This window comes from Panthera pardus, unplaced genomic scaffold (assembly GCF_024362965.1).
Source record: "Panthera pardus isolate Hobbes unplaced genomic scaffold, ASM2436296v1 HiC_scaffold_24, whole genome shotgun sequence".
Classification (NCBI taxonomy): Eukaryota; Metazoa; Chordata; class Mammalia; order Carnivora; family Felidae; genus Panthera; species Panthera pardus.
In genome coordinates this window covers 92,089,749-92,666,464 of record NW_026526810.1, presented here as the reverse complement: position 1 = coordinate 92,666,464, position 576,716 = coordinate 92,089,749, and the positions used below count along the sequence as shown (strand labels likewise).

Here is a 576,716-nt window from a genome sequence, read left to right as displayed (position 1 = left end):
AGAAAGTCAATGACACTCTCTTAAGTCTGACTTGAAGGACTTAGTATTGTGTTATATAGCAGTAAACAATATATATTTGGCATGGTAGATACATTCTTTACGTACTATTTGGAGCTTTGTGGACTTGATGAAAACCACGGTCAAAAAACAATTTCTGTATGATTACATGTATAATGTTACTCCCTGCCTTCAACTTCAGGGAAAAGAATGCCTGAGTTTTTAATGAGGGTAGCATCAGAAAATCCCAGTGGTGGTGCCCTGCATTTGCTTGGGACTTGAAGAAAAATTTAATCTATGGGAAGGTCTTAAATCAATGGATGTCTAGTTGCTGTTAACATCTAGATTACCGTGACAGCTTTGTTTCTAAGCTGATATTAGCTACAGCTTCCTCTTTATAAGTCCCTTTGGAACTGTACTATTTTCAACTGTAACTTCTAAATTGTTCTGAGTGTGTTCTTCACCTTCATCATGTTTAACCCCCCAATAAAACTGTAAACTCACCAAGTGAAACTGTATCTTCTGATAATCTTGGCTCCACACTCCCCTGACCCCCTGGTTTGCTATAATGTAATAGTTTGTGTGGACTAAGTGAAAGTACCTTGCTAGTGACTGTGAAGAGACAATTCCTCTGGCAAAGGTGAATGTACAAGGTAAAACAGAGTTCAGGCAAATAAAAGTTAAATTACTGTGACAAAGTTCAGGAACAATGTTGCCTCAGATCTGCATTTACCCTTGATTGAGGTAACTTAGATTTAAAAGAAAAACAACAACATGGGAATGCAAGCTGGTGCAGCCACTCTGGAAAACAGTACGGAGGTTCCTCATAGAACTACCCTACAACCCAGAAATTGCACTACTAGGCAGTTATCCATGGGATGCAGGTATGCTGTTTCGAAGGGACACATGCACCCCCATGTTTATAGCAGCACTATCAACAATAGCCAAAGTATGGAAAGAGCCCAAATGTCCATCAATGGATGAATGGATAAAGAAGATGTGGTATATATATACAACGGAGTATTACTCGGCAATCAAAAAGAATGAAATCTTGCCATTTGCAACTACGTGGATGGAACTAGAGGGTATTATACTAAGTGAAATTAGTCAGAGAAAGACAAAAATCATATGACTTCACTCATATGAGGACTTCAAGATACAGAACAGATGAACATAAGGGAAGGGAAGCAAAAATAATATAAAAACGGGGGGGGGGGCGCCTGGGTGGCTCAGCTGGTTAAGCGTCCGACTTTGGCTCAGGCCATGATCTCACAGTTTGTGAGTTCAAGCCCCGCATTGGGCTCTGTGCTCACAGCTCAGAGCCTGGAGCCTGCTTCAGATTCTGTGTCTCCCTCTCTCTCTGCCCCTCCCCTGCTCGTGCTCTCTCTGTCTTAAAAATAAATAAAACATTAAAAAATATTTATAAAAAAAAAAACACAAAACAGGGAGGGGGACAAAACAGAAGAGACTCATAAATATGGAGAACAAACTGAGAGTTACTGGAGGGGTTGTGGGAGGGGGATGGGCTAAATGGGTAAGGGGCACTAAGGAATCTACTCCTGAAATCATCATTGCACTATATGCTAACTAATTTGGATGTAAATTTTAAAAAATAAAAAATAAAATTTAAAAAAAAGAAAAAATAAATAAAAGAAAAACAACAAAATCCTTCCTGAAACAGTCTTAAATTTGTATGGTCTCTAATTTCTAACTAATATTTTGGGGGATAGATTCCCTTTGGGGGAATTGCTTAATTGTAAATTATTCTTAACAGGGGAGAAAAAGGAACTAAACGTTTTTCCCAACTTTCATGCTGGAAGTTTTCAAACTTCCAGAAAAGCTGAAAGAACAGTATGATGGACATCCATAACCCACCACCAACATGAAACCATTGTTAACGTTCTTCTTTATATGACTATACTTATTTCTGAAACACTGAAACTAAGCTGCAGATATCATGATGCTTCACCCCAAATACTTCCTCAAGCATCATTTATGGTCAAGGATGTTCTCTTTCATAATCCCATTGTTGTTGCCACACTGAAGAAAATGAACAATGCTTTCATAAACATATCCATTTGGACTCTAAATGTTCATAATCGACCCAAGAATGTCATCCTTTTGAGCTGTTTGTTTGCTATTTGAGAGCTAATCAAGATTCATACATTTCATATAGTTCATGTTGTCTTTCAAGCACTCATGTTTTGGGCACTTACTATGTCTCAGGTTACACAGACCTTCCTATTTAATTTTTATAAGAAAATATGAGAGAAGTGTTTGTTGTTATGTAAAATGGTGATAAAGTGCTTACTTCTGAACACTCTGATGTATTTGTTATTCACCATCATATTTTCAGAATCTAACACAGAGCCTTGAACATACTAGATACTAATATATAGATAGCTGTGGAATAAATGAAACATGGTGTGCTTGTCCATTCCAATGGAAAAACTACAATAGAAACATGATGGTAAATTACATAATCTGCTGTGATAAAACACTGAGGCAGAGGTAACTCTCATTCACACTCACTGGCCTTTCTGGGCACTTTGGTGGAAACAACTGAACAGTCCACTATCAGCTGTCTGAAGCAACCAGGATAACAATTATAATTCATGCCAATTTGAATCTACTCAATATATACATTTTTTTGTTCTATTAAAAATGGTTTTTTTAATCCCCACCTTCCGATGATGTTTACTTATTTATTATTTATTCTTAAATGTTTATTTATGTTTGGAGAAGGAGAGGCAGAGAATCCAAAGCAGGCTCTGTGCTGCAAGCAGAGAGCCTGATGCAGGGCTCGAACTCACCAACCGTGAGTGACACCATGACCTGAGCTGAAATCATCACCTGAGCCGAGATCATGACCTGAGCTGAAGTCAGACGTTTAACCAAGTGAGCCACCCAGGAAAAGTTTCTCCTTTGTTTTATCAGGCTACAAGTTTTAGCAAATTTGACCACAAGTGATTTAAAGGAAGCCAAAAGCAAATGCCATGTTTAGAATCCAGGACATTTCTTTCTTTTTTTTTTTTTTTCTTTTCCCTTCTCTTCTTTCTTTTTTCTTTTCTTTTCAAGATTTTATTTTTAAGTAATCTCTATACCCAACATGGGCTCAAACTTACAACCCTGAGATCAAGACTCGCATGCTCTACTGACTGAGCCAGCCAGGTCCCCCTAATCTAGGCCATTTCTTTTTTTCTTTTTTAGGTCACAGAATTTTGAGACCCAGATCTACATAAAGATATAGAAATAAAGAGGAATAATATTTTAATCTTTGTGAGTTACGACAAGCCAATCTTTACAGGATATACACAGAACCGTGCAAAGGAGCTAACAGAGGGCACTGAACGCAGCCTCATTTTGGTAAACATTCTGATAAGTATCATCTGGCAAGAACGTACATCATTTATGTCTTGACTGGGTTACAATGTGCTCTGATTTTTTTTTTCCTGTGTCTTTTAGAATCTCAGAGACACATTTGTCAAAGAACTGTTTTAGAAAAGATGACTAATCGTGATTTTTACTATGAATACTGTAATATCCATGACATGTAATGAAGAATCTGAAATAACTCATAGTTTCCATGATAAATATTAATTCACCAATCTTGTGCAGAAATGTATAGTTCTGCCTTCCAGTTGTTAAAATAAGCCAGCTTTCTAAGTCACCCACCAGCATTTAAGGTGAACAATGGAGTCATTCAGCTTGGTGTGGTATCTTTTTGGTTTTCTATGAAGGGAAATAATTTAAACCTGAATTCAAAGAAATTTCCACCAGTCCCCTCCCTGAGTCAGCATGTATCCAAAAGAGCAATTTTCAGTTACTTCTCTGTGTGACTAGTTTTCATAAAAGGCTATTAGTATTAGTAAGACTATTTGCAAAATTTCCTTTTTTTTTCAGCCATCCCTCTTTACAGACTGAGAAAGTAAAGACATGCATTCTCGGTGGGTAGGGTATTTTCAGGAAGGATGCAGGGGGGCAGGTACCTTCAGAGTATGTTCAGGTTTTGGTGGCAGCCTTTTCCACTCCTGCAGGTGTTGTAGCCTGCCATAAATTTGGCCTCATTACACAGATAGCTGCCATAAATTTGGCCTCAATTCACAGAAATCCATACTTTTTTATCCAGTGAATGATGTACACACTAAAACATGGACCTCTGTTGAAGACTGCATCACCAGCAATCAAGCATTTTTCAAATTACCATGTCTTCAGAAGTATTTAAAATGCAGAGAACAAAGACCAATAAAGGACCAAACTTCATTAATAATCATGAAGAAGGCCCTTAGTATTTTTTAAGTAAAGCATTGTACTCAACAAACAATAACTAATTTCCTTTTAATAAACTAGAATATAAATGTCATGAGAACAGAGACTGTTTGGATTGTTACAACATTCACAATGCCAGCATATAGTAGGCATTCAATAAATATACTAAGTGGGTATGTCAAATGTTTCAACTCTTGAGACAGCTATTAGACTCTGTGGAGGTCAATGGACCACAGTTGATGATTCAGCCTAGGCAGTGCCACTAAGTGGATGCTTTCTGATCCATATAGCTATAGCCTGTGGCATCTTCAGCAATCAAGAAGAAACAACACATGTGAACTGAACCCAACAGGACCTGAATTAAGAATTATTTTCAAGCCATAGGGGTGCTTCTACGTGGCTCAGTTGGTTAAGCATCCGAGTCTTGATTTCGGTGCAGGTCATGATCCCAGGGTTGTGGGATTGAGCCCTGGGTTCGGGCTCCATGCTGAGCATGGAGCCTGCTTGAGATTCTGTCTCTCTCTCCCTTTGCCCCTTCCCCCAACTTACACTTTCTCTAAATAGAAAAATAAAAATTTAATTTAAAAAGAATTTCTTTTAAGCCATAATAACTAATACTGTTTCCGGTATAAGAATAGAAAAATTGGGGGTGCCTGGGTGGCTCAGTTGGTTGGGCATCTGACTTCAACTCAGGTCATGATCTCGTGGTCTGTGAGTTTGAGCCCCACATCGAGCCCTGTGCTGACAGCTCAGAGCCTGGAGCCTACATAAGATTCTGTGTCTTCCCCTCTCTCTCTCTCTGACCCTCCCCCACTAATTCTCTGTCTCTCTCCCTCTCTCTCAAAAATAAACATTAAAAAAAAAAAGGAATAGAAAAATGGGGCACTTGGGTGGCTCAATCAGAGCCTGCTTAGGATTCTGCCTCTCCTTCTGTCTCTGCCCCTTCCCTGCTCATGGGTGTATGCTCACACACTCTCTCTCCCAAAATAAATAAATAAACTTAAAAAAAAAAGACTAAAAACATACCATAACTCCTAAGTAAAGGGGAAAATATAGAATGATTATTCAAAAAACCTTAATGAATCCAAAAGAATTCAATAAAATAGAGAAAAAGAAATTAGACAAATATAAATCACAAAGTAGAATAACAGATTTAAACCTAAATATATGAGATATGATATTAAATGATAATGGGGATTAAATGCTTCATAAAAGGTAAGATTGCCAGACTAGATAAAATTAAAACCCAATTATACTCTCTTTGAAAGACATCAAAAAAAATAAATAAATAAATAAGGCAGAGAGAAGTTTAAAATAAAAGAATGGTAAAACACATATATCATGCAGATTTTAACCAAAAGATGGCTAGTATGGCATATTAATATGAGACATAATAAACTTTGAGGCAAAAAGCACTGCTAGAGAGATACAGAGGTTAAAAATTTTCATGAACTCCAGTCTTAGATGGCTTATTAGCAGCTAGAAAAAGAACAAACAAAACCCAAACTCAGCAACCCAGCAAAAGGAGGAAACAATAAAGATTAGAGCAGAAATAAAAGATGTAGAAACTAAAAAACAGATCAATGAAACCCAGGAGCTGGTTCTTTGAAAAGAACACCAAATTGATAAAAACGAGAAATAACAACCAACACCACAGAAATACAAACAATTGAGAAGAGAATATTATGAAAAACTACATGCCAACAAATGGGCAACACAGAAGAAATGGATAAATTCCTAGAAACATATAACCTCCCAAAACAGAATCAGGAAGAAATAGAAAATTTGAACAGACCAATTACCACCAATGAAAACTGAATCGGGAATCAAAAAACTCCCAGAAAACGGTGCCTGGGTGGCTCAATCAGTTAAGCATCCAACTTCGGCTCAGGTCATGATCTCGTGGTTCGTGAAGTGGAGCCCTACATCAGGTGAGCTCGAGCCCTGCTTCTGGCTCCACATTCTCTCTCTCTCTTCTGCCCCTTGTAGGATTCTCTCTCTTCCCCCCTCTCTCTGTCCCTCACTCACTTGCGCTTGCTCTTTCTCAAAAATTAATGATAATAATAAAAAACTCCCAAAAAACAAAAAATTCAGGACCAGACGGCTATACAGGTGAATTCTACCAAACATTTAAAAAAGGGTTAATAGCTATTCTTCTCAAACTTTTCCAAAAACAGAAGAGGAAGGAAACCTTCCAAATTAATTCCATGAGGCCAGCATTACCCTGATTCCAAAATCAGATAAAGACACCACGCACAAAAAACAGAAGTGTAGGCCAATATCTCTGATGAACATAAATGCAAAAATATTCAATAAAATATTGGCAAATGGAAACCAACAGTACATTTAAAAAAAATCACTCACCATGACCAAGTGAGATTAATTCCTGGAATGCAAGGGTGGTTCATTACTCACAAATCAATATGATACATCATATCAGTAAGAGAAAGAATAAGAAACATATGATCATTTCAATAGATGCAGAAAAATCATTTGACAAGTACCACACCCATTCATGATAAAACCCTCAACAAAGTAGGTTTAGAAGGAACATATCTCAACATAATAAAGGCCATATATGAAAAACCCATAGCTAACATCACACTCAAGGGTGAAAAACTGAGAGCTTTTCCTCCAAGGTCAGGAACAAGATAAGGATGTCCACTCCCAGTACTTCTATTCAACATAGTACTAGAAGTCCTAGACACAGCAATCAGACAACAGAAAGGAGCAAAAGGCATCCACATTGGTAAGGAAGAAGTAAAACTTCCACTATTCCAGATGACATAATGCTATAGATAGAAAACCCTAAAGACTCCACTTAAAAACTGCTAGAAGTGATAAATGAATTCAGTAAAGTGACAGGATACAAAATCAATGTTCAGAAATCTGTTGCATTTCTATATACTAACAATGATGCAGCAGAAATAGAAATTAAGAAAACAATGCCATTTATAATTACAGCAAAAATAACAAAATCCCTAAGGATAAACCTAACCTAACAGGTAAAAGACCTGTACTCTAAAAATTATAAAACACTAATGAAAGAAATTGAAAATGACACAAAGAAATGGAAAGACACGCCATGCTTATGAATTAGAAGAACAAATATCGTTAAAATGTCCATACTATCCAGAGGTAGCTGGATGGCTCTGTCAGTGGAGTACGTGACTCTTGATCTCAGGGTTGTGAGTTCAAGTGCCATGTTAGGTGTGGAGATTACTTAAAAAAAAATTCTTTAAAAAAATGTCCATACTGCCCAAAGCAATCTACACACTTAATGCAATCCCGATCAAAATATCAACAGCATTTTTCACAGAACTAGAACAAACAATCCTAAAATTTGTGTGGAACTGCAAAAGACCCCAAATAGCCAAGCAATCTTGAAAAACAAAAACAAAACTGGAGGTATCACATTCCAGACTTCAAGTTATATTACAAAGCTGTAATAATCAAAACAGGATGGCACTGGCACTAAATTAGACATGTAGAGCAAGAGAACAGTATAGAAAGCCCAGAAATAAACCCACAGTTATATGGTCAATTAATCTTCAACAATGGAGGCAAGAATATGCAATGGGAAAAAGTATCTTCAATATGGGAAAACTGTATAGCTACATTCAAAAGAAAGACACTAGATCACTTTCTTATGCCAAACACAAAAATAAAATCAAAATGGATTAAGACCTATAGGTGAGACCTGAAACCATAAACATCCTAGCAGAGAATGCAGCAGTAATTCTCTGATGTTAGTCGTTAGCAACATCTTTCTAGATAGGTCTCCTGAGACAAGTGAAACAAAAGCAAAAATAAACTATTGGGATTACATCAAAATAAAAAGCTTTGTACAGTGAAAGAAACAAAACTAAAAGGCAACCTTCTGAATGGGAGAAAATATCTGCAAATGACATCCAATAAAGGGTGAATAATCAAAATATATAAAGAATTGATAGAATTCAACACCAAAACAAAAAACAAAAAAATCCAATTTAAAAATGGGTGGAAGGGGCACCCAGGTGGCTCCGTTGGTTAAACGTCCAGTTTAGGCTCAGAACATGATCTCACAGTTTGTGAGTTTGAGCTCCGTGTTGGGCTCTGTGCTGACAGCTCAGAGCCTGGAGCCTGCTTCAGATTCTGTATCTCCCTCTCTGCCCCTCCCCTGTTTGCACTCTATCTCTCTCTCAAAAATAAACATTAAAAAAAATTTTTTTAGTAAAAAATAAAAATGGGGAGAAGACATGAACAGACATTTCTCCAAAGAAGATACACAAATGGCCAACAGACACATGAAAAGATACTCAATAGCACTCATCATTAGGGAAAATGCAAATCAAAACTATAATACGATATGGCCTCACACCTTGGTCTGACTGGCTAAACTCAAAAACATAGGAAACAACAAATGTTGGTGAGGATGTGGAGAAAAAGGAACCCTTCTGCACTGTTGATGGGAATACAAAGTGGTGCAGCCACTGTGGAAAACAGTATGGAGATTCCTTAAAGAATTACAGATAGGGGCACCTGGGTGGTTCAGTCGGTTAAGCGTCCGACTTCGGCTCACATCGTGATCTCACGGTTTGTGAGTTCGAGCCCTGCATTGGGCTCTGTGCTGACAGCTCGGGGCCTGGATCCTGCTTCAGATTCTGTGTCTCCTTCTCTCTCTGCCCCTCCCCAACTTGTGCTCTGTCTCTCTGTGTCTCTCAAAAAATAAATAAATGTAAAAAGAAAATTAAAAAAAAAAAAAAAAGAATTACAGATAGAACTACCCCATGGCCTAGTAATCACACTACTTAGGTATTTACCCCAAGCACACAAAAACACTAATTCAAAGGTTTACAAGCACCTCTGTGTTTTACTGCAGCATTATTTACATTAGCCAAATTATGGTAGCAACCTAAGTGTCCACTGGTAGATAAACAGGTAAAAAAGATGTTATATATATACATATATATGTGTATACACACACACACACACACACACACACACACACACACACACACACACCCCACACACAAATGGAATATTAGTCATGAAAAAAGAATGAAATCTTGTCATTTACAACAACATGGATGGATCTAAAGAGTATAATGCTAAGTGAAATAAGCCAATCAGAGAAAGACAAATACCATATGATTTCACTCATATGTGTAATTTAAGAAACAAAACAATGGAATAAAGGAAAAAAAAGAGACAAACCAAAAAACAGACTCTTAACTATAGGAGACAGAGTATACTTATTTTTTTATTAAGTTTTAAATTTTAATTCCAGTATAGTTAATATACAGTGTCCTATTAGTTTCAGATGTATAATATATAGTGATTGAACAATTCTATACATTACTCAGTGCTCATCATGGAAAGTGTACTTTTTAATCCCCATCACTTATTCCACCCATCGCCGTCTCCCCCGCCCCATTCCCCTCTGGTAACCATCAGTTTGTTCTCTATAGTTAAGAGTCTGTTTCCATAGCTAGATAGCTAGATAGCTACCTATAGGTAGATAAATATAGATATATATATATATCTATGTAGATAGATATCCATCTCACATCTTCTTTATCCATTCATCTATCAATGGATACTTGGGCTGGTCCCATAATTTGGCTATTGTAAATCATGCTGCAAAAAACATAGGGGTGCATGCATCCCTTCCAATTAGTGTTTTTGTATTCTTTGGGTAAACACCCAGTAGTTTGATTACTGGATGGTAGGGTAGTCCTATTTTTAACCTTTTGAGGAAGCTCCCTACTGTTTTCCACAGTGGCTGCACCACTGTGTATTCCCATCAAGAGTGCAGGATGGTTCCCCTTTCTCCACATCCTCAGCAACACTTATTGTTCCTTGTGTTTTTGAAAAGGACACTTATCTTGATGAGCACTAATATATGGAATTGTTGAATCACTATATTGTACACCTGAAATGAATATAACACTGTATGTTAACTACACTGGAATTAAAATTAAAAAAAAATTTTAAGTTTATTCATTTCAAGAGAGAGAGAGTGAGAAGAGGAGGGGCAGAGAGAGAGGGAGAGAGAGAATCCCAAGCAGGCTCTGCACTGTCAGCGTGGAGCCTGATGTGGGGCTCCAACCCACAAAACACCAAGATCATGAACTACACCCATACCAAGAGTTGGAAGCTTACCCACCTGAGCCACCCATGCGCCCCTGGAATTAAAAGTTTTTAAAAATCTCAGCTAACTACAAATAGAAAGGAACATTTATTCAGTAGTTAATTAGACCTCTTAAAAAGTGAAGTAGGGCAAGGATACACACACACACACACACACACACACACACACACACACGCACATATGGATTGAAATTAAACTATGGGCACCTCGCTGGCTCAGTCAGAAGAGCATGAGGCTCTTGATTTTGGGGTCGTGTATTTGAGCCCCACTTTAAGTGTAGAGACTACTTAAATAAGAAATAAATAAACTTAAAAAATAATGAAACAAAACTATCATTATTCCATATTTGAAAATGATTCTAAATAATTCAAAATAATTAATACTTTAATTACTGGATAGAAAAATCAACATACAAAGTTGCTGCTTAGTAAAATCAATCTACAATATTTTTTTTCCTTCATACTAGCAACTAGCAGGTAGAAAATAAAAATCTTAAACGGATACCCTTTGCAATGGAATAAAAGTATGAAGACTTGGGAACAATGCTAACTCTAAATGTTAGATGGTATGCAGAGAATTTATGGAGAGAATTTTAATAGTTTATTTAAAATTGCAAAGAAGACCTAAATATACAGGGAGTGGAAGATTCAACACTGTCAAGATGTCGAGCTCCATTACTGATCCTGAAGAAGGAGCTGGTATGGAACTTGCTCTCCAACGGTAAACAATTAGAAACCTGGACAAAATATATGAGACAACTGTTTTTGGACAACTACTAGAGGCTGTAAGCTGCACATTCTCAGAGCACAGAGAGGACTCTGAGATGTTCAAATTGTACCCAGCCAGAACAGAGACCTCACTGAGTGACAGGGCAATCAGAGGGGTAAAGGTGGAATATTAAAACTAAACTAGCCCGTAAGCAAAGGCTATTCTAGACACACTCTAACAAAGCTGAAAATAATCCTTGAAAATATCAAGTTGATCCACAACTACCCTAATAACCTGTGTGCAAAAATAAATTTCAAAACTGAAAAAAAGACAACAAAATGCAAATACTTAACAACATAACATTTGGAACATCTGATATCAAATAAAAAATCACTAGACATAGAAAAAAGAAAAAAGTTTAAACCAGAAAAGGACGTGAAAATGATATGTGCTATAAAACACGTGTATTCAGAATATATTAAATATTATATATAATATTCACATATACATAATATACACACATATAACATACATGTCTTATATGCACATACACATATTTTTTGTTCCAGCCCTTTTCACTTTACACTTAACTTCAATGCCAATGTCACTAGATTTCCTGATAATACAAAAGTGATCTGTCTACATAAAATTTTTTCTCCATGTTTTACAATTAAAAACAACAAAAATGCCAGTGAGTATGAGGAAGGTACATTCTACAAATTTTGTTTATTCATGTGTATCAAAACCTTTAAGAGTGAAAGAAAGAAAGAAAGAAAGAAAGAAAGAAAGAAAGAAAGAAAGAAAGGAAGGAAGGAAGGAAGGAAGGAAGGAAGGAAAAAGGGCAAAGGGGGCACCTGGGTGGCTCAGGTGAGGATCCAACTTTGGCTCAGGTCATGATCTCACCTTCATGAGTTTGAGCCCTGCATCAGGTTCTCTGCTATCAGCGCAATGCCCACTTCAGATCCTCTGTCTCCCTCTCTCTATTCACCTCCCCCACTCAAGTGCTCTCCCTCTCTCAAAAATAAACAAACATAAAAAAAATTTTTTTAAAAAGCAAAACTTTTTTCTCCCTATATTTTCTTTGGCTTTAGCTACTCCTAGTACATTATCCTGTATCCCAAGGTTTTGCATGCAGTGGTAGGCTGTAACAGTCTCTCATCAGATCATGAGAACCATTGTTAAATATTTAGGAATTCTGCAATCTGATTGCTAAACTTTTGGGACCTTGAAGTCAGCCATTTTATTGGGAGGGTTGACCCTACAGAAATTGACCAACAGTACAAATCAGGGATTTATTTCATCATGCTGCTGTACCTGTACAATGCTGGTGTGCTGGTACACAATGCTGTTTTTTCTAGTTTTAAAAAAAAGCACCCCTAAGAGAGTCAGCAAACTATGACCTACAGGTCAAATCTGGCCTGCCACATGTTTTTGTAAGTAAAGTTTTATTGGAATCCAGCATGTTTATATATTGTCAATGGCTGTTTTTGTGCTCTAACAGCAGAGTTGAGTAGTCATGACAGAGATCACAAAGCCTAAAATATTTACTATCTGGCTCTTTCATGACAAAGAAATAGTAAACAAAAGCTATATTGAGCAGAGGTAATAGACATGCCAAACAATAATAAATTATAGCTTGAATAGAATTCATCAGAAACATGCATCTTAGAAAAGTGCTTTTTACATACTCTTATACACACAAAGCCTAAAATGTTACAACCATTTATTTTTTTTATACTCTAAGATGTGTAACAACAGTATACATTTCATAGAATAACTCCATTTCTGTTAAAAGGGTAAAACACAGGAGCACCTGGGTGGTTCAGTCGGTTAAGCATCTGACTATGGCTCAGGTCATGACCTCATAGTTCATGAATGAGTTCGAGCCCTGCACTGGGCACTCTGCTGTCAGTGCTGAACCCACTTCGGATCCTCTGCCTTCTTTTCTCTCTGCCCTTCACCCACTCATGTTCTCTCTCACTCTCTCTCTCAAAAATAAACATTTAAATAAAAGGGTAAAAAATAGTATTTATATTTATGCATAAATATTTTAGAGAAAATACACAAGAAACTGGTAAAATTAGTTGCCCCTGAAAAGAGGAACTGGACAGAGTTTAAAGGAGAGTTTTCATTGAATATGCTTTTGTATTTCTTGCATTTTAAACCATGTGTTTGTATGACCTATTTAAAAAATAAATAACATTTTTTAAAAGTATTGGCTAAGATGAGATTTAGGAATTTCAATCCTTTCTTCTATGAGGCATCCTGATATAATAGAAAGAACATTGTTTATGGGAGTTAAAAAAAAAAAAAAAAGACATGTTTCCAAAACCTGGTCTGCTACTTGCTAGTTTTGTGATGTTGGCCACGCTCCTTAAGTTAGCTGAATCTCAGCTTGGACATTAATAAAATCAGTATAACAAAAGCTACTTTGTGAGGATTAGATATTATATAAAACTGCCTTGTACTTACTAAATGGTAGCTATTATTCTGTGGATTGCAATTATCCCTGCTATCCATTACCACCAATTATGTGTTGGATATTGATTAAAGGGAACCTAAGGTATGAATGAGGTCTAAGAGAGTCTTAATTTACAGATATCAACTAACCCTGTGAGGGAAAACCAGTATTTTAAAAATTGTATTCAGGTGCTTCTTAGGTTTTCAAGTGCAAAAGTTCAAGGGTTTTTTTTAAGGCTTCTTAAGGACTTGCCCAAGAGATCAAGCAATCAATAGCATTTAATAATGGCCTAAGTCCACAATGCAATTTCATATTGGTTCTCCCTCCTCTGCTTCATTTCTCTTTTCCTATCCCTGTTTCTTGGAACTGCTTGCCTTAATAATAGCACATAAGTCTTTTGCCTCAGGTTATGTATACTTTTTGAGGAAACTCAAGCTAAGACGAGGGCCTGCCTAATTCTACTGAAGAGAGCCTGGGACTGTGTAGCAGATACTGTTGGTGCCCTATCCATATGTCTTCAGGCCTTAATATTAACAGGGCTTGCTTTCTTGACCGCCAGCATTTGCATCTGTGCTCTGTTAGAGGGCTTTCTTTACCACCCTCAGTATTTTCTCCCACTATATGAGATGTCTTTTAATTTCTTTTTGCCTATTTATTTTGAGAGAGAGAGAAAGTGCACATGCTCCCTCAAAAGCAAAGGAGGGAGAGAGAGAGAGAGAGAATGAACCTCAAGCAGGCTCTGTGCTGTCTGTACAGAGCCCAAGGCAGGGATTAGTCTCACAAACCGTGAGATCACGACCCAAGCCAAAAATCAAGAGTCACAGCTTAACTGACTAAGCCACCCAGGCACTCTCCCCCTCCCCTGCTTTTTTTTTAAGATTTAATTATTTCAAAGTTATTTCTATACCCAATATGAGGCTCAGACTCACAACCTGAGATCAAGGGTCACAAACTCCCCCAACTGAGCCAACCAGGCACTCCTGTCCTTTACTTTCTTGATGGTATAGTTTCTTCCACAAAAGTTTTTCATTTTGATGAAATCCAATTTTTCAAATTTTCTTTTCTGTCACTTGTCTTTTGGGGTTGTATCTCAGAGATCACTGCCTAACCCAAGTTCACTAAGATTTACCCCTATGTTTTCTTCTAGTAGTTTTAAATGTGTGTGTGTTGCGGGGGGGGGGGGGGGAAGGGGTGTTCCTTGCTTTTGTTTTGTTTTTAGAGCAAGTGCAATCAGGGGAGGGAGAGAGAATCTAAACCAGGCTCCATGCCCAGCGCAATCCCAATGTGGGGTTCGATATCACCATAAGATCATGACCTGAGCCAAAATAAAGAGTCGGATGTTTAACCAACTAAGCCACTCAGTTATCCCTCTTGCAGTTCTATAGTGGGTTTTTTTTGGGGGGGGGGGTTGTTTTGTTTTTTAACATTTAGGTCTATGATCCATTTTTAGTTAATTTTTGTGTAAGTTTCCGGTAGGAATCCAATTTCATTCTTTCATGTGTGGATATTCAGTTGTCCCAGGACCAGTTTTTGAAAAGATGATTTTTTTCTCCATTGAATTATTTTGGCACCCTTGTGAAAAATCAATTGACCATAAATGGAAGAGTTTATATCTGGATTCTCCATTTTATTCCAGTGATCTATGTGTCTTTCCTCATGCCATCACCATAGTATCTTCATCACTGTAGTTTTGTACTAGGTTTGAAATTGGGAAGTGTGAATCCTCCAAATTTGGACTTCTTTTTCAAGACTGTTTTGGCTATCATCTTTGTTTTTTGATTTATACTTTGTGAATCTCCTTTAAGAAATCTTTTTGGACTGGGGCGCCTAGATTGCTCAGTCAGTTAAATGTCTGCTTCAGCTCAGGTTATGATCTCACAGCTGGTGACTTCAAGCCTGGCGTCGGGCTCTGTGCTGACAGTTCAGAGCCTGGATCTTGCTTCAGGTTCTGAGTCTCCCTCTCTCTCTGCCCCTCCCCACCCCCAAACTCACTCTCTCACTCTCTCTCTCAAAAATAAACATTAAAAAAAAAAGAAATAAATCCATTTGGACTCCAAAGCCATAAAATATTTTTCTATGTGGTTTTCAAGAAATTTTATCAAAAGGCGGTCATAAGAGGGAAGTATATAGCAATCCAGGCCTTCCTAAAGAAGGAAGAAAGGTCTCAGATACACAACCTAACTTTATACCTTAAAGAGCTGGAAAAAGAACAGCAAATAAACCCCAAACCAGCAGAAGACAGGAAATAATAAGGATCAGAGCAGAAATCAATGCTATCAAAACCAAAAAACAACAACAACAATAACAACAACAAACAGTAGAACAGATCAACGAAACCAGATGCTGGTTCTTTGAAAGAATTAACAAAACTGATAACACCTAGCCAGTTTGATCAAAAAGAAAAAGGAAAGGACCCAAATAAATAAAATCAACAATGAAAGAGGAGAGATCACAACCAACACAACAGAAATACAAACAATAATAAGAGAATATTATGAGCAGTTATATGCCAATAAAATGGGCAATCTGGAAGAAATGGACAAATTCCTAGAAACATATAAACTACCAAAATTGAAACGGGAAGTAACAGAAAATTTGAACAGACCCATAACCAGTAGAGAAATCGAATTAGTAACCAAAAATCTCCCAAAAAACAAGAATCCAGGACCAGATGGCTTTCTAGAGGAATCCTATCAAACATTTTTTAAAATATTTTTTTAACTTGTTTTATTTTTTATTTTTTAAAATTTACATCCAAATTAGTTAGCATAGAGTGTAACAATGATTTCAGGAGTAGATTCCTCAGTGCCTCTTACCCATTTAGCCCATCCCCCCTCCCACAACCCCTCCAGTAACTCTCAGTTTGTTCTCCATATTTATGAGTCTCTTCTGTTTTGTCCCCCTCCCTGTTTTTATATTATTTTTGTTTCCCTTCCCTTATGTTCATCTGTTTTCTCTCTTAAAGTCCTCATATGAGTGAAGTCATATGATTTTTGTCTTTCTCTGACTAATTTCACTTAGCATAATACCCTCCAGTTCCATCCACGTAGTTGCAAATGGCAAGATTTCATTCTTTTTGACTGCCGAGTAATACTCCATTGTATATGTATACCACATCTTCTTTATCCATTCATCCATCGATGGACATTTGGGCTCTTTCCATACTTTGGCTATTATTGACAGTGCTGCTATAAACATGGGAGTGCATGTGTCCCTTCGAAACAGCACACCTGTATCCCGTGGATAACTGCCTAGTAGTGCAATTGCTGGGTTGTAGGGCAGTTCTATTTTTAGTTTTTTGAGGAACCTCCATACTGTTTTCCAGAGTGGCTGCACCAGCTCACATTCCCACCTATCAAACATTTAAAGAAGAGTTAGCACCTACTCTCCTGAAGCTGTTCCAAAAAATAGAAATGGAAGGAAAACTTCCAAACTCTTTCTATGAAGCCAGCGATTCTAAAACCAGACAAAGACCACTGAAAAGGAGAACTATAGACCAATTTCCCTGATGAACATGGATGCAAAAATCCGCAGCAAGATACTAGCCAACCAGGTCTAACAATACATTAAAAAAATTATTCACCCTGATCCAGTGAGATTTATACCTGGGATGCAGGGCTGGTTCAATATCCACAAAATAATCAATGTGATACATCACACCAATAAAAGAAAGGAAAAGAACCGCATGATCCTCTCAATAGATGCAGAGAAAGCTTTGACAAAATATAGCACCCTTTCTTGATAAAAACCCTCAAGAAAGTAGGGATAAAGGGATCATACCACAAGATCATAAGAGCCGTATATGAAAGATCCACCACTAATATCATCCTCAATGGAGAAAAACTGAGAGCTTTCCCCCTAAGGTCAGGAACAAGACAGGCATGTCCACCCTTGCCACTGTTATTCAACATAGTATTGGAAGCCTTAGCCTCAGCAATCAGAAAACACAAAGAAATAAAAGGCATCCAAATCAGCCAGGAGGAGGTCAAAGTTTCACTCTTCACAGATGACATGATATTCTATATGCAAAACCCAAAAGACTCCACCAAAAAACTGCTAGAACTGATTCATGAATTCAGCAAAGTCACAGGATATAAATAAAATCAATGCACAGAAATCAATTGCATTCCTATACACCAACAATAAAGAAAGAGAAAGAGAAATCAAGGAATGAATCCCATTTACAATTGCACCAAAAACCATAAAATATCTAGGAATAAATCTAACCAACAAGGCGAAAAATCTATACACTGGAAACTATAGAAAGCTTATGAAGGAAACTGAAGAAGATACAAAAAATGGGAAAACATTCCATGCTCCTAGATAGGAAGAACAAATATTGTTAAAGTGTCAATACTACCCAAAGTAATCTACATGTTCAGTGAAATATCTATCAAAATAGCACCAGCATTCTTCACAGAACTCAAACAAACAATCCTAAAATTTGTATGGAACCAGAAAAGACCCTGAATAGCCAAAGCAATCTTGAAAAAGAAAACCAAAGCTGGAGGTACCACAATCCCGAACTTCAAGCTGTACTGCAAAGCTGTAATCATCATGGCAGTATGGTACTGGCACAAAAACAGACACTCAGATCAATGGAACAGAATAGAGAACCCAGAAATGGACCCACAAACGTATGGCCAACTAATCTTTGACAAAACAGGAAAGAATATCCAGTGGAATAAAGACAGTCTCTTCAGCAAATGGCACTGGGAAAACTGGAGAGTGACATGCAGAAAAATGACCTTGGCCCACTTTCTTATGCCATACACAAAAATGAACTCAAAATGGATGAAAGACCCAATGTAAGACAGGAAGCCATCAAAATCCTCGAGGAGAAAGCAGGCAAAAACTTCTTTGAACTTGTCCACAGCAACTTCTTACTCAACAAGTCTCCAGAGGCAAGGAAACAAAAGCAAAAATGAACTACTGGGACCTCATCAAAATAAAAAGCTTCTGCACAGCGAAGGAAACAATCAGCAAAACTAAAAGGCAACCGACAGAATGGGAGAAGATATTTGCAAATGACATATCAGATAAAGGGTTAGTATCCAGAATCTATAAAGAACTTATCAAACTCAACACCCAAAAAACAAATAATCCAGTGAAGAAATGGGCAAACGACATGAACAGACACTTCTCCCAGGAAGACATCCAGATGGCCAACCGACACATAAAAAATGCTCAACATCACTCATCATCAGGGAAATACAAATCAAGACCACAATGAGATACCACCTCACCCCTGTCAGAATGGCTGACATTAACAACTCAGGCAACAACAGATGTTGGCAAGGATGCTGAGAAAGAGGATCTCTTTTGCACTGCTGGTGGGAATGCAAGCTGGTACAGCCACTCTGGAAAACAGTATGGATGTTCCTCAAAAAATTAAAAATAGAACTACCCTGCGACCCAGCAACTGCACTACTAGGCATTTATCCACAGGATCCTGCGGCATATGTACCCTAATGTTTATAGCAACACTATCAACAACAGCCAAAGTATGGAAAGAGCCCAAATGTCCACCGATGGATGAATGGATAAAGAAGATGTGGTATATATACACAATGGAGTATTACTCGGCAATCAAAAAGAATGAAATCTTGCCATTTGCAACTACATGGATGGAACTGAAGGGTATTATGCTAAGCGAAATTAGAGAAAGACATACCATATGACTTCTCTCATATGAGGACTTCAAGATACCAAACAGATGAACATTAAGGGAGGGAAGCAAAAATAATATAAAAACAGGGACGGGGACAAAACATAAGAGATTCTTAAATATAGAGAACAAACAGAGGGTTACTGGAGGGGTTGTGGGAGGGGAATGGGCTAAATGGGTAAGGGGAATTAAGGAATCTACTCCTGAAATGCACCATATGCTAACTAACTTGGATGTAAATTAAAAAATACATTATTAATAAAAAAAGAAGTTTTATCATTTGCCCCTCTCGTTCCAATCATCGATCTATTTGGAATTTATTCTAGTGCATGATAAGAGGTAGGGGTTTAATGTCATGCTTTTAAACTGTATTAACACTTTTTTTAAGTCCATTTTTTCTTTCACTGATCCACAAAAAAAAATCTGTCACAAATCAAGTTTCCATATAGGTGTGGTTCTGTTTGGGTACCCTGTTCTATTCTATTGGTCACTTTTTCTATCCTTAAACCAGTAACACTATCTTAAAATTACTATATGTTTTTGTCTAGTTTTTTTTTTTTTTGGTGTTTATTCATCTTAGAGAAGAGAGACAGAGCACAGGTCAGGGAGCGGCAGAGAGAGAGGGAAACACAGAATATTAAGCAGGTTCCAGGCTCTGAGCTGTCAGCACAGAGCCAGATGTGGGGCTCAAACCCACGAGCCTTGAGATCATGACCTGAGCCGAACAAAGTTGGATGCTTAGCCAACTGACCCACCCAGGCGTCCCTTTTTTTTTAAAACCTTTTTTTATTTGTCACCATTAAATATCTAAATTTTAAACAGGTTTTATTGAACTTTAGTACTAGTCTCATCCCCAGTAACTTTCCCAGAACCACTACCCTCACCATGAAGCTCCATGTGCTTTCCCAAATCAAACACAGGCTTCTTCAGCATTTTTACATTTTTAACAAAGACAGCATAGAGTGGATAAAGAGATTGACAAGACTTTTCTATGTCTTTTCCAAAGCTGTCTGGAATCAATTTATTGACCACTTCTTTCAAGTCATTTATCTGCACCTCCCACGTCATGATCTCCATCATCTTCTTCTGAATTTTGGTGGACCTGTTGGTGCTGAGCATAAGAGGTCTTTTAAATCTGATTGTTACATTTTTTAGTAAAACCAATACAGAATAGATGAAACAAATAAACATCAGTAGTTTTGACATCAACATGGGCTTCAATCAGGGTCTGCCATTTTTGACCAAGGAGCACATTTTGTCACAGATAAGATCCATGCCATGGAACTTAGTCAGGCAGTTTTTGCCCTGAACATCCTCAAAAATTATCTTGAATTTTCTGAATACAACTTTCTGCAGATCAACAAGGCTCACTTCAAAAACACGACCCTTGAGGCCATCAGATGTGATTTTGGTTCCTTGAGTTCTGGTGGACTAGTGTTTTTCCAATATTTCTTATACTGAACATAGCTGGTGCTTTCACATCATACCAATCCTTCTTAGAAAATGGATCAACCACTTTCTTCTTGGCTTCCTTTCTGCCACCTTTTGTAAGGTGCTTGTTCTTGCCAACGGCCATGACAAGGTTCAAGGAGCCAAAAGGCTCAGTTATTATAGCTTTTTAATAAGGTAACCTCTATGGCAAATCTCCCCATCTTATTCTTCTTCATAAGTATATTTATGGCTCTTACATATAAATTATAGATATAGTTTAACAAGTTACACACACACACACACAAGTTTCATTTGGATTTTGATTGATATTGCATTGAATTTATAGATCATTTTGGGAAGACATTATTTTAAGAAAACAATATTGAGTTTTATAATCAATAAACATAATTCATTTACTTATATTGAGCCGGTGTTGCAGAGTTCCAGGGGTATCTTTCTCACCACAAGATCCACTTAGATCTTTTCTCCTTTATGCTACTTGTTCCTAAGCTTAATGAGAATGCTTTCAATATATCAAATTAAGGGGGCGCCAGGGTGGCTCAGTCGGTTTAGCATCTGACCGGCTCAGGTCATGGTCTCGCGGTCTGTGAGTTCAAGCCCCATGTGGGACTCTGTGCTGACAGCTCAGAGCCTGGAGCCTGCTTCAGATTCTGTGTCTCCCTCTCTCTGACCCTCCCCCGTTCATGCTCTGTCTCTCTCTGTCTCAAAAATAAATAAACGTTAAAAAAAAAAAAAAGAATAACGTTAGCTGTTGTATTTGGAAGGTAACCTTTATCTGGTTAGAATGGTCTCTTTTATTCCTTTATTAAGAAGTTTTTTCAAAAAATCATAACTGTGTTGAATTTTATCAAGCATGTTTTGTTTTTAATAGTAAACTAATCCTGGATTCGTGAGATATAACCATCCTGGTAATGATGTATTATTTCCTTTACATACTGTCATATTCCATTTTCTTTTTTTTTCTTTGTTTTTAAAGTTTGTATTTATTTATTTGAGAGAGACCTACACCACACATCAGAAAGTGCCCTCATTCAGAAAGGGAAGGCAAACATTAAGGACACCTTACATGTTTCCCTTATTTTAAGGATCATTTCCCTGTGCTATCATCTACTGTCTGAAAACAGTTGCTTCACAGATTTTGCTACTTTTAAAGTTATTGGTGACACAAGGTGAAGTCCAATACCAGTTACTCCATCATGTCTAGAAGCAGCAATCTCCATCATTTTTTAATATGCAATATTTTTATCCTTCAGTTTAAAGATCTTCAAATTTCCATTATTTTATCATTGATTCATTAATACATTTCTTAGTATCTAAACATAAGAACTTTAATATTTAAAAAAATTTTTTTAATGTTTATTTATTTTTGACAGAGAGAGAGACAGAGCATGAGCAGGGGAGGGGCAGAGAGAGAGGGAAACACAGAATCTGAAGCAGGCTCCAGGCTCTGAGCTGTCAGCACAGAGTCCCACATTGGGGCTTGAACTCATAGACCACGAGACCATGACCTAAGCCAAAGTCGGATGCTCAACTGACTGAGCCACCCTGGCGCCCCAGAACTTTAATATTTTTTTAATGTTTATTTTTGAGAGAGAGAAAGAGAGAGAGTGCGGGGGATGGGTAGAGAGAGGGGAGAATAGAGGATCCAAAGTGGGCTCCACGCTGACAGCAGAGAGCCAGATGCAGGGCTTGAATTCACCAACTGCGAGATCATGACCTGAGCCAAAGTTGGACACTTAACTGAGCTACCCAGGCGCCCCAAAACATACGAACTTTTATAATTATTTTTTCAGTACAGATTTTTCATTTTATCCCACTGTGATCAAAGAATGCAATATGTATGATACCAGTCCTTTGAAATTTGTTCAGACCTCCTTTATAGCCCAATATATGGCTACAAATATTATCAAAAGTATTCCACTTTGAAATATTATCAAAAGTATTCTGCAGTTTTTCTGTGGAGCGTTCTGTATATGTCCATTGAATCAAGCATATTAATTTGTTTCGTTCAAGTTTTCAACAATCTTGTTAACTTTGCTTTTTTGTGTGCTTGATATAACACTGAGAAATAGCTGTTGAAATTTCTCATTATAATTGTGGAATTTGTCTCTAGCTCCCTGTTGTTCCTGGTGATTTGATCCTTTTATCATCTCTAGTGATCCTCTTTAATTGCTTTTTGCTTTAAAATCTCACATTTTCTGATATTAATAGATTTATACTAGCTTTATTTCACTCAGTATTTACCTAATATATATTTTCTACTACTTTATTTTCAATTTTTCTATATTCTTATTTTTTAGCTGTATCTTTTGTGAAGACTGAAACACATCTGTAGACATTCATTCAAAACATCTGTTTCATTACTGTGAAACAGGTGTTCCTCAGCAATATTTGGCAATAATGGCTTGTGATTAAAAATGCTTCTTCCTTCATGACAGTTTTGTTGTTGTTGTTGTTAAGTTTTGGAAATGGTACAACACAGGGAAGATTAGTAGCTGGAGGGAAGGAAGTTATTGAGTTATTATAACCCAATGGAGAAAAAAAATATGTAAGAAATAAAGAAAATTCAAGCTACGGGAATGATCTTCAGACGACATCAGATCCTATGTGAGAGATGTTAGGATAAAAGAAAAGAAGAAGTTATGGTTTTATAATCTATAAGAAAGAGGAGAAAAAGAAAAAGAAAAAAAAGAAACAAAGAGGAGGCTTTAAATCATGTAATTTAAAGCTGGAACCAGTATAACACCCAAGACCTGGCCTAAAAGGATCTGAAATGCCCAAGAATAGGACTGAAAAGGACCACTCAAAGTATATAAATATCATCCATAATTTAAAAAGACTTAAGGATCAAGTTATGAGTATGATTTTGATGAGAACCTGTATTTGCATATCTATGTATAATCTCTATCCTGAGATTTTTGTATTCTAAATGGCTTATTGTGTATGCTATGTACTGGTCAACTATGATTCATGATTCTCCTTCCCAAACCTTCTCTTCCTCCAGTATTCCTTATTTAAATAAATGACATCCACCCATTTCCTTAAGCCAGAAATCTGGAAGTCATCCTTGATTCATCTTTCCCTCACAATCAAATCCTATTGATTTTGTCTTTTAAATATCTTTTGAATCAGTCCACTTTTTCCTCTTCCTCTTTGCCAACTCCCTAATTCATTTCCTCCAATTGTCTTCTGTTTACCCACATGTATTATTTGTGGGCCATCCTCTCCTCCATTCTTCACATAGTGCCTAGAATGATCTTTTAAAAATGCAAGTGATTATGTTACTTCCCTGTTTAAACATATAAAACAGAAAACAAAAATCCTCAGTGACTTCCCATTACTCTCAGAATAAAGACCAAACAATAAAGACTCCAAGATCTGGATTTTGTCTCTCTACATTGTAGCCATGTTGGCTTTCCTTTCAGTACCTCAAAATCTATCAGTGCTATTCCTTCTGCCTAAATCACTTTCCCCTATACTCTTTACTTAGCCAACTCCTCCTCAGTTTTCTTATTTTAGCTTTGATGTCTCTAAAACCCAATCTGATCTAAAATAGGTTACCTAATCCCCTGCTGAAAACTCCCATAGCACCCCGTACTACTTTTGCATAAACTCAGTGCATTTGTAACTACTTATAGTGATGGTCTCCCTTCCTCTATTATCAGTTCCACGAGAATTGGAACTGTTTTATCCTTCTTTGTATCTCCAGTCCCTAGCTGACACACAGTAAGATCTTAATATTTGGTAAATGACCAACTCACTAAAAGAATGAATGAATAAATGATGAATGAGCACAGAATGCGTGCTAGGTAGGACAGAGCAGTGTAAAGTACCTCTAGTAATTAGGTAGAAATATAAGGAAATTCTCCCTTCAGAGGAGGATTAGCAATTAACATGGGAACATTGTTTCAAGGGCACCATGAATGGTTGTATTATTATTCTTTATTTTTCCCTTTGCTCAAGTTTCTGCTGAGAAGAACGAGGCTCATGAAATTGGTATACTCAAAACATACCAATAAAATGGTGAAGGAGGGTAATCTGTGTCTCTATTTTTTCAGATGAGAGAATTGAGGTTCAGACATCAAAATTATTGGTTTATGGTCTAAAAGTAGTTTGGTGACCTGTGAATTATGATGATGCCATGGTTTCTGTGTTTGACAATGAGAAATGGCCACTTTTCGGAAACTGTTTTAATGATTAGATAAGGCCTATGATTAGACAGTCTGATACCGAAAAAATAATCATTCTGAATCTTAAAAATATTTCTAATTTAATGTCAGCATAATGTAGTAATCCTTCCTTCCTAAGGTAATGATATTCTCAAAACGGAGATTCTGCCTCATATAAAATGGATAACTAGAGTGAACTAAATTATGAAAACAAAACTTTTTATGCATATTTCCAAGTTATCTCTGTCATGGAAGTACAATTTGTAATCTCTTTTCTCTGGCCACAGCTTTTCCAACATAGCTTCCCAACAGTGTCATGCATTTTCTTCTAAACATTATGTTCTAACTGTGTGACTAACACTGACAAATTTGTCTGTAACAAACGTCTTCCTTGACCAGCCTGTCACCACTTCCCCTAAATACAGGGTGGTTCTAAATGAGTGATCCTTCAGATACACTCCTCATTGGTGTCTGGGCGTTACCTCACAATCTGGCCAAATAACTTTTATAAAGTTCAGTAAACTCTCTGGGCTGAACAACGCTGATTTCATTTTTTGCTTCAACCATAATCATCTAATTGTTCAGACTCTTGGTCATCTTAAGGAAAAATTGACAGAAGTTACTCAAAATGTTTGTGCAGTGTAGCCTAGTTGTATGGCAACAGAAAGTAAATCACTGAAAAAACAAATTTTTTAGTGAAAGAATCATGATAAGTATGTGACTAAGAAATGTTTCTATTCAAACTGTATTTCACATCCAGCCAATTACTTGAAAAAATAAAGTATTTTATTTTTTAATGTCTACTTATTTTTGAGAGAGAAAGACACAGCATGAGCGGGGAAGGGGCAGAGAGAGAGACACACACACACACACAGAATCTGAAGCAGGCTCCAGGCTCTGAGCTGTCAGCATAGAGCCTGATACGGGCTCAAACCCATGAACTTCGAGATCATGACCTGAGCTAAAGTTGGAAGCTTAACTGGCTGAGCCACCCAGGTGCCCCAATACTCAAAGTATTTTTAAACCGGTTCTCTAATACTCCAAACTTTTAAATTGCTTGTGGATATATTTTGTGTGGCTTATTTATTAATTTTTTCCATTCTCAACACAGCAAAATGCTTTGAGAGTTATTAACAATTGAGATTATATTTTTATTTATTTTTATTTTATTTTTTTTTTTTTTTTACGTTTATTTATTTTTGAGACAGAGAGAGACAGAGCATGAACGGGGGAGGGTCAGAGAGAGGGAGACACAGAATCTGAAACAGGCTCAAGGCTCTGAGCTGTCAGCACAGAGCCTGACGTGGGGCTTGAACTCACGAGCTGCAAGATCATGACCTGAGCCCAAGTCGATCGCTCAACTGACTGAGCCACCCAGGCGCCCCCCCGCTCTAGTTTTATGATTGACTTATTTCAGGTAGCAGGTCTTCATGGCTCATCTGTGTTGTATGTGTCAGGAGTTTCTTTATAAGGATAAGATTTTATGTTTTTAGCTTTTAAGATGTTCATTGATTTTTTTAAAAGATACTTATTAAATAAACTTACATTTTTTCTTATTATTTTTTAAAATTTTTTTAATGTTTATTTATTTTTGAAACAGACAGAGACAAAGCATGAACGGGGGAGGGTCAGAGAGAGGGAGACACAGAATCTGAAACAGGCTCCAGGCTCTGAGCTGTCAGCACAGAGCCTGATGCGGGGCTCGAACTCACGGACCGCGAGATCATGACCCGAGCCAAAGTCGGCCGCTTAACCAACTGAGCCACCCAGGTGCCCCGAGATTTTATTTTTAAAAAGTCATCACTAAGTTTTACTTCTCAATCTGTAACTTTTATAGGGAATTTACTATATGTCTAATCACTTTAAAGGGAATGATAGGAGGGATAAAAAGTAAGACACAATTAAAAGTTTAACAAATAATTGGAAACATTATGCAGTGAGAAACAGCAATAATCAAGTGCTGGATTGTATAGCAGTTAGTGAGGCTACAAAGAAACAAGTTAAAGCTTTGTTTCTAAGGAGGTAAACTGGTAAAACCTTTCTTTTGTTTTTTAAGAAATTGACAATATTTATTATATTTTTTATCTGATTTTCTTTTCCAAAATGTGGCTATAAAATCTGATTATCAGCTTTATAACCAGCTTTACTTTTCATTTTTAATTATTTTCATAATTTTAAACATATACAAAATTTTAAACATATACAAAAATAGGAAAATGCATCTTCATGTTCACATCACCAAGCCACATAAATAGTTTTATTTTCTTAGGATGTTCTCTCCATAAAGATATTCACAAGATATTTCTCACACCTTTCAGAATTTAACTCAAATCACCTCAAAAGACCTTCAGTGACCACTCTAATTAAAATTGTACCACCCAAATTCCCTCTGCCTCTTCCCTTTCTTTTTTCTTGCCATAACATTTATCACCTTCTAACATATTATACTTAAAAAATATCTTATTTCTTATCTGTTTGCAATCCAATAAATTTCATGAAGACAGGGTTTATTAAATGTCTTCTTCATTCCCAGTACCCAGAACAAGGCCTTCTACAAAGAAGGGCTCAATAAATAGTCAACGAATTAATACATATTGACATGGGGAGATGTTCATGATATATATTAAAAAAAAAAAAAAAAAAAAAAAAAAAGAACTGGGGAATCTACTACACCTTCCCGGCCAGTGGTAGCAACTGCAGAACTGCAGTAGACCATCTTTCTAGACAAGACAGTTGAGGAGAAGGGAGCAATTAGAAGGGGGGCGGGGGGGGCTAGCTTGGCGTGCACTCCAGACCTCAGGAACGTTATTGTGCGTGGAACGGCTGATTTTGGAAGACTACTGCCCAGAAGAAGAGATGTTTGGTTTTCACAAGCCAAAGATGTACCAAAGTATAGACGGCTGCTGTATTTGCAGAGCAAAGTCCTCCAGTTCTCGATTCACTGACAGTAAACGCTATGAAAAGGACTTCCAGAGCTGTTTTGGGTTGCATGAGACTTGTTCAGGAGACATCTGTAATGCCTGTGTCCTGCTTGTGAAAAGATGGAAGAAATTGCCAGCAGGATAAAAAAAAAAAAACAAAACTGGAATCATGTGGTAGATACAAGGGCAGGATTCAGTCTGAAGACAACATTGAAACCAAAGAAAGTGAAAACTCTATCTGGAAACAGGATAAAAAGCAACCAGATCAGTAAACTACAGAAGGAATTTAAATGTCACAATTCTGATGCTCACAGTACCACCTCAAGTGCCTTTCCAGCTCAGTCTCCTTGTTACAGTAACCAGTCAGATGGTGGCTCAGATACAGAGATGGCTTCTGGCTCTAACAGAACACCAGTTTTTTTCCTTTTTAGATCTCACATACTGTAAAAGACAGAAAATACGTTGTGGGATTATCTATAAAGGCCGTTTTGGAGAAGTTCTCATTGACACACATCTATTCAAGCCTTGCTGCAGCAATAAGAAAGCAGCTGCTAAGAAGCCGGAGGAGCAGGGGCCAGAGCCTCTGCCCATCTCCACTCAGGAGTGGTGACTGAGGTGTAGGTAGAAGGGGAACAAAAAAAACAATTTAAATTTTGGAAAGAAAACAAAGCAACAAAACCCTCCTATTTTTAACTTGGATACCTGCTATTCTCCAAAAGACACTTTCTAGAATAGTTTTGAATGGGTTGTTATTTCTCCTCCAGTTCCACAAACTCTGAAGCCAGTGTCTAGCTTACTAAAAGAAAAAAAGTATACATAATATTTAAGATGTTGAGTATTTCATAGGAAAGCTGAATGATGCTGTAAAGTGCTCTTTAAGTCTTTTTTTTTTTTAATCCCCTTTTAATGAATGAAACTAGGGGAATTTCAGAGGACAGAGACGGGATTTGTTGTATGATAAACATGTAGTTTTAGTCTTTCTATATTGAGAAGCAGTGGTTGGGGCATTTTTAGGATGACTGGCTGTGCTTGTTTTCCTTCATGATAATAAATTTGTCATAACTCAGTAACACGGACTTGCCCCAAGAGGTAGTTGTTAATAATTTAAGGTCTTGCCAAGGTTCTGATGATTCAAACCTGTACTACTGAATATTAAGCAGGACAAAGCTCTCTGGTGCAAATACCTTGAAGGAGTAATTTCTAAACATACAAAGAGGTAACTTGAGCATATATGTTGCATCCTCTGTCACCTCCCTCTGTATTGATTTTTGATAAAGATTTTAATCTATATTGAAACTTCTAAAGCAGAATCAAAGCTCCTCTGGGGAAATGTCAAGTTTTAGGATGAGGAATCCTAAATAAAGAGTACCACAGCATTACCGCACGGTAGAGATCACATTCTATTAAAAATGTTAAATTATCTAAAAAAAAATGTGCAAATCTTCAGGATGGCACACACAAAAAACAAAGGTTAATGCTTCTTGGGGCACATTTCTTAGAGGGCTTGCCTAGTGTGTAAATAATTGCCTTTGTGTTACACAACTGGTGACTTCATTGAAAATCTGCACAATTCAGTTTTAGCTCTGGATTACTTCAGTTGACCTCTGTGAAGGTTTTGTCAGTGTAGAGTGGTTATTTGATTTTAACCTGTTAGGGTTTGGGTTTTTTGTTTGTTTGTTTGTTTTTCCACTCTATATTAAAGTAAAATTCTAAAAGAAAAGAGGTGTGTGTTAATGCTGAGTGGGCTGGTTTAGGTATGGCTTCTTTCAGTCAGGCTTTGTGAACATTGAGATGTCAGATGATGCATCCTGAAGATGGAGCTCTTCAATTCCAAAATCTTCATTTGAAGGCTTTTTACTTGAACCCAAACCAAAGTACTCTCAGTGCCTCTTTTCTAAACGTTCAGGAATAACCTATCACTGGTTCAGACTTTTCATAATCAGGGAGGATCATTTGCCTACCCTATAACAACATGACTCAGTGCTTATTTTTTTTTTACACTTAATATATTTTTTTTATTTTCTAGTTTTTTAATTTTTTAATTTTTTAAAATTTATATCCAAAGTAGTTACCATATAGTGCAACAATGATTTCAGGAGTAGATTCCTTAGTGCCCTTTACCCATTTAGCCCACCCCCCCCCCCCTCCCACAACCCCTCCAGCAACCCTCAGTTTGTTCTCTATATTTATGAGTCTCTTCTGTTTTGTCCCCCTCCTTGTTTTTATATTTGTTTCCCTTCCCATATGTTCATTTGTTTTGTCTCTTAAAGTCCTCAGATGAGTGAAGTCATATGATTTTTGTCTTTCTCTGACTAATTTCACTTAGCATAATACCCTCCAGTTCCATCCACGTAGTTGCAAATGGCAAGATTTCATTCTTTTTGATTGCCAAGTAATACTCCGTTATATATATATACCACATCTTCTTTATCCATTCATCCATTGATGGAAATTTGGGCTCTTGCCATACTTTGGCTATTGTTGATAGTGTTACTATAAACATGGGGGTGCATGTGTCCCTTCGAAACAGCACACCTGTATCCCGTGGATAAATGCCTAGTAGAGCAATTGCTGGGTCATAGGGTAGTTCTATTTTTAATTTTTTGAGGAACATCCATACTGTTTTCCAGAGTGGCTGCACCAGCTTGCATTCCCACCAGCAGTGCAAAAGAGATCCTCTTTCTCAGCATCCTTGCCAACATCTGTTGTTGCCTGAGTTGTTAATGTTAGCCGTTCTGACAGGGGTGAGGTGGTATCTCATTGTGGTCTTGATTTGTATTTCCCTGATGATGAGTGATGTTGAGCATTTTTTCATGTGTTGGTTGGCCATCTGGATGCACTTCCTTGAAGAAGTGTCTGTTCATGTCTTTTGCCCATTTCTTCACTGGATTATTTGTTTTTTGGGTGTTGAGTTTGATAAGTTCTTTATAGATTTTGTATACTAACCCTTTATCTGATATGTCATTTGCAAATATCTTCTCCCATTCTGTCGGTTGCCTTCTAGTTTTGCTGATTATTTCCTTCGCTTTTAATAAAAAGCAGAAGCTTTTTATTTTGATGAGGTCCCAGTAGTTCATTTTTGCTTTTGTTTCCCTTGTCTCCAGAGACGTATTGAGTAAGAAGTTGCTGCGGCCAAGATCAAAGAAGTTTTTGCCTGCTTTCTCCTCGAGTATTTTGATGGCTTCCTGTCTTACATCTAGGTCTTTCATCCATTTTGAGTTTACTTCTGTGTATGGTGTAAGAAAGTGGCCCAGGTTCATTCTTCTGCATGTCGCTGTCCAGTTTTCCCAGCACCACTTGAAGAGACGGTCTTTATTCCATTGGATATTCTTTGCTGCTTTGTCAAAGATTAGTTGGCCATACGTTTGTGGGTCCATTTCTGGGTTCTTTATTCTGTTCCATTGATCTGAGTGTCCGTTCTTGTGCCAGCAGTGCTTATTTTTAAAACTGGATTTTAAAAATTAGTATAAATAACAGTAAGGAGTGAGCCACTTTTTATGGGCACCCTATAGTTTTATAGTTCTTAATCCAAACCTAAAATTTTATATTTCTTCCTTATGGCAAAAACTACAAGCCACCATATGCACAGATTACACTGTGAGTTGGGTTGGCTCTCCCACAGCCTCTGAGGTAAATTACAAGAGTCCCAGCCATTATCATCTTCCTCCTGTTGTTTCAAAATGTTTTTTTTTTTTTTGTACATTTTGGCTGCAGTATTGGTGTTAGAATATACCATAATATGGATCATCTCTACCTCTGTATTTATTTATCTATTACTAGACCTCAACCAAGGCCTTCTTTTTCCCCTTCCACCTCTTTGCCTGTAGGATGTACTGTATGTAGTCATGCACTTTGTATTAATATATTAGAAATCTACCAATCTGTTTTGTAATTTTTATACTGTTGGATAACTATAATCAAAACTTTTACTAGGGTATTGAATAAATTTAGTCTTACTATGAAATAAAAAAAAAAACCTGCAACACAGTTTGGATAATATTATGCCACACTGGGGAGTAGGGGGAGGAATGGCCTTGCCACAGGTTGTAGCACTCACCAAAATATTCTGCACTCCCCTTTCACATGTCACACCTGACTTGCAGCAGAGCAGAGCCATGGTTACTAGTTATGACTAATAAATTGTAAATGGAAGTAGAGTATGTCAATTATGGGCTGAGGCAGTAAAAAATCCATGTGTGATTTTATAGTCTCTTTATGGTGACTAAAAGCACAACGTATTATAGAGTGTGGCCACAACATGGTCGAACCTCCATTAGCCGGGGCCCCTGACTGACTACATGGAGAAAACACCCTGCTAATCTGTGTAAGAAATGCAGCATTAGCAAGAAATTTTTGTTGTGTTAAGCCACTGAGATTTGGATAGATTGTTTGTTATTGCAATATAATCTAGCTTATCTTGACCAATACACACAAACTAGCATTTATCAAGCACTTACTACACGCTAGTAATTATGCTGAACACTTTTCATCTTATCTATTAAACCCTCACAAAACCTTGTAAGCCAGTACTATTATGCTGAAATGAGGAAACTAAGGCAGTGTGAGGACAAATAACTTGTCCAAGGTGGCCAGCTAAATGGAAAAGCTGGAAATGGAACCCAGGTAGTCTGGATGAAGATCTACCAAACTATTAACATAATATTATTAACAGGAATATTAACATAATCCTTGAGAGCAGGATTATGGGGAATGGTCACTCTTTGTTCTGTGTTTCTGTAATGTTACAGATTTTAAAACAACCATTCATTACCTTTGCAGTAAGCAATAAACAAATAAATGGGTACACAAACTATATGTTAGATACTTAAAGACTGAATTCAGAGATGGAAGTCAAGTGACACTGGAGAATGGTATAATCAAGGAATGCCTAAAAATGACTCTCTGCCACCCATAGCCATACCTAGTTTTATAGGTGAATTCCAGCAAGTAAGGTGAATCATAATATATTTCACAATAAAATTGGCTTAGTTTCTGCGCAGGGGCAGGAGGAAATACCTATATATTTTAACTTTCAGCAAGGAAGGAGTTAATAAAATAGGCTGTGCCAACAGCAGGATGAATGTTGTGGTTCTAGGAATGTCTTCCAGTATTTAAGAGCACTCTTCAAAAGAAAAGTAATTATAATAAAGCAATTCTTTATACCTAAAAGTGGCCTCATTAAATGCACATTTTAAATGTTCCATTCAATCATATTTAAACAAAATATATATGGCATAATATATTATAATAAAGTGTACACGTGCTTATTCTGGCTGCCCTGGGTCTGATTTTGAAAATTCAACAATGTCTGACTCTGGACAGGAGGAAACTGAAAGACCAAAATACAGTTTCCCCAGACTCTGGGCAGCTGGCTGTTCTTGGCTGCCTAGCCTCACTTGGCCTCTATTGTTTTTTGAGCCTGGTTGGTTCTCCAGCCTTCCCATTGACTCTATAAACTAACAATCCTTCCACAGTTGGTTTCTATTGCTTGGAAGCAAGAAGCTGACTACCAAGCAGTAGATATAGGCAACTGTATAATGTGAAGACACAGCACCTACGAAAAAATGAGCCACTTTTGAAGGTCTGAACAACAAGACATATGTTGTTATCTATAACATGTTAATAAATACACTTCACAGTTCGATTAGATTTGAGATGTTTTACATACAACCACATTTCTCCTAGGTTTGATCCTTTGCTTCCCTTCCAGGAATTGCTGTCATATCCGAGTGTCCCTAACTCCACACATAAATAGCCCTGTGCTTTATCACCAGTCATGTTTCTTTTATAACATCACACTTTCAAAAAAGTGTCATTATGTAACATGATCTACTCAACAGTAAAAATGCTATAAAGTTTTGGTTTAACATTATAAAAAATAAATTACTGAACTATCTTATTAGGTTAAGTTTAAAAGTCTATAAAATATAACACAGCCTCACCTATAACAAAATGAAAACCACCTGAGTTTCATTTGTCTTATGGAAATAATAATGCCTGTCTTATCTCCCAGTATTAACATAAGGATCAAATCATTTATGAACATTAATATGCTTAAGGTATGTACTATTTCATCAAATCTTAAGATACATCTACTGTAAGACCTATCATTAGTTTATATACCACAAAAAAAGAAACAATACGGCCAATTAAAAACTATAACACATACTTTCTTAACACTTAGAAATTCTATTTCAAAACCTAGCAAAAGAGACATTTATGTAAGTAGACATAGATTGTTATATATAATTCTTGTGCAAATATTACAAGAAAAATATGAATGAAATAAATGGGTTAAGGTATTCTTAACAGTTTTCATTGAACCCAACACTCCCAAATCATTTCTCAACTCAATCACTGATAGCATGTTTTCCCACATAGTATCATGATCTTTGCCAGCAGAAACATTGATGATATAGCATTTCTTATAAGAATCCACAAACTGTTTTTCTGGTTCAAGACAGTGACAAAAGAGAACCTTAAAGTCACCTCCTTTCACAGACACACTGAATCTTCAGCTACATACAGAACAATCCCCTCTGAAAGAAATCTAGAAACTAGCTGAGTGACTCTTACACATCAGGCAAGTGAGAAAAAACTCCCACTGAAATGAGTGGGAAAGCCTCAGACACAATCTCATCCCTGGAGCAGCAACACACAACTAGGAGGGAGCTCACAACTCCCAGCTTCTCTCTGAGGAGAGAAGGGGTTGGACACCAGAGCTGGCACCACAACTTTTAAGACTTCTACCTGAGAAATGGACTCACAAAACATCTAGCTCTGAAAGCCAACAGGGACTTACATCCACGAGATCCACAGTCTATAGTGAACTAATAGTTCTTACAGGATTTGTGTGGACTCACCATGGCTTGGCCCTCAGAGCCCAGCGCAGAGGGAGCAGACTGAATCATGCCCAGTTTCCCCACGAAAGAAGCTATTGCTTACCTTTAAAGCTTTGGTTTGAGGAGCAGGTTTCTAATTTAAAACACTTCTGGAGGCCAACTGCAATATTCTCCAGAAACCACAGAGACTGATAGGGACATCTTCCTGTTCTCCCTCTGCCTCACTCCAGGTAGGTCATCAGTATATCCCAAAAAGGAGCTCGTCCACATGTCTGGTGCCCCAGTTTTTGCAGCTGCTCCCAGAGGAAGCCCTCTAATGGGGCTTATGTTTGCAGGTACCACAAGACTGTAAGAGAGAAACCATTCTTAAGGAGGTATCCATCCCTCACTGCACACTGCAGAGGCAGCAGATTGACACGCAACCTTTCTGTGAAAGAGGCCTATTAGTTTATCTCTCAATAGCTGTGACCTGTGGGGCAGGCTTCTATCATAACGCACATCTAGAGGCCCATTGCCATCCTCTCCAGAAACCAGGAAGGCCAGCAGGCACCATCTTTGTGCTCTCCCTTTGTCCCACTCCACGTTACCAACGTCTTTGAGAAAGGAGCTTATGCATAACGGGTGCCACCCTGGCTTTTGTGGCTGCCCCCCAGAGGACACATCTCTTGATAACCTGGCACTGGTAGCCAGTGGGACTCGTGTTCATGGATTCAGTGGGTTGGTAGCAAACAAAGAAACAATTCTTAACTGTCTATCCCCCTCAGGGCTTGATGTGCAGAGGGAGCAGACAGAAACACACATCTCCCAGTCTGCCCCTGAAGGAGGTATATTTACATACTTAATTTAATTAATTTTTTTTGTTGAGAGTGAGAGAGCATGAGCAGGGGAGGGGCAAAGAGAGAGGGAGAGAGAGAGAATCTTTTTTTTTTTTTTAATGTTTATTTCTTTATTTTCAGAGATGGGGGGAAGAGCAGAGAGAGGGAGAACAAGAATCTTGAGCAGGCCCTGCACTGTCAGTGTGGAGCCCAATGCAGGGTCGACCCACAAACCATGAGATCATGACCTGACCCGAAATCAACAGTCTGACGCTTAAATGAATGAGCCACCCAGGTGCTCCAAGAGGTATATTTACATACTTTAAAAAGAAGTGGCTCAATGATGAAAATACCCAAATCTGAGTATCAGAGGTCTTCCAATCTACCTGATGCATGATCTTTGTAGTTCTGAGAAGCAAAAGTAATTTAAAACAATAAGGGCTTATGTCTAGAGTTAGGAATGCATGCGTGTGTGGATGTGTGTTCATAAAAGTGACAGTAAAATAGTGAGAACTTGTTGATGGATGAGTAAGATATCTGTGGGGGTAATTATGTATGCGTATGAAAGACTAATCAGCTCTAACCAATGATGAAAAGGTTTTAATACAGACATTTATAACTACAAGGGTTTCTATACTTTCTCTGAGCTCAAAATGAAAATTTTTTTTTAAAAAAGTTAAAAAGATGCTCCCTGAGCGTCTGCTTCTAATCTGTCTGCATTTAGTGCTAACTGAGATCTTCCCCTTTGGGATGAGAAATATTGGCACACCCTCAACTACTGGAAGCCACTAAGAACATAGAAGGCCATTTGGACAACCACAAAATTTTGAGAGAAAACCACAAGGAAGTCAGGATTGAATAATAAGGTTCATTGCCTAAATGAGACCACCTCTTCAAGACCGAGAAATGTGGTTGTTTTATCTAATGCACAGAAAATCAACAGAAAGAGTCAAGAAAAATGAATAGAGGAATATGTTCCAAACAAAACAACAAACTAAAACCTCAGAAAAATTCCTTAATGAAAGAGAGATAAGTGATTTACCTGACAAGAAGTTCAAAACAATGGTCATAAAGACCACTTGCTGAGGTCAGGAAAACAATGCATGAACAAAGTGAGAATTTCAACAGGAGATGAAAAATATAAGAAAGTACCAAACAGAAATCACATAGCTGAAGAATTTAATAATTGAACTGAAAAATTCAATAGAAGATGTTTTTTTACATTTATTTATTTTTGAGAGACACAGAGAGAGCACAAGTGGGGGAGGGACAGAGATAGAAGGAGACACAGAATCTGAGATGTCAGGCTCTGAAATGTCAGTACAGAGCCCGATGCAGTTCTCGAACTCACAAACTGTGAGATCGTGACCTGAGCCAAAGTCCAATGCTTGACCGACTAAGCCACCCAGGTGCCCCTCAATAGAAAGTTTTAATAGCAGATGAAGTGGAAGAAAAAATCAGCACACTCTAAGATAGGGCAGTAGAATTCATCCAAAAAGAGGAGCAAAAAGAAAAATAAAATAGGTTAAGGGACTAATAGAACAACATCAAGAGGCCCAACATTATAGGGGTCCCAGAAGGAGAAGAGAAAGGGGCAGAAAAAAGTCTTTAAAGAAGTAATGGCTGAAAACTTCCCTAACCTGAGAAAGGAAACAGACATCCAGATCCAGGAAATTCGAAAGAAGATGAATTCAAAGAGACCCACACCAAGACACAGTATAATTAAATTATCAAAAGTTAAAGACAAGGACAAAATATTAAAAACAGCAAGAGAAAGACAACTTGTTATGTATAAGGAAACACCCATAAGACTATCAACAAATTTTTTCAACAAATTCTTGCAAGTCAGAAAGGAGTGGCATGACATATTCGCTGAGCTGAAAGAAAAAATCTGCCAACCAAAAATACTCTACCTGGCAAAAAAAAAAAAAAAAAAATCCTTCAAAATTGAAGGAAAGAAAAAGAGTTTTCCAGACAAGCAAAAGCTGGAGGAGTTCAGCACCATTACACCGAATCCACAAGAAATGTTAAAGGAATTTCTTTAAGCTGAAATGAAAGGGGGCTAATTAGTAACAGGAAAACATATGAGAGTATAAATTTCATTGGTAAAGGTAAATATATGGTTAAGTTCACAATAATTTAATGTAATGGTGGTAGGTTAATCATTTATAAAACTAGTATGAAGGTTAAAAGACAAAAGTAGTGAAAAATAACTATAACTACAATGATTTGTTAATGGATACACAAAGAATACAAATTGTTAAATCAAAAACATAAAAGGGGGGCAGTAAAAATGTAGAGCTTTATAATTAAGTTGGACTTAAGAGTTGTTCTCAACTTGAGGCTCTTGGGTAGCTCACTCAATTAGGCATCCAACTTCAGGTCAGGTCATGATTTCACTGTGGTTTGTGGGTTCAAGCCCTGCATTGGGCTCTGTGCTGACAGCTCAGAGCCTGGAGCCTGCTTTGAATTCTGGGCCTCTCTCTCTCTCTCTCTACTCTTCCCTGGCTTGTGTTCTCTTTCTGTCTCTCAAAAATAAATAAATATTTTTTTTAAAAATTTTAAGTTATTATCAACTTAAAATAGACAGTTATAAATATGTTTTATGTAAGCCATGCTGTAACCACAAAGCAAAACCTATACTAGATTCATAAAAGATAAAGGAAAAGGAATGTAAGCATACCAATACAGAAAATCATCCAATCACAAACGAAGAGAACAAAAGAAAAAGGAACAAAGGAATTAGAAAACGATGAACACAATGGCAGTAAGTCCATACCTATCAATAATTACTTTAAACGTAAATGGACTAAATTCTCCTATTAAAAGACACAGAGTGGCTGAAGAGATTTTAAATATATAAATATCCCAACTATATGCTGCCTATAAGAGACTCATTTCAACTTTAAGAACACACACAGGGAAGGGAAGGTATGGGAAAAGACAGTGTATGCAAATGGAAATCAAATGACAGCTAAAGTAGCTATACTTGTATGAGGAAAAAATAGACTTTAAGACAAACCTGTAATAAGACACAAAGAAGTTAATTATATAGGGGCACCTGGGTGGCTCAATTGGTTAAACATCTGACTTCAGCTCAGGTCATGATCTCGTGATTCATGAGTTTGAGCCCTGGTTTGGGCTCTGTGCTGACAGCTCAGAGCCTGGAGCCTGCTTTGGATTCTGTGTCTCCCTCTCTCTCTCTGGCCCTCCCCTGCTATCTCTCTCACAAAAATAAATAGACATTAAAAAATTTTTTTATGGTTTTTATGATTAAAAAATTTTCTAATGATAAAAGGGTCAATCCAGTAAGATGACAGAACATTTGTAAATTTACATACACCCAACATAGAAGCACCTAAATATACAAAGCAAATATTAACAGACCTAAAAGGAGAAATAAACAGCAATCCAATAATAGTAGGAGACTTCAATACCTCACTGTCATCATTGGATAGATCATCCAGACAGAAAATCAATAAAGAAACATAGGACTTAAACAACATGTTAGACCAGGTGGTCTTAACAGACATTTATAGAACATTCCATCCAAAAGCAGCAGAATAAACATTTTTCCCAAGCACACATGGGACATTCTCCAGGGTAGATCACAAAATAAATCTTAATAAATTTAAAAGACTGAAATAATATCAAGCATTTTTTCCTAAACACAATGGTATGAAACTAGAAAACAATTACAAGAAGAAAACTGGAAAACTGACAAGTTATGTGGAGATTAAACAACATGCTACCAAACAACCAATAGGTCAAAAAAGAAATAAAAATAGAAATCAAATTTTGAGACAAATGAAAATGAGAATATAACATACCAAAATTTATAGGATGCAGCAAAAGTAGTTTTAAGAGGGAAGTTCACAGTGATAAATACCTATATTAAGAAATAAGAAATATCTCAAATAAACCACCCAACTTTATACCTTATGAAACTAAAAAAAGAATTAAGCTCAAAGTTAGTAGAGGGAAGGAACTAACAAATATCAGAGCAGAAATAAATGAAGCAGAGACTAAAAAAATCAGTAGAAAAGATCAATGAAACCAAGAGCTGGTTTTTGAAAAGATAAACATTTAGCTAGACTCACCAAGGAAAAAACAGAGAGAAAACTCAAAATAAAATCAGATATTAAAGAGATGTCACAATTGACACAATGGAAATACAAATAAGAGAGTATTATGAACAACTTCATACCAACAAACTAGACAATGTAGAAGAAATGAATACATTCCTACAAACATACAACCTACAAAGACTGAATCATGAAAAAAGAGAAAATCTGAACAGACTAATTACTAGTAAGGAGATTGAATCAGTAATCAGAAACCGCCAACAAACAAAAGTCCAGATGGCTTCCCTAGTGAATTCTATCAAATGTTTAAAGAATTAATACAAATCCTTCTCAAACTCTTCCAAAAAACTGAAGAGGAGGGAACACTTCCGAACTTATTTTATGAGGCCAGCATTAAATATCAAAACCAGATAAAGGCACTAAAACAAAAGGAAAATACAGACTAATATCCCTGATGAACACAGATGTAAAAATCCTCAACAAAATATTAGCAAACTGAATTCAACAATACATTAAAAGGATGCAGCAAAAGCATTTGACAAAACACAACATCCATTCATGATAAAAACTCTCAACAGAGTACAGAGAGAAAATACCTAAACATACTAAAGACAATATACAATGAGCCCACAGCTAACATCATACTCAATTGTGAAAAACTGAAAGCTTTTCTTATAAGATCAGGAACAAGACAAGGATGTCTACCCTCACCACTTTTATTTAAAATAGTACTGGGAGTCCTAGCTAGAGCAATGATGCAAGATAAAGTAATAAAAAGCATCCAAATCAGAAAGTAAACTGTCTCTACATGCAGATGACATGATACTATATATAGAAAACCCTAAAAACTTCACCAAAAAAAAAAACCTCATTAGAATAATAAGTTGTAGCATACAAAATCAATATACAAAAATGAGTTGAGTCTCTATACACTAATAACAAACTATCTGAAAGAGAGAAATTAAGAATACAGTTCCATTTACAATTGTTTCAAAAGAATAAAATGCCTACTCTAAGACATTGATGAAATAAATTGAAGTCACAAATGGAAAGATATTCCATGCTCATGGACTAGAAGAATTAATATTGTTAAAATGTCCATTCTACCCAAAGTAATCTACAGATTCAATGCAATCCTTATCAAAATTCCAATGGCATTTTTTCACAGAAATGGAAAAAACAATTCTAAAATTTGTAACAGAACCACAAAAGATCCCAAATAGCCAAAGCAACTCTGAGAAAGAGGAATAATTCTGCGGGCATCACACTTCCTGATTTCAAACTATATTACAAAGCTATAATAACGAAAACGGTATGGTATTGGCATAAACACAGCTACATAAATCAGTGCAATAGAACAGAGCCCAGAAATAAACCCATGCATATATGGTCAATTTATGAAAAAGGAGCCAAGAATATACAATAAGTAAGGAATAACATAGCAGAGGAAAGGGCTCAATAAATGACATGTGAAACATGCTTGACAGGATTAACAGCAGGATGAAAGAGGCAGAAGAACAAAATAGTGACCTAGAAAACAGAGTAATGGAAGCTAATCAAGCTGAACAAAAGAAAGAGAAAAGAATAATGCAAAATGAGAATAGACTTAGGGAACTCAGTGATTCCATCAAATTTAATAACATTCACATTAGAGGAGTACCAGAAGAAGAAGAGAGAGAAAAGGGGGGCAGAAAATTTATTTGAAGAAATAATAGCTGAAAACTGTCCTAACCTGGGAAAGGAAATACATATATAGATCCAGGAGGCACAAAGATATACCAGGAGGCACAGAGAACCCTCAACGAAATTAACAAAAGCAGATCCACACCAAATCATATTATAATTAAAGTGGCAAAATATACTGATAAAGAAAAAATTATTAAAGCAGAAAGACAAAAGGAGATAGTTACATACAAGGGAAACCCCATAGGCTATCAGAGGACTTTTCAGCAGACACCTTCCAAGCCACAAGAGAGTGGCATGTTATATTCAACATGCTGGGGAAAAAATAATCTGCAAGGCTATCATTCAGAAGAGAGAGAGAGAGAGAGTGTGTGTGTGTTTCCCAGACAAACAAAAATTAAAGGAGTTCGTAACCAGTAAAGCAGCCTGGCAAGAACTATTAAAGACACCCTTCAAGTAGAGACCAAAAGTGACAGTACAAAGGAAAGAAACACAAACACAGTAAAAATGAATATTTTTATAAAATATCAGTCAAGGTACTCACAAAATAAAAAGATGTAATATATGACACCATATACCTAAAACGTAGGGAGAAGAGGAGTAAGAATGGGTTCAAACTTAAATGACCATCAACTTAATGTAGACTGCTATATACAAAAGAGGTTATATACAAACCTAATGGTAATCATATGTCAAAAGCCACTAAAATATGCAAAGAATAAAGAGAAAGAAATCCAAATGTATCACAAACAAACAGTAAACCAGGAAAAAGAGAAAGACCAGAAAGGATCAGAGAAAATCTTCAGAAACAGCCATAAAACAAGAAACAAAATGGCAATAAATACATATCTATCAATAATTACTTCAAATGTAAATGGACTAAATGCTCCACTCAAAAGACATACGGTGACAGATGGATAAAAAAACAAGACCCATCCATATACTGCTTACAAGAGACTCATTTTAGTCCTAAAGACACCTGCAAATTCAAAGTGAGGGGATGGAGAAACATCTAACATGCAAACAGTTGTCAAAAGAAAGCCAGTGTAGCAATACTTATATCAGACAAACTAGACTTTAAAACAAACACAATAACAAGAGACAAAGAAGGACACTATATAATAATAAAGGGGACAATCCTACAGGAAGATATGACAATTGTAAATATTTATGCACCCAACACAGAGGCACCCATATACATAAAACTGTTAATAACAAACATAAAGGAACTAATCTGATAATAACACAATAATGGTAGGGGACGTTAACACCCTACTTACATCAATGGACAGATCATCTAAACAGAAAATCAATAAGGAAACAATGGCTTTGAATGACACACTGGAACAGAACATTCCATCCTAAAACTCCAGAATACACATTCTTTTCAAGTGCACATAGAACATTGTCCAGAACAGATCACACAATAGCCCACAAAACAAGCTTCAACGATTTCAAAAAGATTAAAATCATACCATGCATCTTTTCTGACCATAATGAATAGAAGTCAACCACAAGAAAATATCTGGAAGACCACAAATACATGGAGGTTAAATAACATGCTACTAAACAATGAATGCATCAACCAGAAATAAAAGCAGAAATTAAAAAGTACATGGATACTGGGGCCCCTGGGTGCCTCAGTTGGTTGAGCATCCAACTTCGGCTCAGGTCATGATTTCACGGCTCATGAGTTCAAGCCTCACATCAGGCTCTGTGCTGATAGCTCAGAGCCTGGAGTCTGCTTTGGATTCTGTGTCCCTCTTTCACTGTGCCCCTCCCTTGCCCATGCTCCTTCTCTCTCTCTCTCTCTCTCTCTGTCTCTCTCTCAAGAATAAATAAAACATTAAAAAAAATTTAAAACAAGGTACATGGATACAAAAATGAATACACAATGGGTCATAACCCTTGGGATGCAGCAAAAGCAATTCTAAGAGGGAAGTTTACATGTCAACAAACTAGACATCTAGAAGAAATAAATAAATTCCCCAAAACCTCCCAATATGTAATGAGGAAGAAATAGGAAATTTGAACAGACCAGTTTCCATCAATGAAGTTAAATCAGTAATCAAAAAATTCCCAACAAAAAAAAAGTTCAGGACCAGATGGCTTCAAATCCTACCAAATACTTATTTATTTATTTATTATCATATTTATTTTTTCCAACTGTCCCTGAAAGAGGTTTTATGTATTCTATTTTACAGAAGAGGAACCCGAGACTCAGAGAGGCAAGATAACTTTTCCAGGGTTGCTCAGGTTACAGTTAGAATTACAAGTCAGATCTAGATACCTAGGCAAAGCATCAGCTTATTTTCTTTTATTATTATTTTTTTAAATATGAAATTTATTGTCAAATTCGTTTCCATACAAGACCCAGTGCTCATCCCAACAGGTGCCCTCCTCAATACCCATCACCCACCCTCCCCTCCCTCCACCATCAACCCTGTTTGTTCTGTTTTGTTTTGTTTTTTAATTTTTTTTAACGTTTATTTATTTTTGAGACAGAGAGAGACAGAGCATGAATGGAGGAGGGTCAGAGAGAGGGAGACACAGAATCTGAAACAGGCTCCAGGCTCTGAGCTGTCAGCACACAGCCCGACGGGGGGCTCGAACTCACGGACCGCGAGATCATGACCTGAGCCGAAGTCGGCCGCTTAACCGACTGAGCCACCCAGGCGCCCCTGTTCTCAGTTTTTAAGGGTCTCTTATGTTTTGGCTCCCTCCCTCTCTAACCTTTTTTTTTTTTTTCCTTCCCCTCCCTCATGGTCTTCTGTTAAGTTTCTCAGGATCCACATAAGAGTAAAAACATACGGTATCTGTCTTTCTCTGTATGGCTTATTTCACTTAGTCTAACACTCTCCAGCTCCATCCGCATTGCTACAAAAGGCCACATTTCATTCTTTCTCATTGCCATGTAGTATTCCATTGTGTGTATAAACCACAATTTCTTTATCCATTCATCAGTTGATGGACATTTAGGCTCTTTCCATAATTTGGCTATTGTTGAGAGTGCTGCTATAAACATTGGGGTACAAGTGCCCCTATGCATCAGTACTCCTGTATCCCTTGGGTAAATTCCTAGCAGTGCTACTGCTGGTCATAGGGTAGGTCTATTTTTAATTTTCTGAGGAACCTCCACACTGCTTTCCAGAGAGCGGCTGCACCGTTTGCATTCCCACCAACAGTGCAAGAGGGTTCCCGTTTCTCCACAACCTCACCAGTATCTGATTTGTTCATTTTAGCCACTCTGACTGGCGTGAGGTAGTATCTCAGTGTGGTTTTGATTTGTATTTCCCTGATGAGGAGCGACGTTGAGCACTTTTCATGTGCCTGTTGGCCATCTGGATGTCTTCTTTAGAGAAGTGTCTATTCATTTTTCTATTCATATTCAGTTTACTGCCCATTTCTTCACTGGATTATTTGTTTTTCAAGTGTGGAGTTTGGTGAGCTCTTTATAGATTTTGGATACTAGCCCTTTGTCCGATATGTCATTTGCAAATATCTTTTCTCATTCTGTTGGTTGCCTTTTAGTTTTGTTAATTGTTTCCTTTGCAGTGCAGAAGCTTTTTTCTTCATTAGTTCCCAACAGTTCATTTTTGCTTGTAACTCCCTTGCCTTTGGGGATGTGTCAAGTAAGAAATTGCTGTGGCTGAGGTCAGAGAGGTTTTTTTCCTGCTTTCTCCTCTAGTGTTTTGATGGTTTCCTGTCTCACATTCAGGTCCTTTATCCATTTTGAGTTTATTTTTGTGAATGGTGTAAGAAAGTGGTCTAGTTTCATGCTTCTGCATGTTGCTGTCCAGTTCTCCCAGCACCATTTATTAAAGAGACTGTCTTTTTTCCATTGGATATTCTTCCTGCTTTGTCACAGATTAGTTGGCCATACTTTTGTGGGTCTAATTCTGAGTTTCTATTCTATTCCATTAGTCTATGTGTCTGTTTTCATGCCAATGCCATGCTGTCTTGATGATTACAGCTTTGTAGTAGAGCCTAAAGTCTGGGATTATGAAGCTTCCCGCTTTGGTCTTCTTCTTCAATATTTCTTTGGCTATTCAGGGCCTTTTGTGGTTCCATACAAATTTTAGGATTGCTTGTTCTAGCTTCAAGAAGACTGCTGGTGCCATTTTGATTGGGATTGCATTGAATGTGTAGATAGCTTTGGGTAGTATTGACATTTTGACAATATTTATTCTTCCAATCCATGAGCACGGAATGTTTTCCCATTTCTTTCTATCTTTTCCAATTTCCTTCATAAGCTTTCTATAGTTTTCAGCATACAGATCTTTTACATCTTTGGTTAGGCTTATTCCTAGGTATTTTATGCTTCTTGGTGCAGTTGTGAATGGGATCAGTTTCTTTGTCTTTCTGTTGCTTCATTATTAGTGTATAAGAATGCAACTGATTTCTGTACATTGATTTTGTATCCTGAGACTTTGCTGAATTCATGTATCAGTTCCAGCATACTTTTGGTGGAGTCTATAGGGTTTTCCATGTATAATATCATGTCATCTGCAAAAAGTGAAAGCTTAACTTCATCTTTGCCAATTTTGATGCCTTTGATTTCCTTTTGTCGTCTGATTGCTGATGCTAGAACCTCCAACACTATGTTAAACAATAGCGGTGAGAGTGGACATCCCTGTCGTGTTCCTGATCTCAGGGGGAAAGCTCTCAGTTTCTCCCCATTGAGGATGATGTTAGCTGTGGGCTTTTCATAAATGGATTTTATGATGTTTAAGTATGTTCCTTCTATCCCAACTTTCTCGACAGTTTTTATTAAGAAAGGATGCTGAATTTTGTCAAATGCTTTTTCTGCATCAATTGACAGGATCATATGGTTCTTTTCTTTTATTAATGTGTTGTATCACATTGATTGATTTGCAAATGTTGAACCAGCCCTGCATCCCAGGAATGAATCCCCCTTGATCATGGTGAATAATTCTTTTTATATGCTGTTGAATTCGATTTGCTAGTATCTTATTGAGAATTTTTGCATCCATATTCATCAGGGATACTGGCCTGTAGTTCTCCTTTTTTTACTGGGTCTCTGTCTGGTTTAGGAATCAAAGTAATACTGGCTTCAAAGAATGAGTCTGGAAGTTTTCCTTTCCTTTCTATTTTTTGGAATAGCTTGAGAAGGATAGGTATTATCTCTGCTTTAAACATCTGGTAGAACTCCCCTGGGAAGCCATCTGGTCTGGACTCTTATTTGTTGGGAGATTTTTGATAACTGATTCAATTTCCTCACTGGTTATGGGTCTGTTCAAGCTTTCTATTTCCTCCTGATTGAGTTTTGGAAGTGTGTGGGTATTTAGGAATTTGTCCATTTCTTCCAGGTTGTCCAGTTTGTTGGCATATAATTTTTCATAGGATTCCCTGATAATTGCTGTATTTCTGAGGGATTGGTTGTAATAATTCCATTTTAATTCATGATTTTATCTATTTGGGTCATCTCCCTTTTCTTTTTGAGAAGCCTGGCTAGAGGTTTATCAATTTTGTTTATTTTTTCACAAAACCAACTCTTGGTTTCATTGATCTGCTCTACAGTTTTTTTAGATTCTATATTGTTTATTTCTGCTCTGATCTTTATTATTTCTCTTCTTCTGCTGGGTTTGGGGTGTCTTTGCTTTTCTGCTTTTATTTCCTTTAGGTGTGCTGTTAAATTTTGTATTTGGGATTTTTCTTGTTTCTTGAGATAGGCCTGGATTGCAATGTATTTTCCTCTCAGGACTGCCTTTGCTGCATCCCAAAGCGTTTGGATTGTTGTATTTTCATTTGTTTCCATATATTGTTTAATTTCTTCTCTAATTGCCTGGTGGACCCATTCATTCTTTAGTAGGGTGTTCTTTAACCTCCATGGTTTTGGAGGTTTTCCAGACTTTTTCCTGTGGTTGATTTCAAGTTCATGGCATTGTGGTCTGAAAGTATGCATGGTATGATCTCAATTCTTGTATACTTATGAAGGGCTGTTTTGTGACCCAGTATGTGATCTATCTTGGAGAATGTTCCATGTGCACTCGAGAAGAAAGTGGGATGCAGAGTTCTAAATACATCTGTCAAGTCCATCTCATACAATGTATTATTCAGGGCCCTTGTTTCTTTATTGATCCTGTGTCTAGATGATCTAGCCATTATTGTAAGTGGGGTATTAAAGTTCCCTGAAGTTACCACATTCTTATCAATAAGATTGCTTATGTTTGTGATTATTTTCTATATTTGGGTGCCTTCAAATTTGGTGGCTAGACATTTATAATTGTTAGCTTTTCCTGATGGATAGACTCTGTAATTATTATATAATGCCCTTCTTCATCTCTTGTTACAATCTTTAATTTAAAGTCTAGTTTGTCTGATATAGTATGGCTACTCCAGCTTTCTTTTGACTTCCAGTAGCATGATAGATAGTTCTCCATCCCCTCACTTTCAATCTGAAGGTGTCCTCAGGTCTAAAGTGAGTGTCTTGTAGACCGCAAATAGATGGGTCTTGTTTTTTTTATCCATTCTGATACCCTATGTCTTTTGGTTGGAGCATTTAGCTCATTTACATTTAGTGTTATTATTGAAAGATATGGGTTTAAAGTCATTGTGATGTCTGTAAGTTTCATGCTTGTAGTGATGTCTCTGGTACTTTGTGGTCCTTGCAACATTTCACTCACAGAATCTCCCTTAGGATCTCTTGTAGGGCTGGTTTAGTGGTGATGAATTCCTTCAGTTTTTGTTTGTTTGGGAACACCTTTATATGTCCTTCTCTTCTGAATGACAGACTTGCTGGATAAAGGATTCTCAGCTGCATAGTTTTTCTGTTCATCACATTGAAGATTTCCTGCCATTCCTTTCTGGCCTGCCAAGTTTCAGTAGATAGATCTGTCACTAGTCTTATTGGTCTCCCTTTATATAGAGTATGTTTATCCCTAGCTGCTTTCAGAATTTTCTCTTTATGCTTGTATTTTGTCAGTTTCACTATGATATGTCATGCAGAAGATCAATTCAAGTTACGTGTGAAGGGAGTTCTCTGTGCCTCTTGGATTTCAATGCCGTTTTCCTTCCCCAGATCAGGGAAGTTCTCAGCTATGATTTGTACAAGTACATCTTCAGCCCCTTTCTCTCTCTCTTCCTCTTCTGGAATTCCTATTACACGGATATTGTTGTGTTTGGTAACCACACGCGAAGTAACCGCTTGAGCTAAAGCCGACCCTGGATATTGTTGTGTTTGATTGCATCACTTAGTTCTCTAATTCTCCCCTCATATTCCTGGATTTTTTTATCTCTCTTTTTCTCAGCTTCCTCTTTTCCCATAATTTTATCTTCTAATTCACCTATTCTCTCCTCTGCTTTTTCAATGTGAGCTGTGGTCACCTCCATTTTATTTTGCACCTCATTTATAGCATTTTTTAGCTCCTCCTGTTTCTTTTCTTTTCTTTTCTTTTTAGCTTACACAAAGGCAGTTTATTACCAGAAAACAATAATTTGAGGAATCCTGTTCACAGACGGCGACCACGGCGACCCCCCTTCCTGCAGTTGTTATCGGAGGGGATGGGGGTGACATCCTCAATCCACCCAATCTTCATTCCTGAGCAGGCAAGGGCTCTGAGGGCTGACTGGGCCCCAGGTCTGGGGGTCTTGGTTCTATTTCCTCCTGTGGCCCGGAGTTTGATGTGGACAGTGGTGATGCCCAGCTCCTTGCACCTCTGGGCTACATCCTGGGCAGCCAACATGGCAGCGTAGGGAGAGGCCTCATCTCAGTCAGCCTTCATCTTCATCCCACCAGTCACATGGCAGATGGTTTCCTTGCCAGAAAGATCAGTGACATGGACAAAAGTGTCACTGAAGGATGCAAAGATGTGACACACGCCAAACACATTTTCTCCTTCAGCTACCTGAGGTCCAAGGCTCATGACCTGTTCTTCTTTCTTTTCTTTCCTCTTTCGAGGTGCCATTTCTGCGCATCTTCCCTAGACTCCACAACCAGAAAGCCTCCTGTTTCTTAGTCCCTTGATCTCTGTAGCAATAGATTCTTTGCTGTCCTCTATACTTTTTTCAAGTCCAGTGATTAATTTTATGACTATTATTTTAAATTCATGTTTTGTTATATTGCTTAAATCGTTTTTGATCAATTCGTTAGCTGTCGCTACTTCCTGGAGTTTCTTTTGAGGAGAATTCTTCCGTTTTATCATTTCGGATAGTCCCTGGAGTGGCGCAGAACTGCAGGGCACTTCCCCTGTGCTGTCCGGAGTAACTTGAGTTGGTGGGCGGGGCCACAGTCAGACCGATGTCTGTTCCCAGCCCATGGCTGGGGCCACAGTCAGACTGGTGTGAACCTTATCTTCCCCTCTCCCAGGGGCAGGACTCACTGTGGAGTGGTGTGGCCCCTGTCTGGGCTACTTGCACACTGCCAGGCTTGTGGTGCTGCTTTTGATGGGATCTGGTGTATTAGCTGGAGTGGATCCGCAAGGTGCATGGGGGTGGGAGGGGCAGGCTTGGCTCGCTTTGCCATTGGTGGTCCCCTGTGGGAGGGGCCCTGTGGCACCAGGAGGGAGGCAGACCCATTGGAGGGATGGATCCACAGAAGCACAGCATTAGGTGTTTGCATGGTGCAAGCAAGTTCGGTGAGGTGAACTGGTTCCCTTTGGGGTTTTGGCTGGGGGATGGGAGAGGGAGATGGCGCTGGCCAGCGCCTTTGTTCCCCTGCTGAGCTGAGCTCTGTCGTCCGGAGCTCAACACCTCTCTCTCCCGGTGTCCTCTCGCCCTCCCACTCTCTGACTAGAGCTGTTGACTTATAACATTCCAGATGTTAAGTCCCGCTGGCTGTCAGAACTCACTCCTTCCAGCCCCTCTGCTTTTGCAAGCCAGACTCGGGGGCTCTGCCTTGCCGGGCGGGCTGCTCCTCCACTGCCCCAGCTCCCTCCCACCAGTCCAGGTAGCACACACCACCTCTCTGCCCTTCCTACTCTCTTCCGTGGGCCTCTCGTCTACACTTGGCTCCAGAGAGTCCGTTTTGTTAGTCTTCTGGTGGTTTTCTGGGTTGTTTAGGCAGATGTGGGTGGAATCTAAGTGATCAGCAGGACAAAGTGAGCAAGCGTCCTCTTATGCCACCATCTCAAGCTTCCTCTCCTATTTTTTAATTAATTAATTAATTTTGAGAGGAAGGGAGGGGCAGAGAGAGAGGGAGAAAGAGAATCCTAAGCAGGCTCCATGCCCAGTGTGAAGCCCAACACGAGGCTCAATCTCACAACCATGAGATCATGACCTGAGCTGGACACTTAACTGACTGAGCCACCCAGGCACCCCTCTATCAAACACTTAAAGAGGAGTTAATATCTCTTCTTCTTAGACTATTGCAAAAAATAGAAAAGGAAGGAAAATTTCCAAATTCATTCTATGAGGCCAGTGTTACCCTGATACCAAAACCAGATAAAGACACCCCCCCCCCAAAAAAAAAGAACTATAGGCCAATATCTCTGATGAACATAGATGCAAAAATGCTCAACAAAATAACAGCAAACTGAATCCAAGAATACATTTAAAAAAATCTTTCACCACAATCAAGTGAGATTTATTCTTGGGAAAGAGTGGCTCAATATTTGCACATCAATCAATGTGATACATCACGTAAGAGAAAGGACAAGAACCATATAATCATTTGAATAGATGCAGAAAAAGCATTTGACAAGTGCCACATCCATTCATGATAAAAACCCTCAACAAAGTAGATTTAGAGGGAACATATATAACATATGTTATATGTTTATTATTATACATAATAAAGGCAATATATGAAAAACCCATAGATAACATTATACCCAAGGGTGAAAAACTAAGAGCTTTTCCCATAAGGTCAGGAACAAGACAAGGATGTCCACTTTCACCACTTCTATTTAACACATTACTGGAAGTCCTAGCCATAGCAATCAGACAAGACAAAGGAATAAAAAGCATCCAAACTGGAAAGGAAGAAGTGAAACTTCCACTACTTGCAAATGACATGATACTACTATATATAGAAAACCCAAAAGACTCCACCAAAAACCTCCTAGAACTGATAAATAAATTCAGTAAAGTCACACGATGCAAAAATCAATGTAGAGAAACTGGTTGCATTTCTATATACCAATAATGAGCCAGCAGAAAGTGATATTAAGAAAACAATCCATTTAGGGGTGCCTGGCTGGCTCTGGCAGTAAAGCGTGTGACTCTTAACCTCAGAGTCATGAATTCAAGCCCCACATTGGGCATGGAGCCTAATTAATTAAAAAAAATTTTTTTTTAAGAGAAAACAGTCCCATTTACAATTGTACCAAAACTAATGAGATATCTAGGAATAAAACTAACCAAAGAGGTGAAAGACCTGTACTCTGAAAACTACAAAACACTGATGAAAGAAATGGAAGACAACACAAAGAAATGGAAAGACATTTCAAGCTTATGGATTAGAAGAACAAATGTGGTTAAAATGTCCATACTACCCAAAGCAATCTACATATTTAATGCAATCCCTAGCAAAATACTAACAGCATTTTTCACAGAACTAGAATAATCCTAAAATTTGTGTGGAACCACAAAAGACCCAGCCAGCCAAAGCAATCTTGAAAAGGAAAAGTAAAGCTGGAGACATCACAATTCTGGACTTCAAGTTATATTACAAAGATGGAGTAGTCAAAACAGTATGGTACTGATGCAAAAAGAGACACAAAGATCAGTGGAACAGAATAGAAAATCCAGAAGTAAACCCACAATCATATGGTCAATTAATCTTTGACAAAGCAGGGAAGAATATCCAATAGGAAAAAAGACAGTCTCTTCAACAAGTGGTGTTGGGAAAACTGGACAGCAACATGCCAAAGAAAGAATCTGCACCACTTTCTAATACTATATACAAAAATCAATTCAAAATGGATTGATGGCCTAAATGTGAGATCTGAAACCATAAAAATCCTAGAATACAGGCAGTAGCCTCTTTGACATCATCTGTAGCAACTTTTTCCTAAACAGATCCCCTGAGGCAAGGGAAACAAAAGCAAAAACAAACTATTGGGACTACATCAAAATAAAAAGCTTCTGCACAGTGAAAGAAACAATCAATAAAACTAAAAGGCAACTTACTGAGTGGGAGAAGATATTTACAAATGACATATCCAATAAAGGGCTAGTATCCAAATATATAAAGAACTTATACAACTCAACACCAAAAAACAAATAATCCATGTAAAACATGGGCAGAAGACATGAACAGACAGTTCTCCAAAGAAGACATCCAGATGGCTAATAGACACATGAAAAGATGCTCAGCACCACTTACCATCAGGAAAATGCAAATCAAAACCACGAGATATCGCCTCACATGTCAGAATGGTTAAAATCAACAACAGAAGAAACAACAGGTACAGGTAAGGATGTGGAGAAAAAGGAACCCTCTTGCACCATTGGTGGGAATGTAAACTGGTGCAGCCACTATGTAAAACAGTATGAAAGTTCCTCAAAAAGTTAAAAATAGAACTACCCCATAATACAGCCATTGCAGTCCTGGATATTTACCCAAAGAATACAAAAATACTAATTCAAAAAGATATAGCACCTCATGTTCATTGCAGCATTATTTACAAGAGCCAAGATACGGTAGCAGCCCAAGTGTCCATCGATTAATAAATGGATAAAGAAGATGTGATGTATGTATACAACGGAATATTATTCAGCCATAAAAAGAATGAAATTTTGCCATTTACAACAATATGGATGGATCTAGAGAGTATAACGTTAAGCAAAATAAGTCAGTCAAAGAAAGAAATACCATTTGATTTCCCTCATGTGTGGATTTTAGGAAACAAAACAAAGGAGCATGGGGGTGGAGGAAGAGAGAGAAAGAAACAAACCAAGAAACAGACTCTTAACTATAAAGCACTGATGGTTATCAGTTCCACTGCAACTATGTAACCAATGGGTTAAACAGATTGTGGGGATTAAGGATCGCACTTGCTGTGATGAGGACCAGGTGGTGAATGGAATTGTGGCATCACTATATTGTACACCTGAAACCAATATAACAATGTATGTTAACTAGAATGAAAATAAAAACTTAAAAAAAAAACTGTTCTAAACAACACAAAACAAAAACGAAAACATGTTCCTCAAAAATATTTAAATAGAAATTACCATATGGCCCAGCAATTTCACTTCTGGATATTTATCCAAAGAAAATTAAACCATCAGCTAGAAAAGATATACATACCCACATGTTCATAGCAGCATTACTAACAATAGCCAAGACATGGGAACAATTTAAGTGTCCATTGTTAGATGAATGTATAAAGAAGTTTGTTTATATACACACATATATAAATACAAATACAAATAGTGGAATATTATTCCACAATAAAAAAGGGAATCCTGTCATTTACAACAACTCAGATGGAGCTTTAATACATTACGATAAGTGAAACAAGTCAGAAAGATAAAGACAAATACTCTATGATCTTACTTATATGTTCTATCTAACAAAACAAACAAATAAATTCATGGATATAGAGAAAAAATTAGTAGTTGCCAGAGGTAGGGGGTGGGGAGCAAAATGACTGAAAGGGTCAAAAGGCACAAACTTCCAGTTATAAGTTAAATTACTCCTGGGGATACAACGTAGGCATTATGACTATAGCTAACAATATTGTATATTTGAAAGTTGCTAAGAGGGTAAATGTTAAAAGTTCTCATCACACACAAAAAAAACCCAAATTTGTAACTATGTATGGTGAGGAATGTTAATTGAACTTACTGAAGTAATCATTTTGCAATACATACATATATAAAATCCTTGTTATGTTATACATGAGTTATATCTCAATTGAAAAAACAAAATAGGGGCACCTGTGTGGCTTAGTCAGTTGAGCGTCCAATTCTTGATTTTTGTTCAGGTCATGATCCCAGGATCCTGGGATCAAGCCCCGCGTTGGACTCCATGCTGAGCAAGAAACCTGCTTGAGTCTGTCTCTCTCTCTCTCTCTCTCTCTCTCTCTCTCTCTCCCTCTCTCTCTCCCGCTGCCCCTGTCCCTCACTTGCTTGCTCACTCGCTCTCTCTCAAATATAATTTAAAAATAAAAAATAAATAAAAATCACTAGAGAACACACCAATGATTCCATTAAACTAGAAGTTGAGATTGTCACCTGGCTACCTCATTGCAAGTAAACCAACAGGCAAAGGAGGAGGCTAGAGTGTGCTGGCTAGAGTGACTATTAAGGAGAAATCGTATTTCTGTGGCACAAAAGGGATAAGGAGGAATACGTCTGAAATGCGGGAGATCTTTTGGGGTACCTCTCAGAACTGTGTTCTGTGATAAATTGTGTAACTGATTGCTATACTTTTTGCTAAACTGTAAATTTTACAGCATTTTGTTGCTCAGAAGAAATTCATCGAAAACATAGGGCCAGAAGTGTGATAAGTAAACAAGGATCTATGTTTGAGATTTGTGGTGTTTCTTTTTACGTCTTATACATTTTTGCTATGCAAAACGGTAAAAAGAAGGATGGATACAGAAATGTGGATGCCATCAGCCACACAGACGTTTGAAGGTGTGAGAATACATGAACCAGTAAAAGTGTTCACTGAAACTTAAATCTCACAAATAAGCAGAAAATATCATTTCTGGCAGACTACATACAGTGTTCTTCAAACAGTATTAAGGATAAAATACTTTGCAATTCCAAGAAGTTGAAATTTATGGTATAAGGCAAGGAAGGGGTGCTAGTAGCTATATGACTTTGGTAAATTACTTCTCTGAACCTCAGTTCCCTAACCCGTAAAATGAGGACATCTGTTTTGGAAATGGGAACTCAAAAGTCATTTTTTTTTTTTCTTTTCTAATCCAGGGTTTCTCCACCTCAGCATCTCCACTAGCTCTCCAATGTTGTTGTGGGTCCCTGCTGTGTATTTTACGTTTAACAGCCTAGGTGGTCTCTACCCTCTGGCAGATAACAGTGACATCTCTCCCACAGACAGGCTGAAAAACTCCAGACATCGCCAACTGTCTCCTGGCAGGCGAAACCGCCACAGCTGAGAACCGGTGTCTTAACCCTGTGGTTCATCCAAAAAGGATCTGAAAGGACTGCAGTGGCCTCACTTCACGGAGGTGACTCAGAAAACGGGATGAGGAGCTCCCAGCTGCCAGCCAGTCGCCCAAGTCCTAATTAAATGCACTATTAAGAGAAGGGGCAACAAGGGGCAACGGCAGAGGGCAAGAGGCCGAGCCTCCGGGTTCCGAGAAAGCAAAAGGCCCACACTATCACCACTTACGGTGCTTCGCTGACTCCTAAGCAGAGTTATTTCCCGAGAAGCCGAGAGCTGGAGGCCGCGGGAATGACCGCAGGGAGCGAGCCAGGGTGGGGCCCCCGCGCCGCCGGGAGGCGGAGTCCCCGCGGGGGCGGTCCTCGCCGCGCCCCACGTGCGAAAGCCCGCCGCACGCCCCGCCCCGGCCCGCCCCTCGCCCTCGGAGCACCTCCGCCCGCCTGCGCGAGGCCCTGCGTAAGCGGCCCGGGGTGGGGCGGAGGCGTTGGCGGCGTTGCCACGTCCCGGTGGCGGCTCGCGCAGGGGCGGCCGCGACGGCAACCGTGGCGCGGGAGGTGGAGGAGGAGGTGGGGCTGGCGCTGAAGCCGGATCCGGATCCGGTACTGTGTGCCCGGGTGGGTGAGAGTCCGACGGGCCTGGAGAGGAGCGCCGACCGCGAGGCCTCCACGGGTGAGGGAGGCTGGGGGCCGGGGAGCGAGAGCCGGGCCGCGCCTGGTGTCCAGGGGGCCGTCGTGGGCCTGCCTTCACATTTATCAAACAGGTGTGACCGCTGTCCCCGGGCGAGGAGAGCTAGGCCCGGGTGGGAGGTGTTTGTTCCGGGAGCCGCGCATTTAGCCTCGCCAGGTGGGTGCACATGTGGTGGTGGAGTGCGGTTCGGAGCAAGTTGAGCGCGCCTGGGTCAGAGAGAGGTTAGGGATGAGGGCTAGTGGTCCAGCCATACCGTGGTGGGCACAGGGTCTGGGGTCGAAACTAACTCTTCGCTCACCAGGTTTTAACGTGGGGGATCGAGACTGCTCACAAACCTTGCTGCCATCAATTTTGAAGGGGCACGAATGCCCCGATTCCCCTTTTCCCTGTTCCTTTCCGAGGTGCACCCCGCGGCGGTCGGGAGCCACTTGAGGACCTGATTCTGCCCGGAAGATCACCTCCTGCACTGACTAAACTGGGGCTTCAGCTGCGGAAGGGAAGGACATCCTTTGTGTCTTTTCCCGGGGCTCGTACCCCTAGACACACTGAACACTATGATTTTCCTTATAGGAGGAACTGATGTTTATGTAAACCGAACTCTTAAAATTTCGTGCAAAATTGAAACGGGAGATTATGGAATTAGTTTTGTTAGGTTATGCACTCATGAATAAATCTTAGAATGGGTCTCAAGAAATCATTTAGATCAGCCTTTTAGGTAGAATTCGCTGATATTTTTTAGAATTAAAGCTACCTGTCTGGTACGATGATGTGAAGATTGTAGTCTATGGAATATGGTGTTTTAGAGCTCAAGATGGGAAAACAAGATAGGATTCTAAGTCCCACTTCACACATTTGCAGTGTTACCTTGAGGCTCCACGTGCTCCAGTTTCCTAATGGGTAGCCTGGGAATAGTACCAGATTATAGGGATCAAATAAACGATCAGAAAATACTTTTTAAAATTCTCTGCTGAAGTATAATTTCATAGCTTAATAAATATGGCAAGGTCTGTTAAAAATCATCAGCGAATAAAGTGTTCTTTAGATTAAAAAATTAGTCAAATTAGTATCGAAATTGTTACGAAGTGCATGTAGACAAACCCTAAAGTCTCAAAGAGCAAAACTTCCCCCTTCCCCCATTCACCATGTCATGAAGTAATGTAGCGATGACCCAGGAACTCTTGAGATATGTAAAGCAGTTTAGGTTTAGCCTTGGATTATGCTTTTTAAATTTTTGTATCAACTTTAAAAATCCTCATTCCCAGTGTCTACTACTTGTTGCTCTCAATTGCTTGCTTCTAGCAGCATCTCCTCCCTGTTTGTATTTTAGTCTGCTGTACAAGTTGGGAAACTAAATTGTTGAAATTGCCCAAAGAATAGTCAGTTGAACGAGAACTTGATGATCCTAGTAAAAACGAATTTGGTGTATCGTTTTTGTGATATCATTTGTGGCAATTTGGGAAACTTTCTTCTTTTGGATTTTTTGAGTTGTGACCGAGTAAGTCTTATACCATTTGTTATTCATTCACTAGGCATTTATTGGGCTGTTAGGCTTATATGGGCCTTGTAAATGCATGCTAACTTCACAGTTAAATTGGAAAGGTTCTGGAGAAATATTTAGGGAGGGTTAAGGTTTAGTTTTTAAAATCAGTCACCCTAGTGTTGATGATGAGATTCAGCTTCAGACATCTGCAATTCTATTTACTGAAATTTCCTAGTTTTGCAATACTTCAGCGCACCTTAAGATCCTAAAATAATTTTTTGTAAACCAAATCTATTTCATTCCTTTCTAAAAATCTTTTGAAATTTGATAATCAAATCACATACTATTTTAACTTCCCCAGCATATTAATTGGGCACCAGCAGAATTTTACTAAATGGGGATGGAGTGAGATAAAGGAAAGTAACTTTAAGTATGGCTTTATTTTGTAAAATAACTCATCAAGACATTTTGATGTTAATTTCTGATTGCCCAGTTAATGGATTCTTATTTCTATCCAGAATGCTTTGTTCAATGTATTTTGTTGACATGTCGAATACTCTTGTTTTCCAAATATAGTTTACAGGTGTTGCTTTTGACTAAATTTTTAACTTGTACAATGAAGTAGGGAATTCATCTTCACTAGTGCATCTTCATTACTAAAGGTACAGAATCTGGAGTCATGCAGCAATGGCTGCATAGTCTGTGGTAACCTGTGCAAAATGCAAATAGAGGGTTCTTTGTTTAAAAATTGTTAAGAATTTCAATTCTGTGGCAGCAGAGAGTAGAACCAAGTGTGAGGCCCAGGGCAACTGCAATGGGGCCCAGTGCCTATGAAGCCGGCTCTGTTGCCTGGTTTTGAATCCTTACTCTGTTCCTTACTGGCCCTGTTATCTTGAGCAAGTTACTGTGCCTATTTCTTGGTCTGTAAAATGGGGATAATAATGAAAGATCTCTCATTGTATTTTTATGAGTTAACAGGTACAAAGCACTTCATAAATTTTAGCCAATACTATTTTTTTATGATCATTCAGGGAATAGGACCATCTGGTTAAATAAAAGCACAGGAAAATATTAGTATTTACTGTTTAAAATTCATTAGTTAAAGGCTTTGTAATCCTAATTCTCCTGTGTACCTCCTCTCCCCCTTCTCTCTTGGAAATTATTAACTGTATTTTGTGTGTTTTCTAGACTACATTTTATTGTAAACTCAGGCAACTTCATAGGAAAAAGTAATCTACTTACTTTAAATTGTTCTAATGTTCATCGAAATTCCCTTTTGAGCTTTCTTTAAAGTTCATGATTACAACTGTATGTTAAATAAAATGAACATCAAACTGTTTAAATAGTGTGTTGCCCTGAGGAACTAAATTTTTAACACTTTTGGGCTTCTGTATTTAATGTGTACATTTTACTCTATTGATAAATATTTAGCCTGTTTATCTGCCTACCTGAAAAAATGTTGTTACTCATGTTTGCGATGAGAGAATACCCAAAAGCCTCAGGGATCCAATTACCAGGGACAAACACTAAAATGCATGCATTAAAGTTAACCGATACAAAATCTGTTTCAAGTGGACTGTAAGCTTGTTAAATTTGATATGAATGTGTGGTTTTTTAAAATGTTTGTTTATTTCTGAGAGAGACAGAGCATGAGTGGGGGAGGGGCAGAGAGAGAGAGGGAGAAAGGGAGGGAGGGAGGCTGGCTCAGAATCTGAAGCAGGCTCCAGGCTCTGAATCTGAGCTGTCAGCACAGAGCCCCACGTGGGGCTTGAACCCACAACCGTGAGATCATTACTTGAGCTGAAGTCCGACGCTCCAGGCGCCCCTAGATTGTGTGTGCGTGTGTGTGTGTTTAATGTTTATTATTTTGAGAGAGAGAGAACATGTGGGGGAAGAGCAGAGAGCGAGAGGAGGGGAGAGAATCCCTCTGTGCTGACAGCACAGAGCCTGATGTGAGGCTTATCCCACAAACTATGAGATCATGGCCTGAGCTGAGGTCAAGAGTCAGACACTTAACTGAGCCACCCAGGTGCCCCAATATGAATGACTGTTTTAATATTTTAATCATCACAATTTATTTCCTTTTCTTACTAGTCTTAGAACCAGATATAGTTGTTTTGTTTTTTACAGCTTAACATATTTAAGTCCTTTTTGAGGGGGAAAAAACCCCTTGGTGTTCTACATAATAAACTATGATTTTTTTTTTCTATCCAAGAATGTTTCAGTTTAATATAAACATATAACCTGTCATCTTTTTTGTAGCCCCTGTCTGTACCCAGCACGGTGCCTGACTCATGAATTAATTTAAAGATGAAAAAAATTAAAGATTTATACACATGAATTCTAATTAGCTGCTAACTGAAGTATATCTTGTTGAGCAATTACAGTATGCCAGGCACTGTTAAGTGCTGTATATAGTAATTCACGTCCTTCTAATAATTTCATCTCCATTTTACAAATGAGTAAACGGATTGTTAGAGTTGAATACATTAGCTATAATCACATTTGACATTTGGACACCAGCTTGACTCCAAAGCTCATGCTCTTTTCCATCTTAAGTTTAAATCCTGACTCCACTAACTTTGTGATCTTGAGCAGGTTACTTCGTTTCCTAGTCTGTTTAAATGGAGATAATAATCATCCCTATCCTGTAGGATTGTTGAAGTAAATGAGTTAGTAATATGTGAGGTTCTTTGAATAATGTCTGACCTATTGTAAATGCTGAACAAATGTTAACTTCTGTTATTATACCACACTACCTTCCCAAAGCCTCTACTGTAAGTGCAGCATTGCCTGTATGGTTGTCAGTTACACATGCAGAGGTTTAATCCACCTTTAAGGAAAAGTTCAGACTAATTTCCCTTAAGCATATCATGATTTAGGAAATAGGGAACATAATTGGAGTGAGGTTATTGGGAAAATTGTCATCAAATAGACTTTAATTTTTCCTGTTTGTTTCCTTTTGTTATGTTAATATCATGGATATATATCTTTAAAATCTTTGTTTCAAAGGAAAGCTAGAAGCAAGTATCAAATAGAATAGTTTTTTTAACTGGGTAAAGGAATAGAAATGAAAGTTAGGGGTTGCTTTACAGTCTACTAATAATTGTTACGAAGATTCTGTTCTTGCAACTCTGGGTTCCACAGACGTGCCACTGCCTCCATTTTTACGTTTTATATAATTTTTTCATTCTGTCCTTGTATCTGTTGTTTACGCTGTTTTATTAGACCACACCTAGTAAGAATCTACCAGTTTCTGAATGTTCAAACAAGAGGATAATACTATAACTAATTATTTTTTAATAGTATGAATAACACTGGCTCTTCTCACGCTTCCTAATTGCAGCTGAGAAAATTACGTTATAGGTTCTTAGAAAATCTGGTCTGAAAACAAAATCCAACAGATACCCTTAATATGAATCTTTACTAGCTGAGACCAAATACTACAGTGAATGTGGAGTAAATAATTTAAGCCAGTTTATCAATTATCTTCTGTTTATGATTCATATAAAAAACCAAGTAGTATGGCCAATAAGTCTTTCTTAGTGGTAAGACCAACCATCTCTTAGCCCAATAATAAAAAAAAGTAAAAGCCCATGAAAAGTCAGCTAATCACAGTGCTATGCTAGCACCAGCCGATAGGAAAAATATTTTAGAAGACTTGCTAGAAAACATGGTTTTAAAGTTTAAAACTTACAAATTTAGTCATTTGTTTACTATCTGATGTTAACCATAAGTCTTCTGTTCATCTGTGATTGTGGCATTTATGCTAGATTCGGGATAGAACATATATTGCATATATGTTAAAAGAATTTTCTAATTGCATTAACTTTTATTAAGAAATAGACTTTCTTACCAGCCATAATTCCCTATTAAATAAATGCCTTACCATTTAAAATTTTATTTTAGACCTTACTACAAAGATGAAACCTGATGAAACTCCTATGTTTGACCCAAGTCTACTCAAAGAAGTGGACTGGAGCCAGAATACAGCAACATTTTCTCCAGCCATTTCCCCAACACATCCTGGAGAAGGTTTGGTTTTGAGGCCCCTTTGTACTGCTGACTTAAATAGAGGTAGGGACTTGGTTTACAAATCTTGGTTAGAATTATACAGTTAGCCCCTGAACAACATGGGGGGTTAGAGGCACTGACCCCTGTGCATTTGAAAATCTGTGTCTAAATTTTGGTTCACCAAACGTTTAACTTACTAATAGCCTACTGTTGACCAGAAGCCTTGCCAATAACAGAGATAGTTGATTAATACATATTTCATGTTATGTGTTACATACTATATTCTCACAATAAAGTAAGATAGAGAAAAATGTTATTAAGAAAAATGTATTTATGGTACTGTAATGTACTTATTGAAAAAAATCTATGTACAAGTGGACCCGCACAGTTCAAACCTGTGTTGTTCAAGAGTCAACTGTAATTAGCATTCTGTTTTCTCCACAAAATATGATGATGCTGAGAATATTAAAAAATAATATTTGATTTTTGGATTTTTTTGGTACTTAATTTCTAAAGTGACTGAGACACTCAATTCCAATATGTATATATAATGGCTAAGACCAGGTATCACTGTGAAATATTTCAAATGTCTTAAGTACAACACTACTCCTTCCTAATTAATCCTTTAAAAAGACTTTTCATAAAGGTAAAATTATCATCTATAATGACAATAAGGAAGAGTCTTCTCTAAGAAGCTGGATGGGAAATGAGGGTGGAGATAATTTACTTGGAAAGGTTGCAGAGGTTTTGTTTACATATATTTCTTTTTTTTAAATATAAATTCTCCAAAATGAGTTCCTTAAATTTTGGTAATAAGAAGTCAACTTTTTAGTTTTCTTTTTAGTAGGAAATCTGAAGAAACTAATTTTGGTCAGACTAATTATTGAGTGTGTAGAAGTTAAGATTCTCAAAGTTCTCAAATGTTCACATTGATTTAACATTAATGAAATTAATTAGTATTCCTTAAAACTTAGTCTCAACAATATTTATATTTTAATTCAAAAATAATATCATATTTGACCATGACGATCTTGCACGTTTAAGTAAATAAAGCCAAAGCATGTATTTGGGAAAATTTGGCATTCCTTGCAGCAAATTTAATGCAAATTACATCGAAAAATATACCTGCTTGTTTTATAAATATTGAATTATTAAGGTCTGCATGATTCTAAAATCTTAAAAAATCCTTTTCCAGGCAAAATCCTTGGTAAAACCTATTATTCTTTGTTTCATGTAGTGATTATAGAAAGAGTAATGGGTTTCAGTTTAATATTTTTAAATAATAAAATGATTAATTTCAAAATGATTACAGAAAGTTCTGAAAACACAAGTGCCCATAATCCCACCACCTTCACACATTGCTTTTGATAGATTTTTCATTTGGTCTTCTCATGACTTGAAATCTGTTTTTCAAAACTAGGTTTTTTTAAAGTACTAGGTCAGCTGACTGAAACCGGAGTTGTCAACCCTGAACAATTTATGAGTAAGTACTACAGCATCTTTTTCCTGAATGAAAATAAAGGGAAACAAGATTTTTCATTTAGAGCTATGTTCAGTGTCTACGTGTGTTTGTGTTCAAATAGCTGGAAATTATTCATAGGATAATTAGCTATTTTCTTATTTTTTAAAGTTTATTTATTTTGAGAGAGAGAGAGAGGCGGGGGGAGGGGACAAAGAGAGAATCCCAAGCAGGCTCTGTGCTATCATGCTATCACCTGGGGCTTGAACTCATGTACTGTGAGATCATGACCTGAGCCGAAATCAAGAGTCAGATGCTTAACCAACTGAGCCACTCAGATGCCCATTTTCTTATTTAAATGTTTAATGTGATTACCTGTTCTAGAATCCAAATGTAGCAATTCTCGTGTTTTACAAAATACCTGACTTTTAGACAATTATCGTAGCATTAAATCTAGGTGACATCTTTAGAGATTGTTTTATATTGTATTTTTTTGTTTGTTTGTTTGTTTATTTTTGAGAGAGAGACCAAGCATGAGCAGGAGAGAGGCAGAGAAAGAGGGAGACATAGAATCCTAAGCAGGCTTTAGGCTCTGAGCTGTCAGCACAGAATGCGACATGGAGCCCAAACTCACAGACCAGAAGATCATGACCTGAACCAAAGTTGGCTGCCTAACTGACTAAGCCACCCAGGCGCCCCTTATAGTATTTTTCATGTGGTTAGGTTAATCATGGAAATCTCATCACCAAATAAAAAAGAGTGATTGAGACATTATGTTCTCAATTTATTTAGTTTGTTTATATTGAATTTTAAGGTCAACCAGTGTCATAAGCATTTATAATACATATGAGAGATGGGGTGCCTGGGTGACTCAGTCAGTTGAGCGTCTGACTTCTGCTCAGGTCATGATCTCTTTCTAGCCCTGCGTCAGGCTCTGTGCTGATGGCTCAGAGCCTGGAGCCTGCTTCGGATTCTGTGTCTCCCTCTCTCTTTGCCCCTCCCCTGCTCACAGTCTGTCTCTCTCTTAAAATAAATACACATTAAAAAAAAATTTATAATGCATATGAAAGAATGGAAATCCAGAGAGGTCAAATGACATAAGATCACAGATAGTTACTGATAAAGAAAGGATTAGAACCTTCCTGATCCCATCCAGTGCTCTAACACTGTCGTTTCCTGTTTTCTACAATTTCTTCATTTCTGTCACCAGGTAATTTTTTTTTGTACTGTAGCTGATCCTCCCAAGATGAAGATCACTCTTTTCTGATTCTCACTGTTTTCCTTGAATTTATTTCTTCTTCCCACTCCAGAACCCTATCTAGAACGAGACTGGAAATAAATAGTATGTGAGAATATTAGGATCAGTTTTTATTTCTGAATTCCTCTTTGCCTGTATGTCTGATTAGATGAGAAACCCAAGATAAGTGCTAAAAATCAATTTGAGAGAAAAGTATTCCATCTTTGCTCCTATTTGCCATGTGACTTTGGGATGATTAGGTATGGAAACATTTTTTAGCTACTTCACAAGGTGCTTTCAAAGCAAACAAAGATTCTTTTTTTTTAATTTTTTAAATATTTATTTATTTTTGAGAGACACACACACACACACACAGAGTGAGCGGGGAAGGGGCAGAGAGAGAGAGAGAGAGAGAGAGAGAGAGAGAGAAAGAGAATGTCAGGCAGGCTCCACACTGTAAGCATGGAGACGGATGTGGGACTCTACCTTGAGAAACCAGGAGATGGGACCTGAGCCAAAACCAAGAGTTGTATGCTTAACCAACTGAGCCACCCAGGTGTGCCAGATTCTGTTTCTAAAGCAAGTCAGAGTCCTGAAACACCAGATCACTGTCAAAATATTTTGAAGCCAGAAGACTAAAAATTACAGAATGGAGCCATGTAAACATTTTAATTAAAATTTGAGCATGTAAATTGAGCACCTGTGTGGCTCAGTTGGTGGAGTGTCCGGCTTTGGCTTAGGTCATGATATCACAGTTTAGGGTTCAAACCCCATGTTGGGCTTTGGGATTCCCTGTCTTCCTCTCTGTACCTCCTCTGCTCATGCTCTCTCTCTCAAAAATAAATAAAACGTTAAAAATTTTTAAAAACAAGAGGTTTGCAGTTTTTTTTTTTAATATTGAGTGTAAAGGTTAAAGAAACTTATTTAAAGTAATAAACATATTAGAGTTTTTATTCATTAGTCACAGAAGTGGAAGCCTCTGTAATTTACTTGCATTGTGTTACTCACCTAAAATAGCTGTTAATAGTTGTACTTTGCTAGCAGATTTTTTTTAATGTATGGACTGTATTCTAATTGATAGTAATTGCTGATGTTTCAACCACTTGGTCATTTTTAATATTTTCTTTGAAAACTTTTTTTTAAGTTTATTTGAGAGAGAGAGAGAGCAAGCATGGGAGGATCAGAGAGAGGGAGAGAGACAATCCCAAGCAGGCTCTGCACTGCCAGCACAGAGCCCAACGCAGGGCACGAACCCTGAGATCATGACCTGAGCCGAAATCAAGTCAGATGCTTAACTGACTGAGCCACCCAGGCAACCCATAATAATTAATATTTTCTTTAGAAAACAAAGTAAATTGCCATGGTGAAATCACTTTAAATATTCAATAATGAGTCAGCTAATCCTAATAATTTTATGGCACCTAATAAAGTTTAAAGTCTACCACATAACACTTGTCCGATTTCCACAGAATCTTTTGAGCACATGAAGAAATCTGGGGACTATTATGTTACAGTTGTGGAAGATGTGACTTTAGGACAAATTGTGGCTACAGCAACTCTGATAATAGAACATAAATTCATCCATTCCTGTGCTAAGGTATGTGTTCACATTAATGCTTATGAATAAAATGAACAAATGTTTTCTAGCAAAATCAACTTTGAGTTTCCATTAGACAAATCTATTTTCTCACTGCTTTTCAATGTAAAATGAGAGCTGTATTGCCCTGGAAAAAGTTTTGCTTCTTAGACATCACTTAGTAACATTTTCGTCTTGTGTTCTCAGAGTTAGGAGGAAGATGTATTAACTATCTGAATTGTTTGCTAAACATTGTTTTGTAAGGTGTCAGATTTGGTATAGTCATAGGGAAACCAAGTCAGCATCATGAAATTTGGCAGTGATGTTTAGAATCCCTAATGCTATTTAAAAAAACAAACAAACAAAATAATACTTTGTATATACAGTAACACAAATTCCCACATCCATTTCCAAGCACTAAAAGATTCAGAATATTATATAGTTGACCCTTGAACAAGATTGGAGTTAGGGATGCTGACACTCTGCAGTCAAAAATCTGCGTGTAACTTTTGACTCCCAAAACTAATGTTGACTGGTTACCTACAACATAAGCAGTTGATTATGTTATGCATATTATATATAGTATTTTTATTTATAAAGCAAGCTAGAGAAAAAAATGTTACTTTTTTTTTTTTTAAGTTTATTTGAAGGCGAGAGAGAATGAATGTGAGCAGAGGAGGGGCAGAGAGAGAGGGAGGGAGAAAATTCCAAGCAGGTTCCTCACTGTCAGCCCAGAGCCTGACAGAGTTTGATTATGACCTGAGCTGAGATCGAGTCTGATGATTACTGACTGAGCCACCCAGGCACCCCAGAGAAAATAAAATGTTATTAAATCATAATGACAATACATTTACAGTATTGCATTTATTAGAAAAAATCTGCATAAGTGCACCTGTACAGTTCAAACAAACCACATTATTCAACTGTATTCTGCTCTGTGACATTTCTAACTCCTGATCACTCCTCATGACTCATGAGAACCTAGCTAATCCAGTGAAAATTAGAAACACTTCAAATGTATTCTGAGGTACAAATTTTGGTGGGCTTTCTTTACTAGAAATTAGTAAATTATATTTGGATGTTTGAAAGAAATTGCTATTAAGCAAGGAGTAAGATGATGGAACATGACAAGATTACATTTTGGTTCTGTGGATTCTGAAATCTGCTTTAAAACAATGGAGTGGTAAGATTTTCGATATAGACAAAACAAGATTAGGCTACAGATTGGTTCATTATATTATTTCCTCTATAATAAGTAAAAAAGGGTTGCATTTTGGTTTCTCTGAACTTCCAAGTTTACAAAATATTGTTATCATTGAATTCTGTCACTTGTTGATGTAGCTAAAAACAAAACTACATGCTTAGCCCCTTAAATGCTGTAAATATTTTCAGAGAGGAAGAGTAGAAGATGTTGTTGTTAGTGATGAATGCCGAGGAAAGCAGCTTGGCAAACTGTAAGTAGGCAGAAACAAGGTAACCCTCATTAAATTAGATACTTTTTCTGTTTTAGTTAGTAGTATCTTACCCAGATATTTGTTAAAAAAATGTTTTCCTGTTTGAAGTTCTTTTTAGGTGTCCTTAATTAAGCTCACCCTGTAGTTTAAATTAAATTTAATGGAAGAAACAAAGTATTTTTATGTTTTATCATGAAGTTAGGAAATTGGGAGTATACTGTCTTATAGACTAACATTTTTATTGACTTTTAATATTTTCATACTAATAGGAAACAAACTTTTGGCCGAGTCAAGTGATTCACCTATTTCCCAGTCTTATTTAAAAACAAAGGAAATGTCCTCAGCCTCTTAAGTTTTAGAAACATATACTAAAATAGCCTTTCCTGTATAATTCTCTATGCATTTATCTAAATTTTTTGTTTATTTATTTAGAGAGACAAGAGACAGCGTGAGTGGGGGGGAGGGGCAGAGAAGAGAGAATCCCAAGCAGTCTCCACACTTCAGCGCAGAGCCTGATGTGGGGCTTGAACTCAGAGTGAGATCATGATGTGAGCTGAAATCAAGAGTCAGGCGCTTAACCGACTGAGAGCCACCCAGGCGTCCCTATCCAAATCTTTTAACTTGCTTAATACCATCTCTTCTGAATTTTAAGGAAGTTGCTCAATAAGTTAGGACCTGCTATGTGCCAGATATTATTTGAGATATTTGGGATACATCAGTGAACAAAACAGACCAATTTCTAATATTCTAGTCCACTTAAATGTCATACCTTTTATAGTTTCCTAACTTCAGTCAAGATGTTCTGTCTTCAAAATGATACAACTTTTCAGTCTGTGCGAACATGAGAAAACCCTTTGGGTAAATTTTTGTAGATCTAGTTTTTTCTCCCTAAGGCCATTAGAATCACATTCTTATACTGGGGTTTGGATTCTTTAAGGATTTGAAAAATGTATACTTTTTTTGTTTTGTTTCTATTTCATATTATTTAGAGCAATCCAGAAGTAATCTGATACATACTTTCACAAATATTAGCTTTAAAAATGATACAGAACAAAGCTTTTACTCATTTTATGTGGAAATGTTGACTGTTCCTAAGTAGTTTGAATAGATTTAGGAAAAAGATTCAAAATTTTGGCCATATTTTTTTAAAAAGTTGACAGTCTTTAGTGTTAACATGAATCCTTTTTTTAATTTTAATGTTTGTTTATTTTTGAGAGAGAGAGCAAGCAGGGGAGGGGCAGAAAAAGAGAGAGAGACACACAGAATCTGAAGCAGGTTCCAGGTGCAAGAGCTGTCAGCACAGAGCCCAATGCCGGTCTTGAACTCACGAGCCACGAGATCATGACCTGAGCTGAAGTTGGAGGCCTAACTGACTGAGCCACCCAGGTGCCCCAGTGTTAACATTAATTTTAGGTTGAATTTAGTATTGTTCTATTAATGTGCTAGAGACAACTTAGATAAGTTATATTTGAAACAGTAAAATGCTTTGGGTGATTTAAAGCTTGTCCAGTTACAATTTGAATATTTAAATGAATATAGTGAGAAAGGTCATGACCTAAACCCATTTCTAATATAAATTTGAAATTTTATTTATATAATATTTATTCATTTATATTAAGTTACTCAAATGCATTTTCATTAACCAATGCTCTATGCTTTCCCCCTGCTTTTTGAATTGCAGGTTGTTATCAACCCTTACTTTGCTAAGCAAGAAACTGAACTGTTATAAGATTACCCTTGAATGTCTACCACAAAATGTTGGTTTCTATAAAAAGTTTGGATATACAGTATCTGAAGAAAACTACATGTGTCGGAGGTTTCTAAAGTAAAAATCTTTTAAGAAAGACATTTATCAAAGGAGCTAATGCAACAAGGCAATACTCTTCTTAGAGTTAAAATATTTTGTTGCTGCAACCCAGTGACCTCCATAAATACTGGATTGAAAATAACATGGTAATTCAACAGGTATAATGACACTTAGAAGATTACTTTGGCCTGTGGGACATGCTGTGAGTTTAGATTACAAATGAGTCTTATAAAGGGGATGATTTTTAACCAAAGGAATATATTTTTAACTTGAATCTTTTCTTGCATTGTATTTTTCTAAAGTTTGGCTTCATTTCTTTGTAGTTAAGAGTATAGGTAGTATAGAGTTATGTGTCTGCAATCTGTACTGCTCATTAAAAAAAAAAATATATATACCATAAATAAGGCTATATCACATTCACAAAATTAATATTTTTGTTTCAATCAAAGAAACACCAAAAATCACTTAGGAGTGTTATCATTTTTCCATATATTACGTGAAATTGGGTAAGATAACTAAATGTAGTGCAGACCAACATTTGTTGGTCCTAATACTGAACTGGCAAACAACCTGGTTAGCCTTTTCAGTAAGTAGAAATGAAAATTATAAAATGTGACAGGATTCAAAATAAAACAATTTAAGTGTACATCTGAAAGTTTATATAATTCTTATGCAGTTAAGGTACCACCTGTCTTATATGTGAAATATAATTATTCATTTGTTTAAAATACCTAAGAGCAAATATGAGGTACTTTTTAACAGTGAATGAGCGAATCTTGGCATATTGTGTATTTCTAACCTGATTTCTCATCTTTTCATTGATGTCTTCTAAGTAACATTTTTATGAAAGATTACAAAATTGAGTGGAATATTTTAAGTAAGTATCATACTGCATTTGTTAAATCCTTGAAATGTTGATGGAAGCTTTTCTATTTACTGTGATTGTCATGGTACTATTATTCTGGTCACTATCTTGTTTTGATTTTATTTATTTTAATTATTTTTTTTAAGTTGGAAAATTGGATATTTTATTAATGGTTCTAATCTTTTGCATTCCATGTTACATTAAACCTGTTCATATGATGAAAAGTCTTTCATTAGAATCCTAATGTCTGTGTTTTTCTTGCATCTTTTGTTGAACTATTAGGTTATGTCCTGGTTCAGAAGATTTCAGTTTTGTGTACTCTTTGTAAAATTAATTGGGAAAGTAAAGACCCACCACTTGTCATCCCTCTCACTCACACGAACCTCAACTGGATTTAGGATTTCTGTCCTTGTAGTAAGCTCAAGTTGGCTTTCTAAAGCCATAGAAACCCTTCACCAATAGAGGGTGCACTACTTACCTGCTAATGACCCATGCTTATGAATTGATGTTTCTAGTAAAAGCAACAAACCTGCTTTTGCCTTTTCAGCTAGTTTTGCCTTTTCAGGAGTCCTACAACCTTGGCACGATGGTAGCTTTATTAAGTACATTATGGTACTTAAAACCCATGTTAAAAAAATAAACCTAAAAGAAGGCAAAATTATATGCTTTACCGTTCTTGTAAATAATTTGAAATAAAATTGTCTACAAGGTTGGTATTTCAGTAAATCCCTTTAAATAGTGTTCTTAAGGTCTTTTAAACCCTCCCTATAAGAGTTATAAAGTATATAAAAATTGTCGTTGATGAAAGTGGTGATCTGTATTTAGCTTTATTTTTATTTAAAGTTTTAACCTCAGTGTGCAAGCGGGGATGAGGGGCAGAGGAAGAGAATCTTAAACAGCCTCCACACTCAGCCAGTGTGGAGCCCTACATGGGGTTCAAACCCATGACCCTGGGATCATGACCTGAGCCAAAAGAGTTAGCTGACTCTTTATTGACTGAGCCACCTCAGGCACCCCTGTATTTTTAGCTTTATTTTAAAAGCTGGTCAATTTGTAGCAATGTGGATGCAACTGGAGAGTGTTATGCTAAGTGAAATAAGTCAGGCAGAGAAAGACAGATACCATACGTTTTCACTCATATGTGGATCCTGAGAAACTTAACAGAAGACCAGGGGGGATGGGGGGGGGGGGGGAGTTACAGAGAGGGAAGGAGGCAAACCATAAGAGACTCTTAAATATTGAGAACAAACTGAAGTGGGGGGGGGGGTAAGGAAAATGGGTGATGGGCACTGAAGAGGGCACCTGTTGGGATAAGCACTGGGTGTTGTTGTATGGAAACAAATTTGACAATAAGTTATATAAGAAGAAAATTTAAAAAAAAAAAAAGAAAGAAAGAAAATAAATAAATAAAAGCTGGCCATTGGGGTGCCTCAGTGGCTCAGTTGGTTAAGCCTATGACTTTGGCTCAGGTCATGATCTCACGGTTCATGGGTTCAAGCCCCAGGTTGGGCTCTGTGCTGATAGCTCAGAGCCTGGAGCCTGCTTCAGATCTGTGTGTGTCTCTCTCTGCCCCTCCCCCGCTTGTACTCGGTCTCTCAAAAATAAAAAAATAATTTTTTTTTTTAAAGTTAGCCAGAGTATGTTTAAAATTTTCTAACTCATATTGTGAGTAAATTTGAGAAAATTGCATAAAACATTTCATAATATATAAACTATATATTCACATTTTAAAGCATTATTTGCTTTGAAAAGATAGGGTGAAGTGACAGTTGTGATTTTTATCATGCCTCATATATTTTGTATTTTTATATTTCCTTGACTCTAAGATGCACATTTTTTATGCTAACATTTTGGAAATCAGGATGCGTTTTCTGATCAATGGCTTGCCACAGTTTATTCAACAATATTTTGCCGTTTAGTGGTATCTAAAAGAACAGTGTAGTGATAGCATCTTAGATTTGATGAAGAGTAGTATGTAGGCTGATGGGGAATATGGTACTGTGAACACAAGTAGTGTTGTTTTTAACAGGCTAGAAGCTGCTCTGTGGATGATTTATACTCTTTCCTTCAGACATGAATTTACTCACTTCCAACTCCAAGTCTGTTCAACTAATACTTAAGAAATATTCTTGAGCTAAAATTCAGGCCTTGCCTGGATTTGTGTGTGTGTGACCATACAGTGTTTTTGGAAGATACTCTTAAATGCTTAACATCCAATGTTTGTTCATCCTTATTAATCTGAGGTAGTAAAAGCAGCTTACTTTTACCTAGAAGACAACAATCTAAAGAAGTTCTGAGGCATAAGCAGTATAAATGAACGTTTCAATCTTTTTGAGGTATAATGGCACAACAGTTTTAATACAACCACCAATCTTCACAAAATAATTTTAATACTTTGTGCCTGGGCTAGCAGCATCTTGCACTGTGACATTCCTATACATACATAAGCATTTTATCCAAGTACAAATGTTAAAAGCAGAGTAACTTAAGCAATTCCCTATACAAAGGTAAATAGACACTGTAGGTTATTTTTCTTCTTGAATCATTTTTGCTGCATAGTAAATTGCAATTACATGTCAGTATAATGTTACTGATCTATAGAATACACTTTGAACTGTGAGGTATGGCAACTCCCTATGAGAGAGCTAACATGTAAACCTGAATATTTTGATTTTTTTTTTTTTTTAGCTGCCATGGATGGGTAAGACAAAAAAATCCAGCATTCAAAGATCCTAGAAACTTATCTTTCTAAAAATAAAATAAAATCTTTGAGTAATCTTAGTTATTTCCTATCATTTCCACATTGGAGCATGTTTGGATGGACAAAGATAAAGTAAATACTGAAGTGAAGCTAAGTTTGTTATGGAATTATGGATTAAACCAGTCATAAAAAAAAAAAAAAAATCCGCCAGGTAACTGCTCATTTACTTTACATCAAGTTGAGATCCTGATGTGTGTGTGTGTGTGTGTGTGTGTGTGTGTGTGTGTGTGTGTATGCATCCCAACTTTATAATTCAAGATTGCAGTTAAATACTTCTAATTCACTTGAATTACCATGGTAATTAGACAATTAGAAACCTTATATTTTCTTAAAAAGGACATGCTTAACATTTTCTGACATTACTTCTAAACTCATATGAAGCACAAAATCCCCCTCCCCCCAAAACAAATATTCTGCTGTAAAAGTTAAGTGGTTGAGAGTTGGTATCAGAAGCCAGAAGCTATCATGGTTTAACATTTCCACCATAGAGTAGATACAAATAAAGGTAACTGCTCTTTAAACACATAATAGATAAGAAATTAACATGAACTAATTAAAATTAGAAGGTAAGAATACTGCCATTCAAGTTTGCATATTTTCAATACTTGTTTCATACTTTTAACGTGGACAGTAAAGCAGTTTTCCTGCAATTTCAGTTTAAATCCTTGCCCAGATAACATATTTAATGTCTAAAATTAGGTGCTACATCACTCATACATTATTCAAATAGTCTAGAAAAAAAGTCATGATTGGTTAAATGTATTATAGGTAACTATCACAAAACATCTGTAGAAATAAAAGAATTAACAGAAGTGGAACCAAACAGAAGAAAGACTAGAAGAGCTACCAGAACTAGTTGAATTTAGGTAAAACAAACTTGGGGTGTTCTTACATGAAAGAAAAATAAACTTCATGTTTTGTCCCCATTAGTACTGTACTCAAGAAGATGATAGTCCCTTTTCCTAGCGTTCAAGAGACAGTCTTTAATATACAGTGCTGGGCAGGCACTTCAGTGACAACATAAAAATTACAGTGGTTAGAAAAAGTGGAAAATTACCAGCTTTAAATTAATAAATGACCAAATCTGTATTTTTGGCTAGACTAGAGAGGATATGTGTATTTAAGAAACTAATTTTAAAAATCTTAACTCCCTCATTTTAAAACCTAAATGTAGTATTACGAAGATTCTTTTAAGCAGAGTTTCTGCTGAATGAAGAAGCATCACAGATTATTAGATTGCAAGAGAGGTTTTTGCTGACCTATATAGTGATCTATATACAGGAAAGCTGTGTTATCTGGCATTTTGCCAAGTGGAATTTCTGAACACAATGCAAATCTTGACTCTACTGGACTACCACACCATGACCTAATCACACAACAGAATACAAGACCACAGTGGGATTAATCATAGGCTCTTCTCAGGGTGGTAAAATAGGGGAAGAGAAAGGAATCAGAAGAATACCACCTCGGTCAATAGGAATTAACTCTTAGTTAATAAAACAATTTTAATTCATTTCCACTCTCCTGCTATGCTGGATAAAAAAAAGCTTTTTTACTGTATTATATTACATTGTAGGGAGGAAAGCAAAACAAGTAACTTGGTGTAATGGGTTACCTTGCATAGTACCTGATGGTACCAAGGGAATGTATGGAAATCATTCCCATCAGTAAAGCACCTCAAGAGAGGACTGAAAAATGAGATATAAAGGAGTTTTGTTTGTGCTACCCTAAATCAACTATAAAAAGTTAAAAACACTCCTCTCCTCCCTCATGGCATACTTAAAATAGCAAAAATGTTTTTCTTAGAACAATCTTTATATGTATAAATAAAAATATGGAGAATTAAGGATCCATAAAGTGACTTTGTTAATGCAAATTATGGGGGAAATTTGGATTAACTCAATGTAAAGAATTAAAACACTAATTTTAAATACAATGAGGTTTCCCACAAACCACTTTCCCCAATAAATGCATCTTCAAGAAAAGCTGCTATCTGAGCCAGAACAACCTCACAGACTCATTAAGACAACATAAAATGAAGGAGTAAATATTTCACATTAATAACTTACTGAGGTTTCTTTAAGCCGCAGACTCTGTTTTAACTAATTTGTGGTTAAAAAGAAAAAGAAATTACAAAAGAACGTTAAAAACTTTTCACCGTTATACATACTAATTTAGAGGTCGTGAAGATTTATTTTTTTATTTTTAATTTTTTAATAATGCAAGGCACTTTTCTCTTTTGGGCTTCATTTAGAAAAAAAATAGTGCTACATTGGTTATTAGATTCTATTTCGAACTATTTTGGACAGAGAAAAAATGGGGTCGGCAACTCTAAAAAGAACAAACACAACATTTGGCTGTTAAGGAAAAAAGGAAAGTCACTCAAAAGTCTAAAACTCCTTGTTTTTAGCATCTGGTATCACCAAGCAAAACATCTTCCTTTGTTCATTATACTTTTTTTCTTTAGAATAAACAAATTACGAAGATAATAGGAATAGAAGCAATACTTGGATCATGTTAAAGTAAGAAGAGTTGGCTAATGTCATGATTCAAAGATTATTAATAAGGGATAAAGAAGTTTAAAAAAATAAAAGGGTAATGAAGCTACTGAATTATACTAAAACAGGTATGTGGCAGATTTCTGCATTTGCTAATGTTTCCATAAGAGGTTCCATCATAAAAGTGAACTGTAAAATTATTTTTAAAATGTAATATATAGAACACAAAATGAATTTTTAGCAAACTTTAGGAAATTCTTGTTATAAATTACCCAGATTTTATAAACAAATCCCCCCTAACTTGCATTTTGTTTAAAGTAATAACTTTATATCATACAAATAAATTTCAAGTATGAAAAGTGCATTATTGCAATAATACCTCTTTGCAAGTCCAAAATTCTTGGTTTATAATAAAACTGTAAAGTGTAAAAAAAAAAAAAAAAAAAAAAAAGAAGAAAGGAAAAAGAAAAAAGGAGTAAAACCATCAGTGCCATCTATTGCAGAAGTCCAACATCTTCTTAAAATGTTGCTCAACAAGTTGCAGAGAAACACGTCTGGAAGCAACATATAATTGGAAAAAAAAAAAAACTACTTGTATTTTTACCATTTTACATTATTATTGTCTAGTATTTTCTCCTTCCCAAATAGAAATTCACATCCTCTGTAATCTTGCTCTCGAGTCAGCCATTTTGTGCAGTTGCCACTTGCATGTTTCCAAAATCATCTTCTTCTTCATGTGTTCTCTTCAAACTGCCTAAAAATTATTGCATGAATATAACATATAATGGGAACTTAAATAAGTCCAATTGCTACAATGTTAGATCTAGTAAAAATTTCATTTTCATAAATGTATGGATATTCACTAGAATTCCATGACTGAATTTTTAGTGAATGTTAGTAAATTCTTCTGTTACCCAAACAATTTTATATCTTCATGACAGGATATATTTCCCCTCTTGAGAATTAACTATGTCTTAGATATTACAAATAACAATCATTAATACTTATTTATTTACTTATTTATCTTTTTGGTGGGGGTGGCAGACAGAAGATCCGCACTGAGAGCAGAGAGCCCGATGTGGGGCTCGAACTCACAATCTCTTGTGTGAGATCATGACCTGAATGGAAGGCAAATGTTTAACCGACTGAGGCACCTAGGTGCCCCACAATCATTAATTTTTAAAATATCTTGAAAACAGAATTTTTAAAGAGAGAATGGTACCTAAATGTTTGGTTGCCAAGTTTGTTTTTTAGGCACCATAAACCTGTGACTTTGAACATAAAATTTAAGAGATTAATTTTGTATTTTTGCAATCTTATTTTTGAGATATGATTATCTTTTTGCTTTCATAGACACTGCTGAAAATATTTTTCCAGTGAAGCTGTGGTTTGATTACCAAGAAGTCTAAAACTAAGAGAAAGGATGGCATGTCACAGAGCAGATTTTATTTTACCTACTCTTTACATCAAAGTCTGCTAGTACAGAAATTTTCCACATAGAATCAAAGTTACCCCTATATGGCCAATAGTTATAGTCAAGAAATTTGAGTCTCCATGGAGGAAAACTTAGGGGAACAATTAAAATGGTAAAGGGTCTACTGTGTTATTTGCCTAACAATGGCACAAGCTTAAAGTTATGCCCAAAACGTTGGGCTAAATCATGGTAATAATGTTGTATCAGAGGTTGGATTCTAACATGAAACTAATGTCTCACTATAAGATCAATAAAATAAAGATAGAATATCAAGGCAATGGGATGAAGAAAATATGCTAGCCATAAAGCTAAATACAGCTGGTCTAGCTGAGTTTCAGATGAAGTGCTGAACTTGGATCTAAAAGAGGTAAGAGACATCAACAACTAATGCAAGCAGAAAGTGAGGAGGTACAAATAAAGCTCTAGAGTATAGGAATTCCAAATAACTAGGGATTGGAGGAAGTTTAAGTTAATCATCCTTTCTCTTGAGTAACGTGTGAACTAAGTTTTTAAGGGTAGAGAGACAATGTGATGCACTCTAGGTGGAGAAAAGAAGACACAAATGAAACCATGAGTTCAGTTTTCTGGAATGCATACATAAAGAGGAACTCTGAGAGACACCAAGATCAGAAGTGCCTTTACTTACTATGACACTCTATGTTTTCTTCTGTAGGAATAAAACCAATGAAGGCTTTTGTACAGGAAAAATACATTAGAACTATCTTTTATGAACTATCTTCTATGAAAATAAATCTGGCAAGAATGTACAGAATAAACCAAGTTAGAGTTTGGATAGGAGGCCAATATGAACCTGAAATAGACTGAGATTGAGTAAAAAGGAAAGGATACAAACAAGGGTAACAAAGGTCTTGGAGAAGAAAGATAAAGTTAAAAGATTTTGAGAGCATGCTTGGATCATTAACTTTGAAAATAATGGAGAGAATACTCTGAAAAAGGGAAGAAAGGGAGAAGGGACTGAAATATTGATGACAAGAGAAAAACTGGGGTGGCTCACGTTAGTCACCCTATTTAACTTGAAACATGCTTTCACTTATTTAACCATCTTTTATTTTTAGTAAGATCATGGAGTGTACTTAAAGCCCCTTCTCCAGATCCCTCTTATTTTAATCTTTACAGCAGTTACACCACTTAAAGACTTAAACTTAAACTAACTAGCCTATTCTATTAACCAAGTACAGTGGTGTTTACACAGTAGAAGCTCAATATAATACACATGTATTCAGTATAAAATTAAAATTTACAATTACCTTGTTTTAATTCAATAGTCTGCCCCAAGTTTTCTAAACAATTTGAATTGTTCAGTATAACCAATAAAGAGCAAAAGATGCTTTCTACCTTTCATACCATCATCTCTCTCCCCAACCTTCTCCAAAATGAAAAAACATCCTTACCTGTGGGTCCAGAATGAACGGATAATGACCTTTCTATCTGGAGTGGTGACATCATCTGTATTGTTAATTTTGCTAGGTAGATGGCTTCATATTCCTAAAAAAGATTTAATTAACTTGAATATAAATTCTTGGGTACCCAAAACAGTGGTTACCATGTTCATTACTGGTATTCTTATTGATACTGAAAAATCTGGTGCCATAATTGTTGTAAGAGAAATACAAGTTTAAAATTCTGACCTCATAATTTTGCATTTACTGATGAAACTATAAATCAAGTCAAGCTAAGTGCTTGCACTAGGGTATCATACGTTGAACTGCTGGTATATGTTCTCTGCCACTGGGGCATTAGCTATATGATCTCTGACTTCCTCTGTTAAAACACAAGCCTTTGCGGTGTTAATTACATGTTATCTAAGCTCCTCTGTTAAAACACACACACACACACACACACACACACACACACACACACCACAAACCCAAACAAGCAATCTCATAAAATGACTAAGAATAAAATGAAATAAAGTTCAATAAAGATAAAATGTTTTCGTAGAATATTTTATTATTTTTTTAATGTAACTTATTACTCCTTTCTCCTCATTTCACCTTAATACTGTATTGCTCCCTATTTTGGAGAAGAGTTATTTGTTTAATATTTATTTTTGAGAGACAGAGTGTGTGCACATGCAGGAGGGGAAGAGGCAGAGAGAGAGAGGCAGAGGATCCCAAGTAGGCTCCACACTGATAGCAGAGAGCCCAACATGGGCTCTAACTCATGAACTGCGAGATTATGACTTCAGCTGAAGTCAGATGCTCAACTGACTTAGTCACCCAGGCACCCCTTTAAAAATGAGACTAATAAGGCATTTAATGGATTCAAATATGTATTTGATTTTCTGATCCCTTAAAATTAATAGTCCTCTACCTCCAAACATGGAAGAATAAAGGCATTTCTATCCCTCTCCTCTGATAATAGAGAACACCTCATTTGATGAAACTAGGAAACAACCATAACCGTAAATATGAGAAGAATGAAAACTAAAGAAATAATTACCAAATAGGTCAGAATAGTGGTTACCTTTATAAAAGGAGAAAGAGTGTCTGTGATTGGGAAGGGGCATCACAGGGCTTTTGAGATCCTAGCATAGGTTCAGTTTCTTGACCTAATGGTGGTTACATGAATGTGTATTTACATCTTATGCATTTTCTATATGTGTATTATATTCCACAGTAAATTAAGAAAAAAAAAATGGAACCAGACAAGCTAGAACACAAGATGCCTGACTGCAAAAATCAGGCAGAATGGGTACACTTCAGAGTTCTCCAAAGAAAGATGGTGTGCCTAAGATAAAACTAACAAGCCTTTAAATAGTATGATGATCAGGAAATGTGAGTGGGCTGTGGGGTGAGGTAGGGCTTATCAGGGAAAATGTAAATGCCCACACATGATATTTTTGCAAGAAACAGGCTATATGATAGTAAGGTGAAGTATGAAGCCAAGTATCTGATCTTAGTTAAAAATAAAACCTTAACCAGTAATTCTCCAAGTCTGGCTATACCTAAAGATCACCGGAGAGGCTTCAAATACATATACAGGGGCATCTGGGTGCCTCAGTTGGTTAAGCATTCAACTTCAGCTCAGGTCATTATCTCAGGATTCATGAGTTCAAGTCCCGCATCAGGCTCTGTGTTGACACCTCGGAGCCAGGAGCCTGTTTCAGATTCAGTGTCTCCTTCTCTCTCTGCTCCTCCCCTACTTGTGCTCTCTCTGTCTGTCTCTCTCTCTCAAAAATAAAAAAAAAACTTAAATATTAAGTCTCACCCCCAGTGATTCTCACTTAATTGGTTTAGCTTAGCTTCCTCTGGGTGATTCTAACATGCATGAGGTGTTCATCAATCTAAATGAGAAAAACCTGTGACATGGGGTGGGGGGCTCTGCTTCCTACTCCATCGAGTAGTCATACCACCAGAGAAAAGTGTTGGTAAGAAAGTCTTCTAAGACAACTGGGAAAATTTAAGCTATCTGTCTTTCCCAACCACTACCCAGGTTCCTCTCCCACAATTTCACTGTTGGGCAAATAGCTGATCTAAGAAGAATACTTCTAATTCAAAGATGACCTATAATCAAAAAGGAACCATTGTAGGTTTTTTAGCATAAAGATGTCACAAGGGGAAAAAAAGCAACATTATAAACCAAAAGTCATATGAAGAACACAGCATGAAAATCACTCCATGGGGGCGCCTAGGTGGCTCAATCAGTTAAGTGTCTGGCTTTGGCTCAGGTCATGATCTCACTGTTTGTGGGTTTGAGTCCCATGTCAGGGGACTCTGTGCTGACAGCTCAGGGCCTGGAGATGGCTTCAGATTCTGTGTCTTCCTCTCTCTCTGCCCCTTCCCCACTCACGCTCTGTCTCTGTCTCTCTCAAAAATAAATAAAACATTAAAAAAAAACCAAAACGAAAATCACTCCATGAAGCAAATGAACATGATTAATTCTCTATGAAGTCAATGAGAATATGACATTTCTGAAATGAATACAAAGAAGAGATAAAAGGACTCAAGGAAGAAATGTAGTAATGAAAGAGATGACATATCAACTCTCAAGGTCAATGGGTTAATAAACAATAAATATAATAAACTCAACAAAGAGAATAGACCATACTATCCATTTCTGGCATAATATCAATTTCCTCTGTTCTCCTGGAATTGCCCAGACAGCAAATATGCTAGACTTTAGAAAACAAACAAAATCCCCCCTAATAACCCTAATTTCCCCTCCAGCTGTCATTTCTGTTTTCCTCTTCAAAGCATAATTCCTGCAATTATCTATTCTTGCTGTTCACATTCCTCTCTTCCCATTTTTCCCTGAATGCTGACCAATTAGGCTTATCCTTTGCCTTCTACTGTTTGTCAAGGACACCAATAACCTCATGTTCCTAACCTAATGTTAATTCTCAGCCCTTATCTTATTTGACCTATTATCAGCCTTTGTAGGATCATTCCCTACTTCTTCAAACACTTCCTTCACTTGACTTCTCAAACAAGCCACCCTGATTTTTTTCCTATCCCATTGGCCATTCTTTTCGATCTTTTCTGCTAATTCCTCATCTCCCCACCCTCTACATGTTGGAGTGCATCAGGGTTGTTTTGGAACTTCTTCTCTATCTACATTCCCGTAGTGATCTCACCCAGTCTCAGGGCTTTCATTGGCATTTATATAATACTAATTAGATATAACAGCCCTCTCTACCTTAATGTAACCAAAACCGAACTTGATTTTATTCCCCTTAAATCTTCTCATGCAGTTTCTTTCATATCTTCCATAAAGGCTTAGATTCATCTTAATCTCTCTTCACATCCAATCCATCAGCAAATCCTGTCAGCTATACTGTCAAATCCAAAATGTGATCTCTTCTCACCTCTTCCCTTGCTACCATTTTTGTCCAAACTAATATTTCTTTTGAATGTAGGGATTTAGGAGGTAAGGGCAGAAGCAAGTATTCCTAATACCCATTAGAATGCTATTGCAATAATGCAGTCAAAGGAAAATTAAGGGAACAAGCCATGCAGATGTTTGGGGGAAAGCATTCTCGGTGGGGGGAATAAGGGCAAGTGCCTTGAGATGAGAACATGCATAGTATTTTCAAGGAATTGTGAGAAGGTCAATGTGACTGGAACATACATAGTAAGCAAATGAGATAGTAGGAGATTAGAACTGAAAGGTAAAGGACTGCAAGTGTAAGGCTATAAAAGTCATTGTAAATAAGGCCTGTGGCTTTTATTTTAAGTGGAGGGATAACCTGTAATAAGATTCTGGCTATTCTGCTGAGTAAACTGTGTTGAATATAGGATACTGTAAATTTCATAAGAAATACATATATTCTACAAAAAGAAAGATTAAAAAAAATTTTTTTTTAATGTTTATTTTTGAGAGACAGAGACTGAGTGCAAGCAGAGGAGGGGCAGAGAGAGAGGGAAACACAGAATCCAAAGCAGGCTCCAGGCTCGAAGCTGTCAGCACAGAGGCCGATGCAGGGCTCAAACTCACAAACAGCGAGATCATGACATGAGCTGAAGTCAGATGCTTAACCGACTGAACCACCCAGGTGCCCCCAAAAAGAAAACTTTAAAACACTAGAGGACATAAAAATTGATTTGAATAAATGGAATATATAGTTAGAAACAAAGACTAAAAATGTAAGGTATCAATTCTTTCTGAACTGTAAACATAGTTATAAAATAAAAAATATAGAGCCCTTTTCAGTAAAGCTCACACACACAATGTTAAAACCTTGCCAGGAAAATTCTAGAAAGAACATTAATGAGGGAATCTTGAGCTATACCATAACTTACTTATATAATATAGTATTTAAAATTGTTTGACACAATTGCAGCAGTAAGCAGAGCAATGGAATAGAACACAAAGTCCAGAAATAGGCCCAAATATAGATAAGAGTTCAGTATATAATAAAAATAGCATTTCAACTCAGTTGGCTAAAAATAGGTTCCTTAATATATAAAGAGCTCTTATAAACCAATGAGAAAAATATCAATAATCTGATAGAAAGATGGGCAAACCACTGGAGTTGCCACTTTTACCACCATGATGACAATGATCAGAAAAATCTGATAAAATATTTTTGGCTATTGGTGCTGAATGTGATATTGGGAAAAAGGTACTTCCAGTTTCCTGGTGGCTTACATTATTTAAGCCTTTTAAAAGACTACGTGATAACATCAAATTTCAAATGCCTCTGACCCAACAATAGCTCTCTCTATATATGTATATATCTTACGGGCATATTCACACATGTAAACAAAGATGTACCTACCAGGATACTTTTCCCAATATTGTTCATAATCATGAAAGACTAGAAACAATCTAAAGGTTTATGTATAAGGAATTAATAATATAAAGTTATGATGCATATGTACATATATGTATATATACATATAAAAATGCTGGTACAGTTGTATATATATTGTTGAATTTTAACCATAAGTATATATAATACCATAAGCATATATAAGTATATATTACTTTAAATAAAAAAATCAATTTAAAAAGACAACGTTTTTACACAACAGGGTTAAAAGGCAAAGAAACTTATTTACTCCTGCATAACTGGATGGAATGAGTAAGAAGACATCCTTTAATCCATAATTTTCCTTTTTGGAAAAAATTAAACTAGTTTAATCAGATACCTCACAGGTTTATCTTACTGTCTTTTTAGTTCATCTTCTAGGCACCAACAAAATTTGAAACATGGAAAAAATAAGGCCTATAATATAGAAAATAAAATATAAAAGCTTCTATACATAGTATACTTAGAATCAAAACTCTTGTCTCTGTGTGTACAATCAAAATAGAGGGAAAAAAATGAAATTTCTAACAATTATTTTATCTTACATTTAACAATGTGCCTTTAACCCTTTTTTCACAGTAATAGCAGCTTTTAAGAAAATACTTTTGAGTGGCGCCTGGGTGGCTCAGTTGGTTAAGCATCCAGCTTTGGCTCAGGTCATGGTCTCATGGTTTGTGAGTTTGAGCCCAGTATTGGGCTCTGCACTGACACTGTGGACTCTGCTTGGGATTTTCTCTTTCCCTCGCTCTCTCTTAAAATAAATAAACTTAAAAAAAAAAAAAAAGAAAAAGAAAAAACTTTTAACTGGAAATGTAAACTTGAATAAAAAAATCAAATTAGGGGGTGCCTGGTTGGCTCAGTTAGAGGAGCATGCAACTCTTGATCTCGGGGTCCTGAATTCAAGCCCCATGTTAGGTGTATAGATTATATTTAAAATAAATTTGAAAAGTTAAAAAAAAAATAATAAAATTAAATAAATAATTAGATTATGGCAATTTTTAGGTATTTAAAGTAAATTCTACATTTAATCTACATGGACGTAAGAAAATGAATTATCCTATTTTCTGATACCTTAAAGAGGAAGAAGAGAAAAGTTACCTGAAGTTGATGGACAAATCCAGCATTAGGATTAATACAAAATCTTCTTTCTTGAACATAAGCAAATGCATCTCTGAAAACAAAAAAAGAAAACTAAGGTGATGTTATTATTTCATGAGTAATCTCACTTTTTTCATAATTTACCTAAAATAAGAACTTATCCCAAAAATTTACCTAAAATAGGAAATCATATACAGCTTTTACTACAGAGAGGTGGAGATGTAGAGGAAAAATCGACAGCATGGTCAGATGAAATATCACAATCCCCGCTTATTTACCAGCTTGTGTTCTAAGGGAAGCTGCTCAACTTTCTAAACTTTATTTTTCTCATCTGTAAATTAGGGATTATAATAATTCCTATCTAGATAGGCTACTGTGAAGATGGAAGATATAAGTGTAAAGCACCTTTGTAGAGCATCTATCACACAGTACATGCTCAAAATATTACCATTGTTTAAACAAGGAGAACTATATCTACTCCCTTGTGTTGTTGTAAGGCTTAAATGAGATAAAAGAGCCTGGAATAGTACCTGCCACAGACCCAATGTATGGAAGCTATTTTCACCTTTATTACTGACAAGACACCAAATAATAAAGAGAATATATAAAACATAACGTCTAGCCAGCATTTATCTTTTTCAATTAAATAAATGAAGGATTTGTATTCAAATAATATTAAGAATTGACACTTTTTATTTAGAGAGACAGAGTGAGAGTGTGCGAGCAGGTGGGGGGAGAGGCAGAGGAAGAGGAAAAGAGAGAATCTTAAGTAGGCTCCATGCCCAGTACAGAGCCCAATGTGGGCTTCGATCTCACAACCCTGAGATCATGACTGAGCCAAAATCAAGAGTGGAACACTCGACCAACTGAGCCACCCAGGTATCCCTAGGAACTGACACTTTTAATAAATTTAAACACAAAGGATACCAAACAAATTAAACAAGTATTTGAATGTCTAGTATGTATTAGTCATGTGGATCCAATGCTGAATACAGCTCAAATGAAGAGACTAACAGAGAACATGATACAATGATAGATAAGTTGATACAGGCATATCACACAAAGTTTCACTGGCCATGTTAAAAATTATTAAGGATCAGAAACCTTTGAGAGCTTTTTGGGGGTATGGTGATTATATGACCAGATTTATCTTTTGAAAAGTTCACTCCTACTGTAGTGCAGAAAAAAACCGACTGGAGAAACAAAAGGATACATAAAACCACTAAGAAGGCTACCATTGGAAGAGTCCAGGAAAGACATGATTGGAGCTTGGATTGAAGATTAAATGATGATGAAGAGAAAGATAAAGTGACAGATTCAAGGTATATTTTAGGACATAAAACAGGTTGGTAAAGGGTCAGTTTAGGAGGTAAGGAATGAATGACAAGGAGGTGTCAATGATTACAAGATTTCTAACTTGTACAAGACACACTAAGAACAGGAAACACTGTACATTGACCAGTTTTTTCTTTTGTTCTGGGGCTCTCTCTCTTTTATCTAGGTAGTATGCTTGGAAAAGTTGATTCTGGATAAGAAAGACTACACTGAATTATGAACAGAAGATGAAACAGTGCCTAGGTAATTTTTCACCCAACTATTGTTAAAGGAAAACGTAATAAATTAGCCTTTTATAATTTTTTTAACGTTTATTTATTTTTGAGAGAGAGAGAGAGAGAGAGAGAGAAACAGAGTATGAGTGGGGGAGAGGCAGAGAGAGAGGGACACACAGAATCTGAAGCAGGCTACAGGCTCTGAGCTGTCAGCACAGAGCCCAACGCAGGGCTCGAACTCATGGACTGTGAGATCATGACCTGAGACAAAGTCGGACGCTTAACCAACTGAGCCACCCAGATGCCCCTAGATTAGCCTTCTAAACAAGGGAAGCAATAAACATCTGTGTGTACGAGTTTGTGTGTGTGTGTGTCTAAGTTTTTAAACTCAGACTGAACAATTCTCTAGTAGTAAATAATTACTTTTCCAAGGGTTATTTCCAACTGTAACTATCATAGCTTCTTAAAATAACATTTAGCACTAGTTCCCTAAAACCACAAAATATTAGCCTAAAGTATATCTACACAAGGTAGACAAGCTACAAAGGTTAAACGACTAAGCATGGAATATAAGAACCTGCCTAATCAAACATGACTAGATGACAAAATGATGAAGAGAATATCAACTTCAAACTCCCAAACTGTTTCCATTAAGCTTCATTTTAATGAGAATTTAAATTGGCTAGGTTTCAGAGTACTTTCTTACCTGTACTTCATTCCAAATGTTTCCATAATGTATGCAATAACAAAGGCAGCACTGAAGAGGGGGAAAATATTTTAGAAAAAAATAGAAAACACAACTCATTAATTAAATGCTAGAAAAAAAAGATAATCTCTAACTTCATACCTCCTGGAGATCCCTGCATTTCCATGGACAAGAACTTTTCCTGAAAAACAAGAAAGAATTACTCTGACAATATATATATATATATAGATATCTATAGATATATATATATATATCTATAGATATCTATATATATCTAATTCAGCAACTAAAATATATTGAAACCATGTACTATACCATAGTAAGATAAATCCTTTCTTAAACGTTTTATGTTTTATACATACCATTTAGATACTTACTAACTTTCAAGTTTTACAATTTATATTACCTGTAGACTTTGAAATTAAAGACATTTAAAGCTGACCCAGAATTCAAAAATGGTTGTATAGGGTTACTTAAGAAAGCCTATCCAAATGAAACAAGGAGTTGGGAAAAAACAAATTTGGGAATAGTCTATTACATACAATTCCAACTTCCATACCCTTCATTTAAGACAAATGGTAACTAAAAAATTAACTATAACACATAATCTCCTGAAAATAAACACTGGCTACATAAAGAAATTACTATTTACCTCCAGTCTGTAAGCTTCCATCAATAAATTCTTTAGTCTGAAGGCAAAAGACATGTGTTTTAATAAAACATCTGGAGTAATATTAGCATAAAATACACAGAATAAAAAATTATTGAAAAAAATTCCAGCTAATTTATATGAATGCAAATCACCTTAATTCAAGAATTTCCAAAATACTACAAATGTGACTTTACAATTTTTTTTAATTATACAGGAGCTAAAATTTTATTTGAATTTAATAAACTCAAGGTGTGATTTCTCAGATATTTAGCGATCATAAAATGGTTTTAATAATAAATTTTCTTTAAATATAATCCCACAATTTTCAGTCATAACAAAGTAAAAGTAGCATGGGAAAGAATTAGTTTCATTATTAAGTTTTAGAACCATAATTAAGAGGTCAAATCACAAATTCTAAATATTAAAATATTTTTATACCTACCATGGGAAAATAACGTATTATATTTTCAACTGGATTATCTGCAATATCCAAGACTAAATATCTGAAAATAGAATATTTTGTGATAAGCACACATTCAGATAAAATTCTATCTATGTATAAAAAAATTTACAAAATTTCTTGGCAACCAAGAAAATAATGCAAAACAACTTTCAAAGGGTCATATTCCCAAGAACTGGGTCATAGATTTTATATTGCTTAAATATATACATAGCATTTTTAAATGCTTCAGCCTTAAATAACAAGTTAATATTTCTCTGATATTTTATAGTATAAAAAATCTATCTAGTTAAAACTGTAAAATCCCAAGAAGGAAGAAACTTTCCTCTATATTAGAGTGGACCTAGAATATAAAGACAAAAAGTGTCTGTATTCCTTATTGTTATTCTTCTATTTCTACTAACTTCCCCATGGATTAGAAGATTCTTCTCTGAGTGGCCCTGTGACCACTCCTCACAACCCTATATAGGACGATTCAGAGTAAGCCCAAAGTCTCAAAGAGAGGAAGGTAATCAAAATAGGAAGTCTGATGGAGCCAGAATGATGGGAGTCAAATATTCATTGCTTGAACTAACCTTCAGTAGAGGAAAAAAAAAAAAAAAAAAATTGAACCAAGAGACCACCTGTCCTACAATTTTACACTTTGGAAAACACTGAAAATAAGATATTACTCATATGCTAGGCTTATTTTATTTTGTGAAAAACTTCCATTTCTAACCTATCCAAGACTACTTGCTTATTAATACATCTATAGTAATTAAGTTACAAAATTAATTTTTAAAGTCAATATTGCCTTAAAAATTACAGTTCTTATTTAGGTGGTTAACAACTTCAGTAAATTCCGGGTTTATCACAGAGAACCCAAAACTCAGTATCCAAGGATAATCCAATGTAAAAACCAAAAGGATTCTGACAATGGCTGTCTCCTCAAGTGATTTTGTAGACTGAACTGTTACATAAAACACAGCTTCATAGGAAAAAAAGTTAATTCAGAATCAATCTAGCATATTTTATTTTTTGAGTGTCAAAAACTATTAGCACAACTATCAATCTATAAGCCAATATTCTAAATCTAAGGAGAAAGAATTCTTCCATTAGGATAAAATAGCTGCACACAGGACATTTTGGTACTAAAAACAAAAACACAAATTAGAAATGTATAGGATGGCATTTTAAAATATCACACTTTAATTTTCTTTAATATATGTAAGTCTATATGTGTGTATGCATAATACACATATGTATGATAGAGTAAGATTTAGAAGGAACATGCCAAAATGTTAACTAAAGTGTTTTCTCTGGGTTGTGGAATTGTGGATGATTTTATATTTTTCTTAGTGTCATTCTGTATTTTCCATAGTATCTATAAAGAAGAAGGATTTCTTTCACAATTAGAAAAAAAATTCAATCTATTTTATTTTAGAATAGAACATCTCTTTGTTAAAATAAGTTTTTAGGGGCACCTGAGTGGCTCAGTCAGCTAAGCATCTGCCTTCGGCTTAGGTCATGATCTTGCTGCTCATGAGTTCAAGCCCAGCTTCGGGCTCTGTGCTGACAGCTTGGAGCCTGGAGCCTGCTTCAGAATCTGTGTCTCCCTCTCTTGCCCCTCCCCAACTCATGCTGTCTCTCTCTCTCTCTCTCTCTCACACACACACACACACACACACACACACACACACAAATAAACATTAAAATTTTTATAAATTTAAAAAATTTATAAAATTTTAAAAAAGTTTTTATTAACTGAAAAATATGTACACATGGTAAAAAATTCTAACAGTATAAAAATATTTGCAATAAAAAAGTAGGCCCTTCTACCAGACTCTAAATTTCTCTTCTCAGAAGCAACCACTGTCAAATTTCTGGTGTGTTAGTCTAGAAATTTTCCATGCATATACAAGAACCTATGTCTAATGTATGTATTTTTAAACACATTGAGAGTATATATACACTTGGTTATACACCTTGCTTTTTTAATAAATATTAATGATTATTCCATATCAACACAGAAATATTTCATTCTTTTTCATGGTTATAGGATTCTATTGTACATTCACACTATATATATATTTTTTTTTTTTTAATTTTTTAATGTTTATTTTTGAGAGAGCGTACACACAAGTGGGGGAGGGGCAGAGAGCAAGAAGGACCTAGAATATGAAGAAGGTTTCAGGCTCTGAGCTGTCAGCACAGAGCTGGATGTGGGGCTCAGACTCACAGAGTGCAAGATCATGACCTGAGCCAAAGCTGGATGCTCAACTGACTGAGCCACCCAGGCACCCCTACACAATATATTTCAGAATGTCCTGTTCTGATGGAAAATCAGGTTGCTTTCATTTTTACAATCAATAAATCAATCAGAGAATTACAACAATATGTTTTATATAGATACACAGTATCTCTAGAATATTTGAGTTAATAGTAGCTGCCTCCCAAGAGAGAAGCTGGAGCTTGGGTTTAGAGGAGAAAAGAGACATACTTTATTTACACACCTTTTTTGCACCCTTTTTTATATCACTGTAATATATAGATTTATTTTTAAAATAAAGTTAAAATAAAACTAAAAACCATTAGATGCTCAACCACACTCATTAGAAGATAAACGAGAAAGGCAAATTAGAACTACATGAGACATCATTTTTACTCTAGAAAATTGGGGAAAATTACAACTGTTTTACAATTTGTCTTAGAGATACCAAGGAAATAGTCTCTTCTCATTCACTTCATAGTAGGAATGTAAACTGATACAACTCATTGGGGGGCAATTTGCAACATCCATTAAAATTTTAAATGCTCATATTCTTTGATGCAATAATTCCACTTCTACACTTTATCCAACTGATATATTCACACATGAATTAAATGAAATGTATGGGAATACCTGCTATGTTAGCAAAGACTGGAAACAATCTAAATACCCAACAACAGGAGACAGACTGAATAAATTTTAGTATAGCTATTCAATGGATTACTATGAAAATTTAAAAAATCAGTGCAGCTCTCTAAGTAATGATATGAAGCAATCTCTAAAAGTAAATTAAAAAAAAAAAATCTTTAAGCCAGTGTAAAAAATAAAAGTTTATCTGTAGGACTGTTTGTATATACAACATAATCCTGGAAGGATACTCAAAGAGTAACAGTGAATGCTTCTAGAGGGGAACTGGCTATCTAAGGGATAAGGATAGGGAAACTTTTCAGTATACTATACATGCTTTTGAATCTTTAAAATTCTGCATTATATGATTTAGTTACTTATTTAAGAATTTAAAGAAGTTTATTTTTTAAATGATATACCTAGATGAGCATCCTTATAAAACAGATATGTACAGAAGTCTGCTATAATAAAATTAACTTGAAATAAAAATACATGTTTGCTACCCATAACATTTTAATACATCACAACCATAATTCTTACCTAAATAATTGTTGAAAGTTTGGTTTAACAAAGTTTGCTTCAATATTTTGTCTTATGCATATTATATGGGTTATTCCATATTTCTGTAGAATAGGTAGCTATAAAAAGAGAGGGACAAGGGAGAGAAATAGTTTAAAATACAAAACATCGCCTTGCTGTAACACAGGTGTCTGAAATACACAGGACTGAACATTAAAATTACATAGCCACATCTGAACTTTAGGCACAGGGTATTAAAGCTAATTTTACAATAATTTACCTGAAGTGATCGGTAAAATATTTCAATGATTTAAGATTAATATATACTACATAAGCTCAAAAGGCTAATAAGATTATTTTACATCCATAATTTTAGGGCTTGTTGAGACCTTAAAGATCATTTATTTGGTAAACAATACTATATAGTGGTTAAAGGCTTTGTAGTCATGAGAATCCCAACCTCTATCTTCCAGCTCTGCTAATGACCTGAGCTCTGTGGTACTAACCTTTCCACTGAGTGGTTAGATGAATTACATAAGATAATATATGTAAGGAATTTGGCACAGTGCCTGGGGCACATGGCAGGCGTTCAGTAAATGGTAATTACATATACTGACTACAAACTTTATTCTTTAGAAGGGACTGCTAAGACATAAACAATTATTGAACATCACTGACATAGTTAATTGGAATACCAGGGCCCAAATCTCCCTGCCTCTTTCAGTACACTTTTTCTGATACAAGCCAGAATTAACATATACAGTTCACAGACTAAAGTTTCAGTTTAAAAATTTTTCTCAAGTTAACTGGCAACTCCAAATGATATATTCTGTGGTGTCTTTTGGCTATACATTTAAAGCAATTTAATGTGACATTTAAAGCAATTTAATATATTAAATACATTAACATTTAATATAACATGTTATATACATATACTATATGTGGCATAATACATATACGTGTTATTTTAATAGAATGTAAATTCCAAGAGAACTATGATTTTGTTCACAGATTCATATTAAGTATGTATAACAGTGCCTTGAAAATATTAACTGTTCAACAACTATATGTTTGTTAAAATATATTTAACAAATCATGCTGGCATGAGGAATCAGAATTCATAATTTTGAGTTTTCTATGAAACTTTTCAGCTTACGCTCATATATTTAATTCCCACTTTCTGCATTAAATAGTCCAGAACAATAATACTAATAATCCATCAGAGAAGTCAAAGAATAATTTATATTTGTTATGGACTGAATGTTTGTATCTCCCTAAAATCTGTATGTTGAAGTCCTAACTTCCAAGGTGGTATTAGGAGATAGGGCCTTTGGAAGGTAATCAGAGATTTAGATGAGGTCATGTGGGTAAAGCCCACATGATGGAATTAGTGCCCTGAAAAAAGGAACAGCCATCAGGACTTTGTCTCTCTGCCATGTAAAGATACAGCAAGAATGCAGCCATCTGCAAGCTAGGAAGAGGGCCCTTACCAAAACCTAACCATGTTGGCACCGTGATTTCAGATTTCCCAGCCACTTCAACCACAAGAAATAAATGTCTGATGTTTAAGCCATTGGTCTATAGTATTTTATTACAGCAGCCTGAGCTAAGAAAATATGGCTTTCAAAAGTTTAAAATGTTAATTTTTGCAGCAAATGTTCTGATGTCTGGCATATATTAGATAGAGTTTAATTATCTTTGTATTTCCTGAGTGTACCCTGAGTTAAAAGAAGGGAGGTAAACACTTGGTAGGATTAATATTTAATCAATGTTTCATATTCACATTTACTAAACTGTCAAAATGTATTCAATATCCATTCTTTATACTTGATCTGTGATATATAAAGATACTTTATTAATGTGAGAAATCACAGGAAGATATATATAACTATGGATAAAAATCTGCTTTAACACAAATATTGAAGGCACATTAAACTATTACTAAGTAAAAAAAAAAAACAAAAAAAAAAAACCTTAACAAAATAGGACCCAAATGTAATAGCATACAGAATACTTTTACTTTCCAATGGATTTTCATTTATATAAAGCAAATTATGACTTACTCATACCTACAAACTACAGAAAAAATTGTATAAAAAGAAACAATTCACTACTGACAAAGAGCCTAAATTTGTCCCTTTTCAAAAAAATTTTTTTAACATTTATTTATTTTTGAAAGACAGAAACAGAGTATGAGCAGGAGAGGGGCAGAGAGAGAGGGAGACACAATTTGAAGCAAGCGCTAGGCTCCGAGCTGTCAGCACAGAACCTGATGCTCAGGGGCTCAAACTCACAAACCACGAGATCATGACCTGAGCCGAAGTCAGACTTAACTGACTGAGCCACCCAGGAGCCCCAATTTGTCCCTTTTATTAAAACTGTATTTGAATGTAATAAAAGATAAGCTTAACTAAACAAGTATTAGAAAGGGAGTTTATTCCCTAAGATTTATCTCTGTTATTATTTGTTGTTGTTACATATTTTTAGGATGATGGTATGAAAAGGAAGACAAGCTGTTCTATGGTGATTCAAAATGAGAAATAATCAAATTTCGCCATAGAAACTTTTCCTCAGTCTAATAATTAGACCATGGTGAAGGCGATGGTAAAGAGGTTTTGAGGAAATCTATAAACAAATAATTTCATGTGACAAATACTATAATAGATATATTTATAAAATGCTGTGGGAATACAAAAAGTAATCTAACAATTTTTGTGAATACTATTTTGTGAATACTACATTATTTGGCTTTTGTTTGTCTTAAGTAAATCAGTTAAGTCTATAGTTAACTACTCTATCCTTTCCTTAGTACTTTTTTTTTTTTAAGCAACACTGTGCCTTTCCAACCCAGCTGTAGACCATCAAAACTAGGTTTACTCTTATATATGCCTCAATAGTCAAAAAGCCTTCCAGTTTCAAAGAAATGACTCTAACTCTAAAAAAACTCCCAATCAAAGGGCAACTGGGTGGCTCAGTTGGTTAAGCGCCCAACTTCAGCTCAGGTCATGATCTCATGGTTTGTGGGTTCGACATCCTGCATTGCACTCTGTGCTGACAGCTGGAGCCTGGAGCCTGCTTCTGATTCTGTGTCTCCCTTTCTCTCTGCCCCTACCCTGCTCATCCTTTATCTCTATCAAAAATAAACTAACATTAAAAAACAAAACAAAACAAAAAAAACTCCCACCCACCCAAAATTCATAAATACATTAAATTAAATCATTAGATTTAAAAATTCTACAGTTTTGCAGGCACCTGGGTGGCTAAGTCGGTTGAGCATCCTACTTTTGATTTCAGCTCAGGTCATGATCCCAAGGTCATGGGATTGAGCCCTGCGTCGGGCTGTGCACTGAGCGTGGAGCCGGATTGAGATTCTCTCTCTCTCCCCAACTCTCACACTCTGTCTCCAAAACGAAACAAAAAGAAAAAAGAAAAAAAAATTCTACAAATTTTTTTTTACAAAACTTACCATAGGTAGAGTAGGTATCATACACAAGAATAGTGACTTCAAAATAAGGTATTAGGGAAAACATTTGTGATACACTGTTTCACATTATAACTCAAAGCAAATTAGTAGCACTGTCATAATTCCTAAGACTGAATCCCCTAGTAAGTGGCAAATTGCTACATATATTAAAATGAATCTAAAAAAATCAATAAATAAAAATTAAAAAAAAAAAAAAGAATCTACCATGTTAAATGTGTAACTAAAGAAATCCATTTCAGTTTGACTATATAGGAGACAAGAGACATATATGTGGTATAATACTTTACAACCTGGAGCATCTAGGTCTCTAAAGTTTGGAAAAACAGAAATAAGATTTTACCAATTAAAACACGTGCATACACATGCACATATACACACATTTACCCTTGATAAGGAAAGATAAACTAAAATGTTAAATACACTTATTTTGGGCTTTAATTCTATCTCACTGTTCAGAGATATGATTAGCAATGACAGATACCTAATCTTTTAGAGGGTAAAGGTCAATTATCAATTGGTAAATCTTTCAAACACATGGATTCATGAAAAAACTAATACAGAAAAGCTCATTTGTGATTTATGATGAAATATTTGAGAATCACTGGTACAGTAAAATTTGGAAAGAGGCAGGTACTCCAGAGTGACATGCAATATTTGTGGACCTTCTCTCTTACAACTAAAAAAATTTATTCCAAAAAAGCTGGTTAATAAAGTCTCTTGATGAACTTAATCTAAAATTCATACCTTGCTTTTCATGGCAGAAGAATATGGGCCTAAAAACAATCCAGGTAAAATTTCCTAGAAAAAAAAATTGAGATATTTACCATCAACAATTTAAATATACACAAACTATGTACCACATAAATGGACTTGTGGAGTTTTCATAGTTGTTATAATAATTTATTAAAAAGCTTGCTATCTAGGGAATATTCCCTAGTCACACTGAGCGAAGACCGGGAAGAGAAATGCAGATTTGCTTTATATATCAAACGAAACATTTAAAGTTTAAATACAGTTCTGAAAAGTCAGATATTTGAACTTCCACAGTGCTTTTTATAAGCAGTTTGGATAAAATTAGCATATTGTATGACTGGCTTTTAGATTAATAACACATCTCTTATTTTACTTATATTCTCTACTCTAGAAATAAAGTAGACATAAAGAAAAATTACCCCTTTGGAATTACACAAAACCTTATTCAGCCAAATCAAAAGTAGCACAAGATACAAGAAGATTAGAACTGTTTCCTTCAGTTAATAAAAGTATTCTTGCAAAGTTTAAAAAAGACCAATATCAACTGCTTGCCTATTGACAGTTTCAGCAATTTAAATACTTTCCAAATACTAGATTAAAATTTTTCTATGTGAATTCAATATAGAAAGATTTTAGTTGACCTATACCATAGCCTAGATAATAATACAGTATAATTCTGTAGTTCTCTTCTATGAAACATCATAATTATTTTCGTAAAGGTCTGATTTCTCCTATCAGCTTCTTGTGGGCACAAATTACATTTTACTCACCTTTGCATTTCCCATAGCACCAAGTAAATGCTTCATAGGTACTAAGATATTTTTTAAAAGAGAATTTTCACTAATAGAGAAAGGAAACATATTTTTAAAAGTCAAGGTATTTCTAGGAACAGGAGACACTGCTTGATTCTAGGGCTAGCAGAGTGACTGTAAGTAACAAATGCAAAAGAAAAACAAACTGCTATGAAGGTTAGCTATCACTTTATTATTCCACATTTGGAGTATTCAAATCAGTCTTCTGGAGGACTTCATTATGGAAGTTGTGTCTGGAAATCAGACACAAAGAGGAACAATTACTCAAGAGTGATTTGCTTTATAGTCAAATCTTATAGACTTGTCTAAACTAGCCAAACACAGAAAGCAAACTGTTTTCAACAGAAATATAAATATTGTATCCAATTTTTCAGATAAGGAAAAACAGTGACTCAGCACATATATATACATACATGTATGTATGTATATAGTAGAATCATGGTAATATATATATGTATATTTACATTTATATGTATATACATACATATATGTATGTATATGTGTGTGTGTGTATATATATATATATAACCATGATTCTACTATAAGGAAGAAAGGCAACAATTCATTTCCCATTTTTTAATGTTAACCTTTAAATATGTTGATTTTTTAAATACTCAATGAGGAACCTACAGATCATGAGCCAACAGGTCTTAAATCCTTTGTGAAATCAGTTATTTGATGATAATAATAATATGGACTGGCCTGAATAAACAAAAAGGTTATCTTACCTGCATCTCTCGTCTCATAGGGTAGGTCCATTCCTTAAAATAGAAAGAAAACCCAAGAATAAAAATAAATAACATTATGAAAAATGTTACCCAATTAAAAGTTTAAGATGTGACATACAAGTGTATGGATTAAAAAAAAAAATACATTATACTTAATATTCTATGAATAGATTCAACTGGCTTCACAAACACCTAAAAATTTAAGTGCAAGAAACAACGATTAAGGTATTCTTTAGGTAACTGGGCTTCCAAAATTATGATTATGTTACTTCATACAACGGATAGAATAGCTCATTAACTAAAAGAACGGATATTCCAGAAATTTCTCCCAAAAACTGATCCACCGAGCCAGAAATGTCAAATAGCTTTTTGTCATTCAGTTAACTCTAATCAACTGACAGTAGATAGCTAAAACACTGTGAGCAAAGACTCTGGAAGATGAGTACTCTGATCAATGAGCAGTATCTGCAATGGACTCAAAGAGCGTTAAGTAATAGGTATTTGCCATCCCTGATCTAAACCTCTAGATGCTTATCAAACAGGCTTTCGCATACCTTACTTCATCTTAAGATTCTTTCAGTTCAATTCCTTTTAAATATACATTTCATGGAAGTAAAGAATTCATCCTGTTTTTTGGAATGCAGATCAATATAAACAAGTTGGAAAATAATGCAAAATGCCAATGGCAAAAGACAGAAAACATTTTAAAATTTGGGACAAGAAAAAAGCAATTCCAGTGAACTGATATGATAAAGAATCAAATCCTCATTTGTAAATGGACTGCATTCCAAGTTTCTAACCTGACTGCTTAAAACTCAAAATTATAAATAGAAATGAGCTTCCTAAAGTTAAAACTGGAAAAGCTTTAAAAAAAAAAACAACAACACAACTTTTATTTTCAGATGAAAGGGATCAAAGGGTATAAGCTTCCAGTTATAAAATAAGTTATGGAGTTGAAAAGTACAGCATAGGGGAGATAGTCAATAATTTGGAATAACTTTGTATGGTGACAGAAGTTAACTACATTTATCAATGTGAGCACTGCGTAATGTACAGAACTGTCTAGGGGTCCCTTGCTGGCTCAGTTGGTAGCGTATGAGACTCTTGATCAAGGGGCTGTAAATTTAAGCCCCACACTGAGTGTAGAGATTACTTAAAAATACAGAAATGTCCAATCACAATGTAATACACCTGAAACTAATATAACGCTATGTCAAATACACTTCATTTAAACATTCATTTAAACAGATAAAAAACCTTTTTCATTTTTAAATAATTTTAGGACTACAGAAAAGTTAAAAATAGTGCAAGGAATTCCCCTTACCCTTCACCTAGATCTTCTAAATTAGAAAAGTATTTTTAACACATAAGGTAGAAATATTATATACCTGTAATGGAATTCCATCTTAGCTAGGATGCAATGGGGAATTACCCCTATCAGAGGGCTGGCAAGCTATCAGCAGATGGGAGGAGGGAGAAGAGGGAAAAGCAAGGAAAGCAGGAAAGAATGTGGTGTTTTGCAGAACAAGCAGCTATGGCTAGGTGTTCCACCAGAGTTACCTCCTTGCATGAGCCAGTTTGAGCCAGTTTGAGCCAGTTTGGAACTTTTGACCTATGTAGAAGTGCCCTGAGTTGCCCTTAAAGTTACCTTTAGCTCATTATAAGACTAAGATCTCCTATGGGCAAGGTTCTCCAACCATTTTTTGAACATACAATGTATGCACTAGTATGTTGACATACTTAAGCAGGCAAAGTTGAACCCAAGAGCCTAGGTAACAAAATATATGTAAGTTCCTTAATGTATCAAGCATCCTGGCTCTGTTTCCTAGCACACTGAACAAAAGCTTCATGCATGAACCCCAAGGGGAGACAGTGCTTTGAGAGCCATTTCCCTGTCTCCTCACCTGCGACAAGTAATAAAAACTCTTTGCTTTCAACACTTCCTTGGGTTGTGTTCAATTTAATGTACCCCAAGCAGCAAACTTCTTGAGTCTGGCTACAGAAAAGACAGAATAGTACTCCTGCAATGACAGCCAGCAATTTTTTTTTTTTTAATAAAGAGGAGAAACTAAGTATTTTTTGTTTTACATGTTGAAAATGGATCTTGGCAATGTAGCAGAAATAGACTATAAACCTGAGAAGCCATATCCTGAGAGGATCTACTGATCTTTCATGGCCTTATTACCTTCGTTCTTTTAAAATGGGAGTATAAAAGAACACAGAATGAAGTGTTAAAATGCCCAAATATGAACGTAGAGCTCAATGAATTTTTACAAGCAATATATCCTTGTAATCACCATCCAGATCAAGATTTCTGTTATCCCAGAAGTTCCCTCCTTTCTCTTCTCAGTCAAAACCCTCTCTTTCAGAGGTGACCACTGACTTCTACCAATATAGATTAGTTTTAGCTATTCTTGAACCAAATATAAATGGAATCACAACAGTACTATTTTATGTCTGGCTTCTTTCACTCAACCTAATGCCTGTGAGATTTATCCATGTTGCATATGTTAGTAGTTTGGTCCTTTTTATTGCTGTGCAGTATACTATTGTATGAATATTCCACAATTTACTCATTATCCTGTTGGTGGAGATTTAAGTAGCTTCAGGGTTTGGGCAAATAAGAATAAAGGTGCTATGAAAATTATTTTATGTTCCCCTTGATACACACATGCATGTCTTTCTCTTGGATATAAAAGTAACAATGGAGGAGCACCTGGCTGGCTCAGTCAGAAGAGCATGTGACTCTTGATCTTGGGGTTGTGAGTTCAAGCTCCACATTGGGTGTATAGATTACTTTAAAAAATAAAATCTTTAAAAAAAAAAAAGTAGCAATGGAATTACTAGGTCACAGAGTAGGCCTATTTTTGGCTTTACTAGACACTATCAAAAGTTTTCCAAAACCAATTTACACTCTCACCAGCAACATATGGGAGTTCTAGCTGTTCCACATCCTCACCATGGCCTTAATTTAAATGACACTGTATATGTGAGACATAAGACAGAGCCTAGGACCTGATCAAGAGGGAAGTCAGATCAACACCAAAAAGCAACACTCTCAGTGGATAAACACTCTCAGTAAATGAGAGTGTTTCTCAGTAAATGAGAAACACCCAAAAGGCAACACTCTCAGTGAATGATAAACTGGGGAGGTTGGCAGGGAGGGTGGGGGATGACTCACCTCATCCCCAGAAAATGAGTACCTTTGCCTTTCTGAGCTTTGGCTCTGAGTAGAATGTGGTAGTAGTGGTGGCCACAACCTGGCCTTTGCTCAACTTTGGCATTAGAATTCAATTATTTTTGTGAGGTCAAGTGAAAATTGAATGTCAAGTGGTCCTGGGTAGATCATGTCCATGGGTTCTTGGAAAAAACAAATGCATTTTCTCTCTGGAGAAGCATACCCTAAACCTAGATCAGAAATAATTCACAGAGATGGATTCCAATGAGCTCACAATTAAGAATCAAATTTTAAGAGGAGGAAAATACTGGTTTAAGCAGCAGACTTCGGCTCAGTTCATAGCTCAGGGCTTATGGGTTTGAGCCCCACGTGGGGCTCTGTGCTAACAGCTCAGAGCCTGGAGCCTACTTTGGATTCTGTCTCCTCTCTGACACTCCCCCACTCGTGTTCTGTCTCTCTCTCCCTCAAAAATAAAAATAAAACATTAAATAAATAAATAAATAAATAAATAAATAAAATCAGTGGATAGACTAAACAGTAGACAAAGAGAGAACTTGTGAACTGGAAAATAGAATTGAAAAAATGATCTAAATTCAGTGTTGGAAAATATGATCAGTTAATAGACTTATTAAGATTGAATTAAGAAGTCTAACTTCCATAAAATCTAAGTTCCAGAAGGGAGAGAAAATAAAGGAGAGATAATATTACACAAGATACTGGGGCGCCTGGGTGGCTCAGTTGGTTGGGCAGCCGACTTCGGCTCAGGTCATGATCTCGCGGTCCGTGAGTTCGAGCCCCACGTCGGGCTCTGTGCTGACAGCTCAGAGCCTGGAGCCTGTTTCAGATTCTGTGTCTCTCTCTCGCTGACCCTCCCCTGTTCATGCTCTGTCTCTCTCGGTCTCAAAAATAAATAAAACGTTAAAAAAAAAATTAAAAAAAAAAATTACACAAGATATTAATAAGAATTGTCCAAAACTGGTTAAAGACACCACACCTCAGAAATAAGTAGCTCCACAATTCCCAAGCAAGATAAAGGAAAGAAATACAAAGTTAAATAGAGCACACCACACATAAAGAGAAGAAATTCTTTTTCCACACTAAAAGCAAAGAGAGAAATGGAAAAGAACAGAGTCCAAAAGACCTTCATATATGCACTCAATTAATTTTCCTGAAAGATAACAAGGCATTTCAATGTAGAAAAAAAAAAAATCTTTCAACAAATGGTGTTGGAACAATTAGACAAATATCTAGAAAATAAAATAAATCTTGATCCTGACCCCTCATCACCTCCCACTCTAAACCCTCCTCACATACAAACATCTTGTCTTCACTGTTGTATGTATTCCCAACATTTGATGACAGTGCCTGGCACACAGTATGCACTCAATACATATTTGTTGAATAAATGGGGGAAAAAAAGGTGTATGTGTATAAATATAAATGCAAAAATGATAAAACTTCTAGAAGAAAACAGAATATCTTTGCAACTTTGGGAAAAGCAACGATGTCTTAAAGAGGGCACAAAAGATACTAAGCATAAAGGAAAAAAATTTTGATAAATTCGATTTCATGAAAATTAAAAACTTCTGCTCAATGAAATACACTGCTAACAAAACAAAAAAGCAAGCCACAAACTGAAAGAAAATATTTGTAATTTATATACCCAACAAAAGACGTATATCCAAAATACATAAATATTGCATCAACAATAAAGTGACAACCCAATTTTTTAAATGGGAAAAGAACTGAACAGACATCCCACCATGGAAGGTATATAAATGGCCAACAGTGCACACAAAGGTGCTCAACATCACTGGTCATTAGGGAAATTCAAATTAAAAGCACAAGATACCACTACATAACCACTAATGGCTAAAGTTAAAAACACAACACCAAATGTTAGTGATGACGTGGAGCAACTAGGAGTCTCAAACGTTGCTAACTGGAGTGTAAAATGAAATGATAAACATACAGCTACCCTATAATCTAGCAATTCCACTCCGAGGATTTAACAAAGAGAAATAAAAACATATCTCCACAAAAAGACTTACACAAGACTATTTAAAGCACCTTTATCCATCATTAACTCCAAAAAACCCAAATGTCTACTGTATATTCATACAATGAAATATTATTCAGCAATAAAAAATCTACTACTACCCATAAGTACAACATAGGTGAATTTCACACATATTATGTTAAATTAAAAAAGCCATAAACAAAAGAGTCCACTTTACACGATTCTATTTAAAGTTCAAGAACAGATAAAACTAAACTATGGTTACAGAAATCATATTATTCAATGCCTATTGTGGAGCAGGGTAGGGATTGCCTGGAAATGAACATGAAATAACTTTCTACACTAATAGAACTGGTATATATCCTGATAAGAGTAGGATTATACTGGTGTATATATTTAATAAAAATTACTGAATTGTGGACTTAATATTTGTGCATTACACTCTGTATAAATTTTACTCCTACTTAAGAAAAGAGAGCATGCAACAAAACCAAGATATTAAATACAAAAGAGACAATTAGACTGTCCTTGACTTCTCAACTGCAAGAATAAAAGACTGAAGAATAATGCATTCAAAGTAGTGAAATAAATAATGGTGAACCTAGAATATATGCTCAGCAAATCATCTTTCAAGAACAAGAGGGAGAAAGAAGATTGATTCCATTCAAACAAAAACAGAGTTTACTACCAGTAGACTCCTATTAAAGGAACTTCCAAAACATATTTTTGAAATGGTATTGTTTTCTCTATCTTTCATTTCTACTTTAGGTACAGAGCCTAAGTAACTGAGTTAAAGCAGTCTGACTCCAGAAAAACTGACACCCAACAGCCTCTCAATGTAAGAAGGAACTATATAGCAAACAGTAATCAAACAAATATTGACTACATAAAATGATTATATTATTAAAATAGGGATTAACAGAAATAAAGTATATAATTTCCAAGCCAAGAGAGGGGGAAATGTAATCAATTTGTACATTGAACACATGAATGTTCATGTGCTTCTTTAACTTACCAATATGTTATAACCTTTTATATTGAAAAGTTTTTAAAGAACTTAGGCCAAAGACTGTCATTTTCATCATGGTACCCCTAACACTGAGCATAGTGCCTGCCACAGCATAAGTACATGACAGGCATTTTGGAGATATATGGCACTAGATTCTATGGATCTTTCTTTTTTCCCCTTTCTTAAAAAAAAGAAAAAAGATTCTTGATTAGTCTGACAGCCTTATCTTCCTGAGGAAACCTGTCAGAGCTGCCAGAAAGAAGAAAAGTGATTAAAGAAATGTGTACTTTTGAGTTTATCTCAAATGAAATCTCTAAAAATTATGCATGAAAAAAGAAAAACAGGAGGACATATTCCAGGGAATATCTCACAATAAACATGTCAGAAGGCACTCAAAGACACAGGATAAATGTGCTTCCTTCTAGAATATATCAATTTTACCAAGAAAATTTTTCTTTTTGGAGAAAAAGTATCTTCACTATACTTTAAAATATTTTTATACTAAAACAAACATGACCATATGGGACAGAGTGCAAAATTTACCTTAAGTTTTAAGTGAATCAAGAGGCTTCAAAGAAATTTTGAACTTCCAAAAGGTTGTATACAATGGAACGTGTATGCTATATTTATATAAGGAAGACATTACAGGAGTAAAAAACAAGTTGTATAGCAGGAGAGAATGAAAAATTATTCCTATACACCTAACAAATAAGCACATAGCCTACTTTTGTGACCATCAGACTTGCTGTAATAGGTATGGATCCTTTGAAATCGAAAAGGCTTTCTCTCACAGAAAATGTCATTAACTATTCCTAGTGCTAGCATTAGATTTTGATCTCAAGCGCCTATCGTCTTTGTTTACCTAGTCCTGATTATTACTCTGCAAAACAAATCTTAATCCTGCCTTGTCTACCAATTCTGCCTATGCCTCTAGAATACTAGACCAAGATTTTAAGTCATTCATGCTCACTGTCTTGTTCTACCAGACATCCATCTGTCTGAACATGTTTCTAACCATATCTTATATTACAACAAACCTATATTACACTCAATCTTAATCTCAGCCTGCCCACACTGCTGCTAAAATCCATCTTTTAGATATGGCAGTAGTAATAGGGCAAATTCCCAATGATCTATTATGAATTACTACTATAGTTAATTAGTAGAATTGGTTTCCCAAACACAGATGATTAGTTAAGCAGTCCAACTACATTTTTCAAACCAAAGCAACCCAGCTAAACCAAAATACCCCTAATTGTGATATATATCATGCTTCTGGTGAAAATTAATTCACAAGTGAAAATCCTTCAATCATCAATATGACCTAGAAGGTACGGCATATTAAAACTTCTTTCAGGTTCTCTCCTTCCTTCTCATACAAATGCAGTTACATGAGCTATACAATTGCATTGATGGGATAGAAATTGAACGTTGGGAGTAGGAAATGTTATAAAAATGTTCAAAGATCAATAAGTAAGTAAATAAACTCAGCAAAGGATACAGGCTGTAACCATTAGATAAAATAAAAACTTAATTCTTATCAGCACATGTATCAGGCTGGCTAAAACCTAGAACATTTAGAAATACCAAATAAGGGCACCTGGGTGGCTCAGTCAGTTAAGCGTCCAACTTTGGCTCAGGCCACGATCTCACGGTTTGTGGGTTCGAGCCCTGCGTGGGGCTCTGTACTAACAACTCAGAGCCTGGAATCTGCTTTGGATTCTGTGTCTCCCTCTCTCTCTGCCCCTCCCCCACTCACCTCTGTCTTTCTCTCTAAAATAAACATTTAAAAAAATCTTTAAAAATACCAAAATAGATTGGGGCACCTGGGTGGCTCAGTCAGTTAAGCGTCCAAATTCAGCTCAGGTCATGATCTCACAGTCTGTGAGTTTGAGCCCCACGTCAGGCTCTGTGCTGACAGCTCAGAGCCTGGAGCCTGCTTCAGATTCTGTGTCTTCTTCTCTCTCTGCCCCTCCCCTGCTCATGCTCTGTCTCTCTCTGTCTCAAAAATAAATAAAAACATTTAAAAAAATACCAAAATAGATTATAAATGCAGGTGCACTCATAAATAAATAAATATTGAAGGGATATAGAGAGGCAGAAGGGCATTCAAGTAAGATGATTTTAAGTCAGTTACTCATAAACCTAGCTGCCATTAGAATTATCTGGTTCCATCTCAGATCAGTTAAATCAGAGAAGGTGATGACAGGGCCCAGGAATGGTTATTTTTTAAAAGCCCCTTGAGTAATTCTACTCTATAGTCAGGTTTAAACAGCAACATTCTAAATTTAAAGGATCTTCAGTCAGAAATATGAAGCAATTCCTATTTTTTATTCTGTACTATGGGAGTCAAAAGAGAAAACAGAAAGAGTAACATTTAAGTTGCCAAATTGCAACTGAAATAAATAACACTTTCTATCTGAAAAGAAAACAATTATTGAATTATAAAACCAACAGCCCTAACTATGCAACTAATTTATTTAAAAATTGGTAGTGTGGGGTGCCTGGGTGGCTCAGTCGGTTGAGCGTCCGACTTCAGCTCAGGTCATGATCTCACGGTTTGTGGGTTCGAGACCCACGTCGGGCTCTGTGCTGACAGCTCAGAGCCTGGAGCCTGCTTCCAATTCTGTGTCTCCTTCTCTCTCTGCCCCTCCTCCACTTGTGCTCTGTCTCTCAAAAATAAATAAATGTAAAAAAAAATTTTTTTTAATTTAAAAATTGGTCGTGTAAGCTGCTCTCTTCTTCACATCTAAAAAAAAAAAAAAAACCTACTGTAATCTTGTCACAAGACTCTACTATCAAAACCAACCAAGATTCTTATATTAATTCAACATTTGTTAAGCTTATGGTATATACCAGACACTGTGGTAAGTGCAAGAAACAGTGGGGAGTATGGGGCGCCTGGGTGGCGCAGTCGGTTAAGCGTCCGACTTCAGCCAGGTCACGATCTCGCGGTCCGTGAGTTCGAGCCCCACGTCGGGCTCTGGGCTGATGGCTTGGAGCCTGGAGCCTGTTTCCGATTCTGTGTCTCCCTCTCTCTCTGCCCTTCCCCCGTTCATGCTCTGTCTCTCTCTGTCCCAAAAATAAATAAAAAACGTTGAAAAAAAAAAATTTAAAAAAAAAAAAAAAAAAAAAAGAAACAGTGGGGAGTAAGTGCAAGAAACAGTGGGGAATAAGGCAAGAACATTTTGGTGAATAAACTCCCTTAGGAAACTTTCAGTCTATATGGAGAATAGACATTAAGGAAAACCATCAGTATGATATCTGTTACAAGGAAGGTATAAAAATACCAAGTGCTACAGAGAATTGTGTACCTGCAGGCTTAAACTATTGGGGGGGGGGGGGGCTGTGAACAGGAGGAGTTGGCAAAATCAGGGAACGTCTTTCTGAAAAAATGTTACCTAAATTGAGATCTAATCGAAAAGCAAATAGTTAATTAGGTGAGGGCAAGTGTAGTGTTGGCAGCCAGAGCAGGGGTAATAGCAAATGTAAAGGTCCTGGGGTGGGGGTGGGGCCTAAAACATCCCAAGAACTGAGAGAAGATGAACATGGCTAGGGCAAACAGAGAAGGGAACAAGAGGAAGAGTAGCTCATTATAAGGTTAGAAAGGTAGGCAGGGGGCACTTGGATGGCTCAGCAGGTTAAGCTCCCAGCTCAGGTTGTGTTCTCACAGTTCTTGAGATTGAGCCCCACATAGGGCTCTGCACTGACAGCACAGAGCCTGCTTGAATTCTTTTTCTCCCTCTCTCTCTGGAGCCTGCTTGAATTCTTTTTCTCCCTCTCTCTCTGGAGCCTGCTAGGGATTCTTTCTCTCTCCCTCGCTGCTCTCTGCCCTTCCCTCACTGGTGCTCTCTCCAAAATAAATAAACAAACTCAAAAAAAAAAAAAAAAAAAAAAAAGGGCAGATGCCAGATCACACACAACATTGCAGATGTTAATTAAGGGTTGGGCACCTGGGTGGCTCAGTCAGTTAAGCCTCCGACTTCAGCTCAGGTAATGATCTCACAGCTCCTGAGTTCAAGCCCCAAATTGGGCTCTCTACTGTCAGCGTGGAGCCCACTTTGGATCTTCTGCCCTCCCCCCCCCCTTTCTCTGCCCCTTCCCTTCTGGTGCTCTCTCTAAAATAAATAAACATTAAAAAAAATTTTTTTTAAAGTTAAGGGTTTGAACTTCATCCTCAAAACAATGGGAAATCACAGCCAAGTTGTAAACAAAGGAGTGACAATCTGTTTCCAAACCAATCTGAACACAGCTAAATTTTTGCTAGAATTGTCCTAAAAGAATGCCCTGACCAGTGTTTCAAGAAACAAGGAAGTAATATTCTTACAGAGATGATAGGATCATCAAGCTGTCATGGCTTGATCACATCAATCATTAAGTGCATGCATAAAAATCTCTCTACTTGAATTCCATGTTTACTAAAGCAACATTTGGTCTGTAATTTAGGTTTCAATGAAATGCTTCCTAGGTCGAAGAACACTCTTATTGGCTGGTCATCATAACTACATAAGACCATTTGATACTTTACATATTTCATGGCAAATTAGAAAATTAACACTGCTTTATTAGTTTATCATGAGTAACTATATGCCCTATTTAATGGTTATTTCTAGTTCTGTCTGCCCAGAAAGCACCTTCCATCTCCTGTGGAAATGCCCCTATGATTTTGGTGGGAGGGCTACCAATGACAAACTTCACTCCCCTGGCCACAAGTGGGTATATTCTAGGTCATATACTGGGCTCTTCATTGTATTTTCTCCATTCTGGCTATAGGGACTAATCCAACGGATGGGCACATGACCTAGGTTAGGCCAATCCTCTAGACTTCAAATACTGAAGCTTACACATATTGTTGTTCTTCAATGTGTAAGCTTTGTAAGGGTATGACCTTGAACAGCTGACAGTCAAAGTCCGTATCTGCAGAGAAGGCAGAGTAAAGGCAGAAATGCCGAAAGTAGAGACAAGCACTGATAAGGGGCCGAGGCAGTTCTGATGCATCATAATACTGTCTAGGAAGTCCCTGAGACCAGCTGCATCCCCACCTTTCTGGATTTAACTACGTTTCTTTTCGCTTCAGCTAGTCTGAGCTGGTTTTTGTCACTTGCAACCAAAAGAAAACAAACATCCAATGCTATGTAAAAAGACATGAACTGGCTTTCAGTAAGTAACATTTGCATCATTATCTACTGGGCTTTAAGCATTACTTCTGTCCTTACACAGGAAAGAAAGCTATATTCCCAGTAAGACTATCATTTTTACAGGGATAAGGCATATTATATACACAATAAAAGATTAAATTCAAGTCTGCAAACATTTTAAATTAGAATTTTTCAGATTAGAGCAGGGAAAAATTGAGGTGTATTAAAAACAACGAATTAGGAACCAAGAGACCAAGGTTCTCAACTGTGTCTTATGCTACTGTTAACTTGGCATATCACTTATTCTCAGTAAACTACACTCTCTTCACCTGAAAAGAGAGAATGTTCTACATTATTTCTAAGGTTGCTTTCACGATGAAATCACTGAATCATTTTTAAGGACAAAAAGCATATTCCTCATTCACATTATTCCATATTAAACAAATAAAAAAGTGTAAATTCATTTTTGACTAACCTAAACTCAACTTTTTTTTTTCCTATTTAAGAGTCTACTCTTAAAATATGAATTTCTGAAAGACTACTACCACAAGCAAAGGATCCCTCCACATGTGAACCCCAAATGAAGATACTCAAAAAAATGAATATTTGGTATAAACTGAATGGTTTCTTAAAAAGTTTTACTTTCCAATTATTTTTAAGATATTTAGACCTAGAAATTTTAATTTCTATCTTGATCCTACTAGGGCATAACTGAGTATCCTTGTCTTTTTTACTAATTTAGTCTTCAGAAAATTCTAATTTAGTAGTCTGCAACATCACAAAGTATTTTAAACTAGCAATAGATGGGGAAAAAACTCAATACAAACGTTGGTCAAAGAAGATATAAGGTGGAGTAAAAAGAAGCCCAAATCAGAAATCAGGAGGACAGTTTAAAACCAATTTCATTCTCAGTAACAACTGCCCTCCAAAGGGCAAGTTTCATGATTGAAGTTTTTAGATTGAAATGAGCTAGCTTTGTGACATTTTATTCTGCGGGTCACGGCTTTCCCTCAAAAATACCAAAAAACTAAACAAAACAACTACTTTGGAAAACTTTTTGAAGGCGCACTCGGAAAGCTCAGGCCCCAGATCTATCTCACATGTGGGACCATGTGTCCCCCATGCGAATGACACCAAATATATCCCTCAAATTGAAATTTAAAACATTACCCTCGTACTGCCTTGCCAATAAAAAGGGGAACCTTACTCAAAGCCAGTCCTCAACGCCGAGCCTGGGGGAGAAAGGACTAATTTTGCCCTTCCCATTTAATTAAGCAGAACAGACCCAGCAGCCCCTCCGCCGGGGTCTCAGGAGGGTCAAAGGAATTCGGTGAGTGACGCTTCTCCCCAAGGTCCCAGGACGTTCTCAGGAGGCAACAGGGCTCCGGTGGAGCTTGGGGACTTCGACGGTTGGGGCCTGGGGTCGCCCCGCGGCCGAAGAGCCGCACGGGAAGGCCTGTGCGTGGCAGTCACTGGACAAACTCACCTCGGCGTCTTCTTTGCACTGCGGGAGCGAGGGGAACTCCAGCTTCACGTCCTCCATGGTCCGGGCCCCGAGGCTTGTGGGCGGGGTGGGAGAGGGAGTTTTATCCGGCCCGCCCGACCCTCGGGCTGCCAGTGACAGAGATAGGGAGGAGGGCGGGTGGGCCAGAGGGCTGACGGGCGGGCAGCGGGCTTACAACTAACACACGCAGACTAAAGGGTCCCAGCGACTCCGGCGGCGACGGCGGCGACAGCGGGGAAGAGGAGGGTTGGGCGGCTCATACCCCGCCGCCATGCTGCTGCCGTCTCCCTCCCCCTGAGTCTCCGCGCCCCTCAGGCCGCACAGGCTCGGGCACTAGCAAGAGCCCTACAACCGTCTCCCCTCCTTTCCCCCCTCCCCACCCCTCTCTATCCCAGCCAATCCCAGCCCACGCTTGCCTTCGGCCCGCCCCCCGCGGCCGCCAGGTGTCAGCGCGCCGCTGCCCCGCCCCTCCGCCAGAGCGCAGACGCGGGGGGCGGGGCCTCGGAGGAGCAAGGGCCGAAGCTCACCGGGTGTGGAGGAGGTGGGGCTGCGGCAGGAGGGGGCAACGACTGAAGGTCCTGGGAAAGGCAGTGGGACCAACCGCACCAGCTCTAACCTTTCCCAGAGAGGACGCAAATCTGTAGTGTAAGAACCGGCAAACATCCTAGCCACCAGAGACTGGCATCCGAAAGGAAAACTGTATTTTCTCCCCTCAGAATCCTGCGCAATCTGTGGCGAGGTTATAACCGAAAGAGTAATAAATGAAGAGTTCATCTTAAAACTGTGTTATGCTACACAGAAAATGAAACACCCTTGGTTTCTAAGCAAATTGAAATGGTGGGCTTTCAAGAATACTTGGGACTATGACAAAATCTCAAGAAACAAAGGCATATAGAAAATCCTAAGGAATAGAAACAACCGATAGCTCACTCAGTATTACACATCATACTGAAGGTCTCTCCCTTTAATGCTAAGTTTATGTTGAAATATTAATTATATATAATATAAATATATTAATAAAATACATGGCTTTCATCTTAAAAAGGAGTTTGAGTCTGTTAATACTATATTGTTAATAGAAGTGAGGTATATACTTTCTCTGGGCCTAGGAAGATCCTGTTCTCCATTTAATTTAAACACGAGGAATATCAAACTTAGAAGCGGAAGAATCCATACTTAAACTTTCAAGATTTGTAAACCAAACTGATTCTTATAACCAAAAAATAAACCAAAGTAAAAAGGTGAGAAAGTCATTAAATTGCAAATTGCAATGAATAAGGTTAAAAGAATCACATATTTGACCTACACGCCCTTGACAAACATACTATTATTTTTATATTGTCATATTTATCAAACACACTACCAACATATATAGAAATAGAACCATTCAATAACTTGAGTATTAGACGGCTAGTTTGAGTGCTCCATTTTCTCTATCACTGTAAACTATTCTCTACCTTTTAAAGTTATAAAAAGACATACAATACTCTGCAAGTAACTTTTTAATTTGAAAAATGATTGTATAATTATCCAAGTCATATATCGCACATTCTTTAGTGTTTATGAAAAGTGAAGTCAAGTTGTTTTTGTTTAAACAGCACCTTTAATAAGATAATCTCAGGTGACGCCAACAATTTCCTATTTTAATCTGTTAAAGCTTTAAGTCCACATGATATAAGAATTGTGTGTAGGTAACAGAACTTCTGCTTTGAACATTTCTGACATCAACATCCCCTACATCAAACACTCTTAGCTTAGTATCCATAGATACCTACAGAGCCAATGGGTGAGTTTGGGAAATAATAAATCTCCCTAAATTTTAGTGTATGCAAAATTGTGTGTATGTACATCTGACTTTTTCTGGGAAGAGGGTCCACACCTTAATATTCTGAAAAGGGAACTATCATCTCACATAAATCAAGAAAACCAAGTCACATTTGTTAGCAAATACTACTTTTAATCAATCTAAAAAATGGTTATGGACATGCATGTACTATTTCAATTAGCTATCATACAGTCTAATCATAGGTGAAGAGTGAATAAAGACCTTCCATTATCAATATAGATATACACATCTATGCTTTATATAACAAGACGCTGTTAGGAACACTGAGTGTGTGTACGGTTTTAAAATTCAAAAGCCTGTAATCTAAATAGAATTCATTTTTATTATTAAATAATTTACTAAAAGGACCATCATAAATGTAATCTTTAAAAAGACAAAAATATATGTAGGAGAACTAAAACAGATTTTATTCAACTTTTTAAAATGAGGAAAACAAATGATATAAGTCATAAGAAATGCTCTCATACTACGATTTCAAACTACTTTCAATGTTTTACAAAAATGGTCACACAGCAAATACGAAAAGCTTCAACATACTCATAACTTTTGCTGCAATAAATGCAATATTAACAAACATACAAATTTCTTCTGTACCAATCTTAAAAGTAGAATTACTCAATTACTAATTTTTACAGTGTTATCCATACATATTTTTATTCATATGCTTTTAATGAGATCATTGCCAATACATACATTATTTTCCTTAACTTTATTTTTACATTAAGCCAGGATCTGTCATGCAGTCATCAAAAACCTTCCAGTAAATTACACAGGTTTGTAGTCCAATTTAGACTCTAGCTTCTTAGAATCAGCCACTTTTCTGACTGCTTTCATGAAGTCTTCCTGTACTACAAAATCATGATCAGCACGAATTGCAAACATACCTGTGGAGAACAGAACAACATGACTGCTATATATAACATGTAAATAATTTATTGTAAGAAAACTAAGAGGGAGTGGGCGAAATCGGTGAAGGTAGTCAAAAGGCACAAACTTCTAAGGATAAAATAAATCCTGAGGATGCAATATACAGCATGGTGACTATACTTAATAATACTGTAGTCTATATTTGAAACTGCTGAGAGTAGATCTTAAAAGTTCTCATCAAAGAAAAAAATACCTTGTTTACTATATGTGGTGACAGATATTAACTAGATTTATTGTAGTGATCATTTACAATATATATATCAAATAATTATGTTGTATATCTGAAATATTTGACAATTGTTATCTCAATAAAAAACAATAAAAAAATTTTTTTTCAGGAAAATTAAGTAATTTAATTCTGTGGAGTAAATGTGAAGGAGCCTAGATTTATTTTGGAAGTAAACACTACCCCATTATGGGGCTTGAACTCATGACCCCAAGATCGAGTCACACACTCCACTGACTGAGCCAGCCAGTTGCCCGTAGATTTACTACTTCTGAGACAATAGTTCTAATTTATTAAAAACAACCATCATTGTTCAATTAATTTGCTTAGCGATATTGAGTATTATTTTCCAAACCAAAAGCAAGACAACAATGAGAAAACTATCTGGATATTTAAAATCTAACTCACACAGTCCCTGTATCTAATGACATTCCGAAAAAGCAAAATAAAGCCCTACTATCAATAAAACATACACATCTTAAGCTGTGGTTTCTTAACTCTACAGACAACAATTGCCTGGAAGGAGGGAACACGTGTATAATGTGGGAAAACACAAAACACCTTCAGTAATTTTGATAGCCTTTCCTTCTTAATAATCAAAAGCTTAAAGAATAGGAATTAAACAAAGTCAACATTGGGCTTTATCAAAAATCAGTGACAATAACCACATAATTAAAATTTACCTTTTTTATGTACAAATTGATATTTTATATGAATTTCACACTCAAGTATCACAATTCAACTTTTTCAAGTTAATGATAAGTTACTTGTCAAATACTACTTGACATGGATATGGGTCCAAGATTTTGAGACAATCCCAATTTCATGATAAGCTAAAGCTGGTAAGTTATCACTATGTACTAATATTTTCATTGAAGATCTGCTTATATTTTCATTTATGTAAAATGAGTGCAATAGAAGATTTCAAGGGTTATTTTCTATCTTCCAAGATTTCTACCTAGTCTTGGAAATAGCCATTCTATGTTGTACTCAGAAATCAGGTGAATGGAAATTTCTAGTTTTTAATACTGAAGTTTTTTAAAACCTGTTTCGGAGGTGCCTGGGTGGCTCAGTTGGCTAAGTGTCCGACTCTTGATTTTGGCTCAGGTTATGATCTCACGGTTCATGGGATTGACCCCTGAATTGGGCTTGGGCTCTGTGCTGACAGTGCAAAGGCTGTTTGGGATTCTCTCTCTCCCTCCCTTCCCCTCTCTCTGCCCTCCCCAGCTCTCTCTGTGTCTCTCAAAATAAATAAATAAACTTTAAAATGAAATAAAATAAAAATAAAATAAGATATAAATAAAAATAAACAAAACAAAATAAAATAAAATAATAAAATAAAACCTGTTTTGAAGGCTACTTATTTTTCCAAACTTTGTGCATATGACTGTTTCCAAACCATTATTTAGTGAATGGCTGAGCCTGAGTTACATTCCAATCCAAAAAGGCTAATCTCAGGATGTGAATGGAAAAGACAACTATAACTGAATCAAGTTTATTCTACATTGCAGAAAGATGTTAACAAAAAAGGCTTAAAGTCTGATAATAAGAAAACCAAAGAATTTTAGTGTCTCCAAATATGAACACCCCAGGCCATTTAAAAAGCTAAGATTGTAATCTATACCAAAGTTATAGCTCTTTACTGGAAATAGCTAAAATCATTTTTTTGTTTTGTTTTGTTTTAAGTAAGCTCTATGCCCAACATGAGGCTTGAACTTACCACCCTGAAGTCAACAATCACATGTTCTACCAACTCAGTCAGCCAGGCACCCCAGCCTAAAATGTTTTTACAATATGTGAAGTATACAAATTTCTAGTTGTAAGATAAGTAAGTACTAAGGATGTAATGTACAACATAAGGACTATAGCTAACATTGCTATATGATATATAAGAAAGTTAAGAGAGTAAATCCTAAGAGTTCTTATCACAGGAGAAAATATTTTTCCTTTTTTCTAACTAAATCTATATGAGAAGATAAATGTTAGCTGAACTTATTGTGGAAATCATTGCATAATATATGTAAACCAAACTATCATGCTGTCCAACCTAAACTTATGCAGTGATATATGTCAATTATTTGTTGATAAAACTGAAAAAAAAAAGCAAAAAACAAATATAATTTGATGGTGCGAACCTTTAGGATTATGACATTGCTTTTGTTTAGATTCCAATTTCATCAAAGCAATATTCTAATAATTTGGTCCAGTGTAGATTTTGGAAAGACACTGTCATAAATTATTCTAAGTAGTTCAAGCTACATCCAAGTTTACCACTTAATGTGTTTCGTTTATTAGGAGGTCTTTGTGAGCATGATTTACTCTGATCTGTACTGAGTTTCTAAACCTGCAGATTTCTGATCCAGGTACTGAGTCACCATATACCCATGAAGATACTGCTATGGAGAAGCCATATCTGAGCAGCCTCTTTAAACTGTTAAATTTATAAGAAATGCTAAAGGTGATATGAAAACAAGAGGAAATGACATATTGTAATACTTAAAAAAAAAAAAACAAAAAACTGTTCACCCGCAACCTAGGAAAGTCAGTAACTATAAAAACTAGGGTAAAAATTAATTTTTTTTAATTTTAAGATTCTGTGTGGAGGACAAAAACTAAATGGCTCTATGTATGGTTTTAATGCCACCTGATACCAGAAATAAAATTTTTAAAAACAGGATCACACAATCCATAGAGAAATCTGTATTAAAAAACTATTACATTTTATACAGTTGCATATTCACAAAATTCATAAATCAATCTTACAAAGCTTATTGCTAAGACTAGTATCAGAAAACAAGTTATCCACTTTGCAGCAGATACTTCTGGTGCTAGCACAGTCTAATTTCAGCCACAGTTGTGGCAGACACTTCTGTACAGTCTCAGACTTACTTCAGGGGGCCAGTATGCTATCACATGCAAGTCTTACCACATTCTGGTCTAAGGCATCTAGAAGTATAAAGGAGTTAACACCCCAAGGGTAAATTATCATCTAGTGGGGGATGACAGCTGGTAAATAAATGCTCCAGTCTCCCATAGATCAGCCATTCTGTATGTTTGTCTGAGATGTCATCAAATCAAATCCCACCTGTCTATAGCAGCTACGTCAATGATGCACCCTTACAATAGCTTTCCCTCTTTCCATTGCACTTTCCTGTTCTCTCCTGCTTCCTGGAATCAGTTCCCCCTCCCTCACCCCCCGCAAAAAAACAAGTACCTAAATCCTCGCAAAGCCCAGGCTCTTCTTTTGGACAAATCCAAACACATTTTTAGCAAATTAAATAAATCAACATCAATAATAAAAACTGTACTTTAAACACATACCTGCTTCAGTACAAACATTTCTCAGGTCTGCTCCATTAAAGCCATCTGAAAGCTTCACAATTGCTTCATAATCTGTTTAGGAAAAAATACTGGAAATTAGTTTTAAAAAAATTTAGGCTTTTTCTTGATTTATGCCTATATAGAAAATTTAACTGCAGACCTTGCTTTGAATTTGACCAGCTAGGCATCATCTCTGTTGACATTCCTCCAAAATATTTAGCAAGTCCTCCACAATATTAACTACCAAAAATTATACTTCTATTAAGTAAACCAGCACCAAGCAGAAATAAACATGCTTTTGACATTTTAAAACCAAGAAATAGCATCAAGATCTGAAAGCATCTTAACCTGTTTCTATGCAATGAAACAATTATGCACATGTGAACTTAAGATATCTGTCAAGCCAGGAATCTTAGAAAAACTGCAACCAGGGCACCTGGGTGGCTCAGTCAGTTAAGTGTCTGACTCTGACCCAGATCATGATCTCATGGTTCGTGAGTCAGAGCCCCACACTGGGCTCTGTGCTGACAGCTCAGAACTTGGAGCTTGCTTTGGATTCTGTGTCTCCCTCTCTCTCTGCCCCTCCCCTGCTTGCTCTCTATCTCTCTCTCTTTCTCAAAAAAATAAATAATAAAAATTAACATAAAATTAAAAAAAAAAACTATAACCAAATCTTTAATTTGAATAAACCTAAGATATTCAAAATCAACTGTAACCACAATGGAATTTAGTCACATTAATATAAAATATACCAAAAACAAATATCAGAAATAATTTTCACATTTTTATCGTATTTAAAAAACATTTTTTAATGTTTTTTTTGAGAGAGAGAGAGAGAGACAGAGCACAAGTAGGGGAGGGGCAGAGAGAGAAGGAGACACAGAATCTGAAGCAGGCTCCAGGCTCTGAGCTGTCAGCACAGAGCCTGACGTGGGGCTTGAACCCATAAACCACGAGATCATGACCTGAGCTGAAATCAGATGCCTAACCAAGTGAGCCACCCAGGCGCTCCTCATATATTTTTATATAACCATTTTAAATGGCTAGCTTTTCTGGTGTCTGTGCAAGCTCCAAGTGGTGAGGTATCAGATCTATGGTAATAGTAATGGTTAAGTGATCTTCTTAACCACATGACAGACTTGAAATGAAGAGCTGTTGGTTTGGAACAGCAGTTGTGGACTTGATATAGAATAAGGACAGAAATAAGAGACAGCATGAGCTACTACAATGTAATTCTGATGAGACACCCTTTGCCAGGCAATCTAGAGTAGGTCAGTCTCTTTTTGAGATTAGATAGATACTCATTAATTAATTTTCCCTCAGGTTCAAGTTCATATAACCTTCCTGAGAGCAGGGATTCCCAAGGTTAGCATAGTATCTGGTACCTAGCAAGAGCTCAGTATTGAAGAAACCTATACATTGGCATCCCTAGTTAAGCTCAGTCTTTCTAGCTCAAAACTGTATTTACTTAAGCAATGAGAAAGTTGGTGAGAGGCAATAATCAACTATTTGTAACTATTTCTGGACCATTAACTTCTAAGGGTCTATAAAGCTGCCTGGTTTATATAGATTATACTAGAATCCCCTAGTCCAGGGGTCAGCAAATTTTCTGTAATGGGCCAGAAAGTAAATATTTTAGGCTTTGCAGGCCATATGGTCTCTGTCAAAACTATGCATTTCTGCTAACGCAGTGGAAAACCAGTCATAGACAATATATAAACAATTGGGAGTGGTTGTGTTACAATAAAACTTTATTTACAAAAAGAGGCATCAGATAGAATTTGGCCCATATCAATGGTTTGCTGACCTCCATCCTAGAGTCCACTCTCTCACTATCGTAGCTAACTACTTTTTAACTTTTTCTCTGTCCTCAAATGTCTAGCAATACTTCCCCATCTTCACTCTGAACTTGCTTCCTATTTCACTGAGAAAATAAATGCATTCAGAAGAAAAATTTTGTAAGTTTCTGCCATATTTCAGATACTGCCATCATCAGTATCTATTTATTCTGCCTTCCCTCCTATCCTCACAAATGACAAGTCTATGCTCACAGACAGGGCCAACCTCTCTTCAAGGAAAGTGCATTATCAATTTCTCTCTCTCCTAGATTATTTGCATTAAGCACTAAAAAAGTGTTGTAAATTCTTCCATCTTAAATAAACTCTCCCAAATTTTCATTCACCTCCATTTCCACTACAGCTACATTTCTTCTCTCTTTGCTGCAGAATTCCTTGAAACAAATGTCTAAAAACGATGCCTCTCTGTACAATCTCCTTGAAACTCATTTGAGGTAGGCTCTCTCTCTCTCACCACTCCAAACAAATTGCTTTGATAAGGTCACCAATTACCTCCACATAGTAAATCCAAAGATCCATTCTCAGAACTCTTTTTATCTGACTCACTGTCAGCATTTAACAGGGAATTACTCCCTCCTTGTATCAATTTCTTCATTTATCTTCCAAGACATCACCAGCTCCTGGTTTAACTTCCCTCTATGACTGTACCTTCTCAGTCTCCTTTGATGGTCTTCATCTCAGTTTCTTAAAATTGGAATTAGCTCAGTTTTTTTTTTTTTTTTAATGTTTCTTTATTTTTGAGAGAGAGAGAGCATGAGCAGGGGAGGGGCAGAGAGAAGGGGATAGAGGATCTGAAGCAGGCTCTGTGCAGACAGCAGCCAACCTGATGTGGTGCTTGAACTCACAAACCGTGAGATCATGACCTGAGCAAAAGCCAAACACTCAACCAACTGAGCCACCCAGGCACCCCTCAGCTCAGTTTTTGAACATCTTCTCTATCTACATTTACTTCCTTAGAAATCTCATCTCAAGACTTCAAAAAAAATTTTATGCTGTTATTATCCACAATTATATCTCCAGAATACACCATCCCAATAAACTATTCATGCATATAGAATTACCAAGCAACGTCTTTATTTCGATCTCTAATTGGTATCTCAGATTTAATATATTCAGAATCAAATTCTTTATTCTCCCTTTAAAACCTAATCTTTCCAGTCTCCCCCATTTTAAATGATGACAACTCCATCTTTCCAGTTGCATGAGTCAAAAACCTAAGTCTTCCTGGTTCTTCTCGTTACCTTACACCCCATAACTGATTCATTAGCAAGCCCTGTCACTTCTATTTTCAAAATATGTCCAGAATCTCATTATTGTAAGACTTTGCTACCACCTGAGACCACACCACCATCTTGTGCCTGGATTATCCAAATATCCTCCTAACTTATCCTCTTGTTTCTGTCTTTGCCCTTCTGTGTGCAACCAGAATGATCTTATTTAACATAAGTCAATTATAAAATATTTACAGATGATATGATATAATGCCTGAGACTTGCTTTTTAAAAATCCAGAAGGAAGGTAAGAAGAGGTGGAAGAGATCACAGATGAAACAAGATTTGCCAAGAGTTATTAATTATTAAAGCTGGGTAGGTGATGAGTACCTAGGGTTACAAGTTCATTATACTCTTATCTCCACTTCTATGTATTTCTAATTTTTACATTACAAAGTTAAAATAACAAACGTAAGATCATAGCATTCCTCTGCTCACAATCTTCCAATGACAAAAATAAAATAAAAGCCAAAGTTCTTACACAATGGCCTCAATAAGGCTCTATGCAATTTGATTCCCATTATTTCTATGATTTCACTTGCTACTACTATCCCGATTACACTGCCACAGACACCCTGGCCTCTTTGCTACTCCTGGAATGTTCCAGTCATATACCTGCCTCAAGTTCTTCCTCTTGCTGTTCCCTCTGCTTGATTTTCCCTTAAATATCTATACCTAGTTCCTTCACCTTTTTAGGTCATTGGTTGAAAATCACTTTCTTGGTTAGGCTTTCCTCTGCTTCCTCCTCTCCACCTCCATTTAAAAAGGTATATAGGGGCCCCTGGGTGGCTCAGTCGGTTAAGCATCTGATTTCAGCTCAGGTCATGATCTCATAGTTTGTGGGTTCAACACCCGCATGGGGCTCTGTGCTGATAGCTCAGAGCCTGGAGCCTGCTTCAAATTCTGTGTCTCCCCCTCTCTCTGCCCTCCCCTGCTCACATTCTGTGTCTCTCTCTCAATAATAAATTTTTTAAAAAGTTAAAAATAAATACATAAATGTATATAATCATGGGCGCATGGGTAGCTCAGTTGGTTAAGTGTCCGACTTTGGCTCAGGTCATGATCTCATAGTTCGTGGGTTCAAGCCCCATATCGAGCTGTCTGCTGTCAGCGCAGAGCCCGCTTCGGACCCTGTACCCGCCCCCTACCCCCACACTGCCCCTTCCCCACTTGCACTCTCTCAAAAATAAATATACATTATGGGGTACCTGGGTGGCTCAGTCAGTTGAGTGCTCGACTTCAGTTCAGGTCACCATTTCACAGCTTGTGACTTTGAGCCCTACATCAGGCTCTGTGCTGACAGCTCAGAGCCTGAAGCCTGCTTCAGATTCTTTCTCCCTCTCTCACTGCCCCTCCCCTGCTCACGCTGCTCTCGGTCTCTCTCTCTCTCAAATAAATAAACATTAAAAATAAATAAACATACATTTTAAAAAATGTAAATATTCATTCTGGCTCCTCACATTACCTATTTCCCTTTTCTTGCTTTATATTTATCCATAGCACATATCACCGTCTAATATACCAAATATTTTACTGACTTTGTCTTTCCTGACAAGAATGTCTACATGGTAGGAATTTGTCATGTTTTGTTCACTGTTACATCCCCAGCACTTAGAATAATTCCTAGCATAAAGTTGATGCTCAACAAATATTAGCTGTTTTTAAGACATTTGCTGAATTTAAGACCAGATTTGGTAGATTATCAGCAATATCCAATAGCAGTTTGCTTCACTTACCAAATGTAAATATACATAAAATAGGTTATTTCCTTACCTATTTCACCATGCTTTGTAATGGGACCTGCATGGATTTTCAATATATCTAATCTTGCTTGTTCATTTGGTAAATCAATATCTGAAAATAAAAAATTAAAATAAATTCTTTTGCAGTCAGGTTTTTTAAAGTAGGGAATGAGAAAGAGATATGGAAAGAGAAATGGGCATAGACAAAGAGAACAGACAGCAGGTAAAGAATTTTAACTCACGTATTTTTCTATCTAATCTTCCTGGACGAAGCAAAGCAGGATCCAGTGTATCCGGTCTGTTTGTAGCCATGATCATTTTAACTCTATGTAGAGTATCAAATCCATCCATTTGATTCAGTAACTAATACATTTATAAACAAAAATCATTGACAGACTTTTATAAAACATCCCAACCATTAAAAACTAAACCATACACAACTTTTACGTGTCTAATACCATAAAATATATTGTCTACAGATAGTATGCAATCTTCAGAATGACCATTTGATGGAGTATCTTTTCTTTCTCTTATAAAAGCATGTTTTCTAGCCTCATAGTTCCAAGACAGACTATTTAATTATGTACCTTGTTATAGCTATCAAAAAGGTTTAATAAATCTGAAGGCTTCCATCTAGTCAAGAGTTAAAAAACTAAACTATGTGGATCTAATTTCCAATATTCAAATTGTTTTCATAGTTCCTTTTAAAAATAAACACTATTAATAAAATCTAATGTATGTCTTAAGTTAGCCAAACATAAATTTACATTCAGATAAGCAGATACAATGACATTTCTATAAGTCTGATAATAAATCTATTAAATAACTTTTAAATAATTCTACTATATATAGAAATACTGAGACACTAAACATACTTCAATTCCTAAAAGGTTTTTTGAATAAATATTGAAACACCTAACTGCATTCAACAAACTCTTTAAAATACAGCTAGCATGGGGGCACCTGGGTGGCTCAGTGGGTTAAACATCCGGCTTTGGCTCAGGTCATGATCTCATAGCTCACAAGTTCGAGCCCCATGTTGGGCTCTGTGGTGAAAACTAAGAGCCTGGAGCCTGCTTCGGATTCTGTCTCCCTCTCTCTATCCCTCCTCCACTCACATTCTGTCCCTCTCTCTCTCTCTCAAAAATAAACATACATTTAAAAAAAATTTTTTTTAAATAATAAAATACAGCTAGCATGAGGCGTCTGGGTGGCTCAATTGGTTAAGCATCCGACTTCGGCTCAGGTCATGATCTTGTGGTTTGTGGGTTTGAGCCCCACATTGGGCTCTGTGCTGATAGCTCAGAGGCTGGAGCTTGCTTTGAATTCTGTGTCTCCCTCTCTCTGCCCTTCTGCTCATGTTCTGTCTCAAAAATAAATAAACATTAAGAAAAATTTTTTTAAATATAGCTAGCTTAACAATATGTCTATTTCTTTTCCAAAATATCTGTTAGCTAACAACACATCAGTTACCTGAATAAGACTAGCATCTGTGTTGTCTTAAAATACCTCAATTTAAGGTTTCTAAGAGAATCTATTACTAACTTGAAAATACTGTATATATTCTAAGCAGATCATTATAATTTACAAAAAGCAATTTTCAAATACTCCTACTGAGGTAGAATTTGGCACTGTATTACCTATGCTACCTAGCTTGTCTTTGTAGACGTTGAAAAATGTGTTTGGGATCTTGCCATCGCTTTCACAGAATTTGGAGTGGGGAAAGGCTATATGTACGTTCTAATATTCCATCATCCATCTTCTTCAGTTATCAAAACTATTTTAGTTTCTTCTTATTCTCAGCAATAAAGCAAGAGAAAAAAGTATTAGTGATTTTTAGAGCAGCCTCATTCATAACTCATTTATTGCCACCAGTTTTATATGTCCATTTCTCATAACACATCTTAACAAAACTAGCACAAGATCGTGTTCACAGAATGTGAATTATCAGAAGAACAATATACAATTTAAGTATCTGAATGGTTGGGGCACCTGGGTGGCTTAGCCGGTTAAGCGCCCGACTTCATGATCTCAGTTCATGAGTTCAAGCCCCACATTGGGCTCTGTGCTGACAGCTTAGAGCCTGGAGCCTGCTTCAAATTCTGTGTCTCCCTCTCTCTCTGCCCCTCTCCGGCTCGCACTCTGTCCTCTCTCTCAAAAGTAAATAAACATTTAAAAAAAATTTAAACATCTAAATGGTTGGTCTGTTCAAAATACATGGAATTATATACCTGTACATCAAATGGAATTTTGTAGATACCCCTATTATTTTCTGGTGGATATTTTCTTACTAGAGATTGTGGTAGAGAAATGTGTTTATTCCAGATCAAATTTTCAAATTTCATACTTAAGTGTGTTCTTCATTTAAACAATTGTACATATTTTGCCCTTCCAATACCCATGTTTTCATATATACATACAGGCTTCTTTTTAAACCTTTACCAAGTATTACCTCCATTAAAGTTCTCTGAATCTCTCTATCAGCTGAAGTACCCTCAGAAAACCGACGACCACCTAAAATAATGATATGGAAAATCATGGATTACTCTCTTCCTCTACAATCATCATTTAACAAAAGAATGATAATGTCTGGAGTTAAAAACATGAAGATTAAGAATTAAATAGTAAAAATCATACTGACAAAGTTAGAATTGATTTTGGTATGACATGTCTCATTTTGTCAATGTCAAAATTAAACTTCTTTAAGAATTCTTTTTAGGAGTGCCTGGGTGGCTCAGTCGGTTAAGCATCCGACTTCGGCTCAGGTCATCATCTCATAGTTCGTGAGTTCGAGCCCTGCATGGGGCTCTGTGCTGACAGCTTAGAGCCTGGAGCCTGCTTCAAATTCTATGTCTCCCTCTCTCTGCTCCTCCCCTGCTCATGCTCTCCTCTCTCTCTCTCCTTCAAAAATAAATAAAAACATTAAAAAAAAAAATTAAAAAAAAAAAAAAGAATTTAAAGTAAGAGTCAATTCATTTTGCTACTTCATACAAATTACAATTAGAGGTAAAGCTGGTGGGGGCAGGAAGAGGAATTCCTTTCATTTTTTAAAAATTTTCCAACACTTTCAAGAAAAGTTTAAAATAAATTTTAAAAAGTGTTATTCTTACCAATAGCATCTATTTCATCCATAAAAATGATGCATGGTTGATGATCCCTGGCATAATTAAACATTTCTCTGATCAAACGAGCACTTTCACCAATGTACTTGTCTACAATAGAACTAGATACAACCTGATTAAGGAAAAAACATTAAGGTAAACATAAAACAATTCAAATAAAATTTAATCTCAACAGCTACAAAAAGAATCTTTCCTTTACCTTTAAGAAATTGCAGTCCAGCTGGCTAGCAACAGCTCTTGCCAAAAGTGTTTTTCCTGTACCTAAAATGACAAAAGAAGTCCTAAATAGATGGAAAGCAAAACAAATTCTCAAAAGCCTTTTAAGAATGTTATCCTTCAGATAGTAAATTTTGCAAAATGAATGCTAAATCCTAAAGAGAATTTCCATTTAAAATTCTAAAGCACTTCTACTCTCAATATTAAAATTTTAAATTTTATTCAAAACATCTCTTGTAATTCTAAGCATACTGAATACCTATATTCAAAAACATCTCAACCCCTATTTACAGGCACTACAATAGAAGCCTTTTATGTTACCTGATAATCCATTGGTCTATCCTGCATAATGAATGGATCTTTTACCTATGCATATTGTAACATCAAATATTGCTTATTTGGAAACTATTGGTTCAGTGAGTTATGAAAATCTTCCACATGTTGGCATTTTTTAATATACAAGTATTTAAAACTCACATTTGTGAATATCACCCATCTCATCTCCTAAGTATTAGCATTAGAAAGTTGTCAGATATAAGTTTTCAAAAACTAATTTTGGTTGAAAGCTCAACTTTTTCTCACTGGTTACAGACAGTGTTAGTTGTTTTAACATAACAGGCTAACTTAATTCATTTTTGAAAAAATGTTTGCCAGATAAGCAATGACCAGTCTGAATAACCAATAACCAGCCTGACAATGACAGAAATGTCTGTAAATCATGTTTGAAAGACAAAATGATATTCCATGAGGGGTGCCTGGGTGGCTCAGTCAGTTAAGCGGCCAACTTCGGCTCGAGTCATGATCTCGGTACGTGAGTTCAAATTCTGCATCAAGCTCTTTGTTGTCTGTGTAAAGTCTGCTTCATATCCTCTGTCCCCCTCTATCTCTGCCCTTCCCCCGCTCTCCCTCTCTCCCTCTCTCACACAAAAATAAACATTAAAAAAAAAATTATATTCCAGGGGCTCCTGGGTGGCTCAGTCAGTTAAGCGTCTGACTTTGGCTCAGGTCATGATCTCATGGTTCATGAGTTTGAGCCCCACATCGGGCTCTGTGCTGACAGCTCAGAGCCTAGAGACTGCTTCAGATTCTGTGTCTCCCTCCCTCTCTCCCCCACTTCTGCTTGTTCTGTCTCTCAAAAAAAAATGAACAGTAAAAAAAAAAATATTTTAATTATATTCCATGAAAAGCAGCTAATTCAGCTGGCAACTCACATAACTGCACAAGTGCTTTTCCTAGACATAACTACTCTATCCATTACGCAACAAAAGTGCTTTGCACAGATTTTCCACTTCATCACATAGGATACAAAACATTATTCAAAGATCAGGATTTAATAAAAATAATTTTTACTGCTTCGATAAGGACATGTTAAAGTAAAACTCCTATTTTTGTTTTGTTTCATACTACAAGTGTGAGCAGTCAATAACACAATGACTAATAGTACCACTTCATGCCACTGACTTAACTGATTCATGCTATGGCATGAGCAATTTTACCCACATCGTTTTTGCATCACCAGCGCAGAAGTAAACACTGTGAAAATGGCAACTAATGTCTTAGTATTATCAAAGTAAGGTCTGACCTTGCAGACTCCTTGAAAGTGTCTCGGGAACAGCCAGAGGTCTGTGAACCACACAGGACCAATGCACTAGAATCATACAGCATGTTAAGATGCATATCCTATGAGGCACAAGAAGACTAAGCACACCTGAGAGAACAGCAGACACACATCTCCTATACCTTCCCCACTATGAATAGAATGGAGGTTGTAATAGCTCACTTTAAATTTTCACCTTACTTTTTTATTCCTTCATTCATTCATTTATTACTAGGTCAGACATAATTCAACACTAACCTGGTGGTCCATATAACAAACAGCCTTTTGGAGGTATTATTCCCACACGCTGGAATAATTCTGGGTTTGTAAGAGGTAATTCTATCACCTAGAAAAGAAGTTGCATGTTTCTTAAAAAGTCATTAAAGATTTTGATGAACTTTAAAATACTTCAAGTAAAATATCAGCACAATTAGGTGTACATATTGTAATTCATAATAGATCTAGAATTCTATGCTATGTAAAGCTATTTTTTTAAGTTTATTTATTTATTTTGAGAGAGAGGGAACATGTACATGTGTGGGAGGGGCAGAGAGAGAGAGGTAGAGAGAATTCCAAGCAGGCTCACACTGTCAGTGCAGAGCCTGATTTGAGACTTGATCTCACAAACTGAGATCATGATCTGAGCCAAAATCAAAAGTGAGATGCTTAATTAACTGAACCACCCAGGAACCCCTATAAAGATATTTGTATTAGAGATTCTTCTTCAGGTAGATTTAAGAAAAAATTTTTATGTAAAAATCAATTTAAAAGCCTGTAGTAGTTAACAAACTACACACTTAACGAAAGAGATGGTTACACAGACATAATTTGTCAAAACACATTTGAATTATATACTTAAAAAGTATGTGCATTTTAGGGGCACATGGGTGGCTCGGTCAGTAAGCGTCCAACTCTTGATTTTGGGTCAGGTCATGTTCTCACAGTTCGTGAGTTCGATCCAGCTGTCTGCGCACAGCCTGCTTAGGCTTCTCTCTCTGCCCCTCCCCAACTCATGTGCGTGCGTATACATGCTCTGTCTCAAAATAAATAAATAAACTTTTCAAAACATCTGCAGGGGCACATGGGTGGCTCAGTCAGTTAAACGTCCAACTTTGGTTTCAGCTCAGGTCGTGATTTCACTGTTCGTGAGTTAGAGCCCTGCATCAAGCTCTGCAGCTGACAGTGCAGGGCCTGCCTGGGATTCTCTCCCTCCTTCCCTGTCCCTCTCTTGCTCACACATGCACGCTGCTGCTCTCTCTCAAAATAAATAAACTTCACAAAAAAATACTGTGCATTTTACTGAATGTAAATCACGCCTCAATGAAAAATCATACTACAAAAAAAATGAGGTAAGCAAAAAAGATCTATATTATTTTGCATTTGGGAATGCAACACAAAATAATTATGAAATGAAGAAATTTAGTAAGTCAGAACGGCAATTAGGGGAAAAGGCATAAAAAATTTTCACATGTTGTCATTTTGTCATAGCAGCCTTAAAGGAACCATATATTAAGGCCGCCTAGCTGGCTCAGTTGGGACAGCACGTGACTCTTGATCTCAGGGTCATGAGTTCAATCTCCATGACAGGTATAGAGATTAGAAAAGTAAATAAATTAATTTTTAAAAAAAAGAACCATATAGTCTGCTCTCAATATCCTACTAAGACTAATTTAAGGAAAGAAAGCTGGAGAATAATTGAGGGTTTGATGCCCAGCTTAAACTCTTTATAGTACCAGTAACTTGAGACATAAGCTTCTACTGAATAGTTGTGTTCATGAGGTGTGACTAAGCAAAAAGTGTAAGAATCCATATTCTTAGTGTCTGCAGATGGAAAAGTACTACATGTGCATGTTTCGTGGATTATGTATGTGTATGTTTTTGTATGAGAGAGACAGAGAGACATTCTTTCTACTCCTATGGCTGATGTAGCAAATCACTGTCAAAGACAAGATTTCATAGTTCCATGAAGCACTTGCTCTTCCTGTTGCCCTTTCATTAACCACAAAGTGAGAAGAATAGACTTTTATTTAGAATTAGGCTAGTGCTTCCTCAAGTATGGTCAAAAATAATTTGGATTCAGGGAGCCTGGGTGGCTCAGTTGGTTGTGTCCGACTTCGGCTCAGGTCATGATCCCATGGTTCATGGGTTCAACTCCTGCATCGGGCTCTGTGGTAACAGCGCAGAGCCTGGAGCCTGCTTCAGATTCTCTCTCTCCCTCTCTCTGCCCCTCCCTTGCTCATGATCTGTCTCTCCCTCTGTCTCAAAAATAAATAAACATTTTTTTAAAAATAAGGAAGAAGGAGAAGGAGGAGGAAGAGGAGGAGAATAATTTGCTTTCATAGTCACCTGGAATGCTTAAATGCTAATTCTTGAGTTCCACCCCCAATCTACTGCATCAATATCATGCAGAGGGCCTAGGAATCTGTATCTTTAATAAGAGTTCCAGAAAACTTAATATGCTGATATCTGAAAACTACTGGCTTAAGGCTTAAATCAGATGATGTAAGCTATACCAACTATCCTCATTCATTCCTACATATTGCCATCATAAATTAGGATGAAACCAATGGGACAATGTAATTTGCCTTGAAAGAGAATTGTTAAGGGGAGCTTGGGTGGCTCAGTCAGTTAAGCATCTGACTTCAGCTCAGGTCATGATCTCACAGTTCGTGGGTTCAAGCCCCCATCAGGCTCTGTGCTAACAGCTCAGAGCCTGGAGCCTGCTTCAGATTCTGTGTCTCCCTCTCTCTGCCCCTCTCCTATTCTCTGTCTCTCTCTCTCAAAAATAAATAAACATTAAAAAAAATTTTAAAGAGAATTGTTAAGAAGTTATCTGTGGGGCACCTCAGTGACTCAGTCAGTTAAGTGTCCGAATCTTGACGCCTCAGGTCATGATCTCAAGGTCCATGAGATCGAGCTCTGCGTCAGGCTCTGTGCTGACAGAGCAGAGCCTGCTTGGGATTCTTCTCTTTCTCTGTCCCTCCCCTCTCAAAACAAACAAACAAACAAACAAACAAACAAACAAACAAAAAAGCCATCTGTGCCATGAAGCAAGGCAATCCTGATTTGATACGAAGAGCTTAAAAGGGTTATGTCACCCTAAGGCCAATATTTTTCTTAAATGGCAGCAAACAGCTTTATCAAAATAACATGTTTAAGGTACAGGAAGCCTGGCTGGCTCAGTTTGTGGAGCATGAGACTCTTTGTCTCGGGGTTTTGAATTCAAGCCCCACATTGGGTATGGAGATTACTTTAAAAAAATTGTTTTGACATCTTAAAAAAATGTATTTAAGGTACAGGTAACTGACTTTAAGGATGGGAAGCTAATATTAGTAAGGTTACGGGAAAAACTGTATTACACACGTTATCTATATATGCTCTGATCCCAGCAACCTAGGATAATCAAAACCACAGATAGCATGGGCATTGGATTTATATCAATTGTTAGCTTTTTTTTTTTTTTTGGTCACAAAAAGAGCAGAGTTTTTCCAACACCAAATTATCTCCAAATCAACAATACCTATAATTTTTTTTAATACCTATAATTTTCAGAGCTAGAAATTCAGTGCTATTTTTCTCTCAGCAAGAATATTAAATGTATAATATTCAGTAACCACTATTTGGACAAAGTAATCTTTCATTTTCTTTCTCCCTTTGGGTATCATAAAACCAGTACTATTTGTTAATAAGTTCAGAGACCAAAACGTCCACTACCAACCTCTCTCAATTCCCGAATCTGTTCTGATAGTCCTCCAATCTCAGAATAAGAAACATTCCCAGGGTCCTCATGAGACATGTTGTAGACCAGTGGATCCACCTCTCTTGGCAAATATCTAAAATGATAAGGTGTGTATTTTTCTTTTACAAGATGTATTTTCTCTCAGCCTACAGAGTATAAATTACTTGCTTATGTAAGCATCTATAGATGATCATATAAAAATGTGTTTACATTAATTAGAAACTAGTAAAAGGGAAAAAGTGGCAAAATATTCAGTGATCTCAAGAAGCATATACTATGCATAAAAACTTCTCTCTTGTGAAAGGAAAAGGTAGAATAAGAAACCTACCTCATGATAGTTAGTGTAGTCATATCCAAAGCAACTCTTGTTCCTGGCTTCAGCTTACTTTTGTCAAGCTAATTTTATAAAACAAAAAGTGTTACATAAACACTTAAAAGGGGAAATACTACTTTAAAAAGAAAAAGCACAATATTTAGAAGCCACATAATCACTTTCAGTCTTCAGAGAGAACACTAATATTAGATTATAAACACCATGCCAACAGAAGGGCTTGTAAAAGTAATAATTCAAAGTTACTTCCTTTAAAAAAATAATGCCCTTTATGCAACCTCAGCGTGAAATGTGAAATCACTAATATACAAAGTTTGTGGTGGAAAATGCCTTGCTTTTAAAGAAAAAAATGGATATTTTTATTTTACTTCCAAAGGCTATTTTCATAGTTTATTTTGATTCAGGCACTATAATATAGTGACTTTGGCAATTTGTACCAAAGCACTTATACAGAAATCTATAGGTACATTTGTACCAAAGCACTTATATAGAAATCTGTAGGTGAATATTTTGGGGTAAGGAAAGGGAAGCACTTTAAAGGTGTGCCCTTTATTTTTTTCTTTTAAAATCTATTTTATTTTTTATTAAATAAATTTGTCATATAACACTATATAAGTTTAAGGTATACGGTGTTACTCTGATATATTTATATATGGTAATATGCCCTTTAGATTTATCTTAAAAACTACAGCTTTGGGGAAGAACATGTTACTTGACTATAGGAGAAATATACTCATTTTGTACCCCTTTAGAGGTTTTTATTAAAATGCTAAAAACAAAAACAAAAAACCCCAGAACCATCATTCATGCTTTTGCCACATGCCAGATACCATGCTACATAAATTATATATTAGGCTGAATCATACTAAACAACTTACTGGCATACTTAGGCAGGGTAACTTATTTGGCTAGAATTAGATAGAGACTATCCAACAGATTCACCTCACACTCAGGGTGTTACCTTTCCAAAATTAAGTTACTTTTTGATAGTTCAAAAAACAACTTGCCAATACAATTTCAGAATACAGATTACTACTTTTCACAGGATTTTGCAAAGAACTCTAAGTTCAGGATTTAGTGCCAAGTAAAATGAAGTGGAGATAGGCAAAAATACTAGTTTTAATATAATGGATTGAACTTTAAAAAGTTGCTAGTGGGGCGCCTGGCTGGCTCAGTGGGTGGAGCATGCAACTCTTGCTCTCAGGGTTGAAAGTTGGAGCCCCACCTTGGGGGTGGAGATTACTTAAAAATAAAATCTTAAAAAAAAAAAAAAAAGTTGCTAATAAGTGAGGTACTTAAAAAAAAGAGCCGAACAAAAATCAATGTAAATCTATTTCAACATTTATATCTACAGAGAATACAGACTCAGGCTTTTCTAAGATTTTCCAGTTTTCAAATACTCTTGCCCTCATACAACCATGAAATATCTTAGAAATACCAACTCTTGGAATCCAGAAGGCCCTGTAAGGGACATAAAATCTTTTGTCAGACTAGACATTTAATATTTTGATTTAGAAAATGTCTTCCCATTTATATGCCAGGCACAATGCTAGAATAAGATTTAGTCCCTGTGTTATATGCTACTCTACAGTCATGTTGGATCAATGTTTTCAAACATGAACCTGATATGACAAATACTCACAAAAAGTTCTTTCAATGAATTTATAAGAATGTTTTAAGGATCCTTCCTGAAGAATAGGATAGCACACAAATTGGCCTCAGAGGCTACTAAATTATTTAAAGCCATTTGTTGGCATTTTTGAATGCCAACATGTATTCTGAAAATGAAATTGGCAGTTATTTCAATTTGCCTATTCTAATCTAAATGAAGGCATACCAAATCACCAAATCAACTCAGGCTACAGCAAAGTCTTTGAGTAACATTTCCGAATGTTTAAATATAAGACATAAGTAATTAATAAGGTCTAAGTCTCTTCAAAAAAGACATTAAAATAAAATGGACCTGAGATATTTTCCAGTTCCAAAATTCTTAGATTTCTAAATATGTAGAGTTGACTGACACAATGTGATAAGTGTAGAAAGTAGAGAATACCAGGAGTCAATGCCCATAGTTTGAGATCAAGTTTTGTTAGTTATATCTGGACAAATCACCTTTAGGAGTTACGGGCGTAATGCCTGACCTGCTTACCTCAAGAATTAAATAACATATACAAAAGCACTTTTATCAATTATAAAGCACTATACAAATGTAAAATGTTACCTGTCGACGACAACCCACAACATATCGTGGTCCATTTGTGGCTTTAACAATGACTAGAGGAAGAGAATGAAAGGACAAATTGAAAAATAGAAAGTAAAAAATAAATACATCCACATTGATGGCAGATTGAGTTTTATTCCTGTCCTCCAAGAAGGTAATAGTTGAAAGAAAATTTAAGTCTATGCAAGAATATCATCTCCCTTCATTACTGTCATTAAAATAATAAGCATTTCAAAAGTTCATGGTGGGAGAAAGGAGAATCCACTTTTTTCTTTACTATTTAACAGTCCAATCCACTTACATTTTTCTTCAGTTAGTTGCTTAAGTACTTCACCTACAATCTGAGAAAGAAAAAAAAGCATTACTTTTTGCCAATAACAAAAAAACAAATTACCATCACTCCCTACACCCCAAACTCCATTACCTACCTGCCCAACACTTTGTAGGGCCTTCAGATCATTTTCAGACTTTTCATACTGCTTGGTAAGTTCTTTTAATTGTTCCCTTACTGAAATAATATAATTTGAACATTTTTAATTAAACAATAATCTTAGTGAGTTTAAGTCACTAAGTATTACTTTATTTATTTAAGTTTGTTTCAGTCTATTTCACCTTACATATAATTTATATCCACTAACTGAAACCACAAAAGAAATAATTCCATTTGCAGAGGACATTTTTAAAAATGAAATCTTACAGTTTTTTTTTTTAATTTTTATTCATTTTTGAGAGACAGAGAGTGTGAGCGGGGGGAGGGGCAGAGACAGAGGGAGAAACAGAATCCAAAGCAGGCTCCAGGCTCTGAGCTGTCAGCACAGAGGCCAACGCGGGGCTCGAACTCGCGAGCTAGGAGATCATGACCTGACACAAAGTTGGAGGCTTAACCTACTGAGCCAACCAGGCTCCCCGAAATGTTACAGTTTAAAAGCACCATATTTTTATTTTCTTGATTGGCAATACTTATTCAAGCACATTCGTAACATTGTTACATTGTTAACAGATATTGACACTGACACTTTTGGATTTGCGACTACAAATCCAAATGATAAAAGAGACCCTTCCTCATCTTTTCAGCCACCTACACGGATTAATACTCTATGGCTTTCCACCCTAAATAAGGTCAACAGGTGCAGTGACCCACAGAATTATATGGTTATGGTCTTTCTTCATTTAATCAAACCATCTGGCTTTTCAGTGAAAGTGCACTACGAAAATACGCAAGCGCCCTTTTAGTTCAGGAGGCAAGGGAAACTTGTGTGCCTGATGGAGTACAACTCAAAATACGAGGAAAGACGAGGAGGGTTATTATGTCCCACCGATGGGCTCCGCTCCGGCTTTCCACCCCAATAACAAGCCATCACCTCGAGTCTCACTTCTTGCTTGAGCTTCCATGACTCAAGCCTCCGTTCTGGGTCCCAGGACTCATCTACACCCCCCTTCTTGCACCCCAACCTGGCAAACATCCCTGGCCCACTTCTTTCCCATTCCTTCTCTAGTCTTCTTCCACTTCCATCTCAGAAATAGGGATGTTCTCTCTGTCACCTGGACCAGAGTGGGCCATTTCTACTGCTCAAGAGGCTGTACTTCCCAACCTCAGGGCCGGATGACAAAGCGCCTTGTCCCTGGACCGAGGCCTTCCTACCCCCGGAGCTCGGTTGCCGGGCTCGGCCAAGGGCCTCTGCTTTGTGAGAGACACATGCAGGTCCAGGCATAGGATTGTATGTTAAGAAAGATGCACTCACACTCCTTGAGACGGCCGTCGATCTCCTTGTGCTCCAGCAGCTTCTTGCGGTAGTCCTGAAGCGCCTTATCTCTAGGGTCCGCCATGATGAGAAGCCGTCGCTCATAGGGGATGCCGGGAATGGCCATGGCCGCCCGGGCGGGGGAAGGGGCGGGGCGAGGGCGGAAAGCCTCCGGGAGGGGGCGTATTCGTGGGCGACCACGCCCCTTCCGGTTGGCCCCGCCTCTCTACTCCACATCTCCCACTTCTGCGTCTCGGTTCACCTAGGGCGCCGGCGTGCGCTGAAGGAGGCCTCCAGCGACACCGTCCCCTGCAGGTCGAGCTGGGTAAAGCAGGAAGGTGTTGTCTGTTCGTCCCCTGAGAGGCCTCGATATTGTGAGACCACTGCTCTCCTGGAACCACCAAAGACTTTGTGATACACTGAGATGGCAGTGAAGTAGGCAATGTGCAATCTCTGTATCAGGATAGACTATCAGGATAACACAGATAGCCTATTGGTGGTAACACGGTTCCTGCAGGAACAGAAGGAGTAGGCTATTTTATTCATTCATTCAGTGAATGAGGTACTAAGGATAAGATCTGAAAAAATAATTTCAGAGTGTAATAAATACTATGATGGAAATAAAACATGGCGATGTTATACAGTAAGGTGAGGAGAACTAATTTAGAAGAACATCTGAGATAAGGAGCCAGCCATGCAACCAACTGGAGAAGAAACTTTCGGAGAGAGGAAACAGCAAGTGCAAAGATCTTCAGGTAAAAAAAGAGCTTGGCTCATTTCTAGGAACAGAAAGGAGGCCAATGAGACCGGAAGAGGGTGGGCTATAGAGAAACGGAGCACAAAATGAAGACGCTGAAGTAGGCTGAGTCAGGAGCTCTTAAAGTCTGACAGAACTCAGATTTCTGTGCTTTCGGGCAAATTACTTAATCTTTAAAAATCTCTGTAAAATGAGCGTAATAACTGTACCTGTCTCGTAGGGATATCATGAGTATTAAATAAGATATGTGTCTATTAACACAATGTCTGGCACACAGTACACTCAATAGTGTTTTAAATAGTGATTTTAAATTATTTACTTTAAGGGTAGTAATGACCTCAATTTTTGCAGAACAGGTCCCCATTGCTGCACCTCTTCTAGCATTCTTCCTGGAGAGAATTTATTGTTATATTCAATAGACTCAGTCAGAGTCCCCAAATATATGCCATTTGATCTCATCTAATAACAGCGGTCCTGGATATTTGAGTTTAAATAGGTATGTTCTACATATACATATAAAGTGCAAATTTATGCAAATTAAATTACCAAAGTCACATAAAAGATGTCTTCAAATTTCTTAGGAAAAAATCTTATGGGTATTGTATGAATATTATATTCTGTTTTTCTAAATATAATTGTAAATTGCAGTAGATAATAAACAAGGAAGACGGATTGAGCACGGGTAGTCCCTTCTCCTGCTCAGCTGCAACTGTTCTGGTCAAACTAGCCTGTGGATACCAAAAGATATCACCTCTGACAAGAAATAAAGAAGAGAGGATAAGACAGAGAAAAAAAAGACAGCTCTGTTTGGTTCAATCCAATAAATATTTATGAGCACAAAATATGTGCCCAATATTTTAAACTCCCTGACCCTTGTTCTTTTTCTGTCACCCATCTGGCGAAAGTCCAACTTCAGATGAACCTCCTATCTATTTTCCACATGGCTGCTCAGAACAGCCCTGTTTCTTTTTTATATGCACCCATAAGACCATATCCCTCTTCATCAGAAAATGTACCTCAACTTGTAATTTTACATTCATAAGCGTGCTTAAATGTTTAGTGTCTTTTCCACCCAGTAGATTATAAGCTCTAGGAAAACAAGGACTGTGACTATTTCTTGCTTATTATTGTATACCCAGAAGATGATTATATATATAAATTATTGAATGAATGGGTATGTGAATATATCAGATATTATAATAGGAGCAGATACAAAAAGACTAAGAAGAGTCATCAATACTCTAGGACCTTAAAATATCATACAGTAGAGGGATGTCTGGGTGGTTCAGTCGGTTAAGCTTCTGACTTCAGCTCAAGTCATGATCTCATGATTTGAGAGTTTGAGCCCCTCATCAGGCTCTGTGCTGATAGCTTGGAGCCTGGAGCCTACCTCAGATTCTGTATCTCCCTCTCTCTCTGCCCTCCCCTGCTTGCACTCTGTCTCTCTCTCTCAAAAATAAATATTAAAAAAAATTTTAATATAAAAAATAAAAATACCATACGGTAGAGAAAAAGTTTTTAGAAAACCAGGCATATCCTAGTTTTTTTTTTTTGGGGGGGGGGGTCACTTAAAATGATGTCATAACAAACAGTGATGAGATAGATTTAGATCTTCAAAAAAATATTACGGATAATGTCCTAATCTACTTACCTATGATGTGTCATTGATGGGTGCTGCGGTTTTAAAATACATACACAAATTCTTTAATATTGCCCACTTCAAGAAGTAGAGCCTAATTCCCCTTCCCTGGATCTAGCAACTTGCTCTAGAAGAGTCGAATAAAGTGGAAGTGACGTTATACAACTACTGAGGCTAGGTGATAAAAGGTATTGGGGCTTCCTCCTTACTCTCCCTTGGATTACTCCCTCTGGGCGAAGCCAGCTGCATTGCCATGAGGACCTATCAACAGATCTATGGAAAGGCCCACATGCCAAGGAAGAGCCAGCAAGAAACTAAGGCTGCCTGCCAGCAGCAATATGAGTGAAGCTTCTTGGAAGCAGAGCCTCCAGCCCTAGGGAAGCCTTCAGATAACTGAAGCCCTAGTCTTGATTGCAGCATAGTGAGAGACTGAGTCACACAACCCAGTTCAACTACTCCTGAATTGCACAAAAGTCCACAAAAACTGTGAGGCGATAAATATTCATTTGTTTTAAGCTATTAAGTTTTGTGGTAATCTGTTACACAGTGACAGATAACTAATAGGACAGGAACTGATTATTCTAGAGAGAAATTGGGAAACAGTACCAGATAGGCAAGTAGCAACTACTTTTGCTTGCAAATCAGCCACAACACTTGAGTTTTTGGAAAATTGTCATCCCAAATATCTCTCCCTAAATGCCCACGAGAATTCATGTAATTAAATGTATCTATGGCTAAGCAGTAAGATGTTGAGGTAGGAATAGAAGTTGGAATTCCTAGACTTCTGGGAAATACTCTTCTTTAATAAAGTAATACATAAAGACCTTTTTAAAAAAGTACTACAACACTTTGGGGCGCCTGGGTGGCACCCTGGTTGAGGGTCTGACTCTTGCTTTCTGCTCAGGTCATGATCCCATGGTCGTGGGATCCAGCCCCACCTCAGACTCTTTGCTGAGTGTGAAACCTGCTTAAGATTCTCTTTCTCTCTCCCTCTCTCTCTCTCCCTCTGCCCCTCCCCTGCTTGCTCAAGCACGCATACTCTCTCTCTCTCTCTCTCTTAAAAAAAAAAAAAAAAAGCAAAAAACTAAAAACGTAAAAAGTACTACAACACTTAGATTGGGAAAGAGGAGTCCATTGTCCCACCCTATTCTACCCCTAGGTCCCATTCCCCAACCCTTCAACACATTTCTTCCATGTTTTCTTTGTAAATAATATGCTTATACTCTATTTCTTGATAGATCAATTTTAGGATTTATCTTTTCACTTGCTAATAAGCAAGATAAAGATTTAGCATCCTTATATCACTTCAGATCCCTACTTTCCCTACCTCTGTCCTCCAATACATATAATATACACAAGTTTGGTTAAATCACATCCCATGTTTGTCTCATCGTGGGGCTGTATAAATCAAGCAATATACAATAGTTACATTTGTTTTATTGTAAAGGTATTTGAACTTCCTGGAATTAAAAGCTGCCTCATCTTTTTAAAGTTTATTTTGAGAGAGGCAAACACAGTGAGTGGGGGAGGGGCAGAGAGAGAGAGAGAGAGAGAGAGAGAGACAGAATCCCAAGCAAGCTCCATGCTACCAGCACAGACCCTGACATGGTGCTCGAACTCATGAACCTAGTAATCATGACCTGAGCCAGTCAAGAGCTGGACACTTAACCCACTGAGCCACCCAGGTGCCCTAAAAAGCTGCCTCATTTTTTAGATGCTCTTCTTCTTTTTTTTTTTTTTAAATCACTTTTCCCCAACTTTACAATACAATTATTAACTTCCTCTGAGTAGTGTTTTCCATAAAGTCAGTCACATCATGTGTCTGTCCAGTTTACATGGCGACACTCCTCCTGAGGCCTCCCTCCTTGCTCTAATCTGGGTTCTAGGGCTGTCTTCTCAGAACTTCTCTTAAGTCCTGTCTTGGGTGCTATCTCCTCTTTCTGGATACCCATGTCTCCTCATTTCTGGTTTACTCCTTTGGTTGGATCATATCCTCCCATAATTTTCTGAGAAAGGATTTAAAGATGTACATTATTCTTCATACATAACAATATCTTAATTCTATTCTCAGGCTTGATTAATAGCTTGGCTGGCTAAATGGCCTTGCTCCATTGTCCTGGAACTTCCAGTGCTTCTGATTCTGATCAGTGCCTTTCTGATTCTTAATTCTTTGTAGGATATTGGGTGTTTTGTTTTTCTGTCTGAAAATTTTATCTGTCAGGGGAATTTTTCATCCAGTGAACTGGGCACTCAGTGTCCCTATCAATCTAAATAGCCATCCTTCATTTTTGGCTATTTTCTTGAATAACCTCTAAGATGATTTCCTCTCCATTTTCATGTTCTCCCTTACTGGTACCCTTATTAATCAGACTCTGTTCTCCTTTAATTAACCTTCTATTTTTTCCATCTCTTTGCATTTATTTCTACCTCTTTGTCTTTTTATATCACTATTTAGGAGATTTCCTCAACGTTTCTGTCGAAACCTTATTTTGGCTATCATATAGTTTCCAAGATCTGTTTCTTGCTCTGTAATTTTTCCTTTTTATAGACTCCTGCTCTTGCATGTTTGATGATATTGATTATAGCTTTTTTTTTCTTCTTCCTTCCCTTTTTTCATTCAAAGTTCCTATTTTCTTATTTGTTTTGAGCTATGTCATGTTGGAGGCTTTCCTTAACAACATTGTGAGCCTTGGTTTTCTGATCATAGACTGAGGCATTAAATAAAAAGGAAGTTGAATTCTGAGTGTGTGAGTAGGGGGACTAACTGTTCTGTTGTTTCAGATGCTGTTGTTTATTCCTAGAAGAATTCTCTACTCTCCTTTTAGAATAGGAGAGGGAGGGGTCAGGCATGAGGCAATGAGTGGAAAGCAGGTATGCATAAGGTCTGCAAGTTTTGGAGCTGAGAGTTACATGTGATCTGCTGGAGGTAGGGGAGAAGTTTTAACATTCAGCAGGGAGGGCCTTCACTTACTCCACCCTTTTTTCACTTTGGAACTCTGTCTGGTGTACTTGGAATCACGCTGAGTCTAGAGTCCCTGAGTTTGGAGCCACACTTGTTTCTTGACTGGATAATCTTGATATTGAAATGTTTTCTATATGAATTTTAGATAAGTTTCTTTTGTTTTTTTCTAACCTATCAGGTGGTAGTTGAGCTCCTACTTTGTCACCAATTCTCCCACATCCACACCTTTTGTGAATTTTCTCTTGTCAATTCCAATTCAATTGTGTCCTCTGTCCCATCCAGATTTACTTCTGCCCCAAATGATTGCTTTGCCTGTAAGCTAATAGTGTTTGTTTAAAACATATCACACATTGCCCTGTGACATCTCATGCTGTTATCTTTTCAAGTTCATTAGTTAATTTATGTGTACATTCATTAATTCACTCAGAAGTCATCTTGTGAAACACACACAAAATGCTAAGTGCTGGGCAACCCGAGACTACCGAGGCAAGTTCACTACCCCTCTGTTGAAAGGGGAAGAAATTCTACATAAATACCTATTTGATTCCATGTGCTAAGCACAATTATATGAACTTATGGAACCAAAGAGGAGAAACCTAATCCAGGCACAGAGGAGTTACAGAGAAGTATTGGAGATCTAGCTGGAGAAAGAGGTGAGGCCAGATCATGAGGACCTTGAATGTCATGCTGAGAATTTTGAATTTGAGTCCTCAGATAGTTGGGAGCATTGAAGATTTTAAACAGAGGTGTGACATGGTCAGATTTCTATTTTTTAAATATTTAGTTAGTTATTTACTTATTTATTTATTGAGAGAGAGACAGAGAGCAACCTGGGGAGGGGAAGAGAGAGAGGGAGACACACAATCTGAAGCAGGATCCAGGCTCTGAGCTGTCAGCACAGAGCCTGACGCAGGGCTCGAACTCACGAACTGCGAGATCATGACCTGAGCCTAAGTCAGATGCTTAACTGACTGAGCCACCCAGGTGCTCCAGATTGCTATTTTTGAGAAACTAGGCTAGCATGGAGGCTGTTTGGAATAGGTGCAAGCCTAGAGGCTGAATGATCATTTAGGAAACTGTGACAATAAATCAGGTGAGTGACAATAAGGGCTGAAACTAAGTCCTTGGTCATAAAGATGAAGAGGAGGGACTAAATTGAAGAAAGAACTGGCAAACTTGGTTGATCAATAGATCAACCAATCTATTCATTGGTGAAAAACTGGGAGAAACTGAGGGTGGCTTCCTACTTTCTAGGTGTCTAGATATGGATGGTGGTGTGACCAAACAGTTCTAAGAAAAGCAGATGGTTGTGTCCAATAGGCAGTTGGATTTTGAAGCTCAAGGGAGAGATCTGAAGTGGAAAAATAGATCTGAGAGTCATTGGCAGGGAGGAGGTATTTAAAATCATGAGACTGGTCAAGTTTCTCCAGGGGCGAGTATAGAAGAAGAGGACTGGACAGAGAATAGAATCCTGGGGAACACTCACATCTTAGAGGTGGGCTGGGGGAAAGCCCACGAAGGAGACAGTTAAATAATATTAGAAAAGTATAAGGAGGGAGGGGTGCCTGGGTGGCTCAGTCGGTTAAGCATCTGACTTTTGATTTCAGCTCACGTCATGATCTCATGGTTCATGGGATCAAGCCCGTATTGGGCTCTGTGCTGACAGCATGGAGCCTGCTTGGGATTCTCTCTTTGTGCGCTCCCTCTCTCTCTCTCTCTCTCTCTCAAAATAAATAAACATGCTTTTATTTTTATTTTTATTTTTATTTTTTTTTTAATTTTTTTCAATGTTTATTTATTATTTTTGGGACAGAGAGAGACAGAGCATGAACGGGGGAGGGACAGAGAGAGGGAGACACAGAATCGGAAACAGGCTCCAGGCTCTGAGCCATCAGCCCAGAGCCTGACGCGGGGCTCGAACTCACGGACCGTGAGATCGTGACCTGGCTGAAGTCGGACGCTTAACCGACTGCGCCACCCAGGCGCCCCTAAACATGCTTTTAAAAAAGAAATGTGTAAGGAGAATCTGGAGTGTTTGGTACATAGAAAGTAGAATCGAAGGAAGGAGAAATCAGCATTGGCAAAATGCAGCAGAGATTTCATGATCTCATGAAAATGGGAATTAATTTGGCCGTAACAAGGTCAGCTATAGAGGAGTAGAAAGGTAGAGTTGGAAATCAGGCCGCACAGTGGGGTAAGGTATAAATGGGAACTTATCAGTTTCTACTATATGTAGCTTGTTCTTCCAGGAATATGAGGGAGAGGAGGTGAAGATAGAGCTTAGGTGGTATTTCTCCCCCAGCTCAAATAATCTCAAGCATCTTGAGAGAAAATTCTAGCAATGTACCATGTGCACATTTATAGTCAACGAATATTAGGTAAATAGATCTAATAAAACCTTTAGGTTTTTACTTAGCCTTTTTTCCTCTTGAGTGTCATAATACTCCTTTTCCTTGACCAAATTTTTCTCTTTAAATTAGTTCCTTCTAGCCTACTCAGTGCCAGAAAATGTTTAGGTACCGAGAAGCTCCCTACGTAAATCTCCATGCCCCATTTTGAGAAATTGGGCTCAAGCCATTTCCTGCTTTGGTCATTAAAAATAATAATAACAGCTGTTGTTTACATAGTAATCAGAATTCCATCAAGAAATGCTGTGTACACTAAATCTAAGTTATGTTGTTGTTATAATCACTAGTATTAGAATAACTAGATGGCCTTGTTCATCTGTAAAAAATTTAATGTTGTTTAGCTAAGGTATAATAAATTGGAGGCTGGACTTTTGGAAAGCAAAGGTTGAACTATGTACCCTGTGGGTGCTCCTTAATAGTTCCTGAATGACTAATGAGTTATTGCCTAGGCCCTAACACAGGTGAGATGACTGCCAGAGAAGGCAGAGTGGAAAAACTGAACTCACACAAAGGACCAAATTGAAGGATTCTTAGGGAAGTGTCAGTGTAGTTACATCAGGTGCACAAAACTGTATTTTGCACATTCTAAAGTCCCTTACAAATCTGAAAGGAAAAATGATAATTATCAAGATAATAAAGCAAAATCCAGCAATCCCACTTCTGGGTGTATATGAAACCATTATCTTGAAAAGGTGTCTGCACTCCCATGTTTGATGTCGCCTATTCCCAATTGCCAAAGTTTGGAAACAACCTAAGTGCCCAACAATGGCTACATGGATAAAGGGGGTGTGGTATACATATACAATGGGTTATTATTCAGCTATGAGAAAGAAGGAAACCCTGCTGTTTACTACAACATGGATAGGCCTTGAGGGCATCATGCTAAGTGAAATAAACCAGACAGAGAAAGACAAATGCATGGTTTCACTTATATGTGAAATTAAAAAAAGAAAAATAGGGAGACTTTGGTAAAAGGGTATAAAGATTCTAATATAAGATGAATAAACTCTGAGGATCTAATGTATAATATGGTGCCTATCATTGGAAACATTGTATTGTAAAATTGAAATTTACTAAGGGAGTTGAACTTAAATGTTCTCACCAAGAAGGAAGAAAGGGTAAATATGTGAGATGATGGATGTGTTAATGGACTTGATGGGGGGATCCTTTCACAATGTTATCTGTATACCAAATCATTATGACATACATTTAAAATTTTATTAGTCAATTATACCTCAATAAAGCTGAAAAAACAATAAAATAAAAAAGTCTTCTATGGTGATTGTTTCTGATTACAAGTTTTCTAAATTTGTTGTGGGCAAGAGTTCAAATCTTAGGAATGGAAGCTTTCATCCTGAGAACATTGACAGTTTTAAGCTCTCCCAAATTACAGGCTTATTGCATCAGGGTGAAATCCGGAGCTGATTCATGTTCAGATTGCTTCCTTCTGCAGTTTTAGGCTTTATTGTTTAGTTTTTCCATTTCCATATTATGTCTCTTATTTTTGATAGATATTTTGATATCTTCAGATATTAATACTGTAGCCAGTATTAATATATATTATATACATTAATATATATAATATATATATAATATAAAACATTCATTCATTTTACAAACACTTGCAAAGAGAAGCTTTGTTAAGGTATTGAGAGTCACAGGTATGTTTGTGACATAATCCCCGCTTAAGGAGTTTAAAGAGATTACGATTCAGTTGTAGAAACATGAAGTAGAAATGTCATCAAAGATCACCTGCTAAGTTCCATGGGGTGTCTCTCCATGTGCAGGGATTGGGCCTTCTGTATCTTCATATCTGTAATGTCAAGCTCAGTCTGGCATAGAGTAAGTTTATTGAATCAAAACTCATTTAGAGACTGGAAATGGGTGAAGAGGAAACCAAGAAGACCACATAGAAGGGGAATGAGTGAGCTGGGTTGGGCCCTGGAGAGATAAATAGATCCGTACATAGGTCTGATGAAAACAAACTTCCTAGGTAAAGAGGGAGATTGGATTAATAAGTGATGGACAGACCACAGGTTATGGGCATTGAAGTAAGAAATAATCTGAGTTTGAGTCTCATCTCTATCATACCATGTGACTTTGAGTAACATATATAAACTTTCTACGCTTATTTTTCTCAGCTAGAAAACAGAAGTAAAACCTATTTGGGGCCTACCATATCCTAAGCTACTTCATTAAATGGTGGCTTTTAAAAAATGACATACCAAAAAATTTTTAATTTGAAATTTTAATGTGTAAGGTGTTGGGAAGCTTTCCAGTTTCACCATGAAAATTTCTCCTGGGGGGGGGGGGGTGCTTTTAGACTAGACCCATGGCTGGGATTTATAGGACATGGCTCTCTCACTATCCAGCTCTCCCCTTGCTCTCACATCATCGCCTCACTCTGGGCCTGTTTCCTTCTATGAAATGAGAGGGTAGTTTCCACCTGTGCTGACTGATACAGTAGCCACTCGCTACATTTGACTACGAAATGTGGCTAGTTTGCATAAAATGTACACCAGCTTTCAAAAACAACACATAAAATATGGATAATTTAATATTGAGTGTATTTTGAAATGTTTTGCACATATTGGGTTGAATAAAATAGATTATTAAAATGAACTTCACCTGTTTCTTTTTGCTCTTTCGATGTGACGACTAGAAACTCTATTATGCAGCCCTGGTCTAGGTTATCACTCATAATCCCTTTCAGCTTTAAGACTGTCAGGGACACTGTGGATGCGTAATTGGTACGGTTTGACTTCCTCGTCTGGAAAGACCGAAGGATTGGCCGGGACTGCGCGGGGTGGGGCGGGCCCTGCGGGGAGACCCAGACCCCTTGGGTTTCTCGCTCGCTCGCTCGCGCGGTGGCGGCGGGAAGGACCCCCAACGCCCGCGCTGGGGTTGCGGCGGGCGCGCCGGGGCCAGGCTCCAGGCACCGGGCGTTGGGGGCCGGGGACGGGCGCGGTGCTCCGGGCGGGGCCGAGCCGGGAAGCGGGCTCGTGCGTCAGCCTCACGCGCGGGGAAGGAAGCCGACCCGAGGCCCCGGGCGGCCGGAGCGGGCGCCTTGGCACGTCCGCAGGCTCAGTCGGGAGGTGGCGGCCGCTGAGAGGCGGGAGAGCCGAGGGCGGGCCTGGGAGGCGGCCGGGAGGTGGGGCGTCGCCGGGGGCCGGCCCGCGCGGGCTTCATCAGCGGACGCGCGGCCTGCGCCCGAGTGCTGGGGCCGGGAGGGGCCGGGCGACGAGCGGCCAAAGCGGCTATGGGCCGCCGCTGGGGCTTCCTGATCGGCCTCGTGGGGGCCGTGTGGCTGCTCGGCTCGGGTCGCGGTGGGCAGCAGCCCCCGGAGACGGCGGCGCAAAGGTGCTTCTGCCAGGTGAGGGTTGTGCGCGGCCGCGCGGCCGCTCCCGGTGCTTCCCGCCTCCGCCCTGCGCTCTGTCCCGCGCACCCCGGCAGGTGAGGGGCTAGGAGTGCCTCTGCGTCTCCACCCGCCGGGATGAGCCCCCTGAGCTTCTGCTCCCTGGCCGGGCTCAGCCCTCTGCGGCTTGCCTGGCGTGGTCTGTACAGGTCTCCCACCGCAGCCTGGACGTCAGCGTGCCCTCCGGCGCTTCGGATCCGTTGTGGGGGGAGAGGTGTGGGTGTATGCTGTATGATTTTACCGAGTTGGTTTATACATCTTTGTTGGTCTTCCCTGCCCGGGGAGGGCGTGCACACTGTGCACGCTCACTCAGTATTTGTTATTTTCGCGGAACCTGGGTCTTCCTAACTTCTAACTTGACCTGGAACTGCGTACGATGTGTTGTTCATGCTAGGTGCCTTCGCCATCCTTCCTGGGCAGGGTACGCCTTTGTAGGGTGGGGGAGGCTACTTTCAGATGTCGTTGTCAGGCAGGAGAATCGTTTCGTGAGGCTTTACTGTTTCTAAGCCCATCTGCCTTGTGTTTTTGAGGCCGCGGCTTGCAGTGCCTCCTCGCCCTGTGTGTCCTTTCTATTTACTAAATGTAATGAGATTCTCTTACCGTGACACCCATTTGGCTGGTCTGAATTGGGAGGATGAGCCTTACCCCTCAGCGCACAAGTTTGATTACAAGCTTATTATGATCATGAGATGTGGGTTCCTTGAGGAAAAAAAAAAAAAAATTAAAGAAATCTAGAGGTTTTCTGGTCTACGTGATCCTATATTTTAATACAATTACTCTTAAAGTCACGTTTTGGTTGGCTTCTGTTGATAAAAATTACATTTTATACAAAATTGAGGTAGGCAATCCAAATTTTTCCTTTTAAGTGGATTTTACTATTTTTTTTTTTTTTATCAGAAATAACATTTGTGTAGGGACAATGCTACTCTTTCACAGAGGAAAGAAACAGCTTTACATATTATGGGAGGAAGAACTGTCTCTTTCACTTTTATATTCTTGCATCCTGTCGTTTTGCTGAATGATTTGGGAGTTGAGGTGTTATCTGGCTATGAGTAAGAGGTTAAAAGGAAATTGCTGCTTTCCAACTAAGACGGAAAAGCTCCTTTATGTTGCAAACTGCATACAGTCAAGTACTTAAAAGGAAGAAGGTTCATTTTTCTTCAGGTTACAAATATAACATAACACAAAGTGTAAACATTTAAAAATAAAGTAGAAATAAGAGACTTCAAAATAAGGTATTTAGTGTTGAAAGAAGATGTCCAATATAACATTTTCAACTATAGTCTAGAGTTTTAGATAATGGAATAAAAGTACATGTTGAGCTTTCAACTTTCACTTTCCTCTCCAATAACCTTTTTAGATATCTGTTTAAAATTGGGGAGTTTTACATTTTTTACACTTTTTTCCTTCTGATTAGTATTTAAGCTCCCCCCCCCCCCCGTTTTGTAACATTTTCAAGATTTGAATACTCCCCAACACAAAAATCTGTTAGATCCCTTTCTTTTCCATTTAGAACAAAAGTGACAGGTTTTTGTTTTTTTTTTTAGAATCAACTTTAAAAAATAATAAATTGAGGGTCCCATAGTAAAAAACAAATTTAAGAAAAATTAAAAATGATCTATTTAAATCAACTTAAGAACAGAGACCATCAATTTCAGTTCAATAGACTGAAAAAGAATGCATTTTAGTTCTACTATGGTCAGTAATGGAAGAGATAGGGGTAAGGTGGGAAATGGGGAGAGGGAACAAGCAATAACAGATATGAAGAGAAATTTGGAGACAAGCATATAGATGTGAATGGAAATGAGACACACACACACACACAGAAATAAAGGAAATAAATGGTGGAAGAAAAGATAAGGGGAGATGAATGGTGGAAATTATTCATTCAACAAACATTTATACACAGTGTGTATGTTGACCTGAGTGTTTGGAATATAGAGATAACTATGGTGTGATACAAGTTAGTGAATAAAGTTCTTTGGAGATTGGGGAGAGGCAGAGATCCTAAGCATTTTAAAAAAACAAGTGAGAAGGGGTGCCTGGGGGGCTTAGTTAAGCATTCAACTTCAGCTCAGGTCATGACATCACAGTTCCTGAGTTCGAGCCCACATAGGGCTCTGTGCTGACAGTGCAGATCCTGCTTCAGATCCTATGTCTCCCTCTCTCTGCCCCTGCCCTGTTCTGTGGTCTCACTCTCAAAAATAAATAAACATTAAAAAAACAACAAGTTAGCAGGGGTGCATGGCTGACTCCGTCAGTAGAACATGTGACTCTTGATCTTAGAGTTGTAAGTTGGAGCCCCATGTTGGTTGTAGAGATTACTTACAAAGTAAAATCTTAAAACAAACAAGTCAGTAAATATTGCTAGACACTAAATCAAAAACTAAATGTTGACCTAACGTTTAGAAATACAAGTTAAAGGGGCATCTGGGTGTCTCAGTTGCTTAAGCAGGGGACTCCTGCTTTGGGCCCAGGTCATGATCTCATGGTTTGTGGCTTCCAGCCCCGAGTCAGGCTTCAGGTTGACAGCTTAGCGTGGAGCCTGCTTAAGATTCTCTCTTTTCTGGGGCACCTGGGTGGCTCAGAAGTTTAAGCATCCCACTTCGGCTCAGGTCATGATCTTGAGGTTTACCAGTTCAAGCCCTGCATCGGACACTCTGCTGTCAGCACGGAGCCTGCTTTGGATCCTGGGTCCCTCTCTCTGCCTCCCTCTCTCTCTCTCAAAAATAAATGAACATTAAAAAAAAAAAAAAAGATTTTCTCTGCCCATCCCCTGTTTGTTCTCACTCTCTCTCTCTCTGTCGAAATAGGTAAATAAAACAAAAACAACAACAACAAAAAACACAAAACCCTGTTCAAAAAAATATTTCAAGTTAAAATCTCTCATTCTCTTTGCCATACCCAATTAGCTGCAAAGTTCTGTTGAATCTGTTTTGTTAATAGACTTTTTCTCCCTGTCTGTTGCCACTCTCTCGCACCACTTCTACTTTGAATTACGCATCATCATCCCTCATTACCCTCTCGCATGGGGGCCCGGTATAGGGGTTCAGTTAACAGAATATCAGCTCTAATTTGAGCCAAAGCAACATGTGGTTCCTTAGCCTTAGAAAGTCATTGAAGTAAAATGTGCAGAGCTCTACAAATAATCAGATTAAATTTAATAAACATTCATGGAAGCCTACTGTGAACGAGTTTTAAGAGATCAAAAAATAAACTAAAAATTTAAAAATTTAGTCCCATTTCTTGATACTCCAGAGTACTGAGCCTGGTACATAATGGGTGCTTAGCAAGTATTAGGCAAGTTATAATACAGGATGTTAGCACTATGCTAGCAGGAATATATTCTTTCCATTTTCTGCTGAGTGGGCCATTTGCATGTTTTTCTGGAATTCATCTTTCAGATGGGTGGATAGCTCCAAATGAATCTTTAAAGTTAGTCAGTTACTACATATGCCTGTTGACATCAAATCCTACTAAAACCATTTTCGCTGTATGTTGTAAGTTCTTTTGATAGCAGTGCTTCTGTGTTAGTTGCTGCAAATAAGTGATAGATTGCCTTAGACTTGTAAATCTTCCTTATATACAGCTTCCCACTTTTTATTTTATCATTCTATTTAATTTTTTTTTTCATTTTTGCACAGAAAATTGGCCTTTTCCTCCCCTTTTGGTATACAAGCCTGTAACAGTTCGTGTAAAGAACCCCATGATCATGACCTACCCTTTCTTTAAACCAAAATAATATTTGTATTTGTTGTAATAGGTATGAGCTTCAAGTAAGTGAAGATTCTTAAAAAAATTTTTTTTAATGTTTATTTATTTTTGAGAGAGGGAGAGACAGAATCTGAAGCAGGCTCCAGGCTCTGAGCTGTCAGCACAGAGTCTGATGTGGGCCTCGAACCCACAAGCTATGGTATCATGACCTGAACTGAAGTCAGATGCTCAACTGACTGAGCCACCCAGGCACCCCATGAATGAAGATTCTTCAGACAAGATTTCTTGTTTTCCTTTTGACAAAATTTCTTATTTCCTTTTCCCCATTATGCACCAGTAGAGAGAATGAATGTAACAGAACTTTAGTCTCAATGCGTGCGTGGAATCCCAGGATTAAGAAGTAAACTCAGAAGAAATATTGAAGCCCAGATATGGAGGCAGTATGGACATGTTTTTCATTTAAATTAATTGGAAATGAGTTTGTAAAACTCCCATGTAGTCCAAATGTTTTATTAATCGTATTATGGCTAGTGCTAATAACGCTCAGATCCACTTACTTATGAGTGTAGTAAATCTCTATCAGGCTAATGAAAGGGGAATAGTGCAGATCATCCAAAATGACTATTTCAAGATGGATTATTTTCTTTTTTTAAAAAAAAATTTTTTTTTTTTAACATTTATTTATTTTTGAGACACAGAGAGACAGAGCATGAACGGGGGAGGGTCAGAGAGAGGGAGACACAGAATCTGAAACAGGCTCCAGGCTCTGAGCTGTCAGCACAGAGCCCGACGTGGGGCTTGAACTCACAGCCCTCACGAACCGCGAGATCATGACCTGAGCTGAAGTCGGCCGCTTAACCGACTGAGCCACCCAGGCGCCCCAGGATGGATTATTTTCATTTGGAGTGCATTGTAGATACACTTGCCTACATCTATTTCAGCAGATTTACCTGTCTAGTGTCTTATTTAGCTCAATTTCAAAAATAGTTTTTATTTGTTAGAGTGGCTAGGCCACAGAAGAGACACTTGGTAATATGTTGCATGGTAGGTGGAAATAAGCCTGGATTGAAACTTAGAGGGATCTTTGAAACAGGTTATACTGGAGAGATGTCCATTGTCTCTGAGTACTTATTGCCTTCCAGGCCTTTGTGAACAAAGCATGTGGAACAAAGCATGTATCTCATTGGTTGCTATACGTTGGGTTATTTAACAACAATTTAAAGTTGTAAAGACTAAGGCTTTAAAGCAGAAATAGCTCGTAGCATTCTGTGTCCTTGGAACCACCCAGTATAGAATCTTTGGTGTTTCCTTGTTTCCATTAACAGAGGTGTCTCTGTCAACATTCTTTTTTTGTTTTTTTAACTTTTGAAAAGTTTATTTAGAGAGAGCAAGAGAGAGTGTGTGCTGGAGAGCTGGGGAGGGCAGAGAGAGAGGGAGAGAGAGAATCCTAAGCATGCTCCATGCTGTCAGCGAGTTTTATTAATTTAAGTAATCTCTACACCCAACATAGGGCTTGAACTCAGGACCCTGAGATCAAGAGTTCCAAGCTCTTCTGACTGAGCCAGCCGGACACCCCCATCAATTTTTTTCAATGAATAGTTTTCAAGTTCTTTTTAATGGTCACAGAACATTCTAAAATTACATACAACTAAAGGTCTTTGCCAAAAAAACCCACTTTGAGCACTTTTAAAAGGCATTTCATATTTCATACAAGTATGAGGAATATATTCTCAAAGTGCTTTGGAAAAAAATGATAGTCTGGTAGGACTAGAAGTTGTTGGCACAGAAGGAAACTATTTAGAATTTTTTTTTTTTTGTCTTTCATTGTAAATTAAAGAGTACCTGTAAGCAGAAAATAGGGAACAAGCAGGCCCATGTTATTTTCTTTTCTCTTGCCTTTTATATTTTGGTATTTGGTCCAAACCAGTCAGAGTCCATGGAGAAAGTAATTGAGGCTACCTCTGCAGCTAACTTTTGGCTGTCTAGATCTATGTTCCAGTGGGGTGACAGATGTAAAAGTTTTGGGAAATTTTAGCTGCAGACTTGGCCTTTTTTTTCTTATCCATTAAAAAAAAAAAATGTGTGTTGCTTTGGGGTAATCGTACGTCCACTTTCACCAGAAGCATTTAAGCAGTGGTAGGGTAATACTAACATTGGTATTTATGTCATTTCATCTTGATATCAACTCTTTGAGATTGGAACTATTAGTATTGCTATATTGTGTTCACATGGGAAACTAAGGCTTAAGAGAGGTTAAAAAATTGGGTATGTTTAAAATTGGTAAGTAGCAGAGATGGGATTCAACCCCAAGAAGGCTTGAGTCCAGGGCCTACGTGCTAACCATTGTTATATATTGCCTCCTTCTTCAGAGTATATAGGAGGGGATTGTTGTGTGCTTGGGAATTTGCAGTAGAAGGGCCTTCAAAAGCTTTTCAACTGGTAAGAGACTAGGACTTTAAGCTGGGTGACATTATGTCAGACCTACCCTGGTCCTTATATCTACATTCCTCCGCAAGGGCCTTCTATTTGCCACCTATTAGTTTGGCTCCATACCCAAGGCTGATTATCACCTAAAGCATGGATCAATGAGCTTCAATTTTTAGCATGCATCAGTCACTTTGTGCATGTGTGTGGTAGGGAGTGCGGGGTGCATTTAAAAAAAAAATTCAGATTCTTGGGGTGCCTGGGTGGCTTAGTCAGTTAAGTGTCCGACTTCGGCTCAGGTCGTAATCTCACGGTTTGTGAGTTAGAGCCCTGCATCTGGCTCTGTGCTGACAGCTCAGAGCCTGCAGCCTGCTTCAGATTCTGTGTCTCCCTCTCTCTGTCTCTGCCCTTCCCCTGCTCTCTCTCAAAAATAAATAAAAATTTAAAAAAGAATTAAAAAAAATTCACATTCTTATGGTAGGGTCAGAATCTGTTTCAGTTTAGGAGATAGTGTGACAATTATTTAAGCAGCCTTAGCACTTCCTGAAGCTGCTACACAGTTCACAGTATCAGGTCATCCTTGTTCCAGATCAATGTCCATCTTTTGGTTTAGGTACTAAGACTGCTTTGTTTTCCAAGATTCTGCCCTGGGTCTGTTAATTGCATTTCTTCCTTAATCTTTTCTTGAGACTCTATTCCTGTAACATGCCTGGTTCTCTAGTTTCTAGAACTGGACCTGGCATCATGCCTGCCAACCTTTCTTCCAGTGATCAGGTTCTGCCTGTTGGCAGGCTTATCTGAACTGTCACATGGCTTTGGTTTCCAAGTATCTTCCTGCCTCTCCTTTGCTGGGCCTTCTCCATCTGTTGAAATTCCTCCATCCCTGCCCTACCTCCTTAGCTGCCCTGCTACCTTTTGTTGTAGTTGGAAATACCTCCTGCTCAATTTCGTAGGTAAAGGTCAGAGGGTTTCCAATCTACCATTGTCCTGTCTTCCCTCTTCGGGATCTCTGGGCCAAAGCCATCTCTGCTGTGAATGCACCTTGCATTCCTTTATGGTTTGTGGCTTCTTCTAGCTTCCTTTGTAGTTAAGGTATAGATTGGTAAAATGTTGGATGTGATGGGTAATTTGCCTTCGCTGCTTGCTTCCCTTGCTCTGAGTGCATTCCTACCACTTGGGCCTGTGTAGTCTGGAGCACAGAGCACTACCATAGATGATGTGAGGAACCTAGTCATCATCAGACTGTGATGCTGGTCTCCAGGGAATGACAGTGACAGTAGACAGCATCCATCCATTCATTCATTCATTCATTCACACATCCACTTCACAAATAAATATTGAGCATCTAGTGTGTGCTTTCTAGAAGTACAGTGCTGAAGACTGGGAATACAAAATGAACAAACATGATTTGCTCTCAAGGATTGTAAACTCTAGAGGGAGGTAGTGAACTATATAAATTCAAAGGAGTGAGGTAATCCTTATGTAGGAGTATGTGGAATGCCATGGGAGCACATAGGAGACAGTTAACCCAGCAGGGGATGAGTGGTACCCCAGGGGTAGCTTTCCAAAAGAGGTGATGCCTGAACTTGAGTTTCAAAGATAGATTTTTACCTTAAAAATGAATTATTTCAGGGGAAAAAGTAATTGCTTCAAAACCATTCTCTTGTTTTTGTTTTTTTTTGTTTTTTTTTTTTATGTGCTTGTTTCTTTTTTGTGACCTACTGTCCCTATCAGGCATGTGTCCCTTTGGCGTTTGTAGTCTCTGTGCCTGTTATTTCTTTGTGTAATAATTTGTATCCAAGAGGAAAAAGTAGCTATTTTATGTCCTTAGAAGTTCTACTTTTAAGGCTCAAAAGAAAGAGGTGAAAAATCAAATCATCTAGATTAGAAGCACTTCTGTTTTTGGGTGACTGAATGGTTCAGTCGGTTAAGCGTCCGACTTCAACTCAGGGCATGATCTCACAGCTTGAGAGTTCGAGCCCCCATGTCGGGCTTTGTGCTGACAGCTGGAGCCTGGAGACTGCTTCAGAGTCTGTGTATCCCCTTCTCTCTGCCCCTCTCATGCTTATGCTCTGTCTCTCTGTGTCTCTCAATAATAAACATTAAAAAAAATTTTTTAAATTAAAAATAAAGCACTTTTGTGGTACCCCAAATTAGGACCTGAAGATTTTTGTATACTCAAGAGAATTTTTAGCAGGAAACAAGGACAAATTTGCATATGAAATGAAAATAAGTAGTTATTGCAGTAAAAAATATGTAGATCAGATTTCTAGAACCTGCATTAGTCCAAAACAAATAAGACTACACAAATTGGGACAAAATCTTAGTTCTTAAATATTGCTGTCATTATCCAAAGTATTGTCTCTCATCATCCAAAAGTATTTACTTTTAGGTAAAAATTTTGCATTCCTGTTTTGTGACATTCTAAAATTAAAAATAGGGTAGGATTTTACATATTCCAATGGGAAAACACCTACATTCAGTATTTTAGTAAAGTATTTGCTTCCTTACCAGTAGATTAAAAAATTTTTTTTGACAGTAAGTCTCTCTGAAATATAATCGAAAGTAGTTTGTAAAGCAAGTATGCAGACCAAAGTATGATAAGGATCTCTTTTCTACAGCATGCCCTATATTAAAAAAAAAACAAAACAAAACAATCTAGTTACTGTTCTTAAATCATGATATATTTGTTACTTACAATGTTACAATGTTAGCAATGTTAAATTAATTCTGTTAGATGTTTGTGCAGCGCCAAACAAATGTCTAAGACTTTTAGCTTCACTTTTTTTTTAATTTTTACTTTCTATAACTTATTTATTTTTTATAATTTACATCCAAGTTAGCACATGGTGCAACAATGACTTCAGGAGTAGATTCCTTAAGCCCCTTACCCATTTAGCCCATCCCCCCTCCCACAACCCCTCCAGCAACACCCTGTTTGTTCTCTATATTTAAGAGTCTCTTATTTTTGTCTCCCTCCCTGTTTTTATATTATTTTTGCTTCCCTTCCCTTCTGTTCATCTGTTTTGTATCTTAAAGTCCTCATATGAGTAAAGTCATATGATATTTGTCTTTCTCTGACTGACTAATTTCACTTAGCATAATGCCCTTAGTGTCACTTCTGATAACATTGTCTGATCGTAATTACCATTAAGATATTAGTTTTAAGCATTTGAAGATCAGAATTGGCTTAGTGGTCAATTTGCTATCTCTGTGCTGCTAATGATAAGTGATTTCTAAGCACCATTTCAAACCTGGACAAATAAACTGTCATGGACTAGTATTTGAGAGTTGGTAAATCCTTATAATGAATTATTGTTTATCTTATAAATTCAGTATCACTTCTTTTTATACGTTCACCAAGCATGTCCCCTACCTATACATCCTGTAGGAAACTTAATAGGGAATACAGAGACAGTTGAATCCTGGGAATATGGAGTCTCAGGAAGGCCAAGGATAGGAATGCAACTGAGCTTCAAGGAAGTTGGGTGGAAGTAGGAGCTGGAAAACCCCAGGGAATCCATGTATCAGATATTTTCTGTTTCCTGTCTCTGCTTCACTGTGTATCTTTAAAAATCTTTCCTCTCTTTTGCTGACTGGCTCATGTGCTGCTCAGTTCACATGATGGAATATGGTCTGAGTTTATTTGCTTTAGTGGTCAAGCTGCAGGGAGAGAGATCTCTTCTTATTCTCAAGTCCAGATTCCTGGAGCAGGGACCAAGACATGGTTTGGGTTAGATACTGACCCCTGGTCAGGTCTGGGGCAGGGTTACAAAGTGGCTGCAGGGGACCAACTCTGCCTATGTGTGTGTGTGCATGGGTGTGTGATGAGCTCAGTGTACCCTCCAAAAGGTATGCACCGCATTCTTCTAGGTGTATAGCAAGAGCAATAGCATTGTTAGATTACTGTCATGTCTCATCTCAGAAAATCATGAGGAGGGAAGATAAGAGTTGCTTGAGTCCTAACCTTGTCAGGAAAAAGAACCCTGTTGCAACTAAGGTATTTTGATGTATTGTTTTATTTTCTTTGTAACAGGTTAGTGGTTACTTGGATGATTGTACCTGTGATGTTGAAACCATTGATAGATTTAATAACTACAGGCTTTTCCCAAGACTACAAAAACTTCTTGAAAGCGACTACTTTAGATATTACAAGGTATTTTTATTTTTAATTTTTTTGTATAAGAATACTTAAAGTTTAAATGGGTAATTGTATTTTATTAGGAATTCCTGAACTTCAAAATTGTGGCCATTATTTAAAATTCAGTTCACAAGAGTGAACAGTGTGGTTCTGAAAACATCCATTGGATACTTTCAATTTCAACAACTGAGTTTTGCACTCTGGAGTTACAAACTTGTTGGTTAACTTGAACTCAGAACAGAAACTATTATATTGTTACCAAAATTGCCAATGCATACTTTCCCAAAATACTGGCTTGACTCCAGTTAATTAAAATAACTACATTTTTTTTGAGAAGCGTGACTTTGTTCTGACCTGTATTATTTTAACTAGTCACTGTTGATATTTTATCTTGAGATATCTACTTAAAGGGTTTAGAATATCTGATCATTGGAATATGTAGTTATCGTCTGAGTTCAACAGTTGCCTGTTACTGGCTTAAAAAAAGTATCAGCTGAGCAGTGATGATATGAGCTACTTTGGCTCCTAGTTCCCATCTTCAGGATCTGTTTCGTACCAGTCTGTGTGTTTCTAACCAAGTCTACCAGTTTACTTAACACAAGTTACACATTGGTACGATCGCTGGAACTTGGCAAGCTGTAAGCGAAGAAAAAGAATAATTGCAGCTGATAGCATGACCAGGTTATCACATCATAATTCAACACCTGTTGAATAATAATCTCAAGATTCTTACTCTTGTAACTTTTTCTGTTATTATCCTATAGGTAAACCTGAAGAGGCCGTGTCCTTTCTGGAACGATATCAACCAGTGTGGTCGGAGAGACTGTGCTGTCAAGCCGTGTCAGTCGGTAAGAACCAAGTATACATGTGACAACTGTTACACCTTTTTGCAAATAACTGCAATGTTTTAAAAAGGGGGCAATACAACTAAAATAACTTTTTAATCCTTAGGTTAAATATAATGTTTAATATTTACATATTAAAAAACCTCAACTTACCAATATAAAACCTATTTTGAATTATTCTTTTGTAATAATCCTGTGACTTACTGGTGAGATTAATAGGATGTTTGTTTCTTCTTACATCTTACCCAAAGGTGTGTTTATAGTATAACAGAATGAAATTAATTGGCAGGTAAACAAACTCCCTCCTTTCTTCATGGTGTATTGTTTTCCTTGGGTGGGGAATGGATGAACAAAACACCTGGTGTTGCTTAAGAATTCTCAGTGTATTAGGGGTGCTTGGGTGGCTTAGTCGGTTAAGCCTCTGACTCTTGATTTCGACCCAAGTCGTGATCTCATGGTTTGTGGGATCAAGCCCCACATTGTGCCCCACGCTGATGGGCATGGAGCCTGTTTGGGGATTCTTTCTCCCTCTTCCCTGTTCATGTGGGCTCTCTCTCTCTCAAAATAAATAAACTTAAAAAAAAAAAAAAAGGAATTCTCAGAGCATTAAAATTTGAAGTGTTCTACTCTGGAAGCAGAGAATTTTACACTTTCCATGAAGCCTTTTTTTTTTTTTTTTTTTCATTTTAAAAGCATATATTTCTATTTTTTTATTGTGATAAAATATACATAACATAAAATTTACCATTTTAACCATTTTAAGTGCACGGTTCAGTGGCATTAAGTACATTCCCACTGTTGTGCAACCGTCACCACCATCCACGTGCACATCCTTTTCATCCTCACAAACTGAAACTGCGTGTTCACTGAACAATGACTCCCTATTCCCCCGTCCCTCTAGCCCCTGGCAGACACTATTCTACTTTCTTTCTTTATGAATTTGACTATTCTAGGTACCTCAGATAAGGAGAATTATTACACAGTGTGTCCTTTTGTGTCTGGCTTGTTTCACTTAACCTAATGTTTTCAAGTTTTATCCATAGTACCATGTTATACATGGTATTTGAATTTTATTCCTTTTTAAGGCTGAATAATATTGCATTGTTATGCATTTGCATTTCATTTATCCGTTCTCTTGATTCACTTTTGGGTTATTCCTGTCTTTTGGCTATTGTGCATAATGCTGTTTGGGATATGGGTGCACAAGTATCTGTTTGCATTCCTTTTTTTTTTTTTTTCTTGGATAACTTTATTTATTTATTTATTTATTTATTTATTTATTTATTTGAAATACTCTGCAGCTCATTTTATTTATTTTATTTTAATTTTTTAATTTACATCCAAATTAGTTGGCATATAGTGCAACAATGATTTCAGGAGTAGATTCCTTAATGCCTCTTACCCATTTAGCCCATCCCCCCTCCCACAATCCCTCCAGTAACCCTCTGTTTGTTCTCCATGTTTAAGAGTCTCTTATGTTTTGCCCCCCTCCCTGGCTTTGTATTATTTTTGCTTCCCTTCTCTTGTGTTCAACTGTTCTGTGTCTTAAAGTCCTCATATGAGTGAAGTCATATGATATTTGTCTTTGACTGACTATGTTTGCATTCCTAATTTCAGTTCTTTTGGGGATGCACCCAAGATTAGAATTGCTGGATCATTTAGTAAATCTGTGTTTAATTTTTTGAGGAACACCATGCCTTCTGCCACAGTGGCTGTACCATTTTACATCCCACCAGCAATGTACAGGGCTTCCAATTTCTCCATATCCTCACTAATACTTGCCATTTTCTATTTTCTGGATAATAGCCATCCTAATGGGTGTGAAGTGATGCTATATTTTTGAGTGGTTTATTTTTATATGTGCAAATAAAATATTGCTATATAACCTATCTGGCATATGGAATTAAAGCAAATGTAAAATATTATTTATGGGTCTTTTATCGTTAAATAATTAAGAATCATGTTTTTAGTATATTCTCAGACAAAAGTTTTTGAAAATGGATGGATTAACTTGTGAAACCATTTCTGTTACGATAATATCATTAAAGTGATATTGTCAATTTAAATGTTTTGTTTTATTTCCCAAAGTTCTAGTATTTATATTTAGTAATAGGAAACATTAGTTGGGGAAATTCAAGTTTACCAATAACTTATTTATATGGCTTATTAAGCATGCTCAAAATATGGTAGACACTTAATAAAGGCATTTAATTGCACTTACACATTAAATGGGCTATATTAACATTGGTCAGAAAAAGCAACTGGTTTTACAGTTACTGAAAATTTGAATCTTTTTTAAAGCAATTTTTAAAAAAACTTTATTATTTTATTTTATTTTATTTTTCATCTTTATTTTTTGAGAGCGCAAGAGAGTGCACAAGTGGAGGGGGCAAAGGGAGAAAATCTCAAGCAGGGTCTGCACTCAGAGCAGAGCCCAACACAGGGCTCAACCGGTTAAGCGTCTGACCCTTGATTTCAGCTCAGGTCACCTGAGCTGAAATCAAGGGTCAGACGCTTAACCAGCTGTGCCGCTCAGACGCCTCCTAAACAATTCTGTTTAAAAATAATCTCAAACATTGGGGTACAAGTGCCCCTATGCATGGAAAAAGCCTAAATGTCCATCAACTGATGAATGGATAAAGAAATTGTGGTTTATATACACAATGGAGTACTACATGGCAATGAGAAAGAATGAAACATGGCCCTTTGTAGCAACGTGGATGGAACTGGAGAGTGTTATGCTAAGTGAAATAAGCCATACAGAGAAAGACAGATGCCATGTGTTTTCACTCTTATGTGGATCCTGAGAAACTTAACAGAAACCCATGGGGGAGGGGAAGGAAAAAAAAAAAAAAGAGGTTAGAGTGGGAGAGAGCCAAAGCATAAGAGACTGTTAAAAACTGAGAACCAACTGAGGGTTGATGGGGGGGTGGGAAGGAGGGAAGGTGATGGGCATTGAAGAGGGCATCTTTTGGGATGAGCACTGGGTGTTGTATGGAAACCAATTTGACAATAAATTTCATATATTAAAAATAAATAAATAAATAAAAATAAAAATAATCTCAAAGCAGCACCTGGTTGGCTCAGTTGGAAGGGCATGCAACTCTTGATCCTGGCGTCATGAGTTCAAGCCCCACATTAGGTGTAGAGATTACTTTAAATAAATAAATAAGGTAAACTTAAATAAATAAATAAAAATAATCTCATAAATCATAGAAACTTAAATTTTTTTTCAGAAGATAGACTAAATGTCATACAAAAGCATTTTTTTTTTCTTTTTCAGGATGAAGTTCCTGATGGAATTAAATCGGCAAGCTACAAGGTATGTACATACACTTACTAACGTGTCTAGTATCTTAACAAAAAACTCATAAAACTCATTTCTCCTGCCAGGCATGACCCTACTTCTCTGTTGTCCTTCACAGTAAAACCCATTAGGAGTCATTTATACTCAATGGCTCTAATTCCTTATTTTTTCTTTTGTTCAGCTTTTTATTATAGAAAACATGAGAGATAAATAAAGAGCTTCAGCAGTTAGTGTATGGCCAATCTTGTTTCATCTGTACCTTGCACTCCATTTTCCCAATTATTTTTAAAGCCATTCACAGAAAAATCGCTCTGTTTACAAAAGTTTCATAGATATTTTTAAGATAAAAAAATACTTAAAAAAATATAACCACTGTCAGGGTTCAGATTTCTCCATTTCATAATAATTTGTTTGTTTGAAACAGGATTCAAACGTATTTCACACATTGTGTTTGGTTCCTGTGTCTCTTAGGTCTCTTTCTCTCTCTTTTGTTTTTTTATAAATTAAAAAAAAAAAAAAATTTATTTATTTTGAGAGAGAGAGAGTGAGTGCGAGCTGGGAGGAGCAGAGAGAGAGGGAGAGAGAGAATCCCAAGCAGGCTCCGTGCTCAGTGTGGAGCCCAATGTGAGGCTTGATCCTACGACCCTGTGATCATGACCTGAGCCGAAATCAAGAGTCAGACACTTAACTGACTGAGCCACCCAGGCACCTCCAAGTCTCTTTTTTAAATAGTATTGATTTTAAAAGTATTTTTACCTTTATAAATAAAAGTATTGATTTTATAATACTTTTAGATTTACAGAAAAATTGTGATGATAATATAGTTCCCATATACCCCATTCTAGTTTCATCTATAATTAACATCTCACATTATTATGATCCATTTGTTATAATTAATGAATCAATATTGATATCACTCAAGTCCATACTTTGTTCAGATTTCTACCTAATGTCCTTTTTCTGTCCAGGATCCCATCTAGGATACCACATTATATTTAATAGTCATGTTTCCTTAGGCTTCTCTTAGCTGTGACAGGTTCTCAAACTTCCCTTGTTTTTGATAAGGTGTTTAGAGAAATACTTACCAGGTATTTTGTAGAATGTCCATAAATTGGGATTTGTCTGATGTTTTTGTCATGATTACACTGGGGTTATGTGTTTTGGGGAGGAAGACTACAGAGTTAAAGTGCCATTTTCATCACATCGCATCAAAGGTACATAGTATCAACATGACTTATTACTGTTAATGTTAACCTTGATCACCTGACTGACATAATTTTTGTCAGGTTTTCTCCACTGTAGATTTACTACTTTCCACCCTTTCCACACTGCATTCTTTGGAGGGAGCTCACTGTGTACAGCCCATACTTCAGGAGGGCTCTATCTTCTTAAGGATATAAATTGGAATTTTTCAGTATGGGAGATTTATATCTCCCTCCATTTACTTATTTTTTCAATCATTTATTTATATCAAGAGATGTTTATTTTATACTTTGGATTATAATCAGGTATGACTTTATTTTACTGTTCAAATCATTCTATTCCGGCTATTGGGAGTTGTTTCAGTTGTTCCTGTGTCCCTTTAACATACTCCCATCATTGTGGTTTTTCTCTTTTTTTAGCACTTCCTTATTTTCTGGTACTACTTGTATGTTTCTGTGTCTTAAATGTCTTTCAATCCATGTCCATTCCCTCTCCCTCTTTCTTGGTATTAAGGCTTTTCAGATTCATTTTCTGATATATATTGATTGGAGTTGCTGTGTACTTACTATTACATCATATCAGAAGACACATAATGTCTGGTTTTCTTTTCTTATGATGTTAAGATCTATCATTGGGCTCATTATGTATCTGTTATAAAGTTACCCACTAGCTTTTTACCTGAAAGTTTTATTAGCCGCTTTGATGATTATTACTTGTTGCATTCTTTCATTAGGGGTTTGAAAATGCTGATATTCTAATTATGTCAAGACAGCTAACATATAGTGTATAGAGTGTAGTCTTGGCTTCGGGAGTAGATTCTTGTGATTCATTACTTACATACCACACCCACTGTTCATCCCAGCAAGTGCCCTCCTCGATGCCCATCACTCATTTTCCCTGCCCCCCCAAACCCCCACCCCCATTAACTCTCAGTTTGTTTTCTGTATTTAAGAGTCTCTTATGGTTTGCCTCCCTCCCTATCTATTTGTAACTTATTTTTCCTTCCCTTCCCCTTTGGTCTTCTGTTATGTTTCTCAAATTCCACATATGACGGAAAACATATTTTTATCATTCTTTCCATACTTCTTATCTGTTTTTATTCTATAAAACCATTTCTTGTCAACTATTTGGATGCCCTGAAATACAGTTTATGCAGGGCACACAGTATAAATGCTTTATTCTTTTCCTTTGCTTACCAGTTTTCAGAATAATTATGAGTTTGGTGCTCTAGCATCTCCAGAGATGACCAATAAGATTTTTATTTTTAAGTGTTATTATGAACTTCGGAGTTTTGACATATTTAATGTACTGGACTCTTTTGTAGTCATTTTTTATTATTCCTTTTGATGCTTGAGTTTTTCCATCTTTGGTCACTAGATGCTCCTTCAAGTAAGTGACCATGGCCTTTGAGATGATCTCAGTAGTCTTAGTAGACTTTTTTTCCCCTTTTTTAAATGTTTATTTATTTATTTAGAGAGAGAGAAAGAGGGAAAGAGGGCAGGTGTGGGGGCAGAGAGAGAGAGAGAGAGAGAGAGAGAGAGATAATCCCAAGCAGACTCCAAACTAGAGCCCAAATTTCACGAACAGTGAGATATGACCTGAGCCAAAATCAAGAATCGGTTGCTTAACCAATTGAGCCACCCCAGGCGCCCCTAGAATTTTTGCTTTCTATTATGAAAAGATCTTCTAGGCTTATTTTGCATTTTTCTTACTCTGAGCTTGGAGTTAACCTTTTTTCTATTAACGTTTTTTCTAAATAGTCCTGGTTCTTTTAGTGGGAAATGGTGTTTAGAGATTATAATCTGGTTCCTAGGGGTGCTAAATGTTACTGGGTTATTATTGTCTCAAGGCCTATTTTGGTAGGAAAAATTCAATTTGTGATTACAAAGCTTTAAAATATATCCAGAATCTTAACAATCTTTATTGCTACTGCTGTATTTAAAGATGCCATCATTTTTTGCCTGGATTATTGTAGTAACCTCTTAAATGGTCTGCCTACTTTACCCTCCTTGCATCTGTATAGCCTCTTCTAAAGACAGCAGCCAGAGTGATTTTTTTTTTTTTTTTTTTTTAAGAATTCAGATAGTATCTCTCCTCTGTTTAAAATTCTCTCATGTGTTCCATCTCTCTTGGAGTAAAATCCAAAGCACTTAGAGAGTAACAAGAGTACATCAAGGGACCATATACCAAGGTTTGCCTGAGGCAGGACTGGTTTATGCCTGTTGTTCTGGCATCCTGTATGATGTTTTTCAAATGTTTATTTTTGAGAGAGGGAGGGAGAGAGAGAAAGACAACGTGAGTGGGGGCAGGGCAGAGAGAGAGAGAGAAGAAGACAGAGGATCTGAAGCAGGCTCTAGGCTCTGTGCTGACAGCAGAGAGCCCCATGCGAAGCTTGAACTCAAACTGTGAGTTCATGACCTGAGCCGAAGTCAGATGCTTAACTGACTGAGCTACCCAGGTGCCCCAGCATCCTGAATGATTTATCATTTGTCCTGAGTTTTAAACTTTTTAAACAAAATATTAATAGTTGCATTAAAACAAGTTAAGGTGAGGGCGCCTGGGTGGCTCAGTTGGTTAAGCGTCCAACTTCGGCTCAGGTCATGATCTCATGGCTCGTGGGTTCGAGCCCTGTGTCAGGCTCTGTGCTGACAGCTCGGAGCCTGGAGCCTGCTTCATGTTCTGTGTCTCCCTCTCTGCCCCTCCCCGGCTTATGCTGTCTCTCTCTGTCTTTCAGAAATAAACATTAAAAAAAATTAAAATAAGTTAAGATCAATTTAATTGACCAAATACTTTGTATTTCTAGTTTCCTTTGTTGTCTCCTCTGAGATGTATGTACACTAAAGAGTTCTTACTTTAATATCAAGTTGACCAATAATAATTTGTACCTCTTTTCCTGACCTTCCCTAAATGTAAATAAATGATTTTTCAAGGACAGTATACAGGGTGATAAAATACCTGCTGATAAAACAATTCCAGGCAGACACAATTCTGGGGGCAACTAACTCCTTACAGTCTTGGGAAGTGGAGGGAACAGCATCGACATTCTGTCCTGCTGGTCTCTCGGAGTTATCAGCCAATTGTTCTGTGTCCTGATATATCCTAAGCTGCCAGGCTGCCATTTGACTTGTCAGTGGGAAACCTGGCAAATTATAGGTCAGGTTTATTTAAAATATATACGGGAAATAGTGGGTGAGCAATCCTGCATAGAGAGAGTAGTCTTCCACTTCCTATAGTGGTTTTATATTTTTTTGTAAAGTGCATATCGACAGCTTATAATTATTTTACTATTTAGTAATCAAAAATTTTACAATGAATCCTTTTAGCTGAAATAACTAGAAAGAAATAAAGAAGTACATGCTTAAGGAAGAAGTATTAAATTTCGATTTCTCACCACAGTTGATGAGGATATATAACTTACACAAAAGGTCATCATTTACCATCCGCAAGGGGCATAGAAATATCTGTGACCACATAAACACCAGAACACACAAATCTACTGACAAAGCCAAAGCACCTACTTTGTAAATTACTAGTTGTAAATTACTTGTTATGTCTAAAAATAATAACTTGTGCAGCTATAGTGGTGCATTTACATATCATTCTGGTATATGTGGTTTTTCATGTAGACTAAGTTATTGTTCTGAATTAAAATTTTTAATAGGTATGTTACTGTGAAAATTTTTATATATCCAGCAAAGCCGAAGGAATTTTCGTGTGAACACTCATACCCATCACCTGGATTTGTATCATTAACATTATTGTAAACTTACGTTTCTCACATATGTATCTGTCTATCCTTCTAGTTATCCATTAAAAAAATCTTATTTTTTAGATGCATTTCAAAGTAAATTGCAAGCATCAGTACACATTATCCTAAATATGTCATCGTCTCTCTCTCTCTCTCTCTCTCAACCTCTCTCTCTCTCTCTCTCTCTCTCTATATATATATATACATATATAACACACATGTATATACACACCACACAACTAGAAGTATATCATTAGAGTCTAATGTTTGCTTTAATTTTTATAAAATTAACATGGCGAGATGCACAAATTTTAAGTGTACATTTTCTAAATGCATATACCTGTGTAATTTAGGCTTCTATTATAATATAGAACATTACCATTACCTAGAAAGTTCCTTGGTACTCTGTGCTAGTCAATTTCTATTTTTTCCCTTAGGGGCAATCACTATTCTGCACTTTTTCACCATAGATTCTAAAGTAATTTCACTCATTTTTTTCTTTAAAGATTTTATTTTTAAGTAATTTCTACACCCAATATGGGGCTTGAACCCACAACCCCAAGATCAAGAGTCACATGTTCTACCAACTGAGCCAGCCAGGCACCCCAATTTTGCTCATTTTTCATTCTATGTTTTCTTGTTCACATAAAAAAATAAAGTCCTAGCTATTAATGTGTTGGCTCCAATGGCAGAACTTTGCACATAGTTAAATGATGCTATAATCAGCTGTTTCAAACAGAAAATCATTTAATTCAAAAGACTAATTTTTTGATGGACTCAGAACTTTTGGAAGTTCATTAAAAAAATTTTTTTTTAATGTTAATTCATTTTTGGAGAGAGAGACAGAGCATTAACAAGAGAGGGGCAGAGAGGGAGACACAGAATCTGAAGCAGGCTCCAGTCTCTGAGCTGTCAGCACAGAGCCTGACACAGGGCTTGAACTCACATACCGTGAGATCATGACCTGAGCCTAAAGTTCGATGCTCAACTGAGCCACCTAGGTGCTCCAGGGAAGAGTCTCTTATTGATGGAATTCTTGTTTTTGGGGTGCCTGGGTGGCTTAGTTTGTTAAGTGTCTGACTCTTGGTTTCAGCTCAGGTTGTGATCTTGGGGTCCGTGAAATTGAGCCCCAGATTGGGTTCCACACTGACAGGACAGAGCTCGCCTGGGATTCTCTCTCTCTCTCCCCCTCCCTGCTGCTTCAAATCCTCTGTCCCCCTCTCTCTCTGCCACTCGCCCACTTGTGTGTGCTCGCTCTCAAACAAAAAAACATGAAAAATTTAAAAAAAGAAAGTCTTGTTTTGTTTTTAATTGGATAAATTCATATTCCTACTTGAAATAGGTGCCTCTGTTCATTTTTTATGTGTTTTTAACTTTTTATCTTAAGCTAATTAATGGCTTATAGAAAATTTGCAGTATTAATAAAAGACATTTTGTGTACTTTACAGATTCACTAATTTTTAATATTTTGCCTCATTTGTGTTATCTTGTTTTTTCTGTATGCATATTCTTATTTTCTGAACCATCCGAGAGTACATTGAACACATATCCCTTCACCCCTTAATACTTAATTGCATAAAAAGAATTTTATTTTTGAAAAGTCTTCAAATTGAGCTGTCTTACAAATCAATGAATGTAAAGAAACAAAGTCGTTATTCAGTAAATAAATATTTCAAAAACGTATCATTTCAGTTATTTTAGGGTTCCCTTTTATCCTTGGAAGTATCATAGACTGGGCAGTCGTTTGCATGGTCATCCTAAGCAATAAGGGTGTAGTAGGTACCCAATAAATATTTGCTGATTGAATTTGTGACTTCTTCCAGTATGCCTTTCATCTCTGTGGTGGTGATGACTAGTGTGTTGTGAAATCTTATGATCCACATTCACTTTTCCCTGTGCCACATACACTCCCAGCAGAATAGTGTGTGTGCGTGTGTGTGTGTGTGAGTGAGTGTGAGTGTGCGTGTGTGACTTAAATATTGAGAAGAAATGCGGTTGTTACAGAATGTATTTTAAACACCTGAAGATACAAGAATACTTTTTATAAGACGTAGGCTCCAGGGCATATGTAGAATCATATTTAGAGTTGAGACAGACCTACACCCACATCATCTGGTCTAACCACTTATTTATGGATGAGAAAACTGGTGCTTGCAATTAAGCCATTAGAACAGTGGGAGGTTGCCTCCTGATGCCTTGCCCATTGTTCCGTCTACCTCAGAGATTTTCTTCATGAACAGCTTGTAATGAGTTATCAGAACTATATTCTTTATTTTGTGACCATTATAGTAAATGTTTTCATCAACAAAAGCAAGAGGCAGAGCCTTTTACTTATTTTTTTTAGCTTCAGGGGAAATGAGGGCTTAATTTTTTTCAGGGTTTTTTTTGTTTTTTTTTTTTAAGAGAGATCACAGATTGTTGCGGGGGGGGGGGGGGGGGCGGCGAGAATCTCAAGCAGGCTCCACGTTCACCACAGAGCCCGACATGGGGCTCAATCCCACAACCCTGGGATCATGACCTGAGCTGAAATCAAGAGCCAGTCGCTCAACTGACGGAGGCACCCAGGCACCCCTGTTTTTTTTAAGTTTTGAAGCCACGGAAATGGTGCTAGGTATAAATGAAACTTAAATAACTTTGAACTTGAGAAAGTTTTAAAAACGCAGTAAGTTGTAATCCATCTATTCCCCTTTTCCTTTTAGTATTCTGAGGTAGCCAATAATCTCATTGAAGAATGTGAGCAAGCTGAACGGCTTGGAGCTGTGGATGAATCGCTGAGGTTTGATTTTTTTTTTTTTTTTTTTTGCTTTAGTATTTTATATTTTTTTCTTGTGAAATATTAATTTTAAAAAAATGATAACACTACTTGTTTTCTTCATTTGAAGCGAGGAAACACAGAAGGCTGTGCTTCAGTGGACCAAGCATGATGACTCCTCAGACAGCTTCTGTGAAGCTGATGGTATAACGCTTTTTATCGTGTGCATTTCGTTTCAAATTGTGCCTAAGGAAAGAAAAATCTTTTTAAATGGTTTTTAGAACTCAGTTTCTAAAGTTTGGCAGTTCCTCAAAAAATGAAAGGCAAAATTACCATATGACCTAATAATTCACCTCCTAAGTATATATCGAAAAAGATTAAAGACAGGGGAACAGATACTCGTATGCCCATATTCATGGCAACATTATCCACAGCAGCCAAAAGGTAGAAACGACCCATGTATCCATCAACTAATGAATGGACAAACAGGATATAATAAATATATACAGTGGAATATCATTTGGCCATTAAAGAAAAAAAGTTTGATATGCGTTGCAACATGGATAAACCTTGCAAATACTATGCTAAATGCAATAAGCCAGACACAAAAGGACAACTATCATGATTCCATTTGCATAAAATATTTAGGCAAGTTGATAGAGTAACCAGAGGTTAGAAGCAGGGGAGAACGGAGTGTTATTGTGTAATGGTTATAGAATTTCTGTTGGGGGTCATAGAAAAGTTTGGAAACCGTTGGTGGTGATGGTTGCACAACTGTTAAACACGGCTGAAATGTAAGTTTTACGTTATACATGTTTTACCGAAGTTAAAAAAAAAAAAAAAGCAAAAAACACCTCCGTTTCTGGAAAAAAATTACCTCCTGAGTCTTACAGTTGTGCATATCTAAGTAATATGTATATGTAATTTTTGTAATATACACAGGCATTTGGCATAAATAGCTCAAATGTAGAGATTGCCAAAACCTGCTTTTGTTGCACTGGCCTTGGATTGTTACATATTTACCTTAATGATGGTGTGCGTTACTTTTGGGAAAGAGAAGAATGAACCATGAGTTGCTCTGAGGCATCTGGAGCTGGGCCAGAGTGCTGGTCGTGTTCATATCCAGGAGCCCTAGCACCTGTTGGCACCCTTTCATCAGATTTATGGATTCTCCTATTCTCCTATTCCTAGTATCTTCCTTTTTCTAAGTTGAATGGTTAGCCTGTTAATTGGCTAAACAAAATCAAATCAGACTGAATTTTGATATCCTTCAGTGGCGCTCTTTTGAAGCAGATTAATGATCTTTTGAAAATCTTAGCAAAAAGAGTGGTACAGATCATTTTAATTGTAAGTGAGAGCCGAATCCTGCAATTCCCCCCCAAAAGAGGAAGGCAAAGGGAAAGTACTTATTTTTAACCTGGTGGTTTCACTTTGGAAGAAAAAAAAAAAAAAAAAAAAAGAAACGTATGCTTCCCCTACTGTAAAACATGACCATGTTCTGTCAGATAATATTTATAATCCTGTGTTCACAATTCAAAATCAGAAAGCTCTGAAAAATGAGTATTTCCCCCCTAAGTTTAGCACAGACTCATTTAGTGTGAATATTCACCTGTTGCACTACAGAAATATTTTTGGTGTTTGATTAAAAGTTGCTCCCTGGTCCCTGCTGGAGTAATACTACTCAGTATATGTTGCATATACTGTAATACTTTTCTAAAATCTGAAAAGTTCTGAATTCCAAAACACATTTGACCCCAGGGATGTTGGATAAGGAGTTGTGGACTTACACCAAGGTTTAGACTAGTAAACTTAGGGAGATAAAATACTCTCTCAACCCCCTAATTTTACTGTCTTTTTCACAAAGATTCTTTGGCCTGAGTGTTACCGTGTGAGATAAAATTAAGCTTATAACATGCAGCACATTTTTTTAGACCTGCAGTGCTAGAGAACGAACAGTAATACTTTAACTTTGTTTACCATTGTTTTGAGGCTACATGCTTATATTTGTGTAGCAAGGACTGAGAATCAATAATTCATTTGTTATCCGTGGACTTCTGTTATCTTGGATGAATCACTTGTCCATTTATATTTGTTTCTTCTGTTCAAGGAGGATCAATATTAAAACAAAAAAGGATAGCTTTATAATGAAGAAATTATGTAAATAGTAGGTAGAAGACAAAAGGTGTTTTACACATTTTAATTAGAAATTTGAGCTTTTGTCATCTGGCAAAACATGGTTATTGCAACAATTATTTTTTATTAAAAAGATGAGGCAAGATGAAGTATTTACTGTAAGTAAAATTACCAATCACCTAATGTTTACGTCTAATTAGGCAGAATATGAAAAATTTAATAAATTTCTTGGTGATTAGTTTTCTGTCTTAAAGTACTAGATGCTGAGCCGTTATTTGTATATTTTAAAAATGAGAGTTTTTATGAATTTATTATAATTTGCTATATATACTGTGGCAATACTTTTAGTATTAGTTGAGATGAATAGAAAATCTGTTCCTCAACTAGAGGAGTTCATGCAAATTTTTTTTAATGTTTACTTGGTTAGAGAGAGAGAGAGCGTGAGTGAGTGTGAGTGGGAGAAGGGCAGAGAGAGAGGGAGAGAGAGAATCTCAAGCAGGCTCCACACCATCATCAGTGCAGAGCCTGATATGGGACTTGAACCCATGAATCATGAGATCATGACCTGAGCTGAAATCAAGAGTCGAATGCTTAACTTGACTGAGCCACCCAGACGCCCCTATGCAAATTTGTTTTTAAGTTTTTATTTCTACTTTTCCTAGTTATGTTAATTGCTACTTCTGCATGAAGTGTCAGTTATTTCTAGATGTTGTCACTGTGCTACTTCTAGAAGCAAAATTTCCTCTAATTTATGTCTCGAGTGTACTGTTAATTAGGATAAAACTAACCAAACTTAGTTTTATTTTTGTTTTTGTCATTGTGTTTTGTTTAAAAATTTTTTTATTTGAGAGAGAGAGAGAGAGAACAGGAGGGAGGGGCAGAGGGAGAATCTTAAGCTCCATTCTCTAAGTGGAGCCCAATGTGGGGCTTGATCCCATGACCCTGGGATCGTGACCTAAGCCGAAATCAAGAGTTGGGCTCTCAACCTTCTGAGCCACCCAGGCGCATCTGTCATTGCGTTTTTAAAAAGAAGTAGGTCTGTTGAGAGCTTGATGAACTTTCATGCATACGCCTGTGTGCTCCGATTTTGTCATCTACTTTGGCTGCTTTGAGGCATTTTTGCCCACTTCTTCATTATTCGTTCACATTGTTACACCTTATAAATGAATAAGGGGGGATGCCTGGGTGGCTCAGCCTGCTTAGGATTCTCTCTGCCTGTGCCGCTTGCTCTCTCTCTCTCAAAAAAAATAAAACAATATAAATGAATAAGGTGTTGATGTATATTAAATAATTTCCCAAAGCCCCTGGAGAACCAGGGCCATTTTTTGCTTTCAAAGTTATAATACATTATACAAATTTATATGAGAACATATGAGAAACCAATATCCCACCAATTTTTTTTAAGAGAGAGAGAGACAGCCTGTGCGTGCACGTGAGTGGGGGAGGGGCAGAGGGAGAGAGAATCTTTTTTTTTTTTTTTAATTTTTTTTTTTTTAACGTTTATTTATTTTTGATACAGAGAGAGACAGAGCATGAACGGGGGAGGGTCAGAGAGAGAGGGAGACACAGAATCTGAAACAGGCTCCAGGCTCTGAGTGGTCAGCACAGAGCCTGACGCGGGGCTTGAACTCATGGACCACGAGATCATGACCTGAGCCGAAGTCGGACGCTTAACCGACTGAGCCACCCAGGCGCCCCGAGAGAATCTTAAGCAGGATCCACACTCAGCCCAGAGCCCAACACAGGGCTTGATGTCACAACCATGAGGTCATGATCTGAGCCGAAATCAAGAGTAGGACACTTAACCAACTGAGCCACCCAGGCGTCCCTGCCACCAATTTTTATATGTTTTTCTTTAGTGTCTAATTGCTTATCTTTTCATTTTATTAGATAGTCTTTGTACTTAACAATTTTGTTGATTGTATAATGGTCTGTTAAGATATGTCATAATACCACTAGCTAATATGTTTTATATTCTTACTGTTGTTCTAAGCTCTACACAGAGAAACTTAAATCACAGTAGTGTATATCATCCCCATTTTATAAATGATGACATCAATGCCTAGAATATATGTAATTTGCCCTGAGTTCCACACTGAATAAGGAGTAGGGACTGGATTCTAACCCACACACTCTGGCTCCAGAGCCCAGGCTCTGCTCTGTTGGATGTTTCAGTTTGCTTCTGATTTTCCCTTTAATAAATAGTGCTGATGCTAATACCCTGCTTATAATTTTTTGCATGTTTAGGATGATACCTTTGGGACAGCTTTGTAGTGGATCTCAATGGTGCTCGTGTTAAGAAGGAAGTTTTTGGCAACAAGCAGTGTATGGTAGTCATAATCTTCATTTACCTTAGTTACTGATGAATTGCTTGTGGTTAATGTGGGGGGGGGGTGGAAATACACAGTATATTCTTTGCCTGGGTAGCTTATGAGAATTGAACTACCATATTTCTTCAATTCTAAAATTCACGTATTCCTATTTTTCATCATTTTTAAAAGCAGGATGCTTTTGCAACTAGTGAGTACATTTAATGTGGCCGTTTGTTCCTTCTCTCATCTCTCTTGTAAAAGGTTGTTTTTAAAGTCTGGATGCACTGTTACATTTGTAGTGCCTTAGAATCAGTGGAGTACAGTCTATTATACCAGTTTTTTAAGGTAACTGAAGGAAAAGACTTAATGAAACATTTTATTTTACAGATATACAGTCTCCTGATGCCGAATATGTAGATTTGCTCCTTAACCCTGAGCGCTACACGGGTTACAAAGGACCAGATGCTTGGAAGATATGGAATGTCATCTATGAAGAAAACTGTTTTAAGTATGGGTCATTTCATTTAGAAAATCCTGAAAGATACAGTGATTTCTCTAAACAAACAAAATCATAATGACTCTAAATTGCAAATCACATTCACTTTGTTAAAGGATATATTTGGACATAGAAAATACTTATTAATTAATCTAGTTCCCCTCTGGAGAAACATGTGGACATGACTTTCAACAAATATTTTTTTTCTTCTTTAAAAAACAGAATAGTGTTAGACTTTTATGGGAGTACTGTGGACATTTCATACATGTTCCTTCGGTGGATTATAGAATCTCATTTTATAGATGAAATAACCTAGAGCCAGCCAGGTTTATTTCATTTCCCAAGATCAGGTAGTTAGCAATAGAGAATAGATTACTGATTCTCTTTTTGGTACTCTGTATTCGTCTTTTTGTGGCTATAGCTATTTTACCTGCTTTCAAGTTGAAGTTAAATTAATTTCAGAGAATAATTATAATGGGTAACACTTGAACACTCACTGTGTATCAGTTTATTTCTTTTTTTGACTTGAATTTCTCCAGTTTTGAAGTGGAGAGTTTTCATAATTTACTCATCTCTGCCATGTGTTTAATTTAAATTCCCTTGTTTATTATTAGGGATGTTTGACATATTGACTCACTCTAAAGGTGTTTTTTTTTTTTTCATAGATTTATTTTTAAGTAATCTCTTACCCATCTAGAAGCTCGAACTTACAACCCCAAGATCAAGAATCACATTCTCAGGGCGCCTGGGTGGCTCAGTCAGTTAAGTGTCTGACTCTTGATCTCAGCTCAGGTCATGATCTCAAGGTTGGTGAGTTCAAGCCCCACATGAGGCTCTGTGATTACATCGTGGAGCCTGCTTGGGATTCTGTCTCTCCTTCTCTCTGCCCCTCCCCTGCTGTGCTCTCTGTCTCTTTCAAAGTAAATAAACTAAAAGAAAGTATTTTTTTTTTTTTAACGTTTATTTATTTTTGAGACAGAGAGAGAGCATGAACAGGGGAGAGGCAGAGAGAGAGGGAGACACAGAATCTGAAACAGGTTCCAGGCTCTGAGCTGTCAGCACAGAGCCTGACGCGGGGCTCAAACTCACGGACCGCAAGACCATGACCTGAGCCGAAGTCGGATGCTCAACCGACTGAGCCACCCAGGCGCCCCAAAGAAAGTATTTTTTAAAAAGAGTCACATGCTCTACCAACTGAGCCAGCCAGGTGCCCCTGAAGGTTTATTTTTTATTTAATTTACTTACTTTGTTTATTTTTTAAAGGTTATTTATTTTTGAGAGAGAGTGTGAACAAGGGAGGGGCAGAGAGAGGGGGAGACAGAATCTCAGGCAGGCTCCACACTGTCAGTGCAGAGCCCAACACTGGGCTTGAACCCATGAACTGTGAGATTATGACCTGAGCTGAAACCAAGAGTTCAATGCTTATCCATCTGAGCCACCCAGGTGCCCCTGAAGGGTATTTTTTTAAATGTGAACTAAAATAGGGGTGCCTGGGTGGCTCAGTCGGTTGAGCGTCTGACCGGCTCAGGTCATGATTTCTAGCCCCATATCGGGCACACTGCTGTCAGCAGAGAGCCTCCTTCGGATTCTGTGTCCCCCTCTTTGTCTGCCACTTCCCAGCTTGCGCTGTCTCTCAAAAACAAATATATCTGAAAAAAAAACCTTTTACTAAAATCATAACAAACTTGGTGGCCACAGGGCAAATTGATGTACCTAAGATTAACTAAGTGGAAAATAATCTACCCACACTACTTTTTTCCCCTTTTTATTTGAATGCTTGGGTTGAGTATTTACATTTTTGTTTGTTTGTCTTTCACTTAGGAGTGTGCTTTGTGCCACACTCAAACACACACACACACACATGTGTATATGTATATGAAATGTATATAGAAACATTTATGACTCTAGGAGGAGAGCTTGACTGGTATTTTCTTCCTTTGTTTGAAGAAGTGATTAAGAAATGACTTTCTTCTCTGCTACAATGGGAAAAGATCAGAAGCTATTACTGCTAAAACAGATAACAACCACCCTCCCTTAAAGCAATTAGAGAAAACTAAATATTTTATAAGCTCAGTAAAACAGTTTGCTTTTGGATATAGTCATTAAGAAACTCTCTGAGATAATTTCACTTTTATTTAAATAATTGTAACATGATAGGTAACATAATTATATTCTATAATTGAATTCTTTTGTTTCTAGGCCACAGACAATTAAAAGACCTTTAAATCCTTTGGCTTCTAGTCAAGGTGAGTTATTTATTTGCACTGTTATATTATTTATCAGGCAGTGAACTTTGGTTAGAAGGAAGAGGAAGGCCAGGTAAGGGTTGGCAAGAGCGTTTGAGATCATATATTCCTATTTCCATGGAAGTTATGCCTCCCCCTTATAGAGAAATTGGTGTTTAAAATATTTATACTCCAGTAAGAAGTATTTGTGTAATGAAGTTCATGGTATTAGATTATCATAGGATGGAGATTGGGTTAAATATTTATTCTTCTATGCATTTTTATATAACATCTGTATTTAGTTTTTCACTGTTTTTGCTCATTTTCCAGTTAAATGAATATCCAAAAACATTCTGCCTCAGATCTTTCCCAGAACTTGAAATCATTGTATATATTGGGAGTCTGATTTAAAATTCACGTCTTTATGTTTCATTAACATTTTTCATTTTCTCCATATGCCCAAGGTCTTGCCCAAATGCTGCCTTTTCCGCTCTCCCTGACCCTCCTAACTGGAAGAAACCTCTCTGTCCTCATAAAGTGGTCTTATGCTTTGTTTTTCTTACCACCTTTCCACTGTGCAGCATTATTCTACTATTATGTATCTATTGATCCTACCTAGTACTTTGGACATATGGGGAGTATTTATTGGTTTCATCTCTTAGCAGAGAGCCTGACACATAGCAGATGGAGTAGTTTGTTAAATAAATGATTGATGAAAATTGCTGTCCTCATTTAATGGTCTTGTCTACAATCGTGAAGATCATTTGTTCCTTCAGCAAATGATTACCCTCCGTGTACTATGCGCTAGACACTGTGAAGGTGCAGAGGGGGTATAAAATTGAAACTCAGAAACCTTGCCCAGTCTATAATAGGCAGAATGGTTTGTTGAGTAAACCATTTCAGTGTATGATTTCAGATTTTTTGCTTAGGAAATATATATCCCTGTTCTCTTAACATGTGCTTACTGATGAAATCTTTGATGTGCTTTTAGCAAATGTGTAAGGTTTTCATTTTTAAAATTCATTTGAAAAGCTGCTGATCTCATAGAGTCAATAAACATAAATTTCCTCCTGGAAAGCAATAAGATTGCATCATTCCCTAAATGTTGGCAGACTAGTCTTTCTTAGATTCGAAATGAAAGAACATCTTTAAACAAGGGTTTGGGTTTATATGGAGTCACATATGGTAACTCACTGGAAGCTATTGACTTAATATAAGATGAAATGCAAATTTCTAGGTAAGAGGGGATTCTCACTAGGAATTCACATTATGATCTGATAAATTAATTAACCACCCTCACTTATCTGAAAGATAAGTGGGAATAAGTTAAATGTTCTTCATTAAGGAACTGTTTAGATGATTTATGGTGTATTCATGTAGTAGACTGCAGCTGTTAGAAATGTTGCTGAAAATTTGTATTCATTTGTGTAAGTAGTGACCAATAGCACACTGAGGTATCAAACAGTATGTATATGTATATAGTATATATAATATGTTTTTGTAAAAACATACTTAATATAAAATCTAAATATCTATTTGCAAAGAAAAAGGACATTTACCAAAATGTAAACAGTATTTATATAGGGCGGAGGGAGTTATGAGTGACATTTTTTATTCCATCTGTGTCCTCCTTTTTTAAAAAAATATATGTATTTGCAATGAGCATATGTTATTTTAATAATCCAACAATGATGGCATTGAATCAGCGTGGGCAAACGAAGACAGGTTTTTAATAGTAACTGAACAGTTGCTTACAAACCGCTGAACTGTGCCTCATTTGAATCATAACACATAGTCTTTAAAAATATTCCTGAATAAGGTAAAGATTCACAATGTCAGTCTGGAGGTTTCAAAGCAAGAACACAAATCTTTAGCAGAAACTGTGTTACAGATTTAGGATAAATAAACGTGGAAAAAGGCTCTGCCAACCAAATAACCGTTAAGTCCTTAAGATACTTGAGAGTGCTCTCAGATGATAGATTAGATTTTTCTCTCCTGTCAGCCCATATTAAATCTTGTACAAGCTAAAACCACTCCTTATCCAGGCTCTTGGAGATGATGCCCTTGAGGCAAATCAGGCATAATTCCTATTATGCCTAGATACTAGATAGAGTTGCTCTCACAAGTGTCTTACTATCAGATTTTGCTTAGGCGGGTGAACTGATGGACTAAAACTAACCATTATTCAGAGTCTTATTTTTATGGAAGTATAGCATTTTAAAGTGACATCTGGAAAGAGTTTACAATAATAAACATTTTGCTTTGTTTTTCAGGAAAAAGTGAAGGTAAATATAATTTCTTTATCATATGTTATATATATGTTTGCAGATACATTCAGATGTTTATTTGGCAAACTTTTCTTCCTACTCTGAGACTCATGTCTAAGATTCCGGAGGTGAAAGCACAGATTAAGAGAAAATTGACTGTGCCTGGGATCAGGCAGTAGAGACAACCTGCCTCAGCCTCTCATAATTCACTTGTGCATTTTACCTATTGCACATGGAAGCTAGGCATTCCTCCCGACCCCTATCAGGGAAAACTCCCTCTCCTTTACTCCTCGAGCAGAACTCTAGGATCCGCTGGGCCCGTATCAGAAGCTTCTAATGCCATCATGGGGACCCTGCCCTCATGACCTCAGTTAATCTAATCACCTCCCAAATCCTCCCCCTCCAAATACCATCACATTGGGAGTTAGGGCTTCAACATACGAATTTTAGGGGGGACATATTCATCCATAACAGCCTAAATTTCTGGATCAAAAGTTATAGACATTTTAGGCTTCTCATACGTATCACCAGGTTGCATTTTGTCATTGAAAGGATGTGCTAATTTACATCCCTTCCAATCAATGTGCAGCTAGTTTCACCTGATCCTTTTCAAGTGACAATTGAGTATTGTCATATTTTTATCTTTGCTATTAAAAGTGGTATATCTATAGTTTTAATTTGCATTTTTATTACTAGTGAAATTGAGTAATTTTTATCTGTTATTACCATTTGTAGTTTATCCTTTGTGAATTTTCTACTATTATTTGCCTGCTTTAAATAGGCACTCTAGCATTTTTATTTAGTTTATGAGCTTTTTATGTATTTAAGATATTATCCCTTTGTTATATTTGTAACATACATTCTACCTACTTAGTTGTTTGCCTTTTACTTTTGCTTGTAAGGCTTTCTGACAAATAGATGTTTTAAGTTTTTAGATAGTCTAATTTATTGCATACTTGTCATTCCTTCTATTACTTTTATGCTTGTTTAGTTCATTTTTAATATAAATACAAGGAACTTTAGTCAAAAGAACTGTATAGTACAACGTTTGCCATCTGTAGTAAATGCATGCTTAGAATCTTTACCTAGTTATAAAAATTATACCCGTGCCTCTTTATGTTATTTCAAATAAACATTTTCATGTATTGTCATGCTCCATATTCTTACCATTTTAAATAGTTTTATATTATTCTACCATGTTACCTAGTTATATAGTATTCTGTCGTGTTAATTTAGCCATTATTGTACATTTTGATTATTTCAGGTTTTAAAAGTTACATGTAATCATTGTACAAATTATTGACTCCTTCATCATTTGAGTTATTTCTTTAGAACATAATTCTAAAAGCAGAATTACCACGTCTAAGTATAGGAACAGTGATCTGATTGGGTCATAGAATATAAGCGATATTTGGTATTATAACATTTCCATGTATTGCTTCTTTGATATACTGAATGGCATAAAATGGCATAAGCTGAATGCAAATAATACACTACCAATTCTATTTCATAAATTCTATTTACTTTCAAATTTAGAAAAGCATATGAGTTAGTAATTTTCATAGCATCACCTGTGTTCTGACCTCACGTAAAACATTTTACCTGGAAAGTTATGAGACCTGGGCTACCTAAGGCAATGCTGACTCCTTTTAAAGACTGGGCAAGAGTGGGTGCCTGGGTGGCTTAACCCTTAGCATCCAACTCTTTTTTTCTTTTCTTTACTTTTTTTTTTTTAAGGTTTATTTATTTTTGAGAGAGAAAGAGAGAGGGAGGCAGAGGAAGGGAGACACAGAATCCAAAGCAGGCTCTAGGCTCCAAGCTTTCTGCACAGAGCCCAACGTGGGGCTTGAATAACCAACTGAGCCACGCAGGCACCCCTAAGCATCCAACTCTTAATCTCACCTCAGGTCTTGAGACCACAGTTGTGAGTTCAAGCCCCATGTTGGGCTCTGCACTCGGCAGGAAGCCTATTTAAAAAAAAAAAAGAAAAGAAAAGAAATAAAGACTGAGCAAGAGAATGGTATTTAATTGAATCCACACCAAGAACTTCTCTCCTTTCTTTGGAGAAATTGCAAATAAAAATTTGACCTTTTGTTAATTCTTAAATCACTGTTTGGCACAAATTTGCTATTATATATTGAAAAACTTACATTTTGGCATTTTTACAGCTTTGTGACTTATTTTCTTTCAATTTCAGAGAACACTTTTTACAGCTGGCTAGAAGGTAATTGGAAACTTTTAAGCAAATTTAAATGTTAAAAATGTTTTTCATTTTTAAAGACATATGAAATTAATTTTATAATGGTACAAGTTTCACATATGAAGTTTCTCTTACTAAATTACTATTTTTAGGCCTCTGTGTAGAAAAAAGAGCATTCTACAGACTTATATCTGGCCTACATGCAAGCATTAATGTGCATTTGAGTGCACGATATCTTCTACAAGGTATGTGACATTCAATGCTATTTATTTTACCACATTTATTTTCAGATATTCTTAAAATGTTTTGGTATTTACCTTAATGGGAAAAAGTTGACCCTATTGAATATTAGGCAGTAAAAATTCATTCTTAACTGGTAGTAATCAGGAATGTAGGAACTGTATTATAAGGACATGTTCAGCATGATCAGAGCTCTCTTTACCTTCTTTTAAGAAACTGCTCAAAATTGTACACATCACTTTGGAAATATTCTTTTGTTACGGGAGTTAAAATAGCTCCTAAAAGTACAGTTTGTTATTCATTAGATATTACTGTATTAAAACCCTTTTATTTGTGTGCCAGCTTTAGGCCTGGAGTTTAATGGGTAAAAGCATTTCCCATTTCTCTTTATGTTTTAAAAGTGCTGTTGCAAAACAAGACCACGGTTGATTTTCATCAGCAACCTATTTCTTCTGGAATTTAAAGTAGCTCTGTGTCTCAGGAGCAAAATATAGTAACTATAATTTTAAATAGGGCTTCAAACTTATTAGTAATTTTGGATAGTCATGTTTAAATTGTGTATTTTGGTTTTATAAATATGTTTATATTCAAAAATTTGATTTTTGTGAAACCATATCTCTCAGTACAACAGTGAATTTATTTTTCTTCTAAGGATGGATCCTAGAAGATAAAATATTAATGTAGAACTATTAAAATTTAAATTACAAAAGCACGTTTCATTGTTATATATTTTAAAATACAAAACGAAACTAACTTCTGTAGGCATAAATAACCCAATGTAAGTAAACTGAAAGTTAATTTTAAAATTCAGATTTTAATATTTATTTAATTTTTCTTTGTTCTTAGAAACGTGGTTGGAAAAGAAATGGGGACACAACATTACAGAATTTCAGCAGCGGTTTGATGGAATTTTGACTGAAGGAGAAGGTCCAAGAAGGCTTAAGAATTTGTATTTTCTCTACTTAATAGAATTAAGGGCTTTATCTAAAGTGGTACCATTCTTTGAGCGCCCAGATTTTCAACTCTTCACTGGAAATAAAGTTCAGGATGCAGAAAACAAAATGTTACTTCTGGAAATACTTCATGAAATCAAGTAAATTGCATATTACAACTTGTACAACTTAAAATATTAATAGAAGAGTGACAGGCGGTATCCAAAGTTCAATTCTTGAACATTGAATTTAAAGAAGGGAAAATTATTAAAAAAAAATAATTAGAAGTTAATTTTGCACATAGGTCTTTTAGAATTGCATTTTGTTTTTGTTTTGACTTAGGTACTATAAGCCACAAGTTTTTAAAGAATTATTCTGGTAGTACTTGATACCTACATTATGTTCATATTGGGTTGAACACACTGGGTTTGGGGCCAAACTTCTATTTTATGTAGTTGTTTTAGATTTGTGGATAAGAATTTGTTTTGGGGCAAGAGTGTTGATTTTACTGTATTTTCTTTTCTTTAAAAAAAAAAAAACATTTTTTTTTAACGTTTATTTATTTTTTGAGGGAGAGAAATAGAGTGCAGCTGGGGAGGGGCAGAGAGAGCAGCAGACACAGAATCCAAAGCAGGCTCCAGGCTCTGAGCTGTCGGCACAGAGTCCAATGCAGGGCTTGAACTCACTAACCGTGAGATCATGACCCGAGCTGAAGTCGGAGCTCAACCTACTGAGCCACCCAGGCGCCCTTATATTTTCTACTCTATTTAATTATATTATTCATCACCGACCTGTGAAATGTTATATTAGCGGGACTTTTAATATTTTATAATACCTGAAAATTAATCTTCTCTGTTTTGAAATGCAGGTCATTTCCTTTGCATTTTGATGAGAATTCCTTTTTTGCTGGGGATAAAAAAGAAGCAAACAAACTAAAGGTAATGATTTTATACTTTAACTTAATTTTTAGTTTCAAACTCTTATGCAGGTATGAATATAAGCCCATGTTTTTATAATTAACAATAAAGCTTATTATATAAATATGAAATTATATGAAAAGCCAGAGTCATAAACTTTCTTTTCCTCGAAAAAAGGAAGTCCAAATGCAGGTCAGCTTAATATCTAGTTTGTGTTGTGTTCAAAGTTAACGACTGAAATCTGTGTGTCACTGCACACTTTACAGATGGCTTTCACATTGATGGTCTCGTAGCAAATAGAACTTGTAAATTAAGGGAGAGGAATCTAGAGCATGAATGACAATATTAGTCTGTCTTTCTGAAAGTGGTTTTGGTTAAATTACAAAGATCCTCTTTAGGGAGAGAGGGCACAGTGTTTGTCATTTATCTCATTCAGCAGGAATTAAAGGTATTTAGGAAAGCCAGCATGTAGCCATGGGAAGAAAAGACATGATACCCTACAAAATGAGGATTGTCTCTTAATAGGGGTATAAGCTCAGGCAAAGACCATCTTTGTGTATTTTTGCATCAAAATCCTACAAATATAAAATATTACTAGGAAGATTTATTAAACACTCACTATATGCAAAATAGGATTCTTTCATTAAAGGAAGGGACAGCTTCTACCGTCAGCAGACTCCAGTTTATTTGGGGACTCAAGTAAAATTATGTTACTGTTCTTTGTTACAAAACTATAAGTAAGGAAAGGCAGGTGGCCCTCGGGAGCTCTGGGCTTGATCTGATTTTTTTCAGAATATTTATGGCAATATTCCTCTGTTTTGTTATTCTTTGTTTCTTTCTATAGGGAAAGAACCTGATTTTATGCAGTTTGCAAACACAATACTTTTTGCACTCTTTTTTTTTTTTTTTTTGCTATGAAATAATAGTTATTTTTGACCTCCCATCTACCTCCTACTGAAAGCATTCTTGCTAGAAATACATACTTCAGTGCTTATATAACTTCCCAGGCAGCTTCCAGGAACTTAAAAGTGAGGGGGAAGATACTGTAAAAAGACTTTTTTCTACTATTTTCACTGTCATCCTTATTTTTAGTATACTTGCTGTTTTATAGGAGCTTGTTTTGCATCAACTCTTTTTATATTGTGCAGATTAGAAATATTTCTCATAATGTTTTAATTTTATCAAAACTCTGAAACACTCAGTTTTTTGTTTTGTTTTTTTCAAGTTTAATGACATCTTTGACTATCCATCAAGGTTCGTCTCAGGATCCATATAAATGCAGTCTCCCAGAGTTCTGTCTCCGGCTTGGAGATGTCCAATGTGGATCAGCCCTTGTGACTGTGGGACAGGTTGAGCCAAAGGAGCCCTGGCCTTTTGGTTTCAGGACGATATGGACATGCTAAGCCCTAGGGCCTTGGCAGTGGGGTCCGCCCAAGACCTGTTTGGAGGATGGGCCAGATGTAGGGGTGGGGAGCTGGCCTCCTTGCTGGGCCTGGGGAAATGAAGAAACACATCTCCATGCCACATTGGTCTCACTCCCATTGTGGAAATATTGAACGTACTTTGGTCATGGCTGTAGCCATTCCCTCTCCCTATGTGTCTGACTCTGCCTTCATTGACACTTAGGAGTCATGGAGCTGGCATCCACTCAGTGGGCTCCTAAGGATGGGGGAACACTCATCTTTGATGTCCTATGGAGTTTAATAGGATTTTTTCAGAATTCAGATTTCTGAATTCTTTTATAATAAAGAAGTAAAAAAACAAGAAAATTTGTTAATATCAGAGAGTTTACTTTCTTAAAGTAGTTTATGGTGAACACAATGGATTTGAACAGTCACATTAAGTTTTATTTTTTATAATTAATATAGGGTGTTATATTAGTTTCGGGTATGTATAAATTCATTTTAAAATCTCATCTTGGGCGCCTGGGTGATTCAATCGGTTAAACATCTGAGTTCGGCTCAGGTCATGATCTCATGGTTTGTGAGTTCAAGTCCCACATCAGGTGAGCTCAAGCCCCGCTTGGGGTGAGCCATGCTTCTCTGTCTCTCTCTCTCTCTGCCCTTCATGGGATTCTGTCTCTCACTCTCTCTTTCTCTCCCTCCCTCCCTCTCTCTGCCCCTTGCTCACTTGTGCCCCTTCTCTCTCAAAAAAAATCTCATCTGCTTTATACTCTGTCAATGTATGGTTAGACATAGAAGACTGCATGAAAGAATTGTTTAGTGTTCAACTCAAAATAGAGTAGGATCTCACTTGAAGGCTTTTAAAACATTTAAGGATTGGGTGAGAATTGTGTTTTGGTCAGTTGGTTTCACTGAATATAAATTACGGTATGTAACCACAGCATGTTTGTTCATTCTACCCACTGACTATAATTTTAAGTACTGACCTAAAAGCTGTATACATAAACAAGGAGAATCTATAAGTGATTTAGGTTCTGGTTGTTTTAAGGATCATAAATTCTCCTAATCCGAGATAACTTTGGAATATATTTAGGTATTGGACATTGATATTTGTGAAGTCACAGATATTTTTTCCTGGTCTGATGTAGTAAATTTCTAGCTTATTAATTTGGTTCTGGCATATTAAATTCACATAAGCAATTGTGCTTTGCTTTAATTTTGCAATGTTATTTTGGCTATTGTAAGCAATCATGCTTACTCTCTGTGTATGCCATACAAAGATTTACTCAAGAGCTGCCATATTCAAGTATTTGAATTAACAAACATAGATCCAGATCCAGATAAATCCAGAATTTAGGTGTCTACAAAAGCAAGCACAGTCTTTTAGAACAGAGGCTTCCAACCTTTCCAACTATGTGAGTCCCTAAAGTCAAAAACTTTAAGCTCTCCCTATAAGACTAGTATTTTTTGTGTCTATAGATTATGACAATATAATTACCAAAAGGCTAAAATACATTTGGTAACACTTTTTAGGTAAAAGTTGTGTTTTATTGATCATAGTATTTATATTCATTTGGAAATTTATAGTGCATACATGAGAGCTATTCTGTATGTAGGCAATGCTTGTCTACATATGGATTTTGTAGGCCCTTGTAATTATTGAACCCTTCAGAGGTCAGCACTTCATAGGATGGGGACATCTGCTTTAGAGCAATTTTACTATGCTGTTATTGTTAAAAGTGTGATTAAAAAAATTTTTTTTTAATGTTTTTATTTATTTTTGAGAGAGAGAAAGAGACAGAGTGCAAGCTAGGGAGGGGCAGAGAGAGAGGGAGACACAAAATCCGAAGCAGGCTCCAGGCTCTGAGCTGTGAGCACAGAGCCTGACGTGGGGCTCAAACCCACAAACCGTGTGATCATGACCTCAGCTGAAGTCGGACGCTTAACCGACTGAGCCACCCAGGCGCCCGAAGTGTGATTTTTCTTTAATTCAAGGTTAAAACACAAGTTTAAAGGAAATCTTAAATCACCAAAATTTACTTAGAGTAATATTACTGGGTAAATATTTTTAAAAAGTAGGTTTAAAATTCAGATTACCTCTTACTGAACTCAGTGCAAAAGGTACAGAAACAGATGTAGAATATTGTTAACAAATGGTAATATTATTGACTTGGGCTTTATACTAAATTAATACAAAATTTATATTAATAAAGATACAAGATCTGGGATCCTAGAAAAAAATCTTTTGTACATTACACCTACTTCAAAGTCTCAAGCTGAATAAAGCATCTAGGGAAGAAGTATCCTCAGGATGAATTGTGAATACACTTTGAAAGTGGGTTCCAGTCTTTGCTGATTTATTCCCATTTTAAAGTCATTGGTCCTGTTCTCTTCTGGTTTTGCCCAGTATGTGGTTTGTCACATTTAAAAATAGAGAAGTGCTACACACTCCTCAAATTGTGGGCTGATTGGTACAATGGATATTCAGTCAGAAATGTATGTCAAATTTCCTGCTTAAAGCTTGGGATTCCAGTACAAGTCCAGGACAGAGGAGTCACTTGGCAAACTAATAATTTCCATTGGAGTAAAAGTAGGATGTGTTCTTGGTTTCCTGTCTTTTTTTACTTATTCCTTAAGGACATATACTACTTTTGGATGATCTGGATTAATTTTGTCCTATTATAAACAATGTAATACCTTAGTGTTATAGAATATATACCTACATATTAAAAGTATAAAACCAAAAAGGGAACAATAAACATCAAATTCAGAATAATTATAGAGAGTAGGATACAGGACTTTGGAGGCATACATAGAGGTTTCTGTGGTAATTGTGATAGTTTCTTTTAAAGATTGGTGACATATACCTCGTTGTTCACTATATTCTGTATATTTCTGTATGATAATATTAATTATAAATATATTTAAAAATAAAAATATGGTAAAATATTATTAACAATAAAATATCTGATTGTTTTACCTAATTAATACTGGAAAGCAAAGCTTTAACTTTTATGAAGCCAAATTTTGAAATTTCTCCCTCCCTCTCTCTCTCTTTCTTTTTTTTTTTTTTTTTAAGTTTATTTATTTATTTATTTTTGAGAGAGAGCAAGAGATAGAAAGGGAGAGAGCTTGAGCGAGGGAAGGGCAGAGAGAGAGGGAAAGAGAGAGAATCCCAGGCAGGGGCTAGAACTCACAAACTGCCAGATCATGATCTGAGCCAAAACCAACAAGAGTCGGATATTAACCAAGTGAACCACCCAGGTGCCCCTTTTTTTTCTTTCTTGGTAAATGATGCCATTCTACCCCTGTCCCCCTTCTTCTGATATTTACATATAGTTAATAATCACATAAAGCAAAACATCTCAACTCAGTTACCTTTTTGTATATTTGCAGATAGTTTAGTTTCTGAGTCAGGCAGGCCAGGGGTCTTTGTTTGCTGTTTCCTACACATGGGAGTTTAGGCAACCTAACCTCTCTGAACCTTGTTTTTTTAATTCACGTAGATTATAATAACGTTTACTTTTGGATTTGCGGGGAAGTTAAAATGAAATTGTGTATGTAGATTCTGGTACGCAGGGGTACTCAGTGAATGTGGATTTTAATTCTCTTCCCCTTTTTCAATCCCCTTTAGTCCCCTGCACAGTGCTGGACACATAGAAGGCACTCAGAAAACACTTAGTGTTTGATTATATGCTAAATATAAATAAAATCTCGTTAAATTGTTTTCAGGAGGACTTTCGACTGCATTTTAGAAATATTTCAAGAATCATGGATTGTGTTGGTTGTTTTAAGTGTCGACTGTGGGGAAAGCTTCAGGTAAGTAAATCTAGCTCAATCTTATTTTTCATTTATTCTCTACCCAAAGAATTTTCTGACTTTTTTTTTCTTATTTCTATTATAGATACAGGGTTTGGGGACTGCTCTGAAGATTTTGTTTTCTGAGAAACTGATAGCAAATATGCCAGAAAGTGGGCCCAGCTATGAATTCCATCTAACCCGACAAGAAATAGTATCATTATTTAATGCATTTGGAAGGTTAGTTTGAATGTACTTAAATTGTTTCTGTTAGCCAAGTAAATCTAGTGCAACACATACACTCTCAGATAAAACGGGTAAGGAATATCCTTTTTAGTGAAATTTTTTCACTACAGAATTCTGTGATTTTAGAAATGTAGGCACACACAATCATTAGATGATATTCTTTACTTTCGTCTATTGATTTTTATAATTATGATTAATTTATTGATTAGAATTCAGTATTCACATAAAATTTTACTGAATTTGTGTATATTTTTCTAATTATTTAAAAGTAGTTTTTGTGCTGCCCACATATTTTTTGAAGGTCCTGGAAAAAATCATGTTCAAAATAGGTATATGTATACAATTTCTTTGTGGATTCACCATTATGTGAAAAGGTTAATAATTCTTTAAAAATAATTTTTATAAAATGATTGGAAGATAAACTTGAAATAAGGAACTTACATTATACTTTATACATTATAATGTATACATTATACATCTATACTTTATGTATAGATGCATTTCCTGCTGACTACTGTTTGTAGAGAATGCAGAGATTTATACAAACAACATTTTCTAAGGATGACATTTCTTCACTTTAAAAAAAATATGATTTAATATTTTGGGTTTGAAATAATTGACCTTCATAATATTCTCTAGTACACAGAAACTTAATGTTTTAGTTCATTGAGAATTATGGTACTTTTTTCATGGTGGAGAGCAGAATAAAATACACTTCAAAATAATAATCAAACTTTTATAAAAAGTAGTGAAAACAATTTGGTCACATATTTACTATTGTCACTCTTTGTAGTCCAAAAGCTTTGATTCTTTGTGTATTTACTAAATATGGAATATTGATGAGTTTCACTATTCATATACTTATGCATATTTAAACCACATATTTTAATGCTTATGTAATTTATACTTATGTACTTTAAATGCTAAGCATGTGACTATACTTATGAATACTTTAAATATCTAAGTATTTTAGTGTTTATGTACTTTATAATTCTGTATTTTAAACCTTTAATACTAAGTTTTCAATACTTAAAAATAACTAATTTCAGGGCAATATTTTCTTAGTTCTACCACATCAAATTAAGAACTCAAGTACGTCAAAATTGACTACGTGGTTTATACATCTTTAAATTTACTGAAATAAATTACTTGAAAATTTTTCTGTGCTCTAAAAAATGCAGAGTTGAATAACAGAAAAGATACCTATGATCGTTTCTGAGTGAAATTTTTTTGTTTGTTTACAGAATTTCCACAAGTGTGAAAGAATTAGAAAACTTCAGGAATTTGTTACAAAATATTCATTAAAGAAAACAGAAAACAAGTTGAAATGTGCCTGTTTCTGGACTATGAAGGCCAAAGAGTGGAATTTCATTCAGAGGCATATGAGCAATGACATTCTTAAGCCAAACATTTTATATAAAGCTGCTTTTGTAAAAGGAGAATTATATTGTTTTAAGTAGACAATTTTTTTTAATTGTGTTAAGTCTGTGTACAATATTATTGTGAGTAAAAGTAATACTTTGTTGATGTGGTAAAAATTTTAAAGTTTAACATTGAATAAAATGAGGATTATCAAATTCATATATGTTAAAACTAAGTAAATGTTGTAAGTCTCTCAAGAATTTTGTGTTAAGAAGATGTAATATAAATAAAGCTATGGTCGGTGTGTTGACCGCTTTATAGGAAAATGCTGAGGAGGCTCATGAATAATCCATAATTAACAGCCTAAAATTTTTCAGTACATTGAGGGTTACCAGCTTTAGTGAAAAAAAAAAAATACAGAATGCCCAGTTAAATTTGACTTTCAGGTAAAAAATGAATAATGTTTTAAGGTAAGCTTGCTTTAGGCAATATTTGGGACATACTTACACCAAAAATTATTTCCTGTTTAAAATTCAGATTTAACTGGGAATCCTGTGTTTTATCTGGCAACCCAAAAAGTACATTGGTATGAAGTAAATCTGTTTTAGAATTATATTGCTATTTTGATTGGCTCGTTTCGGTGTCTAGAAAGATATAATACCAACTCAAAGACTTAAGGGATTTCTAAACATTGTGAAAAGTTGAATAGATTTATATATTTATTCTCCTAATACTTTACCTAGTGCTGAATAAAATTTGGGGGAAACTCTTTATTTTTATATGATTTCAAATTTACAGAAAAGTTTCCAGGATAGTACAAAGAACTCTGTTACCCAGATTCACGAATCGTTCACACTTGCTTCATCTTTCATGCTCTCTCTGTATATATACAGACATATACTGTTTTTTCCTAAATCATTTGCAAGTCCATTTCAGGCATCATGCCCTTTGAGCCTTATAAATACTTCAGTGTGTAATACTGAATAATTTTTTTAAATGATTTTTTCAGGAAAAAATAAAAGTGGAACTATCATACGGTAAGCCTTAGAATAAGGAATCATTTTGAGTTCCACTGTAAAGTTCTTTTTGAGTTTGTTGCCCTTTTAATGCCTGATATGTATAGTCATAGGGCGTATAATTTTTTTTGTACGTGAGGTTCATTTCCTTTTTCTCCCTAAAACTTAACCAATTTCGGGAGCTTTTCATTAGTGGCAGTCCTTCAATGATAAAAATATTTGAAGAAGTATAAGAATTTTGATCACATGGTAATTGTGAATGAAAAAAACTATACCTCAAAAGGATGTGCCCTCTATGCGTTTTAGCAGGTGTATCATGTTGAGATGTCACATTATTAATAAAGCAGGATTTATTTATATAATGGTTTAGAAATATCATTTTATACTGCTGTATACTTTTTCTTTTCTGTGCCCTTTCTAAAGCCTGGCGTAGTGCCAAGCACGTAGTAAGCACATAGTGGGTGCCCAATACATATTTGTTGAATGAATGTATGAATTTGTATTCAGTATATTTTAAATGAATAATCACAGAGCTAAGTTTAACAATATGTCATATTTTCTTCCCACCCCTCATTTGAATAAGGCAGGAAAAGAAAGACATTTACTAATTAAGTCAATATTCTTGGAGACCCAAAGGAGTATGGAGTAAGTGCCATGTGTAAAAGTTTAAAGGACATTTGTAGTATCTGAACATGTGGAAGATGGGTTTAAATGGTAATTTTGTCTGTATGCTGCTCAAACTTTCATGTCCTGCCCCTGCCCTCTTTTAAAGTCAGTTGTTTTGAAAGAGTATTCCCATCATCACTTTGTCACCTCCCACTTGCTCCATAACCAAAATCTTGCTTTTGGCTCTGTTGTTCCTAACAATTGCTTCTTTTGAAGTCAAAAATTCAAATTATAAATTCACAGTTCAGTTCACAAGCCATTTGACTTTTGTTTTCCTGCATTTGACACTGTTGGCAGTCCCAGGGTTCCTTTTCTCCCCAGGGTTTCTTATATTTCACTCCTGGATACTTCCCTTTGTAGCTTCTTTTCATTAATGCCTTAAATGTTATTCCTCTGACTTTCATTCTTGCCCTTAATCACCACCACTTTTCACTCTTGAGTAATTCTGATTCAATGATTTCTAAATCCTGATTATTAGTCCACACCTGTCAATCCATCTGTTTACTACATGTCTTTACTGTTGTTCCACAGATGCTTGTATATCTTAATCACTCTCCTCCCAAATCGATTCTTATGCCCGTGTTCCTTACTCTGGCTAATTTCAGAACCATCATCATCTTAATTCTCTAGGCTCACTCCTCTCCATCTTCCCCTGTCCAGTCGGTGTCTAAGCGCTGTGGAGTTTATCTCCATTTCTCTGTCTTTCCCTTTTGTTTGCTCTAACCTAGAGCACTACACTAACCTGTCTCCTTATTCTCAGCCTGTCTCCCCTCATGTGCCCCACCATGCTGCCACAGCAGGCTTTCTAGAAGCACTCTAACAAGGTCCTCTGATGTGTCTCCAGTGCCACCCCAGCCCCCATGCTCTGATAAAACACTTAATTCTTCAAATGTGCCAGGATCAGGTCTCCACACCTTGATGCGTGCTGTTCTTTTTGCATCAGGTGCTCTAGCCATCCTTCCCCACCTGGGAAATTCCCGTGTCTCCCTGGAGGCCAGCAGAGAGCCCGTCTCTGTGAAATCTTCCTTATTTCACCCAAGGAGGATCGTCTAATTTCCTCTTAAATGTCACCACTGTAATTACAACCTACCTCTACTGTGTCACTTATTGTACTGTATTTTTTTTAAGCCTCCTTTACTAGAATGTGAGCTCCTTAAGGGCAGGAAAAGGAACTTTATCCATTTTTGCATCTCCATAGCATAGTTTTTGGCATATGAACCCTTAATAAATGTTTGTTGAATAAATTGCTTTTAAAATGACTTTACTGCATTAGAGGTCATACCTTCACTCCAAATATTCTTTACAACAAGAGTTAATAGATTCCCAAGGATTTGTGGACTTCAGGGGGGGTGGCCAGTAAATCTTCTGAAATTGCATTCAAAATTCGGTGTGGTTTTGGCAAATTATAAAGGGATTCTATTATGGAAAAAATAGTAAGAACTCTTCTTTTAGGGGGAAAAGGCAACATCACTGAAGAATTTCTCAAGTAATCAATGACTAGCTGCCCAAGATTACAGGCTAGATAAATTTATTCCTGTTTAAAATTCAAAGAGAAAGAGGTGTTGGAAGTCATGTCATACAAAAAAATTTTTTTAAGCATTGTACTTTTTTAAAAATTAGTTTTGTTGATGTTTATTTTTGAGAAAGACAACGTGAGTGGGGTAGGGGCAGAAAGAGAGGGAGACAGAATCTGAAGCAGGCTCCAGGCTCGGAGCTGTCAGCACAGAACCCCACACAGGGCTCCAACTAACAAACTGTGAGATCATGACCTGAGCCGAAGTTGGATGCTTAACCGACCGAGCCACCTAGGCGCCCCTTACAAAGATTTTTCTTAAATATTTGAATAAACATACTATCACAATCATATTGCTATTTTTAAATAAAGTGTGTGCCAGTTCATGTCAAATTAGTGTACAATATTAAGAGACACGATGTCCAGATATAAATATAAGCTCACGAAAAGCAAACTTCATCTGTAATTCCTGATATTTTTCTCTTTTCTTTGGTAGCACCAGGGTTCTTATGCTTGTATGACAGAAGTCAGTGTCGTCAGTTGAGACATTTAAGAAAACCAGACCTCCAAATAAAAGCACAAACACTTTTATTTTTAACAGTAGTGTTTTGTTACAATTTAGTGAAACAAATAAATACATTCATTGGCCACAGCTATACTTTCACAACCAGTTTGAGACTGATTGTATAGCTGAGAAACACTGTTAAACAATAAAAAAGGCAGCTATGCATAAAAAAGCCACTTTAGCTATAAATTACATCTTTCATAAAACTACAACCAGCTACACTGAGTGGTAAGAGTTTCAAAATTAATGACCACCCAAATGAAACAATAAAAACAAGTACTGCTAATCACTGTAGAATTACACACTTAAGCAATGAAATTCACTGTTCTAATTAATGAACCAAAAAGGAAGGTTTGAAATTGTCATCATGTGCTTCAGTGCAGGATGAGCAGGGAATCGGTAGCCCTTTGATTTCATAAACAGCTCCTTCTTTCGAGACCAAACTTAAAGTGCTCCTAGTGCTTTGGAATTTTTAAGCAAAAATTGGGCCAGAAGCTTATCTTTCTTTGTCTTTGGTGATGTATTGTGGGAGATGTGTACAAGGGGACAAATGCAAGAATTCAGGTACCCTAAGTCAGTGATAAGAATAAGTCTACAAATCTGAAATTTGGAAGAATCAACTAATGCCACTGAAAGAACCAAGATATTTTATCTGGATTTTTTTTTTTAAAGTAATCTTTGCTTATCTGGTCAAATAGGAACACTATGTAGGGAGGCCTTAGAAAAAAATTTATCTTATTTACTTGGAACCTCAAGGATTAAAAGAGATAACACATCTTTTCAGATAGTTCTAGGTAATTAGATACTCAACATTATTAGGAAAATAAATAGTTGGCATTCTGAATAGAAATCTAAGAACTGAAGTTGTCATCAAAATATACCCGGTTAAGTGTATGTTATGTTGTCATGTAAATACCAAGGTTAACTTCTGTACTATAAATTTTTAAGTAATTTGGTTACAATCAGAGAATTTAAAACAGACCCAAGGTAACATTTGTCACTATAGGCTTATGCTTCTGATTGAGTTCAAAGTCATTTTGTATGATAAAAAGAAGAAATTTCTTTGGCTGTATACCAGCCTCCCAAAAGATCAAAAGCATTAAAAATTTCATTTATTCCTGTTATACTCTTATGAAATCACCGAATAAGCAATTATTAAAACCCTGAAAGGTATTTTAAATGATAGTAGAAATAAAACATAACTTTCTAGTCAAAAGACAGAACAGGACAGTTGTATTAGTTGCAGTTCTGAAGAAATAGATCAGCAGACAACTGTATGTAGCCAGTTGTCTTTAAGCACAATTGTGACAACTTCCCAATGTTGCCCGTTCCCTTGGCATCTTGAGGTATTCAGCATCTACTTCTTTCCATATAGATACTGGTAGAAAGTGCATTTTAAAATCCTTTATTACCTTAGCCTACCATATATATATATTTTTAGATTTGGGATAGGACATTCAAGACAGTTTTAATATAATTCTAGAAGTATTCCAATATTGTTAAACACTGGTTTTGTACTTACCTAGTTAGTACATCAGTTTTCTTATTTAGTCTAGTGCTGGAATTAATTTGAATTAAATTTAATCTGGCTTTGCCCACATACAAGATATAAAAATGGGAAAACTAAAGGAGGAATTATATGTCTTACAAAGTATTGCACTTGAGTTTACTGCAATAATGTATCATGACTTAATTTACCTGAGGACAATCCTGATTCAATAGGTACAATCAGCTGTATCTTGTTCAGCCAAATCAGATGCTTTTGAAAATGTATTCATGTTTTAACTTAGAATTGTACATTTTATGAATAATTCTTAAATGCATCTGTAAATGTGTTTAGTCCCAAGAAGTTTCTACCCAAATCTCCCTATGCAAAAATCACTATTGCTTTCTTGAAGAGCCATGCTTAAACTACTATAATATATCTTAATCATACAAAATGATCACTTGACCAATTCTACTCAAAGTAGCCACATCATTTTCACCGGTATACTTTCTTCTTGAAGAAATGACTGTGGCTTTCCAAAGAACACTGCTGGTCATCATTGTAAAGGATTACTCTGTCATTTAAAAAAAATGATGGAATAATTTTGGTTGGTATTTTACAATCATGCTTAAAAGAACTATCTTCAGTGATCACATATTTTTAAGTAGATTTTTAAAAAGAATGGTACGTTGTTATACCTTAATCCTGCACACTGTTCACACTGTAAAATTTTTATTGGGTAAGAATTCCACATAGAATATACCACTGAATATACAGGCTTTGATTTTCATAGGGAAATTGCCTCCTAATTATGTGTACAATATAATATCCTAGTGTGAACCCTAGAGTGTGACTTTGGGGACTGCAGTGTACTCTTTCAGAACAAAGATAAAAGTGCAAATATGCAAATATGCATTTGATGTTCCAAAGTCAGGATGTTTGCAGCCATCAAGTGCCTTAAGATCTAATCCTTCTTTTCTCCCACTCCAAACTTCCCATTTTACTTCATTTTGCTATGAAGAAGTCAAAAGTAACAGGTGTGTTCTCTGCTGAACCACATTTCCAGGCTGTGTTTTCAGGTGCAACAGATAATGGAATGTTTATGTAGATGGCATTTAAACACATCGAATATACACGTTCATGAGAAACAATGGAAGAATCACGGCTCGGTAATGCTGTCAGTTTTGTGGTGTTACATACAAGCTATGGTGATTGCTCATATCTAAATTGCTACAAGTAAAGAGCAAAGGAGCAGTGTCTGTCATAGGTCCATTCAGGTGGGGAGAGACTGTATAGCTGTTGCTGCCACACCCAGTCATGGTGCCATACCAGCCCAAACCTTGCGAATTTGATAAACTGCAACAAGAAAAGGCAAAAAAGTGATAGGAGTGTGATCAGGATGTAAGTCACATTGGCATTTTTAGTGTTCAATGAATTTCATAATACAGTATTCAAATATTGAGTATATTCTTTGCCAAGTAATATGATGGCTTTCTACAAAATGTAATGACTTTTATCTAATATCCTTGATTTTATATCACATATTACAAAAGAATAAATACGTCAGAATTAGAACTTGATTATCAGATGATAATATAGTGCTGTTTATTATGGACTAGGCTCTTGTAAGACATGTTTCTGTGTATATACATGAAGTAATGTATACACACACATACCTTATTTAATTTTTACAACAATCCTATTAGATAAATTCTGTTATCCCCATTTTATAGGTGAAAAACAGGCTGAAAAAAAACAGGTTAAGTAAATTGTCCAGATGAAATGAGAATTACAGAAAATGTTATATCAAGCTCAAAGTATTATGGAGGTATGCTTTTAGCTTTTCACTTTGCCCTGATACACAGCTAATAGTATGGAGTTGCAGTGATTTTAGAGTAAGAAGGACACAAGAAGATTTCCTATAGCATCTAAGATTCCCAAAAGGTTAATCTAGGGTTTTCCTGTGGGCTTTGAATAGCACTATAGATAAGGAAACATATACATCACTCTAATTGTATTCCTTCCCTACTTACTAACTTCTGCCAGCTTTGAAGCAACATGGGATCCTGAAATAAGATGGTACCATTTTACTCCCAAAGGCATTTCTCAAATAAAGGTAACATTAGAGTCAGATGATAGTTTTTTATAGTATAGGTTCCACTATAAGTGTAGCATCTACTGCTCTAAGGTCTGGTTTAAATTATCTTATTTATTGACGTATATCACCAAATCACTTTTTACATATTTGGGTCAAAGCTTAGGTTTGTTCTTGGGGCGCCTCGATGGCTCACTTGGTTAAGCCTCCGACTTCGGCTCAGGTTATGATCTCACAGTTCAGGCTCAGGTCATGATCTCACAGTTCCTGAGTTTGAGCCCCACATCGGGTTCTGTGCTGACAGCTCAGAGCCTGGAGCCTGCTTTGGATTCTGGGTCTCCGTCTCTCACTCTCTGCCCCTCCCCTACTCATGCTCTCTCTCTCTCTCTCAAAAATCAATAAACATTAAAAAATGTTTAAAAAGCTTAGGTTTGTTCCTTTTCAATGTATTCAGTACTAGCCCCGAAGCTTCAGTTTGTTCCTTTTCGATGTATTCAGTGCTTGTCCTGAACACCTACCTTCCTTCTCTAGAACCTCCCAGTCTTGGCAGGTCATCATCACTATCATATCGTCTTGGGTTGTCGAAAAAGTAAGCTCTGGAACTGTAATTGTGACTATTTATCATGCCAGCAGGTGCCTGTGAACAAAATATTAACATATGAAGATTTACTTTCCAACTAAGAAAGAAGGATGAGATCTAGAATGCTTTTTAGTCTTAAACTTTGACAAAAATAGAAAATCAATATAAATGTTCCAGTGTTTTTAAAGATAAGGGCAACAGGCATTGGGGAATCTTATGATGTCATACCAAATTCTGGTTTAGTCTCTGCGCCCGGAAAAAGAGTACCACAGACCATGCTGGGACATGTTCCCACAGAAAGAGGACCATTCCAAATACTACATACTCTTCTCCACTCACATCTTCTAGATGAGCCTGTAAACAGAGTGTGACAGAGCAATGTTTAAGTCTGTCTGATGTGTAAGCAGTCACCCTCCACAATTAACTTGCGTCAGGTAGGGTAATTGAAAACACATCAACCACAGGCACATAAATCTCCAATTTTCCATATTTTGTGGTTTCATATCCTTTAAAGGATGTAAAAATGTGCTTTGATGTTAAGTAGAATAAAAAGCTATTTTTCAATTCATCAATTTATGAAAATATTTTTAACATATGGATAAAATGGAGTGATCTCGTTTTTTGGCCCCAAAGTCTGAAGAGAGTTATAAAAGAGACTACTCATTCTAACTACTCCATGGGCAACATAATAGCACTTACTGAGTTACACCTGTAGAGAAATGTCACATATCAAATTGTTCAGCTCCACTGCTATTTAAAAATATGTCTTTGGGCCTAAACTTCGTATTGTGTTTGCTTATCCTACTAGATGTTGGGAGAGAGAAATGGCAAAAGGAGTGAAGAGATTCTGCCATCTGGAACCACATATGAAAATTCCTTTTCTTTAGAATGGTAACTGAAATTCTTATAAAATGGTATTCCAGAATGTCTTCAATTCACTACAAAGTTAAGTTAATGTAAACATATGACAGGTAGCTATGTCAAACTACACTTTTAGGTGGGGGATGGAGAGTGCTGGGAGGTTAAATATAGAGTACTGGGAATTATTGGAGCAAATACCTGGACACCCAAGGAACTATGAATGCTCTCCCATTAAAATGACTGATGATACTAGATTTTCAAAAAAGTCATTATTTAAACAAACTGAACCACATATTTAGATTATATGTAGGTCTTGGGTTTGAGAGAATAACTTTTATCCTAACAAGTTAAAGATATATTCACTAGCTAATGACAGACAATCCATTTATCTAGAGGTATTTAAACTCTGTCCTTGAAAAAAATTAGCAAGATAGGTTTATGAACAGTAGGTTTATGTCACTAGTAGTATTATTTGCAAAAAGAAAAGAAAATATTCTCACTAATGATTTTCAGTGACACGTGTAAATGAGGATTTTTATACATAAAGCTTTAAGTCTGATTACTGTTAGTAGCTAGAGATTCCATAAAAGTGTTTGTTTGTAAGTCAAACACTTAAAATGTTCTCTTAGTTAAGGCTAACTTCCTTATTAAATTATTAGATTAGCAATACATGGTAGCTACTTACCTTATCTGAAAGATTATCCCAGCCATAGTTAAATGGACTTTCTAATGTATCCTGAGATATGGTGATCACCACCAAATTGTAACATGCTCTTGAAGAGTAGAGGAGAATGACTACAGAGCCTACAACAACAGTCTGGCACAGAGACATACCCTAAAAGAAATAAAACTCATCATCATGACATTGCACATTTGTCATGACAGGCTGTTCATACACATACAACATGGTCACCTCTTGCAATGCACTCTTAGAAAACACTGAGTGAGCACCTGTTGAAACAAACTCTTGATTATCCTGCTTTATGATTCCTATTCTCAGAACCACTTGGGTTTAAATTACCCTATTAATACAGATAAATTATTTGCCAACTTGCCCAATGGTAGCTGGAGGAAGATTTTGTCCTGCCAAGGTTACCCTACTCCCCTAAGTAATATGAAGAAATAAGTTGGCAAAATTGATATTAATCAGAGAGGTAGTTTAGTCCTAATGAGAAAAGTATGGGAAATAGAAGCATTATTCCATTTCATACACTTGGTTTCCAATGAGATACAAAATTAGAATAGAAATACAGCTCTTATGTTATTTGGTTCATTCTATTAGAGAGCTGATGTTAGTTAATCCCTATTGATGTCATTATGTTGACGACAAAATGATGTAGGCACTCAAATGCACTTTTGAATCAATAACATTTTAATATCGAGGCTTCCATTGTTTCCCCAAATAGAAAACTCTTATAATTTAGTACTCACTCACAATTTAGTACTCACACCCAATGGAGTTGCAGGGATTCTTAACATGGGGTCTGTATTTCAATACAATTGGTTTCCTTTGTAATCCTATTTATCTTATGCATTAAAAACATTATTCTGATGTTTTGTCCCCCTCATGAGAGACTCTTAAATATGGAGAACAAACAGAGGGTTATTGCAGGGGTTGTGGGAGGGGAGATGGGTTAATTGGGTAAGGGACAGTAAGGAATCTACTCCTGAAATCATTGTTGCACTATATGCTAACTAATTTGGATGTAAATTTAAAAAAATAAAATTAAAAAAAAATATATTCATGCCGAAAAAAACCCCCAAAAAACCAAAACATTATTCTGAGAAGTGACACAACTGCCAAAAAGATCCACTGCATTGTAGCTGTCCCATTAGGTTTCTGTGTAGAGATAACAAGCATCTGACTAGTATATCATGCCCCTAAATTTACATATTGAAATAGTTGTTAATTACTTTCCTTTTATTTCCTCTTTATATTAAGGGCACTTACATTGAGTTTTTGGTTATGTGTGTAGGTAGATTAAAATAATCTATTAATTTCAGGATAGAAAAAAATTATTAAAAGTACTTATTAGAGGAGCACCTGGGTGGCTCACTCGGTTGAGCGTCCGACTTCGGCTCAGGTCATGATCTCACGGTCTGTGAGTTCGAGCCCCGCGTGGGGCTCTGTGCTGACAGCTCAGAGCCTGGAGCCTGTTTCAGATTCTGTGTCTCCCTCTCTCTCTGCCCCTCCCCCGTTCATGCTCTGTCTCTCTGTCTCAAAAATAAATAAACGTTAAAGAAAAAAAAAGTACTTATTAGAGGGGTGCCTGGGTGGCTTAGTCCGTTGAGCATCCAACTCTTGATTTTGGCTGAGGTCACAATCTCAGTTCATGGGTTTGAGCCCTGCATCAGGCTCCGCACTGACAGCAAGGAGCCTGCTTGGGATTCTCTCTCTCCCCTCTCTCTCTGCCCCTCTCCCATGTGCATGTGTGCCCTCTCTCTCTCTCTCTCTCTCAAAAATAAATAAATAAACTAAAAAAAAAAACCTTATTAGAAGCGTGCACTGGGTTTGGTAGGATTAAGAACCATTATTATAACTGACTTCTTTATAAGAACAACACATTTTAGAGGTATATAAGAAGAAGGAGAACTAAAAGATAAAAGATACCTTGAAAGATGTTGAGAGTACCCTCTTATTTTTTAAATTTTTTATTTATTTTTGAGAGATAGAGCACACACAAACAAGCAGGTGAGCGGCAGAGAGAGAGGGAGACACAGAATCCAAAGCAGGCTCCAGGCTCTGAGCTATCAGCCCAGAGCCCAACATGGGGCTCAAACTCACAAAATGGGAGATCATGACCTGAGCCCATGTCGGACACTTAACCGACTGAGCCACCCAGGTGCTGAGAGTACTCTTTTGACCTACCTCATTACCATAACAAAAAGTATGCGTGAAAACAAGTAAAACCCTAACAAGATTAAAATTTTCTAAAATCAAGGCTAAAATTTTCTACAGTGTACATTTTTATTTTTGCGAATACCCAAAAAAGTTGTTAATAAAAAAGCTAATCTAGGGGTGCTTGGGAGGCTCAGTTGGTTAAGCATCCGACTTCTGGTCAGGTTGTGATTTCAGGGTTTGTGGGTTCCAGCCCCGTGTCAGTCTCTGTGCTGACAGCTCAGAGCCTGGATCCTGCTTCGGATTCTGTGTCTCCCTCTCTCTCTGCCCCTCCCCTGCCTATGCCTTGTCTCTCTCTCTCTTCAAAATATAAAAAAAAAAAACAAACATTAAACAGAAGCTAATCTAAAGCCAATCCAGAACCAATTTTAAAAGTACTATAGTATTAAAGAAACATTAGATAACAAGAAGTTAGAATGTTGTAAGCACTGCCATCCTTTAAAATAATCCTAAGTAACTTTCTGGAGAAATAAAATGACTACTAAAAGACATAATATGGAGATATTTTGCTTATACTTGTAAATACTATAAAAGCCAAAAAAAAAAAAAAAAGGTTGTGAGAAAAGTTAGCAAAGAGTCAATAACACTGAGGCAATTAATAAAACAAAATTACAGCTAGATTACATATATATAACAATGAAAGAAGCTCACTGATTTAGAAAGCAAAGTAAGATTCTTCCTGCAAAACACAGGATTACAAAACAAAACAGAAAAATGGATTCAGCAACATGGAAGCTGTTGTCAAAAAGTTAAAGAAAATCTTTCTAAAATGAATGGAGTCAGTAACAGACAATTCCACTCAGAAGCAATCCTCAAGGTATTATTCTCCCTTCTTCCATCTCTAACATCTACACCACTTTTTTTAGAAATTCCATACCACACAAGGAAAGAAGAGTCACACCTCACTTCAGTATGCATATTATTAACACATTGGTATGCATGTCATTAGCTAGAGTTCAATATTTGTTTACAGGTATTTTTAAAATGTAGATATGCAGAAACTTCAAATTACCATTCACTAAGTTTTGACAAATGTATACACCAGTGTAACCCACATTTCTACCAAAATAGAGAGCATTACCATCACTCCAGAAAGTTCCCTCGCACCCCTTCCCCATCAGCCAAACCCTCAGATGTATACTCTCCTGCTTCTGTTTTTGCCACACCTTAGTTCTGAACTTCCTATAAAGAGGACCATAGAATATGAACTCTTTTGTAGACTTCATTCACTCAGCATAATGTTTTGTGCTTCACCCATGTTGTTGGATGTTTTAGTAATTCTATGGTCTTTGTATTGCTGAGGTGGATAATTAGAATGACTAACTCGCCCTGATTTGCTTAAGAGTTTCCTAGTTTTAGCTCTGAAAGTCCCAGAAAACTTCTCAGTCCCAGAGAAACCAGGATAGTTAATCACACTAATTCCACTTAATAATTATATGAGATTGTTTATATGACAATTTTTTCTGTTGATGGATAGTTTCTATAAATATTCTTATATACATCTTTCTGTGGACATATGTTTTCACTTCTTTGGGGGTAAATACCTAAGAATGGAATTACTGGGTGGTATGGTTGGTATAAATTCAGCTGTATAAGAAATTGCCTGATCTCTTTCCAAAATGGATGTATAATTTTATACTTCCAACAAAGTATGAGAGTTCCAGTTGCTCTACATCCTAGACAACATTAGGGGTTTTCAATCTTTTTAATTTTAGCATGCTGATGGTTGTGTGGTAGTATCTCATTTTTGTTTTAATTTGCATTTCATGAAGACTAATGACATTTTGTTTATTGGCCATTTGTATATCTTCTTTGTGAAAAATCTATTCATATCATTGTCCACTTCTAAATTCGGTTGTCTTTTTTTTTATTATTGAGTTGTAAGAGATCTCTATATATGCTGGAAATGAGTCCTTTGTCAGAAATATGCAAATATTTTCTTGAAGTCTGTGGCTTGCTTTTGCATTTTATTAGTCTTTTCTTTGGATGAGAAATTTAAAATTTAATTAAGTCTAATTCATCAATCTATTCCTTCTGATTACTCTATGACCTAAGAAATCTTTGCCTACGCCCAAGTTGTAAAGATACTTTTTGGTGTTTATTTTCAGAAGTTTTAGAATTTTTTCATTTACATTTAGGTCTATCATCCATTTTGAAATATTTTTATGTGCGTTATAGTATGAGATGGAGTTGGGCTTCATTTTATTTCATATGGATATCCAGTTTTTCCAACCTCATTAGTTAAAAAGGTTTCCTTTTCCGTTTGGATTGCTTTAGCACCTTGGTCAAAAATCAGAAGACCTTATATACGTGGATTGATTTCTAGGCTTTCTATTCTGTTCCATTGATCTGTTTGCCTCTTTTATGCCAGTAGCATAGTGTTTTAATTATTGTAGCTGTATCCTAAATTTCAAAGCCATGTAGTGTAAGTCCCCTGCTTTTTCAGTGTTTCTTTCTGCATTGTTCAATACAATAGCCATTAGCCACATTTGGTTATTTACACTTAAATTAAATTAAATGATCAGATCCTCTGTCACAATAGCTACTTTTCAAGTGCTCAATAGTCACATATGGCTAGCTACCATACTGAACAATGCAGGTATAGAATACTTTCATCATAGTACAAAGTTTTATTAGAATGCACCATTTTAAATGTATTTTTAGGTCCTTTGAGTTTCCATATAAGTTTTAGAATAAAATTGCCAAATTCTATTTTTAAAAACCACATCGTAGAATTATGATTAGGATCGCTTTGAATCTGTAAATCATTTTGGGAAGAATTGCCATCTTAACAATACTGCATCTTCTAATCCATGAACAATAGTCTTCATTGATTTATAGTCTTCTTTAATTTCTCTCAGTAATATTTTGTAGTTTTAAGTACAGAGATATTGCTTGGTTTTTTTTGGAAAATTTGTTTCTTTTTTTTTTTTTAAGTTTATTTATTTATTTTGAGAGAGAACATGAGTGTGAGCGGGGGAGGGGCAGAGAGAAAAGGAGAGAGAGAAACTCAAGCAGGCTCCATGCTGTCGGCATAGAGCCTGATGCAGGACTCAATCTCATGAACCATGAGATCATGACCTGAGCAGAAATCAAAAGTTAGATGCTTAACCAACTAAGCCACCCAGGTGCCTTGGAAATTTTGTTCCTAAGTATTTTGTTTTTTGATGCTAACATAAATGTGATTTGAATTTTATCTTCTAATTGACTGCTCTTGGTATATATAAAAACACAATAATTTTGCATTTTGACCTTGTATCCTGAGAACTTGCTAAGTTCACTCATGAATTCTAGTAGTTATTTAGCAGACTCTTTAAGATGGTCTACAAAAGCAATTCTGTTAAGTACAGACAGTTTTCTATTCCAATTTTATACTTTTTGTTTCTTGTTTTCTTGGAATATTGAATAGAAATGGTGAGAATGGGCACTCTTTCTTTGTTTCCAATCCTAGGGGCAAAACAATACTTTAAGTATGATATTGATGGAAGGTTTTTTATAGATGCTTTTTATCAGATAGAGGATTGTTTCTTGTATACCCTATTAGCTGAGAGTTCCGTGTTTTTTTAAGTCATGGAGGGTGCTGAATTTTATCAAATGTTTTTTCTACATCTATTCAAATTATTACACATTTATTTTTTCCCTTTGTTCTCCTAATGAGTGAATTAAACTGATTTGATTTTCAATGTGAAACCAATGTTGCATTCCTGGGATAAACTCTTCCTGGTTATAATATCTTTTCCTTTTTACATATTGCTTAGATTCTGAGTCTTTAAGTATTGTAGCTTTTATGTGCTTTGTAATATTTTTGTCAAGTTTGGTATCACAGTAATGCTGTCCTTATAAAATATGTTGGAAAGAGTTCTTTCCTTTTATATTTTCAAAAGAGTTTAATATTGGTATTATCTTTAAAGATTTGATAAAATTAACCAGTGAAACCATCTTGGCCTAGAGTTTTCTTTGACAGAAATTTCTGATAACAAATCAAAATTTTTTTAATAAATATAGGGCAATTCAGAACTAATATTTTATCTTCTACCAATTTGTTACATTGTATTTTTAAAGCAATCTGTCCATTTCCTCTAAGTTGTCAAATTTACTCACAAAAAGCTGTTCATAATATTCCTTCATTTTTCTTTTAATGCCTGTTAAGATCTACAGTGATATTCCCTCTTTCATTCATGATATTGGGAATTTGTATCTTCACTCTGCTTGTTTCCGTACATAAAATTTGTTCATCTATTCACAGAATTAACTTTTGGCTTTAATTTTTCTATTGTTTATTTTCTGTTTCACTGATTTCTATTCTTATCTTTATTACTCAGTCCCTCAGTCCTTCTACTTGCTTTGGACTTACTTCTTTTTTTTTTTTTTTTTTTTTTTTTTAACTTTGTCCTAGTTTCCCCCATAGTTTCTAAGGTGAAATCTTAGGCCATAGTTTTATATCTTTCTTCCATTCTAATATAGCATTTAAAGATATATTTTTCTCTTCAAGCACTATTTTAGCAGTATCCCACAAATTTTGATGTATTGTATTTTGTTATCCTTCCATATGAAATGTTTTCTAATTTCCCTTGTGATTTCTTCCTTTTCTTATGGGTTATTTAGAATTATAATTTTTAAATATTTGGATTTTTTTTTAGATATCATATTACTGATATTTAATTGCATTATGCTAGAAAACATTCTTTGATTCCAATTCTTTTGAATGTATTGATACTTTTATTATGGTGCCTTGTATGGTTTATTTTGATGACCATTTCCATGCTCAATTGAAAGGAATGTGTACCCTCCAGTTACTGAGAGTCAGTTAGCTCAAGGGTGTTGGTATTGCTGTTCAGATTTTTTGTACTGACTGTTTTATCAATTGTTGGGGGGGGCAATAAAATCTCCAACTATAATTGTACAAATTCCCCCCTTTTATTTCTCACTATTTTGGTAAATCTTTTTTTCTGCTTTATTTCCTACTATTTTTGGCTTCATGTACCCATTTATAATTTTTATGTCTTTCTGATGAAATATACCTCTTATATTTGCTAATATTCTTTGCTTCCTGATGAAAGGTATCTTTTTATATCTGGTAATACTTGGTTTTTAGATCTATCTTATCTGATATTAAAGGGCCTTCTTATGCTTACTGAATGCATAGTATATTATAGTTTCCACTTATTTATTTTTGACATATCTTTTTTTTATATTTAAAGTGCCATTTTGAACATCTCTATTTTTTAATGGGAATGTTTAGTCCATTAACATTTAATATAATTGGTGATATGTTTGGATTTAAATCTTACATTTTACTATTTGTTTTCTGTTTGCTTCTGCTTGTGTTTTGCTGTTGGTGTTTGTTTTTCCTCTATCTATTACTTCCTGTGTTTTTTTGGGTTAATTGAATATTTTTTAGGATTACATTTTAACTTATCTATTGGATTTTTAACTATACTTTTCCAGTTTTTGTTTTGTTTTGTTTTGTTTTCACTTTAAGTGGTTGCTCTAGGGTAGCAGTTCTTAAAGTGTGGTCCAGGGACCTTAAAGATCAAAATCAAACTGATAAAAAAAATACTAAGATGTTATTTACTTATTGTACTCTAATTCTCTTTTGGATGTACAGCAGAGTTTTCCAGAGGCTACATGATAAGGGATGATGTCAACACTTTATATGCATGTATATTCTTGTGTTTTATAGAATTCCTGATATAATAGAATTAGGGTATAAATATGTGCATTTTCAGAGATGAACTCAGACTGTTTTCCTACTTTTACTGGCCTCTTACTAGGTTTCTTTGGTTATACCTGCTGAAACTCCATTATCATCCGGTAAGTAGTTATTTTGAAATCCTTGTACCTCCATGGAAAGACAATAAGAATTGGTATACCTGACAGATTTGTTTTACAATATTTAAGAACTTTCTTCCAAAACTTTAAAAAATTTGAAATTTGATATTAAACTCATATTAAAAATTAATCATATTTTACTCTAAAATGAAAACATATTTTTTTAATATTTAAGAATGGATTATTGTCTCAGGAATAGGACATTATTTTTTTTAATGGATACAGAGTTTCACTATGGGATAATGAAATGTTCTTGAGATAGATAGCAATGGTTGTACAACAATATGAATGTACTTAATGCCACTGAACTATACACTTAAAAATGATTAAATGGTAAAATTTATGTTATATATATTTTACCACAATAAAAAATATCTTTAACATACAACTTCCCTGTTTATCTCTAAGATGCTGAGAAATAGGAAAGTGATTAGAACTCTCTGACTCAATAAAGTAAGGAAACTACCTCAAAGGAACTGTATGAAACTGATTTCTTGTTTTGTTTTATCAAATAAAATGTAATGAAAAGTATCTTTCAATAGGCTTTACAAACGTTAATAATTTATCTTGTTGTGTCTTCTATGACAGAACATTTCTGAATAATATTAAGGCCCAAGTTAGGCTGCAGCGTCATTTTGAGACCAGAGTTTAAAAGCAAGAGGAATTGAAATTTAAATGCAGATGTGGTGAGCACTTTAAACACTAAAAATTGTTTTTATAACTTTCCAAATTAGAAATGAAAACACCATTCAAATATTTACAGGCTATATTACTATATTGCACTGGCTGAGAAAGCACACACAGTAGCTGAGAAACCAGTAAAGCCTTACACAGTGGACAGTACTGAATGCCTGCCGGAGGGGAAGTCCATTCAGTAAATTATGGCATCGCCATTTTCCAATAGTACAGAAATTAACTGATTTGAAGATTTAACTGAAAACAAAGATTTAATTTTTTATATTTTTGTCTTGTAAATGATTGAACTTGATGAAGCAGGACTAATTTTGTTTGTAATAATCCAGTGTGAGCATCAACTAATCATCCAGAAAGGTATTCTTTTATGTCAATGTCTGAGAAGAAACATAAGTGGCACTGAAATATCCAAAGTGTTGAAAACTCTTCTGATTTTTTATCCTGGGTCAACTGTGTTGATATGTTCACTAATGGTACAAAAGCAATGGTAGGGAAAACTTCTGGGCCTTAGTACAAAGCAAGGCAGTGGCCCCAAACTGTATTGTATTCTTTACTACTATGAATTCCTGATTAAAAAAGAAAGTCAGTGTCACTTAAGAATATCCTTGATGAAGCAATGAAAATATTTATTAATTATCAACCTAAAGTATGTGTCTATTTAAAATTCTGTGTGATGAGGGGTGCCTATGGCTTAGTTGGTTAGGCATCTGACGCTTGATCTCAGCTCAGGTCATGATCTCATGGTTTGTGAGATCAAGCCCCACGTTGGGCTCTGCCTTGATGGTGTGGAGCCTGCTTGGAATTCTCTCTCCCTTCCTCCCTCACCTCCCCTCCCCAACTCATGCTTGCTCTCACTCTCTCAAAAATAAATAAATAAACTTAAAAAAAATTCTGCGTGATGACATGAGACATGCACTTAAAGCAATTCTGCTGCATACTGAAGTATAGTGGTAGTCTTGAGGAAAAGCACTTATGTGGTTGTTTGACTTGTGAGCTAAACTAGACTTTTTCATGGAACGCCATTTTTTACTTAACAGACAACTATGGAAGACAAACAATGCTTATTCATGCTTGGTTACCGGGAATATGTATTTTTAAAAATAAGTGAAATTATCCTGTCACTTCATAGAAAATATCTGACACTATTGTCAATGGTGAAATATAAATTTTCTAATGAAAATTAGAATTTTTGAGAACTTGTAAACTCTTATGTCCATGATAAGACTGGCATGGCAGCTTCTAAAAACTTAAACACTTTTCTGATGACATTGGAGGCAATATTAATAAATGTGATTTTGAATACTGTCCAATGAAATGTATCATCATTTTGAAGATCTTGACCACTCTCTTCCAATGATCAATGCATGATGTTACACAATCATTCAAAGTGTAAGATAGACCAATAGTAGTACAGAAAGTTCACTAATATGGTTTTAGATTCTGCATGGCAACTAACCTTCAAGAAACCTCCACTTCAGATTTTTGGTGTAGTATTAAAGAAGAATATCCACAATTATCTGAAAAGGTTTTAAAATTCTCCTCCATTTTCCAACTACATATATGTGTGAGGATGGATTTTCTTCATATACTTCAACCTAAATGACATATCACAACAGATTGAATGCAGAAGCAAACATGAAAATCCAGCTGTCTTCCATTAAGTCAGAAATTAAAGAGATCTGCAAAATGTAAAACAATGTCGATCTTCTAATTTATTTTTGTTTTGGAAAATACAATTAGTTTTCATAAAAACATGTTATTCATGTTAACATAATGGATAATATATTATTGTTATTTTAAATGAATTAAGAAATGAATATTTTTAGAATTTCTCAATTTTTATTTCTAATAATGTATATATAGATGGGTATAACACTAGATATTGGAGTCCTCAATAATTCTCAGAGGTCTAATCGGGTCTTGAGACCAAAAAGTTTGAGAACCACTACTCTAAAGATTATGATATATATCCTTAACTTCCATGGTCTAATAGTTAACATCATACCACTTTGACATAAAATGTAAGAACTTTGCAACATTATGGGTACATTTATCCCCTGTCCTTTATACTATAGTTGCTATCACTGTTATATATACTATAGAGAGAATTATTTATCTACATATGTAAGCCTCACATTGTAAGTTTTGCTTTGCACAGTCATATTTCTTTTTTAGAAATTAAGAAATTATATTTACCCAAATATTTACTATTTCTTGTGTTCTTCATTCCTTCCTGAAGAGATGAAATTCAAGTTTACTTTATTTCCCTTTAGGCTGTAGAATTTTCTTAACATTTCTTGTAGTGCAGGTCTGTTGGTAACTAACCCTCTTAGTTCTATTGGAAGATTTTTTATTTCTTCATCATTCTTTAAGAATATTTTAATAGGATAGAGATTTCGGAGTTGATAACATTTTTCCTTCAGCATGTTGAAGATGTCGTTTCCATGTCTTCTGGACTCCTTTATTTCTGATGAGAAGTGAGTGATCATTTGAATCAATGTTCCCTTATGTATGCGTCATTTTCCTCTGCTCTCAAGATTTCGTTTTTATTTTTGGTCTTAAGTACTTCGACTATAATGAACCTGTGTGACACTTTCTTTATATTTATGCTGATTGGGGTTGCTGAGCTGTAAATTTATGTCTTTCATCAAAAATTGGAAAATTTCAGTCATTACTTCTTCAAATATTTTTTCCAAAATAATTTTCTCCCTCTTTTCCTTTTCCACTTATGCATACTTAGGTCCCGAGATTCTGTTCATTTTATTATCATCTTTCCCCTACTCTCCTCTGTGCTTCAAATTGGATACTTTCTGCTGATTTATTGATTTTTTTTCTTCTTTCATCTTCAATCTTCTGTTAAGCCCAACTGGTGACTTTTTAATTTAAATATTGTATTTTTTAATTCTAGAAATTCTTTTTATAGTTTTTAGTTCTCCTGAGTTTTCCTATTTATTTATCAAAGTGTATTTTCTTTTACATACTTAAGCATAATATAAAATCTTTGTCTGATATAGCCAACACCTACATCATCTGGAAGGGGGGATTGCCTCCAAAGATTGTTTTTTGAGTTTTACTTTTTGCCTTTTAAGTATGACTTATATTTTTCCTGTTTCTTCATATATCTAGTAATCTTGGATTGTGCTCTGCCCCTTGTGAGTGACATGTTTTAGAGAGTCTGGATTCTGTTATATTCTTCTAAAAAGTATTGATTTTTCTCTTTCCCTTTTTTTTTTTTTTCAAGCAAAAACTAATGTGGTTAGACTCAAATCCCAAACTGTCTTCCATGTATAGAGAGCAACTGAAATATCAGTTCAATTCCTTTCTTCTTAATTGTGCTGCTTGAATTCTGCCTTGCTCACGTGCAGTTCAGGTATCAGATAAAAATTTGGCAGAATTTATCATTAGAATTTGGGGCTTCCTCTATCTGGCTGTCTTCTTCCTGAAATTTCCCACTCATTTTCCATCTGTGGTAGTTACTTGAATTTTGTCTTCTGATTCTTCAAGCAAGTTAAACAGAGGTCTTCTCTTCTAGCTTTGGCTGCCCCGTGGATGAGAACTTCCCTCAGGTTAGAAGCTGTAAAAAACAGGAAACTCACTCAGTGTTATTTCCTTCTTCTAAGTGGTTGCTCTCCAGTGCCTTCAGTGCTTTTTATATTTTGTCCAGAATTTATCATTGCTATCTGTGGAAGGTTTGTCCAATAGAAGCTACTTAGCCATTACCAGAAGCAGAATCCAACACATATTTTTGGAAAACATCTCACAAATGCTACTTCCATTTTGAGAATAAAATGCCAAACTAAGGATCAAAAGTAAGAAAACAAAGTAGTCTCAATTAGTAAATTAAAAAATAAACAGTTGACCCTTGAACAACAGGTTTGAACTGCTGAACTGTTTAAACAGGTTGAAGTCTACTATCCACAGATTTTTTGACAAATACTGTACAGTACTGTAAATATGTTTTCTCTTCCTTATGATTTACTTAATAACATTTTCTTTCCTCTAGCTTACTTTACTGTAAGAATACAGTATATAATACACACAGTATACACGGTGTGTGTTAATTGACTGTTTCTATTATTGGTAAGGCTTTCAGTCAACTGTAGGCTATTAGCAGTTAAACTTTGGAGGAGTCAGTGTGTCAACTGTACTTCAATTAAAAAAAAACCCCAAAGACATTGAAAGAAGTTTTAGGGGAGTCAAAGCTATACGTGGATTTTAAATTGTGTAATGGGTCAGTGCCTCTAGTCCCTCTGTTGTTCAAGGGTCAACTGTATTTCGATAATTATAAAATTTAAACAGGTTCAAAAAGGTTCATGCTTCCAAGACAATGAAATTAGATCTCTGACTCCTATGGATTTTTAAAAATGTGACAAGTGTGTGGTGGGTCTGCTCAGCAACAGAAGAGGAAATAAGACTTGGGGTATAAGAACTGGAGTAACAAAGGCAGCCAAGTGCCACAGCTTAAGATGGATGGAGTAAATCCTCATAATTCAAGAGAGAAATTATAGCAAAGTATTGGGAAGATGGCAATCATACCTATTACAGAGGAAGGTGCAGTCTCTATTTCTCTACCCATCATCCTCCCAAAGTCTGGTTACATAATATTTTAGGGTGATGGAAAAAGACACTGATAGTATTTTAGTCTATTTCTTTAATTATGGCTTAAATTACCATAAATCAGTGCTTTGGTCTTATAGGATCAGCTAGTCTGCATGGAAGATCAGAAATATCAGTCTGGGTGGCTCAGTTGGTTGAGTGTCTGACTCTTGACTTCAGCTCAGGTCATGAGCTCATGGTTCATGAGTTCCAGCCCCACATTGGGCTCTGTGTTGATAGTGCGGAGCCTGTTTGGGATTCTCTCTCTCTCTCTCTCTCTCTCTCTCTCTGCCCCTCCCCCACTTGCTCTCTATCTCTTTCTCTCAAAAAAAAAAAATCAGTCTAATTGAATGTTACTGTGTCTCTGTAAGATGCTGATGCTGTTTTCCATTTTAATACGTTAAATTAATATGGATAAAAGGTTAAGTGAACATTGGACAGAAAGGTTTACATAATAATTAAAACTGTTAGGAATTCAGGAGAGAGAGAGAGGCAGAGAGAGAGAGAGAGAGAGAGAGAGAGAGAATGCATTATTTGCACATGGCCCACTGGGCTAGGAGACAATAAGTATCAGACAATTATTCCCTTTACACTTTTATCAGATATAAAATTTTGCATTTCCCTGACCAGAGATATAAACCTAACAGCTTAACTTCTATTCCCATCCTGCCTTTGAGTGTTCTCTTATACAGATAATCCCAACCTGTCATTACAGGGACTAAGCATCTACATTGGCTTAAATCTTTTTGTGTAGATAAGTTATTTTGTCCATTATGTTCTATATTGTTATAAATATTATTTTTTTCTGAAGTTGGAAGGAATATTAGAATAAAAATAATTTTATCAGTATGCATTTTAATGTTAATAGTTATGTGTAATTTTGAGAAAAAATAAATAAATTCAAATATACCACAGAAATCATACAAATGAAGTCAAGGCAAACAGCAATAAAAAAAACTTAATGGGAGAAATAGACCAATAGTAACATGCAATCATGTCAATAAATACAAACTGTTTGTTTATCATAGAAAAGGTTTCTAAAAAACAATCAAAATAATTCTATATTTTGTCCAAGTTAATGAGACACACTTGAAATGTTAGCAATAGATAAAAAGTTAAAAGCATTGTCTATCATGAGCATGCAAATAAAAGAAAATTGAAATTGTAATAAAAGTTACAGTAGATCACAGAACAAAAATGCCTATGATTAAAAATGCCATTACATAATTTCAATATTTGTTCTAAAGATTTTAAAGAAAAGTTAGTTAAATATTAGATGAAATGTCACCTATTAAGAGACTTCAACCCTTACCGAAATCCACGCGAAATGGTAAAGAAAGTGGAGTCGAGTAAAATTAAAATATTTAAAAGAGAAACTCAGTTTTTCAGTGATTCTTATTCTTTTTTTTTCGATCAATGTTCCTTTTGAGAATCTGATTACATGTATAGCACCCCTCTCCAGATAAATTTTGCCAACTATTTCAGGTATTCAAGAACTTTTTGAAGTTACGTTACCAGCCTTTAGTACATGTTAGGATCATAATAGCTAACATTCATAAGCACTTCCCAAGTGCTAGGCCTTATATTAAGTACTTTATATGAAATTTCATTTAATCCTTATAACCACCTTAGAAGGTACTACTCTTATCTTCATAACAACCTATAAGATCAACACTATCATAATTTTCATTTTACAGATCAGCTGAATGAAACTTAGAGATACTGTTACTTGTCCAATGCCACATGGCCAGTAACAGAAGAGATGGGATTTATTGCCTTATCTCTTTGATCTCAGGTTTCCAGCTCTCTCTCTCTCTCTCTCTCTCTCTCTCTCTTTTAAGAGACAGAAAGACAGTGAGCAGGGGAGGGGTAAAGGGAGAGGGAGAGAATCTTAAGCAGGCTCCACCCTCAGTGTGGAGACCTACCCAAATGAGGCTCCGAATGGGGCTGGATCCCAGGGCCCTGGGATCGTTACCTGAGGTACAATCAAAAGTCAGATGTACCACCAACGGAGCCACCCAGGTGCCCAATCAGGTTTCTAGCTCTTAATCACTATGATATGTTGTCTCTCAGTAAGGCCTTTCCAAATTAATTAAAAATTGATATATCTGAAAAAAGAGATACAAACATATCCAACAGTATATCCAATGCCATTTTTTATGTTAATTTATTTATTTATACCACCCTCATTACAAAAGAGAATTTGAAGTAGTTACAGAGATACAAACAAAATAAAAAATATATAAGAATGTGTGTCTGGTGGTGGTGGGGGAATAAGAAAGTAAAATAAAACTAGAGGTAGAGCCAGAACCAAAGTGGATATCATAAGGTCATCTATGATTGATGTAGAGGTAAACCACATATTTGCCTCTGAATGGCATAGTGGCCAGAGAAAAGAAGGACTTAATCAATACTGTTTTACCTGGGACTGAACTGGAGAAAAATATCTTTTCTGGGGAACGCTGTATAGATAATATCCTCAACATTATACAATAGTGACTTTTAAGATAAATGTTTCTTACATATTTCTTGATACAGGTCAAAGTATAGGTCAGAACAGACAATTCTATCCATGATACAATGAAGTCTGAGTACAAAACATCTGGACTGGGTTGAGGATAAAATGTAGAATAGCTATGGAGATGAACAAACAAGAAATCCTTCAGGTCATTTTTTTTTTGGCAATTAAGCTTTTAAATTTAACAGTTGAGACTTTATTTCAAGAAACTGGAGTACAGAAATTATATACTGTTTAGGCTGAAATGCATACACAGTCAAGCAGAGGGTAAAACTGATAACTTCTTAAGGAAGTTAGGGGACCTGAATAAGATAGATGTATGAATTTTAGACTTCCCATCAAAGTAAGTTGAAGGAAGACCTATATGTAAAGACAGTATCTAATTCACATTGATATATAAATATGTAATGTTGAAGACATGGCTTAAACTCAAATAGAAAATTTTCTTTTTTTTTGTTAAATAAGAATGTTCGTACAATATAACAAGATTATGGAAAGCTGCCAAAGCAGTACTTGAGAAAACATGTTGCTCTAAATATCTTATTAGTTTACAAAATAATAAATCACGTATCTATATAAGAACACAGACAAAGAACAAAGTAAAATCCTTAAATATGTAAGAAAGTCAAAAATTGGAAGAGCAGAAACAAACTATTCAAATCGACAATAACCTAATATTTAAAAACCCAGTTAGAGTTGCTACTTTGAAAAAGAGAACCAATACACAGCATTGTTCTAGCTGCTAAAAGAATTTAAAATTTTTTTTAAAAAGAGAATCCAGGGGCACCTGGGTGGCTCAGTCGGTTAAGCATCCGACTTCAGCTCAGGTCACGATCTCGCGGTCCGTGAGTTCGAGCCCCGCGTCGGGCTCTGTGCTGACGGCTCAGAGCCTGGAGCCTGCTTCCGGTTCTGTGTCTCCCTCTCTCTCTGCCCCTCCCCCATTCATGCTCTGTCTCTCTCTGCCTCAAAAATAAATAAATGTTAAATAAAATAAAATAAAATAAAAATAAAAAGAGAATCCAGGTAGTTATTTCTAAATTTTATTTTGGAGGGGTGCCTGGGTGGCTCAGTCGGTTAAGCATCTGACTTCAGCTCAGGTCATGATCTCACGGCTCATGGGTTCGAGCCCCGCGTCAGGCTCTGTGCCAACAGCTCAGAGCCTGGAGCCTGCTTCAGATTCTGTGTGTCCCTCTCTCTCTGCTCCTCCCCAGTTCATGCTCTGTCTCTCTCTGTCTCTCAAAAATAAATAAACATTAAAAAAATTAAATTTTGTTTTGGAGATGAAGGGGAAAGAATCAAATCAAGTTCATAAAAAGGAGAAACATTAGAGTTATGCCTTCAAAGTTTGGTAAGATGAGGACAAACAGTAATAGAGCAGTGGGTGGGGGAGAGACATTCCTGGAAAATGAAACAGCCTAAAGATATAGAGACAGGAAAGAATATTGTGTGCCATTTAGAAATAAGGTAGGTAAGATTTTGTTGAAACAAATTATGTAAGATATCATTATCAATGAATATTTAGAAGAAGGAAGGAAGGAAGAATAAAAAGAAAAACAAAGGATCCAAGTCTGAGCTTTTAAGGAAATGTTCTTAGGGATAGTAGGAAACAGGGTCAGTTTAAAAGGGGAAGAGGCAGATGCTTAGCTGATATTTGTGGACTAAATAAAAGAAATGGCTATTACTGTCCAGAAGTCAAAAAATAAAAATGAGCCTAGTGATTTACAAGGAGAATGTGAAAGCAAGAGGCTGTACTCTTTGAATAAATAAGTTTATAATCAACTTAGGAAGACCAAGAACTATGTAACAGTACAATGTAATACAAAAGATCTATTATGTTTACCTTTAAAGTTATGTATTTAAGCATTTCCCTCTGTAATGTTCTTAGAGAATTCTGAATCCATGCGCCTGTTAAATGTAAAACTTCTAAAATAATAATAAAAAAATGAATACCTTTCATATCATAGTTAGGGGATGTTTGAAATAATTCTGGAGAAGTTATCAGATGAGCTTTTCTTCTTAGATTGGCAACTTTACTTATATTCAGAGAAACATTTATTTCAAAGCAAGTAAAACCAAACTTTAAAAGTTGTTAAATATCCAGAAAAGAAGCCATGTAAGTTCAACCAAATCTATTTATGCTTTATCACTAGACAAGCACAGGTCTGAATGTTACGGTGATGTTATTACATTAAGTGAAGATGCTGTTGCTACACCAAAAGATTATGTACTGTAACAGTGACAGTATTATTTTTAACACTTAAACTGAAGCTAGAATGAGCTAAAACATTTAAATTTCTGAGCTAACCTTTTATACAATTAAACCTTTAATTGATACAATAATTTCCTAGGTAAGATTAATACTTTTGAAAGTCTCTCTCTCTTTGCATATATATTTTTATTTTTATCCTGCATTCTACTGATACATGTTTAAAAAGTAAAATTAAAGTCTGTACCTAAATTTAAAGGACAAGTTGATACATTGAATTAAAGCACCTTAACTTACTAGGATTATATAATGGATAACAACAATATAGAAATCTAAGTATATTTCAGAGAACTCTTCTGTTAAAGACACTATCTTGCTTATCTTCAGTGAACAGGTAATGATGCCTAATTAAAACAGGCTTGTGTGTATGTGTAAACCATACCCCTAAATCCACACATCTATACCCTCACATCCAGTATCAAATATACACTGTGATGACGGATTCACTGCTCAACCACGCTGTCGATTAGTGGTAGAAACTTCTATAGTTCTTTGTTAACAGGTTAGCATTTGGCTTCTGTTTGTTGATCCAAACAAAAAGTATAAGGAAAGGCAGAAGCAAAGCATTTATAAATTTAATTACATGATTAGCTGTTTCAAAATCATAGGGTCTTCACATTATGGGGTGAAGTAACATTTTCTAAATCTTTATACGCAAATAAACACCAGTTTAGAAGTATAGCATCTTAACATTGCTAACTCAAATGTATGCAGACATAATCTGGTAAACTGTTTAATGGCAATACTGCCACCCTTACTGATGAAATCTTAAATTGTTAATGTGGCTTTATATATTAGACCATTTGTCATACATTCATGTAAATTCTGGTCTATTTGATTTATCCTACAATGTAGAGGGTATAAGTCACAGAACATATAGTATGCTCAATGTAAACTTTTTAAAAAATTGTTATTTAGTAAGGGCCAAGTTATGAATGCACTTTAATATCTTGTGACCATTCTTTCAAGCTCAAAAATGTACCTTACATTCAGAATACTCTTTAAAAAAAACATAGGCTTTCCACTAAAACATGCTTCATAGGATGAGGATTTGAAGTTATATTTTCAAGCATAAATTTAAGAAACATACTTACCTTTGATTCGAGGTAGACATTTGCTGATGACATTTTTGTAATTTTGCATATGTAACTAACTAAAGAGATGGCACAAAGAATAAACAGGCTATCATTAATTAATGCTCGAACAAACACCGTCCACTTCAATTGATTTTCTGGGACATCTCCATGGACTAGCACTGCACAAGTCAAGTTCACCACTAAAAAAAGAAGGCTTGCCAATATGAAGCCCAAATGCAACAGAATTCTGAAAGAAAAAAATAAATTTATTAGATATCTATATACTAATGAGAGATTAGATTTAATTCTGAATTAGTTGTGTTATTTTAGGTACAATAACTCCTTCAGTATAAAATCTTTATGATTTAATTAAATACAAATTAAATAACCACTCAGAGTTACTTGAGATATCTTTGCTGTTATAAAATTAGTATCTAAACCTTTTAAAAATGGCATTAGATTTTAAAACATTAACTTAAAAATAATCTCACGTGGACTTGAATTCAGTTGCCTCTACCAGGAAGAATAATATAAGATTATTTTAACACTAATTCAAGGAATCCTGCCTTTTTCATTTTTATAACTACTAACCATATTTTCATTGACCTTTTCATTCTAGGAATTACCAGGTTTTTATAATTTTCCTGGAAAGTTAATACACTCTATCTAAATGTAAACTGATCACTAATATTAATTTTAAGAGGTTGAGGGAAACGTGCTTTAAATAATGTTCAATTCTTATGAGCTTCTGATTATCCATAGCAAATATCATTTTCAAACATGGCTAAAGAAGAACATAGGGACAGTATATGTGGCGTTTCAATACCTTGGCTTCTTATAAAGTTGCATATTTACTATGCATACAGAGAAACTCTGAAAATGAAATGCTCAACTGTATCCTTGGGGTGCCTGGGCTCAGTGGGTTAGGCATCTGACTTCAGCTCAGGTCATAATCTTGCCATTCATGAGTTTGAGCCTTGTGTGGGGCTCTGGGCTGACAGCTCAGAGCCTGGAGCCTGCTTCAGATTCTGTCTCCCTCTCTCTCTGCCCCTCCCCTGCTTGTGCTCTCTCTCTCAAAAATAAACATTAAAAAAAGAAAAAGAAACGCTCACCTATATCTCGTAAAGAAAAATTAGACCACCACATAAAAACTCTTCATGTAAGGTATGGCTACCTGTATTAAGTAGCTGTGACAGCTCTCTATATGAAAGTAATCCCAGTTCAAATACATTTATAACCCAAATTAAGATGAGCCAGAAATTTATTCAGCATCCTAATATCTTTTATTTTGGATCATTTTCAACAGTGGGAATCATAAAATGTTGTCTGCCTTTGGAAATAGTTTAAAAGAGGTTAATTGAAGGTAATGTGTAATCTGTCACAAGCAATCTTTGTTTGTTAAGTGTACAAAGTACAAAAATTTTCGCTTGAGAAGTTTAGATCTTAATATTCTCTCAGATTAAATAATAAAAATAATAATATTAACTTGAAACCCAAAATGGACCTTGAAATTGTCCCTATGTCCAGAGGATTGTAAGAGTTTAGAAAGCCAAAATATAGAGGTTAAATGAGTTGAATAGCCAATGAATTAGCGGGAGAATTGGTCTGAAACCCAAGTCTCCTAACTCCCCAGTTTAGCACTCTCATTTTTGACATTAATCAGTACCAAAACATTCCTTATTTCATGCAACTATTCTACACACGCTTGCCCCAAAAAGTATAATCTAACTTTAATATGTGTAGGCCCTATGAAACTATATCTGACATCTAAAGCATGACAGCAGCAGAACAGCAAAAACAGGTGTTAGGCAGCAATATGGCTGAGGGGAGAACTGTAGAATCCGCAATTCACTTCTGATGTGCTAATCTAACCACTGGACTTCCTATAAAACTGCTACAGCACCCTCAACTACCATGACCTTCTACTTTGAGAAGTCTATTGGGAAAAAAATTAGATCTTGCTACTCACGAAACTTACTTGTGTTTGTCAAGTTCAGTGGCACATCTGACTTTACATATAACCTATAAAAAGAGTATAGAAAGGTTTTTGAAAATGTGTAATATAGTATTCTTGAATTTGTTTTGACTTTGTGTTTCAAAGTGATAAACTACAAATAATAATGTTACAAAAAATAATAGTTAAATAAACTCAAATGTTAACATTTGAACTACCATGAAGCAAAAACAAGCAGGTTTCCAAAGGCTTAAAACAATAATAATTTTCTTTGTCCCAAATTTAAATTTCTATCTTTAAAATTTTAAACAGAATGAACTCAATTTAAACATTTATTGAACTTTTATTGTGAGGCAGACATTGTGCTGGATAGCTTGCCACCTTTTCTAAACTTCATTATATTACTCACATTTTGTGTTAAAATGGAACTACTTACTTAAATATGAATATGACTGAATATTTTCCAAAGATTTTTTTTCCCCTAAGATGAAATGAAGTAGCAAAAGGAAACAGGGGACCAAAAAATGAACACAAAGAGAATGAGCATATATCATACTTAGTAAACTTCCTTCTTTCACAAAGCCTTGCAAAGGGCAGGTTCTCAAATACTTGTTGAATAAAATTAAGTAGGTAGGTAAGTAGAATTTGAAATGAACATGGTAAATTCTGAGAGCATAGTGCAGAAGGTCTTAATTTCTCACTGATGAATTTGAACTTTATTTATAACGGGAAGATACTGAAGTTTTTTTATGTAGATGCTGCAAAATATGAAATTTCATTAATATGGCATCAATGCACAGACTACTTTAGAGAAATTATGTACTTGAAGTAGAAAGACTAGTTATAAGACTATTGAAATAGGGTATGAACTTTGGGGGCATGGAAGGAAAGAGGCAAGCATAATAGCATTATAAACAAAAACAGTATATGTACTCAATAACATATTACATTCATTCAAGCATTTATTGAGCACATATTTTGAAAGGTGCTATCGATTCATAAATATAGTAACTGTTTCTGCTCTCAAGGAGCTCAGTGTATTGAAGAAATAGATAAACCATTTATTTTAACATATTGTGATGTCCATGCAAAAGATGCTATCACAACATCTAGGAAGGGAGAAAGACTAATTCAGTCCAAGAAGTGGTAAGAGGTGAGGAGAAAGGGGAAAGACTGCATAGAGTCAGGGAGGACTTCTCAAAGGAAGTCACACTTGAGCCAGAGCCAAGTTATGAAGGGCAAATGAGTGTTAGGCAAATGCTCAAAGATAGCAGCCTATGCATCTACTCATATCCATTGTATTTTTGTTAAGCAGAAGGTAGATGTGATACAGGAGTCCAAATCATACCACTTAAATCATTCTCAGATGTACCCATTTCCTCTGTCTCCACTACTAAGGTACATATTACAACAGCTTTTTAATTGGTCTCTCTGCTTCTATTCTTTATTCTTATCTTTAGAAGATAAGTGTTCATTTTACTACATTTCCTTTTCTTCTCAGCTGTCTACATATAATTTTAATTATTTTTATAAATATATATTACACAAAACTCATCATTTGATTTTTTATTTTTTATTTTTTTTAAACTTACATCCAATTTAGTTAGCATATAGTGCAACAATGATTTCAGGAGTAGATTCCTTAGTGCCCTTTACCCATTTAGCCCATCCCCCCTCCCACAACCCCTCCAGTGATCCTCAGTTTGTTCTCCATATTTATGAGTCTCTTCTGTTTTGTCCCCCTCCCTGTTTTTATATTATTTTTGTTTCCCTTCCCTTATGTCCATCTGTTTTGTCTCTTAAAGTACTCATATGAGTGAAGTCATATGATATTCGTCTTTCTCTGACTGACTAATTTCACGTAGCATAATACCCTCCAGGTCCATCCACGTAGTTGCAAATGGCAAGATTTCATTCTTTTTGATTGCCGAGTAATACTCCATTGTCTATATATACCACATCTTCTTTATCCATTCATCCATTTAGGCTCTTTCCATACTTTGGCTATTGTTGATAGTGCTGCTATAAACATGGGGGTGCATGTGTCCCTTCGAAATAGCACACCTGTATCCCATGGATAAATGCCTAGTAGTGCAATTGCCGGGTCGTAGGGTAGTTCTATTTTTAGTTTTTTGAGGAACCTCCATACTGTTTTCCAGAGTGGCTGCACCAGCTTGCATTCCCATCACCATTTGATTTTTAAGTGTACAGTTCAACTGCATTAAGTACACTCACATTGCTGTGCAAACCATTGCCATCATCCATCTCCAGAACTTTTTCATCCTCCCAAACTAAAATTTTGTATTCATTAAAAAATGACTCCTCATTTTCCCTCCTCCAGTACCTGGCAACCACCATGCTATTTTCTGTCTCTGCGAATTTGACTGCTCTAGGAACCTCATATAAGGGGAATACAACATTTGTTGTTTTGTGATTGGCTTATATCACTTTAGCATAATGTCTTCAAGGTTTACTCATGTTGTAAAGTGTGTCACAATTTTCTTTTCCTTTAAGGTTGAATAAGATTCTCTTGTATGTATATACCACATTTTGTTCATTCATCCATCAATGGACACTTGAGTAGCTTCTACCTTTTGCATATTGTGAATAATGCTGCTATAAATAGCATATTCTATATATGAACATGTTTTTAAAATTTTTTTAACGTTTATTTTTGAGAGAGAGAGTCTGAGCCTGAGCAGGGGAGGGACACAGAGAGAGAGAGAGAGAGAGAGAGAGAGAGAGATGGAATCTGAAGCAGGCACCAGGGTCTGAGCTGTCAGCCTAGAGCCTGATGCAGAGCTCGAACTCATGAACCATGAGACCATGACCTGAGCCGAAGTCGGATGCTTAAATGACTGAGCCACCCAGGTGCCCCTATATGAACGTGTTTTAATATGATTAAAAAAAATCATTTGACAGTAAATTGTATATGTGATGCCCCTTTAACCCTAAATGTGCACTTCAATGTATACTTCCCTAAAAAATAAAATTCTCTTACATAACCACAATATAATTACAAAAATCATACAATTGAATATTTATATAATACTATTATCTAATCTTCAGGCCTTATTCAGATTTTGCCATTTGTTTCAATAATGCCACTTATGGAAAAAAATTCCAGGATTATACATTAATCTGTGCATTTAAACTCCTTTAATTTCCTATTTTTCCTATTGTCTTTTCAGTGATTTTACAGTATGCTTCTCAGTTTGGGTTTATCTGTTTCTTCATAATTAGATTCAGGAAATGCATTTTGGTAAGAATACCACAGAAGTGATGGTGCTGTTTTCTTCTCAGTGAATTATAAGAGGAGGCTCAAGATGTTGATTTGTCCCATTACAATGATGCTCACTTTGAGCAATTGGTTAAGGTGGTATCTACCAGTGTTCTCCACCTGGTAGACACCACCAGGTTTCTCCACTAAGTTACCATTTTTCTCATTGTAATGAGTACAATGTAGAGAGGTATTTACAGACTATGTAAATATCTTTTGTTCTTCAAACTTTCATCCAGTAGTTTTGGCACCTATTGCCTGAATAAATTATTACTATAATGGGACAATTCCCTCTTAAAAAGTAAATCTGATCATACTATTCCAGGACAAAGCCCACACTCCTCTGACATAACAGGTCTTTCATCATCTCACCCCACCTTCTCAACACTGCATCCTTTTATCCCATCTTCAATCTTATGGTCTGGTCATTATGGATTATTTACAGCTTTTAAAATAAGGGATTCAGTTTCACATCTCTGTGCATTCATATGTCTTTTTACTTTACCTGAAGTAAGTTTTCTTGGTATATAACAAATTCCATCTCATCCCCCAAGATTTTACTTGAGAGTCATCTTTTATATTGTCACCTTAAGTGCCTTAGGAAGAGAGGAACTAGTTTGTATCCTTGTCTTACTAATCATACTTTATGGCATTTATTTACATTTTTATTTCCCTCTTAAGAGAGAACATAATTTACTCATATTTATAGCCCCAGTGCCTAGCATAATTCTTGGTTCATAGTAGGTTTTCAGAAAATGTTGGAATGAATGAATAGTGAATTTAAGTGAAAGCAAGTATTTTGGCATGTTGTTATAATGTGGGTAAGTGAAATGCAGCACAAATTGAAATTGGAGGGGCAATCATGGGGGCCTTGTGTAAAAATTCTAAAGAATTGTCTTTAACCCCTACAAGCTCTATAATATGAATTTATGTTTGAGTGATTTCTTAGGTGAAGTGTAGAAAATGGATTACAATGGTGTAAAGAACTCTAGCTAAAATACTGTCGAACTTGAGTGAGTCTACTCAACCACATTCTCAGGTTATGAATCTAAAGACCTGAATGTGAGAACTAAAAACATAAAAATCCTAGAAGAGAGCACAGGCAGTAATTTCTCTGATACTGGTGATAGCAACATTTTTCTAGATATTTCTCCTCAGGTAAGGGAAATAAAAGCAAAAATAAACTATTGGGACCACATCAAAATAAAAAGTTTCTGCACAGCCAAGGAAACCATCAACAAAACAAAAAAGACAACCTACTGGATGGAAAAAGATATTTGCAAATGAAATATCTGATAAGGGGTTAATATCCAAAATATGTGAAGAGCTTATGCAACTCAACACCAAAAAAACCCAAAAAACAAAACAACAACGACAACAAAACAAAAACCCAAAATAATCTAATTAAAAGATGGGCAGAAGACATGAACAGACATTTCTCCAAAGATATACAGATGGTTAACATATACATGAAAAGATGTTCAACAGCACTAATCATCAGAGAAATGCAAATCAAAACCACAATGAGATACTACCTCATACCAGTCAGAATGGCTAAAATAAAAAAGGAAAGAAAGAAAAAAGGAAAAAAGTGTTGGCGAGGATGTGGAAAAAAAGAAAACCTTTGTGCACTGTTGGTGGAAATGCAAACTGATGCAACCACTGGGGAAAACAGTATGGAGTTTCCTCCAAAAATTAAAAGTAGAATTGCCATATGATCCAGTAATTTTAGTACTCAGTATTTGCCCAAAGAATATGAAAACACTCATACAAAAAGATACATGCATGCATGTATACATGCATAGCCAAGACATGGAAGCAGCCCAGGTGTTCATTGATAGATGAATGGATAAAGAAGATATGGTACATACATACAATAGAACATTACTCAGCCATAGAAAACAATGAAATCGTGAAATTTGCAACAACAGGGATGGATCTAGATGGAAATAAGTGAAAAAAGTTAGGCAGAGAAAGACAAATACCATATGATTTCACTCATACGTGGAATTTAAGAAACAAATGAACAAAGAAAAAAGAGACAAACAAAAAAAGACTCTTAGAGAAAATATAGAGAACAAATTGGTGGTTGTCAAAGGGGAGGTGACTGGGGGGATGAGTGAAATATATAAAGAGAATTAAAAGTACACTTATTGTGAAGAGCACTGAGTAATGTACAGATTGTTTAATCACTATACTGTACACCTGAAACCAATGTAACACTGTACATTAATTATACTGGAGAAAAAAGAAAAGAATGTTATATGAACAAAATTATACACTATGTAACCTTTAGGAATTGGATTTTTTTCACTCACCATAATTCTTTGGAAATGCATGTAAGATTGTTGTGTGTAGAAATAAATTTGTTCTTAAAAAAATAATAAAGAACTGATAGAATGAGGGCCCCACTGACAACAATTTTTAAAAAGCGGGGTTGTGGAATTGATTCTTAGCTTTAAAATTTATTACAGGAAGAAATATTGAGAAGACAGATGAGTTTTGGAATATAGGAAGGAAATTACAGCCACCTACAGAAGTAACAACTGAAACTAAGACTAGAAGATATTTGAGAGCAGTGTAGAATGGGAAGACAACCTGTGATATGCTCACATTTAATAGAATTAAAACAAAGAGGGAAGAAGAGACAGATGGGCAAAGGAGACAGATCTAAGAATCAAACTAGTCATAGAAAACAGTAGAGTAGTTTAGAGGTAACAGGAAGCAAGTATAGCCCTTGTTAAATTCTGCAGAAAGTCAAGAATGACTAAGAAAAGGTCATATGGTTGGGTTACCAGTATGTCATTGGTACCTTGAAAAGAATAGTTTTCAGTGGAATAATAGAACAAATGTACATGGAGTTAATAGAGGGTACGACAACAAAGACAGCGAGTATAGACTCTATGAGATATATTTGAAGATAAGAGAAATCTGGGAAAATCTGTGTTGAGACATTTTTTTAAATGAATACTGCATATTTATGCATGGTCTAGGTCTTCTGTACAAAGGGCTTTGCATAGCAAACATCCTTGAATACTAGTGATACTATCTCTACCTTAAGTCCAGAGGGAAGATTTGTTTCCCAAATAATAGAATAAAGATAGAGAACATCACCCTCTGTGGGGACATTCAGGGGGTAGTAAAGTCTCCCTATCCTTCCTGGCTTACATTCCGGAGTAAAGATAAGGTCTGACTGTCTGCCTCCCTTCCTTATTTCAGGGTTCTTCCCCTGTAACATACCTGCTGCAGGCATAGGTAACATCTGGCCCTCACTCCGTTAACCTTATGGAAACTGGGGCTAGGGACCTGATGCAAGATGTTGCTTTGGTTGTTTTTTCAATGAGTAATGACCCCATGGGTCTTGTGTTTTCTGTTAGTATATGTATATACAACTGTGGGAAATTAATCTGTTAGCTTGCAAGTAAGGTAAAATCTCAGACCTTTCATTGTTTCTAATGTAATAATCTGCTGGTCAGAAACAGAGTAGAGAGGGTGAAATGATAAATGGGGAGCAGGAGAGAGGAAGGGAGAGTTCAATCATTAAAGAAGGCTCTAGAAGAAGCTTGAAAAGGAAAATACATACTTTTGAGTCAAGAGGTTAGAAAAAAATAGTTGAAGAAAAACCTGGAGGTCTGCACAGAAAATTTAAAATAATCTATAAACCAGCTGTTAAGATAAGAAATTTGGATGTAGCTGTGCATGGATACAAACATTTTGATCTAGAGAAGATGGCTGAGAGAATTGGGCAGATGGATTCTATTTTTTTCTAGTAAAGTAGGAGGCAAGGTCATATCCTGGGAAGGGATGTTAGATTTAAGCACTGGTAATATGGAAAACATTTGGAACACATGAATAGAAGGGTTATAAAGGAATATATTGAGAAGCAGAGAGGTCCAGGTAAAGTCAAGCAGTTGTCAGTGGATACAGTTTGCAAGATTTCCTAATTTTAAAATCGGAAAAAATCTAATAGAAGAAAATGGATGCCATTACAAAAAGTTTAAATAACTAGGATGCATTTTTCATGTAATAATTTAAAACTGTAATATGCAAAACTATTAGAGAGAAAGAAAAAGTGGGTGAGTGAACTATGTTGGCACAGCAAGAAGTCAAGTAAGGGGAATACTAGATTGATCGTAGGTTCTAAGTGCAAAAGAGATCACAAGGTGGCTAATGGAGTAGGAAAAACAGAAGTAGTAAAGTGATTAAAAGTTGGGATAAGGTTGAGAAACAGATAAAAGGATGATTTTAAGATGTATAAGGGAAAAGAGATAGAAGACACTAGTTAGAAAGAATTGCTTCATTTTAAAGAGTTGACCCAAGGTGTGGCCTTGCTTTTGGGTGGCTAAAATAGAAAGGGAGGATTTTAGAGCTCTGAGAAGCCACTGAATTGAGTCTCATTGGATGGATTATCAATATGGGCTTTGAAAAAGATCTATATAACAGCAGATCAGGGCAGAAGAAAGTGCTGATTCATCTAGGAAAGTGCGAGTTATTATTATAGCCAATGATGACCTAATCAGATGGCATGGATTTCAGAGATGATGATGGTATAACATCAGTAAGTAGTATTGGGAAACATAAAGTAGTCTGATTGCTCTTCCCACAAATTGAGATTGGGGGGGATGGTTTATAAGGCACAAAGTGTCATCTGGAGAAAGCTAAATTTTAGTGAAGGTACTTAAAAGTTTCAAATGAAGAAGAGAATGGGGACAAGGTGGGAAATATAATAAAGTTACGGGTCATGTACAGGGATAAAAAATGGGTGAGAAGTAGTTGAGGAGAATAAGGAAAAAATTTTTAAAAATTAAATGAAATTCAGGAAAAAATTAAAATTAAAATTTTAAATAATTAAAAATTAAAAAAATCAGCCTATATTTGCAGAGTACATTACAATGCGTCATAAATACAACCAGTGGTTTACATCACATTTGGGGTATAATAAGGTTAAAAACAATGATCTGATATTAGTAGAATACAGAATATGTACTTTATAGAATATAGCTAATAGGACAAGATCCTGAATAAACCAAAAATTAGTAATATAAAAAATGTCATGGAATTACATATTATTTGTTAAGACAGTAAAGGGTAGTTAATGAAACATAACAAACATGTAGATTTTTTTGAAGTTTAGAATGGTAAATAACACATCTAAATGACTTGCTGATGTCAATTTATGTCAGAGGGGCCATATCTTTCCAGGTCTTTCTTAATACCAAAAAAAAAGAAAACCCAAAAAAAACCCCAAAAAAACCAACAACAAAAAAAACCTGAATAAATGAGCCATTTACAGAAGGATATTGTTCTTTACTACAAAAGTATAAAGAATTCTATGGCTTGATCGATATCAAATGTTTTTCATCATATAACCTATCTTTATCCCACAAAGTAGTAGCCCCTTGTTTAGAAAATGTTGATTTAGAATTTTTGAATTAATGAATATATAAAATACTGTTATCATTTAGCACACTTTATTTTATTAAAAAAATTCAACCTATTTATAAGTGATCTGAAACAATTTTTCCATTTTAAAATGTCAACTTCCGTATTTTGTCTCCCTATTGAACTCCTCAAGTAAAGGGAAGAAAGATCAGAGTACGACAAATATATTTTATTTGTGAATGTTATCTAATGTAAGTTTAATTCATACAGGTATCCCAAGATTTGAGAAAGAGTGACACTACAGCTATATATTATTTATTGTTTTCTGTTGCATGTAGACCCATGTTGCATGTAGATGTTAGGGAATGAAATACTTATAGAATTGATGCATTTTATAGAATTTATTTTTTTTCCTAGTTGATTTTTTCACTTTTGTTGATTTCAAATAGAAACTTAAATGGAATTTTCATTGGAATTTTCAAGTGGAAACTTTATTGGAAAATTTGTCATTGATGCAATTACTTTCACAGACACAGTTATCCATAGTTTCCATCTCAATTGCTTAAGTTCCCATGAAGAGTAGTGCACCATTTTCAAGCCTACCATTGCTACTGCTTGCATATAAAAAATGAGGCTTTAGCTATAAATTGAATAGCCAGACATTTTTTAGATATTACCTCTCAATGCCTATATTTCATTTTTAAGAACTTTCTCTCTCTCTTTTTAACCTTCAAAGCATATTTTTCTTTATAGCAGCCTATTCTTTCTGGGATACACAGGATACAATACATTCTTGTCTCTCTCTTATGACACTAAAACCTTTTTTTTTTTTTTTTTTAACTTTCTTCTTTCAGGCAGACAAAATGAGGAAACAGAGAAATTTAACCTGAATGAAAGAATGAAAGAACAGAACAATGACATAGCAAGAGATCTAAGTGAAACAGATATAAGTAACATGCCTGATAAAGAATTCAAAGCAACGATCATAAGGATACTCAATGGACATGAGAAAAGAGTGAAAGATATAAATGAGACACTTAACACAGAAATAAGGAACAACATAGCAAAAATACAAGGTTCAATAAACAAAATGAGAAACACATTTGACAGAATGAACAGGATGGAGGAATGAGAGGAACGAATTAATGATTTAGAAGACAGAGTATTGCAAAGTAATCAAGCTGAACAAAAAAGAGAAAAGAGAAATTGCAAATTTAGAATAGACTTACGGAACTCAGTGACTTCATCAAATGTAATATTTGTATTGTAGGAGTCCCAGAAGAAGAAGAGAGAGAAAAGGGGCAGAAAATTTATTTGAAGAAATAATAGCTGAAAAACTCTGTAATCTGGAGAAGGAAACAGCTATCCAGATTCAGGAGGCACAGAGAACTCCCATCGAAATTAACAAAAGCAAATCCATTCCCATCAAAATCAACAAAAGCAGATCCACACCAAAACATATTGTAATTAAGTTGGTAAAAGACAGTGATACAGAAAAAAAAAAACTAAAAGCAGCAAGACAAAATAAGACAGTAACTTACAAGGGAGGGGACTTTTCAGCAGAAATTTTCTAAGTCAGACAGGAGTGGCATGGTGTGTACAAGGTGTTGAATGGGAAAAATCTGCAGCCAAGAATACTCTATCCAGCAAGGCTACCATCCAGAATAGAAGGAGAGGTAAAGAGTTTCCTAGATAAACAAAAACTAAAGGAGTTCATGACCACTAAACCACCTCTACAAGAAATATTAAAGGTGACTCTGAGTAGAAAGGAGAGACCAAAGTGACAGTTATAAAGGTAGGAAACACAAAAGCAGTAAAAATTACTATTTCTGTAAAAAATTAGCCAAGGAAGTCACAAAATAAAAGGATATAAAATATGATACCATATACCTAAAACATGGGGAGGAAAGAAGTAAAGAATGGGTTCAAACTTAAATGACCATCAACTTAATATAGACTGCTATATGCAGAAGAGTTTACACACAAATTGAATGGTAACCACATATCAAAAACTCACTAATAAATATGCAAAGAATAAAGAGAAAGAAATATAAATATATCACTAAAGAAAACCAGCAAACCATGAAAGAGAGAAAGACCAGAAAGGATCAGAGAAAATCTTCTGAAACAACCACAAAACAAGAAGTAAAATGGCAATAAATATATATCTATTGATAAATACTTTGTATATAAATAGACTAAATGCTACAATCAAGATATAGGGTGTAGGGTGACAGAATGAATTAAAAAAACAAGATCCATCTATATGCTGCCTGCAAGAGACTCCTTTTAGACCTAACGACACCTACAGATTGAAAGTGAGGGTATCTAACTGGGATTTTTGATCGTAGGGTCGTGAGTTCAAGCCCCACTTTTGGCGTAGAGCTTACCTTAAAAAATAAATAGAAAGTGAGTGGATAGAGAAACATCTAACATGCAAATGGATGTCAAAAGAAAGTCAGAATATTAATACTTACATCGGACAAATTAGACTTTAAAACAAAGACTTTAACAAGACAGAAAGGACACTATGCATAATAAAGACGACAATCCAACGAGAAGATACGGCAATTGTAAATATTTATGCACCCAACATAGCAACACCCAAATACATAAAACAGTTAATAACAAATATAAAGGAACTAACTGATAATAATAACAATAATAGTAGGGGACATTAACATCCCATTCACATCAATGGACAGATGATCTAAACAAAATCAATAAGGAAACAATGACTTTGAATGGCATTGGAACAGATGGATTTAACAGATATATTCACAACATTCCATTCTAAAACTCCAGAACACACATTCTTTACATTTTTTAATAAAATTTTTATATAAATTTTAAATAAAAATTTTTAATAAAAAAATATAACCAAAGAGGTGAAAAACCTATATTCTTAAAACTATAAAACACTGATGAAAGAAATTGAACATTCTCCAGAACAAATCACATATTAGCTTACAAAACAAGCTTCAACAAATTGATGAAGATTGAATGATCTATCAAAAAGATTCTAGGGGTGCCTGGGTGGCTCAGTCGGTTAAGCATTCAACTTCAGCTCAGGTCACGATCTCACAGTTTGTGAGTTCGAGCCCTGCATGGGGCTCTGTGCTGACAGCATGGAGCCTGCTTCAGATTCTGCTTCAGATGCTTCAGATTCCCCCTCTTTCTGCCCCTCCCCTGCTCGCACTCTTGTCTCTCTGTCTCTCCAAAATAAATAAGCATTAAAAAAAAAGATCCTATGCATCTTTTCTGACCATTATGTCAGAAGGTTGTGTAGAAGTCAACCACAAGAAAAAAAATCTAGAATGACCACAAATACATTGAGGTTAATAACATGCTACTAAACAATGAAGAGGTCAACCAGGAAATAAGGGAAGAAAAAGTACATGGAAACAAAAATGAAAACACAACGGTCCAAAACCTCCAGGATGCAGTTAAAGTGATTCTAAAAGGGAAATTTATAACAATATAGGCCTTCCTCAAGAAGCAAGAAAAAACCCAAATAAAAAACTTAACCTTACACCTAAAGGAGCTAGAAAAAGAACAACAAACATAACCTAAAACTAGCAGAAGGAAAGAAATAATAAAGATCGGTGAAGAAAATAAATGACATAGAAATTTAAAAAAACAATAGAGCAGATCAATGAAACCAGGTATTGGTTCTTTGAAAAAAAATTTTTTTAAATTAATAAACCTTAGAGAAACTTATCAAGAAAAAAAGAAAGGACTCAAATAAATAAGATTACAAATGAGAGAGGAGAAATAACAACCAACACCAAGAAATACAAACGATTATATGAGAATATTATGAAAAACTAGATGCCAACAAATTGGACACCTAGAACCTAGAAGAAATGGATAAATTCATAGAAACATAAACTACCAAACTGAAACAGGAAAAAATAGAAAATTTGAACAGACAGGTAATCAGCAAAGATATTGAATCAGTACTAAAAAAAAAAAAAAAAAAAATCCCAACAAACCAAAGTCCAGAACCAGATGGCTTCACAAGGGAATTCTACCAAACATTTAAAGAAGAGATACTACCTCTTCTTCTCAAACTATTCCAAAAAACAGAAATGGAAGGAAAACTTTCAAATTCTTTCTATGAAGTCAGTAATACACTGATACCAAGACTACATAAAGACACCACAAAAAAAGAGAAATACATGTCAATATCCCTGATGAACTTAGATGCAAAAATCCTCAATCAAATACTAGCAAACTGAAACCAATACATTAGAGAAATCATTCACCATGATCAAGTGGGATTTATTCCTGTGTTGCAAGAGTGGTTCAATATTCACAAATGAATCAACATGATATATCACATCAATGAGAGAAAGGATGAGAATCATATAATCATTTTGATAGATATATAAAAAGCATTTGACAAAGTACGACATCCATTCATGATAAAAACCCTCAACAAGTTAGGTTTAGAGGGAACATACCTCAACAAAATAAAGGCCATATATGAAAAACTCACAGCTAACACCATCCTTTATGGGGAAAACTGAGAGCTTTTCCCCTAAGGTCAGAAAAAAGACAAGGATGTTCACTCTCAACACTTTTACTCAACATAGTACTGGAAGTCCTAGCCACAGCAATCAGACAAGAAAAAGAAATAAAAGTCATTCCGATCAGTAAAAAAGATTTGCAGATGACACGATGCTCTATATAGAAAACCTGAAAACTCCACCAAAAAACTGCTAGAACCAATAAATGAACTGAGTAAAGTCACAGGATACAAAATCAATGTACAGAAATCTATTGCATTTCTATCCACCAGTAATGAAGCCTCAGGAAGAGAAATTAAAAAAACAAGCCAATTAACAACTGGACCAAAAAAAAAAAAAAAAAAAAAAAAAAAAAAAAAGATACCTAGGAATAAATATAACCAAAAAGATACCTAGGAATAAATATAACCAAAGAGGTGAAAAACCTGTATTCTTAAAACTATAAAACACTGATGAAAGAAATTGAAAGAAATGGAACACAAAGAAATGGAAAGACATTCCATGCTCATGGATTGGAAGAACAAATATTATTAAAATGTCTATACTACTCAAAGCAATCTACACATTTAATGCAATCCCTATCGAAGTAGCACCAGCATTTTTCACAGAGCTAAAACAAACAATCCTAAAATTTGTATGGAACCACAAAAGACCTTGAATAACCAAAGAAATCTTGAAAAAGCAAAGTAAAGCTAAAGGCATCACAATTCCAGACTTCAAGTAATACTACAAAGTTTTAGTAATCAAAACAGTATGATACTGGCACAAAAATAGACACATAGGTCAATAGAATAGAATAGAATAGAAAATCTGGAAACAAACCCACAACTTTATGGCCAAATAATCTCAACAAAGTGGGAAAGAATATCCAGTGGGAAAAAGACAGTCTTTTCAACAAATGGTGTTGGGAAAACTGGTCAGCAACATGCCAAAGAAAGAAATTGGACCACTTCTTACACCATACACAAGAATAAATTCAAAATGGATTAAAGACCTAAACATGAGACCTAAAATCATAAAAATCATAGAAGAGAACACAGGCAGTAACTTCTTTGACATAATCATGGTGACTTTTTTCTAGATATGTCTTCTGAGGCAAGGGAAACAAAGGCAGAAATAAACTATTGGGATTATATCAAAATAAAAAGCTGCTGCACAGTGAAATCAACAGGTCAACAAAACTAAAATGTAGTCTAAAGAACAGGAGAAGATATTTGCAAATGACATATCTGATAAAGGACTAGCATCCAAAATATATAAAGAACTTATACAACTCACCCCCCCCCCCCCCCAAATAAGTAATCCAATTAAAAAACAGGCAGAAGACATGAATAGACACTTCTCCAAAGAAGACATACAGAGGACCAACATACACAAGAAAAGATGCTCATCATCAGGGAAGTGCAATTCAAAACCACAATGAGATATCACCTCACATCTGTCAGAATGGCTAAAATCAACAACAAAAGAAATGATAAGTGCTGGCGAGGATGAGGAGAAAAAGAAAAACTTGGGCACTGTTGGTGGGAATACAAACTGGTGTAGCCATGTGGGAAACAGTATGGAGGCTCTTCAATTATTTCCACAATTGCTTAAAATATTTTATTAAAGACACAATGTAATTTAGCTAAAAATATTTATTAAAGGGGACGATATAATGTATTTAAGGCACATGAAGAAGTTTTGGCATTAAGTTGCAAGAAAAGGAATACAAATTATCCCAGTAAATTTCAGAATCTATTACATTAGCACACATAGTTTTTAAAAAACGTTTCAAGAGCACCAGTAATCCATCCCCGATAGGGCACAAGCTTCATGACTCGGTGTCCCCATGCTTAAGCAGCTGCTGTCTGGTATACTCCCAAATCAGCAGTGCCCCACTCACGTGGACGTTGAGTGAGTGGATAATACTTTTTTTTTTTTTTAATTTTTTATGTTTATTTATTTTTGCTAGAGAGAGACAGAGTGTGAGTGGGGGAGGGCAGAGAGAGTCAAAAAGTTAAAAAATAGAAATATACTAGATCTAGTACTTGCATGACTGGTATTTACCAAAGAATACAAAAACAATGATTTGTAAAGATACATGTACCCCTATGTTCACTGCAGCATTATCTACAATAGCCAAACTATGAAAGCAGCCCAAGTGTCTATCAATTGATGAATGGACAAAGAAGATGTGGTATATATATACGATGGAATATTATCCAGCTACAAAAAGGAATGAAATCTTGCCATTTGCAATGATATGGATGGAACTAGAGAGTATAATGCTAGGCAAATAAGTCAGTCAGAGAAAGACAAATATACGATTTCGCTCATATGTGGAATTTAAGAAAAAGAAAAGAGCAAAGGGATAAAAATGAAGAAATGGATTTATAGAGAACAGACTGATAGTTACCAGAGGGGAGGTGGATGGGAGGATGGGTTAAATAGGTGATGGGGATTATGGAGTGCACTTGTCAAGATGAGCACCAGGTGATATATGGAATTGTTGAATTGCTATATTGTACACCTGCAACTAATATAACACTTTATGTTAACTAACTGGAATTAAAATAAAAACTTTAGTTTTTAAATGTTTACTTATTTATTTTGAGAGAGAGAGAGACAGCATGAGCAGGAGGGGAGCGGGGGCGGGGGGGAAGAGAATCCCAAGCAGGCTCCACACTCTCAGTGTAGAGCTTGATGCAGGGCTTGATCCCACAATCCTGGGATCATGACCTGAGCTGACATCAAGAGTCAGATGTGCAATCAACTAAGCCACCCAAGTTCCCCTAAAATAAAAACAAGTATTTTCTCTCTGCTTCATCTGTTTTCTTTCAAGTTGCTTAAAAATGACGTTATACAATCAAACTGGGGAGTTTTGATTTATAATCAAATACAGTTCCAGGTTAATATTGAACATACATATCTAATTTTGTTGTCAAATGAAACTCCACTAAAACAATAGTAAAGGAATTTTCTTAAAAGGCATAAACCCCGGGCATCTGGGTTGTTCAGTTGGTTAAGCATCCGACTTTGGCTCAAGTCATGATCTCACGGTTCCTGAGTTCGAGCCCCACAGGTTCTGCACTGACAACGTGGAGCCTGTCTCAGATTCTGTCTTCCTCTTTCTCTGACCCTCCCCCATTCTCTCTCAAAAATAAATAAATAAACATGAAAAAAAGGCATTAACTCCCAAGTTTGAGTAGAATGGAAAAGGATACAAAAACAAAAATTGAGAAGCTAGAAAGCAGATGGATGTGTGTGCAGAAAATTTAACATAGTGTGCTTGAGGCTGTTAATTTAAAAAAGCCTACTTGTAAGGCTTCTCCTTGGCTGGTATTTGGGAACTTGGATTTCAGGAGGATTCCCAACATTCCCTACATGATAAGGGTGTTTCATTGAGCCTAAACTGTTTGTGCAAACAATATGATTTATACTCAACATCTGCTTTCCTTCTGGGAGTCTGGAATTTTGGTATGTCTTTGGCAGAGTGCTTACCTGTTTCAATCCCAATAAAATACTTTAGCACTGAATTTCTACTAAGCTTCCTTGGTAAGTAACATTTCATATGTGTTGTCACATCTCTTTACAGAAAGAACTAAGTGTATCCTGTAATTCCTCCGGGAGAGGACTCTTGGAAGCTTGTGCCTGGTTTCCTCTGGACCTTACTCCATGTGTCTTTTCCCTTTGCTGATGTTATGCTATCCTTTCACTGTAATAAACTATAACCATGAGTATAATAACTGTGAGTCCTTCTAGCAAATAATCGAGGCTGAGGGTAGTCTTGGAAATTCAAAACACAATGTGTGATTATCCAAGAAAGATGAATCCCATGACAGTGGTGAGGAGGGTTGAGGACCAACCTACTATACATTTCACAATCTTTCAAAAGATATAGGAACCAAGAAAACCAAATACCACTGAAACTGAGATGTGGAAGTAGCTAAAACAGAGATAGATAAAAGCTATTTAAGAGCAGTTAAATGCTTAAATCTCTTTACTAGTCTATCACCTGGGCAAATGCCCCTTAATCATCCTGACTGGGTGCTTACTTTTTTGGAGAGACTACTCTGGCCTGGAAAGTTAGATGGCAGTCACAGTTGGTAGTTTGGCATCTTGCTAAAAAGAGAGTTTAATGATGAATACCAAGTATAGGGATTCTTCCATCCCTTACCTTTTTCCCCAATTAGGTTCTCAAAGTGCTGTAAACTAGACCTCTATTGTCAAAGGATTACAATATTTTTTCACCATGAACAATCTTATCATCCCAAGAGAAAAGACCTAAATTTACTAGCATCAGTGGTTTCATAGCCAGTTGACCAGCCAGATCACCCTACAATGTGTACATGTCTCACCCATGTTTAGAACTTCCATTCTTAATTATGAAGACACCCAAGGATAATCAGATAGCCTAAAAGTTTTTAATGAAAGATGGAGATCAAAACAAACATAGGAAAAAGAAAATTATACAGAAAGAAAAAAAACCTAAACAAAAAATCCTATTGTTAATAGAATGATAAGATACTGCACTCATGAAAAAAAAAGATTCTGTTAATAAAAAATTCAGAGAATAAAAAAGCTCATAGAAATTAAACATGTTTGTGGAAGTGAAAAAGAGAAGGGCTGGAAGTTGAGGAAATCACCTCAAAAAAGTAGAGTAAAAAGACAGATGCAAAATAAGGGAGAAGAGGTAAGAAAAGAATCTGTCTTGGAGGTCCAACATCCAAATGTTAGGAGTTCCAGAAAAAGAGAACAGAAACAAAGGAGAGAAAATCATTGAATAATGAAAGAATGTTTCCCTAAAGGATACATGTGACTAAATTGAAAGGGTCTGTTCAATGCCCATCAAAATGGATAGAAAGCAGACTCATATGAAGAGACATCCTCTCTGAACACTAGGGTCAAAGAAAAATCTAATGGTTTTCAGGAAAGAAAAAAACAAGTCACATATAAAGGATCAAGAATCAGAATGGCTTTCAAACTTTAATAACAACACTAGAAGTGGAGCAATACTTTAAAAATCCTTAGGGAAAATTATCTCTAACCTAGAATTCTATAGCTGCCTAAACTATCAATCAAGTATGACAGTAGAATAAAAATATTTCATACATGAAAAGCCTCAAAAAATTGCTTATCAAGCACCCTTTCTCAAGGAGGTACTAATGGATTACTTCGCCGAAACAAGATATACAGTGAAGGATTAACCCGGCAGGCCTGAGCTGCCTAAACTCTGCACATTTCAAGGAAAGATCTGGCCCTTCCTTGGCTCTTGGAAGATAATTTCAAAGTTTTGCATGTGTCTTTGTTTACCTGGAGCCTTGGGTCACAAAAAATTGTCTATGCTAATGATGTGATTCATGGTGGAAGGCCTGAGCCATGTGGTATCAATCTGACCTTTGAGAAGGCTGGAGATTAAGAAACAAAGGTCAGCCCCAAAGACACCCCATTCCTACATCACCGTCCCCCAATAAAAACTCTGGATACCGTGTCTTAGGCAAGCTCTCCTGGTTACAATACTTCATAGGTGCCACGTATTGTTGCTAGGAGAATAAATGTTATGTGTAAGACTCTGCTGGGAGAGGACAACTTGAGCTTATCACTGGTCTCTCCTGGACTAAGAAACCTTAGAGATTTAATTAAATAACTTAATTTTACAAATAACAAAGCTGAGTTTCAGAGATTAAATGGATTGTCCAAGAACACATAGGAAATTGAAAGAATTAAAATCCAGATGTCCTGACTCCTAATTCAAGGCTCATATGAATCCTGGTTTTCTTTGATATATTCACACATTTCGATCTTTGATGGTATATAGTTGAAGTTAATTCCCTAATTTTTAAGATGACAAATGCTGCTTTATTAATAGTGGTGTCATCTGTATGTCACAGCAACTGCTTATTAGTTGTTCAAGATTTGAAGAATTAACATGTCCAGGAAAAATATATTCAGAAACCAAATTTAGTAAAATATAATGACCTAAAGCAGTTTAACACCTTCATTTTGTGTTATTTTGCATGCTATTAAGTATCTTTACCATACCCTTTACTTAACCAGAAGTATTTTTTTAAATCATAAATAAATTTTCTAGGAATGAAGTATTAATTTTATGAGAAGAAAAATTTATGAGCTTTCATTATTGAAAATCACTCTAAAACATAATAGATTACTATGGCCTATTCATTAGCTTAGTATGGACAGTTTTTGAAGATAATTTAACATATTTTATGTCAAGGAATATACAGATTTTTTTTATTTAAAAAAAAGTTTATTATTTCTTTTTGACACATAGAAAGAGAGAGAGAGAGACAGGCAGAGAGAGTGGGGAACAGAGGATCCCAAGAGGGCTCTGCACTGACATCAGAGAGCCTGATGTGGGGCTTGAACTCACAAACCGGGAGATCATGACCTGAGCCAAAGTCGGACACTCAACTGGCTGGGCCACCCAGGAGCCCCCAGAATTTATTTCTGATCTGAGTCCCACTCATGGTTTTAGACTCCTTAGGAAACCAATTTAAATTGAATTTGTGCTGAAACTGTTTTATCCTTTAAAAAGGTTTTTCTAACACTAAATCTCCCATTGTATATTACTGATTTTTCACAAAGCCTTTCATGCTTTTTGAACCAGGAAAATAGCAGAATTGCTTTTTGTGAAGATAGAGAAAGAGAGCCAGATTCATTGGAGAATATTGGTCTGACTGATAATGGTGGAGAAAAAAATGGGCAGAATATTATCAGAAGAAGTAATAGAATATCCCAGGGAAGGAAGAAGCAAAAGGAACACTGCTTACTTTTTATCCTGATTTCTTAAAAACAGTAACCGTTTGAACAAAATCAGTTTGAATGTAACATAATTACATTAGCTTAAAAACCTTTTAATTCCATGGTATGACGGAAAAGTTCCCTCGAGTACACTGTATCACCTTAAATTAGCCCAAGTGTTTCCATCAGCAGTTGAATAAAGTACTATACAATTAAGTACTGCTTTTCCTCAGTGAGGAAAAAGCAAAAAAGTTTAAGAAAATATTACTCAAGCATTTTTATCCTCAGACTAAAGCTGAAAAAAAAAATTCTAGAGTGTGATCATTATCTTAAGGAAAAATGGCTGCTATAATTGAATTTTTTAAAAAGTTATAAAGATTTGAAGTATCCAGCTACCCCTTATCTTAGAAAGCAGATGATTCTAAATATTTATGTATTTATGTCCCAAACAAACTTTGATTAGTTTTAACATAATATGTGTAACTTTTAAAATTGGCATTCATATCTCAGAGATAGAATTCACAGTGTATTCACAACTCACAGAACTCACAATTCACACTCTATTAAATCTCAGAACTAGGTCATATAGTAAGAAGTTTTTCTTTTTTTCCCTTTTTTAATGTTTTTATTTTATTTTTGAGAGAGAGACAGAGAACGCGAGTGGGGAAGGGGTAGAGAGAGAGGGAGACACAGAATCTGAAGCAGGCTTCAGGCTCCTAGCTGTCAGCACAGAGCCTGACGCGGGGCTCGAACCCACAGACTGCGATATCATGAGCTGAGCCGAGGTCAGACACTTAACCGACTGAGCCACCCAGGGGCCCCAGAAGTTTTTCTTTTTTTAAACCCTCAAATTCTAGATTACTTTACTAGTGTCAGGCTATTAGGATTAAAGGTATCTTGCATATCACGGAGACTAACCACTTTACAACTTAAATAAATGGCCCAGAAAAGTAATGATTTGGCAAATATCAATTAGCCAAATAAAACAGAATTTGGACTAGAATTCAGATTACCAGACTTCCAGTTCAGGGATACTAAAGTTATACTACTTTAAACAGAAGTCTTAACAAAGTTAAAATTAAAAGATAACAAGGACACTTAATAGTGTCTCTTAATAGACACTTAATAGTGTCACTTAATAGTTTCTCTTTATTTAAAACAAATTAGATGAGAAATTCTACTTTTGAGTTAGAGATTCTGATTTTATTTGTGGAGACAGAGAGAAAGAAACATTTCTTTTAAATTCCGTTAATTTGCTCAACTATCTGAATCGTTGCATTGATCACCTATATTACAGTACTAGATGCCTAAGCCCATGCAATATTTCCTTCAAAATATATGTACAATAGTGGCTGACCTAAACAATATGTAGTATAGTGGAGGGAGGCTGACATTGATGGTTTGTCATGTGATATGTAGTGCTTTATATTTGGTCAGACTTAGGACACCATAAATTTCCCTTAAGTTAAGGTGTACCTTACTCAGAGTTCATTTAATGGGTATTAAATGTAATTTAGCTTTGTTATATGGAAATTATAAAGACAAGGTTGTGTTGATCTGTTTTATTCCTTTAAGCAAGATAACACAGAAGTAAAATAGGGAGGAGAAAATACAAATTAGTAGCCCATGGGTTGAGTTTGACCTACAAAATGTTTTGTTTGGCTTATCCAGTGTTAGCCTATGGTATTTTGAACAATACTTCCAATATCCTGTCATTATTTTTTTTTCAATATATGAAGTTTATTGTCAAACTGGTTTCCATACAACACCCAGTGTTCATCCCAAAAGGTGCCCTCCTCAATACCCATCGCCCACCCCCCTCTCCCTCCCACCCCCCATCAGCCCTCAGTTTGTTCTCAGTTTTTTTTTTTTTTTTTAACGTTTATTTTCGAGACAGAGAGAGACAGAGCATGAACGGGGGAGGGTCCGAGAGAGGGAGACACAGAATCTGAAACAGCCTCCAGGCTCTGAGCTGTCAGCACAGAGCCCGACACGGAGCTCGAACTCACGGACTGCGAGATCGTGACCTGAGCCGAAGTCAGAGGCTTAACCGACTGAGCCACCCAGGCGCCCCTGTTCTCAGTTTTTAAGAGTCTCTTATGCTTTGGCTCTCTCCCACTCTAACCTCTTTTTTTTTTTCCTTCCCCCCTCCTGTCATTATTTAAAAAGATTTCCCATTTAAAAAAATCCAAACTTCTGACTTCTCATGAAAAATCAGATGATTTGGCAATGCCAGCTCGCAGCTGGAACTGAATTAATGTGGCTGTCCTCTTTAGATATGTGCTTTCTAGTTGACAACAGTCAGTTACCACTCACTGTTATCTCTCAAATGGAGTGTCCAGGGCTCTCTGGGCATTTGAGTTTGAGATCCCTGTTTAAAGCAAACATTCTTTTTGAGGGGAGGAGGTAGATAATTGGAAAAAGAGGGGAAAAAATGAAAAATGAATGGAGAAAGTTCTGCTGTGAAACTATATATTCAGGGATTCCTTCACCCCAGAATATTTAATATATGGTGAACAAGGGACTTATCCATTCAATAAATTTTATTAAACACCAATTACATGCCAGGTGTTAAGCTAGGTGCTAGGGATACAGCAAGAATAGACTGGTCCTTATTCCAATAATGCTTACAGTCCAGTAAGCTCTCACAAATAAATCACACAAATATAAAATCACAAATGTACAAATGATATGAAGGAAAGGAGCATAATGCTCTAAGAGTCTATAATTTTGGAATCTAATCTGGTTGGATAGTTGAATGAAGGCTTTCCTGAAGAAATGTTACCTTGGAGCTAAGAGTTAACTAAGCAAAGGAAAAAAAAAACATTCTAAGAAGAGGGAAAAGAACATAGAAAGGTTCTGTGGTATAAGGGAGATGGCAAGTACAAAGGACAGAAAGAATGCTAAGTGTGGCTGGCGTGATGAGGAATAAGGAGGAACACAGTATAAAATGAGGTTGGAACCATGAAGTGTCTTCTAACATGTACGAGAGAATTTGTCTTTATTCTAAGAGTGATCAGAGCCAATGGAGGAATCTGGGGGTGGGACTTTTATAATAAATTAGATTTTTGTTTAAAAAGATAACTGGCAACAGTGTGCAGAATGGAATGGTGGCAACCAGAGGATACATACACAGTAATTAGAAGGCTAACTGCCATAGACGTGCAATAAATGGTTGTAGCTTGTACCAGCTGTTGTGGGTGGAGAGAAGTGAATGTTAGAATGTTAAGAGATGTTAGAAGATGTATGATTTGTATGAGTCATTTGCTTTTAGGTGGCATGATGCCATGAGTGTGGATGTGATCACTTGGGAAGAACAGGGGCCCGAGGCTCAGGTCTTAAGAAACGTGAACCTCTGTTGGCAAGGCAGAGATTGAACAGTAGCTAGTGAGGTAGTTAAAAAAAAAAATCCAGAACAGTGTGCTAGCAAAAGTGCTATGCAGTGTGTTAGAAAGAAAAATATGGTCATTTGATGCTGAGTGATTAACTTGGGTGAGGACTGAAAAATGTGTAATGAACTTGTTGACATGAAGTTCACTGTGGATCTTAAGGTAACAGCTATTTTGGCAGAGTGATGGGGCAAAGACACATTCGCATGGCTGAAGAAGATGGTGAGCACGTGCATGGTCATCCCTGAAGAAGCTGATATGAAGAAAGGTAGGGGGTAGCTTTTGGCTTTGTTAAGCCTCTTTCTTGTCTGTTTTCAGATTAATTTTATTAATCTCTACATTCATTCCCTTTTGCTTGTTTCCTTTGGGCTTATTCTATTTTCCTTTTTCTAACAAAAATTGGATGCTTAGCTTGTTAAATTTCAGGTTCTCTTCTGGTGTAAACATTTAAAGTTCTAGATTTGCTTCTTGCATGCCAACTTAGCTGCTTCATTCAAGTTTTGTTATGTAATATTTTTAGTATCATGTTCTAAGTATTTTCTAAATTCCATTGTGATTCTTTCCTTTATCTATGTGTTCATATGTGTTTGAAGTTTTACCAAATAAAATTTCACACATTATTTTTGCTGCTGAATTCAAACAATGTTTTGGTGGTGACAGAATATGGTCTATGGAATTCCAATTCTTTGAAATTTAATATTAATAGCTAATAATCAACATATATGCCAGGGGCCACTCTGAAGATTTTACATGAATTATGTAATTTAGTTGTCACAATGATTCTATGAGGTAGGTACTATTGTTATTCTCATTTTTATAAATGGGAAAATAGGTACTGAGAAGTTAATAATTTACCCAAGTAACTTTACAAAGCTATGTAGAACTGGTACATGATAGGGCTGCACTTTTTACATTTCTTCCCCACTTTAGATTTTAGTCTTGGAGTAAATTGCAAGCAGAATTCTTTACTGGGTTGAGGTTTTTGTTTTTTTTTTTTTTTTGAGGGGGGTCAATTTCATTGAGGAATAATATATGTACAACATACTGCATGTATTTAGGGTGCACAATTTGGTGAGTTTTGTTATGCATGCATATACCACCAAAACAATCAAATATAGAATATTTCCACACCCTCTCAATTTCATCCTATACCTCTGTTGTACATCTTCCCTTCTGCCTCAGGCTTCAAGCAACTGGTGATCCAGTTTCTATGACTATAGGTTAGTTTGAACTTTATTTTTTAAATTATTATGTTCATTTTGGGGGGGGGGGGGAAGGGCAGGGAAAGAGGGAGACACAGAATCCGAAGCAGACTCCAGGCTCTGAGCTATCAACACAGAGGCCGATGCAGGGCTCGAACCCCCAAACCGTGAGATCATGACCTGAGCTGAAGTTGAATGCTTAACCGACTGAGCCACCCAGGCATCCCTAGTTTGGATTTTCTAAAATTTAATATAAATGTAATATAGTGTGAGTTCATTTTTGTCTGGATTCTTTCATTCTGCCTACCAATATTTAGATTCATTCATGTTGTTTTGTCTATTAATGGCTCGTTCCTCCTTTTACTGCTGAGTAGTACTCCTTTGTATGGATATACCACATTTGTTTATCTCTGGTTTTGTTGGACATCTACGTTAATTTCAGCTTGATAAAGTTGCTGTGAACATTCATATTCAAGTTTTTGTACGGACATATGCTTTCATTTCTTTTGGGAATCTAGGACTATAATGACTAGGTTTATGACAAGTTTGTTTTCCTTTTTAGAAACTGCCGTTTTCCAAAGTGGTTGTAAAACTTTATGTTCCTATCATCAGTGCATGCATTCCAATTAATGTCCATTTTTGCCAATATTGGTATAGTCAGTGTTTTTAATTTTAGTCTTTCTACTATATTTAGTAGCATCTCATTATGGTTTTAGTTTTCATTTTCCTAATTATTTTGAGTATCTTTTCATGTGTTTCTTATTGAATTTTATTATAATTGAGCTGTAAGAGATCTTCATATATTCTGGATACAAGTTTGTTGTCAGATATATTTTCTCCCAGTCTGTAACTTGCCTTTTCCTTATCTGCCTTGCAAACAAGTTTAATTTTTATAAAGTCTTATTTGTCGATTTTGGTTCATGTTTTTGTTTCCTAAGAAATCTTTGTCTCCTTCAAGGCAATGAAGATTTTCTTTTTTTTTCTTTCACAAGTTTTAGCTTTTATATTTAGGCTTATAATCCATGTCAAGTAGATTTCTGTGTGTGGTGTGAGGTAAGAATCAATATTCAGTTTTTTCAATATGGACAACCAGTTATTTCAGCACCATTGTTTAAAAATAGCATTCATTTCCTCCCTAAATTACCTTCACATCTTTGTAAAAAAAAATCAATTAACTACATATGTATGAGCCTAATTCTGTATTTATTCTGCCTCATTGACCTACATGTCTATTTTTTCCCATTATTACAATGTCTTGATTACTGTAACTTTATAATAAATCTTAAAATCAGGTAGTATGATTCTCCAACTTCATTCTTTTTCATAATTGTTTCAGCTATTTTAAGTCCGTTGTATTTGCATATACATTTTTATTTTATTTTATTCATTTATTTTAAAAGCATTATTTATTTTGAGAGAGAGAAAGGGAGAGAGAGAGAGAGAGAGAGAGAGAGAGAGAGAGAGAGATGGGGAAGGGGCCGAGAGAGGGAGAGAGAACCCCAAGAAGGACATGCACTGCCAGTTCAAAGCCCAGCGTGGGGACTCAAACACATGAATTGTGAGATCATGACCTGAGTAGAAACCAAGAGCTAGGTGTTCAGTTGCCTGAGCTACCCAGGACCCCTTTCCACTTACATTTTTAAATCATCATGGCAATCACTACTAAAAAATCCTGAGATTTTAATGAGGATTGCATTGAATGTATAGGTGAATTTGGGGGACAAATAACATCTTAATAATAATGAGTTTTCCAGGGTCCATTTTACCATTTACTTAGGGCTTCTTTAATTTCTCTCAGTAGTTGTCTTCTTTTCATTGTAGAAGACTTGCACATCTATTATGACATATATTTCTAAGTATTTTAATTTGTGGTGCACTATTTTTATTTCATTTTCTAATTGTTTTCTGCTAGTATATAAAATATAGTCATATCATGCAAACTTCTTAAATTCACTTATTAGCTACAACAATTTTTTGTTGATTTATTAGGATTTTGTACGTAAACAATCATATTACCTACAAATGTTTCTTAAATTCCATGTATGAGTGAAATTATATGGCATGTTTTCTCTGAATTATTTCACTTAGCATTATACCCTTTAGATCCATTCATGTTGTTGCAAATGGCAAGATTTCATTGATTTTTATGGCTGAGTAATATTCCATTGTATATACTTATACCACATCTACTTTATCCATTCATCAATTGATAGACACTTGGGCTGTTTCCATGTCTTGGCTATTATAAATAATGCTGCAATAAACATAGAGGTGAATATATCTTTTCAAACCAGGGTTTTTGTATTCTTTCATATTCTTTAGATAAATACCCAGTATTTTTTTGTATTTGGGGGGGTAAATACCCAGGATAGGATTATATGGTATGGTAGTTCTATTTTAAATTTTTTGAGGAACCTCCATACTGTTTTCCACATGGCTGCACCAGTTTGCATTCCCACCAACAGTGCACAAGTTTTTCTTTTTCTCCACATCCTCGCCAGCATTTGGCATTTCTTTTGTTGTTGATTTTAGCCATTCTGACAGGTGTGAAGTGATATCTCATTATGGTTTTGATTTGCATTTCCTTGATGATTAATGATATTGAGCATCTTTTCTTGGGTATATTGACCATCTGTATCTTTTTTTGAGAAATGTCTGTTCATGTCTTCTGCCCATTTTTAATTGGGTTATTTGGGGGGGGGGGTGGTTCTTGGTGTTCTTTCTTTGTAATTTTTAAGTCTTTTTTTTTTTTCTTACCTTACTGCAATGTCTAGGGCCTCTAGCACAATGGCCATGATAAGAAGTGAAGTATCTTCTTGTCCTAGGGAGTAACGTATCTTTCTTTCTTCCTTTTTCTTCCTCTCTCGCTCCTACAATGGAGGCAATTTTATTTCTCTCCTTCCAATTCTTCTTTCTTTCTTTTCTTTCTTTCTTCCTTTCCTTTCCTTTCCTTTCCTTTCCTTTCCTTTCCTTTCCTTTCCTTCCTCTTTCTCTTTCTCCCTTTCAAGTAATCTTTATACCCAATGTGGGGCTTGAATCCATGACCCTGAAATCAAGAGTCACATGGTCTACCAACTGAGCCAGCCAGGCATGGAAGTAATCTTTCAATCTTTCATTATTAAGTATAATGTTGGCTATAAATTTTTTATAAATTTATATTGCTATATTGAGGAATTTCTCTTCTTTACCATATTTTGCTAAAAGTTGATTTTTAAAAAAATCATGGTTGTTGGATTTTGTCAAATCCTTTTTCTGCATTTATTGAGAGGATATGATTTTCTCCTTTACATTGTCAATAAGGTTTATTATGTTGATTTAAAAAATTTTTTTTAACATTTATTCATTCTTGATAGAGAGAGAGTATGAGTGGGGGGAGGGGCAGAGAGAGAGGGAGACAGAGAATCTGAAGCAGGCTCCAGGCTCTGAGCTGTCAGCACAGAGACCAACACCAGGTTCAAACCCAAGAACCATGAGATCATGACCTGAGCCAAAGTTGGCTGCTTACTCGACTGAACCATCTAGGCGCCCTTATGTTGATTTTTGAATGTTAAATCAATGTTGCATTCTTGGGATAAAAAAATTTGGTCAGGATGTGTTATCTTTTATGCATGGTTTTGGATTTGATTTGCTAATATTTGCTGTTATTTTTCATAATTACCTTTTCCTTTATTTATTTTTTTAAATGTTTATTATATTTTTGAGAGAGAGAGAGAACATGAGCAAGAGAGGGGCAGACAGAGAGGGAGACACAGAATCTGAAGAGGTTCCAGGCTCTGAGCCGTCAGCACAGAGACTGACATGGGGCTCAAACCCACTGATCGTGAGATCATGATCTGAACTGAAATTGGATGCTTAACTGAGCCACCTAGGCGCCCCTTTCCTTTATTTTTAACAAAAAATTTTTAGATGTTTACTTTTGAGAGAGAGAGAACACAAGTGGGGTAGGGGTAGAGAGAGGGAGGGGGACAGAAGATCCGAAGTGGGCTCTGCACTGGCAGCAGAGAGCCCAATGTGGGGCTCGAATTCATGAACCATGAGATCATGACCTGATCTGAAATCTTACGCTTAACTGACTGAGCCACCCAGGTGCCCCCATAATTACTTTTTCTGAATTTGGTATCATTTAGTCCTCATAACAACCCTATGGGATGGGCATTATTATTACCCATTTATGGAGAAGGGACATAGGCACAGCTGGTATTGAGATGTACTCTCAATCACTTCGTCACTGTCTCTAATTTGTTAATGTTGCTCTCATGCTCTAGTATGTGCTCAATTTCTAAAACTGTTCCTTAATAAAAAGAAAGTGTATCCTGTTGCTGGAAATTTTATTCCATGAATGATCACTGTTTGTATGCCCTTATATTTAATATATTTAAATTTTTATGTTCCTTATATTTTTCAAAAACAGAAGTAAAAATAGAAAATTCACGACTATGTGGAAATTTAACAACACGTTCTTGAACAACCTTCGGGTTAAAAAAGAAACCAAAAGGAAAATTAGGACATATTTCAAGACGTATTAAAATGATGTTACTTATAGCTTTCCATATATGGCCTTTATTATGTTGAGGTAATTTTCTTTTATTCCTACTTTGTTGAGAGTTTTTATCATGAAAGAATGTTAAATTTTGTCAAATGCTTTTCTGTATCTATTGAAACGATCACATAACTTTATCCTTTATTCTGTTAATATGGTGTACTGCATTAGTTGATTTTTCTATGTTGAACCATTCTTGCATCCCAGAGACAAATCCAACTTGGTGTATGATCCTTTTACTGTGTTCTTGGATTCAATTTACTCATATTTCTTGAGGATTTTTACATCTATATTTATCTGGATATTGGCCTGTAGATTTCATGTATTGTCTTTGGCTGGGTTTGGTATCAGGGTGATGTTGGCCCTATAAAATGAGTTAGGAAATGTTTTATTTTTAAAATTTCTTTTCATATTTATTTATTTTTGGGAGAAAGAGAGACACAGCATGAGCAGTAGAGGGGCAGAGAGAGGAAGACACAGAATCCCAAGCAGTGCTGACAGCTCAGAGCCCGATGTGGGGGTCAAACTCATGAACTGATAATGACCTGAGCTGAAGTCAGATGCTTAACTGACTGACCCACCCAGGCACCCCAGGAAATGTTCTTTTCAATTTTTGGAGGGAGTGTGTAAGAAAAACTGTCATGAATTTTTTAAATGTTTGGTAGAATTCTCCAGTGAAGCCATCTGAATCTAAACTTTGCTCTGTTGGTAGGTTTTTGATTACTGATTTGCTCTCCATACTAGGTATAGGTCTTTTCAGACTTTTTATTTCTGTGGCATCAGTTGTAAAGTCTCTTTCACTTATAATTTTCTTTTCTTTTTTTCTAAATTTCACTGTTTTTTTTTTTTCTGTAGTTTTCTATTCTCTATTTCATTTATTTCTACTCTGATCATTGCTATTTCCTTCCTTCCACTAACTTTGGGCTTAGTGGGTTCTTTTTCTAGCTCCTTGAGTTGTAGGTTTAGACTGTTCATATGAGATCTTTGTTCTTTGTTAATGTAGGCATTTATCACTACAGACTTCTTAGTGCTACTTTTGTTCACATAAGTGTGAGTATGTTGTATTTTCCTTTGTTATGAGATATTAAAAAAAATTTTTTTTAAATCTTTATTTACTTTTGAGAGTGAGCGAGCAGAGGAGGAACAGAGAGAGGGGGAGACACAGAATCTGAAGCAGGCTCCAGGCTGTCAACACAGAGCCTGATGTAGGGCTCGAATTCATGAACTGTGAGATCATGACCTGAGCCAAAGTCGGACACTTAACTGACTAAGCCACCCAGAAGCCCCTGTCATGAGATATTTTCTAATTTCCTTTTTTATTTCTTCTTTGACCCAATGGCTGTTCAAGAGTGTGTTAATTTCCAAAGTTGTGAATTTTCCAATTTTACTTCTGCAATTGCTTTTTAATTTTCATTTCATTGTGGTCAGAAAAAAAAAAAACTTGGTTTCAGTCTTGTTAAATTTGTGAAGACCTATTTTGTGATTTAACATGTCATCTACCCTGGGGAAAGATCCATATGTGCTTGAGAAGAGTGTGTATTCTGCTGCTGTTGGGTGAAATGTTCTGCATATGTCTGTTAGTTTCATTTGGTGTATTGTGTTACTCAAGTGCTTTGTTTCCTTTTTGAACTTCTGTCTGGATATTCTATCCATTATTAAAAATGGGGTATTGAAGTCTCTTACTATTATGCTATTACTGTCTATTTCTTCCTTCAGTTCTGTTAGTATTTGCTTTCAGTCTATATGTATTCTTAAATCTGAAGTAAGTTTCTTGTAGACAGTATATAGTTGGGTCTTATATTATTATTTTCAACTCAGTTAACTCTAAATGATTTGATTGGGGAGTTTAAACCATTTACATTTAAAGTAATTATTAATAACGAAGGATTTACTATTGCCATTTTGTTGATATTTTTCTTAGTCTTGTTATTCTTTGGTCTGTCTTTTCATCATTTGCTATTCTCCTTTGTGATTTGTTGATTTTTTTTGTATTGATAAGCTTTGATTCCTTTCCCTTTTACTATCGTATAACTTCTATAGGTATGTGTGAGTAGTTACCTTGGGGTGTACAAAAAATATAACAGTTTATTTTAAGCTGATAATAACTTAAGTTCAACTGTATACAAAAACTCTATACTTTAACTTCTCCCCCTTAACATTTTTTTGTTGTACCACTTTGTGTATCTTTTAACATTTTTATAATCATTTTTCCTTAACATTTATACTGGAATTAAAAGTGATTTAATCGCCACCATTACAATAATACAATTCTATATTTGTCTATGTATTTATCTTTACATGAGTTTCATAATTATGCTATTATGTGGCTTTTTACCATCCTTTTGTTTTAACTTGAAGAATTCTCTTTGGCATTATTTTGCAAGGCAGGTATGTATTTTGTAAGGCAGTTGATGAACTCCTTCAGCTTTTGTTTATCTGGAAAAGTCATTATTTTCCCATTTTTGAAGGATATTTTTACAAAGTAAATATTATTCTTTGTTGGCAGTTATTTTTCTCTTAGCACTTTAGATCATCCCACTTTTTCTGGCCTGCAAGATATCTGTTGAAAAATCTGTTTACAGTCCTATAGGGATTCCCTTGTAAGTGAAAAGGCTCTATTCTTCTGCTTTTAAAAATAATTTTGGCTTTTGACAACTTGATTATAATTTGTCTTTCTTTGGATTCCTCTTTTTTAATAATCTTCTGGCTTCTTGGATCTGGATGTCCATTTCCTACTCCAGATTTGGGAAGTTTTCAGCCATTATTTCTTTGAATAAGCCTTCTGGTCCTTTCTCTGTCTCTTTCCCATCTAGGACTCAATGCATATAGTGGTCTGTTTGATGGTGTACTACAAGTCTCTTTAGCTTTGTTCATTCTTTCTCATTCTATTTTTGCTCTTCTGACTGAATTATTTCCAATGACTTGTCTTTGAGTTCATTATCCTTTCTTCTGTTTGATCTAGTCTGCTGATGAACCCTCAAATGAATTTTCACATCAGATTTTGTGTTATTTTCAGCTCCATGATTTCTGTATCATACTTTTAAAATCTTTTCTAAATGTTTATTTTTGAGAGAGAGAAAGCATGAGCAGGCTGACAGGGGGGATTTCATAATCAGAAACTTGGTGTCTTTCATTAATTTGGGCAAATTCTAAGTCTTTATTCTTTTGAAGAATTTCTCTGAAATTCCAATTAGACATATAATGGACCTGTTCATTCTATTTTCATTCTCCCTTAATCCCTGTTCATAGTTTTGATTTTTTATTTTTCTGAGCTATATTCTGGGTTATCTTACTTTCAGATCCTCACTAATTTCTTTGTTTAATCTGTTGTTTAACCATTCATTCCAGTTTTTAATTTTAATATTTTTAATTTAAAAATGATTTCCAAATGTGCCTAAAGTTTTAAAGTCATATATCAATACTTTTTACTTTCTTAATTCACATAAAAATTTTGTTATGTATTTGATTAATTCTAACATCTTTAATCTTGGTAGTGTAGATTCTGTAGTGTAATTTTTCATCTTATGCTTATGTTCTGTGAAATTTTATCTGTTAGGATTCTGGGTTTAAGGTATACTTCTCAAGGGGCACCTGGGTGGATCAGTCAGTTAAGTATCCGACTTTGGCTCAGGTCATGACCTCTCAGTTCAGTTCCTCAGTTCAAGCCCTGCATCAGGCTCTGTGCTGACAGCTCAGAGCCTGGAGCCTGCTTTGGATTCTGTGTCTCCCTGTCTCTCTGCCCCTCCTCTATCTGCACGTGCTCTCTCTTTCTGAAAAATAAACATTAAAAAAAAAAACTTTAAAGTATACTCATCTACAAATGATTTGCATCTGCTCCTTCCAGGTTCTTGAGGTTACTACCAAGCCAGGATACCAATAAACTACATTTTCAGTTGGGTTTTATTTATTTTTTTCTCCAAGTTGACAGAAGTGGTGTGAACTTGTGTGAGAATAAATTTGCCATACATTCTCAGGAAAGACTTTTCTTTCCCAATTTGTACCTCCATCACCCAAGACCAAGGCAGAGAGAGGCACAAAGCCCATCAACCTTTGACAAAATGCTTATTTTTCATAGTCCATTTCCTGAAGATATACACTTTGAGAATTCTGGGATTAAGTTGGAGGGAATGAAGTCTCTGATTAGACTTCATCACAAGGTATTGCCTCCAATGTCACCTTGCCAGACCCCCAACACATAAAATTAACATCCAAGCTTTAGGCCAGCAGGAAGCAGCTAATAACCACCTCCAACCCCAAGGCAAACATCTGTGTGGTACTTTAACATTCTGCATTCACTCTGTGCGTGTGCGTGTTTTGTTTTGTTTTGTTACCTCTGAGGAATTTCTTCACTTCTTTGAAAAAGACTGAATACTCTCTGCAGCATTTTAAGGTATTTTTCTGAATCTTTGTTCAGCCAGATGGCCCTGGTTTCTACTTCTATAAACTAGGAGCTGAGGGTCATATGTTGACAATGAAGGGGGAAGAAAGAGTTTGCTGGAGAGAGTAAAGGTTTGAAATGGGGGAAAGTGGGAAAGCAAATAGTAAAGTACTAAATAATGAAAAGTTGGTGGTGACCATCAGAATATATTATAAGGATCAATCACTTGATAAGACTTTATAGCCTTTGGCTATATGGTAGCTTTACATCTGATGCATAACCATTTAACCTTGGACAAATCACACCCTGCTTGTATCTACCTGTATCATGGGGGTTGTGAAGACAAATGTTACAAAATCCAACATTGAACTAAAACCACTATTTCCAGCAAATAGTAACTGACTCATGATGTGAGACTTGTTTTACAGACTTTTCTATTTAATAGATTTTGTTGAAACCAAATTAGCAAAGTCCTAATTACTATGTGCCATTTACCATGATATAAAAATAGTATTGCTAAGCAAAACTCAGATATATTAAAGTGGTTTCATTACTAATATTTTACCTGTGGTAACCAAAATGAACTTTTATCTAGTTATGTCACAATAATCCAAAAGAATCTTGGCATTCATACCATAGGCAAGCTTTTCAGTAGAAAACATAAAGACCTTAGAAAGTACATAAATAATTTACTTCAAATGTTCACCAAAATGAAGTTAATGTCCAAATTTTAGATGGCTAAATATTTTCTAGATTTGGCCTTTTCCAGATTGTCATTCAATAATATATTCACCATTGTTCTAGCTGCCATGAGATAAAAATATAATAAAGTAACTTATCCTTAAAGAATTTCCATTTTTGGTGGTGGAATGCTTTTGTGAGAAATCACAAAACATTATAACGACACCCTAGTACATGTAAGTTTAACTACACACTATTTGACCTATCATCCGTATTTGGAAGAATGTATTCATTGTCAGGCACAATGATAGCATCCATGATTGTAGGAGTTTAATTTTCCTAAATTTAATTTTCCTGGTTGTTTTGGCATTGTGATTAGGTCACCATATTTTATCCCAATTAAGCAACTGGCAATCATGTTACAAAACTGCAAGAAAAAAAGGTTAACATGGGCCTTGAAGATGAACTCATTGATTCTGGGGTATATAACAATACTCCAAAGATAGTATACTATCAACTCTCATCTTAAGTGCTTTTACTTGTTCCAGTGGTAGGTAGCATCTTTTTATCAGATAATCTATTTTAAAGACTAAAGTCTTCCCTGGTAAAAGTGCAGGAGTGTGAACCTTTCTTTGGTAAAGTACCTGTTCTATTGATCATGCCAGAAAAAGTTTAGTAGGTGTTTTTAGATTAGTGTACAGTTTTTTTTTTTTTCCCCAACTATCTGCTTCCAGGAGGTTAAGTTGAAAAGTCTAGTTATTTCAAAAGGGCTACTTGTCCTTATCTCAATTCCACTCAAGTGTAGTCAACAAAAGAAAGAGTGATTTAGGTAGTTTTAACTTTTTGAAAACTGAATGAGTTTTAGACGAACCACCAAAATGCATTCAAAGTAGTAATGGTTGTTTTTCTAACTTTATTTTTATATTGCTCCATGGTTCTTTGTAACTAAGTCCTTAAAGTTAGAATGTTTTTAATCAGTGAGAAACGTATGCAACAAGTGCTTTAAAGAGGCTGACAGTAAGATGAAATTGGCATTTAATGACAGCAAAGAGAGTGATTTGGTAATCAAGAAGTACAACTATTCAAACAGGTATAGGATCTTTTGCTAAAAAAAAAAAAATCAAATGTCAGTTATGTTTTGTTATTTGCCACTACATAGGCTTTCCCTACCATCCTTCTACAATACCAAGAACTCACTGAAAAAGCTTCATTAATTCAGAAGGATCAATTGAAAGTGTACTTCTAATAATGTAAATTCAAATTCTCTTTTAAATACAGATTCCTCTGGATTTTTTTCTAATGAATAAGGAAATGGTTTTTGGTCAAGATATCTTTCTCAGTTGAAAATTTGTTGTTTTAAGTACAGTTATGTGTCTTAAATTTGTTAATTTCATTATAAAAAGAGAAGCATAGACAATCTACAATTTTAGGAGACACCCCAAAAGGAAAAAGCTTTGATCTATCTTCTGAATTACAGTGTCTTGGTTTATTGTGTTTTACTGCTTTTTGAAAAGTACATCACACAAACAAAAGATTCCCTTAACAAGACTTTTAGACTTTTAATTCTTCCTCATTTAGCTTGGAACATCAGCAATTAAAAGTATGAAAACCCAATCTAGATATGATGCAGTTTATGCTGTAGAAGCATACTTTCATAATTTTGAACTTAACTATAGATGCTTTTACTATTGTGATAGTATTTAGCCACTTTGTGATTACCTAGAGGTGAGAGGTATGACTGGGAGAGGGCACAAGGGAATCTTCTGGGGCACCAATGCCGTCTGTCTTAGTCTGGGTGGTGGTAACACGAGTGTAGGCATACATAAAATTTCACCTAGCTGTACACTTAAGATTTATGCCCGTTGTAGCATATCTTATATCTAAAATGGTAAAAAAAAAAGGTAAAAAAAAAATGAGTATTTGGCTACTTTATGAAATGCCTAATATTTTTACAGTGAATTATTAATAAGATTTTATAAGTCCAAATGTATAGGGGAAAAACAAATTATCTGATGATCATGGCATAAGAATTGCTAATCTCTTTCAGGTAAATTATATCTGAAGCTAGAGTAAAACAAATGAGAGGTCTCTGGTATTCTATCAGAAATGGTGTCAGGAAGAACACAATGTATCGATTTAACTACAAAGGACAGAAGTGTTAAAACAGAAGCTTAAACAACAACTAGAAGATGAGAACATCATCAAATAAGTGACATGACTAGGGCATGATTATGTGATTTATGATTACCCATGCTTTTTACTTTTGCTTTTTACTGTTTCGGTTTTGTCATTATATTGCTTGGACTTCCAAAGGGTGGGGAAGGAAAGGAATTCAAGTTAAATTAGTTTTGTTTCTTATTTCCAACTGTTGTTTTCAGTGTGGTAAAAAGCTGAAGTTATGACTGTAATTTTAAAATTATGCATTCTACTTCCCCATCTATTATGGGAGAAAAGAGTTGGTTTACACAGGGAATATAAACAATCTGCCTCAAATGTTTTTTTTTTTTTTTTTTTTTTTTTACTTTTGCACAGAACTATGTTAATTCTCATCACCTCCAAAAGCCTTTGAGAGGATTAGCTGCATAGACCAATATTGTTCTATATTAGTCAGTATTAAGCATATGATGTCACCTTGTTTCCACCCCTCCTCAAGCTTTTTTTTTTTTTTTTTGTGGGGGAGGGGAAGGGAGAGTTTTTGGGCAATTCTCAAAATTCTGTGGCTTAAATTCCACTAGCTGACACACATAATTGACAACCTTCCACTCTCAAACCTGTTTGAAATGGGTCAAATACCTAAGCGCTGCAGAACAATGCAATCCAACCAGCAATTCCCCATAAAAGAGAAAGGGGGTGTGATTAGGTTCCAGCTATTAAGTTATTGCAAAAACAGTTTAGTGGTTTGTTTCCGCAACAGTCATAGGTTAAGCTCGTATTTTCTACCTTAATTAGCTCTAAATAAACCACTAGGCTAGAAGAGGTAGGATATATAGCCAAAGCATGGAGCAAGTGGGGCCAACATTAAGAGCGTTACGGAGGTCTTTATACCGACCCTCGGCATCGGTTATCGATCATTAACCCTGCTGGGGAACTTATCGAACGGAATTTGTGTGAGGCTTATCGAGCCACAGGAAAGGAGATGCAGGAGGGAATATAAGCTTCTAATAAAAGAAACGCAGCAACAATAGCAGAGGAACAGCTCTGCCTGGTGACGTAATGGCTGGCAGCAGTCCAGCTTCAGCAGAGCTGCTGCTACCTCAGCATCCAACCTCTCTCAACACAGTCCAGCTTTGGCGGAGCCACCGGGGCCGCTACTTCTTGCGATGCCACTTTGTTGGTGCCACCAACACCTTACCTCGGAGGGCCAAAACACCGAACAAAGGGTTGTCCTGTTTCAAGTTGTCGGAACCCACACTCTCACTCACTCAACCCCGCCAGCCTCTGAGAAACCGAGTCAATCCGCTTCTTAAGTTTAGGGCGAGAACGCTGGCGCACACTCCAGGCGTGCCTCAGTTTCCCCAAGCTGCTCTCGGGTCCGCCTCTCACTGTCCGATCCCCCCTCCCCCCCGGCCCTCAGCCCGAGTTGATCGTAGCGGCCCCGCTCACCCGCCCGGCCCCGCATGCCCGTCCTCCCGCCTTACCTCCGCCAGGTAGAGGTTGAGGAGACAGAGCGTGGAGAACTGGAGACAGGAGGGTAAGCAGTAGAGCAGCCAGTGGGGGAAGAAGTGCAGGTGAGCGGGCGGCCGGAGCAGGGGCAGGGAGCCGCTGAGCGAGAAGGCGGCGGAGAAGAGGGTGGTCCTGAGCGCTGCCCACAGGAGACAGAGGAAGAGGCAGAGGCTCTGGTAACTCAGCCGCCGCTCCCGATAGAGGAGCAGCCGCCACAGCTGCAGGTAGGCAAAGGCGAAGAGCGCGGCGTAGAGCAGGGCGTGCAGGATGCTCAGCGCCAACTGCACCGAGCCCGGCACCGCGGCGCCTGAGGCGGCAGCGACGGCGCCTCCGCCTCCGGGCGTCGAGGGCTCGCGGCCGGCCGCCGGACCCGGCACAGGCACCCTCATGAGGGGACTGGGGAGCGGGCGAGAGAGCGCGGGAAGGAAGAGGCCGGACTCGGAGCCGCCGTCGAGGGGGAGAAGGATTTCCCCCTTACCCCCCACCCACCCCAACCTCCAACCCCAGGAAGCGCCGTGACAGGACCCGGAGCCCCGCGCAGAGCAGCCGCGGTTTTCCGGACCCCGCCTCCTCTCCCCGCCCGCCCCCCCCCTCCGGGGGTCTCGGCTCCTCCTGCTGCGGCTCCGCTCGGTAGCTGCAAAAAACAACTCTCGGCTGGAGACAATCAGCTGAGAAACCCGAGCATTTGAGGCGCTCGCTCCGCACCGTGGGCTCGCGCCGATTGGCCCAGGTGGGCACGCCCCCTGCGCGCTGCACTCGGAAGGCCACGGGCCACAGGACCCGTCGCTCGAAGGCTCTGAGATCTGATTGGATACCCACTTTCCTCGCCTTCTCCCTCCCCTCCACTCCCCACCCACACTGCCGATTGGCCCGGCAACTACACGGCCAGCTCGCGCCGGCGGGAGGACTTGGTAGTCGCCTGTCACCTGGGGCGGCTTTCGCTCCGCCCCCTGCGCTTCCCATTGGTTGGAGAGGCCGCACGTAGGGAGCACGAGGAGAGGGAGGAGCCTTGGGGGTTGTTTTTTTTTTTTGTTTTTTTTGTTTTTTGTTTTTTTTGCTTTGCAGGTCGACCCCTCCGTGCGGTGGTGGCAGTAAGTGTGAAGGGTTTGAGTGCTGCGCTCTATCTAGTAGGTGGGCACATCGGTTAGCCGCTGCCCGCCAGAGGGGCACGGCGCCGCCTTCTGCCTTTTCTTCACGTGGCGGCAACTGTTGGCTGCGGGAACAGTCCGGGTCCTTCCGGGTAGGTCTGGCCCGCAGGTCTCCGCAGGTAAGTGGCAGCGCTGGTCCCTCAATCGAGGGGCTGTGGTTTCCGCCAGCACGGATGGGCCGCACCATCGAGTTCTGGAGTTTGGCTTAGAAGGGATCGCCCGGATCCTTCTGAGGGCCGCTTTGCTTTCTTCTTTTTTCCCCCTGCATAAGCGGCGAGAAAAACATGACCCCTTTGTGGGGAGAAAGGATGGAATGAGAAGGGTGAAATGAAGCTTGAAGCAAAAAATTTCCTCGGAAAATGTCTCTTAAAGGAAGAGGGGTATTAGGATGAGATGGAGGTCCAAGCGACAAGTGAGTAGGGGGAATGTGGGTCTTTGAAAGTTACAATTTGGAAAGATGCTCTGGGCATAAGTTTAGAGAAAAAAGGCAGAAAGAGAACTGTAAGTCGTTGATGAACGTACTGTCTAGGAAGAAGTAGAATGGTTTGTACTCCTTAAATTCCACACGTATTCCTTCAGACCTCAGTCCTGTTTTCGGTGGACGGTGGCGCTACTCTTGGGCCTCAGACAGGTACAAAACAAATGCTGTGTTATTACTGCAAATAAGTGAGGGAACTTCCAACCTGTATTGGACTGACATGACATTGCTGACTTTTTTTTCTTTCTTTCTTGTGTTTGGTAGTAAAATGAGCAAAGTGACACAAAATGATGTATTTTCCTTAGAATGGGCACATCACAGATTCAGTATCCCTGTGAAAGACACTGCTACATGTACTGGTTCCACCAACTCTGCCTGCCCTAACTCACCATACTTTGTCCTAATGTTTTGTGCAAGAGGAGTGTTGCTACCTTCTTTCCAAGCTAAGTGATCTTCAGGGAACTTTAAAGTCCGTTTTGTACTACAGATTCTGGGACAGTGGTTCACCCAGGCGCCAGATACTGGTGTGTTTTGGATTCTTCATAGGACAGACTGTGATAGACGTTTAGGCCTGGCACAGTTATGTGGATCCCTCAGATGCAGCGGAGCAGTCAGCTGAGCAGGCTGTTCATTGCAGCCTAGAGTAGTGTACAACTTGTTGAAAGAAATTAATAGGTCTAATCCAACATCCACACTTTAGAGAAGGATCTCATGTTTATTGGAATTTACAAGATACTTCCGAGAATGTGGTTAGGGCACTTACTCAGTTCTTTTTGAATTGCGACAGAGTGCTTATGGCAGCAGTGAGTTAAAGTGAGTTAAGCAGTTATGTGTGTAAGTGCGTAAATTAAGCATGAATTCAGAGTTTGGTGATTTTAGGCACTCATCACAATCAGGGGAACCTCTTATTCCCTGACATGCCTTTTTTTTTTGTATCTTCCATAATGATGGGGTACCTGTTTCAGTTCACGAATAGACTTTCACCATGAAAGTCTGTTTCTTTTATATTTTCTACTCAGAGTCATAGTAAACATCAGGATAATACCCATACTAGTTTTACTATGAAATAGTTTTGTGAATTTTTTTATCCCAGAGCAAGTCCAGATAGCTGTCTCTTTTCTCCTTCCTTTTTTAGGGGTGCATGATGGGCATGCAGTTGGGGCAGATAGAGGATTTTGCCCCAGCTGCCGTGAAGGGGCTGTGAAGTGGAGAGATGTTGAGTCTTTTTTTTGTCCTGCACCGAGTCTTAGCTGATAAACTGTGCTGAGAGCTAATCAACATTTTATTTGAGGCTGGTTCAGTGAGCAGGTTGTCTCTAGTAGCAGCATTAAATTGTTAAGCTAATTTTTGCCAGAATGTTCTTACAGGAAGTTGTAAGCATTATATGCTCCATTTGTTGCACAATAAAAAATGTGTCTTTTCCCAGAGAATGATGCCCACAGATTTTGGTATGATTTGTTTAATGTTTACAGTTGTTAATTTCCTCTTTTTCTTGCGTGGGAAACCATTAGTTTTATTGTTAATCATAAGGGAAATTTGAGTCTATAAAGGGGAAACTAACCAAAGTCTTCTAGAAAAACTTGCTGCTTGATATTCTAAAATATGAAAGTGTTCAAATGCACAATGGTTGAATATTGTTCTAGAAGGGTACATTATTCTAGCACAGTGGTCTTCAAACATTTAAAAGCAGAACTTTTTTTCTAGTATTATTATAAATAGGACCCAATCCCAAAGTGGGAAGAGTCACTCACCAGCTGCTCCAGCTGTGGAACACATGAAGGCAGATCCTTCCTCCTGCCCTCCCTGCAAGGAGATGAGTTTTCCTGTTGAAATTTTTCCTCCTCATTGCCCCCTGGGGGCTCTCTCAGTATTCAGGTGCTGAACAAAATTTTGATGCATTTTATTTGCAAGCTTTAGCTCTTTTTGTACTACAGTCTCATTGTTCCATGCTTACAGTGTTTGTCACCCTTTTGTATTTGACCTTAATTGTCACACATTTTTTCCAACTTTAAATGACTTGTGCAGGCATACGTGTTTAGAGTTTAGGGATGAGGCAAAACTTACATCTTGCATACCAACTCTGATTAGTGCTGACAGGAACATTATCCTGATGAATTGAGGGGACCCTCCAGGCTCTAAGGGTAGGAGTCTGCATGTAGTTGGGAGATGTGTGTACTATTGGCAAATATTTGCCTATGACTTCCGCCTTCTTTTAGTATTGACACCTGTTGTGGTTATAGTCCATTGCATTTGAAAGAGTCCTCTTCTCTTTTAGAATCTTCCCTATAGTGAAATTGGGTCAATTTCCTGTGAATTTTTTTTTTCTTCAACATTTATTTATTATTGAGAGACAGACACAGAGCGTGAGCAGGGGAGGGGTAAGGAGAAGGGGAGACACAGAATCTGAAGCAGGCTCCAGGCTCTAGGCTCTGAGCTGTCAGTGCAGAGCCCGATGCAGGGCTCCAACTCACAAACTGTGAGATCGTGACCTGAGCCAAAGTCAGTCGCTTAACCAACTGAGCCACCCACGCGCCCCAATTTCCTGTGAATTCTTTCACATTTTCTGCTTTAAAAATCTAGTATATGTATTTATGTTCAAGTCACTCTCCCCTTAGCTATTATTAAAACCGATAAGGCTAGGCTGGGTTATACTGTAATAACAACCCCCAAACTAAAGTGGTTTAAAGCAAGTGTTTAATTTCTGCTCTCTCTGGGTTATCTGGGAGCTTTGCCTTATGTTGTCCTCTTTCTGAGACTTGGTTCAGCAGAGAAGGCCTCATTTTTTTTTCATTTTTAAAAATTTTTTATTCATTTTTGAGAGAGAGCACAAGCTGGGTTGGGGTGGGGGGGGGGGAGGGAGGGAGACGGAGAATCTGAAGCAGGCTCCAGGCTCTGAGCTGTCAGCACAGAGCTCGAAGTGGGGCCCGAACCCATGAACTATGAGATCATGACCTGAGCCGAAGTCGGATGCTTAATCGACTGAGCCACCCAGGTGCCTGAGAAGGCCTCATTCTGAGTGTTATCATTCATTACAGCAGAAGAAAAGTGAGTTGTGATTCATGAAACGTATATATTGACTCTTTCTTTAAAATTTTTTTAATGTTTATTTCCTAAGAGAAAGAGAGAGACAGAGCATGAGCGGGGGAGGGGCAGAGAGAGAGAGGGAGACATGGAATGGGAAGCAGGCTCCAGGCTCTGAGGTGTCAGCACAGAGCCCGACGTGGGGCTCGAACTCATAAACCATGAGATCATGACCTGGCAGAAGTTGAATGCTTAACTGACTGAGCCACCCAGACCCCCACCCCCCCGCCCGTATATATTGACTCTTTTTTTTTTTTAATTTTTAATGTTTATTTATTTATTTATTTATTTTTTTTTTGAGGGAGGGAGAGAGAGAGCATGAGCAGTGAAGGGCAGATAGAGAGGGAGACACAGAATCCTAAGCAGGCTCCAGGCCTCTGAGCTGTCAGCACATAGCCTGACACGGGGCTTGAACTTTTGAACCACAAGTTCATGACCTGAGCCAAAGTTGGATGCTCTACCAACTGAGCTACTCAGGCACCCCTATATTGACTCTTAAAAGCTCCCAGAAGTTACATATGTCACTGTACATTTCATTGGCCAAATCAAGTCACTTCCTATTTCAAGGAAGTGGAGAAGTACAATTTTAACATGTGTAGAGAACTAGAAACATTTGAACAATCCACCATTTTTGTCAACAGATATTCTCCTTCTTACATGTAATTCATCTTTGGCCCTTCCCAATGGATATAGCCCTCAAATCCCATTCAATCACTGTACCAAGCTCAACAGTCCAGGATCTCTAAGTAATGCCCAGTAGTGTTAATGTCTTAGGACATTATAAGTTACCTGTTTCCCACCTCCACTTGGATACATAGGATAGTGTAGGGACAAATAACTATAATACATGTGCCAATTTGGAGAGGGGAAGAATGGAAGATATACACCAGACTTTAGACTGTAGCAACTTTGAAATATCACTGGGCAGTTATTGTTAGGGCTTTTGTTCTGTTCACTGGTTTCTCTAGGTCAGTGCTTCTCAAACTATCTGCTAAGAATGACCAGTTTTTTAAAATTCCAATTTACTTTGAATTTTTGTTAAATACAATAAAAATGAATTATAAGAAAAATAAAATGAAAACACCTAGCACATGACAAGCCTGTTAAAAATTTTTTAGATTCATAAAACACAAAACTACTGTGTAAAAAGGACTATAAAAACTTTTTGACATTTGTTCTCAATTTCTTTGTTTATCTCATTATTGTAGACCAGTATCGAATAGTTCACATTCTGGCATATGCCCTGGGGCATAGTTCTCCATGGTCCTTGGCTTTACTCTGCAAGAGGTCTTTCCGTCTTTATTATCTTTGGCCACATCTGAAGTTGGCTTTGGATAGTATGGCCCCTTTCCATGGCTGAGCAGCTTGTCAGCTTGCTCTCTGACAGAAGGGTGGGGGCTAAAGGACTGTGTAAGTATTAACCAGCTAGTCTCTTGGATGGCAGTGGTTCTTTGACTACCTTTCTTTGAATATCTTATTAAACATAACCAACAGCAACTATCACACAGTGTTCATCTTCTGACTACCAGCCTCCTCTCTTAGGGCCATAAAGAGGTTCATTAGCCACACAAGCCTGGGTACATGCTCATTATAAATTCATTAAGTATGTGTCACCTCCAAATTATTATAGTGACCGTTTCAGCAAATGTTTTGTCACTCCTTACTGTGGATTGCCAAGCTCCAGTCTCTGATGAAAGTTTCCTTGATTAGATCCTGAACAGTCCTTGCTTCTTGGCCTCTAAGCCAATGTTTTGGGGTTCTTGTTAAGGTAGCACCTCATTCTAGTTTGTATAATAGTGAAGATAAACTAGATTATGCTGTAGTGATGACCCCTCAAATCTCAGTAGTTTAAGGCAATAAGGTTGATTACCTCCTATGTCACATGCTAATTACAAATCAGTGAGGGTTCTCTGTTGTGCTCATTCTGGGACTCATGCTGAGGAACAGCCACAAATTGAGCATTTTTAATGACTGTGACAGAAGAAAATAAATCCTGCCCTATCACACACTGGCTATTAAATTGTTGCCTGAAAGAAACATGAGCTTTTGCTTACATTTATTAGCCAGATTAAGTCACACAATGGGCACAGCTAACTCACTACAGGTGGGAGGTGCAGGAAGCTAAGTGTAATCTCAACTTCTACAGAACTGGAACTATTTACCCCATACCAATGAACTACTACACCAAGGTACCAATGTCACATTTCTCAAGGTATTCATCTCTTTATTGATATTTAGATTTTGAATCATTAAGTATTGTTTTCTATTCTACTTTCTACCTACTGGAGGGAAAAAGTCACCGAGTACCTTTTGTATCTTTGCTTTTACTCTGTTCTTGCTGGTCTTCTCATTCCCCACCCTTTCCCATCAAAATTTCTCTTTTTAATTTAAAGATATTTTTATGTGGAGAACATGTCTCTGGGCAAATGCATTTTATTTTCCATGCATGTGAAATGAACAGTCTTCTGTGGCCCCACAAGGATAGGTTGGATTAATATGAGTAGAAGCTATGGAAAATTTGATTACATACAAGTAACAACTTTAATTCTTATTTTATTTTATTCCAGTGTAGTTAACATACAGCATTGTATTAATTTCAGGTGTACAGTGTAGCAATTCAACAATTCCATATGTTACTCAGTGCTCATCCAGATAAGTGTATCCTTAATCCCTTTCACCTGTTTCATCCCCCGCCACCCTCCCCTCTGGTAACTCTTTGTTCCCTGTAGTTAAGAGTCTGTTTTTTGATTTGTCTCTCTTTTTTTCTTTGTTGTTTTGTTTTATTTCTCAAATTCTGCATGTGAGTGAAATCATATGGTATTTGTTTTTCTCCTACTTCTTTGCTTAGTATTATACCCTCTAGATCCATCCATGTTGTTGCAAATAGCAAAATTTCATTGTTTATTTTGGCTGAATAATATTCTATTATGTGGGTGTATGTATGTATATATATGTATGTATGTACATACTTACATATGCATACCACATTTTCTTTACTCATTTACCTATGGATGGACACTTGGGCTTCTTCCATAATTTGACTATTGCGAGTAATGCTGCAGTAAACATAGAAGTGCATATATCTTTTTATATTAGTGTTTTCATATTCTTTGGGTAAATACCCAGTAGTGCAATTACTGGATCATAGGGTAGTTCTATTTTAAATTTTTTGAGGAACTTCCATACTGTCTTCCACAGTAGCTGCACCAGTTTGCATTCCCACCAACAGTACATGAGGGTTCCTTTTTCTCCACATCCTTGCCCGTAGTTGTTGTTTTTTGAGCTTTGATTTTAGCCATTCTGACAGGTTCGAGGTGACATCTCATTGTGGTTTTGATTTGCATTGGCCTGATGATGAGTGATGTTGAGCGTATTTTCATGTGTCTGTTGGCCATCTGTGTACCATCTTTGGAGAAATGTCTGTTCATGTCTTCTGCTCGTTTTTAAATTGGATTACTTGGGGTTTTTGTTTTTTTGTTTTGTTGGTTTTTTTTTGGTTTTTGTTTTTTGGTTTTTTTTGGTGTTGAATTATGTAAGTTCTTTATATATATTTTGGATACTAACCCTTTCTTGGATATGTTATTTGCAAATCTTCTCCCATTCAGTAGATTGTCTTTTAGTTTTGATAGCTGTCTCCTTTGCTGTGCAGAGCTTTTTATTTTGATATAGTCCAAATACAATGACTTTAACTTTTCAATCAAAATGAAAAGGTATTTAAAGAGTCAGATGGTTTTATATAAGACTTTAAAAGTCCCCTTGGTGTCTTCCGCCTCCAATTTCTTATTCCTTAGGGGGAATTATTTCAATTGTTCCCTATTTCTTTTGGCATTCATCTTCCTATTTCCAATAAACTTGGCTTTTGGTCTTGTGAAAGTGAAGATTTAGCTCTTTTATTTCTTTTCCCACACTAATTGTATGTTCCCTTACTTTCTGTCTCCCCATCCTCTGAACTGTGGTTGTCATAGATTTGGTTAAATCATTATTCAGTGCTTATTTTATTAAGACCACATAAATTATATTTCTGGTGGATCTCTGCAATATTCTCTGCTTTAAGTAATTACTTAAATAATCAAATTTATCAAAGATGGAAAAATTGCAAAGGTTACAGTTACTAATGAATTCCTATCCCTGAAAATATGTATGTCAGAATAATCACCAACATCTCTAATTGACCAAATGCGTAGTACTTCAACATCTATAATTTCATTTGTCCAATGAAATAGATGTGGGAAAGTATTCTAGCACTGAATGTGCAGTTAGACCTTTTACTGCTGCAAAATTCATTCTAGGGGAAAAAATAATGTGTTAACCCTACTGTCCAATTTAGTGTTAAAATAACTGAATTATAACCACAAGTCCAGGAAAAATTATATTTATACTTGACTCGTTCAAATGTACTTTTACTTAAAAGGTTCATTTTTAATTAGGTTTTGGTTATTTCATATAGTAAATACATTATATAGTTATTCCCTTAGCCTCAGGATGCATGCATTTCCCTTCCCCCCAATAAAGAAAATATTGAATGACCTATTTTAAACCATCCTCATTAATATAAAGTGGCTTTAAAATACACTGGTTTAAAATGGCTAAAATGTGTAATCAATGTTAATGCCAAGGATACTCCCTAATTATATCATTAAAATTACTTTTTTATATGCCTCTCACTCACAGTCCTCACTCATTCTACTTGAATTTTTGAACTCTTGGCTCATTATTAAATATTGATGACAAATTTGTTCACTGATATAAATTAGCTCTAATGAAAAGAATGTTAAGAAGTAATTAGTAATTAGCTCCTTTTTTAGGAATACCTGCTTTTAAAGGAGAGGTATTATATGCTTACTGATCGTATTGAAAGAGCAGATTAAGTATCTAGTACAATTTTCCCTAAATTTTCATTCTTTTATTATTTTATTTCTTACAGAAAGTCTACCCCTCTCATTGTGAGTAATTTTTTGCTATTTTTTTCTGTCTCTTGTTTTGAGATAGTGATCTTTTGTTTGAAAGGTAGGGGTTCTATTTGAAATTAAAAAAAGTTAAAAATCTCACCTATACCTGTGGGTATGTCTCTCCCTTCTGGAAGTATGATATTTTTATATTATATTAATTTTCCTAAACTGTCTTCTTTTAGAACTTAGATACTATAGATCATCAGTGGAAAACTTCCTGAAAGAAGAAATTGTTGGAGAGAAATATGAAAGTGGCAAAATGGGAGACAAAGAATTGACAACAGATGTAGAGGACAGCATGGAAGTAAGTGCAGCTTGGAAGAAGAGAGGAGAGTATTGAAACAAGTCTGAGTTCAGAAGGTAGAGTTGAATTAAAACTTGGGTTGAAAAAGATACTTAAATGTCTAAGTTGTATAAGTAAGTCTAAGTCGTATACTTAAAAAAGTGTATTTATGGGGCACCTGGGTGGGTCAGTCAGTTAAGCATCTGACTTCAGCTCAGGTCATGTGAGTTCAAGCCCCGTGTTGGGCTCTGTACTGATGGCTCAAGCCTAAAGCCTGCTTTAGATTCTATGTCTCTCTTGCTCTCTTTCTCTCTGCCCCTCCCCCACTTGTGCGCGCATGCTCTCTCTCTCTCTCTCTCTCTCTCAAATAAACATTAAAAAATTATAAACAAATAAAATGAAAACTATATTTAGAAGGAACATTATTAGTTTTTTTAATATGAAATTTATTGTCAAATTGGTTTCCAAGTTTTTTTTTTAATTTTTATTTACTTTTGAGAGAGAGAGAACATGCATGCATGCATAACAGGGGAGGGGAAGAGAGAGAGGGAGACAGAGGTTTCGAAGCAGGCTCTGTACTGATAGCTGCTAGCCCCATGTGGGGTTCCAACTCATGAACTGCAGGATCGTGACCTGAGCCGAAGTTGGTCGCTCAACCAACTGAGCCACCCAGGTGCCCCTTAAATAGTTTTAATAGCTATCTTCCAGGAAATTTAAAGTAAAAAGAATGTAAACATAATAGATGTAGGTTTTGGATGCCTCACTGCCATGGTAATGGTATGAAATAACTATTTGAGTATTCATTGTAAATCAACTTTGGGTAGAGAAAGATAAAATGACCAATTTAAAACAAGGAGTGGATAAGGTTTGAGACTTAGTTTTAGAACCCTTAAAAATGACAATTAGCTTAACATACTCTAGTAAAGATCTATTAAACATAAAATATTTCATATTGTATTTTCTGGATATCTTTGATATCTTTTGCAAGTATCCAGAATCAATCGTATTATCAAATCAATGTCATTATAGATATCCCTCTCAAATGTTTACTGGAAGGAAATAGGAAAGTATTAACAAAATCAAATACGTAAGTAATGTCTTACATTATTCTTCTTGCAGATTTTACTTCATTCATTTGTTTAACAAATTTATTCAGCAAAACTTTGTTGAATACCTACCGTTGCTAGGTATTGTCCTAGGCAACAGAACACAGCAGTGAACAAAACAGACAAAAATCTCCTGCCCATGTACAACTACAGCTGATGATGTCTTCCAGTTTCAATATATATAGAGTTGGCATCTCTTTTGTCATGATGTGCATTTTTTATAAGTCAGCAGTAGACTCTCTATCAGAACTGAGCCCTCAGAAATACTTCAGTACATTGCAACCGGGAAAAGCCTCCTTAGCTTATTTTTGTCAAGCCGGTAAGTATTTTTTATATTCTGACGTGATTTTTGTGATGTTTCTCTTGCTATTTAATCAGTAGTATTGCTGGGATACTGTCAAGATTAGTATTATGTGCTATAAAGCTGTTACTAAAATATATATGCCTGAGTTTAAATCATGATTGTGCCAGTTGACCTTCTGTGTGATTTTGGTTAAATCACTTAGCCTCTCTGTGTTTTTGTTGTCATCCATAATGAGGAAATAATACTTTATAAATTTGTTGTGAGGATTAAATGACTTTATTCATGTGACTTAGTCTTTAGTAAATACTAGATAAGAATTAGCTATTAGTAGAGTAACACCTGAATTTCATCCAGTCCTTTAAAAAAATTTTTTTATAACGTTTATTTATTTTTGAGAGAGAGAGAGAGAGAGGGAATGTGAGTGGGGGAGGGGCAGAGCAGAGAGAGAGGGAGACACAGAATCTGAAGCAGGGTCCAGGCTCTGAGCTATCAGCACAGAGCCTGTTGTGGGGCTCAAACCCATGAACCGCAAGATCATGACCTAAGCTGAAGTCCGATGCCTAACCAACTGAGCCACCCAGGCGCCCCTCATCTAGTCATTTCTGAAAGTATACTTCTTGATATTTTTAGCAAGTGGACATGTTTAAAGTATTTTAAAACTTTAAGTGAAGAATTAGTAATGCTTTTATTTAATACTCTGCTTTAGTATACCATTAATTACACTGATTAACCAATGTAAGTATTGAACATAACTAAAAATGTAATGGTCTCATTTAAGTCTTTATGCCTTAAAAAATACTATTCCTGGAATTAGTAAGTGAAATTAATCCATGTTTCTGTTGGTTCTTATAATTGTGATTTGAAAATGGTATTTTAAAATCATTTTGAAAGTTTTGTGCATGTATACATGTGTGTTGTGTATATGGAAACTTGGAAAAATAATGCCGAATGTTAGCTTTGAATTAAACATTTATTTATTCTTATTTTAGAAATTTTTAAAATTCACTTACAAAATTAAAATCATCATAAAAACATTAGAAATAAGAATAATGAGGCAATAAGAAGTAAGGGTATAAAATTATATAACCAGGTATGTTTACTTGATTATTGGTTGTATTGTATATACTTGTTGGGCAAACCAATCCATTTCTTTTTCAGTTTGCAGCTTTGGGCCTTAATTTTAAAAATTCATCTTTCCTAAGGAGCGAGCCATAAAACATTCATAAAACATTTCTTATTTTAGATTCGCCAAGAACTTCCATATTTCTTGAAGAACTGAATGAGGCTGTTAAACCTCTCCAGGACTTTGGAATTTCAGTTGCAAAGGTAGAAAGATATTTTTTTGTTACTAAATTATTAGTGACAAACATTTTATAATTATATGACTTAATGCTGAGTATCTAAAAATACTTACGTTTCAGATCTTTTTCCAAACTGGAAAAATATTTTTTTTCTACCTTTTTTTCATAAGAAAAAACAGAAGCACAGAAGATACTTCCAGATTATGGTGTAAATTAGTACATGTAGATAAAGAAAAAAGCTGTTCAGAATTTTTTGTTAGCTTAGAACTTAATTTGTTTTATAAACTGTTTCAGTTTTTAATGCTATACTTAGGCTTTTTTGCTTTGTTTTGCCTGACAAATATAGTAGATCTCCACATTCAACTATTTATTCAATTTCTATTAGCACAAACTGAAGTATCAAAATTGAGGTAATTGAAGTATTTTTTTGTTTTCTGTTCTTCTAAGTCTTTATAATTGCTTATGTTGCAGTTTTTCCTTTATTTTTAGGACAAAGTCAAAACAGCCTAACTTGAAATGACGTATTTAATTTTTTTCTCAAAAAATGTTCGAACTTGCCATGGAGTATTATGGAAAATTTCCACATGCATCATGGATTAGATAGCTACATGAGCTTTTCATTTACTTTAATCTTAGAATTTGTACCTCAGAAAATTGAATGATTAATAACCCAGTGATTATTAAATTCTGTCAGATTAGTGTCTGCCTGACTTTCTGTGTACATTTATTCTTTCTTAGTTCATTAGCCTTCTGCTTCTGAGAGATGGCTGCTGACCCACTTGGTCCCTGCAGCTAGAGTTCCCAGGGCAGGAAGCATAGAAAGGTTAACTAACCTTGCCTATTAAAGGGAAACTCTTCCCTCTATCCACAGAACACTTCTGACATCAAATGTGTGAGTTTTCTACACCAGTCACTTATGATACTGACCACCCATGTAACCCAGATCTCACAGGTTAAGGGCTTAGTCCTATAAGATTGCCCTCTACTTCAGATGCCAATCATAGGGAGTAGATTCTTAGGTTGCCTACAACTTCTGTCTGACTTGGCTATAAACTGGGAGCTCTCAAAACCCCCTCCTTGCTTGTTCAATAATTTGCTGTAATGGCTCTCAGGACTCAAGAAAACACTTTGTGTACTATTACTGGTTTATTATGTGTGATAGAACTCAGGAACAGCCAAATGTAAGAGATGCATATGGCAAGGTCTGGAAGCCTTGAGCACAGGAGCTTCTGTCCTCTTGTAGTATGGGGTGTTTCACCTTCCCATTACTTAGATGTGTTCACCAGCCTGGAAGCTTTCAAGCCCTGTTATTTAGGGTTTTTATGGTGATTCCATTATGTGGGCACGATTGAGTAAATCATTGGCCACTGGTGATTGGCTTCATCTCTAGCGCAGAGGATGGGAGATGGGGCAGAAAGTTCAATCTTCTAATCATGCCTTTGTCTTTTTAGTGAGCAGCCCCCATCTTGAAGCTATCTAGGGCCCCCCAGTGATCAGTGTTTTAGCATGCAAAAAGATACTCTAGGAGTTTCCAAGGGTCTTAGAAGCTCTTCTATAAGGAACTGGGGTTAAAGACCAAGTGTTAGAACAAAGGATACTCCTAGCCCTCCTGTCACTCAGGAAATAACAAGGGTTTTAGGAATGTGTGAGGAACCAGGGGAAAAGACCAATTCTATATTTCTATGTCACTGCTAAACATTTAAAAAAAAGTCTTTTCTTAATTCAGTATATAACTGGGTTAACTTTGAACAGCTGATTACACTCTAGAATGATAATGGTGCTCATCTTTGAGGAGCTTTTAATAAAATTCTAGACTAAAGTTTAGAGATGAAATACTAAGTTTGTATGACATTCAAAAGGGATAATCATACTATTTATTTAGTAACTAGTAACTGTATATCTGGTAACTAAAATAGAATATTAAAGTTCATGCCTAGAGTGTTGCCTTTATGAACTAACAAAAACGTAAAGTCTTGATTTTACAGTTGAGGATGCTAAGCTGTGTGGAAACAAGACTGGTGAATAAGGCAGACAAATATTAAGTACCTAGCTCACTCTCTGCGCATAATAAATATTTGGTAAATGTTTATGACATTGAAATGAGCTGCTTCATTTAGTTTTTTAGATAGATATGTGATAAAGACCCAGTTTATTTCTTTGGAGAGTTTAGATCCTAAATAGGGGAGATAAAACACAAATCACTTCAATAACTAGCAGAACATAATTGTTGTAATATGAGATACAGATAAAATGCCACTGAGGTTTAAAGAAGGGAAGCTCATATCTGATGGTCATGGCAGAAGGTCACGTATGGTATTTGGAAAGACTTTACAAAAAGTAGCATTTTGAGATTGTCTTGAAAAGTTAAGATTTCAGGAGGCAGAGGTAGATGAAGAAAACACTAAAATATAAATGTACTAAATGTTCCAGTTAAGACAAAGATTGCCAAGCTGAGTGCAATAACCAAACCCAAATGTATGCTATTTAGAAATGCATCTTAAAATAAAGCCAGTCTTCAGATATCTTCAAAGTATTGAAGGAAGGAAAAAGATGTATCGTTAAGTGATGACCAAAAGGAGGCTGGTTTAGTTATCTTACTATATCAAAGTAGACTTTAAAACAAAAAACCTTTGAATCATCTTTGACTTTTTGTCATAACCAACCCATCAATAAACCTTTAGGTTCTACTATCAAAACTTCCCAAATCTTAGCACTTCCTGCACCTCCACTTTGACCCCTGTTGTCAAAGACCTTCATGACTTCTCATCTGGGAAACTATCATAGCCTTCTAATAATTGGCCTTTCTCTTTTCACTCTTGTCCTACTAAATTCTTCTCTATGCATAAGTCAAATGTGTCAGGTCACATTGCTACCCCTCCAAAAGGCTTCCTGTTACAGTTAGGATAAACTTGAAACTCTTCACTCTTATGGACACTGGCTTCCTCTCATTTCTTTTCCTGCCTCTCCAACCTGCTCAGTTTGTTCCTGACACCTACAAGTCATCTTTTTGTTACCTGAACCTGCTTGATGTATTATTTCTACAAGGCCTTTGCAAGTATTTTCTCTTCTGTCAGAACTCCTCTTTTCAACATACTTATATAATAGTATGCATCACTACATTGCTTCAGTTCTTTGTGCAAAGGTCACCTCCCCTCCCCCCACCAAGCCTTCCTTGATTACCTGTATAAAATGTCCTGTTACATACTATCCCTTTACTGTTTTTTTAATTTGTGGGACTTAATGCTGCATATTAATTAGTTTTTAAAATTGTCTGTCCCTACTTTTAGAATGTAAGTTCTAAAGATAAAAATCTTTATTTGGAACTTAATTGTGCCCCCAGTGACTAGAAGAGTGACTAACATATGGTAGGTGTTCATATATATGTTAAACGGCTGAATGGAAAAAAAATCTATTATCCTAATGTTAACCATCCCCTATGCTCTGACTTAAAAAAATTTTTTTTTAGTGTTTATTTTTGAGAGAGAGAATGCAAACAGGGGAAGGGGCGGGGTGGGGAGGACAGAGGATCTGAAGCGGACTCTATGCTGACAACAGAGGGCCCAATGTGGGGCTCAAACTCACATACCACGAGATCCTGACCTGAGCTGAAGTTGGCCACTCAACTGATTGAGCCATCCAGGTACCCCTAAAGAATTCTTTAAAAAGTTACATATGCTAAAATTCACTCTTTTTGGTTATGGCAGTATTCCAACTTTTAATTCTAATTTCTCTATTCCTGGTATTTTTTTCTGAGTATCAGTTCTCCTTTTGTAGCTTTTGAAAACAAATGTAGCTTCCCTAGTTGTCATTCTGCTTCCTCAAACTCCATTAAAATTAAATTGAATGACACACATACAAAACAGCCAACCCATTTAAAAAACAAAACCAAAACTTACAAAATCTAAAATGAAATGACTGTTTTTCTTCTAACCTTAGTTTAGTGTAAATTTTGTTGGTGGCTACCCTTTGCCCCATCTAGAAACCTCTTCATTCTTTTTATCTCCTTCTTTTTTCCTTTATTCCCTACTGCATACACATGCTCAGTCTTCTCCCTAGTTTTACTTACTGTATTGGTGAGAAATCTCTCAAATCTCTTCTGTCCTTTTCTGCTTTACTTCAGATCTCATTCATCCTTGCCCTGTACTGACGTGATACTCATTTAACTTCCCTGCTTATCTTTGTGTTCCCTTGCCTTCCATTACATTCATGTTGCTGTTTCTGTTGCATCATCCTCAGCAAGGGTTTATCCTTTAAAGATGCTTCATGGTCCATAATTACTGCTGGCACTGTCTTGTCTGTTTTTTGTCAGGAAGAAGTGGGAAAAGTGTAAGTCAGCTCTCCTTTAAGAACCTTCTTTGATTCGACCCCAGTAACTTCTCCCTAACATTGTTTGGCCATCTATAGTTGTTGGGGAACCTGGAAAAGTCTTTCACTGGGGGCATTTGTGTTTAGGGAAGTTCTGTTAATAAAACAAAAGGGAAGGATGGATTTTGGATAAGAAACCAGCAGTGGGGCATCTGGGTGGCTCAGTCAGTTAAGCATTTGACTCTTGATTTCAGCTCAGGTCAAGATCTTGTGGTTCATGAGGTTGAGCCCCATGTTGGGCTCTACACTGACAGTGCGGGGTCTGCTTGGGATTGTCTCTCTCTCCCTGTCTCTCTCTGCCTCTCTCTCTCTCTCTCAAAATAAACAAATGTTTAAAAAGAAAGAAAAAAAAAATAGAAACCAGCAGTGTCTGCCGTACCTGTGTTCCAGCTGCTGAGATGCTTTCATGCTCTCAACTTACCACTTACTTCTGCTTCTTGGCTTTTGCTCATGATTTTTTGTCCTGCCTAAATGGTTTCTTTCCTTTTCTACCTGGTTACCTTGTACTTGTTCCATAAGATTGAATTAAATTTAAACTCTGAAGTATAATTAAATATAACTCTTAGGTATAGAAACAGTTTCTCTGAGGTAACCCACTTGAATAAATGAGCGATTATAGGATACAAATCAGAAAGAAAAGTAAAATAAAAAATGTGAGGGGATCCTGGGTGGCTCAGTTGGTTAAGCATCTGACTTCGGCTCAGGCCATGATTGCACAGTTCACAAGTTCAAGCCCTGCATTGGACTCTGTGCTGACAACTCAACGTCTGGAGCTTCCTTCAGAGTCTGTCTCCCGCTCTCTCTGCCCCTCCCCCACTCGTGCTCGCTCTCGCTCTCTCTCAAAAATAAACATTAAAAAAAAATTTTTTTAATTTGACCTGGAGACAGATTTTACTGTTTAATTTTCCTTCTTGTTTCCATAACCAAGAAACTTGACCTTTTGATATATACTCTAAACCTTAAATATAATCTTTTAAAGGTTAATTGTGTCAAAGAAGAAACATCAAGATACTGTGGAAAAGAAAAGGATTTGATGAAAGTGTATTTATTCAGGTAAACTGTTTTTGAGTGTGATAGCCAAATTAAAGCTATACTTCTAGAATATTAAAATATATAAAATATCACTAAGCCAGGATAAAGTTGTATGCATGGGGGATTATATGAAGTTTAGCAAAAGGTCTAAGTCCTAGATTTGTTATCTGAACTTTAGCTTCTTTAGCTATAAAATTAGTTAAAATAGGTATAACAGCTACCTCACAGACTTGTTTTGAATATTACATGAGAATTCTTATGTAAACTACTACTATAAGTGCCTGGAAAGTAAGCATTTAACAAAGTTAGTGTTTTGAGTAGATCTGTCAGGTCCATATTTGGGTGTGAAAGAAAGGTATTTTGAGACATCTGCCAATGTCCCAGTTACAGATTCCTCTCCACTTTGGTCTGCTAGTCTCTCTGAAGTTTCTCAAAATCTTTTTGTCAAACTCTTGGGATTTGGCCTAAGAAGTGAGGACAGATACTGTCTCCTCAGACCAATTGCTGAGGACACTTGTTTGTCTCTCCTATTTGTCTCCTTCCCAGCCCATTTAGGGAATCTGTGTGTATGTGACAAGGAGGTTGGTAGGAAGCTGTGTTGAGACTCATGTGTTTTCCTAGTTTTTTTGCCAAGTTCTGGGCCTACACTCTTCCAAGTCAACATATTTATTGAACGTATATTCAATAAATATTTGTGCATATTTTACCGTCAGCACGCTGATAGGTGAATGGGATAATGGATAACACCCAGGCTCTTAACATCAAAGAACTTACAACCTACTGTATTAGAAAGACAAGAAAAATGAGTTCCAGGGTAATATTTCTGTAATGCTTTTTTAAAATTTTTTTATAGGGGCAACATCTTACTGAGAGAATTCCCTACTGATACCTTGTTTGACGTGAATGCCATCATTGCTCATGTTCTCTTGTAAGTATAGGGGGTACTCATTCACTTATTGTTAACAATCTCTTGATTTCATTTTAGAAAACCACAACCCATTAAAATATTTTAGGGTTTTAACATTATATTCATAGGCATTAATTTCACACAAATTACTGGTCTGTCTTCCTACATAGAGGATCTAAAATTTCTTGACTGGCAAAGGATACAGATACATCTTTGTATAAAAGTAGAAGAGGGCACAGCAGGACCACATGGTCATAGTATTGCTTTTGCTTTTGAATGTACCTGTGAAGTAAGGATTTTACCAGGTAAGAAGTTTGTCTTTGCTGTTCTCACTAGGAGTTTTAAAATGTCTGGCATGCTTCTGACCCCAGCCTGATTTTTCTGGAGTCTGTAGCTCTGTGCCTGGTCAGTAGGTACAGAAACTGTGCAGATAGTCTCAACACACATTGTAGTGTTTACTGAGAGAGAGAGTGAATCTAAATTTAACTTCTATGGCATGGAGTCTTTAGACCTGGGGTTTAGGCCTATGTGGAGTCCATTTGTGCAGTCTCCTGAATGAAGTCTGATACTCTCTTTGGTGACAGCTGGAAACTACAACTTCATTAGGGACACAAGTTAACGTGGACTTTTCCAGTTTAATATTGAGCTTGGACTCTTCGCCACTAAGACCTTTGCTGACACTGAGTGTGTTTGTTTTCTGCTTGGCTCCCCTCTTTCTTCTCTCTGACTGGATTCCCATAAAAATTGGGTGAAAGTTAAACGACAAGACACAAAACTTAAAGGTGGAAGGTTGTGGTTATCACTTTGCAAATGGATACTTTTAAATGTTCCAGTACTAATTATATATTAATGAAAAGTTCTCAGAACTCACTGACAACCATGGAGTCTAAGGCCTGTAGACCAAGAAGCCAGTTGTAGAGGGTGAACAATGGCCTTTTGAAGAGGAATTCCTAAGAGCTGCTAGGCTGTGCAGAGACTTCCCCCCTAGAGAACGGTGTCTTCAGGGTGGGGGTCATAAAAAGCTTAGCAAAGTCCTAGTTTTAATAGATATGATGCTTGTTCTCAAGAAGCTCCCTAGTTTCTGCCATTTTTACAGTGGATACCTGATGACAATCTTTGACCCAGATATGAGAGGGTGAAGAGACAGAGAAAGAAGATTCTTTGAGGGTTAGGGAGGCAATACTAAGATTTAAGATTGTCTTTGACAAGTTTGATAGCAAATCCTGGAGCAGCAGGCCCATGTTGGACAACCTGCTGACAAAGTGGTTTTAAAACAATTGGGCCTTAGTGTGGAGAGGCTGTCGATGCTGGGAACTGGTTACCCCATGCCGCTTGTGTCATTCAATCCTGCTGTAGGAGTGTCCTATTCCTAGTGCTGTGCTAATGCTGATTCATAGAATACTAATTCCACAAATAGATGATTCCCCATGTTTCTGCTATGTACCTGATACTCAGTAGGCATTGGGGATACATAATAGAAAAATATATGACTTCTGTTCTCTAGGAATTTAGTGTTTTGTTAGATACATAAACAGAAAATATTATGTAGTAAGTAAAATAGAAGTTTGATGCATAAGGCTTAAGGATCCACAGCATAGAGAATGGTTACTTGTGTCTAGAATGAGGGTGGATATTTGTTAAGAAGGCTTCCTGATGGATGTAGCACTTGGGATGATTCTTAAAGGATAAGTGAAGGTTTGCTTGGTGAAGAAACAGAAGGTGGGGAGATCAGGGGACACTGTGAGCAAATGCATAGAGGTTAGAATAGTTTGGAGGGGGGCAGTTTTTACTGGAGTATGAAATGTGACGCAGGACATGAGAGCAGAAAAGTAGGTATGGGGTCAGATGAAGAGATATGTGTTTACCATGTAAAGAAGTTGTGGCTTTTGGGGTAGCCACTGAAGAGTTAGGAGTTCAGCTCCAGGCCAGAATCTTTGTGTCATCTATCAGGCCTGACAACAGGCATTTACAGGCTTTGTCTGGTAGGCCTCATGGGGGAAGGTGTCCTGCCCACACCAGACTTGGTGCATGCCCACTGCATTGCAGTTTTCTAGAGAAAGTTAAGGTCTAACTACCAAGCACCTCACAGTTCCAGTCCCTGAGGCCAGACATGCTCATGGGTACACCTGTATTTTTAGCCCAAGTGTCTCTATTCGAAGGCCTCATTATCAGGGACCTTGGCTGAGGCACCTCCTAGGTGCTTCCACTAAGACCTTATCAAGGGTCTTTGCTTGAGACACGTTTCTCCACTTAGTACCATTCCACTTCTGGCTCCTCCCCCTTTCTTTCTCCTGAGCCCCGGAGTCCATAAAGAGTCAGGAGCCATTTGTTTGGGGCCCCTGGGAATGCAATGCCTCCCTGCACCTGAACTACACCCATATGACTCTGGCCTAATGCCAACCCATGGTCAGTGGGGCAAGGAATGGAACATTGTGGAGCTGGTGCCTCTCTTTTGGCCTCTGGCTCTTGCTATCACAGTAGGTAAATAAAGGCTTGATTGTTAAGTTTGGCTCATTGTCCTAACTGACCACCTCAACACCTGATTGCTCAACAGAGGATTTTAGGCAGATAAGTGATGTGATCAGAATAGTACTTGGAAGCTTTTTCTGGTGAGTGTGAGACAGATTTGTGAAGTCCAAGCACGCATAGAAACCATTGTGTGTCCATTATGTAATCTAGGGAGATAAAATAAAGATAGCAAAGAGGGGATTTTCTTTTTAATGCTTAGGAGGTGAAATTAACTGGATTTAGTAAAAGTTAATTTGCTTACAATCATAAAACTACAAACTCTAGTTAATCCCTAATCTCTTCTTTTCTGTCTTTCCAATCTCACTCTATCCCAAATCCTTTCTGATCAACATCTGAAGTAGGCAAGGAAGGACAGGTTTACAGGGGAAGAGGAATCTATTTTAACAAGGGAATGCACATCAGACCTGAGTCTAGAGTAGGCAGCTGTGGGGATTTGAGCCCTTGGGGAGTACAGGTCTAGGTGTTGTCAACATACAAGTTATCCAGGGAGCATCCTACACAAGACCAACACTTATGGGAAGAAGAAACTGAGGGGGAAAAATAAATTTCAAGAAAGAAGAATTGTAAAGAGGTAATGTCCTCATTTTAATTTAAAATGTAAGAAAAATGACTTGTGAAATATAGTATTTTACAAAAATTTTCAGTAGTGATATTTAGAATGTTGAAGGACTGTGTTAAATCGTGTGCCATATCATAGCTGCACCTTCCAAATAACCATGAGGGAAAAAAACGCCTTTCATTCTGTCATCCTACTTTTATGTGCTAAAACCACCGGTTTGAAATACCCAGTGTCTGGCAAGAGTTTCTCCCTCCTGTACTCTTTTGCAGTTACGTACTGTTCATTGAAATGAACTGCTGTTTGGTATCTTTTGCCCATTTTTCTATCATGTTTGAACTTTATTCTTATTAACTTCTAGATACTTTATATGAGGGAAACAAACTATCTTTCCTACCCCAAGTTTGTCATTTACCTTGTGAATTTCCTTTTTAAAGAATTATCTGTGCAAATTTATCTTTTCTCTTTTGACTTGTAGATGATACGCTTTACTGTGGTTTCCTTTATGCCATTGCTACAAAGGAATTTACCCCTTTAAAAAAATGAATAGCTTTTGGTTTTTCATTTATTTATTTTTTATTTATTTTTAAAATATTTTTCCAATTTTATTTATTATTTTTTTGGTTTCAAGATTTAAAAAAAAATTTTTTTAATGTTTATTTATTATTGAGAGAGAGACAGAGCATGAGTGGGGGAGGGGCACAGAGAGAGGGAGACACAGAATCCAAAGAAGGCTCCAGGCTCCGAGCTATCAGCACAGAGCATGACATGGGGCTCGAACTCACAAACCGTGAGATCATGACCTGAGCCGAAGCTGGACACTTAACTGACTGAGCCACCCAGGTGCCCCAGTTTCAAGATTTTTAAAAAACACTTAACTGATTTTATTTATTTTCAAGTTTTTAATTTAAATTCTAGTTAGTTAATACATAGGATATTTGGCTCCATCCATGTTGTTGGAAATGGCAAGATTTCATTCTTTTTGATGGCTGAATAATATTCCATTGTGTGTATATACTACATTTTCTTTATCCATTCATCAGTTGATGGACGTTTGGGCTCTTTCCATAATTTAGCTATTGTCCTTAGTGCTGCTCTAAACATCGGGTGCATGTGCCACTTCAAATCTGTATTTTTGTATCCTCTAGGTAAATACCTATTAGTGCAATTGCTGGGTTGTAGGGTAGATCTATTTTTAACTTTTTAAGGAACTTCCATACTGTTTTCCAGAGTGGCTGCACCAGTTTGCATTCCCATCAACAATCTAAGAGGGTTCCCCTCTCTCCACATCCTTGCCAACATTTGCTGTTTTGTGTATTGTTTTTAGCCATTCTGACAGGTGTGAAGTGATATCTCATTGTAGTTTTTTTTTTTTTTTTAATATTTCGTTTTGAGAGACAGAGAGGAACAGCACGAGTGGGGTAGGGACAGAGAGAGGGGGAGACACAGAATCCAAAACAGGCTCCAGGATCTGTGCTGACAGCACAGAGCCTGATGCAGGGCTCAAACTCGTGAACCATGAGATGATGACCTGAGTTGAAGCCAGGCACTTAACTGACTGAGCCACCCAGGCACCCCACTCATTATACTTTTGATTTGCATTTCCCTGGTGATGAGTGATGTTGAGCATCATTTCATGTGTCTATTGGCCATCTGTGTGTCTTCTTTGGAAAAATGTCTATTCATGTCTTCTGCCCATTTCTTAACTGGATTATTTATTTTGGGGTATTGAGTTTGATAATTTCTTTATAGATTTTGAATACTAACCCTTTATCAGATTTGTCATTTACAAATATCTCCCATTCCGTAGGCTGCCTTTTAGTTTTGTTGATTGTTTTCCTTCACTGTGCAGAAGCTTTTAATCTTGATGAAGTCCCGATAGTTCATGTTTCTTTTGTTTCCCTTGCCTCCAGTGACATGTCTAGTAAGAAGTTGCTCTGGCCAAGGTCAAAGAGGTTGTTAGCTGTGTTCTCCTTTAGGATTTTGATAGTTTCCTGTCTCACATTTAGGTCTTTCATCCATTTTGAATTTATTTTTGTGTATGGTATATGAAAAGTGGTCCAGTTTCATTTTTCTGCATGTTGCTCTCTAGTTTTCTCAACACCATTTGTTGAAGAGACTTTTTTCCATTGGATATTTTTTTCCTGCTTTGTCAAAGATTAGTTGACCATATAGTTATGGGTCCATTTATGGGTTTTCTGTTCTATGCATCTGTTTTTGTGCCAGTACCATACTGTCTTGATGACTACAGCTTTGTAATATAGCTTGAAGTCTGGAACTGTGATGTTTCCAGCTTTGCTTTACTTTTTAGGACTGGTTTGGCTATTCAAGGTCTTTTGTGGTTCCATACAAATTTTAGGATTGTTTGTTTTAGCTCTGTGAAAAATGCCTGAGGTATTTTGATAGCAGTTGCATTAAGTGTGTAGGTTGCTTTGGGTAGTATAGACATTTTAACAATATTTGTTCTTCTAATCCATGAGCATGGAATGTTTTTCCATTTGTGTACTCTTCAGTTTCTTTCATAAGTGTTCTATAGTTTTCAGAGCACAGGTCTTTTACCTTTTTGGTTAGGCTTATTACTAGGTGTCTTATTGTTTTGGTACAATTGTAAATGGGATCAATTCCTTGATTTCTCTTTCTGATGCTTCATTATTGGTGTATAGAAATGCAGGCAGTTTCTATATGTTGATTTTGTATCCTGCAACTTTACTGATTTTGTGTATCAGTCATTTGGGTTTTATACATAGAGTATCATGTTGTCTGTAAATAGCAAAAGTTTGACTTCTTCCTTACCAATATGGATGCCTTTTATTTCATTATGTTGTCTGATTGCTAAGGCTTAAGACTTCCAATACTAGGTTAAATTACAGTGATGAAAGTGGACATCCCTCCCTTGTTCCTGACCGTACAGTAAAAGCTCTCAGTGTTTCCCCATTGAAGGTAATAGCTGTGGGTCTTTCATATATGACCTTTATGATGGTGAGGTATATTCCCACTATCCCACTTTGTTGAGGGTTTTTATCAAGAATGGATGCTGTTTGGACTCACTGCTGTCAGCACAGAGCTTGCTTCAGATCCTCTGTATCCCCCCCTCCCCCTCCCCCACTTATGTGCGCTCTCTTTCTTTCTCTCTCTCTCCCTCTCTCAAAAATAAACATTAAAAAAAAAAGAATGGATACTGTATTTTGATGTATGCTTTTTCTGCATCTATTGAGAAGATCATATGGTTCTTATCCTTCCTTTTATTAGGTGTTTCACATTGATTGATTTGCAAGCTACTCTTGTAGCCCAGGAATAAATCCCACTTGATCATGCTGAATTATTCTTTTAATGTACTGTTGGGTTCAACTTGCTAGTATTTATTGAGAATTTTTGCATTCATGTTCATCAGGAATATTGGTTTGTAGTTGTCTTTTTTAGTGGGGTCTTTGGTTTTGGTATCAGGGTAATGCTGGCCTTATAGAATGAGTTTGGATATTTTCCTTCCTTTTCTATTTTTTGAAATAGTTTGAGAAGAATAGATATTAACTCTTCTTTAAATATTTGGTAGAATTTGCCCAAGAACAAATCTGGCTCTGGACCATTCTTTGTTGGGAGATTTTTGATTACTGATTCAATTTCATTGCTGGTTATCAGTCTGTTCAAATTTTCTATTTCTTCCTGTTTCAGTTGGTAGTTTATATGTTTTTTGGAATTTATCCATTTCTTCCACATTGCTCAATTTGTTGGCATATGATTTTTCATAATATTCTCTCACAATTGTTTATATATCTGTGACCTGTCTCATTCATGATTTTATTTATTTGGGTCCTTTCTCTTTCTTTTTGATAAGTATGGCTAGGGGATTATCAGTTTTATTAATTTTTTCAAAAAATCATCTCCTGGTTTCATTGATCTATTCTGCTGGGGGTTTTTTTTGTTGTTGTTTCTATATCATTTATTTCTGCTGTAAGCTTTATTATTTCCCTTCTGCTGGCTTTAGGCTTCATTTGTTGTCCTTTTTCTAGCTCCTTTAGGTGTGGTTGATTTTTCTTGCTTGTTGAGGTAGGCCTGTATTGCTATATATATACTTCTCTCTTATGACAACTTTTGCTGTATCCCAAGGTTTTAGGACCATCCTGTTTTAATTTTCATATGTTTCCACGTATTTTTTATTTTCTTTCTAATTTCCTGGTTGACACATTCATTCTTTAGTGGGATATTCTTTAGTCTCCATATATTTGTGGACTTTCTAAATTTTTTCTTGTGATTGACTTCACATTTCATAGCATTGTGATAGGAAAATATGCATGGTATCATCTCATCTCAATCTTTTTGTACTTGTTGAGGCCTAGTATGTGATTTGTGACCTAGTATGTGATCTGTTATGGAGAAGGTCTCATGTGCCCTTGAAAAGAATGTGTATTCTGCTATTTTAGGATGAAATGTTCTGAACATATCTGTTAAGTCCATCTGGTCCAGTGTGTCATTCAAAGTCATTGTTTCCTTGTTGATTTTCTGCTTAGATGATCTGTCCATTGATACAAGTGCAGTGTTAAAGTCCCCTACTATTACTATATTATTTTCAATGAGTTTCCTTATGTTTGTTATTAATCGATTAATATATTTGGGTGCTATCAAGTTGGGGGTATAAATATTTACAATTGTTAGCTCTTCTTGTTGGATTGACCCCATTATTATGATATAGTACCCTTCTGCATCTCCTGGTACAGTCTTTGGCTTAAAATCTAGTTTGTCTGGTATAATTATGGTTACTCTGGCTTTCTTTTGACACTAGATGGTTCTCCATTCCCTCACATTTGATCTGCAGGTGTCTTTAGGTCTAAAATGAGTCTCTTATAGGCAGCGTATAGATGGGTCTTTTTTCTTTTTGTTTTTCCATTCACACACTGTATGTCTTTTGATTGGAGCATTTAGTACATTTACATTCAGAGTGATTATGGGTAGTTATGAATGTAGTGCCACTTTATTACTTGTTTTTTCATTTCTGGAGATTTTCTCTTTTCCTTTCTAGTCTTGGTCACCCTTGGTCTTCTCTTCCACTCAGAGAGTCTCCTTTAATATTTCCTGCAGGACTGGTTTAGTGGTTATGAACTCCTTTACTTTTTGTTTTCTGGAAAACCCTTTTATCTCTCTTTCTATTCTGAATGACAGCCTTGCTGGATAGAGTATTCTTGGCTGCATATTTTCCCCATTCAGTATGTTGAATATATAATGCCACTCCTTTCTTGCCTGCCAAGTTTCTGTGGAGAGATCTGTTGCTAACCTTATTTGTCTTCCCTTGTAATTTAGGGACTTCTTTTGTCTTGCTGCTATTAGGGTTTTTTCTTTGTGTCTATATCTTGCAAATTTAACTATGATATGTCTTGGTGTTGGCCTACTGTTTATTTATTTATTTTGTTTATTTTGATGAGAGTTCTCTGTGCCTCCTGGATTTGGATGTCTGCTACCTTCCACAGATAGGGAAGTTTTCAGCTATCATTTCCTCAAATAAACCTCTGCCCTCTTTTCCCTCTCTTCTTTTATGACTCCTATGATATGAATGATATTACACTTTATGAAGTCACTGAGTTCCCTAAGTCTACATTCATGATCTAATATTTTTCTTTTCCTCTTCTTTTTACCTTCATTATTTTCCATAATTTTATCTTCTATATCATTTATTCATTCCTTTGCTTCTATCCTTGTAGTCACTACATCCAGTTGGTTTCAAATCTCAGTTATTGTATTTTTCACTTTGGCCTGATTAGTTTTTAGGTCTTTTATCTCTGTGGTAAGGGATTCCCTAGTGTCTTTTCTGCTTTTCTCAAGCCCCACTAGTATCCTTATGATTATTGCTTTATGTTCTAGATTAGGCATATTACTTATGTCTGTTTCGATTAGATCCCTGGCCATGACCTTTTCTGGCATTTTGTCTAGGTCTCTTATTCTGTGTTTTAGGAAAGCCTGTTATGTTTCCTGCTCCTGAGAATAATGGCTTTATGAAGAAGCTGTCATATACTGTCCAGAGCCTGATGCTTCAGGATGTGTGTCTGTTGTATGTGCTTGAGTACTCTGCTGCTGTGTTTTATGGCTCTTTTCTCAGGTCAGTCCTCCCAGAGTTTCTCCTTGCCTGCAGCAGGGAAGTGTTTGGACCTTGGCCAGAGTGTGGCGAGTTTTAACTAGGTGTGCTCTAATCTCCTTGTTTAATGAGACCTGATGCTATTTCCACTAGAGTTGAAGTTTTGCAAAACTCTATGGTTAGTAGACCTGGTGCATGCAGGGGATTTGTGCTGATCTTTGGGGGATGAGCCTACTGCTGGGGTTCTCAGGCACACTTACCTAAGAAATAACACCAGCAGAGTACAGTGGGGGTGAGGGATAGGGATTGGTGTTAAGTGGTTTAGGCTGCCACTGTTCTTGCTGTACTGCTTAGTGAAGTTAGTTTATGCTGAGGGGTTGGGGAGGGATATGGTGCCAGCCTCTTCTCTCATCTCTAGAGAGGGAAGTTTGAGCCCACTGCTATCTGGGAAGCCCTTCCAGAAGTGTGAACAATCTCCTCTCATATGTCCCAGGCATCTCTCAGATCCCTGGCTGTGTCTAGGCTGTCTGCCCACCTAGCGGTACATTGCACCTTGGGGTCTATCCAACCAGGCCACTGAGTTTTAAAACTCCAAACTGTAGGGATGTGGCATGGTGGGGAGCTATACCGGTCCTCTGGGGGAGGGTGTAGCCACTCTGGAACTGATGCAGGTCTGTCCCGGAAGGACAGTCATATCAAAGCACGGAGTTGTGGAGTTTGGAGGAAAGCACAGCAAAAAGCTGGTGTTCCGGTTAGTCACCCTCAGCAGGTGTCTCTGCACCTATGCTGAGAGGCGTGGAAGGGAAATGGTGGCTGCTGGCTCTTTTGTCCCCAGAATGGCACTGCCACGTCTCCCAGGTATGCTCCAAGAATGGGGAACCGTCTCTCGCACTGAGTCCAAGGGGATCCTCAGATCCCATCATCTGCTCCTAGGCTATCTGCCCTTATTCACAGGAATACTGTAGCACCTGATGGGCTCCGCATCAGTCCTGCCAAGGACCTCCAAAACTCCTCCAGTCTTTGAGCCCCACTGGTCACAAAAGCTCACAAAAGCAGTCCCTCTCATTTTCCCAAAGGTTTTGGGGAAGTGTTTTCCTTGTGTGAACCCCTGTGCGCTCCTCTGTCTCTGTCTGTCTGAACTCTGTCCGTGACCAGAGCTCCTTCCCTCTGCAGCACCTGCCATCTGTTTCTCCCCCAAACTATGTCTCTGAACTTTCTACCTTCCCTGATGTGGCTCTTCTCCCCCACTCACTTTGCACTTTATTCTGTCAGTCCTCAGGTCAACTTCTTGGGTATTTACAATGATTTGATATGTATCCAGCTGTGTTCCAGGGATGAGGCAAGCCTAGGGTCCTCCTGCTATTCCATCATCTTAGGTCCTTCTCCATTTTTTCCAGTTTTAGAATTTTGTGCAAAACAAACAACTTTAGTGAAAAGAAGAATTAGTAAATCAAACCTAGGTTTTGCAATTTGTAAATTTCTGCCTATGGCACTAGGAATTATCTCTGAGATATGGTTGCTAGTGTAAAAGACACCACTACCAGTCTCTTACCCTTTCAGGTTTAGAGGATGACCTAGATTTTGTTTTTTTAGAGCAGTTTTAGGTTTAGAGAAAAGTGAGCACATAGTGAAGAGAATTCTGGTATACCTCCTTTCTCCTTTGTATTCATTTTCCCTCATTAACATTTTGCATTAGTGTGGTACATTTGTTATAGTTAATGAATGAATAATGACACATTAACAAAAGTACATAGTTCATATTAGGATTCATGCTTTCTGTTGTACAGTTCTGTGAGTTTTGACAAATGTATAATGACATGTATTCACCATTACAGTATCAAACAGAATAGTTTCACTAGCCTAAAAAAGTCTCCTGTACTTCACCTATTTATCCCTCTCTTCCACTCCCCAACCACTAATCTTTTACTGTCTCTGTGGTTTTGCCTTTTCCAGAGTGTCATATAGTTGGAATCATACAGACGTAGCCTTTTCAGATTGACTACTTTTACTTAGCAATATGTATTTAATGTTCCTCCATGTCTTTTCATGGTCTGATGGCCCATTTCTTTTTTTTTCAATTTTAATTACAGTGTAATTAACATATAGTGCTATATTAGTTTCAGATGTACAATGTAGTGATTCAGCAATTCCATATATCACCCGGTGCTTATCACAGGTGCACTCCTTAATCTCCATCACCTATTTCGCCCATCCCCCCCCCCCCACTCTGGTAACCATCAGTTTGTTATTTATAGTTAAGCATCTGTTTCTTGGTTTCTCTCTTTTTTTCCACTTTACTTTTTTGTTTCTTAAATTCCACCTATGAGTGAAATCACATGGTATCTGTCTTTCTCTGACTTAATTTCACTTAGCATAATACTCTCTAGCTCCGTCTATGTTGTTGCAAATGACAGGATTTCATTCTTTTTATGGCTGAATGATATTCCATTGTATGTATATATCACCTCTTCTTCCATTCAACTATTGATGGACACTTGGGCTGCTTCCATAATTTGGCTGTTGTAAATAATGCTGCAATAAACATTGGGGTGCATGTATCCCTTTGAACTAGTGTTTTTGTATTCTTTTGGCTAAATACCTAATAATGTAATTACAGGATTGTAGGATAGTTCTATTTTAAATTTTAAACAGTCGCTGCACCAGTTTGCTTTTCTGCCAACGTGCACAAGGGTTCCTTTTTCTCCACGTCCTTGTCATACTTGTTGTTTCTTGTGTTTTTGATTTTAGCCATTCTGACAGACGTGAGGTGATATCTCACTGTCATTTTGATTTGCATTTCTCTGATGATGATGTTGAGCATCTTTTCATGTGTTTGTTGGCCATCTGCATATCTTCTTTAGAGAAACGTCTGTCCATTTCTTCTGGATGGCTCATTTCTTTTTATCACTAAATAGTATCCCATCATATAGTTATACCACTGTTTGTTTACCCATTCACCTATTGAAGACATCTTGGTTGATTCTAAGTTTCAGCATTTATGAATAAAGCTTCTGTAAATGTTGGTGTGTAACTTTTTTTAAATGGATGATGTTTTCAACTAATTTAGGTAAGTACTTAGGGGTATGATTTCTAGATCATATGGGAAGATTATGTTTAGCTTTGTAAGAAACTGCCAGTCTGTCTTCCAAAGTGGCTGTAGTATTTTGTAGGAGCACTTGGAATGAATGGGTTCCTCTTGCTCCATATCCTTGTCAGCATTTGGTATTGTCAACTTTTTAGAAAATTTTAGCCATTCCAATTGTTGTGGTATCTCATTGTTTTAATTTGCAATTTTGTAATTACATATGATGTTGAGCATGTTTCAATATGCTTATTTGCCATCTGTATATATTTTTTTTGGTGGGGTATCTATTTAGATCTTTTGCCCGTATTTTAACTGGGTTGTTTTCTTTTGGTTGAGTTTTGTGGCTTTTTGACAACCAAGAATCTCTATTTTTTATTTTTTAATTTTTAATTTTATTTTTTTACTGAAGTATAATTGACATATAATATCCTATTAGTTTTTGGCATACATTATGGTGATTTGGTATTTTTATATGTTGCAAAATTATTCCAACAATGAGTCTAATTGCCACCTGTCACATGTAAAGTTATTATAATACTGTTGACTACTGTCAGCATGTTACACAATACGTCTCCATGACTTAATTTTTTTTGCTGTAGCACTTGATTTTCCTGACCTAGTGATGTGTTGGTGGGGCCTAATGTTCTCATATGACAGTAGAAAACCAAAATTTGTTGTCCTATCTTTTTTTTTTTTTTGATGTTTATTTATTTTTGAGAGAGAAAGCACAAGCAGGGGAGGGGCAGAGAGAGAGGGAGACACAGAATCCGAAGTAGGCTTCAGGCTCTGATCTGTCAGCACAGAGCCCGACACGGGGCTCGAACTCACAAACTGTGAGATCATGACCTGAACCGAAGTTGGACGCTTAACCAACTGAGCCACCCAGGCGCCCCTGTTGTCCTGTCTTAAAGAATTGAGAATTGTGTATAAAAACCTTACATAAATTAAAAGGATGAGTAAACTTACAGTTGTAAATGCAAACCGTTTTCCACCTCAAGGCAATTATCAGCCCACAGGGTTTTGGCAGGAAAACATTGGATAAGAAAGGAAAGTGGGTCCTAAGGCTTGGACCTTCCCAACTCTGTCAGACCAGCAAGATAGAAATGGCAACTGGTTCAGGACACTTGCCAGCCTCAAGAGAAATCCTAGAATAGGCAGCTGTTACACATTAATACTTTGCACAGATCAAGAACCTCATGGTCTCACAGATTCTCATCAAACCAATGAATTTCTCTTTCCATGACTTTATTTTACAACTGGAAGTTTGTACTTTTTAATCCCCTTCACCTATTTTGCCCATCCTTTAACCCCTACCCCTTTGTGTCTGTTTTATTCTTTTGGTTTTTTTTTTAGATTCCACATATAAGTGAAATCATATGGTATTTGTCTTTCTCTGATTTACTTCACTTAGCATAATACTCTCTAAGTCCATCCATGTTGTCTCAAATGGTAAGATTTCATTCTGTTTTATGACTGAGTAATATTACATTGTGTGTGTGTGTCACATTTTTTTAAATCCATTCATCTATCCATAAACCCTTAGATTGCGTCTGTATCTTGGCTACTGTAATAATGCTGCAATGAATATAGGAGTACATATATTCTTTTGGATTGGTGTTTTTGTTTCCTTCAGATAAATACCCAGAGGTGGAATTTCTAGATCATATGGTAGTTCTATTTTTTTTTTTTAACGTTTGTTGTTTATATATTTATTTAGAGAGAAGGAGAGAGAGACATAGAGAGTAAATAGAGGAGGGACAGAGAGAGAGGGAGACAGAGAATCCCAAGCAGGCTCCCCGCAGTCAGCACAGAGCCTGATACAGGGCTCGAATTCACCAACCGCAAGATCATGACCTGAACTGAAATTGAGATTTGGATGCTTAACCCACTGACCCACCCAGGCACCCCTGGTAGTTCTATTTTTAACTTTCTGAGGAGCCTCTGTTCTCCATAGTGGCTGTACCAATTTACATTCCCACCAAGAATCTACAGGGATCCTTTTTCTCCACATCTTCATGAGCACTTTTTTTTGTTGTTGTTGTCTTTTTGATAATAGCCAGTCTGACAGATGTGAGGTGATATTGTAGTTTTGATTGTCATTTCCCTGATCATTAGTGATGTTGAGCATCTTTTCATGCACCTGATTGTAGGTCTTCTTTGGAAAGATGTCTACTCAAGTACACTACCCATTTTTAAATTGGGTTATTTGGGTTTTTTTTTAATGTTTATTTTTGAGAGAGAGACAGACAGACAGAAAGACAGACTGGGAGTCAGTCATCAGGGGAGGGGCAGAGAGAGAGGGAGACACAGAATCCGAAGCAGGCTCCAGGCTCTGAGCTGTCAGTACAGAGCCAGACACAGGGCTCAAACCCACAAACCGTGAGATCATGACCTGAGCTGACATTAGACACTTAATCGACTGAGCCACCCAGGCATCCCGGTGGGTTTTTCTTTTTTTTTTTTGATTTTGAGTTGTATAAGTTCTTTTATATATTTTAGATATGAGCTCCTTATTGGATGTATGATTTGCAGATATTTTGTTCCATTCAGTAGGTTGTCTTTTCCTTTTGCTGATGATATTCTTTGCTGTGTAAAAGCTTTTTTGTTTGATCTAATCCCATTTGTTTGTTTTAGCTTTTGTTGCTTTTGCCTGAGGGGACTAGTCCAAAAGACAGATATCAAAGAGCTTACTGACTATGTTTTCTTCTAGGAGTTCTGTGATTCCAGGTCTTACATTCAAGTCTTTAATCCATTTTGAATTTATTTTGGTACATGGTATAAGATGATGGTCCAGTTTTATTCTTTTGCATGTAGCTGTCAGTTTTCCCAACACCATTTAAGAGTTCTTTTGTGTTTTATGAATACAAATATTTTATCAGACCTGTCACAAATATTTTCTCCCAGGCTTGGCTTATTTTTCATTCTCTCAGCAGTATCTTTTGCAAAATAGGAGTTTTGTTTATTTGTTTGTTTTTGAGAGAGAGAAAGAGTAGGGGAGGGACACACAGAGAGGGAGAAATAGAATCTTATGCAGGCTTCACACCCATTATGGAGCCCCATGTGGGGCTTGGTCATGGGCTCAATCCCATGACCTTGAGATTATGACCTGAGCTGAAATCAAGAGTCGGATCTTTGATATTCAGGAGAGTCAAGATGGCAGAAAAGTAGGGAAACCAGAATTTCCCTTGTCCCTCAAATACATTATTGAGGTCAAAACACTTGGAATTCCAGGAATCCATGTTACAGAATGACAGAAACATCTCCATGGGTGTACAGAGACAGCTTGGTGGGACAGATGTGCATGTTTGCAAATTGGGAGAGATAAAACGGGCAGTGTAGGCATGGAACAGGGGAACCCCTTTGATGGAGAGACAAAAGGAGGAGAAAGAGAGGCTGTGGAAGTGTGGGATTGTATTTTGACATGAGAAAAACCTCTCTGGATGATGGACTGAGGAACAAAAAATACAGAGAGAACCAGTTTCTACCTTGTAAACAGCCTTAGGAATGAAGATCAGTTTTCAGGGTTGCATGACTTTCTCCAGACCAGAGCCAGTCATATGCTTGTGGAAAATGATGAAGCTGAGAAAAAGAGGGATAGGAAATTACTAGACCATGAGGGGAGAATTAGAGACCTAAGTGATTCAATGAAATGCAATAATATTCAAATATAGGAATTCCAGAAGAAGAAGAGAGAAAGAAAAGGGCAGAGGGTTTCTTTGAACAAATTAAAGCTGAGAACTTCCCTAATCTGGGGAAGAAAGCAGACATCCAAGTCCAGGAGGCACTGAGAACTCCCTTCAAATTCAAAAACAGATGAACACCATGACATATCATAATGAAACTGGCAAAATACAAAGATAAGAGAGAATTCTGAAAGCAGCTAGGGATAAATGGGCCTTAACCTACATAAGGGTAGTAGCAGACCTGTCTACTGAAATTTGGCAGGCCATAAGGGAGTGGCAGGAAACATTCAATGTGCTGAATAGGAAAAATATGCAGCCAAGAATCCTTTATCTAACAAGGCTGTCATTCAGAATAGAAGAAATAAAGGCTTTCCCAGACAAACAAAAACTAAAGCAGTTCATGACCACTAAATCAGCCCTGCTGGAAATCCTAAGGGGGAGCTCTGTGAGTGGAAAGCAGCAAAGACTACAAAGGACCAGAGACATCACCACAAGCACAAAACCTACAGATAATGACACAAATCCATATTATTCAATAATCACTCTGAATGTAAATAGACTAAATACCCCAGTCAAAATATATAGGGTATCAGAATGGATAAAAACCAAAGACCCATCTCTATGCTGCCTACAAGAGACTCATTTTAGGCCTGAAGACACCTGCAGATTGAAAGTGAGGGGATGGAGAACCATCTAGCATGCTACTGGAAGTCAAAAGAAATCTGGGGTAGCCATACATATATCAGACAAACTAGATTTTAAACTAAGGACTGTAACAAGAAATGAAGAAGGTCATGGGGCACCTGGGTGGCTCAGTCGGTTGAGCGTCCGACTTCGGCTCAGGTCACGATCTCGCAGTCCGTGAGTTCGAGCCCCGCGTAGGGCTCTGGGCTGATGGCTCAGAGCCTGGAGCCTGCTTCCGATTCTGTGTCTCCCTCTCTCTCTGCCCCTCCTCCCGTTCATGCTCTGTCTCTCTCTGTCTCAAAAATAAATAAAAAAAAAAACGTTAAAAAAAAAAAAATTTAAAAAGAAATGAAGAAGGTCATGATATAATAATTAAGGGGTCTACCCATCAAATAGAGCTAACAATTATAAATGTTTATGCCCCCAGCATGGAGTACCTGAATATATAAATCAATTAATCACAAACATAAGCAAACTTATTGACAATAATACTGTAATTATTGATAATAATACTGTAAGACTTTAATATTCCACTTATAGTAGTGGACAGATCATGTAGGCAGAAAATTAATTGGGAAACAATGGCCTTCAAGGATACACTGGAGCAGTCGGATTTAGCAGATATTTTCAGAAGTTTTCATCCAAAAGCAGTAGAGTACACATTCTTCTCGAGTGCACATGGAGCATTTTCCAAAATAGATCGTGTACTGAGTCACAAAACAGCCCTCAACAAATATAAAAGGATTGAGATATTTTATATTTATGTATATTTTCAGTTCACAACGCAATGAAACTTGAAATCAATGTCAAGAAAAACTTTGGAAAGCCTCCAAATACATCGAGATTAAAGAACATCCTACTAAAGAATGAATGGGTCAACCAGGAAATTAAAGAAGAAATTAAAAAATGTATGGAAGCAAATGAACACATGATAGCCCAAACCCTTTGGGATGCAGCAAAGACAGTCTTAAGAGGAAAATACATTGCAATCCAGGCCTATCTCAACAAGCAAGAAAGATCCCAAGTATAGAATCTAACCTCACACCTAAAGGAACTAGAAACAGAGCAGCAAAGAAAAGCCCAAAGCCAGCAGAAGAAGAGAAATAATAAAGATTAGAACAGATAATATAGAATCCAAAAACAGTAGAACAGATTGATGTGTCTAAGAGCTGGTTTTTTTGAAAGAGTAAAATTGATAAGCCCCTAGCCAGACTTCTCAAAAAGAAAATAGAGAGGACCCAAATAGATAAAACCATGAATAAAAGAGGAGAGAGAGATCACAATCAACACCACAGAAATACAAACGATTATTAGAGAATACTATGAAAAATTATATGCCAACAAACTGGACAATCTGGAAGAAATGGACAAATTCCTAGACACCCACACACTACCAGAACTCAAACAGGAGGAAATAGAAAATTTGAACAGACCCATAATCAGTGAAGAAATTGAATCGGTTATCAAAAATCTGCCAACAAGTAAGAGTCCTGGACCAGATGGCTTCCCAGGGAAATTCTATGAGACATTTAAAGCAGAGTTAATACCTATTCTTCTCAAGCTGTTCCAAAAAATAGAAACAGAAGGAATGCTTCTCAACTCATTCTATGAAGCCACCATTACCTTGATTCCCAAGCCAGAAAGAGACCCCACTAAAAAGGAGAATTACAGGCCAATATCCCTGATGACTGTGGATGCAAACATTCTCAACAAGATACTAGCAAATCGAATTCAACACTATATTAAAAGAATTATTCACCACCATCAAGTGGAATTCATTCCTGGGCTATAGGGTTGGTTCAGTATTCACAAATTGATACATCACATTAATAGAAGAAAGGGTAAGAACCATATGATCCTGTCAATAGATGCAGAGTAAGTATTTGACAAAGTACAGCATCCTTTCTTAATAAAAACCCTCAAGAAAGTCGGGATAGAAGGAACATACCTAAACATCATAGAAGCCATTCATGAAAAGCCCGCAGCTAATATCATGCTTAATGAGGAAAAACTGAGAGCTTTCACTCTGAGATCAGGAACACGACAGGGATGTCTACTGTCACCACTGTTTGACATAGTGTTGGAAGTCCTAGCATAAGCAGTCAGACAACAAAATGAAATGAAAAGCATCCAAATTGGCAAAGAAGTCAAACTTCACTTTCCATGGATGACACGATACTCTACATGGAATACTCAACAGACTGCACCAAAAAACTGCTAGAACTGATACATGAATTCAGCAAAGTTGCAGGATATAAAATAAATGTCCAGAAATCAGTTTCATTTCTATACACCGATAAAGAAGCAACAGAAAGAAATATCAAGGAATTGATCCCATTTACAATTGCACCAAGAACCATGAAATACCTAGGAATAAACTTAACCAAAGAGATGAAAGATATGTATGCTGAAAACTATAAAAAGCATATGAAAAAAAATTGAAGGAGACACAAAGAAATGAAAAAACATTCCATGCTCATGGATTAGAAGGACAAATATTGTTATAATGGGTATACACATTGGATATAATGTGTATACCCAAAGCAGTCTACACATTCAATTCAGTCCCAATCAAAATTGCACCAGCATTCTTCTCAACTAGAACAAACAGTCCTAAAATTTGTATGGAACCACAAAAGACCCCAAATAGCCAAAGTAATATTGAAAAAGAAAACCAAAGCAGGAGGCATCACAATCCTGGACTTTAGCTTCTATTACAAAGCTGTAATCATCAAGACAGTATGGTATTGGTATAAAAATAGACATATAGACCAATGGAATAGGATAGAGAACCCAGAAATGGACCAACAAATGTATGGCCAGCTAATCTTTGACAAAGCAGGAAAAAGTATCCAATGGAAGAAAGACAGTCTCTTTAGCAAATGGTGCTGGGAGAACTGGACAGCAACATGCAGAAGAATGAAACTGGACCACCGTCTTATACCATACACAAAAATAAAATAGATGAAAGACTTAATGTGAGACAGGAAACCATCAAAACCCTAGAGGAGAAAGCAGCCAACAACCTCTGTGACCTCAGCCACAGCAATTTCTTACTTGACGTGTCTCCAAAGGCAAGAGAAGTAAAAGCAAAAATGAACTACTGGGACCCCATCAAGATAAAAAGCTGCACTGCAAAGGAAACAATCAACAAAACTAAAAGGCAACAGACGAATGTGAGAAGATATTTGCAAATGACGTATTGTATAAAGGATTAGTATAAAAAATCTATAAAGAACTTACCAAACTCCACCTGAAAAACAAATAATCCAGTGAAGAAATGGGCAGAAGACATGAATAGACACTTTTCCAAAGAAGATATTCAGATGGCTAACAGACACATGAAAAGATGCTCAACCTCACTCATCAGGGAAATACAAATCAAAAACCCACTGAGATACCACCCCACATCAGAGTGGCTAAAATTAACAACTCAGGAAACAACAGACGCTGGGGAGGATGTGGAGAAAGGGGAACCCTCTTGTACTCTTGGTGGGAATGCAGACTGGTGCAGCCGCTCTGGAAAACTGTGGAGGTTCCTCAAAAAGTTAAAAATAGAATTACTGTATGACCCTGCAATAGCACTACTAAGAATTTATCCAAAGGTTACAGTAGTGCTGATGCATAGATGCACATGTACCCCACTGTTTATAGCAGTGCTTGATAGCCAGGTTATTGGAAAGAGCCCCTATGTCCATCAACTGATGAATAGATAAGAAGATGTGGTATATATACATACAATGGAATACTACTTGGTGATGAAAAAGATTGAAATCTTGCCTTTTGCAACAACATGGATGGAACTGGAGGGTATTATGCTAAGTGAAATAAGCCAGTCAGAAAAAGACAAATATCATATGTTCTCACTCATGCAGAATTTGAGTATCCTAATACTTATCCTTATCCTACATAGGGTAAGGGAAGGAAAAATAAGTTACAGAGAGGAAGGCAAACCATAAGAGATTGTTAAATACAGAGAGCAAACTGAGAGTTGATGGGGGTGGAAGGTTGGGGAGGTGGGGCAAATGGTTGATGGGCATTGAGGAGGGCACTTGCTGGGATGAGTACTGTGTGTGGTATGTAATTGATGAATCATTGGGATCTACTCCCGAAGCCAAGACTATACTGTATATGCTGTATGTTAGCTAACGTGACAATAAATTATTTACAAACAACAGACGAGAAATTTAGGGAACAAAACAGATGAGCATATGGGCGGGGAGGTGGAAAAAAACAAGAGAGAGGGAAACAAACCATAAGAGACTCTTAATGATAGCGAACAGACTGAAGATTGATGGAGGGAGGGAGGTGGGGATGGGCTAGGTGGGTGATGGGTATTAGGAAGGCACTTATGATGAGCACTGGGTGTTGTATGTAAGTGATGAATTGTTTAAAAATTCTCCTGAAATCAATATTGCACTGTATGTTAACTAACTGAAATTTAAATAAAAATTTGAGAAGAGAAAAAGTCACTTAATCAACTGAGCCACCCATGTTCCCCAAAGCAGAAGTTTTTAATAATAATGAATTCCAGCCTAACACTTTTTTCTTTCATGGATTGTGCTTTTGGTGTTGTATCCAAAAATTCATTGCCCAATACAAGGTCACCAAGATTTTCTTCTATGTTATCTTCCAAAAGTTTTATAGTTGGATGTTTTACATTTAGATCTCTGATCTATTTGAGTTATTCTTGTGAAAGTGTAAAGCCAGCGTCTAATTTCATTTGTTTGCATGTGGATGTCCAATTGTTTTAGCTATCCTTTCTCCATTAAATTGTTTTTGCTTTATTTATGTGGTTGTATTTATTATCTTAGTGTTATAATGGTTTCTGTTTTTCATTTAAATCTTTGATGTTTGGAATTTAACTTAGTGAATGGTATAAGGAATGGATTTAGCTTTATATTAGCCAGGTAGCTACATAATTATCTCAACACAACTGAGATTAGTGGATCTTTCATTATTCAAGATGTTGCCTTTTGTACTCAACTCTCATAAATATATATTTAGGTCTATTTTTGCACTTTCTGTTTCATTTCTGTATATCACAGTACTATTGCTTTAATAATTGAGCCTTTATAATATAATATCTGAACGGTCCAGGCCCTTCATATTTCTGTTTTTAGAATTGCTTATTTGTGTTGTTTACATATGACATTTAAAATTAACTTGTCTGGTTTCTTCCCCTCCCTGACTAAATCCTACTGATATTAAATTCATAGAAATTATTTTAGGGACAGTTGACTTCTCTATAGTGAATCTTCCCATCCCAGATCCTGATGTTTTTCCATTTGTTCAGCTTTTCTTTTTTATCCTCCAATAGTGTTTTAATACGTTCATCATTTATGACTGGGCACTTAAGTATATTGCTAGATATTTTATCTCTCTAGTTTCTGTTGTAAATGGGTTCTTTTCTTTCATTGTCTTCTAACATACACACATTGATATTTTATGGGCGTGTATCTATGTATAATACACGTATATGTGAAATACAGAAGTATGATGTATAGTTATATGTATAATATATATAAATATATGAATACTGATTTCTGTGTATTAAATTTGTGCCCTTTGATCTTCCTGAATTTTTATTATTTTATGAGAGACTGGAGGGACGCCTGGGTGGTTTAGTTGGTTTTGGCACAGGTCATGATCTCATTGTTTGTAGGTTTGAGCCCCATGTCAGGCTCTGCGCTGATGGTGTGGAACCTACTTGGGATTCTCTCTCTCCCTCTCTCCCAGACCCTCCTCCATTCACATGCAGTCTCTCTCTGCCCCTGCCCCACTTGCTGCACACTCTCTTGCTCTCTCAAAATAAACATTAAAATAAAGACTGAAACAAGAAACTAGTTAGATTACAGGAACAATATCTTTATTGTAGAATGCATGAGAAATATAGAAAACCATGAAAATCTCACCTAAAATGCTTCATAATCCCATTACCTGGAGCTAAACAGCTCTTTATGTTTATATCCTTGAGTGTTTTTTTTCTAAGACACTGTTATTTGATATTAAATACATACATAAGAGCTTTATCTTTTTTCTAAGATAGCATTATCTGATACTAAATATGTACATAAGAGCTATTCGTATATATTTTATATTATATAGTATGTATATAGTTATATGTAAATAATTTTTCTAAGTTTAAGTTAAGAATTTTATTAGGCAATAAACTGTTGAGCCAAAACTTACTGGCATTTATTCAAATATGTTAATTTCAATTAACTTGTCAGTTATTTTTAAAAAAATTTTTTTAAAGTTTATTTTTGAGGGGGGGCAGAGAGAGAGAGAGTGAGAGCACGTGTGCGCGCTTGCAAGCGGGAGAGGGGCAGAGAGAGAGGGAGACACAGAGTCTGAAGCAGGTTCCAGGCTCTGAGCTGTCAGCACAGAGCCCGACATGGTGCTCAAACTCACCAACTGTGAGGTCATGACCTGAGCCAAAGTCAGACACTCAACCAACTGAGCCAACCAGGTGCCCCTAACTTGTCAGTTATTTTTGACCTAAATCCACTTCTTAAAAAAAAATAAATAAATGTTTGTGGATAATGTTTGGATTGTTTTTATATTTCTTAAAAATACTTTTATATATACTTAAAATGTGCATTTGAGAATATTTATATGTTTTATTTGGCTTGCTTTTTAAAAAGGTGTAACCATGCTATTTTTTTCTTCAAAGCATTTTAATTTGTTCTTTATGTAGAGTGTTTTGATTGAGACCAGTGATCTGCTATTATATTTGACTTTGCTTTCTTTGGCAGAGAGATCAAGGTTTTAGCTAACTTTTTATTCTTTTAATATAGGAAAATTGCAATTGAGAAAAAGATTAAGTTAGTAAAAATCTAAAAATAGAATAACAGGTATAAAGTTAGGGTAAGCTTGACACAAAATAGTTAAAGAATTCTATATTTTAGACCATTTATTGCCAGTTAAGTATGTTTTTGGTAAGATATTTAAAATATTCCTAAAATATCATTGGTTAAAAATATACTGACATATTGATCTATTAAAATTTTCTTGCCTTGATTTTTTCTGGATGTATTAAGTCAAATAAACCAAGTGTTTAGAGTATCATACAGCTGCATGTGTGTAAGATAGCAGGTATTAAGTCCAGAACTCTGAAGGGTCTCAGATGTTACCCTGCTTGGGTATATAATTGCAGAAACACCAGCCCTCTGAATCAGCAATCAGACCCCTCAACAGTGATAGCAGCCAGGGTAGCATGGTAGTGCTAAGTCCCTCTACCCAGTTCTCCACAGAGCAGTAAAGTAAGAACCATATGCTTACACCTGTACTGATAGTAAGGTTTGGAGGAGAACTCAGAAATTATGACTCTCTGAGCTTCTATAGGAGCTGGAACATCTAATATTTCCTTCTGGAGATTGAGTGCTAGGCTTATCTTTTTCTCTGAAAGTTAACAAATCCTCTCTGGGGCAGGAGAAGGAGGTTTCTGTCCCTAAATTTTTCTCTTTGTCTCCAGGGAAGATAGGAAAGGTTTTATTGCTCTTTGAATGGGAGCTGATGGCTTCTGAGGAAAGGAGAGTAGCTTAGAAGGTGCCGACGAGACAGTTTCCAACGTCATATCCTGCCAGGCAGGTTTCATCTGCAGGAGACTTGGACTGTGTAGGAACACTGAGAAATCCAGGGAGGATTGTCTTCTAACAGAGGCATATATAAATATATGTTTATGGCTTGTATGTATATGGCACAGATACTGAAGGTTCGCAGGAAACTGATAATACAGGTTTACAGGAATGGAATGGGGGAGCTGGGATTGGGGGAAGGTGTTGTAGGTAGACTGTTAACTTTTTGGTTCCTTGTGTTTTGAACCATATGGAAAGTGATACCAATTTGCAAAATAAATGCAACTTATATTAAGAATGAGTATTGGGATTTATATTCTAGAAGTTCTTAGCCATGGTTTCTAAAATATACATAGTTAAATCTCGTGGAATTCAGTGGTTTGATAATTACATGAGGAAAATTTTACTCCCAGTTTTTGGATGAAAAGGGGTAATATTTAGAAAAATAAAGTTAAAATAGCAACTAATATTTATTTGTTGATTGAGAATATCATATATCTAACCAGTGTGAGGGAGGTCAAGTGAGGTATAGGAGATTAAGGCACTATAATCTCAAATGAGGATTAGAAGGTTGTATGATTTGTTCTTCTCCCTGTGTTGTTTTCCCTCCTTCCCCTCCTCCTCTCTTTTTTCTTTTTTCTTTTTTTATTAAAGTTCATTTATTTTGAGACAGAAAGTGTGCACTGAAGGGGCAGAGAGAGAGAGAGAATCACAAGCAGACTCCACGCTGTCAGCAGGGAGTCTGATGCGGGTCTGGAACTCATGAACCGGGGGATCATGACCTGGGCCAAAATCGAGAGTCAGATACTTAACCGACTGAGCCACCCAGGCGACCCTCTTTTCTTTAAAAAAAAAAAAAATATTTTTTTTTTTGTCACAGGGATTTTGGTATGGGAAAATAGAAGAGAATATTCCCTTTTTTACTGGCGTTTTAGAATCTGAGTAATGACAGAAACATAATGTAAAAATAGTCTTTTTTTTCCCAAAAAAAAAGGCTGAATGCCTGCTGCTCCAAAAGCAGGGTCAAATAGACTCTTCAGTTTCTTTTTTTTTTTCTTTCTTTCTTTCTTTCTTTTTTTTTTTTTTGACACCCATTCAGTTCTGGGTTATATATCTTATGTACCCAATGGTTGTGATAGGAGGGTGTCTGGAAAAGAATGCCAAGCAAAAGGAATGCCTTTCTAGAGCAGGGAGAGCGCCCAGGTCAGAGCAACCCCAGGCTGTTTTACCCCATCATTAAACAAGGAAATGCCAAGACAGACTTTTCCTTTTACCCATTTCTGTCAGTTTTCTCCTCTTTGTGACTTGAATGAAAGAGCACAGGCTTATGCATGGATCCTAGAGATCCTTCGATGTCCCCATATTCTGGAAATTAACATTAAAAACTTATTAAAGTTAGGAAGCCACTGGGAAACAATCATGGAGATCATTAGATTATGAATGTCATTAGTTTTGGTTATTATTATCTCATGGATAATGACTACTTAATGAGCTTTGGGACATTAGGCAAGGTAACCTCTCTAAGCCCCATGACCTTATCTGCAAAATGGAGTTAATGATAGTACTGATCTCAGATGGTTGCTATGAAAATTAAGCAAGACTGAGTGCATTTCTGAGTGTTTTTAGTTATAAGCCTCTAAATCTGGGTCTGACTGGCTTAAGCAGAAAAGGATTTGGAGTGGACATAGGAAATCTCAGGCTCACTAGAAGGGCTGGAGAACTGGACTCAGACTTAATACGGCTCTAAATTATAGTCAAAGCATGATACACAACTAGTCTGGGGATGACCTGCCGCATTACTGCTGAGTGTCAGATGCCACAGCCGGTGTCACCTGTGCTGGGGCTGTCATTGATACTGTTGTCATTCCTGCTTTTAACATTTTTAAAAAAGGTTTATTAATTTTGAGTGGGAGAGAGAAAGCACCAGCAGGGAGGGGCAGAGAGAGAGGGAGAATCCTGAGCAGGCTTTGCACTGTCAGCACAGTGCCTGACGTGGGGCTTGATCCCATGAACTGGGAGATCATGACCTGAGCCAAAATCAAGACTCAGATGTTTAACTGACTGAGCCACCCAGGCGCCCCTGTCATTTAAAGCTGACTGTTGCTCTGTTGCCTCTTGAAATAATTCTATACTGTCCCGTATACTTTACATCACTGGCTTCTGGTCCAGAATGTTAGGTAAGTGATCCTGGGTCTTATGGCCATGCCTTGCAGCAGGAAGCCTAGAAGAGCAAGTTTATGACATCATTAACTTTTGATGTGTGTGTGTGGGAGGGACTTGAATACATAGAAAACTGGAAATCCCCAAAGCAAAAGAGAGGAGTTCAGAGCTGGTCAGTTCCCAAACTGATAAAATTACCATTACCATGGAGTGCTTAGTACTATGCCTGACATGTGGTAGGTGCCCCCCAAATGTTGACTTTTGTTAATTTATAGTTGCCAGTTTTGTTGAGAAGCAAGGTTAGGGGGATTTCTACTCCCACATACGGTTTTTGAAGCAAATGGATTAGAGTTGCTAGAGCAATAAAGGTGAATGGGCAGATGTAATTTCCAGGCTTACAGTTTACATGGTAGCTCAGTTAAGTTCACTAGATGGCACCTCCCCACAGACTGAAATGTCTCAAAGGTAATTCTGGACAGGCTAGCTAAAATGTATAAGCAGCAAAAAACCCAAATTGCCACCAAGACTCCCTTACTATTCATTAGATACCTCCCTTTTCACCTGGTTTCCCATTTATGAGTAGTCAATAATAGCACAGTTTGGCCTTAGTGCCAGAAGACCTGAGTTTGAATCTCAGCTCTACCAGTGACTGTCACTATGACCTCCACAAGTTACTTAATCCCTCAAACTGTTTTTTGTGTGTGTTCATGTGTGTGTGCGTGTATGTGTGTGTATGTGTGTGTAATAAATAATATTTAAATAATGCCATTGAGGATTTAAATTTAAATGAAAACTTGAAAATATCTAGCATATAGTGAGTAATGCCTTGTAAATATTTCTTTTAAAAACAAAACAGAGGGAAGCCTGGGTGGCTCACGGTTTTGTGAATTTGAGCCCCACAGGGGCTCTGCACTGAGTGTGTGGAGCCTGCTTGGGATTCTCCCTCTCTGCCCCTTCCCCCGACTCATACTCTCTCTCTATCTCTCAAAATAAATAAATAAACTTTAAAAAACTGTAAAAATTTAAAAAAATAAAGAGCCCTGGCAATTACAGAATATCAAGTTTTACATTTCTTTTAAAAAATTGAAGAAATCTATAATGTAGATGTAAGCCAGTGTAATTTAGGGTACTTACTTCAGGGTACCCATAAAGTAATAGTTTTATAATAATACTAAGACATTATTTGCCTTTTTCATTTTCATTCTCTTATGAATTCAGTTTTCAGAGTCTATATGATATACTGTGTGATGTCACAACAGATTGAGTGAAAAAGCAGATATGGGAATCCAGCTGTCTTATGTTAATCCAGATATTAAAGAGATTTGCAAAAATTTAAAACAATGCTACTCTTATCACCAACTTTTTCTTTTGTTTTGGAAAATTTAGTTATTTTAAAATAAAGTGTTACTATGCAGTGGTGTTTATTATTTTTACAATAAATAACAAATATTTTTAAATTGCTGTTTTAATTTCTATTTTAACTTCTATTTAATTTATAATTTAATTACTATAAATAGATATAACCTACATAAACAAAAGCTCTTTGAGGGGCTCAGTGATTTTTAAAGGTACAAAAGTATCCTGAGACCAAAAAGTTTGAGAACTGTTGTGTAAGCAGAAAGTACCATGTTTTCCTTAAGAAGAAACCATGGTTGACTAATCTATTGGAAATAGTTTATTTAAGTACATGAACATGGGACAATTTAAAAAAATTCTTTAAGTTTAGCCTAACAAAAATACACACACACACACACACACACACACACACACGGGGATTAAGTGGAATGAGTTGTTATGGATAATTTATACAGAATTGGAAAATTTAAAAAGGAGATTCTTTTGGATGAAGAAATATGACTAATTAGTCTGATCTATACACTGAAAAGATGATATGGAAGAATTATGGTCAAGTGGAAAGATCATTGAATTAGGAATGAAGAGACCTGTTTTATGTTCTGTTCCTGGCTCCTCAATTCCATAAATGTATTTTTGAGTAAGTAAGCTCTTTTTCTGTTTTGGATTTGCACTTCTTCAAATGAATGAGAATAAATAATTCCCACCTTGTTTTTTCTTTCATGCATTCAACAAATATTGATTGTTTACTTACAGTGTACTATGTTCTATTCTAAGCTATTGTGGATATAGTGATAAAATATGCAAGGTCCTGATGAAAGAAGGAAACAGTTCAATAAGAAAGGCAGGGATAAGCAAGTAAATAAATATATAAGCAATTATAAATTGTGATAAGAACTAGGAAGGATCAGATAATGTAAGTTAAAAAGAAAATGCTACAGACCTACTTACATAGGACCAACAGGGATGGTTTCTTTGAGGCAATGATATTTAAACTGAGACCAGATATGTGAGAAGGAGCAGAGGGAATAGTCTTCAGCAACAAGAATTGTGTGTGCAAAGGCCCTCAGGTGTGCCAAAAGTATGTAGACCTGAGGAATGGTAAAACAGTACAGAGTTGGGAGAAGTAGGTCATGCAGAGCCTTATACTCTCTGAAAAGAAACCTTCAGTTTAGATGTGTAAAGGGCTGAAATGTGTTCAAGGCTTAGAGATTTGTAAGGGATTCTTTGACCAGAGTGGGATGTTAGTGAATACAACTTAAATATATTAACGTGGTTTGGGTGGAGAATGAGCACCATTTCTCACAACTGTTCCTGGTTGATTGAGAGAGTGATTTTAAATCAGTATTAAAATGCTTAGGTTCTTACTACTGATAATTTGTTCAAAAGATTTAAGTTTCTTTTTTTGATTAGGTTCTTTAACTTACTCAAAATATGTGTTAGATAACTATATATCAGATTTTTCTACAAATTACATCTCTGTTTATTTCAGTGCTCTTCTTTTTAATGAAGTAAAATATATTACCACCCTGGAAGACCTACAGAACATAGAAAATTCTCTGAAAGGAAAAGCAAACATTGCATTCTCATATGTAAGAGCCATCGGAACACCAGGTACTGAGCTTTTCTTTTAATCTTTGTTGTGCCTCTACACTTCTCTGAGAATGTTGAAGGACTTAAAATGGCATCCTTACTAGTATGTTTTCTTTCTTTAAACAAGCAGCATAGTATCGTGGTTGAAAAAAACCCTGGAACCAGATTGCCTAGGTTAGATACCCTGTCCTGACAACTTACAGTGTGACCTTGGACAACTTAATGTAACTTTAGGCTTTTTAATCAGTAAAATGGTGAAAATAACTTGTGCCTACCTTTTAGTGTTATTGTGAGGACCAAATGAATTCAAATAATTAAAATATTTCCTGGCGTATAGTAGTGCTCTGGAAGTGTTAATTACTATTTTTATTTCCTTATAGTCCTCATGGTACCTGGTATAGTAGTCTATAGTATTTGATAAATGTTGACTAAATGCTTTTCTTTTTTAATATATACCATTTATGACTTTTTCCTGATTTAAAAAAAATGTATAGTTCCGACAGCATCATCTTGAGCATTAATATATAATTTTGTAGTAAAGAAGTTTATAAACATGAACAAAGTATAGTTATGCTTTCAGGACTTTTATTTGTTAATGGTTGTAACTTGATCATGTTAATATAAAATGTTAAAGATATTTTAAAAATCACATATGCTCTAGGAAATAAAATCATTTATTGTAAATCACTGTTTAAAAAATGTTTATTTTTGAGAGAGAGAGAGAGAGAAAGAGGGAGGGGCAGAGAGAGGGGAAACAGAGGATCCAAAGTGGGTTCTGTGCTAACAGCAGAGAGCCTGATGTGGCGCTCGAACCCACAAACTGTGAGGTAATGACCTGAGCCAAAGTCAGCTGCTCAACTGACTAAGCCACGCAGGCACCCTGGAAATCACAATTTTTATCAACATAAAGCTTGATGGCTACATAGCATGCCACTGAATTTAATATACTTGTAAAATAATACTCTACAGTCAGCCTGTTTTTGTTTACATTTCAGGGTTTTCAGGTTACTGTTCATAGTTTTTATTTGTCCTCAGTGAGAGGGATGAGCTAGAGAGGGTTTACATTGCTACAGTGGAAGCAGAACTCCCTGATGTATATTTTAACAGGATCAATCTGACTTCTATGTTTGGAATAGACTGGAAGTAGCAACAGTCGAATAAGGAAGGAAAATTAGGTAGTTATTCCAATAAGGCAGGCGAAAGATGATGGTGGGTGGCTTGGACCAGGGTGTGAGCAGTGGAGGTGGCAATAAATTTGAATTCTAGCAGTATTTTGGATGTAGGACTAACTGAATTTTCTGACATATTAGATTCCGAGTGAGGGAGAAATAGCAGAGACAAGGGTGGCTCTGGGGTTTTAGCCTGAGTTACTTTAAAGGTGAAATTGCTGATAACTGAGGTGGGGAAGATTGGAAATAGTTTGGAGAGGAAGCTCTAGACTTTTTGGACATCATGCTTGTGAAATACCCTTTATATGCCCAAGAAGAGATATCAGCAAGGTAGCTGGATATTACTAATCTGCATTTGATGGTAGAGATATACACTAGGGTTATAAATTTGGGAGATAAAGCTGTGAGACCAGAAGAGATCACAAAGTAAATGATCCTAGATGGAAAAGAGAAGACTGAACTGTTTAGATCTGTCAACATTTACAGGTCACTGAAGTGAGAAGGAACCAGTAAAGGGAAGGAATGGACTGTGTAGTAGAGATGCCCTGTAAGCAAAGACAAGATCTTGAGGAAGAGATAGGAACAGTTGTGTCAATGATGCTGAAGGGTTACTTAAGATAAGAGCTGCCTATTGACCATTCTTAGCAGTATGGAATTTGTTGGTGACCTTGACAAGTTTCTGTAGAGTGCTAAGGGTAAATGCCTAATGGGGATATAAGAGAATAGGTAGAAAGCAACGGGAGACTGTGAATATGGAGACTCATTAAAGAAATTTCCAGAAAAATGGGGCAGTGGTTGGAAGAGTATGTGGGTCAAGTGAAGAATTTCTTAAGAAACATATTTGTATGTTGACAAGAAAGATCCAGTAGGAAGGGGTAAATACAGCATGGAGGAAAAAGTGGGGAGAATTACTGAAGCAACATCTCTGAGTAGACAAGAGGGGATTGAATCTAGTGAATGAGGGGAGGGTTGGTTCTTTGTTGGGAGCACAGAAAATTCATCTGTGGTAAAAGGAGGGAAGACAAAGAATATGGGCCTCAATTTTAAGTGGGTAGATAAATATAATGCTTATGGAAGTTTCTTTGGTTTTGCTTTTTTAATTGGCTGTGTTTTCTCAGTGAACTAGAAATAAAATCATCAGATAGCTTGAGGAGAGAAGAGATTAAATAGTTGTTTTAGAAGGCCTGAAAATAAAGAATGGTTGCTAGGCAGCAATAAGAGTTGATATCAGTAATCTAAAGTGAGATCAGTATTATGGTGATGCTAACAGGTTTTTTGTTTTTTGCCCCCTCCAGCCATGTTTACTTTTATAGGTGTAAGTACAGAATAGGCAGAGTGGCTGATTTAACCTGGATTGTGTTTTAGCCAGACAGGCAGGGGAGTGATTATATAAAGACTGACCATGGAATGTAAGTTGGGTTAAGAGGGAAGAGAAGACTTGAAGGAGTGAAGGACAGTGAAAATGGTAAGACTGTAGTTCCTGAGGATTATGTACTAGACAGAGTAACTTTGAGATGGAGGGGTGTGTGTATTTATGGAGAGAAGAGGTAGTGCTGGGGATGCTAGACACTGAGATTTTGGAGGGGTTTGCAGTGATTGGGTTATTACAAGGCCTGGAGTAGGATCATAGCAGTGAGTGGTTAAAGTAGATTTGAAGAGAGATCACTGAAGTGTCTAGAGAAGACCAAAGACTGAGAGGCTAGGATTTTGCAAGGATCATCTATGGGGATAATAAAATCACAAAGGATTATAATGGGAGTAGTATTGGAGAGAGTAACAGTGTGACAGAAACCAATTGTGTGTGTGTGTGTGTGTGTGTGTGTGTGTGTGTGTGTGTGTGTGTGTAATGAGGGGAGTTGTCTCTGGCTGGGGTGGTCATCTACCACTCAAAGGCAGAATGGTGAGGGGAATACTCTGATGATAATTGACTCAAATGGTAGAAGATCCACGGGGAAGAGGAAGATGACTGCCTGGAAATGGCAGTGAGGAAAAAAGGGAAAATAAAATGAAATGAAAAGGAAGAAATATTTCAAATAAATACTTTGAAAATATTTCCCAGAACTGAAGGATTTGAGCTTCCAAACTGAAAGGGCTCACTGAATCCCAGCATAATGGATGAATGGATGAATGCTTTGCCACACCAAAGCATCTTATTATGCAGTTTCAGAATATTGGGAACTAACACTGTTCTAAAATGTTCCAGAAATAATGAAAGAGTGTATACATTTAAAGGATCAAGCATCAGAATGGCATTTGTCCTCTTAGTTGCAGCCCTAGAAACTGAAGAAAATGGAGCAATGCTATCGAAATTCTTAGGGGAAATTACTTGAACCTAGAATTCAATATGCAGACAACTACAGTTAGTTACAGTATAGAACAAGGACACTTTCAGAAGTGTAAGTTCGCAAAACGTGTATTTCCTATATCCTCTCACAGGAAGGTGGTAGCGAATGGGAGCAAGGGAGCAAAACAGTTAAGAAGATGTGGGTAACAGACCCATAACTAGTGAAGAAATTGAATCAGTTATCAAAAATCTCCCAGAGTCCCAGGACAGATGGCTTCCCAGGGGTAATTCTACCAGACATTTAAAGCAAAGTTAATACCTATTCTTCTCAATCTGTTCCAAAAAAATAGAAATGGAAGGAAAGCTTCCAGGCTCATTCTATGAAGCCAGCATTACCTTGATTCCCAAACCAGACAGAGACCCCACTAAAAAGGAGAATTACAGGCCAATATCCCTGACGAGCATGGATGCAAAAATTCTCAACAAGATACTAGCAAATTGAATTCAACAGCATATAAAAAGAATTATTTACCATGATCAAGTGGGATTCATTCCTGGGCTGCAGGGCTGGTTCAATATTCACAAATCAATGTGATACATCACATTAATAAAAGAAAGGGTAAGAGCCATGTGATCCTGTCAATAGATGCAGAGTAAGTATTTGACAAAATACAGCATCCTTTCTTAATAAAAACCCTCAAGAAAGTTGGGATAGAAGGAACATACCTAAACATCATAGAAGACATATGTGAAAAGCCCACAGCTAATATCATCCTCAATGGGGAAAAACTGAGAGCTTTCCCCCTGAGATCAGGAACATGACAGGGATGTCACTCTCACCACTATTGTTTAACATAGTGTTGGATATCCTAGCATCAGCAATCAGACAACAAAATGAAATAAAAGACATCAAAATCGGCAGAGAAGAAGTCAAACTTTCACTTTTCGCAGACAACATGATACTCTACCTGAAAACCTGAAAGACTCCACCATCAGGCTGCTAGAACTGATACATGAATTCAGCAAAGTTGCAGGGTACAAAATCAATGTACAGAAATCGGTTGCATTTCTATGCACCAATAATGAAGCAACAGAAAGAGAAATAAAGAAACTGGCCCATTGACAATTGCACCAAGAACCATAAAATGCCTAGGAATAAACATAACCAAAGATTTAAAAGATCTATGCGCTGGAAACTATAGAAAGCTTATGAAGGAAATTGAAGAAGACACAAAGAAATGAAAAAACATTCCATGCTCATGGATTGGAAGGATAAGTATTGTTAAAATGTAAGTACTACCCAAAGCAATATACACATTCAATGCAATCCCAATCAAAATTGCACCAGCAGCCTTCTCAAAGCTAGAACAAACAATCCTAAAATTTGTATGGAGCCACAAAAGACCCCAAATAGCCAAAGTAATCTTGAAAAAAGAAAACCAAAGCGGGAGGCATCACAATCCTGGACTTTAGCCTCTACTACAAAGCTGTAATCATCAAGACTGTATGGTATTGGCACAAAAACAGACACATAGATCAATGGAATAGAATAGAGAACCTAGAAATGGATCCATAAATGTATGGCCAGCTAATCTTTGACAAAGCAGGAAAGAGTATCCAATGGAAAAAAGACAGTCACTTTAGTAAATGGTGCTGGGAGAAATGGACAGCAACATGCAGAAGTATGAAACTGGACCACTTTCTTACACCATACACAAAAATAAACTCAAAATGGACGAAGGACCTAAATGTGAGACAGGAAACCATCAAAACCCCAGAGGAGAAAGCAGGCAACAACCTCTTTGATCTCAGCCACAGGAATTTCTTACTCGATACATCTCCAAAGGCAAGGGAATTGAAAGGAAAAATGAACTACTGGGACCTCATCAAGATAAACTTCTGCACTGCAAAGGAAACAGTCAACAAAACTAAACGGCAACAGATGGAATGGGAAAAGATATTTGCAAATGACATATCATATAAAGGGTTAGTATAAAAAAAATCTATAAAGAACTTAACCAAACTCAGCACCTGAAAAACAAATAATCCAGTGAAGAAATGGGCAGAAGACATGAATAGACACACTTTTCCAAAGAAGATATCCAGATGGCCAACAGGCACATGAAAAGATGCTCAACCTCACTCATTGTTAGGGAAATACAAATCAAAACCCCACTGAGATAACCAGCTCACACTGGTCAGAGTGGTTAAAATTAACAACTCAGGAAACAACAGACGCTGGCGAGGATGTGGAGAAACGGGAACCCTCTTGCACTGTTGGTGGGAATGCAAACTGGTGCAGCCAATCTGGAAAACAGTATGGAGATTCCTCAAAAAATTAAAAATAGAACTACCCTATGACCCAGGAATAGCACTACTAGGAATTTATCCAAAGGATACAGGAGTGCTGATTCATAGGGGCACATGTACCCCTGTATTTATAGCAGCACTTTCAACCATAGCCAAATTATGGAAAGAGCCCAAATGTCCATCAACTGATGAATGGATAAAGAAGATGTGATTTATATATATATATACATATACATATATATATGTATATGTACATGTATATGTATATATACATACATACACACAATGGAATACTACTTGGCAATGAGAAAGAATGAAGTCTGGCCATTTGCAGCAACGTGGATGGAACTAGAAGGTATTATGCTAAGTGAAATAAGTCAGAGAAAGATAGATATATGTTTTCACTCATGTGGAACTTGAGAAACTTAACAGAAGACCATGGGGGAAGGGAAGGGGAAAAAATAGTTATAAACAGAGAGGGAGGGAGGCAAATCGTAAGAGACTCTGAAATATAGAGAACAAACTAGAGGTTGATGGGGGGCGGGGGAGGGGAAAATGGGTGATGGGCATTGAGGAGGGCACTTGGGATGAGCAGTGGGTGTTGCATGTAGGCGGTGAGCCATGGGACTCTGCCCCCAAAACCAAGAGCACACTGTACACACTGTATGTTAGCCAATTTGGCAATAAATCATATTTAAAAAAAAGAAAGAAGATATGGGTAACAGGCCAAAGGACCCAACACAAGAGAAAGAGTAAGAGAATTCCTAGGATGATGATGAAGTGAGTTCCCAGGATGAAAGCCATGCAGCACATCAAGTTGCAGTAGTCTACATTGCAGCAAACCAGAAGGCTGTGCAGAAATGTCTCCAGGATGAGGAGGCCAATAGTGTGCCAGATCTGTTTGGAGTATTGAGAGCATTAGCCAGTTGTGGAAGAATTTAGAAAGAAATTTAAGTAGAAATTAAAAAGTTATAGCCAGTGGAAAAGGTAGTTGTTCGAGAAAAGAGAAATGTTCATTTTACGTCCTATGTCTCACTTGTAAATAATATTTGCTGAGTTACAACCATGTAAATACTGATATTTGAGCTAATAAAAATTAGAACTATATTGGGATTATCGAGGGGATAGAAATATGTATGTTTGTGAAGCGAGGTTTTGGGAAAGAGCTAATTTGTCATCTGCCAAAGTGGGAAGTCAATAGGTAATAGCAATAACACTTAACAAAATCAGGAAATAAGAGTGTGAGAATGTCATTTAAAGACTTGGAGGTAAATACGAAAAGAAACAGAGAGAGAATTGAAAGCAGGTGTCTCTTGGGAATTGAAAATGGGGAGAAATTGTTGTTTTTCTTTATATGCTTTGTGGAATTGTTTATTTTTGAGCTATATATAAGTTTGATTAAAAGATAACCAAGCCAGAAACAATAAGCAGGCATATACACGTCTAAAATATATAAAAGTCGGATGGTAGATACATAGTCTCTCCCCCACTACAAGGAAAAAACTGTACAGATTTGTCATATGTTATATTCTCAAGTATAACTCACTTTTATTCCCTCTTAACTCTTCTCTTTCCTTGAATAGAATAGACTTTTCATAACTGCTTTAACTGCCTGCATTTTCCCAACTGGGATCTCTACAAGGGATTTTTCTTTATAATAGAGCCTAAAAGGCTGTAGGGCAATATTCAGAAGAGAGTCACACAAACTGGCTCCTCATGTCTCCCAACTCCCTTATCTCTTCTTCAGAGCATAGAGCGGTCATGGAAGCTGCTTTTGTGTATGGGACCACGTACCAGTTTGTCCTGACCACGGAAATTGCCCTTTTGGAAAGTATTGGGTAAGTACAAGAGGCATATGTGAACAATTTTAAGTTTGCTTCTTTTACATTACTTACTCAACATCTCCATCAGACTCACATTGTGGACTTACCCGAAAGGAATTGTAAGCAGATGTGAATATATAAATGAAACCAGAAATCCCCTTCATTACTATTGTCTGCTGTTCTACAGTCTGAAAATGATTTTAAATATACAGAGGTAATATTAGGCTAAGGTGAACAAAGTCAAAATGCATAAGCCACAAGATGTGATCCCATGAGTGGCCAAGTGTATTTTAGGATTACATCTCCCACAGTGATCAGATAGGTGATAAAATAACAGCTTTCATAACTAAGCTCCAGAAGTTCTTTCTGAGAGTTCTGTAAGTTATTTTGTCAGAATAGTCTTAAATATATTTAAGTACAGTTTTTGAGCAGAACGTTTTAAATGTTTATTTTTCATGTCTAGTTTCTAGCTTACAATTTTAGGTTGAGACCTTCTTTTGACTTTTTGCCTGGGCAACCTAGGGTTGAAGTTTTTCTTTTCTTTAGTACTTACAGATACAAGGAATAGCCATGTATTTTAAAGATATGGCTTTAAAATGCTTGTCAGGAAAATTAACCCAAAGCAAAGCAAAATGGTGATTCTGTGACTTACACCATGCAAGAGCTTTTAATGAGCCCTCTTGCTAACCTCTCAGAAAACAGTGACTGTTTGATATACTATACGCAATTAATTAAACCCCAGACATTTTACAACTTTGTAAATTTAGAGGTTAGAGCATAGAAAGCAGATTAAGTGAAATGGTTTTTTGAGAGGAGTGGGTAGGCAGAGAATTAAGTTCCTGAGAAGAGAAGTTCTGTTTTTACCACTCTGTACAAAGTTAGCTCGTATTCCTTTTTACATTAATCTGTTCGTGAACTGTCATTCTGCTGGTTCCCTTATTAACGAGTTAAATAAAACTCTGATGCATGTTTACTGTTTGTATAAAAATTAATATTTTTAACAATTTGAGACTTGTGTTGACGGTACCACAGAGCTTTGCCCTAAGTCATGGAGTCTTGAGATAACGATGAGCAGCTGGTTTGCTACTCCCAGTGTAGACTGGGGGAAGCCTTCTTATTCTCACCTCGTGGCGGTTCTATCTTAGCTCCACAGTTTTTCTGAGGGTTAATTGTTTATACTTTTTTGTGTGTGTCACTAGCTTCTTTATTTATTATTTTCAACTTTATAGTTGTAAATAAAGGTGACATGCCTAAAACATAGAGGGGTGTTTATTAGCAATTTAAATTATTTATTTATTATGTATATAGGTTCTGTCATTTTATCTTACAAATTCTGTTCAGCAAGATATACTATATACGTAGTATATTTTCTGATCTATGGCTAAACATGGTAATGTTCTGGAGGGGGTTTTTGCTTTCCCTTATTTTTAAAATGAGAATTTTAAGATATCCAGTTCTTCTTTTTTTTTTCTTTTGTATATTTTTGAGTGTATGATGCATTGGAGATGTTTGAATACTCATTTTTTCGTGGATAGCAAGATGGTGAGTGATCATACCTAGACCTGATATGACAGGAAGTTACTGTGGATTCAGAGTACAATAGTCATATGGCATGACTTCTAGATGAAGAAGTTGGCTATGACTTTGGGTTGTCTCTTAGTAGAGGAGAGGTGAATGCATTTTTTCCTTTGTTCATTCTTTTACTCAACAAATATTTATTGAATGCCTTCTGTGTGGTAGGCACTATTCTAGTTGCTGGGGCTGTAACACTGGATAAGTCTAGTATATTAGTTGTTATAGCACATTGCTCCTGAATTTGTTTGAAATTATATGTTGATTAAGGGAGGTGTACATGATAGGTAGTATAAGAGGTAGATACCATAGGAACACCAGGGGTTTCTGTTACCTTCCCGTACTCCCTTCTTTAAGAATCTGTGTATAGACCAAGAAACATGTTACACCCTCACCCCATTTATCACTGTCCGTTAAATCAGAGATGGCCATCTGATCCACGGTCAGCCAGCCCACTGGCTTATCTGAGCAAATTAGGTCCCCTCTCAGGAACTTGGAATTGAGCATGGAGAAACTAAACTATACAGTGTTTTGGCTCTCTTGCTTATAGGAATGTTTTGCCCATGTAGAAGTAAAGCAGAGAGAATTGTCGTGTGTGTGTGTGTGTGTGTGTGTGTGTGTGTGTGTGTATACACATATATATATATACATATATATGTATATATATTTTAATGTTTATTTTGGAAGGAGAGAGAGGAAGAGCATGAGCAGGGGAGGAGCAGAGAGAGAGAGAGAGAGAGAGAGGGAGACACAGAATCCGAAACAGGCTCTAGGCTGTGAGCAGTCAGCACAGAGCCTGATGCAGGGCTCAAACTCATGAACCGTGAGATCATGACTTGAGCCAAAGTCGGTGCTTAACTGACTGAGCCACCTAGGCGCCCTGAGAGTGTTGTCATTATAGAGAGAGTTGGGAGCTGAAAGGTATTAATGGCAAAATGAAGGTCCCTTGAACTCTTGCTATTCAGATTTATACGTTCATTCTCTGATCCACTTACTTGAATTTTCCTTGTATCCTGTAGTATATAGTTCTACACTTCCAATAAGTAGCCCCCCCCACTACCTTTTTGGTTACCTACAACCCATGATCTCTGATTCAGTAATTTTCCAGTATTGTTTTATTATTTCAGAGGTTATGATATGAGGTCCAACCTCAGCTGGGTCCTCCTGCTTTCAGCACTTTACTTTCAGTATATTTAGGGTTCTCCTTAAAAAATTACATACTTTGATTGGGTCTTGGCTATATATTTCCTTTGTCTAAAGTACCCATTTGTCTTATCTTCTTGGAGAAGTCATTCTTTTCTTTACTGTTTTTAATCTCTGTGATCTTCCTCTCCCTTTCTTTCTTCTCCCTGACTTGAAGCAGAATGAAATATTTCTGTTTCTCATAGCACTTTGCATGTTATAGCACTTATAAACTACATTAAAAAAACTAAATATATTCACTTTATTCTAAGCCCCTCAAGTATTTGAATTATCTTATTCATCTGAGTCTTTTGTATTTAGTACACATTAAGTAATCCTTGAGTGATCATTTCTTTAATCAGTAAATCTATTAGAAATTGGTTTATCATCAAATTTGAAATCAGTGAACCTCAGATCTCAGTTTAAGCATGTATCAAGAATTGAAATAACATTTTAAAAATAAAAATTTACAGTTTTTACCAAACCCTACTAATGCCATATGGAGATTTTTAAAATGTTATTTTAATTTTGGCAAACCTTACTTACCCACTATAAGTTTACCTTTGAATTGTCATATTGACAGGATGCCAGAACTCAAATTATAAGCCATATTTGCTGAGTTTTGTAATATTTCAGATACAAACTCACAAACTCCCACAAACTGTCACATGGTTTCTATCTTAAGGCATGTTTTGGCTGAAGTTTATTCAAAACAGATTTGAGTTTAAATTAAACCTAGAAAATTTGTGTTACAAGGCTTTATTTAGCATAGTTCTAGAAAAGCAACTACATTTGAAGATAATCTCCTTGTCCTCAAGGTGACAGTCTTTTATTAAAAAAAAAAAAAAATTGTGTAGACCTGCCTGTAATCTAATTTAGAAACTACCATATTAAAGAGCTCAGGGAAAAAAGTTGCTTATACAACTCAAAAACTGTACCTTCTTTTTCGCTTAGGTCCATTTTATTTTGTTTTACTGTTTTACATTTTTACTAAAAAGGTAATTCAATAGCATGAGACTTAAAGGCAAAGATACTTGGAACTATGTCTTTCTGGATGGTAGAAAGATCATACGTTGAACTTCTTCATGTGTTGTCTTGTGTCCCTAATTTTTAATTTGCAGCACTGAGGCCATAGAAAATGCACATTTCTACTTTTTTCATTGTAAACAAGTCTTGGATTTGACCCAGCAATGTAGAAGAACACTGATGGAACAGCCACTGGCTACACTAAACATTCATCGATTTATTAAGACAATGGAAGCACCTCTGCTGGTATGTTTCTTACTTTAATATATTAGATAATTCATACATAAAATTTATTAAGTTTTCATCCACAGATACGCTAAATTTTATTTAGATGTGCTCTATCTTTTCCCATTTCCTTGGACATACTCATTGAGGGTGATTTATGAGTAACTACTTATTAAAGGTAGAATAGAATAATATTCATGAAATGATATTTTAATGCCTGGAAGTATTGTTGCATTGAAATCCAAATATAGCTTCGTGTAAGTGGAAATATTCTGTGGTAGTTTTTTTTTTTAAATAAATATTTCTTTTTTTTTTTTTTTTAATTTATTTCAGAGAGAGAGAGAGAGAGAGAGAGAGAGAGAACATGAGCAGGGGAGGGGCAGAGAGAGAGGGGGAGAGAGAATCCCAAGAAGATCGTGTGGAGCCAGATGTGGGGCTCGAACTCATGAATCTAGATCAGGACCTGAGCCAAAATCAAGAGTGAGCAGCTTAAGTGATTGAGCCATCCAGGCCCCCCTCTTTGGTAGTTATAATGAACTGCAACCACTCCCAAGATCACAAAGATCATATCATGGTTAGGAAAGACTTCTTTTGTGAATGTTTTGATGGCTACTTTAAAAGTTGGTAAATATTGGGCTATAGCATTTCCGGTGCCCCACTTTCCTTAGTGCTAGCTGGGAAGAATTTATAGAGATGGTGATCATCAGACCTTTCTCTCTGAAAGTTTGAAGGATTGTCCTGAGCATGCACAAAACCTTCAGTAGGCCTTCTTACTGAGTACTTCCTTTGTAAATAAAAATGATGCATGTGTATTATAAATAATCCAAACAGTGTGGCAAAATATAAAGAAAAAAAAATTTTTAAGCCATCTAATCCTGGCACTCAGAAATATTACAAGTCAGATGACCATCACACCAGTCTGTACCCATATAGATACATACAGTGTCTGTGGGTGTGTGGATTAATGGACACATCCTATTGTATGTGCTACTTTATACTAAGAAATTTATATTCTTACTTGAATTCAGCAGAGGAAAAAGAAGGTGATGCGAAAAGAGGGATTACGGAAATTTTGATATATCATTTGTTCATTTGTGGGCTCTTTAGGAAATGTTTTGAATGTTGAAAATGATTATGAAAAACATTAAGAAACTAATTATTTTTTTTAAAAACTACACATTTTCATTTTAGATAGAATTGATCTACTTTTTGCTGTGAAAAATGAGAAAATCAAGTTAATATATTTATTTCCATCTTAGCTCCTCTTACCCTTCTTTCATTTTTTTAATGTTTATTTATTTTTAAGAGAGAGACAGAGTGCCAGTGGGGGAGGGGCAGAGAGAGAGGGAGACACAGAATCTGAAGCAGGCTTCAGGACCTGAGGTGTCAGCACAGAGCCCCACGTGGGGCTTGAACCCACGAACTGTGAGATCATGATCTAAGCCCAAGTCAGACACTTAACCGACTGAGCCACCCAGGCGGCCCTCCTCTTACCCCTCTGATTTTTGTTAGTTTTATGTTATTTTTAATTATTAAGGTTTGTAATACTTGTATTTTATTTTGTAACTATAATTCCCTCCTCTTATAAAAGCTTTTCTTCTACATTTAAATAGATTCAGAGTTTATCAGCCCCAGTTTTACTGGCTTCATTCCGGAGTTTATTTTGAGTCAGTTTTTGTTTGGTTGGATTTTGCCTTCAAATATTTTTTTTTTTTTAAAGCGGTATATAAATCTTTTTCCTTTCCTTTCACATGGAAGAGGGGGCATATTTCTTACTTCCTTGGAGAGAATATCCCCTGAATTTGTTTTGTCTTCCATTTCAGCATAGAACCCTGAGAAAGACACCAGCTCACGTTCAGTTCTTCACAAGCCTCAGTTCTCTCTAGACTCCTTTCCTTTTTACCCAATGCAGAAATATTACTAAGAATTCTCAGGATTTTGTCTACTCACCAGTACTACTTTTGCTCTTTGAGGCAGGACTAGAACTAATCCCAAGTTTTACTAAAAATATGCATTTCCTTTTTTGACTACCACATTCTGGCTTGAAGTCCTGTCCCATTCCTAAAGTTTCTGCTTATTAGTTTTGTTTTGCTATGTTTTAAAACTGTTTTTTTTTTAAAAGATAGATAATGAGGAGGGCAATTCTCTGGTCTTACTTCACTTTACTATATGTACTTATCAGAAATTATGGAAAGTTAGTTTTTAAATTTTTTTTAATGTTTATTTTTGAGACACAAGCACACACAGCATGAGCCGGGGAGGAGAGAGAGAGGGAGACACAGAATCTGAAGCAGGCTCCAGGCTCTGAGCTGTCAGCACAGAGCCTGATGTGCTTGAACTCACAGACCGGGAGATGATGACCTGAGCCGAAGTCAGATGCTCAACTGACTGAGCCATCCAGGTGCCCCTGTAATGCTAGTTTTGACATTAAAAAACAAAAACTCTGAAGATTTCATAATGACTTGGTATTCAGTGAAATGTGGCCTTCCTTGAAAGCACGATGCCATGTACACCATTTGTATTATATTATATGTGAATGGCAGCTCCTGAAACATACGTTCTAGAAAGAACAAGGTAAATGGCACTCCTAGAACTGTGCAGAGCAGGTGCCCCTGCTCCAAGCCACTATTCACCCAAAAGTAATTACTAGTAATACTAGTAATACTAGTCAATCCAAGTCCCTTCTAAATTGGAGTTTGTTTCCACTCTGGAAAACAGTATGGAAGTTCCTCAAAAAATTCAAAATAGAATTACCCTAAGGGCAGCCTGTGTGGCTCAGTTGGTTAAACGTCCGACTCTTGACTTTGGCTCAGGTCATGATGTCGTGGTTTGTAAGTTCAAGCCCTGCATCAGGCTCTGCACGCTGATAGTGTGGAGCCTGCTTGGGATTCTGTCTCTCCCTCTTTCTCTGCCCCTCCCCCACTCACTCTCTCTCAAAATAAATAAACTTAAAAAAAAAAAGAATTACCTTACAACCCAGCATTAGCACTACTAGTGCTATTGTATCCAAAGGATACAAAAATGCTGATTCATAGGGGCACATATACCCCAATGTTTATAGTAGCACTATCAACAATAGCCAAATTATGGAAAGAGCTCAAATGTCCATCAACTGATGAATGGATAAAGAAGATGGGGTATATATACAATGGAATACTATTCAGCGATGAAAAAGAATTAAATCTTGCCATATGCAACAACATGGATGGAACTGGAGGGTATTATGCTAAGTGAAATAAGTCAGTCAGAGAAAGACAGATTTCATATGTTTTCACTCATTTGTGGAATTTGAGAAACAACAGAAGACCATGGGGGAAGAAAAAAAATAGTTACAGAGAGGGAGGCAAACCATAAGAGACTCTTAAATACAGAGAACGACCTGAGGGTTGGTGGGGGTGGGAGGAAGGGGGTAAATGGGTGATGGACATCGAGGAGGGCACTTGTTGGGATGAGCACTGGGTGTTGTATGTAAGTGATGAATCACAGGAATATACCCCTGAAGCTAAGAGTACACTGTATATACTGTATGTTAGCTAACTTGACAATAAATTATATATATTAAAAAAAAAACCAAAACAAAAAAAAAACAAGCGTACAACTGTTGGAACTGTGTAATGGGTACTGTGTGGAGGTCATTATATTCCTCATTATTTAGTATTCATTCTACTTTAGTGTACATGTACCATTTTTCATAGTAAATAAAAAATAGGTACTAGTTAAAAAAATAAGTAAGCTAAATTGCAGTTTGTTTCAACCCTCTCACAAAATGATGCCTCAGTGTCTTACTGCCTCAGCATCTTACTTCCCTTAGATAACTAGGTAACTGAGATGTAGGATTCAGGCAGAGGTTCCAGAAGCCTGGCTAAACACAGGGATAGGTAGGAATGGCCAGTAGCATGGAGCCAAGAAAGATCTGAAAGACAGAACTGAAAATCAGTGCTATGTTGGAGAGCTAGGCTGAGAATCTAAACCTTGGTGTCAGCCTAGAAAGCCTTGGCAGTCCAAAAGCACAGATTAGTGGATTTGTCCCCATCAGAACAGAGCAAATGAATGCAAAGTACAGAAAAGGGAGACAAGCCTTGATGTAAGGTTCCCTGAAACTCTTGGTGGGATGGCTAAAGCTTACCCTTGCAGGAATGGGAAGATGATAAAGGGTTCTGAGCTAGTTTGGTCACTTTTCCATCTTGGTATTTTAAACATTTGGCTACATCAGTATTTGAGGTTGTTTTTGTTCTTGGAGAAAACACTGGAGGTTAAAAAACAAAGGCCAAACACTGACAGAAAACACCTCTTAGAACAAGATTTGATGTACCTGGTTTATGCCTTTTGATGGTATAGTAAGCTAGAACAGGGGATGGGGGTGGCAATAGAGAGGTCCTTGAAGTTAGTACCTAAATTTAATTACTTCTTACAAGTTCTTAACAATAAGACTTAGTAGTAGTTTACTTTGGTAGTGTTTCTTACTTTGTTCTTATTTTCTCACAACCCCACTGATACTCATCCTCCCCTCTCACATTTCTCTTAACCATTCCTCCTTTATTGTCTTCCACATTAATCTATATACAGGCTTTTGGGGTTCAATCATAGTTAGGTTTTGTATGATTAGTAAGGTGTCTTGTAAACTAGCCTAGGCTTGTGGGTCCAGAATATGAGATAATTCATGTGTTTACATTATCTGTAAACATTAATAAAACTATAAACTGGGATTTGGACTTTTTTGCAGACTTTTTGTGTGCTTGATCATTGCAATGATTGACATTATTATTTCACTTCTAAGCATGTGAAAATAGGTGAAGATTGGGAGTGTGTGTGTGTGTGTGTATTAAGAAGATAGAGTGCTTGTATACTTAATTGTAGGTATATAACACAACTATGTCTTATAATCAGGTTGTGGGCATGTCATTTTAATCCTCACAAACTGAAAATAAATCTTGAACATAGAATTTTTAAGTGGGTTTCAATCTTGAATTGATTAAGAGACATTCTGGCAGGTATGGAGTTACCTAGGTGCCTTCTTAAGGTTCCCAATGTTGAAGACAGATAGGAAGATGATTTGGTTATTGTCCTGTTGGCTAATACCAAAAACATTTTAGATGCTGATGGATTTCTCTATATTGGATTCAATATATTCTGGTATATAGAAATAAAGCTTTTATCTGGATACCAAGGAGACTCTTCAAGTCCAAATATCTGATAAAATGTTTAAAAACAGATAAAAATGTAGTATAATTTATCTGAAAATGTTAATTTTTTGTTTGTGCATCTGAGAAAGCTCTCTGTCTCAGATTCAAGACACTTGAATTAAGTTAAACCTACTCTTTTCTGTAGGTAATTAGAAGGATGCTATTATGGTTTGTTCATTTAGCTTCTCTTATTCCTTGAAGACTCATGTGGCAGTGTGCAGCATTATATATAGCAGGGTGTTGGCTCCTTTCATTATTGCCTCATTTCCTTTTTTTTATTGTGGCAAAAAATACATAACATAAATTTACCCTCTTATAAGTGTATAAAACAGTATTGTTGAGTCTATGCATATTGTTGTACAACAGATCTCTAGAACTTTTTCATCTTGAATGAATGAAACTCTGTACCCATTGAGAAGCAGCTCCCCATTTCCCCATCTCTCCAGCCTTGGCAATCATTCTGCTTTCTGTTTCTATTGATTGGATTACTTTAGAGACCTCATATAAGTGGAATCATGTAGTATTTGTCTTTTTGTAATTGGCTTATTTCACTTAGCATAATGTCCTCAAGGTTCATCCATGTTGTAGTATTTGTCAGGATTACCTTCTTTTTTTCTATGTTGTGAATATTGGCATTCTTAAAAAAAACTTTTTTATTTACATTCTAGTTAGTTAACATACAATGTAATATTAGTTTCAGATGTACAATATAGTGATTCAACACTTCCATACATCACTTGGTGTTTATCACAACAAGTATACTCCTTAATCCCCATCACCTATTTAACACATCCCCACACCCACCTCCCTTCTTGAGGTGTTATGTATAACATTTTATTTATTGATTTATCATTGATGAGTAGGTTGCTTCCACATCTTGGCCATTGTGAATAATGCTGCAGTGAAGATGGGTTTGCAAATCTCTCTTTGAGATCTTGCTTTTAATTCTTTTGGATATATACCAGAAATGAACTTGCTGGATCATATGGTAGTTCTGTTTTTAATTTTTTGAGCAAACTTTATACTTTTCTATATAGTGGCTGCATCATTTTACATGCCCACCAACTGTGTGCAAGAGTTTTTAATCTCTCCGCATCCTTGCCAATTCTTGTTATTTTGTGTTATTGTTGTTTTAATATTAGCCATTCTAATGGTTTTGATAATCTCACTGTGGTTTTACTTTGCATATCCCCGATGATCAGTTAAGTTTTTCATATGCCTGTTGGTCATTTGTATATCTTCTTTGGAGAAATGTCTATTCCAGTCCTTTGCCCTTTTTTAAGTTGTTATTTTGTTGTTGTTGTTGTTAAGTTGTAGTTCTTTATTCTGGATATTAACCCCTTATCTGATAATGGCTTGCAGTATTTTCTCCCTTTTTGATTATTTCGTCCCACAGTGCAGATGTGTTTAAGTTTGATGTAGTTCTATTTGTCTATTTTTGCTTTTGTTGCCTGTGCCTGTGATGTCATTTCCAAGAAATCATTTGTGTTCTAGTGTCATAAGGCTTTCCCCTACATTTTCTTCTAGGAGTTTTATAGTTTCATTTAGGTTGCTAGTTCATCTTGAGTTATTTTTGTATGGGTATAAGATGAAAATTTCTTAATTCTTTTGCATGTGGATATCTAGTTTTCCCAGCACCATTTGTTGAAGAGACTTTCTTTTACCCATTATATAGCCTTGGTTCCCTTGTCAAAGATCATTTGACCATGTATGCAAGAGCTTATTTCTGGGCTCTCTATTCTGTTCTATTGGTCTGTGTTTAAATGCAGTATGTTTTGAAATCAGGACTTGTGAGGCCTCCAGCTTTATTCTTTCTTAAGATTTTTTTGGCTATTTGGTGTCCCTTGAGATTCCACATGAATTTTAGGATTTTTTTTTTCTGTTTCTGTAAAAATGCCATTGGGATTTTGATAAGGATTGCATTGAATTTGTAGATGACTTTGGGTAGTATGGACATTTTAACAATATTAAATCTAGCCCATGAACATGATTGGGATGTCTTTACGTTTATTTGCATCTTCTTTAATTTCTTCTAGCAATGTTTTATAGTTTTCAGTGTATAAGTCTTTTGCTTTCTTGGTTAAACTTATTCCTAAGTATTTTATTCTTTTTGATGCTATTATAAATGGGATTATTTTCTTAGTTTCCTTTTTGGATAGCTCCTTGTTAGTGCATAGAAACACAATTGATTTCTCAGTGTTAATTTTATATCCTGCAACTTTGTGAATTCATTCATTAGTTTGGACAGTACTTTTTGTGGAATCTTTAGGGTTTTCTGCATAGAAGATCACGTCATCTGTCTACAGAGATAATTTTGCTTTTTCTTTTTTAATTGTATGCTATTTATTTATTATTGATTGATTGATTTGCCTCGTTGCTCTGTTAACTAATTACTATGTTAAACAGAAGTGGCAAGAGTGGGCATCATTGCTTTGTTCCTGATCTTAGAGGAAAAGCTCTCAGTTTGTCACTGTTGAGTATGATTTTAGCTGTGGGCTTTTCATATATAACATTTATTATGTTGAGGTAATCTTCTCTTCTTAGTTTGTTGAATGTTTTTGTCATGAAAGACTGTTAAATTTGATCAAATACTTTTTCTTCATCAGTTGAGATGATCTTGTGATTTTTGTCCTTTGTCCTCCTAATGTAGTATATTACATGGATTGATTTTGGACCACCCTTCATCCCAGGGATAAATTCTACTGGCTAATGGGTTTAGTTTTTTTAATGTGCTGTTGAATTCAGTTTACAAGTACTTTGTTGAGGATATTTGCATCAGTATTCGTCAGGGATATTTTCTTGCAGTTTCCTTGCAGTATCTTGCCTGGCTTTGGTATCAAAGTAGTTGGCCTCCTACAGTGAGTTTGGAAGTGTTCTCTTTTTGGGAAGAGTTTTGAAGGATTTGCATTAATTCTTCTTTAATGTTTGATAGAATTCTTCAGTGAAGCCATCTGGGCCTGGGCTTTTCTTTGTTGAGAGGTTTTTGATTACTGATTCAATCTCCTTGTTATATGTCTGTTCAGATTTTCTATTTCTACATATTCAGTCTTAGTAAATTGTATGTGTCTGGGAATTTATCCACATCTTCTAGTTTATCCAAGGTATAGGTGTATAGTAGTTCATAGCATCTCTTACAATCCATTTCGCCTTTATATCCTTTTTTTGAAAATTAATTTCTAAGTAATTTAATAGTAACATGAATTTTAGAAAAATATTGGTAATCCCCCCAATACAGGAGTGTTTTGTTAACTTTTGTATGTTCTCTTTTAACAATTTATATATTTTTACATAAAATACATAAAATATTTTATAAAAAATATAAAATATTTTATAAAAATATCAACTATAAAACATTTATGTATTTTATATAAAATATATATTATACTGTTTTCTAAAATATATATTACTATAGTATTTTACATAAGTACATAGTATTTTTATGGATATATAAAATTACTAATTGCAATTTTTTGGTAATAATCTGTTACTTTTTCTATCTATCAAGGACTTTTTTGATTTTGTCTTTTGTCTAATGGAATGGATTATAGCTTTTATGATTAAGAAACTACAAGTTAAAAAAAATTTTTTTTTAACATTTATTCATTTTTGAGACAGAGAGAGACAGAGCATGAACGGGGGAGGGTCAGAGAGAGGGAGACACAGAATCTGAAGCAGGCTCCAGGCTCTGAGGTGTCAGCACAGAGCCCGACGCGGGGCCTGAACCCACGGACCACGAGATCATGACCTGAGCCGAAGTCGGCCGCTTAACCAACTGAGCCACCCAGGTGCCCCATGAAACTACAAGTTTTTAAAAGAATTACACCAGCTTATACAGAAAGGGACACAGCACAGCACAGAAACAGCACAAAATGAAGAGTTCTTTGGATCCCCAAATTTCTATCAGCAGGAACAGGCTGAGAAATCTACTCAGCTGCAGACACAGCACCTTTTTTTTTTGTAAACTAGAAAGGATGAGCTGGGCATTCTGGAAAACAGTGTGGAGGTTCCTCAAAAAATTAAAAATAGACCTACCCTATGACCCAGCAGTAGCACCGCTAGGAATTTACCCAAGGGATACAGGAGTACTGATGCATAGGGGCACTTGTACCCCAATGTTTATAGCAGCACTCTCAACAATAGCCAAATTATGGAAGGAGCCTAAATGTCCATCAACTGATGAATGGATAAAGAAATTGTGGTTTATATACACAATGGAATACTACGTGGCAATGAGAAAGAATGAAATATGGCCCTTTGTAGCAACGTGGATGGAACTGGAAAGTGTTATGCTAAGTGAAATAAGCCATACAGAGAAAGACAGATACCATATGGTTTCACTCTTATGTGGATCCTGAGAAACTTAACAGAAACCCATGGGGGAGGGGAAGGAAAAAAAAAAAAAAGGCTAGAGTGGGAGAGAGCCAAAGCATAAGAGACTCTTAAAAACTGAGAACAAACTGAGGGTTGATGGGGGGTGGGAGGGCGGGGAGGGTGGGTGATGGGTATTGAGGAGGGCACCTTTTGGGATGAGCACTGGGTGTTGTATGGAAACCAATTTGACAATAAATTTCATATATTGAAAAAAAAAAAAAAAGAAAGAAAGGATGAGCTGGGGGACAGAGGGCCCAGAGTTTATCATTAAAAGGCTCAGAGAACAACCCTTAGGGAGTAGGACTGAGCCATAATCAATTAACTGGCAACATGTACCTGGATGGACTAAAGAACCCTGTGCCCTAATGACTACTGTGTGCCTCCTTTTTCTCTCCTTTGAAACAGGAGTGTATATAGCCCTTATCCCGTGCCTGCTCAGTCATTGTTGAGTATGTATTAGGGACAAATAATTTATCTCTTTAGTTCATAGGTCTTCAGACTGAGAACAGTTCTGAAGGTCCTCTATCCTTGGGACCACACTAGAGGAACTTCATCAACACCTGGACCTGAATGTAGAGGATGAGATCTTAGACTTTGCATTGATCTTCAAAAGTCTGATGGGATGAAGCCTGAGAATCTTTGATAAGTGTGTTTTGCATATGGGTGGGGGGAGGTGTGAATTGTTACAGCCAGAGGGTTGACTACTGACCATAACAATTCACATCTCTCCTACTTGCAAAATACACTGGTTCCTCTCTCCAAGACCTCCAAAGCCCTGTCCCATCGGACTTTGATTGTATATTCCAAAGATGGAAATAACAATATCTCCCATTCCATAAGCATCTCCTTATCCATAAGCTAACCTTATCACTGTGCCTATCCAGTGGAGTCTGTGCCCTTCTCCTTGACACTGGTTGGGCCTCTGTGACTGCCTTCACCAGTGGAATGGGGCTGAAGTGATGATGTGTAACTCCTGAGGCTATATGTCACAGAATGCCTTGTGCTTCTCCTTTGTTCTTTTTGGTTACTCATTCTTGAAACCCAGGTACCATGCTGTGAGATTAAATCTGAGGAGAAATTCTAGTGAAGAGGAATTGAGGCCCCTAGTGCACAGCGATGGCTGAGCTCTTAAAGTCAGCATCAGCTTGCTAGCCAATGAATGATCCATCTTTAAAGCCGACCTCCAGCATCCAGTCCAGGCGCCCTGCTAATGCCATATGGAGCAGAGATGAGCTTGCAAATATATGAACAAAATAAGTGATTCTTGTTATTTGAAGCCATTAGGTTTTAGAGTACTTTTCTATATACACAGTGATAGATGCTCAGAATATACCCTCTAAGTGATCTTATCTGTTTTTATAGCATTAACTACACTGATTTGATAATCAGAACTTTCAGGTCAAATTTTTCTTTGCACTTTCTGACCCATATATCTAACTACTAATTACACTGTATCTCTTGTATATCTAACTACTAATTAGCTGTATCTCTCCTTAAGCTCAATATGTCCAACATCAATGTGTTGTCCTTCTCCACCATCTGTTCTTTCTCCATTATCTTTGTTAATTACTGTCTAGTCATTAGTAACAGAAACCTGGGAAATCATTCTCATTTTCTGCATCTCCCCACCTCTATAATTTTTTACAACCTAGATATCTTTTGAATTCATTCTAACAGCTAATGTCTTAATTGAAGTTTTCACCAACTCTCATGTCCTATTTTAGTAATAGTAACTGATCTAGTCTCTAGTCTTCCCTTTCTTTTTTTTTTTTACTCATGTTGAGTTTATACTCACTATTGCTGTCAGAGTAATATTTTTAAACACATTACAATATTTCTTACAAGTTTATTTTTTTATAATATTTTTTTTTTGAGAGAGAGTGTGTGTGTGCACATGCATGTGTGAGCAGGGGAGGGGGCAGAGGGAGAGAGAGACTCTTAAGCAGGCTCCATGCTCAATACAGAGCCTGAAGTGGGGCTCGATCTCACGACTGCGAGATCATGACCTAGGCCCCAAAATCAAGAGTTGGACGCTTAACTGGCTGACCAACACAGGCACCCATCTTACAGTTTCTAAATGATTTCAGTTTACTTACAGAAGAAAGCCCTACTTTCTTTGGAGGATATAATGGTTTTTAATAATTTGGGCCCTTGCTAGATCTCCATCCTTATTGCTTGTTCCTCCTTTTCACTTTATAATGCTAAATTACTTATTGTTCTCCAAATACACAAAGAAGAAAACAGGTCTTTCTATTCCTTCATGCTGTTCTACCCATTCGAGCTTTGGTATAATTCAGTTGCATGTGGTTGTAAGATGTCTCCACTTTCCTGCTGCTTGTTGGCTGGTGTTGCTCTCAGCTCCTATAGGCTATTCTCAGGTCCTCGCCACATGGTCTTCTCAAAAAATTGCTGCTTCCTCCTTCAGAGCCAGCAGGGCTCTGGCTGCATTGTGCTATGACAGTCTTCTATAATGTAACCTAATTAAGGGAATGGCTATCCTAGGAATTGGGATTATACAAGATTTGTATGCTGGGAATCTTGGGGGCCATTTTAGGATTCCGCCTACCATCGGTAAATACTGTTTCTCTAAAGAGAAAAAAGTTTCTCTTTAGAAACTTTTAGGATTAAAAAAAATCCTCAATAATTGCAAACCTTGCAAGAATACATCTTCCTGTGTATGTGCTTTTATCCACTCTTTGGTTACTCAGTGGGCTCTTTCAGTCTGGCAGTTTATGTTCCTTCAGTCATAGGAAACTTTTGTGTTTATTTCAGTGATGATTTCTCCCCTTTTATTTTCTTCCTTCTCTCTTTCTGGGACTCTTAGTTGGACATTGGACCTCTTGAACCAGTCCTTCACCTTTATTACATTTTCTCTCCCATTTTTCATTTTTTGCTCTACTTTCTGGCAGATTTATTAAACTTTATTTTTTATTTCTTTATGGATGCAATATCTTCCCATCACCTTGAACTTATGAGAAGTAGTTTTCTGAACCTTCCTCCTGAATAGTCTGTATTTTTTCCATGTTCTGTATTTTTCTGTTTGTTCTGGTCTCTTTTATGTTAGAGGCTTTCCTCAGATGTTTGTTACTTCTTGGATATCTGTTTGTGAGTTAGAATATGAAACTAAAAAGCTGATTGGAAGTTCTGAGAATGTAGATGAGACTCGTTAACTCTGAGCTCCATAGGGTGTTTCTTTTTGATGAACCCTAATGTCAGTATACTCAGATTTTTTCTTGGGGTTATTCACAATTCTTGGAAAAGGATCTTCGAGTCTTCTGCTGGGAGGACAGAAGTCTGGCCACTATATTCTGGGAACTGAGTGGGTAGGGAGCTAGGAGTGCCTCAGCATTTGGTTACTTACTCCCCTCTCTTCTGGCGTGGTATTCACACTTTTCAGCTTTCCTGAAGTCCCCCCCCAGATTTCTTCTGGTGTGAGGGAGGGACAGTTGCCTAAGCTCTTAGAGTCAGGGAGAGGAATCTCTGGATCTAACTTCTCTCCAAAGCTTTTACCCATTCCTCCTTATTTTTTAGCCTTTTTGCCACTTCCCCCTCCAGTGTTTCTCTCCCAGTACCAGAGATACCAGGCACTGACCGATCTTGAGCAATTGTAGGATTCTGCAGTTAAAATTGAATTGTTTCTTAGCTTTCTCTCATGGCTTATGGGTTTGCTTTGTTAGACTCTAAGTCCATTATTATTCTGTTCTTTAGCTTCCAAAAATTTTTTGCCTTTTCTCTTTTCCTTTCTTCACATATGTATGTTTATCTCTTTTAAAAAAATCTCCCTGCTGTAGTTTTCCTGGGATTTCTTGAGGGAGTAAAATTAGATGTATATGTTCAAGCTGCTGTCCAAACTCAGATGTTCCTCATGGTTCTGTGTCATTTATTACATGTTTAATTCTTATGTGAAAGGACTTATTCCTTAGTTATTCTATTTCATTTGAAATATCTCTTCATTTATCAGTACCACACTGTTTTATTTATTGTTTTTTGTTTGTTTATTTCTTTATAATATGCTTATTCCTTGTCATTGTAATTTCACGTTTAACTCTTTGTAAATATGTTAGTTTTATAATGCTTGAACTATATAAGTACATTGGGAAGCTTAACCTCAGGAAATGCTGAGATGATTTCTGTTAATGTTGGATTTATTTCACAGACTTGGTTTTCTTACTCATGACTTTATTAATAAGAATTAGAGTTTACATCCAAATGTTGGAACCGTATTTCCTCACAGTGAAGACATTTTGTTCTCTTTTTAAATGAAGACTGAAGTTGCTGAAGACCCTCAACAGGTTTCAACCGTTCATCTGCAACTAGGATTACCACTGGTTTTTATTGTTAGTCAGCAAGCAACACATGAAGCTGACAGAAGAACTGCAGAATGGGTTGCTTGGCGTCTTCTGGGGAAAGCGGGAGTTCTACTCTTGTTAAGGTATCTTAAACATTGTATAGTCACTGTATTTAGCAAAACACTGTTTTTCTGTTTTTTAAATATGGCAGTATATTCACTTGTCAATAAACTCAAATCTCTAGTAAATTGTCATATAGTTAGAGCCAGTCGCTGAGCTAAATTCTGTGCATTAATTAGTAGCTTGATTAAAATTTAGACCTTTAAACTTTGCTAACATGAAGTTCTAGATCAAGATGGAGACTAGCAAATCTGGTCTGTCTTTATGTCTGCACTTTCTGAGAGTCACTAAATTGTAATCTTTTTTCATAAATTGTGTTCAGTATAAGAACATATAGTTCTCTTTCATATTGACATCCTGATGACTGTGATTCTTCAGATTAGCAATATAAAACATTTATTTCCATTTTGAAAAAGGGACTCTTTGGAAGTGGACATTCCTCAACATGCTAATGTGGTCTTCAGAAGAGCAGAAGAGGTTAGTCATTTTATATATTGGTCTACAATGTTTGTTTATTAAAAGAAAGTTAATACATGTGGTCAGAAGTATATGCTTATTATAGAAGAAATTCTGTAAATTGCCACTATTCAAAGATTATTGCTGTTAACGTTTTGGTGTTATTTATTTTCCCTCATTTGTTAGTCTATTTCCATATGTATATATCCTAGGTGTGTATTTTCTTAAAAAAATATATATATATTTTCTTAAAAATATATTTTTCTTAAAAAAATTTTTTTTTTCTCATTTTCTTAAAAATATATATATATATTTTTAAGAAAATTAGGGTCATGCTCTATAACCTACTTTTCACATAAAATCATATTTAATTACTTGCTATTGTGCTATGATGCCTGCCTTTTTACATTGTCTTGAACATCACTGATTGTTTCCTTTGGCTAAATTTTTGGAGGTGAAATTTGGCAAAGGAAATGGGAATTTTTAAGGATGTTTATAGAATACATTGTCAAATTGCCCTCCAGAAACCAGCAGGGTTTAGAATTTCTTGTTCCTCATAAATCTTTGCCCCTACTGAGCATTACCATCTTAAAAAAAAATCTTCTCTATAGACAAAGCTCTTGTTTTAATTTGCATGCCTTTGATTACTAGTGAGTTTGAACATTTTTAAAGGCTTATTTCCCATTTGTATTTCCTTTGTAAATTTCTGCTATTGTCCCTTTTTTCTTATATTGTTCTTAAATTTTTCTTAAGAACTCTTTAATTCTGAACATTTCAAAATACCATATAAATATGCTAAAGATTGATTGATACGTTTATGAACTGCCAGACAGATTAAACGTAAATTCTCTTGCCTAAATCTATGGCATGAATACTAGGTTGAGTCAGAAGACTTGAGTTGTGTTCCTTCTCGTTCTGAGACCAGAAAAATGAATTAACTTCTCCAAGCTCAATTTTCTCATTTGTGAAATATTCATAAAACCTTCCCATCTAACTTATTAGGAATTTATAAGACAAAATATGAAAATATTTTAAAAACTGTAGTATTGTTCAAATGTGTGTAGTATGTGGCTAGTATGCTCTGCTTTTTAGCCAGGTCGTGGAAAGAATACTTTCTGAAGCTATTTTTTTCCTAGTCGATCAAGATCCTTAAATGAGAAATTGTAATATTTAGTATTTGGAGGTAGGTTTTATGGAAAAGTTAAAGCTCCTGCTCGTTTCCCAGTTTTGATTTCTTAAATTGTTAAAATAAAAAATTTTGTATAGTATGAGGTAAGATAGGTTATAAGATAGCTATCTCTGCAAAGATGTTTTCTGTAAAGGATAGAATAGTCTTTTCTATGAGTCTCTTTATTGAGTTCAGTGCAATTTTTTTTTTTTTTTTAACCTTCTCCTCAGGGCAGTAATATTCATCCTGGGATTGTATAATCATTCTTTCTTTCTCTCTTTCCAGGTAAAGGTTTTGAGGGTCCTTAAAGTATAGAAGTGGTTGCAGAGATAGTATTGTATATTCATATTACTACACTACAAGCCTTGTAATATATAGTAAGGTATAAAACATATCTGTTAGTATTGCATTAGTTCTTCCAATTTTTTTTTTCCCTATGGCAGTGATTAGCAATATAGTATTAAGAGTTTATGCTCTAGAATCTTACTGCCTAGTTCAAATCCTGCTTTGTAACTCTGGGCAAATTACTTGATTTCTATGTGTGTGTCTCTCTCTTTTTTTTTTTTTTTTTTTCATTGTAAAGTAAGGTTCATAACAATATCTATTTAAAGAGTAGTTGGGTCAGTATATTAAAAAATATATATAAAGTGCTAAATTGGCATAGGGCCAATACATTCGTAAGTGCTCAATAAACACTATTCATCCATTCAATCATTCCATAAGTATTTATTGTATACCTGCTTTGTTTCATGCACAGTCCTAGGCTCTGAGGATATAACAGTGAACAAAAGCAAATTTTTGCCCTCATGGAGCTAATATACTAGTGGCAGGAGGCAAATACAAAACCAGTATAGGTAGAATGTCAGATGGTGTTAAGGACAATGGAAAAAAAAGTCAAGGTAAGGTGAGAGAGTAGACTTGGAAGACCTCACTGATTAGTAACCATAAAGCAAAGGAATATGCCTGTGGATATATGGGGAGAGAATGTTCTAGGCTGAGAGGACACATGTTCAGAAGCTTTGAGAAGAGTTCTTTGTGTATTAGCATAGTTTTATGAGGATAGTATTAATGCCTAGAATCTTTCTTAGTATCTAAATTTTTAAAATTTAAAATCTTAAAATCTAAGTTTTTTCATTCCTTTCTTTGGCATTTTTTATAAAATCAAACCAAGAGGTAGGACAATAGAGTGAACAATCAAATACCTACTACCTAGATTCAACAACTAACATTTTAGATAAATGGGGCCAGTTTTTCCTCATTCTGGATTTGTCCGTTTCCTTTTGCTGTTATCTACCTTGTTCCTCTGTTCCCTTATGTTGTCTAAAAACAGGAAGTTAGATTGCCCAGCTTCATTAAGCATTTTGGACAAGATGTTGGTTTATTTGTATTTTATCTTATCTTAAAGTGGATGAGGTGTGGTTTTCTCACTTAATGATACCACATTTGAATACTGAATTAAGGTGGAGACGATTCATTCTCTCCATCCTAAGATGCATTTCCCCTATCCAATTAGCAAATAAACTGTAGGTAGAAATGCAAATAAAACAACAAGAGATACCAATACTCACCCACCAGAATGGGCTAAACATTTTAAAAGTAACAATACCAAGTGATTCTTAGGAAGGTAGAGTTACAAGAACTTTTGTATACTATTGGTAGGAGTGAAAATTGGTACAACGAAAATTGGAAAAGTATCTGGCAGTGCTTCCTAGAGCTGCAGCTACATATAGCATGCGAACCAGCAATTCCATTCCTAAGTACAAATGCGTATACATGTGCACCAAAAGACAGCTACAGTAATGTTCATAGCAGTTAGTATTTATAATAGTCCCAAGCTGGAAATAACACAAGTCCATGAGCAATATAATGGATAAACGCATGCATTAGATACATACATACATATATACTATTATATTCATGTAATGATTACATCATTGAAAAACAATAAACTGCTTTTATTTTTTTTATTTTTTTTAAATTTTTTTTTTTTAACGTTTATTTATTTTTGAGACAGAGAGAGACAGAGCATGAACGGGGGAGGGTCAGAGAGAGAGGGAGACACAGAATCAGAAACAGGCTCCAGGCTCTGAGCAGTCAGCACAGAGCCTGACGCAGGGCTTGAACTCACGGACCGCGAGATCATGACCTGAGCCAAAGTCGGACGCTTAACCGACTGAGCCACCCAGGCGCCCCACAATAAACTGCTTTTAAATGTACACCTCACAAATAGTGTTGAGCAAAACAAGTGGTCACAAAAAAGTACAAACTGTATATAGTTCCACTAAACAAATTGAAAAACTGGCAAAATTGTACATGGTGATGAAAGACTAGTGATTACCTTTGGGGGAGGGTAATAACAGGGAGAGGCAAGAGGGTGGCCTCTGTGCTGGTAATAATGTTCTATATCTTCAACTGCATGGAGATTATAGAAGTGTATCAACTTCGTAAAAATTGGTCAAACTATATACTTAAAGTTTGTGTTCTTTCCTGTGTGAATATTGCATTTGATAAGAACAGATACTACACTTGATCTTAGCCAAAAGGCCGAGAAGCGATGTGAATGTTGCATTTGAATACAAAAATATCCTACAACAATATCTATGTGTATTTCAAACAAATTTAGTTTGACTTTTGTTGCTTAAACTTTTAACTCCGTTATATTTCTGTAGAAGTGAAAAATTGCTTGCTTTGAATGTAATATTAAGAAGATGAAGATATGTGCTATCAAAGAACACATACACGTAGAGTTATTTTATAGCTTTATTCAAATGTATGGTTATAATCAGGGATTATTTACTGAAGTAATCTAGTGGCCTAAAATTTCATGGTTTTAAAATGTGATCATTGGGTATTAGTGAAAGAAATTGTAATGGACTAATCTCAATGGACTAGATAGTCTAGTCTTAAAATATTCTTAAAGTATCTGGGGGCAGATATTAGTTTTACATTTTTAGCTAAACAGGCAATTGAATATTTTACTGCAATTGTTTTAGGATGAGATATTATTTTGAATATTTCTGTGGAGTATCAGAATAATTTTGATGGGTCCTGTTTGCAATAAAATTGCACATATCCCTTTTATATTGAGGTGGGACATACCATTATGTGTGAAATGTTTCAGACTTCAGTTGAATAATATAGTTGTGACAAGAAGCAAATGAGGCTTTCAGTTCTGTTTTCCCATTTTTTTTTTCAGTAGTGCACACTATCTTTATATAAAGTATGCTTTGGATACTTTCTATAGGGATTGTGGAATTTCCTTTTTTGTTGTATTTAATATTATTTAAAAAATTTTTTTAACATTTATTCATTTTTGAGAGACAGAGTGTGAGTGGGGGAGGGGCAGAGAGAGAGGGAGACACAGAATCCAAAGCAGGCTCCAGGATCTGAGCTGTCAGCACAGAGCCCGACACGAAGCTCAAACTCACGGACCGCATGATCATGACCTGAGCTGAAGTCGGATGCTTAACTGACTGAGCCACCCAGGTGCCCCTTGTATTTAATTTTAAAACTGAAGTTCAAAGATTTAGTTTCATTTTAATATCAAACAAGTAAAACATTTTTATTAAAATGCTTTCTTATATTTTAGTCATGTTTTTAAAAATTCATGTATTTCTAGGGAGCGCCAGTGGAATTTTTGGTGTTACATGATACTGAATTAATAATATCCCGTGTGGAAGGTAATACACACATTGAAGAAATGCAAGAAGATGAAGATGAGGACCTGCAAAGTCCAGATATGGGTAATATGTTTTGTGATGCTCCTTCCCCCACTTCCCCTCATTCCTGCTCAGTACCCATAAGGTCAGTGACATTTCAATGAATTAACTTTCTCCTAGAATATTTTGACATTCAAGCCTATGAAAAAAACCTAATGAAATCCATTTCACATTACATTTTGTCAAGTTTATTTGGTGGAAAATGTAAGGATGCTGTATTTTGTTTAGTGTGATACCTTTCATTATTGCATGCCAGGCTTCTAGCTTTTCACATCTGTGCCTTTATCTTCAAAATCAGTTCTTCCCGCTCTGCTGGTCTACTTCATGCTTAAAAATTACCCAGGAGCCGCAAAATTGTATTTTATTTTTATTTTTTCTATTAGAAAATGAAATCTGAATAAATATTGTTGTACTTGTAAATAAATCTGATTGTTGACAATTTGGACGTAAATTTCAATAACATTTTAAAATTTCTTTTAACATGTTATATTTCTTTTTATTCTTATTGCTTATATTTTTGAAGTATTTTGTAGTTTCAGGGTTATTCCCCTAAACATTATTTGCTTCGACTGTCATTCATTCAGCTGATGTCTCCTTCATTTTGTAGTGCAATCGGTGTTTTAGCAGAGTTAAGCGATCTACTCTAGAGTATCTACTCTACTTTAGCAGAGTTAAGGTCTCACAAATGGCACGTGATGGAGCCTGGTCTAGAACTTAAGCATTCTGGCTTGAAATTATTTATGATCGTTATTATTACTGATACTTCTTTCATAAGATTAATGCTATTCTGTAATTGCTCACTTACATTTCTCTCTTATCCACTCGTCTATAATATCTCTAAAGTAGCGATTATGTCTTGTTCATTTTTGTATTCATTTAGTATATACTTGAATGTTTTACATAATACGAGTATGAGCTCTAAGAAGGGAGCAATTTACATATTCTTTTCATGAAGTCCATTCATTATTTTGATCAAAATCTATATTATAAATTTAATAAGGGCTCTGAGCCTTAACAGTTACCAGTGACCAGTTTCTTGGATTGAGCTATGTTCTAGTTTTTTTCTAATATGCAGAGGTTGGAACTGCTTGTGGTTTAAGCCAGAGTTCTCCATAGCATTGTCATTACACGGAACCTGTGTTCTGGTCTCTTGCTCCCAGCTTTATTCCTATCATGGTTCATATAGTCCACCCTCCAGTCAAGGGAATCGCCCCTGTGTCAGCTTAATGAGATTCCTGTCCTCAGTGGGAGTTGCTTGTTTCAAGCTTTCCTTATTGCTTCCCCTATATTGCTTCCTGACTGTCTGGCCTTAGTTTGCCCTGTGGTGTGGCCTTCTCTTTCTTTTGACTCTCTGCCTGCTTTCTCTCCTCAGCCTAGTTCCTTTGACACCTTTGCCGTTTGAGTCTTGTTTTGTTGTAGGGTTTTTTGTGCGTGTATGTGTGTCTTAACTTTCTACATCTATAATCCATATTGGCCCGTAATAGTGTACATAGTCATGTCCATCTACATAGTCCCCCCAACCTTGTTTTATTCCCATTTGTATATGAGGATTAGGAAAGGGTTTGTTGCCACATAAGTACACAACACAAAGAAAAATGGCCTTCAAAGGAAATGGGCACAGAATGAATCAGAATGAAATGGACTGAATTCTGTAAAAGGATGATATGGAAAAAGGATTAAACACGTATGGCTTAAAAGAAAGTGTGTATATATTGATGAATTGGTGAAAGGTAGAGCCAAACAATGGGTCAATTTACAAGTGAGGGTAGCTTATTGAGAGAATAGGAAAGAGGAAAAGAAAGTGTTGGAAGAAGAGAAGAACAAGAGTAGATTGGGAAATAAGAAAGGACTGGAAGGAAAATGAAAGTATGTGAATAAGAAGGAAAAAATACAGTAAAAAAGAAAATAGGCCTTTATTAATTTTAGTATTAGAGTCATAACTTGTTAGTGTCATGAAATGTGGTATTTTAAAATTCCTTTAAGTTAGTATAGTACAGCTATTATATTTGAACATATAACTATTATATTTAAGTTAGTGTAGTACAGCTATTATATTTGAACACTGAGGCCCAGAGAGTAACGTGACTGATTAGTCACACAGCTGAAACTTGCTGAGATGTACTATCGTCCAGATCTAGTATTTTATTTTATAGCATTTGAAATCATATGAAAATAATACTTCCAATTTTTATTATATTATCCCCCTCCCTTCCTGTCTTTGTAATGTGTTATTATAGAGAATTATGAACTTACCGTAAAGTAGACAGGAGAATAGAACAAATCTCCTGATATCCATTACCTGGCTCCACCCAACTACCATCAACTCATGGCTATCCTGTTCCAGTCACTCTTGGCCCACCCCTTATTATTTTGTTGCAAATCCCAAATATATAGTTTCGCTCCAAAATATTTCCCTGTGTATTTTAGAAATACAAAGATTCTCCTTTTAAAATGAGCATGATTAATGCTATTATTACATCTAAAAAATTAACAGTAATCTTTAATATCATCAGGTAGCCAGTCAGGGTTTGCATTTCTAGTTGCATGCCCTTTCATGCCACTGTGCCTTTGCACATGCTGTTCTCTTTCCTCTGTATGCCTCCTCTGCCTTCCTTCACTGCCTAAGTTTCATTTTCTTTTAATATTCAGCTAGTGTCAACGCTTCTAGGAAACTTTGTTTCTCTCATCAATTTAGGTGTCCCTTCAGTGTTACTATATAATCTATACAAACCTCCAACAGAATATTTACAAATTCAAAGAGTGTGTGTGTGTGTGTGTGTGTGTGTGTGTGTGTGTGTGTGTGTGTGTTTACCCCATACACAGATGGTGGATGGATGGATAAATGAATGAGTCCACTGGTTGGTTGGTTGGTTGGTTGGTTGGTCTAAGTTAATGAAAGGTTTTTACATATTCAAAATCCACATAACTTGATGCACTTAGAATAAAATCTAAAATTCTTGGCTCGTATGGCTTCTTATGATGTAGCTACTGCCTACCCTAGAATTTTCTCATACCATTTATTCTTTCATCCCATCTTGTTTTGGTCAAATTTGCCTTCCTTCAATACCTAGTATATGCTAAGTTCTTTTATGTCGTAGAGGCTTTGAAAATATTCTTTATGCCTAAGACATTTTTTTAAATTCTCTAGCTGGAAGGCTTTGGATCTCCAAATCTAAATCTCCCTATTACAATCTCTCATTGTACTATTTTCCTTCCTTAAACTGACACAATTTATAACTATATGTTTAGTCAGTGATCAGTTTATTGTCTGACTTTTCGGTAAATGGAAACTCCATGTGGTCAGGGACTATATCTGTTTTGTTTACTATTTTCCCCTAGTGTCCATCACAGTGCTTGTCCTATAGTGGAATTTATGTAATTTATGCATTTATATATACATTAATTTCTTTTTGAACATTTTAGATATTCAAGATGATGAAGTGGCAGAAACTGTTTACAGACATAGGAAGACACAGTTACCTTTGGAACTCACAGTGGAACTAACAGAAGAGACATTTAATGCGACAGTAGTGGCTTCTGATAGCATAGTGCTTTTCTACGCTGGTTGTGAGTATGAACCTTTAGAGGGGACGATATTACATATTAGAACATTTAAAGTTGGCGGATCTTATTTTTGCGTTCTATATATTGCCTGTTGTAACAGCTATGTAATAGCTTTCATAGTTCCCAGGTAGACTGCACATATTGAACAATTTACTAACTTAGATAAATTATTGTGATTCCAGCTAATGATTTTAATATTTTAACAGTTCTTATGGATCTAAAGGAAACATATTGCTTTTATCTTCAAATAATAGCCCTTCAACTATATTCCTTGCAGTATGAGTGCAGAAAATTAGTTGCATTTGGAATCTTCTTGAATGTTTGCATAATACTGAGGACTATATATTAGAATTTCTTATTAAGAAATAACAATTTTGGGAAACCCCATCAATCTATATGTTTGTTAATATATAGATATGGATGGAGATATGCATGTTGCAATATCTGTTGAATTTTTTGTTTCAATGTAGGGCAGGCAGTATCCATGGCATTTCTGCAATCCTATATCGATTTGGCAATTAAATTGAAAGGTACTGTAATGTGGTATGCATGCTTATTTGATTCTGAGCTGTAGCTATTTGTAAAACCGTATCATGCTAAAGATGAATAAAACCACATAAGATTTCAAGTAATTATATTTGCGTCTTTAACATTACATTAATGAACCATGAGTTTCAAAAATGCTCAGAAGCATTCGTCTTGGCTCTCTTCATAGAACTGTCTTCAGTAGAAAGTAGAGAGCCTATGTATTAAGTACTGGAGGTCACACAGTCAATCCAGTAATCTTTTTGGCTGAATTGATTCATGTATTGAGTGCCTACTCTGAATCAGTTACTCTTAAATATTATTAAATAAATACTGAATACACTTAAAAATTTGACACATAAGACTCAGTCACAGTCTAATCAGCGATCCAAGATCTCAGTATTCTTAAAGCTATACAGTTAGCTCCTCATGAACTAGGATATTTTTTTATTTCAAATTTTTATTTAAATTCTAGTTAGTTAACATATATAGCAAAATTGGTTTCAGATGTAGAATTTAGTGACCCATCACCCACATACAACACTTAGTGCTCACCATAAGTGCCCTCCTAAATACCCACCATCCATCCAGTCCATCCTCCGCCCACCTCCCTTCATCAACCCCAGTTGCTCTCATAGTCAAGAGTCTTGCATGGTTTGCTTCCCTCTCTCTCCTTTTCTTTTCCTTTCCTTCCCCTGTGTTTATCTGTTTTCTTCCTTAAACTCCACAGATGAGTGAAATCAGATGGTAGTTTTCTTTCCACGGACTGACTTATCTGATTTAGCATTATACAATCTAGCTCTATATGGTATTTCTTTTCTTTTTTTCTTTTTTGTTTATTCATTTATTTTGAGAGAGAGAGTGTGTGTGTGTGTGAACAGGGGAATGGCAAAGAGAGAGGGAAAGAGAGAATCCCAAGCAGGCTCCACTCTGTTAATGCCGTGCCCAAAGCAGGGCTCGATCTCACAAATCGTGAGATTGTGACCTGAGCCAAAATCAAGAGTCAGATGCTTAATCGAGCCACCCAGGTGCCCCACAGGACCTTTCTTAATAGCCACAATCATTTAACTGTTCTATGAAACCTGATCCAGTGGTAGGCAAATAAGAATCCAAGGAATGGACTTGAACTCAATATATTTATACCATCATCCCAGCAAAGACATAAGGAATATTGTTAGTAAGAAAGAGATAATGATGGAATCCAAGGAATGGACTTGAACTCAAAATATTTATGCCGTCATCCTAGCAAACATATAAGGAGTATTGTTAGTAAGAAAGAGATAATGATGGAGGGCGCCTGGGTGGCTCAGTCGGTTAAGCGTCCGGCTTCAGCTCAGGTAATGATCTCACGGTTTGTAAGTTCGAGCCCCGCATCAGGCTCTGTGCTGACAGCTCAGAGCCTGGAGCCTGTTTCAGATTCTGTGTCTCCCTCTCTCTCTGCTCCTCCCCTGCTCGTGCTCTGTCTCTGTCTCTCTCAAAAATAAATAAACATTAAAAAATTAAAAAAAAAAAGAGATGATGGATTAGGATAGTGTTTTGTAATCATTGAATGTATCATGCTTCGTATCTGTAATATGATTTCTTCCTACTGTTTTTCTTGTAAATAAATAGAAGTTGTTCTAGTTAAACAGGCTTATTCTCATAGCTGTTATATGAATGTATCTAACATTTAGTTTTTTTGGCCACTAACCTACAGCCTCTTTCATTATTTAGTAAGTTCTTTATGGATAGGTAGCATGCCTTATACTTAGCTCACTGGACTTGACATATTGCCTCACACTGTAGAATATTTGGTTTTTAATAATTGTTGAATAAATGTATAAACTAATATAGTAGAGTTTAGTGGAAAATATATACTAGTGTACAACTTATTTATATATTGGGGACTTTTGTAAACTCAAGAAATTGCTTCCAGAAAGTCAGTCCTAAATATAACATGTTCTATATTAATAAAAACATCAGAGATTTATTTATTTATTTTTTTTTTAAATTTTTTTTTTCAACGTTTTTTATTTATTTTTGGGACAGAGAGAGAGACAGAGCATGAACGGGGAGGGGCAGAGAGAGAGGGAGACACAGAATCGGAAACAGGCTCCAGGCTCCGAGCCATCAGCCCAGAGCCTGACGCGGGGCTCGAACTCACGGACCGCGAGATCGTGACCTGGCTGAAGTCGGACGCTTAACCGACTGCGCCACCCAGGCGCCCCTAAAAACATCAGAGATTTAAAAAATCACTTTTGAACAATTTCTCCTCAGTTCATTTGTTAACCACATTTGATCCAACTTTTGATTATTTGAAGTAAAGATATTATTAAGTCTGTAGATATTGTGATTCCTAATCTTTTTTTAAAAAAAGCAAATCCTGTTACTCTCTTTCAGATTCTTCTTTATGGTTACAATCTATGGAAAGATTCAAGTTTCTTCTTTTAGGTTCTCCAGGCTCATTGGCAAAATATTAGAAGAGAGAAAATAAAAGGGGGGAAATATAAACCATATTGAAGTAATAATTAGAGAATGTCCCTGAATAATAGAATTATCCCTCCATCCAGCCCATTTGTCAGATACTAAATGAAAATGGAAAAAGATTCCTTTACTTTCTTCTCTATTAATGATCAAATAAAGAGCCTACCTGATCTCTCAGTCCCAGGACTCTGAGTTGTATGTGTTTGTAGAATAAAAAGTGGATAACCAACCCAAGACGTGATTTCCTTTTTCATTTAGTACGTTCTTTGTAACAGTCCTTTTAGTAATTAGATATTGGATAAATGGAGTGTTTTAGAAGTTCAGGGGGCTTAATGTAGAGACATGTATAGGTAACTATAGTGTTTTATGTCTGCATTGAAGGCCATACTATAACTTTGTAAATTAGGAGAATATTTTAATACTTTGGGCATTTAGTCCTATAACCTTTCACATTGACTTTGTGGGGGAAAAGCCACTTTTCATCTTAGTCAAAGATGATGAAGGATATTTTATCCTCAGTCACAAGGTGGCAGCAAATATCAAGTATTTATACTTACCTAGCCTCTAGCTTAGAGAACCTGTTTTTTTTTTTTGTTTTTTGTTTTTTCATTTAAATTAGGAACACTGAAATTCCTGCATTGATAAAGTATGGAGGATGTAATACTGCAGGCATCTTAGAATATTAGACTGTTCTAGTTGAAACATGATTAAATATTGAAACCATTTTACTTAATTTTTAAAGTTTATTTATTTTGAGAGAGAGTGAGACTGTGCCAGTGTGGGAGGGGCAGAGAGAGAAGGAGAGAGAGAGAATCACAAGCAGGCTCTGCATTGACAGCGTTAAGTCCAACCCGGAGCTTGTACTCATGAACCACCTGGGCCGAAACCAAGACTCAGATGCTTAACCAGCTGAGCCACCCAGGTGCCCCTAAATATTAAAACCATTTTATAGGGAAAAAAATTAAAAATTTAAATGGATAACTTTAATATAAGTTAGCCTTATCCCTTTTTTTCCCCGTTTTATTCATTTTTCAGTTTTGAAGATAACATCAAATTTTTCAACTAGGGCTGCAGGGACAAAGGAATAATAACTTTTTTTAGCAGTGATAGACCTGTTGAGAATGCCTATTGAAGGGAAAAAACTGCATTTGTAATAGTTCTATATTTCATACTTGGGTGGCATTATATAATACAGTACTCTGTATGAATAAGTATCACTAGATATTTGTTGACGAAATGATTAAAATAACAGATAAAAGAACTTTGTAGAGAAGCCATTTAGCAGAGGTAATTTCAGAAGGAATAAGGATTTATTTTTGTTTATATGTTCATACAATATTCAGGTTTAATATACTTTAGTGTTAAAAATGAAATTTCGTTCACGAAGAAATGTCAGGGTACAGTCCACAAATTTTCACTGGGTACGTACTAAGTAGCACACATTGTGCTGTGCAGCAGGAATATAGTGGTGAATAAGACAGACTGCACCCTGTATGAGTTATCAAGCAGATAGCTAACAGGAAATCTGAAGTGATAAGTTATTGCATCTGAGTGGTATAATCTAGAATTATTTAAGATAGAAATTTTTAATATTTAAAATTTTTTGGTGACAAAATATTAAAATATTTCAGTTTACAACTTTAATTATATGATGAGGTTATACCCTACATTAGGAAATATCCCAAATTGATACAGTTTCCTTCTTTGATACAATATTAAGGTTTCCTTTTGTTAGAATGTATTTTTTACTCTCGGTAGTTGAGTTGTGTGGTTCTTGTTTTATTTGGGTTTTGATCTCATTCTGCCTAACAATTTACATATTTTGGAGAACTTTACATATATTATTTACAGAACAAGTAAGAATCTGTATTTGTGATTCTACTATATGTTTTTTAGGTAGAAAATAAAGTATTTAGATAGGATGGGGTACCTGAAGCCTTATATGAGTCTCCTGTATGTCATTTATTCACACACTGTTTAGGTGTTTCATGTAGAAGGACTCCTCTAGATGTGAAAATCAGTGTTGAGTAAAACAACACTGCCCCTACTCTAAGGAGCTCTCTTCATAGAGACAGACATTAGTCATATAACAACACAAATGAGTATGTAATTAACTAATGAGACAAGGACAGGAGATGGTTCATAAGAGCATAGGAAACTGATGTAGATTAGCGTGTCTGAGAAGGCTTTCTTGTAGTGATCATACATGCAGAGATCTGAAGGGATGAGAGAGACCTAATGGCAAAGGTTGGTAGGAGTTGGCTGATCCCAAAACAGATTCGAGTTTTGAAAAGATATCTATCTCTAGGTTCAGGGTAGAGACATAATCAGGTTCAGGGAGACAAAGTAAGAGCCTATTGTATTATGTAGGAGAAATGACGGCTGGAGTACAGTGAGTAATGAAAAATGGACAGATGTGAGAGGCAGTTGACCCTTGAATAAGGTGGGGATTAGGGGGATACCAACTCCCCCGCATTGTCAAAAATCCTTATGTAACTTTTGACTTCCCCCACACTTTACTAATAGCCTGCTGTTGGCTGGAAGCCTTGCTGATAACATAAAGAGTCAATTAGCATATATTTTATGTATTATGTGTATTATATACTGTATTCTTTCAAAAAGTAAGCTAGAGAAAAAAATGTTAAATCGTAAGAGAAAATACATTTATAGTACTGTACTGTATCAGAAAAAATCCATGTGTAAGTGAACCTGTGCATTCCAAACCCATGTTCAAAGGTCAAATTGTATTTAATTTTTTTTTTTTTACATTTATTTATTTTTGAGAGACAGAGCACAAGCAGGGGAGGGGCAGAGAGAGAAGGAAACACAGAATCCGAAGCAGGCTCCAGGCTCCGAGCTGACAGCACAGAGCCTGATGCAGGGCTCAAACTCACAAACCATGAGATCATGACCTCAGCTGAAGTCGGATGCTCAACCGACTGAGCCACCCAGGCGCCCCAAGGTCAAATTGTATTTAAAGTTTAGGTGGTCTGTTTTCTTCTTAAATTCCATATGAGTGATATCATATGTTATTTGTTTTTCTCTGACTGACTTATTTCGCTCAGCATAATACTCCAGCTCCATCCACATTGCAAATGGCAAGATTTCATTCTTTTTAATGGCTGAGTAATATTCCACTGTGTGTGTGTGTGTGTGTGTGTGTGTGTGTGTGTTTATATATTTATATATACCACCTCTTATTTATCCATTTATCAGTCGATGGACACTTGGGCTCTTTCCGTAATTTGGCTATTGTTGATAGTGCTGCTATAAACATCAGGGACCATGTGTCTCTTCGAATTTCTACTTTTTATCCTTTGGGTAAATACCTAGTAGTGCAATTGCTGGATGGTAAAGCAGTTCTATTTTTAAGTGAGCAGTGGTTGTTGTATACAAGTGATGAATCACTAAATTCCACACCTGAAACTAATATTACACTACATGTTAACTAACTGGGATTTAAATAAAAACTTGAAACTCTAAAATAAAGTTTAGGTGATAAGATGGAAAAGACATGCTGATTGATTTGACTAGACATGGAAGTTTAGGAATGGAGTGACACTAAAGGTGATACTTTGTTTTCTGATTTGTGTAAGAATGGCAGCCTATAGGCAGGAAACCATATTTGGGTTTAGACGTATTGAATTTGAGGACATTTCCATTCAAAGAGAAATACAGAAGGCAGTAGGGATACATGGGTCTAGAACTGTAAGGAAGAGGCTGGGCCAAAGATATAAATATAGGATTCATTCTGTTGTTGATAATTACTGAGATTGTCTGGGAAGAGAGTGTATAACAAGAGAAGGCAACTTAAACTGAGCCTTGAGGAACTCCTATCTCTGCTGTCAGAAGAACATGCAAAAGGGACCAAAACAGAACAGCAGAGGACGTGGGGAAATAAGCCAGAAGGGGAAGGTGTTGCAAAAATCAGGGGAAGAGAGAGTCCTGCAGAAACAGTTCATGCTGATGAGAGGTTAAAATAAGAATGGACAATAAAAATATTGTCAAGTCTACCCAACTGAGTTTTCTACACTAATATTTATAAAATGTGCATTTTCGTTTTATTTAGGCACATCCACTATGCTGCTTACTAGAGTGAACTGTGCAGATTGGTCTGATTTATGTACTAAGCAAAATGTTACTGAATTTCCAGTTGTAAAGATGTACAAGGAAGGCAAGCACCCAGTATCTTATGCTGGTATGTTAGGAACTGAAGATCTCCTAAAATTTATCCTGCTGTAAGTATTCACATTCTTCCTAAGACTTTAAAAATTTTAGGTCTATAAACCTTCTAATTCCCATGCTTTATTGACATACTTTGAATAGGTTAAGGAGTAATGAATTGAGATAACAGGATAAACGGTGGGGAGAGCCTATCCACATCACTTTTGGGGAGATAGAAATTTTATTTAATGAGGGTGATTTTTTTTTAATTACAAGAGTATTTAATTGTCTTTGTTTTGTCAGATATTTATCGTGTGGAATATAGTGTTTGCTAAGTTCAATATGTTTTATTTTTTATTTTTTGCAAGCTGAAAAGTGTCTTTAAAAATTAATTTTGAATGTAGTTATATATTCATTCAGCAACAGGATTTCATGCCCAGTGAACATAACATCTGTGCAGGAAGCAGAAGAATATTTAAGTGGGGAATTATATAAAGACCTGATCCCCTACTCTAGTGTGTCTGTGCTGGGACTATTTAGCCCAAACATGACCACAGGTGAGTAGAAGTGAACTTTTAAATTATGTAATAGTTAAACACTTGCTTATTAGCTTTACTTTTAAAAAGGAATTAGTATCTTTTTAAATTATAGAGAACTCAAATTATAGAATTTTTAAAATGCAGAGAAATTTGAAGAAAAAATAAAAATCCAAAATTAGAGTTATTAAATTTTGATGTAATTCCTTCCCTCATTTTTCTTTGTACCTATGTATTGCATATTAATATGTTTTAATATAATTGGACTAGTACTGTGTATCTAGGTTAGTAACTTGCTGTTTTTATTTAATATTACATGGGTTCATCTTTTCCATGTGATTAGTATTCTTCAAAAACATTATGGCTGTATATTTGGATGAATATACTGTAATTTAGCTATTTACCAACAAATAACACCTGTTGTTTTCCTTTTTTCTTTTTGCTGTGAAGAATATTTTTATTTATGCATATTTGTGTGGAATTTAGACCATTTAATGGATAAATTTATAAATTTTTAAATTTATAAATTCCCAAAAGGAAAATAACTATGTTTTCTATAAGCTGTGTGTTTTATGTGTTATTCATTTTTAGAAATGGGTTTTTAGTGCTTGTCTAATGAATTACTATGAGATTTTGATGTATTAAGGTTATTAAGTTCTTGTCATTTGTTTCAATTATTTTCCCCCAGTTTGTTTGGTTTTTAGCTTTGTTTAATAATTTTATATTTAACAGTTTAAAATTTGTTTCAAATCTATTGATTTTGATATTTCTTCCATTGATTTCAATTGTAGAAAATCTCTATCATCTTTATCAGTTAGTATTCACCTGTATATTTTGTTTTTGCTTTAATTTATAATATTTTCTTACTCTATATTATCTTCCTTTGAATATTTTTTTAAATTGTGATAAAATACACATAACATAATTTACCATCTTAACTATTTTTCAGCATATAGTTCACTAGTGACAAGTATATTTACATTGTTGTACAACTAATCTCCAGAACTTTTTCATTTTGCAAAACTGTAACTGTACCTATTAAACAACTCTACATTTCCCTGTTGGCCTAGTCCCTGGCAGCCTCCGTTCCACTTTGTATCTCTATGAATTTGACTACTCTGGGTACTTCCTATAAGTGGAATCATACAGTATTTGTCTTTTATTGGCTGGCTTACTTAGCATGATGTCCTCAAGGTTCATCCATGTTGTATCATATGTCAGAATTTCCTTTCTTTTAAAGGATGAATAATATTTCGTTGTATGTATATAGCACGTTTTATTTATCCATTCATCTGTTGATGGACACTTGGGCTGTTTTTACCTCTTGGCTATTGTGCATAATGCTTCTGTGAACATGGGTGTTCAAATATATCTTCAGGACTCTGCTTTCAATTCTTTTAGATATATACCCAGAAGTGGAATTGCTGTGTCATATGATAGCCCTACTTTTAAATTTTTGAAGAACCACTATACTGTTTTCCCTAGTGGCTGTACCATTTTATATTCCCACCAATAGTATACAAGGGTTCTAATTTCTCCATATCCTCAGCAACACTTGTTATTTTCTGTTTGTTTGTTTGTTTGTTTGTTTGTTTGTTTTGATAGTAGCCATCCTAATGGGTGTTAGGTTTTGATTTGATCATGGTTTTGATTTTCACTTTCCTAATAAGTAGTGATATTGAGCATCTTTTTATGTCTTGTTGGCCGTTTGTATATCTTCTGTGGAGAAATGTCTAATCAAGTCCTATGCCCATTTTTTAATCGGGTTATTGTTGAGTTGTAGGAATTCTTTATATATTCTGGAAATTAACCCCTTATCATATATATGAATTGCATATATTTCTTTCTGTTCCATGGAATACCTTTCCACTTGTTGACTGTGTTCTTTGACCTTTTTTCTTTTTAAGTCTTTACCATTTAGATATTTTTTGTGCATGATAAGTTAGGAGACAACTCTATTTTTGTCTAAATAGTTAATTATCTGTTTTCCCCTCTTTTTTTTGATTCCACTGTCACCATATTAAATCCATGTCTGTATGTGTGTATATATATTTGTTTAAATGTTTTCTCTTTTATTCACTTTTATCTCCCTAATATAATATTTTTTTAATACATGTTGAATATATAATTGGTTCAACTCTGGTTTGCCTTTTTTTGCCTGTTGACTCTTCCAGGTGAACTTCGGTCCGTTACACATTATTGTCTCAACTTATTTGTATGTCCGTTGATTGTTTTATGCTTCACTATTATCTCTTTAGTTAGTTTAGTCTATATGGAATATGCTTTCAACTTCTTCTGTCATCTTTTTCTCTATATGGGCTTCTATAGTCTTGTATTGTAAACTCAGATTATCATTATTCTTGAACTTTTTTTTTTGCATTATATATTTCTCTTTGAATTTTTTGCATTTTTCTAGCATTTTATTATGAAAAATTTCAAACTTAAAGCAAAAGTTGAAAGATTTTATAGTGAACAGCCATATACCCATCATCTAGTTTCTACTATTAGCATTTAACTTGTACTTGACTTAGCACATGCCTGTGCATCTATCCATCCTTCTTCCATCCATCAATTACTTCATCTTATTTTTGATGCATTTCAAATGTTTTTTCTTTTTTTTAAATTTTTTAAAATGTTTTATTCATTTTCTGAGAGAGAGAGAGAGAGAGAGCGAGAGAGCAGGCAAGGGGCAGAGAGAGAGAGGGAGACACAGAATCCAAAGCAGGCTCCACAGCCCGGAGCCTGATGTGGGGCTCGAACTCACGAAACAAGATCATGACCTGAGCCGTAGTCAGAAGTTTAACTGACTGAGCCACCCAGGTGCCCCAAATTAATGTGTTTTTTTTTTTTCATTCAGCATTGATACATTGCTGATAGCAATTAATTTTACCTTGTTAGTTTTACATAGATAGCATCATAGACTAGAGTGTTCTTTTGATATCACATCTTCTCTATTTTTAGACTCTTTTTTTCTAGCTTCATAGGAATGTCCTACAATAAGTTTTAAAGGAAGGGTACACAGGGCATTCTTCCTAACTGGTAATATTGCTTAGAATGTTATTCTCTTGCTTTTGCATATGGATGGTTTCTTGACTAGATAACAAAATCCTTAGTGGTGTTTTTTCTTTTTTCATCATGTTAGCTGTTGGCATTTATCTAACAAACCTGCCCCCTTTCTTTTCTTTCATTTAAGATGAATTTCAAATTCTGAATACAATCTTTTAAGGATATCTTTATGGAAAGAATATCCCCATATCTAGCATCAAACTTACAGATAGTGGATACTATCTTCTATCTACTTATTAAGTTTGCTTTCTACAAATTTCTGTCTAGTAATTTTTCCCCTCTACTTGGCCTTCACAATCTTTTAAAATAAAAGCCAACATAACTTACTAGAAAGAAATGATAAGAATATGAATGTGTGTTCTGTGACTTCCCATCTTAGAAGGCAAAATCCTAGAGGGGATAGCTTTTTCATTTGTATTTTTATGAAAAATTGTGAAATGAGGGAGTTTATTTTTTACTCCTGTATTTTTGCCTTTCTAATGTTTTTGCTTCCACCGTTGACTTTGTCTTCTGTCTACCTCTGGTGCCCTAAGGTTGCCATTTATTATTTACTCTGGGCCTCCTTCCAAAAAGGATTAAGGTCTTTAGATAATAAAAAGTACACATACAATAAGATCATTAAAACAAGAATAAGAGTTAAGCCATAAAAGAGTAGGGGATAATTATGTAGAATACTTTGAAAACACTGCAGTTGATCATAAAACTTAACCCTAAGTAATCTGGTATCAACTGGAAACAAAAAGATGAAATTTTTGCCAGCTAATCATCATTATATGATAAATGGCAACATAAAAGTTAGGATGCTGACTCATCCACAGAGAAAACTTTTCCCTGATTGTAAATGCTGAGAGGGATTTTACATATATCTTTTATGTAAGAGATCAGCACAGGGAACAGTATACTTTATGACAATTTTGTACAAATGCTAAGATTTACATATAATTGTCTCTCAACACAAGTCAAAGGTATAGTGTTAAAATATATAGAGATCGTTTTGCTGTGCCAGAATGATGTAATCTGGGGACAATGCTTTTTTATTATTTCACTAGATTGATTGTTCTCAGACTTTTCAGTCAGGTATTCTTTTCTCTTTTTTGTTGTTTTTGTTTTTTGCAGATGTCCAGGTGATAGTTACTGTACTTTCAATATCTATTGAATGAGAAAATGTGTAACAGTAAAAGGCTACTATGAATTCATTAACATTTTATGTACATTTGTATTTGACTCATAAATATAACTACTGACATTTACTGTGCAGTTATTTTATATCAGATACTGATTTATTGTTCATGTAGATTCTAATGATTTAAAGATTAATATAATGCGAATTCAATGAGGGCGAAAATGTCTCCTTTGTCCATTGTTGTATCTGCGAGGTCTCTCTCTGTTTTTTTCCCTCTGTAATTAATAAGTATGTTGTGGGGATAGAATGTAAGACTTTGTAAACGTCCTGTTTCTCATTATACTTTTGCACTCCAGTGTTAGAATCCATTGCTTGAAAAAGCTATCACTATGATGGTTGCCAGTGGAAAATTTCTAACTCCCTATTCCTTCTATATACATACTCAAATAGTTCTCCTGTAAGAGCTTTTCCTTCTAATTTGTTTGTTTTTCAGTATGGACACCTGAGTTCTTATTTTATTCTGTGGGTTATAATCAGTTACAATCATTCATTTGCTAACATCTCAGATTTGGTCAGTGGGAGCCCCTTCAATCTGACTCGTGTCCTTTTGACATGTCTCCATCATTCTTTCAGTATGTCCTTTTGGCACAAGATGTTCCCAGTTTCATTTGTGGGATCAGCCATTTCTCCAAGAGTCTAGGTTCCTTTTAGTGGGACATTGAATTCAGAAACCAAGATCTAGGGATTAGGAGTGCTTTTAGTTACTGGAGGGCTCTTGTTTCTCAACTCTTGTTGACAGAGCTAAGAAAATAAGTGTGTGTAGTAGTATGTGTATATATGTGTGTGTATAAATGTAACTATTCAATAAAATGTGATAGTGGGAAAACAGTATTGCTAAACTACTGTATTTATTTTATGCAATTAAAACATGTTTATAGTTACACAACTAAATATTATAACTATTATTACATCCCAGATACATTTATTGTGATTTAAAAACCTTTTTATTTAGATTAACTGATTATTTTTTTATACTTGGGGTTGCAGTATATTCTGACATATATGCTGTTTTCACCAAGGAGGAGAATATGCTTGGTTTTAAGTGTTCAGAGGATAACTTGCAGTCTGGTTTAGTAGAAGTGGATATGTTTCTACAGTCTTAAATGCTTCCATTATGAGCAAGTAGATTTGTGAAGAGCCTTTTAAGAAACGTATTCATGAGTAGAGAGGCTTCTGTGTGAGGAAAGTACATGGAAATATTAGTGTAATTTTCCACTGTTCTTTACCGAAAAAGAAAAGAAGCTGAAACAGGTTCCACTATATCACTGCTTTAGCTAATGATCATCAATTATTGACCAGAATTTAGCTCTGTTTTCTCTTAGAAATGAAAGTATAGGGACTCAGTTCTTTCCAGTTTTTTTCATATGAACCTTTTCTGCTTTGGTGTAACACAGGCTTTAGAAAATATTTTCTGTGATAGTAACAGTTTCTCATTAAATTCATGGTTATAAATAGCTCTGAATGCTGCCTACTAGCTGACTGTGCCACTTTAGTAAGTTGGCTTTCCTGCAGTGTTTCTCAGTCTTGTGGAAAGTATGCATCCTTTTTAGAGAACATAACCTTGTGGTTACCTGATGGTAAGAGTGCTGATGCTCACACCAGAGATATAGTCGTGACTGCTAAGGTACAGATCTTTTGGGTTCAGCATGTCCAGAGCACGAGGTGCTTTATGACTCAATTCTTCCATCATGAATTTTCTGTTTGAACTGCCATGAACCTTCCTTGTAGTGAGCTAAATTATCATTTGGTCTTCACTTGGCAAGAACACATCATTTATATAAGTTTTCCTCTGCTCTTTTCTCATTGGTCTGCAAGTATTTAATTCACAGTTGCTTCTTGGTTATAAGATAGTCATTAACATGAATCAGAATATACTATTACCTATGATACTGTATTCAGAATGCTATAGAAATAATAATTTTTAAATATCCTAACAAATGAGAAAAGACTGATGCATAAATTAATCAAGGTTCAAAAGTAACAAAAACACATTACAGAAAATACAGGAAATAAAAAAAGATACAAATCCCTCATAATTGCAGAATCCTAACACAGACATTATTAAAGGACTATAATTTCTAATCTTCTATTTTTTCTGTATATATAGGTACTTTTAGATTTTGTAATGACAGTGCACACATTATTTCACATATCTCCTTCTCTTTCCAAACTGTATATAAGGCAACCAACTCTATTTACCCACCTTAGAGTGTAAATTAAAAAGCAACAAATATTTATTCAGTAACTTTGTATGATTAGAGTGCTGTAAATCTGATAAATCACATTTACAGTACATTTGTTTAGGGAACCATAATTGCATTATATCAATTTACATTTCTATAGTAATCAAATGTCATAAAAAGAACACAGATTTTAGAACCACTAAGTTATATAAGATCTACCTGTAAATATTTATCTTTATAATTAATTTCTAATAAAGCACAATCATTTATAAATCTGTCCATTGGTTGAATAGCACACATAATTTTAAAGGTTTCAGATTTTTGTCTTGTCTATGTATTTATAGCAAAAGAAGATTTCACCAAAGCGGGAAACTACCTAAGAGGATGTGTTATCACTGGAATTTATTCTGAAGAAGATGTTTTGATACTGTAAGTTTATTGGTCTTCTAATTTTAGAGAGGAAGAAGTTTGCAAAATAATACATTGCTAGTTTTTACACAGTTGAAGGAAAATAGGGCAGCAATATAACTAACTTTGATTTTTAATTAAATGTTTAATTTCCTTGTAAGAAGATCTGGGCAGCAGCATCTGGCTATTTAGAATTCTTAGATATTCTTTTGCTTTAGGCTAGAGTCCCTACTGGGGCAACCTTGGATTCATAATACTTTATCTTTCTATAAAAATTTTTCCGGTTTGGATTCTATTATCTGCAACTTTGGTTCTCTGAAATTGTCATAGTTTTGGGGGAAATTTTACTTCTTCAAGTGTCCAGGTTTTGATTTGCCACCAAGGTATATATAAAAATGAGAATTTCCCCATGTTGTTGCTCTTTTAGCCATGTAAGTTGCTTTATTTGTAGAATGTGGAACTCAGATATTTCACTTGCCTCAGAATGAAGGACTGAACATTTGGAGATTATTACATATACAATACATACAGTAATACATCTATATCACATTCTGCATTAATGGCTTGTTTTCATGTCCAGATGGAGTTGGTAAGCCCCCTCCCTAGTTTATCTTGCTTATTATAGTATTCCTAATTGTGATTTCTGAGCTTAAATCTTCCATCATGAACACTGGTGATGTATACTTTTGATGATCAAGCTCCATTTCTGCCCATGAAGTCAATGACTTTTGAAAAGTAAATACTGAACTCCAGATCTTTAAGAAATAAGAGACTTATTCACCTGACACATGGATAGTCACCCACTATGTTCTGTTCTGCTGTCATTGTGCATTTAACTAAGATCCAAAGCGCTAGACCAGTAGTTTTCAGAGTATGTTTTATTTATAACCAACTGATCAGCTTAAGAGGTAATCTAAAGGCTGGACTATCCACTAATGTTTATAATATTATAATGTTTATACTTGGTTCTAGCATCAGTTTTTACATCATATAAATGTGACTACTTCAGGGGTGGTTTTACAGAAATCATTTTTTTCTGTTTAGTGATTTCCCTTTAGTTTAGTTAGCAAAAGTAGTGGTAAGAAGGAGCAGATTTAGGCTGTGTTACAGTAGAGAGAGCATAGAGTTTATATCTGGGGCACCTCAGTTTGAATCCTGTCTCTGCCATTTATCACTCTCTGAGTCCTGGTTTCTTCATCTATAAAATGGGGGTGATAGTGGCTTACATTATAGGGCTGTTCTGGGGTTAAGTGAAAACTAAAGGCATCTAAAAGAGTGCCTGGCAAATAGTAGGTTTCTAATAAATGCTTGTCTCCTTGCTTAGCAGTATGGTGAGCAGTCCAAAAAGATTGAGAACCATTCAGTATGTTCCTAATCCTATTTAGACATTTTCTTGATGAGTAAGTTGTCTAGAAAAAAAAGAATCTGTCTAGATTATTATCTGTTGCTTTCTTTTAATCTAGGTTGTCAAGGCTCCTAAATTTCTTCAGACAGCCTCACAAAGAAGATAAATTTGCCTGCAAATTGAGTTCATTTCTTCCTTAGTAGTAGGGCTTCTCATTTGCTGCCTCCCAATCTGACCTCTTGGTGTAATTATTTGTTTTTGATGACTTGCTATATTTTATTGGAAATTTTAATACTGTGTTTCTCCACAGGTCAAATAAATATGGGGCAACACTTCCAGCTCTGCTGCTGGCCAGACACAAAGAGGGCAAAGTAGAGAGCATTCCATTCGCTAACTCCCGTGTGCAAGACATAGTTCAAATAGTGACAAATGCATTACTGGAGACATTTGTGAGTATATTTTATAATAAGGATATTATTTGAAATAGAGAATCTAGAAGAGTTAAAAATAGTATATTTTAATACACAATTTTCCAGCTTTTTTTGGCAGAGGGCATGATGTTTTATGAGCTGAAAATTCATTGGGTTGCTCTGTTTTGTTCACTCATTATGATATAGCTTCTGTAGTCCACTGCCAAAAGTTTACATGTTTTTGGATTATTTTTTTTATTGTGGAGACTAGTGTAGCTGATGGCTAGTTGAAGGAAGTACTCAATCTAGGCTGAAACTTGGTATAGAGCACATGGATTCTGGGGAGTCAGACTGCCTAAGCTTAAATCCTTGCTTGTTTCCTTACTGGCTCTTTGTTAACTTCTCTGTGCCTCACTTTCCACATGTGTAAAATGTAGTTGGTAGTAGTACCTGCTGCAGAGACTTATCATGAGAACCAAATTAGACCTGTGTACAGTGTTTTGGGTAGTGTTTGGCCACTGGTAAACATTAAACAAATGTTAGCTAAGATTCTTATTTATACAGTTTTAGAACAAAGTAGTGTCTTATGAAAGGCCTTTTCCAGTGCTTCCTTTGAAAATAGTGGATTCAAGGGCATAACACTTTTAACGTGCATTTCTTGATTTCACTTGTTTTCGCATTTATATTAAACATAGCTAGAATGTAACAAGTTTATGCTTTTCTATATTTCTAAAGTGACATAAGCATTATAATCAGCAGTAAATAATGACCATCTTCCTGTTACTATGTTTCTTGCCATGATGATCTAAATGACATTACATTTTAGGTTAAATTAATGGCTGTAGCCTTTATTAAGTGTTTTTGTGGCATTGGTTCTGTTCCCTCCCCCATTCAAGTTACAGGTTGTAATTAGTCAAATCATTAATATTTTCATGATGTAGTTTTCCAAATTATTAAAGTAACATTTTTGTCTTCAATGACATATTAAATGAATATTTATTTAGCCATAAACATAGTATAATATTTTTGGAATTATTATAAGCCTTTACCTTTTTTTCTCCCAGACAATACAGAAAACTATGAAAGAAGAAAATTGAAATCAACTGTAACCTCTTTAACCAAATTTAAAATTGGGGGAAATATTTTCCCAAACTTAAAAAAAAACCCATGTGTATATATGTGATTGTCTTTTTATCTTAAGAGATATTTCCATCAAGAAATGAAGACACACACATAATGTTTTTTTAGTATCTACATAATATTCTGTTGTACTAAAAAACCACAATTTGTTTAATTTCCTGTTGTTGAATATTTGTCTTTAGTTTTGTTTTACTCAGGGACCAACCTTGAGGATAATCTTTGGGTGTTTCCATGATTACATAATCATGGTAAATTCACAGAATTTGAATTGCTAGTCCAGAGGGCGTGTATATGTTTAAGGCTGCTAATACTTATTCCTATTTTGTACAAGAGGAAATTTGAACATTTTACTCTTTCATCTTTGCGTAATATATAAAAATTGGTATCTATTTTTTTTGTTAAGATTATATGCTTTATGGCTGAGAAAGTTTGGGCAAACTTAACAACTATCAGAATCTGTTTATTTTTAAGGCACATGTGATAAGCATTGTGGCAGTATTTCAGTTTACAATGTTTTGGTTTGCAGCATTCAACTAAAAACTGAACAGCTATAATAAAAATTGTTTTGCTTTTAGTTTATGACCTTTCCATAAATTCTAAAACCCTCAAGTGGTTGTTACATTTCTTAAAGCTTCTCTGTGTTGGGAGATTTAAAGGAGAGTACGTAGCAGCCAGCCAGCTGCAAGCTCATCTCCTGGCCTGCACTGAAGTACTAGAAACACTTTGGTTTCTTCATCTGGATAGGGAAGAGGACTGGATGACCAGACAGTAAACATTTTTTATATGGCATGATGAACCTGATGACAAATTAGGCCAGGGAAATATGCCCAAATCTGAAAAACATGATAATTAACTACATGAGCAATGATCTATCCAAGGCTGTCATATTTAAACATGAACAAATAGTTCTAGCACTTTTCTCAGATACATTGAGTTCCTTTTTTATGGTTTTATTATGCATAAGTTAGAGCCTCTTGTATACTCAAATAGCCAAAGGACACCTTCCAGTTACCATGTTTGATGACCTTTCCTGTAAGTAGCAACCAAAACCATTGACAATGCTTTTCCTTCTCCAAATTCTCTATTCTTCTGGCTTTTGCAATTCCAGATACCTCCTTCAACCCTCTGGCCACTCTAGAATTACATCTTCAACCCCTTTTTCTTCTTTCGCTGTTTTTTCTTTAGGAAATTTTATCCATACCCATAATTTCTACTATCATTATACCAGCTAATGATTCCAAAATTGAAGTTTCTGATCTTTTCTCCTAAACGCACAGAACTCTTGGTCTTTCTTCCCTGAAATGTGTCACCTGTGTGTCTTTTCACAAATGTGTATTCTAGTTAGTCATATTTCTAAAACAGACCTAACCATGTCACTCATTTGATTCCAGATCTTCTCAGTATTCCTGGGAGTTAGGAAACCTACCAAGACATTTTACCATCTGGTCTTATGGCCACATTTGCCTCTTGCATGCCTAAGTCTGGCATGCTTCACTCCTACTGTTACCAGATGGCATGTATCCCTTCACACCTCTCTGCCTGTCCCCACAATGCTCCCTATATCTGGAATCCTGGCTCTGGCACATACCTTCTTCTGTCAAGATCTTGGTTTTTGCCCAAGACCAGATCAAATATCACTTCTGAAATCATCCATGAGCTTCCCTACTTTGTTTTCTTGGCTTAATTTTATTGTCATACGTTAATTCTTTCTTGGATCATAGCAGTTTGTGTACCGGTCTCCTCCTCTAAAGTATGAGCTCTTTGAGAGCAGGGAAAGTAAAGTATCTTGGTTCTTTTTGATTCAGTATCCAGCATCACATCTTGAGCTTTGTAGTTCAGGTGGCTCTATCTCCCTTAATGTTTCAAATCTGTTCAGAGTGAGGAGATCTGCTAGCCTGATGAGATGTGTCAATTTTATGGAGGGGATGGAACTCATATAGAAGATGAGAGATGATGAAAGATGATAGTTAATATAAGAAGACAACATAGGGAAATTTGGAGAAGAGAGGATCTAAGATCTAAGATATGAAAGAGGAACGTATAAGAAGAGGATTTTGAGTGTGTAAGAGAAAGAATTAGAAGAAAAATGAGAATTGACAGAGGAAAGTGGCTCTGAGAACTAAATAAGGAAAACTACATACCAGAGCCTGGTATTTAGCTTAAACCAAAAAAAAAAAAAAAAAAAAAAAGAAAGAAAAGAAAAGAAATGAGACTGATATTTTTATTTGTTTAAACATATTTTTTTATAATATTAATTACACTAAAATCTATAATATTGAAACAAAATAAGATTTTTAAGGAATCATAGATGTTGAAAGATATCTTTAAATATCAGCATTTCTTTTTTCAAAAATTTTATGTTAGATACAATAAGAGTTTTGTTTGTCATATGTCACATGTTGGCTAATCTGGTCCAGATTTTAGCATAAGAAGTTATTAGAAGTGTTACATCCTTGTAAAATAGGGAGTTTAAGTTATTTTGAAATTAGTACTTTTTTTTTTTTTTTAAATAATTCATTAAGATAAAGTGGGCTTAAATAAAAAGCTCTTGAGGGGTGCCTGGGTGACTCAGTCGGTTAAGCGTCCGACTTTGGCTCAGGTTATGATCTGGTGGTTTGTGGGTTTGAGCCCTGCATCAGGCTCTGTGCCGACAGCTCAGAGCCTGGAGACTGCTTCAGATTCTGTGTGTGTGTGTGTGTGTCTCTCTCTCTCTCTCTGCTCCTACCCTGCTTTCTCCCTCCCTTTCTCTCTGTCAGTCTCTCCCAAAGATAAACATTTTTAAAAATTGTAAAAAAATGAAAAGCTCTTGATAGTCACAGGTTTAGTCAGTAAAGCAAAATCTCCACTTAAAATATGTTTTAATTACATTTTATAGACTAAACTTGCATGATTGATCTGAACATTATTTTCTATTTTATGCCTCATCATTTTCCATGTTTTTTTTCTTTTTTTTTTAATAGCCAGAAATAACTGTGGAAAACCTTCCCATTTATTTAAGACTTCAGAAACCATTACTTATTTTATTCAGTGATGGCAGCATAAATCCTCAGTATACAAAAACAATATTGACGCTGGTAAAAGAGAAACACTTGGATTCACTTACCCCTTGCTGGTTAAATCTGTAAGTATATTATTATCAGGATATTTTAGTAACTAAAAGATGACCTTGTTTTAGATTGAATTCTTTTCTACGATGAATTTTATTTTGTTGACTGGTATTTTTTTTTTCAGATCCATTGAGGTGTAATTGACAAAATTTTAGGATATTTAAAGTGTACATTGTGGTGATTTGATACATGTATACATTTTGAAAGGATTCCTCCATCTAAGTAACATATTCATTACATCAAACATTTAAAAATGTATATATATGCCCTACAAGGGATCCTAAGGGGCATCCTGTGAGACAAAGTACCAGAGACATCGCTACAAGCATAAAACATACAGACATCACAATGACTCTAAACCCATATCTTTCTATAATAACACTGAATGTAAATGGACTAAATACGCCAACCAAAAGACATAGGGTATCAGAATGGATAAAAAAACAAGACCCATCTATTTGCTGTCTACAAGAGACTCATTTTAGACCTGAGGACACCTTCAGATTGAAAGTGAGGGGATGGAGAACTATCGATCATGCTACTGGAAGTCAGAAGAAAGCTGGAGTAGCCATACTTATATCAGACAAACTAGACTTTAAATTAAAGGCTATAACAAGAGATGAAGAAGGGCATTATATAATAATTACAGGGTCTATCCATCAGGAAGAGCTAACAATTATAAATGTCTATGCGCCGAATACGGGAGCCCTCAAATATATAAAACAATTACTCACAAACATAAGCAACCTTATTGATAAGAATGTGGTAATTGCAGGGGACTTTAAAAATGTATATATATATATATATATATATATATGTTTAATTTTCGGGGGGAGGGGGACTAAGATTTAAGTTCTGTTGTCTTAGCAAATTTCAACTATATAGTATTACCAACTGTAGTCACCATTTATACATGAGATCATCAGACCTTATTCATCTTGTAGCTGAGAGTTTGTTCCTTTTCCCATCCTCTTCCTATTTCTCCCAACCCCCAGTGCCCAGCAACCACTTTTCTTCTGTTTCTGTGAGTTTGACTATTTTAGACTTTTCACGTAGAAGTATTTGTCTTTCTATGTCTGCCTTATTTCACTTGGTGGAATGCCCTGAGTCCATCCATGTTGTAGCAAATGGCAGGATTTTCTTCTTTTTAATGGCTGAATAATATTCCATATTTATCCATTCATTTGTTGACACTTAGGTTGTTTCTGTATCTTGGCTGTTGCAAATAATGCTGCAATAAGCATGGGAATGCATGTATTTCTTCACTGTCTTGTTTTTATATCCTTTAGCTACATACCCAGAAGTAGAATTGCTAGGTCATATGGTAGTTCTATTTTCAATTTTTTGAGGAACCTCCTCTGTTTTCAACAGTGGTTGCACCAATATACATTCCTACCACCAGTTCTTGAAGGTTCCCTTTTGTTCACATCCTCAACAATACTTGTTATCGTTTGTCTTTTTGATACCAGCCATATTAACAGGTTTGAGGTGATATCTCATTGTGGTTTTGGTTTGAATTTCCTTAATATTACTCATCTTGAACATCTTTTCATGTACCTTTTGGCCATCTTTATGTCTTCTTTGTAAAAATGTCTATTCAGTTCCTCTGCCCATTTTTAATTGGATTATTGGTATTTTTTGCTGTTATGTGAGTTCTTCCCTCATTTAGATATTCACCCCTTACCACATATGTGATTTGCAAATATTTTCTCTCGTTCCAAAGTTTACCTTTTATTTTAGTTGATGGTTTCCTTTGTCTATAGAAGATTTTGAGAACGAGCGAGTAGGGGAAAGAAAGAGAGAGAGAGAGAGAGAGAGTGTCTTAAGCAGGCTCCATGCTCAGCACAAAGCCTGACTTGGCACTCAATCCCTTGACCCTGGGATCATGACCTGAGCCCAAATCAGGTGTCAGAAGCTCAATCGACTGAGCCATCCAGGTACCCATATGCAGAAGCTTTTTAATTGGTTGTAGTCCCACTTATTTATTTTACTTTTGTTGCCTTTGCTTTCATGTCATGCAGATTTTGAGACATAGTAATTTTTCTCATTTTTAAAGTAATTTGGGTCCCTGCATGTCTCAACGGGCTAAGTGTCTGGCTTTGGTTCAAGTCATGATCTCATGGTTTGTGAGACTGAGCCTGGCATCGAGCTCTGTGCTGACACTGTGGAGTCTACTTGGAATTCTCTCTCTCTCTGCCCCTATCTCATTTGTGCGCTCTCTCTCTAAAAATAAACAAACTTAAAAAAAAATTAATTCATGTCCATTGAGGAAAATTTGGCAAATACAGAAAAATAAACATTGTGATACTTTGGCATTTTTCTTCCTTTCTTTTTTCTATATTTTTATTTATTTTGAGAGGGAAAGAGTGTGAGTGTACATTTAATGTCTGTGAACACAGTTCACATATCTACACACTATCCATTGTTCAAATGCATTAGATGAAAAGTTCATTTTTAATTTATTTGAAAAATTAGAAGAATGAGGCAGTGTACATTTTTTTCTATGAAGAGTTCACTGACAGTCTACTGCTTAAGACAGATTTCCCCCAGGGTAATTATCTTTGTAGGTATCTCACAGTAAAACACTATTTTCCACAATGTGGAATGTGATGTTTCAGGAAAGCTGGGCATCTTAAAAAAAAATTTTTTTTAATTTTTTTAATGTTTGAGAGAGAGAGAAACAGAGTGCCTCGGGAGAGGGGCAGAGAGGGAGACAGAAAAACTGAAGCAGTTTCCAGGCTCTGAGCTGTCAGCACAGTATCTGATGTGGGGCTTAAACTCATGGACCGTGAGATCATGACCTGAGCTCAAGTCAGACACTCAACCAACTGAGCCACCCAGGCGCCCCTAAAAAAAATGTTTTTAATATGAAATTCATTTTTAAATTGGTTTCCATACAACACCCAGTGCTCATCCCAACAGGTGCCCTCCTCAATGCCCATCACCCTCTTTCCCTTCCCTCCCACCACCTATCAACCCTCAGTTTATTCTGTTTTTAAGAGTCTCTTATGGTTTGGCTCCCTCCCTAACTTTTTTTTTCCCATTCCCATCCTCCATGATCTTTTAAGTTTCTCAGGATCCACATAAGAGTGAAAACATATGGTATCTGTCTTTCTCTGTATGACTTATTTCACTTAGCAAAACACTCTCCAGTTCCATCCACATTGCTACAGAAGGCCATATTTCATTCTTTCTCATTGCCATGTAGTACTCCATTGTATATATAAACCATAATTTCTTTATCCATTCATTAGTTGATGGATATTTAGGTTCTTTCCATAATTTGGCTATTGTTGAGAGTGCTGCTATAAACATTGGGGTACAAGTGCTCCTGTACATCAGCACTCCTGTATCCCTTGGATAAATACCTACTAGTGCAATTGCTGGGTCATAGGGTAGATCTATTTTTAATTTTTTGAGAAAACTCCACACTGTTTTCCAGAGCAGCTGCACCAGTTTGCATTCCCACCAACAGTGCAAGAGGTCCCCGTTTCTCCACATCCTCTCCAGCATCTTTAGTCTCCTGATTTGTTCATTTTGGCCACTCTGACTGGCGTGAGGTGGTATCTCCATGTGGTTTTGATTTGTATTTCCCTGATGAGGAGTGATGTTGAGCATCTATTCTTGTGCCTGTTGGCCATCTGGATGTCTTCTTTAGAGAAGTGTCTATTCATGTCTTCTGCCCCTTCACTGGATTATTTGCTTTTCAGGTGTGGAGTTTGGTGAGTTCTTTATAGATTTTGGACACTAGCCTTTATCTGATGTGTCATTTGCAAATATCTTTTCCCATTCTGTCCATTGCCTTTTAGTTTTGGTGATTGTTTCCTTTGCAATGAAGAAACTTTTTATCTTGATGAGGTCCCTATAGTTCATTTTTGCTTTTACTTCTCTTGCCTTTGGGGATGTGTCAAGTAAGATATTGCTGCAGCTGAGGTCAGAGAGGTTCCTTCCTGCTTTCTCCTCTAGGGTTTTGATGGTTTCCTGTCTCACATTCATGTCCTTTCTCCATTTTGAGTTTATTTTTGTGAATGGTATAAGAAAGTGGACTAGTTTCATTCTTCTTCATGCTGCTGTCCAGTTCTCCCAGCACCATTTGTTACAGAACTGTCTTTTCTATTGGATATTCTTTCCTGCTTTGTCAAAGATTAGTTGGCTACACTTTTGTGGGTCCAATTCTGGGTTCTCTATTCTATTCCATTGGTCTATGTGTCTGTTTTTGTGCCAATACCATGCTGTCTTGATGATTACAGCTTTGTAGTAGAGGCTAAAGTCTGGGATTGTGATGCCTCCTGCTTTGGTCTTCTTCTTCAATATTATTTTGGCTATTTGGGGTCTTTTGTGGTTCCATACAAATTTTAGGATTGCTTGTTCTAGCTTCAAGAAGAATGCTGGTGCAATTTTGATTCGGATTGCATTGAATGTGTAGATTGCTTTGTGTAGATTGTATTGACATTTTAACAATACTTATTCTTCCAATCCATGAGCATGGAATGTTTTTCCATTTCTTTGTGTCTTCTTCAATTTCTTTCATAAGCTTTCTATAGTTTTCAGCATACTGATTTTTACATCTTTGGTTAGGTTTATTCCTAGGTATTTTATGATTCTTAGTGAAATTGTGAATGGGATCAGTTTCTTTATTTGTCTTTCTGTTGCTTCATTATTAGTGTATAAGAATGCAACTGATTTCTGTACATTGATTTTGTATCCTGCAACTTTGCTGAATTCATGTATCAGTTCTAGCAGACTTTTGGTGGAGTCTATTGGGTTTTCCATGTATAATATCATGTCATCTGCAACAAGTGAAAACCTGACTTCATCTTTGCCAATTTTGATGCCTTTGATTTCCTTTTGTTGTCTGATCATTGATGCTAGAACTTCCAACACTATGTTAAACAACAGTGGTGAGAGTGGACATCCCTGTCGTGTTCCTGATCTCAAGGGAAAGCTCTCAGTTTTTCTCCATTGAGGATGATGTTAGCTGTGGGCTTTTCATAAATGGCTTTTATGATGTTTAAGTATGTTTCTTCTATCCCGACTTTCTCAAGTGTTTTTTTTTTTTTTTTAAATGTTTATTTATTTTTGAGAGAGACAGAGACAGAATGTGAGTGGGTTAGGGGCAGAGAGAGAGGGAGACACAGAAGCAGAAGCAGGCTCCAGGCTCTGGGCTGTCAGCACAGAGCCCGACGCGGGGCTCGAACTCACGAGCTGTGAGATCATGACCTGAGCCGAAGTCGGACGCTCAACCGATTGAGCCACCCAGGTGCCCCTCAAGTGTTTTTATTAAGAAAGGATGCTGAATTTTGTCAAATGCTTTTTCTGCATCGATTGACAGGATCATATGGTTCTTTTCTTTTATTAATGTGATGTATCACATTGATTGATTTGCATATGTTGAACCACCCTGCAGCCTGGGAATGAATCCCCCTTGATCATGGTGAATAATTCTTTTTATATGCTGTTGAATTCGATTTGCTAGTATCTTGTTGAGAATTTTTGCATCCATATTCATCAGGGTTATTGGCCTGTAGTTCTCCTTTTTTGCTGGGTCTCTGTCTGGTTTGTGAATCAAAGTAATGCTGGCTACATAGAATGAGTCTGGAAGTTTTCCTTCCCTTTTTTTTTTTGGAATAGCTTGAGAAGGATAGGTATTATCTCTGCTTTAAACGTCTGGTAGAACTCCCCTGGGAAGCCATCTGGTCCTGGACTCTTATTTGTTGGGAGATTTTGATAACTGATTGAATTTCTTTGCTGGTTATGGGCCTGTTCAAGTTTTCTATTTCTTTCTGTTTGAGGTTTGGAAGTGTGTGGCTGTTTAGGAATTTTTCCATTTCTTCCAGGTTGTCCAGCTTGTTGGCATATAATTTTTCATAGTATTCCCTGATAATTGCTGTATTTCTGAGGGATTGGTTGTAATAATTTCATTTTCATTCATGATTTTATCTATTTGGGTCATCTCCCTTTTCTTTTTGAGAAGCCTGGCTAGAGGTTTATCAATTTTGTTTATTTTTTCAAAAAACCAACTCTTGGTTTCATTGATCTGCTCTACAGTTTTTTTTTTAGATTCTATATTGTTTATTTCTGCTCTGATCTTTATTATTTCTTTTCTTCTGCTGGGTTTGGGGTGTCCTTGCTATACTGCTTCTATTTCCTTTATTTTTTTTATTTTTTTCCAATATATGAAATTTATTGTCAAATTGGTTTCCATACAACACCCAATGCTCATCCCAAAAGGTGCCCTCCGCAATACCCATCACCCACCCTCCCCTCCCACCCCCATCAATCCTCAGTTTGTTCTCAGGTTTTAAGAGTCTCTTATGCTTTGGCTCTCTCCCACTCTAACCTCTTTTTTTTTCTTCCTTCCCCTCCCCCATGGATTTCTGTTAAGTTTCTCAGGATCCACATAAGAGTGAAAACATATGGTATCTGTCTTTCTCTGTATGGCTTATTTCACTTAGCATCACACTCTCCAGTTCCATCCACGTTGCTACAAAGGGCCATATTTCGTTCTTTCTCATTGCCACGTAGTACTCCATTGTGTATATAAACCACAATTTCTTTATCCATTCATCAGTTGATGGACATTTAGGCTCTTTCCATAATTTGGCTATTGTTGAGAGTGCTGCTATAAACATTGGGGTGCAAGTGTCCCTATGCATCAGTACTCCTGTATCCCTTGGGTAAATTCCTAGCAGTGCTACTGCTTGGTCATAGGGTAGGTCTATTTTTAGTTTTCTGAGGAACCTCCACACTGTTTTCCAGAGTGGCTGCACCAATTTGCATTCCCACCAACAGTGCAAGAAGGGTTCCCGTTTCTCCACATCCTCTCCAGCATCTATAGTCTCCTGATTTGTTCATTTTGGCCACTCTGACTGGCGTGAGGTGATATCTGAGTGTGGTTTTGATTTGTATTTCCCTGATGAGGAGCGACATTGAGCATCTTTTCATGTGCCTGTTGGCCATCTGCATGTCTTCTTTAGAGAAGTGTCTATTCATGATTTCTGCCCATTTCTTAACTGGATTATTTGTTTTTCAAGTGTGGAGTTTGGTGAGCTCTTTATAGATTTTGGATACTAGCCCTTTGTCTGATAGGTCATTTGCAAATATCTTTTCCCATTCCGTTGGTTGCCTTTTAGTTTTGTTGATTGTTTCTTTTGCTGTGCAGAAGCTTTTTATCTTCATGAGGTCCCAATAGTTCATTTTTGCTTTTAATTCCCTTGCCTTTGGGGATGTGTCAAGTAAGAAATTGCTACGACTGAGGTCAGAGAGGTCTTTTTCTGCTTTCTCCTGTAGGGTTTTGATGGTTCCCTGTTTCACATCCAGGTCTTTTATCCATTTTGAGTTTATTTTTGTGAATGGTGTGAGAAAGTGGTCTAGTTTCAGTCTTCTGCATGTTGCTGTCCAGTTCTCCAATATTCATCAGGGATATTGGCCTGTAGTTCTCTTTTTTTACTGGGTCTCTGTCTGGTTTAGGAATCAAAGTAATACTGGCTTCATAGAATGAGTCTGGAAGTTTTCCTTCCCTTTCTATTTCTTGGAATAGCTTGAGAGGATAGGTATTATCTCTGCTTTAAACGTCTGGTAGAACTCTCCTGGGAAGCCATCTGGTCCTGGACTCTTATTTGTTGGGAGATTTTTGATAACTGATTCAACTTCCTCACTGGTTATGGGTCTGTTCAAGCTTTCTATTTCCTCCTGACTGAGTTTTGGAAGAGTGTGGGTGTTTAGGAATTTGTCCATTTCTTCCAGGTTGTCCAATTTGTTGGCATATAATTTTTCATAGTATTCCCTGATAATTGTTTGTATCTCTGAGGGATTGGTTGTAATAATTTCATTTTCATTCATGATTTTATCTATTTGGGTCATCTCCCTTTTCTTTTTGAGAAGCCTGGCTAGAGGTTAGTCAATTTTATTTTTTCAAAAAACCAACTCTTGGTTTCGTTGATCTGCTCTACCGTTTTTTTAGATTCTATATTGTTTATTTCTGCTCTGATCTCTATTATTTCTCTTCTTTTGCTGGGTTTGGGGTGTCTTTGCTGTTCTGCTTCTGTTTCCTTTATGTGTGCTGTTAGATTTTGTATTTGGGATTTTTCTTGTTTCTTGAGATAGGCCTGGATTGCAATGTATTTTCCTCTCAGGACTGCCTTCGTTGCATCCCAAACCGTTTGGATTGTTGTATTTTCATTTTCATTTGTTTCCATATATTGTTTAATTTCTTCTCTAATTGCCTGGTGGACCCATTCATTCTTTAGTAGTGTGTTCTTTAACCTCCAAGCTTTTGGAGGTTTTTCAGACTTTTTTCCTGTGGCTGATTTCAAGTTTCATGGCATTGTGGCCTGAACGTGTGCATGGTATGATCTCAGTTCTTGTATACTAATGAAGGGCTGTTTTGTGACCCAGTATGTGATCTATCTTGGAGACTGTTCCATGTGCACTCGAAAAGAAAGTATATTCTATTGCTTTGGGATGCAGAGTTCTAAATACATCTGTCAAGTCCATCTGATCCAATGTATCATTCAGGGCCCTTGTTTCTTTATTGATCCTGTGTCTAGATGATCTGTCCATAGTTGTAAGTGGGGTATTAAAATCCCCTGCAGTTACCACATTCTTATCAATAAGGTTGTTTACATTTGTGATGAATTGTTTTATATATTTGGGGTCTCCCATATTTGGCACATAGACATTTATAATTGTTAGCTCTTCCTGATGGATAGACCCTGTAATTATTATATAATGCCCTTCTTCATCTCTTGTTACAGCCTTTAATTTAAAATCTAGTTTGTCTGATATAAGTATGGCTACTGCAGCTTTCTTTTGACTTCCAGTAGCATGATCGATAGTTCTCCACCCCCTCACTTTCAATCTGAAGGTGTCCTCAGGTCTAAAGTGAGTCTCTTGTAGACAGCAAATAGATGGGTCTTGTTTTTTTATCCATTCTGATACCCTGTGTCTTTTGGTTGGAGCATTGAGTCCATTTACATTCAGTGTTATTATTGAAAGATGTGGATTTAGAGTCATTGTGGTGTCTGTAGGTTTCATGCTTGTAGTGATGTCTCTGATACTTTGTGGTCCTTGTAACATTTCACTCACAGAGTCCCCCTTAGGATCTCTTGTAGGGCTGGTTTAGTGGTGATGAATTCCTTCAGTTTTTGTTTGTTTGGGAAGACTTTTATCTCTCCTTCTCTTCTGAATGACAGACTTGCTGGATAAAGGATTCTCAGCTGCATATTTTTTTCTGTTCATCACATTGAAGATTTCCGGCCATTCCTTTCTGGTCTGCCAAGTTTCAGTAGGTAGGGCTGCCACTAGTCTTATAGGTCTTCCTTTATAAGTTAGAGCCTGTTTACCCTTAGCTGCTTTCAGAATTTTCTCTTTATCCTTGTATTTTTCCAGTTTCACTGATATGTAGTGCAGAAGATCGATTCAAGTTACATCTGAAGGGAGTTCTCTGTGACTTTTGGATTTCAGTGCCTTTTTCCTTCCCCAGATCAGGGAAGTTCTCAGCTATGATTTGTTCAAGTATACCTTCATCCTCTTTCTCTCTTCTTCTGGAATTCCTATGATACAGATATTGTTCTGTTTGATTACATTACTTAGTTCTCTAATGCTCCCCTCATACTCCTGGATTTTTTTTTAATCTTTCTCTCAGCTTCCTCTTTTAGCATAATTTTATCTTCTAATTCACCTATTCTCTCCTCTGCCTCTTCAGTCCGTGTTATGGCCACCTCCATTTATTTTGCACCTCATTTATAACATTTTTTAATATCTCATGACTATTTCTTAGTCCCTTGATATCTGTAGCAATAGATCTCTGCTGTCCTCTATGTTTTTTCCAACCCAGTGATTAATTTTATGACTATTATTCTAAATTCTTGTTCTATTATATTGCTTAAATCAGTTTTGATCAATTCGTTAGCTGTTGCTACTTCCTGGAGTTTCTTTTGAGGATAATTCTTCCGTTTCGTCATTTTGGGTAGTCCATGCAGTAGCTCCAAACTGCAGGGCACTTCCCCTGTGCTGTAGGGAGTAACTTGTGTTGGTTGGCAGGGCCACAGTCAGACCTGATGTCTGCCCCCAGCCCACCACTGGGGCCACAGTCAGACTGGTATGAACCTTATCTTCCCCTCTTCCAGGGTCAGGACTCACTGCGGAGTGGTGTGGCCCCTGCCTGGGCTACTTGCACACTGCCAGGCTTGTGGTGCTGCTTCGATGGGATCTGGCAAAGGGCATATTCGCTGGGGTGGATCCACAAGGTGCACAGGGGCAGGAGGGGCAGGCTTACCTAGCTTTGCAATGGGTGGCCCCCTGCAGGAGGAGCCCTGCAGCTCCGGGAGGGAGGCAGACCCGTCAGAGGGATGGATGCACAGAAGCACAGCGTTGGGTGTTTGCGTGGTGCAAGCAAGTTCGGTGACGGGAACTGGTTCCCTTTGGAATTTCTGCTGGGGGATGGGAGAGGGAAATGGTGTTTGCCTCTGCCTTTGTTCCCTGCCCAGCTGAGCTCTGTCTTCCAGGGCTCAACAACTCTCTCTCCCAGCATCCTCTTGCCCTCCCTGCTCTCGGAGAGCAGAGCTGTTGACTATTAACATCCCAGAAATTAAGTCCCTCTGGCTATCAGAACTCACACAGTCCGGCCCCTCTACTTTTGTGAGCCGGACTTTGGGAGCTCTGCCTTGCTGCACGGGCTCCCCCTCCAGTGCCCTGACTCCTTCCTACCAGTCCTTGTAGCATGCACCACCTCTCCACCCTTCCTACCTTCTTCCATGGGCCTCTTGTCTACGCTTGGCTCCAGAGAGTCTGTTCTGCTAGTCTGGCAGTTTTCTGGCTTATTTAGGCAGATGTGGGTTGGAATCTAAGCGATCAGCAGGATGAGGTGAGCCCAGCCTCCTCCTACACCACCATCTTCCATGCTTCAGCCCCTAAAAAAATTGTTTAATGTTTATTTATTTTTGAGAGAGAGATAAAGACAGAGTGCAAGCGGGGGAGGGGCAGAGAGCAAGGGAGACATAGAATCTGAAGCAGGCTCCAGGTTCTGAGCTATCAGCACAGAGCCCAACACGGGACTCCAACCCATGAACTGCGAGATCAGGACCTGAGCTGAAGCTGGACACTTACCTGACTGAGCCTCCCAGGTGCCCCAGGAAAGCTGGGTATCTTAAAAGTTATGGTTTCCATGTTTGTTCATAATTTTAAAAAGTATTTTTAATTTTAAATTAACCCCTTTCTCTTTTTATCTGAGGAAAAACAATTTTATTTGTAGTATTTATTATAAGTATCTTATTTTATAGTTAGTAACCATTTAATTTTTGAGTTGACATGTGATCAGACACTTAGCTCAACTTTGGGAGGAACCTACTGATTATATCAAACCTAAATTGACAAATCTTTGAACTATGACTGGCTTTCATGAAAATATCACTGTCTTTTTTTTCTCCTGAGAGAAACACAGTGCCCATTTCTTTAAGAATCTGACTACTAATAACATAATTATAGACCTCTTAGTTTTTAGGGCATATTTTTATAAACTTAATGATGTGATACTATATTTAAAGTTTAATGTTATACAAACTATTATTTTCATAATTTTATTATAGAAAGAAATACTAACATATTCAATTGCTCCCTTTTGCAGAAAGAATACTCCTGCGGGAAGAGGAATCCTACAGACATACTTTAATGCTCTGCCTCCCCTTCCTCTTATTGTTGTGGTGAATCTGCATTCAGGTGGCCAGGTATTTGCATTTCCTTCAGAACAGGCAATCACTGAACAAAACCTTTTACTGTGGCTTAAGAAGTTAGAAGCAGGACTTGAGAGTCCTATCAGTAAGTTTTCTGTTTTAATACACAAAGTTCTATATTTTCATAGATTTTTAAAGTTATATTATAACTAATGAATGCTAAAATTAATTGAATTGTAATGTTTATAAGTATCCTAAATATTAATATGTTGATAGAACTATCCATGGGACAGTATTTTGGGGGGTATTTATTACTCCCATAAATTACTACCATTAAGTTTAATGATAGTAACTAACATTTATTAAATGCTTAGTGATTCACATGTGTTATCTCATGAATTCTCCTAAGAGTCATAGGAAGTATTGTTACTCTAGAAGAGTAAGATAACTAGTTTAAAGTCACATAATTAACCAGTAAATGAGGAAGCTTAGATTCCAACCAGCATCTCCTTTAGTCCAGAGCCAGAATTTGGAACCACAAGAAAATAGATCTGGATTGAGAATTTACTTATTTATTTTTATTTTTATTTAATTTATTTTTTTATTTGACATCCAAGTTAGGTAGCATATAGTGCAACAATGATTTCAGGAGTAGATTCCTTAATGCTTCTTACCCATTTAGCCCATCTCCCCTCCCACAACCCCTCCAGCAACTCTCTGTTTGTTCCCCATATTTATAAGTCTCTTATGTTTTGTTCTCCTCCCTGTTTTTATATTATTTTTGCTTTCCTTCCCTTATGTTCATCTGTTTTGTATCTTAAAGTCCTCATATGAGTGAAGTCATATGATATTTGTCTTTCTCTAATTTAGCTTAGCATAATACCCTCTAGTTCCATCCATGTAGCTGCAAATGGCAAGGTTTCATTCTTTTTGATTGCTGAGTAATACTCCATTGTGTGTACACACACACACACACACACACCATCTTCTGTATCCATTCATCCATAGATGGACCTTTGGGCTCTTTCCATACTTTGGCTATTGTTGATAGTGCTGCTATAAACACTGGGGTACAAGTGCCCCTGTGCATCAGCACTCCTGTATCCCTTGGATAAATACCTAGTAGTGCAATTGCTGGGTCGTAGGGTAGTTCTGTTTTTAGCTTTTTGAAGAGCCTCCATACTGTTTTCTAGAATGGCTGCACCAGTTTGCATTCCCACCAGCAGTGCAAAAGAGATCCTTTTTCTCTGCATCCTCACCAACATCTGTTGTTGCATCAGTTGTTAATGTTAGCCATTCTGACAGGTGTGAGGTGGTATCTCATTATGATTTTGATTTGTATTTCCCTGATGATGAGTGATGTGGAGCATTATTTCATGTGTTGGTTGGCCATCTGGATGTCTTCTGAAACAGGAAGAAATAGAAAATTTGAACAGACCCATAACCAGTAAAGAAATTGAATTAGTAATCAAAACTTTCCCTAAAAACCAGAGTCCAGGGCCAGATTAAATTTCCAAAAATTTAAGGACGAGTTAATACCTATTCTCTTGAAGCTGTTCCAAAAAATAGAAATGGAAGGAAAACTTCCAAACTCTTTCTGTGAAGCCAGCATTACCTTGATGCCAAAAGCAGACAAAGACCCCACTAAAAAGGAGAACTATAGACCAACTTTCCTGATGAACGTGGATGCAAAAATCTTCAACAAGTTATTAGCCAACTGGATCCAACAACACATTAAAAAAATTATTCCCCACAACCAAGTGATTTATACCTGGGATGCAGGGCTGGTTCAATATCCACAAAACAATCAATATGATTCATCATATCAATAAAAGAAAGGACAAGAACCACACAATCCTCTCAATGGATGCAGAGAAAGCATTTGACAAAATACAGCATCCTTTCTTGATAAAAACTCTTAAGAAAGTATGTATAGTAGGATCATACCTCGAGATCATAAAAGCTATGTATGAAAGACCCAATGCTAATATCATCCTTAGTGGGGAAAAACAGAGAGCCTTCCCCCAAGGTCAGTAACAAGACAGGGATGTCCACTCTCACCACTGTTATTCAACATATTTTTGGAAGTCTTAGCCTCAGCAATCAAACAACACAAATAAAAGACATCCAAATCGTCCAGGAGGAGGTCAAACTTTCACTCTTCACAGACAACATGATACTCTGTATGGAAAATCCAACAAAACATTCCACCAAAAACCTGCTAGAACTGATCCAAAATATCCCTAGCATTTTTCACAAAGCTAGAACAAACAATCCTAAAATTTGTATGGAACCAGAAAAGATGCAAAATAGCCAAATCAATCTTAAAAAAGAAAAGCAAACCTGAAGGCATCACAATTCCAGACTTTATGTTACAAAGATGTAGTGATCAAGACAGTATGGTACTGGCATAAAAACAGACACATAGATCAATAGAATAGAATAAAATGCCCAGAAATGGACTCACAAGTATATGGTCAACTATTTGACAAAGCAGGAAGGAATATCCATTGGAAAAAAGACAGCCTCTTCATCAAATGGTGTTGGGAAAACTAGATAGCAACATGCAAAAAAAAAGAAACTGTACCAGTTTTTTATACCATACACAAAAATAAATTCAAAATGGATGAAAGACCTAAATATGAGACAGGAAACCCTCAAAAATCCTAGAGGAGAACACAGCCTCTTTGTGACATCAGTCATAGCAACTTCTTACTAGAGACATCTCCAGAGGCAAGGAAAACAAAAATAAAAGTGAACTATTGGGACTTCATCAAGATAAAAATCTGCACAGGGAAAGAAGCAATGGGCAATACTAAAAAGTAGCCTACAGAGTGGAGAAAATACTTGCAACATACATATCTGATAATGTGTTAGTTTCCAAAATTTATAAATAACTTATCAAACTGAACACCCAAAAAACAAATAATCCAGTTAAGATATGGCCTGAAGACATGAATAGACATTTTTCCAAAGAAGATATCCAGATGGCTAATAGACACAGGAAAAGATACTCAACATCACTCATCATCAGGGAAATGCAAATCAAAACTACAATGAGGTATCAGTTCACACTTGTCAGAATGGCTAAAATTAACAATACACAAAACACCAGATGTTGGTGAGGATGTGGAGAAAAGAGAACCTTCTTAACATTGTTGGAAATGCAAACTGGTGCAGCCACTCTGGATAACAGTATGAAGGTTCCTCTAAAAGTTAAAAATAGATCTACCCTACAATATAACAGTTACACTACTAGATATTTATCCAGACGAAATAAAAATATTGATTTCATGGGATATATGCATCTTGATGTTTATAGCAGCATTGTCAACAATAGCCACATTAGGGAAAGAGCTCAAATGTCCATCAACTGATGAATGTATAAAGAAAATGTGTGTGTGTGTGTGTGTGTGTGTGTGTGTCTATATATTTATATACATACATACATGCATACATACATACATATAATGGAACATTAGTCATCCAAAAAAATGAAATCTTGCCATTTGCAACAGTATGGATGGAGCTAGAGTGTATTATGCTAAGCGAAATAAGTCAGAGAAGGACAAATACCATATAATTTCACTCATGTGGAATATAAGAAATGAAACAGATGGACATAGGGAAGCAAAAAGAGAGGCAAACAATAAAACAAACTCTTAACTATAGAGAACAAATTGAGGGTTGCCGGAGAAGAGGTGGGTGGGGGGATGGGTTAAAACAGTAATGGATATTAAGAGCACTTGTGTTGAGCACTGGGTGTTAAATGTAACTGATGAATCACTAAATTTTATTTCTAAAACTAATATTACACTATGTTAAGTAACTAGAATGTAAATAAAAACTTGAATCTAAAAAAAAAAACTATAAAAAAGAACCCATCAGACCTGAAGAATACAATTGAAAGGAAAAAAATGTTAGAGGGAATCAAAGTAGATTAGAGAATGCAAAGAATGGATGGAAGGGTAGTGCAAATCATTCAAGCTGAAAAGCAAAAAGAAAAAAATAATTAAAATGATGATAGTTTAATAGATCTCTGAGACAACAAGCAGATGAACATTTGCATTCTGGGGGCATGGGATGCTTGAGGGAGAAAGGGGCAGAAACATTTGAAGAAATAATAGCTGAAAACTTCCCTAACCTGGGGAAAGAAATAGACATGCAGATCTAGGAAGCACAAAGAGCCCCAAGTGAATCCAAAGAGGTCCACACTAAGACATAACCATTAAAATGACAATAATTAAGGATGAAGAGAGAATCTTAACAGCAGCAAGAGAAAATCAACTAGTCTTACGGGTATTCCCTTGTGTGTAACTCTCAGCTGATTTTTTCAGCAGAAACTCTGCAGGGCAGAAGGGAATAGCATAATATAGTCAAAGTGCTGAAGGGAAAACCTTTCAACCCAGAATACTCTACTTGGCAAGGTTATCATTCACAATTGAAGGAAAGACAAAGCATTTGCCAGACAAACAAATATTAAAGGTGTTCATCACCAGTAAACCAGCCTTACAAGGAATGCTAAAGAGACTTATTTAAATGGAAAAGAAAAGGCCATAACTAGAAGGAAGTTATGAAAGGAAAAAAATCTCACTGTTAAAAGCAGACATAAAGATAGTGGATCAGTCACTTATAACTAGAGTGAATATTAAAAGACAAAAGTAGTCAAATCTACCATCTCTAAAGTTATTAGTTAATGGACACACAAAAGAAAAAGATGCATAATATGACACCAAAGACATAAAACTTTGGGGCGGGAGAAACTAGTAAACATGTAGTGCTTTTAGGATGTTTTCAAACTAAAGTGACCATCCATTTAAAATGGACTACTTTATACAGAGTGTGTTTTATATGAACCTCATGGTAACCACAAACCAAAAGCTATAATAGATACTCAAAAAATAAGGAGAAAGGAATCCTAACATTAAAGAAAGTTATCAAATCACAAGGAAAGAGGACAAGAGAATGAAGGAACATATTGGAACTACAAAAACAACTAGAAAAATGTTAACAAAATGGCAATAAGTACACACCTATCAATAATTATTTTTTTAAGATTTTATTTCTAAGTAATCTCCACACCCATTGTGGGGCTTGAATACACAATCCCAAGATCAAGTGTTGCATGCTGTACTGACTGAGCCAGCCAAGCAACCCTCAATAACTACTTTAAATTTAAGTAGGCAAAAATGTTCCAATCAAAAGACACAGAGTAACGGAATAGATGAAAAAAGTAAGGCCCATCTATATATTTCCTACAAGAGACTCACTTCAGACTTACAGATGCAGACTGAAAGTGAAAGATTGAAAAAAGGTATTTCATGCAAATGGAAACAAAATGAAGCTGGGGTAATACTTCTATCAGGAAATATAGACATTAAAACAAAGACTGTAACAAGGAACAGTGAAGGGCATAACAATAACAAAGGGATCAACCCAACAAGAAGATTAACAGTTGTAAATATCTATGCACCCAACATAGGAACACCTAATTATATAAAGCAAATATTAACAGACATAAAGGGAAAAATTGACAGTAATACAATACTAGTAGGGGACTCTTAACACTCTGGTTACTTCAATGGAAAGATCATCCAGACTGAAAATCAATAAGGAAACAGTGAGTTTGAATGACATAGTCCATTAGATGGACTTAATAGATATATACAGAACATTTTATACAAAACAGAATACACATTTATTTCAAGTACATATGGAACATTCTCCAGGAAAGATGACAGGTTAGGCCACAAAACAAGTCTCAATAAACTTAAGAAGAATGAAATCATATCATGCATTTTTCCCACCACAATGGTATGAAACTAGAAATAGGAGGAAAAAAAGCTGGAAGAAAACCCCACAAACACATAGTGGTTAAACAACATATCACCAAACAACCAGTGGGTCAACAAAGAAATCAAAGAGCAAATTAAAAACAAAACAAAACAAAAAAACTAGAGACAAATGAAAATGGAAACTCATGGGTTCAAAATGTTTGAGAGGCAGCAAAAATAATTTTAAGAGTGCAGTCTATAGCAATATAGACCTACTTCAGGAACAAGAAAACTTATACACCCTTATACCTAAAGGAACTGGAAAAAGAACAAAGCCCAAAGTTACGGAAGGAAGGAAATAATAAAGATTAGAGTGGAAATAAATGAAGTAGAGACTAAAAAAATAGTAGAAAAGATCAATGAAACTAAGGTGTGATTCTTTGGAAAGATAAACGAAATTGATAGACCTTTAGCCAGACTCATCGAGAGAGAGAGAGAGAGAGAGAGAGAGAGAGAGAGAGAGAAGACTCAAATACCCTCAGGATGAAAGAGAAGTTATAACACCACAGAAATACAAAGGATTATAAGGGACTACCATGAAAAATTATATGCTAAATAATTTGACAACCTAGAGGAAATGGATAAATTCCTAGAAATTTACAAACTTCCATGACCAAACCAGGAAAAAATAGGAAGTTTAAATAGACCAATTACTTCCACCAACATTGAATCAGTAATAAAAAAACTTCCAACAAACAAAAGTTCTAGACCAGATGGTTTCACAGGTGAATTCTACCAAAAATAAAGAATTAATATCTATCCTTCAAAGTATCCCAAAAGTCTAAGAGGAAAGAATTCTTCCACATTTATTCTATAAGCCCAGCATTACCCTAATACCAAAACCAGACATAGATGCTACAAGAAAAAAAAAGAAAGAAAGAAAATTACAGACCAACATCCCTGATGAACATTGATGAAAAAATCTGTAACAAAATATTAGCAAAATGAATTTAAAATATATTGAAAGCATCATTCAGCATAGTCAAATGGGATTTATTTCAGGGATGCAAGGATGGTTCAGTATCTGCAAATCAATCAACAGGCTATGCCACATTAGAAAAATGAAAGATAAAAATTATGTAATCATCTCAATAGATGCAGAAAAAGCATTTGATAAAATTCAACATCTGTTCATATGAACGAACTCTCAAGAAAATGAGTACAGAGGGTATGTACCTCAATATAAGAAAGGCCATATACATCAGAACCACAGCTAACATCATACTCAATGATGAAAAGTTGAAAGCTTTTCCTTTAAGATGAGGAACAAGAAAAGATGCCCATCCACTCTCACCACTTTCCTAGCTATAGCAATCAGACAAGAAAAAAAAAAAAAAATCAAAGACATTCAAATTGATAAGTGGAAGTAAAACTGTCATTATTTACAGATGACCTGATACCATATATAGAAAACCCTAAAAACTCTACCAAAAAAAACTATTAGAACTGATAAATGAATTCAATAAAGTTGGAGGATACAAAGTTAATATTCAGAAATCTTTTATGTTTCTAAATACTAATTATGAACTAACAGAAAGAGAAATTAAGCAAACAATCCATTTACATCTGAATCCAAAAAAAAAAAAATACATAGGGATAAATTTAACCAAGGAGGTAAAAGACCTGTACTCTGAAGACACTGATGAAAGAAATTGAAGACAACAAATGTAAAGATATACCATGCTCATGGACTGGAGGAATTAATACTGTTAATATGGCCATACTACCCAAAGCAATCTACAGATTCAATGCAGTCTGGATCAAAATACCAATAGTATTTTCACGGAACTAGAACAAATAATCCTAAAATCTGTATGGAACCACAAAAGACAGCCAAAGCAATCTTGAGAAAGAAAAACGAAGCTGGAGATATCACAATGTCAGGTTTCAAATATTACAAAGCTATATTAAAACAGAATGGTACTGGTACAAAAACAGACACATGGATCAATGGAAGAGAAGACAGAGCCCAAAAATAAACCCACTCTTATATGGTGAATTAATCTACAGCAAATGAGGCCAGAATATACAATGGGAAAAAGACAGTTTCTTCAATAAATTGTGTTAGGAAAACTAGACAGCTACATACCAGAGAATGAAACTGGATCACTTTCTTATACCATACACAAAAATAAACTCAAAATGGATTAAAGACCTAAATGTATAAAACTCCTAAATGAAAGCATAGGCAGAGGCATCTGGGTGGCTCAGTCAGTTAAGTGTCTGACTTCAGCTCAGGTCATAATCTCATGGTTTGTGGGTTTGAGCCCCACACCAGACTCTGTGCTGACAGCTCAGAGCCTGGAGCCTGTTTTGGATTCTGTGTCTCCCTCTCTTCTCTGCCCCTCTCCTGCTAGTGCATGCACATGGTCTCTCTCTCAAAAACAAATAAACTTAAAAAAAAAAAGCATAGGCAGTAAACTCTTGGACATCAGCCTTAGCAATATTTTTCTAGATGTCTCTCCAGGCAAGGGAAACAGAAGTAAAATAAACAGTTGTAACAATATCAACCTAAAAAGCTTTTGCACAGCAAAAGAAACTATCAACAAATGAAAAGGGAACCTAATGAATGAGAGAAGATATTTGTAATGATACTGTAAATGATATATCTGATCAGGGGTTAATATCTAAAATATATAATGAACACATATATCTCAACACCAAGAAAACAAATAATCCAATTTAAAATGGGCAGAGGGCCTAATTAGACATTTTTCCAGATAAGACATACAAATGGCCAACAGGCACATGAAAAAACGTTCAATGTCACTAATCATCAGGGAAATGCAAATCAAAACCACAATGAGATCTCACCTCATACTAGTCAGAATGGCTAGTATCAAAAAGACAAAAAATAGCATTGGCAAGGATGTAGAAAAAAGCAAACCCTTGTTCACTGTTGGTGAGAATGTAAATTGGTACAGCCACTGTGGAAAACAGTGTAGAGATTCCTCAAGAGATTAAAAATAAAATACCATGTGATTTAGTAATTTCAGTTCTGAGTATTTACCCAAAGAAATTGCAAACACTAATTTGAAAAGATATGTGCACCCCTATGTTTACTGCAGCATTATTTACATTATTTACAATAGCAAAGATATGGATGCAACCCAAGTGTCCATAGATAGATAAAGAAGTTGTGATATTTATACACAATGGAATACTGCTCATCCATAAAAAAGAATGAAATCTTGCCATTTGTGACAACGTGAATGGACCTAGAGTGATGCTAAATGAAATAAGAGAGAGGAACACAAATACTGTGTGATATCACTTATATGTAGAATCTAAAAAACATAACAGGCACAGAACTGGTTTTCAGAGGGGAGGGGATTGGAGGAGGGATGGACAAAAGACACAAAGTGCATTAAGAGGTATAGACTTTCAGTTATAAAATAAGTCATGGGGATGAAAAGTACATCATAGGGAATGTAGTTAATATTCTAATTTTCTATGGTGACAGATGGTAACTAGATGTATGGTGATCATTTCATAATATATATAAATGTCAAATCATTCTGTTGTAACCTGAAACTAATATTGTATGTCAACAGTACTTCAATTAAAAAAAGTAAAAAAGGTGGTGATGTTCAAAGGTACAGAAACCTGAGCTCATTATCCAACCTCCTTGGTTACTAATGGTGTGGCTCTAGGGAAGTCTTTGTTTCCTCCTCTGCAACTGTAAAATGAGATTAATAGTTCCTACTGTATGTCACATAATTATTTTAAAAATCAAGTAAAAGTAATGTACATAAAAATACTTTGTAAGGTGTAAAATCTGAAGTATTACCATTATTCTTATAGAGATCCTTTCATTCAAGGAACGTCAGTAGGGCTTTGATTCCTCAACTCAAAATTACCAAGAGGAAAGAACCAGAGTTATTTTCTTTTTAGTTTCCTGAGACTGGTGTATCTTCCATTGTAATTTTGTTAATGCCTTTGCCAAGTCACTCTTTGATTTCCATTATTTCTTTATATCAGTGTTCCTATTCTTAAATTATTCGTGCAGCCTCTGCAGCAGGAAAGAAGCAAACTGAGTAGTACTTTGGTGTATTGGGTCTTGTCTTCTGTGCTAACAGGACCTGCTGTCGTCACTCTTTGAGAGACAGATCTGAGATTGGGGTGTTGTAGCTACTCCCAGAAAAGCCTGAATTTGTAATGCAATGCCATGTGTGTCTGCTTTACTATGCTTGTTGCACATCCTAATCTCTGTAAAATTGTGACAACTTGCTGTTCTTATTTGAGATTTCCATTTAACCTTCTTCAAGTTCGTTGGCCTTTTTAGGTCTTGATTTTCTCATCTATAAAATTGGGATAAAAATTATACTTACTTCACAGGATTGTAAAGATTAAAAGAATAATGTTGGGCACACAGTAAAGGCTCAATAAACGTTAACTATTATTATCATTACTAATTTGATAAAGCATTTATTATTCATACATGATGAGAGTACAGTTTTACTTGGAATTGAAAACATTGGGACCTTTGTACAGTTTTCTTAGCAAACAGCAGAATTGAAATGCCTACCTACAGGCATTTTGCCATCATGTCAGGCCACTAGGCTGCAGTGTTTACCTTACCTAGAAATAAATATGCTAGGTATTTGTTATGTTTCAAGTTGAACTTTCCTTAAGGATAACTTAATGTCTTTAATAAACATACTTTATCTGCATTTTGCAAACAACAAACATTCTTACCTCTTACCTATTCCTTATATTGAAGAAAATATTTTAAATGTTGGTCACTTTTGAATCTGCTAACCTCACAACAGTAATTTTAAATATCAACTACAGGTGTAGCCTAAATTTAATAACCTGCCTATATACCATGTACTAGGATTTCATATAATTGAGTCTGAATGAGGAAATTATATATCAAGTATAGATAAACTGCATATGTATTTATGCAAATTTTTCTTGGAGCTTTTAATCCGCCTCTGAAAATTTAAATTTATATGAATTTCCTAAGCTTTTAAAGGTATTTATTTCATTTATGAGACATGCTCAAGTTTGTATTTTATCAACATTATTTTTTTTCATGTTAATAGGATAGAGATTCTTTCACTGGAATTTATTTTTTAAAGGCTTACTTGCACATTTCCTTATTTCTCAAAATATTATTTTAAATGGGCAACTACACTCTAATTTTTTTATTGTAAAGTATGTCTACTAAATGGAGAAGAGTTAGCGAATTTACTTATATGTTATCAGATTAAATCAGTTTTTCTCTTCTGACCAATGTTTTAAAATAATGTTCAAATTCACTACCATGAAACCTATCTAAGACACTATCCAATCACTCTTTATAGTACAATTGATTCTATCACAATTTTTAAGTATTCTTGTCTATGGTTATTTTTATAAAATGAACTTGTTTTCATAAAGTGTATGGAAACTAAATCAAAAGCTTCAAAAACATCTATAGATGGATACTTGGGTTGCATCCATATCTTCACTATTGTAAATAATGCTGCAATAAACACAGGGTGCATGTATCTTTTCAAATTAGTGTAAATACTAGTACCGGAATTATTGGATCATATGGTATTTCCATTTTTATTTATTTATTTATTTATTTATTTTTATTTTTTAAAATTTATGTCCAAATTAGCATATAGAGAAACAATGATTTCAGGAGTAGATTCCTTAATACCCCTTACCCATTTAGCCCATCCCCCCTCCCACAACCCCTCCAGTAACCCTCAGTTCTCCATATTTATGAGTCTCTTCTGTTGTGTCCCCCTCCCTGTTTTTATATTATTTTTGTTTCCCTTCCCTTACGTTCATCTGTTTCTGTCTCTTAAAGTCCTCATATGAGTGAAGCCATATGATTTTTGTCTTTCTCTGACTAATTTCACTTAGTATAATACCCTCGAGTTCCATCCACATAGTTGCAAATGGCAAGATTTCATTCTTTTTAATTGCCGAGTAATACTCCACTGTATATATGTGTACACACCACATTTTCTTTATCCATTTGTCAATCGATGGACATTTGGGCTCTTTCCATACTTTGGCTATTGTTGATAGTGCTGCTATAAACATGGGGGTGCATGTGTCCCTTTGAAACAGCACACCTGTATCCCATGGATAAATGCCTAGTAGTGCAATTGCTGGGTCGTAGGGTAGTTCTATTTTTAGCTTTTTGAGGAACCTCCATACTGTTTTCCAGAGTGGCTGCACCAGCTTGCATTCCCACCAACAATACAAAAGAGATCCTCTCTCCACATCCTCACCAACATCTATTGTTGCCTGAGTTGTTCATGTTAGCCATTCTGACAGGTGTAAGGTGGTATCTCCTTGTGGTTTTCATTTGTATTTCCCTGATGATGAGTGATGTCGAGCATTTTTTCATGTGTTGGTTGGCCATCTGGATATTTTCCTTGGAGAAGTGTCTGTTCATGTCTTTAGCCCGTTTCTTCACTGGATTGTTTTTTGGGTGTTGAGTTTGATAAGTTCTTCATAGATTCTGGATACTAACCCTTTATCTGAAATGTCATTTGCAAATAGCTTCTCCCATTCTGTCGGTTGCCTTTTAATTTTGCTGATTGTTTCCTTCGCTTTTAATAAAAAGCAGAAGCTTTTTATTTTGATGAGGTCCCAGTAGTTCATTTTTGCTTTTGTTTCCCTTGCCTCTAGAGACGTATTGAGTAAGAAGTTGCTGCAGCCAAGATCAAAGAGGTTTTTGCCTGCTTTCTCCTCAAGGATTTTGATGGCTTCCTGTCTTACATTGAGGTCTTTCATCCATTTTGAGTTTATTTTTGTGTATGGTTTAAGAAAGTTGTCCAGGTTCATTCTTTTGCATGTTGCTGTCCAGTTTTCCCAGCACCACTGTCTTTATTCCATTGGATATTCTTTCCTGCTTTGTAAAAGATTAGTTGGCCATACATTTGTGGGTCCATTTCTAGGTTCTCTATTCTGTTCCATTGATCTGAGTGTCTGTTCTTGTGCCATCCATTTAAATTTTTTGAGATGTTTTCCAATGTTTTCCACATTGGCTGAACCAGTTTACATTCCCACCAATACTCCACACGGGTTCTTTTTTTTCCACACGCTCACCAACATGGATGGACTTAAAGGGTATTGCACTAAGGGAAATAAGTCAGAGAGAGACAAATACCATATGCTTCCACTTCTATGTGGAATCTGAAGAACAAAACTAATGAACAAGGAAAAAGCTTAGACGTATAACTACAGAGAACAAACTGATGGTTGCCTGAGAGGAAGGGTAAAGGGGGGATGGGAAAAAACAGGTGAAGGTAAGTGGGAGATACAGGCTTCCAGCTATGTAATGAATAAGTCATGGGGATGGAAAGGTATAGCATAGGGAAAATAGTCAATGCTATTTTAATGGAATTACGTGGTGAGAGATGGTAACTACACTTATGGTGAGTGTAGCATAACATAAAAATTTATTGAATCAATATGTTACACACCTGAACGTAATATAACTGTGTGTGTCAAATACACTGAAATTTAAGAAAAAAAATTTTCAAAAACGAAATGCTTTAAAATGTAAAGGAATACTTGTCTAAATAAATGTGTTTGTTCCAAAAAAAATTTTCTGTAATGATTCATAAGAAATAGTTGCAGGGGAACTTCTTGGGAAAATGACAAGAAGATCCTAAATTTACCTCATCCCATGGATACAACTAGATAACACCCACATCAATGTAAAAACCCAGAAAATGACTCAAAAACTGTCAGAATAGACTCTTCACAGCTAATTATAGACAAGGGGCGGCAAAGAAGGTATAAAGGGCAGAGACATGGTGGGCAGCTAAAGAGACCCACAAGACTATCCTCAGGAGAGAGAGACCCTGCAGGCTCACAGAGGAAAGAGAAACAGACCCTCACACAAAACACTACAGTCATGGGAAACCCACATGGGGAAGACAAACCCCCACATTTTGGCTTTGAAAACCAGAGAAGCCTAATTTTATAAGTTCTTACAACCAGCAGGGCTTAACACTTAGAATGTTAAAATTTAGTGGGTTCTCTGGGAGAACTTGGAGGGTGGAGTCCCCACCCTTAAAGAGCATAATAAACAGCCAAACAGAGATACAGAATATAAGAAGCAGTTTGAAAAACACTTGGGGTATATCAGAAGGAGATTTATTTACTAATCTCAGTGTGTGCTGGGCGTGGCAGGGATCTCTAGGAGACTTCTCTAGGAAGCAAAAGGAGCTGGCAGGCACCACTTCCCTCCCCTGCCGGCCCCCCAGCCTAGATACATGACACCTGGGGGAAACAGCGCAGTGCCAACACTCTCCACCTAACTTACTAATCCTCCTTTGCATTCTCCAGTGGACATGCCCCTCCAATATGCCTTTGGCTGGAGCCTATCCAAAGTGCTGCCACAAGCATGGCAGTGTACCAGCAGCTGTGACAGGGACCAGCACCACTTCAAAGTGGTCCAACTGGTCTTGGAGAGAGAAGAAGATAACCACAAACACCAGTCCAAATGTAGCCCCAGCAGTGGGCTGGGGGAAACCAGTTGGTCAGACTGCAGGCCCCACCCACCAACAGAAGCTCCTCAGGGGACAACACAGGGAAAGTGCCCTGTGCTACTGCATCTCTGGCAAATACCTGTTCTGGCTCAGCTGAAGCCCAAGGTGGCCCCAGACTGGCCCACTAACAACACAGGGATTGCCCTGTCCACAGCAGGCAGAGTCATTGCAGACAACTGCACTGAAGCAAAAGTGGCTCAACTACAATAGGCACAACAACAACATTCATGAAGCACCAGGTTCTGGTGAACAGGGGACCCTGGAATCCAGGGCACTACAGTACCTCTTCTTCACAAGGCCACTATTTTCAAAACCAGGAGACATACCTGACTTTCCTAACACAATGAAACAGAGTTCGAAAAAATGAGACAGAAGAATATGTCCCAAATGAAAGAACAGAACAAAAATCACAGCAAGAGAGCTAAACAAAATGGAAATAAGTCATATGCCTCACAGAGAATTTAAAGTAATGGTCATAAAGATACTTGCTAGACTTGAGAAAAGAGTGGAGGACCTCAGTGAGACCTTTAACAAAGATCTATAAAACAAAAAAGAATCAATCAGAGATTAACTCAATAGCAAAGTAAAAATACACTAGATGGAATAAACAGAAGACTAGAAGAAGCAGAAGAATGGATTGGCAACTTGGAGGAAAGCAATTAAGCTGAAAGAAAAAATAATGAAAAATGAAAATAGACATAAGGAACTCAGTGACACCATCAAGTGTAATAACATTTGCATTATAGGGATCTCAGAAAGAGAAGAGAGAGAAAAGCAGGCAGAAAATTTATGTGAAGAAATAACAGCTGAAAACTTACCAAACCTGGGAAAAGAAACAAATGTAGATCCAGGAGGCACAGAGAGCCCCCAACAAAATCAACCTAAGGAGGTCTGCACCAAGACACGTAATTAAAATGGCAAAAAGTACTGGTAGAGAATTTTAAAAGCAGCAAGAGAAAAGAAAACAGTTACTACAAGGGAAATCCCATAAGGCTGTCAGATTTTTCAGCAGGAATCTTGCAGGCTGCAAGAGAGTGGCATGATATATTCAAAGTGCTGAAAGGAGAATCTCTGGTGCCAAGAATATCTAGTGAAGCTGTCATTTAGAGTAGAATGAGAGGGGGTTGCCTGGGTGGCTCAGTCAGTTAAGCATCCGACTTCAGCTTGAGTCATGATCTCACAGTTTGTGGGTTCAAGTCCCGCCTCGGGCTCTGTGCTGAGAGCCTAGAGCCTACTTCAGATTCTGTCTCCCTCTCTCTCTGCCCCTCCTCCACTCACCGTCTCTTTCTGTCTCTCAAAAAATGAGTAAAAACGTTAAAAAATATTTTTAGAATAGAAGGAGAGTTTCCCAGACAAACAAAAGTTAAAAGAATTCGTGACCATTAAAATAGCCCTATGAAAAATATTAAACAGGACTCTTTGGGTGGAAAGGAAAGCCCATGAGCAGGAGTAAGAAAAGTAGGAAGCACAAGAGCAGTAAAATTAAGTTTATATGTAAAAATCAGGAGATTCACAAAATAAAAGGATGTAAAGTATGACATCATATACTTAAAACATGGGAAGAGTAAAGGATGGGCTCAAACTTAATATAGACTTAATATAGACTACACTACTATATGCATAAGATGTTACATATATATACCTAATGGTAACAACAAGTCAAAAACTAGTAACAGATATGCAAAAAAAGAGAGACAGAGACAGAGAGAGAAGGGAATCCAAGTATATCACTAAAGAAACCCAGTAAATCATGAGAGAATAAAGCAAGAGAATAAAGGAACAAAGAACTACTAAAACAACCATAAAACAAGTATCAAATGGCAGTAAATGCATACCTATGAATAATTACCTTGAATGTAAATGGACTAAATGCTACATTCAAAAAGACAGAATGAGGGAATGGATTAAAAACAGCAAGACCCATCTATATGCTACCTATAAGAGACTCATTTCAAACCTAAAGACACATGGAGATTGAAAGTGAACTGACAGAAAAGCATTTATCATGCAAATGGAAGTGAAAAGAAAGCCAGGGTAGCAATAGGTATATAATACAAAATAGACTTTAAAACAGATTATAACAACAGACCAAAAAAAGGACACTATATATTCATTAAAAAAACAATCCAAGAAGATATAAACAATGATAAATATTTATACATCAACATGGGAGCACCCAAATACATAAAGCAGCTAATAACAAACATAAAGGAAGTAATTGAGAGTAATACAATAATAGTAGGGAACTTTAACACCTCACATCAATGGATAGATCACCCAAACAGAAAATCAACAAGGAAACATTGGCTTTGGATGACACATTGGACCAGATGGATCTAACAGATATTCAGAACATTCTATCCTAAAACAGCAGAATTCACATTCTCTTCAAGTGCACATGAAACATTCTCCAGAATAGAGCACATATTAGGCCACACAACAAGTCTCAATAAATTAAAAAAGACTGAAGTCATAATACTATGTGTCTATTCTGACCACAACTCTATGAAACTAGAAGTCAGTTACAAGAAAAAATATGGAAGAACACAACTACCTGGAGGTTAAGTAACATGCTATTAAACAATGAATGGGCCAACCAAGAAATCAAAAAGGAAATAAATACAGAGAGAATGGAAATAAATATAGACAGACAACAAAAATGAAAACATAATGGTCCAGAATCTTTGGGATGCAGCAAAAGTTGTTCTAAAAGGGAAGTTTAGAGCAATACAGGCCCACCTCAAGAAGCAAGAAAAATCTCTAATCTTTCACCTAAAGAAACTAGAAAAAGAACAAACAAAACCCAAAACCAGTAGAAGGAAGGAAATAATAAAGATCAGAGCCCATATAAAGTACAGAAAAGCTAAAAAAAAAAAAAAAAAAATCACTGAAACCAGGAGCTAGTTCTTTGAAAAGATCAACAAAATTGATAAACCTTTAGCCAGATCATGGGAGGAAAAAAAAAGTGAGAGGACTCAAACACATAAAATCAGAAATGATAGAGGCAAAATAACAATCGACACCACAGAAATACAAAGGATTATAAGAGAATATTATGAAAAAATCATATGCTATCAAATTGGACAACTTAGAAGAAATAGACAAATTCCTACACACCTAGAACCTCCCAGAACTGAATCAGGGAGAAACAAAAATTGAACAGACTGATTATCAGCAATGAAAATGAGTCAATAATCAAAGACTCCCAACAAACAAAAATCCAGGACCAGACAGCTACACAGGTGAATTCTACCAAACATTTAAGGAAGTTAATACCTTGTTCTCAAAATATTCCAAAAAATAGAAGAGTAAGGAAAGCTTTCAAATTCATTCTAGGAGGCCAGCATTACCACAATATCAAAATCAGATAAAGACCCTACAAAAAGGAACTATAGGCCAAAGCTCTGATGAAGATAGATACAAAAATCCTCAACAAAATATTAGCAAACAGTATTCAAAAATACATTAAGAAAATCATTCACCATGATCAAGTGGGATTTATTCCTGGGATGCAAGGATGGTTCAATATCCACAAATTATCATCAGTGTGATGCATCACATCAACAAGACCAAGGATAAAAACCATATGATCACTTCAGTAGATGAAAAAAAAAAAAACAAAAAAAAACAAAAACAAAAACAAAAAAACATTTCACAAATCATAACATGCATTCATGATAAAAAGTCTCAACAAAGTAAGTTTACAGGGAACATACCTCAACATAATAAAGTCTGTATATGAAAAACCTACAGTTAACATCACTGAACTCAGTGAAAAATTGAGAGCTTTTCCTCTAAGAGTAGGAAAAAGAAAGGATGTCCACTGTCACCTCTTTTATTCAGCATGGTACTAGAAGTCCTAACCACAGCAATGAGACAAAAAGAAAAGGCATCCATATTGCTAAGGAAGAAGTAAATCTGTCACTATTTGTAGAGGACATGATCCTGTATGTAGAGAACCCTAAAACCCTAAAGACTCCGTTAAAAAACTGATCAATGAATTCCATAAGGTTGCAAGATACAAAGTCAATATATTGAAATCCATTGCATTTCTGTACAGTAACAATGAAGTAGTAGAAACAGATAGTAAGAAAACAATCCTGTTTAAAATTTCACCAAAAATAATAAAATACCTAGAAGTAAACTTAACCAAGGAGGTGAAAGAACTATACTATGAAAACTATAAAACATTGATGAAACAAAGACAACATAAACAAATGGAAAGATGTGCCATGCTTGTGGGTTAGAAGAATTAGTATTGTTAAAATGTCCATACTACCCAAAGCAATCTTCAGATTTTAATGTAATCCCAAACCAAATAGCAATATCATTTTTCACAGAACTAGAACAGCCCTAAAATGTGTATGGAACCAGAAAAAAAGACCCTGAAACAGCTAAAGCAATCTCGTGAAAGAATAAAATTGGAGGTATCACAATCCCAGATTTCAAGATGTACTACAAAGCTGTGGTAACCACAACAGTATGGTACTGGCATAAAAATAGACACACAGATCAATGAAACAGAATAGATAGCCCAAAAATAAACCTGCAATCATGTGGTCAATTAATCTTTGACAAAGGAGGTGAGAATATGTAATGAGAAAAAGATAGTCTCTTCAACAATGGTGTTGGGAAACTGGACAGCTACATGCAAAAGAATGAAACTGGACTACTTTCTCACACCACACACAAAAATAAACTCGAAATGGATTAGGACCTAAATGTGATGGCTGAAACCATAAAAATTCTAGAAGAGAGCAAAGGGAATAACCTCTTTGACATTGCCCATAGCAACATTTTTCTAATAATGTCTCCTAGGGCAAGGGAAACAAAAGCAAAAATAAACTATTGGGACCCACCAAAATAAAAAGCTTCTGCATAGCATAGGAAACAATCAACAAAACTAAAAGTCTACTGAATGGGAGAAGACATTCACAAATGACATGTCTGAGAGAGGGTTAATATCCAAAAAATATAAAGAACTTATGCAACTCAGCACCAAAAAACCAAATAATGCAATTAAAATATGGGCAGAAGACATGAACAGATAGTTCTCCAAAGAAGACATCCAGATGGTCAACAAACCCATGGAAAGATGCTCAACATCACTAATCATCAGAGAAATGCAAATCAAAACCATAATGAAATATCACCTCACACCTGTCAGGATGGCTAAAATAAAAAACACAAGAAACAACAAGTATTGATGAAGATGCAGAGAATAAGGAACCCTCATGCATTGTTGGGGGATTACAAACTGGAGCATCCCCTTTGGAAAACAGCATGGAGGGTCTCCAAAAAATTTTAAAAAAATAGAAGACCGTATGTTTCAGTAATTCCACTATAGGGTATTTACCCATGAAATATGAAAATGCTAATTCAAAAAGATATATGCAGCATTTATGTTTATTGCAGCATTATTTACAACAGCCAAACTATGGAAGCAAGCTGTTTATTGATAGATAAATGGATAATGAGGATGTGGTATATATATATACAATGGAATATTACTCAGCCATAAAGAAATAATGAAGTCTTGCCATTTGCAACAGCATGGATGGACCTAGAAGTTATAATGCTAAATGAAATAAATCAGAAAAACAAATACCATATGGTTTCACTCATATGTGGAATTTAAAAAACGAAACAAATTGAAGAAAAAAAGAGACAAACCAAAAAACAGACTCTTAATTACAGAGAACAAACTGATGATTACCAGAGGGAAGGTGGGTGGAGGGATGGGTGAACTAGGTAAAGGGATTAAGAGTACACTTAGCAAGATGAGCAGAGAGTAATGTGTAGAATTGATGAATCACTATATTGTATACCTGAAACTAATAAAACACTATGTTATTTATACTGGAATTAAAAAAAAATTTCAGTTTTTTGGGATAAAGTTGGGTAAGGTGGGAAACAGGAGGATTTTTCATTTTAACTTGTATCTGTATGTAATCTCATTACCACATTGCTTTTTTTTTTTTTTTTTAACCTCAACAAAGGTTAACTAGCAGGGAGATTCTGGACCTAATTTTTTTCTATTGATACTAACTTTTATTTAGAATAGAATAGTTTGCAAATATAATATAAAAAATGAAAATGGCTAGTAATGACAGATGTATCAAGTTTCTTAGACAATGACAAAATCTAGTTTTGTTTAGATAAGTAAAAACTGATAAAGCCTTTACTCTTACACATATATTTTTCAAAATAAAATATTTTATAGTGTAACTGTATGATGATGTTATTATTAACCTTTGGTTGTATCTTCCTTCCAGCAATTTTACCTGCTCAGGAATGGAAACCTCCTCTTCCTGCTTATGATTTTCTAAGTATGATGGATGCCGCAGCATCTCAACATCCCACAAGGAAAGAGCCTGAGTGTACAAAAGAAACTAACATGCAAAAGAATGATAAAAAACAACATGAAGATAAATCAACAATCAGAAAAGAACCAGTTGAAACACTGAGAATAAAGCATTGGAATAGAAGTAATTGGTTTAAAGAAGGGGACAAATCATTTAGGCATGACAATAAAGAATTGTGATGCTCAAAAGAGTTATGAGCTGGTTTCATAGGGCTGTGGAGAGCTTTACAAAGTCTTTGTAGCTTATTTGGTAGACTGAAGAATTTATTATAAATTAATACTAAATCACTTCCAGTCTCTAGGCCATTGTTGTCCAATGGAAATATAATGTGAGCCATATATGTAACTTAGAATTTTATAGTAGCACCTTTAAAAAAAGTAAAAGCAGATGAAATTAATTTTAATATTTCACCAAATATACCCAAACTAGCTCAGTTAACATAAAAATTACGATATTTTTACATTCTTTTTTTCTGTCAAGACTTCAAAATCCAGTGCGTATTTCACCCTCACTATACATCTCCCTTCCGATGTGACTAGTGACTGACTACTGTATTGGATGTTCAGCTCTAGACAAAAACTGGTATAATTAATTTAACTTGGGTCTAGCCATGATATATTTTGAATTAGAATAAAAATTTAACTCTAGGTTAATCATAGTTGACTTCAGAGTGTTATCATACAGCTGGAAGTTGTATTTGCTTTGTTGTAGACATGATGTTAAAACCAGTGTTTTTAAACCAAGGAGTTTTGCCCCAAGGGGACATTTTGCAATGTCAAGAGACATTTTTGCTTGTGACTAGGGGTATTACTAGCATCTAGGGGTGGGTAGAGGCCACGGATGCTGCTAGATACCCTATCATGCATTGGACAGCCCCTCACAACAAAGAATTATCCTGCCCAAATATCAGTAGCGCCAAGGTTGAGTAATCTTGTTTGAAACTAACCTGTGGTAGAATGTTCTTATTCTGCTTAGTTACATTTGAAAAAAATCTTGGATATTAAAGATAAATACATATTAGGTGGTCTTATCCCAATTATATCTGAACACAACCATATCTTTTATTATAAATTCTTTTTTATATTTTTGAACAGTAATGAGATAACACTAAAAAGGACTCAGGAGATGTATACACACACACACACACACACGATTATATACATTATATATAGTTATGTATGATCTATAAGCCTTGTATGTTTATAATATATAAAAATGTATATAAGAGAATCTTAAAACCTCTTAATTCTACAAGTTATATTGCTAAGTTGAAGAGAATTTAAACATTCTGCTATCCTCTTCACAAAAAGGCTCCCCGATCTAAGCCATGTGTGAAATGTACCTTTGTAAGCTTTGGAAAAACCAATTGGTCTCCCTCATCTATATAATGGAGAGGAGAAGCCATAGAGCCTCATCTATATAATGAGAGGGAAAGATTAGCCAAAAAATTAATTTTTCATTCCAAAAGCACTTACTTGTCAGGGTGATCTGTTTGTAGCAGTTTGTCTCATTTTTGCTTGGTGCATATTTTTGAGACATTTGTTGAGAACATTGTACTTTGCACTCCACTATATTTCTCCCTTTTAATACCTCCTTGGGGTATCTGGTTCTTGAAATTTTCTGCACATACAGTTTGCCTAGTACAATTGGGTTCATAAATAGAATCTTAAAAAGCAAAAATAGCTATATTTCATTGTAACATAGATCATTTGCTACTGTTAGCACCCCCTTCTTGATATTTTTCCTGTAGCATGTAATGGATATTATTTCAGTTCATTCTCATTTGTTTTCATTTCTAACATGGGAGATATGAGAATGAACTCTAATTATAGTTGTAGCAATAAAATAACACTAGCCTAACCATTAGAAAATGCTAATTAACTATCAGCACACAGAAACATAAAATCGATTATTGTACCATACCCAATTTGACAGTTGTTGACATGTTCTTTTAATAATTTCAAATAAAGTATCTAGATTTCAGGCTACATATGTTCAAAAGCTTCCTTTGACCTCTGTCATGCCCTCTGTTGGACCTGTATCAATGGATACTGTATTATCAATTGACCTGTATTACCCTGTATCAATTGGATTTCTTTGGTTGCAGGTAACAGAAACTTAAGCAAAATGGGAATATTGGGTAATTCACAGAGTTAGAGAAAAAATTAAGCCACATTTTAAGAAGATGGGAACCAAGGCTGTTCTAGGATCGATGTATGAGAAACTAACAGCTCAGTGATGAATCAGTTCCAACTGCTTTTCTATCTTTTGTGACTCAGGGCATCCTGAGAAACTTGGATAGGGGAAGAGTGGGCACTTTAGTTGGGAGCCCTAACCAGACTTTCACAATGCAGAAGAGGTAAATCTCACAAAAGAAATCTAGATTCTGGGGGCATGTGGGTGGCTCAGTCAGTTGGTGTTCAACTCTTGATTTCAGCTCAGATCACGATCTCCCAATTCATGAGATGGAGCCCTACATCAGTCTCTGCATGACAGCATGGAGCCTGCTTGGGATTCTGTCTCTTCCTCTCTCCTGCCCCTCCCCTTGTGCTCTCTTCCTCAAAGTAAATAAGTAAACATAAAAAAAAAAAAAAAAAAAATCTAGATTCTGTTTACCAGAAAGTGAGAGTGAATGTAGTGAGTTTTCTCACAATACCACTTGCTGTTCTTCTATCTGTTCTTTGTATCCTTTTCAGGGTTTTCTGTCATATACTCCTGTTCATTTTTGAGAGCTTCAAAAGCCCTCTCTCTAACACCAAGTGGTTATAGTTTTCCTAAATGTCGCCCCCACACACACCCTGGTCTTCTAGAAGACTTGGTGGCCACTTCACATGTACATTCTGCAGAATGTCTCTCATGAATCAGATTCTTCCACCCTCTCTGGCCTCACCTATGCTGGAAGGTCAACATTCTTAGTCCATTGCTTCCAGCTCTGTGATGAAACATCCCATGGACAGTTTTTCAAAATTCTTAGAGTTCCTCGTCTGAGCTTATGCTGCTTTCAAAAGCTAAACATGTACATTAGCAGAACAATAGACTTTACAAATCAGTAAGTGTCTATCTTTGGCAATAGAAAGTAATCAAATAGGTATACCTTGGGAGCTGTGTCTCCCCTTAAGATGTAGAAAGCTGCAAGAGAATGTTACCCCATCCTAACAAGAAATCATAATTAAAAATTTTTTAATGTTTATTTATTTTTGAGAAAGAGACACAACATGAGCAGGGGAGGGGCAGAGTGAGAGGGAGACACAGAATCTGAAGGAGGTTCCAGTCTCTGAGCTGTCAGCACAGAGCCTGATGCAGGGCTGGAACCCACAAACCACAAGATCATGTCCTGAGCTGAAGTCAGATGCTCTAACAACTGAACCACCCAGGTGCCCCATAAATCGTAATTTTCCTTAACACCCATCAGAGCAGGTAACCAAAGGAACTCAACAAGACCTTTCAAGGGGAGACAGGATACATGAATCGTTTACCCTTTGGCAGAGAATAGAATACTAAAGCAGAAATATATGTGTGTGTGTGTGTGTGTGTGTGTGTGTATATATATATATATATATATATATATATATATATATATATATATATATCTTTGGAAGAGTCTAAGATTTTACTTTACTTTCAAATTATAAGTTAGTGTGCCACAGTTTCCTGAATCAGAGAAAAAGGACTTTATTACTCACTGTAATAGCATTTATCAGAGGGTCAGTATTTGTACTAGATCTCTGATCCCCAATCCCACAGTGCCATCAGAAGAGGGCCAGGTGAAACCTATATAGGCAGTGGGTTGCACTGCAAGGGAGGAACCCTGAGCTCAGAGAACCTAAATATTTTGTAATAGGTATTAAGCATGCTTGCCCTTAGCTCTCGAGGGAGACATCTTTATGACAGTAGACAGTAATCAAACCTATCTGTATTTTCCCAGGCTGAAAAGGTGGTCCAAAATGAAGTCAGTGCTTCTATTCATAAATCACTTGGAAATAGGAGACCCTGGAAGAATTGTCTTCCAACAGGAATCACCTGAATTTTTAGAGTATTCTTTAAAGGCCGAATGTGGATTAAAATATACCCTTAGAATAAGTGGGAGCCCTGATATGACAGTAATTAACATTCATTCATCCAGGGTTTCCTTCCTATAAATCTCCACTGGGTACTAATGAGAACCCCTAGGGAAGGAGCTTGGTAGGAAGAGATCCCTCAGGGACAAAACATGAAGGTAATGGTTGATGGAATGGTATTGCATGACAGACGTGAAACACTACTCACTTCCTCAGACCTTTCTCTGGTATAAGAAAGCAATTAGACACTGGTGGAGACAGCAAACCTTCCTGCATCCAGGGCCCATTGCCTCTGGGGAAGGGGTAAGTACAAAACTTGCCCTTGGAGAGAGGCAGAACATCTCTTAGGCCCAGGATCCTACCCCGATACCAAGCAGAAATCTATTACTGGGAGGACATAAGAACACTTCTGTCCAAGAACTGTGAGTAGTGCCCCTGCCATGTTTAGCTGCCATGGGAGAGGAGCCAGAAATTCTGAGAAGGTACTACCACAGGTACCAAGTACACAGACCCTACCTAAGTCTGAGAATGGCCAAGGAGAACCAAGAACTTCTACCCCCACCCATCATCAGCTCAGTATGAAATAATAAACAATAGCAGTTTGTGACTTCGGGAAGCACAAGATTGTGGGATGACACAGGCAACCAGGGCTTGCTGAAAGCTGAGGGTAGAGCCAGGAAATAAACCTCTGGCACTTGGGTCCGACTCCAAGTACAAGATGACAGCAGCCCATCCCTAAAGGAACACACAGACCATAGTACAATAAAAGTAAAAATAACAAAATCAAAACCAGTTTCAACTGACTAGATTTGCTCAGACCTTCACACTAATGGCCAGGTGTAGACATTATTCATCTGTCTCTACTAATCTCCACAGATGTCTGACATTCAGTCAAAAATTCTAAGACTAAAAGAAATGTAAGAAAAAACCCATTGTGAAGAGATAAAGCATGATGGAACTAAACTCAGAGACTCCCAAATATTGGAACTGTGAGGCTGAGACCATAAAGTAACTGGGATTGAGGTGTTAAAGGATTTGATGGAAAAGATGGACAACCTGCCTGAACAATGGTAAATTTTAGCTGGGATGGAAATGCTAGAGATGACAAAACATGCTAACAGCAATGAAGAATGCCTTTGGTGGGTTCATCAATAGACTTGGCACAGCTGAGGAAAGAAGTGGAATTTGAAAATAGGTCAGTGGAAATTACCCAAAGTGAAACACAAAGAGAACAATAATAAGTGAATAAAACAAGACAGATGAATCAAAACCTGGGGGATAATATCAAACAATTTAACACACATGAAATTGGAATTCCAGGAGAAAAGAGACAAAGCAGAAGTATTTGAAGAGATAGTAGCTGAGAAATTTCAAAAATTAGTGAAAGACAATAAATCACAGATCTAAGATGCTCACAAATCTCCAAGTAGGATAATTTACAAATAAAACACCTAGACACATAATAGTCAAATTACTAAAAAACAAAGATAAAATCTTGAAGCTAGGCAAAGAAACAGATTCCCATCCTTGTTCCCTCTCTTGTTCTCTCTCACTCTCTCCTTTTTACAACTCTAAAAAAAAATAGGGGCCATACAAAATCAGGCCATAGATTGGATTTGGCCTGCTGGCCATAATTTGCCAACCCCTAGTCTAAAGCAAAAACTGGAACAATATATTGTGAGATTCACACATATATAAAAGTAAAATCTATGACAATAAAAAAAATCTGACAATAACACAGCACAAAGAATGAGGGAAGAAATTGAAATATAATGTAGTAAAGGTCTATTTTATGTGAAGTAGTATAGTACTATTTAGAGGTAAATTGTTATAAGTCCCTGAGCAATCACTAAAAATAAAAAAAAGATACAACTAAATAATAAAATAAAAGATAAAACTAACTAGAAAATAATCCAAAAGAAGACAAGACTATAACAAAAATAGGACAAATAAGAAAAAGCTGACAAAATGATAGAGTTAAATACACACATAGCAATCCATATATTAAAGTAAATGGTCTATACACCCCAATTCAAAGGCAGAAATTGTTAGAGTAGATTTTTTTTTTTTTTTTTTTTTTTTTTTGAGAGAGAGAGAGAGCATGAGCAAGGGAGGGGCAGAGGGAAAGGGAGAGAATTTTAAGCAGGCTCTGTGCCCAGTGTGGAGCCTGATGTGGGGCTTGACCTCATGACTGTGAGATCACGATCTGAGCCAAAATGAAGAGTCTGGCACTTAATCAAATGGGGCACCCAGGCACCCCAGTCAGAGTAGATTTTAAAGGAATTCTATACTTTACAAAAAACCCCAACTTTAAACATGAAGATGTAAATAGGTTAAAAAATAATGAGATGAGATATAACTTGCAAGCACTAATCAAAAAAGATAACTGGAGTGGTGGCTATATTAATATCAGGCAAAAAAGACCAGAACAAGGACTTTTAGCCTGAATAAAGAAGCAGGTTACAAAATGACAAAGAGGTCGATTCGTTAAGAGGATGTAACAATTCTAAATGCACATGCATCTAAAAAGAGATCTTTAAAAGCTGATAGAACTGTGAAGAACAGACAAATCCATTAAATAGCTCGAGACATCAACACTCTCTCAGTAATTGATATAATAATAAACAGAATATCTACAAGGGTCTAAAAGACCTGAACAATAATTAAGTTTACTTAACTGACATTTACAGGACATTCCACCTAACAAGAGAATACACATTCTTTTTTTAAGTGCACATGAAATATTCACCAAAGTAGATTATATTTTGGGTCATGTAATAAATCTAAACTAATCAAAGAGATTAAGCCATATAAAGTTTGTTCTCTGGCCACAACAGAATTAGACTAGATATCAATAATAGAAAGATATTTGGGAATTTTCCAAACTTCCATAAATTAATCACTGTTCTTCTAAATAGCCATGAGTCAAAGAAAAATTCAAAGAATCAGACAAATTTTGAATTGAATGAAAATAAAAAGCAAACATATTAAGATGTATGACACAGCTAAAACTGGGCTTAGAGGGAAAGGTATAGCACTAAATATCTAGATTTGAAAACAAGGATCTGAATAATCTAAACCCCTATCTCAGGAAACTAGAAAAAGAGGAGCAATTTAGATCCAAAATAAGAAGAAGAAAAAAAATTTAAAGGTAAAAGCATAAAGCAATGAATTGAAAACAGGAAAACAACAGACTAAAATTAATGAAACCAAAAGCTGATTTTTTTAAAGATGGTCAATAAAAATGATAAACCTCTAGCTAGAGCAGTCAAAGAAAAAATACACAGACCACCAATATTAGAAAGAATATTAGAAAGAATACAAGAAAGGGAACATTACTACAGATTCTATAGACATTAAAGAGATAGTAAGGCAATATTATTAAGAACTTAATATAATAAATTTGGAAATTTAGAGGTGGGCTATTTATTGCCTGTTTTGTAAATAAAGTTTTATTGGAATACAGCACTGCATATTTGTTTACATATTGTGTATGGCTGAGTAGTTGTAGCAGAGACCATGTAGCCTGCTAGCCTAAAATATTTGTTATGTAGCACTTAAAAAAAAAGTTTGTCAACCTCTGACTTAGATGAATTAGATAAATTCCTTAAAAGACCCAAACATCAACTCTCACTCAAGAAGAAATAGGTAACATTATTTACCCTATATCTATTGAAGGAATCGATTTTGTAGTTTAAAAGGTCTCCACAGGAGTGCCTGGGTGGCTCAGTTGGTTGAGCACCCGACTCTTGATTTTGGCTCAGGTCATGATCCCAGGAGCCCTGCTTCAGGCTCTGCACTGAGTGAGCATGGAGCCTGATTTGAGATTCCCTGTCTCTCTCCCTCTACCCTTCTCCCTAGTTCGTGCTTTCTCTCTCTCTCTAAATAAAAGTAACAATAATTGTTCCCACAAAAGAAAGCCCCAGGCCCAGACTATTTCACTGGCAAATTTATCCAAACATTTCAGAAGAAATAATATGAATCAAGCTCTTCCAAAAACAAACAAACAAACAAACAAACAACAAAAAAACAAAAACAAAAACAAAAAAAACAAAAGAAAAGGATAGGCTTGGTCTGTATTGCCCTGAAATCAAAATCTACAGAAAGACATTACAATAAAACAGCCAATATTCTTCATAGGCATGCACACAAAATCTGTAGCAAATATTAGCAAATTGAATCCAACGATAAATGAAAAAGTTAGCATGTAATGAGTAAGTGGGGGTTACATCAAGAGTGCCAGGTTGGCTCAGTACTGTTTGGCTTACTTCATTAATATTTTAGAAAATGTCTGCCAAATATGCAAGTCTAGATAACCACAGTTTGTCCTTCTTTCCAGCACAAATGGTACTCTATGGAAAAAACAAACAAAAAACCTTAGCTAGCTCAACTCTAGATACAATCACACAATTGTTTTTTCTCAAGACAAACATCACACTTTGGGATGCTACAGCAGTTCTTTATCTGTACTTGCCATTTTGTCACTTAACATTAATAAGATACACATAAAAGTTTCGAAATTCAATCAAATACATTAACAACTTTACTGCTTCATCAAAGACATTCTTAACAGACACTGTCCTTCCCACCGCCCTTTTTTTTTTTTTTTTTTTACCAAGTGTCATAATACTCTCAAACCTGCTGAATTAGGGAGAAGAAAAAAGTATGATAAAATTGAAATTAGAAGACATGGAGAAATTGCCATTGTTCTTTCATTGTCAAATCTACTAAGTTAGCAAAAATATTTTGCTGACATTTTAGAAATATGGGAAAGTCATTTATCTTGACAATTGTGACTTGACAAATACAAATTTCAGTTTTCCCAAAACAACAATTGCATAGACCGTTGTGGGAACCTTAAAATATCAAAATAATTTCTATTTGATGGTTTATCTTTGAGCAAAGAGGGACTCTCTGGATTAAAAACCTCATGTAAATAAACTGATTATAGTTTTGTTCATCTATTCACCAGTTGTACACTAGTTTCGTTGACAGAACCCAGGGTGGCCACAGTATGTTCAATATTCACTCCCTTCAAGTGTGGGTGGCACCCATGACTTGCTTCCAACCAACAGAATATAGCTAAGGTGATGAATGTCACTCTGTAATTACAATATGTGTATCCATCTTGCTAACATGAACTTAGAGACTGTCTTTGCTGGCTTAATGAAGTAAGTAGGATTTCCTCTAGACCTTGCAGGCAGCCTCTTGGACCTGAAGATGACCTCTGGTCAGCAGGCAGCCAAAAACCTGGGGCTCTCAGTCATGTAGCCCAAGGAAATAAATTCTGTTAACACTCTGAATGAATTTGGAAGTGGATTCATCCTCCTTGCACTTCCAGGTAAGAATGCAGCTTGTGAAACCCTGAGCAGAAGACACAGTAAATTCATGCCTGGACTCCTGACCCACAGAAATTGTGAAAGTAAAAATGAGTGTAACTCTTTTTGGCAGTGCAAATAAAACATAGCCCCTTCCCCTTCATGGAAGTTACACCCTAGTGCATGTGAGATAGAAAATAAACAAGGAAATACACAGTTAGTTATGTGATCAGAACTTTTTATGAAGAAGAATAATGCAAAGGTGGACAGGAAGTGGTATGGGAGACTTTTTAAATAAGGAGTGGTTAAGGAAAGTCTCACTGAAGATATTTGAAAAGAAAATAAAAAAGAAGCAAGGGAGCAAGACTTAGGGTTCTTTGTGAGAAAGAAAAAAAAATGTTTTGAATAGAGGGAATAGCAAGTGCAAAGGTCCTGAGTTGGAAAAAGCCTGACATGATTGAAGAACACCAAAGAGATCACTGGATAGAATGTGAAGAACGAATAGTAGAAAATGAGGTTGAACGTACAGTCAAAGGTCATATCATTCAAGTCTTTTTAAGCCATGGCAAAGACCTCATATTCTAAGTGTGATGGGAAGTCGTTAGATGGCTCTGAGTATCCAGGAGAGTGATATGATCTAATTTTCCAGGCATAGTGATTACTCTGACTGCTAAGTACTCTGACAGAAGGCAGAATAGTTGGAGGACAATTGCAACAATTCAGATGAGCATTGAGGGTATGGCTTGGCCTAGGATGATAAAGATTCTGGATATATTTTGAAAGTATAGCTGACAGGATTTGCTGATGGATTAAATGTGAGGTATAAGAGAAAGAGACAAGTCAGGACACACCCAAGATCTTGGAGCTGAGCAACTGGAAGAATAGAATTACTATCAACTGGGGTAGGATAAACAGTAGGAGCAGGTTGGGAGGTGGGTGGAGAATCAGGAGTTTAATTTTTAACTGTTAAGTTTAAGATTCTTATTAGACATTCAATTGGATATACAAATCAAGAGTTGAAAGAAGAGGTCTGATCTAAAGATTTAGGAGTTGTCAGGGTATGGATAATATTTAAAGCCACAGACTGAATGAAAAGACAAGGGAATGAATGTAGGTAGAACAGAAAGGCATTTCAATTGCTAAACTTAGGGCATGCCAACAGTTAGGGGTCAGAGAGATCAATTTGGGAGTCCTCAGCATATAGATGGTGTTTAAATCCTTGAGAAAGGGTGAGATCACCTAGAGAAAGAATGCAGAATGAAAATAGACTGAGTCCCAGGGAACTCAAGTATTTTAAGCCACTGTCAGAGAGGTAGGAAGAATACCAAGGGAACACGTTATCACTTTAGTGCCTTTAGGCAAGAGAGAAGAGTGTCTTATCAATAGTGACTATTCACTAGCATCAGATAAGGATGAGAGATCAAGATGTCAAAAAAGTGAAGATACCAAATATAAAACTATTTGCTGGTATTAATGTAAAAGAGATAATATTTGGAGGGCAATTTGGCCAACTGTTAAGAAACAGAAGGGCCTACTGATAAGCTCACAATACCATTTAACCAGAATGTCATCTAGGCATCCCCACAAGAAGACATGAATCAAATACCTGAAAAAAATATGCAACTGAAAACAACTACTACCAGGTGGTTCCAAGGATATGGCAGCCTGTATCATTTGGATCAATCCTGTTACTGACTACAGTTCAAAATGGTAGGTAATTTTTAAAATAGTCTTTCTTTAAAAGGATTGAAGGGCTGACAAGAGACCAAGAAATTACCAGATCAAAAATCTAAATATATTACTTAGGTGTTTTCCCTGAAAAGGATTTGTCCATGTGAGCTAATTTGACTTCAGCTTTGTCATGGGGGCCAGAATCAAACCCTCATGATGAAAAGTTGGGACTCCAGAGGGCTACACCTGTGGGGTAAAAGTAAAGTAAGAAAAACAACAGCAACAACCTCCACCTTGACTACTACAAAGAAAGATGTTTAGATATCAAATAAGCAAGAAAAGAAAAGAACCCACACAAACCCCGAAAGTAAAATACCCCCTCAAAATCCAGAACTACATCTAGCCCTTGAGAAGACAGGCAAACCAAATTGACAATCTATGTGGTTCAAGAGAACATTAAGTAATGAATTCAGTTTTAAATAGTCCCAAACAGCTTCTGACACTAGGAACCTGGAAAAAACATACCCTTTTGGGGGAAAGCCACTTTCATACTAGGCTTCAAATGATTCCTCCAAATAAGTTTTTCAGAGATAATGATCTACATGTAGTAAAGGATAAGCAAGCACACAAGGAAAAATCAAGCACACTATGAATGAGAACTAGCTCAGAGTAAACACAAACCAATAAAAACTTCAGATATTAATATTCAGAGACATATTATAAAAACAACTATATTTACTGTGCTTCAAGAAATAAAAGGCAAGAAACGGCAGAAAATAGGCTGTTACAGAAGGCACCACAGTGGATTTGAAAAAGATCCAAACAGAACTTTTAGAAACAAAAGATACAATAACTAAAATAAAAAATTCAAATTAGACACAACTGGAATGAGTTAACTAGAAGATAGATGATAGGTATTATTCAGAATATACCACTGAGAGGCATAAAGGTGAAAGATACAGAAAAGAGATATAAGTCATGACAGATGGAGTGAGACAGATTAACATACGTGTACTAGGAGTTCTAGAAGGAGAGGAAAGAGAAAGGATGAGGACAAGATTCCAAATGAGGAGACAATCATTGAAAATTTTTCAGAATGTTGAAAACTACCACAGGGGAACAAACTTTGCCATTCTAAAATGTGTCCTTTCAGCATGTGGATTCATTTTAGAGTCATTATATCTAAGAAACAGAAGGCTCAGGAAGAACCTTTGACCTTCCACCTGTCTAAAATAACTTAGATAGAGGACCTACTCCAGGAAGGGAGCAATAGCCATAGATGACTACGGTGTAATATGAACTAGAGGCAGTAGACAGGGAGGAACCTAGAGAAGTCTGTTAAGATTCGTCTATGTCTCATCGTTTTTGTATGGCCCAGCAACGTTTATTCTTTTTCTTTTTCCTGGGAACTGTCCTTCGTCCCTTTCAAGTCCCAAACCTCTACCCAGTTCTTAGCTCTGGATGGCATATAAGCCTCAATTGCCTGACTCCTTATGAGTCCCATATACTAATGGAGCCCCCATAAACACATAATTAAATTTGATTTTCTCCGGTTTATCTGTCTGGTGTCCATTTAATTCTTAGACCAGCCAAAAGACACTTGAAGGGTAGAATAAAAATTTCCTCTCCCCAACAATATCAGTTCACTAATTCAGGAAGTTTATAAATTCCTAAACAGATTAAATTTAAAAAATCCACACTAGGCACACAGTGGAAACTAGAGAACATCAAAGGCAAAGAAAATCTTAAAGAGTGACAGAGAAAAAGATTACATTCAAAGTAGTGGCAGTTAGATAGCTGAACTAAAACATGTGGAATGATATTTTCACCAGGCTGACAGAAAAATAATTTCTAATGAAAAATTTTATATTCAGTGAAAATATTTTTCAAGGGAAAGGAATAAGATAAAGACGTTTCAGGATAGCACAGAGTTGCCATCAGCAAAATAAAGAGATTCAGGATCTATACTTCATATTGGAGGAAAGAGCCCCCAGCCTGGGGGACAGAGAAGCAAAAGGGAATGAGAAGCAAAGTGGTAAGGGATGTGGGAAACAAAGGCAAAAGAAAAAAAATTCAATTTCCTTACAACTTACAGCCCATCGACAAGTCCTTGAGACAGGCAGAGTGACCTTCCTCTATGAGCTCAGCTGCCTCTGAACAGCTTTGCTAAGGGCAAAAGGCAACCTTAGTTTAACATTATCCCTATCCCCCAGGATCCTGTAAATCTACTTTAACATATAAAAATTCCTTGGAAACTTCCTTTATCTCTAACCCCCCAAATACATGTTAGCAGTCATCCTCCAAGCATAGGGCCAATGATATACATCTGAAAGTTCTCATGACTAAGTTTATTGAAGAGTAATAAATGACCTTTTCCTAATAGCTATCCCCCTCAAGGTCCTGGAAACTTTGTTTCCAAAATTCTTTTTTTTTTTTAATGGGTTTTTTTTTTTAATTTATTATTGAAAAACAGAGAGAGACAGAGCATGAGCATGGGAGAGGCAGAGAAAAGAGGAGACACAGAATCTGAAGGAGGCTCCAAAGAAAGTATATAATCAGTCACCTGTCACCCCCAGTGCAGTTCTTTCTGCCCACGGGTCCTGCCCCCATGCTTTAATAAAACCATTTTGCACCAAAGGTGTCTCAATAATTCTTTCTTGGCCATTAGCTCAGAACGCCAACATTTCCACATCAGTAAGTCTGTAGTCAAATCTGTGGGAGCACTGAACACATAAAACAATAATGTCTTATGAGATTTAAAAAGCAAACATGATGAAACTCACATACACAACAATACGTAAGTAGGTAAAGGAGGAGAAAGGTATTCTAAGTTCTCTGGAAAAAAGATAAAGTTGATTAATTTTAGGCTATAAAAGGCAATAAGTATGCATTTTGTAATTTCTAGAGTGTCTACTAAAAGAACAGGAAACTTTTGAAAAAAGGTTGTCATGCAGAATCAAAAAAGTCAATTATATAAAACATATAACAGATACATGTTAAAGAGAAAAAAGGTTAAAAGTATAGAAAAAAGATATGCCATTCAATTTCTAAGTAAGAGAAAGCTGGTCAGATAAGATAGCCTTAGTGTCAGATAACATAGACATTAAACATTATTAAAAATAAAAGATCACTATTATTATTTATATTTTAGTTAATAAACAGAGCTATATTGGTTTCAGGAGTAGAATTCAGTGATTAATCACTTACATACAACACAACACCCAGTGCTCATCAGAAAAAGTGCCCTTCTTTTTTGTTTAAGAAGTGCCCTTCTTAATATCACCCATCTAACCCATCTCCCACCCACCTCCCTCCATCAACCCTCAGTTTGTTCTCTATCATTAAGAGTCTCTTGTGGTTTCCCTTTCTTTTCTTTTTATCCCCCTTCCCAAAAGTTCATTTGTTTTGTTTCTTAAATTCCACATATGAGTGAAATTATATATTTGTCTTTTCTCTGATTGACTTATTTTGCTTAGCACCCTCTAGTTCCACCCATGTTGTTGTAAATGGCAAGATTTCATTTTTTTTGATAACTGAGTAATGTTCCATTGTGTGTGTGTATATATATATATATATATATATATATATATATATATATATGTTTGTATATATATACATATGTGTGTATATATATATATACATACATGTATACTTATTTTATATGTTTACTTTTTTATGTTTACTTATTTATTTAAAAAAAATTTTTTAACATTTATTTATTTTTGAGAGACAGAGAGAGACAGAGCACAAACAGAAGAGGGGCAGAGAGAGAGGGAGACACAGAATCCAAAGCAAGCTCCAGGATCTGAGCTGTCAGTACAGAGCCCGACTTGGGGCTCAAACCCACGAATGTGAGATCATGACCTGAGCCAATGTCTGGTCACTTAACAGACTGAGCCACCCAGGCACCCCTATATTTATTTAGTTTTAAGAGAGAGAGAGAGTGCACACACACAGGGAAGGGACAAAGAGAGAGAAAGAAAGAGAGATTAAGAGAGAGAGAATCCCAAGCAGTCTCTGCCCTGTCAGGGGAGAGAGAGACAGAAGTGGGGCTTGAATCCACAAACCTGTGAGATTGTGATCTGAGCCAGAATCAAGAGCCTGACGCCCAACTGACTGAGCCACCCAGGCACCCCTACCACATCTTTATCTATTCATCAGTCACTCAACTTTTGGGCTCTCCCCATAGTTTGGCTGTTGTTGACAATGCTGAAAGATCACTTTATAACGATAAACCGTTTAATTAATCAGGAAGTTATTACAGTTGTAAATCTGCAATCACTTAATAAAACAGTTTCAGGGGCACCTGGGTGGCACAGTCAGTTAAGCAACTAACTCTTGATCTGTCATGATCTCACAGGTTTGTGACTTTGAGCCCCACATGGGGCTATGTGCTGATGGCACTGAGCCTGTTTGGGATTCTGTCTCTCCCTCTCTCTGCCCCTCCCCTACTTGTGTTCGCTCTCTCTCTCTCTCAAAATAAATAAAGCTTAAAAAAATCATAATACAGTTTCAAATTATATGAAGCAAAAATTAATAGGCATAGGGGCACCTGGAGAGGTCAGTCAGTAAGTGTCTGACTTGGGCTCAGGTCATCTCATAGTTCTTGAGTTTGAGCCCTGCATCTGGCTCTATGCTGACAGCTCAGAGCCTGGAACCTGCTTCAGATCCTGGGTCTCCTTCTCTCTCCTGACCCTCCCCCACTTGCACTCTGTCTCTCTCTCTCTCAAAAATAAACATAAAAAATTTTTTAAAAACTAATAGACATTCAAAAATTTGCCATCGTATTAGATTTTTAAGTACCTAAGTAGTTAATGGAGTCAGCAGAAAAAAAGAGAAGTTATTAAAGATGTAAACAATGTCATTAATAAACTTGACCTAACTTCACCCAACTGCAATGTATATATTTGTTTTAAGCATGCTTAAGAACATTTATAAAAAATGAAATATTCTGAGGGGCGCCTGGGTGGCGCAGTCGGTTAAGCGGCCGACTTCAGCCAGGTCACGATCTCGCGGTCCGTGAGTTCGAGCCCCGCGTCAGGCTCTGGGCTGATGGCTCGGAGCCTGCAGCCTGTTTCTGATTCTGTGTCTCCCTCTCTCTCTGCCCCTCCCCCGTTCATGCTCTGTCTCTCTCTGTCCCAAAAATAAATTAAAAACGTTGGAAAAAAAAAAGTTTAAAAAAAAAAAAATGAAATATTCTGAGTCATAAACCAAGTCTCAAAAATTGCTAAAGGACTAAAATTTTTCAGAATATATTCTCTGATCATGGTGCAATTAAACTAGAAATCAATTTAAAAATAATAACTAGACATGTAGAGTTAAGGAGCTGCATATGCAAGCCTGAGTTTGAGATAAAAATCTGGGTATCATAGAGTTTATTAATGGCAAAACTTGGACTTAAACCTGACTCTCCTTCACAGCCATTTAGGGAGTTGACACCATATAAAGTCTTTTCACCATAACATTTCTTCCTGTGTTGAGAATATATACAATTCATAAATACATAAATGGCCTAATACTGGATTATTGACTAAGCAGAGAATTCAAACATCTCTCCCACTTAGAGGTGATTTATGTTCTAATACTTTATGGTTGTAGGTTGTAATTTCAGAGTCTCTTAAAATAAGCCTTATGCAAATAAGATAAGTTAATGGAAGCTTATCCAAGATTTAGTTTGGATAACCCAGGGTCAAGTCCTTATATAGGCCTCAAGAGCTCTAAAAAATAGATACAGAATCTGGAGTCTTATGAAATATTCCAGACAGCCCTCCTGACTTACACTAGGCAAAATTTCACGTCAGCCTTTTAATCAAATAAAGCACTCATTTCCTCTGACATTAGATGCAGTCTGGATTTGGTTTCTCATGCCAATATTTTATATAGCTATGATGCCTGCTTTTGAAGAATTAATTTTCCTCACATTTAAACATATTTCCTTCTTAGAGATACAGCATAACCAGTCACCCGATTCTTTGTGCCATGAAACTCCTTCTGAATGTCTGGTTTACTATATTTAGTGACTAATGCATTTAAAGCTCTTCCCCAAAGTTACCAGGATTGGACTCCAGGGACACACTAGCCCTAGACGGTCTTGACAAATGTAAACAGTATTAAAAAACAAAATTCAACTGAGTAAATGTAAAGATCTAATTGACTTTATTCAACGATTTATGAGTCAGGCAGCATCCCATCCAGCAAGTGGGGAGATGCTCTGAGGAGGTGTACAAAATGGAAGGATTTTATAGGAAGAAGGGTGGGACAAGAAGTTATTAGTAAAAGGAGAAAAAGGAAAAAAAGGGGAAAAAAAGGACATCTTCTTTTGGGGAGGAAGGGAAGGGAAGATTTTGTCATGCAGCATTAGTGCTGATCAGGACATGTCAGATTGAATGTTAAAAGATCACATTCCTGGGAAAGACTGAAATTGTAATTAAATCTTGGTTTTCTGTCTTTGAGGGCAAATGACTTCATTTTAGGCTTCTTTTTTATTTTAACGTTTATTTATTTTTGAGAGACAGAGAGAGATCAGAAGCAGGGGAGGGGAGAGAGGGAGACACAGAATCCGAAGCAGGCTCCAGGCTCTGAGCTGTCAGCACAGAGCCTGATGTGGGGCTCAAACCCATGAACCATGAGATCATGACCTGAGCTGAAGTCAGATGCTTAACCGACTGAGCCACCCAGGCAACCCCTAGGCTTCTTTTTTAACAACAGTAAGCAAATCCCTAATGAGACACTAAAAGAAGGTAGGCTCATTCTTGTTTTATATATGTATATATACACGATGGAATATTACTCAGCCATCAGAAAGAATGAAATCTTGCCATTTGCAGCAATGTGAATACAACTAGAATGTATTATGCTAAGTGAAATAAGTCAATCAGAGAAAACAAATACCATATGATTTCACTCACGTGGAATTTATGAAACAAAACAGACGAATATATGGGGAGGGTGGGCGGGGGGAAGAAAAGAGTGGAAAGCAAACCACGAAGAAAGACTCTTAACAATAGAGAACAAACTGAGGGTTGATGGAGGGAGGTGGATGAGAGATGGTCTACATGGGTGATGGCTATTAAGGAGGGCACTTGTTGTGACGAGCACTGGGTGTTGTATATAAGTGATGAATCAATGAATTCTACTCCTGAAGCCAATATTGCACTGTATGTTAACTAAAATTTAAATAAAAAATAAATCAGATCGCTAAAAAAAAAAAAAAAAAAAATCTGCACATACAGAAACATCTGGGAGAGGCAGTATGCACAGTGGGTGGAGAATGGACTTTGAATCTGGATTGAGGAATCTTTGAGTCCTTGTTTTCCCAGGCACTAGCTGTGTGATACTATAAAGTTACTTGAGGTCCTTACACCTTAGTTTCTTTATTGGTGAAAATAAAGAAACTGCTCACTGCATAGTGTTAAGGATTAAATGGAAGAATGCATAGTAACCATTTGATAAGTATCATCTTAGAGGTGGGTTTATTTATCAGAATTTTTTTCCTATTAGCAAAGCCATACATTCTTATAATAAAAATTCAAAGAATGCAGAAATATACAAAAATATATTTTAAAATGCAATGGCTGCCTCACTTCCTTCCAACTCCAACTACAGAGTCAAGTAATAACCACTATTAACAATTTGGTTTGTATTTGACCTTCTAGAAGTTTTACTTCTTATTCTAGGGTTTGAGATGCCTGTGTCAGCACATGTTTTTTTATTCAGCTTACTTTTCTTTCACTTTCTGGTATTTGGAGTTTGCTCTTCAATCCTGAACTTTAAAAATGAACATACTCATTTCTACATTGTCCTTTGTTTGGCTGAAGAGACCATCCCCCTAGCATCCCAAAATGCAATACTTGAGAGCACGATTCTGTACTGAGTAGCACTCTACCAGATTTCCTGCTAAAGTCTACCTCCCCCAGATGTCTAGGTTTCACTTGTGGTTACTAGTATCTGATGAATAGGACTGTGGGTGTGAATATTATATCAGTTAAGAATGCTTTAACTGCATGTAACAGGTAATCTAACAACAGTGTAAACACATAGGATTTTATTTTATTTAAGTGATAAGAAATCTGCTGATATAGCAGCTCCATGATAGTATCAATGTCCTAGGTTCTTTCTGCTTTGCCATCCATAATGTAATGGCTTGTTTACTCTAGACTGCAAAATGCTTGCTGAAGATCAAGCACTGAGCATATATTCAAGGTAGGAATAAAGGAGGGCAGGTGGTACCAGGTATATGTTTCTCCATTTTATATGGAAACAAGGCATAGTCAAGTTCCTTGGGAGACTTCTGCTTGAATGTCATACATGGGCCACACAACCATTCCTACCTGCAAAAGAGTTGGGAAGCAAGTCCTAGATTTGCTTTTCCAATCTCTACAGTGGGAAACAGCAATGAAAAATGGTCTAAATCAATCTGTAGCCTCTGACACAGGAGGGGCAATGGGAGATGATGGGGTGGGCTACGACTATTCTGCTTTGTTCTTGTTGGTGCTGGTATGAAAAAACACCCATCACAGCAGTGAAGATGACCCATTACCTTGACATTCAGAAACTCTGTGCCAGGCGAAGGCCAGGATCCCCCAATTGTTATAGCTTTTAAGAACCGGCTCTTTTGGTTCATACATAGCTACTTGCCCATGGTCCAAAAATTCCCTGAGGCTGGGCTGATGAAGTTCTGGCATCTGGCATTTGTTGACCCAGGATCCTTATTGCTCTTCTCTATCCACTCAGTCCTGAGTTCAGCTAACAATTCAGTACTTTTCTACCCTCCAGGTTTATTTTGGGGATCCTTCCTTCCCTGTCCTTCCCTGTCCCTAAGTATTGTTCAGGGATACTCTGGCCCATTGGGAAGGTCTTTTGAAGGCCAGGATACTTATGCAAATAAGTTCACCCATTCTTGGAATTTTGCATTCCAAAGAGGAATGGTCTCCATTGTCCTTTTCTATAGGCAGAGGAACTTGGCTTATGTTTCCTTTACATATAAGAATGATTCAACTGACAAAACAAGGAATATCATCCAAGGTGACTGTCTGTATTGCCTACTTGCTTACCAGAGAGGTGGAGTTCACCTTCTCCCACCTAAAAAAAAAAATCTAGCTACACCAAAAATTGGAATACTTACAGTGGCATGATTGATTTTCTGAGGTTTCATGTAATACATCTTTAGATCATATCACTTATTCATTACAGAAACTTCCTTCACCAACAAACATCTATGGTGCTAGACCCTGAGCTAAGTGCTGTGGATACAGAGTTAAATTAGGCATGGTCCATTACCTGAACCTTTAGCATCTAGTGTGTGGGAGAGATGTGGAAATCGTTTTCGCCTGTTGTGTTTGGTGCTAGGACAGAGATATGCCCAGGATGGTAGGGAATCCCAGAGGAGGGGCAGCTAAATCAGGCGAGGGCCCAGAAAACTTTCTAGGAGAGAGGATCCTTGAGCTGAATTTTGAAGAATGAGTAGAAGTTGGATTTTCCAGAGAGAGGATAGGTGATAACAGGGTGCTCATGATATTGTTTCTGCACACACTAGGTCATTTCTGCACCTTCCAGGTCATCATACAACTGGTACATGCAGAAACAACAAAAGGAGTTCCATATAGAATGAAGGGTATTTGGAGAAATGAAGTCTAGGGGACCAGAGAGGAACAGGAGCCAGATATTGTAAAGTGTTGTTGAATTAATGAGGTTGAACTCTGGATTGTAAATTATGAAATTTAGATTATAGGCTTATTAGATGCCTCCCCCCCAAAGAATGAAAAAAATAAACTTCAAATGTTTCTATTTCTTGAAAGAGGAAAATCAAGCATCCATGATAGATTGAATGTAAAGCCCATGATCTTTGCAAAATGACAATTTCAATTATTTTAGAGTAATAATCCCTTTCTACCAGCCTGCATTAGCTTAAGTAGATTAAACTCTCCAGGGACTTAAAAGCTGTAGGTAAATATTTTATCCTAGAAATTATAATGAATTAGAAACTCTCCAAAGCTGAAGTCGCCTCCTGCAGTATTTTTTCCAAGCTATTAGAGTACCATTTATTTCCTTGCAATATAAAATGCACAAAATGGGGACTGATTTAGTAAACCTCCCTTAGCATCTCAATTATTATAGTTTCAGGAAACAACTTAGGTATGGGAAGAACAGAGACCAGTATTTGCACATCAGTTTTCTTCCTTTAATTTGGCTTCAAAGTGTTCCAATGTTTCTCTGGTTTCCTACAACACTAGGACGTTGAGAAGCAAATTCCCACCATGAAGTCAATGTAATTCAAGAAGCCAGAAAGGGTGAAATTTATTTTTAGATGTTTTTTATTTGAAAGTACAGTAAAAATATTTTGTCTGTTGGTTTTAAAATCACTTTATATGCTTTTAAAGTTGTGTTCTGGTATGCCCTGAGATTTTATACTATGAGCATTTCAGATCATTAGCATTGATAATGTTTGTTGCTCAGCCTCTGTGTATGTTGCTGCAGAAATGATTGACAATGGACTTATTCTACTCCAAATTCCACAAGAATATTGACTTATAATACCTTGTATTATATTTAGTTTTTAATTTATAATGCTCTGTCCATACATTGCCTTGCTTAACCTTCATGATATCACTATAAAATAGGCCTGGCATTGTGTAGGCTAGGAAAGTAATTCAGGGGATTTGGCAACTTGATCCCAAACTTAAGTCTTCATTTGCATCACCTAGGAGAACATTTCATAAAATAGATTCCTGTACTTCACTCCTCAACTCAACCTCCAAGACTTTGCTTCAACAGTTAAAAGGCTTCCCAGATGATGCTGATAGTGAACCCAACTGGGAACTCTGATTAAGGGGATTTTTCTAGAGCTTTTAAGGAATCAAACCAGAATTCAAATCAGAAATACTGACTGTAAGTCAAAAGTGTTCCCCGTGGATCACGAGTCAGGTAGAAGCAGGGGATGGGGACAGGTATTGGGGTGATGGCTGCAGATGGATGTGGATTGATAGTAAGAGGAGAAATCTTAGAGCAATTTTCCTTAAAAAAATTTTTTTTTTTTTTAACATTTTTTATTTTATTTTTGGGACAGAGAGAGACAGAGCATGAACGGGGGAGGGGCAGAGAGAGAGGGAGACACAGAATTGGAAACAGGCTCCAGGCTCCGAGCCATCAGCCCAGAGCCTGACGCGGGGCTCGAACCCACGGACCGCGAGATCGTGACCTGGCTGAAGTCGGACGCTTAACCGACTGCGCCACCCAGGCGCCCCATCCTTAAAAAATTTTTTAAGTGAATATGGATTAATGGTCTGAAATTTTCAGACTGACAACATTTTATGGGATGATGGGGAAAAAGGACAGGTCATGTTGTTAGTATGGATATGAGTATAAATTTTTTCTACCCATGAAAAACAAGAAATGTGGGAAAGAGAGACAAAGGAAATGATAGGATTGTTCTTTGTATCTTTTCAGGAGCCAAGGTGGAAAAAAAATCCATAATAAATTGGATGGCTGAAGATAAATAATTGCCTTTCTAAAATAAATAATTTGCCTTTCTAAGAGTAAATGCAAAACCTGTAAACCATATGATTGTTCTTTCCCAAGCCCCTAGAAATCCCCTCAAATACAATTTTTATAAACATGTAAGATGTCTAACATTGAAAGCATAACTAAGAGAAAATAGAGCTGCTATCAAACTGAAGTAAATTCTCAGATATAGGGGAAAGATACTGCATGTTTTAGAAAAGGAGTTATACTCAAGCCCTAGGAAGGAAGATCTGAGTGGTATATATTTTCATTTTTGTATTACAAATAATGAAACTAAGGCTGAGAGAAGTGAAAGATGTTGCCTAAGATGTTTGGTGAATATGTGGGGGAAAGAAGTTTGAAACTGTGTATTCAAGTTTTCTATCAAACTAGGACCATAATTCATTGCAGCATAAAGAAGAACCCTTAAGAGAAGGAAAGTAAACTCTAGGAGGCTGAAGGAAGGCCTAGGTAACACATCCTAAAATCCATTCTGTGAGGTTGATGGAATGTAGCATTGCTTTCCCATGTTTATCATGGAAGAACACCACTGAGCTATGATCATGAAATTTCTTCTTGGACATTTCACATTGGGACTTTCCAAATTCTTATTCAGAAGTCAATAAAAAAAAAAAAATCTCAGCCTTAGGCAGGATTTAAAAAAACAAATTTGGTGGAGGATGCATTTTAGATAATTTCTTACCATCTATTAAGAATTTTTGTTTTAGATCATGCCACCTTAAGTAGTAGACTGCAAGCACTTTCTGCTTTCAAGTGTTTATAGCTCTCAGAATCTGTATTTTTTTAATTTTTAAAAAATGTTTATTTTTGAGAGAGAGCGAGAGAGAGAATATGAGTGGGAGAGGGGCAAAGAGAAAAGGAGACACAGAATCTGAAGCAGTCTCCAGACTCTAAACTGTCAGCACAAATCCCGATGCGGGACTCCATCTCACAGATCACAAGATGATGACTTGGGCTGAAGTCAGATGTTCAACCGACTGAGCCACCCAGTCACCCGCCCTGCTCTCAGAATCTGTGTTACTTTACGCTTTGTAAAAATGTATTTTTTTCCAAGGCTATCAAGGATTTCTAAAAGTTTACTTTGATATTTTTAGTCCTTGATAATATATACAATGGGTTGTTGTTTTTCCTTCAAAATAATGCTCCCTCTTTCTACATTGTCCCAAAGTTACTCCAGTCAGTAGTCCACAGTTGCCCAGCTTCCCTCAGGAGCTATGTCCCTTTTCCATTTCTATTCCAAAGGCCCTCCCAAGTGCTAATATGCAAGGCAGGGGCTCGCATGCCTTGCATGTCTTACATAAATTTGAATGTGGCATCAGGAAAACCTTGAACACACAACTAGTACCTGATGCTTCTTCAGTCTGAGTGTTCTGATTCATCCTCAATTGCTTCCCATAGTCCCTGGGAGGAATTTCTGATTAAGCTCTGTTCTCTGATTTCAAAACTTTCTGATCATAATCTGTTTTTCCTAAGAGAAAGCAATCTGGTATTTTATGAGCATGGACCCAATAATTCACAGTGGTCTGTTTGTTATAGGAAAACATGAGATGATTTGCCTTTCTTAAAGTAAATGCAAACCTGACAAGCTAGTTTGTTCTTTACCAAACCCCTAGAAATCACCTCATTTTTATAAACATAGAAGATGTGTCTAACATTGAGAATACAACATTTAGGAACTATATTTGTTTGGGGTGCCTGGGTGACTTAGTCACGGCTCAGGTCACAGTCTCACCTTTCATGAGTTCAAGCCCCACATTGGGATCTTTACTGTCAGCTTAGAGCCCACTTTGGATCCTCTGTCCACCCTCTCTCTGCCCTTCCCCTGCTTGTGCTCTCTCAAAAACAAATAAAAAATGTTATAAAAAAATTAAAAAATAAAAAATGTATTTGTTCATAATGAAACACATAAACAAAACAATACTTACTATACAGGAATTTCTTTGTTTTACTTGTTTTGCTCTTCCTTCTCATAGATTCTGTTTACAACGCCTGTCTGTAATTAAGTTCAGTGTTGGTGGGAAAGAATTTCAGAGTTATTTCTAGTAATTCCCTTGTTCCCTTAATGGACTAGTATCAGAATTTTTTTCAATGTGTAGCTGACTTTATTTTGTTAACACTTGCTCTAATCTTAACTTCATAAAATGGAGGTTTTCCATCCCCACTAACAACAGGGAATCTGAGAGTTCATGATCTGTCCACTGCTGCTGTTCCCCTGGAGAATGGTCTTTAGATTTTCATCTAGTAGAGAAAATAATGATTTTTAGAGCTCTCAAATGTCTTTAAAATAGGGCTTTCTTTTCCTTTGAGGATGTGTTTCAACTCACATTTTGCATTTTCCAAATGAATAATCCTATAGGTAAATGCTTTTTCTTACGTCTGTATGACAGGCAATTGAACAGACAAAACTTCTAGTTAAAGAAACCATTTTGTACCTTTCTTTTGCTTAGACAATTAAGAATTACTTTCTAAATAAAAACACACACCCACAAATCCTTGTGTTGTATTTTGGATTTTCAAATCTTGCATTCTTTTAGGGAAGGGCATAGTCTTAAACAATAATCAAAAATATATACTGGGGCGTCTGGGTGGCTCAGCTGGTTAAGCATCTGACTCTTGATTTCAGCTCAGGTCCTGATCTCATGGTTCATGGGATTGAGCCCTGTGTCAGACTCTGCACTAACAGCATGGAACCTGCTTGAGATGCTCTCTCTCCCTCCCTCTCTGCCCCTTCCCCATTCATGCTCTCCATCTCTCAAAATAAATAAACATTAAATATATATATATATATATATATATATATATATATATATATATATATATATATTTTAACATATTCTATGTATGTTCATGTCATTTTGGAGCTTGGCTTTCTAAGCCTTATATGTGTATCTGTGTGTGTGTGTGTTTGTGTGTTTGGTACAAGTTGATTAAGAACCTATTTTAAGAGAAAAAAAATCCTTGATTAGTTCACTCATATTTTACTTTTATTATAACAAATTTAGTACGAGTGTGGTTTGTTCTGTTCCTGTGTTTTAACTTTTTTTCCTTATCATTACTGTTCTCTAATAGTTACCAAAAAGAATATTTGCAAATATTTATAACGTCAGGGACCTAGTTGCATCTTTGGTTTAATGGTCTAAAAGTCCTTGATCCTTAATACAAAGAGACATTCCAGGACTTTAAAGAGTATTGAAGGAAACGTAATTAAAACAGTAATTTGAAACCAGGACCACATTCCATCTACACGTGTGCATAGTACAGATTGAGTGCTGAACTGCTGCTACTTTGTTGCAGGGCTCATGTACTTGCTTACCCACACCTCTGTTTCGCAAATATTGCCAATCTAAAGAGGGTTTCTTTATTTGGGGTCCATGGTACATGTAGGCAGAATGGAGAGTACATGTGCATATATGCATTTTTCTGGGGGTTAGAGTCATAGACTGTCAAAGGGTTTCAGAACCCCAAAAAAGGCAAAAAAAACAAACAAAAAACAACCCATAAAACTCCTAGAACTAGAAACCTACAGGATGACTATATCCAATGAGCTGTATATTTCAGATTTTCTAAATATCACTTACATATTAGGTTTCTCTATAAAAATAGAACCAATAAGAATTACGGAAGCCAAGAAATTCCTTGATCTGTAATCTGGAGAAGTAGGACAGCTATTCAAGTCTGAAGGTCTGAGAATAGGGGCGCTAAAGTATACATCCCAATCTGAGTCCAAAAGTCAGAGAACCAGGGGGTGAAGATGTCTGAGGGCAGGAGAAGATGGGTGTCTCAGCTCAAGCAGAGAAAGTGAATTTGCCCTTCTTCCGCCTTTTGTTCCATTCAGGCCCTCAGCAGATAGGATCATGCCACACACAGTGGGGAGGATCAGCTGCTTTATTTAGTTCACCAATTCAAATGCTAATCTCTTCTGGAAACACCCTCACAGACACACCCAGAAATAGTGTTTTACCAGTAATCTTAGCAGCCCTTAGCCCAGCCAAGTTGATACATAAAATTAACCATCAGAACCTAATAGCCTGAAACATAAACTTATGACTTCTCTGCCTCTTTAGACCCAGTTGCCAGTCAATAAACTGAAGAAATTTTATTGACATGAATGGTACTGGCATATCATTAAAGCGGAGAAAGTACATTATAGTTTCATTTTATGTAAATGATTGCTCCTAAAGACTTGGCAAAATTCAAAACTTGCATATTTCATCTTGAATTGCTCTCATAGGACTGACAAAGATGTTTAAGATCAAAAGTGGCCAAGACATCTGTGCTGACAGCTCAGAGCCTGCAGCCTGCTTTGCATTCTGTGTCTCCCTCTCTCTCTGCCCCTCCTCTGCTTGCACTCTCTCTCTCTCTCAAAAATAATTATAAAAATTTTTTTAAAGTGGCTAAGACATATGCCACTAACATAAACACAGTTGATCATTCATTCATCCTTCCTCCAATTTAAAATTATAGTTCTTCAAGCTTAAAAAATTTGATTTACATTGTTCCTAATTTTGTGCTGAAAATAGAATTTTACTGATGTTTGAAGTTCAGCTTTTTCAAGTTAACACAATGCAAATCTGCATGCATTTCCATTAGGAATGTTACATTGTGTTCAGTAAACGGAAAATTCATCTTTGTAGTTATTAGGATGCTCAAATTTTTAACTCAGCTTATCTGTTGCAAGATACTATTAACAAATAATTTTGCACAGTTGATAGAACCACTAACACCACTGTTGGTACAATCACTGTTATGGCTGAATTACAATTACAATCACAACTAATGGCTGAATGAATCTGTAAAGGGAACTACATTTCTCTCCATTTTTCAATGGTTGTCTATGTTGTGTTGCTTTTGTGTCCTGTAGCAGTCTGACAATTAAGGAAACCCAACTGGAAGGAGAGACTGAACCAAACGATATACCAGTTAATAATTCTGGTTTTCATAAAATATGTGTGTATGTACATATATGTTTCATTTTCATTTTGATTCAGTGTTTTGTGGAAAATCTGACATTTGAATATGGTTTGAGGGACAGTAACTTCTGTTTTTTTTAATTTTTTAGGTAGAGTGAGAGAGAGGGTGTAAGCAGGAGAGAGGAGTGGGGGTGTGAGTGAGAGAGAGAGAGAGAGAGAGAGAGAGAGAGAGAGAGGGAGAGAAGTTTAAGCAGACTCCATGCTCAGCGTGATGTAGGGCTCCATCCCACAAACTTGGGTTCATGACCTGAGCTGAAATCGAGGGTGGGATGCTCAAATGACTCAGGCGCTCCGTTTTTGTTTTTGTTTTTTTTTCCTTTTTCTTTTTTTTTTTAACTTTTGATTTTTGGACTCATGGTTTCCAATCCCTAACTGGAAAGGAGGGCAGTATAAATTCCGTCTTCATTTGTCTACTACGTATCAGTCACCCTCTCAATAGAAGTTTATGGAATCCTTGACAGTGCCTGCCATTATTACTACTCTGCTACTGGTATGGTCTCCTCCAAAAAGCCATTCTTAGTCACCTTCCAAGTACCTTTTCAATGTTTCCCCACAGTGTTTTACATGCCTTGCTGTTGTGACATTAATCACATGGTATTATCATTCTCTTTTTCTTGTCAGACCCTCTTCTATATTGTGAAGTCATGCTCTGTGCTCTGATCCCTTGGCTTCTCTTTGTGTTTTTTAGACTTTGTTCCCCTTACCAGCTACTTCTGATTCACTTTCTTTTTAGGACTCAAAACTTTCTCAAGGGGAGAATTAAGACTTGGTAATTTAGTCACTATCTTCTCTGTGGGGTAGAGTTTTCTTTTTTGTGTGCTAAATTACCTCACAGGTTGTTGATGTACAAAATGGCTGCCCTGATCCAATGGCCGTGGCCAAACTGATAAGGGTGGTACCAGCCTAGTAACTCATGTAGTCCAGCCTGGCAGTGGATGTAGAGGGAAGTTCCATTCTGAGATTTGAGCTGTGCCGTGCAAGAGATCACAGTTTACAGTCCAAACACTTGTTAAGTGATTAAATGCATGCATGACCTGTATTGGTTATCATTCTGCCACTCCTTTCTGAACTACTTTCCTTTAAATTGAAGAGCTGTTATTCTTTTGGCATGAGCTCAGCTTTCAACAAGCAAGAATTTCATTTCCTTCACTAACATCCCTGGTAATAAGAACCAGTTGCTAGGAAATAGCAGAGCCATGCATGAAACTCTAATCTGCTGCTGTATCAGCCTCAAATGTTAAACGCTCTTTAATGAAAAGTTTTTAGTTTTTGGCAGAGTTTTGGTGACTAATTTCTACTCTATAATTTGTTTTTGAGGTAAGATAAATTCACCAAAATTAGGCTTGCTTTTCCCTGCCTTTCCTCATATGGCACTTGCTAGCCCTCTAGTTACATTATTCATTGCAAAGAAGAAATTTTTGAATACATTTGCACTTTAAGATGTTTGGTTTTTGTCTCTGGTCACCTAGCTCTTCAGAACCTTTTTTATTACTATAGTAGCGAGGAAAATCACCATCTATTTCAGCTATTTGTCAAATTGCCTAGGCTGTGATTATGACCCAGCTGTTTGGTCAACCAGCCTAGATATTACTGTGAAGGTCTTTTGAAAGTGTGATGAACATTTAAATCAGTAGATACTGACTGAAGCATATTATCCTCCATAATGTGGGTGGGCCTCATATAATCAGTTGAAGGCCTTACGAGAAAAGACTGGGGTCCCTGAAGGAAGAAGAAAGCTCTGCCTCCAGACTCCTTTGGACTCAAGCCTACAATGTCAACTCTTGCTAGTTTTCAGGCTGCTGGCCTGCCCTGCAAATTGTAGACTTGCCAGCCCCCCACAATCACACAAGTGAATTCCTTATAATAAATCTCCCCCTTTTCCCTTCTGTCTGTATGTAGATGTATCTATTACACATACATATAGACTAGTGAATTAGGATACACCACATACTGAAAATGTGATAATAGGATGGCGGCGTAGGAGGACGCTGGGCTCACCGCCCGTCCTGCTGATCAGTTAGATTCCACCTACACCTGCCTAAATAACCCAGAAAACCGCCAGAGGATTAGCAGAACGGAGTCTCCAGAGCCAAGCGCAGACGAGAGGCCCACGGAAGAGGGTAGGAAGGGCGGCGAGGCAGTGCGCGCTCCACGGACTGGCGGGAGGGAGCCGGGGCGGAGGGGCGGCTCGCGGGCCAAGCGGAGCCCCCGAGTCTGGCTGGCAAAAGCGGAGGGGCCGGACGGACTGTGTTCCGACAGCAAGCGCGACTTAGCGTCTGGGAGGTCATAAGTTAACAGCTCTGCTCGGAAAGCGGGAAGGCAGGAGGACAAAGGGAGGGAGAGCTGCTGAGCCCCCGGACGACAGAGCTCAGTTTGGTGGGGAACAAAGGCGCTCACCAGCGCCATCTCCCCCGCCCATCCCCCAGCCAAAATCCCAAAGGGAACCAGTTCCTGCCAGGGAACTTGCTCGCTCCGGGCAAACACCCAACTCTGTGCTCCTGCGGAGCCAAACCTCCGGCAGCGGATCTGACTCCCTCTCTGCCACAGGGCCCCTCCTGAAGTAGATCACCTAAGGAGAAATGAGCTAAGCCTGCCCCTCCTGCCCCCATGCACCTTGCCTACCCACCCCAGCTAATACACCAGATCCCCAGCACCACAAGCCTGGCAGTGTGCAAGTAGCCCAGACGGGCCACGCCACCCCACAGTGAATCCCGCCCCTAGGAGAGGGGAAGAGAAGGCACACACCAGTCTGACTGTGGCCCCAGCGGTGGGCTGGGGGCAGACATCAGATCGGACTGTGGCCCCGCCTACCAACTCCAGTTATACACCACAGCACAGGGGAGGTGCCCTGCAGGTCCTCACCACTCCAGGGACTATCCAAAATGACCAAACGGAAGAATTCCCCTCAGAAGAATCTCCAGGAAATAACAACAGCTAATGAACTGATCAAAAAGGATTTAAATAATATAACAGAAAGTGAATTTAGAATAATAGTCATAAAATTAATCGCTGGGCTTGAAAACAGTATAGAGGACAGCAGAGAATCTCTTGCTACAGAGATCAAGGGACTAAGGAACAGTCACGAGGAGCTGAAAAGCGCTTTAAACGAACTGCAAAACAAAATGGAAACGACGACGGCTCGGATTGAAGAGGCAGAGGAGAGAATAGGTGAACTAGAAGATAAAGTTATGGAAAAAGAGGAAGCTGAGAGAAAGAGAGATAAAAAAATCCAGGAGTATGAGGGGAAAATTAGAGAACTAAGTGATACACTAAAAAGAAATAATATACACATAATTGGTATCCCAGAGGAGGAAGAGAGAGGGAAAGGTGCTGAAGGGGTACTTGAAGAAATTATAGTTGAGAACTTCCCTGACCTGGGGAAGGAAAAAGGCATTGAAATCCAAGAGGCACAGAGAACTCCCTTCAGACGTAACTTGAATCGATCTTCTGCACGACATATCATAGTGAAACTGGCAAAATACAAGGATAAAGAGAAAATTCTGAAAGCAGCAAGGGATAAACGTGCCATCACATATAAAGGGAGACCTGTAAGACTCGTGACTGATCTCTCTTTTGAAACTTGGCAGGCCAGAAAGGCTTGGAACGATATCTTCAGTGTGCTAAACAGAAAAAATATGCAGCCGAGAATCCTTTATCCAGCAAGTCTGTCATTTAGAATAGAAGGAGAGATAAAGGTCTTCCCAAACAAACAAAAACTGAAGGAATTTGTCACCACGAAACCAGCCCTACAAGAGATCCTAAGGGGGATCCTGTGAGACAAAGTACCAGAGACATCACTACAAGCATAAAACATACAGACATCACAATGACTCTAAACCCATATCTTTCTATAATAACACTGAATGTAAATGGATTAAATGCGCCAACCAAAAGACATAGGGTATCAGAATGGATAAAAAAACAAGACCCATCTATTTGCTGTCTACAAGAGACTCATTTTAGATCTGAGGACACCTTTAGATTGAGAGTGAGGGGATGGAGAACTATTTATCATGCTACTGGAAGGATACACCACATACTCATGTACATACATCCTATTGGTTCTGTTTCTCTAGAAAATTCTGAGTGTGATACAGCTACCATCAGCCTTATTAATGAAGTGGGATTATTCATGCCTACCAGGAATAAAATAGATCAATGATTCTAAAACAATGGGCTTGATGGTGTTGTCTCAGAGACAATTAAAGGGGACAAGTAAAGTGCTCCCCTTCCTGAGCTTCAACCAGAGTGACTTGACTTTTATTTATTTTATATATTGGAAGATGGTATAAAGGATTCTTTAAAAAAAAAAAAAAAACATTCCACTGCTAAAAATAAAGCTTGAAAAGTACAGGATTATGGATAGGATGGGCCACTTTTTCAAAGTTTACATATATATGGTATCTGAATGAGTTTAACAACAATTTCTAGTGTAATTTTTGACTAATGAGGAAAAATATCTCCAAATGTGCCAGACATATCTTTTGTAGCCTATCCAGATAGTATCTCTATGATAAGGATTTTTCAGGATATGTTCCTTCCCAATAGCTTGATTCTATCCAGCTCGATAGTTTTATAGATATGTGAGAAAATGTAACTGACTTTGTTTCCCAAATGCAAGTCCATCTTCTTGAGTGGCCTTTCATTAGAGCAATAATCTCTAAAATCACAAAAGACGTGGGAATGCATATCTGATATCATGAAGAGTCCATGGCACTCTTCTTAACAGTCTTCAAAAGTTCCTTTCCTACTATAGGATAAAGTCTACACAAATGTTTTTCAAACTGTAATGGACCTCAGAATCAACTGTGGAATCAGCAGTTCATGGACCCTACCCTCAGAATTTCTAATTCACTTGGTCCAGGATAGGACCTGAGCATTTTCAAGTCCAACAAATTCCCAGGTGATATTGAGACTGCTGATCCATGGGCCATACTGTGAACCACTAGTCTACGCTACTTAGCAGCACACAAATGGATCTTCTTAGGTTAGCCCACGCCAACTTCTTTTGTCTAATTATTTTCTACCTCCCGCCCCATACTTTGTGATTCAGCGACATGGAACTGCTTATAGTGCATTTGATGGTCACCATGCTGTTTCCTGTTGCCACGTCTATGTTCATGTTTCACCCTCTGCTTAGAAGGCCCACCCCTCCCTGTTCCATTTATTTCCCTGGCTAATTGCTATTTAACAAAACAGTATCTATCATCCCCCAATGATGGAGTCCTCTCTATCATTTAAATTGACTCCCCAATTCCTCATTTGAGCTAGAAAGCCCTCCTCTAATACTCCCACACTGCTCCACACACACTTCTACATTTCACTTATCCTGTTACATAAGAATTGTATATTTATGGGTCTATTTTTTCTGTGACATTGAATTCCTGGCAAACGAAGCATCTTATTCCTTGTAGGCACAGTACATTCAAACTGGAGGTGCTGGCTAAATTGGGGGAAGGGAGTAGAGGAAGGAGAGGGTGGGGGTTTAGTGAAACTTGTGCCTTTGATTACTGGGGCTAGATACTGATACAGAGAGCATGTGGCTCTAGGTTAAAGCTTCAGGAGGCCATCTGGCAGTAAAAGGATTCTTTTAATACCATCTGTTCTTGATCCTGTAATCAATCTGCAGAATTCCAGTGCAAATCAAATAAACAACACTCTGGGGTTATACAGCAGGCAATTTTCTATTCCATTTGGCTGTGACCCTTTAACATAGCATGCCAGACTATAAGAAAGACTGTATGTGATTAGCATGGCAATGTCTGGCAGGTGTCACCTTTAACCTCACTTCAGTTGAATGAAGTACACCCTTATTAAAATTTAGGGGAGTTTTAGTGATTTCTAATAGGAAGTAATTGGAAGACATGGTTATTATTGTCTTGTTTTATACAGCTCACAAGGACCATTAATTGCTCATTGGAGCTTGTAAAGGAGGCACTTTGGTTCACAGACTAAGTAGTCAATGTTTAGGCTTTTTAGTATTCCCATTCCTTCTGTCTATCCTCATGATTTATTAGTCTTTTCCAGTCATGGCCTCATTTAGGACAAAACATTTTAGCCAGGAAAGAACAAAATCCTCTCATTGTACTGATGTTTAGCCTAAGTGGTCTGTCTAGTCACAGCGCTAGTCTGAATGGACTGGGACCAGGTTCCTGCTCCTACCGTACCATGCTTCCCTTTATCTGTTTAAGAAGCCCCATTTCGTATTTTCAAATTCTACTCCCAAAGCAGGACGATGACCCAAACAAATTGAGTTATTCAGCATCTGAAGTACATAGAGTAAATTTGAAGGTAAAACCCAGGAACTACATTGCAAAGGTGGGCACCGTTTATTACTACCAATATTACAATCACAGTAACATTCACTGAGGGTTTGCTCAGTTGCAGGAGCTGCACTAAGTGCTTTACATGCACTAGCTCATCTGATTCTCACAACCACCCCATGTGTAGGTCAATTATTTCCGGTTTTCAGATTGGAAAAAGAGGCTCGAAGGTTCAGGTAACATATCCCAAACCTACACTGTAAAACCAAAATTCAAGCAAAACCAGTCTGTCTCCAGAGCTCATTCTCCTCACTGCTATCTATACAAATGGAGTAAAACCAGACATAAATTCCAGTTTGGTTGCCAGTAGTGACTGAAGCAAAACAATTGCTGCAAGAGGTAAATAGTGAGACAAGATACCCGTGGGCACCTCTTGACTTGCCTCACGTTTGTGAAACTATATACATTGTAAGGAGCTGATGTCTATATGATTTAACTTCTTGTCTTAATAACTTATAATAAATTTCATAAACTTCGGTTTTGAAGGAACCACAAGTTTCTCAAATTTAGTTTTGTCAGATGAGCAAATGAGCACATGGATGAAGAGCAGGAGGCAGTTCTTGTCAAAGACCAGCCCGTGACAGAGTGCTTGCCTTTGGAGATGTACTCAGTGGTTTCTGGTTCGTTCTCATCCTGAACCAGAGCCCAGTTCACCTGCTCCATTTCCCTCTTGGTCTGGGCCCTCTTCTCTGGTAGGAGGAGCAAGTCTATAGCCTGTGCTCCATGCCAGCCTAGAAGGACATGATGACCACATCTCCCCTTAGTCCTTGTCCTCCTCAGTTACACAGTCCAGAACCCCTTTCAGCCTCCATGTTTCCAGATCCCCCACCATTTGGTCACTTTTTCCAGGACATAGGCTAGTTTTTCTACTACATCTCTCTTCAGAATATAACACAAGATAATACCTCATCAGTGCTGAATGATGTGGGATACATTACTTCTGGAGTTCTGGGTATTACACTTCTACTGATATCTCAAGCTAAGTTAGCTAAAAAGCAACCACACTTTTCCCCCAACTAAATTTGTATTTGTAATAAACTATACACTCAGATCTATTGAACAAGATTTGCTTTGAAGTCCAGAATTTCTTAACCTGAGGCTAAATTTCCACTTACTATTTATTATTTTAAAATTTTCTGTACAATATGCTAACATATCAGGATCATTTTTAATCTCTGGTTGGTTGTGTTAATCAATTATATGTAATTTTCTTTCATGTTATTAATAGAAAATATGGTACCTGACAGGACCAAGAACAGAAACTGGTAGGTGGTATGCCATTAAGCAAATATTTTTCAGAACCATTAATCAATATCCTTTCAATGTGTTATTCAATCAGCTGTACCTCCACTAAGCATTGCAGTGACATTAGCTTTCATCATTTTATCCATAGAAATACTATGAGAAAATTTATCAAATATTTTCTAAAAATCAAGATACAGTATATTTAAGATACTCCATTTATTTCCAAATCGTGTTAAAATATGGTTACTAATAACTCCACTTAAAAAAGATAATCGAGTTTTCAGTTTTAAGAACTATGATGAGCTCTCAGTCCATAATGACTCATAGAAGTCATTGATTTCTAAATGCTCTTGAGGAGAATGGGCATATGTCACCACTAGATTGGTCTTACAATAGCCAGGTTAAGTAGGGAGGGCTGAAAATTATAGAGAATTAGAGAAATAGAACATGCAGGCCTATTTTTCAATGTGGAAACTGAAACTTTTAAAATGTCTTCTGGAAAATGTATAAACCAGGATTCATATCCAGCTCTTTTTGCCTCCAAGTTCATTCTTCACATCTCTTGATCTCAGTCTTCTCCATCCAATTCCAATGTTGATGTCTAGCTCTCTTAGGATCATGAACAATCCTCAAATGGGGTAAATAGATCCACAGGCAAAAGATGGTACATTAAAAAAAAATTTTTTTTAAACATTTATTTATTTTTGAGAGACAGAGAGAGATAGAGCACAAGCAGGGGAGGAGCAGAGAGAGGGAGACACAGAATCTGAAGCAGGCTCCAGGCTCCAAGCTGCCAGCACAGAGCCCGTCGCGGGGCTCAAACTCACGGACCACAAGATCATGACCTGAGCCGACGTTGGCCACTCAACCAACGTTTGCTGGTGGTGATAAGATGGCTATTAAGTGGGAATTCTATACCCTCAGCAAGCAGCAGGAAAGAGAATGCCTTTCAACCATGCCAGCAAAAATTTCATGGTTCCTAATTGCATCATCTTCAGACAGAGCAATATGGCTGAAGAAGTAGGATACTCTGAATTCCATACCCACTCCTGGAACCAGAGTCAACCCCTCTGGAAGGTGATGGCCTGAAGTGGATGAGGGTATTTCTGAAAGGAAGATGGAGCAGTGAGACTCTTATCAGAAGAAGGGTAGGAGGAGCTTGGTAAGATGGTAGGGTAGGAGGAAGCTGGCTCAACCTGTCCCAACTTTACAACTAGTTATTATCCACAACCAAGTAAATAAAGCAGATAGGGATCTGGAGACTGGCAGAACAAACTCCACAACAAATATAGAGAGGAAGCTGCCTCTAAAAGGTTAGGAAGGGCAGAAAGGAGGAGGGAGGCTGCCCACAGGAGGGAGGGAGCTGCATACACAGATAGGGCAGAGAAATGGGCCCTTATACCAGGAGCTCACATGAGCAAGACTAATCCCCATAATGTTTGGCTTTGAAAACCAGAGGGGCTGAATTCCATGAGTTTGTATAACCAGTGGGACTTGGAGCCTAGAGCTTTAAAAAGTCAACTGACTCAGCCCTGGGTGAGCCAGGAGGGCAAGTGATAGCTGGGTTGCTGCCCTTAAAGAGACAGCAGCCTGCACAGAGGCAACATAAAAATGGCAACAAAATACCTCCAGAATTGCATGAGCTTGTCCATGACCTCCAGGAAGATCTGCTTGTACTTATCCTTGAAGGTGAAATCGAGGGCTTGCATGGGGAAGTAGAAGATGACATTGGCTAGGTTCCCTCTCCAGAAGGACAAGCACACCCTTCTCTTTGGGGAAACACATAACATGGTCCACAATGCCCTTGTATTGCTTGTCTGTGGTGATCTGCTTACTGGCATGCTGCACCTGCAGCAGCAGCTTGACTTGTTTGATTGGGGCCACCACCATCTTGGAGTGGTGATGTCTCTGGCCAGGAAATCCTTGACAAAGGAAATGGCCTGTTCCATTATGGTGGCAGGGCAGATGGAGCAACAAACAGTCAGTGGAATGGAGGCATGGAAAGCTGGAGGGTGGGTGCTGCTGGCTCAGCTCTGCCACCCCCAGGACTGAAAAGCTTAACACAATGATCATAAGAATACTCACTAAACTTGAGAAAAGAGTGGAAAACATAGTGAGATCCTTAACACATAGATAAGGAACAACATAGCAGAGATAAAGGGCTCAACAAATAAAATGTTAATAAAGGGCTCAACAAATTCTTGATAGAAAGAATAGCAGGATGGAAGAAGCACAGGAATTAATTGGTGACCTAGAAGACAGAGTAATGGAAAGTAATCAAGCTGAATAAAAGAGGGGAAAAATTATGCAAAATGAACATAGACTCAGGAAATTCAGTGACTCCATCAACGTAATAACATTCATATTATAGGAGTCACAGAGGAAGAAGAAAGAGAAAAGGGGACAGAAAATTTATTTGAAGACACAATAGTTGAAAAGCTTCCTAATTTGGGGGAAAAGCAGACCCACACCAATATATATTGTAATTAAATTGGCAAAATATAATAATAAAGAAAAAATTTTAGGAGCACCTAGGTGGCTCAGTTGGTTAAGCATCTGACTCTTGATTTCAGCTCAGGTCATGATCTCATGGTTCAGTTTGTGAGATCAAGGCCTGCATCTGGTTCTGCACTGACAGAATGCTTGTAATTCTTTCCCTTCCTCTCTCTCTCTGCCCCTCGCCTGTTCCCTCTCTCTCTCAAAATAAATAAATAAAAATATAAAAAAAGAAAAATTTTAAAGCTGCAAGACAAAAGATAGTAACTTAATGGGAAAACCCATAAGGCTAGCAGGAGATTTTTCAACAGAAATTTGGCAAACCAGAAGGGAGCGGCATGATATATTCAAAGTGCTGAATGGAAAAAAATCTGCAGCTAATACTCTATCCAGCAAGGCTACCATTCAGAATAGAATGAAAGATAAATAGTTTCCCAGAGAAAAAACAAACAAATGAACAAACCTAATCTAAAGGAGCTAATGGTCACTATATAAGCCCTGGAAGAAATATTAAAGGGGATTCTTTGAATGGAAAGGAGAGATCAAAAGTGACAGTATAAAGGTGGGAAACACAAAAAGAGTAAATATGAATATTTCTGTAAAAAATCAGCTAACGAACTCACAAAATAAAAGGATATGAGGGGTGCTTGGGTGGCTCAATCGGTTAGGGAGCCAACTTCAGGTCATGATCACACGATTCATGAGTTTGAGCCCTGCATCATGCTCTCTGCTGTCAGTGAAGAGCCTGTTTTGGATCCTCTGCCCCCTCCCTCTCTGCCCCTCTCCCCCTCAAAAATGAGTAACATTTATTAAAAAAAAAAAAAAAAAGGATACGAAAAGGACAACATATACAGAAAACATGAGAAGAGGAGTAAAGAATGGGTTCAAACTTAAATGACCATCAACTTAATATAGACTGCTATATGCAGAGGAGGTTATATACAAACCTACTGGTAACTATATATCAAAAACCACTAGTAAATATACAAAGAATAAAGAGAAAGAAATATGAATATATAACTAAAGAAAACCTGTATAAAAGAGGGAAAGACTAGAAAGGAGAAAATCTCCAGAAACAATCACAAGACAATAAAATGTCAATAAGTGCATAATTATCAATAATTACTTTGCATGTAAATAGGTTAAACACTCTAATCAAAAGACATAGGGTGACAGAATGGGTAATAAACAAAACTCATCTACATTTTGCCTACAAGAGATTCATTCAGACCTAAAGACACCTGCAGATTGAAAGTGAGGGGATTGAGAAACATCCTTCATGGAAATAGATGTCAAATGAAAGCCAGGGTAACAATACTCATGTGGAACAAAATAGAATTTAAAAACAGACCATAATAAGAGACAAAGGGCACTATATAATAATAATGGGGACAATCCAACAAGAAGGTATGACAATTATAAATATTTATGCAAATTGTAAACACAGGACACCCAAACACATAAAACAGTTAATAAAAAACATAAAAGGAACTAATCTGATAATAATACAATAATAGTAGGAGACTTTAACACCCTACTCACATCAATGGACAGATAATCTAAACAGAAAATCAACAAGGAAACAATGGCTTTGAACAACATACTGGATGGATTTAATAGATAAATTCAGATATATTCTATTCAGATATATTCAGAACATTCTATCCTAAAAGAGCAGAATAGACATTTTATTCAAGTGTCCATGAAACATTCTCCAGAACAGATCATACATTAGCCCACAAAACAAGCCTCAACAAATTCAAAGACAGAAGTCATACTATGCATATTTTCTGATCACAACACTATGAAACTAAAAGTCAACCACAAAAAAAAAAAAAATTAAAAAATCTGGAAGACCACAAATACAAGGAGGTTAAATAACATGATGCTAAGCAATGAATGAGTCAACTGGAAAATTAGAGAAGAAATAAAACATACATTGAAACAAATGAAAATGAAAATGTGATGGTCCAAAACCTTTGGGATGCAGCTAAAGTGGTTCTAGGATGGAAGTTTATAGCAAAACAGTTGACCTCATGAAATAAGAAAAATCCCAAATAAACAACCTAAACTTACACCTTAAGGAGCTAGAAAAGAAACAAAACCTAAAACCAGCAGAAGGAAGTAAATAATAAAGACTAGAGCAGAAATAAATGATAAGGAAACTAAAAAGTCAATAGAACAGATCAACAAAATCAAGAGATGGTTCTTTGAAAAAAACCAACAAAATTGATTAACCTCTAGCCAGACTTACCAAGAAAAAAAAGGGAAAGAACTCAAGTAAATCAGATCACAAATGAGAGAGGAGAAATAACAACCAACACCACAGAAATACAATTAAAAGAGAATATTATGAAAAACTATCTGCCAACAGGAAGAAATAGAAAACTTGACAAGACCAATAACCAGCAAAGAAGTTGAATCAGTAATTAAAACACTCTCAAACAAAAGTCTAAGACCAGATGGCCTCACAGGCAAATTCTACCAAACATTTAACGGAGAGTTAATCCCCAGTGTTCTCAAACTATTCCAAAAAATAGAAAAGGAAAGAAAATGTCCACATTCATTCTATGAAGCCAGAATTACCCTGATACCAAAACCAGATAAAGTCACCACTAAAAAAGAACTAGAGGCCAATATACCTGAGGAACATAGAAACAAAAATCCTCAACAAAACACTAGCAAACTGAATCCCACAGCACACTAAAAAAATCATACACACTGTCAACTGGGATTTATTCCTCGGTTGCAAGGGTGATTCAATATTCACAAATCACATCAAGGTGATACATCATATTAATAAAAGAAAGGATAAGAATGATATGATCATTTCAATAGATGGAGAAAAAGCATTTGACAAAGTATACTATCCATTCATAATAAAAAGGCCTCAATAAAGTAGGTTTAGAGTGAACATACCTCAACATAACAAAGGCCATATGTAAAACACCCACAGCTAACATCATCCTTAATAGGGAAAACTGAGAGCTTTTCCTAAGGCCAGGAACAAGACAAGTATGTCCCATCTCATCACTTTTATTCAACATAGTACTGGAAGTCCTAGCCACAGCAATCAGAAAACAAAAAGAAATAAAAGTCACCCAAATCTGTAAGGAAGAAGCCAAACTTCCATTATTTGCAGATGACACGATAGTCTATGTTGAACACCTGAAAGATTCTACCCAAAATTGCTAGGACTGATAAATGAATTCATTAAAGTCACAGGATACAAAATCAATGCACAGAAATTTGTTCTATTTCTATCCACCAACAATGAAGCAGCAGAAAAAGAAATTAAGGAAACAAGCCAATTTACAATTGTACCCAAATAAGATAGCTAGGAATAAACCTAACCAAATAGGTGAAGACCTATATTCTGAAAACTATAAAACACTGATGAAAGAAATGTTAGAGGACACAAAGAAATGGAAAACAGTCCATGCTAATGGATTGGAAGAACAAATATTGTTAAAATGTCTATACTACTCAAAGCAATCTACACATTTAATGCAATCCCTATCAATGTATCACCAGCATTTTTCACAGAACTGGAACAAATAATCCTAAAATTTGTATGGAACCACAAAAGACCCCAACTAGCCAAAGCAACCTTGAAAAAGAAAAGAAAAGCTGGAGGCATCACAATTCCAGACTTCGAGGTATATTACAAAACTGTAGTGATCAAAACAAAATGGTACTGGCACAAAAACAGACACATAGGTCAATAGAATAGAATAGAAAATCCAGAAGTAAACTCACAAATATGTGGCCAACTAATCTTCAAAAAAGCAGGAAAGAATAGCCTATGGGAAAAAAAGACAGTCTCTTCAACAAATGGCGGGCAGCAACATGCAAAAGAAAGAAACTGGACCACACATAAATATAAATTCAAAGACCCAGCAATAGCACTGCTAGGAATTTACCCAAGGGATACAGGAGTGCTGATGCTTAGGGGCATATGTACCCCAATGTTTATAGCAGCACTTTCAACAATAGCCGAATTATGGAAAGAGCCTAAATGTCCATCAACTGATGAATGGATAAAGAAGATGTGGTTTATATATACAATGGATACTACTTGGCAATGAGAAAGAATGAAATTTGGCCATTTTCAGCAATGTGGATGGAACTGGAGGGTATTATGCTAAGTGAAATAAGTCAGAGAAAGACAGATACCATATGTTTCACTCATATATGGATCTTGAGAAACTTAACAGAAGACCATGGAGGGCAAAGAAGAGGAAAAAAGTTTGAAACAGAGGGAGGAAGGCAAACCATAAGAGATTCTTAAATACAGAGAACAAACTGAGGGTTGATGGGGGGGTGGGGCAGAGGGGAAAGTGGGTGATGGGCGTTGAGGAAGGCACTTGTTGGGATGAGCACTTTGTATTGTATGGAAACCAATTTGACAATAAATTATATTAAAACAAAAACAAAAACAAAAACAAAGCAAAATGGATTGAAGACCTAAATGTGAGACCTGAAATCATAAAAATCATAGAAGAGAACACAGGCAGTACTTTCTTTGACATTATCTGTAGCAACTGTTTTCTATGTGTCCTGAGGCAAGGGAAATAAAAACAAAAATAAACTACTGAGACTACATCAAAATAAAAACCTTCTGCAGAGGGAAGGAAACAATCACCAAAGCTAAAAGACAACTTATGGAATAGGCAAAGATATTTGCAAATGGCATATCTGATAAAGGGTTAGTATCCAAAATATATAAAGAACTTACACAACTCAACATCAAAAAAACAAATAACCCAATTAAAAAATTGGTAGAAGACATGAACATTCTTCTAAAGAAGACATCCAGATGGCCAACAGACACATGAAAAGATGTTTGTCATCACTTACCATCAGGGAAATACAAATCGAAACCACAATGAAACAATAGGGATTGGCAAGGCTGTGGTGACAGGGGAACCTTCTTGCACTGTTTGTGGGAATGCAATGTGGTATAACTACTGTGGAAAACAGCATGGAGTTTCTTCAAAAAGTTAAAAATAGAACTATTTATGATCCAACAATCACACTACTGAGTATTTACCCAAAGAATACAAAAACATTAATTCAAAAGGATAAATGCACCCCTATTTTTCTAGTAGCATTGTTTACAACAGCGAAAATACAGAAGTAGCCTGTGTCCATTGATAGATGAATGGATAAAGAACACACACACACACACACACACACACACACACACACACACATTCTTTCACAGTGAAAGAATGAAAACTTGCCATTTGCAATGACATGGGTGAAGCTGAAGAGTATAATGCTAAGCAAAATAAGTCAGAGAAAGACAAATACCATATGATGTCACTCATATGTGGAATTTAAGAAACTAAACAAATGAGGAAAGGGGAGAAAAAGAGAGACAAATCAAAAAGCAGATCCTTAACTATAGAGAACAAACTGATGGTTGCCAGAGGGGAGTGGGAGTTAAATAGGGGATGGGGATTAAGGAGTGCACTTGTGATGAGCACCGAGTGCTGTATAAAAGTGTTGAATCACTATGTTGTACACCTGAAACTAATATAACACTGTATGTTACCAAAGTGGAATTTAAATAAAAACTTTTTTAAAAAGAAGAAGGGTAAATGGACAATAGGAGGCAAAAGCAACAGATGCCCATGTAAGCCTTACCAACCTCTGGGTTTTCAATAGACATTGCAAACTTAATAGATTCAAAATGCAACTCTTTATTTTTCCTCTCTCCGTCTTTTTAACTTAGAAAATGGCAAACCCTGAATTTTGTGCCTGACGCTTCTTCCTATAAGAGGCTTCCATTTTGTATAATTCCTCGTCTTTCTATGTGGTCATGAAGGAAATCTTCCAGCAATGGCATTAGAAGCTAACTTCCACTGGCAATCAGGAACAATGAGAAACAGGTGTGGTGCCCCCAAGAACTCTTGAGTTCACTGTCTTTCTGGCTGTATCTGAGGGCTCTGGTGTGTCAGAAGGAAGAAGTGAACACAAGCTTCTTGGAGCTACTGATACCTGAAGCAAGATCCTATGGAGACCACTGCCCAGTGGCTACACAGCATGGTGGTTTAGAACCACTGTTGGATGTTGGAGCCAGTGGAGTGGCTTCGAACAACAGCTGGACTTTACTGACCAGATGAGTGATGTTAGGCAGCAACTTGACTCAATGAATCTTCACCAGAGCCCTATGAGGGTACTTCAAGGAACAAATCAAAGCACACAAGGTGGAGGTCCAAAACATCACTATGTGTAGGGAAATAAAATAACCAAAGTCACAACAACAGAGAGCAAGTAACACTCTCCAAAAAACACATCTCCTAAGGGCCATGCCATGGACAGTATATAACCCCCCTTTAATATAGCAGTGCTTGCAGGTGCAGAGCACATCACAAGCTTTTAAAACTCATAAGGGACAGAAAACTAGCCAAAATGATGAAATGGAATAATTCTCCTCAAAAGAAATTCCAGGAAGAAATGACAGCTAAAGAATTGATCAAAACAGATTTAAGCAACATAACTAAACAAGAATTTAGAATAATAGTCATAAAATTAATCTCTGGGCTTGAAAAAAGCATAGAAGACAGCAGAGAATCTATCGCTACAGAGATCAGGGGCCTAAGAAATACTCACGATGAATTTAAAACAGGTATGAGGTGCAAAATAAAACGGAGGCAGCCAAAGCACGGATTGAAGAGGCAGAGGAGAGAATAGGTGAATTAGAAGATAAAATTATGGAAAAAGAGGAAGCTGAGAAAAAGAGAGATAAAGAAAAATCCAGGATCACAAGGGGAGAATTAGAGAAACAATTGAGTCAATCAAATGGAATAATATCCGTATCATAGGAATTCCAGAAGAAGAGAGAGAGAAAGGGGATGAAGGTGTACTTGAACAAATCATAGCTTGGAACTTTCCCAATCTGGGGAAGGAAACAGGCATTGAAATCCAAGAGGCACGGAGAACTCCCTTTAGGTACAACATGAATCGAGCTTCAGCAAAGCATATCATAGGGAAACTGGCAAAATATAAGGATAAAGAGAAAATTCTGAAAGCAGCTAGGGATAAATGGGCCTTAACATGCAAAGGTAGACACATAAGGGTAGTAGCAGACCTATCTACTGAAACTAGGAAGGCCAGAAAGGAATAGCAGGAAATCTTCAATGTGATGAACAGAAAAAATATGCAGCTGACAACCGTTTATCCGGCAAGCCTGTCATTCAGAATAGAAAGAGAGAGAAAGGTTTTCCCACACAAACAAAAACTGAAGGAATTCATCACCACTAAACCAGCCCTACAAGAGATCCTAGAGGGGACTCTGGTGAGTGAAATGTTATAAGGACCACAAAGTACCAGAGACATCACTACAAACCTGAACCCTACAGATAACACAATGACCCTAAATCCATATCTTTCAGTAATAACACTGAATGTAAATGAACTAAATGCTCCAATCAAAAGACATAGGGTGTCAGAATGGATAAAAAGACAAAACCCATTTATCTGCTGTCTACAAGAGACTCATTTTAGACCTGAGGACACCTTCAGATTGAAAGTGAGGGGATGAGGAACTATCTAACATGCTACTGGAAGTCAAAAGAAAGCTGCAGTAGCCATACTATATCAGAAAAACTAGACTTTAAATTAAAGGCTGTAACAAGAGAAGAAGAAGGGCATTATATAATGATCACAGGGTCTATCCATCAGGAAGAGCTAACAATTATAAATGTCTAGGCACTGAATTCGAAAGCACCAAAATATATAAAACAATCACAAACATAAGCAATCTTACTGATAAGAATGTGGTAACTACAGGGGACTTTAATACTCCACTTACAACAATGGACAGATCATCTAGACAGAGAATCAATAAAGAAACAATGGCCCTGAATGATACATTGGACCAGATGGACTTGACAGATATATTTAGAACTCTATGTCTTCTAGAGTGCACATGGAACATTCTCCAAGATAGATCACATACTGGGTCACAAAACAGCCGTTCATAAGTATAAAGGAATTGAGATTATACCATGCACACGTTCAGACCACAATGCTATGAAACTTGAAATCAACCACAGGAAAAAGTCTGGAAAACCTCCAAAAGCATGGAGGTTAAAGAACACCCTACTAAAGAATGAATGGGTCCACCAGACAATTAGAGAAGAAATCAAAAAATATATGGAAACAAATGAAAATGAAAATACAACAATCCAAATGCTTTGGGATGCAGCGAAGGCAGTCCTGAGAGGAAAATACATTGAAATGCAGGCTTATCTCAAGAAACAAGAAAAATCCCAAATACAAAATCTAACAGCACACCTAAAGGAAATAGAAGCAGAACAGCAAAGACACCCCAAACCCAGGAGAAGAGAAATAATAAAGATCAGAGCAGAAATAAAAGATATAGAATCCAAAAAAAACCAAGAGTTGGTTTTTTTGAAAAAAATAAACAAAATTGATAAACCTCCAGCCAAGCTTCTCAAAAAGAAAAGGGAGATGACCCAAATAGATAAAATCATGAATGAAAATAGAATTATTACAACCAATCCCTCAGAAATATAAGCAATTATCAGGGAATACTATGAAAAATTATATGCCAACAAACTGGACAACCTGGAAGAAATGGACAAATTCCTAAATACCTACACACTTCCCAAACTCAAACGGGAAAAAATAGAAAATTTGAACAGACCCATAACCAGCAAAAAAATTGAATCAGTTATCAAAAATCTCCCAACAAATAAGAGTCTTGGACCAGTTGGCTTCCCAGGGGAATTCTACCAGACATTTAAAGCAGAGTTAATACTTATCCTTCTCAAGCTGTTCCAAAAAATAGAAAGGAAAGGAAAGCTTCCAGACTCATTCTATGTAGCCAGAATTACTTTGATTCCCAAACCAGACAGAGACCCAGCAAAAAAAGAGAACTACAGGCCAATATCCCTGATGAATATGAACGCAAAAATTCTCAACAAGATACTAGCAAATCGTATTCAACAGGATATAAAAAGAATTATTCACCATGATCAAATGGGATTCATTCCTGGGCTGCAGGGCTGGTTCAATATTCACAATCACATCAATGCAATACATCACATTAATAAAAGAGAAGAACCATATGATCTTGTCAATTGATGCAGAAAAAGCATTTGACAAAATTCAGCATCCTTTCTTAATAAAAACCCTTGGGAAAGTCAGGATAGAAGGAACATACTTAAACATCATAAAAGCCATTTATGAAAAGCCCACAGCTAATATCATCCTCAATAGGGAGAAACTGAGAGATTTCCCCCTGAGATCAGGAACATGACAGGGATGTCCACTCTCATCACTGTTGTTTAACATAGTGTTGGAAGTCCTATCATCAGCAATTAGACAAAAAAATGAAATCAAAGGCATCAAAATTGGCAAAGAAGAAGTCAAACTTTCACTTTTCACAGATGACATGATACTCTACATGGAAAAGCCCACAGACTCCGCCAAATGTCTGCTAGAACTGATACATGAATTCAGCAAAGTTGTAGGGTACAAAATCAATGTACAGGAATCAGTTGCATTTTTATACACCAATAATGAAGCAACACAAAGAGAAATAAAGAAACTGATTCCATTCACAACTGCACCAAGAACCATAAAATACCTAGGAATAAACCTAACCAAAGATGTAAAAGATCTGTATGCTGAAAACTATAGAAAGCTTATGAAGGACATTGAAGAAGATACAAAGAAATGAAAAAACATTCCGTGCTCATGGATTGGCAGAATATTGGTAAAATGTCAATACAATCTACACAAAGCAATCTATACATGCAATGCAATTCCAATCAAAGTTGCACCAGCATTCTTCTCCAAGCTAGAACAAGCAATCTTAAAATTTGTATGGAACCACAAAAGACCCTGAATAGCCAAGGTAATCTTGGAGAAGAAAACCAAAGAGGGAGGCATCACAAGCCCAGACTTTAGCCTCTACTACAAAGCTGTAATCATCAAGACAGCATGGTATTGGCACAAAAACAGACACATAGACCAATGGAATAGAATAGAGAACCCAGAATTGGACCCACAAATGTATGGCCAGCTAATCTTTGACAAAGCAGGAAAGAGTATCCAATGGAAAAAAGACAGTCTGTTTAACAAACGTGCATGGACAACAACATGAGGAAGAATGAAACTAGACCACTTTCTAGACACCATACACAAAAATAAACTCAAAATGAATAAAGGACCTGAATGTGAGACAGGAAACCATCAAAACCTTAGAGGAGAAAGCAGAAAAAAAACTTCTTTGACCTCAGCTGCAGCAATTTCTTACTCGACACATCTCCATGGGCAAGGAAATTAAAAGCAAAAATGAAGTATTGGGACCTCATCAAGATACAAAGTTTCTGCACTGCAAAGGAAACAATCAACAAAGCTAAGAGGCAACCAACGGAATGGGAAAAGATATTTGCAAATGACATATTGGATAAAGGGCTAGTATCCAAAACCTATAAAGAACCCACCAAACTCCACACCTGAAAAAAAAAAAATCCGGTGAAGAAATGGGCAGAAGACATGAATAGACAGTTTTCCAAAGAAGACATCCAGATGGCCAACAGGCACGTGAAAAGATGCTCAACATCATTCGTCATCAGGGAAATAGAAATCAAAACCACACTGAGATACCACCTCATACCGGTCAGAGTAGCTAAAATGAAGAAATCAGGACACTATAGGTGCTGGCGAGGATATGGAGAAATGGGAATCCTCTTGCACTGTTGCTGGGAAGGCAAACTGGTGCAGCCTCTCTGGAAAACAGTGTGGAGGTTCCTCAAAAAATTAAAAATAGATCTACCCTATGACCCTGAAATAGCACTGCTAGGAAATTACCCAAGGGATACAGGGGCACTGAAGCACAGGGGCACATGTACCCCAATGTTTATAGCAGCATTTTCAACAATAGCCAAACTATGGAAAGAGCCTAAATGTCCATCAACTGATAAATAGATAGAGAAAATGTGGTTTATATATACAATGGAATACTACTTAGCAATAAGAATGAAATTTGGCCATTTGCAGCAACGCGGATGGAACTGGAGGGTATTATGCTAAGTGAAATAAATCTGTCAGAGAAAGATACCATATGTTTTGACTCATATGTGGATGTTGACATATTTAACTGAAGACCATGCGGGAGGGGAAGGGGAAAAAAGTGACAGATAGAGAGGGAGGCAAACCATAAGAGACTCTTGGATAATGAGAACAAACAGGGTTGATGGGGGGTGGGGGAGAGGGGAAAGTGGGTGATGGGTGTTGACGAGGGCACTTGGGATGAGCACTGGGTGTTGTATGGATACTAACTTGACCATCAGTTATATTTATAAAAAAAGAAAATGGCAAACCTTTTAACAACTATACCAAGTATCAACTCAGTTGCTCAGTCCAAAAGCTTTGGAGTAATACCCCATTTTTCTTCTTTCATTAACAAATTTTCTTGGTTCTAACTTAAAAGTGTATCTTCTTTCAGCCTACCTCTTACTACTTTCATTACCAGCAGCTTAAAAAAAAGTCTATGCATACTTTCAGACCACAATGCTATGAAGCTTGAAATCAACCACAGGAAAAAGTCTGGAAAACCTCCAAAAGCATGGAGGTTAAAGAACACCCTACTAAAGAATGAATGGGTCAACCAGGCAATTAGAGAAGAAATTAAAAAATATATGGAAACAAATGAAAATGAAAATACAACAATCCAAACACTTTGGGATGCAGCGAAGGCAGTCTTGAGAGGAAAATACATTGCATTCCAGGCTTATCTCAAGAAACAAGAAAAATCCCAAATACAAAATCTAACAGCACACCTGAAAGAAATAGAAGCAGAACAGCAAAGACAGCCTAAACCCAGCAGAAGAAGAGAAATAATAGAGATCAGAGCAGAAATAAACAATATAGAATCTAAAAAAACTGTAGAGCAGATCAACGAAACCAAGAGTTGGTTTTTTGAAAAAATAAACAAAATTGATAAACCTCTAGCCAGGCTTCTCAAAAAGAAAAGGGAGATGACCCAAATAGATAAAATCATGAATGAAAATGGAATTATTACAACCAATCCCTCAGAAATACAAGCAATTATCAGGGAATCCTATGAAAAATTATATGCCAACAAATTGGACAACCTGGAAGAAATGGACAAATTCCTAAACACCCACAGTCTTCCGAAACTCAATCAGGAGGAAATAGAAAGCTTGAACAGACCCATAACCAGTGAGGAAGTTGAATCAGTTATCAAAAATCTCCCAACAAATAAGAGTCCAGACCAGATGGCTTCCCAGGGGAGTTCTACCAGACGTTTAAAGCAGACATAATACCTATCCTTCTCAAGCTATTCCAAAAAATAGAAAGGGAAGGAAAACTTCCAGACTCATTCTATGAAGCCAGTATTACTTTGATTCCTAAACCAGACAGAGACCCAGTAAAAAAAGAGAACTACAGGCCAATATCCCTGATGAATATGGATGCAAAAATTCTCAATAAGATACTAGCAAATCAAATTCAACAGCATATAAAAAGAATTATTCACCATGATCAAGGGGGATTCATTCCTGGGTTGCAGGGCTGGTTCAACATTCGCAAATCAATCAACGTGATACATCACATTAATAAAAGAAAAGATAAGAACCATATGATCCTGTCAATCGATGCAGAAAAAGCATTTGACAAAATTCAGCATCCTTTCTTAATAAAAGCACTTGAGATAGTCGGGATAGAAGGAACATACTTAAACATCTTAAAAGCCATTTATGAAAAGCCCACAGCTAACATCATCCTCAATGGGGAAAAACTGAGAGCTTTTTCCCTGAGATCAGGAACACGACAGGGATGTCCACTCTCACCGCTATTGTTTAACATAGTGTTGGAAGTTCTAGCATCAGCAATCAGACAACAAAAGGAAATCAAAGGCATCAAAATTCGCAAAGATGAAGTTAAGCTTTCACTTGTTGCAGATGACATGATATTATACATGGAAAACCCAATAGACTCCACCAAAAGTCTGCTAGAACTGATACATGAATTCAGCAAAGTTGTAGGATACAAAAATCAATGTACAGAAATCAGTTGCATTCTTATACACTAATAATGAAGAAATAATGAAGAAATAATGAAGAAAGACAAATAAAGAAACTGATCCCATTCACAATTGCATCAAGAAGCATAAAATACCTAGGGATAAATCTAACCAAAGATGTAAAAGATCTGTATGCTGAAAACTATAGAAAGCTTATGAAGGAAATTGAAGAAGACATAAAGAAATGGAAAAACATTCTGTGCTCATGGATTGGAAGAATAAATATTGTCAAAATGTCAATACTACCCAAAGCTATCTACACATTCAATGCAATCCGAATCAAAATTGCACCAGCATTCTTCTCAAAGCTAGAACAAGCAATCCTAAAATTCATATGGAACCACAAAAGGCCCCAAATAGCCAAAGTAATTTTGAAGAAGAAGACCAAAGCAGGAGGCATTACAATCCCAGACTTTAGCCCCTACTACAAAGCTGTAATCATCAAGACAGCATGGTATTGGCACAAAAACAGACACATGAACTAATGGAATAGAATAGAAACCCCAGAACTAGACCCACAAATGTATGGCCAACTAATCTTTGACAAAGCAGGAAAGAACATCCAATGGAAAAAAGACATTCTCTTTAACAAATGGTGCTGGGAGAACTGGACAGCAACATGCAGAAGATTGAAACTAGACCACTTTCTCACACCATTCACAAAAATAAACTCAAAATGGATAAAAGACCTGAATGTGAGACAGGGAACCATCAAAACCCTACAGGAGAAAGCAGAAAAAGTCCTCTCTGACCTCAGTCGTAGCAATTTCTTACTTGACACATCCCCAAAGGCAAGGGAATTAAAAGCAAAAATGAACTATTGGGACCTCATGAAGATAAAAAGCTAGTGCACAGCAAAAGAAACAATCAACAAAACTAAAAGGCAACCAACGGAATGGGAAAAGATATTTGCAAATGACATATCAGACAAAGGGCTAGTATCCAAAATCTATAAAGAGCTCACCAAACTCCACACTTGAAAACAAATAATCCAGTTAAGAAATGGGCAGAAAACATGAATAGACACTTCTCTAAAGAAGACATGTGGATGGCCAACAGGCACATGAAAAGATGCTCAACGTCACTCCTCATCAGGGAAATACAAATCAAAACCACACTCATATCACCTCAAGCCAGTCAGAGTGGCCAAAATGAACAAATCAGGAGACTATAGATGCTGGAGAGGATGTGGAGAAACAGGTACCCTCTTGCACTGTTGGTGGGAATTCAAATTGGTGCAGCCACTCTGGAAAATAGTGTGGAGGTTCCTCAAAAAATTAAAAATAGACCTACCCTGTGACCAGCAGTAGCACTGCTAGGAATTTACCCAAGGGATACAGGAGTACTGATGCATAGGGACACTTGTACCCCAATGTTTATAGCAGCACTCTCAACAATAGCCAAATTATGGAAAGAGCCTAAATGTCCATCAACTGATGAATGGATAAAGAAATTGTGGTTTATATACACAATGGAGTACTACATGGCAATGAGAAAGAATTAAATATGGCCCTTTGTAGCAACGTGGATGGAACTGGAGCGTGTGATGCTAGGTGAAATAAGCCATACAAAGACAGATACCATATGTTTTCACTCTTATGTGGATCCTGAGAAACTTAACAGAAACCCATGGGAGAGGGGAAGGAAAAAAAAAAGAGGTTAGAGTGGGAGAGAGGCAAAGCATAAGAGACTCTTAAAAACTGAGAACAAACTGTGGGTTGATGGGGGGGTGGGAGGGAGGGGAGGGTGGATGATGAGTATTGAGGAGGGCATCTTTTGGGACGAGCACTGGGTGTTGTATGGAAACCAATTTGACAATAAATTTCATATACTGAAAAAAAAGTCTCTGAATTTGAATTACTGCAATTTCCTTCTAAACCAGTCTCTGCACTACCACTCTGAACTACCACAGGGTGGAATCCTATGGTCTGTTCTTTATATTACAGTTACGTTTTTATGTGAGATTTTATAATAATGCTGATCAAAAACTTAAAATGATGGGTCAGAGACCAAATTTAAAACCTAAAATCATAAAACTTAAAATATAGGAGAAAATCTTTGTGACCTCGGGTTAAACAAAGATTTCTCAGGACACAAAAAACATGAACGACAAAATAAAAATTTATAAAATGCACTTCATCACAATTGAAGCTTCCTCTATCAGAAGGACATTGTTAAGAAAATGAAAGACAAGCCATGGACTAGGGGAATACATTTGCTAAATACCTGTTTCTTGACATCCAGACCGTGAAGAACTCTTATAAGGCAAATGATCCATTAACAAAATGGGGAGAAGATTTGAACACATTCTTCACGTAAGAGACACGGATGATAAATAAGCACATGAAAATATGCTTAATGTCATTAGGGAAATGCAAATTCAAGTCACAATGAATGCCACTACACACCTACTTAATTGGCGATAATGAAAAATAAAAACTCACAGTATCAAGAGTTGGCAAAGACATGAAGCAGCTGACATTCTCATACACTGCTGGTAGAATGCAAAATGGCACAGACACATTGGAAAACAATTTGGCAGCTTCCTACAAAATTAAACATACGCTTACCGTATGCCCTACCAATCCTACTCCCAGCTATCTCTCCGAGAGAAATGAAAACATACACCCACAAAAAGACCTTTATGTGGATGTTTATAACAGCTTTATTTGTAACAGCCCCAAACTGGAAACGATCTAAATGCCATCAGGTACTCCCATAATGGAAAACTACTCAGCATTAAAATATAATAGGCTACTGATCCATGTAAGGATAGTGATGAATCTCAAATGCATTGTACTAAGTGAAAGAAGGCACGCACACAAATCTACACCCGATATGATTCCATTTACAGAACATTCTAGAAAAGGCAAAACTAGAGGAACAAAAAACAGATCAGCAGTTAACAGGGGCTGAGAAGGAAGGAGGGGGTGCTTATCAAGGAGCACAAGAGAACTTTTTGGAGAGACAGAAACATTCTTATCTTGACTGTTGTGGTGGCGGCATGCTCAAAACATGTCAAAGCTCACTGAATGCTACATCTAAAAAGGATACATTTTTTTTTTTGGTATATAAATTATACCTCAATATATACCTGACTTTAAAAAGCACCTTTCAGGGGCATTCTATGATTCTTAGAATAAATCCTGCTCTTTGGCATAGTTTACAAAGCCCTATACCATGTTCCCAGCCTACCTGTTCATCTTCATTACTATCACTGTCTTCTTTGCACATCCTGTTTCAGTCATAACTGGTCTTCTGTCTATTCCCCAAGCTTTCCAAGCTCAGGAAATTTTCACTGTTTCTCTTGTCTGAGACCCTGCTCTCTGGATTTTTAAATTGTTTAAGAGTTCTCTCTTCAGAAAAACCTTCTCTAATGGCTATACCTAACACAGTGATCTTCATCTGAGTCTTTCCCCGTACCTTGCTTTTCCTTTCTTTGTATTGATGGTCACTACTTGACCTTATAGTTGGTCTTTGTTTACTTTTGAGGTGGGGGTGGGTCTCTTAGAATATACAGTTATGAAGTTGCGAAGCTTAGCTGTTTTTTTAATATTCTTTTCTCAGTACCTGTAACAGTGTCTATTCCATAGTAAGCAGTCCGTAAAAATCAAATAACTGAGTAAATGCCAATACTGCCAATATTGGGGAGTCATTAAACAGAGGGAGACATGGAAAGGTATTAAACAGAAGAGATCAGGATTAATTTTTAGATAGATGACTCTGCATGGTGTGGAGGAATTGGAAGGGGGGCAGAGAGAGAGCAATTTACCAGCTTTAATATATATGAGAGAAAAGGAAGACCTAAAATCGAAATAATGGGGATAGCAGCATAGATGAGGGGATAGATATGAGGAAAATGTAGAAAGCAAAACCAGGGGCTGAAGGATTAATAGTATTTAGGGAGAGGGGCGCCTGGGTGGCTCAGTGGGTTAAGCATCCAACTTCAGCTCAGATCATGATCTTAAGGTTTGTGAGTTCGAGCCCTGCCTGGGGCTCTGTGCTGATGGCTCAGAGCCTGGAGCCTGCTTTAGGTTCTGTCTCCCTCTCTCTCTGCCCCTCGCCTGCTTGCTCTCTCTCTGACTCTCTCTCTTTCAAAAATAAATGAACATTAAAAAATAAAAAAGTATTTAGGGAGAAGGAAGAAAGAAAGAGGAATTTAGGCTCTGGGTTCCTTGTCTGACTGGTTGATAAGTGGTTATAAAGGAGAGAAGTAAATACCTGGCAGCAAGATGGTGAGTGCAGTTCTGGACATGCTCCATTTAATGGAGCTATCTGTCCTCACCAGAACATACAACGGCTCAGAAGAGAGGTTAAGTTTCCAGGTGTGAATTTGGAAGTCATCACAATGAAGGAGGTAGTTAAAACCACGAGAGAGGAAGAATTCCCAGACAGAATGATAAATGATATGTACTTCTTTAATGATTTATAATATACATTTTGGTACATCTCTCCATGGCAGACAGATTATCTATATCTCTATATCTTTTTTTAATGTTTATTTATTTTGAGAGACAGAGAAAGAGAGAAAGAGAGCACAAACAAGGGAGGGGCAGAGAGAGAGAGAGGGGGAAAGAGAGAATGCCAAGCAGGCGCCTGACTGTCAGTGCAGGAGCCAATGTGGGGCTCTATCCCAGGAATCATGAGATCGTGACCTGAGCCAAAATCGAGTGGGTGCTTAAGTGACTGAGCTACTGAGGCGCCCCTATATATCTTTAAAGTGCAAGGACTGTGTGTGACATTTTGTATCCTTCAAAATAAGTAAGTTTTTGTTGAATAATTATCTTTTTATATTAGGCCATGTGATCATAAATAAGATTCCTCTACCTCGTGCTTGGGGCAGCATTTAATTAAAAGAAAGCCATCTAGGGGGCCTGGATGGCTCATTCCATAAAGCATCCGACTTTGGCTCAGCTCATGATCTCGCAGTTCATGCATTCGAGCCCCACATTAGGCTCTGTGCTGACGGCTCAGAGCCTGGAGCTTGCTTCAGATTCTGTGTCTCCCTTTCTCTCTTCCCCTCCCCTGCTCATGCTGTGTCTTTCAAAAAACATTAAAAAAAATTTCCTTTAAAGAAAGCCATCTAAGAAAAGAGCCTTTTCACTCCAGAAATTAACACCTCAAAGTTGCAAACTTCTGGCAGAAGTTACAGTGGGATTCATCTCAACAATGTGGGTAAGTTTGTAATAAATCCTTTACAACGAATGACACAGTCTGCAAATAATACTTTTCAACAAAGGCTTTTTCCATTTCCATTTATAGAAACAATTTCTCATATAACTTACAAAAGACTAAAATAGTCATAACAATAGCTAATGTTTAATGAGCGCTTACTTTGTGCTATGCTCAATGCCATGCACTCTGCCAAGATGATCTCATTTTGTCCTATCATGACCCCATGAGGCACAGTATGATTCTATAATCCTCTTCTTTTTAAAAAAAAAATTTTTTTTTAATGTTTATTTTTGAGACAGAGAGAGAGACAGAGTATGAACGGGGGAGGGGCAGAGAGAGAGGGAGACACAGAATCGGAAGCAGGCTCCAGGCTCTGGGCCATCAGCCCAGAGCCCGACGCAGGGCTCGAACCCACGGACCGTGAGATCCTGACCTGAACTGAAGTCGGACGCTTAACCGACTGAGCCACCCAGGCGCCCCTAATCCTCTTCTTACAGAGGAGGGACAGGGGTTCAGAGGTCATGTAGCTTAACAAAAGTTGTACAGCTGGTGAAGATTTAGAGCCAGAATTTGACACTATATCTATCTCTTTGAAGGGACATCTGTAGTTAGTACTTTCTTGTTAAACCTCTGGTCCTGATGTGTTTGTTGCTTGACTCTTTACATATTTTGTCTTATTTTTCCAATGAGATTATAACCTATATAAAGTCAGGTCTAGTGATTCATTCATCTTGCTTATCTTCAAAAACACCTATCATCCTGTAGTCTCAAAATAAAAATTTACTGATTGAATTGAATATTATCCTTCAAACTTACAGATCCCACATCGCCATTGGTCCTCTTTGGGGGATTGGGAATATGTTGCTTTAATGAAGAGTGGAAGAAGAATGAAGGTGTTTCTTTCTCATTCCACGTATTTTTCAAAGGAGTTGGCTCTTTACTACAAATATAGCCTTACTTAAAGTTAAATATATCAACCTTATTTTTTCATTTGCCTGCTACTATATTTTATCACTTGTTGCTTATCTCCAAATACCTAGTTGAGAAGCATAAGTCATTTGCTACACATAATTTGAATAATTTATATTCTACTTTTATTTCTCATTGGGGATTTCCTAGAAACCATATCTGGCAAGTAGACTTCTTCTCTTTAGCACCTCTAACTTTGGGAAAAAATACGTGTGTGCTGGTGTGATCTATTCTAAATATATATTTTCTTACTCTGAATCTGCATCATGTGGTTTTACTACAAGTATAAAGGCAAAAAAAAAAAAGCTAATTGATTCAAAGTCTTTAGATGAAAAAATTATATATATGTAATACATATATATAAAATTTGTCATGACATTTAAAAATTAAAATTTTTTTTCACATGATATTTTACTTTTAAATGCATAGTTGATTTAATGTATAGATAACTACAATCAGTGGAATAAAAAGATATTATAAAATGTAAATTCAATTGGCTAGTGATCAGTAATTGGCTTAAATGCAAATGTACCATTTAAGTAGTTGGAACATTATTATAGATATGCTATAGATAATGGTATAGAGATAATGGTGTAGAGAGTATCAGTACCATTTTAAACATTACTAACTTTGTATATACAACATTTACTCGAGAGTCTATAAATATTTATCGAGCATCTACTATTTGTCAGACATAGTGCTCTGGGGTTACACTGATAACCAAGGCAGATACAGTTCCTGCCCTTACAGAACTAACATACTAGAAAGACAAGAAGCAAAAAAACCAAGGAATTAAAATGACAAATTACTGCAAGTTGCAGTAAGTGTTAAAGGGAAACAAATGGGAGCTGGGATAGAGAATCAGGTTGGAGAGGGGTTGGGTGGCAGAGTAAAATTGCTTTAGACAGCATGGTTTGGTGTTGTCCATTATAAGGGGGGGGCATTTAATCTGAAAATTGAAGAATGGGTAATATACAGGCAAAAGGTATATGTGTGTGTGTGTGTGTGAGCACTTGTACTCCATGAACAGGAAGCTGCAGAGACAAAGCTCTTGAGGCAGGAAAGAACTTAAGAGATTAACTTCAGAGAGACGCTGAGTGGGGTTGGAAAAAGGCGAATGAATGAGAGGCAGTGGCAGCAGGTGAGGTTGGCAAGGTAAGCAGGAGCTTGATTGTGCAGAGCTCTAGGAGTCACTGAAAAGGAGTTTGGATCTCCATGGAGGTGGAGGGAGAGACAGAAGAATGATGCTTGACTCCGTTTTTTTGACTTGAGACAAATGTAATTGAACATAGGAGTAGGGATCCATTTTGTGGTAGGAACTGATTGTTTTGAACATTTGTTAGGTTCGGAATGTTTGTAAGCTACCTGAACAAAGATGTCAAGTTGGCAGATGACAAGCTGACTAGCAAGGAGCTCAGAGGAGGAGACAAAGTTAGAAATATCGTGTTGAGAATAATCAGATTATAGACAGTATTTAAAACTCTGGGAATGGGTGAGATCACCGAGGAAAAAAATTCAAGAAGAGAAAGGTATTTAGGAAAAATCCCTGAAAAACATAACCATTTAGAGACTGGTTACAAGTAAAGGAACTTGCAAGGAGCCTCAGGAAAAAAGTGGCCAGAGAGATGAGAAAGCCCTCAAGAAAGAACAATGTCAAGTAGTCAAAATTTGGATCAAACAGTCATTCTGTGCCTCCATTTCCTTATCTCTAAAATAAAAATTTATAAAATAAATCAGTAAGTTTTTTCTTAAATTAAAAAAACAAACAAACGAGTAATGTGTTAGTTTCCTATCACCGCTATAACAAAGTACCGTACGCTTAGCGGCTTAAAGCAACAAAAATGCATCGTTTTACATTTCTAGAGGTCAGAAGTCCAAAACAGGTCTTTTACACCTGCTGTCAGTATGTCAGCAGGGCTGTCCTCCTTCTGGAAGCTCTAGGGGATAATCTGTTTCTTTGCTTTTTCTAGCTTCTAGAAGCTGCTTGTGTTCCTTGACTCATAGCCCCCTTCCATCTTAAAGGCCAACAATCACAGGTTGAGATTTGACATCTCTCCAATCCTGCTTCCATCTCTGACTCTCTATCCTCCTTTGCTTCTCTCACCCCTTCCACTTTTAAAGGTCCTTGTGATTACATGGGGCTCATCGAGGTAACCCAGGATATTCTCCCTATCTCAGTGTCAGTTAATGAGCGACCTTAATTCTACCTGCAGCTTAATTCCCCTTTGCCATATAACACACTATATTCACAGATTCCAGAGATTGGAATATGGGCATCTTTGAGGGGAGCTAGTATTCCACTTAATCACAGATAGTAATAACATATACCTCACAGGATTGTAATAAGGATAAAATGAATCAATACACAAAATACTTTTGTCTGGAATATAGTAAATATCCAATAAACATTGGCTATTATCACTGTATTCCATTTCTATGTCAATCACTAGACAGTTTCTCAGAAATGTGTTCTGTTCTATTCTTCTTTATAATACAGTTCATAGATGTTCATGAAATATTTTTTGAATGAATACCCAACACAAAGACCACTCAAGAATGTTTAGTGAATAAATAAATGCAAACATGTATACCTCAAACTACAGGAGTGTTTTACTAACCTCATTTGCTTTTACCTTTGCCAGAACGTTGTGAGGTAGACTGGCAACTCTCCAAACCAGTTTATCTTCTGGACTTTTCTATTTAAGTTCACGGATCCACCATTTACTCATGTATGAAAATTCAAAGTTCTTTGATGGCATTTATTGAATCATTTATACCTAGTCTACTTCCTCTCCCACCTTTGGTTCTTTTTTTTTTTTGACATTTTCTTCCCTTTGTTCATTCAGCAAACATGACTTCAGAGTGCACTCTGTGTCAGAAATAAAGTGAGGCACCCCTAAACAAGGCTGAATTAGACATAGCTTTAAAGAGGAACCAAATTCTTGCCATTTTCCCTCAGTTAATGTCTCCTAAATTTCTTCCTCCGGTTATCATCAGCTGGTTCAGACCCTTGTTACTCCTCCTGGCTTCTGCAAAGCTGATCTCCATGCCTCTGTCACACTCCTTTACTTAGTCACGTTCTCCAAGTACACCTGATATTTGCCTCCATGTCTGTTCACACTCATTCCTCCACCAAGACTGTCTTCACTCTCTCTGCCAGGTGAAATCCTATGCACTCGCTTTTTCAGCCCCAATTCCATACCACTCTTCTCAGAAGCCTCTTTTGACCCTGGAAACTTGGTCTTCTCTCTCCCTCCTAGTGCTACCTTAACATTAACATCTTTTTGATTTCTAGCAGATGCACCAGCATCATAAGCATGTTTGCATGCACTCTGATTTCTCTCCGTGAGGCTCTTAGCTTGTTCAGTAAGAGCATTTTATTGCGGCCACACAGACTTTAGATTCAGTGTTTGAATCCTGCTTCTGCCACATTCAAGCTCATCTGGTTTTGGGCAAGTTACTTAACCCCTCCAACTGTCAGTATCCTTATCTGCAAAATGGGGTTAATGATACTACGTAGTCAGGAGAGTTCTGGTAGAACAGAATGACAAAAACACAGGCGTTAGCATACACTAAGCACTCAGCAAGCATTTGTTGAACCTTTGCACATCTGGATGATGGAGAGTTGGTTATGAACATTTATTTTGGGGAGAAAAGAGATTTTAGTGTTGAATGACTCTCCCCAAACTGGGTTTAGAAGTTACATCACTTCAACTCCACTTTCTAAATACCTCCTACTTCTGAGTTGGAAGGACTATATTTATTTTATTTAAGAATGTTTTGTCTTTTTCTTAAGTAGAAGCCCAGAGTCAGGATACCTAATTTTATATATTATGGGTCTTTTTTTTTTTTTTTTTTAAGTAATCTCTATGCCCAACGTGGGGCTCAAATTCATGAACCCAACATCAAGAGTTACATGTTCTACCGACTGAGCCAGCCAAGTGCCCCCACATACTCTGGTTTTAACATATGGGAGGTGACTTGGGCAAAACTCTTAGCCTGTGAAAATGTTCACATTCTCCATCATGTCTGGCCAAGCCCCAAGTCTCAGTTATAAACTCCCTGACCCTAAACCCACAAGCTACTTGACAGTAGGCTAGTAATTTCTTTCAATTATATGAAATTCCCATAGTATCTGGAGGGGCCCCTACTGCTCCTGGAAGATCCAGGACATTATTCCTTTATCTTGCTCTTTTACTTTGATTTGGGTCCTGCTGGGGCACTGGAACGTAAATCTTAAAACTGCCTGAGCTAATACGAATATCCATTTAACGATTTAAGAGAAAAATAAAGTTACTTCAGGGCTGTAGCTAGCTGGGAGTTGTTAGAATGTATTTGGGGACTTCAAGGTTTTGTTCAACTGTCATCCTCTTGGGGCAGAAATGGAAACACCAGTGGTTTGAGAGTCCTTCTTTGCTTCAGAAAAACCACAAATTGCAAATGCGTGTTGTGATGGTATCACTTACAGAAGTAGGGCAGAGAAATTCTTGCAGCTTAAGAAGAGGGGAGATACTTGTAAACCCCATTTGAACTTTGCAAATGGTCTATTTTAAAACAGAAAAAAATGATCATGTCATTCTCTGGCTCAAAATTCTCAAATAGCTCTCCACTGCCAACAAGATTAATCCAGTCTATAAAGCCTGCCACAAACCGGCCTCCGTTTACCTTTCTGGCTTTATGACTACCTCACTCCTGCTAAACCCATACTATTTTCATCATTGTCTAAACAAATACACACTATAGTCTTGCTGAGGCAATGCTAAAATGTGGTTTTACTTTATTTATTTTTTAGTTTACTTATTTATTTTGAGAGAGATTGAGAGAGCATGATCAGGGAAGGGGCAGAGAGAAAGGGAGAGAAAGAGAATCCCAAGCAGGCTTCATGCTGTCAGAGCAGAGTCCAACACAGGGCTGAAACTCATGAACATTGAGATCATAACCTGAGCCAAAATCAAGAGCCAGACGCTTAACCGACTGAGCCACCCAGGTGCCCCTAAAATATCATTTTTAAAGGTGGAAATAGTGATGTCCCACTTCTCAACGCAGCATAGATGACAGTTACTGTATAACAGCATTGTACCAAAAGCACTTTATATACATTAGCTCATTTTAATCTTTATAACCTAATCGTCATTACATTTTATGAAAAAGGAAACTCAGGTGTTAATAAAATTGCCCAAGGTCATATAGTTAGAAAATGGTGTAGCCAGGATTTCAACTGACCATGGGGCTTCCTGACCATGGCAACACTCTGGCAAGACTTGTTCTCTGGGGAGAGATTGCTCTGATGACATCTGAATCTCCAGGAACTTTTACAGTCTATGCTGGCTTCTGCTGATTTTATAAAACTTTGCTGTTTCAAGTTGAGCCTCGCAACTGAGAAAGTGGACAAAATCTCCCTTAAAGCCCGTGTGTTCCGTAGAGCCAAAGTGTGCATTATAAACTGGACCACTTTCTTTTCTTTTTTCTAAAAAGGACCAAACAAAGCCAGAGGTTTCTCTGTATCATCTCCCTTGCCGAGAACCTTGATTGAATTACAAGTTCAGAAGAGAAATGCTTACGTGAGTTGTATAATTTAACTACGCTTTCTACAAGAATGCCCTGAGTTAATGGATAACAGCCGTGAGTAGTCTTGAAAACAACTTGACCATACCTGGAGTGCCTTCATAGTCGGAGAGGCTGGCCTGCCGTGGTTCTCCATCTTGGCTATGCATTAGAATCACGGGACAAGCAGAGATTTTGAGAAACACCCCGTGACTGGGCCCCTCCCCAGACCAGTTCAATTGTATTCTGGTGTGTATGTAAATGGAGGTGGGTGGGCAGGTACTAGTAGGTTTTGAAACCACCTCAGGTGATACTAACTGCAGCTAGAGCCAGAACTGCTGGGCTACAGAAAAAAAGGTGTGTGTTTATGCGTCTGTTAGCAGTGACCTGCAACCCTTAACAGTGATCCCAATCCCTAATTAACTTAAACTTGAGCAACATGGGTCCTTTCTAACTGTGCAAAATGTAATTTTAAAAAAATGCAAACAATAACAGTTTTCTGAAGGCAGACACGAGTTAATGAAATATAGAAGTTTGGGTACCGGCTGTCCTTGGAGTCTTGTTACTCGATGCACATTTGAGTTTGGTTTGAGAATGTACATCACCTGCCTCTTGGGAGCTGATTAGAATGCAGACTATCAGGCTCTCCTCTAGATCTGCATACGTGGGCATGATCGACACATTAAAGTGTGAGGAGCACTGCCTTGGAGATCATCTCTGTCAGGCCCTACATTTCACAAATGGGGGGAAAGGAAACAGGGTACCAACAAGCTGACAAAACTCCCACCCAAAGACTAAACTCCCACACCGGAAGCCAGGAGACCATATCTACTGATTCCTGGGTTTGTGACTTTTCCACTACATTATGCTGTTATGCCACGAAAATAAATTATTGTGGGTTTCTTTCCCTGAGCGGATCCAGAGTGTTATCTTTCCTCTGCATCAAGGATGTTTCCAGGCTGTGGGATGGAAAATGGGGCTTTGAATGATCACCTCATGTTTGGAAAAGGGGCAAAGACTCCTAAGTTAAAATATATACATTACAAGTAGAATTGATCCATAAAGTCTAATTTTACCTTGGCCTCAAAGAAAAAGCTGTAATACAGTTACTGAAAAATCATTTATTTAAGAAAGAAAAAAATGCTTCAAGTATGAAGCTATAAAATAGAATTATTTTCTTAGAACTATAAGAATATAAGAATATGTTGGATAGAACATCTTAAGCAACAAAGGTTGGGTTGCACTCCAATAAAAGTTTCCATTTCAGCTCTGCTTAAAATTATTTGTTGGTATAAGTTTTTACCAGGCTACAAATCTTGGATACGAGGAGATAGAATTGTTTATGACCCTCCAGAACTGAAATTACTTAGCTCTGAAGCACTCAATTCTGCCGATGGTGGAAGACTTAATATTGTCAAATCAGGGTCACTTGATCAAACCATCCCCTTGGATTAAATGCGGAGGCAAAGATCAGCATTTCCTATGAAGGATGAGGATTAGGGCAACGGTGCTTCTGTGCTGTTTGGCGCTGGGGCAGGTACAGGCACCCATGCTGTCCCTCTGTAGCTGGGTCGTACCACATGGTCCAGTCTCATCAACGTATCTGGTGTCAGCTTGGCCTGCTGCCTTCAGGGTCACATGACCTACATTTGCTTTATCCAGTTCTCCTTCTGTTCTAGGTTCTCCGAAATTTGCCTGCAGGTTTCCCTGCCCTTCTCACCCCTTTCCTGGCTGGGCCCAGAGAGGGGGTGTGCAAAGTGCTAGCATTTTTCAGAGACACACAGCAGCTGAACCCGAGTCTCCGAGTCCAGGACTCCCTCTTGCCTTCCTGTTTCTGGAATGCCTGTTTCTGGACTGGGCCACCCAGGCACACCTTTGTATTTTATTCTCTACCTTCCCTCATTTGAGCAGGGAGCCATGCTCTGACTTGCCTCCTTGAAAGGAAGGGGCAGAAAGCAGAAGTTGTTCTCTTTCCAGCTTTTGATTTTTAGAAGCCTAAGCACATTGAAGAAGTTGTGCTGGGTGTGGCAGGGAGCCCGGAGAGGGACGCATGGAGACAGGAAGGGTTTCCTTCTTGCCTTGGGGATGAGTGGGTGGGATTAAGGGTGGGATATGGAGCTCTTGCTCCCTGGAAGTGGGGAGACTTCAGGGAAAGAACCACATGACTCTTGGCTTTGCCAGGATGCCAGTGCTCGCAGGCAGAACCCAGAATCAGCATAACGGCAGTGACTGAGAGGCTGTGGCATTGTCCTTGTGACTGTGGTCCAGAAGAATGTCCCTGGGAGCTTAGTCCTGCAGAGAGAACCAAGAATGACTGAAATCGAAATATACCCCAGCATGGCAAGGATGGGGGCTCAGAATAAAAAATAAATTGGTTGACGAAAATAAGGAAATCCAGTATTTCTTGATCAACTGTCTAAACCATAAATAAAAAATGAAATAAGATCACTGCCATAAAAGGTATATGAAGAAGGCAGCTAAGTTTCTTCCTTCCTCCTACTTCTCTGTAAGTACAGATCTTCCTAAACTTATTTTTTTATTAAAAAAAATTTTTTTTTAATCTTTATTTTTCAGAGAGAGAGTGTGAGCATGGGAGGAACAAAGAGAGAGGGAGAGTGGCGCCTGTGTGGCTCAGTCAGTTGAGCGACCGACTTCGGCTCAGGTCACGATCTCACAGTTTGTGGGTTCGAGCCCCACATCCGGCTCTGTGCTGACAGCTCAGAGCCTGGAGCCTGCTTCTAATTCTGTGTCGCCCTCTCTCTCTGCCCCTCCCCCACTCATGCTCTCTCTCTGTCTCAGAAACAAATAAACATTAAAAAAAAAAAAATTAAAAGAGAGAGAGAGAGAGAGAGACAGAATCTGACGCAGGTTCCAGGCTCCAAGCTGTCAGCACAGAGCCCAACATGGGGCTCAAACTCACGAACCGTGAGTCCATGACATGAGCTGAAGTCGGATGCTCAACCGACTGAGCCACCCAGGTGCCCCATCTTCCTCAACTTACAATGGGCTCCTGTCCTGATAAACACATTGCAAGTTGAACACATTGAAAGTTCAAATATCTTAAGTCAAAAATTAGGCATCTAATACACCTAGCCTGCTGAACAAATAGCTTGGCCTGGCAGCCTGTGTTAAGCATGCCCAGAACACTTACATTAGCCTCCGGTTGGGCAAACTCATCTCACACAAAGCCTGCTTTATAATCAAGTGTTGACTAGCTCATGAAATTGACTTAATGCTGCCCTGAAAGTGAAAACAGAATGGTTGGATGGGTCCAGGATGGTTGTCGGTGTGTGAGTTGTTTACTCTCTTGACTACGCGGCTGCCTGGTAGCTGCAGTTCCCTGCTGCTGCTCAGCATCATGAACAAGGATTGTACTGCATATCACTAGCCTGGGAAAAGATCCAAATCTAAAATTCAAAGTAAGGTTCTTACTGAATGTGTATTGCTTTTGCACCATTGTAAAGCTGAACCATTGTAAGGCAGGGACCGTAGAGTGTAAAAGGCAAACAATAGGGCTTTCCACCTCAGTGTGCTAAGAGTTGTTGGGAGGGAAGTATATGACACGTAGAGGCATCTGATTCTTACTTAGAGGGTTAGGAAAGACTTTCTGGAAGAATTGACATCTAAGCTGGTCAGGGGATCTCTAGTCAAGTCTTTAAAAACATTTTTTTTTTTAATATTTATTTGTTTTTGAGACAGACAGAGACAGAATGCGAGTGGGTTAGGGGCAGAGAGAGACACACACAGAATCCAAAGCAGGCTCCAGGCTCTGAACTGTCAGCACAGAGCCCGTCGCGGGGCTCGAACTCACGAGCTGTGAGATCATGACCTGAGCCGAGGTCGGACGCTCAACCGACTGAGCCACCCAGGTACCCCTAATCAAGTCTTGACTAGAAAAATAGTGGCAGAAAAGGGAAGATGGGAGGAAGAGACTCCATACAAGAATGCCCAGCCCAGGAGTTGAAATTCAGCTGGTGCTCTGGCCTGGTGATCCATACCTCTATTCCCCTGGAGCAAAGGGTGGTCATTTCTCATGTTTCTCCCCTTTTCCTTCACCACCCCCCACCTCCCAGGAGTTCCTTATTAAGATTCCCATTGGTCTCTGGGAAACCTTTCAACAGCTCAGGCAGGGATGTTCCCCAGGCTGGGGAGATTGTGTGTCTGGTGCTCAGAGGAGAATCTGCACCTGTGATCTAGGTTTTGACACATCTGTGTAAAGGTGTGAATTGAAGCTGTAAGAATCAGTTGGCTAAATAAGGGAGAGAAAGTAGAGGTGGAAAAGAGGAAAGTGGTGAGGAGAACCTTAGGTTTGACTGTAGGTTAGTAGTGTTCAAATGCCTCCCCTCATTTCTTAAATAATTAAAAAAAAATGTTTTATTCATTTTGAGAGAAAAAGAGAGAATGCAAGCAGGGGAGGACAGAGGATCTGAAGTGGGCTCTGTGCTGACTGCAGAGAGCCCAATGCAGGGCTCCACTCATGAACCATGGGATCATGGTTTGAGCTGAAGTCCAACACTTAACCGACTGAGCCACCCAGGCGCCCCTTCTCATTTTTTTTTTTTTTTTAATCAAGACTTGTTTTAGTTTTCCAGGCCAGTTCTCACAACATGACTTAATATGGCCAAACTATAATATTCACAACACTAGAGAAACAAACCCCTCCCTACTATGTTGTATCTTATTTGTTCCAGGTTCCAACTGGGGATTCCAGGAACTCATTTTTCTCACAATCCCAGAAATAAAAGTGCACCCTCCCTGCCTGTCACCCCCAACCCCACGTGCGTGGGCCTGGCTTTCTCAGGGCCTGGCATCCTGATGACAGTGGTAGGAGATGGGGACTGGGATGTCCTGGTGTGGGTGGGGGCGGGAAGAGAAGAAAGGTGGCCAGGGCAGTGGTTCTCAAGGAAGGGCTGGCTCTCCAGAGCCTGGCAGAGAGCCCCTGCTTTTCCTACAAAGACTACACAAAATAATCCTTATATTAACGATTCTTTCTTTATTCCATTTCACTTCTGACTGCGTTTTATTCCATTCACTTCTTTATTCCATTTCACTTCTATTCACCTGCCCTGGTAGACAAAAAACACAACAACATCAGGACATAGGGGTTCTTGTCCCCTCACCTCTCTTTAATCCAGCCTCTGTGGCTGTGGGCCTCAAGAAGGCAGTGGGGGTGGGAAGGAGCATGTGGTCCTGGTCTACACTGGCACCTGTGAAGAGAAGCGCCCACAGCTCCTGCTACCTGGCCCATGCCTGGAGCGCAGGAATTGTTTGCGAGACTGCCTCTTTTTCTTCCAACAATTCACACATGTGAGGCCTGTAGGTTGGGTTCAACCCGCAGGTACTACAGTGGACTGAATGTTTATGTCCCCACCAAATTCATATGTTGAAATCCTAGCCCTCAAGGTGATGGCATTTGGAGGTGGGGCTTTTGGGAGGTGCTTAGGTCTGGAGGGTGGAGCACTAGTGATGGGATTAGTATCATTATAAAAGAGGCCCCAGAGAGCTCTCTCCCCCGCTTCCACAAGTGAAGACAGAGTGAGAAGATGACTATGAACGAGGAAACAGGTCTTCACCAGACACCGCATTTTCCAGCGCCTTGATCTTGGACTTCCCAGCCTCTAGAACTGTGAGAAATAAATTTGTGTTGTTTATAAACCAGCCAGCCTATGACATTTTTGTTACAGCAGCCAAATGGACTGACAGGTACATTTAATGTGTCCTGTGGAACTGAGCCAGTTAAAAAGTAAGTGTAACTTAAACTTTGGATTTGAACAATTGGAAGGTCTGGCAACGCTGGGCCCTCACTCCTGGTGGACAGCAGGAGACTGAGTAACAGCTGTCCTGCCAAGTGGGCCATTTCGCTCCAGGACACCTGGAGGTATCTGAGTTGTAATATAACTTCTGGCTTAGATACAGACATTTAGGTTCTGGAATCTTACCTATTCCCACCCCTGTCCCTTGCCCTTTCCACCAGCTCCTGAGAACAGTGTGTGGGTTATTTCTGCTCTAGTAACTCAAAAGATCTCCTCCTCCTTCCGATGGCTTCTCACACTCTCTTTCCCCCATCACTGCATTCAGGTGGTGTCTTTCCCTAGTCTGGAGGACACCCTGCCTTCCCCTCACTGCTGAATAAAACATTTTGTTTACACATGTAATAAATTCTCTTCCCCTAAGGGCTTATGCTTTTGGAACACGAAAGCCAGAAAGACTGGAAAGGCTATTTTTATGTTCTGTTACATTCCTTGAGAGAACAGACAGAAACTGCTCAAGTAAAGGGAAGGGAGTAGGAGGAGGGAAAACCCACTGTAAATTGGTATATAAAAGTATTATATAGCCATGATTACTTATTTAACAAAATAAAACATGCTGACCTGTTAAAGCTGAAGCATTGCAGTGGCGATGCGTCAGTAAATGAATGTTCCGGGATATCCCACTACCCAGAGGTGATTGCTGTTTATGATTACTTTTTCAAGAATAGGATCATATTACTATATTGTCCTATACCTTGATTTTTTCCCACTTAACAATATATCATGAACACCTTTCCAAGTTAGTCCAAACAACTTTATCTCATTGATTAAATTGGCAGCAAGTATCCCTGTATGTGATTGAACCATTGTTTATTTCTTCAATCCCCTTTGGTTGTTTAAAATTGTTATTATAATAGAAGCAATGAACATTCTTCTACATACATCTTTATACAGCTTGGAGAAGCATGTCTCAGAAGGATCTGCTGGGTCAAGGAGCATGCACATTTGAAATATTTGGTAGGATACTGACAATAAATCCCCCAAAATGTACCGGGTCAGTCACATTGCATTAGAATTTCTATTTTTCCTACATCTTTGCTAGCATTAAGGCTTATCAAAGAAAATGACTTGGGTCATCTTTTGCTGTTAAAAATATGAATAAAATATACTTTTCTGCCTCAGAGAGAATATAGTAAGTACATTGGCAACAATGGAAACTTTCTTTAATAAGTAAGATTTTTGATGTGTTTCACGAAGGAGATGCTTGGGGAAAAATTAACAGGAAGAAGAAAGAGGGGTGAGGAAGCCTACAGAGTCAAGTCCAGTCTGGGGTGTGGCAGAGGAGGCCAGTGCCAAACCAAGTGATGGGGACCAAGGAGGTGTACAATTTGAGGCAACTAGAAGGGAAAGAAGGGCAGGGGAGGACATATGTCACGGGCTACCAGTATATGGGGGAGAAGCAAGGTCAGTTTTGCATTGATACCATTTTTACACTTGTTAAGTATCAAGTACATGTCCAAACCCTAATTTCAGGATATATTTATTGATTATTGGGCAAATTCTAGCATAACAAGAGAGAAGGTAAAAAAAAAACAAAAAACAAAACAACCAACAACAACAACGTTACATTGGGCCCTAGGTGCCAGTAGTTGGCACAAGGGGAGAGTTTATCTCTCAGAAGTGAAACAAAGAAGAGAAAAAGGGTAATAAATTAACAAATACAACTTGTCTCTGAGATCTAAGTGTAAAATTAGGCCCATGTTCTCAACACTCCAGATCAGACCAGGTGTCTGGAACCTGCTGTCATATCTCTCTATTCTTTACCTTCATAGAACTCACCACTATTTGTGATAATTTTATTAATATTCACTTCTCTATTCAACCATAAACTCTAACACCGTGTCCCCATTGCTTGACACAGGGCCCCATAAATAATAGAAAATTTGTCAATAAATACTGAATGAAACAAAGAAGAAAGAGAAAGAAAGAGGGGTAGGGAAGGGAAAAAAGAAAGAGGGGAAGGGAAGAGACGGGAGGAGAGAGCAGAAAGGAGAAGAGGAGAGAAAGAAAAAACAAAATAGAGAGGAATGGAGTAGGGCTGAGCCTGCTGGCTGGTATACACAGCATGGAACAGTCCCAATGACTACCAGTACCCTTGGGAGATGAAGGAACCTGGGTACATTAATCTGGGCAGCAGGGATCAGTAGGTCCTAGCTTCTTTATGTGAACAGTCTTTGAGATCACTGTCTGTGTTGCTAACCACTAGGGACTTAGCTATCAGACATGGGTGGAAGTAAGAGCATATTTGTAAACAAGTTGTCAGTAAGGGTGCTTTTTATAAAATGTCCAGCTGGCTTTGCATTGGTTTAAAGAGACCAGTTGTCTTAGATGGGACTAGGCCTGGGACAAAAGTTAATGAGTAGTTCAGTAATTTAACAAATATATTTAAAAAATCAAACATATACAGAAGTAACTTAGTACCTTCTACTTTCGATTAACTTATTTTATATTTTATTTTATTTTATTTTATTTTATTTTATTTTATTTTATTTTATTTTATTTTATTTTATTTTATTTTATTTTATTTATCTTTTTTAGAGAGAGAGAGAGCTTGAGTGGGGGAGAGGGGCAGAGAGAGAGAGGGAGAGAGAGAATCTCAAGTAGGCTCCTTGCTCAGCACAGAGCACAATGTGGGGCTCGATCCTACACCTCTAGGATCATGACCTGAGCCAAAATCAAGAGTCGGGCACTCAACGAATTGAGCCACCCAGGAGCCCCTATTAACTATTTTTTTAAGTCTAGGTAACCTTCTAACTAAATATAGGATAAATATTTAAAAGTAAAATTTATGAAGGATGGTCACATTCTCTGAGTACAGAATACCAAAAAATACCTACAATCTCTGATGGAAAAAGCCATGTAAGCTTTTGTTGACTTGTTCATGAGTCAATTAAATTTTTTATGTTGTTTTCAAAGCATTGGAATTAGGCATTGTAGAAGATACAAAGGAATGTTAAAAATAGTTTATTTACTTAACAATTTGAAATCGAATTAGAAGAGTGAATTTAAATGCAAGAAAGCTAACTTTACAGGATTGGAATATGAGAATTTATCATCACTAAAAAGAAAACTCCATGATGGGTTTCAAAGACATTGGGAATATGGGGAAATTATTGGCATGTGCAGAACTCTGGGTACCCTGTGGCCTGAGAAATGAGAACCAAGAACTAATATTTGTCTTCTACTGCTCACATTGCAAGCTCAAATAGTAAGACAGAAGGTAGACCATATTATTACCCAATTATAATTGAAAATTGTTTGATTTGCTTGGGCTTACACATATGGTGAACATTTGGAAATTCTAGACTTGCACATTTTAACTAAAAGCAGTAAAATAAACACAGACTTTGGACTTTTAGCTAGATCATTTTTCTGTACACATGGCTCTTTCTGCTTCACATTGAGAGATGTAGCTGGCAACCTTTGGAAGTTTGCATGAGAGTAAAGTTGACTCCAAAGGAAACTTGGAGAATGTAAATCTGTGTTCAAAGTTCAGCCAAAATAAAGAAGCAGTTCCATGACAGCATGAGTCGCCAATAATAATGTTATAAAAAATGTTTTCCAGAAGCAGTCTCTCTCTCTCTCTCTCTCTCTTTTTTTTTTTTTAAATTTTTTTTTTTTCAACTTTTTTTTTTTTTTATTTTATTTTTGGGACAGAGAGAGACAGAGCATGAACGGGGGAGGGGCAGAGAGAGAGGGAGACACAGAATCGGAAACAGGCTCCAGGCTCCGAGCCATCAGCCCAGAGCCCGACGCGGGGCTCGAACTCACGGACCGCGAGATCGTGACCTGGCTGAAGTCGGACGCTTAACCGACTGCGCCACCCAGGCGCCCCTCTCTCTCTCTTTTTTATCTGCACAAAATAACTCAAATCATACTTAGTAAACAGAAGTTCTGGATGTAATTTCAAACAATGGATCTCTATTGCGTGCCACATACAAATAGAAAGTTAAAGATTGAGAACTTACTCATACAAAGGTCACTTAGAAGGTTTCCCACAATAATGGGATTTGAGTAAACAAGTATTCATTGAATGCCTTGTATGTGGACAGCTTGGGGAGGGGATGGTGGAGAATGGGAAGGGACACTGATGAAAGACCATACTAAGACATGGTCCCTGACTTAGAGGAGCCTTCACTGATTTGGAGGAATAAGCTGGAAACACCTGAAACTGCTAAGTAACAGCATAAGGCAGTGTGAGGTTATGTATTTAAGTGAGTCATGAAACACATGTAAGGATGATGGGTGGTCACGGAAAGTGAGTGTAATGAAGACAGAGGGGATTTTCCTGGGCTGGACAGGGTGTGGACAGGGAAACTGGACAGAAAGGGCATTCTGGGAGGAGACTAACAGGAAGCAAGGACAGCATGTAAGGGAGGGAGGAGGGAACTAGTCTGGCAGAATGATTGAGTCAAAGCGATGGTGTCATTTTCCAGCAGATGGAAGTCTGTTTTCTTGCCCATACCTACCTCACTGTATCCGTCTCTTTTGCCTTATACCCAACACCATCTCCTAGTACTTGCTAGAACCATTTGTCTGTTCTGAATATTGTGTTACTCTCTTTCTGCCCAGGTTTTCTTTTCTTTTTTTTTTTTTAAATTTTTTCTAACGTTTATTTATTTTTGAGACAGAGAGAGACAGAGCATGAACGGGGGAGGGGCAGAGAGAGAGGGAGACACAGAATCGGAAGCAGGCTCCAGGCTCTGGGCCATCATCAGCCCAGAGCCCGACTCGGGGCTCGAACTCACGAACCGTGAGATCGTGACCTGAGCTGAAGTCGGACGCTTAACCGACTGAGCCACCCAGGCGCCCCTGCCCAGGTTTTCTTTATGCTATGTCAGGAGTTACATGGCTTAGGTTGAATCCTGGATCCTCCACCTACCAGTTGGGCAAATCATTCACCTCCTTTCACCTTAGTTTCCCCATCTTTATTTACATATTTTTTATTTTTATTTTTTAAGGATTTTATTTTTAAGTAATGTCTACACCCAACACGGGGCTCAAACCTTGAGATCAAGAGTTGGACGCTCCACTGACTGAGCCAGCCAGGTGCCCCATTTTCCCCTCTTTAAAGAGGAGTTAATAATGATTAAATCCATTGATATATATATGAAGTTTTTACAGCAGTAACTAGCACATAGTGAGCAATCAGTGATCATAGTAAGCAATCATTATAATGTTAATTATAATATTAACTATTCCTTGATAAGGCTGAGGAGCTCATTTCAAAAATTAAAGTGGTGACCTATGGGGGATCATCTTTGGAGTCGCTAAAAGTCATCCAGCGCTTGGACAAGGGAGGCTGAATGAGGATGAGACCTTGGACATGGTGGCTTAACTGAGGTGTCACCCCCATAACTTTTGCCAGTACCAGCATCATTCCCAAATACTGGCCCCACCTGAGCTCCCACACCCTCAGGGAACACTTCCACAGACAGTAATAGCTGGCAGTAGAGGGCTGAGGAGGTTGGTTTTGTTTATGGGCAAAGAAGAAACAATGAATGGAGATAGGATGAAAATATCTTCTGAGAGTAGTTTAAGCAAAGAAGATAGAGTTGAGATTTGGAATCATTGAACCATGTTTCTGAACATGAAATTTAAGGAATGGGTGAGAAAGAGGAGCCAAAGAACAAGCAATCAGAGAGAAAGAAGGCATACCAGAGAAGATGCCCTTATGGAAGCCACGAGAACAGTTTAAAGAGATTTTTATTTGTGACCCAATTTGGAATATTCAATTCCTACATCAGAATCTGGGGCACCTCTGCCTATGGTTTACCAAACATTTCTTACAAACCCTCATATTCTGAGATTCTGTCAACTCTTTCTGGAGTTTCTTGTGGTTTCACTCATTATTGGTAATCTCCTCTCACCACTCACCACCCTTCAAAACTAGAGACTTGGCCACTAACCTCTGATAGCCCCAGTTCACCCAGTTCTCACCACCACCCATTCCTTTTACCACAAGTCTTTCTTCTCCATTCTCACAGCAGAAAGAGCAATTTTATATGTAGTCACAATGATTTTGAAATTACAGCCATGTATTTTAAACTCTGAATTTTAAAAAACACTTTGCATGTTTAAAGGATGTAGTTCTGATATCTAATTTGTAGAATTTCAGTCTTCTTTCCCTTCTCAGCCTTTGCATTTCCATTGACATTTCATTTGTGGTGAACTGACATGTAGCTGCTGATTCATGATGGTCCCCTGAGCACATCACTTGACCCTCAGTCCCAAGCTTCTCATCCAGGAAATTACCAATTCATTTTTAATAAAATATCTCAGAACGATCCTGTGAAACAAACCTACTGCAAGGACTTCTAAATTTATTCAAGATTCCCTTCTTCCTCTCTGACGTGATCATCTTTTGCTTTCCTAGCTCTTCCTGCTGTTCCCTACTCCTTAAATGTTGCCAGACGCCAGGACTCATGCTGTGGCTCTCTGCTCTCCTACCTTATAGTATTAATCTACCCTAATTCCGAATCTGTTCTCTTCACTTAAACTCTTATTCTATATGTTTCATTGCCCCCAGTTGGGTGTGCCACTGTTAGTCCAAGCTGAGCTAGTCCAGACTGAACATGGCATCATCTGCCAGCCCCTGGGACTCTTGCCTATACGTCCCCAACCCATACATGTTTAGTTGATGAGCCCTAAAGACTTTATCCACTTCTAGCAGGAAGTATCATATTCTGTCCTTTAAAACAGTCTCTATTAGACTATAATTCCCTTGTGGTTTAACCTTGTTGAGGATAAGGATATTCTCCCACTCACCTTTAAATCTCTATAATTCTAATAGCAGACATGCAATGAACACTTGCTTGAATTTAATAGTTGAGTGCAAAGAGAGTGTTCAAACACATTTATAAAGCACTGAATTGAAGTTAATCAGGATTCCTTATTAGATTGCTAACAATTATTATCAATTCCTAAAAGAAGCATTGTACTTAAAGACCCATTTTTCACAGCACCAATTTGCATCTCCCTGAGCAGAAGTCCTCAGAACAAGGTTTTTGAAATGCTATTCCAGGATAACTGATTAACTATTCACATACAAAAATACAAAATACAAAAGTAACACCTGCATGGATCAAAATGTTATATATGAAACACACACTTATACCTATATACATACATACACAACTAAAAAACTATAAGAAAATATAGGTGGGGAAGACTTCCCCATAACATGCACAACAGAAACTATAAATAGCAACATATTTTACTATATACATTTAAAATTTTTAAATATTTCTATAAATCTAAAAAACCATAAAATTAATTCAAACACCAGAAGATAGAAAATTGTGAATAAAACATTTGCTATGTATGTGATAAAGAATGAATATTCTTACTAAATAGAAAACTCTTAAAAAGTAAAAAAAAAAAAAAAAAGGATGAACATACCCAAAAGACATAGATAAACAACTCACAAAGGAAGAAATACCTATGGTCAATAATATTTGGGAAAAACTTCAACCTAGCTATGCATGTAGCAGAATACAAATTAATACAAAAAATTTGATGAGAACATGTAGGGAAATAGATGTTTGCTACATCTATCTGCTACATCGCTGGTGGAAGTTCAAATGTGTATCATTATCTGAATAGTAATTTCGTGGTATTTATCAAAAGCTTTGAAAAGTGTGCCTCTCCTTTTACCCAACAACCCTGCTTAAAGGGATTTATGGTAAGAAAATATTAGAACAAGTATTCAAAAGCGAATGTATAAGGATATTCATCATAATACTGTTTATGGTAGTAAAATGGTTGGAAATTGCCTAGTTGTTCAATTCCAGATGAAATGGCATACACCAACATTTAAAAGTTTCTCTGGATTAGGGGTTAGAGGAAATTTACTGTTTTTTGTTTTTTGTTTTTGTATTTCCACACTTTCTAGGTTCAGGGCACATTATTTTCTCAGAAATAAGTGACTTTCAGTTACTTTTTAAAGCAGGCAATTCACGTATAATTTAACGTGCAAGTTTCTGAATGAGAAAATGGAATTTACTAAATATCTGACAACATCATCATTTTCATATCTTAATTCCCCTTTTAATTTTTATTTCCAATTCTTTCCCTTCTAGTGAGAGAGAGAGAGAGAGAGAGAGAGAGAGAGAGAGAGAGAGAGAGAGAGATGGCTGCTTGATGCAATTTTCTAATTCCCCTGCCACGAAAATCGTCATTTTCCCTAAATAATCCACCCTTCCAATCTGCCCCTGCATGAACTTCCCTTCTTTGAATCTCAAGTTCCCTGGCTCCATTTCCTCCAGCTCCCACTCTATTCCTGAATCAAGTCGGGAAGGAAGCCCCACAGCAGTCCAGCCCCGACCTGTGGGGTCAAGGCCTGCCCTTTCTGTTGCTCTAACTCATGTGACAAAGGCACTTCCAAGCCAGAGTGCCAAATCTTGCTTAACTGGTAGCACATTTTGTGTGCAGATCTCTACTCAGACTAAGGATGGGCCTGGGGAGTTGAGGAAGGACAGAAGATGTGTTTTCAACTTGCCACAAGGTAACTGTATCTCTGACATCAGGTTGATCAGTACAACATGGCTGGACGTTCTCTGGTTTCCATCACAACCACATTTTCTCTTTTACTCATGGCCTCTCTTCAGACTTCACTTTGCCTCCTGTCTCTACCTGATTCCTAAATGTAATTCTCAAGGTTCTAACACTTTCCAGGAACCTCTTCTGCTATCACATCTGTCAGCTAATGACATCCAATAGTTTGTCTCTCGGCCAATGGCTTTTCTGGTTCCAGTTCTACATGCCAAACACACTACTGAAAATCTACTCCAGTCTGTCCTCCTGGTTGACTCAGGCTTAATAAACTATGTCTAAGTTCAACTAGCCATATCTTCCCCAAACCTCCAGACCCTCCTGTCTCTGTAGCAAAACTGCCTTCTTCCTTTTCACTGAGCCCAAAACCTCAGTCACTTTGCCCAACTTTCTTTTTTCCTTCCACCCTAAAATCCTTCCCTACCTACCATTCTCCAGTCCAGTCAAACATTTCTTCATACCCTCTTTTCTACTCCTCTTTTCTTTTCTAGTGCTACTGTCTCCCTAGCTGGGTTCTATCACTCATGTATGGAGGGTGCAGTGACCTCCTGACACCGCCCTGTCACCCCACCTCTCGTGCTTCCCCAACTCCTCACCAACTCGACCTTCTGAAGGCACTGCTTGGATCCTATCATTCTTCCGCTCAAACACTGAGAGGAGTCGGAGAAAACCTAGTGCTCCAAGTCGGGCATTCAGAGCCTTCTATCATCTGGCCCCAACCTACCTTTCAGCCCCCAATCCTATTGCTTTGTAATAGAAATTTGGAATCCAGTTCAACAGATATTTTGACCATTCTCCAATCCTACCTTGTCCTTCCTGTCTCCATACTTCAGCAAAGCCTCTTCTCTCACCTTTCTTTTCCTTTACATAAGTACCACTACCTCCCCCTTAAATTCCCACAGCTAGGTTTCCAGAGATTACTTTGTTTCAAATGGCACTTACCCCTTCTTTTCTGTACTACTGTTTGTGTTCATGTCTAGTCTTCCCCACAGGATTAAAGCCTTCTCTTATACATCTATGTATACCCCACATCTCCTGGCACATATTAAGTCCCTGAGATAGACTTATTTAATGAAAAAAATGAACGAACACTTAGATCAAGTAGGCAAATTACTATTTAGCCTTCCTGCCTCTGAGTAGGAATCACTTTAGGGTAGGCCAGGTGGTTGTATCATCAAAGTCAGCCTGTTTTGGCAAAGATGCCTATATACAGCTACCATTTTGCAGTGTGGCTTTTGTCTCTAATGCAGCATAATGACAAATAGTTGTAATGTTTTAGTGGAGAAGATATCAGAAAAAAAAAGGTGCCATATGGGTAGGAGCAGGGCCAACTCTTCTGCCTTTGCTTGTTATTTTCGTTGTCTGTATGGCATACCCTTCCACTTTCTTTCTGGCAATGGTTCCTATATATCTTCTCTGGCCCCCACTGCCCACCAGTCACAAGAATGGGAATATAATAGGTAGGATCCAATCTTAGGAGTCTATTTTCACTTGGGCACTGGGCCCAAGTTACACCAATCAGATCCTTCACAGAGACTTTCTGTTGGAGCTGGAATGGAAGTGGCTATAAGGATGTTACCCCAGAACTACCATGGACCACATCTCTGACTAGAAACCAATGGCCTCCTTATTGCCCAAACCCATTCTATGACAATCCAAATACTATTCACCTAGGTATCTTAAACTTGACATATCTAAAATTGAGCTCTTTCTCCCTCTAATGTATCCGTCTCCCACTCTTGCACATCAAAATAAATGCTATCAGTATCCTCCTGGTTACTCAGGCAGAGAAGCTAAGAGTCATCTTTGATTACCCCTTCCTTTCATCTTCCATAGCTAATCTCTCAAAAAACTCTATTGATTCTAATTCCAGATATGGCCCTTTCTTTGTCTTCTCTGTAACCAACCCAAGGCCAAGTCATATCTTCTCTCTGCTGGACCACTGACTTCATTACATGCCATGATTCTTCCTGTTCAGTATGCTCTGGCCACACCTCCTATCTGTTCCTCGAATGGCCCTTTCTAATGACCCACACTTTTGCACTTGTTCTTTCTGCCTAGAACACTCTCCTTTCTGCTCTACAATAGCTGAACATCCTCAGTTCAAGTGTCACTTCTTTAAGAGGTCTTAACCTGGAAGCCCCATAAAGATTTCTTCCTCTCTCTACTTTCTCCTGGCTTCATCCTGTTTATTTCTTTATGGTACTTATCACAATGCATAACTATTTTGTTGAACTTGTTTACTTTGCTTCCTTTTACTGAAATGTAAGCTCCCTCAGCGTAGACTTTCTTGCTGGTCTTCTGTTCCATGTTTAGCAGGTAAACATTTGATAAATGTTTATGTAATTATATTAATATAATATATTGTTATATTAATAATTAATTATATAATATATTAATTATAACAAATTAATTCTCTCTGCAAAATTTCCACTTTTTCTTTCTTGAAATTTCTCCTCTTGACATTTGAGATGTAGTAGTCTGTTTGTTTCTTTCCCTTCTTCTAAAGAAAATGTTCTCTAAATACCTCCTGGCTGGAGTTCTCGGCCTCCATAGTTTCTGGCCTCCTTAACGTCCTTTCTCATTCAAGTTGATCTACTTTCAATCCTTACTGCAGACCGCTTCCTGCCTTCTTTTTCAAAAGCACTCTTCCTGCTTGAAAACATCCATTGTTCTCTGGAATGAATACAATCAAATTTTGGCTAAAAATTTAGAGTTTGTCATTATCCGCCCCAAACTACCATTCTGACTCATTATGACTATATCTCCTCCTACCTCCTTTCAAGCTTTCTCCTCCCAGCAGCCCTGAATTAATCAACATTCCTGGTGTCCATCTTGTGCTTTTCTTCTCTGACACAAGGACTGATACTATTTATGTTGTCTCCAGTTGCTGTAGTTGTATGTATTTCTTACGGCACTTAATTCTGCTTTGTATTATACCTCCTTGACTGGATTCTATTTATCCTATTAACTCATAGACTCTTTGAGCACAGGAACTATGTCTAATTCATGTTTCTAACCTCCATAGGTCTGATACAATGCCCAATGATAAATGTATTTATCATTATACAATGATAAATGTTCAGTAAACAACATTTACTGAATGTTGGCATGCACTGTCAGAGAGTGCTTAGGGGCATGGGGGACTGGATCCAGATTTCAGCTAGCTTGAGCAATAAACCTCACTAAACCTCAGTGCTTGAGCCCAAGGAGCTTGATGGACCTTACAGATGGACTAGGCCAACATAGCAGGCCCTGCAAGCAGCCTTGCCACCATCCTTCTTAGCATCCATGCTACTTTTGCTTTGTGGAGCTAAGCACGAGGGTATCTGTTATCATTCAGAGTTTCCTGATTTGCAGACTTTGCTCCAGTGTAGCCCCCCTGCTGACTCTGCTATCGCATTTGGCCAGTCCATGTTGGGGAATTCCTAGGTCAATTTCTATTATTACTTCATTTTCTAGATAAGAGCCTAGAACATTTCTTGCTATCTATCTATCAATAGATGCATGGAGAAAGCAAATGTGGTATATACATACAGTGGAATATTATTTAGCTTTTTAAAAGAAGGAAGCCCTGCCATTTGTGACAATAGGAATGAACTCGAAGGACATTGTGCTAAGTGAATTAAAGCAGGCACAGAAGGACAAATATTACATGATACAACTTATATGAGCAATCTAAAATAGTCAAACTCAGGAGCAGAGAGTGAAATGGCTTTGGCCAGAGGCTGTGGGAAGTGGGGAATGGGGAAATATTAGTCAAAGGGTAGTAAATTTCAGTTATGAAAGATAAATATGTCCTTTAGATCTATAAATATGTCCTTGGACAGCATAGTGCCTAAAGTTAACAATACTGTGTTGGATACTTAAAAATTTGCCAAGAGGGTAGATCTTATGTGAAATGTCTTTACCACATACAAATAATAATAATAATAATAATAATAGTAATAATAATAAATAAACAACAAAGAGGGAAGGAGAAAACTTTTGTGTACATTAAATATATACCTCTGTTTGTATGTCAATCATACTGCAATCAAGTGGTTTAAAAAAAAAGTCAGTCCTAATTCCCACCTTCCCTAGCAACGGAAAAAGAAGAGAATGAGGGGGATGTCATAAAACTTCCCTAGCCTATATACTGTTCTGCTCCATTCAGAGGAATATCCTAATCAGCTTCCACTTTTAAAATGTTCCGAGACCCTTGGTTGGATGGAAGGGTAGATACCTGTAAAGTGGTCACTTCCTGGCTTGTTGTTCTTTGACAGATTGGGAACTAGATGCTGTGTTTGGCCATGGAGGAATTTAACTTTCTCTTAGTTGTGTGACTTGACTGAACAGCAATTCATTTGTGGTTTGCCTTGTAATTTCCAGGTTTCTCATACCCCTAAGAAACATTGAGTAATATACTGTGGGAACAGACTTAATTCAATTGAGCTTCCCTTTGGAAGAAAGGTCATAAGGACAGCATGTGTCTGTTCTATTATTACCCAGTCGCTCCTGTCCATAATGGATGTTTATGATTCATTGCTTATTGAGGAACCACTTATATGGAAAGTTGCCAAAGATCTTCCAAAAATCCAAACAAAATGTCTTACTCCCTGGTTTTAGGATCAAAACCGAATGGCTCATTTTCAAGTTGCTTCAGGGCCACACATCAAGCTGTTGATAGAAAAGTCTGAAGGGACTTAGGAAGCTAAGCCGAGGCCTGGGAGTATGGAGTGCCAACCTCAAAACCCAAGCCCTGACAAAGTTCTCAGAGGAGAAGGACTTCCTGAGGCCAGGCTGGGAGGAGAAATTATGCAGGGGCTATAATAGCTCTTGTAGAATGTTTTTAAGACATGGTGGACCAGGTAGCTTCTATCTCAAGGTGCCACTGGTCAACTCATTCTGGAGCACTGGTCTCAAATGATGTTCCATGGAAATGTTAAGGGGTACAAGTTTGGGAAATGCTTGCTTAGGCAAAGTTGAATGTGTTTCTTTGTTGCAGAATTTCTACAAATCTCTAATATATTCATATCTATTATGATTTCTTGTGAATTTCAGTAGACTGTTGCTTTTTTTTCAAATTTATTTGACCAGAACATCTCCCCTTACCTTTTAGTAGTTCAAGTATCAGAATTTGAAGAATCATTACTGGGTTTATGAAATTCCAGCCTGGATATAAACTAAGGAAGCCTGATCTGGTTCCAAACTGGCTTTGATTTTGGGAATCTCCAGGACATTTTGATGCCACTTCAGAGTGAATGACAGGTCCAATTCTTGATTTTTTCTTTGTCTTTTCCCCTGCATTTTGAGTCTAGCAGTGGGATCCCAAAGCCTGGAATAGCTCCAGAAGAGATCCATTTCCCTGAGCACTTGAGACCACATCCAGTGTGTATCTGACTGACCCCATTGGAACTATGTAAAATACCCAGTGAGGTCTAATGCTTAAGAGCACAAGCTCTGGAGCTGTGTAACTTGTGTAAGTTACTTAATCTATGTCTCAGTTTCCTCATCTGTGAAATGAGGATAATAATGGCATCTATCCCATGTGGTAATGTGAGGATTTAGTGAATACAGGTGAAAGTACATAAAACAGTGCTGGACACACAGGAAGTGCTAAAAATCATTAGCTATCATTGGGTCTGCACTTGAATCTCAGAGGCTGCCATATATATAGTGATGATGGGCAGAGAAGACTTTTGCCTCAGTATGTGCTCAAGTAAGTCAGTGGCTCTCAACTGGTGGATTCAGTCTAAGTGCAAATTAGCAACAAAATTTTCTCCTGCATGCAATCTTACTCCTCAAAACTGACCACACACAAATAGCATCATTAGGGAATGTCTGAAAACATACACTTTCTTCTCAGAAATATGAATACCTGGTGTCTATGATTGCTTATGGAGCTGTACCTCTGCATTTTTGAAATGTGCAAAGTGCATATATTGTCTGCACGGAAACTAAGAGTAACCATAAGGCTGAGTAAGTGTTCCTTATCTCATTCAACTATGGCCCTCAGAACTTGCTTGTTCAATGCAATAGTTATTGGTGTTCATATACGCATTGTGGGTTGCTTCCTGTTGGTCCAGCTTCAACAGTACAATCTCAAATGCAGGAGATTCCAGGGTTTCTGGCCCATTTTGGAACGATATCAGGTCATCCAAAGTTTAGAGGATATCTATGTAGTCAGGGATAGAAAACATATATATATATATATATATATATATATATATATATATATAAAACATATATATATATATATATATATATATATATATATATATACACACTTGCCAGATAATACCATCTAATGGTGGTCTAAGTTGAAATAATTTGATTTCTTTTAACTAACTGAATTAAGTGAGTTAAATAAATCTGACAATTTAATAAGTCTGACTAAAGTTACATGTCAGCTCTCACATCTTTCTAAGAAAATGTCAATGGAAGAGTCATTGCATTATCTCCTTTGTAGATGGAAAATAAGACAATGACAAGAAGGAAAAAAATCTAGCTATAAACTCATCGGAAAGCTCTTCCTCAATGCATAATTTGCACTAATGATTAATTTACTTTGCTCCTAACATTTGATTATTTTCTTTTCTCTCATATATTTCTAGATAATATATGATTTGCACATATAAATATTTAAAGTGGAATATTTTAATATGTTAACAGTTACAATTGTTTATTAACTCAACAATTTGGGTTTTATAGGTGAGCTCAACTGGGTTCTAGACCAGTGGTGTCACTGAAGCAGGTTTCCTTGAAGCAATCACAGGGTGGCTAAGGTATTAAAAATTCTTGAGTTACAGATGAAATGTGATAAACACAGTATGATAACATAGTTATCTTCTAAAGATCCAAAACTTGGATTGAGCAGTTCTTATTAATGTAAGAAAACAGATTAAATTATATGTAGTTTAATAGGAAAACTATCCATGGGTTATGAAAGAAGATGTGATTCTGAGATTTCTCCAGGGGAACTAAGGTTTGTTTTGTTTTTCTAGATAACCTAGGGTGAAGGGAGTATATACCAACAAAATAGAAACTTAAGTTATTTATGGTAGGTAAACTACAATACACAAACCCATATGCATAGTCATCAACAATTAACAAAACTGTAATAAATAAATAAAGCAGTATATAGATGTCCTACAAATAAATGTATATTAATTATTCCAGAAGATGAAGCTCCAATCAACAATCATTGGTCTTGTGAATCTCTCCGTTACCCTCAAGGTCAAAGCAGTTTGAAGATGGATTGCGCACCTAAGGATGCTAGAGTCATATTTAGATTAAAAAATAGAACCATAGAAATTGCACTTCTTGGTATAAATCTTAGATCATAAAATATGCATATGTATACCTAAAGTAATGCACAAGGATTTTCACTGCAGCATGATCTGTCATAATACTTGGAAGTTTGCAATTTTGTTTTTTTTAGAGAGAGAGAGAGAGAGTGAGCACAAGTCGGGGAGGGGCAGAAGGAGAGGGAGAGACAGAATCTTAAGCAGGCTTCACACTAAGCTCAGATCCCAAAGCAGGGCTGCTGGGCTCAATCTCACGACCATTAGATCATGACCAGAGCCAGAATCAAGAGTCCGATGCTTTAACCAACTGAGCCACCCAGGCGCCCAAAAAATTTGTAATTTTAAAACACCCAGAAGTAGGAGAAATGGATGGATAAATGGTAGTTTGGTCTCATATGGAATACAGCCAGTAGTTAAACTGAATAAACTAGATTTGTATTTGTGAATCTTAGAAAACAATATTAAGTGACAAAAAGAAGTTGCAAGTTGCAGACTGACACTTTATATTATGGTAAGACTTGGGTAATTTATTGTACAACTTGTTTAGAGGTGCACAAAACCATACTATATGTTATTTGTGGATGCATACTTTTCATATATGCATATACATATATTCATATATTTTTCACATATGTATGATATAGATATAAGGCATAGGACACCGATCAATTCAGGAAAGTATTTGTTTCCAGGAGGAAAGGAATAGGTTTAGGGAAGAATATATAAGGAACTTCAACTGTATGTGAAGTTTTATTCTTAAGTAACAAATATATTAATCATATATTGAATTTAAACAATTCCCAGTGGGAAGTAAGGTATTGCATATTACTCTCTGTACTTCTCATGTACAATATTTCATAATTTAAAAAAAGATTAATTAATAGGTACAGTCTCTTTTAGACTCGCTATACTTGCTCCATCTTAAAGGGCAAGGAAACAGAAAAGCAGGCTCCACCTTGGCTGTTCCAAGGAGGATACATTTACCTAGCTAAACCCAAGAGACAACCCAATCTCTTCCTTTGGATGGAGGGAACAGGATTCTTTAAAAAAAATTTTTTTTTTGACGTTTATTTATTATTGAGACACAGAGTATGAGCATGGGAGGGGCAGAGAGAGGGGAAACACAGAATCCGAAGTAGGCTCCAGGCTCTGAGCTGTCAGCACAGAGCCCGACGCGGGGCTTGAACCCACAAACCGCAAGATCATGGCCTGAGTTGAAGTCGGATGCCTAATTGACTGAGCCACCTAAGCACCCCGGAACAGGATTCCTAATTAGTGCTCTGAGATAAGTTTGCAGTCTGGAGGGACTTCCACTTAGTAGTTAATACTCCAGGAGAATTACTTTGGGGAATTCAAGTAATGCGCTGTTGTTTGTAAATAAACTGGAGTCTGACTTTTCATCCAAGTTTATGTATATTTGGGTGAGTCCTGCCCAATTTCTCTAGTCCTCCTCTTCCCCAGCTTTTCCCAGCTGGCCCTCCAGTTCCCTCCATCTGCAAATGCAGCTCCAGTGATTCTAAGCAGGAAGTCTCTAACCAGCTTCTCTCTCTGCCTCCCCCTCTCTATCTGGACAGGCTTTGGTAGGAGTCAGTTTTCCTGCTAGATTAACACAGGACAAGGTCTCTGTGGGATCTTAGAGATTTTGAGCCTTTGGACATTGTGCACACCTGACTGAACCCTGGGCTCATCTGGAAGCTGACTCCGGTCCCTAATGTTTAAGTCCTTTCTTGCTGTCAATAATTTAGCCAGTGCTCTTCAGGAACTCCTAAGATTCTACCACATTTGGGAAACAATAAATTTATCTTGTATTTGGCTTGACCATCACTTCCCCAGATGAGGCCAGACCTCCTGAGGCTATGAGCAGAGCGTCTAATATCAGGAGGTCATTCTAGCTTCAGTTAAATAATTAATTTCACAATTAGTTTAATGTTTGCTTCCTTTGCTGTACTGTAGGCTCCATGAAAGCTGGATTATGTTCCCATCGAGACGAGCAACACCAGTCATAGGATACACATATTGATTAATAAACATGTGAGTGAAGTTAAACTTTCTTCATAAACTGAAAATCATGTGTATATATATATAATATATATATATATATTATATATATATATATAAAACAAAAATGGAATGTATTACAATTTTAGTTTTACAAAAGTTGTTTCTGTTTAATTTTTTCAAAAAATTTCAAACATACATTCAGAAGATAGAAGATTATGATGAACTTAATGTGAATACCTCTGTAAGAGTATTAACAGTGATTCACAATTTGCCATATTTCATCTTTTTTAATCTGCTTTTTCTTTGCTAAAGTATTTAAACCAAACTTGAAATGTCAGGACATTTCACTCCTAAACACTATACAGTTCCTCCCCCAACCCCCAAAAAGCTCATTTTCCTAATGTCATCTAACAAAATTGTCAATAATTCCTCCAGCTAACATCTAGTCTATTTTCAGGGTCCCTGATTGCCTCTTTACAATTGTGAAAAATGTCTTTCTGCAGTTGATTAGTTTCAGGATCAACATTTTGATGAGAATACTTTGTAAGTGGCACCAAGTCCTCCAGACTGTATCACCTGAGGAGGGTCATAGCTAGCCTCACTGTTAGGACAGACAAGATTCACTAGTATGGTCAAGGTGACAGCTTGTTCTCTCCAAGAGAAAGTTTTTCTTTTCTCTTTATAACCAACAAGTAATAAGTGCTTGGAACCCTACCAATAGCTAGTTCCCATTGGACTTCCTTCTAGAGTTTCATCATCTGTTGGTGACCATAGTCTGAATCAATTATTTCATTAGGGATTATAAAATAGATGTTTTTGGATTCTATCATTCCTTCTACACTTATCAGCTGGAAGTGCTCTATAAAACAGTACTTTTTGACATCAATTAGTACTATTTGGATACTTGCAAATATAAAATATTCTTGTACAGGAAAGGCACAATAAATGTTTATCTTCCCCCTTTAATTGTCATTATGGAAATAGAGAGTTTATGCACAAGCTATTTGCAATGGACATAGATTTTTTTTTTGAGGGCTTTCTCTTTATTTTTTTTGTGTCCTTTTGATGGCCATTGTTTTTGCTGTTATAAATATGCTGTGTTGAAAATTCCTAGGGTGCCTGGGTGGCTCAGTTGGTTGAATGTCTGACTCTTGATTTTTAGCTCAGGTCATGATCCCAGGGTTGTGGGATGGAGCCCCCTCAGTGTGGAGCCTGCTTAAGATTCTCCCTCTGTCTCTCTCTCTCTCTCTCTCCCCCTCTGCCCCTCCCTGGCTCTCTCTCTCTCTCTCTCTCTCTCTCTCTCTCACACACACACACACACACACTCTGTCTCTCTCTCAAATAAATTTTAAAAAAGAAAAAGAAAATTCCTGGACATACATGTGCAAACATTTCTACAGAATTAATTCCTAAAAGAATTTCTGGGCCAAAGTGTGTACACACAGTCAAAGCTTTGGTAGATCCTGCCAAATTGCCTTTACAGAGTTATATCATTTCCCACTGCAGCAAAGCATGAATGAGAATGTTTTCTCACATGCTTCCCGATACTATATAGAATCAATGTTTATAGTCTTCATAATATGATACTTTAACGACATTGGCACCATCCTACCTTGGCTGGCTTGTCTCTTCCCCACTGAGCCTTCCTGTGAAATGACTGAACAGAAACACACTGCAATTGCTCTGCCTAGGGGTATGTTTGATGGTATTACTTGGATTTGCCATGGCACCTGAGGAACTCTGAGAGATGGTGTAGAACATGCCTCAGAGTTATACCAACCAGAAGTGAGGAAGTTAGAGTATTTTTCTACCTCTTCCCCATCTACCAATGGATTGAGCCCTGCGCTCAGGGTCATTGGCTCTGACGCTTGTGGCTCAGCCTGCAAGCTTACTTCCTGCCCAGCAAGAAAGGCTTACGGTGGAGAATGACAAGTGTTCTTAGTCTTCAGTGAGGTGAACACTGAAAAGATATGGATGGGGCACCAACCATATCAGCTATAAGATCTCTGTCAGGAAGCCACACTTCATGCCCAAAGAAGCAAAATACAATAATTGTTCCATTGCCACAGAGGGCAGAACATAGCACAGAAACAGATGTAAGATATGGAGCTCTTGAAACAGAGGTATAAATGAAGTGTTACAGGATTGGCAAATGCAGTAGGGAATGGGATGACGGGGACCAAGAGAGAGAAACCACATACTAAGTTTAAGAGTATCTATGGCAGGCATTTTGCAAACCTCCTTAGTAACCCATTGATAATGATTGGGGTGATTCCAAATCATTCTGGGGCAATGACGACATGAGATAAGAGAATCTGGGAGAGTGAACAGGGAGGGGGACATTTAGAGTGGACAAGAAGAAAGATGATTCTCTTAACCCCACCTGGTGAAGGTTTTTATCAACTCCCTAGAGAGGAGAAATTGGAAGATGATATAAGAACCTCACTATACATTTTCATATAGTTTATGGGATATTTTAAGTTAACCCCAGTCATTCTCAACTAATCCTTCTATAGTTTTCACAGAAAGTCCTCAGTTAAAGAACTCTTGTAGGCACTGCTGTTATTATTTTTATATATGTTTAATTAATTAATTATATTCTTTCATTCCAGATACTCTGCTTAATTATTATTCTTTCATTCAAAGGGTAAACTACTGCCCAAAAGATGGCTAAGGGATCTGGAGTCAAACTTCTTGTATTTGCACCCCATCGCTACTAATTCTTACATTATATGACCTTGAGCAACTTTCTGAACTCTGAGCTTCTGTTTCTCATCTGTGAGATGAGAAACCTACCCTGTAGGAATGTGGTGAAGATTTAATGAGCTGTCTACATAAATGCCTGGCATATTATGAGTACTCCATAAAAGTTAGCTATTTTGTAAGAATAACAGTTCTGGGAAGCCACAAGTCTAGATGTCAAGGTTCAGGTGCTCTGAATAACTGGGGAAGCAGCTGTCCTTACGGAAGGCTGCTTCGTCACGCCTTACTTCCGTCTGAGCGTGCCCACACTGAAAGCGGGCATAGACTGTGGGGTCAGGGCATCGGCATTTCACATTGTTCTTCTAGGCCTATGGGCAAACTCAAAATCATGCCTTCTGAGTGGAAAGACCCCAGAGCTGTGAGTCTTTATTGGTATAATAGAGAGTAGAAGCCTGTCCAGAGAAAAGTGCACCTAGAGAGGCTCAGAGGAAGGTCACATTGTGGGAACTGGCAGAAGAGGTACTTGACTCCAGTGATAAACAGGTAGCGCTACTTTGTCTCGAGGGCTGTGAGGGTCTGGTCCATGCGTGCCAAAATGCCGGTGATGAAAAGAAAAACACTGTGTCATGAGCATCAGAGCACAGATCTACCTGGCATATTTAACACCTTTGAAAAAGAAAAGAGAACAAAAATAAATAAACAACCCCCCAAAGAATTCCCAGTATGATTATTGTGAGAACATGCTTCTTTGGCATTAACTAGGGTCTGGCTTAATATACAGATCAGGAGGAATGAGATCTGTTTTCCCGAATATATCATCCTAAGAAACAGGCCAAATGAGAACGTAGTCTCCTTGGAGGTAAAAGCCAGTTGTAGAGCCCAGCGTAGGGGCTTTGATTAAAAAGCTTCAGGACGTGGATCCATTTCCTCTTGTGCCATCTTTGGCTCAATGCAATCTTCTCTCTTTCATTTCATCACAGAGTAAAGTGATTCTTAGGGCCAAGAAAAGTTATGGAAGCATCATAATTTAGTGAAAATATATTCAATGCTCACGCTGAGATTATAAAAATCTTAACCAGTTTCAGGCTCTTCTCTATTTAACTCCTGGTAAGAGACACTTGAATAACTAAGAGGATAGAACATTTTCTCATGGAAAATAGTTAAAAATGTTAAGGTCACGGGGCACCTGGGTGGTGCAGTCGGTTGAGTGTCTGACTTCAGCTCAGGTCATGATCTCACAGTTCATGAGTTCGAGCCCCACATTGGGCTCTGTGCTGACAGACAGCTCGGAGCCTGGAGCCTGCTTCAGATTCTGTGTCTCCCTCTCTCTGCCCCTCCGCCGCTCACACTCTGTCTCTCTCTCTCTCTCTCAAAAATAAATAAACATTTAAAAAAATTAAAAAAATAAAATGTTAATGTCACAAGCCAGTGAAGAAAAAAAAAAAATCTCACTCAGATATACCATGTTTGGTGTGCCTGGCTGGCTCAGTTGGCAATGTGCAACTCTTGATTTCAGTGTTGTAAATTTGAGCCCCACGTTGGATTTAGAGATTATTTAAATAAAAAAAAAAAAAACAAAAAAACAGATACTATGTTTAAACACTGAAAATCTTACTTTTTCTCCATACACACTTCATGGAAGGTAATTCTGAAGGTCAGATAATGTGAATACGTGGGTCGGAGTTGCCCATTGGAATTTAAGGGTAGGGGATAGAGGCTTAAGGAGTGACTGTCAGCATGGGGAAAGCATGGCTTGACCCTTTTCAAAGGGATTTTATTTGTAGCAATTCTGAAGGTCAGGGCTTTGTAATTTTGTAAAAAGACCATCCTCCTTAAGGCTTTACTCTCCACACCTGTCTTTCTTTGGGACAAGGGTGAGTATGACAGCAAAGACAAAACAGAAAAGAACCCATCTGAAAAAATGAAAACTCATCAATCTTTGGTTTCTGCTATGTTCTCTGGGATATCAAGAGTTAATTAGTTGATAAGAAACTACCACTCTTTAGCTATAGTTTTTCTACCAAAGCAGAAATATAGAACCTGTTCTAATTACAGAGAGTTTGTTGCTATTTTTTTTTTGTTTGGATTCTTTTCCCTAGTTTATGTTTCAGATACGAGTAAAAGTCCAACGAATGGAATTTAGTAACATTCCACAGTGAGACATAAACAACATGTAGTCAAATCCCAGTTCTCCCTGAGCTGTTCGCCTGAAGATTCATTTCCTGACGCCCCCGCCCCCTCCCTCACCCCCCACCCCCACCGCCTTTGCTGCAGAAATGGTCAGTGCTCTGGCTCCTTTTTTTTCAAGTGTGTCATGTCATTTGTTCTTGCAGTTTGGGGGGGCTTTGTCCTTCACATACTCAGCTGATGTGAATGGTTTTATGGATAAGACATGGGCAACCTGGGTTCCCCTGAGTTCCATGCCTTCCAAGGCCAGGGGTGTGGAGGAAGCCATGGTATTTATTGTGAGCATGCAATGGCTGTTGTCCAGTTCAGAGATAACACACAGTTGTTTCTACATTTGGTGAAATGTCAGAATCATTGCCTCATACAAAAGTGGGCAGAGCCAGTAAATTGGGCTAGAAAGAGATGGACCATTCACTATTCAAATTATCATGTCCCTATAAATTATTTGTGTCCCTCAGATGCGAAACTAGGTATAAGTGGAAAATCTGTGGGGAAAGGAAATTTAAAGAAAGGAAAGAAAAGGAAAGGTCAAAATGTTGTCTAAAGTAAGTCATTCTAGATTGGTTCTTATAGGTTCCAAGACTTCTTGGCAAACAAGGGAAATGCATGAAACGGAAGGTGGGAACTGGGCAAGGTGTCTGCAAAGTTCTACTGGTCCTTCAGGGCTAAAGGGAGGTTATTTTAGGATCAGAAATATGTGCTTTGGAAACGTGCCTATTTTTTTAGTTTGGATTTTCCATAATTATTTCTCATGTTCTCCCTTATTTAGTCAAGTATTTTTTTAAATATCAATGATAAACCGCAACAAAATTGAGAGCAACACAGTACGCGTTTACAGGCACAAAAAAAATCAAATCAGTTTCAACTGGGTCAAGGGGAACTAAAGAATGGAGGGTGTGTCTATTCTTGAGTCAGAGTTTTGGTTGGGGATTAACATGTGGAAAACCTAAGGGGATTCCCATCCTGGAGTGACTTTCTGGGATTTGGGTTTTCTGCTAAAATCTTGGAAGATTTGTGTTTTACTCATAAGGGAGGCTATTTCCCATTATATACTTTGTTTAATGTCACACACAAAATACTAAATTATGTTTATAAACTGCTTAATAGAAAAATTGGATACTTAAATTTTACTTCATGTCGCCAAAGAAGAAGTATATCCTAGGTTACTATTTGTACAGATCCAAGTGTTGGTATATTATGTTTGCTAAAGAAAGGTGAAAAGTAGTTATTCTTAAGTGGCTTATCATCTGAAAATCTTAATGGTAAATTTCAACTTGTTCCTATTTTATTTTTTCTTTTTCCTGGAATAAACTTGACTTTACTTTGTGTAAGTATAACTTCTTGTCAAGACCATAAAATGGGTAGAACCGTGATATTTCATACTTGTAGTTTTGCGGGAAAAGATCTCAGTAATAATATTATTAACAGACTAAAAATGTTTCCCCAGGATGTTTGACTTTTAAAACTAATTTATAATCTAAAATCTGCAATGGGCAACTTCTATTTAAAGTATGATCTATGGTGTCAAAATGGTGCCAAATGGCCTGATTCTGTCGTTCCCTTAAAAGAAAATTCCTTCTTTCCTCTTTTCTACCCCACTGCCTAGTCCCAGGAATTCCAAGTAGTAACTTTCCTGTATTTTATTATGATTTATAGGAATGATGTGTCGTTATACATTACTTTTTTTTTTATAAACAGTTTGGGGTGACTTTTTATTTTGGAGAAGCTTTTGTCAAAAGCTAAATAATGAATAATAAGAAGTGTTTATGTTTTTTGCAAGGGTAGCAGTGACTGAGAGAAGAAATAGAAGAGGAAACAGAAGAGGGTGGCATTAGAAGATAAGGATAGCTCCTTGTGTAGGGTTTCCTCCTCCTATTGCCTAAGCTCCTAAAGGACAGGGAACAAATGTGGCAATGCTATGAGGTACTGTCCCTCTAAGAACTTGTAGTTTAGAGGAAAAGAGAGATGAGTACACAGAAACTATAGTACTAAACACACGAGGAATTTAGCAAGATTTTAGACTATTTTTTTTTTAACGTTCATTTATTATTGAGAGACAGAGAAATACAGACCATGAGCAGGGGAGGGGCAGAGAGAGAGAGGGAGACACAGAATCCGAAGCAGGCTCCAGGCTCTGAGCTGTCAGCACACAGCCCGACGTGGGGCTTGAACTCACAAACTGCGAGATCATGACCTGAGCTGAAGTCAGACACCCCATGGACTAAGCCACCCAGGCGCCTCAGATTTTAGACTATTTTTAAAAGAAATACAGCTGTAGGATCGTCAAATACAAAGAGTGAATTGAATGAACTGTCGAGTAGTATCAAATTTGAGTTACTGATGATGACTCAAGTTCTTGCCGAAATGTTAGGCTTTTTTCACCTTTAAGTCATGTTAACACGTTCTCTCCAGTTTCAAGAGAAGCAATCTTAAATTGGGGTGTATGAAAAAGTTTAGTTTCCTGATAATTGGTTGTTTTGGGCACATGTCACAGTAAAAGGAAGAACAAAGAGGTTTTGCTCAGAATCAGGCCATTGTGGTTGTTTTTCTCCCAGGGTGATAGTCTTTGGGGACATATGCAGCGGTTGAGGGAAAAATCTTAAAAGCATCAGAATGTTAATATCAGCAGTGCCTGAGCTGCTTCATTGAATATAAAGCTAAGAAATCTCCTGTTAACTGATCACCGGGCCAAGTGTTGACAACCCATTCAGTTCACTGACGTTTATATAAAGCCCAGAGAGCTGCAGAGAATCAAATCAGATTTTAAAGCACTGGAAAGAATGACGCTGTTCAAACATAAATGTCTTTCTTAACAATTGATCGTTATTGAAGGAGAAAATAGCAGGTTACTGAGATGAAATGTCTCAGGTCAATAATTGAGTCTCCTCCGGTCTCTATGCATCTGGAGCTACATAAAGAAGTAATTATGGGGCTCAGCGTGTCTCACTTCAAAGTTTGTCTCATGGGCCTTCCAGAGCCAGAGGACAATATCTCCCAGAGCCAGACGGTAAGAAGGGAAAAAATCCACCCCAGGGGAAGACAAATGTTTTGTAATAAGTGTGAGCAATTGGCTGAAGGGAACAATTACTTTTATCTCTGCTACTGAGCCTCTGGATTCTGCCAAGTATATTTATGCTCCTTGGCAAACACTGAATTTTAATTTCTTGGCAAAACATACTCACAGACATCTCTTTTACAATATCTAGGAAAAGATCCTACTTTGTAAACACTCATTCTACAGAGTTTAAAAGCTACGGTGGGGGATTAAATCACATATCCCTCCTTAAATCTTCGGAGAGGAAAGAATTCCTCATGAAAAGGGACATCCAGACAGTTAATAGGAAGGAGTCTCTTTTGTTAAGGGTATTTGGTCTGTCTCGTCTCCTATTAAGTGTTCTTACTGGTTCTGAGAGAGTTTGAATTCTCGATATCACTTAAAAAACAGAACAATACCCTCTAGCCCACCCTATGTTTGCTCCTCAGTTCCTAGGCACTACGAGCTCTTTCTTTCTTTCTTTCTTTCTTTCTTTCTTTCTTTCTTTCTTTCTGGCGAGACAGTATAATTTCAACACCATCAAGTCACTGAGAACCCTGGAGCAAGTGATCAGTAATGTTACTAAGTGTCACTTGGCAGAATTCCCTATAAAAGCCAAACCAAGGAACTGGGCATAAGTGAGCTCTTGGCACACAGCACTAAACAAAACTGACAGAAATAAAACTTGGAGCTCCGGAAACCAATGGTCTTCCTGTGTGAGAAGATGCTCTGACAAGGAAAAATGTTTTGAGTAGTGACACAGATTGCCTCCTGGCTGTGGCCATGCTACTGAGGAGGAGACATTCTATGTGGGTTTGTGACTGGGCCCTAGCTGTTTTGATCAAAGGGAAAGGTATTGGGTAGAATAATCAGCAAGTTGAATTTTTCTTTTTTTCTCTTTTGTCTTCTAAGATCTGGTCCATGGTAAAATGCAGCCCACTCACAGCCCCCAAGTTACATGTTACGGACAGTCCCTTGAGGGATATCCCTTAATTCCGATTCAGCTATCATTGACCAGGATTTAAAGTTTCATGGTTTAAGCCCTGTTTTGATAAGAAAAAATTATTCTTCACACTGAGCCGTGCTAATTCTACTTTTTCTAATCTAGAGCAAGGCTGATGGATTTGTGACAAATATATGTCAAGACATTGTTAATGATCATTCATTCCAATAAGCCTTCAGAACTTTTCTCAACAGGGCACTCCAAGCAGTCATCACCCAAAAGACTTCTCATAAGGATATAAGAGTGTGTCAAGGCACCCAAGGGCAGGAGTGAAGAAATACCATGACTAGATCAAGAAGCAGAAGGCTCTTGAAGCCTTTTCTTTACCTTTCGTCTCTGTTCCTCATGAGCATATGTGGTGGGCAGGATAATGGCCCCCACAGATGTCCTAATTCCTGAAACCTGTGAAAATGCTACTTTAAATAGCAAGAGGGACTCTGCAGATATGATCAAGTGAAAGATCTTGAGATCCCTGTCTTGAGATGGGGAGAGCATCCTGGATTACCCAAGGGAGCCCAGTGTAATCACAAGGGTCCTTAAAAGAGAGAGATAGGAGAGTCAGTCAGAAGAGGAGATGTGACAATGGAAGCAGAGGTTGTGGTGTTGCAACCATAAACCAAGGGATGCAGCCAGCCTTGAGAAGACGGAAAAGGCAAGGAATGCAACCCTGCCAACCCATTTGAGACCTCTGACCTTCAGAGGTGTAAAATAATAACTGACTTGTTTAAGCCACCAAGTTTGTTGCGATTTATGACTGCATCGGCGGGAAACCAATACCACATTTGCTTCGTCTGGCTTTCTCTTTTGGCCAAGAGACTGGCTGTTTTCTCTGCTCCTCAGTTCATGTGGAAAGCACAGCCTCCCCAAAGTGCCCAAGGCTACATGTTGTAGGTGCCATCACACACACCTGACTCAACTCTCTTGGCTCCTGAGACTCTGACTGTCTTGGTTCCATTCCTAAATCCCCAAAAGAGAAGGTGACCAGGTCAGCTTGGGTCAGGGGTTCCCCCTGTAGCAGGCCATTCAAAACCAGGTTGTAGGATCACACAGCATAAGCAAGGCTGCCAGGAACCAACTCCTGTGGTTTGCCTGGGCATCTCCCAGAGATGGTGGGCAGGGCAGGCCTCTCAACAGGTGTCTACTATGGTGTATATGCCTTCATTTGTTAACCTCTTAAATTAAAATTTTTCCTCTATGAAGTCCATGTATTGGGATGTTGTAGATTGCTAATGGTCCCATTGTTTCATTCTTCTATATATTTATATGTTTTGGTAGTGTCCTTCTAACTTGATCTGACCTTGGCCACATGCCTCGCTTTAGCCAACAGGACAAATGGTCTTACAAAACCACTTGAATATTTCTGCTCCTTTGCTCAGACCCTTATCTTTCTCTCAAGAGCAGGCCCGGGGAAGCCTATTGCAGGATGGGAGACCAGGTAGCACAGAATAAGTCATCCCAGCTGAGGTCATCCTAGACCAGCCAGTCCCCTGCCAGCTGAGAGCTGACCACAGGTATATAAGTGAGCCCAACTGGTTCAGTTCATATCAACACAATCGCTGAGCCAACCCTAGACTTATGAACAAGAATAGATGTTACCATTGAATTCCACTGAAGTTTCATAGTTGTTTGTTATACAGCATTATTGTGGCAATAGATAATGGATACAGGGCAATGTGATGTTTAAATATCATTTTATTTCCTTAACTCGATTGCCCTTAAGACTGATTCTTATTATCCTTAACAAAAATTGGCTTTCAGCATCTCAGCCAGAGATCAGACCTGAAGCATCAGAAGGGATGGAAGGCAGACTGATGGTTTTTTCAAATCTCCTATTTATCCATCCCTCTGGCACTATGCTAAGTGTTCTCCCAAAGTCTACCTCATAGAGCCTCATAGACACTCTTTATGGTAGGTTTGTTTATAGATGAGGAAACTGAAGCTCAGTGAGAGTTAAGTAACTTGCTCAAGTCGCTTGCATATTACATCCAAGAATTCAGATTTGATCCCAGATCTGTCTGTTGGAAAGCCACTTCGTGATACCAGGCCCAGCATCCTTCAGTGCCCATCATTCAGATGTAGCAAATAAAAATATAGGACATTTAGTTAAATTTGAATTTCAGATAAAAAAAATGATTTCAGGGTGCCTGGATGGCTCAGTCGGATGGGCATCTGACTTCAGCTCAGGTCGTGATCTCGTGGTCTGTGAGTTTGAGCCCCGCGTCAGGCTCTGTGCTGAGATCTCAGAGACTGCAGCCTGCTTCGGATTCTGTCTCCCTCTCTCTCTGCCCCTCTGCTGCCCGCACTCTGTGTCTCTCTCTCTCTCTCTCAAAAATAAATAAACATAAATTAAAAAAAATAATTTCTTGTTTATCTGAAGTTCAAATTTATTGGTGTCTTGTAATTTAACTGGCAACCCTACCAACAAGAAGCTTACTTGGTGGGGGAGGGATATGTAAAAAGTGTGGTAGAGTTCATCCCACCCTAGTGATAATATATTTGAAAATAACAGATTATTACACCTGTAGAAAAGGTCATGAGCTCTCTGATGATTTACAAGGGAAGGATGCTGAGGCTCCTACTCTCACACTCCTGAGTCTTTAACTTTTTGTAAGGTTTGTAACCTCAAAGGCCTCTGGTCATGTGCTCTTGGGATATTCTCCCAGCCACAAAGTGAGAACATTCATGCCCCTTTGCTATTCTTTTCTAGGCCACCTTAGGGAAGTATAGAAATCGTATGGTGTATGTTGCTGGCTATTAATGAATCCAAAGTCTGAAGATAGAGGATTTTTGTCTGCCTATGCAGAAGAAATTAAGGGAAGATCAGGGTACGTGAATAATAGCTAGCCATATGCCAGGAATTTCTCTAAACATTTAAAATAGATTAACTCACATAATCCACACAAAAACCCGATGAGGCAAATGCTATTATCATCATCTCATTTTATAGATGAGGAATGAGAGAAGTTAAGTTAGCAATCTAAGGTTGCACAGCTAGTAAATGGCAGTGCTGCCAGAGTTCAGATGTATAACCACTATGCTATGCTGCCTCTCACCTAGAATCTACTAAATTTCTACTATGTGCCAGGCATTGTCTTGAGACATAGTAGTGAACAATACAGTTTCTGCCTCTATGAATCGTACATTCTGATGAGGGAAGGTAGAAAATGGAGGTGGAAAAAATATCCAATAGTGATAAGTGCTATGGAGATAATAAATCAGGGTCATGTGATAAAGAGTTTCTGGTGAAAGGATGGCTGCACTAGAATAGGGAACGATTTTTTAAGGAAGTATCATTTGAGCTGAGATTTTGTTTAAAAAGGAGCTCGCTATGCAAAAATCTGGAGGAAGAATATTCCAGGAAAAGGGGACGCTCTGGTGGCAAAGGCATTTGAGAAACAGAAGTAATGCAGCACTGCTGAGACAAAAGAGGAACGGGAGAAAGGGGTAAGACGTGGCCCAATGGGTGGGTCAGGTCACAAGGTCATTTGTAGGCCATGGTGAAGGAAGATTGCATTCTCAGTAGGATGGACAAATATTGGAGGGCTTTAAGCATGGGAGGGACATGATATGATCTTGAGTTTTAAGGATCACTATAGTCGTTACATGAAGAAGAAACTGAGTCAGTGCAGGGTGGGTGTGGTTGGTAAAAGCAGAAGTAAGGGAATCAGGAGGCTATTGCTGTAGCTCCTGACAGACATAGGATTTTGCACAAGGGTGGCCAAGTGGATGGATACGTCTGTGGGGTGGAGTTGGCAGGACTTACTGATGGATTATAAGTAATGAGTATGAGAAGGTGAGGAAGGAAAGCAGATATGCAGGTATTTGGCTTGAGCAGCCTGCTGGGTGTGGTGCCATTTAATAACATGAGGAAGCCTGGGAAGGAGCAGAATAGAGTTCTGTTTTGACCATGTTAAGTTTGAGATTCTTAAAAAACATCCAAGAGGGACTATCAGGGAATCAGATGAACCGTCATCCTCTACCTCCTTTACCTGTGTGTTCTTTCTCTTTTCTGCTCCATGTAAACCCAGAAACAGAACTCAGAGGCTCTGGGATGGCTCAGCTGGCCAAGCATCTGACTCTTGGTTTTGGCTCAGGTCATGATCTCACGGTTCATGAGATCAAGCCCCATGTTGGGTTCTGCTCTGACAGCACAGAGCTTGGGATTCTCTCACTCCCTCTCTCTGCCCCTCTTCTGTTCTCTCTTTCTCTCAAAATAAATAAATAAAACTTAAAAAAAGAAAAGAAACAGAACTCAGCATGTCTCTTAGATCTTTAAATAGCACTCACTCATACAGCAATGTAAACTGAAGATTTTGTTCAGGACATGGGGGAGGCATTTTATGTCATAAATCTCATAGCAAACAGCTTAAACACTAATTAGACAATTGTTTCCCAAAGGCCTTTCCTGGTCCTTGGCCATGTATTCACAGGAGTTTCTCTCTGATCTTTCTTCTGTAAAAGAAGTACACCAGTGTTTTAAGCTCTTCTCTTTTTCAAATGTATTTCTGCTGTGCACTGACCGCCTTCAGACTGCAAAGTCCTCTCTCTGTTACTAAACAGAACTATTCCACCCTACCATCCTGCTTATACCCTAATTTACATTCCTGGACCCATGAAGCTGCTTAGCAAGGAAAGTCCCCCTTAAGTACCACGGCCCATTGACCTAAAGTTTGGAAGGTTTAGGGCTATAAATGAAAGTAAATGTTTTCTGTTTTGTAAGTGTGCATATGCACACACATAAAAACTAGTATCTTGGTCCTTGCCCATCATTATAAAGAATTGTTCTTTAGAGATAAATGGGTAAATTGTTCATGAGCTATTTATCACTATGGATTTTAATGTGAGATAGTCTTGTTTCACTGTGCTTATGATTTCTTCCTATGTAAAAAGATGGTTTTCTTGGTTGAGGATGATTAGAATCCTAGCATAGTTCTTTTTGTTTTGTTGTTCAATCTTCTAAGACTAGAGGATAGAACCTGCATGGTTCGTCTGTCTTGGCTGGATGATGCAATCCATGATCCATGTGACCACCTATCACCATTCTTAACTGGTACCAACTAGGTGCTGGGCCCTGTGCTAAGTAAGTAAGACCGTGTTCCTGCCCCCAAATTTATATTCCATCAGGAAAGGTTGTGCTCCAGAAAATTCTGAGTAATGAGTGTGTAGGAAAATGTTATGAATTTTACTGTTTACTCTGCTTGAGGAGTAAGTACTCTCTCCTTATTTCAGAAGGCCTGATGTGCATATAATAGTCACCAATCTTACCAAACAGAAATCCCATCTTACTATAGCATTTACTGGCATGCAATATTTATAAATTTGTGATGATCCTTAGGAACAGAATTCTCTGCTTTATCGCCTGTGGAAAGCTTAAAAAAAGCCCCCCAAACACTAAGTCCCGGCTTCTGCCAGCTAGCTCTGCACTAGGAAGGAGTGTTTATTAGTTTGCAAAAGTAGCGTGTAAATGAAGCATTCCTGCACGCTAAGCAAGCAAGCGATCCGGACGCATCGCACCGAGAAGAAATCTGAACTGTGGGGTCTCTGAAATCTCTTGGCCCCTCTGTCAATGACTTGTCATTTCGGAACGGCTGTTTGAATGCTAATTCAGAATGTGCAGCCCAGAAAATCAACAGTGGGTCAAATGAGTGGTGAGAACATTTTTCATTTGTTATCCTTCAGAAAACACGAGCTGGTGTCAGGAAACAGCCTCCAAGGTAAATGGGTAGGAGATCACTTTTTTCCAGTTGCAATTATAATAGCAAAGGCAATCTAAAAACTGGTTGATTCGATCAGTAGCGTTATGGCTTATATCAGATTTAAGTCAATAAGCAAATAAATGAACCCAGGGTCTATGCAAAACATTGGGTGAGTCAGGAATGGGTGATGATTTTTGTTCTGGATTTGTCACTTGGCTGCCTTCTCTGGAAGAGCAACAGGAAGTGCCCTTAGCTGACTGCAGCACACAGTGTCCTAGGCAGACATACCAAGGGTCTGGGCAATGGACTGTCCAGGGAAATCTCGACTGGGTGTGTCACCAAAGTTGTTGTGAGATCTGTCTTCAAAGAAACACAACTTGGCTACTTCTGTTGCATGAAACTCTCTTTCTCTCTTTCTCTCAAACACATACATACACGTGCACACACATGTGCACACACACGCACACATAGATACCTTATGTAGTCGATTTTGTCACCATAGCAAAATTTACACATTTTTGTACTTCGTCTTTGCAGAGTTGCTTCGTACTTTATTTCCCTACATTAACAGACTATTGGCTATTTTATTCTGAAAAATTTTAGACTCACAGAAAGCCTGGAAAGTAATATAACAAAAACGTGAGTGCTCACTACTCAGAATTAACACATATTAACAGTGTGTTTTATTTGCTTCAGATTTTTTAAGACATAGAAATTAGAGACAATGTCTTTTTTGTGCCATTCCATTTTACCCCTTCAATCCTGGGACACAGCCTCACCGGGAATTTGCTGGGTATTCTTTCCTTCCAAGATTTTATATCTTTTACTACAGATGTCTGCATTGATGAAAACATTTGGTTCATGTTTATATTTTAAAATCTTAGGCAAGTATCAGTTTATCCTATAAATCAGTCTGAATCTTGTCTTTTTAAAAAACACTCAATATTGTTTTTGAGATCTATCCACATGAAAGCATTTAGATCTAGTTTATCCATTCATTCTAACTGATGTGGGACTATTCTACAATTTATCTATTTATTTAAGGCTCTTTCCTCTCCCCATCCCTTTCGGCAGTAACAGACAATGCTATTTTGGGCATATATGCATACATCTCCTTGTATGAAAATAATATTCTCTATAGTATGTTTCTAAAAGTGGAATTCCTGATCAGTACAATATACGGATTTTTCAATGTTATCAGCTATTGTCAAATTGGTCTCCAAAGTTGTCCCAATGTGCGCCACTACTGGCTATGTATTAGAATTCTATTTCTATTATATCTAGTTGTTCTATAATTCTATTTCCTTATATCCTCACTAATACCAGGTATTATCAAACTTTTGAAGTATTACTTGTCTGACAGGTGCAAAATATGTTTTCATTTGCATTTTCCCAATTACTGCTGAGGCTGAACATTTTGTCATACCTTTTTTTTTTTTTTTTTTTTTTTTGCCATTTAGTTTCTCTCTTGTATAAGTTTGCTTCATGGTGTCTTTGCTCATGTTTCCATTGTCTTATTTGTATTTTCTCATAAGTTTATGGAAATACCTTTTTATATTCTTGATACTATGCTTTTTTCCTCTTGTTTTTAATATATATAATTTATTGTCAAACTGGTTTCCATATAACACCCAGTGCTCATCCCAACAAGTGCCCTCCTCAATGCCCATCACCCACTTTCCCCTCTCCCCCACCCCCCATCAACCCTCAGTTTGTTTCCAGTATTTAAGAGTCTCTTATGGTTTGCATCCTTCCCTCTCTGTAACTTTTTTCCCCCCTCCCCTTCCCTCCCCCCCCGGTCTTCTGTTAAGTTTCTCAGGATTCACATATGAGTGAAAACATATGGTATTTGTCTTTCTCTGCCTGACTTATTTCACTTAGCGTAACGCTCTCCAGTTCCATCCACATTGCTGCAAATGACCAGATTTCATTTTTCTCATTGACAAGTAGTATTCCATCGTATATATAAACCACAATTTCTTTATCCATTCATCAGTTGATGGACATTTAGGCTCTTTCCATAGTTTGGCTATTGTTGAAAGTACTGCTATAAACATTGGGATACAAGTGCCCCTATGCATCAGCACTCCTGTATCCCTTGGGTAAATTCCTAGCAGTGCTATTGCTGAGTCATAGGGTAGATCTATTTTTAATTTTTTGAGGAACCTCCACACTGTTTTCTAGAGCAGCTGCACCAGTTTGCATTCCCACCAACAGTGCAAGAAGGTTCCCGTTTCTCCACATCCTCTCCAGCATCTTGATAGTATGCTTTTTGACTGCATGAGTGGCAAAAGTCTTTTAGAGTTTGTGGATTGTCCTTATACATTATTTATGGTGTCTTTTACTGGATAGGAGTATTGCATTCTAATGTATATAATGTCTCATTGGTGCTTTTTCTATTGTGAAATACACATAGCAGGAGATTGACCATTGGTGACGTTTAGTACCTTCACAATGATGTGCACTGCAACCATCATCACCATCTACTTTCAGAACATTTTCATCACTCCAAAAGGCACCCATACCTGTTAAGCAGTCACTCCCTATTCTGCCCCTGCCCCAGGCCAGCAACCACTAAATCTGTTTTCTGTCCCTATGAATTTGCCCACTCTGGATACTTCATGTGAATAGACCTATATAACATGTGGCCTTTTGTAATTGCTGCTTTCACTTAGCATAATGCTTTCAAGCTTCATTCATGTTGTAGCAAGGTATCAGTATTTCATTCCTTTTTACAGCTGAATACTGATTTGTATGTACCACATACACATAATGTGGATGATCCACATTTGTTTATCCGCTCATCAGTTAATGGACACTGAGTTGTTTTAATCCTTTTGGCTATTGTGAATACTGCTGCTATGAACATCGGCATACAAGTATCTGTTTGAGACCATGTTTTCAATTTTTTGTGGTATATTTATAGGAACTGCTGAGTCATAAATGAAATTCCAAGTTTAGCTTTCTGAGGAACACCCAAAAATGTACTCCACAGTAGCTACACCATTTTACATTCCTACCAGCAATGTATGAGTGTTCCAATTTTTCCACATCCTTATTAACACTTGTAATTTTCCATTAAAAATTACTATTATTATAGCTATTCTAAAAAGCATGAGCTTTACCTCATTGTGGTTTTGACTTGCATTTCCCTAATGGCTAATGATGTTGAGCATCTCTTCATGTTTGCTTGTTGGCTATTTTTATATCTTCTTTGGAGAAATGTCTATTCAAGTCCTTTGCCCATTTTTTAAATGAGTGGTCTTTTTGTTATTGAGTTCTCATAGTTCTTTATATATTCTGGATACTAGATGCTTACTGATTATATTATTTGCAAATATTTCTCCTATTCGGTAGGTTCTTCTCACTTTCTTGGTAGTGTCCTTTGATGTGCCAAAGTTTTTAATTTTGATGAAGTCCAGTTTATCTATTTTTCTTTTGTTGTTTATGCTTTTGATGTCATATCTAAGAAATCATTGTTAAATCCAAGGCCATGAACATTTACCCCTATGTTTTCCTAAGATTTTCCTGGGTTTTTTTTTATGGTTTTATGGTTTTATATTTAGGTCTTTAATCCATTTTGAGTTAATTTTTATGTAATTGAACTTTCTTACAACTTATAGATGTTTTTCTTATATTCTCAGTACTAATGCTTTTTTTTTTGGTTAATGGATTACAAAAGTCTTTTAGAGTTTGTGATTTGTCTTTCTACTTTATTCATAGTGTCCTTTATTGTGTAGGAGTATTACATTTTATTGTATACAATTTATTATTTGTGCTTTTTGGATCTGTTCAAGAAATTTTTCTCTTTCTGAAGTCATAAAATTATTTGCCTGCATTTTTATATTTTCTTTACCTTTAGGTCCACAAAATTTATCTAGAATTTATTTTTATGTATGAGGTAGGATTCTAATTATTGTTTGCCTACATGGACAGCTATTTGTTTTAACAGAGTTCATTGACTTCCCTCCTAATTTGTAATATTACCTCTGTTATATGCCAAGTTCTGGGTTTTGTTTGTTTATACCTCTTTGTGTGTCAGCCAATTTTTATTACTACAGCTTTATTATAAGTCTTAGCATCTAGTATGGCAAATCCCTTCTCCTGGTTCTTCAAAATTGCCTTGGTGAGGTAGGCGAAATAATGCCCCCTGGCCCTCTTAAATGTTTGCATCCTAATCCCTAGAACCCTTTTACCTAACATGGCAAAAGGGACTTTGCGGAGATGGTGAAGCTAATGATCTTGAGGTGGAGAGATAATCCTGTACTATCCAGGTGAACCCAGTGTAATCTCAAGTGCCCTTAAAATGGAAATCAGGAGGGTCAGAGTCAGTGAAGGAGATAAGATGATGGAAGTATAAGTCAGAGTGATATGGCCATGAGTCAAGGAATGTAGGCAGCCTCTAAAAACTGGCAAAGGCAAGGAATGGATTCTCTCCTAGAACCTCCAGAAGGAACACAGCCCTATTGACACCTTGCTCTTAGCTCTGTAAATCTCATTTTGAACTTTGGAACTTCAGAACAGTAGGATAATAAATTTGTGTTGTTTTAAGTCACTAAGTTTGTGGTAACTCATTATAGCAACAATAGGAAACTAATACACTTGATTATTCTTGCTCTTTTCTCCTCTACATGAATTTTAGAATAATTTTATTAAGCTGCACACACATCCACAAATTCCACACAAAATATCAATTGGAATTGCATGGGATTTATAGATACTTTGAATTTGATAGGAATTAATATCTGTACATTATTGAGTCTTTCCACTTACATATCTGTACATTTATTTAGTAAGTCCTTTATGTCTTTAAGTATTACAGTTATCATAAAGGTCTTGCATATCTTTTGACAGATTTGTGCTGAGGTACCTTGTAGTTTTCACTGTTCATGGAACAGAATTTTAAAAAATTATATTTTCTCATTTGTAATTGTGTATAAGAAAACTATGTGTTTTTTCAGCTTAATCTTTTTTCCCAATAAACTTTCTGGACTTAAAAAAATTATTATAATAATTTGCCTAAAATGCCTATTGGATTTTCCATATAGACAATCATTTACAAACAATGTATCTTTCCTTCTAGTCCTCATCCTTCTTGTTCCTGTATCTTGTCTAACTGCATTGATTAGGCTTCCAGGTGAGTAGAATAGAATAGTGGCAGTATTTCCTTCTTGTTGTAGTTGACCAGCTTTGTGGTTATGTATATATTTTTCTCTATTTTGAATAATGAAACAACTTGTACTGTTTGGGGATATCCTGTCCAAATCATGGAGACTAGCTACCTCTTTTTATACTGTCAGCTCTACAAAAATCTTTCTAGAATGGACCTCTACTTCGTACCATTTGTTTCCTTTAGCCCAAAAGACAGCCTTCTTGGGAAAGTTGGTAGGTCACTCTTACAAACCCTGTTTATGGTATGAAGTTTAAAATATCCCCCCAAAGGAGCGATCAACCAAGTAAAGCTTAATAACAATATTATCTTTTTTTTTCTAGGATTTCTTTTATTGGTCTAGGATATCCAGGATAGATATCTAGAATAGCTTTTATCAGGCTCCCACCACCTCAGTGACATGACTGAGCAACTTGCAGAAGATACGGTGTATTCTTGGAGTAGCACGTGGATCTGATCCCAAATCCAAACAAACTGAAGGAGATGAACCCAGCCCCTGTTGAAGGTGCAGTTGGGCTCAGCTGCTGTCTTGTGGAGCTCTGGGAGGAGGTGGGAAACTGAGGGCCCAGCCTTCGCATGCCAGCCAAGTGGGCCGGCAAACCCACAACAATGTGTATGACCTCTAATGGTGCCTGACCTTATACCAACATCCCAAGCATAAACATGGCTGCTGTTTCACTCTGTCTTCAAATCTGAAAAACATTTCTCTTGTGGCCAATCTGAACCCAGGACCATGCAGAGAGGGAAACTCTGGGAAACGTAATTTTTAGCTTAACCATGTTGATAATAAAAAGCCACCATAATTGTTGTCTTGCTCGTCAGAAAGTATCCTATGTATATCACATCATGTTAACCGCATACAGAGTACCTCTACTGGGCCAAGTAAAGGCCAAAAAATTTAAAATTTTTAATAAAAGTCTATGAAGGCTTCACTTGAAAAATATTTCTTATGTTCCAACATTGGACATTGTCTACTATGTTTTCCAGAGTCTGTCATGGTTGACAGTTGACTTTTTCTCTTTATTTATTTGTATTAGAAAATAAATGTCTACCACATCATTGTTGCAAAAGACAGGCCAAACTTTTAAAAAATAAATATATACAATTATACATGATTGTATGTTGCATATGTGATTTACCATTTGAACTTTCCTCAAATCCTTTCTGGAAGTACATGGGATACAAAAATAAAAACAGAATATTTTCCTGAGAATGTTTGATTTTCACAGAACTTTCCAAAGAAAAGTTCAAAGAAGAATCCTCTTAACACTTGCATTTCTGAAGAAGAATCCTGTCAGTGATCACTTTTTACTTACTGACATTTGGAAACAAGATATATGCTCATAATGATCTCTTTACAATGAAAGTACAAGTTCTCTTCTTACGTGTGTATTTGTTAATTTTGTGTGTGTGCTCCTTTTTCGGCCAAAGCTATATGCTCTTGTTGCCCCTGATTCTTGGGTAAAAATTCTTTACTCAAAATAAATAGTCTGAATACAAAACAAAGCTTTTAGATAAAGATTTAAAGTGAAGCCTATTGAAAAGTTTTTGGTATACAGTACCTGGCCTACTTCATTATTTACGTCACTTTTGAGATCTTATCTTTCATTTCTTAGGAAACTCAAACTACAGCTTTCAATTTTAACCCCTGGGGTATTGTTCTTTGGCAGAAGAAACAAAGATTCTATCAGTTTTATTTTATGTTTTGCCTTGAGAAAAATTCTTGTAAAATAATATATCTAAGTATAACACCATTATTTCTGCAATATAGGAAGTCTTCTTGGGATATGAAATTTTGTGACTGAACAAACTGGATTTCCCTTATTCAGAGTTCTTGTTGAGTTAAAATATGGTAAAAAGGTTCACAGAGATACATCTGACTGAAGCAGTGTTAAGTGTTTGTTGTATTTTTCTTAAAAGTTGAACACTATTTGTAAGGTTATTTGCAAGGGGATAAACAAGTAGCATCAGGTATGTTTTTCTACCTGTATTCAGTTTCTTTTATAAGTTTGGATGATGGTACAGTTCCACAGGTATTGCTCTGATGGTTATTGTATTACCATAATTAGGATCTCAGAAGCTATGGTCCGTATGGAATAAGATGAATTTTTTTTTTTTTGTAAATTAAAAGAAAACATTTTAAAGATATGCATTCAGAGGTACATATAGTATATATATACAGACAGTACATAGAGAAAAAGCAGCGCCTGGATTAATTTTGGTTGCTCTAACCAGTTTTAGCAAAGAGTTACAAACATGCTATTGACCATAATGTTGAATTAGTTTGATTTTCGTTAATGTCATGGTAGGAATAAAAGGTCGGGAATACCTCCCTCAGAGACTTAAAAATGGGTGGGTATAGAGGCGCCTGGGTGGCTCAGTTGGTTAAGCGTCTGACTTCAGCTCAGGTCATGATATCGCAGTTCACGAGTTTGAGCCACACATTGGGCTCTGTCCTGACAGCTCAGAGCCTGGAGCCCTTCTACGGATTCTGTGTTTCCCTCTCTCTCTGCCCCTCCCCTGCTCGTGCTCTCTCTCTCTCTCTCTCAAATAAAATAACATTTAAAAAATGGGTGGGTATATTCCAGGACAGAGAAGCAGAGGTGCTGCAGACCAAGGGGCAACATGAGCCCAGGCGTGGAGGGATGAAGCTGGAAGTATGGCTGCCCTGAGACCAGACACGACAGGTACCTCAGATGAGTGCAGGGAGTGAGCAGACCCAGCCCACCCTTGCTTGCCTGCTAAGGAGCTTGCCTTTTACCCTGGGGAAGACAGGGAGCCAGTGATAACTTAGAAATGAATTGGTTCTGGGGGCGCCCAGGTGGCTCATTTGGTTATGCCACCCACTCTTGATTTTAGCTCAGGTCATGATCCCACCATTTGTGAGTTCAAGCCCCATGTTGGCTCTGCAATGACAGTGTGGAGCCTAGGTGGGATTCTCTCTCTCTCCCCACCACCCTCTCTGCCCTGCTCCCACTTTCTCCCCCACACCAATTTCTCTCTCTCAAAATAAATAAATAAAAACTTAAAAAAAAAAAAAGAAATGAATTGGTTCTGGACAATAGTTACAGGTTAAACTCCTAGGTCCTAGAGGTGAAATGCTATAGAGTGAGGTTTTATTTCTGGAAACTTCATAAAAAGAAAAACCACAATCATGAAAACAAACAGAAAAGAAACAATACAGAAACATATGCTTTTACAAATGTGTGTCAAGAGCTATGCAGTGAAGGCTACTTTGGGTTTTTTGTTTGTTTGTTTGTTTGTTTGTTTTTGCATAAACTGTACTGAAGTTGTCTTCTTTCCTTGCAAATCTTCCTGTAACAAACATGGGGATTTTTTTTCCCAAAGATCTTTGGCCCCAGTTAAAAATTGGGGTGTCTTGTCTCTAAACTGCTAGCGACAATTAGATTCATCCATTCATTTACTTAATAAATATTTATTGAACACCTATTATGTGAGATATTGTTCTGCCATCACGGAGGTTTTTTTTCCCACTCAGAGAGAAAGCACCTGCACAGGCACACACGCACAACATCACCCCTCTCCCCAACTACAATGCCAGGTAGTGATAAAGGTAATAAGGGTTATAAAGAAAAATGAACGGACTGAGGGGAAAAGGGAAGAGAGTGGTGGGAATCTTCTATAGAGTTGTTTTTATAAGTCAAGGAAGATTTCTCTGTGGAAGTGACATTGGAGCAGAGCCATGAATGAAATGAGAGAGAAAGCAACGAGGCTGTCCAGGGAAAAGACCAGTAGGAATGCCTCCAAATGTCTGGACGGCATGGAGATAGGTGGGACAGCGGCTCAAGTCACTACCTCTTTGGTGATTCCTTGCTGTGAACACAGATGGAGATTCGATCACCTATATCATCTCTGACTTCACTGAACTTCTCAGAGTCCTCAGTCAACTCAGATTTGTTGGTAACATGTCCATCATTAGATAGATACCAATACGATGACGCGTGTATTGGTGGTGGTGGTGGCCTATGTGTGTGTGGCTTTATGATAAGACAGCTTTGAACAACAGAGGGTTAAAAGTCCATACACTGTAAACATGGGATCTTAATAACATGATTACACTTTCATTACAAAAAATCCATGATGATAATAGCAACCAGCATTTTTAAAAAGCACTTGAGGTGGGCAAGTACTGCCCTCGTGATAGAGGTAAGAAAAGAGGCTTAGAAAGTCTAAGCTAACTTGCTCAAGATTATACACTCAATGCCGATGGCTAGGTTTGAAATGAGGTCTGTCCAGGTTCAGAGTCCAAACTTTATACCAACCACAGTGCTGGACTGTCTCCAATGGCAATGCCACTGAGGGCAGTATGGAGGATGTGAGTGCTAAATAGAATGAGGCAGTACTTCTGACTAATTTCCTGACAACCTGCTCCCTCACCTGGATATTCTGTTAACTTAGACTCCAGAGTAAATGCAATTCTTCTCTGCTTTTAAGCATATACTTATAACAGAGCAGACAGATTTCTTGGGAGGACAAGGTCTTATGGGAATTCATCTTTAAGAATAGTCTTCATTTGTAAGGTTCAAACCTTATAGTGCAGGTTGAACTGAGAAATAAGGTTGAAGTAGGGCTATTTTTTTAAGTTTATTTATTTATTTTTAGAGAGAGAGACAGACAGACAGACAGACAGAATCCCAAGTAGGCTCCATGCTGTCAGCGAGGAGCCCGTCATAGGGCTCAAACTCATGAACTGTGAGATCATAACCTGCGCTGAGATCAAGAGTCAGATGTTTGACAGAGCCACCCAGATGCTCCTGAGGTAGGGCTATTTTAGAGATAAGAATGAACCTGTAATTGTTTAGAAGCTGTAGAAGTCCACAAATTCAATCATAGCACAGGGCTAAACCTCTGGATGATAAACCAAGTTTTTTGGGGGGCAGTATCATTTCTCCTGTGATATCTAAAATTAAGTTAATGCATAGATAGCTGCATTTCTCCCCCCCCCCACACACACACCCCAGAAAAATCATGTAAATTCAAATAACAGCACATAGTTGTAAATGTGTTTGGTCTCCTTTTCCTTAATGGAAATGTGATGATAATTGTATAAATTCTTTAAGCCAAACCATTAGCATCATACTGACGCTTAGCCTGACTTTTTGGTGAACAGGTTGGAAAGATTAAGATAACAGCTCTTCCCTGCCATTAAGAAATCCATCCTTAATATTTGGTTTTGGTTTTCATTTCAGAGATAGCCATTCACAGCTCAAAAACAAAAATATGTGAGAGAAATGGAATCAGAGTGATCGAAAATAGAATCTGATTTTAGTATACATTGTTCATTTCTCCCTATGTACAAAAAGTATGAAATTTATTGTCTTCTTTCTGTTGCAGGGACTGTGCCTGCCATTTCATTAAAAAAAATTGTTTCATGTTGAAACAATCATAAACTCACAGGAACATTATAACTTTTTTCCTGGAATTATTTGTGATTAGTTCGCAGAGGTTTCGTCCTCATCCCCGAATGCATCGGAGCGTCTCCAAAGGTGTTCTGCTACGTAACATGCTGTAATAACCCAGTGGATGGCATCACTACCGTCTAGTCCTCACACTCATGTAAGGTGTGCTGGTTGTCCCAAGGTCCTTGGTAGCAGCGGGGTCTAGTTCAGAGGCACATGCTGCCATGACTTGTCCTGTCCCTTTAGCGTCCTTCAGGCCGGACCAGTTCCTTACTCTTCCCCTTGATTTTCATGACCTTGACTCTTTTGAAGATTAACAGGCCAGGCATCTTATGGAATGTTCTTCAATTTGGGTGAGTCTGGGGTTTCCTCATGATTAGATTCAGGTTATGAAGTTTTGACAGGGACCAATACCACAGGAGTGACCCCGTGTTCTTATCCCATCCAATCTTCCGGCTCACGGTGTAAATTGGTTCCATTACTGATGATGTTTACTTGGAGCCCTGCTTACATTAGACTCTGTCAGGATTTCTTACTGTAAAGTAATTCTTTCCCTTGTATAATGAATACTTATCTTGTTAGGAGTACTTTGAAACCATATAAATATCCTGTTTATTTTATTTATTTTTTTTTATTTTTTTATTTTTTAATATATGAAATTTACTGTCAAATTGGTTTCCATACAACACCCAGTGCTCATCCCAAAAGGTGCCCTCCTCAATACCCATCACCCACCCTGCCCTCCCTCCCACCCCCCATCAACCCTCAGTTTGTTCTCAGTTTTTAACAGTCTCTAATGCTTTGGCTCTCTCCCACTCTAACCTCTTTTTTTTTTTTTTTTTCCTTCCCCTCCCCCATGGGTTTCTGTTATGTTTCTCAGGATCCACATAAGAGTGAAACCATATGGTATCTGTCTTTCTCTGTATGGCTTATTTCACTTAGCATCACACTCTCCAGTTCCATCCATGTTGCTACAAAAGGCCATATTTCATTTTTTCTCATTGCCACGTAGTATTCCATTGTGTATATAAACCACAATTTCTTTATCCATTCATCAGTTGATGGACATTTAGGCTCTTTCCATAATTTGGCTATTGTTGAGAGTGCCGCTATAAACATTGGGGTACAGGTGCCCCTATGCATCAGTACTCCTGTATCCCTTGGATAAATTCCTAGCAGTGCTACTGCTGGGTCATAGGGTAGGTCTATTTTTAATTTTCTGAGGAACCTCCACACTGCTTTCCAGAGCGGCTGCACCAATTTGCATTCCCACCAACAGTGCAAGAGGGTTCCTGTTTCTCCACATCCTCTCCAGCATCTATAGTCTCCTGATTTCTTCATTTTGGCCACTCTGACTGGCGTGAGGTGGTATCTGAGTGTGGTTTTGATTTGTATTTCCCTGATAAGGAGCGACGTTGAACATCTTTTCATGTGCCTGTTGGCCATCCGGATGTCTTCTTTAGAGAAGTGTCTATTCATGTTTTCTGCCCATTTCTTCACTGGGTTATTTGTTTTTCAGGTGTGGAGTTTGATGAGCTCTTTATAGATTTTGGATACTAGCCCTTTGTCCGATGTGTCATTTGCAAATATCTTTTCCCATTCCGTTGGTTGCCTTTTAGTTTTGTTGGTTGTTTCCTTTGCTGTGCAGAAGCTTTTTATCTTCATAAGGTCCCAGTAATTCACTTTTGCTTTTAATTCCCTTGCCTTTGGGGATGTGCCGAGTAAGAGATTGCTACGGCTGAGGTCAGAGAGGTCTTTTCCTGCTTTCTCCTCTAAGGTTTTGATGGTTTCCTGTCTCACATTCAGGTCCTTTATCCATTTTGAGTTTATTTTTGTGAATGGTGTGAGAAAGTGGTCTAGTTTCAACCTTCTGCATGTTGCTGTCCAGTTTTCCCAGCACCATTTGTTAAAGAGACTGTCTTTTTTCCATTGGATGTTCTTTCCTGCTTTGTCAAAGATGAGTTGGCCATACGTTTGTGGGTCTAGTTCTGGGGTTTCTATTCTATTCCATTGGTCTATGTGTCTGTTTTTATGCCAATACCATGCTGTCTTGATGATGACAGCTTTGTAGTAGAGGGTAAAGTCTGGGATTGTGATGCCTCCTGCTTTGGTCTTCTTCTTCAAAATTACTTTGGCTATTCGGGGCCTTTTGTGGTTCCATATGAATTTTAGGATTGCTTGTTCTAGTTTCGAGAAGAATGCTGGTGCAATTTTGATTGGGATTGCATTGAATGTGTAGATAGCTTTGGATAGTATTGACATTTTGACAATATTTATTCTTCCAATCCATGAGCAGGGAATGTCTTTCCATTTCTTTATATCTTCTTCAATTACCTGCATAAGCTTTCTATAGTTTTCAGCATACAGATCTTTTACATCTTTGGTTAGATTTATTCCTAGGTATTTTATGCTTCTTGGTGCAATTGTGAATGGGATCAGTTTCTTCATTTGTCTTTCTGTTGCTTCATTGTTAGTGTATAAGAATGCAACTGATTTCTGCACATTGATTTTGTATCCTGCAACTTTGCTGAATTCATGTATCAGTTCTAGCAGACTTTTGGTGGAGTCTATCGGATTTTCCATGTATAATATCATGTCATCTGCAAAAAGCGAAAGCTTGACTTCATCTTTGCCAATTTTGATGCCTTTGATTTCCTTTTGTTGTCTGATTGCTGATGCTAGAACTTCCAGCACTATATTAAACAGCAGCGGTGACAGTGGGCATCCCTGTCGTGTTCCTGATCTCAGGGAAAAAGCTCTCAGTTTTTCCCCGTTGAGGATGATGTTAGCTGTGGGCTTTTCATAAATGGCCTTTATGATCTTTAAGTATGTTCCTTCTATCCCGACTTTCTCAAGGGTTTTTATTAAGAAAGGGTGCTGGATTTTGTCAAAGGCCTTTTCTGCATCGATTGACAGGATCATATGGTTCTTCTCTTTTTTTTTGTTAATGTGATGTATCACGTTGATCGATTTGCGAATGTTGAACCAGCCCTGCATCCCAGGAATGAATCCCACTTGATCATGGTGAATAATTCTTTTTATATGCTGTTGAATTCGATTTGCTAGTATCTTATTAAGAATTTTTGCATCCATATTCATCAGGGATATTGGCCTGTAGTTCTCTTTTTTTACTGGGTCTCTGTCTGGTTTAGGAATTAAAAAGTAATACTGGCTTCATAGAATGAGTCTGGAAGTTTTCCTTCCCTTTCTATTTCTTGGAATAGCTTGAGAAGGATAGGTATTATCTCTGCTTTAAACGTCTGGTAGAACACCCCTGGGAAGCCATCTGGTCCTGGACTCTTATTTGTTGGGAGATTTTTGATAACCGATTCAATTTCTTCGCTGGTTATGGGTCTGTTCAAGCTTTCTATTTCCTCCTGATTGAGTTTTGGAAGAGTGTGGGTGTTTAGAAATTTGTCCATTTCTTCCAGGTTGTCCAATTTGCTGGCATATAATTTTTCATAGTATTCCCTGATAATTGTTTGTATCTCTGAGGGATTGGTTGTAATCATTCCATTTTCATTCATGATTTTATCTATTTGGGTCATCTCCCTTTTCTTTTTGAGAAGCCTGGCTAGAGGTTTGTCAATTTTGTTTATTTTTTCAAAAAACCAACTCTTGGTTTCGTTGATCTGCTCTACAGTTTTTTTAGATTCTATATTGTTTATTTCTGCTCTGATCTTTATTATTTCTCTTCTTCTGCTGGGTTTAGGCTGCCTTTGCTGTTCTGCTTCTATTTCCTTTAGGTGTGCTGTTAGATTTTGTATTTGGGATTTTTCTTGTTTCTTGAGATAGGCCTGGATTGCAATGTATTTTCCTCTCAGGACTGCCTTCGCTGCATCCCAAAGCGTTTGGATTGTTGTATTTTCATTTTCGTTTGTTTCCATATATGTTTTAATTTCTTCTCTAATTGCCTGGTTGACCCACTCATTCGTTAGTAGGGTGTTCTTTAACCTCCATGCTTTTGGAGGTTTTCCAGACTTTTTCCTGTGGTTGATTTCAAGCTTCATAGCATTGTGGTCTGAAAGTATGCATGGTATAATTTCAATTCTTGTAAACTTATGAAGGGCTGTTTTGTGACCCAGTATATGATCTATCTTGGAGAATGTTCCATGTGCACTCGAGAAGAAAGTATATTCTGTTGCTTTGGGATGCAGAGTTCTAAATATATCTGTCAAGTCCATCTGATCCAATGTATCATTCAGGGCCCTTGTTTCTTTATTGACCGTGTGTCTAGATGATCTATCCATTTCTGTAAGTGGGGTGTTAAAGTCCCCTGCAATGACCACATTCTTATCAATAAGGTTGCTTATGTTTATGAGTAATTGTTTTATATATCTGGGGGCTCGGGTATTTGGCGCATAGACATTTATAATAGTTAGCTCTTCCTGGTGGATAGACCCTGTGATTATTATATAATGCCCTTCTTCATCTCTTGTTACAGCCTTTAATTTAAAGTCTAGTTTGTCTGATATAAGTATGGCTACTCCAGCTTTCTTTTGGCTTCCAGGAGCATGATAAATAGTTCTCCATCCCCTCACTCTCAATCTAAAGGTGTCCTCAGATCTAAAATGAGTCTCTTGTAGACAGCAAATAGATGGGTCTTGTTTTTTTATCCATTCTGATACCCTATGTCTTTTGGTTGGCGCATTTAATCCATTTACATTCAGTGTTATTATAGAAAGATATGGGTTTAGAGTCATTGTGATGTCTGTATGTTTTATGCTTGTAGTGATGTCTCTGGTACTTTGTCTCACAGGATCCCCCTTAGGATCTCTTGTAGGGCTGGTTTCGTGGTGACAAATTCCTTCAGTTTTTGTTTGTTTGGGAAGACCTTTATCTCTCCTTCTATTCTAAATGACAGACTTGCTGGATAAAGGATTCTCGGCTGCATATTTTTTCTGTTTAGCACACTGTAGATATCGTGCCAAGCCTTTCTGGCCTGCCAAGTTTCAAAGGAGAGATCAGTCACGAGTCTTATAGGTCTCCCTTTATATGTGAGGGCACGTTTATCCCTTGCTGCTTTCAGAATTTTCTCTTTATCCTCGTATTTTGCCAGTTTCACTATGATATGTCGTGCAGAAGATCGATTCAAGTTACGTCTGAAGGGAGTTCTCTGTGCCTCTTGGATTTCAATGCCTTTTCCCTTCCCCAGTTCAGGGAAGTTCTCAGCTATAATTTGTTCAAGTACCCCTTCAGCACCCTTCCCTCTCTCTTCCTCCTCTGGGATACCAATTATGTGTATATTATTTTTTTTTAGTGTATCACTTAGTTCTCTAATTTTCCCCTCATACTCCTGGATTTTTTTATCTCTCTTTCTTTCAGCTTCCTCTTTCTCCATAACTTTATCTTCTAGTTCACCTATTCTCTCCTCTGCCTCTTCAAGCCGAGCCATCGTGGATTCCATTTTGTTTTGCAATTCGTTTAAAGCGTTTTTCAACTCCTCGTGACTGTTCCTTAGTCCCTCGATCTTTGTGGCAAGAGATTCTCTGCTGTCCTGTATACTGTTTTCAAGCCCAGCGATTAATTTTATGACTATTATTCTAAATTCACTTTCTGTTATATTATTTAAATCCTTTTTGATCAGTTCATTAGCTGTTGTTATTTCCTGGAGATTCTTCTGAGGGGAATTCTTCCGTTTGGTCATTTTGGAGAGTCCCTGGCGTGGTGAGGACCTGCAGTGCACTTCCCCTGTGCTGTGGTGTATAACTGGAGTTAGTGGGCGGGGCCGCAGTCCGACCCGATGTCTGCCCCCAGCCCACTGCTGGGGCCACAGTCAGACTGGTGTGTGCCTTCTCTTCCCCTCTCCTAGGGGCGGGATTCACTGTGGGGTGGCGTGTCCCGTCTGGGCTACTTGCACACTGCCAGGCTTGTGTTGCTGGGGATCTGGCGTATTAGCTGGGGTGGATAGGCAAGGTGCACGGGGGCTGGAGGGGCAGGCTTAGCTCGCTTCTCCTTAGGTGATCCACTTCAGGAGGAGCCCTGTGGCAGCGGGAGGGAGTCAGATCCGCTGCCGGAGGTTTGGCTCCGCAGAAGCACAGAGTTGGGTGTTTGCGCGGAGCGAGCAAGTTCTCTGGCAGGAACTGGTTCCCTTTGGGATTTTGGCTGGGGGATGGGCGGGGGAGATGGCGCTGGCGCCTTTGTTCCCCGCCAAGCTGAGCTCTGCCGTCCGGGGGCTCAGCAGCTCTCCCTCCCTTTGTCCTCCAGCCTTCCCGCTTTCCGAGCAGAGCTGTTAACTTATGACCTCCCAGACGCTAAGTCGCGCTTGCTGTCGGAACACAGTCCGTCCGGCCCCTCCCTCCGCTTTTGCCAGCCAGACTCGGGGGCTCTGCTTGGCCGGCGAGCCGCCCCTCCGCCCCGGCTCCCTCCCGCCAGTCCATGGAGCGCGCACCGCCTCGCCGCCCTTCCTACCCTCTTCCGTGGGCCTCTAGTCTGCGCTTGACTCCGGAGACTCCCTTCTGCTAATCCTCTGGCGGTTTTCTGGGTTCTTTAGGCAGGTGTAGGTGGAATCTAAGTGATCGGCATGACGCGCTGTGAGCCCCGCGTCCTCCTACGCCGCCATCTTCCGGAACCCCTCATAAATATCCTGTTTACGGCTCCCTCTTTCCTTAGGAACTTATTTTCATGCACAAGATGTTCCTGGTTTGTCTTACATTTTCTCTGCCCCTGGCAACACTAGTGAACAACACTAGAACACACGCACCCACACCCATACCCACACCCACACCCACCCACACACACATACACACACGTATTTATTTCCATATTTATCTGTATATACTGAAAAAATATGAATTAATACCAGTACCCCCCCAATTCCAATCCCATACTATAGCACTCATTCTACTTTTCTCTCTTTTTATGTTTCTTTTTTCTTTTCTTTTTTTTTTTTTTAACAGTGACAAGCCTGGTTTCCATTATCCTCAATATATTTGCTGGTTGGTAAGTCCATTTGTGACCGATCTCCCATCCTCCCCATAACCCTCTTCCCCACATCTCCTTCTTTTTGCTCAACATTCCCCAGTCTGAGCTCCACCCCTCATTCTACTTGAGCTCTGACAGCACATGCCAGGTGGCCCCCACAAGTATGTGTTCTTCTCATCCTGCTCGGGCTCCTAAACTCTGTTGCTAGGCTGTCCCCTTACAGAGATGCCCTTCCCTCCCGCTCAGGTTCTGAGTCCCTACACCAGTTCACCTCCTGTGTGGATAGCCTCTTCTTACCCCTTGGGATCTGATAACCCACGTGGGTTTGTCCCTCTGAATGCACTGTAAGAAACTGTAACACTGGACACCAGAAGACACAACAATCTCTCCCTCCTGGAACTCACAATCTAGTGCAAGGGGACAGACCATGAATGTTATAAATATGTCCACCTTGAGGTATGTTTAAGGTCATTCATGCTAGAAAATGACAGAACACGATAAAGGGAATGAGGAGGTGAGAGGGGGGTGCAATTTTAGGAAGGGTAGTCAGTCAAGGCCTCACGAGAAGCTGTCACTAGAGTAAAATTTTGAAGAGGAGGAAGTGAAGAAGTGAGCCATGGCTCTCTGGGAGAAGGGCATTTATCCCAAGTAGGGACAGCACCCAGGGTAGTGACCTGAGAGGGGAGCTTGCTGGAGTGCACCAGGCTTAGCACACTGGGCCAGATGGCCAGAGATGGGGAGAGAGGTGGGAGAGGGGGGATGGGGGAATGGGGACACACCATGTCCACTGCATTCCACTCGTACCTTTACCACTCTGACTTAACCCTTCACTTAAGTGACATTTTTTTCATGTCATTTGTCTCCCAATCCCAAATTCCTATTACAGAGGATTCCAAATAGTAGCATTTTCACATGGTCAAGCAGATAAAGGCAAGGCATTTAAAAAAGCTATTAATACTGATAATACAGGATAATTGTGTTTCCTCACTTAGTATTTCTTGGCCACCAGGTGGTTCATGGGACCACTTCATTGGGAACACAGAGGAAATGTGTAGAGGGAGGACAGACCCTGACTGCCCACCTTCCCAACTGGCATTTCACAGACAGATGTGAACATCTGAACTAGTGTCTCCTCTGAGAGGTGGGCATCTGACTCCCCGGTCACCGTAATAGGTAGTACGGAGAATTAAGATCTCTAGTTCAGAGTTAAGCTTGCTCCTCTCTTATTGGAATGCCGACTCACCCCAGAAAGATTTATTTTTACGGGTCAAAGAGTAGTACACCACAGGGTGCAGCCCACTGTGTTTTGGTTATTGTGTCTTTGATTTTACAAGTAACATGAGGTCATGTATTTTTTAAAACATGAAAATAAAAAGTGAACATTGAATTCTCGAAAGCCCAGGGCTTTTTGGCTCATTCCTCCAGCTCTTCGTGATGCGGATATGTTAAGCTGAAAGATAGTCTCAACTGTGTCTTCAAAGGCATTATTGTGCAGCTGTTGAATTTTTAAAGGTGTAATTTATGACATATCATGTCTACTCTTAGGACTGAGATGAGTACTGGCCAGCTGATTCTAGTGAAAATATCATTTGATGACTAGAAGTAGTGAATTCCATTCTCAAGGGAAAAAAAATTATCCTCTGGGCCCCAGCACTGGCATCTAATTCCACATCATCTCAAGGGCGAGTTCTTAACACAAAAGACAAGGTTCAGCTGATAAGTTCAGAGCTCGCTATCGCTAGTTTACAGAACCCATCCGAGAATTTATAGGCGAATGACTGTGATCTCAAGTGGCACCATCAGCATGACAATCATAAGGGGGCTCTTGTGAGGATGTCCTTAGGAAGCAACTCCCTTCACCCCTGTACTCAGTTTTCCTGTCTGTAAAGTGGAAGACTGTGCTGCTCTCATTTGTTGAAGGTTCCTAACTAGGTTATGACCTCTTTGTGAATAAAGCTGGTAACACTTAGGTGACCATGCCAAGCCGGCAAGTGACATACCAGCACCCAGTACTGATAAAACTGGTTTAGAATTACATATCTGTGTTTGGCTGTGGCACAACATATTAAGGTGGACACTGATAACTTGGATACGAGCTGGAGGAGGTGCCAAAATGGTGAGGTGTCACATAAGGGATGGTTAAATAATCGGAAATACTTGCCTGGAGAAGCCTTGGGTGCTGTGTTCAGGAATACGGAAGGTCATCTGTGGCACACGGGTTGGACTTATTCTGGGGATCTGGACAAGATGCTGTGTGAAGGAAACCTGCTCAGTTTCAGCTTGGCGACAGAGTGTCTTTCCCAACACACAACATATGCCGTTCAAATAACATTTGGAATATCGTCTCCTCTGGCTCCCCTACGTGGCTCTGTTGAGGGGAAAGGGGCCATGTTAGGTGTCCTATTGTCCTTCTGTGGCTCTTGGTCTCCTCTCTTTTATGCTTATGCATTCTTCTACCCTGTCCTGTGTGTGCCAATCTTCACTGCATTGTCTGAAATACAAACTTGTCCGACAGGCTTATTATCATCATTATTCTTGACAGTTACCCAGAGTTAACAAATAGACACCATAACCCCCTAGCACCATGACCCCCACCAGGAATAAGCACTCTGAGTCAGCTGTGTGCAAAGAGGTCAGAGGTTCAGTGACCCACTGAACTGGGCTTCTAAGATCATATTAATCCCTAACCTCATTCACACTGACCATGTCCAGGCACTGTGCTGAATGTCCTGCGTGTACGTACTCAGTGGAGCCTCAAAATAATTGAAGAGGTGGATAATTTTATTATCCTTGTGTTATACATGAGGAAACTAAGAGTCAGAGAGCTTAAATAATTTGTCTGAAAAAGCCTCAGCAGTCTGACAAATCTTTAATAACTCTGAGGAAATGCAGAGTTTGCTGACAGAAAGGTTGAGTGTGTGCATCAAAGATAGCATGGGACCTGGTGGTAGAGGGGAGAGAGGGGATAATCTGTGCTAGAAGGGTGCTCTGGAAGGGAATGAAAGGAGGTGAGTAAAGACAAGTCCCGAGGTAGCAGAAAGGGCAACATTGACAGATGGCTTGGGAGTCAAACTTTGATCTTTTTCCATTTTCTTAAAATGTGCTTTTTCCTTGTACATTTGTCAGGATTTAAAACTATGCAGAATTGCTGAATTGCTACATATACTCTTTCTTTACCATAGCCGTGTAGACTCATCCCTGCTATCTTAAATTTGGGGATATGGCCTGCCCTGTACTCTTAAGTTAAGCTTTTTCTAGAGGTTTCTCACTCTAGTGGTCCTTCTTAAAAATGGGGCTCCAGTTCGTTTCTAGACCAGCATACGTGGTTCTGTCTTTGCTGTGCCTAGGCATAGCTATTATGCTACACTGCTGTGCAAACACCCTTTGGTCTGATCCCCCCCTCTCTTTCTCCAATTATATAAAATCACATGACTCCAAAGTTAGATAAATGCCGATGCCGAGCCACAGGAGAACAGGGCTTGAGACCAATATTTTGATGAAGGGATCTATTTCCCCCTTTCATACAGACAGGGCTGATTCCTATTCCCCAAGCTTGCGAGAGGATACTTGGAGTAGAAGAGCAGGAAGAGGGGCTGCTCACTTTGTGCTTTCAATTCTTGTGTTGGTGTAATGAAAAAAAAAAGAGAGAGAGAGAACATATTTTTAATTTAGTTATGCAGGATGGTCTCCACTTGCTCTTCTAAATCTGCTCTCTCCCGTAGTATGGCCTTCAGGGACTGCTTTACCCAGGCTCCCCTGACTCTGTGGATTACAGCTGGGTTTGGGCAATGGGACAAACCAGCAGAAGAGTAGAGAGTAGGAGGAGAAGTCTCCAGGAAGGGAGTCCCTTTGTTCCCTCCCTGCGATTTGCCAACAGCTATGCTTCCCTACTTAGGGCTACAGCTCCAGGTGGGTGACATCTCTCATAGTTCGCCTCCAGTGGCTGCTTCTCCCTTGTCCCTTCAGGCCTAGGGGTGGAAGAGTGTGTAAGGCACGTCCACCAACCCTTGTCGATTCCCTCTGTAAACATGCCTTTCATTCAACAGTCCTCAGTGACCCTTTGGAGTACGCCATCTCTTTTTACTGGAAACTTCACTGATTTGACTCTTGGCAGATTCTTAAAAAATGAAACACCTGGATCACAGAATTAAACCACCCCAACTGAACTTTAATAGTACATTCATTTTAGAGGGAATACAAAATGTAATTCAAGAAAATGTACTTAACAATGAAAGGAATTGTGAAAGATACCAACAAAACACCAAAAAAAGAGTAACTTTCTGAAATAGAAAATTAATGCCCAATACATGACTTTGGTCCCCTGTATAGACTATAACTTTAGTGAGCTGCCAGAATAACATTTATTTCCACAGTGTGTACTTAAGTTGATCACAATGCTTTGTAAATTAAAAAATCAATTATAATGCTGTTAGGTGATTGGAGGTATTTATAAACGTGTACTCAGAGAGGAAATCCAATGAAGTTAAGTGTTTGATGAGGCAGAAGATAGTCATCAATATTTAAGTTGTAATACCACCTGCATGCATAGGCACTGTATGTCCACACATACAAACTTCTCATTTGCAGAGAAGACTGCATCTCCATCTGTAAATGGCTCAAGCGGGGGCTCTTCCTAAATTCAGAAAACCATGAGATTTGGCTAAACGAAATAAATCTTTACATAAGTGCAAGCTCATTGTTTTCCCCTGCGTTTCAATGACACCAAAGTTTACCCCTGAATATATTGGGTTTTTTCTTGATCCAAATCAGAGCTGACATTACACGAACATTAGGACAACCCTTTCAAAGCGCACCGACATGAGCAGACAGGGGTGCCAAGAATGTAAGTGAATTACACTGAGACTGCAGTGATACAGATCGGATTTTCCCTGCTTGCCGCTCAGGGCTTACAGCCTCTGCCAGCATGGTGGTTTTGGGTTGGCGCGGTTTCTAGAGCTTTGTTCTGGTTCTACGTTGTCATGGGTCCAAACCACTTTGAGATTCAGGTCTTTTGGAGGCTTTCTGTATCTTCTATCAGATCTTTGGATGTTCAAGGCCGTAAGTTAGTACCAGAATTTTCCAGTTCCCTCTTGGGAAACATGACCTGAGGCCACAGGGAACTGGGAACAATTTGGCTCAGAGCAGACTACTCTGGCCCATCCAATTCTGGACGCCTAACGTCAGAGCTGGGATTCTGAAGTGAAAATCCGCCATAGTTTTTCCCTTTTCATCCCAATGACTGTCGGGGACAACAAATAAAACCTACATCTTCTTTTATCACAATTCAATTCTCTGACATACGAGGCTAAGCTCCGTGTTTTTCATTTAAGTTGAAAATGAGTCAGTAAACGTGAACAGATATGTCTGATGTGATGGGATTTTTAGAAAGGAAATATTTACCCGTCTAATTTTTTCTGTTACCTTTAAATTGCCATTAATAATAGGTGATTGTCTATTACACAGGATTTTTACATTTAATTCCTTCTGTGTATGTGCAAACAGAACAACACGACTCAGCCATTTAATACAGTACAAGGAACAGGAGTACATCAGGAAACAAAGCTCTAGAAATCTACCAGTTCTTAAATAAATGGCTTAAACTTTTATATATTGGGACTCCAGAGTAAATCATTTTGTTCCCACTAGAGATACTATGTCCAACTATGCCTTTTCTTGCTTTTTGTTTGTTTGTTTTTTAAGGTTCTCAGGCATTATTTCATAATTTTGGGGTGATGGTGAGGTGAAGAGAAGGACTGTAGTTAACATTTTCATTTGGTTTCATTTGGAGGAAAAAATAGTCATCTTATAAATCAATCTTTCATATTCAAAGTAACGTTAGAATTTTATGTTTAGGAATTACCCATGAGTATAATTATTAGTCCTGTTTAGACCAATTTCTTAACTGCAGAATACTTGTTTGCAGGGAAGATTTATTTACATGTCCAGATTTCAGTTAAGTTAAATTTTGCCTGGTTTGTTTAAATCAGTATGAAAGCAAACCATTTATTTATTCTTTTAAAAATAAGAGCTGATTTTACATAGATTGTGTCAAAATATACTGATGCTAGATTGGTTTGGAATCACTTTAAGTGATCACCTAGTTTGATAACTACTTATAGGAAATGGTTTTGCGTAAGCAACTCAACGAGACCTTGGAAAAAACTGACATCCCCTTTTTGGTTTTTTATAATAGCTATCCTGTAATAACACACTGCAAAATAAATAAATAAATAAGGTGTTTCTACTATTCTGAAGATCATGCTGTAAGGAAAAAAAAGACTCGAATACCAAGTACTATACTGACTATTTTAACATTTAAATTACAATGAAACCATACTTCTAAAAACTTGCCAAAATAAATATAATTTTTCCACTTTTATCTCACTAAAAAATATATCTACTCTATAAACTGTTATTTGGGGGAACTCAACACTCTTCCATTTCTAAATTTTTGTTTCATAGTTTATTTTTGTGACATTTCAGATGAGTTTATGCAGGAACTAAGATGATTAAGCAGTGCAAATTTGCTGAAATATTTTAATGCCGGTATATTTTTATACCATGGCAAACATTTAGATTTAGAAACATATTAAGATATGACTCACTGTTGCATTATTTCCTATATAGTATGAGTCAAACCATGTTTCCTGGATAAAAACTTAGATGCATGAGTTTTGCTACAACAGTCACCTTATAAAGTAGATGTTAGTCACAGCCTCAGCATGAGCCTTAGAAGAGTTTCAGGGTTTACTGAGAATTGATCAGATTTTTCCATTCTTAATTCTAATACTTGGTTGCAGACATAGCCCCATAGCCTCTCCCTGGAAATAGAATGAAGAATATTAATCAGAATTAACTCTCTCAATAGCCTATTATTTCTTGTTGAGAGGAAAATTCCGAAAGTGTTCTTCATTACTGTCGGCACAACGGACATTATAAAATAAATAACCCGATACTTTGACACCCAGCTTCCGGAGGAGTAGTGAGAAGGTGACGTTAACCAGCTGAGCTTACTTACTCTTCCACGCATAATACTGTAGTGACGAGGGAGTCCTCCCACGTGCACAAATACGACACTACAAAGTGCCTGTGATTTCCAAATTCACTGGCCAAACAAAGGGTTTCTTAAGCAATCACAAGACACCAGGCGTGGTTGCTTCCTCGTATGGACTTCGTAGAGAATACATGTGAAGTTTTCTCTGGCCTGACTGTGCACCGTGTGTTTACAGCGGCAGTAGCATAGATGATTGAAATCGAACACACAGTAACTACTTAGGGTTTTAAACAAATTACAAAACCACATATGCTCTCATTCAACAGGAAAGCTTAAATCAAAAGGCAACCGGATCCTAAATGCAGTTGGGTTTTTTCTCAAAGGCCATGTAACATGCTCATCGAGGGCAGCTTTTATGTATTCTCCTGACACCTTCTGTGAAGTGCCTTGTCAGCACCTCTGTAGCACAAACTGCTGCTGAAACGTTTGTTTACTCTGTTTTATTAGGGTAGCTTCACTTTGTTTATAAACTAACTTTTTTCATTTCTCCAAGGAGCCATTTCAAAATGATCTTCCAGATGCTGGCTAACTAAGCACTTCTTAACTACTGTCCACAAAGGTCAATCTATTTACTGGCATTTGACTGTATAGAACAGGAAGTCTGTGCTGCATCTTGTGTTCTTAATGAAACCCGACAACACAGGACTGAACGCATTAGTCTCAGAACAGGAGGCCGAAGGATGGCAAAGACCCAAGGGTCAATTATTGAATTGATGGATAAAAATCTAAGAGCTTGGAGGTCCCACTTTTCTTTTCGGGAAGAGGTTTCATTCATGTATGCAAAAATCTGTAAGAAGCAAAAAGGAAAAATTATATTAGTTTTATGTTTTAGCAGTGGATGGGATTAGACGACGTGCAATTTCTTAAGATTTAAGAATGTGTGTGTGTGTGTGTGTGTGTGTGTGTGTGTGTGTGTGTGCCAGTAGTGGTAAAAGATAGGTAGCAGAATCTCATTCTTCCATGTTTATTCTTGACAAAAAACTCTGAAATGTAAGCATTGTCTCTTTCTGACAGATGAGGATGTGAACTTCAGGAAAGTTAGTAACAATATGTTACATTTATATCCAAACACTTAATCTGACTTAATTATCACAATTCAGGGAGAGAAGTCACCCAGAGCATGGGTTCTGGACATGGGACTGCCTGGCCTTGAATCCTGGGTCCATAGATAGCTTTGGGACCGTTGGTAAGAAAACATATCTTTGTGCCTCAGTTTTTACATCTGTAAAATGCGTGATAATGAAAACAGTACCTACCTCTTGGGTTTTTTGGGAGGATGACCGGAAGTAATATGTGTAAGCTATGTAAAACAGTGCTCACCCAGTAAGTACCCCACAATGTTAGTTGTCATTATCTCCTTCAGTGAGGACACCAAAGTGCAGAGAAGTCAGGTGACTTTCCCAAGTCCCCAAGGGCTGGTTAGTTGGTAGAGTTGGGACAAACATTCCAACTTCCTTGACAGCGAGTAGAGTGCTCAGCCATGTGCTACATTCATGGCTATAGCCTATCTTAGAACAAATGCCCTTAGAACAACCTCCTAAATACTGGAAAGCTGACACATTGGCTGGCCCATTGACCAATGTTTTCAAACTGGTATACCAATTCCCATCTGATTCCTCACATATTTGGGGATCAATGCAAGTTCTGGTCAGATTCAAAGGAATGGAACAGTACATGCTCCATGAAGATCAAACACTCCCACATGGCTTACTGAAAAGAGGAAAACAAAGGGAAATCACACCCGACTTTAAAACCAGTTCTTTATAATGCTATAGGGACTTTCTTACCAGGGGGAGCCTGTGAGTTAGAGAGCTGCGACTTCTTTCCTCCAGGCTCCTTTGCCAGAAAAAGGAATGTTTTTTTTCCTTTCCTCCTGGTACTTACTCTGCAGGCATCTGGCAATTGGATATACAAAGCAAATTGCAGGGATGGAGAAGAGTAGTCATCTTTGGGTTGCTTATGTTAGGACAAGAGCAGGAAGGTTTGGCAGCCAGAGGTGTTTATGACAGAGAATCTTGGAATAGGGAATGGAGGAAAGACTTGGCAGATGAGCAAGGAAAAAGAAGAATTGATGGTGGATTTCCCTGATTATACAGAGAAAAAGAAAGTTAGGTGGGAATATGCAACAGAGCAATACTTTTCTTGTCAGCCAAACTATTTTGGATGAGAAATAAACAGTACTTATATGGTATATCCAAGGAGCAATTTTGAAGATTAGAATTTCAAGATAATGGTGTACAAAAGTCTAGTAGATTAAAATATATTAGTTAACACACACACATACAACTGACATTCTGTCATAGAAAAATTATATAGCTGAACTTATGATCTAGTTTGGCCAAAGCATACGATGACCCTGAACTGGCTAGCCATAGCGGGCAGTGTAGACAGGGCTCAGCACTCTAGTGCCACACATGAAGATGAGTCAGGTTTTCAGTGGGGAATGACCTGTATCATAGTTCCTGATCTCATTAGAGAGCAATAGAGAGCAATGAGAAGTGAAAAATGGTTTTAGAGAATGAAGCAATTCTGTACTATTTGTTTCCTTTCCCTTTCATCCATCATACTGGGCAATTTTTAGAAATGCTAAAATTTGTATTTCATGAGGTGACCAAGATTTTGGAGGAGATAATTTCTTCTTTTACACTGGGAAAAGTGACATACTTTAGGGATCCTGAAGTTCATGATATAAGTTTTATCTTTTTTTACCTCACCATTTCCTTCCCCCACCCCCAACCCCCCACCCCCATGGTCCTCGTCTCTTGCCCAGAGCTCACCATTTTTGATGTTGTGGATCCTAGGTTTGTCTTTAATTGTAAAATATACATAGCATAAAAATCTACCATTTTAACCATGTTCAAGTGTAAAATCAGTGGCATTAAGTACATTTATATTGTTGTGCAACTATGTTGTTTATGTTTTTTTATTTTCTGTATATCAAGATGTTTTGACATTTTAAAACCTTTCTGGTTGGGAAGAGATTGCCTCTCCCCAGGGCTAGCCATTCTTTTTTTTTTTTTTTTTTTAATGTTTATGTATTTTGGGAAAAAGAGAGAGAGAGAGAGACAGGGACAGAGGGAGGGAGGGAGGGAGGGAGGGAGGAAGTGGGGGAGGGGGAGAGGGAGAGGGAGAGAGAGAATCCCAAGCAGGCTCCACACTGTCAGCACAGAGTGATGCAGGGCTCGATCTCACTAACTATGAAATCAGGACTTGAGCTGAAATCCAGAGTTGGACCCTTAACTGACTAAGCCACCCAGGTGCCCCAGGGCTAGCCATTCTTCAGAGACAGCCCATGGCTCACCCAGGAGCTGTCCTTTGATATGCAAAGTAACCAAGCCTGAGCCCCTCCACGTGGTCCTGTATCCCAGGGGCAATATTCCTCTGGAGAGGCCCAGGCTGTCCTCGGCTCCTGCTCCTTCTGCCTCCCGATCTACTCTAGTACCTTCCTTGCGGCTCTGGTGTTGTGCAGTGTTTGCTGTATGATACAACTTATTTTCCTGAGCCTTTCCGGTGCTCCTCTTGTGGCTGCACCGGACTGGCCATCACGTAAAAGAACACAGAATAGCAACCATCGCCACCATCCATCTCCAGAACCTTTTCTTCATCACCCCAAACTGAAACCCTGTACCCGTTAAACAATAACTCCACATTTCCTTCTCCCTCCAGCCGATCCTAGATTTTAATGAAAGGCTGACACATTGGATATATCAATTAATAACGTTTCAGTGCTACTCTGAAATCAGCTTCCAAGGCTGATAGAATTTATACGTGTTTTTGCACACCTGACTAACAAATTTGCTATGAACAATCTAAACGAGTCAAGTTGAGTTTTGATTCCTTAGGATAGAGGCTCTCTCTACAGGGCTTTGCTAAGAATATAGAGTTTGATTTGGTACTTACAAGGTGGTATGGATCAAAATTAGTGTTCTTTAGATTTACCTTTTTTTTTTTTAACATTTATTTATTTTTGAGACAGAGAGAGAGCATGAACAGGGGAGGGTCAGAGAAAGAGGGAGACACAGAATCTGAAACAGGCTCCAGGCTCTGAGCTGTCAGCACAGAGCCCGACGCGGGGCTCGAACCCACGGACCACTAGATCATGACCTGAGCCGAAGTCGGACGCTTAACCGACTGAGCCACCCAGGTGCCCCTAGATTTATCTTCTTTAGAACACTTTCAGCCTCTCATGGAAAGTTTCCTCTTGGCTCTGACTGGGTACTGTGATTCTGGGCTACTTTTCTACTGTTAATGCAACTCCATCGTGGTTTCAGAATTTGGGGGCAAATGCGAACTTTATTTGGTTGTTCACTGAAATCACCTGAGGACTGTGTTAAGACTACTCTGATGGCTTGCTCCCACCCCCAGAGACTCTGATTTAATTAATCTGGGCTGTAACATGGGTATCCCTCAGGTTTTTTAACCGCCCCCCCCAACCCCGGATGATTCTAACATGCAACCAAGGCTGGGAACCACTGTTTTAGAACCTTTACCCAACCCCTGAAACAGCTGAAAATTATTCATTTATCACACTTAACAACAAAAGACCCATCAGTCAAACAAATGACGTTAGCTTCCAGAATTCAGTTTGTGATCATTACTATACAATCTGATTTTCCTTTGGAAATTGAACCCTATGTGGATAGCAGTTAATATTTACTGAAGACTTATGTGTGCCAGGCATGGGGCTAAGCAATTTGTAAGTCTCATTCTGTTTAATCCTTACACAAACTTGCAAAATATTATTATTCCTGTTTTAGTGAGGAGGAAATCAAGGCCTAGTAGATTAGTTACCATGCCCCAAGGCACCCTCCAGGGAAGTAGGGAAATCATGGAGGAGCCACACTCAAGCAGTGGGACCAAAACCCTCCTTTTAGCCACTACACAGTCTGCCACCTTCTCCGTAAACAGCCTGTGATACAAAGGCTCACGTGAAGTTCACAGCTAACCGGTTACGGGTTTGTAAGAGGCTTGTTTGCAAAAGTGTTACAAAGGTTTGTGGGTATCGCTGCTCCTGTCTATATAGTTAAAAACCACAGCTATAGCTAAGTAGCTACTTGTCTTTCTTTGGGGCTTTTTTTTCCCCCCTTCATACTTTTTACTGTTAAACTGCAGGCAGAGACTGTCCTAAGTTTACCTGCCTTGTGAAAGACATTAGGGTATCCTGCCTATGGTTTTGTATAATCCATTCTTTAAAAAACTTTTGGTGTCCACTATACTTCCAAAAACTTTTTTTAAACACAGAATTTTTGGGGGGACGTTATTTTCCAGGCATATGATGTTTTAAAGAAATCCCTTCCCCCAAACCATAGGTGCTTTGTGGTAGAGGGGACAGGAGCCTATTTCCCTAGGAAGACTGGGGCAGGGATATGGCTCCAGTACTAAAGAGTGTTCCCTGCCTTGTGCTTCAGGTAATCCCGGGACTGGACCCAAAAGAGAGTTCATGCTAAAGTTTGGAGCTCTGGGCCTGCACATCCCAGGGTGCTGGCCCTTAACTCTTCGAGAAAAGGACAGACACTGTGGAACATCTACCCCGAACTCCTATAAACACAAGATTTTGCAAATGATTTGAAAGTGATCCATGTGCTGCCCGTGTTGTGCAAGAAGAACCCTGGTCTAGGGGAAGTTCTGGCCCTCCCCGCATGCACTTTCCCTATCCCCGGCCCTTCCCATCACCCATATGTCCTAACTGCAGAAGACTTAAGCCTAGTGTTCCGTTAGAGGGGGCAATTTTAGGCAGCAGATTATTCTGAGAAAAATGAAGCTTGGTGTATCTTGGCCATATAAACTGAGGCAAAGTGGATGTGAGCTCAAGATAAGGGAGGGGAATGGTGGTCAGAAACCACAAAATAGAGGACAGGAGAAGCCACGGAAACCGAGCCGACCAAGTTGCAGATTAACTGGGTCTTAAGCCTTGGTGGAAAGAGACTTGCTGTCCTCCTGAACACTGTGGGGAGATGAGTCCCTCACCATTTCTATTCTATTCTATGCTATGCCATTCCATTCTTTTTTTTTTTTTTTTTTTTTTTTTTACTTAATACTGTGATGGACTCTTGACATGCCAAAAAAGAAATACACCATCCCTAAAGCTGTTTTTCTATAAAGTGAGGGCCTGGCCTCAATTATCTGAAAGAGCAGTGATGACTAACTTAAAGGGTGTAGACATAATGTGCAGCTTTTCTTTTGGGAGAAGAACTATGGCTCTTGCTGTCTAAATTTTAAAAATTCAGTGCAATTGTGTCTTTATTCACAACCACCATTTTATAATGGTGAAGGAAGAGGTGTCAAAAAACATTACTTTAGAGGAACATTCTCTTTTAAAATAATTTTTTAAATGTTTATTATTTTTGAGAGAGAGAGAAAGAGAGAGACAGAATGTGAGCAGGGTAGGGGCCAAGAGAGAGGGAGAGACAGAATCCGAAGCAGGCTCCAGGCTCTGAGCTGTCAGCACAGAGCCGGATGCGGGGCTCAAACTCACAAACCGTGAGATCATGACCTGAGCCGAAGTCGGATGCTTCACCAACTGAGCCACCCAGACACCCCTAAAGGAACATTCTCTTAAAAGGTCACATGTCTTAAAATGATTTCACTAATCCCCAAACACATCGTTGGTGATGCATAAATGATAAAGGGATTTCCAGCTGTTCATGGATAGAACTTAAAATATTACCAAACAAATTCATTGTGGTTATGCATGAAGAGTTCTGAGATTCTTTCATCCTTACTAGCATTGTGATATTTTGCACATACGTAATTGACAAATTTCATATGTTTTACAACCCCCATTCATGTTACATTTTACATAAAGAGTTCCAGGAATGAACAGAAAACTCCAGTACTGTTTACTTGAGTTTGCTCTGTATTTTGAAGACCATATTTCCACTAATCAGACTGCCTAGAAATTATAGCCCTAAAGAATTTCTAAAAGATGAAGACATTATTTTAGAATGAGCCAACGGTTCACTTTTGAAACTTCAGAACTGAATAATATATTCTAATGGCAAGTGGAAAGCAGTTTAAAATGACCAGCAGTTATCCACAGCTATTGGGAATGTAGGGACTGAGTGGCTTGATGTGGGCTGGAAATTAAAATACAAACATTATCTGAGGCAAGATTGGAGGAGGTCTGATATATTTTCTGTGTTCTGTTCCATTTCAGGAAGAAAGTTTCTATTTATCTCTGTGAAATGATGACAACAGCTGATCAACATAAGGAGGAATTCATTAATTTATACACTATCCCTTTAGTACATAAACAGTTTGGAATATGTTGTTGGTCCCATGCATGATTTCATATTGGACAGCCAAAATAATGTCATTTCCTGAAAATACCATGTTTGTTTTGTTTTTTTTTTTTTTTAATCACGTAAGAAATGTTTTATGTGTACCAACAGAAGATTTTATGTGAGGGGTAATCTGATTATTTCTTAATTTAGACCAACATTTATATTAGCCAGTCTCCTTAAATCTCCGTCTCAGCCTTTTAATTCATAGGACTGTGGAGAAGAAAAAAGAAACCGCACACTTGGCCCCAGCTCCTTGATCTGGCATGTAGAAAAAGGTCTTTGCCTTTTATTTTTAAAGTGAACAAGTTGGAATTGAGACAAAGCGGTCCAGATATTTATAACGTCCATACCATTCTTTTGTGAAAAGTTGGATGAATCTTCTCATATGCAACCCCTGAAATGAGTACTTTCTCTCTGCTAGTACTGTGGCTAGGAGGACAGGCTCTGTGCTTCAACTGCCCGGCTGTGAACCCCAGTTCCAACACTCCCTAGCTGTCGGACCCAGGGTAAGGTATTTGCCTCATCTGTAAAATGGGAACAATAATACTATCTATTTTACAGGTTGCTGTGAAGATAATAAGTTAGGTATGTAAAAATTAGCACTCAAAAGGTTAGCCATTTTGATGTTGATAATAATGATATTTGAGGGTTGAGCTTGACTTCATTACAGGGTGCTGGGCATTTTACATTTTGCTAGTTCCACTTCCAACCTTTGGAAGTCCTAGACTCATGTTCTCGGAGCAAGCAGTAATTCTAACCTGCCTACGCCTTGGGACAATGGCTGACATAAATAGTTCCAGGTTTCCTAAATTCCCCACTCCCCTCCCTCCTGTCATGCTGGAAGAGGCTGGTGCCCCACTGGATACACAGCTGTCAAATCTCCTCTTTACTGGGCCAGTGGAGTGGTGTGGCCCGCTTTTGAGGGACACAGGAAGCAGCTCTGTTATCCCGAGGAAGGAGAAGAGATAGAGTAGATTGCTAGTACTTTCTGGGGACACAAGGAAGACAATTAGTTGGGATAGCTCATTCATAATCACTTTACATTGGTTACATTTTGAAGTGATAATATTTTGGATATTTGGGGTTAAATAAAATTGATGAATTTTTACCATTTCTCTTTACTTTTTGTTATTTGGCTAATAGAACATTACAAATTCCATATGTGGCACAAGTGTATTTCTATTGGACTGCATGTGTTCTGTTAGAGGAACAGGAGAACTTCTGAACGCAATCACAGGTCTTTGCCTTGTCCCGGTTAGGATGCGTGGAAATGATTCCTGCCTTGTATGGGAGATTGGTGTAGGCCATTTCTGACCACAATTTTCGTGTGGGCCAAGTAGACAAAAAGGACATGAGCAGAAGGTGCCCCCCAGGGCCCATGGCAAGCATTCTGAAATAACAGAATGTATGCACCAAACAGTAGCTGTGATTTTTAAATCATCAGATAAGCTCTCCATGAAATAACTTAAATCAGGATACTGCAGCATTTCATAAGGTTTCAAGTGCTATGTAAATGAAAGGTTCTAACAAGCACCAATAATCTATTGACAAAGCAAATTAGTGAGTGGTCAATGTAAATTTCCTTATTCAAAGATGGCTTGAGGGGCACCTGGGTGGCTCAATCAGTTAAGCACCAACTCTTGACTTGGGCTTGGCTCACTCAGGTCATGATCTCAGGTCGTGGGATAGAGCTCTGAGTCAGGTTCCATGCTGAGCATGGCTCCTGCTTGAGACTCTCTCCCATTCCTCTCCCTCTGCTCCTCCCCCAGTTTCTCTCTTTCTCTCAAAAATAAAATAAAATTAGAAGAAAAAAAAAAGACGACTTGATACTTCCCATTTAAGGTACAGTTCAAATACCTGTTTGGGGCCTAGTGAGTTACCTACACTTCATCTGCATAACTTGTCATGTTAGCCCCAAGGTGAGAATCAGTGTCTGCCTTTCTGATTATGTTCACTCTAGGCTTTTTCCCTGTTCTTTGGGAATCTTTGCCATGCATACATGCAGAAGCAAACCTGGATAATATTTGCTGATAGTATCAATGCCACTATCATAAAGTGGCCTCATAATCCTCATCTGGTGTCCCCAACCCATAAACAGGCGATCTAAATAAAAACACAGCTTCAAAGTGAATCTCCTACTCCCCACTCCTTCTAACCGGACTTCTAGGCTCTAAGCCCCTTGCATCCAGCAACTCTGGAGCAGTCTCTGGCTTAATAGTAAATAAAGGGGGAAAATAAATTTTCATATGAATATGTGTATGTATACACAGAGGGCTTGAAAATCAACATACAGCAATAACCGAGATCTCATGATAAAAGGCAAATTTATTTGAAAACGGGAACCTGTTGAAAATCACTGCTTTTATCTTTTATACTGTTTGTATGCAGTGGATTAGTCATGATCAGAGGAGAGACCTTTTCCTCCTGCTGTCTTCCTCTAAAGGGCTTAGGGAATAACAATCCTTTTCACAAGCTTGTGGTCCCCTCTGAGCCCATTCCCAAGGTATTTAATTGGCTGGGAAGGGGTATTTTTATATATATATATGCACTCAAAGATCACAGAGGAAACTCCAAGAACTGACCTCCCAATTCGCACCAGGCCAAGACCAACACTGCCCACATCAGAAAGGGTTTATGGCCTCTGAGTTGTATTCAAAGTTGCTTAGTGGAACTAGACATTCTTTCTCTCAAAGACACATGTTCTGCATATTAGTCCTGACCCCCCCCCCCCAAAAAAAGGTGATTTAATTCCTATTATGCCACCAAACATTTCTACTAGTAAAACAAAAGAAACGCATAGAAGCCATGTCATTTTTTATATCACAGCCTTTCTGTTGCACAAACTCCCTGGTTCAGGGTGGAATGGAAGATGTGGCCTCTCGTGGTCCTACTTCATTTCAGAAGAGGGCACCTTTGTGTAACTTATTGATTCAGACCAGTTTCTGCCCCAACAGAGAATGGGGTAGAAGTGTGAGGACAATGGGGACCAGAGAGAAGAGAACATAGCTATGAATCCAAGTTAATTTAGGGGGCAAGGTGTCCTTTTCCACCCTGGAGGATGAGTATATGCAAGTAATCAAAAGCAGTGATGGAGGTGGGAAGTAAGATAAAGTCACTTCTCTAGCTTCTACAGGTCAGACCTGCTATTGGTAGGCACTACCCATCTCTTCTTTTCTCCAAGATGGTGCCAGGAGGGAGTTATGGCCAACTGCTTACATCCTTCAGGGTCAACCTTGTTCTTTTTTTTAAACTTAAAACAAATATATATATATTTGAGAGAGAGGGAGAGAGACATAGAGCACAAGCAGAGAAGGGGCAGAGAGAGAGGGAGACACAGAATCTGAAGCAGGCTTTGAGATGTCAGCACAGAGAATGATGTGGGGCTCGAGCCCACAAACCATGAGATCATGACCTGAGATGAAGTCGGGGCCTTAACCAACTGAGCCACCCAGGCGCCCCTCAGCCTTGTTCTTTTGAAGACTGGGAAGTGGCGCTGCGAAACTCCCAGTCCCCAGCTTCCAGTATGAGGCCAGTGCATGCTCAGACACATTCCGGGCTCTGCTACCTGTTCCACCAGAGGAGACTCAAACTCACAGCATTATAGAGCTGACTGCTAAGCCTGCACCAAACCAGGCCAGCACCCATCCCTGAACCTAGGCACCCATCTTCAGTTCCCCAGGCAGCCTCTGGCCTGCTGGGTCATGGCACATGCTGTACATGCCTAACTCTCCCAACCCTGAGATGGACCAGCCATTCCTGTGTGTGGCTTTGTGCTCATAAAGCGTATGACTCTAAACTGAAGAACCCCTGTAGATATTTCTGACAGTGATAAGAAAAGAATACTTTGTAAGAGGGTACAAATGCCTTCTTTAGAGGAACTGCAAAAGCTTAGCGAGGGGTTTCTCCAAGCAACCAACTTTGCCTTTAATTAGCATTATGGACATATTATGAGGTCCACGTTTTTTCATGGCCAGAAAGAGTTACATCCCCAATAGGTAAACTGGGAAACTTGTGAACTGTTTGCTGAACTTTTATGACAAGTAATGAATGCTCTGACTTTATCAACAGGGACCCTTCTCAATGGCAGCTGGAATGCTGTGGGTTGGCCACCACATTGTGTGTTGGGAGAAACAGAAGTCAAAGCACAGAGAACACAGACCCATGGGTAGGAGGTACAGGAAGGTGACCTGAAGCTCAGGGAAGTCAGGTTGTAACTGATACCCATCCAAAGGTGGAGGGGGCTGCCTCCTCCACAGGCACTGAGCCAGGCTAGCAAGGCTGGGGTGGGGGTGGGGGTGGCTTTTAACCCTCTGACAGTGGTCTGGGCTGGCTTAGTGGAGGGTCAAGGCTCCCTTTCAGGGGACTGTACTAGGTGTAAGAAACACTATAGCATAGAGTCAGCGGGTTAGGGGAGCAGGGAAGTGGGGTAAAGGTGAGAAGCCAGAGGAGAAGGCTCTAGGCCTCCCTAGGACCTATTCTTACAAGTCGCAAAAGTGAGTCAGAAGGCTGCCCAGAGCCGGGCTATGGAAACCAAGTGGCTTAACTTACTGTGAAAGGCAAGGAGCACACAGCAAAGGTGATGGTCATAATAGCCAGGAGAATGAGGTGGTCTGTCTCCTCCGCCATGGACAGCCTTTCCCCTCTCCTGCGGGCCCCAGGGGCGTCCCGGCAGCTGCCCAAGGAGGGCCCGCAGCGGCTTCTCCTGCTCCGACGGTGCATGCGGATGAGGTTGAGGATGACGCTGAAGTTGCAGGCGAGCACCGCGACGATGAGGAGGAGCAGCAGGGTGGCATACAATTGCAGGTACGTAGTCTGGCCGTGCTCGATGAAGCACCACGTCCCGGGGCAGTACTGGACGTACTGCCCGTAGTTCAGCAACGGCAGCGAGCAAAAGAGTAGGGAGACGGCGTAGATGGTGGGCAGCACTGCCAGGCCGCTGCGGCGCGTGACACGACGCTGGTAGAAGTAGGGGTGCCCGATGGACAGGTAGCGCTCCAGGGCCATGGCGAAGAGCATGAGCATCGTGGCCAGGCTGAAGAAGGTCATGGCGAAGGCGAAGTAGGTGCACGCACGGCTCTCAGGCGCCAGAGCCACCAGGGTCTGGTTCCGAGCGTAGGAAGCCAGCACCACCGGGCTGATGAGGCAGGTCCCAAGCAGGTCGGTGAACACCAGCTCTGTCACCAGCACGTGGAACAAGGAGACCGAGTTCCCGCGTCCCGCGCTGCGTCCCGCGTCCCCCCGCCAGCGGCGCGCCAGCAGCGCCAGAGCGATGAGGTTCCCCAGCACCCCGGCCGAGAACATCACCGAGCTGATGGCCGGGCTTTCGCCGGAGGGGAGCCACTGCCGGGACCCGCAGTCCTCGGGCCAGGAGTCATTGGAGATATTGCCCATGGTGGAGCGCCGGCAGGAGAGCGGCGCCCTCCTCTCCCGGCTCGTACCTGGGAGGAGGAGGGTCTGAGAGCGCTCCCGCACGCAGAGGGAAAGGGGGAGGGATCCAAGTCCAGAGCCCCCTTCCGGCCCCCAGCGCGCCCAGGGCAGGCTCGGCCCCAGGGCTCGCGTCGCTCCGGGAGAGGCCACTAGGCTGCAGCATCCGGGCGGCGCTCAGGGCTCCTCTGCCGATCCGGGCTCCTCTCGGCCGCGGCCCCGCGCCCAGGGGGCGGCCGCCACCACTCCGCACCTGCCTGGGGACGGACTCAGAAGCGGAGTCACCGTCCCCAGGGCTAGCGCCCGCAAGCCGCCCCAGAGGTGGGACGCGCGCGTCCCGCCCCGTGGGGGCACTGCGAGTTCACTGCGAGGTCCTCAGCGGGGAGAGGGGAGGAGACGGCCCCGACCCCGAACGCCGGCCCGGCCCGGCCCCGCGGGCGCTGGGCTGGAGTTGCGCTGTGGCCCCGCTCCCACCCAAACCCTGGGGAGTGGGTGCTGGAAGCCGCACGGCTAGGAAGCGTTGAGCCCAGGCGGGGCGCTGGGAGCGAGAGCGGGGCACTTGTGGGGTGTGCGCAGAATTCACGGAAGGCGAAAACGGGAAAGCAAGAGTGACTCACCAGACAATGGAGAAGTTAGGAGGACCAGTCCCGGCCGTGTGCATAAGAAGGGAACAACAGACCCTAAAGACAGCTTGCAGTAAGATCAGTGTTCTTTTTCTTTTTTCTTTTCTTTTAACATTCTCAGGAAGATAAGCCAAGGGGCCGGGACCAAAATTGGGAGGAAGTTGAAAGTACGCCTGGTGGGTGTGAGGAACCGAACCAGGCGCGCCGCTGAGCTGCCTGTTGCATTGTCGGCTTTGATTCGGTTGCCAGCATTTTGCCTTTTCCTGTGTCAACACCAGAACGGCTAACCACTCGTTTCAGCAAGCAAGCAAGAATGAAAAGAAAAAAGAGAAATGTTCCTGATGTGTGGAATTGTGTTTGTGAACACAGCTGGAAAGCACCGCACGGCGGCTCTGCACTCAAGATCGGCCCTGAGAGAAAATGTTGCTCAGGATTAATCTTTTCATGTTAACTGTGCAGAGCACATTTGGAAAGACCCATTCCTGGTAAAGTGTATTACTAAGTGGCCAGTTATAGAAACTAGGGCTGACAAACGTGTCACAGTTGCAGACTCCTGAAAATGGGCTGGTGTTTAAAACAACAACAACAAAATCCAATTTGATGGTCGAAAAGGGGTAATTCTATCCTGTGAGGAAGGTCATAGTCACTTGGGGACGGGAGGAAGACTGGGAGGTGGAAGGATCTGCATAGGGAACAGGCAAGGGGAAAAAGTCGTCGCGGTGGAAGAAAGAAAAAAATTACCTGTTGAAGAATACATCTTACCACAGCCTGCTTGCTCGCCATGAATATGTTAGCTCACCTTGATACTTGGTCTGGGAATTGGAATGGAGATGGGGCTCCCAAAGGACAAGTTCACAGGGAGTCTATTTTTCTCAAATAAGGAGTTCGGCAGTCACAGGTAGGTGGGCCTCTCAGGACCCACCTCCTTCTGTTCTCCAGCCCTTCGTTGCTAGCATACCTATGGCTTTCAGTCTACATGTTCTTTCCCCATGTAGTCACCAGTCAGGATTCAACCAGAGAAAAAGAACCACTATAAGTGATGAAGAATGACAGATTTATTGTTAGGCACCAGATCTGTGCTGTTCAACATAGTAGCCACTAGCCACATGTGGCAATGTAAATGAATTAAAATGAACTGAGAGTAAAAATGTAGTTTCTCGGTTGCACTAGGTACACTTCAAGTGCTCGATAGCCACATGCATGTGACTAGTGGCTATCGTTGGGCAGCTCATATACAAAACATTTCCATCATCACAGAAGTTCTATTGGAGAATGAGGCATCAGACCTTACATGATTGTGGGAGCTCATTGAGAAGTCTGTTCAAAGCTGTTTGCGGTCTTTGATTCTAGTGTTGAATGTGAAGTCACCATAGGTCAGACAGAATGGCAGTCAGGGTAGAAAGCTAGACCTGGATAAAAGCAAGTACAGGCTTGGAACCTGCAGGGGCTAACTGGAATTCATGAAAAACTAGAATCCTCTAAGACAGACTGGATTTGTGTGTGTCCCTCACTACCTCTGACCTTGGTAACAGGCATACTGCAGAAGAAGCTGGCATCCTTCATGGGGCTGCACATGCATTTGGCTTAGGACACGGAGAAGCTGAAGGAGGAGACCCACCAGCAAGGTGAGCCAGCAGATGAGTGACAATGTACTAGAGACACTACTGTGCCTGGAGCCCTTGCATTGTCCTTCAGAGCATGAAAACCATAGCTGCTGCTTTGCCGCTGCCCTCTCCATCACATACAGCACTTCTCTTGTGGCTAATGCTAACCTTGAAACCATGCAGAATTCTGAAGAACAGATCCTGCTCAGCTGAGTTGACCCAGTATAAAGCTACCACACTGCCCCGTGGGTCCAGGCATGAAGTCTGCATTGAAAGAGGAGGGTGAGAAAGAGGCAGCTCCTGTGAGATCTCTCTCTCTCTCTCTCTCTCGTGCCTGTTTCTTTCATCAGGAAAGCTAGTTTTCTAGAAGCACCTCAGTAGACTTCCCTTTGTGTCTCTTTAGCCAGAACATGGTAAATTGGCCACTCCTTAGCTCCATAGGAAGCTGAGATGAGGGTATTGGGCATTTCCAGCTTCTTCCAGAGTAGAGACAGGCAGGGGAGAACGGGCTGAGAGTGGCATTGGGTTAGTCAGACACTTGTCCACTGTTGTGCACAGTGCATTCCCTACTATCCCCTCTGTGGAGCCTGAAAGGAAGGGCAAGAACACCCATTCCAAGTTGTACCCATTGCATTTGAAGAAACTGAGGCACAGAAAAGTTGATGATCTTACCCAAGGACATACAAAGTTAGTGCAAAGCTAGGAGTATGGAAGCCAGACCACCTCAATTACATTACAGACCCCTGCATATTGCACACATTGTCCATTTAAAGCCAGAAAGGAGTACATGGCAAGATACCCATCCTCAATACTGCATTAGAGCTCCCTGGCAAATCACCCAACATAATTTAGATGTTACTTTTTGCCTGACATATTGGTGAAATTTGAAAAGATTACACATATCCAGTATGACCAGAGAGAGAGAGAGAGAGAGAGAGAGAGAAATGGGCTTACTATTGGTGGAAGTGTGAGTGTGGCTACAGCCTTCTTGGTGAGAATGGTCTGTTAATTATCACAAATTTTGAATATGCTTCAGCCCAGAAATAATATTAAAGAAATGTACTGCCTCAGGAGACATAATCTGACAAATACACAAAGTTATCATATACGCACAGCAGAAAGAATGTTCGTTATTGCAAGAATCTAGAGGACTTCCATAGAGGACTTGTTTAATAAATTTTGATATACCTATGCAATGGATTATATAGTTGCTGAAAAGGATGATATGAATCTGTAGTTCTTGATAATGATCTTTACCACATATTGAGTTAAAAGCATGTATATTATTTCATTCATATAAAATGATATGTATAAGCATTTGCATAGAGCAGCATCTAGAAGGATGTTCAGCAAAATGTTAGTAGTAATTTCTCTGGGTAGTACTTTTTTCTTCATGCCTGTTTGTTTTGACTGATTTTTCTATAAATATGTATTACCTTTATATTAGGAAATGCAAGGAAGCTGCATTAGAAAAAATTTTTGAGAAAAAAATCACTGGAGGAGACTGTCCTTTCTACTTGGCAGAAAGAAGGGAGTTAGACGCTAATGTTTTAAATTATCTTCCAGTTCTACTGTTAAGATCTTGCCAGTTGTTTGAGGCTGATCAGGAAGAGTGGAGATGTATCCTTATATTTTTCACGAGGATTTTTGCAACTGTCCTTATTTGAAGATTGGAAATAATCACACATTTCACACCATTCTAATAAGATGGTACCCTGCCCTACTTCAAGTGACTGCTTTGACATTAGATTTTTGTCATCCCTTAACACAATTCTGTCATCACCAGGAAGTCCCTGTCTTACAAAGGTGGAAACAAAATGTCAACCAAAGGGTCCAAAAAAACAAAAAAACCAAAAAACAAAAAACCTCAAAACGCAGTTAATAAAAACCAACTTTGAGATAGGTTAAAAAAAAATTAAAGGTAACTAACTATAAGTGGGCAGGTAGAATCTTAGTGGAGAAATAGAAACTATAAAAAAAAAAAAACGGAGTGGAAATTCTAGAACTGAAACAGCAGCTTGTATTTGGCAGAAGAAAGAGTGAGCTTAAAGACTAATCACCTCTGGTCACCCTGCTTTCCATGTTATCATTACTTTTGTGCTCACTGGAAATATTCACACACTTTCCATACCATTGCAAGGCTTGCCCCATTTACCTATCAAGAGATGCATGGGTTTTCTGTGCTCTCGGATACCTCAAACCTCTCTGGGATCTGGGGTGCAGGGCCACATTATCTAGGAAACTCCAGTGTTCACATCTAAGCTAACTCTTTTTCTTTTGAACTTCCCCTTCTCTCTTTCACAGCTTGTGGACCCAGGTGGGGAAGAAGTAGGACAACTTTACTCTTCCTCATCTCTGACCTAGGTCTCCTCTACCTAGGTCTCCTCTACTCCAGTCTTTCAAAAGTCCTAAGCCAAACATTGTGTTCTGTTACATTGTTCTTTCTTTGAGGCAGTTAGCATAGCACACCCTAGCTGCTGCTAAAACTAGGCAAAGGGCTCACTTATCAGCCAAGTACTGGGCAAAAAAATTCACAGGTTAATATGTCAAATTGTAACATTTACATTCACCTAGGTGTGTGTATATCCGAGGCTTGGTGAGACTTATTACAACCTCATAGGATTGTTTGAGAAACAATTTGATAAAGTCTTTGCAAAACCTGGGTCAATACAAAGTGCTTTGCAAACGGATGTAGGAGTACAACAGTTCTCTTGTCTTTAGACGGGAAATATCACAGCTGCTTATTAGCTCCAGGAGTTCGATCAAATGAGTCACTCCAATAATGTCAGGAAGGTAGATTGCCTGTGATTCTTATTTCTTGTCTAAGATTGATAGAGAACAAAGAATCCAATATAGTAATGAAAATTCTCTTTTCTGAGAAATGTTGCCTTCCAAGGACAAAACCAACTACAGGGCAGAAAACTACACATAACACAAGAATAAGGCTATAGTTATTCAGCTTGTTTGTATAACGTGGCAACTCATTACAGAAATTTTGGAAAAATTAGAAGGAAGCAAAAAGTCATCTATGAATGTGTATCCTTTGAAAATGACCACTCTTAACATTTTGATGTGTTTCTTTCATTTTTTTATTCTATGCATTTTTTGTTTTCATGGATGTGATAATATTGTATCTAAATTTTTCTGCACTGTATTTTTAAAAAACTTAAAAGTAGGGGCACTTGGGTGGCTCAGTCAGTTAAGCGTCCGACTTCAGCTCAGGTCATGATCTCACAGTTTGTGGGTTTGAGCCCTGCTTCAGGTTCTGTGCTGACAGCTCAGAGCCTGGAGCCTGCTTGGGATTCTGTGTCTCCCTCTCTCTCTGCCCCTCACCTGCTCATGCTCTGTCTCTCAAAATAAATAAATCAACATTAAAAATTTTTTTAAAAAGTATAAAGTATATTGAATAGCTTATATTACAATATGCATTAAAGGCCTTTAAAAATGTGCGTGCTCTGAGATCCAGAAATTGCACTCTAGAGATCTATAACCCATTATTTATTCATTCAGCAACAATTTATTAAGGCATATATTTACTGAGGCAGCACAGTATAGTTTTCAGAGCAGGGGTTCTAGAGTGAGATTGCTTTGGTTTTAAGTTTTTATTTAAATTGCAGTCAGTTAACATACAGTGTTATATTAGTTTCAGGTGCAATATAATGGTTCCGTACTCCCATACATCACTTGGTGCTCATCACAAGTGCATTCCTTAATCCCCATCACCTATTTCACCCATTCCCCACCCCTCCCCTCTGGTAAACATAAGTTTGTTCTTTATAGTTAAAAGTCTGTTTCCTGGTTTGTCTCTCTCTCTCCCCCCCGCTTTGCTCATTTGTTTCATTTCTTAAATTCCACATATGAGTGACATCATATGGTGTTTGTCTTTCTCTGACTTGTTTCACTTAGCATTATTACCCTCTAGTAGATCCATCCATGTCATTGCAAATGGCAAGATTTCATTCTTTTTTATAGCTGTATAATATTCCATTGTGTGGGTGTGGGTGTCACACACCCACCACATCTTCTTTATCCATTCATCAATCGATGGACATTTGGACTGTTTCCATAACTTGGCTATTGTAGATAATGTTGCTATAAACATTGGGTGCACATATCTTTGAATTAGTATTTTTGTATCCTATGGATAAATAGTAATGTGATTGCTGGATCATAGGGTAGTTCTATTTTTAATTTTTTGAGGAACCTCCATACTGTTTTCCAGAGTGGCTGCACCAGTTTGCATGCCCATCAACAGTGAAGAGGGTTCCCCTTTCTCTGCATCCTCGCCAACAACTATTGTTTCCTGTCTTGTTAATTTTAGTCATTCTGACTGGTGTGAGGTGATATCTCATTATTTTGATTTGCATCTCCCCGATGATGAGTGATGTTGAGCATCTTTTCATGTGTCTGTTCGCCATCTGGATGTCTTCTTTGGCAAAATGTTCATGTCTTGTGCCCATTTTTAATTGGATTATTTTTTTGGGGGGGTGTTGAGTTTTCTGAGTTCTTTGAATTCAAATTTTAGTTCTGTCGTTAGGCAAGTTATCTTCCTTCTATGCGTCTCAATTTCCTCATCTGTAGTATGAGGATAATAATATGACTTACACCTTTAAAGGCTGTGGTTGAACCGAGGGCCTGGCCCATACGAAGCACTCAGCAGGTGCCAGCTGTTTTATAATAGAGCCAGGTCCTGAGAGATGCTAATATAGTCCCTGCCCTAAAGAAGCTTATAATCAGATAATAATAATGAAAAGACTACCATTTTTTAAGGGCTTCCTATATCCCCCAAACTGTTGAAGGCTTCATACACATTTCATTAATTTTTATAACAATTCTATAGGAAGGGTCACAGAGAGCCTTGTTTTAGGGAGGAGCAAACAGATGAGGCTAAATACTCAAAGTTGTAAATATAAGAAGTTCCTTTCATTACCTTCTATACGTTGGCTTTAGGAACTAACTTAAATGTCAAGTAAAAGGAAGTTATGTAGGGGCTCCTGGGTGGCTCTGTCAGTTAAGCGTTAAGCGTCTGATTTTGGCTCAGGTCATGATCTCGTGGTTTGTGGGTTCGAGCCCCGCATCCGGCTCTGTGCTGACAGCTCAGAGCCTGGAACCTGCTTCAGATTCTGTGTCTCCATCTCTTTCTGTGCCTCCCCTGCTCGCACTCTCTCTCTCTCTCAAAAATAAAACATTAATAAAAAGGAAGTTATATAAACACATTAGGTGTATCTATTCAATGAAGTATTACACAACTATTTAAAAATATACCTCTGCATTCATTGACATGGAAGGTGTCTACAATGGTTAATGAATGAGGAGACTCATACAGTTATTTCTGCAAAAATAAACACTTAAACCAAGATATAGTGAACTTTTCATAGAAAAATAGGTTCCAGTATGTTCTCCCCACTGTTATCTCTTTTATTTTATTTTAAAGTAATCTCTACACCCAATGTAGGGCTTGAACTCATGACCCTGAGATCAGGCTGCGTGCTCTACCAACCGAGCCAGCCGGATGCCCCTCCACTGTTATCTCTTTCCACAAAGATTAAACTTCCTTATTCAAATTCAGTCCTATTAAAGGGTCAATGCTCAACTTAAGAATAATGTTATCACCTTAATAAATAATATTTAAAACCTATTATATCAGTTATTTATCTCTGTGTAACAAACCACTCCAAAACTTAATGGCTTAAAGCAGTCATTTTATTTTGTCATGATTTAGTGGGTCAGTAATGTTGGGCTAGATGGATTTAGGTGGTTCTTTGCTGGTCTGGTCTGCCATCATTCTCGTGGCTAATGTCATCTGGTGGCTAGACCGGGTAGTGGCTGGTGTAGGAGGACCCGCTTGCAGGCTTTATCTCATTTTCCTAGAGTCTAGCCTGAGCTGGCCCCTGTGGTGGCATGGTGTTCCAACAGGGAGCAGGTGGAAGCTGTGAAGCCCAGACTGGGAGGTTCACAGCATCATCTCACCATGTCCTATTAGTCCAAGTCCCAAGGCCAGCCTGGATTCAAGGGCTGGGAAATAGACTCTATCTCCTGACTCCTGATGGGGGAATGTGTACACAGGAAGGAGGAATGACTGCAGCCATTTTGCAAACCATCAGCCACTTCTAGTTTGAACTCTATACTATATAGCTACTATTTTAACATAATCGTTTTATGTTAAGATTAAAACAAATAGTGGGTGCCTGGGTGGCTCAATCGATTGAGGGTCCAACTCTTTCTTTTTTAAAAATTTTTATTTATTAACTTTGAAAGAGACAGAAAAATGAGCAGGTGGGGGAGGGGCAAAGAGACTGGGAGACAGAGAATCCCAAGCAGGCTCTGCACTGTCAGCCCAAAGCCCAACACGGGGCCTGAACGCATGAACTGTAAGATCAAGACCTAGGTTGAAACCAAGAGTCAGACACTTAACCAGCTGAGCCACTCAGGTGCCCCGAGGGTCCAACTTGGGATTTCAGCTCAGGTCATGATCTCACAGTCATGCAATGGAGCTCCACATCAGGTTCCACGCTGAGTGTGGAGCCTGCTTGGGATTCTCATTCTCTCTTTCTTTCTCTCTCTCTCTCTCTCTCTCTCTCTCTCTCTCTCTCCCCCTCCCTCACTTGTGCTCTCTCTCGCTCACTCTCTCTCTCTCCCCAGTCTCTCTAATATTAGAAACAATAAAAAATGAAACCAAAAGCATTACCCATAGAAAATTCTACTCTTTGACCATGCTATCATACTTTGAGTTCTGCCACTACTAGAAAGTAGTGTTAATTTGACATAATTTTAAAAAGAAGTGACAAATGAGTCATCTTATGCCCTGGAGGTCTGGACACTTCCATTTCTGATCCCTGCACCCAGTACCCAACACATAGTATCACAAACTATGAAGTACCATCTCCCCACTCTCCCTTCTCCCTTGTTTCTACTTTTTCTTTTCTGCTGTCTTCTCACATCAAATCCAGAAGTAGGAGGGAGAAACTGACTCAAGAAGGATATAAGAGGAAAATGTGATTCATGGGGCACCTGGGTGGCTCAGTTGGTTAAGCGCCAACTCTTGGTTTGGGCTCAGGTCATGATCTTAACGGTTTGTGAGTTCGAGCCCCATGTAGGGCTCTGTGCTGACAACTGCTTGGGGTTCTTTCTTTGCCCCTCCCCTGCTCACACTCTGTCTCTCAAATAAATAACCTTAAAAGAAAAGAAAATGTGACTCATTTTCATTATGTGGGGATATATTGACATATCCTGTGATTTGATATTAAATATTGTTGTCACAGGGGGTGTGTTCTGTTATAGTCATAATTGTTTTAAAGGAAAATTCATAAGATCACTGCTGACTTGTTTTCTCTTTTCCATAGCATTTATTTATTTCAGTATATCACATAATTTAGTTATCTATTGGGTTTTTCTTGTTAAGCACCTCCCTCTGATAGACTACCAGTTCCTAGGGAGGGAAGGGATCTTTGTCCCTTTACTTCACTGGTGTGTCCCAAGGATTAGAACTGTGCCTGGCATATAGTAAGCACTCAAAGATTATGTGTTGAATGAATAAAGAGGACCTGGTAGGCTGGACCAGTGCTGCTGAGAAGTCTAATATGATGAGTGCAGAGAAGCAGGAACTGACTTTTGCAGGAGGGGTGACTCTGCTGAGAGCACTTTTAGTGGAGTTGTGGGGAGAAAAACCTGGCCTAAGAGGAGTGTGGGGGGAGGATGGGGAGAGAACCATAGGTGAGAAGGGGAACAGCAGTGAAGACAACATCTTGGATGAGTCTGGAGAGCTATGAGGCGTGCTGAGAAATTCAGTGGTAGCAGAGGGGTGATGGGGTCAAGAGAAGTCTTCTATCTAAAATGGGTGATACTATATAGATGGAAATCACACGTAGAGAGAGAGAAAAAGATGATACAAAAGAGAAAATCGGCAATTGCCAGTGAAACAGCTTAAGAATCTTGAGAGGAGCAGGATTTAGGATGCAAGCAGAGGCATGTCATAAAGGAGAGCAGGCACATTTCTTCCACTGAGGCTGGATGGAAGTCAGGGTGTGTGGACAGAGACGCAGGTACATCAGTGGAATCAGCTAGAAGGACAAGGAAGTTGTCCGAAAGAGAAGGATGAAGAAGTGTTGGCATTTTCAAGTGGAAATAATATGTAATTACCTTCTAGAATGGGAAAGTGCATTTACTGGGAAAGTGGTTGCTTATATTAGAATAGGCTGTGGTGAAACTTGGCGTTTGTAAGGGCGGCATTCCATCCTCCCCATCCAGCTGGTTTTGCAGCCCATTGATCTCCCTCTCAATGAATGGCGTCATTGCCCATGCAGTTGCTTAAGCCAGAAACCTGGGGTCATCTTTGCCTCTTCCCTCTCCATTGACCTCTATATGTAAATAATCACAAAGCCTGTTTGGACCCTTTTCCGATCTGTCCCCTTCTATATCCACTTGCACTTTCTTACATCTGGTTATCTGCTTATCTGGTTAGACTGAAGGTTAGGAAGCTTCCTAACTGGTTTTCCAGGCCCTGGTCCTGCTCACCTCGGTTCTGTTCTCCAAACTGTAGCCTGATTCCGAAGAGGAGATGTGATCATTACACTCCCCTACTCCGTGTCTTCTCACTGCCTCAGGTCAAAGTCTAAATTCTTCAGCTTGGTATATAAAACCCATCCTGCCCGGGCTCCTGCCCTCTCTCTGAAGACAAAGACAATAGGAGAAGAGACAGCAGCAACACAATTTTTTAAGTTATGCAGATGGGGCACCTGGGTGGCTCAGTCGGTTGGGCATCCGACTTCAGCTCTGGTCATGATCTCGCGGTTCGTGAGTTCGAGCCCCACATCGGGCTCTGTGCTGACGGCTGGGAGCCTGGAGCCTGCTTGGGATTCTGTGTCTCCCTCTCTCTCTGATCCTCCCCTGCTTGCACTTTGTCTCTGTCTCAAAACTGAATAAACATTAAAAAAATTTTTTTTAAATAAAAGGATACAGATAATGGCCAAAAACTTACTGATTTGGCAGGCCAGAGAGAAATATGTTATGATTATGAATTGTTAAGTGGGCAAAGGTAAAAAATTGTTTATATGAGTCAAAACACAGCTATGTAATAAAGAATGTTGCCTAAATTAATGACAGATGGGGTGCCTGGGTGACTCGGTTGAGAGTCTGACTTCACCTCAGGTCATGATCTCATGGTTCATGAGCTCAAGCCCCGCATTGGGCTCTGTGCTGACAGCTCAGAGCCTGGAGCCTCTTTGGATTCTGTCTCCCTCTCTCTCTGCTCCTCCCCTGCTCACACTCTGTCTCTCTCTCTCTCAAAAGTAAATAAACATTAAAAATAAGAATAATAATTAATGACAGAGAAGAACATTGGCAAAAAATACTAAGCATAAAGTGAGGACTAGGATAGAGCCTAGAGGAAGTAATACCATCTGTAAAACTGAAGTTAAAAAAATATGTCAAAATAGGGAGCCCAGCCACTGCCCAAAGTTGCAACAATTGAACATGAAAGAGCACAATTATTTAGTGGATTTGATAAAATTCATGTGTTTATATAAAGATTTTAAAAAGAGAAAAAGAGAACTCATAAGTCATCATTTGAGAGGGCTTATACATTGCCTTCTTACTTTGACAATTGGTAACTAAAGATACTCAAGTAGTTATCCAACTTTTCCTGTAATAAATATATCTTTTGAGAAACCAAATAGCCCCAACTGATGAAGGAAAAATTCTATTTCACAGAAGAATGCTAGCCAAGAATGTAGAAGGAATGACAAGATCAGAAAATCATCACTGTCCCCTTTATTAAAATTATTGATTTTGAAAAAGATGTTCATTTGCTATGAAAACACTTAGGTGGGGGCACCTGGGTGGCTCAGTCAGTTAAGCTCCCGACTTCAGCTCAGGTTATGATCTCACAGTTCGTGAGTTCAAGCCCCGCATCAGGCTCTGTGTTGACAGCTTAGAACCTGGAGCCTGCTTCGAATTCTGTGTCTCCCTCTCTCTCTGTTCCTCCCCCGCTCATGCTCTGTTTCTCTCTCTCCTTCAAAAATAAATAAAAACATTTAAAAAAATTTAATCATACACTTAGGTGTATGATTGCTGGGAACCAGACATTCGTATAAGGACAAAAGTAATACCACAGATGTCATTTTATTATTCCAAGGCGTACAAAGGTATTAAATGTTCAATAAAGGGCTCAAACTCTTACCCTAACCCAGGGGATAGGGTAGCAACCAGTTCATATGTTATAATAATGTTCATGTGTAAAATACGTAATAACATATATTGATAATATATTTTCTCTGACATGATAAAACTGCAGCATGAAGTACAATATCAATTAATATATTCTAGCTAAAATAAAAACTTGAATCCATCTAGCTTTCAGATCAGGGCTTGAAGAACAAGTTGAATGGTGGGACAGCGTGGCAAGCAGACAAACTCACAGAGGGGACAACTGACTGGGTCTCTTCAACAAGTAAGAGTCATCGAAAGAAAAGATAGGGACTGTGCTAGATTCAGAGACTTAAGGGACACAATGACCAGATGCAAAGCACGGTCCCCAGTTGGGCTGTCATTTGGACAAATGAACTATAAAGGTCATTTGGGAGCAAACTGTGGAATTTGAATCTGGAGTAGGTGTTAGACAAGATGAAAATGTGCTGATATGGAAAGTTGGGAAACCTTAAGTAAAATAAGCAGATAGCAAAACAGTCAGAAGATAACAGTCTCATTTTGGTCATACATACATACACACACACACACACACACACACACACACACACAAATCTGGAAGACCATAGACTGAAGCATTAATAATGGTAATTCTTGGTGGTAGGAATATGGTGTTATCTTAGTTTTGCTTCTGTTTTGGGGAGATAACCTTCTATGATGTAAATATCCTTTTATTATTATTATTATTATTATTATTATTATTATTATTATTACTAGGAGGCTGAAAGGGCAAAGAAGATGGGTGAGGGGGTGCCTATGGGCAGGTGGCGAGGCACAGCACCTCCATTTTTGGTAACAGGTCCACAGCTGGGATAGAAGTCTAGGATCGTGGCCTTTTATTTCATCTATCACACCGAATTCAACAAAGGGAATAAGAATCATGAGCAAGCTATCACCAAATAGAAGAGTTTTACAGGCCATTTCTCCCTCTGGATTCCATGAGAAGGAGTCCTATCTGCTGCTCCTCTGTCTGGGGGCCTGGAGAGCTACTAGGTTTTGTCATGTTACCTGAGGAGATTTTCACCTCCTCAGAAAAGTTCTCCAGCTCCTACCACCCCCATCTTCTGATGCCTTTGTTGTTGTCTAGGTATAGGAAGGCTCTTCATTTTGTTCTTGGTTCCAAATGGTTTTGAGGCAAAACTGGGTTATAAGAGATTATGCATCTTTTTAAAAAAATTTTTTTAATGTTTACTTATTTTTGAGAGAGAAAGAGAGAGGCAGAGAGTGAGCAGGGGAGGGGCAGAGAGAGAGGGAGACACAGAATATGAAGCAGGCTTCAGGATCTGAGCTGTCAGCATAGAGCCCGACATGAGGCTCAAACCCACAAACCTTGAGATCATGACCTGAGCCGAAGTCAGACGCTCAACAGACTGAGCCACCCAGGTGTCCCGAGAGATTATGCATCTTAATTAGGATTTTTGCAATTTATTTATTTATTTACTTTTTAAAAGTTTATTTATTTATTTTTAGAGAGAGAGAGAATTCATGAGCAGGGGAGGGGCAGAGAGAGGGGGAGAGTGAGAGAATCCCAAGCAGGGTCCGTAGTGTCCGTGAGGAGCCTGATAAGGGGCTTGAATGCATGAACTGTGAGGTCATGACCTGAGCCCAAACCAACAGTCAGACACTTAACTCACTGAGCCACCCAGATTCCCCAGGATTTCTGAAATTTAAATCCAACAAACAGACGAGAAAGTATAGAATGAACTCAGAGCTACAGAGCCAGATGTAACCTGAGGAGTGTCCAAAGCTAAATCCAGCTCCTTGCAACTGGCATAGCAGGAGAGACATTTCAGGTCCCAGGACCCTTGATCAGACCTTACCTGCCTAGATAGGCCACTAGTCAAATTAACCACCCACCAAAGCCCCAAATTCTCTCCTTTTCTTGGTGCTCTGTGGAGCCCAGTCTTACCAGGATACCAAAAATAAAAACAAAAAGCAAAACCATTAAATGAGCTGACAGAATTACTTTTTTGGAATAAAAAATATTCCAGGCGATAGTTCTTAGATTATAATTCTCTGTCAGTAATATTAGGGCTTTGAGAATAGTTTGCATCCTTGATTTTTCTCCCGTTACCATCTTCCTCTGCATTGGGAACTGCCACTCAACAAGATTCTGTACACTATGCAAGAAAGCCTTTGTCATGTAAAAGCAGCACTAATAACAGAAAATAAATGTTTCATAGCTAGAGAGTGCCTTCTGTATATCCCTAACATTACAGAAAACACCTAGATTATCTTTGAAGTCCTTTGAGCTCTAAAATTCTGGACTATTGTAACCTAGGCAAGGATGGTTATAATGTATTTTAAGTACTTGTGCCCCCTCTAGAGGAGCAATATAAAAAAACAGGTCAGTCAGCGTTTGTCAAGGGTTTTGAAATTAAATTCTGGTGTCATTTAAAAGAGAAAGAACCCATTTGGAAATAGGCAGGAAAACCTAGTTTCAATTAACTATAATTTTCAAATTATAAAAGTCGTAATTTTCCATAATCATACCACTTTTTAAAAAAATGTTAGAGAGAGAGAGAGAGAGAGAGAGAGAGCACAAGTGCCAAGGAGAGGGGCAGAGGGACAGAGAGAGAGAGAGAGAAAGAGAGAATTCCAAGCAGGCTCCACACTGTCAGCACAGAGGCTGATGTGGGATGCGGAGTTTGATCTGACAAACCCTGGGATCATGACTGAAGCCGAAATCAAGAGTCAGATGCTCAGCCAACAGAGCCACCCAGGTGCCCCAATAAACAGGCCACTTTAATGTAAATCCGATTTCCAACTTGAAATATGTCCTTCCAATTTTGTCTGCTAAACCATACACAGAAAATGCTGCATCCTGTTTTTCTCTCTTACTCTATTTTTTATGTAGCACCAGTGTAATCACCACCCCCTATGAGTAAATCCCAATCATTCCTCCCATTGCTGGACAGCTAGGTTGTTTCCATTATTCCATAACAACTACACATAACTTCTTTATGCACGTAGCATTTCCATGTTTGCGATTCTGTTCTAGGACTGACTCTCAGAAGTGAAATCACGGAATCAAACAATATGATCTTTTTTTGAAATGATGGTACATATTTCCACATCGCTTCCTAAGAGGACTGGGCCAATTTGTATATTATCAGCAATATATGAAAATACCAGTTCCAGGAAACACTCCCAGCCCTGGGTACTCCTGTTATTGAAATGTTTTCATAATTTAGTAGACCAAAAAATGTTATCTCATTGTTTTGATTTGCATTGCTTTGACTTTTGGTGAGGTTGAGCATTTTTCCAAGCTTAAGAGTTTTATTTCCTCTTTTGAGAATTCTCTGTTCACATTCTTTAAGCATTTGTCTTTTGACGACTTCATGTGTTCTCACTCCATGAGCTCTTACTGTTCTGACCACTATCACTGCCTCCACTAACTGTAGCTATCATTTGTTGAGCAACCGTAATACTGCAAATACTGTGCTAGCCATTTTACATATATTTTTAACCCTTGTCACACCCTGCAAGGAAGAAGGAAATCGAGTCTCAGAAAAGCTAAATAGCTTACCCAAGCCCACCTGACCTTGGACAGGTTACTTTCTACTACAGCTTCTGCCTCATGTCAAGATAGATCTTCATTTTATAACAAAGATATTATCCTTTCATGGTATTTTCCCCAGGCTTGTCAGCACTTTTATTTTAGTTCCTTTTTGGATATACAGAAGTAGCATCGAATACTGTAAACGGTAAATCCTTTACAAAGCCACACTTATCTTGGCTTTAATTAGGTAGTACATAATGGCCATTTAAAGTGACAAAAAGAATTCTCCTGAAACCGATCTTGCGCTGTATATTAGCTAAAATTTAAATAAATAATTTAAAAAAGATAAAGTGATAGTGTTTAAAGACAGGACATGTTGGATTTCTTTAAAAATAAATTAGGGCCTAGTTTCAAATTGTTAAACATTTACGTATCATATATTGACTAATTTTTCTCTTCCTCATTGCCTTATGATGCATTCTTTGGCATTCATATAGTAAGATCTATATTTGGACCTGTTTTGCTGATCTAGCTTATACTTTGTACAAATATCACATTGTTTTGATTACCATATCTTTGTAAGATGATTAAAACACAACTAACCCTCCCACAACTTTTTTTTTCCCCAGAATTTTCTTCCCTTTTTATTTTCCAAGTAAACTTTAGGATCGTTTTATCAATATAGGCAAAAAATATTTTCTTTTAAAGAAGGAACTCAAAGCAGTAGAGATTTTGATTGGGGTTACATTAAATCCACAAATTAATTCAGACACAGTTATTTTCATATCCAGTTTTCCTGACCAGGAATAAACATCTGGTTAATTTTCCAAGTCTTACTTTATATTTGTAATATAATTTGTATTTTCTTCTTCAGGCATCACCACATACCTTGTTAAAGTTATTCCCAGGCATTATGTGTGTTTTAGTTGCCATTGCAAACAGGACCTTTTGTGGGGGTTTGTCTGTTTTTATATAGGTTGCTGCTGGTATTATTAAAATGTTATTGATTTTTACTTATTTTTATTAAGCTATATTTATAAACCCTTATTCATTTATTGGTTTACCAGATGATTCTTTCATATTTTCTAGAAATACAATAATATCAAGTAAGAATGATGTTTTTCTTATAAAGTTTTGTGTAAAGAAGACTTAATATAGCAGGTCTGAGGCAGCTTTCTTGGAAAGGCCAGCTTGCAAAGTTGGTGTGTGGTTGGATCTGGGAACTTGGACTTGGGGAGGGTTCCCACCATTCCCTAAGTGATAAGAGTCACTTACCGTGCATAGGCCGTACAAACAGAATGCTTTCCTAGGGGTCTGACATTTTGGTATGTTCCAGGCAGAGGCTGCCTACGTGACCAACCTCCAATAAAATGCCTGGACACTGAGTCCCTAATGAGTGTGTCTGGAGGACAACATTTCACAGGTATTGTCACAATTCTTTGCTGGAGGAATTAAGTACTTTTATGTGACTCCATTGCAGAGGACTCTAGGAAGGGGGTACCTGATTATCTCTGGACTTCACTCCACATGCTTTCTCCCATTGCTGATGTTGCTTTGTGTCCTTTCGCTGTAACAAATCATAGCCAAGACCTCAACTATATGTTGAGTCTTGTGAGTCCTTGTAGAGAATCCTCAAAACTAAGGGTGGTCTTAGAGACTCCGGATGCAATCTGTAATACTTATCTCTTCTGTGTAGTGTTTCTGTCAAGTCTAGGTATCAGTATAAGCGGGCCTGCTCTGCCTGCCTCAGATGGAGAGAGGTCTGGACCCTCCTGATTTCATCTCCAGCTGCTCTTCTCAAGTGCCTTCTCCCTCTCAACCTCCCCCTGCACCCCGCCCCAGCCGGGGGCTCTGACAGTGAGACTTGGAAAGTGATGGCTGCAGGTAGCTGCCTACAATTGCAAATTTGTGTCAGGGTCATATCTCCTTTATCTTTAATTTTGTGTTGTGCTGTTTCCCCAGTTAATTAGTTAAGTCTTTCTTATCCCTCTCCCCACTGCCAAAGAATCAGTTTTTTTAGTTTACTTACATACATTTTTTCATCCTTTATTTATCTTTATCATTTTTAACCTCGTTTTGCTTAGGGTCTATGTTCTTTTTAGAAAATTTCAAATAATGTAATCCCTTTCTTTTTTTAAAAAATATTAAAAGTATTTGTTGGGGTGCCTGGGTGGCACAATTGGTTAAGCATGCGCTTCTTGATCTCAGCTCAGGTCATGATCTCATGGTTCATGGGTTCGAGCCCCACATTGGGTGTCTGCACTGACAGTGCAGAGCCTGCTTGGGATTCTCTCTCGCTCTTTGTCCCTCCCTCCTCTCAAAATAACTAAATAAACATTTTTTAAAAAAGTATTTTTTGCTACAGATTTACCTCTAAAATACAGAATCGACTACATCATATATATATATATATATATATATATATATATATTTACATTAATTGATTTTGTTTTAAATATTTACTAACCTCTTTTAGTTATCTCATTTAAGAGATTTTCACTGTTTCCATAATTGTTTGATAGCCTGAAAACTTAAAAGATGTCTTATTTTGGATAACGTATTAGGCTAGACTCTTCAGACTAACCCTCCAGTTGAAAATAACTAAAAAATGTGCAAAGATTTCAAAAGTCTGGAAAGCATGAAAAAGATAAGATAGTCATGCTTTATCAGGCCAAAATCTAAATGAAAATGGAGATTTAGAGGGAAAAGCAGAACACTGATGTTGTTTTTGCCTCTGAGGACCTCTGCCAACTAAAGAAAGTTGGTTTTTATTTTTTATGGGCTTTCAGGGCCCACAAGTTCAGAAATTCAAATTTAGATTCTGGCAAAGATGGAGAGTGTAATAAGAAACCTTCCCCCATAATGCTAGGATCTCAAAGGGCTATTTCCTCAGGTTAGGAATGAACCAGAAGTAAACCTAGGTTTTCCCTGTCTAATCCCCACCCCCAGGAGACTGTAAGAAAAATAAAATCCTTTGATGCTGAACAGTGCAGAGGGAGTAAAGAAAAGAAAATCCTATCCTAGGGAACTTATAACCACATGCTGGTAGTGATTGTATTTGTAACCCCAATTCACCTCATCCAAATGGTCTAAAAAAGCCTTATGCCCTGAATTGGTTTACAGTAATCCTGGACTGACCCCGGGTGCCTCGCAAATGCAGTTCCTCTCTGGAGGAAGGCACTGCCATATTAGGTGTCAGAGAATCTCAGAAATAAGAGCACTTAGCATAACATCAAACTCACCGGGAAATGAGGAACCAGAAACACACCTACAATGGCTTCAGGTATCCTTCATTATCTAGCTTCTCATTTTGAATTCTAGGAACCAGATAGATTTGGATTTACTAGAATTTCCACACTATACAAAATTTTGCCCCACTCAAGCCAAAGCACAAAACTCAAGAACTTAAAAGATTCAGATGATGAAATTCTCAAAAATCAATAAGCAGGGGCGCCTGGTGGCTCAGTCAGTTAGGCGTCCAACTTCAGCTCAGGTCATGATCTCTCAGTCTGTGAGTTCGAGCCCCGCGTCGGGCTCTGTACTGACCGCTCAGAGCCTGGAGCCTGTTTCGGATTCTGTGTCTCCCTCTCTCTCTGACCCTCCCCCATTCATGCTCTGTCTCTGTCTCAAAAATAAATAAACGTTAAAAAAAAAATTAAAAAAAAATCAATAAGCAAAAGGCAGGTAACCTTTTACAAATGGGAAAAGACTTGAACAGATCCTTTACAAAGGGATAGCCAAAGGCCAACAAACATATGAAAAGGTGCATATCAGGAATATGCAAATTAAAACCACAATATGATACTGTTATGTAATCCCAGAACGGCTAAATTGAAATAGACAATATGAAGTGCTGATGAACGTGTGACTTGACCAGAATGTTCAAATACTGTTGTAGAAGTATAAATAGATACACTCCATTTTGGAAGACTGCTTGGCAGTATTTACTAAGGATAAAACCTTACGACCTGGCAATTATGTTCACAGTTATATCCTTAACAGAAATGCATGCATACGTTCCCCAAAGATGTGTGTACCAGAATGTTTATCATCATCTGTAATAGCCCAATTAGAAACAACTCAAATGTCCATCTACAACAGAATGAATTAATCTATTGTAGTAAATTCATACTTGGAGCACTACACACTGTAACGATGAGGACAAACAAAACTATCTGAACAATGTGGATGGATTTCATAAGCATAATGGTGAGTGAAAAATGCCAAGTATACACTGATTCTATTTATATGAAGTTCAAAAGTAGAGAAAGTTAATACAATATAGGATATTAGAAGTCAAGAAAGTGGTTACTCAATACGGGTCTAGTTAGTAGCTAAAAAAAGGATTTTTGAGGGCCTGAGATTCTTTTTCTTTTCTATTTTTTTGATCAGCAAATGCTAAGTTAATTTTATTACTTATTTCTGCAACTTGGGGCCATAAATAATACAATGATATACACAGTTTGGCCATCCCGTATTTGAAGAGATTTTTGGAAACACTTATATTTTGGGCCCATCATTTCAGCCTTTAACACACCCCAGAATCCAAAGAATTAGCATTATCATTTGACTATACTCTCTTGTGTATCCTAAATAGGTGTTCTTTCCATCTTTATGGATCTACTGAAATCAAAGAATCCAAAAATGCTTGTCACTTGAATAAGAGGAAGTGGATTACTCTCTGCCCATGGTATAAAATGTTACAGCAACTGTTCTGAAGATGCAGGGCCCTGTAGGAAATCAAGACTCACCAGCCCCCCCGCCTTTGCCAGCACTGTGTGATTGATGCTACTCTCCCCCATACATAATCATTAATGAAAGCGTGCTTGGCGCTAGCCTCCTTTGTAAATAGAACCAAATTACAGCACATACTCTCTGAAAGCGTCATTGCTTCCCTACAAATGCCACTCCAGATTCAGCACGGACTATCCTTCATGGACATCTGCCTTCCCAAGGGAAGAGTAAAAGCCAAGTTTCTCAAACTCTGGCGTGCATTCCTGTCACAGGAATAAAAGACACAGAACAGGAAATATGGTCCACGAATGGTATTGTCAGAGTGTTGTATGGCGACAGAGGGTAGCCACACTGGTGGTGAACACAGCATAAGGTATAAAGAAGAGAAATCACTGCTATACACCTGAAACTAATATAACATTGTGCTTCACCTATACTCTAATTGAAAAAAAAAATCCCTGGAGAGGTTGTTAAGACACAGGTTCTCAGAATCTACCACCACAAGTTCTGATTCAGTAGTTCTGGGATCTGGCCCCCAAATTTGCATTTCTTTCTTTTCTTTTTTTTTTTAAATTCCAGTCAGTTAACATACAGGGTAATATAAGTTTCAGCTGTACAATTTAGTGATTCAACACTTCCATACAGCAAGGATCTGAGATTCTGATGGTATTCTGTTTCTGGGTCTGAGAGCTGGTTACTTAGGTGTGTTTACTTTGTGAAAATTCATTCCCTCATCTACTCATAGTCTGCACACTTCTCTTATGTGTATTGTACTTTAATAAAAGTTAAAACCTTGATAAGGAATTAAGGAGGAAACCTAAGTAAATTGGGAGATAAACCAATTTAGTCAATAGATCCAGCCAGTACAATCCTGATTAAAAAAAAACAAACAGTTTTTTTGTTTATTTGTTTTTGGTGGAACTTGGCAAGCTTATTTAAAAATTTATATGGAGGGGCACCTGGGTGGCTCAGCTGGTTAAGTATCTGACTCGGTTTCAGCTCAGGTCATGATCTTGCAGTCTGTGAGTTCAAGCCCCTCCAGGCTCCATGTTGATAGCACAGATTCTCTCTCTCCCTCTCTCTCTGCCCCTCCTGTCTTGCTCACTGTCTCTCTCAAAATAAATAAATAAACTTAAAAAAAAATTTATGGAAACACAAAGCAGTAAGGTTAACAGGGCCCACTTCAAAAAGAACCAGGTGGGGGCGCCTGGGTGGCTCAGTTGGTTGAGCTCTGACTTCGGTTCAGATCATGATCTCACGGTTGGTGAGTTTGAGCCCTCCATCGGGCTCTGTGCTAACAGCTCAAAGCCTGGAACTTGCTTCCGATTCTGTGTCTCCCTCTCTGCCCTTCTCCTGCTTGTGCTCTCAAAAAAAAAAAAAAAAAAAAAAAAAAAAAGCAAACAAAAAACCCCACCAAAAACTAGGTGGGAGGACTGAATGTACCAGGTATGATAAAACTACTAAGTAACTAAGACAACAGGCCAATGTAATAGTACAGAGACTACAAGTGGGCATACGAATCTGGAAATGTGCTATGTGACAGTGATGACATTTAATATCAATGAGGAGAGAGCACTTTTCAGTAAAAAGTTCATTTGGAGACAACTGGGTTATTTACATGGTAAAAATACAAAATTAGTTATCTGCATCATACCATGCACAAAATAAATTACAGATTGATTAAAATCCAAGAGTAAAGGACAAAACTATAAAGCTTATGTAAAATAACATAGAAAAATCTTTCCATAGAAAGATACATAACATAGAAAAACAATTCCAGGTTAGGAAAAAAAATTCTCAAATAAGACATTAAAATCTTAACCATGAAATAAAAGCTTAGTATACTACATTCAAATAAAATGAAAACTTCTATTCACTAAGAGGTGCCTGGGTGGCTCAGTCTGTTAAGCTTCCGACTTCAGCTCAGGTCACGATCTCAGGGTTTGTGGGTTCAAGCCCCACATCAGGCTCTGTGCTGACAGCTCAGAGCCTGGAGCCTGCTTTGGATCGTGTGTGTCTCTCTCTGCCCCTCCCCTGCTTTCATTGTCTGTCTCTCTAAAAAATATATAAACATTAATAAAAAATTTTTTAAGTCAGCATAAAGAGACTGAAAGAGGGATTATAAAAGGGAAGATTTTTGCAACACACAGAACTGACAAAGTGGTCAGACATCTTCAAATCAATAAGACAGACATTTTATAAAAAAATCTAGGCAAAAAACTTGATTAAAAGCTTTAGAAGAAGAGAACTTCCAAAGAACCAATAAATGTATGAAAATGTGTCCATCATTATTATCAAGAAGGAAAACATGTTGAAACCTCAATGAGATACCATTTACAAACTCACCAGACTGGCTAAAACCTATCAAGTCCAAGAATACAAGTATAGCAATGGAAGCTACCAAACAATGCTGCTGGTGGCGTGAGTTGGAAAACAATTTTACAATATAGCAAAATCAAAGATGCACATACCCTGTAACCCTGCCATCCCACTCCTAGGTATGTGCCAATGCAATGTATCCAACACAATACATGATAGGAATAGTCAAAGAGGCACTATTTGTAATAGGTAAATCCGGAAACCCAAAAGTTCACTGACAACATATGATACAGTCATACGATAGAATACTATTTGGCCACAAAAATGTATGAATTGCAGCTACAAATACAGCAAAGCTGAATCTCAAACAGAATATATAGTGGGTGCTGTCCAGATGCCCTGTCCCAGGCCAGAGCTGTATCCCTCAGCTCCTGTATTGGTTGCTAATAGCTTGCAGTTGGCCCCTGCTCTGGACAATCGTCCTTGGCCAAAAGGGTATCCCCAGTACACCCTGGCCGAAGACATTTTATGACATGCTGTCCCAAGTATCCCAGCGGGACCAACACTCTGGCCTTTTCCATCTTCCAGAGCTCCCTTGGGGATCAGGTTGAAGCTGACACCTCGTCCTTGCTTAGCTCCTCTCCCTGTCCTGCTTCCTTCACTGCCTTTCTCCTGAGCGCACGAGCTCCACAAATCACATACACCTGAATCCCCGTCCTCACCTCTGCACCTGAGACATATTGCTAAGCTAGAGAGAAAGATGCAAAAGGGTACATGTATTATGATACACACATAGGTGCTAAAATAAAGAAAAGCCAAAACATGGTCATCTCCAAAGGCAGAATAGTGTTTACTTTTGGAGCTGTGATCAGGGAAAGGCACACAGGGGGCTTCTGGTACCAGCAATGTTCTATTTCTTGACCTGCACGGTGTCTCCATGGATATTCATTTTATAATTATTATTTAAATTGTATGTGCATGTTTATGCACCATTTAGCATGTATCATATGCAAAAGAAGAAACACTTCCAAGTAAAGAGGTTTTTTTTTTGTTGCAACTTAAAACCTACCAGAGAAGAGCTCATTAATTTCTCCTTTCTTACATTTGTTGAGATTTTCCTTATACCTAATATATCAAGACTTGTAGCTATTCCATGTATCACATTTATCTGTAAAATATGCTATGGATTTTTATGTAATTAGATATCCATTAATTGAACAGTAACGATTGTATGAGTTATCTATGCTGAAAAAAATTACTCCCAAATTTAGCAGCTTAAAAAAAAACAAAACAAAACACTTTTTCTCACAGTTTCCGTGGGTCAGGAATCTGGGTACGGCATGGCTGGGTCCTCTGGGTCTCTCACAAGGCTGTAGTCAAGATGTTTCTGTGCTGTAACTACCTCAAGGCTGGACTCCAAAGGCTCCACTTCCAGCAATGCTCACGTGATTGCAGGATTCACTTCCTTGTGGGCTGAGGGCTGAGGGCGTCAGCAACTTGCTGGCTGTTGGCTGGGTGACCTCCCTCAGTTTTTTGCCTTGTGAGCCTCTCACAGCATGGCAGCTGGCTTCCATTAGAGCAAGCAAGCAAGGCAGAAACCAGTCTTTTTTGTCACCTAATCCAGAGTGTAACATCCCAGAAGTTTTTCGCTGTATTCTATTCATTAGAAGCAAGTTTTTAGGTCCAGCTCATACTTGAGGGGCTAGAGATTACACAAAAGCATATACACCAAGACAGGGATCACTGGCAGCTCTACCAGAAGCTGCCATTCCAATGATATAAATCACCAGTTGGCTTGTCCCCTGTTGCTTTGGAGAATCGCCAACCATTATTCAACAAAAAAAAATCCCGACTGATACTCATCCTGGATCACAGTATACAGAATTTTGCCCAGTATACAGATCACAAAGCAGCTTAATTACAAACTAACATCTAACCATCAGAGATTCTTTAAAAAAAAACTTTTTTTAATGTTTATTTTATTTTTGAGGGAGAGAGAGCGCGAGCGAGCACTAGTGGGGGAGGGGCGGGACACAGAGTCTGAAGCAGGCTCCAGGCTCTGAGCTGTAGCACAGAGCCCAACACAGGGCTCCGACTCACAGACTGTGAGATCACGGACCTGAGCCGAAGTCGGACACTTAACTGAGTCACCCTGGCGCCCCTGGAGATTCTATTCCCTAGGACTGAGTTTAGCCCTCATGTTTGAAACACTGTTCGTTTTCTCTGCCCACAACACTGCTTTACATAAGGCATGTCTCTTCCACAGTCACACAAGCTTCTTGTTGAACCTGTTTTAGCGGCTCTGGAGAACCAATTTTTATCTTTCTTAAGACCCCAAAAGTGAATTTTAAGTCTGTATCAGAGCCGATGCTTAAAAACAGACCAACCTAAATACACTCTTCCTAATGAATATAAATCCGAGTTTTGAGTTATGTGGCACCAGAAATATAGATATATTTAAACAAATGTCTTTTTGTCTATTTGATCTACCTTTGATGGGGGGGGGGGGAGGCATGAAAATCATCCATGCCAAAAAATTACTCCAAAAAATTAGTGATTTTTTTTCATTTCTCATGTTTCCAGTGCTTTTTTCTTTGTATTTTCATTGTCATATTATTTTATCAGAATAAGTCCAGGCTGTAAGGTATTCACTACTGATTGTAATTTACAGCCCCAAGTAGACTTTTTAACCACTTAACCATTTAAAACTTTTATTGCCTTAAATTCTATTTTGCCTGATATTACTTTCATTCACATTTTAAAGATATATTTTTGGTCCCATTTTAGCTTTTTGGGGTCATTTTATTTTGGATTAGTAAATCATTGACTGCACTTTGTCTTTTTAATTTAGAATTCCCTGGATGGACTTTATTTTTATTTTTTTTCCAGTTTTTTAAAAATTTAAATCCAAGTTAGTTAACATATAGTATAATAATTATTTCAGGAATAGAATTTAGTGATTCATCACTTACACAGAACACCCAGTACTCATCCCAGTAAGTGCTCTCCTTAATGCCCATCACCCATTTAGCCCATCCCCCCCCAACACCTCCAGCAACCCTCAGTTTGTTCTCTGCATTTAAGAATCTTTTATGGTTTGTTTCCCTCTCTGTTTGCATCTTATTTTTGCTTCCCTTCCCCTATGTCATCTGTTTTGTTTCTTAAATTCCACATGAGTGAAATCTTACGATATCCTTCTCTGACTTATGATAATCTTTATCTGATGATATCTTTTTCACTTAGCATAATACCCTCCAGTTCCACCCATGTTGTTGCAAATGGCAAGATATCATTCTTTTTCATTGCTGAATAATATTCCATTGTATATATTCCACATCTTCTTTATCCATTCACCAGACAGTGGACATTTGGGTTCTTTCCATACTTTGGCTATTGTCGATAGTGCTGCTATAAACATTGGGGTGCATGTGCCCCTTCTAGTCAAATTTTCATATCCATTGGATAAATTGGGTGGGCTTTCAATTGGAAGAAATTAAAGAAGTCCTTCCCAATTCACCATGAATTATGTAATGTTGCATGGCACTTACCGTTTTCATATCCTATTTTGTACTGATAAGAAATTGATGTTGGCAAGCTACCAATGTCATTGTTTACCTAGTGTCAATACAATGTGCCACCAGACTAATCTTAAACATCAATTGTCTTTGATTTGGGACTTGATGAGTTCAAATCTATGCCATAAACCGCAGCACTTAGTAACATTTGCACTACGTTGTATTATTTTTAACTTCTAATTTGTCCTATGTTTTCAATTGGATTCTAAGAACTTCTTATGAATTAAGAATCAGTAGAAGGCCCTCTAAGGTGACTTAAAATATACATTCTTATCAGATTGGACTTGACTATGCTTTATTCTCATTGGTTTTAGCAATTCAGTAGCAAAAAGAAAAAAAAATCAACTTTATTTCCCACTCTCCCTATATTTGACCATGCTCTGTAACCAGAGCATGATGGATTCTGAATCCATTCATTGCAAAAATTTTTAAGACTGGACTGACTCCAAGTACATACAGATTTAAAAGTTGTCTGAAAGATTCAATCTTCACCTAGCTGATATCGGGTGAGACCTGTGATTTGTTTCAACAAATTAGAGAGTTGTGCAAAGGCAGGGACAGCAAACCCTAATTACTTTACCACACTTTATCTGTGAGCTCAGCTTTGCTCCACCCGCAGGCAGTACTGGAAATAGCCACATTGGCAAATCCAGCCTCACTCATGAGAGGAATTAAGAGATGGGCAGGAAACACTCTACTCCAGTGAGGCAAAATTGTTTTTACAATTTTAACATTGCCTAATAAACTTTTTAATTGTTAATTTAATTTAATTTAAAGAAATTTTTGTAACGTTTATTGATTTTTGAGAGAGAGAGAGAGAGAGAGAGAGAGCGCACAAGCTGTGGAGGGGCACGGAGAGAGAAGGAGACACAGGATCCGAAGTAGGTTCAGGCTCTGAGCTGTCAGCACAGAGCCCATCGTGGGGCTTGAACTCATGAACTGTGAGATCATGACCTGAGCTGAAGTCACACGCCCAACCAACTGAGCCACCCAGGTGCCCCATATGTTGTTAATTTTATTAATTACACTTGCTATTCCCTGGATAAAACTGAAACACATTAATTTCCACAATCTGAGACACTAGGAAAATATGGAGCAAAAATATTTTTTCCTGCATTTATTATTTTCATCTTTGCATGGCCTAAGAGAAAAATTCTTGTATGCTGGAATGAGAACATTCCTCTCAGATATAGAGGACTCTTTGATCAAGTTACAGCAGCCTCTTATTGAATATTACTTATGTTTTGGGGAAATCATGGGAGAGAGCACCTTTTATTCAACACATATTTATAGCCCTTCTATAGTACATGTTAGTTATTAGGGGAAAAAAGAGAAAAATAGGAAAATATCTAGTCCTCACATCTTTTAAAACCTAGGAGAGAAGATAGAGTATGATGTATTTTTTAAAATATTCAAAAAGTATAAATTACAAAACTTTAAAAATAGTTATACGTATTTTACTGGAGATTTCTATTCTATGGAGAGCTAAAAAATATCTTTAAATCCCAAATGAAAGCCCACCTTTACATATAATCTGGTAACATTTCTGTGAATGAATGCCCTTTAGTTGGTTTTCTTTCACAACAGAACAACTCACAGCCTTAGCCCCAAGGTGCATCTGCAGGAGGCTAAGAAGCAGCATATCTGAGGGAGTACCTCTATCTCTTTGGGGCCAAAGGCTCATCACCGCCATCAGTAGTGAGCACTGGAAAGGGTATGTGATGGCTGCCTGCATGTAAATGTTCTAACAGCCTTAAGAACATTACAGATAAAATGGAGTCAAGTGTGAGGGATGACCCACAACTGAAAAGATCTGAGAATCAGAGGTAGGAGAAACATCATGGAGTCTTCGGCATATTTTGTCTTCCCCCCCACCCCCCCTTACCTTGTTGCCTGGAGCAGTGGTTCTCAAACTTGACCACCCATGAGAATCACCCAAAGAGCATCTTAAAGCATAGTTTGTTGGGGCCTACCCCAAGAGACTCTGATTCAGTAAGTGTGAGGTGGGACTGGACAAGTACGGGGTGGTACTGATGCTCTGCTCCAGGGCCATGCTTTGACAAGCAGTGGCCTGGAGCACGGAGACCTTCAGTTAAATGAGCAAGCTGGCTGTGTGGCTAGGGAGTGTCTGAAGTCATCCAAGTGCTTATTATTTGTGGGATTCCTCCTCTCTCCCCTAAAGTTTCAAGAACACCTGGCCCAGTCAGCCTCTGACTGATTATTGGAACTAAATTAACAGTCCTAACAGGTGGCCTTTTATTAACTTGGCTGGGTAGTATGTAATTAAAATCCACAGGTAGCTCAGAAACTTTGTGGGAATCAGTAGCTGCAATCCTCTGTCCAGATAAACTGGGAATGTAATAAGAAAGGGTGGGGGGAATTTTTTCAGAATTGTCCCCTTTCCTAACTTGCCCTTGAGTATCCTGAAACTAAGAAGCAGAAAATGGCCCGATACACCACTGAAAGCAAAACAAAAGGCATGACTGAATAAGTTGGAATCCTTCCTGTCAGCTCTACCTATGAAAGAGCTGTGTGATTCATCTTGAGTTCAGTGCTTGAGTTCAGCTCCTCCTCACCTCTTTCCCTCCTTGGCAACAGGACACTCCCAGGCCTGCACATACACCGTCTTTGTCCCTGTCCTAGTAGAAAGATCATAAAAAGCCCGTTCCTCTGAGCTGATGCAGCCCACAGCCAGGTGAGCAGGCCCAGGGCTGTATTTCAGACCCATCCACTTAGCCAGCGCTCTGGTGGAGTGCACAGACTGTACAACTGCCTGGGGCCCCAGCACTCCCTCTCTCACACCATCTGGTGCCCCATCTGTCCCGTCCACAGTGCATGGCACCAGCATGATCTTCCTCATATTCTACTCTGTTTGCACACTGGCTTCAAGGTCTCCAACCCTCCACCACTGCACCCAACACTCTATATGATTTAAAACCTGCCTCTCTTTTCAGCTTTTTTGCCACCTTTGCTCACAATTCCCAAGCTTCTGCCAAATGGAGCTACAAACTAAGCCTGGACATGCCACACTCCTTTACTGTGTGGCTTTGCACATACTATTCCTTTAGACTAGAAAGCTCTTCCAAGGCACCTGGGTGGCTCAGTTGCTTAAATGTCTGACTTGATTTCAGCTTAAGTCATGATCTGGTGTTTCACGAGTTCACAAAACTGTGAAACTGTGATGTTAGCACAGAGCCCACTTGGGATTTCCTGTCTCCCCCTCCATCTGCCCCTCCCCCCACTTGCACTCAGGAGAGTGTCTCTCTCTCTCTCAAAAATAAATATTAAAAAAAAATAGGAAGCTTTTCCTTCATGCCTATCCCCCATGTTTGCTTGGTCAATTTCTAGTTATTTTTGTAAAAAAATAATTTTATGTAAAAGAAACATGGCCTTATTTTAAAACTTGGAAAATGCAAAGAATTATGGGGAAAAGTCCATATTAAAAGGTTAACTGTGTTCACACTTCTGATTATTTTTTCAAACTATTTTCTATGCATGTATATTTATGGGTCATACCTAAAAATCTGTATCATGCTTTTTTCATCTAATATTACATTGTAAGATTCCTTCTGAACTTCTATAAATTATTTGAAAACATCTTTTTTTTTATGATGGCGTAATTCTCATGTTTGTGTGTGTGTATACAATTGATCCTTGAACACAAGGAGCTGGAGCTATAGTCAAAAACTTGTGTGTAACTTTTGACTCCCCCAGGACTTAACTACCAATAGCCTACTATTGACTGGAGGCCTTACAGATAACATAAACAGTCAATTAACACATACTTTGTATGTTATATGTGTTACATACTGTATTCTTACAATAATAACTTTTTCTTAAATTTTTTTTTTGTATTTCTAGTCTACACAGTTTAACTGTGAGGTTTTTTTCAAGTTATTGCAAACATCCAAAAATTTTTTCCAATATATTTGTTGAGAAAAAAAATCCACAAATAAGTGAACCCGCATAGTTCAAACCTGTGTCGTTCAAAGGTGAACTCTCTAGTATATCTGAAAAGTTTGTTTAACCCTTGTTTTGGTCTTTAGATGGTTTCCTTTTCATTTTTTCCTGATTATAAATAATGTTACAAAGAAGAGTTTAGCACATCGCCATGACAGCCCTTCTGTTTATTCTAGGCAATTCTAGAGTGGAATTACTAGAATGGTAGAAAAGAACACTTTTAGGTTCTTGATATGTGCTGTCAGGTTGCTATCCAGAAAAGGTAGTCAAATTTACAAACTCACCAGCCACGTTCCTCTTGTTTAATAAAAGTTTCTCTGTTATTGAGACTCAGGTTTTTTGTTTTTGTTTTTTTTTTGGTTTAGTCCTTGACAATTTCATTTTAATTTTGCATTTCTTGGATGAGGTTGGAAATTTTTCTACATTTATGAACCACATGCAGTTCCTCTTCTGTGAACTATCTCTTGGGGTCTTCGTCCGGCATTCAGTCAGAGCCAAACTTCCTACTCATTTTCAACACTTGATTTAAGCATCTTGTCCTGGAGAAGTTCTCCTGATGATCTCACACCCAACCCCAAGTTCAGACCTCATTTTCTAACTGGACCGTGTGTGCATTTACTCCTGGGACTTCTAAATGCTATTGTAACTGTTTACATGACTGTCTCCCCTATTACACAATGAAAAACTCATGGGCCAGGACTGAGTCTTAGGTATTCTTTTCCTCAGCACCTAACCAATTGCCTGGCACAATGTATGTGCCAATTAAGACTTATTTAATGACATAATGAATAAACGAAAAGAAATAAAAATAATTGAAGAATGGACTTCTAACTTAACTTGGATTTCATCATGATGGTATATCTACACTTTGTATTAAACAGAAAGGATCACTAAGTCCTTGGATAAAGCTATGCAAACTTGTGTAGACTAATATAAATGCTAATAGAAGAGCATATAAAAATTCACACTATTAAACCACTGGAGAAAGAAATACAACTGGCAACTGTTTATTCAAAAAAAAAAAAACTAACCTCTTCCTTTCATTTAAAGAAACTTCCTCTGCAAAATATTATAAAATTATGTTTATTGATTCATGTAAGACCTTATCAAATTATCTTGACAGTTATTATAGCACACCTTCCAAAAGGAGAGCACAATAAAAGAGGCATCTCCTGGGGCGCCTGGGTGGCTCAGTCAGTTGAGCGACTGACTTCAGCTCAGGTCATGATTTCGAGGTCTGTGAGTTCGAGCCCCACGTCGGGCTCTGTGCTGACAGCTCAGAGTCTGGAGCCTGCTTCTGATTCTGTGTCTCCCTCTCTCTCTGCCCCTCTCCCTGCTCATGCTCTGTCTCTCTCTGTCTCAGAAATAAATAAACATAAAAAAAAATTTTAAAAAAAGAGGCATCTCCTCTGAAAATAAAACACATATGTATTTACCTGTTAAATATACAAATGAAAGTTAAACTTGAGAACAAGTGCATTTTTCATGAAGTCATCCTCTCAAATTACAACTTGTATATTCCTAATTTGGTCATTTCACAGTTCTGCTGTACCAAAAACAAACAAACACACATATATATCCAGGTTAATACATCTCTGAGATAAACCAGAGATGAAAAATGGGGTTGCTGCTCAACTGGAAATAAGACAGACAAACACTCTTGTCTTTGGAAGGGATGGCTGAGTGGGGATCTTGGGACTATTCAAATGTAGCCAGGTTTCCAGCTCGGAGTCTCTGAGTGTGTTGGGGTACAAAAGGACCCCAGAGGTGATGAAACCTCTCTGACAGCCCCCAAGTGTTCTTTTACCAAAAGTGCAAGTTCTTACCTACAAGCTGGATTTAGAGGTTTTTGTTTGGCTTATTAGCTGCAACCATATTTCCCCCACGTTTCCCTTCTGGCCATAGTGTTGCTAACCTTTGTAAACATTTAAACATACGATTAAAGTGCTCACTTGTGCTCCATCTGAGCCACATCCTGCTCCAGTTTTGAAAGCATAGCTCTCAGGGACCTCAATATGATCTTACAGTTCCCACAAAGAGCAAAATATGGCTGTTAATAGGTGGATGTTAAGGTTGTTGACATGATCCTCAACTGAGGTTAGGGGAGTCCTGGGTGGGCTTTTCTCTGTGCCAAATGCCCTGCTGCTTCACACAGCCAAACGCAGTGAACACGACTCTCTGGGAAGTCATATGTCACCGTTTTTCAAAGAAACATAAATCCCTCCTGCAAAGAATCAATCAATATGATAAACATATAAAATGAAGTTTCCAAAAATTGAAACATTTTGTAACCCACTCCCAAATTTCGATTCCTACTGACATCCCTACCTGAATACTAGACTTCAAAAGATAAAAACGAGTTTTTCTTCTCTAGGCTGGGGACCACAGCCACATCTTGCCTCATGTCTACTTATTTACGGACCACCTCTCCACATGAAGCAGTGAGCACCATTCCAGAGGGTGGCTGGCAAAGGCCTGTCCAAACCCTGACCTGGCTGCACTTCCCACCTCACTTCTCTGCGGAGCATCTCTAATTCAGGCAATTAGGATACAAAATAAACAAATCAGGTTTCACCAGAAATGAATAGGATAAGAAATTTTAAGAACACACATCACATAACTGTAAACAATGGTGCTTCTACCGGAATCCAAATAAACACCCAGGAGTGTCATTATTCTCTCTAAAACATTAGGGACGCCACGCCCAAATGTTGGAACAATTAATATCCTCGCTTGAAGACTGTTAACGTTGGTTACACTACATGAAATTGTAGTTGCTGTTCATAACTCAAGATGAAAAAATCGACTGAACTGGTTCATGACTAGAGTGACCACAGATTGTTAAAAATGTTATCAAATATTTCTGAAAACACATTTAGATGTTTTGTTATGGGAGATAGTTTTTAAATTGTAAATTTTTTTTTTTTTTTAATCATGGTTCTTTGACAGAAGATGTGACATATTCCTCAGCTTACCAGAGACTGGATGGTAAAACACTGTCACAGACTGGACTCCATGTTAGTTTGGCAGGAATTGTTATACCAATTTCTGTACATAAGAGGCCTTATGAAAATCTTGTGAAAAGACATCCGAAATACCGGTGTTCTGAAAATTATGAAAATCCAAGGGTCCACAATGGAGATTACAGATAGAAAACGCAAGGCTCGGAGGTCTTCCATTTCTTCAAAGGTGCCGTTTTCCTCATTGACCGCTTTAAATGCTCCATAGTAAGCACGATACTGTTTTAAAGAAAAACATCCTATTATGACACTGAAAGGCTGATGGTAGAAATAAATTCACTTACCTCACTTTAGAAACATTAATTTTTTAGGAACATGGCAACTTGGCTTGGAATATTCATTTTTGGTACAATTACAAGCAGCAAAGACCACTGCCGCTGATAGGAATAAGTAAGGAGTTTGGAAGGTGCAAGGTCGACCTGAAGGCTCAGTGGAAGCGAGTGCTTCTGGGAGAGGGGTCTAAGTCCCTGAAGGCTGCTCTACTTGCTGTGATGCTGCAGGGCTGGGGTTTCCAGGTCCCTGCCAGGCTGTACAGAGGAAGAGCTGACATGGGACAAATCCAGGCCACCAAATCTTTTACAAAGAGGGTCACCACGTTTCCATAAACACAGAGATTCTCTTTTCTCTGGTTTTCCTTTTTTTTCTTCTGCCTGCTTTCTGTCCTTTTATTAGCCCAGAATCAAGCCTCATTTGTGAAATGTTGCATGTTTGGAGACAACAATGAAACAGAAACTTTTAATCAACGAGGAGACAGGAAATACTTCAGTGGGAAGATAGGAGGAGACTTACACAAGGACCTGTTCAACTCACGTGAATTACTTATTCTTAGGATAGATGCTTACCTTTCTGTGGTTGACATCCTCTTTTCAGACTAGGATACACACACACACACACAGAAATATAAGGCTACTTACTTGTGCCTGACCACTCATATTGTCTTGATCTTCCCCGAGGTTCTGACCTCCTTGGAGCCCTGCAAATTGTCCCATCCCATGGCTTTTCCTCCTGTTGAGCCACCATGGCCAACACTTCAGCCAGCACTATCGTTGTCTCCCACTCTGCTGGAGGCCAGCCATTATATTTCCTATGCCTATTGAGAGTCTAAATCCATAATGGGACAAAATGGACTCAAATGGGACAGAAAGCATGTAAACTCAACATTACTGGGAGGAGTTATGAATAATTGTCCAGCCCAGACCCATTCAGTGCAATCAAGGAATATGAGATGTGTCTTCCTGTAATTGCTTTCTTACTTTTTACTCTATTTTCTATAGAGCATTTCAATGGGCTCAGACATTCCCATCTACTGCACTTAAGAAGATACACTTAGGGATGCCTGGGTGGCTCAGCTGACTGAGCATCGACTTTTGATTTTGGCTCAGGCCATGACCTCATGGTTTGTGGGTTGGAACGCTGAGTCAGGCTCTACTCTAACAGCATGGAGCCTGCTTGGGATTCTCTCTCTCTTTATCTCTCTCTGCCCCTCCGCTGTCCACATGTGTGCACTCTTCCTCTCTCTCAAATAAATTAACATTTTTTAAAAATAAAAAAGAAGTTACACTTGTATCTGAATGCCCTCTCCCATCGTCACTGACTAATAATACTAATAGTAATAATAATGGTTAGTGCCCATGTAGAGCAGCACTGTTCTAAGCATTTCACTTTTAAAACTTCATTTCATCCTCAAAAAAATCCATTACAATCATTATCTCCATTTCAAAACTGTGAAAACTGAGCATTTTACTTTAAAACCTTTTGGATTTTACATGCTCAAATCCTAGCTCCTTTCAAGGTCCATCTCAAACATTAAGCCCTTCGGGAAGTCTCTTTGAGGTAGTGGCTAAGTCCATTAGCTTTAGAGTCTGACCATGAGGTTGGATGGAACCCTCACTTGGCTGTGTGAAATCAGGCAAGTTATTCCATTTTCTCACCTATACAATGGGGATAAGTGTACCTACCTTCCATGACTGTTTTGAAGTTTGAATAAGATGATACGAGTAAAACCTTTACAACAGGTCTTAGCACACAGTAAGAACTCAAAAATTTGCCAGTATTATTATCTTATCATTAGTAGCAATACCTTTTCTCCTCTAAACTCCCTTATGGCCCCAATCACTCCATCCCTTGTCCTGTATTATAGCTTATGTGGGCAGATGTGATATTTTTCTCATTTTATATCCCCACAGTGAATTACAGCACTGAATGTTGTTTGTACCAGATACATGCTGAATTTGATAAATGGTCAACAGTAAGTTGATTTGAAAAGCAAATACTTTATGTAAGTCTGTTTTTACATTTGTTCCTTTCTCCTCAAAGTGGAGTACAGCAAAATATAATTTTAACTATGTCTTAATACTTTATTAGTTGGGAGCTGAGTAACTAAATGAGATTTACATAACTAAAACAAACCATTTTACTTCTATGCAGTATTTGTCCATGTCTGTTCTATCGCATATTATTAGGTTAATCATATTTTCAAGTCACTTGATTTATATTAGAAATGTATACCTGGCTTTTTATTTTATTTTTATTTTTTGAGTTTACTAAAAATGTGACAAATGTATTCATTTACGACATATTATATTAATTCTAAGAGATATCAATTTAAACACAATATAGACTTTCAAAACCTCTCTGTTGCTCAGTAATATTCTCTAGAACATACTTTATAAACTGCTCCTATAAAAGATGGCCAGAATAATGAATAACCTCAGAGTATACACCCTTCATGTTTAAAGTAGTTCAATTTACACAGTGAATTGGTATGAGAAGAACTCCCTCTACTGGACTTAAGAGTCCAGGAAAAAAATGCTATGTTGCCAACTTGCTGGAGACGTAAGTAGCTGGACATCCCTGCTGAGGAGAGCTCTCTGGATTCTAATGCCCCTTCTATCCAGTTTATCCATCACAACACCCAGACCTTGTCCTCTGCACTAGCCCCTTTAAACCCACTTTCAACTCTTTCCCCTGGACCCATGTTTTGCCCACCTCTAACAGCCTCCTTTGAAAGGAGCATTCCTACCCATTCTGTTTGCCCACCAAAATGAAATATACACATGAGTTCTCTCAATACAGGCAGGATGTCCTCTATCACTTCTCTGACTCCATGGATTCTGATATATGCAATTATACAAGCTCGTCCTTATCTTTATCTGGCCTATAAACTTCTCAGCTATTATGGCTGATCTATCATTAGATCCCTCTTCCATCCATCCCTGCTCCCCTACCAACCTCCAATACATTGTGGGTCTCTAAGGTAAAATGAATTTTGATGAAAATATGTTACATGCATTAGAGAATGTGCTACAAACTTCTTCTAAAGCCCATCCCATAGTCTCTATATTTTCTTCCAAAAAAAGTTTTCAAAATGGAAATCTGAAAATTCAGTTTGGTTAAGTATCTTGCTCTAATGCAGCATTATAGCAAAATTAACTTAAAAAATCAAATCTCAATAAATTTTTCGCTGGCTTAATGAAATATAATATTCATGTTATGAGCAAGGGTTTTTTTTTTCTCCCTTCACATATAGCCTTTATTTTTCCCAGTCACCAGGCCCATTCCTTAGGAGAGTGATTTTCAAAGTGTGGGGGTTTCCAATACCTGTTCAGTGTGTCTTCAGGGTATCATATCATTAAAAAGGTACAATATCATAAAAAAGATTTATTTGCCTTTTTCACTCCTAGGTGTACAGTAAGTGTTACCAAGGATACCTGATGTGTAATGACATCATCACTCCAATGGCTCCAATGGCATCATCACTCCAATGGAATATATACTGTGTATTCTTGTGTTTGCTAGACATTTCTTAGGTAGTTGATTTTGGATATACACACTACGTATATTTTCAGAGAATGTTTCAGTACTTCTGTGCTCCTAACATGCTTTTTCTTTCATTTTATCTTCTATAATCTCTAGAATTTTATTATCATTCAATATATCTTCGTGAAAGCCCCAAGATTTCCTTACACCAATACAGAAACACAAGAAGTAAGTACATTTTGTTAACTTGTTTTGCAATATTTAAAATTTTTCTTATTTAAAATTTCTAATATGATAAATACTAATAGATATAATCTACAAAAATTAAAGTTCTTTGTATCCTTAATAATGTTTAAGAGTGAAAAGGGGTCTTTAGACTAAAAAAATGTTAGAAAACCACTGCATTAGAAAATAATGCTCAGGGGGAGGAGTTAAGATGGCAGAGTAGTAAGGGGACCGTGGGCTTGTCTCCTCCTGCAAACACAACTAGCTCAACATCAAACCATTCTGAACACCTAGGAAACAGATCTGAGGATTAACAGAACAATCTGCGTAATTTGAGGGAGAGAACACAGCAGGGTACATGGTGTGGAGAGGTGAATCAGGGGAGAGAAGAGCCATGGTGCCGCAGAGGGGTGCCGCAGAAGTATTCAGAGAGAGGAGAAAGAGGGGGAGACAGAACAGCATATCGGGTTTGTGCAAGAAAGCACTCCCCCTGAAAGCAGCAGAGAGAAACAGTAAAAATATGGACAGGGAACTGCACAAGAAAACTGTCCCCCAGAACTACTGATGGCATTGGGGGCAGGGGAGGAGACGGTTTCAATACCACCAGTTTCTTATAAACAGCAGAGCACAGAGTCTGAGGTTTAGAGGTCAGCCACTGGTGGTGCTCTGGCAAGGAATGGGAGTAGAGCCATGGGCAGTGGGGTCTGAGGACCCCCTGGGTTGCTCAGTAAGAAATGGTTCCCTTGCGAACCCTCTTGCACTGTTGGTGGGAATGCAAACTGGTGCAGCAGCTCTGGAAAACAGTGCGGAGATTCTTCAAAAAATTAAAAATAGACCTACCCTGTGACCCAGCAATAGCACTGCTAGGAATTTACCCAAGGGATACAGGACTACTGATGTATAGGGACACTTGTACCCCAATGTTTATAGCAGCACTCTCAACAATAGCCAAATTATGGAAAGAGCCGGAATGTCCATCAACTGATGAATGGATAAAGAAATTGTGGTTTATATACACAATGGAGTACTACGTGGCAATGAGAAAGAATGAAACATGGCCCTTTGTAGCAACGTGGATGGAACTGGAGAGTGTTATGCTAAGTGAAATAAGCCATACAGAGAAAGACAGATACCATATGGTTTCACTCTTATGTGGATCCTGAGAAACTTAACAGAAACCCATGGGGGAGGGGAAGGGAAAAAAAAAAAAGAGGTTAGAGAGGGAGAGAGCCAAAGCATAAGAGACTCTTAAAAACTGAGAACAGGGGCGCCTGGGTGGCGCAGTCGGTTAAGCGTCCGACTTCGGCCGGGTCGCGATCTCGCGGTCCGTGGGTTCGAGCCCCGCGTCGGGCTCTGGGCTGATGGCTCGGAGCCTGGAGCCAGTTTCCGATTCTGTGTCTCCCTCTCTCTCTGCCCCTCCCCCGTTCATGCTCTGTCTCTCTCTGTCCCAAAAATAAATTAAAAACAAAAAAAAAACAAAACTGAGAACAAACTGAAGGTTGATGGGGGGTGGGAGGGAGGGGAGGGTGGGTGATGGGTATTGAGGAGGGCACCTTTTGGGATGAGCACTGGGTGTTGTATGGAAACCAATTTGACAATAAACTTCATATATTAAAAAAAATAAATTAAATAAATAAATAAATAAATAAATAAATAAAAAGAAAGAAATGGTTTCCTTGCTTGGAGTGCATTTGGTAGAGGTGATACAGCCTCTCTGAAGGCAAAAGACCCGGCAGGCACCATCAAGCTGCCAGGTTCAACTATAAAGGAACAAAGATAAGGACTGAGGGCAGCAAACCCTGGCATTGAGCTGCTGCCGCTGCTGGTGGCCTGTTTCCTGGGACTGCCCTGTTTCCAAAGTCTGCCCTGGCTGCAGCATGGCAAGACCCTCCCCCAGAAGAACCGCACAAATCCCTTCCACCCACTTACTCTGCTGATCATAGACTGCTGCAAAGTTTCAGCCTTAGGGGAAACTGGATTTAGCTTCATCTGGGTTTTGTTTGTTTGTTCTTTTTGTTGTTGTTGCTTCTGTTTTTGTTGATTTTCTTTTATTTGTTTCTTGGATGCAGGAAGAGCAAAATTATTTTATTTTATTTTTAAATTTTTTTTCTCTTTTCTCTTTTTTTTCTATCAAGCTTCTCTTAACAAGCACACCAAAACACATCTAGGATCTAGCTTTCTTTATTTGTTTTTAAATTTTAAAATTTTTATTTCACTCTATTATTGTTTTTCTTTCCTCCAAAATGACAAGACAGAGGAATTCACCTCAAAAGAAAAAACAGGAAGAAATGACAGCCAGGGATTTAATCAATGCAGATATAAGTAAGACGTCTGACCTAGAATTTAAAATGATTATAAGGATGCTAACTAGGCTTGAAAAAACCAGAGAAGACACCAGAAAGTCCCTTTCTTCAAAGATAAAAGAACTAAAATCTAGTCAGGCTGAAATTAAAAATGCTATAACTGAGATGTAAACCCAAGTGGAGGTCATAAAAATGAGGATGGACAAGGCAGAGGAGTGAATTAATGATACAGAAGATAAAATTATAGAAAAAAATGAAGCTGAAAAGAAGAGGAAATCAAAGATCAGGGATCCCAAAGGCAGTCTTAGGAAACTCAATGCTTTATTAAAACGTAATAATATTTATATCATAGGAATCCCAGAAGACAAAGAGAGAGAAAAAAGGGCAGGAGGTTTATGTGAGCAAATTATAGCTGAAATTTTCCCTAATCTGGGAAATGACACAGACATCAAAATCCAAGAAACATAGAGGCTCCCATTACATTCAATAAAAGCTGGCCATTGACAAGATATACCATAGCCAAATTCACAAAATACACAGACAAGGAAAGAATCCTGAAAGCAGCAAGGGGGAAAAAAGTCCATAACCTACAAGGGAAGAAAGATCAGGTTTGCAGCAGATCTGTCCGAAAAAACTTGACAGGCCAGAAAGGAGTGGCAAGATACAGTCAATGTGTTGAATCAGAAAAATATGCAGCCAAAAATACTCTATCCAGCAAGGCTGTCATTCAAAATAGGAGAAATAAAGAATCTCTCAGACAAACAAAAACTAAAGGAGTTTATGACCACTAAACCAGCCCTCCAAGAAATTTTACAGGGGACTCTTTGGGGAAAAAAGGACCAAAATGAACAAAGACTATAAAGGACCAGAGAGCATCACTGGTAACAACACAATGACACTAAACTCAACATGTTTCAACAATCATTCTGAATGTAACTGGACTAAATGCTCCAAACAAAAGACACAGAGTATCAGAATGCGTAAAAAAAAAAAAAAAAAAAAAAAAAAAAAAACAAGATCCATCTATATGCTACCTACAAGAGATTCATTTTAGACCTAAAGACACCTGCAGATTGAAAGTGAGAGGATGGAGAACCATCTATCATGCTAATGGATGTCAAAAGAAAGCCAGAGTAGCCATACTTATATCAGACAAATTAGGTTTTAAACCAAAGACAATAACAAGAGATGAAGAAGGACATTATATAATAATTAAGGGATCTATCCATCAAAATCAAACAATTGTAAATACGTATGCCCCCAACTTGAGAGTACTCAAATACATAAACCAATTAATAACAAACACAAAGAAAATCATTGATAATCATACAATAATAGTAGGGGACCTTAACACCCCACTTACAACAATAGACACATCATCTAAGCAGAAAATCAACAAGGAAACAATGGCTTTGAATGACACAAATGGACTTAACAGATATACTCAGAACATTTCATCCTAAAGCAGAATACACATTCTTCTTGAGTGCACATGGAACATTCTCCAGATAGATCACATACTGGGTCACAAATAAGCCTTCAATAAGTAAAAAGAGATTGAGATCATGCCTGTATATTTTCAGATCACAATGCTATGAAACTTGAAGTCAACCACAAGAAAAAATTTGGAAAGTCCTCAAATACCTGGAGGTTAAAGAACACCCTACTAAAGAATGAATGGGTCAACCAGGAAATTAAGGAAGAAATTAAAAATACATGGAAGTAAATGAAAATGAAAACACGACAGTCCAAACCCTTTGGGATTCAGCAAGGCAATCCTAAGAGGAAAGTACATTGTAATTCAGGGCTATCTCAAGAAGCAAGAAAGGCCCCAAATAAACAACCTAACCTTACACCTAAAGGAGCTAGAAAAGGAACAGCAAATAAAGCCTAAAACCAGCAGAAGAAGGGAAATAACAAAGATTAGAGCAGAAACGATATAGAAACAAACAACAACAACAAAAACCAGTAGAACAGATCAGTGAAACTAAGAGAAGGTTCTTTGAAAGAATTAACAAAATTGATAAATCCCTAGCCAGACTTATCAGAAAGAAAAGAGAAAGGACCTAAATAGATAAAATCACGAATGAAAGAGGAGAGATCACAACCAAAACCAAGATATACAAACAAGTGTAAGAGAATTCTATGACAACAAACTGGGAAATCTGGAAGAAATGGACAAATTCCTAGAAACTCACAAACTACCAAAACTGAAACAGAAAGAAATAGAAAACTTGAACAGACCCATAACTGGCAAAGTAATTCAATCAGTATTCAAAAATCTCCCTACAAACAAGAGTCCGGGGCCAAATGGCTTCCCAGGGGAATTCTACCTGACATTTAAAGAAGGGTTAACATCTATTCTTCTTAAACTGTTCCAAAAAACAGGAATAGAAGTAAAACTTCCAAACTTATTCTATTGGGCCAGCATTACCTTGATGCTAAAACCAGACAAAGGCCCCACTAAAAAGGAGAATTACAGGCCAATCTCCCCGATGAATATGGATGCAAAAATTCTCAACCAAAACAATAAAATACTCAGGAATAAACCTAATAAAAGAGGCAAAAGATCTATACCCTGAAAACTATAGAACACTTATGAAAGAAATTGAAGAGGACACAAAAAAATGGAGAAGCATTCCATGCTCATGGATTGGAAGAACAAACATTATTAAAATGTCTATATGACCCAATGCAATATACACATACAATGAAATCCCTATCAAAATGCTACCAGCATTTTTCACAGAGCTAGAATAAACAATCCTAAAATTTGTATGGAACCACAAAAGACCCCAAATAGCCAAAGCAGTCTTGAAAAAGAAAAACAAAACTGGAGGCATCACGATTCCAGATATATTACAAAGCTGTAGTCATCAAGACAGTATGGTACTGACACAAAAACAGACACATAGAACAATGGAACAGAATAGAAGACCCAGAAATGGACCCACAACTATATGGTCAACTCATCTTCAACAGAGCAGGAAAGAATATCCAATGGAAAAAAGACAGTCTCTTCAACAAATGGTGCTGGAAAACTGGATGGCAACACGCAGAAGAATGAAACTAGACCACTTTCTTACACCATGCACAAAAATAAATTCAAATGGATGAAAGACCTAAATGTGAGGAAGCAACAAAATTCTAGAGGAGAACACAGGCAGCAACTTCTTTGACCTCGGCTAGAGCAACTTCTTACTTGACATGTCTCCAAAGGTAAGGGAAATAAAAGCAAAAATGAACTAGTGGGACCTCATCAAGATAAAAAGCTTCTCCACAGCAAAGGAAACAATCAACAAAACTAAAAGGCAACCATCGGAATGGGAGAAGATATCTGCAAATGACATATTGGATAAAGGGTTAGTATCAAAAATCTATAAAGAACTTACCAAACTCCACACGTATCTGCATTGAATATCTTTGGAACTTTACAAGTTTTTAATTAAAATAATTTTATTTTCTTTTCTCATTTCTTTTTAGTGAGAGAGAGCATGAGAGAATGCAAGCACATGAGTGGGGCGGGGGAGGGGGATGGGCAGAGGGAGAGGGAGAAAGAAAGAATCCCAAGCAGGCTCTGTGCTGTCAGTGCAGAGCCCAATGCAGGGCTTGATTTCACAAACCTCAAAATCCTGACCTGACCTGGAATCAAGAGCCAGGGGCTTAACCAACTAAGCCACCCAGGAGCCCAGGGAGAGAAGAGAATCAATCTTAGGCAAGCTCCACACCCAGTCCAGAGCCCCAACACAGGGTTTGATCTCACGACCTTGAGATCATGACCTGAGCCAAAATCAAGAGTTGGACGCTTCACCAACTGAGCCACCCAGGCATCCCTAAAATCATTTTCAAATCCATTATTTCCTTCCATCCTCACAATCCTGTATAAGTTATTCAATTCCCCTGAGAGACATGTCCAAATGCAATGCTCTTGTGTATTATGCTGTATTATGTTCTTTCCGACATTATTGTTACTAAAACATTCAAAATGAGGACATAACATCCATGCATTTGGCTATTGTCTGCTTTTTCACAGCGCAGGTAAGTAAGGCTATTACTTTAGAGCAGGAGTCTGTGAACTTTCTCTGTAAAGGGTCCAACAGTAAATATTTTACATTTTACAGGTCAAGAGGCAAATAGTGAGTATTTGGTAGGTACTTATATAACAAGAAAACACATTTCCACAATTTTCACTGATGAAATTAAAAATGTATAATAATTAAGTACATTTTTGGGGTAATTGATGTCTACTATTGAGAAAAATGAAAGTCTTTTTTTTCTTGGAACAGTATTTGAGTTAATTGGGGTTTAGAGTTCCTGCATACTACCATCAAATTGATTTGTAAAATCAGTTACTTTGTAAAAACTATTCTTAATTCCACAGCTGTGCAAAAACAGTGGGCAGGATGGATTTGGACTGTGGGCTGTGATTTGCCAATTCCTGTTTTAGAGTATGGTTCTCCAGATGATATCCCTGGATCAGCCCCTTTCACCTCACCCGGGAACTTGTTAAGAATAAGAATTCTTCAGGCGCCTGGGTGGCTCAGTCGGTTGAAAGTGGGACTCTCGGTTTCAGCTCAGGTCATGATCTCATGGTTTGTGGGATACAGCCCTGCGTTGGGCTCTGCACTGACAGTGTGAAGCCTGCTTGGGATTCTCTCTCTCTCCCTCCACTGCACTCTCTCATTCCCTCTCTCAAAAATAAATAAGTAAAAAAATAAATAAGAATTCTTCAAAAACATCTGAATTAGAAACGATGGGGGATAGGGCCCAGGCATCTGTGGGTTTTTCCCTTAGGTTTATTTTTGAGAGAGAGAGCAAGTCGGGGAGGGGCAGAGAGAGAGAGGGTGGGGGGGGGGGAGGGAGACAGAATCCCAAGCAGGTTCCACGCTGTTAGCACAGGGCCTGACATGGAGCTTGAACCCACAAACTGAGATCACGACATCCAAAATCAAGAGTCCAAGGCTCAACTGACTGAGCCACCCAGGCGCCCTGCCATCTATGATTTTAAAAGCTCTGTTGGTGATTTTGAGCCAGCCAACGTTTCAGAACCACTGTTACATATCTATGCCTATACCTGATCTCCTTCTATATAGATGTATTTATTTCTTTGGGGGAATTCTGAGCTTAACCCTGCATGATGATGTCACAGACAACTCTTTTCCCACACGTTAAGGCCTTCATTTAAGGAAAATTACATTACATTCCACTTTCCTCCAATCTTAAAAATAACATCCAAAATTGCTACATTGCTACCTACTCACAGACGTCTCAGCCTTCAAAGGCATTGAACTGGCAATGAATTTACTTAAATGTATATCATGTTGAACAAGGACACTGAGGATGGGGAAAGGGAGAGGAGCAACCCTGAAAAAGTTCTCTCAACCTCGGTTGCTCCTAAAATGTCTTGGCCGGGATCCCAGGAGGAAACACCTTCACAGCTACCAGGTACTTCTATCTCCACCACCACCCCCATTAGTAAACTGAAACCGGAGATAATGGCTTTCCCATCACCTCGCCTGCCAAGATAAAAACAAAACCTGTCAAGGCAGGTTGTCAAAACGACAGGCTGAACCTTGAGTACACACCTGCCTGTCCAAACAGCCCCTCTGCCTCTATCGCCACCCGCACCCCGCCCCCCCCAACCGGGAACAGCAGCTGCCACTCCTCAAAGATTACTTGAGAATTTTTAAAAACTAAATCTATCTTTAGTCTCTCATCTCTGCAAATCACTCTGGCAGGTTTTGGCAGGATTACACCTTCCCTTATTCTTTCCACGCCAACACCTGGGGAAAAACTCCCAGGTGCATTCGCCCATTTCTGACGCCACTAAAATTATGGGCGGGTCTACGAAATATAACATTACCTAGCCCTCTGGAAAGAGGAACCAAATTCTGCTCCTCAAATTCTGAGGTGCTAAAATAGCCCCGAGATCCTCCCAGAGGGAAGGAGAGAGGAGAGGGTACTGCTAACTGGAGAGGTTCTGCGGAGCTAGGGAGACACTTTCAGACTCCGTCTTTGCCTTTCTTTCTTTGTTTCCGCCTCTTCTGGCTCAACAAATTCGGTTCTGTGTCCTCGGGGCTGCGGAGGGGACCTGATCTGGGGAGCGCACCAACAAACCCTCGGGGCCCAGGGCGCAACTCCTCCTGCGCGGCGTCCAACGCGCTCCACCCTTCGGTCCCGCAACCGCAGCCTCGGCGCGCAGCGACTCACTATTAAAGGCAGGGAGCACAGAGTGAAGAGCACCGTCATGAGGGCCAGCAACAGCAGGTGGTCCAGTTCCTCCAGGGGCTTCACAGCCGCCTCCTTCTCGCCCGCGCCCGGCTCCGCGCGGTCCCTGGTGCCGGAGCGCGGGCGCCGCCGCAGCCGCCGGTGCATCTCGTAGAGGTTGCGCATGGCGCTCAGGTTGCACAGCACGATGGCGAGGACCAGCAGGGCCATAAGGCTGGCGTAGAGCACTGAGTAGCGCAGCACCGACGGCGAACGCTCCTCGTGCACCATCTGGATGAAGCACCAGGTGCCGGGGCAGTACTGCACGAACTTCCCGATGCCCGCGAAGGGCAGCGCGCAGAAAGCCAGGCAGAAGGCGCCCACGACGGGCGCCACCAGCGCGCCGCGGCGCAGGGTGATGTGCCGTCGGTAGAAGAAGGGGTGCCCCAGGGAGAGCCAGCACTCCAGGGCCATGGCCAGGAGCTGCAGCGTGGAGGCGAGCCCAAAGAAAGACATGAAAAAGGCGAAGGTTTGGCACAGCGAGCTGTCCGACGCGGGCGCCAGTCCCCACAGGCTCCGGTTCTGCGCGTAGGCGGCCAGCACGAAGGGGCTCACGAGGCATTTGCCCAGCAAGTCTGTGACCGTCAGGCCGCACACCAGCACGTAGAAGACCGAGGGCGGCGTGCGCGGCGGGCAAGACCACAGCCCCGAGCGAGCCAGCAGCCCCAGCGCCAGCAGGTTGCCCAGGAGGCCCGCGCTGAAAAGCACCCCGCCCATGGTCGCCGAGTAGCCCTTCTCCACGGAGGTGATGTTGTAGCAGCGGTAGAGCGGCTGCCGCATGGCTGGTGGCGCGGCGGTCAGGCGGGGCTGCGGCAGAGCCAGGGCCCAGGTGTCCGCGGGCGGGAACCCCCGGCGGCTCCGCGCGCGCGCGCGGCCCCGACCAACAGGCTGCGCTGCAGAGGAAGCTCCGCGGGCGGAGGGGTGTTCCCTACTGCCGGCACCTCCTATGTAAACTCTCTGGTCACACCCCGCCCCTCGGGGCGGGACGCGCGGCCGCGTGCGCACCCCGCGCGGGCATTGTGGAACCCGCAGCAGCCGCGCAGAGGTGGCTGCCCTGACGTCCTGAGGAGAGGCAAGCCCAGAGTGGAAAGAAAGAAGTCCTAGCATCCAAGGCCGGTCTTTCCGACGAGGCGAGAGAGCTGCTGAAGTGGAGGGAGATTAAGTAGCAGCCAACAGGGAGGAGAGGGGCGAGGGGCGTGAGGAGGAGATGGTGGCGGGACTCTGGTGGTGCCCAAGACGAACTCTGAGATGAGCTTGGAGGGGAGGCTGAAAAAGGGCTACTACTAGTTGTTGAATTAGTGGGTTAAGTAGGAGTAAGGGTAACTTACATTTGCATAATACTTAAGCCTTAGCTCG

At 37.6% G+C, this 576,716-nt stretch overlaps 8 protein-coding genes, 2 non-coding genes and 4 pseudogenes across 21 annotated transcripts; 6 read left to right on the top strand and 8 right to left on the bottom strand.

The window, feature by feature from the left end:
* Nucleotides 1–19,773: 19,773 nt before the first annotated feature.
* Nucleotides 19,774–21,229, bottom strand: LOC109268467 (40S ribosomal protein S3a-like; annotated as a pseudogene).
* A 6,404-nt stretch (nt 21,230–27,633) lies between these two features.
* LOC109268469 (SIN3-HDAC complex-associated factor-like) lies at nt 27,634–28,702 on the top strand (annotated as a pseudogene).
* Nucleotides 28,703–35,770: 7,068 nt separating this feature from the next.
* On the top strand, nt 35,771–35,849 carry LOC128773347 (small nucleolar RNA U2-19). Its single transcript, XR_008417613.1, has one exon. It is a non-coding gene; the product is annotated as a small nucleolar RNA U2-19 (small nucleolar RNA).
* A 167-nt stretch (nt 35,850–36,016) lies between these two features.
* Nucleotides 36,017–36,086, top strand: LOC128773346 (small nucleolar RNA U2-30). The gene has a single exon (XR_008417612.1). It is a non-coding gene; the product is annotated as a small nucleolar RNA U2-30 (small nucleolar RNA).
* A 12,539-nt stretch (nt 36,087–48,625) lies between these two features.
* On the bottom strand, nt 48,626–49,184 carry LOC109268471 (40S ribosomal protein S14-like; annotated as a pseudogene).
* A 6,508-nt stretch (nt 49,185–55,692) lies between these two features.
* On the top strand, nt 55,693–70,061 carry GNPNAT1 (glucosamine-phosphate N-acetyltransferase 1). Of its 4 annotated transcripts, XM_053889420.1 has the most exons (7): nt 55,978–56,087; nt 61,321–61,488; nt 62,846–62,908; nt 65,591–65,718; nt 67,090–67,151; nt 68,369–68,537; nt 68,833–68,934. In XM_053889420.1, exons 2-6 carry the CDS (start codon nt 61,335–61,337, stop codon nt 68,499–68,501), a joined length of 540 nt encoding a protein of 179 aa, XP_053745395.1. In that variant the 5' UTR covers nt 55,978–56,087; nt 61,321–61,334; the 3' UTR covers nt 68,502–68,537; nt 68,833–68,934. The 4 variants fall into 4 exon arrangements, with proteins under 4 accessions (XP_019307344.1, XP_019307346.1, XP_019307345.1 ...); XM_019451799.2 differs by lacking the exon at nt 68,369–68,537 and having other exon boundaries at nt 55,693–56,087; nt 68,833–70,061; XM_019451801.2 differs by lacking the exons at nt 55,978–56,087; nt 68,369–68,537 and adding an exon at nt 55,753–55,858 and having other exon boundaries at nt 68,833–70,061.
* A 2,090-nt stretch (nt 70,062–72,151) lies between these two features.
* On the bottom strand, nt 72,152–109,670 carry STYX (serine/threonine/tyrosine interacting protein). Of its 2 annotated transcripts, XM_019451796.2 has the most exons (11): nt 109,299–109,670; nt 96,468–96,500; nt 94,919–94,972; nt 90,712–90,809; nt 87,279–87,339; nt 86,837–86,873; nt 86,326–86,365; nt 86,185–86,235; nt 83,929–84,001; nt 77,969–78,062; nt 72,152–75,836 (listed from the first exon to the last, which is right to left on the bottom strand). In XM_019451796.2, the coding sequence occupies exons 1-11, from the start codon at nt 109,353–109,355 to the stop codon at nt 75,763–75,765; spliced, it is 672 nt and encodes a 223-aa protein (XP_019307341.1). In that variant the 5' UTR covers nt 109,356–109,670; the 3' UTR covers nt 72,152–75,762. The 2 variants fall into 2 exon arrangements, with proteins under 2 accessions (XP_019307341.1, XP_019307342.1); XM_019451797.2 differs by lacking the exon at nt 86,185–86,235.
* Nucleotides 109,671–111,252: 1,582 nt separating this feature from the next.
* On the bottom strand, nt 111,253–133,610 carry PSMC6 (proteasome 26S subunit, ATPase 6). Of its 2 annotated transcripts, XM_019451795.2 has the most exons (14): nt 133,474–133,610; nt 132,160–132,239; nt 132,033–132,072; nt 131,732–131,784; nt 129,508–129,575; nt 129,159–129,273; nt 125,699–125,786; nt 123,827–123,888; nt 123,616–123,739; nt 122,958–123,019; nt 120,748–120,868; nt 120,537–120,617; nt 115,637–115,708; nt 111,253–112,046 (listed from the first exon to the last, which is right to left on the bottom strand). In XM_019451795.2, exons 1-14 carry the CDS (start codon nt 133,598–133,600, stop codon nt 111,928–111,930), a joined length of 1,212 nt encoding a protein of 403 aa, XP_019307340.1. In that variant the 5' UTR covers nt 133,601–133,610; the 3' UTR covers nt 111,253–111,927. The 2 variants fall into 2 exon arrangements, with proteins under 2 accessions (XP_019307340.1, XP_053745393.1); XM_053889418.1 differs by lacking the exon at nt 132,160–132,239.
* Nucleotides 133,611–144,392: 10,782 nt separating this feature from the next.
* On the top strand, nt 144,393–190,261 carry ERO1A (endoplasmic reticulum oxidoreductase 1 alpha). Its single transcript, XM_053889417.1, has 15 exons — nt 144,393–144,612; nt 154,829–154,948; nt 155,698–155,781; nt 159,062–159,100; nt 166,736–166,812; nt 166,919–166,992; nt 171,621–171,741; nt 173,929–173,975; nt 178,419–178,445; nt 178,574–178,666; nt 179,508–179,754; nt 180,462–180,531; nt 185,646–185,732; nt 185,818–185,951; nt 187,202–190,261. Exons 1-15 carry the CDS (start codon nt 144,499–144,501, stop codon nt 187,260–187,262), a joined length of 1,395 nt encoding a protein of 464 aa, XP_053745392.1. The 5' UTR covers nt 144,393–144,498; the 3' UTR covers nt 187,263–190,261.
* Nucleotides 190,262–191,085: 824 nt separating this feature from the next.
* On the bottom strand, nt 191,086–256,227 carry GPR137C (G protein-coupled receptor 137C). 2 transcript variants are annotated; one of them, XM_019451803.2, is made up of 7 exons: nt 255,702–256,224; nt 217,960–218,003; nt 216,000–216,228; nt 196,787–196,936; nt 195,469–195,594; nt 195,179–195,297; nt 191,086–193,921 (listed from the first exon to the last, which is right to left on the bottom strand). In XM_019451803.2, the coding sequence occupies exons 1-7, from the start codon at nt 256,113–256,115 to the stop codon at nt 193,744–193,746; spliced, it is 1,260 nt and encodes a 419-aa protein (XP_019307348.2). In that variant the 5' UTR covers nt 256,116–256,224; the 3' UTR covers nt 191,086–193,743. The 2 variants fall into 2 exon arrangements, with proteins under 2 accessions (XP_019307348.2, XP_019307349.2); XM_019451804.2 differs by lacking the exon at nt 195,469–195,594 and having other exon boundaries at nt 255,702–256,227.
* A 540-nt stretch (nt 256,228–256,767) lies between these two features.
* TXNDC16 (thioredoxin domain containing 16) lies at nt 256,768–393,324 on the top strand. Of its 5 annotated transcripts, none has more exons than XM_019451805.2 (21): nt 256,768–256,993; nt 265,565–265,686; nt 266,785–267,090; nt 268,319–268,401; nt 273,721–273,794; nt 274,627–274,701; nt 303,864–303,985; nt 311,475–311,565; nt 315,426–315,576; nt 329,375–329,541; nt 329,935–329,995; nt 334,762–334,885; nt 338,285–338,428; nt 338,896–338,955; nt 345,483–345,651; nt 345,998–346,134; nt 352,890–352,974; nt 354,609–354,747; nt 358,809–358,969; nt 370,582–370,772; nt 391,247–393,324. In XM_019451805.2, the coding sequence occupies exons 3-21, from the start codon at nt 266,928–266,930 to the stop codon at nt 391,513–391,515; spliced, it is 2,466 nt and encodes an 821-aa protein (XP_019307350.1). In that variant the 5' UTR covers nt 256,768–256,993; nt 265,565–265,686; nt 266,785–266,927; the 3' UTR covers nt 391,516–393,324. The 5 variants fall into 5 exon arrangements, with proteins under 5 accessions (XP_019307350.1, XP_019307352.1, XP_019307353.1 ...); XM_019451807.2 differs by having other exon boundaries at nt 265,565–265,742; XM_019451808.2 differs by lacking the exon at nt 338,896–338,955.
* On the bottom strand, nt 333,534–333,698 carry LOC128773320 (U2 spliceosomal RNA; annotated as a pseudogene).
* A 120,328-nt stretch (nt 393,325–513,652) lies between the features above and the next one.
* Nucleotides 513,653–529,752, bottom strand: PTGER2 (prostaglandin E receptor 2). The gene is made up of 2 exons (XM_019451810.2): nt 528,391–529,752; nt 513,653–517,346 (listed from the first exon to the last, which is right to left on the bottom strand). Exons 1-2 carry the CDS (start codon nt 529,231–529,233, stop codon nt 517,125–517,127), a joined length of 1,065 nt encoding a protein of 354 aa, XP_019307355.1. The 5' UTR covers nt 529,234–529,752; the 3' UTR covers nt 513,653–517,124.
* PTGDR (prostaglandin D2 receptor) lies at nt 517,239–576,267 on the bottom strand. Of its 2 annotated transcripts, XM_053889414.1 has the most exons (3): nt 575,304–576,267; nt 562,762–563,025; nt 517,239–517,346 (listed from the first exon to the last, which is right to left on the bottom strand). In XM_053889414.1, the coding sequence occupies exons 1-2, from the start codon at nt 576,138–576,140 to the stop codon at nt 562,786–562,788; spliced, it is 1,077 nt and encodes a 358-aa protein (XP_053745389.1). In that variant the 5' UTR covers nt 576,141–576,267; the 3' UTR covers nt 517,239–517,346; nt 562,762–562,785. The 2 variants fall into 2 exon arrangements, with proteins under 2 accessions (XP_053745389.1, XP_019307356.1); XM_019451811.2 differs by lacking the exon at nt 517,239–517,346 and having other exon boundaries at nt 560,854–563,025.
* Between the last annotated feature and the right edge of the window lie 449 nt (nt 576,268–576,716).

Excerpts from the sequence above, each read along its gene's own strand:
- GNPNAT1 (XM_019451799.2), top strand. The coding sequence starts at position 61,335 with ATGAAACCTGATGAAACTCCTATGTTTGACCCAAGTCTACTCAAAGAA. Across the intron at positions 61,489-62,845 it reads TACTGCTGACTTAAATAGAG|GTTTTTTTAAAGTACTAGGT; the intron begins GTAGGGACTTGG and ends TTTCAAAACTAG. Across the intron at positions 67,152-68,832 it reads GGAAAGCAGCTTGGCAAACT|GTTGTTATCAACCCTTACTT; the intron begins GTAAGTAGGCAG and ends TTTGAATTGCAG.
- STYX (XM_019451796.2), bottom strand. The coding sequence starts at position 109,355 with ATGGAGGACGTGAAGCTGGAGTTCCCCTCGCTCCCGCAGTGCAAAGAA. Across the intron at positions 86,366-86,836 it reads TGGAAGCTTACAGACTGGAG|GAAAAGTTCTTGTCCATGGA; the intron begins GTAAATAGTAAT and ends CTTGTTTTTCAG. Across the intron at positions 75,837-77,968 it reads CGTTCATTCTGGACCCACAG|GCAGTTTGAAGAGAACACAT; the intron begins GTAAGGATGTTT and ends AATAATTTTTAG.
- PSMC6 (XM_019451795.2), bottom strand. The coding sequence starts at position 133,600 with ATGGCCATTCCCGGCATCCCCTATGAGCGACGGCTTCTCATCATGGCG. Across the intron at positions 129,576-131,731 it reads TTGTGGGTTGTCGTCGACAG|CTTGACAAAAGTAAGCTGAA; the intron begins GTAACATTTTAC and ends TTATAAAATTAG. Across the intron at positions 120,618-120,747 it reads AAGATTAGATAGAAAAATAC|ATATTGATTTACCAAATGAA; the intron begins GTGAGTTAAAAT and ends TTTTATTTTCAG.
- ERO1A (XM_053889417.1), top strand. The coding sequence starts at position 144,499 with ATGGGCCGCCGCTGGGGCTTCCTGATCGGCCTCGTGGGGGCCGTGTGG. Across the intron at positions 144,613-154,828 it reads CGCAAAGGTGCTTCTGCCAG|GTTAGTGGTTACTTGGATGA; the intron begins GTGAGGGTTGTG and ends TCTTTGTAACAG. Across the intron at positions 155,782-159,061 it reads CTGTCAAGCCGTGTCAGTCG|GATGAAGTTCCTGATGGAAT; the intron begins GTAAGAACCAAG and ends TTTCTTTTTCAG.
- GPR137C (XM_019451803.2), bottom strand. The coding sequence starts at position 256,115 with ATGAGGGTGCCTGTGCCGGGTCCGGCGGCCGGCCGCGAGCCCTCGACG. Across the intron at positions 218,004-255,701 it reads TCAACCTCTACCTGGCGGAG|GTTATATGTAAAGTCAGATG; the intron begins GTAAGGCGGGAG and ends CTCTTTTTATAG. Across the intron at positions 196,937-215,999 it reads ATGTCTACCTCGAATCAAAG|GGTATGTCTCTGTGCCAGAC; the intron begins GTAAGTATGTTT and ends TATTTCTTTTAG.
- TXNDC16 (XM_019451805.2), top strand. The coding sequence starts at position 266,928 with ATGATGTCTTCCAGTTTCAATATATATAGAGTTGGCATCTCTTTTGTC. Across the intron at positions 315,577-329,374 it reads CAATGGAAGCACCTCTGCTG|ACTGAAGTTGCTGAAGACCC; the intron begins GTATGTTTCTTA and ends TTTTAAATGAAG. Across the intron at positions 338,956-345,482 it reads TTTGGCAATTAAATTGAAAG|GCACATCCACTATGCTGCTT; the intron begins GTACTGTAATGT and ends CGTTTTATTTAG.
- PTGER2 (XM_019451810.2), bottom strand. The coding sequence starts at position 529,233 with ATGGGCAATATCTCCAATGACTCCTGGCCCGAGGACTGCGGGTCCCGG. Across the intron at positions 517,347-528,390 it reads TGTGCTCCTTGCCTTTCACA|ATTTTTGCATACATGAATGA; the intron begins GTAAGTTAAGCC and ends TGCTTCTTACAG.
- PTGDR (XM_053889414.1), bottom strand. The coding sequence starts at position 576,140 with ATGCGGCAGCCGCTCTACCGCTGCTACAACATCACCTCCGTGGAGAAG. Across the intron at positions 563,026-575,303 it reads TGTGCTCCCTGCCTTTAATA|TATCGTGCTTACTATGGAGC; the intron begins GTGAGTCGCTGC and ends TCTTTAAAACAG.